The sequence below is a fragment of the Echiichthys vipera genome (genome assembly GCF_963691815.1).
Source record: "Echiichthys vipera genome assembly, chromosome: 19".
Taxonomy (NCBI): Eukaryota; Metazoa; Chordata; class Actinopteri; order Perciformes; family Trachinidae; genus Echiichthys; species Echiichthys vipera.
Window position 1 is genome coordinate 3,386,037 of NC_139844.1, and position 576,716 is coordinate 3,962,752.

At 42.1% G+C, this 576,716-nt stretch overlaps 12 protein-coding genes across 17 annotated transcripts; 4 read left to right on the forward strand and 8 right to left on the reverse strand.

The window, feature by feature from the left end:
• Positions 1-3,427: 3,427 nt before the first annotated feature.
• On the reverse strand, positions 3,428-18,688 carry LOC310961947 (endoribonuclease ZC3H12A-like). Of its 2 annotated transcripts, none has more exons than XM_083934256.1 (6): positions 18,571-18,688; positions 17,080-17,493; positions 8,963-9,102; positions 6,850-7,084; positions 6,592-6,698; positions 3,428-4,720 (listed from the first exon to the last, which is right to left on the reverse strand). In XM_083934256.1, exons 2-6 carry the CDS (start codon positions 17,373-17,375, stop codon positions 3,792-3,794), a joined length of 1,707 nt encoding a protein of 568 aa, XP_083790382.1. In that variant the 5' UTR covers positions 17,376-17,493; positions 18,571-18,688; the 3' UTR covers positions 3,428-3,791. The 2 variants fall into 2 exon arrangements, with proteins under 2 accessions (XP_083790382.1, XP_083790383.1); XM_083934257.1 differs by lacking the exon at positions 18,571-18,688 and adding an exon at positions 17,848-17,952.
• Positions 18,689-23,797: 5,109 nt separating this feature from the next.
• Positions 23,798-35,302, forward strand: rpf2 (ribosome production factor 2 homolog). Its single transcript, XM_083933567.1, has 10 exons — positions 23,798-23,932; positions 26,915-27,047; positions 28,355-28,392; positions 28,579-28,618; positions 28,706-28,787; positions 29,105-29,181; positions 31,015-31,114; positions 31,228-31,330; positions 32,708-32,852; positions 33,338-35,302. The coding sequence occupies exons 1-10, from the start codon at positions 23,910-23,912 to the stop codon at positions 33,521-33,523; spliced, it is 927 nt and encodes a 308-aa protein (XP_083789693.1). The 5' UTR covers positions 23,798-23,909; the 3' UTR covers positions 33,524-35,302.
• A 3,174-nt stretch (positions 35,303-38,476) lies between these two features.
• On the forward strand, positions 38,477-97,075 carry slc16a10 (solute carrier family 16 member 10). Its single transcript, XM_083933625.1, has 6 exons — positions 38,477-39,009; positions 75,163-75,307; positions 77,429-77,858; positions 88,645-88,788; positions 89,977-90,205; positions 93,707-97,075. The coding sequence occupies exons 1-6, from the start codon at positions 38,688-38,690 to the stop codon at positions 93,934-93,936; spliced, it is 1,500 nt and encodes a 499-aa protein (XP_083789751.1). The 5' UTR covers positions 38,477-38,687; the 3' UTR covers positions 93,937-97,075.
• Positions 97,076-118,665: 21,590 nt separating this feature from the next.
• mfsd4b (major facilitator superfamily domain containing 4B) lies at positions 118,666-122,729 on the forward strand (the record flags this gene model as incomplete). Its single annotated transcript, XM_083933998.1, has 4 exons — positions 118,666-119,114; positions 120,187-120,355; positions 120,493-120,609; positions 121,411-122,729. Exons 1-4 carry the CDS (start codon positions 118,833-118,835, stop codon positions 122,727-122,729), a joined length of 1,887 nt encoding a protein of 628 aa, XP_083790124.1. The 5' UTR covers positions 118,666-118,832.
• Positions 122,730-124,407: 1,678 nt separating this feature from the next.
• On the reverse strand, positions 124,408-235,486 carry rev3l (REV3 like, DNA directed polymerase zeta catalytic subunit; the record flags this gene model as incomplete). 2 transcript variants are annotated; one of them, XM_083933997.1, is made up of 32 exons in its annotated part: positions 234,929-235,486; positions 188,775-188,964; positions 188,556-188,630; positions 187,368-187,528; positions 179,228-179,369; positions 178,260-178,354; positions 176,061-176,165; positions 170,654-170,738; positions 164,670-164,812; positions 162,789-162,917; positions 160,838-161,075; positions 159,295-159,437; positions 151,748-155,567; positions 150,183-151,087; positions 149,904-149,989; positions 149,531-149,656; positions 148,072-148,264; positions 147,784-147,895; positions 147,434-147,549; positions 142,841-142,959; positions 138,856-138,974; positions 138,382-138,523; positions 133,449-133,693; positions 132,398-132,506; positions 130,725-130,931; positions 130,290-130,399; positions 128,921-129,035; positions 127,158-127,295; positions 126,708-126,898; positions 125,992-126,238; positions 125,383-125,598; positions 124,408-124,548 (listed from the first exon to the last, which is right to left on the reverse strand). In XM_083933997.1, exons 1-32 carry the CDS (start codon positions 235,065-235,067, stop codon positions 124,408-124,410), a joined length of 9,102 nt encoding a protein of 3,033 aa, XP_083790123.1. In that variant the 5' UTR covers positions 235,068-235,486. The 2 variants fall into 2 exon arrangements, with proteins under 2 accessions (XP_083790123.1, XP_083790122.1); XM_083933996.1 differs by having other exon boundaries at positions 147,784-147,898.
• Positions 235,487-250,677: 15,191 nt separating this feature from the next.
• Positions 250,678-260,699, reverse strand: traf3ip2a (TRAF3 interacting protein 2a). Its single transcript, XM_083933702.1, has 10 exons — positions 260,647-260,699; positions 260,132-260,177; positions 259,626-260,045; positions 256,767-256,914; positions 256,462-256,646; positions 256,266-256,354; positions 256,117-256,185; positions 255,929-256,033; positions 254,572-254,646; positions 250,678-252,826 (listed from the first exon to the last, which is right to left on the reverse strand). Exons 2-10 carry the CDS (start codon positions 260,145-260,147, stop codon positions 252,680-252,682), a joined length of 1,254 nt encoding a protein of 417 aa, XP_083789828.1. The 5' UTR covers positions 260,148-260,177; positions 260,647-260,699; the 3' UTR covers positions 250,678-252,679.
• Positions 260,700-262,576: 1,877 nt separating this feature from the next.
• LOC310962295 (putative G-protein coupled receptor 139) lies at positions 262,577-266,441 on the reverse strand (the record flags this gene model as incomplete). Its single annotated transcript, XM_083934708.1, has 2 exons — positions 266,336-266,441; positions 262,577-263,586 (listed from the first exon to the last, which is right to left on the reverse strand). The coding sequence occupies exons 1-2, from the start codon at positions 266,412-266,414 to the stop codon at positions 262,577-262,579; spliced, it is 1,089 nt and encodes a 362-aa protein (XP_083790834.1). The 5' UTR covers positions 266,415-266,441.
• Positions 266,442-271,002: 4,561 nt separating this feature from the next.
• fynb (FYN proto-oncogene, Src family tyrosine kinase b) lies at positions 271,003-379,693 on the reverse strand. Of its 4 annotated transcripts, XM_083934091.1 has the most exons (14): positions 379,558-379,693; positions 353,863-353,931; positions 314,950-315,206; positions 302,605-302,701; positions 295,932-296,030; positions 294,817-294,920; positions 292,555-292,704; positions 289,327-289,491; positions 288,853-289,008; positions 286,524-286,703; positions 283,997-284,073; positions 282,200-282,353; positions 277,242-277,373; positions 271,003-274,000 (listed from the first exon to the last, which is right to left on the reverse strand). In XM_083934091.1, exons 3-14 carry the CDS (start codon positions 315,194-315,196, stop codon positions 273,792-273,794), a joined length of 1,770 nt encoding a protein of 589 aa, XP_083790217.1. In that variant the 5' UTR covers positions 315,197-315,206; positions 353,863-353,931; positions 379,558-379,693; the 3' UTR covers positions 271,003-273,791. The 4 variants fall into 4 exon arrangements, with proteins under 4 accessions (XP_083790217.1, XP_083790216.1, XP_083790214.1 ...); XM_083934090.1 differs by lacking the exon at positions 289,327-289,491; XM_083934088.1 differs by lacking the exon at positions 288,853-289,008.
• A 10,065-nt stretch (positions 379,694-389,758) lies between these two features.
• LOC310962146 (solute carrier family 22 member 6) lies at positions 389,759-412,425 on the reverse strand (the record flags this gene model as incomplete). The annotated part of the gene is given in 10 exon segments (XM_083934528.1): positions 389,759-389,909; positions 393,673-393,885; positions 395,031-395,139; positions 395,424-395,635; positions 400,387-400,493; positions 403,412-403,535; positions 408,572-408,732; positions 409,575-409,734; positions 409,875-409,978; positions 412,081-412,425. Coding segments are annotated over 10 exon segments (1,686 nt in total).
• An 18,856-nt stretch (positions 412,426-431,281) lies between these two features.
• Positions 431,282-441,120, forward strand: ccn6 (cellular communication network factor 6; the record flags this gene model as incomplete). The annotated part of the gene is made up of 5 exons (XM_083934026.1): positions 431,282-431,329; positions 434,647-434,923; positions 437,187-437,423; positions 440,533-440,726; positions 440,821-441,120. The coding sequence occupies 5 exons, from the start codon at positions 431,282-431,284 to the stop codon at positions 441,100-441,102; spliced, it is 1,038 nt and encodes a 345-aa protein (XP_083790152.1). The 3' UTR covers positions 441,103-441,120.
• Positions 441,121-441,609: 489 nt separating this feature from the next.
• tube1 (tubulin, epsilon 1) lies at positions 441,610-454,200 on the reverse strand (the record flags this gene model as incomplete). Its single annotated transcript, XM_083934148.1, has 12 exons — positions 441,610-441,768; positions 442,061-442,235; positions 443,318-443,458; positions 446,070-446,210; positions 446,825-446,997; positions 447,109-447,296; positions 448,310-448,431; positions 450,278-450,393; positions 450,580-450,637; positions 450,728-450,780; positions 453,937-454,010; positions 454,176-454,200. 12 exons carry the CDS (start codon positions 454,198-454,200, stop codon positions 441,610-441,612), a joined length of 1,425 nt encoding a protein of 474 aa, XP_083790274.1.
• Positions 454,201-461,788: 7,588 nt separating this feature from the next.
• lama4 (laminin, alpha 4) lies at positions 461,789-503,905 on the reverse strand. The gene is made up of 40 exons (XM_083933462.1): positions 503,377-503,905; positions 497,581-497,682; positions 497,334-497,461; positions 497,158-497,238; positions 496,376-496,590; positions 494,869-494,969; positions 491,068-491,248; positions 490,532-490,615; positions 490,281-490,432; positions 487,406-487,516; positions 487,077-487,188; positions 486,706-486,870; positions 485,407-485,600; positions 480,183-480,299; positions 479,113-479,261; positions 478,043-478,184; positions 477,863-477,956; positions 477,660-477,776; positions 476,364-476,549; positions 476,063-476,202; positions 474,368-474,532; positions 473,414-473,559; positions 472,810-472,972; positions 472,572-472,705; positions 471,111-471,282; positions 470,538-470,669; positions 470,295-470,437; positions 469,666-469,795; positions 469,288-469,425; positions 469,020-469,153; positions 467,388-467,552; positions 466,898-467,051; positions 466,211-466,404; positions 465,889-466,078; positions 465,617-465,772; positions 464,322-464,481; positions 463,752-463,879; positions 463,556-463,649; positions 462,709-462,828; positions 461,789-462,629 (listed from the first exon to the last, which is right to left on the reverse strand). Exons 1-40 carry the CDS (start codon positions 503,476-503,478, stop codon positions 462,484-462,486), a joined length of 5,637 nt encoding a protein of 1,878 aa, XP_083789588.1. The 5' UTR covers positions 503,479-503,905; the 3' UTR covers positions 461,789-462,483.
• Between the last annotated feature and the right edge of the window lie 72,811 nt (positions 503,906-576,716).

The following is a 576,716-nucleotide window of genomic DNA, read 5'->3' on the forward strand; positions in this document are numbered from 1 at the left end:
TGATGTTGTTCTTTCCGAAAACAGAGAGCATTAAAATAAGAAAAAAAGAAGACTGACCAATCACTCTATAAATATGTCAAATCTTTAAATACAATGGTTAACTTCAAGTTCCTACACTGTGGTTCCTGATTTATTTTCCTGATTTTTCATGAATAAAGATGTTTCAAAAATATCCCCCTGTCCTTTTACAAATTGAGAATTATTTAATAATTTTCTGGCTCATAACATATTTCATAGTTTGAAACAAAATAAAAAAATATCTGATTTACTTTATTTAATGTTGGCTTCCAATGTGCCTAGTCCTATACCTATTTATTTGCGTTATTTAAATTATTCTACATTTGAGCTTATAAATGTGCACGTTAGTGTAATGCTCCTACAGAACAGGAGCGTCATGGCGGAGTAATATTTTGAGTGATGAACAGGGTGTGCTGTCATGCTGATTTGAGTATGTCCTGAGTGTCTAGTTGACCAATCAGACTGCGTAGTCGGATCTACTTGTTGAATCATGAGGTGTTAAATAGATGGATTTTGGTTCCGATTCTCTGCAGCCCTTTTTCCAGAAGGTAAGCAGTCATATAAGTGAGGTCGTGGAAATGTGTGTCCCTTTAACCGTGCACTCATCAAAGCAGCACTCCAGTGTGTAAACCAGAAGCACGAGGCTAAGCTCCATCTTAAGAGAGAGCAACAATAGTGTGGTTTACTGAGAAGAGGACAGGACATTCAATGGAGTGTAGCAACAATGTTATAATTTCCTGAAAATGTAATAATGCCTATCACAATATCAGTCGGGACATTTTATTACATTATTGGGGAAGTTATAACATTATTGGGTTTTATTACATTCTCAATCAGGTTAAGTGAGATTTTTTACTACATTTAGGACACCTGTTTTAAATTCACACAGATCTACAAATTAAAAAGTTTTCTCACATTCAAAGGGTAATTTGAATTTTAAATCAAAAGTGAGAGCCATATTAGAAAGTGGTATCCACGTCATGGGGTGTAATGACTAAACAACACAAAACAAGAATTACGAGCTCCCAGGAGATAGTGGTTCTCCAAGCACCACACCAAACAGTAAAAAAAGGATAAAAAGTGCTCTGATTAGAACTGCCTGAAAGAAATCAAAAAGAGTTAAGATTTCAATTAAAAGCCTGGTTAAAAAGATGGGTCTTAAGCCTCTCTTTAAAAACCTCAGCAGTCTCCGCGACCCTGAGGCTCTCCGGCAGGCTGTTCAACTGAAAGCCGCCTCCCCGTGCTTTTTGAACTAACCTGTGGTATGGTTAAAAGTGCCGGAGGGCCTCAGGGTCCGCGGCGGCCGATAAGGTAAAAGCAAATCAGATAAAATCAGTAAGGTAATCAGTAAAAAGGCCCAAGACCGTTAAGACACTTAAAAACTAGAAGAAGAACTTTAAAATGCTAAAATGAGGTGTTTTGGAGGATCTATTAAAATTTGTGTTTGTTAAAAGGTCAATTGTGGTGAATAGGAATTTGTGGTTGTTTTTATGTTCGTTGATTAGTTTATGGAAATGGGAGATTCTTGACTGTTTGATTGCGTTATTGTATGTTTTGAGATGTCCACGTTAAATTTCATAGTGAACTGTCAGTTTTGTTTTTCTCCATCTCCACTCCTGCAGTCTCTCTTTAGTTTTTTAGTTGCTGCATTTCTCCACGGGGGTGTCGGTCTTGTCATATTTCTTTTTATTGAGAGTGGAGCCACCAAGTCCAGCGTTGATTTTATTTTATGGTTAAAATTGTCAACAATAAAATCACATGGTGCTGATAAAATTCCTGCAGGAGTGCTCTGTAAAATCTTCAGATGTTAGGTAGCGTTTCCTCACTGTTCTCACTGGGGCCTCCTGCTGGTTAGAACTGGTGATTGTAAAAAACACACAAAAATGGTCAGACACAGCAAGGTCCACAACAGGGGGCGCACCAACGGACAGGCTATGGGTTATGACCAAGTCCAAGGTGCGCCCCCTGCTGTGGGTCGGCTGCGTGACATGTTGATTAAAATCAAGGCAATGGAGAAGGTTTAAAAATTCTCTCGACATAGGATCTGAGGAATTATCTATGTGTAAATTAAAATCACCGGTTATTAGTATTCTGTTATACATGCTATGTGTTATTGACAGTAGCTCTGAGAATTCACTGTTAAAAGAGGTGGAATAGCGGGGTGGTCTGTAGACTGTCATACAGAGGATGGGGGGGCTGCTAAAAACAAAGGCATGATACTCAAATGATAAATATTTGTTAAAAAAGACTTCATTTGACAACATGGTGTCTTCGTTGATTGACACAGTTCCACCTCCTTTTTGTCCCCCTCTGGTAGAAAATAAAAAGTTTGGTGGGTAAGCCTAAGTGAGAACAACAGGTGCATCAGTGCCAAGCCATGTCTCTGAATGCTGTCTAGGTTGTTACCAAAAAATTACATCGTTAATGATAAAGGATTTGTTTAAAAGAGAGCGCATGTTCAGCACAGCCATTTTAATGTCTGTGCTGAACATGTGCTCATCATGTCTTTCTGAAGGAATGTTGAAAACACAGTGTGTAAAAACAGTCCTGGGTGTAATTTGTCTGTGTGAGATTCTGGTTTTGATGGTGTGGATGTTGTTCTGTGCCTCAGGGGCGACTGAACAGGGGGCGTGTGTAGTGTAGGCACTGTAAATAAAATCTACATCAACATAAAATCTTATTGAATCGAATTTGAAATATTTTGCTGCCAATTACCCCCTGACCAGTGCAAAACATTTTTTGGGAAAAAAAAAAATATATATATATATATATATACAAAACACAGCACTGTATGATATTTACTAAACAACAAGCTTGTAACTGACAAACACTTTAATGCTCCACTTCAAATAGAATTATCAATTAGTTGTCAACTATTAATACAAACGAATTAACGTGCTGGAACGTGCTGGGTTCATGCTCACACATTCCTCCACCTCCTCCAGTGACTGTGACAGCAGCAGGCTGCAGGATGTACAGACAGCTGTTTCACCGAGAACACACTACACACACACTTTTATTGAGACTTTAACCAACATGTGTGACAGACAGGCAGGGGTGCATAATGCCCGATTGATTTCCGCAGATAAATAATAACCTCCCTTCCTCAATCAGATATATTAAAACAACTATGAGCAGCTCTTGTGACCGGCCTTCAGAACGGAACAGAGCCATGAGATCTGGCTCCTAGCAAAGAGCTGCAATTCCCATCACTATAATGTTAGTTACTATAATAAGTGAGGGGAAACACCAGCTGTGTCATCATTTAAATCAGTATCTTGTTCATTTACCACTGTGTTGAAGATTTAAATTCAGGCTCAAATGTTCATCTTTGACAAATATCCTGAGTGATAAGTGCTTTTATTTCACAGGGACAGCAAAAACGCAGAATTCATATCAAAATAGGTGCATGACATCTTTACACAGTACAGAAAAGTAGAATAGAGTTCCTCACTTTGAGGCAACATGAGAAAACAACACATGCTGCTTTAATAAATCATGTTCACTGCTACAATACGTAGCATGTACGGAGCGTAGTGCATTGCACTTTTATACTAAAGAAATAGCATTCAGTCTGCCACATGTTCAGGACTTCTCAGATTGAGTCACTTTTTAATGCTTAAAATAAAGGGGAGCATGTTCAAGCAAGAGGGAAGCTTTACCACAGCATGATTAGTAAGAATTAAGAGAAGTAGAAATGTTCTCCCTTTTTTCACTTTTCACTTTGCTTCTGGCATGAGAACTCTTGAGTTAAAAAAAAGTGTCTTTCTAATCTAGAAAGAGATGTGGCTTGTCCTGTAGCTCTGGATGAGAGGAATCAGTTCGGACATGTCTGAAACATGTGGGTAAGCATTCATTACTTGCTCCACCGTGCTCTGAGGGAAGAGAGTGCTCAGCTGGCTCCTCAGGCCCTTCCTCTGCTCACTGGACGGGCTCTCTGCTCTCCCCTGCGCCCATGGGTCCCTTGGTAAGCTGTGGCTCTGTCTGTTGGAGAGCTGTCTCAAGTACGGCTTCTCTGAAAAACGTCCAGGATGCTCCCCATTATGTGGAGGCAGAGCTGGGCAGGAGCTCCATGCTGGGTGGTGGTGTTGGTGTCGGGACGTTCGTGTCTCCTGGTGGCCACACCTGCACTGGCTGCACTGGCTGCACGCGGGACGTTCGCAGGGCACTGAACCGTTTTGATGAGGGTAATAACCTCCTCTGTCCAGGCAGGGCCTCTGGATGTTCCCGCTAAAGGACCCAGGGAGGGAGTAGTCGTCGTGGCTCAGGCTGTAGCTGGCCACTCCGCTGCTGTAGCTGTGGGGAGGACGCTCCATGCTGTAGGCCACATCCTGGATGTAGAGCTTTGACATGGAGCTCTCTATGGAGCTGAAGGCCTCGTCCATATCCCGGGAGAGGTGGAGGCTTGTGTTTGGTTGGCTTCTGGGGCTGCTGGTGTCTCTGTAATAGGTGAACTGCTCGCTGGGTGAAGCCCTGAGGGATTGGTCCTCTATGCTTAGAGGTGGAGGGGTGGATGAAGAGTATCTGTGCTCCGGCTGATACACAGCGGGGCAGCAGTGTGAGTCTTGCAGGCTCGGTTTTGGCGAAAAGTTCTTGGCTCTGTCTCTGAGCGCCCTCAGTTCATCGGCCACAGACAGCTGTGATTGGTTGGCCCGCTCTGGGTGGTAGAACTTGCACTTGACTCCATAAGTACACTTCTTTCCTAAAAGGAAGAAAGAAGATGTTATCTACGGGCTCCACAGCTATAAAACTGTACCTCCTTAAGAGACGTCATCACAGGATTTGGTTGTGAGTGCGCTGCGAGTCCTCTCTACACGTCTGTAACCACTGTAAACCTACTTCACTTCACCAACAAATGATCTGTAACCTCTAGCTTTCTTTGTGCAGGCACTGCAGGACTCTGTTGCGATGCCCTGGGTCTTTGTGGCCCAATCACTGACTGTCAGGCAGGCAAATGAATCTCTCCTCAGCTAAGCTCTTCATGACAGATGGCCTTCCACGTTCCATATGCTCCAGTCAGGAGTCACCGAGGAGTCAGGAAGGACAAGAAACAAAAAAAGCACCCTTACTGGCTCTATTTCTCTCCGAGTGAGAACGAGGTCATTCGATCAATTCTCTAAAGGCTCATTCATAAATATGTTGAGAAAGGTCTAGCTCCAGGCTCCTCCGTCAATGTTACAATCGCTAACCTTAAAATTATTATGTTGTGTCAAAATCCTAGTTTCAGTGAAAACAGATGGAAACTTTTAAAGGAGTCTATAATGAAGTAATGCAAAGACAGGTTTCACAGTTTGGAGCAAAGCTTCTACTTCTCCAAATGTCCAAACAATTTGGGTGATGTTTCATTATACTTCCTCTTTGGGTTGAGAAAACATTTTGGTCTTATGAAATCTTTTCTAAGCCAGTTTGATCATTAAAAAAACAACAGCACAAACTCGATAATTAGTTTGACAGTGTGGGAAATTCTGCAATGGCTTTTTTATTGGGATGGGGGTGTGGGAGTTCTCTGTTGAGCCCCTGATAGTGGCGCTCTATTGTGTGGTCAGCCACTGTGGCCACCACGGCCCATGCCGTCATGTTGCCTAAAGGTTAAATCGTAATGACTTTGGTAATTCCTTTTCCTCTGACACCACCAACAGGCTAGTGTTCCCCTAACCAGACAATTCTGTCCTGCATTGGCACACACTTTTGTACATTTGTTTGTTCCCAGACAGTGTATTCTAATAACTTTTGTGAATGACTTTTCATATTAAAGTCCCAGTCGGCACTCTGCTCCGATAGAACAACATAAATCATCCAGTTTTAGAAAAAAAACGTGCCTCTATGTGCACGTAGAGCCTGTTGTTTGTTTTTCAAAAATCCACAGCGCCCGTATCATCCTGTCCACTCAGCGCAGAGCTGACTGTCAGAAACAGTTCCTGCACACGCCACAGATCCCCCCTCCCCGCTCATGCATGTTACAATATCACAGGCACACGCCTCAAGCTAGGCATACGCTAAATGATGTTAGCAGTTGCTATCTATGAGTCAGTTAGCCAGCTTACCTCCATGTAGCATGTACTACATTCCGTTTATTGATGAGAGAAGACACGGGCGCGTTCACAGGAGTCTGGTGCGCGTGCACTTACGAGCACTTGATTGCAGAGAGCAGAGGAGCTCGGTGAGGGGGAGGGGCGTGAGAGTTGGAAACATTCAAAATTTGACTCAACTCGATGTGCCAGATTAAAGCGCTATTTATACCGTAAGTACCGGAGCACCTATAATACATGCGCATGGTAAAGTTGTGACCTGTTTTAAAGGTTATGTAACCACTGGGGGTGACATGTCCATGCGGGTCAGGGTCTCTAAATCGGAGAAAAAAATATATATTCAGGTTGATGATTGAAGAGTACATGCGGATTCAGATGGCGTCAGAGCCGATCCACGCATCAGTCAACACGCACCTTAAGTATAAATATGACAGCACACGCAGCTGGTTGTTCTTGTGCTGTTTTAAGCTCCCAGGGAGAGTATGAGGAAGTAAAACCTGAGCAGCTGTGTCTGTTGTTAGGTGGAACAGGAGAGTAAACCAACCGTAAGGACAGTGCTGCAGCTTGTTATCTGGGGTCCATGGTTTCTTTCGCAGAAAATCATCAATGGCGGGACCATTTCTCCCCAAAGGATCGTCTGGAGGCATGAACCTGCACCATGACAGAGACACAGTTTGGATCAGGCAACATCAGTTAATGTCATGGTGTTATTTTTGGGCTAAAGGGAATCTTCTCTCTAGCTGTGTGTAGAAGAAGTGGCCCCTCTGCCTGCGTGGTTCCCCACAGCTGCCATCGGTCTTACTTGTCATTAGCAAAGGAGTACATCAGCAGCCTCTCCTCGATGAACTTCTTCCACTGAGGATTCTCCGTCTGCAGGTCACGGTAGTTGTCGTTGGACACAATGATGCCGTCTGAGTCGAAGGCCAGCTTAACGATATATCGGTCATCGTAGCACACCACCCTCTTACCGTTCACGCAGCGAGACGGCGTGTACACCAGGATCTTCCTCCTCTCCAGCTCATGGAGAATGTGTTGATCTATAAAATACATGAGAATAGTGATGTTTTATTATTAGCTGAAGGCATATCAATCACATGGTCTAACAACACTTTTAGGGCACTTGTATTGTAGTATGTTAGGCCCCAGAAACTTTCCAGGAAGGGTGGGCCAAGAAAGAACCTGTTCAATTCCAACATTATAGCCATGGAATGATGAATGTAAGAAAAAACCTGTGTGTTCCGGTTCTGGCCGGAGAATTTCCATATAAACGAAGGTCAGATAAACATGTGGCTGATAAACAGTTCTGAGGCGGGTGAGCTGCACGTTGCAGCCTATATGAGCTTTTATCTTTATCTTAGTTTCCTTATTGTGATAAGGAGATTTATACTATGATCATAAAAGGTGTCAAACTGCACTTGGCACTGACACTGCGTTCTTGTAACCTGCTGATCACTTTCAGGAAAGACGCTTTTTTTTTGGCTGACATGAACAGCATTTTTTTATTTCCTTCATCTTGGTGATCAGAAATCCCAGTGTAGTTAACTGCCAGCTCATGTTAGCTCTGTCTCAACATGTTTTATGAAATCTTCTACTTCTATTCATTCTATGTGCAGTGCCCGTTTGGGGTGTGCCCATTTGGAACGGGCTGATTGCTTGGCTCCTGGTATTGCTGCTAGCAGCGTTGTCAGAGTGCGCCCGTTCGGAGTGTGTGACCATTCAGGATGCGTGCCCAGTTGAAGCGGGTTAAATGCTTGTCCCCTGAAAGCGCTGCTTGTACTGTCAATCAGATGAACCTTTCTTGTGATTTGTGATGGACAGTCATATCCATACACAAACAGAGATTCCCTCCTTTATAGTTCTATTGGCCAAATGGCACCAAATTTGTCATGTCCACTCAGACATCATATCTACATGTTTACCAAATGTGGTTGGATGTAGCTCTCAACGTGTGGTAGTACAGACGCCACAACAATACAGTGAAGTAGAGTAAACACCATACTGCAAGTGGGATGACAGCCTGTCTGTCAACAAACACTTTTACAGTGCCCAGAATTTTAAGGTGGAGTGTTTTCTTTCATGTTACTTGTACATAAGTTGACGTTGTGAATCATACTGACACTATTCTGTATTTCTCACTTGGAGATAGAGTGGCGCGCTGCTGTATCACTGATCAGCTGATCACCGATGTTGCTGGACCAAACGTGTAAGTATCACACTTTTGTTCGCCACAGAGCTTATTTTCTGTAATAATCTATAATCCCATTGTCTATGTGTTGAGGGAACCAAGATGATGCTAACTGCAGTGTCGGCCTATTAAAATACATCATCCCTGCAGTACTATAGTAATGTGTTCACCAACACGTTCACCATAACAACTATAGAGGCTTTAGCAACTGTATTTTGCTGCCCCCAAATGGCAGTGAATGCAACTTTAAAATGGAAATGACGATAATGTGTTGGGTGGAGCAGTCAGATGCAGAGCTGTTTGCTGTTGGCAGAGGTTTGTGTTCTCAGAGCACCGTCTAATTGGTTTTAAAGTTCCCCTGACAGAGTCTGATGGATCCTGGGTAATGATTCTCACCCAGTCAACCAGTGACACACCGTACTGAGGCTAGAAGCAGCAGGAACAGTTTCAGGATGAAGCCGGCTCTGCTACAAGGACAATGAATGGAGTTGCTGACTTTGTCAACACCTAAGGTTTTAGTGTCAGTGTTGGTGCTTCCATGATAGACGGTTACATTCTGGTTGATCCTGATTAGCAGTGCTGACATCAAGGTTATTGTGTTGCGGTGAGGCACACAGTCACTGCCACATTTAATTAATTGTCTATAAACAGTACAATATGACATCGCACTAGGGTGAGGTCAAACCTTAAGAACACACAGTGCCACCTCAGCTCAGTGATGGGACCTCACCTGTGATGGGGGCCTCAGGTCGCGGCTGCTCCTTCCTCCACAGGGGAACGAACACGGTGATGTCTCGCAGCCCTTTGTCCCAGAACCAGTTCACTGCCAGCTGGAGGCCCTGGCACGAAAACACCTTCTTGTCACCATGGCTACAAAGACAGAAGCCAGAGTCAATAAAAAAACGGCTTCTTCTTTTGTGTTCCTGTGCACACTCTGCAAAGTTGCACACACACATCTCTTCTCCCTTTTAAGGAAGTAGACAGTGTTGGTGTTGCAAGTTCAGAGCACAGAGACAGAACTGAGACTGTTCATGTGCACTTATTAATCCTAAAAATCGATTCTTACTGTATTATGTATTGGGCCTAATGAAACAGTCCAACATTTTTAAATTGAGAAAACAAGATTTCTCACACAAAAGAAGAACATTATGTTTGGCAGCAAATCTGAACCCTGATCACAACTGAATTCTGATCACTGAACATGGAAAGACCTAGCCTCTGCACACATTATAATACTTCACGGGAAAATGTTACAGTGTTTTTATCAATTACATTAAACCTTCAATATATAACATATTACATGTTTTAAACTAGCCAGTCATCCATCCATCTATCTACTCTATCTATCAAACTATCTAGTCATGCATCAATGCATCCACCATCTATTTATCAAACCATCTATCCATCCATCCATCCATCCATCTATCTACTCTATCCATCAAACTATCTAGTCATCCATCAATCCATCAACCATCCATCCATCCATCCATCTATCTACTCTATCTATCGAACAAACTATCTAGTCATGCATCAATGCATCCACCATCTATTTATCAAACCATCCATCCATCCATCCATCTACTCTATCTATCAAACACACTATCTAGTCATCCATCAATGCATCCACCATCTATTTATCAAACCATCCATCCATCCATCCATCCATCGATCTACTCTATCTATCAAACTATCTAGTCATGCATGAATGCATCCACCATCTATTTACCAAACCATCCATCCATCCATCCATCCATCCATCCATCCATCCATCCATCCATCTATCTACTCTATCCATCAAACTATCTAGTCATCCATCAATCCATCAACCATCCATCCATCTATCTACTCTATCCATCAACCATCCATCCATCCATCCATCCACCTATCTACTCTATCTATCAAACAAACTAGTCATGCATCAATGCATCCACCATCTATTTATCAAACCATCCATCCATCCATCTATCTACTCTATCCATCAAACTATCTAGTCCTCCATCAATCCATCAACCATCAATCCATCCACCACCCATCCATCCATCTATCAAACTTTCTATCAAACTATCTAGTCATCCATCAATCCATCCACCATCCATCCATCCATCCATCTATCTACTCTATCTATCAAACTATCTAGTCATCCATCAATCCATCCACCATCCATCCATCCATCCATCCATCCATCAGTGTAATGTGTACAAAGATATCCAGGTATCAGTAACTATAGTAACTCAGGAATCCCCTGGCTCCTCTGACTCTATAGTCCTGTTGTTACAGTGTTGCTGTTTCTCATCATAACTCATTTATTGATTAAAAATATGTTCATTTCATTGAAACACCATTAACATTGAATTCCAACATATATTCTCTGAGTATTTTTCAAATGCAGCTGAGAATATGAAAACTGAAGAATCTGCACTGATTGAGGAGCACTGACAGCATGAGAGAGAGGAAGACTCTGGGAGATTTAAATGCCATGTGACCTCATTCTAGAACACAATTGGTTAAAATAATTCTAAACCTTCTATGGAAAAGACAATCAGTGTTGTGAGTTTATTTTTCAAATATCAGAAAGCTGCAAAGAGAGGCTATGTTACCATATGGCAACACTGTGCAGTCCATATATAAATATATTTGCATAAACAGAGGCCTGTACTGAGGCTACAGTAGACGCTGCAAGAATCCTCACAATGAAGCTGGTCCTGCTACAAAGACAATAATGGAGCTGCTGACTGAATACTTAAGAAATGTATTAGTGTCAGTTGATGCTTCCATAAATGAGGCCTACTGCTGGTTGATCCTGATTAGTGCCGTTTCCCTAAGGTAGATCTCGAAAAAGTTATGAAAAGTCTGACCTGCTTCAGCTCTGTTTTCACGTACTGTAACACTACCAGGATGTTAACACTACCCTAGAGCTACTGAAGAAGTAAACTGGTTTGTTTTGCCTACGGGAGAGAGTAAAGTTTGTGTTTGTGTGTGTGTGTGTGTGTGTGTGTGTGTGTGTGTGTGTGTGTGTGTGTGTGTGTGTGTGTGTGTGTGTGTGTGTGTGTGTGTGTGAATGGGGGTTCCCCTTCTCTCTGACAACAGGAAGTGGTGAAGCACTTTCCATACAACAGGTACTAAATGGGGCTTGGCGTGGGATCATTTATGGATTCTCTACGTCTGTCTGTCTTGCATAACTTTACTGGTGTGCCAAAAAGCTGACTTAATGATATATCCTTGATATTTTATACTTGCAGCCTGTAGCTCTTCCCTAAATAGAATCAATGCTGTGAGAGTGACACATTGAACTGGTTTATTTGCAGACTTGTTGTATACTTCATGGCTTGAACGGCTCCTTGAGTTAAACACAATGGAAGCATCCAAGACGTGTAAGGAGAAACACTTGCTGGATCTCATTGTCCTACTCTCATAAAGATCTATAAATATATGACAGTTTAGTTCAAATGTGAAATTCAGACTACTCATTCTCAAGTATTTGAATATTTTAGGGCCTGCGTCCACATGGAGGGTTTTTTCCAGTTGTTCAGTGAGGAGAGAACATATGCAGCCACAGAGAAAAGCCAGTGGACCCATCGTCTTTTTTCCTCTATTTGGTGCGGTCACTCTGACCGCTTTGAGTAAAAAAATCTCTGAACTTTTCAGAAAAGCACTAGTGTCCTCACTGCTGCTTCTGTTCAGGAAACTACCACAACAGAGACAGAAAATCCCATTTATGGGAGCAGATCACTTCACTAGACACCTAACTGTTTCTGGCATCACTATACGCAGTGTACTGTTGTTGGGGAGCGTCTGATGTGAACATATAACGCTTTATATGTGACAGGGGAAAATCAGACATTAGACATCAGACCCTTCGATGTTTCCTTGTTTTTCACAGAAAGGGTTCTATGTTCCCCGGTATGTTATTTTTCCCACAATATTACTGAATTCCCCGGCAAATAGGCCTATGTAAACCCTTACACTACCCCCTAACCCCGGCCCTAACCATAACAAAATGTTAAATTAAATCAGCGGAGGCTTATGCGACCGTTGAACATTAGACCCTTTTGGGGGAAAAAAGGGTCCGATGGGGAACATTGGGATGGCCCCTCTTGTTGTTAGCTTGTTGTTAGCTGTCATGCCACCTAGCTAACATTACTGTCGTCATAGAAACAAAACCCACCGGCAGCATCTTTCAGCCAGAAATGTGTCATATACTGTTTAAAGCAGCATGTTTTACCTGGCAGTAAAGTTCTTATGGCTAACATGTTATTGCTCATTTACACATCCAACAGACAGTGCAGCTTTAGCATTCATTTGGCCTTATGTTTGTGTCCACCTGATGGTAGTAATAATTATAAAATAAAGAAAGAAAGAATAGCTATACTAAGCAAATGTAATCATAATCATAAATAAACGTAAGTAGTTGTCATGTTGGGTGTGCTACATTTCTGTGTGTGCAGAAGCTGGACTGCTGTGGTCAGCACAGTCAATGTCCAACACTGTGCTGTCTCTGATCCATAAAGACAGGACTTATTGGAAACATGACAGAAGAACCATTACACTGCGTTAACCTACCAGTAGATTGCCTTCATTGACATTTATAAGAGCAAACCGTTTGGAGGTTTGTTCAGGTCTCAGTGTCTCGATCTCAAGGTGGACCAGCTCCAGAGCCTGGGCAGATGTAGCTGAGGATGTGATCCTCACATGCTATTGCTAACAAATGAAGTCTGGAATATTGGGATGCTTTTTATTAAGGCAGATATTTTTACTGCTCTAAGAGTCATACCAGAAAGTCATCTTTTCTACATATTAAAACACACGCAGACCTAAATTGCTAATTGTTTCGCCCTGATCAAGAAGCATGTGCTCATACAAGACCTTGTAATGTTTAACATAACAGCAAAACCTTTAATGCAACATCACTTAAATAATCTCGGATTTTGTTTTATAATGCTTATAACGGTCTGTTTAGGATTAAAATAATAATGTTTGGTAATTAACATCATGTCACTTTAAAAACGTCACCACTGACTTTTGACGGGACACACACAGCAGTCTCCTTTGTTAAAGTGCCGTTTCCCTCCTAACGCCTGGTTTGTGTTTTTAATCCTCCCTACCCTGTTGCTCTTCATACATCATCTAACAGCAGCTGAGCGAAACAGACGCGTGTGTCAGTGCTCCATCTGTACCAGCTGCCTGGATTTGTTCACATGTGCAAACTTATTTTTGCCTGGATGTCACACCAAAGATGCTCTTTAAGATGTAATTACTAATACATGTCATATTTTAACATCTGTTTGTGTGGAGAGAGTGTAAGTTCAGTCGAGCCACACTGAAAAAGTTCACAAAACAAACAGTTAGCGGTATGTGCACCGTCAGATGCTCACAAGTCAAGTCTGAAAATAAACACATTGGGCCCCATGCAAGAACCACTCATAAGAACAGATTCATTCTTAAGTGTCTTGTACAAGTGATTCATGAGAACTTGCTGCATTCGCCAATTTCCTTGTATTTTGAATTTTCTCTGATGTATGAACACGATTTACAAGTCCAGACCTGTCGTAGGGGTCATGTACAATTAGTTACATTATTACATTACATTTCATTTAGCTGACGCTTTTGTCCAAAGCGACTTCCAATAATCAGACCTCAGTTGTTTCAGAAGATATATTTCCTTACTTTAAGCAATTTTGAGTTTGGGAAGCCTATAACTTAACACTAATAAATTACACTGTTGTAATATAATTATAAAAATGTATGTCTATTGCCTAATGCTAACATTTTAAATGGGCTATTAATGATATTGTATAACACAACAATAGCAATATGAACATCTGAAAGTGCAAAAGAGTTGCAATATTTGACCCTCCCGTTGCAGTCGTGGATTACTTTACTGTGGCGAGACATTTTTGTTTGTTTTATTTAAAGCCATTTTCAGATGGAAACACTTCTTGTGTATTTCAGTGACAGTACAACCCTCGGGTTATTTTTCCCATTCCTGAGCTTCATCAGGTCTCTTAACTCTGCTGCTGACGCTGGAGCTCTGAAAACAGGACCTCAATAGGACATATGAAGCAGGACACAGAGCCTTATATGGTAATATTGGGGCGTTAATTATGTTGATTTACAATTCTGGTGAAGGCACGCTCATTGATGCACAGCTGGCATTTCTCATGTTCACACAGTTATCTGACGTTTCGAGTGTTTGCTCAATCTGACGTGACACAGTCATACAAACCCGGCGTATGAAAAAAGTTAGAGAAAGTTAAGATAGGTAAAAAAAAAAAATAGAAGTAGCTAATGAGAGAGCCATCTTGCTTTCTTCCTGTCAGATTCTGTGCATACTGACTTCTCTTCACTGTCAGCTTAACAATAGCCTGAGCCAAGGAGGAGGAATACAAGCCCCCCCCATACTGACTTCCTGGTTGAGCCAATCAGGAAGTGCCAAAAATGTCAGTTCTCAGAGTGTCCACTAGGGGCAGGTTTCAAAACAGAGCAGTTTCTCATTGACCCCCATGTTAAACAGGCAGTTTTCACAGCATTATTAAACCTGTTTAAGGCCTGGGACAAAAAGAACATTCTAGTCTGTATGTTTAGGTCATATCTCCATGACAACACTGAGGGGGGTGATTTTTTTAAATTCCAGGATAGTTTTTATTTTATTGGAGGTTAAAGTTCATGAATAATTTGGGGCATGGCCTCTTGAGTGACAACTAGCCTCTGGCTCTTACTCCTCCTCGGAGGTAAACGTCAGCCAGGTGGACGTATCTCCCTCCCCCCAACGTCACATACAGGCCCTTTTTTGGTAAGAGGAAATGAGGCGGAGTCAAAGTCAGACAAGATGGAGACTCCCGTAGGCGAGGACGATTGGATCAAGTTGAGGGAACGGACTCTGACGGGTATGCTACATCCATTTTTATACAGTCTATGGAGGTATGGTAGGGCCATACTGCATAGCGTTAGTGATTAATGTGTGTTGGACGTGTGTTGGGCAAATGAGGCTTCATGGAGCCTCAGGAACCATTGTTAGACCCCACTAGTTGGAGCTCTTGGTTTAAAGAATAAGGCTCAGTGAATATCAATTCAGTGTGCTTTGAACCCTTTGTTGAACAAAGAACACGGTCTAGTGGAATCATTTGCCCATTACTAACGCCTGTTCAGTCAGCTGATAACAAGGAAACAAAGAGAAAAACCTGTTGGGTCTCCCTCCCTCAGAGGCTCTGATCTCATGCCTGACGCATGCAACCCTGGACTACTGTTACATCGCCTTACCTGGTAATAAAGGTGTGACAGTAGCCCACTTCCTCTTCACACACATTTCATGTCCTTACAGGAATAGATGTTGTGAAAGGATCACACTCTTGTTTTCCATTCTGAATTCATATCAGGCCCTCCTCCCTTGCCATGTTATTTGTTTGAGTACATTTTGACTCACAACTTCCTTGTTTCCAATTCAGGTCATGTAACCATGAGACGATATTTCACTTCAGTCTGGAGTTACACATATTGCAAGTCACTCTAGATGAGTATCATCTCTTAGTGGTTCTCAAACTGTGTACATGACGTACCACCTCAGAAAATATCCAGCTCTCTCAAGTCCCACCACTGAGACCAATATTCAAATATACTATTCAGCTCCACACATGAAGGTTTCTTCCTCATCAGAGGATCAGTTATTGTTGACTGTCTCCAGCCACATCCACGCTGTATGGAAGGGCAGCATCAGAACTGACATGTCAGAGTTTTCAAACCAATCATTTGACCTGTGCTCACTATCTGCCATCACAGTTTAGCTCCTAACTCATGAACAGGACTACGCAGCAGGCTGATACTGAAACCAGAATATGACAGGAAATTACAAACTTATTTTAAATGACATTTCACAGATCTTAAACGTTTTAGTATTTTCTTAGTGTTATATTCATTTAGTAAGAAATGTTTCCTTTTTTATTTTGGAGATTCCTTCAAGTACCAACAGAGAAAGCTTGAGTACCACCAGTGGGACAGGTACCACAGTTTGAGAACCGGCTGAAATCTGATGGGAAAATGAATGAACATGTAACTTTGACCTTCTTAAATTAAGTGGTGAAAAAGAGAAGAATACAGGCGCACATCATGTTTTCACTTCCCACATCTTTAAAGAGGAAGTGTGCTGCCATCAAATCTGTGAAGTGAAACAAGATTGGACTCAAATAGAGCTGCTGGTACATAAATGGGAATAAAATCAACACTAAAACAGTGCTGTTCCACTGCTCGTTTTCATTTTTTAAATTCAGTTATACACATGAATGAACCTTTCTGCTTTCAAAGACTCTTTTCTGAAGGAAGTCCCCTTTTTTCTAGCAAGTGAAGAACAAAATGTGTTCTCCCAATGCCATGTAAACTGTTTTAATGTCAAGAATAATATGTTAGCTAAACGAATTGAATCAGGTAATTAAGGACAACTTTGAGATACTTTACTTGAATATATATTTTACTTTGTTCTTGTACGCTACTTCGTTTCACAATAACATTCGTTTGACAACTATTTACTACTTTGCAGATTAACATTTGACGTACGAATATGATCGGCTTCTAAAATATGACGTATCAATATAGTCAATTATCCAACAGCATATAAATTCATTAAATCAGCTCTAGCTTGACTACAACTAAAATCCTGCTCATGCATTAATGCATCAGTAATGATGACAATATTATATCATGATGAAATAATATAACACTTTGATGTGGACCAATCTGCACAACAAATACTTTTTTATGTTTTTAGTACTTTTGCTGAAAAAATGTCATATTGGTAGTGTTACTTAAGTAAAAGATATGAGGAGTATTGTTAATGATAAATGTACTAAGCTGACTCACCTCATGGCCACGTTGCTTCCATCTAGAACCACTGGTCTGAAGCCAGCCACAGGCTCTCTGTCTCCTCCAGGTCTGGGTGGACTGGGACCAGGGCTGCAACCTCTGGACACCAGCTTGGGACTGTTGGGGACACTTTTGTTGCTGCGAGTGTGGCAGGTCTTTATCAGCTCCTCCAGGATGTCGTTGGTCTGAGCGTCATGGTGGAGGCTCTCCAGCACCCTCAGGATGTCACTGTGAGAGTATCCCAACTTGAGAAATCGCTCCACTTTGGCGTGCTGCTGCTGCTGCTGGTCCATCGTGGAGGCTGATCTGCAGAGTGTGTGCTTCCTCTCCTCTTGTCTTCTCAGGACTGTCTGGCAGGGGAATCCTCCTCGCCTCCTTATTCTGGCTCGTCAGCGTCTCCACAGCAACGGCCTGTGTTTTAGAACGATTGACAGGTGTCAAAAGGGGAGGGAGGCAGAGTCGACCTCAGTTGCTGTAAACACAGAAAGCTCAGCTGCGGTCGCACAGGGGGTTTCGGACAATTTGATTGTGGTTTGTCGCCTGCTCATAGAATGTGCTCTGGTTACCACAAACTCATGACTGCCAACGCGAGCACAAACACCGGCGGACGTCACGCTGCTTCAGAAAACCCCTGTCACACACATCAAGAGAGGAAGCTGAGGGTCTGCATGGTCTAAATTTACCTCCAGTGAGCTCCGTTACCAAAACAAACATGAATGGAACCGATGTGAGTGTGAGTGTGGGTATTAATGCTACGAGCCTCACCTCATTCCACCGTTTACTGCTCTTTGTGGAAACCCCCTGGACTTCATGGCCAAAGAGAGATCACACTGATGTTTTTGAGGAGGAATGACTCAACACACTTCTTCCACTTCTCCTCCCACCCGCAGAACTATTCTAAATACAAAACTCGAGCTAACTTCTCACATAGTATCACACCTGAAACAAAGAAACATAAAATCGCTGTAACGGTGACGGAGAGGGTGTGTCTGGTTTTAAAAAAGCCCTGAGCTTCTCCCTCATTGAAATCATACTTTGAAGCCTTTTGCTTTGTTCAGTCTTTTTGATCCTTGCAATTTAAGTAAGAGCGATAAGCCTTTACTGCATTTGATGTGTCAACTTGACATTTGAAGTATGAGGAAAAGATGTTTGAGATATCCTCCCCTCTGCTCTGCATGGGACTTGGCTTTGCACAGGCTTGGTGCAACCTGCAGCGACTTAACCACATCCTTTACTGCTGAGTTGACATTCAACTCATCAACAAGGCCCTGAGACTCATTTCTTCCCCTGAACATGAATAGTATCTCTGTTCCCTCAAACAGTCCGGCAACCTGTACTCAAGTCAGCACACAGTCTGATCCTGGCACCTACTTGTCTCTCACAATCCAAAACATAACAGGTCTGAACAAGACAAGACTGCCGGCTCCGCCTGACAGTTCACATCTAACAGAAACTGCTATGTTACAAGTTGTCTTATTCTGTACTTACACATTGAACCAGTGGTGGATCGGAGCAGGAGTCTCTGTCTCTGTGTGTGAGTCGCTGTGACAAGCAGACCGGTCTGTGTGGGCTGCTCTTATTACCCACAGGAGGAAGTGACTGCTCGCTGCTGAGAAAAGACGCTCTGTAAATGTGGGATCACTACTTCCTCATCAGGACTCAGGACTCACTGAGCATGAGGGCTGGATCTTACCCTTCTGCCGTGTGTTGAGCCCTTCCTGTGGTGTGGTGAAATAATGCTGACTGGATGTCTGTCACAAAGCACACAGAGCACCAGGAAGCATGCCAAGGTTAGATTGTCGAGGTTTTATTAGTCATTCTGACATTTTGTTTTAATTCTTCATTTTAGTTCATGCTGTCACATGAGAAACAGGGAAACAGCTTAGTCAGTGGAATCACTTTTACATTTTAGTATGGTTTAAACGCACAAAGCCTAACATCTTGATGAGTGAGTTACTGTTGGACAGAGCCACACAAGCTGTTAAAAATGATTTTTAAAATCACTCATTTTTAACATCTTCCTCCTGCTCTTTGCACTCTACGATTTGCTCACAGTTTCCCATAACTGCCCAAAAGGTCTCCCCTAATCCAGTCGTCAATATCATTAAAATTTGGATCCAGTTCAGGAAGCAGTTCAGCTTGCACAGGGCTTCGACCCTTGCCCCAGTTTTGAATAATCATGCGTTTCTCCCTTCCTGCAGCAACCCTGTATTCCGCATATGGTCAGATAAGGGCCTTAAAACTCTTAATGACCTGTATGACGGAGGTGTTTTTGCGTCCTTCGCATTTATGTCGGACAAATACAGCCTGCCTTTTTTGGTAACTTCAAATGAGACATTTCACCCAAAAGCAATTCCCACATTTTTTCCGAACTGCCCCCCTGAAGTTGAGATGGACCAATTCCTGTCTCTCACCACCAACACAAGCAACTGATCTGTCATTTATAATAAGATTGATCTTCTGAGCCCAGTCCCCACTGTCTCACCTAAAAATGCATGGGAAAAGGATTTGGGGGTAGACATTACTGATGACCAGTGGAGGGACATTCTGAAACTGGTCCACTCATCTTCGATTTGTGCCAGGCACAGCCTATTACAGTGGAAGGTGCTCCATAGAGCCCATATCACCAACGCTAACGAGATAGCTAGATATATAAAGATATACCCTAGTCACAGTGATGCTTGTAACCGCTGTAAGCAGTTAACCACGCACACATGTTCTGGACGTGCCCAAAAATTGCTGTATTCTGTTCCAATATATCTCAAACCCTCAAACAGGCCCTTAACACAAATTTTTAACCAAATCCCTGACTGCTCTTTTTGGGCTCCCTCCGTCTAAAAAACTGCCCGTTACTACACAACGTGTCGTGGCCTTTACCACCCTGCTCGCCAGGCGTAACATTCTCCTTAAATGGAAACGTGTTTCTCCACCGACTCATAATAGTTGGATATGTGAAATTTTACAATGTCTACCGTTGGAGAAGTTAAGGTTTTCACAGAGGGGATCTTTGAGAGCATTCCACAGTGGAACCCACTGCTGGCTCTTATTAGGGCGTGATCACACTATCCTCCCGGACCGAGACCCGGACTTTAGGGTACTTGTCCCCCCTCCCTCTCCCCCCCGCGCCCCAGCCCCGTTTGTACTCACACTACCAGGGCCTCGGCCAATGCTTCTTGCTGTCCATACGCCATCACGCCGTAACACGTCACACGCATTGATCGCGTGTGTGGCTTTGTTTACAAATCTTTCCATAGACCTCGGAGTTTTTGTGCGTCTTGTCGACTGTTTTTGAATATTTTCATCCGACCAAATCTGCAGTAAACACTCCACCTCCGCATCACACCAACGTGAACCTTTCCCCACCATTGTTGTTGTTGTTAAATGTCCGCGCATGGTCCGTCCTTCTATTTACATGTCCGAACAGGCGGACATAACGCTACTGCCGTAGGGCTCGTGCTCGTGCGCGTGCACGTGCGCACGCTCGTGCTCGTACATGTGCAAACGGCTCCGCTAAAGCCCACCTATTTCAAGCGGGCCGTGGCGGCCCAGCTGGCCCCAGTTGAGCGCGGAGCGGGTGCGCTCACACTACTTAAAGGTACTAGACTTTAGCTGAAAAACCGGTTTTGGCCGCGGCCAAAAGGACAATGTGATCACGCCCTTAGTAATAGTCCTATAGTACTCCTGGTTATTAGTAATAGTCCTATAGTACTCCTGATGATGCTGAGGACACTTCCTAGTAGCCTACCTGGAAGACATCTGACATGGGTTGTTGGGAGGGATAGTGGGATTCATGTTGGGGTTTTTTCTTTTTCTTTTTCACTTTAAAGCAGACGCTCTGACACAGTTAGACGCGTCTTGGATGAAACCTCTTCCTAGATTAATAACCAAGTCCAGTTGCTTTTGACGGAAATTGTTTTGGGGATATATTATTCTTCATACTTATTCTATATAAAACTACTAATGATCAAAATTAAGATTCACTTGAAAGTGGTTAATTAATATATCAGCCAGTCCTTTCAACAACATTCTCTCTTTCACAACAAACTATTTTAAATAGTTTTATAAGTAATGTGTTACGTTTGGTTTAAGTTTTAAGTTTAATTATTAATTGCAATTTCTATTATAATAATTATTAAAACAGGGTGGTAATTATTCCAACACCACCCAAATGCAGCACCAATGCCCTCTGACTTCTTCTTTGGCCCAGGCTACACCCTTAGACCAAGTTTCATGTAGTACCAGCAGCTTTACTGTAAACTGTCATCCACCAGCTAGCCTTTATGCTAGCTAATCTGGCTAGGCTTTATTTTGAAATCACAAACGTTTACCCAATGAATATAAAGCTAGAGCTAGGAGAGGCTTACCCATCCCAGCAGGCCACGTCATTTTTTCAACCAAGTCTGTGGAACAGACTAGGGCTCAGATAAGCTAAATTTTAAATTAAAGTGAAATAATTCCATAAATAGTCCCATGTGCTTCTTTCCCCTGGACCAATAGCAAGGAGATAAGGGTTGAAACCCATGTTGATGGTGCATTATGTGCTCTAGTTCAAGTATTAAAATGGATAAATACATACGCATACATCAAAACAATTGTTACACTTTCTAATTAGCATCATCGGGTTCATTCAGTCATAAAGCAACCTCCACATAACACCCTGCTGGGATCTGTGGTGATTTGAGCCTGTAGCTACAGCCCAGTCTGAGCTGTGCACTGCAGAGTGGACGCCAGATCATAGACATATAAAGAGTAGATGCCGCATCGAACGTTGGGCCGCGAGAAATGCGGCCGCCATCTTGGATCGGTCATCCTACCATATCAGTTCTATGAGTGACTCGTTGAGCCTATGAGTTGAGCAGCAGAAGGAACAAGATGCCAGAGCACTGTGCAGCGTATTCCTGCTCTAATCTAATATTACAATATTACAATTCATAATCAGTACGGTACAGTACAATTTTAAACAATTATACATAAATCCATGCATTTTTGAATGTTATAGTGAGTCCCTCAGGCTGTGGCAGGTAGATACATATTTAGCTGCCAGAGGAGCTGCTGTCCCTTATTTTATTATTATTATCTTGTCACAGTAGAGGCATGGAGACTAGCCTCTGTGGGAATCTTAGTTTATTTACCCCCCGGCCAGATGTGTGTGTGCAAGCCTGTGTAGATATGAAAGGAGAAGCAGGGAGGAGAGGGGTTGTCGTACATGTGGTCCAGTGTAAATGGATTGCACATTTCCAGCAGTAGGTCAGCGGAGGATGTGCTGTGGTTTCATGAGAGGAAGACACTTCAGAGACAGTTCATCTCAGGTCACCTCAGATATTCTCAGTTTTGTTTTTTTAAATATTGAACATGACATTGACATGAATTATGAGATAATTTTTCATGTCATGTCACTTTTTTTTTTAAAGTTTAGACTATCAAAGGAGAAGTGGCAGAATCTGACCAATATCCTTTGCTGTTAAACTGTTTCATCAAACAGGAGCAACATGATGTGGGGTTTATTATAAAGAATGAATTAGAGATTTACGAGGCAAGCGTGAACATGTATTTCCACTCTGTGCCCGATATTCTCACAGCTGAACAAAATGTTCCATACATTTTTACTTGGTTCTCCACATCTCCACTTGAGAGCAGGACGAACCAGAACTGATGGGTCCAGGCTTTTTTAGTTCAGTTGTACCACAGAAGTTGAAACAGTCTGAAAAGAAAAAATCATACATTTATTTAACTAAGGAAAAATCTTAAATGGTTTGTATAATTTAAAATGGATATTACTGAACTATGCCCCGTGTTTTTGTTTGCACATTAAATACAATTACTACATAATTAAAATATGTAATAAAGAAGACATTCACATAATTAGACCTTGCCTAAAAACAAAGGACACAGTCATTTTAGATACTATACAAAGTACTCCTACAACATCACTTTCTTTACCAATTAGAGCTACACTCAAATTGGTAACTGTGCAAGAACAAAACAGTGTGAAAATGATCGATTTAACAAAATGTTATATATATTTTTATACCACACACACTCGCTCAAATGTGGACCCTCCCTCTCCTCTCCACTACCACGACTTTGCGACTGGCAGAGCATGGATCATTTCTGAACATTTATAAACATATAGGGTTCGGCTCTTGTTTTTTTTAGTGCTTTAAATGGAAGTGTGTCTGTTTGACTTGTATTTAGATGTGTCCAAAATGTCATCTCTCTCTCTGACCTATTTGTATTGATACTCTTGATTTATATGTATTTTAATTTTCTCTGAGTGTGTGTGTGTGTGTGTGCGTGCGTGTGTTTGTGTGTGTGTGTGTGTGTGTGTGTGAGAGAGAGAGAAAGAGAGAGAGTGAGTGAGAGAGAGATTTATGTATTCATGTATGAAATATAGCCTATTCATACTCTATAAATGATTTCTCTTGTTGTGTTTATATTTATAGTGTTTGCAAAACACCTATCATACATCACATATATCATATATCAGAATATTCTATTACTGTTAATCCCACTATGAATATTCAAATACGCTGAACCGTGTCCTGTCCTTACACTGAGTGGAGCGGGCGACCGGGCCAAGATGGCGGCTCCACCGCTCGTCAGCGCCAATAGGCCCAACGTTCGATTAGGCGTCTACTCTTTATGTCTATGCGCCAGATGGCGTAACTCACTTGAAACAGGAAACCAACCACTGTTCCACCAAAGAAGAAGAAAAGGACCAATGTTGTCTTCCGCTGCTCTCATTCACGTGGAACAAGAACCGCACCGTGAGGGAGAGGGCACCCGAGGAGCCGACAGGAACACGAGGAAGAGCCCAAAGAGACACAATGACGCAGTTAGGCGGTGTGCTGTAAGTCCAATAACGCGTGAACTCACTGTCTTTAAGCGTCTGTACGTATCTTCTTGTTCAGGACCCGTGAAACTAACGTTGTTAAGGCCGCTAACGTTAGCCTAGCATTAGCATAATGTGTTTTGGTCAACTCAGATCGCTCTTCATCTACATTACATACAAACCAAATAATGTGAAGCTAGTGTTGACCATCAATATACTTATACTTACGAGTCTGGTAAGGGGAGACTCACTCCACAAAAACGATGGTCAGGCTGAACTACCAAGGGCAGGAATGGGGCACAGCCATTTTATAATATAGATGACTTGGGGACGGCTGATTCTGATTAAACTCCTATAATATCATGCAGTTGTTGCTGTTGTAACTGCCGTTTCTTTCTGAATTTCTTAAACCAAGGGATCCCCCAGTTAGAGCTGGTTAATGTGGCCCGGGAAAGGGAAGTTTGGGGTCCACTGCTAGAGCTGCTGCCCCCGCGACCCGACCCCGGATAAGCGGTTGAAGATGAGATGAGAAGTATATCTGTGTTCAAATTAAACGAACTCTTTCGATTTACGAGGGTAAACAAGCACAGAAGCTCACACAAAGTGTTCAAAGCCTTTCTCTGTGTTAGGAAAATACACCTGCTATGTGTCCAAGATAGGCGAAGGCTTTGAAAAGGATTTACCTGCAACTACAAGTCAATGGAAGGAGCTGTCATTAACAGCAGCCCTGATGCTCGTAAGATTGTACTGTGATTACAGTCCTGATCCATATAACCACAGGCAGACGAACCACATGGCCTGTTTAATTTGAGGGATGAGGGGACTGTTATGGTGCCAGATAACCTTTAGCATATAGAGGAAGAAAGATGACCCCTATATTATGGCTTCTTTTACTCCTCTTTCAAACCATCTGTCCTCTCTGTCCAAGATTTGGACATTGCTGTCATCAAAGGAGTGGGCTTTCTCCTTGAGGTGTAAGTGGACAGCCGAGTCCAGGCCTGAGGAGTTAGCTCTCCTGTGTTCCTCGTTGCATTGGACAGCATAAACCAGGTTGCAACCTGGTTTATGCTGTCCAATGCAACGAGGAATGCAAAGATCTTTACATTGGAGAAACAAAACAACCACTGCATAAACGCATGGCCCAACACAGGAGAGCTAACTCCTCAGGCCTGGACTCGGCTGTCCACTTACACCTCAAGGAGAAAGCCCACTCCTTTGATGACAGCAATGTCCAAATCTTGGACAGAGAGGACAGATGGTTTGAAAGAGGAGTAAAAGAAGCCATCTATGTAAAAGTGGAGAAACCATCGCTAAACAGAGGAGGGGGTCTGAGACACCACTTATCTCCAATTTACAATGCCGCCCTTTCATCCCTTCCCAGGAGATTCAACAATCTAACCTCAAAGGACAACTGTTCACACATGGCCCGGGTGACCCCAACGACTGTCGTTCAGACTCAATAGAGCACTAACGAAGTCGAAACCAACTGCCCACCACCGACTGTCACTCTAACGACGGGCGTGGGCACTTGGAGCACAAAGGGTTTCAGTGACATCATCGGCCTTGTGAGAGGTTAAATACCTGGATCTCCACACCAGTTAGTTGGACCAGTCCCAGCCTGGTCAGATGCGTACATGAACTGATGAAGCCTCTTGGATGAGAGGTGAAACGTCTTCCTAGACAAACAACCAGTCCAGTTGTTTTGGACTGAAATTGCTTTGAGGATAACAGTTATATGGAAATATTTATCACAATTTATGAAACAATATTTTTCATAGTTACTCTTTTAAAAACTACTATGATGGAATTTATTATATTTATTTTAAGTTTAGATATCAATTGCAATTATTAGATTCAAACAGGATGATGATTTTTCCAACACCACACAAATGCAGCATGTCCTCTGACTTCCAAAATTGAATGGGTTAGTGTTAGGCTTGTCACAGTACCAGCGTTATGACTTTGGTCAAAATAAAAAAAAAAACATGTTGTAAAAGCTAAGATAATCCTTTATTCATCCCACAAAGGGGACATTTGCATTTTGCACTTCATGTTGATGAAGTTTAAACCCTGCAAACTACAGCAGTGACTACAGTACAGCACAAATGACCCGGAGCTGGTCTTCTCCAGTCACACCATTTTCTATTAATATAAAAAAAATAAACCCTTGCTTGAGTTAAAATTACATCAGGGGGATATTTCTGTTATCTCCCTCTAACCTGCAACTCTCCTCGTGTCTGTCAGCTCAGTGTTTCTCCAAGTTGGTCCTGTTTGCTCCCTTGGTCTGTATCGATCTAAAGCGTTTACGGACGGGTAGTGTGGCGTCCGTGAGCTTGACACCGTCGGCTAGTTTTTGCTTTGTGGGTCGCTTATAAACAAGTCTAGGAAGGTCGGCAGGAGCACTCATGCCACTTTCAGCCATGTCTGTCTCACTCTGTGAGTGACATGTTACTATGAAATACCCATACCCACTCTGGCTGCAGGCAGTGATGAAGCAGAGAGAAGCCGCACACATGCACTCTGCCCGCTGTCGCACAAAGTTCGTAAAGTATCGATACTAATAACACGTGAAACGGTATGGTTTTTAACGGCTGGGTACCGCGGTGCCTTTGCAGTATCTGTTTCCTGCACAACACTACATGTAGTGACTTTGACTGCCCCTTTCTCAGCTCTGTTTTTTATTTTGTGTAGCAGTGAACCGCACTTTGTCATCTTCCCCTGGGGTTGTGTCATAGAAATACTGTAGAACTGGAGCAGAACAGACATTCATATTCAGATCAATATAGCGGGGCAGTCAGAGCAGTACAGTACTTAACGACTCAAGTCTGAGAAGGCTCAGTCCACAAGTCCGGAGGATGGACATTTGCATTGAGTCTGTTTTTATAGTTGATGCACAGTGCTGAGCACCATTTTCTCTTGAACTAATCCAATGACCACGGCAAACAGTTTGAGCCATTTTACTAATCTCATTCTACTTCTATTGTTTGTGTCTGTGCTCAGAAAGCCCAAGACAAAGCGCTCCAAGCGCTTCTTGGAGAGCCGAGCGCCCAAGCTGATTGAGGATGTGAAGACTGCCATGATAATGAAAGGGGGGAACACGAGCCAAACCATCACCCAGGCCCTCAAGGACATAGTAAGTAACCTGGTGATGCACTCAAGCTACATCCACTCTACTATGTCTTCATTCTTAAACAGTGTTTCAAAACAAGTGTTTTAGCTCTGTCTAAGAAATAATCTCTGTCCATATTAATCCACACCTGAACGCACACCTCTTTATCAATCTCCAGATAGTTTTAGACACTATCACACTTCTTTTAGTCGCTCTTTATCAGCTCAGGGTAGGGGGAAAGTTGTCCCTGTGTAAAACAATCCAGGGAAGCTTGATTTTTCAAGATACCAACGATCTAATCATTTAGCTACATCTAATATAGATTTCAACTCATGCAAGAAATAAATGGAACGTAGTTAAAAATTGTTCACCCATAGAACATAGTTTCTCACCTGTGGGTTCAGTGTATGTTCTGTTAGAGGGAAATTCTGACGTAAAATCATCCCAGGGTCTTTTTTGGCAAATATACTCAAGTAAGCCATCAAGACCATTTTTTTGTGTAACAACTATTAACGGAGAAATCCCAGCCGGTCGCCAACAGCCACTAACAGCCGAAAGTGACTAACAGTGATTAGCTTGGGGCAGCTAAGGCATTAAAACGGCTCTTTAACCACTAACACTTCAACCACTAACACTTCTCAAAATAGCACCAAACCCCTGCAGTAGTATGATAAGAGTCCTGACACAGAAATCAAAGCACCAACAATGTAGTTAGTGAACCCAGAGTTTATTAAAATATACCATTTTACAATGCTACAAGCCAAAGCAGCCGGCTACATTTATATTGAGAGGCACTCCATACAAGTCAAATACCGAATGCACTGGAGTTCAGTTCAAGCTGTTCCTTGAAGCTAAGAATATTTAAACAATGAAATGTCCAGATCTAAACCCCATAGAGAATCTCTGGAAAATCCTTGGTGACAAAGTAATGTGTAAGAAACCCACTCCAGTTAGTGAACTGTGGAAGAGACCGATGAACGCAGATCAGAGCAGAGCAGTGTGAGAAACTAGTGATGTCCTGTGGGTGCAGATGTGCTGAATCATTCAAAGCTGTGGTCTCTACACTTCCTGTTCATTTTTGAATCCTAGAGAAGAAAACATTGTTGAAATCTGCTCTTCTGACACAATGAACACTGTTTTTTCATTTTGATCATTGTCATTTCACAAGATAAAGGTTTTTGTTGAAGTCTCTTGGTTAGCAGTCTGAGTGTCTAGCAGTCCAGCACACAGGAATAATAATTCATATTGAATTTGAACACATCACTCACAGCTGTACCTTTTCATATTATTTGTGATTGAGTTTAAATGAAAACTCTTTTTTTCCACCATAGTATTCCCTGAAGAAGCCAAATGCTGTTCTGTACAAGAAGTAAGTGAAATGATCAATAGGATCCATGGAACCTACCTGTTAAAGATCACAGTTCCAAATTGAACTGTTAGCTGAGTATTTTTAAAAACTATTTCATGGTTTTTGACTGCAATATTTTTTAATTTTACGATCTACAAGTGTAAGGAAAAATGAATGGATGTGTACAAAATCTGTATTGCTTTTCAGGAAGAACATAACACGGCCATTTGAGGACTCAACATCACTAGTGAGTGTACAAGAAAACTCTTAATTACACTTAAATCTGTAAACACGTTTGCCAGTCTTATTACTAATCATTTGAACTCTTAACCAGGAATTTTTCTCCAAGAAGACGGACTGCTCTCTCTTTCTGTTTGGCTCCCACAACAAGAAACGGCCCAACAACCTCATATTTGGTAAAGTCCCCCCCCCCCCCCCCCCCTTTATATCACTCTCACTTTTAAATATACACTGAGAGACTTTAGACTTAATTGTCCTGAGGGGAAATTCTTTTCCACTACACAGTATAGTTTATGGGCGGTACGCCACCAGTTAATGCACATATGGACAAACATAACAGGACAACCTGTAAGCAGATATATGGCAGAGTGAGGCTGTAGAGACCAACTATGATGTCATTCCTATGCTTGTTCCCAATCAAATGAACAGATAGATGATTCTTGATAGACCTTTACACATGACTTGTATATGACACATGTGTCATTGTTTGCAGGTCGTTTGTTTGACTTTCACGTGCTGGACATGATTGAACTTGGAATTGAGAAGTACGTCTCTCTGAGTGACATCAAGGTAATGGTTGCAGCTCTTCAGTTAACATTTCTTGAGGGAAAAACTGAAGAAGGGTCAGTACAAAATGTACGCCATGTTTAAACAACCGGTTTAAGCAGCGCCTAAAGATGACAGCAGGCTACTACTGTATAACCACACATTCCTCTGTAAGCAGATGAGCTTACAGAGAAAATGATCTGTGCACGCACATCTTTGCACGGGCTTGTTAAAACACACACACACACACTCACACTCAAATTCAATTCAAAAAAACTTTATTTGTCCCCGGGGGGCAATTCAGGGGAAGCCTGTCTGTCAACCAACACTTTTACAGCGCCCAGAATATATAAGGTGCAGTGTTTCTTTCATGTTACTTGTAAATAAGTTGAGGTTGTGAATCATACGGGCCACCTTAAATCACACTGACATTATTCTGTATTTCTCATTTGGAGAAAGAGCAGTGGGCTCCTGTATCACTGATCAGCTGATCACCGGTGATCTAAACCCATTCAGAGTGATATTTCACCTCCAGAGTCTCCTTAATCCCTCTGGGGCCTTTTTTTTGGAATGGAAACACAGAGAGTGAACGTCCATTTGAGAGGGCGTGCCCTGAAACTTTCTGGTCACATTTGACCCTGATGGAAACCTACATTTAACTGCCAACAGCCATGATGCTAGTTCACAAGATCAAACCTCCAATTCAGATACATTAACCAACTTACCTGACTGAACTGTAATATGTATCACCATGCCAACCTAACCAGGCTGACCAGGTGTTTGTTTAAAATAGTTTTCACTGATGTCTGTCTGTGTGCTGTGGGCTGAACGTGCAGCTGTGTGCTGTGCCAGAAACAGAAGTGTGAAAGTGAATTCTATTCATACTCAAGAAAGGAAACACACTTTTGTCTAGATTTTCTTTCTGTATGATCTTCCAATCATTAATAGCAAACTGGTAAAGGCTCATTCATGCTCCCTTTACATATGAAAATGGATGTTTGTTTTACACCTACTAACCATCACTGCTCACATAACTCCATACCTGCTTCGTTAGCATGGATGTTAAGCAATACCTCCACTAGGGGGCAGCTCTGTGAAAGGTTTCTTACAACAATGGTGACGATGGAGGAGGTCCTAATAAATGTACTTTAAAGGGATAGTTCCGATATTTTGTAGTGTGTTTCTTACAGTAGATGACAGTTAGCACAGCACCAGTTTGGAGAAGCAGGAGTACTGATACAGAAGCTGCTGTGGATGGAGTCAGCTGCTAAACCGATTTTAGACACTTAAAAAATGAATATCAGTTTAACTGTATGCTATATTTAGAATACCACTTTCACTTTTACAACTTTACCTTGCTGTCTGACAGTACCAGCTGGTTCTGTAAGCTTTCAAAAAATGTGCACAAATACAGATAATTTGAACGCAGAGTACAGACAGATGGCTCGGTTCTAACGTTGAGCATAAATGAGCCTTAAAGATATACTCTAAGATTTTCATCTATTTATTTTCTGTTAACTTTCTATTTATCAAAGAGTGAGTTAAAACAATTCTGATCGATCATATAACCCGCTGATGAAAGCACTTTTACTTGCCTCTTATTTGGGATTTCCCTCTGTGTGTCCAATATTAGGGCTGTCAAAACGATTCAAATATTGAATCTTGATTAATCACGTAGTTATCTCATAGTTAACCACACATTTTTGAAACTATTCTAAATGTACCGTAAAGGGATATTTTTCAAGTATTTGATACTCCTATCGACATGCGATCCACAATGATACTGCTGCAACTCTTTCTAATCACGTCACTTTGATAACCCTTCGTAAAATGTGCTTTTTGTGTTTTTCTGTACAGACCAGCAAATGTCCTGAGGGGACCAAACCAATGCTTGTGTTTGCAGGGGAGTCTTTCGATACAGACAATGAACACAAGCGTCTCAAGAGTCTGCTCATAGGTATACACTCATTAAACTCACTGAATGTGTCTCTAGGTTTATTTAGGAGGATATTTGTGTTACTTTATTTGACTTCTAACATCACTTCTTCGTTTCATTGACCCATCTTTTAGACTTCTTCAGAGGTCCCACTGTGTCTGCGGTGCGTCTGGCGGGTTTAGAACATGTTCTGCACTTCACAGCCCTGGAAGGGAAAATCTACATGCGCAGCTACAGGTATATTGGATTGGGTTAGGAATTTGCTTAAGAATTGGTTAAGAAGACAGTGTTTCCCACAGAGCAGGTAGCAATGTGTGGTGCAGGGCCGTACAGAGACCTTTTGAGGGGCAGGGGCTCTGACCTCTCCCCTGTACAGACTCTGACACACGATGATAGACAGCACGATGACATTCAGCCTAAACGTTCTGAAACTCACAGTTCTGCAGGGAAGGGAGACTGGTGTTGGTCACAGTTTGGAGTAAAAGTAAGAAAACAGGACAAAGTAACACGGCGGATATCGCTCCCAATGTTTTTAAAGCTACAGCAAGCATTTGAAATGATTCAGCTCAGTCTTCATTCTTTAAAGCACACTAAGGTTTCAGTACAGCTCATGTTCTCTTGCCTGAATAAAAACCAAAGCCTGAGTATAATTTAATTACACCTTTTATTAAGTGATGTCTCTTCCATGTACACACTCTTTAACAGTCACATCCTGACCACATCAAACCAACATGTACTGCAAACTTTGCACAGGAAAACACCACCTTCTGCTCTATGCTACACCCATGGAAGCTCATCGTTCCAGTCATTAAATTAGTGTGTTTACATGGTGTACATAGTGTGTTAGAACCTCCGATAAAACAGACCAGAGCGACCTGCTGCGTCCGCCGCCATCTTTGCACCAAAGTCAACAAACAAAGTCAAAAGTAGGTAGCGCGATGCTGTTCATTTTTCATCTCACTGTCTCAAGTGTGAACGAGAATGACAGGGCGAAAGAGTTCTATGTGAAGATGAATAAACAGAATAATATTTACATTTCAATATCACGTTGAAAAAAAACTGAATTAATTTGTGCTGCTCAGTGTGTATTCTGTGGCGTAACGCCGCACATTGGTTTAGTTATGGGAAACACTGGAAGAGAAAGAAGTGTTTGTGGTTCCGTGTGAACACCCGAAGCCAGTGACCAACTCATGTTTTGAACCCCCTTTTGATCCTTTCTAAAATTAAAATTTTAGTAAGTAACAGGCCTCTGTGTCCTCATAAGTAAACGACACACGATTGGTTGATGTTTCGCGGTGGGAAAGCTTTGCAAAATGAACCTTGATCCAAAGAAAACGTCAATTTTCACCGTGCAATAATCACGTTCTGTGTGAAAGTACCCGTGAGAAAACAGTAAGAAAAACTATATTTAAGTGTGAATTAATCTGAGAAGAAACTGCCCCTGGTGTGTAAAGGCCTTACTCTCTCTCCCTGCCTCTCCTCGGGTGCGTGTTGCCCAGATTCAAGAGCGCTGCAAAATGTGCATAACAGAAACCCTGAGATCAGCCACACATACAGTATGTTGTCTGCTAATATTACCCACAACAGAGATATGGATGTGATGTGTCATTGAAGGTGTCTGTTGAAGAAGTCTGGGTGCCGAACGCCGCGGATAGAGCTTGAGGAGATTGGGCCATCATTGGACTTGGTCCTAAGAAGAACACATCTGGCCTCAGAGGACTTGTACAAGTTAGCTCACAGACGGCCCAAAGCTCTGAAGGTAAAAATCCCCTGGATAGAATAATATGACACGTGACCTTTCCACTCTGGCCATTCATCTATGCATATGACCAAGAATATAATACTAAAAGTCTATTATAGCCACATTAATGGCCCCCATTACACAGTGAAAAATGTACAGAGAACTTTGCTGTTGTTAGATCCCGACCATCAGTGGCTAGAAAAATATAAAGTTTGTCCTGAGGGTGGTGCCAGAGGAAAGACCACATTGTAACTGTACAGTTACCATTTTAGAAAATCTTGCACAACTTTTTTATTTTTTTATTTCTAGAAGATATTCTAACCTTTTCAAATATCTGAATGGATGAATTATGGCAAAGTTCTTGAGCAGAAAATTATTATAGAGAAATGTTGAATATTTCATTTGATGTAAATATTAAATAGTGTGTAATGATTGACTGACTAATGCAATGAGCCCTCTCATCACTCATAGAGAGACACTGCTAATCTCTATCACTGTTACAGGCCAAGAAGAAGAAGAACATTTCCCATGACGCCTTTGGTACCAAGTTTGGCCGGGTCCACATGCAGAAGCAGGATCTGTCCAAGCTGCAGACGCGTAAGATGAAGGGCCTGAGGAAGAGGAGGGGAGAGGTGGTCGCTGAAGACCAGGGCAGTCAGGCACCCAAAGTGGTCAAAGTGGAGAACTGAGGTGGCCTCTACCACCTGTGCCAACAGATCAGTGTCCTGGACACTACAGTCACTGGGTTATCACACTAACCCTGTGCTTTCACTGCCATGGGTGGGCTTGTGATCTATTACTCCTGCCCCTACTGTTTTTCCCTCTCTCCCATGTGACTCCCAGATACTTCTGTCTTCAGCACCATGAGTGTGTCGGCTCAGTTCTCTGGTAAAACCACAGGGCAACAGAAGAAAAAAGTAACAAATGTTATGCTTGGCAATTGTAGGGGAAGTCTACCTGAAATGAGCTGCGTTTTGATAATATAAGATGTAGTGTTTAAAATAAATAAAAAGTTTGGATTTTGCTTACAGGGCCTATAGAAAGTTATGATACCCTTTTGGAAACTGTCACTTGTTTTGTTTTACAGCCTGAAATAATAATACATAAAGAAATATTTTCCAGTGGGATTGACACATTTTGCCTTACAACATTCAAGTGAAATTATTTTCTAAATTTGGGGAAAGTAATGGTAAATAAAAGTATAGTAGTAAAATGAAAAAACTAGAATAGCAGGGATTATAGCAGCACAAGTTAGTTGTATGGTAAGGATGTCCTCTTACCTCTTCTTAGCTGACAGTTACGGCTGTGCTCCAGCCTTCCTCTGAGCTGCTGTTTTCTTCCGGGTATGACGTGTTTTATGAAAACAGCTGACTTCAAAATAAAGCTCCCCGACCTGGTTTTGTCCGTTCCTCGCCCTGGTGCTGCTGGCAGAGAATGGTGTCCCAGCCGAAACGGTTAGCTAAATAAAGGTAAGAGGACATCCTTACTAAATAACTCATTTGTCTGACTAAAACAAACTCTAAATTTCAAAATGGCATCAGAATCTTCAATATGTTTTTTTATGAGACTCAGTGTGACATCTTTTCAGAAGAGCCTTCTTTCTCTCCACCCTGCCACGTGTAGAACTTGTGAAATTGTTGTCACATGCACAGATGGACCAACCTCTGCCATTTAGACTTTAACTCCTTCAAGGTCACCGTGGGCCTCTTGGCAGCTTCCCTGATCAATCTTTTCCTGGCTCTGTCCTCCAGATTGGAGGGGTGGCCCGATCTAGGCCAGGTCTGGGTGGATTCATATGCCTTCCACTTCTGGACAGTACTCTGAACGGTCCTCAGGGATAGTTAAAGCCTCTGAAATCTTTTTAGATCCTTCTAACTTGTGCCCATCCAAAAGTTTATCCTGGAGCTCTTTTGAAAGCATCTTTGCAAACATGATGAATTCTTTGTGTTACCATGCTCTACTAAGAGTGGAATCCTCAAGAACAGCTGATTTTATTCTGAAGTGAAATCAAAACCACCACAGTTGATGTCAGGTGCAGGCCAATTAACTTGGTGTGTGATCTGGAAGGTGATTGGTTTTACCTGAGAATGTTTATAATGGTTATTCTAAAGGGACTCATCACTTTTCCAACACTCATTCTACTTTTTCAATTTTTTAAAATTACTTTCCAGAAATTTAGAAAAAAAATTCCCTTGAGTGTTGTAAGGCAAAATGTGTAAATCATGCTGGAAAATGTATTTTATGTATTATCATTTCAGGCTGTAAAGCACAAAATGTGACTTTCAAAAAGGTATCATGACTTTCTATAGACCCTGTACGTTCACATCCTAAAGCCACACTTTATTTGCCTTCATTCCGTTCTTCCCAAAGGCTGTGATCATTTTTCTAAAAACTAATTACAGTCCCAAACACACACTCATCCAGTCAAACCTGTCTTTCTCTGTAGCCACATTATAATACAACAATCATTAAAATATCACAGCTTCATTGTTTTGCATTAGTGTCATGTTTCCAGAATAAGTGTAGTGTCTGACTCAAAATACTTGGGGCGTCCACAAAAAGCAATGAGCTTGACTCCAGTCTAAATCACAGCACCAGGATAAGTTTGAACTACTTGATCTACCTGAGCTAAAAATGACAGCACATTACACGCATTTGAATCGGGTCAAAAATCTGTTGCTTGGCGTGGCTTTCTTAATGACAGCTGTCTCATGTCTTTTCGTTAACTATGGAAGCATTATTTTTTACAGATAATTGCAGAACAAATGTGCAATTCCTCAGGGTTCTAATAAGCAGAAAATACAAGCTAAATATGTACATATTTACTTTATTCAAATGATATATACATCTTAAGATATGGCTCTTATGGCTACAAATGACTGCAAATAGTTTCCTCGATTGCACAAGAACTAGATCAAAATGACCAAATGTTTTTTAAATGTATTTATGTGGATTACATTTATATAAAATAATCATTTGGATTTGGGATCAGTAGAAAGAGGCTCTTGTCATTATGCTGAGGCTTCATAATAGAATCTGAATGTTATTTCCAGAAGACAACACTAGCTTTAGGGAAGGCTTAACTGAACTGAAGACGTAATCTATAAATACGCTGTGCTGCAACTTAAAAGTTACCCGTATTAAATATTTAAAAAGGAAATTGTTTTCTTAAACGCTGTGCAATCATTCATCTCTCCATCAGATCTCATTCATAACACTGTAACACCACAAGAGCTTGCTGTTTGACAGATGAACACAAACTAACATGTTGTCCTCAATAGAGGACCTACTAGCTTATTAGCCGCCAGCATAACAGTGCAACCACATCATCCTTACCTCAGGATGTACAAGCTGGGTCATTTTTGATCCTTTTTTGCTTTTTTAACCCAATGAAACGGACCTAATTTCAGTTCACTGTCTGGGTGGTTACCACAGAATCCCCTGCACTCTTTAATTCATCTTTCTCCTAGTTAGGACAATCATTTCATATCTGTTTTTTAGTCATATTCCGTCTGTTACATCGTCATTTTTACATCAACATTATTTTACAGAATAATTTATCCTCTGAAAACCGCAATCTGTATAGTAACTCCAAGTGATTATCTCTAATAACATGGGGGGGCTTATTTTTAGGGGGGTCATTACAGGCCTTTACAGAGATTACAGTTTCGTTCATTTTCTGGTTTCTTTGCCTTATGATCTCCAACCCAGTTTACTCCCATTTTACCTGAAGTCCAGTCATTTCAAGCCAAAATAGGGGTCAACCTTGAACAAATATCAACAGAAGTAAAATCAACTGATTTTGTATCTTCAATATGTCCTGAATAAGGGAAAAAAAGCCCAGAAGACTCCCAATAGGGGGAAGTTTCTAAAAAGACGCCTGTGAATGTTCTCATTTGTCCAGGTCATCGTTATCCCCAAAGTAATTTCAGTCAAAAGCAACTGGACTTGGTTATTTGTCTAGGCTCTAGGAAGACGTTTCACCTCTCATCCAAGGGGCTTCATTAGTTCATGTACGCATCTGACCAGACTGGGACTGGACCAACTATCTGGTGTGGAGATCCAGGTATTTAACCTTTCACAAGGCCGATGATGTCACTGGAACCCTTTGTGCTCCAAGTGCCAACGACCGTCGTTAGAGTGACAGTCGTTGGTTTGGACTTTGTTAAAGCACTAACCTCGAAACCTACTTCCCACCAACGACTGTCACTCCGAGGTGAAACGTCTTCCTAAGCAAATAACCAAGTCCAGTTCCTTTTGACTGAAATTGCTTTGGGGATTTCTAAAAAGATCCAAATAGTCCCTATGATTTAGCTCTTCATTATTTTACTCACGTGAATAGGGGAGGAAAATAACCTTCAGATATCACCATGAAAATGACTGAGTTGATTACTTTCATCAAGACGAACAAAAAAAATTTATCAAGTTTTTCAAAATTGTTTGTTCACATGGGCAAACGGGGCATAATCTAATTACGTATGTGTTAATTTTCATAAATACCACAGCAGATCTGAACATTGGGTATAGCAGGTGAAATGTCTGGTTGAATCTTGATGACATAAAACAGTAAAAGACTGAATGTTCAGGTGTGAATGAACCCATTTAGTCAACCCATGAACATAAATGGAGGCAGAAGCAGGACTTTGAAGCAGCCTTTATGAATGATTACTGCAGAGATGGGTTTGGGTCTGGGTCTGTGGACTGAGGGGGGAACAGGAGAAGGCAGAAGACAAAAGGGAGCTAAAATAATGTCTATGTTTGTGTAATTGTGTATCTTGTGCAGGTTACATTTCTAGTTCTCAGTCATGTACAGGAGTGAAATCCATTCAGCAGTGACCCAAGTCCCTGCTGTAAACTCCTTCCTGCTCCATTTAATAACGCTCATGGGTCGACTAAATGGGTTCATTCCCACCTGAACATTCAGTCTTTTACTGTTTTATGTCATCAAGATTCAAGAGAACGTTTTCACCTGCTATACCCAATGTTTACATCTGTTGGTATTTATGAAAATTAGCACTGTAGCACATATGTAATTAGATGATGCTCCATGTTTACAAACATTTACAAGAAACTTAATATATTTTTTGTTTGTCTTGATGTAAGGAATCAACCCATTTCCATGGTGATATCTGAAGGTTATTTTTCCTAGGGGATATTTGGGTCTTTTAGAAACTTTCCCCTGTTGGGATTCTTCACTGAGGACATATTGAGGATAGAAAATCAGTTGAGTTTGCTTCCGTTGATATTTGTTGAACCTTTTTTCAGAAAAGGACAGGACTGCTACTCTTGAGCAGTTGTGCTCACTGCAGTCTCTGCACGTGTCTGCTTCCTTGCAGTGCATCTATTTTTAGCATGTGGAAAGAGGAAGTGACACTTTCACGGCTGCAGTCAGGGAGCTGCCAACGGCGGAAAACACCAATCTATAGCAGCGCGTATGTATAACTGTAACTGCAGCCGTGCAAAATGAAGTATGCAGTCTATAGTTCTGCTGAAGCAATAGGTCGCCTGCACTTCGATACTTGGGCATCACGGTTGGATGACGCTGTCCAATCAACTGCAGGATTCCCCGGAGCCCCGCCCCTCCGCACTGTCTATTTATAATAATGCAGCAGCAGATTTCTGACAGCTACAGTAGGAAAAGATGGTGCGCAGCTAGTATCGCCCTGTGTAACTGCCGCTTCACCTCCATGGACGCAGCTTCTCCCTAACCAGACAGCCAGCATTGCTCACAGAGACCCTGTGTTTGAGTTCCCTCACCACCGTCACTGAAGGTTAACCTCACATACCTCCAGATTTCAACAACAGCGCGTAACGCTCTTATTTCTTTGTTTTTTATACAATACAAACCTGACAATGACAGAAGAGAACAATATTCAAGAAGGTGACCCGACGGGGGAGGATGAGGTGCTCGCAGAGGAGAAGCGGCCGGAGGAGGAGGAGGAGAAGAAGGAGAACGGGGACAGCAAAGTGACCGTTCCGGAGAGCACCGTAGCTCCGGGAGCGGGGGAGGACGAGTTCGTGCACCCCGAAGGTGGCTGGGGATGGGTGGTCATGCTGTCTGCCATGTGGTGTAACGGCTCGGTGTTCGGGATCCAGAACGCCTTCGGTATACTGTTCCTCTCCCTCCTCCGGGAGTTCGGTTCCGAGGAGGATAAAGAGCTCCGCTTCAAGACAGGTGAGCGAGAGTGATGGAGTCCAGAGCCGAGCTCCAGGACCACAGGGCGGGCGGCTCAGTCTCTCCGAATGCTCTTAAAAGTTGACATGATTGTTTTAAAAAAGAGGTTCTGTCTCAGAATGTCACTGAACGTGCCCGGAGTGACTCAGTGAAGACAGCGAGGCTAACGTTAATGGTGTCTTGCTTATGGGCACATATCTTGAACAGTTAGTGGCAGAAAATGAAACCCTCGGTCGGCTTCTCCTCACTGGCATGCTAACCCGCTGTTTGTGTAAAAATTATGACGTTTCCTTGTTTTATTTTACCACAGACTGGGAAACGCGTTTGTCATTTAGCTAACTGTACTTGAATGGACGTTATGTTAGCTAACGCCAACTAGCAGTCACGGTATGGTCTCCAGGTGAGAGAGGGAAAGTGAAACGACTGTGCCTAAATCCCAGCGTTGCGCCGTGGGCACATTTAAGCGGTAAAATACCCTGGTGCTGGCACTAATGCGGTGCCTCTGCCAATGGTTTCTGTGCTGTGTGACAGTTTTTAGCAGTTGTGACTGTTAAACGTGTGCTTCCATTCTGAATGCGCACAACAGATGCTGCATCGTTGAGTGCCTTCTTAAACAGACCTTATGTTATGCAGTGGCGAACTTAGCCATTTGTTCATTTCATCCGGGCGAACAGTCATTTCGGGGCCCCCTGCATCTGCCGGTCAATCGCATAATATGAGACTCCATACAAGGGATGAACCAAAGTCACTGTCCTTCTTTCATGCAACTGTTTTTATTTCATACAGGGCCATGCGTTATATACACTACACAAATAAATGACCATTATTTACAGCAGGCCTAATGTAATATTTCACTGAATGTGTCTGAACATATGTTTAAAACACAGCAGGGGGTTGAACAGGGCACGGTGCTCTGTCTTGTGTCACCTGCAAAGTGAGAATAGCATACTTTTTTTTGAAACAAACTTGTTTGAATTCAATTTACAAAAAAAAATCAGTAATCAAAGTTCATGTAGGCAATTATGACATAATACAATACCTTTGGCAGCTTTGAAATTAACTCCTGCCTTTGGTCCCTCTTTTTCTTTCTCTGTGACCCTCTTGTGTATGTTCGCTTCACTTCTGTCTCGGTTTTTCTCCCCTCTCTCTCTTACTGTTATTTACGGTTTTGGTTTTTACTCCGTAATCATTTCCGCAGATTTGCAACGCGATGCGTAACATGGAATAGTCCATCTAATGCAGACTGAAGGGGGGTGCACGGTTATCAGAAAGAGTCCTCAAAACACGAGTAATTGATCAAATTCAACATCTCGACAATATTATTGTGAAGAGATTTTTATTGAAACAATAAATAATGGGACAAAATATAAAGTGGACATTTTGGGGGCCCCAAAGGGCCTTGTATGGGGCCCAGGGCTCCAGGCAAATGCCTGGTTTGCCTAATAGTACGCCCCAACTCTGATGTTATGACTCTTGTGGTAGGCTACAATCCAGTAAATAACACAATTTTTCAGTGTGTGGGGGTGTTTAGGAGACAGAATTCTGCTTTTTCCACTGTGATCATAGAACCATTATTTTACTCCTGTTGTTTTACTATGCTAAAATCACTGATAACCACATGTCCCCGCTAGAAAAACCATCAGTATAGGAAACTTTAAAGCTCTGATGAGGATCAGCACCTTTAAATCTGAGGCCATGGCTCTCAGCAGGAAACCGGTGGATTGCTTACTCCAGGTAGGGAATGAGTCCTTACCCCAAGTGAAGGAGTTCAAGTAACTCAGGATCATGGTCACGAGTGAGGGGACGATGGAGTGTGAGTTTGGCCGGAGAATCGGAGCAGCGGGGGGCGGTGTTGCAGTCGTTCTACGGAAGGCAAAGCTCTCGATCTACCGGTCAATCTTCGTTCCTACTCTCACCTATGGTCATGAAAGCTGGGTCAGGACTGAAAGAACGAGGTCGCGGGTACAAGCGGCCGAAATGGGTTTTCTCAGGAGGGTGGCTGGAGTCTCCCTTAGATAGAGGGGGAGAAGTTCAGCCATCCGCGAGGAACTCAGAGTAGAGCCGCTGCTCCTTTGTGTTGAAAGGAGCCAGTTGAGGTGGTTCAGGATCATCTGGTAAGGATGCCCCCTGGGCGCCTCCCTAGGGAGGTGTTCCAGGCACGTCCAGCTGGGAGGAGGCCTCTGGGAAGACCCAGGACTAGGTGGAGAGATTAGATCTCCACACTGGCCTGGGAGCACCTGGGGGGATCCCCCAGTTAGATCCCCTGCTAAAGCTGCTGCCCCCGCGACCCGACCCCGGATAAGCGGATGAAGATGAGATGAGATGAGACAAAGAACCTGAGAATCCAGAAATTGCATTATACATACATAAAAAAACCAACTAATTGCCCCTTTTTGATTGACTTTGTTCACAGTCTACAACATCTAGAAAAAGAGTCCTCTTTAATGAATCCACTTTAACACAAAAAGTAAGTTTGTCTGAACAAATGCAAATGTTTTATCAGTGCTGTTAAGCTCTGTCTGACATGGATATCCTCTCTGGACACACCAAGCCCTCTCCCAATGACCACTTCTGATTGCCTCTGTCTTCATGAGTGATGTCTTCCCCCGAGTGAGGCTGAGACAACTGGATGATGGGAATGTGTGGAGGAGGGGACGACAGTTGGACTCAAGGCTCACTTATGGAATTTCCACCAAGGAAAACTTCTTTTTCTGTTTTCACAAGTGATAACAGAACTCTTTAATGCAACATTCTTTAATATTAAGGGTTCAACCGTAACGTCCACGACAGCAGTTGGACTCTTTTGCTAGATGTTGTAGACTATGAACACAGTCAATCAAAAAAAGGGGCAATGAGGCCACATTTTTACTTAACTTTCCTATACGGATGGTTTTTCTAGCGGGGACGTGGTTATCAGTGATTTGAGCACATTAAAACAACATGAGAAAATGCAGATAGTTCTATGATCACAGTGGAAAAAGACGAATCCCTCTCCTAACCAACCCCCCACACACTAGCACATGTAAAAGCAACTTTGTAGTTTAGTGTGCTTGAACCGTTCAGAGCCCAGTAACTAAGTAAGTCACTCTTTTATTATATTATTCACGTTACTTACACACACACACACACACACACACACACACACACACACACACACACACACACACACACACACACACACACACACACACACACACACACACACACACACACACACACACACACACACACACACACACACACACACACACAAGGGAGAGGAATTTTCTCTGAGATTGTCCTGTTCTGGTTTGTTGACTAAAAACAGTGCAATTTACCATCTAACCTTAACCATTCAAGATCAATGTCTAACTTTAACCAACTAACCTTAACCATTCAAGATCAATGCCTAACTTTAACCAACTAACCTTAACCATTTAAGATCAATGTCTAACTTTAACCATCTAACCTCCACCATTCAAGATCAATGTCTAACTTTAACCATCTAACCTCCACCATTCAAGATCAATGCCTAACTTTAACCAACTAACCTTAACCATTCAAGATCAATGCCCAACTTTAACCAACTAACCTTAACCATTCAAGATCAATGTCTAACTTCAACCATCTAACCTTCACCATTCAAGATCAATGTCTAACTTTAACAATCTAACCTTAACCATTCAAGATCAATGTCTAACTTCGACCATCTAACCTTCACCATTCAAGATCAATGTCTAACTTTAACCATCTAACCTTTACCATTCAAGATCAATGTCTAACTTTAACCATCTAACTTTAACCATTCAAGATCAATGTCTAACTTTTAACCATCTAACCTTAACCATTTGAGTTCATGCGAGTCATCATGGGAGCCTTTGGCAAATCTTGGGTTTACCATCTAGACACAGCCCCTTGAGGACACTGCAGGTTCATTGCGTATCTAACTGTACACAACCTTCAACGGTATCATCCCTGCAATTAGTAAATCATGCAATTCTTGCAAAAGGTGAAGCAATAAACATCCTTGCACATTGACCTTCCAAAAAAGAACCCAATTTTATCTCTCAAACTTGTGGCAAACTGATCAATCCATAGTTTGAGTTTTGCACACATCCTCTAACATCACCCAGCTGTTTCCAGGATAGTTGAAATCCTTGCTTGCACTTCAGCTCATGACCTTTGTCTTTCCCTGACACTCTTTTCTTGGGAATGTGGTTATCAGTGATTTGAGCACAGTAAAACAACATGAGAAAATGCAGATAGTTCTATGATCACAGTGGAAAAAGACGAATCCGTCTCCTAACCAACCCCCCACACACTGACACATGTAAAAGCAACTTTGTAGTTTAGTGTGCTTGAACCGTTCAGAGCCCAGTAACTAAGTAAGTCACTCTTTTATTATATTATTCACGTTACACACACACACACACACACACACACACACACACACACACACACACACACACACAGACACACAGACACACACACACACACACACACACACACACACACACACACACACACACACACACACACACACACACACACACACACACACACACACACACACACACACACAAGGGAGAGGAATTTTCTCTGAGATTGTCCTGTTCTGGTTTGTTGACTAAAAACAGTGCAATTTACCATCTAACCTTAACCATTCAAGATCAATGTCTAACTTTAACCAACTAACCTTAACCATTCAAGATCAATGCCTAACTTTAACCAACTAACCTTAACCATTCAAGATCAATGTCTAACTTTAACCATCTAACCTCCACCATTCAAGATCAATGTCTAACTTTAACCATCTAAGCTTAACCATTCAAGATCAATGCCTAACTTTAACCATCTAAGCTTAACCATTCAAGATCAATGCCTAACTTTAACCAACTAACCTTAACCATTCAAGATCAATGTCTAACTTCAACCATCTAACCTTCACCATTCAAGATCAATGTCTAACTTTTAACCATCTAACCTTAACCATTTGAGTTCATGCGAGTCATCATGGGAGCCTTTGGCAAATCTTGGGTTTACCATCTAGACACAGCCCCTTGAGGACACTGCAGGTTCATTGCGTATCTAACTGTACACAACCTTCAACGGTATCATCCCTGCAATTAGTAAATCATGCAATTCTTGCAAAAGGTGAAGCAATAAACATCCTTGCACATTGACCTTCCAAAAAAGAACCCAATTTTATCTCTCAAACTTGTGGCAAACTGATCAATCCATAGTTTGAGTTTTGCACACATCCTCTAACATCACCCAACTGTTTCCAGGATAGTTGAAATCCTTGCTTGCACTTCAGCTCATGACCTTTGTCTTTCCCTGACACTCTTTTCTTGGGAATGGCCGATCAGTAGTGCACATGTGCTCAGCAGAGATGAGGAAGCAAGATGGCTCACTCTTCCTTAGCTACTTCATCATGTCTTCACGTCCATTAACCAAATGTGTTCTAGTCTGACTTTTACTTGTCCCAGCTGGCAATCGAGCAGTCCTTATTGTTGAGCCCTGAATGGCAAAATACGAATAGTGAAAACAACAGAACTGAGAAAAACAAAGAGTTTAATAAAAAGGTTAGTCTTTTTTTTTTAACCATTACCTGTAATAATTAATCAGGTACTATCAGTGAAACAGAACACAATGTGCCTTCAGTTGGTTTAAATTCAGCTTGTTATGTAATCATTTAGGTCCCTCCAAACCTTTGAACCTGCTTCCTTTGGAATTGATATGACCAAAAGTGGCCTCGACTGCGGCTCTATTTGGAGTTTTTAGGTGGTTTGAATTTGTCAGAACATGTCCAGTCACTCTTGATGACTACCGATGTGCTCCAATATCAGGTCCTATCAAGGTTGGCTGCTTCTGGTTCTGGGTTTCATCTTCGGGGTTCTGATGGAGTTCTACATCTTCAACGTCACTACTGACCAAAGTTATTTGGCCTTGAGATGCATCGTTCGATAAAAAGTCATCATTTATGAGTTTCACTAGGTTGTGTTCTAGGGATGGTCAAGAGTTATTAAAAAAATAGCCTACACTCTAGTAATTATGTTTATATTGGGGGATCAGTGTTTCCCACAGAGCAGGTAGCACTGTGTGGTGCAGGGCCGTACAGAGACCTTTTGAGGGGCAGGGGCTCTGACCTCTCCCCTGTACAGACTCTGACAACAGATATGTGAACTGCTTTTATCTGGATCATAATCTGCAAACACACATAACTATATGTCTGTGGGACAGACATCTTTTTTTAAGCTTCACTGTTTCTTGGAACTGAATAATCACAATCCTATTTGAAGTTTATAGGGGGATCAGGCTGACATTTATGTGATTAAGACTAGTGATAGACTGTTTTTTAAGTGTATCATTCGGCCGATGCGGGCTGCTATGTTCACCGATAGTTTTTTCCTGGCATTATATACAGATTTTACAGGCAGCTCCATGTTGCTGGAGATGCCTTTTTTAGGTTCAATAAACGTTCCTTTTTTAAAATTGTGACTTGTGACATTTGTTATCCTCATTGTGTAATTTTTATGATGTAAATCGGTCATCGGCTAATGCTGATGGAAAAAAAATCAGTAAAGGCCCTAATAATTAATCCTGGTCGATCCTTAATTAAGACATCTATTTGGCTATACTTGAATATATTTATGAGGGACACATTAGAGCCACCCAGTCCCTTCGATCTGCAGAAATACATTTTTATTTGACTGAAATATCTTTCGGGCACCATGACGGAAATGACAGAGCTTTTTTTTTGCTTTATTATCGTGTTTGTTTGGACAGTCTTTAACCAGGCCAGGTGCCTGACAACAGTAGCCGTAACAATGATAACACTACTGCAGCTGGACCAGAAGCCTGTTATTAAACACAGTTTAAGAAGACTGATCAGTAGGGATGGAAGGATACACTGACTCAACTCACCATTGGATTCCATTCATGATACTTCAGTTCACAATACGATGTTTTTAACAAAAAGTGATCAACTCTACAAAATATATGGGCTATTCTCTTCTCTTTTTCAAATGAGAGGTATAAACTGCAAAGCAGTGCACAATTCCTTTTCTTTCTAAAAGTTAAACTGAACATATATATATATTTAAATAACAAAAGCAATAATTTAATTAAAAAACAAAGAAACTAAGGCTTGGTCTGTGTTCCTACCGTAGTATTTACATGTTTTTTTTTTAAAGAATATCAGCATATCTATATTTTCAGGAGCTGAGATCTATGCACATTAACAAATGAGTGGGTTTACATCAGGGGTACCCAATCAGAGTCAGGGAGAAACCTAAATATGCAGGGCAGTAGCTCTTTAGGAACAGGATTGGGCACCCCTGGTCTACAGGGACATGAATATCCAGTTAATGAGGCTTATGATCATTTCCAGGATATGGTGAACTCAGGTTATTCATATTCTCCGTAGACATGATGAATACCATTCTGTTAGCAGAGGCACTGTTTACACAAACAAAGCAGCTTCAGGAAATATGAAACATTTACTAAAACGTAATAACTTAATTGCTAATTTCTAACACACACACACACAGGTACTGGCTTACATAGCCTACTGAGCAATCCCTAAATGAGTTACGTAATAACTTGCTCTGCACCGCTGCCAGCCTGTGTCACTGACAGCGCGTGGGACAGGACATCAGTGGATGAAGATACACAACTTCTTTCACTTCCAAAAGACAAAACTGAGTTAGAACCTCCGATAAAACAGACCGGAGCGACCTGCTGCGTCCGCCGCCATCTTTGCACCAATGTCAACAAACAAAGTCAAAAGTAGATGGTGTTCATTTTTCATCTCAACAAATTTCAATCGTCACACATTTTAATAGATTTTAACTGTCTCAAATGTGTGTGTGTGTGTGTGTGTGTGTGTGTGTGTGTGTGTGTGTGTGTGTGTGTGTGTGTGTGTGTGTGTGTGTGTGTGTGTGTGTGTGTGTGTGTGTGTGTGTGTGTGTGTGTGTGTGTGTGTGTGTGTGTGTGTGTGTGTGTGTGTGTGTGTGTGTGTGTGTGTGTGTGTGTGTGTGTGTGTGTGTGTGTGTGTGTGTGTGTGTGTGTGTGTGTGTGTGTGTGTGTGTGTGTGTGTGTGTGTGTGTGTGTGTGTGTGTGTGTGTGTGTGTGTGTGTGTGTGTGTGTGTGTGTGTGTACACGACTCAGGGGAAATGAGGAAATAATGCATGATAAAAAACTAAAAATATGACTGGGTTTCTAAAAAAACAAAGCTTAGGCTCATGCAAATGGGTAAGGATTCCTTTAACCATATTTGTCTTTTTTCATCCCTTCCTAACTTGACTGGGGTTGCCATGTACAGACATTGTAGAAAGCAAGGTCATATACCTTTACTGCATTTAATATAATTGATTTCAGTTCAGGAAGTCCAAAAATCTTTGATCTACTATTCCACTGATCTACAGCTGGTGGTAACATGCCAATATAGGCAGGTAATGGGACATAGACCAAGGCATAGAAGAAGACGGCAAGCTTGAAAACATGGATAACAATGCTGTATTCAAATGACTTTAAAATCAGCTTTGAAAAAGTTTTGAGGAAGGAAATGCATTTTGGTGATTAACACTGAATGCAAATAACCACTAAGCACCTTTTAGTGTAAAAAGTTGAAAAAGCTTAATTAAGTATTTCTAGCCTCAGTACTGTCATTATAATTTTTAATATAATTGTTATTTTCATCTTTCTGGATTCTCTTTTCACATTTCATTTGCTTCAACTCCCATCCTGCTCCACTTTTCTCTGTGCTTGTTACTGTGTAATCCGATGTGAAAGCTGCGGCTCCAGCTGTCATTCAGCTGTCAGGCTGCATCCAAACCTCTTACAGCCCCACTGTCATTGCTTCATTTAGTCATAAATGGTATTCGTCATGGCAGGATTCCCAGGTGGTCCAGTCAATGACGTTGCAGGATTGTAGTTTCCCTGATCGCTGTACTTGCTGTGTCACGGTGTATGTTATGCACTTACTGCATACCTTTGAAATGTCTGCCAGGCTTTGTTTTCCTTAGACATGGAAAGCCTGTAGAAAGCCTTGCAAGTTATTGGAACACCAGGGGTTTCTTGATGGTCTGTTTGTATTTTAACCTCTACATTACCCTATAATATAATACAGAACTATACCGATTCCCCTATTTTTTTTGTTTAGAAAAAGCTTCAAATAGAGCCCTCGTGTACTTAAGTTGTAGTACAAATTTCTTACAAATTAGGGTATTTTTGACAAAATAAAATCAAAGAACAATTATGCAATAAAGTTAAAGAAAAATAAACAAAAATGGCAGTAAAAAATATATTAAAAATCAACAAGGAGACATGAACTTCCTCCCTTAGTTGTAGTGCAACATCTTGGTCTGATTCCAACCCTCCTAATTTGTGGTGTCGTTCAGCTTTCCTTTATACTTAACCCACTTTTCCCACCTTGACTCAAATTTCCTCTCCTGGAGCCTCAATGTGTGTTAGTCTTTCCATTATTCCTTTGTCGGGGGATCTGTTTTATACCATGCTCTAGTTATGGTTTCTGGCTGGCTGCCAGCAGTTCCCTGATCAGATATCTGTCCCCACCCCATGTGTTTTCCTGTGCCAGATACCCCATATATAGCCCCAAGCCGGTCATAGGCACTTCATAACCTAGTATCGCTCCTTAATACTCCCCATACTTCTTCCCAGTGCTCTTTCACCTTACGCCACTTCCAAAATATGTGCGTGTGGTCCGCCCCCATCTGACCAAATTACCTCCGACACATTTTCTGTATTGGGGCGAACCTTCCTTTTGTCTTTGAGGTTATGAAATTCACCCGAACTCCCTCCATACCCTTGATCCAGTGATCGAACGCTGTACCCTGCACACATTGTACCATTCTTCTTCTGTTAACTCATTCCCAAGTTCCCTTTCCCATTTTTCCTTTATGTACATTGTTGAATTCCCTCTGCTCTTTAGGCTTGAAAAAAAGGCTGAGATCACTCTTCCCCTTTTCTCATTGTATGCGTCAATCATTACCTCAAAGTGTAATCCCGGCGCAAAATCATCCCAAGGTTATGGCGCATAAACTATTAACAGAGAAATCCCAGAGAGTCGCCAACAGCCGGACATCAAATAAGCCACGAGACAATTTTTTTCATGTATAAACTATTAACGGAGAAATCCGGGAAAGTCGCTAACAGCCGTGGCTAACACTGTTTAGCTCAGGGCAGTACGGTGAAGGCATTAAAACGTCTTTTTTTAACCACTAATACTGCTCCAAGTAACAGCAAACCTCTGCAGCAGCATGAGAAGAGTCCCTACACAGAAAACAAAGCACCAACAACGTAGTTAGAAAACCCAGAGTTTATTAAAAGAGTGTTTTAAAGACTTACCTACTGGCCCCTGTACCAGCTCCTCTCGTAGTAAAGTCCATTCAAGTCAATTACCAAAGTCAATCCAAAAGCAAGCAGCCCGTTGATAATTTATTTAGGAATCGGTCGCCTCTCCCATTTTATTCTGGGGACACGGTAAAAAAGTTTTCAGTACGGTGCAGTTGATGAGGGATGGGGAATCCTCCATAGCAGTCACACAGCTGTTGCAGTATTCAATGATTTCAGACCACAGCGAAAAATGTCACTCTGTTGGCAGCATAAACATTCTTCTTCGGTGCCCATGGGCTCACAGTACCCACAGGCACACAAAAAAATACCTGCACACTGAGAATGATGCCATGTCCGGTGCTACCTCTACCTATAGCCCCTTTAAAGCACGCCGTTACCCCCTCGGGTGACATCTCGGTGCTGCGGTGAAAATTGCTGCCTGGGGCTTTTCACAACCTTTAAAACGCATTCTCCGAGCTAGGTTGATCGAGGATTAAGCTAGAGAGAGTTAATGATAAAGTACCAATGACAACAGTTGTATGATGTCTTCTGTGGTTCTAGAGGAGCTTTGTCAATTCTGACAGATGGCATCATCATGGTCCGATCAGGCATGAGAATGTCTGTGATACAAACTGCTCGTGTAGAGTTGAAAGGTATTAGTGGGCAGGTTCTAATGAAAGATTCTATTGTGTTATGGGAAATGTATGATATATTTTTGGAGCTGGACCATAGACTTTATGGCTCCCATCTTTAGATACAACAGTAAAGCCAAAACATCTGGATTGCCCCCTGGTGGCTGGCTGCTGTATAGATCATAAACCCCGCCCCCTCTGTGATAGCAGATGGGACATAGACGCCAAGTAAGATGGTTTCTGACATTTTAGGTAGTGGTTTCTTATGTCTTAAGTTGTTATTTGATGCTTTCGAAACGGGTGAAACGTCATGATTGACAACCATGATTGACTTGTGATTGGTCATGAACGTGTATGGGTAGGACTTCAATGACACAGCTCGACCAACCAACCTCTACAGACTCTGGTTTCAAAATGTAAACATGGCGGCGTCCGTATCTTGGTCATTTTGGCTTCACTTTTGTACAGCGGGAGGAGGTGGGGACTCATACAAGGGTCAATGGTCTCTTTGATCTGTCCCTCAACTTTTTAGAAGTGACATATTGAATTACTTGAGTGCCCCCTAAAGTTGTATACTTCATAATACCATGTTCATATACCAAGGTACCAGGTTCATTTCTGTGACTATGATTTTTATTTTTAGCATTGATTTTTCTAGTTTCAGTTGATTGACAGATTAAAATCTGTCAACAGTAACAGTAATTCTAAGTCAAACATTCGTTGATGTCAGGATTTACTACTTTTGTTTTATATTCTCAAGTAATTATCTTAAAGTTTTGTACTTTCGTATAGACAATACACTATTTTTAAGACATCAGTGTGGATGTTTTGTAGGCTAAAATAACAGACAGATTGTTACGGGCCTACTGACAGCTGGACCCTAAAGCAGAGGCAGGCAGGTTAGTTAGGTGCGTCAAAAATGTTTATTTTAACAAAGGGGCTCCAAAAGTAAAACCAACAAGTGGCTGGCAAGGCATGCAGGGGAACTCAACCGCCAGAAGACACTCAGGGCAAACTCAGGGCAAACTCAGGAAACGAGGCAGCTCAGGGCAAACTCAGGCACTCAGGCACAATGCAGCGAGGTACGAAGAACTGAAAAAGCACACAAAGAAAAATATCAGCTCTAGTTGGCAAGACTGCAGCAAAAACTCACTAATAGAGGAAGGTCAGCTCTACCGACAAGACGGAATTATTTGGGAGGGAAGCAGGGCAAGGACCAGGTGTATATATTGAGGTGGTAATGATTGAATGGCTGCAGGTGTGCCTCGTCAGCCCCGTCAGCCAAGCCCTGCAGTGGGGGAGGAACGAAGAGGCAGGGTAAAAACACCAAGACACACAGGCCTAGTTTTTTTTTGGGGGGGGGGGGGGGGGGGGGGTAGTTCCACCTGGTTTAATTAGACTTTATTTGTTGCACTTGTTTGTTCTTTATGGGACGTTATGCTCACTATAGAAACCAGCAGCGGCAACACTACTGTTACACACCCATACAAACCCATCTGAGCTCCCTGTGTTGTGATACCCAACAGAGGACATACCAACGCACATGTTGGAACATGCTTCTTCTTCTTCTTCTCATATTCAAAGTCACGTGCTGTTGAGTCACTTAGAAACTACCTCCACATGAAAATCGTTTTTTAAACTGGTATTTCAGTTATGAAATGCCACAGGGCATTTAATGTATTACATTATAAATTAAAATGTATAGTTACTACACTAGTTTATAGTTACTTACAATAGTTGGTCTATTTTATCAACTTTTCCAGGGTACATTCCTTTCTGTTCCTTTTGTATTTTAAGTTTAAAAGTGTGTGAGCAGCCATCTTAGCTCAGTTGCAGGAGGTCTACAGGATCAATTAAAAGTTATATGAAAGTGACAGTATCTTATTTTTAAGATGATCATTTCATGTCCTGTATTTAACTAGGGATGTACTGATCCAACTTTTTCAGTCTCGATACCAAGACCAATACCTAGGCTATGCATATCGGTCGATACCAGATACCAATGTTGAATTAATAAAGTGTACACCTCATCATGTGGAAGACACTGAAGGCATCAGGCTTGACTTAAACATTACTTCCATAACTTTGCAAAACCAAATGTGACAAATTAACACATAGATACAACTGTACTGAACTGTTATTTATAAAGGCTGAACCTGAGAATAAAGTAACTTCAATAACAAACAGAAATTAAAATTATTTGTAAATATTTAGTGCAAATACACTCACTCTCACTCAAATAGAAATAAAAAATAAAAAATAGCAGCTGAAACTGATAACAAAGTAACTTAAATAACAATGTTAAAGGTGCTGTGCTGTTTGACCACTCAGACTTGCCGTAGTTGTTGTGATGTTTAGGCAAAGCTATGGTTTAACTTTTTGCCATTATTTTTCTCACCTGTACCTTAAGGAACTCGTGTCTATAAGTAACCAGCTATATTTGATTTGAACAAGTAACATTTTTACTGGTGAATCTTAATTAAAACTTGTTGGTTCAAGGTTTAATATTGCAGTGCTAATCACGCTAACCCATCTATGGCATTTTTTATGTTAAGTTAGCATACAGGCTGATTGTCATTTTTCCTAACTACTGATAAAAGAAAATTGCAGCACAGACTATTGTTACAGTGTTGTGAGCACACTATAATTTGTACTTTTGTATCTTTATTTCTGTATTTCAGTTCACTGAACTAGGTGAAATACCTCCATATAGCTGAGCCTTTGTACGCTCCATGTCGTTGCCGAGCTATTAAATGGCGGCGAGCGGAGCTCGGTCCATGGATCTGGCTATTAATCCGAAACCCGATCCAGCTTATTTGTCATCATAGGGACCGATATCCGATTAAAGTTGTACTCCATAAGAATGAGATATGTTTGTTTCTTGCAGCCTCTGTGGCAGTAAGATCTAACTGCAGGTGAGCCTGTTCTTTCAGAGCCTCCATCACGGTCAGGTTCATGGTCACTATGTGTGTTGACATTTATTTAAATACATTTTTTTTTGCTCTTTTGTAAACTTTATTGAAACATATTCATTTCTCTACTTCCAGTCCATCCCCTATATGTTGCCCTCTTAAATCCACACACACACACACACACACACACACACACACACACACACACACACACACACGTTCCTATTACACTTCTGCTCTTACTTCAAGCCTGTCTCAAGTTGGAAGTTCCTGATTTCCAGTTAAAAGTGAACGCATCATAACACTAGTGAGGGTCAGGTCCGACAGACCAACCACTGTCAGCAGCGTCACTAACATGGAGACTTATTTACATCTAGAGAGGGAATGTCTCCACAGACACACAGATATTTGAATACAAGTGCTTTCATTAGTGGGTCACATGATCAATCACGATTGTTTTAACTCACTATTTCCTAGGTACTAACTTAAAAGACAGTTAAATAGATAAAAATCTAGTTAATTGTACAACTTTTATATCGGATCAGTGCATCCCTATATGTTACTTCCTTATCCCTACTTTAGTAATCAGAAAAATATAATGTGTTTAAGAATATCACTCTTTTTGGATCCAAACACAGTGTTCAGATCAGTGTGTTAAAGGACCAGTTTGAAGGATTTAGAGGCATCTAGCGAGGAGGTTGCAACCAACTGAATACCCCTCCACTCACGGCTTCCCAAACATGTAGAGAATCGACGGTGACCTTCACATCAACGTAAAAACGTAGTTCCACACTTTGGGGGCTATCGCTGGAAACACATTAAAAAATATTGATGCTTGTCCAGCTTGCATGTTGGGGAAAATTAGTATGTGATGCCTCAGAAGAAGCTCAGTTTGTACGTGCAGTTTGATGCCTTTTAGTTAACAAAAATGGTACCTTCTGCAGTGTGTATCATTTCAGATCACAAGTTAAGTTTCTTGATGTTAACTTATCATGCAGACTGCTGCATTATTTTAATAATTCATGTTAATCAGTGCCTGTAGTTTCTATGGTTTAATCTTAGTTTATTGTCCTTGTAAGGCAGTAAATTACTTATTTACAGCCCCACAGTGCTCACTGTTATTTCATTAACTCTTAGCCGCTTGAGACTGTAGAGGTGTGCTTTATGATTACCCATAAGGAGATTTAAACCAATAAAGCATTGCCAACCTGTGCTGTAAGGCACATTTTTGTCTCAGCAGGATCTCAACAGTGTTAGCTGGACTTTTCGCTGCAGTGGCTGCTCAGAACTTCTCTATCTGTGGTAGAAAATAATTGTTAAGCTTTCTACAATACAATCTAACAAAATGTCGATAGCATTTCCATGGTTATGTGGCATTAAGACATTTGAAAGGTCCAAGTGGGATGAATTTCCCCAATGGGACACATTCTGTTGTAGACAAATACATCATAACATGCTGATTGACGTCCTTAGCTGTTGTCAAAGAGAACGTGCACAAAACTGGGAAATTGGAAATTGTAATCAACCAATCACAGTGCAGAATGTTGGGGCGTGGAGGTCCAGACTGGCCTTAACTGTCAGGTCAGTGGACTTCACATCTGTGCTACAGGCTCAAGTTCCCTCACTGTGGGAATGCCAGATGGCGTTATTCCTGGGCCCCATGCCATAAAAGCCACTTGCTTGTTGTCTAATGTTAGAGCAGCCAAAGACCTCTGGACCAAACCAAAGGTTTATAGTCCGAGATTGTGCTGTTTTGATGACTCTTAAGTAACCTGAACTTGTGTGGTGGACCTGACTGACGTTCATGTCAATAACAAGAAATCATTCTTACCATATGTTGGCTGAATATTATCTTAACTCGATGTTGCTGGTGTTTTGTCCCTGGATGTGAAACGGTTACACTGACTGTATGGTTGAGTTGAAAATATTGTTTTAGTATCACTGTCTGTCTGTGTGGCCCTGTCATGCTGAGTATGAGGTAGCAAGGATATGTGTCCTCATCACTTAAACGTTGCAGATAGGCAGCTGACGTGCCATTCATTTTTTTTAACCTGCCTCTGCGAACATTTAATGAAATGTAATTTAAATGCCTAGCTGTAGATTCCTTTAAAGGAAATATGACCCTGACCCAGGAAGGCAGACTGGACATAGACTCTTCTACATATTAACAAGAGGGCATACGTTTCCTTGTGGTGCTGCTGGTAAAGAAAAGAAAGAAAGAAAGCATTCCTTTATTAGTCCCACAAGGGAAAATTCATTTTTCAAACTGTTATCCTATTACACACATGCCCTGGTACACTCTCTTCCTGTCACCAAGGATCATAAATCACATTTTGTGATAATGCAACAACCCCATACGGTCTGTCCCCAGCCTGACCTTACCCATCCTTTGAGGCACCCATTGAAGCTTGATTAGATCAGAGAGGGAGGACTCTGTGAGGCCTTCTTATCTCTTTCTGCTGTCTAGTTTTTATCACTTTGGATCTCTCCTTCCTCCTCCTGCTTAATGCAAAGTGCCATTGTCAGTTTAGCTCATTTAAATAACCTGTTTGTATGGAGTTGGTCAGTAACTTCTACCTTAGCCCTTTTGCACATCCCTGATGCTCCGTTCTTCATGGACTTATGCTACAGAGACATTCCAACACTGTTCATCTGAACACAATGTCCACATTGCCATGAAACAGACCTGGATTAAAATGGGTAAAATATCTCTTTAAATGGTGTTAAGAATTCAAGTCACTGTCAAGATATTCTTAAATGAATAGTTTGCAACAGTTTGGAAAATACACTTCTTTGCTTTCTGGGAGAGTTAGATGAGAATCCCAGTCCCATAAATGTCCATAAAATATGAAGCTAAAGGCAGCAGCCGGTTAGCTTACCTTAGCACAAAGAAACTATGGGGAAGCTAGCCTGGCTCTATCTGAAGTTAACAAATTTAGTCTGCTACCACCTCAAACTCACCAAATAACACACTGAATCTTGTTTGATTCACCTTTACACAAGCTGGAGTATGAAAATGACAATACACCGTTCACTGGGAGTCTCCACCAGATGCCTGGCCCCTGCTCCCAGCCAAGAAATTGTGCATGTGTCCGCAGTTCTAATCCAGTGCACGTTTTGTTATATCGCCTCACGGTACGATATCTGACTGTTGTATGTGTGCACTGAATCTGATGTTCATAAACAGCCCTGGCTCTGTAAATGGGAAACAAGCAAAAAACACTATTCTGCTAGTGCTAGTGCACAGGACAGGTCTGAAACACCAGTACACTACACTCACCGGAGGTATTCATTTCCAAATAGGCAAGCCCCAAGTGCATCTTAAAGAAAAAGCGCTGATAATCTTTTAGAAACATAAATGATCTTATTCTGATAGGTTAAATGATCAAATTTGAATCCCCTGCTTGCCAACCCTTTTGATTTTGCCAACCCCCTTCCTGCTGGAGTTCCAGTTCCCCCGATTTTTACATGAGGAATATAAAAACCTTCTAATTTATCAGAAATAGCCTGGTGTCACTGCTGATTATTGTTTTAATTACATACGTACTCCACACATTTGTCAGTGTCTGAACATGGAGCGACAGAGATGAGCAGGCACACCCACAGCTCTATGTAATTAGAAGACAGCAGAGGAACAGAATCTAATAGGATATCTGGCACAGAGATATGTAATTCTGGTGGTGCTCGTATCTTCATATTGTGCTTTCGCCACCATTGTAAACCCTGCGTGGAAATAAACACTGCAGTTATCAAGTGCAGTTAGATACATTAAATTAGCAGAGGTGTTTGCCGACCGTAACGTTATGAGTAAGTTAATATGGCAAAGTTACACATTTAAAGCTACAGAGAGGCTCTGTTATTCCATCAGGACATCTGCTCGTTGACTCCAGGAAGTGATAGAGATCACTTGTTATGATAGTCTATCCAGCATCCACTGTCAGAAACACACAGTGAAATAAGCTTGGCAGAGGTATTCATAGGCCTGTCACGATAACAAATTCTGCCGTTTTGACTGATTCTACCATTTTCAACTGATATAATGATAATGGCATAATAATGCAAGTACACCATTTCAAAAAATCAATAAACGTTTATTTCTAAAGAATATTTAACACTAGAGATGGAAAACATTTTAAAAATCCAAAATAAATAATAAAACAACCAAAACCAATAAATTAAATCAACTGAGTCTATTTGAACACATTGGAGCATTTAGTGGCTACTGTTTTAAAACAAATGCGACACAGTGGCTCGCTCAGGTGAAGTGGTTCACTGTGGTCATTCGGTTTGAACCTTTTGGGCTCCCACAGCAGCTGTGGGGTTCACTTTGAATCCAACTCCATCTTTGTTTTTATTCTTCCAAATCTCAACTAGCGTGTCCTCTAACCTGCTCCTCACAGGGCTCTCCTGCTGCACTCTGGGTAACTCCAGGGGTCCACTTACCCACACACAGAGACCGTGCTGCTGACAAGTGACTGACACGACACCAGACCCCTCGTCTGGTGAACTCCTCATTACGCTGAGGAAGAGAGAGGTTCAGTGGAAACAGAAGCACCACAGTGAAACATCTGTGATAGAGGGACACCAGGAAAACACAGGAAAAAATGGAAATCATCACTGCTGGAAAAGTTATCAAGCTCATTGAAAGTTATCATGCGATTAACTGATTTATTGCTTATTGCAGCAGGCCTAGGTATTAATTTACAAGTAGGCAAATTAAGTTGCTTGCTTAGTCAGCTTCAGGTTATAAAGTATCCGTAACCTGTTGCTGATTACATTCTCGACTCCCTGAAGCCCCGGCCCCACTATTGCACATCCCTCTATGGTTAATAAAAAAAGTTTATTGATACTGAATGTGTCGCGTATCCAACAGATATGCAAACACAAACCGCTCTAGTAGTAGTAGGAAGGATGTTCATTGGATTCAAATGTGATATGCCTGTTTCTGTATATCTTAAAGACTTTTAGGAGTCTTACTTAGTAAGTTTGAAAATAACAATACACTACATGGAGCGAATCGTTCCAAAAAACCTTGACAAGTTTGAAGCACACACAGGTTAATATTTGACAGGCCGTTTGATCTCAGGCGTGTGTAAGCTTGGGCCTGAGTTTGGGTGAAGGTTGTCAAGAGATAAAGCCAAGAGCAAGTAAACATGTTGGAAGCAGAGCAGCACTTCACTGGCAGCACGAGGACCAATTGTTTGGCCTCCTGCACATGACATACATCATCAGGCCACAGCCTAAGAGAGGGGCTGGACAACACACCAGCAAATGGCTGTGAAGCAGTGGCAGCCGCTGGTCTTTCAAGGAGGGGAAGCTAATTTTTCCGGCCTCCATCATTAATGTGTTTGTTAATTTACATATAAATTCTTCCCTTCATTCCTTTTACAAAAGATGATCCGTGACCTTGTCGTACCAACAAGGCGTCTTTTCCAGGGACTTGACCAGTGTCCTCTCAATGGCAGCAGAGCTAGGCTGCTTAAACGGCCTTGGCCCAGCTGGCGCTGCTCCGCCAGGCTACTGTGAAGTGTGACTGCCTGTGAGTTTGAGTGATGGTGACGGGGGGAAACGCTCCGCAGCTGCCGCTGCTCGTTTGGGAAAGAAACCGCAGTGTGACAGAACAGAGTCTCCAAACACAATGCTAGTCGTTTTTAAGTCTCTGGGGATCGGTAAAGTCTCCGGATCAGTTCAGAACAACGGAATGAAAAACTTGGAAATATTCGCTCATTCAGCTGTCATCAAAAAAGGATTCAGCCTCAGACAGCTCATCCAATCATCATGCAGAAGCCGAGCGTCCAGGACAGCCCACTGCCCCATAGCCCTCCAGAGACGCTGAGCGTCCGATGGGCGGGACAAAGCCCAGCATTTATCCAATGAGCATCTAGTTTGGCTGCAGTGGAACAACCCGCTCTACACTTCCCCATTGAAGTCAGTAGAAGCTGAGCGTCCGACTGTGTAAAGAGCTGTGGAGCTGTGGGGATGAATGAGAAGGAAGTTGCTACGGTTACCTGTGATAAGAAGCTGATTCGGAACAAAAGATGAAGGCTTTCTAGCGCATATTTAGTCAATGAAATGTACACACAGCAGTACAGATTTCACCATTAAAAAAAACAAACATTTTAGGGTGACATTTTAGGCTCTAAGCAGTCTTAAAGCAATCGCCACTGCGGTGAAGGCCATCCAGGGAGGAATTAAAGTTAATACTGGTTCCAAGACATGAGACTTAAGTCATTGCTTCCAAGTCTCAAGTAAGTCACAGGTTAAGTCCCCAGTTAAACACATTAACTGTCAAACTAATTCAACTAAATTCAATTCAATTTAATTTTTTTTACAGTGCCAAATCATAACAAAAGTTATCTCAAGACACTTTACATATAGAGTAGGTAAAGACCACACTCTACGACTGTTTTATGATTTACATAGACCCAACAATTCCCCCGTAGAGTACGGTGGCAACGAAAACCTTCCCTATAACAGGCCGGAACGTCAGACAGACCCAGCTCTGTGGAGGACGGACATCTGTCTGCACCGGTTGGGGAGAAAGAAAAGGAGAGAGAAAGAGAGAAAAGACGGACAGATGGACAGAGAGAGACAGAGACAGACAGAGAGACAAGCAACCACAAAAGTAATAGTAACTATAATAATATCTATAGTAATGTGAATATGACTTATATGTTATGGCAGTTAATATAGTAGAATAGTAGAAACAAGCACAGCTAAGGTGATAGAATATGACAATGATATTAATTATGGTGGTAAATATGATCAATGATGAGTAGTGTTAATAACAGCTGTGATACGATGAGACATACACACACTGATGGTGTTTTTATGGCTACAAATTTTGTAATTTATAAATTAATGAGTGACAGCTAGCCTCTGGCCCTCACTTCTCCTCGGAGATAAACGTCAGCCAGATGGTCGTATCTCCCTCCCCGCACCGTCACATACATGTCCTTTTTTGGTAAGAGGAAATTAGTCGAAGTCAAAGTCTGACAAGATGGAGACTCCTGTATGCAATTATGATTGGATAAAGTTGAGGGAACGGACCCCGATGGGTATGCTACGTCCATTTTTATACAGTCTATGCTCTTGATTCAGCTTTGTTACTCTCTTCTGCATCCCCAAATCTAGCACTTGACAAAACAACATATTGTTCATCTAGAGTATGAAGTTTGTGAAGAAAAGCTCAGAGCTCATCATAAGTCACATACACCAAATGAAACCACAGTGACAAGATAACAAGATTCCGAAGGTATATATTCAGTGCACTCTTTATGTGCCCAGAGGAACAGTGGACCATGTTTAAATTATAGTAAAACAGTCTTTTTGTAACCAGGTCCCAGAGTGGGAAGATTTGAGAACGCCCCCCATGGCGTTGTGGTCTGGTGAAACCTCATACTTTGTTAAACGATGCCGTCATCGCCCCACCTCGGACCTCTCACCCTGTGGCGTCACATAACAACAACAGTGCTAGAGGAGAGAGACGGACCCAGAGACTGTTCACTGAACTGGACTCTGAGCCACATGCATGGGAATGAATTAGGCCGAGCACAGATTTCTCCCTTTTCCCTGATGCTCTGAATAAGGAGCTTAATTGGTCGCTAGCAGCTTTTTATAAATAAAGTTGGTAAGAAGGTCGCAAAAAGTAGTGAGAAAGTGGCACCTGTGAGTGCTTTGGGACGGGGAAGGGGCTCCCAGCAGCACCCTTTGTTCGTTGAGGACACTAACTACAGAGTGATTGGTGCATCAGAGTCCAAAACAGCACAAAAGTCTCCACTAAGACCAGAAACAGGGACACATTTCTCTCTAGGATGGAGGAGGATTTGGGAAGTCTCCTGATTTGGAGAGAAACTCTCCAGTGTTTGTATTCTCCACAGCGTCTCCCCGTCTCTTCTTCTCTATTGTTGGTGTATTTCTGTGGCAGTTCCAGCTCTACATCCAGGCCTGACATGTGTACTACAGCGCTTTAGTCGGTTTCACTGGTTTCATGTGGACGCTGATATTTCTTGAGCCGAGTCTGTGTGGGCGGAAAACTTTTTAAGAACAACAGAGAAAAAACGTACCCTAAATGGTTGCATGATCCAAACTGTGGCCTGTAGCCATCTCTATACTGGGAGGATGAAAAGTTCCTCCAATCACCAACCAGCACTGACACACCACCCCATTCCCTTTCCCCCGACACAGATCCACAACATTTAACATTTTTCATATGGACCTGTTGTAGAGACCACTGCAGAGAGAAGTCATTCCAAACATGCAGATTGTGTTTTTCTCTCTGTATCCACAGCCATAAATCACTCTGTGGCTGCCCGCCAACTTTCGTGCTGTGTCATCAGGCATAAGGTTTCACTTCCTGTGCTGTGAAGCCAGAAAACACATAACGTACATGAGTTTGAACTTGGTGCAAGTGCTCAAAAAGTGGAATTTCTCAATGCTTTTCTCAATAGAGCAGCTCAATATAAATGGCTTCCAGCTGCTTTAAATGGTTGTGGTTCTTTATGGTCCACTCATGTCCAGATGTGTGTCTGTAGCACCGTGAGGCCCTGTTTAGGGATGACTGGGCTCTTTGTGATTGACCAGCAACAGCTGTAAAGTTATACTTACGCAGAACTGGTTGTTGTACAGTAAGGCCACATTAAGTCTACATCAGGGGTGCCCAATCCTGGTCCTGGAGAGCTACTGTCCTGCATGTTTTAGGTTTCTCTCTGCTCAAACACACCTGAGTCTAACGATTATCAAACCTGTGACAAGCTTCAGCTGCTTGATAATGAGCACATCATTAGACTCAAGTTTGTTGGAGCAGAGAGAAACCTAAAACATGCAGGACAGTAGCTCTCCAGGAGCAGGATTGGGCACCCCTGGTCTACAGTTTGTCAAGGGGCCGAAGTTTGAGCTGAGAATAGTAGTAGGAATTTCCTCAGGTGCTTTCATGCTAAGAAAAAGTCAGGCTTTTCTTGCAGGAATCTTTTTTTTATAACATCCTTTCAGGCTGCTACCTTTTCACATCATTTATTTCGGTCAAAGTTGCCTAATTCTTACCAGACTTAACAGATGTGGCGGGACTGAAACCATTGACCTGTGCCAGTAACGACTATATCAGATCATTTCGGGTTGAACTTGAATTAGTCTTAAACATGGACTCCACCAATTTTATACATGAACATTAGTTTAATAGTCAAGAAGAGCACTACTCATCCAGTGGATACTATTGTATAATGTATTTTTTACCCCTAGACCCCCCGATGTTTGGTAAACTGAACAAATTTACTGAATGTTTTTCAACAGTTCATAAAACTGGTCATAAAACTATAATATAATAATATACAATTTAATCTGAGGGCACACTCACACTGTCCATTCGCCCGAGCACGATTAACAGCTAATGTCTAGTTAATTTAAACAGTGTGAGTACAACTGTTCCATGCTTAAGCACGGCACACTTCCCGGCTGCGGCTTGGTTGAGAGAGGTGGGCTTTAGCACCATCATAAAGTAAATCATGCTAAAACACGGCTTGGAACATCTGGGCCTAGTGTGAGTGCGCCCTGAAACACTGCAGCCCATGGTATTGCCATCTCTCACCAGTCTTTTAAGTATATCTACTTTGGTGCCCCCACATATTTACAGATTCTCTTTGAGGTTAGTGTAAAATTCTCCTCTATTGTACCTGATTAGCTTAACTGTAGCAACAGAAGACATCTTCATCATTTTGGCAACATGTGCAGCATTTAGAAAACACACTGCAAATACTGCATCACAACACATTAAGGGTCAACTCACACTTGGCCCAGATGATCCAAGCTGTGCTTAAGCGTGATTGTCCCCCTTCCCGCAGCATGATTGCTTCTGGTTTAAACCTCATCCCCCCTTTGGAGATTTAGTTTTGTCCAACTGCTTTTGAATATTTTCATCCGACCAAATCTACAGTAAACACTCCACCTCCACATCAGACCAGCGTGAACCCCTTCAGTTGCATCTTTTTAAGTGTCCGTGCGGTGAACACTCACATATAAATAGTCACAGGACCGCCGTCAATGCTTGTGCTTGTGCTAGTGCTAGTGCGTGAGCGTTAGCCATTAGCATTACCCATTCCAGCTAAGTAAAGATGAAAGGGATGTTAGCGATCAAGGAGAAATGTAGCCATTTGGGCGTGCGTTTGAATGGCGTTTCTCTCCTTTCTCTCAGTTCATGGAGTGAATGCTTGGCCTATATTGACTCTGGTTTTTGCCCGTCTCCGCTCACTCAGCTGCTGGGACAAATAACGCCCCCTTCACTGAGGCTCCGAAGCAGCTGCAGGATTGGCAAACTCCATTTCACCCAGTGCCAGCCTACAGTAGCTGCACCCAACAACAGACAACCCTGGCAACCAGCAACACTCAACGCAATTGGCTGCTACCATGGAAACACAATGGGACAGAAAATCATTGTTAAACCCGTCAAAATGTTTTAAAACATTAATTCAGACTAAATATATTTTTTATGGAAAAGCAATACTTTCATTCTGTACCCCTCAAAATGCACTGTGGGTGTATTATTATTATTTTTTGAAATATAGCTTTTGATAAAGATTCTACATATTCAACCTTTAATGTGTTGTGTTGCGGTCTATTTGCAACGCTTTTGTAAACGTTTTGTGTCAAATTGATGAAGATGTTTTCATCAACCACTTTGCAGTCAAAGCAAAAACAAAAACGTAGTCAATCAACTTGTTCAGGGTCTGTAGTAAAGAAGTCCACTTCAGCAACTTGTCATTGGCAACTGACTCCTTTATCGTATTAGCCAACATAGATTTTGACTTAGATTTGCTGAATGCGTGCTGATTTTGGGCCCTGCCTAGAACATTGTTTGTAGACCTTTCCACTGATATTAACAAAATAACATCATTTTAGAACAATCTGAATTAGTTTTTTTTGCTGTTTGAAGCAGTAAAATCTCATCTAAAGACCTAAATCTGGATTAACTCAGGTCAAGCAGATTATTCTTTTTTTTTTTTTTTGCAGTCCTGTTGAGCTAATCTTGTCTGAAAAGGGATTTATGATGAATCATAACTGCCTCTGGTTCTAGGATCAGTAGTAAATGAACAACTGGGGCTTTTCTAATTAAGACTTGACTGGATCAGTGTAACACTGAGGTTCACAGACAGACCCCTGTTACTCTTTATTTAAAATGAGTAAATCCTGTTAAAACACATTCCCCTCTCACTCGCTCTCTGGCACTCCAATCACTAGTAATAGGAAAGTTATTTTAAACTTTGGCACTTCTTGGGCTTTTAAAAAGGTTGCTCTTCAGTCCCATTCAAGTCCAAACTATATATTTCGAAGAACACATCTGTTTTTGCAAGTATTGCAAATTTTAGAGCAGCTGTGGGGAGTGCAGTTCCCCTCTGGAGGGACATTAGAAATGATTCTCAGCTATGTGCCAAACATGCTCAGCTTATCATAGGCCACAGCTTGAAAGTCCATTTACCTTGCAGCTTGCTCTGCTTTGTTTTTTTAGAAGGAGAGTAGGTTTTCCTTTTATTTTCTAATAAGACAAGCTGTAGAAAGCAAAGCTCTGGATGTAATCCAAGACCAGCCGGGAAACACAAATTCTACACCTTTACTTTGCTTTTCTCATTTTCTTTCTTTCTTCTTCTTCCCGCTTTTTTCTCTCTTCGTCAGAGAGAAAAAATGCTCTGCCTTGTGGGAGCCAACAGTGAGTTCAGTACAATCCGCTTCCTGACCCCAGGTCAGTGGGTCTAGAACTCTGATTGTAATGTGAGCTGGCTCGTGAAGCCGCTAAGTGGAGGCTCTACTGCAGCAGCAGTTCAGCCCAGTGCCCTGCTCAATCATTACCTCTAAGTGTGGTGATCAGCGAGCTTGGATCCTGTGCACGTATGAATGTGTTTCTATCCAGTTCAGGACAGGCCAGAGGTAACCGGACCTTGACAGGAGGCTCAGTAGATATTGTAAAACAGCACTGACAACCGTGCCTTTGAAGCTGTTCTGTCACAGTTCATCACCATTAAGCTGCAGTTTGACAGAGTTCATCCCTTTGCTGTTTGAGTCCCTGAAAAGTGCTATAGAAATTCAATTTTATTACTATTATGTTGTGGCATTTATTGTTGTTGGGGCTACTTGGAAAGTCTGGACACATAGAGGAACTGTCCTGTCCAATGCAGAAGTGATGTATTTTATATTTGCAGCAGCAGCAACAACAGCGGTTTGTTTTAGACAAACAGAGGAACTGGATAGTTACCACTTGCTGAATGGACAAAGAGAAGAGCACCACATACTGGAGGTTCAAAAACATATGACCCTTGTTATTAAAAAAAACAAAACAAATATTCATAGCAGTATTTTACAGTTTCTCTAAATATTAAAAGAAATGTTAGGAAAACTTTGATCAAATCATGTTTTTATGAACATTTGTTACATGTGCTTAGACGTTGTTATCATATATATTTTTTGTTGTACATGCATTTGTGAAGAAGAAAAAAATCAAAATCCTTTCGGGTAAAATAAGAGCACTGCAAAGCTGCCGTCACATTTGCACTCTGGACAATGTCAGGATATCGCAAAACTAACTGAACAGGAAACTAAAGGACCAAATCGATTATCTAATAAAAGTGATAAGAGTGCTTCTTCAAGTGCCTCCATGCTCAAAATAAGTTGAAACTACGTATTGAGGGGATATGATGGAAAATCTACATACATGTTACAGAGGGTATGGTACTGATGGGATTAGTATTACCTGAGGGATTTTTTCCAGACTGTTTTACAGAAGGTGAAAATGGCCACATTTTTTACTGATATTCTCCGAATAATTACTGACACGCCCTATTCGGACAGGACTAAACAACCAAGTATTTTGCCAATCCTTGAATTCGTCTGATGATTTCAGCGTTGGCCCTTACCAACAAAAGTTCCTGAATCTTGATGTATCCAGTTAATCACCCTTCCTCTTCACTGTTCACGGCTTGTTTTCTTCTACTGTCGGCTGCAGCATGATAGAAGCGTCATCAGCATGCCCACTAGCGCTCCGTGAATACACTGCACAATAACATTGTATTCACACAAGCCCACTCCCCCCAGATTAAAGGGACTTTATAAGAGGGAGCTAGGAGGATAAACGCTAGTGCTGCCCCCTTAGTTGACCAAACGTTATTCAAGCAGAAAGGTCATTGGTCAGACCAGATTTCATTGGTCCCTTGGTCGAAAACAGGAAAAAATTCAGGAACGATATCCAAAATTCCATAGCCAAAGCAGCTAAGTGTGTGCACATTCGTATGCCATCGGAGCGCATCTTTTCCAAGTGAGCAAGTCAAGGAGCTCACTTCTCCTGCACAACGTGAAGACTTGTGTTTCTTGAGATTCCTCAGAGCAGAGTAGGAAAAACTGAGCTACTGTTAGTTGTTGATAAATGTGTGCGCTATTTTCATTTGCTTGGAGCTTCTAACCACAGAAAAAGTAGTTTAAGAAAAATAATGCAAACAACGGCCGTGCATACGTTGGTCTGTTTATTTGTTTTTTGCACTGATATCTTTTTCTTCAGTGATTAAGTTCGCTTATTTTAAAACTAAAAGAAAAATATTTTTCAACGTAGTTTTACAGACTGCTTTTTTATTTATGGTTTGTTTGTTATTGTGTTGGTGTTACACGTTAAGCAAGTTAAGTTTTGCTGCATTGTTATTTTAATAAATTAAATCAAATGACACTCCCCTTGCTTTTTTCCACGACAAATTCAGAATCAGAATAATAAGTTACTTTGATTGTTCGCTGGTGTTTTGTTTGTGTCTGTGGTAAGTTCGAAAGCTAATTTAAAGTCATTGTGTTGGAAATCAATATAGACATAACATGCCTATGTGTCTGTTGACACTGGTCTCTTATTAAGTCTAATTTGCTATTTGCAGTTAACTTAAAGGTTGAATATGTAGAATCTTTATTAGCTATATTTAAAAAAACAAAATGATACCCCCACGGTGTGTTCTGAGGGGTACAGAATGGAATTTCGCTTTTCCATTAAAAAAAAAATAAAAAATTTAGTCTGAATTAATATTTGAAAACTTTTGAAAATGACTTTCTGTCCCATTGTGTTTCCATGGTAGTAGCCAATAGCGTTGAGTGTTGCTGGTTGCCAGGGTTGTCTGTTGTTGGGTGCAGCTACTGTAGGCGGGCACTGGGTGAAATGGAGTTTTCCAATCCTGCAGCTGCTTCGGAGCCTCAGTGAAGGGGGCATTATTTGTCCCAGCAGCTGAGTGAGCGGAGACGGGCAAAAACCAGAGTCAATATAGGCCAAGCATTCACTCCATGGACTGAGAGAAAGGAGAGAAACGCCATTCAAACGCACGCCCAAATGGCTACTTTTCTCCTTGATCGCTAACATCACTTTCATCTTTACTTAGCTGGAACAGCTAATGCTAACGGCTAACGCTAACGCTAACGCTAACTGTCAGTCAAACTCCTCTAATCCTTGTTTTTATGGTGTGATTTGCTGGAGGGGACGGGTTCAAACAGGCTCAAACAGACTCTTGTCTCCTGTAGCTACTGGGCCAGGTCTGACCAACCTGGCAACAACTGCTGGAATTTTTTTTTGTTGTTGCGACTACAACCTTGAGACACTCGATGGAGCTGTTATGATCATTCTCATTCTTCAACCTTTAATATGCCTGTACAGTTAAGGCCATAAGAGTAGAACATTTAAACTGCCTTGCCATTTAAATTTCACATTCTAGTTACAATAAATATGTTTTAATTAAATTAAGATGTTTATGTTATACATAAATATTACTTTTTAAAAGTGTCTAAGGTTTTATTCAGTTGGTTAATGTTGGGTAAACGAAACACTTGGTCATGGTCAGGGAAAGATCATCATGGTTACTTTAGGAAGCGCTAATATGACCACTTCAATGTTGGGACAACAGATAATTATTTTTTTGTGGGTGTTTAAAGTATTAATTTTATGGTTTGTAAAAAGAGACAAATTCCAAAGCCTTGTTCTGTGGTAATCCATGTTGATGTGGTGATCCAGAGGGACATCTGGTCCTGTTTCTGGTCTGTTGGCAGTAAGGCAGCTGATTTATTAACACTCCTCCCCCTCAGTTTGTGTTTATTCTAGTGCATTAACCTGAACCCTAAAGAGTCTAAAGTGGTCCCTGGTGTTAAATCAAGCATGTCTTCATTCTCCGTATTGGAAATGGATTTTATCCTGAGCATCTTTGGTCAACCTCCTAGAATGTGCTACACAGGGACAAGCTGTTTATTTGACCAAGCCAGGAAAATGGTCCGTAACACCCCTGCAATATGAGCCAAGTATGCCTGTCCATTAGTTGTTTCCATTAACTTTGGTTAATAGATAACTCTTCAAACAGCTGCTTCAACGTAGGCTTTCTTTTATTCACAAATTGAAGGTTTGTCATCAGGGATCCATAGAGCCATTCGGTTCTTTACTTTTCCACTTTTAGAACTAAGGCACCAGGGACTATTTTGGGTTCTTCAACCTACTGTTGTCTGCATCACCAAAGCATAAAGACCTGTGAATATTAGGCAAATGATTCTGCTGACGTATGAATGAAACAGAGTTATGAATAAACAGTTGAAATAGTTGACTTAGAGTAATGAATAAACAGTTGAAATAGTTAACTCAGAGTAATGAATAAACAGTTGAAATAGTTGACTCAGAGTAATGAATAAACAGTTGAAATAGTTGACTCAGAGTAATGAATAAACAGTAGAAATAGTTGACTCAGAGTAATGAATAAACAGTAGAAATAGTTGACTCATAGTAATGAATAAACAGTAGAAATAGTTGACTCAGAGTAATGAATAAACAGTTGAAATAGTTGACTCAGAGTAATGAATAAACAGTAGAAATAGTTGACTCAGAGTAATGAATAAACAGTTGAAATAGTTGACTAAGAGTAATGAATAAACAGTAGAAATAGTTGACTCAGAGTTATGAATAAACAGTAGAAATAGTTGACTCAGAGTAATGAATAAACAGTAGAAATAGTTGACTCAGAGTAATGAATAAACAGTAGAAATAGTTGACTCAGAGTAATGAATAAACAGTAGAAATAGTTGACTCAGAGTAATGAATAAACAGTAGAAATAGTTGACTCAGAGTAATGAATAAACAGTAGAAATAGTTCACTCAGAGTAATGAATAAACAGTTGAAATAGTTGACTCAGAGTAATGAATAAACAGTAGAAATAGTTTACTCAGAGTAATGAATAAACAGTAGAAATAGTTCACTCAGAGTAATGAATAAACAGTTGAAATAGTTCACTCAGAGTAATGAATAAACAGTTGAAATAGTTGACTCAGAGTAATGAATAAACAGTTGAAATAGTTATCTCAGAGTAATGAATAAACAGTTGATAGTGCTGTTGGGATAGGTCAGACATAGACTTTTGGAACCACTTTTGTAGGTAGCATAAGAAGGTCAAACAGCATGATTACAGTTGATAAGACATATGCATGCACTTCAACGATTTGAGTTCAGAGTCTGCAGTTCAAGAACTCTCTAAGGTGTTACCTCATTTGCTTTGAATCCACTTTATGTGGTTTTCATGGCTGTAGGTCCAGTCATTGTGAGGTGAATGGGTTCAGAGCAAAAGGATTTCCAGCAAGTAGTCTTTAACAAAGCAGACAGACGACTTAGGGCAACTCTACCTCGTCTGTCAGTGTCCATTCGGGGCCCGCGGCTAACGGTGGATGTCACCGGGACAGAGAGAATCCTGATATTACATTTTTGAAGCTTGAATTCCTCTTTGTCTGAAGCGTAAATGCTTTAAAATCGAGAGCCAGTAGATGAAACCACAGCAGCAATTTCCTGTTGTCCTTGAGGGATTCTTGTTCACTGCCATTTATTACATTATGTAGCTTAAAGCAGGCTGATACCCCTACAAATAATGAGACCAGGCAGAGGGGACCTCATTGTATTTGGGGCATTTTTCTTACTACAGTGTCTGAAATAGATCCTTAGAAGCTTTGACTGTTAGCTCACACAGAGAAACCAGAGCAGGGCACTGAGCAAGAGTGCAATTACTAAATATAGGTTAAAATGGAAATATAGACATGTACAGGGGATGTTGCTGGTCGATGTCCAGTAAACACAAAAAACACAAAGACAGACAGTGTGGTTAATATGGAGGAAAGGCCCCAAATGGCTGCAAAAAAAATCCTGCCTGGCCCTGACATGTACATTTATACCTTTGACTTGCTTTGGTTTGTTTAACATCTAGATGTAATGTAGAATTTGTATGAAATGTTACCTGGGATAACTCATGGTTCTGAGTGGTAATGTCAGTCAGTTGGTCTAACACTTTGGTCCAAATTGGAATATCTCAACAAGTATTTGATGAATTGCTGATGAAATGTTGTACAAAAATTCAACGTCCTGAGAGGATGTACCGTAATGACTTCTCCATAGTGCGACATTCTATTTTTTTGGTGAAATGACTTACAACTGTTTGATAGAATATCAGCTGTGGCTATACCACTGTTTTATTAGCATGTTTTTTTAAATAACCAAGGCACTTCAACAAAAACCTTTATTTTGTAAAAAAAAAAAAAAGAAAAGAAAAGAAAAGCAGTGCTAGAAATTATGGAACAGTAACCACTGTGTCAGAAGAGAATATTTCAACACTGTTTTCTTCTCTAGGATTAAAAAATGAACAGGAAGTGTAGAGGCTACAGCTTTGAATGACTTCAGCACATCTGCGCCCACAGGACATCACTAGTTTCTCACACTGCTCTGCTTTGATCTGCGTCCATTCTGACTCAGTCTCTTCCACAGTTCACTAACTGTAGTGGGTTTCTTACACATTACTTTGTTGCCAAGGATTTTCCAGAAAGTATGGTAAAAGAGAAAGTACAATATTTTAAAAAGAGAAGGTACAATAATATCCGGTTTGACTGAATCTAACATCAGAAAATTGCAGGTCATCCAGGTTTTTATTTTTGAATTCACACTTGAAGATTATCTAACAGATTGATTTCTTCTGGTTTGATTGATAAATATAATTGGGTATCATCAGCATAACAATGACCAATATTATTTCCCTAAGGGAAGCATATATATGGTGAATAGAATTTGTCCAAGGACAGAACCCTGTGGGACTCTGTGACTGACTTTAGTTTGCAAGGAGGATTTCTCATTAACATGTACAAACTGAGATCTATCTGATAAATATGACTTAAACCAGCTCAGTGCGGTTCCTTTAATGCAGATCAGATGGTCCAGTCTCTGTAGCAGGATGTGATGGTCAATAGTGTTGAAGGCAGCACTAAGATCTAGTAAAACAAGTACAGAGACAAGTCCTTTGTCTGAAGCTATAAGAAGGTCGTTAGTAATTTTCACCAGTGCTGTCTCAGTGCTATGATTCATTCTAAATCCTGACTGGAAGTCCTCAAATAACTCATTATTATGTAAAAAGTCACACAGCTGATTTCCGACTATTTTCTCGTGGATCTTAGCGAGAAAAGGAAGGTTAGATATAGGTCTATAGTTGGCTAGTACCTCAGGATCAAGACTGGGCTTTTTAAGAAGAGGTTTAATTACAGCTTCTTTAAAAGACTGTGGTACATAACCTGCTGATAAAGACATGTTAATCATATCTAATACAGGAGTGCTAACTATAGGTAACACTTCTTTAAGTAACCTAGTTGGAATAGAGTCTAGGAGACAAGTAGAAGGCTTTGATGCGTAAATAGTAGAGGTTAACTTGTTAAGGTCAACTGTAGAGAAGCAGTCCAAGAATATATCAGGTCGTACAGTTGTTTATAAGGTTCCTGGGTTTGAAGAAACATTGGTGCCAAGCGAGTTGATTTTGTCTCTAATAGTTATAATTTTGTCATTAAAGAAGGTCATGAAGTCGTTACTACTGAGGGTTATAGGAATACATGGCTCAATAGAGCTGTGGCTCTCTGTCAGCCTGGCTACAGTGCTGAAGAGAAATCTAGGATTGTTCTTATTCTCCTAGTACTCCACAAAGGTCACCAGCTCAATAGTCATCAGGTATATTAAATGTATAGCCCATAGCAGCACTGTTGCAAATAATCAGTCAAAACGGTAGTAGGAGAATCCATTTCAAAAATCCATTTCTGTATTAAACATATACTCAGGGTTAGGCTACAAAGTAGTTGCATCAACATTTTCATCAGCATGTTGATACCCTCATTGTGAACATGTTACTGCAGCAATTACAGGACTTACATTTACTTCACTAGGACTGACAAAAAACATGATGACCCAACTTTTATCATTGCTAAAGTTTGGTTTTCTTAACATTTAGCAATAACTACTTATTGGCTGTAAAACAGTCTAACTTTCATCAGCTCACAATACAGTTGTAGTTATTCCTGTAAGGTTAGCAGTGTGTTTTTATTCTATGCTTCTGTGCTGCTTCATATCTCTCTGTTAAGGGGTAGCTGAGAGTGTACGGTACTCTGGCAGCATGGGGTGAGATGAGGATTCAGGAAAAACAAAGGCACAGCAGTGAAAGCAGCAATAACCCTGAAACTTGACACAGTGCTCTTCAATTACTCACTTTAAATACAGACAACAAAAACACTCCAACTCCGGCTGCTCTATATTTTCCCACAAGTTTCCTCTGACCTCGCTTCAGGATTGAGAACAAAAACTTCTGTGTCACACGTGTTCATATTTGACCTGCCTTTGCTGTTATAGGACACTAACTCCTTACTTCCCCACCCTTTTTATGGCCAAAGTGCACCGCTACAAAAGACTTGTACGATTTTGCCAGCGCTGTTACTTGTTTTCCCACTCCCATCTTCACGTGTTCTTAACAAGAATCATTCATTCATTCATCTTCAACCGCTTATCCCGGGGTCGGGGTCGCGGGGGTGCTGGAGCCGATCCCAGCTGACATCGGGCGTAAGGCGGGGTACACCCTGGACAGGACGCCAGTCTATCACAGGGCACATAGAGACATACAGAGACAGACAACCATTCACACCTATGGGCAATTTTAGACTCATCAAATAACCTAACACATGCATGTCTTTGGACTGTGGGAGGAAACCGGAGTACCCGGAGAAAACCCACGCAGACACGGGGAGAACATGCCAACTCCGCACAGAAAGGCCGAGGTCGGGATGCGAACCTGTGACCTTCTTGCTGTGAGGCGACAGTGCTAACCACTACACCACCGTGTAGCCCCTTAACAAGAATAAAAGACAGAAAAAATGTATGCATTTCTAGAGCGACATTTGTTGTTCCCAGCATAAGTCAGCACATATCTCTGCCCATTTGTCTCAAAGTAAAAAAAAAAATTCTTATCAGACCTTGGATATAAGTTCTCCGAGTCTGCCTACAGTTAGCTACAAACACTATTTCGCTCATCTTTTAGAAGAAGAAGAAGAAGAAGAAGAATGAAGAAGATTATTTGATTAATCCCACAATGATCCAGCCCTCCACTGCTGTTACTATGTTGGAGTTGCCTCTGTATTGCTATTAATGCGCTGTATCTTAACATGTGCTGTGGCATGTGACAGTGGTATTTAACCTTAGACTCACAGAAGACTGCTGACCAAGCATTAAGCAAACACTGCGGATGTGTCCTGTGCTTGCCCTGGTGCTCACAGTTTTAGCCCCACTGACATTTCTTAGGGGCATATATGACTTGCAATCAAAAATAATCACTTTGGTTGGCTTGAAATGTCTCAGTGTCATTTTTGTGCCTGAGAAAATAAAATATAGTCTTACAGAGATTAGTCAGTGAGCCCAGATGAAGTAGAACCAAGAGGTTTTACATGAACATGACAATATGACAATATTAAAGAGTTACCCTATAGCGATTTAGCATTAGTACATTCAGTGAGTGGTACCTTACAAGAAATAATGGTCAAAGTTGAAGCAGCAGAGAGATTCTGAACTCTAGTCTCTGGTATGGCTCAAGCTCCAAAAACACAGGATCTTACATTTCCCATAATGCAACCCACAGCATTTTGTTAGACCCTCCCTGCATGGTAAACATCACATCCCAGTTAGTAAAACATCATTTCTGTTATAAATATATGAATATGTTATTTCCAAACACGGACGAATTAGACATGGGACAATATGAATATTTCATGTCACGATTATTCTGGCCAAAATAATTGCAATTTACAATATAATCTTGATTATCATCAAAACAAAATAAAACAAATGGCACTAAAACACACTGGAATTACTTTACCTTCAAAAAGGCGGATAAAATGATCATACATATGTTGTTCTTGTGATTGATAAATACATGCACAGTGATGTTAATTCTACATGCAGCAAACATTTTCACTTTATACTTTTTTTAACAGGCTAAAAGATGGATTTTTTGTCAAATAAAAGACGTTCTGGATGATTTGTAACAGTTTATTTATGGGCTGTGGCCAAATTAATGTTAGGGTTAAAGGAAAATCTATAGTAAACTGCAAGCAATTCACTGATAAAGCTACTACTGCGATTAACTTATTGTCAGTGTTTTTTAACACAATCCAAGCTAAAAATGATTGATGATGATGTCCCATCCCTAGTACAGATTGTACTAATAAAGGGGTCCCTTACGTATCTCTAGTTGTATTAGACTGCTTCATGGTAATATTGGATTGAATGTGATGAAGTAGAATATCTTGATTTACCTGGATCATTTTAAGTCATTTCAAGGTCTATTTAGGAAGTGAACTGAGATGTTACAGTATGTCTTACCTAAAAGGTAGACAGATTATATCTCCATGGTATCTGTGTACTTAGTGTTGAGATCACACCCAAGTGTCTTTCTGATCACTCCTTCCTGCCCACTCTGTCACTCCTGTCAACGTGTGTTCCTACTGTTTAACGTCTTAATCATGATAAACGAAAGTGGTGCACCCGTAGCTTTTACCAATCATGTTTTGCTTCAAGGTTACAGAGAAAAATGGATGCAAACAAGCGACGTACAGAGAGATTAAGGAATAAGATCTAAACAAGGAAACTCATGTCCTGTAAGACATCTGGAGACTTTGTGTGTGTGTGTGTGTGTGTGTGTGTGTGTGTGTGTGTGGGTGTGGGTGTGGGTGTGCGTGTGCGTGTGCGTGTGCGTGTGCGTGTGCGTGTGCGTGTGCGTGCGTGCATGGATACAAGAGAAACATTGTTCTATGATGGCATCACCAGGCATCTGTAGCATTAATATTAAACAACAGCGTCTTCCTGGAGCCAGTTTTGTTTGTGTCTTAATCAGTTTTGTGTTTTGGATGTGAATCACTTGTGTGATATTTTCTCATTCATTCTCTCTCTGTATCTCTGCAGCATGGGTGGGCTCCCTCTCCATGGGGATGATCTTCTTCTGCTCTCCCATCGTCAGCGTCTTCACGGACATCCTCGGCTGCAGAGTTACAGCAGTGGGTGGCGCTACTGTCGGCCTGGTCGGCCTACTGGCCAGCTCCTTTGTGACGTAAGGAAGGACATTTTCCATTCCAAATGACATCATGTCATTACTGCATACAGTACTACTGCACTACCATGTTATTGGGGTCCTCAGAGCATGTCAGTTAGCCAACAGATCTAACCCTTCATAGTTTAGATATATTGAATCATCAGGACAATGCGTGTTTCTTAAACCTGCAAAAACGTTCTTGGGGCAGTAAAAGAAGCTGACACAACATTGATATTTTTAGTTAACTAAGGGGAAATACTTCATGTGTCTCTAGCTGCTATAATGCTCCTCTGTGTACACAAGCTACTCTTTAACAGTGTCTACTGTTTGCTGCTGAGCAGACAGTGTACGTGCTCTTTTTAGCTTTTATCAAGACTGTGGGTATGAGGCTCTGCACTTGGCACTCAGTAGTTAATCATTTCCTGGAATTCCATACGTGTACACGTGAGGAAACACTCACAGAAACACACAGAAATGTGTGATCCAAACAAAGCAGCAAGTGTTCAACCCTCACTTTATCACTTTGAAGTGCAAGTACTAGGTAATATACCAGTTGAATTACCGCATATCAAGTGGCAAGACATACTTCAAGACTGGACTTCACACACACACACACACACATACACACTGACAGCCCAGTTCTGCAGCGGCTGGTGCAAGGTGCAACATTTCTTAGTCATGTGATTTCACTGTTCAGATTTATTTACCTCAAACAGGACTTTGAAACCACTTGGAAGCACCATCCTGTATTTGTTTGGACCTTCACCACGAGACATAAACCATTTGACCTTGTTGTAATTTGCCATGGTTGAAAGGCAAAAAGATTGTGCCTGGTAATAGCAGTATTATAGACATGCTTGTTTCTCTAGAGAGCTTCAGTAGTGTATAGGCGGATCTGTGAACCTCTTTGCATTTCGCCCCCTTTTTGAGAGGTGAGGGTGGGGGACGGGATGTTCTGAGGGAGATAGCAGGTCAACAGTAGATGTCACGTAGAAGTGGTAAACTTCATCTGAAAACTGTAACCTGAAGATTAATTTGACATGCAGCTCAACAACTTGTGTCAAGTTCTTTCAGTCATAAATCTGTGATGAAATGAATGAACGTGTATAAGGGCTTACAAGATTATGATGGAAGTATATGAAGGTCATTCCATACTTATGTCTCATAAGTTGTTGCAACCATTTTTGGGTTAATACTATTTGTAACAAAGATTTGAACATTGATTAAAAAAAAAAGTCAAAAATCCCTCCAAAATTCCACATCAAGACACCCAGACCTTGAGGATCAGCATAGAAACATCCATGCTGGGATTTGGGATCTTGTGGGTACCTATAGAACCTATTTGGATTTCACATATCTTGAGGTCAGAGGTCAAGGGACCCCTTTGAGAATGTCCTGCCAGTTTTCCCCTTGCCAACATGAAGCCTAACTGTGAACCGTTATGTAGCCCCCTTCCATTCATAAGCTACAGTAGCATGTTATGGTTGGTATCAATGGATTCCTTAGATCGTTTAGTTTCACGAAACCAATATCTTGACTCTAGCTTTAAATTTCTACAGCCTCTGAAAATCAGTATGTCAGCGTGACCCCCCGGAGTGCCGTCGGATCAAAGCTATATTTATTCAGGAACGCTCACTGAAATTCAGTCATTCTCATTCAAGGTCTACTACAACTCATTTCATGTATAATATGACAACAAGACAATTCAGTCATACAAGACTATCACAGGCACACTGATTAAAACATCAATATGGATCATTGAGGGATCCCTTTAACAAACACCTGGGAACTTGAACTTTTGAACCAGCTATAAGCAGAATAAAACCTGTAGAAACAGTTAGACTTTACACGGTCACAAAATTGATCAGTCAAGAAGACCATTCACTGCTGCTCCTTGATCAGTTATTGACTATCCATCTATCTTGTTGATGAGAGTCCCTGGAGAAAAAGCACTTAAGAGAAGTGTGACAGCTGTTCTCACAGTCAGTGGTGTGAGAGCTGGTTTAGGAACACTAATGCCAGTCCCTTACTCTTTGCTGGGAGACATCTTGTTGGTGAATTTTTGTCCTGGAAATTCATGAATGTCAGCAGTGAGTTATAAGGCTGTACAGTGATGTACCTTGTTTTATCCCATCACAGGTCCCTGGGCCCCATGTATTTCACCTATGGCATTGTGTTCGCCTGCGGCTGCTCTTTCGCCTACCAGCCCAGCTTGGTCATCCTGGGCCACTACTTTAAGAAGCGCCTGGGTTTGGTGAACGGCATTGTGACGGCGGGCAGCAGCTTCTTCACCATCGCCTTGCCCTTCTTGCTGTCCGGCCTGCTGGAAAGAGTAGGCCTCCAGAACACCATGCGTGTCCTCTGCATTCTTATGTTTGTGCTGATCCTGGCCGGATTTACCTACAAGCCCCTGCTACCTATCAAATCCACCAACACCCGCACAGGCAGCCGGTGCCCATCTATGAGCCAGATCTTCAACTTCAACATCTGGAAGTCTTTGGGATATCGCATTTGGGCCTTTGGTATCCCTGCAGCCCTATATGGCTACTTTGTACCTTATGTTCACCTGGTAAGTTTGTGTTTTCTACTTGCTACTCTGCTCTTGTTTGTTGTTGTTTTATTACCTCAGTATTTAGGAACATTCAGGATATAAGGTTGTCTCTGTCCATTAGGAAGGTCTAAGTAAGAAAAAGGATAGCAACTATTTTGTTAATCGATTGATCCATTTGAGTAATTGTTTAAAGAGGACCTATTATGTTTTTCTGTCTTTTCTGACGTATAAATGTAGTTAAAATATTTTATAGTCATGTTAAATTTCAGGGCTCCAGTTTTCATGTCAGCTCTATGCGAAGAAATCCACAGTGTTTAACTGATTCATTGGCTTTGTTTCTCCGCCCAGAGCAGCGAGTGAGGCAGCAGGTGACACACAGAGTGATCTGATCAGTCAGTGTAAATACGTTTAAAACACATAAAACAGACTGATCTGATCAGTCATTGTAGATATGTTTAAAACCCATATACAGACTGATCTGATCAGTCAGTGTAGATACGGTTCATATGTTTAAAACACATATCCAGACTGATCTGATCAGTCAGTGTAGATACGGTTCATATGTTTAAAACACATATACAGACTGATCTGGTCAGTCAGTGTAGATACGGTTCATATGTTTAAAACACATATCCAGACTGATCTGATCAGTCAGTGTAGATACAGTTCATATGTTTAAACACATATACAGACTGATCTGATCAGTCAGTGTAGATACGGTTCATATGTTTAAAACACATATACAGACTGATCTGATCAGTCAGTGTAGATACAGTTCATATGTTTAAAACACATATACAGTCTGATCTGATCAGTCAGTGTAGATACGGTTCATATGTTTAAAACACATACAGACTGATCTGATCAGTCAGTGTAGATACGGTTCATGTTTAAAACACATATACAGACTGATCTGATCAGTCAGTGTAGATATGTTTAAAACACATATACAGACTGATCTGATCAGTCAGTGTAGATACGGTTCATATGTTTAAAACACATATACAGACTGATCTGATCAGTCAGTGTAGATAGGGTTCATATTTTAGAGAAAACTCAGTCGTGAGTCGATCTTCTTAATAAAATAGAAACGTATCTGTTCTGTGAGAAGACAAGTGACGGTCGTCAAACCGCTTCTTATCTTGCTCTCTGTGGAGCAGGGCCATATGTGTTGTTACAATACCTCTGTGAGTACCGTATGCTACACCGCGGCTAAACCAAGTACTCTGCAAAGAGACCAGCAGCATCACCAAAGCTCTCTGCTAAAATACCCCCTGTAAAGAAAATACTGACATTTTAGTGTTAAAGTTTAGTCTCGTCTCATCTCGTTCTCATGGACTCAATATCGTGTACCGTCTCGTCACACCCCTTATTCTGAATGTAACAGTGATGGTGCTGTCAGTTTTCCTTGCATTTTCAAAAGAGCACAATAAAAAATGTGACACTGAATTTGAAACAGCACATTGTAATATCTGCATCTATTATTGATTTACCGTGTGTGCCACTGAAATTTCTGGTTGCGCCCCTACAGTTTTCAGTTGAGGGCCACAGTGCTCCTAGTGAGAAAGGTTAGTCTGGAGCCCTGTAAAATATACCAAAGCGTCAAATAATGAAGAAGCTCAGACAGAGCCTGCCACACAGAGGTGCTGCATGGGTGCTTCAGCAATGGATAATATGAGAAATATAATGTGTTTTTTAAAGATCAAAGTATGTAAACCTATTGTAGAAAAATTCAAATATGACCCTGATAATTAGCATCATAGGGCATCTTATCTCATATTATTAATGTTGTCCTTGATTAAGAGAGTTATGCCAACTTTTTGTAGAATATCTCAAAATCTGGGCTAATAAAAAAACAGTCTGCATGGGTAGATACCACTAAAGGCAAGTGAACCACCCCTTTTCAGAGGTTTGATTGTCTAATAGCCTAATGGTCTTTAGACATCTAAATGAAACATACTCCAGCCATTAGAGCAGCCTGCAGCCGTTAATGTGACTGCAGGTCACAGGAGCTTCCTATTGCCCTCACAGCATCATGTGTCCACATGAGACACATGTGGTGTGGTCCTGATGAAAGTAACCAAATATGACTGGAAGAATTAATCTGCAGCTCTCATTTCAGGCAGGACACAGTTCTATAAACAAGTGTCACTTTCCCTGAATCTCCCTTTATCTCCCCCCGGGGACAAATAAAGTTTTTTTTTTGTGAATTGAATAGAGTATGGGAAAATATGATATTGGCGAAAACATCTTCTTGGGAGGGCTTGAGAGCAGAGCCTGGATGTTTTGGATGGACTCAGGAGGTGACTGTTTATTTGGACACGATGAGTGTTATCGGGAGACCAGCCTGTCCCGGGGATGTGTTTTCCCAACACTTCTCCTGTGTCTGCTACTCAGACTGGGACTCCACAGGAGCCTGGCTGCAGCCTCAGCCCCAGCCTTGTGACACTACATGTGAAGGAGGAGGAAAAAACATGGGTCAAACAGCAGCTTTTCAGTCCTATCAGGCCCTCAAAACCTCTCCACACTTTTCCTTCCCTGGTGTCTTAGTACGTTAATGATTGTTTTTTTGCATAAAATGCTGCGTGCAGCCTTTTAGTCACACTGCTACAGTTTAGTGTGTGTTTTTCCTCTTTCCAAATCAAGCTGTAAATATCTGAAGACTGTAAGAGTACAAAGTCACACACACACTAACTTTTCCAAGTATTGCTGATTTGAGATAAGATCTTGGCCTTCACATATGGCTGTTTTCTCTGTGCGTGTGCTAATAAAAGGCGAGGCCGTATCTCTCTGCTTACTTTGCAATAGAACGTATTGAAGAACCGCACATGAGAAAGTCAGAATATATTAGCCACACAGATAATGCATGTGCTTCCTTTTTTGAATCAGTATTGCTCATCACAACAGACTGACATTAGCAGCGTTCAGAAAGGTGTTTTTCTTTAGGAAGCTGCTCTTGTTTCAGTGTGTCTAATGAGAAGCACCTGCAGAGCTGCTGTGTGTGGGCTCGATGTTTAATGACCATTAAACAGCCAAGAAGAGAGAGCATGTGGGTTGGTGCACAGTGGGGCTCTGAAAGGGAAAATTCACCCCCAAACATACTATTCATTCAGCTTTAAAGAGTGTACTGGTGCTGTGCCATTTTCTAATTTAGTTGTTCTTATTTGTGTGTTTCACGGAATGTAGATGATTCCAGCAACTACAGATGTTTTTCCCAGCAGGAGAAGCACAGGTGTTACTAATAACATTAATGGTTTCTCTGTAGTAACATGTGAATGAAATGTAGCCATCGTATGTTAGTAATTCCACCTGCGTTTGTCTCACTCTTGTGAGAAAGCTCTCCTGTGGGGTTGAAAGGAGAACAAAACCAACATACATTGTACCAACAAGTACTGTCAATTAAAGTGGCAACAGATAGCTTTTCTGTTTTAACTTACAATTACCAAATAAATGTTGATTGCATAGTGTAATTATCATTGAATGATGTGACCTCCAGAGTTTAGAGTGGTTCTCTATAAGCCTGGCTTCCACTATGCAGTTCTGTCTGCCACCAGGTACAAGGTGTGCCTGTACTGATGAAGGCAATAAGGCTTCTTAGTTGAACCATGTAGTCTTTGAGTTGAACAAAGAGATGTTCACATTACATCTTTAAATGTGGCCTCTATGGATTGCTGTGTAAACAGCTCACGCTCCTAAAGTGACCTGCATGGGCAATTGATCATTAATGACATCACACCACAACGGTGTTTATGGAAGCGAACATGGCCATGTCAACTGAAAAAGCAAATGCTAATGAGGTCTAAACCTTCACTTTCCCTCCACTGGCGCCTGCTTCACTGCTGTCCTCCATGTTTGTTTTGATTCTGTTCCTGGCTCCTGTCTGTGGCACACTTTTTTTTAATCAACTTTATTTGGCATTCATTTCCAAAACAGTGTGGCGCTGGTCAGAATAGCGTCGAAGATTAGAAGATTAAATGTGACCTGGCTGTTCAGATTGCGGTCCCATTCAAAAAAATCTGATACATGTCCGATTTAGTAGCACATTTAAAAGAGGCCTTATTCTGATTCAAAATGTCAGATTCAAAGTGACATGTGCTGTTCACACTGTCAAAAGCAAATCAGATATGGGTCACATATGCGCAAAAAAGCTTACAGTCGCAATTCCCAGGTCACATAAATGACGTAAATGACATAGTTGACGGTGGAACAACTGGAGTAACTGGAAACTCTAACGTTAACCAGCACAAGGCGTTTCACTTTGCCGTTATCATAGCAATAAGTTCAAAGTTTCTGGTTCAAATTGGGATTCTTACAGTTTTTTTTTGCTTTGGACAGTAGCCCTGTTGCTAACGTTAACATTATACTATATGATCAAGTAAAAGATCAAACGAGCTAGCCTAACTGGATCAATCTACTTGTTCATATTCAAGTCAAAGGACAGAAAATATGTTATCCCTGTCTCTGTTCCACACTTTGATTGGAAACATGCAGTGGGTCCTGGAACGTGTTCTCTATCCTGTTGTCTTTGCTCCATTAGCACCCATAGGTGCTCTATAGGTCAAAGGAAGTGAATGAGTGCATCAAAAGGGCAGGATTAGCTCTATGTAAGGAAAAGAGGTGGTCATTAAACTATACAATGCATCCCTTGGAGAGCCTGTCTCCTCTCTGTAATTCAGACTCAACCACAGACAATCTTTAATCTTGTATATATTTACAACTGTAAATATTAATTTCTGTGAATTTAAATTTGAGTTTTTTGTAATATATGTTTAGTCTGTATAATATTTGGAGTTTTGTAATGAAAATACCCCGCCGGGATTATTAAAGTATTTCTGATCTGATTCTGATAAAAAAGTAGTTAGAAATTGAACTGCTGTGCCTTCATTGAGTGCATTTGTGCGTTAGAGTTATGATGTTCTAAGGCCAGCTGCCAGACTCTCAGGTGCATTATATGAAAGTGAGTTTGTGTTCTTGAAAACATGATCAAAGACTCACAAATACACACACACACACACACACACACACACACACACACACACACACACACACACACACACACACACACACACACACACACACACACACACACACACACACACACACAACGGTCAAACTACATCCTGCTGCAATCTTTGGTGTAACACATGTGTTATCAGTGTACAGTACTGTGTGGTGACAGTAGTGTTGACAGTAGAATGGAGACAGACAAGGATTGTTCATCTAACCACTGCTGAATCTATAGAAGCATTTAGTCTAATCTGAAGACAGAGGGGCGATCTCTGTGTTTTCTTCTTTCTTGTTTTTGATCTGTAATGAGTAAACACGTGACACAGCACCATCCTGTAACCTCGCAGGAAGCCTCGAATACATAACACACATTATTGATGCAGTGTGTGAATGAGTCAGAGTTCAATAGGGAAAGGCTTCTTGTGTCGGCCTCAAACATTCAGCAGTGTTTATGCAACCGATCACTGTGACAGAGGGACCATGTCTTATAGATTTCCCCTCATGCCTCGAACAGTGTGATATCATAGCAGACCCACAGCAACTGTCTGTCTCATTGATGTAACTGACCAGAGGAACCTTATCCATGGTCATGTGGCTTTTTGCTTGCCTGGTCAGACCGCTGTTGACAGATCTGTTGCATCGAGTTTCAACAACACCAAGCCCACGTCCGTGTGAACGGGAAAGCCAGCCGGGCAGGACTACATACAGTGTTAAAAGTGACAGAGTAGCGTTCAGAGGAGCCTAAGTTATTATAACTTACAGAAACATTGCGTGTAATAGTCCACCAACTCTTCCCCTCTCTGTTTTCTCTCCCTCTCTCACACATACCGGCAGTGCTGCAGTGTGTCTCTGTCCTCTTTTCTGATAGTTTTGCTACTAAAATGTATAAAGATCGGCTCACACACACTAGATGGGGACGCCTCTACTGCTTCTGGGATGCCAGCCTTCTGTGTGAAATCACAACTGTTGTGGCTTTACACTGCCTTTGCTTGGTCTGTGTGAATGTCCAAAAAGACCAACATTGCAGCATTGTTGCTGAATCTCTATGTGAATGGCTCAAACACTCCAGCTGGGAGAAGCTCCATTAAAATCTTGCTGTTTTATGAGTTGTTGATCTGGGGGGAAACTTTACAAGCTATGTGAAAATCTGTGTACGACAAATACTTAATTATTCGTGCCATGTTATAAGTTCGGCAAACGTAATACACAAGTTATTTGTCAGTACTTTATCCTTTATCTATAAAAACAACATGTCTATGTCGCGGATGCAAGCGGCCGAAATGTGTTTTCTCAGGAGGGGGGCTGGAGTCTCCCTTAGAGATAGGGTGAGAAGTTCAGCCATCCATGAGGAACTCGGAGTAGAGCCGCTGCTCTTTTGCGTCGAAAGGAGCCAGTTAAAGTGGGCCGGGCATCTAGTAAGGATGCCCCCTGGGCGCCTCCCTCGTGAGGTGTTCCAGGCACGTCCAGCTGGGAGGAGGCCTCGGGGAAGACCCAGGACTAGGTGGAGAGATTATATCTCCACACTGGCCTGGGAACGCCTCGGGATCCCCCAGTTAGAGCTGGTTAATGTGGGAAAGGAAAGTTTGGGGTCCCCTGCTAGAGCTGCTGCCTCCACGACCCGACCCCAGATAAGCAGTTGAAGATGAGATGAGAACAACATGTCTATCCTATCAGGGTTTTAATATTATTAATGGTTTACACCACTATCCACCTGGCAGATAAGTAAACCATTGCACACATACAGGAGCATCGGGTTGTTACTAGTCAGCCATGTGTTCACTACGGCATTGTAGGGATTTCTTTCTAGTCAAATGCAGAGCACTATCAGGTGGTGGTCACGCACCCACCATCGCCCCCAGCACAGACACACAGGAAATTCTAGGTGACACACACACACACCCTGAGCCTCCAGTTGTTATGCCTGCAGCATTGCTTCTTGGATGTGTGAATCCCCTCTGAGAGGACACCCCTGAACACAAAGCATACTGTTGTGAAGTATTGACAGACGATTAGTCATCCAGAGTTCTTTGCAGACTTGCAGGAGGGTGATGGGGGGTGATGAGGAGTCGGGGTTATAGAGGAAGCAGACACACAGGCCCTTTGAGCACACTGCTGCTGCATGCCTGGAAGTAGAAATAGATGGCAGGGCTCCACACAGCAGGCCCTTATTTCTCACTGGCTCTCAAACTCTGGGCCTGACAGATTGGTGCTTGAGGGTAGGAGGGAGAGATACAGCAACTAATGTGGAAAAAGAACATCTGGGCTACTTTTCTAACAGTCTGAAGTGGAATCTAACATTCAACACCAGCAAAAACGGAAGATAAAGAGGAATGTTGAACTACGGACTAGTATGATAGTAACAACAAACTGCCGCCTGATACAGTGCAGATCAGGGCATTCACTAACTTTCAACTGCCAAATTATTAAAAACTGTCCTGACTTGAAAGCAAGTGTTATCCGACTTTTGACGGCTGTGCATGGAGACTAAAGCCATCTTCTTCCATTACTTCTCATTTGATTGGTTTTGACCTTTCAAACTAAAAAACCTCATCTGGACGGCTGTGGGTTGATCAGGGAGAGTGAAATAGGAGAAGTCACAGCACCATATTACGTCATATCATTAGGGTGCAACAAATGTGCAGTTAAATCTGGTCTGCAATTGCTGAGAGGCTCAGTAGCTGGTGATCATAGAACATGGGGGATGATTGATATATTTCACTGAGGCGTCCACAGTCGGCCTCGGGTCAGATAGTAAAATTAGAGAACAAAGTATTACTATATACTTGATTCATTCTGAAATATTGTTATTTTTTAGAATATGAGAATATCATCTGTGTCTATACCACTGCTGTACTAGCATGTTTTTTTAATAACCAAGGCACTTCAACAAGACCTTCTATTTTGTAAAGGAAAAAAAAACAGTGATCTAAATGACAGAACAGTGTTGATCGTGTCAGAAGAGAAGATCTCAACAATGTTTTCTTCTCTAGGATTCAAAAATGAACAGGAAGTGTAGAGGCCACAGCTTTGAATGACTTCAGCACATCTGCTCCCACAGGACATCACTAGTTTCTCACACTGCTCTGCTCTGATCTGCGTCCATTCTGACTCAGTCTCTTCCACAGTTCACTAACTGGAGTGTGTTTCTTACACATGACTTTGTTGCCAATGATTTTCCAGAGATTCTCTATGGGGTTTAGATCTGGACTCTGGTCATTTCATTGTTTCAATATTCTGAGCTTTAAGGAACTGCTCAACCTGTTTTGCAGTGTGACAGGGGACATTGTCTTGAAAATTGCAGCTAATTGGGAGACAGTTGCAGTGAAGATATTACATGTTGCTGAAGGAGGTTCACAAAAACATTTGCATTCAGCCTGCCATGTAGCTGAACAAAGGCCCAACTCCTGCTGCGGAAAACATCCCCCAAACCATGACACTTCCTCCTCCAGAGTAAACTGACTTCTTTACACACTATGGGTTCAGTCTTTCTCCAGTCCTATGTCCAACATAATGTTTCCATCAGAGAGATGAGAGGTTTGGTCACTGCAGAGTCGGCTTTCAGTCAAAAAAGTCTTAAACGACGAGACACTGTAACGAGACAGTTCCTTGCCCTGTTCAGAACTGAACTGGCAAGTAACTCCAGCTGCAGTGTTATAAAAGTTAAATAAAATAAACATTTTTGTTGCCTTGGTTCTTTAATAAAAACCATGCTAATACAGCAGAGGTATAGCCACAGTGGATATTCTATCAAATTCTGAACTATAAAAATAACAATTTTTCAGAATAAATCAAGTTTTAATAACTAATGTAATTCATTCTCTAATTTTGATCTCCACCGTATATATACCATCCATTTGAGAGTTCCAAAAAATTCTGTCAGACTGAATACAACAAAACAGCGCCCCAGCAGAAACCATCCCTTTCTTACTAGCACCATCTGCTGTAACTCTCCAACAGCACAGCTCCAGTTCCATTTGTCATACCACAAAACTCAGACCTTTTTGTTTATCTCTCACCCTTTAGTGGCCTTAGGGTTGATGAGGATGTGGATGGATGGATAGATAGGTATAGCAATGGTATTTTTATGTAGATATATGTTGTTGACGTAGTTGGTATTTTAATAAATGTTTAATATAGGTCCATATGCTTGATTAGTTTCTTTGTATGACAAAGAAATGGAAAAGTGAATAGAGCAACAATTTATTTTGGTTACAGAATAAAATGAACAATTTTCCTTATAACTGTGAGAAGAGAGATAATTGTGATCTAATTTTATTAAGAATCCAGCAGCCCTCATACAGGGACAGTTTGTTACTCCTTTCAAAAAAGAGAAAAAACATTCTAAATGGTCTTGTACTTATATAGCGCCTTTCCAGTCTTCTGACTACTTAAGGTGGTTGCACACTACTTGTCACATTCACCCATTCACACAGACATTCACACTGATGGCAGTGGACATCTACATACCATCTAATCTAACCATTCACATCACATTTACACACCCATACGCAGCACAGGGAGTAATTCAGGGTTCAGTGTCTTGCCCAATAACACTATGACATGCGGACTGGGGGTGATGGGGACCGAACCCCCGATCTCTCGAATGGAGGACGACCCTCTCTTCCACTGAGCCACAGCCGCCACAGTCCACTATATCTATACTATCTCTACTATCACCACCCCTAAACCACTGTATGCCATTTACCAAAGACAAGACCAAATTCATTGGCCCTCATTTATCAATCTTGCGTGAAAACGGGCGCAGATCTGAGCGCAGAATTGGTCGTAGGAAAGGACCCACGTGTGATTTATGAAACATTCGTATTGGACCAATCTCAGCGTACGAATGAACGGGCCTTGATAAATGCGGTGGCTGAATTCGATCGTCATTGTATGGAAAAGAATAGTCAACCTGAAGCAGCGCTCCACTGTGGCGTGTGTGCGCACTGTTGAACCTGCGCTCCTGCTCTGTAGCAGGGTTTACCAGCAGGATTATTAGGTATTCCGTTAGAGGATAACCTTTGTCACCTAGAAGAACCATACCAAGATGTAAATCATCTGATACCTTGTTTGATTTAATGCAATTTATCGAGGGTAGCCACTAACTGAGGAGATGACTTTGGCTCTGCAGTGCGCTTTCCTTTTCATTCATTCATCTTTAACCGCTTGTCCCTGTCGGGGTCGCGGGGGGCTGGAGCCGAGCTGTTTTGAAATATAAAAGAATCGTGTGTGTCCTCCCCCTGGCCACCTGGCCGCCACGTTTAAAGCGATAGCTTGGCATCAAAAATCACCTGTACATTTATCAAGTGGTAGTTTTTGCAATTGATGAATGCGTAATCATTCATCGATGGTGCCTTCAGACGCACATGAGTACAATCAATTGCTCCAACCACAATTCTTTTTTTTTTTTATTCGTTTTAAGAATCCGTTTTTATCTGTTCTTAATATGTGACTGCTTATGCTTAATGACAGCTGAGGTTTTTTAATTATTTTCAGCCAGATTTTGCTGTGCTCCACAGGCTCAAATTTGCGTACGCACGTTTTTCTGCCGTACGTTCGTTTGATAAATGAGGGCCATTGTGTCCTATTATCTAATTTGCTGAGATATTTAGTTGAGTTCAAAGTGAAGCGAATTGGGGTAAGAGGGATCTCAATGAGACCTCTCGAATATGTAAAGCTGAACTAATCTCCACCACTGCAGTGCCGTTTCCTCTTGATCTTTTTAACAGTCTTCTTTTTTATCTTTGATTAGAGCCATGAGGCTGCTGTGTTCATCTGTTTACTTAACTGTCCCCAGATGAAGCACGTGGAGGAGCGTTTTGGAAAAGAGGCCAGTAAAGAATTTCTGCTCATGTGCATCGGCATCACGTCTGGCGTGGGCCGTCTCATCTTCGGCAGAGTGGCAGACTATGTGAACGGAGTCAACAAAGTCTACCTGCAGGTGAGTGACAGGCCTTAACCTTCAAGGAAACCGTAGCCAATGTATGCTCATATAAAGTCCAACTGAAATCAAAAAGCTTTTTTCTTGTTTACTTCAGCATAATACTGCCAAAGGGATGACTTAATGTGATATCAGTTGGACTTTAATTCCTGCATTTACATGAAAAGGCTGTGAAACCGCATTTAGATGATCATGTGAAGGTCATCACTGAAAACCAAACTTGAACCTGAAAGGAAACTGATGTGTGAAATTCCTGCGTAAAATCATCCCAGGGTCTTTTTTCGGCAAGTACACTCATCAAAGCCAATGAGACAGTTTTTCCATGTAAAAACTATTAAGGGCGCACTCACACTGTCCTTCTGTACCGGGCCAAAACCGTTTTTTCAGCTAAAGCCTAGTACGTTTAAGCAGTGTGAGTGCACCCGTTCCGGGCATAACTGCGGACAGCGGGCCGTCCACGTGTACGAGCACGAGCACGAGCACGACCTTACGGCGGTAGCGGTATGTGCGCCTGTTCGGACATAGAAAATAGAAGGACGGACCATGCGCGGACATTTAACAACAACAACAATGGCGGTGAAAGGTTCACGTTGGTGTGATGCGGAGGTGGAGTGTTTACTGCAGATTTGGTCGGATGAAAATATTCAAAAACAGTCGACAAGACGCACAAAAACTCTGAGGTCTGTGGAAAGATTTGTAAACAAAGCCACACACGTGCGATCAATGCGTGTGACGTGTTACGGCGTGATGACATATGGACAGCAAGAAGCATTTGCGCGAGGCCCAGGCAGTGTGAGTACAAACGGGGCTGGGGCGCGGGGGGAGAGGGAGGGGGGACAAGAACCCTAAAGCACGGGGCGCGGTGCGGAAGGACAGTGTGAGACAGTGATTAGCTCGGGACAGCAAAATTAAGGCATTAAAAAGCTTTTTTAACCACTAATACTGCTCATGATAACACCAAACCTCTACAGTAGCATGAGAAGAGTCCTTACATGGGCTATCTCCATTAATTGTTGTGTAAAAAATTGTCTCGATGGCTTATTTGATGAATGTATTTGCCGAAAAAGACCCTGGGATGATTTAATGCCGGAATTTCACTTTAAGAAAAATAAACTGTAAATATTATTACACCATCAAACAGAGGGAAGGAGTAAGAATTTGAATACCCCCCTCTCTCCTGTCTTCTAGGTGACCTCCTTCTTCGTCATCGGCCTCATGTCCATGATGATCCCTCTTTGTAACATCTTTGGTGGGCTGATTACCGTGTGCCTGCTGATGGGGCTGTTTGATGGCTGCTTCATTTGCATCATGGCCCCTATCGCCTTTGAGCTGGTCGGGGCTGATGACGTGTCCCAAGCCATCGGCTTCCTGCTGGGCCTGATGTCCGTGCCGATGACTGTGGGGCCCCCCATTGCAGGTAATACGCGAACCGTCAAAATAATCATGTAATGCTCTCAATAATCCACTGAATATATGATACATGCTGACGTCATATTGAATATTAACCATGTTAATTTTCCAGTCACTCATGGTGATTCAGTACATTTGGAGACTTTTCATGAGCTCTTGAGCAAGTCACTAGTTTCCCGGACCTCTGACCTCTCTGTGCAGGCAAACGGAAAGATAAAGCTTTCCCCTTTTATGGTTTATTCCAACAAATCTGCATCATTGAAACACACTGACAGAAAATGTTTATGTACCATTACACAGCACCTGTGTAATCTATATCATACAGCTGAAAGAAGGGAAGAAGTTAGTTCGTAGCTGTTATTTTCATTATTGAAATGAATACATTCAACATTTTGTCCATAATTGAATGAATAAACCAAGTATCTGTCTTTGTAGCCAGACTTTCCATAATGATCAAGAATCTCCTAAATCACTTGACTGTAAGGTCTCATACCTGTGGTTGTGAAACGGTATTTTACCATGCTGGAGAAATAAATATTTTATTTGATCTTCTATATAAACATATCTTCCATCAAAGAACATGTCTCATTCCCTGCTATCTCTTTTGGTAGGTCTAACATGAGACATTTTTTTTCAAGTTTTTTTTATTGAATTTTGCAGACAAGCACACAAGAAAAAGGATAACAGTTGTACAGTGTGTCTCCTTAAAAGTGAAAATACAGAGACATTAACAAAAGAACACCAACATGAATCCAGCCATCCCTCCCAACAACCTATGTCAAACACAGTCACAATAACCAACCAAGTAACCGAACAACATATAACAGATGTAGATAGGTCACCCCCTTAAGGTGCTGTACTGTGTCAGGACCTTACCTATTTTGATCGCGTTGTTCATTCCCTTAGTATTCCAGGAGATCAGACACACTCCATTACCTGTCTTTACAGCATTAGCCATAGAAACAATAATAATAAGTTAGAATGACACTGCATGACATTAAAGTATTCTGTAGTAGTGGAGGAAGAGAGTGGGGAGGAAGGTAAAACAGAACAAAAAAACACATAAAACAGAACAAAAAAACATAAAAAAGGAAAATAACATTGTGACCAATCTGAGGGCTACTCCCAATGAAAAAAAACAACCTTTTGAGCTCTCCAGCTAACCTCAGCTAACAGCTAAACAGCTAACAGCTGACATCTAAACTGAAACTTCCGGGCTGTCCACCCTCAACTAACAGTGTTTGACCCTTAAGCCACCACAAGAAAGGAGAACAAATAATAAACTGAGAAAATACAGGTATATATTCCAGAACAGACAGATAAAAACCATGTGAAGTAAATTAAATTAACCAGCAGAGGGCACCAAGATGCCTAAGGGCAGGCAGGCCATGAGGGTGTTTTCTACATCAGATAAGATGAATAGAATGCCTGCCTGTATGAAACCCCACCGTCCACCCTGGGTTAGTATGCACATGCTGTATCGATACAGGTCACCTCTGCCCATCAGTCTATGATAAGTGTCAGGCTTCAGAAAAGCTCTTTGACCAAACAGAGAACGAGAATACTTCAGATACTTCAGATAATCCTAAAATATATTTTATTAAATATATTAAAATAATTAATATTCAATTATTAGATATATTAAAATAAAATAAAGATGTGAAGAAAATATATAATATAAATATATTATATATATCCACAGCCGATATATATAAATATATATCGGCTGTGGATCCTCCACTGCTTCAGGTAGTCCAATTACACAGAGATTATTGCGCAGGTTGCGGGACTCCAGGTCGCTGACTTTAGCTAAGAGCTTAGCGTTGATCTCTGTTAGTGAGGCACAAGAGGCCTCTAGCGTTAGCAGCCACTCGTCCTGTAAATTTGCATTTACCTCGAGGGAGCCTATGGCAAGACACTGTGGCGTGTTCCAGCTTTGCTTCGAGCATTGAAATGGAAGCTTTAAGATCAACCGCGAGGGCTTTAAACTGGGTGTAGATGGCTGTACCGTGCTCTTCCCAGAGGTTAGCAATAACCGCCATGTTAATCTCACTGCCTGCCTCCTCTACGGGGCTAGCCTTCGTCCCCTGGTCTTTTACAGTCTGTCTGCTCATATATATCAACATATTTTAGTGATGTATTTGTCAAACGAAGCGAATATTTCTATTTGTAGTGACTTTTGGGGTCCTGAAACATGAAATTGTCAAAAGTTGCGGGACTACGCAAGTTGCGTCTACTCCAGCTCAGCCAAACCGGAAGTCCCCTAACATGGGACGTTTAATCATCATACTGCAGGTGCCAGTTTAAAATGGAACAGTGGTAATGGCCTTTTGACCTCTGCCCTCCGATCCTGTCAGCAGACAAAATGCACTGCTGCGGCATCCTCGTGAAGCTCGTACTCACTGTCCTGAGATAAGGAAGAATATCACACTGATACAGTGGGGGTTTTGCACCACCTAGTGTGTATTTTGGCTGAATGTGTAGGGTGCAAATTACAAGCACATAAATAGCTGTTGTTTCCATATTCCATTGGAAGTTTATGTCCTCTGCAACACCGAAATTGAAGTAGCATTTAAGACTAAACCTTCATTGTGTTGTTTCAAAAGGTCACCATGATATACATCAGTAACATGTCATCAGCTCAGCGTCATGTGGAGTCTGAAAGACAAAGAATTAATTTTCCTTAGAAGGAGATGCAGGGATACAGTAACAGTACGTGTGATTTCACCCTCAGCGCTGAACAAGCCACTCTGTGAACATGCACAAGATAAACCATGTTACTGGGAGAAAATTAGTTATGCAAGGAATAGCCAACATGTTAACATGCACTGTAGTAACTTGGTGACTTTGTAGCAACAGTTACATCTTTCTCCAGGGGAATTGTAGATGGAGTCTCAGAAACACGGTGTTTAAGAAAGCAGGCTGTTGTTAGCTTTCTGAAGTTCCTACAGGTGCAAGCTTTGTATGAGAGGTGTAAACGTAGACATGAACATGAGCGGAGACCCTGTGTTGTCTGCTCTCACTGAGCCCACATGGTCACTCTCAGCAGCAGCAGGATCTGTTACAGGGTTCTCAGCCTCTAGTCCACATAATCAGCATGATTGTACCCCAAGAAGGTAAAAAATAAGACACACACAAGTATGCAGGGGCGTCGCCAGGGATTTTGGACCCCATGAAAAGATGTCACACAGGGCCCCCCAACCAGGCACCAGCCACGCCAACCAAGTGCCATTTTTGTAATGGGACGTCAAGAACCCAACTGACCCATTTAAGCTTTGAATACCTTTGAATACCTAACATTTCCCCCCCATCATGGCGCCCCTGCAAGTATCCCTCCTGATAATCTGCTTCATTATTGACCCTCACAGGCTCCGGTAGGGTCAGTGTTCGGATTGTGGCTCAAAGCCTCATGCTGGTGTGTAGATGTTGCACTAAAAGGAGGGTTTAAGTCAACTTTGATTATTTGGAATCCTAACTACTAATTCTGTCTCCCCCTGTCTGCTGACAGGTTTCCTGAGGGACAGACTGGGTACCTACGACGTGGCCTTCTACCTGGCAGGTATCCCCCCGATCATTGGTGGAGCCATGCTGTGTCTGATACCCTGGGTGGAGGCCAGGCGCAAGAGGAGGGAGAAGGAGGAGGCCCTGAACAGGGAGCAGGACGTCACACAGAAGATGATCGAGCACGAGAAGGCTCAGGAAGATGCACAGAGCAAAACGGGAGAGTCTGTCCTCTAAGTGCTCCGCTGATCAGACTGAAAGAAAGACACACATGCGGCACACTGAGACTGCTGAGTGCTCAGATACAGTATGATTGTAACGACTGCCTTCAGTAGGAGAGAACACCAAAGTCATGTAACATATCAGATAGAGTCGTAGAAGTACAGTTTAACATGAATGTAATCCCAAAGAACTATGCATTAGATTGTTTTGAACTTTGAACTAATATTACAACAGGCAAACTTGAGGTTTGAAACGAAAATTGAGAAAACTGCACATTTCATATTTGTCACAAGGGAAAGAAGACATGCTGTGCTGACTGAAAACGCATTGGCACACGTTTGTCTCGCCCCAAACTCTTTCAGACGACATTGTTAAGGGAAAGGTGGACTTCTTTACCATCTCTTTCCAACACTAACATATTCTTTTAGATACAGAGAAACAGCATAATTAGAACACATATTGGATTATACAGGAACACAGGCATGCACAGCCTCACTCTTTGTTTAGCGTCAAAGTCAGTGCAAAGAAAGTGGTCTGCTGAAGATTTCTCCTTAAACCTGACATCTTTATCATCTCCATTGTCCCGTCAGACAGGATTCGACTGTTTACACCGTTTTAAAGCCAAAATTGTAAATAGTGGGGGAATGTGTTGACAGTATTTCAAAGGCACATTATAAAGTCCTTATTAGTGTTAGTTCGCAGCTCTGGGGTGGTCTGAGCTGTAAAGGTGCTCTGACTCTTGAAGGGAAGCAGATTTAGGCACAAAGATTTGACACCCTGTTTGATCAGGCAGCTCCGTCCTCCAGGCTTGACCCAGGAACTCTTCTCTTAATAAAATGGACTGGACTCGAGGCTGGATTAGAAACTGGCCAAGACCCTCAGGGGCCCAAAGGTTCCACCTTCACCATGTCACAGATGCTAAGAAAGCTAGTGGTCATTTAACACACATGAGTTTGGTCATTTTGTACGCGACCATAGGGACTTTAAAGTGGAATTCCGGGGTAAAATCACCCCTTTTTCGGCAAATCGCTCATCATTGAGACATTGTTTTCCCCTGTAGCAACTATTAATGTGTAGGGACTCTTATGCTACTGCAGAGGTTTGGTGTTATCATGAGCAATATTAGCGGTTTGGCGGTCTGGGATTTCTCCGTTAATAGTTGTTCCATGAAAAAAATTGTCTCGATCGCTTATTTGATGAGCGATTTGCAGAAAAAGACCCTGAGAGGATTTTACGCCAGAATTTCACTTTAAGGAGACATCTATGTTAAACTAAAATTGACATTTAAGGGTACACGGTATACATTCCTACATAAAATTGTTAAAATACCACAAAGTCATTATCAAACACAGTAAACAGAATGGGCCCAGTGACTGCTGTGATGTAAGGGGCTGCTTGTAACACAACTGTGTGCCTGAGAAACATTCTCACTGTGTTTGACATTAATATCTCTAAAAGAAGAGTTTGACACTCATTAGTATAATCTGTACAAAAAACTGAATGTAGAAACAAGCATTGGGGTGTTATGGTTGGGGGTTCTGGGCCTGACCTTTTCTAGGTGGGTGCAAACACTTCCTGGAGTCTCATTAACGTATTTCCCCATATGTCGATTCCTGTAAGAATAAAACGTCACCAGCAGAACTACACCAGCTGTCACTTATGTACCTAAAATGGAACATATTGACGTTGTGATTGCTGTTAATTGACTGCAATATTGACATGAAGGAGCAGCATTTCTTTTAACAGTGCCACATGTCTCTGGATAAGTGGAAAAATATCACATGCTTCCTGGTATATGAAAGAAAATGAAGTTTGCCCAGTAGCCGACGAGGTCCGGGTCATAAAACAAGCGTCGCCGTGTCAACAGCACATCACCTGCTTGGATAGATGACCACAAAGAAAAAGAAATACTGGTGCATATGTTGGTCCTCACCACTTTATAACAATGCTATTACACATCGTTTACCGACAGGAAGTGTCCACTCTTTGAAAAGGAAGTGATGAAACGAGTTTGACTAGTCACTGTCAAACTAAGTAAAGCATTAACCTTGTGCCCAGTCCATTAACCTTTAATAGAAATGTGTTTTTAAAAGTGAAATATTGTATTTATTTTGTATTTTTTGTGGAGAATGCCATGCTGTAATTGAAGGCCCTTTGCCTGAAGTCTTGATTTCATTGGCTGAGACCCAAACTGCTGAAATGAGCTGCTTGCTTGCTGTCCTAGGTCTCCCTGCAGCCCACAGGTAGTGTCTGAACCATCTCAACATGTCAGGGAGTCACTCATCAGCCTGTCGTCGTTGACAGTGAGAAGATCTGAGAGCTTTTGGAAAACAGTGCACCAACACTGAATTTCTGTGGCTCAGTGATTTCTCCTCTGCAGACCTGTGCCCCTCTCTACCTCAGATGTTGTGTGTAACTCTGCCCACAGTCCCTGTCCCTCCATCAGAGGCAGTGTTCATGTTTGAGCAGTGTGACGCGAGAAACTCTAATCAAATACAAAGTCTTAGGAAATGATCTAGCCGTCCAAAGCTTTTCTGTGTAATGAAGCGCTTGCTGCTCAGCACCAAAGATGCCTTTTTTAGTACGAGAACCTTCAATAGTGTTTGCATCTTTTCTCCCCCCCAAATATATATATATATTTTCATTTAGTTTAAATCACATCTGTTGCCTTTCAAATCAATCTTTTTAGAAAAGAAAACAAAAAAAACCAGTACATGATTCTTTAGAGAAGACTTTTATTTTGAGACTGCTTTTCTTTTCTGTCAGTACTTCCTCAGTGTCTATTGCATTTTTTGTGAATGTGCTCTCATTATTTTGTCTCTCACATCTAATCCAACCACTGGCTTTACTCCGAATATCTATATAAGTGTATGTATTTAGTTTTTGCTGCAAGTACAGATAAATATTTCCTTCTGTAAAGCTTTGCTGCAACAAACACATCTTTGCTTCTTTCGTTGTAGGTTGCCATCATTTAGTCTTAATTTCTGTTCATGTATTGCTTAGTTTTGTTTTATGCATATGAGTTACTCAAAATTTTTTCTACTAAAATATGACTTTTCCTATCCACTGCAGGATGTGTGGTGAACTACAGTATATGCAATGTAATTTGATGTAAACAATCCCATTTCAGCATTTGAAGACAGTAAAAAAGGTGTTTCCATTTCCTGACTCTCTCCTAACTGATCTGCCTGTAGCTGCTACAGTATTTTCATCTGCCTCGCACATAAGCACTAAAGATCATTTCATCACCTCCTGTGAAACAGCAATTCATTAACACAGTTCAATTTACTTACTACTTACTTACTTTACAACCCTGGTCTCAGCTGATCAATCTCAATGAACCTGAACATAATTGAAGGTTGATTCATGATCATTGTAGAACAGGGTTGCACTGAGATGCAGTTGCAGTCCCTTTATGCTGCACGAGAAACCCGTGGAGGAGGAGTTGAGTGAAGCTGCTCTGTCGTCTGCTGCAGTGGTGAATCATAAGTCCTAGAGTGTGGTTTTTACCTCCTCTGTAAAGTGTCCTGAGATTAGTTGTGTTATGATTTGGCACTATAAATGAAATAAAATTGAATTGATCTGGTCCCAACCTTTTCTTTTAGGAACCCCTGCACCACTGTCAGCTGAGCTCACATCCCCCTTCATCCACACCAGCCATCACGTTACAAATGTGTTCATCTCAAAAGATCATTAAGTGGATATTATTTAACACTCTTCACAATATTTCCCCCACATTTTTTACAAAAATGTCACACTATTTTCCATACAATTCATCCGTTTGTATGGCTTCAGCAGACTTCAGCAGGTGGACAGGCTGTGGCTCGGTGTATTGTATTTAGTATCCTGAACATGAACAGACATTTCACAACAGAGTCTCACCAAGGACTGAACTGCTTCTTTAGGATGACCCACATCTTGGTGAGTAACAGACATTTGGTCCCAGAGTTAGGAATCCTTCTCATGCTATGTTCCATTCACATGCTTATCAGGTGCCCGTACCTTCAAAGGAAGCAGGATCTGTGAGAAAGTTCTGCCTGGGGGGCTTAACTCAGTGAACAAATATTCTCAATGTATGGGGCAGCCCAGGAGGTAATGAATGTCCAAGGGTCCTTGAAGGGGGCCTCTAAAGAGATGCCACTACAATAGTATGATTGTATCCATCCCATGCAAACAGATCTTAGTAACAGTTCATCAAATGCTCATGTTAGTATTAAATGATCTGCAAAATCATGTCAAAGAAACAAACTTCATTTTAATTGTGAATGAAAAAAAGTCCACTTATTGAAGCCCCCTTGTTGACAGCAATATGAATACTTGTATGTCCCTAGTATGTCCCTTTTATGCTACTTTATCACTATGACACAGTTCCTACACATTTTCCATTTCAAAATTCCAGTCAATATTAAACATCTGAATACCAATTGTTAGATGCTTATTATGTAAATAAAATGTTTTAAAATCCAACTTTTAACGTATTGTAACGTATTGTAGCTCATATAAGTGAATGAACTCTGTTCAACGCACAGCATTTTCTTCCAGCTAAATGCGAAAAGAGTGAAATGAATAACTGTGAACCTGTAACTCTACAGACAGGAACAGTAGAGATGGAGAATTAAATTAATAACTGTGAACCTGTAACTCTACAGACAGGAACAGTAGAGATGGATAATTAAATTAATAAGTGAACCTGTAACTCTACAGACAGGAACAGTAGAGATGGATAATTAAATGAATAAGTGAACCTGTAACTCTACAGACAGGAACAGTAGAGATGGAGAATTAAATGAATAAGTGAACCTGTAACTCTACAGACAGGAACATTAGAGATGGATCATTAAATGAATAAGTGAACCTGTAACTCTACAGACAGGAACAGTAGAGATGGAGAATTAAATGAATAAGTGAACCTGTAACTCTACAGACAGGAACAGTAGAGATGGAGAATTAAATGAATAACTGTGAACCTGTAACTCTACAGACAGGAACAGTAGAGATGGATAATTAAATGAATAAGTGAACCTGTGACTCTACAGACAGGAACAGTAGAGATGGATAATTAAATTAATAACTTTGAACCTGTAACTCTACAGACAGGAACAGTAGAGATGGATAATTAAATGATTAAGTGAACCTGTAACTCTACAGACAGGAACAGTAGAGATGGAGAATTAAATGAATAAGTGAACCTGTAACTCTACAGACAGGAACAGTAGAGATGGAGAATTAAATTAATAACTGTGAACCTGTAACTCTACAGACAGGAACAGTAGAGATGGAGAATCAAATGAATAAGTGAACCTGTAACTCTACAGACAGGAACAGTAGAGATGGAGAATTAAATGAATAACTGTGAACCTGTAACTCTACAGACAGGAACAGTAGAGATGGAGAATTAAATGATTAAGTGAACCTGTAACTCTACAGACAGGAACATTAGAGATGGAGAATTAAATGAATAACTGTGAACCTGTAACTCTACAGACAGGAACAGTAGAGATGGAGAATTAAATGATTAAGTGAACCTGTAACTCTACAGACAGGAACAGTAGAGATGGATCATTAAATTAATAAGTGAACCTGTAACTCTACAGACAGGAACAGTAGAGATGGATCATTAAATGAATAAGTGAACCTGTAACTCTACAGACAGGAACAGTAGAGATGGAGAATTAAATGAATAACTGTGAACCTGTAACTCTACAGACAGGAACAGTAGAGATGGAGAATTAAATAAATAACTTTGAACCTGTAACTCTACAGACAGGAACAGTAGAGATGGAGAATTAAATAAATAAGTGAACCTGTAATTCTACAGACAGGAACAGTAGAGATGGAGAATTAAATGATTAAGTGAACCTGTAACTCTACAGACAGGAACAGTAGAGATGGAGAATTAAATAAATAAGTGAACCTGTAATTCTACAGACAGGAACAGTAGAGATGGAGAATTAAATTAATAAGTGAACCTGTAACTCTACAGACAGGAACAGTAGAGATGGATGATTAAATGAATAAGTGAACCTGTAACTCTACAGACAGGAACAGTAGAGATGGAGAATTAAATGATTAAGTGAACCTGTAACTCTACAGACAGGAACAGTAGAGATGGAGAATTAAATGATTAAGTGAACCTGTAACTCTACAGACAGGAACAGTAGAGATGGATGATTAAATGAATAAGTGAACCTGTAACTCTACAGACAGGAACAGTAGAGATGGAGAATTAAATGAATAACTGTGAACCTGTAACTCTACAGACAGGAACAGTAGAGATGGAGTAAACAGACTGTAAATAAATAAAATAATGATCAATAAAAATAAATCATAAATCAAATGTAGACGACACGTATGGAAAAAAATTAAATAAATGAGAATCACAGTTGCACAGCCAAAGGTAACCATGGTAACCTAACACCATTCTACAGCAGCTTCATTAGTTTCAGATCATCTACAGGTCGGCTTTGTTCAGTGACGTGCAGTGAGGGTGAGGGTTGGGGAGGCACTGACTCACAAGTCAGATTTACAAACATACAGTAGGATGCCAATAGGATAGGATGAGAGAACAGGAGAGAATAGGAGCGAATAGGATGCTGAAAACCATTTTAAAACATAGTGCCACTGTATATTGCAGTATATCTTACCTTTACTTGTAAATGACTTCTTGCTTTGACTGAAAGTCCAGCTTTGAAAAATGTCTTAGTTTAGAAATCAAATCCTCCATTTTCAGGGCGAGAAATGACAGCTTGTCTCTAAGCTCTACAGCGTCGCACAGCACACTTCTGTGTTTACTTTTTGCACACAGGTCAGAGTTCACCGTGACCTGGCTGGATGCAGGCTATCAGGCTGCTCACTATCGCCACCCTCCTTGAGGCAGAGGTACTGCCTGCCTCAAGGCAGCATTTTCCCTGTGGATTAATGTCACATCAATAAGATGTAAATATTACACACACACGTAAAATACATTACTGAACACCATGGAAAAGAAGACGTATGCTTTTATTACATAAAAGTATCCTCAACCATCATATTAGAAACATACACAGAAATGGGTACAAGCACGCGCCCTCTGCACGCGCTCAATCCAGTTTGTGAGTGATTGCGCAATCTGGAGGGAGGCTGCGCTGTCCGTGCCTCACCTCTCGTCTCCGAAGAGACTCCGTTTATTTAAGCAGGAGTGCTTCTGACACACATGCTGTAATATACGGGCGCACACATGCTGTAGTACGGGCGCACACATGCTGTAATACGGGCGCACATATGCTGTAATATATGGGCGCACACATGCTGTAATATATGGGCGCACATATGCTGTAATATATGAGCGCACACATGCTGTAATATATGGGCGCACATATGCTGTAATATATGAGCGCACACATGCTGTAATATATGGGCGCACATATGCTGTAATATATGGGCGCACATATGCTGTAATATATGGGCGCACATATGCTGTAATATATGGGCGCACATATGCTGTAATATATGGGCGCACATATGCTGTAGTACGGGCGCACATATGCTGTAATATATGGGCGCACACATGCTGTAATATATGGGCGCACATATGCTGTAATATATGGGCGCACATATGCTGTAATATATGGGCGCACATATGCTGTAATATATGGGCGCACACATGCTGTAATATACGGGCGCACACATGCTGTAATACGGGCGCACACATGCTGTAATATATGGGCGCACACATGCTGTAATATACGGGCGCACACATGCTGTAATATACGGGCGCACACATGCTGTAATACGGGCGCACACATGCTGTAATACGGGCGCACACATGCTGTAATATACGGGCGCACACATGCTGTAATACGGGCGCACACATGCTGTAATATATGGGCGCATACATGCTGTAATATATGGGCGCACACATGCTGTAATATATGGGCGCACTTATGCTGTAATATATGGGCGCACACATATGCTGTAATACGGGAGCATACATGCTGTAATATACGGGCGCACTTATGCTGTAATATATGGGCGCACACATGCTGTAATACGGGCGCATACATGCTGTAATATATGGGCGCACACATGCTGTAATACGGGCGCACACATGCTGTAGTACGGGCGCACATATGCTGTAATATATGGGCGCATACATGCTGTAATATACGGGCGCATACATGCTGTAATATATGGGCGCATACATGCTGTAATACGGGCGCATACATGCTGTAATATATGGGCGCATACATGCTGTAATATATGGGCGCACACATGCTGTAATATATGGGCGCATACATGCTGTAATACGGGCGCACACATGCTGTAATATATGGGCGCACACATGCTGTAATATATGGGCGCATACATGCTGTAATATATGGGCGCACACATGCTGTAGTACGGGCGCACATATGCTGTAATATATGGGCGCACACATGCTGTAATACGGGCGCACATATGCTGTAATATATGGGCGCACATATGCTGTAATATATGGGCGCACATATGCTGTAATATATGGGCGCACTTATGCTGTAATATATAGGTGCACACATGCTGTAATATATGGGCGCACACATGCTGTAATATATAGGTGCACACATGCTGTAATATACGGGCGCATACATGCTGTAATATATTGGCGCATACATGCTGTAATAAGGGCGCATACATGCTGTAATACGGGCGCACACATGCTGTAATATATGGGCGCATACATGCTGTAATACATGGGCGCACACATGCTGTAATACAGGCGCATACATGCTGTAATACGGGCGCATACATGCTGTAATATATTGGCGCATACATGCTGTAATAAGGGCGCATACATGCTGTAATACGGGCGCATACATGCTGTAATATATGGGCGCAAACATGCTGTAGTACGGGCGCACATATGCTGTAATATATGGGCGCACACATGCTGTAATACGGGCGCACATATGCTGTAATATACGGGCGCATACATGCTGTAATATATGGGCGCACACATGCTGTAATATATGGGCGTACACATGCTGTAATACGGGCGCACATATGCTGTAATATATGGGCGCATACATGCTGTAATATATGGGCGAACACATGCTGTAATACGGGCGCATATAAGCTGTTATATATGGGCGCACACATGCTGTAGTACGGGCGCACATATGCTCTAATATATGGGCGCATACATGCTGTAATATATGGGCGCACACATGCTGTAATACGGGCGCACATATGCTGTAATATATGGGCGCACACATGCTGTAGTATGGGCGCACATATGCTGTAATAAATGGGCTCACACATGCTGTAATACGGGCGCACATATGCTGTAATATATGGGCGCATACATGCTGTAATATATGGGCGCACACATGCTGTAATATGGGCGCATACATGCTGTAATACGGGCGCACATATGCTGTAATATATGGGCGCATACATGCTGTAATATATGGGCGCACACATGCTGTAATAGGGGCGCACATATGCTGTAATATATGGGCGCATACATGCTGTAATATATGGGCGCAAACATGCTGTAGTACGGGCGCACATATGCTGTAATATATGGGCGCACATATGCTGTAATATATGGGCGCACACATGCTGTAATATACGGGCGCACACATGCTGTAATACGGGCGCACACATGCTGTAATATATGGGCACACATATGCTGTAGTAGGGAGCATACATGCTGTAATATACGGGCGCACTTATGCTGTAATATATGGGCGCACACATATGCTGTAATACGGGAGCATACATGCTGTAATATACGGGCGCACTTATGCTGTAATATATGGGCGCACACATGCTGTAATACGGGCGCATACATGCTGTAATATATGGGCGCACACATGCTGTAATACGGGCGCACACATGCTGTAGTACGGGCGCACATATGCTGTAATATATGGGCGCATACATGCTGTAATATATGGGCGCATACATGCTGTAATATACGGGCGCATACATGCTGTAATATATGGGCGCATACATGCTGTAATATATGGGCGCACACATGCTGTAATATATGGGCGCATACATGCTGTAATATATGGGCGCATACATGCTGTAATACGGGCGCACACATGCTGTAATATATGGGCGCACACATGCTGTAATATATGGGCGCATACATGCTGTAATATATGGGCGCACACATGCTGTAGTACGGGCGCACATATGCTGTAATATATGGGCGCACACATGCTGTAATATATGGGCGCACACATGCTGTAATATATGGGCGCATACATGCTGTAATATACGGGCGCATACATGCTGTAATATATGGGCGCATACATGCTGTAATATACGGGCGCATACATGCTGTAATATACGGGCGCATACATGCTGTAATATATGGGCGCATACATGCTGTAATGCGGGCGCATACATGCTGTAATATATGGGCGCATACATGCTGTAATATATGGGCGCACACATGCTGTAGTTCGGGCGCACATATGCTGTATTATATGGGCGCACACATGCTGTAGTACGGGCGCACATATGCTGTAATATATGGGCGCACACATGCTGTAATATATGGGCGCACATATGCTGTAATATATGGGCGCATACATGCTGTAGTACGGGCGCACATATGCTGTAATATATGGGCGCACACATGCTGTAATATATGGGCGCACACATGCTGTAGTACGGGCGCACATATGCTGTAATATGTGGGTGCACACATGCTGTAATACGGGCGCACACATGCTGTAATATATGGGCGCACACATGCTGTAATACGGGCGCACATATGCTGTAATATATGGGCGCACACATGCTGTAATACGGGCGCATACATGCTGTAATATATGGGCGCATACATGCTGTAATATATGGGCGCACACATGCTGTAATACGGGCGCATACATGCTGTAATACGGGCGCACACATGCTGTAATATATGGGCGCACACATGCTGTAATATATGGGCGCATACATGCTGTAATATATGGGCGCACACATGCTGTAATACGGGCGCACATATGCTGTAATATATGGGCGCATACATGCTGTAATACGGGCGCATACATGCTGTAATATATGGGCGCACACATGCTGTAATACGGGCGCACATATGCTGTAATATATGGGCGCACATATGCTGTAATACGGGCGCATACATGCTGTAATATATGGGCGCACACATGCTGTAATACGGGCGCACATATGCTGTTATATATGGGCGCACACATGCTGTAGTACGGGCGCACATATGCTCTAATATATGGGCGCATACATGCTGTAATATATGGGCGCACACATGCTGTAGTACGGGCGCACATATGCTGTAATAAATGGGCTCACACATGCTGTAATACGGGCGCACATATGCTGTAATATATGGGCGCATACATGCTGTAATATATGGGCGCACACATGCTGTAATATATGGGCGCATACATGCTGTAATATATGGGCGCATACATGCTGTAATATATGGGCGCATACATGCTGTAATACGGGCGCACATATGCTGTAATATATGGGCGCATACATGCTGTAATATATGGGCGCACACATGCTGTAATACGGGCGCACATATGCTGTAATATATGGGCGCATACATGCTGTAATATATGGGCGCAAACATGCTGTAGTACGGGCGCACATATGCTGTAATATATGGGCGCACATATGCTGTAATACGGGCGCACATATGCTGTAATATACGGGCGCATACATGCTGTAATATATGGGCGCATACATGCTGTAATATATGGGCGAACACATGCTGTAATACGGGCGCACATATGCTGTAATATATGGGCGCATACATGCTGTAATATATGGGCGCATACATGCTGTAATATACGGGCGCATACATGCTGTAATTCGGGCGCATACATGCTGCAATATATGGGCGCATACATGCTGTAATACGGGCGCACATATGCTGTAATATATGGGCGCATACATGCTGTAATATATGGGCGCATACATGCTGTAATATATGGGTGCATACGTGCTGTAATACGGGCGCACATATGCTGTAATATATGGGCGCACACATGCTGTAGTACGGGCGCACATCTGCTGTAATATATGGGCGCACACATGCTGTAATATATGGGCGCATACATGCTGTAATATATGGGCGCATACATGCTGTAATATATGGGCGAACACATGCTGTAATACGGGCGCACATATGCTGTAATATATGGGCGCATACATGCTGTAATATATGGGCGCATACATGCTGTAATATATAGGCGCATACATGCTGTAATATACGGGCGCATACATGCTGTAATTCGGGCGCATACATGCTGCAATATATGGGCGCATACATGCTGTAATACGGGCGCATACATGCTGTAATATATGGGTGCATACGTGCTGTAATACGGGCGCACATATGCTGTAATATATGGGCGCACACATGCTGTAGTACGGGCGCACATATGCTGTAATATATGGGCGCACAAATGCTGTAATATATGGGCGCATACATGCTGTAATATATCGGCGCACACATGCTGTAATATATGGGCGCATACACGCTGTAATATATGGGCGCACACATGCTGTAATATATGTGCGCATACATTCTGTAATATATTGGCGCATACATGCTGTAATAAGGGCGCATACATGCTGTAATACGGGCGCACACATGCTGTAATATATGGGCGCATACATGCTGTAATACATGGGCGCATACATGCTGTAATATATGGGCGCATACATGCTGTAATATATGGGCGCATACATGCTGTAATATATGGGCGCATACATGCTGTAATACGGGCGCATACATGCTGTAATATATTGGCGCATACATGCTGTAATAAGGGCGCATACATGCTGTAATACGGGCGCATACATGCTGTAATATATGGGCGCATACATGCTGTAATATACGGGCGCACACATGCTGTAATACGGGCGCATACATGCTGTAATATATGGGCGCATACATGCTGTAATACGGGCGCATACATGCTGTAATATATTGGCGCATACATGCTGTAATAAGGGCGCATACATGCTGTAATACGGGCGCATACATGCTGTAATATATGGGCGCATACATGCTGTAATATACGGGCGCACACATGCTGTAATATGGGCGCATACATGCTGTAATAAGGGCGCATACATGCTGTAATACGGGCGCATACATGCTGTAATATATTGGCGCATACATGCTGTAATACGGGCGCGTACATGCTGTAATACGGGCGCATACATGCTGTAATAAGGGCGCATACATGCTGTAATACGGGCGCATACATGCTGTAATATATGGGCGCATACATGCTGTAATATATGGGCGCATACATGCTGTAATATACGGGCGCACACATGCTGTAATATACGGGCGCACACATGCTGTAATATACGGGCGCATACATGCTGTAATATATGGGCGCATACATGCTGTAATATACGGGCGCATACATGCTGTAATATATGGGCGCACACATGCTGTAATATATGGGCGCACACACGCTGTAATATACGGGCGCATACATGCTGTAATATACGGGCGCACACATGCTGTAATATATGGCCGCATACATGCTGTAATATATGGGCGCACACATGCTGTAATATACGGGCGCATACATGCTGTAATATATGGGCGCACACATGCTGTAATATATGGCCGCACACATGATGTGATATATGGGCGCACATATGCTGTAATATATGGGCGCACATATGCTGTAATATATGGGCGCATACATGCTGTAATATACGGGCGCACACATGCTGTAATACATGGGCGCACATATGCTGTAATATATGGGCGCATAAATGCTGTAATATATGGGCGCACACATGCTGTAATATACGGGCGCATACATGCTGTAATATATGAGCGCATACATGCTGTAATACGGGCGCATACATGCTGTAATATATGCATATATGTAATACATATATGTAATACGGGCGCACATATGCTGTAATATACGGGCGCATACATGCTGTAATACGGGCGCACATATGCTGTAATATATGGGCGCATACATGCTGTAATATATGGGCGAACACATGCTGTAATACGGGCGCACATATGCTGTAATATATGGGCGCATACATGCTGTAATATATCGGCGCATACATGCTGTAATATATAGGCGCATACATGCTGTAATATACGGGCGCATACATGCTGTAATTCGGGCGCATACATGCTGCAATATATGGGCGCATACATGCTGTAATACGGGCGCATACATGCTGTAATATATGGGTGCATACGTGCTGTAATACGGGCGCACATATGCTGTAATATATGGGCGCACACATGCTGTAGTACGGGCGCACATATGCTGTAATATATGGGCGCACACATGCTGTAATATATGGGCGCATACATGCTGTAATATATCGGCGCACACATGCTGTAATATATGGGCGCATACACGCTGTAATATATGGGCGCATACATGCTGTAATATATGGGCGCACACATGCTGTAATATATAGGCGCATACATGCTGTAATATATTGGCGCATACATGCTGTAATAAGGGCGCATACATGCTGTAATACGGGCGCACACATGCTGTAATATATGGGCGCATACATGCTGTAATACATGGGCGCACACATGCTGTAATACAGGCGCATACATGCTGTAATATATGGGCGCATACATGCTGTAATACGGGCGCATACATGCTGTAATATATTGGCGCATACATGCTGTAATAAGGGCGCATACATGCTGTAATACGGGCGCATACATGCTGTAATATATGGGCGCATACATGCTGTAATATACGGGCGCACACATGCTGTAATACAGGCGCATACATGCTGTAATATATGGGCGCATACATGCTGTAATACGGGCGCATACATGCTGTAATATATTGGCGCATACATGCTGTAATAAGGGCGCATACATGCTGTAATACGGGCGCATACATGCTGTAATATATGGGCGCATACATGCTGTAATATACGGGCGCACACATGCTGTAATATGGGCGCATACATGCTGTAATAAGGGCGCATACATGCTGTAATACGGGCGCATACATGCTGTAATATATTGGCGCATACATGCTGTAATACGGGCGCATACATGCTGTAATACGGGCGCATACATGCTGTAATAAGGGCGCATACATGCTGTAATACGGGCGCATACATGCTGTAATATATGGGCGCATACATGCTGTAATATATGGGCGCATACATGCTGTAATATACGGGCGCACACATGCTGTTATATACGGGCGCACACATGCTGTAATATACGGGCGCATACATGCTGTAATATATGGGCGCATACATGCTGTAATATACGGGCGCATACATGCTGTAATATACGGGCGCACACATGCTGTAATATATGGGCGCACACACGCTGTAATATACGGGCGCATACATGCTGTAATATACGGGCGCACACATGCTGTAATATATGGGCGCATACATGCTGTAATATATGGGCGCACACATGCTGTAATATACGGGCGCATACATGCTGTAATATATGGGCGCACACATGCTGTAATATATGGCCGCACACATGATGTGATATATGGGCGCACATATGCTGTAATATATGGGCGCACATATGCTGTAATATATGGGCGCATACATGCTGTAATATATGGGCGCATACATGCTGTAATATACGAGCGCATACATGCTGTAATATATGGGCGCATACATGCTGTAATATATGGGCGCACACATGCTGTAATATATGGGCGCATACATGCTGTAATATATGGGCGCATACATGCTGTAATACGGGCGCACACATGCTGTAATATATGGGCGCACACATGCTGTAATATATGGGCGCATACATGCTGTAATATATGGGCGCACACATGCTGTAGTACGGGCGCACATATGCTGTAATATATGGGCGCACACATGCTGTAATATATGGGCGCACACATGCTGTAATATATGGGCGCATACATGCTGTAATATACGGGCGCATACATGCTGTAATATATGGGCGCATACATGCTGTAATATACGGGCGCATACATGCTGTAATATATGGGCGCATACATGCTGTAATGCGGGCGCATACATGCTGTAATATATGGGCGCATACATGCTGTAATATATGGGCGCACACATGCTGTAGTTCGGGCGCACATATGCTGTATTATATGGGCGCACACATGCTGTAGTACGGGCGCACATATGCTGTAATATATGGGCGCACACATGCTGTAATATATGGGCGCACATATGCTGTAATATATGGGCGCATACATGCTGTAGTACGGGCGCACATATGCTGTAATATATTGGCGCACACATGCTGTAATATATGGGCGCACATATGCTGTAATATATGGGCGCACACATGCTGTAGTACCGGCGCACATATGCTGTAATATGTGGGTGCACACATGCTGTAATACGGGCGCACACATGCTGTAATATATGGGCGCACACATGCTGTAATACGGGCGCACATATGCTGTAATATATGGGCGCACACATGCTGTAATACGGGCGCATACATGCTGTAATACGGGCGCACACATGCTGTAATATATGGGCGCACACATGCTGTAATATATGGGCGCATACATGCTGTAATATATGGGCGCACACATGCTGTAATACGGGCGCACATATGCTGTAATATATGGGCGCATACATGCTGTAATACGGGCGCATACATGCTGTAATATATGGGCGCACACATGCTGTAATACGGGCGCACATATGCTGTAATATATGGGCGCACATATGCTGTAATACGGGCGCATACATGCTGTAATATATGGGCGCACACATGCTGTAATACGGGCGCACATATGCTGTAATATATGGGCGCATACATGCTGTAATACGGGCGCATATAAGCTGTTATATATGGGCGCACACATGCTGTAGTACGGGCGCACATATGCTCTAATATATGGGCGCATACATGCTGTAATATATGGGCGCACACATGCTGTAATACCGGCGCACATATGCTGTAATATATGGGCGCACACATGCTGTAGTACGGGCGCACATATGCTGTAATAAATGGGCTCACACATGCTGTAATATATGGGCGCACATATGCTGTAATATATGGGCGCACACATGCTGTAGTACCGGCGCACATATGCTGTAATATGTGGGTGCACACATGCTGTAATACGGGCGCACACATGCTGTAATACGGGCGCACATATGCTGTAATATATGGGCGCATACATGCTGTAATATATGGGCGCACACATGCTGTAATATATGGGCGCATACATGCTGTAATATATGGGCGCATACATGCTGTAATATATGGGCGCATACATGCTGTAATACGGGCGCACATATGCTGTAATATATGGGCGCATACATGCTGTAATATATGGGCGCACACATGCTGTAATACGGGCGCACATATGCTGTAATATATGGGCGCATACATGCTGTAATATATGGGCGCAAACATGCTGTAGTACGGGCGCACATATGCTGTAATATATGGGCGCACATATGCTGTAATACGGGCGCACATATGCTGTAATATACGGGCGCATACATGCTGTAATATATGGGCGCACACATGCTGTAAAATATGGGCGTACACATGCTGTAATACGGGCGCACATATGCTGTAATATATGGGCGCATACATGCTGTAATATATGGGCGAACACATGCTGTAATACGGGCGCACATATGCTGTAATATATGGGCGCATACATGCTGTAATATATGGGCGCATACATGCTGTAATATATAGGCGCATACATGCTGTAATATACGGGCGCATACATGCTGTAATTCGGGCGCATACATGCTGCAATATATGGGCGCATACATGCTGTAATACGGGCGCATACATGCTGTAATATATGGGTGCATACGTGCTGTAATACGGGCGCACATATGCTGTAATATATGGGCGCACACATGCTGTAGTACGGGCGCACATATGCTGTAATATATGGGCGCACACATGCTGTAATATATGGGCGCATACATGCTGTAATATATCGGCGCACACATGCTGTAATATATGGGCGCATACACGCTGTAATATATGGCCGCATACATGCTGTAATATATGGGCGCACACATGCTGTAATATATGGGCGCATACATGCTGTAATATATTGGCGCATACATGCTGTAATAAGGGCGCATACATGCTGTAATACGGGCGCACACATGCTGTAATATATGGGCGCATACATGCTGTAATACATGGGCGCATACATGCTGTAATATATTGGCGCACACATGCTGTAATATATGGGCGCACATATGCTGTAATATATGGGCGCACACATGCTGTAGTACCGGCGCACATTTGCTGTAATATGTGGGTGCACACATGCTGTAATACGGGCGCACACATGCTGTAATATATGGGCGCACACATGCTGTAATACGGGCGCACATATGCTGTAATATATGGGCGCACACATGCTGTAATACGGGCGCATACATGCTGTAATACGGGCGCACACATGCTGTAATATATGGGCGCACACATGCTGTAATATATGGGCGCATACATGCTGTAATATATGGGCGCACACATGCTGTAATACGGGCGCACATATGCTGTAATATATGGGCGCATACATGCTGTAATACGGGCGCATACATGCTGTAATATATGGGCGCACACATGCTGTAATACGGGCGCACATATGCTGTAATATATGGGCGCACATATGCTGTAATACGGGCGCATACATGCTGTAATATATGGGCGCACACATGCTGTAATACGGGCGCACATATGCTGTAATATATGGGCGCATACATGCTGTAATACGGGCGCATATAAGCTGTTATATATGGGCGCACACATGCTGTAGTACGGGCGCACATATGCTCTAATATATGGGCGCATACATGCTGTAATATATGGGCGCACACATGCTGTAATACCGGCGCACATATGCTGTAATATATGGGCGCACACATGCTGTAGTACGGGCGCACATATGCTGTAATAAATGGGCTCACACATGCTGTAATACGGGCGCACATATGCTGTAATATATGGGCGCATACATGCTGTAATATATGGGCGCACACATGCTGTAATATATGGGCGCATACATGCTGTAATATATGGGCGCATACATGCTGTAATATACGGGCGCATACATGCTGTAATATACGAGCGCACACATGCTGTAATATACGGTCGCATACATGCTGTGATATACGGGCGCATACATGCTGTAATATACGGACGCACACATGCTGTAATATACGGGCGCACACATGCTGTAATATACGGTCGCATACATGCTGTAATATACGGGCGCATACATGCTGTAATATATGGGCGCACACGCTGTAATATATGGGCGCATACATGCTGTAATATATGGGCGCACACATGCTGTAATATATGGGCGCACACATGCTGTAATATGGGTGCATACATGCTGTAATACGGGCGCACATATGCTGTAATATATGGGCGCACACATGCTGTAGTACGGGCGCACATATGCTGTAATATATGGGCGCACACATGCTGTAATATATGGGCGCACATATGCTGTAATATATGGGCGCACACATGCTGTAATATATGGGCGCACACATGCTGTAATATATGGGTGCATACATGCTGTAATACAGGCGCACACGCTGTAATATATGGGCGCATACATGCTGTAATATATGGGCGCACACATGCTGTAATATATGGGCGCACACATGCTGCAATATACGGGCGCATACATGCTGTAATATACGGGCGCACACATGCTGTAATATATGGGCGCACACATGCTGTAATATATGGGTGCACACATGCTGTAATATATGGGCGCACACATGCTGTAATATATGGGCGCACACATGCTGTAATATATGGGCGCACACATGCTGTAATATATGGGCGCATACATGCTGTAATATATGGGCGCACACATGCTGTAATATATGGGCGCATACATGCTGTAATATATGGGCGCACACATGCTGTAATATATGGGCGCACACATGCTGTAATATATGGGCGCATACATGCTGTAATATATGGGCGCACACATGCTGTAATATATGGGCGCACACATGCTGTAATATATGGGTGCACACATGCTGTAATATATGGGCGCACACATGCTGTAATATATGGGCGCACACATGCTGTAATATATGGGCGCACACATGCTGTAATATATGGGCGCACACATGCTGTAATATATGGGTGCATTAGTGTGCGTAGTGTGATACCCCTGTAATTGGCACACACCCTCTGGTCCCCCTTTTTGAACAGAGGAACCACCACCCCGGTCTCCCACTCCCTTGGCACTTTCCCAGACTTCCACTCAAAGTTGAAGAGACGTGTCAACCAAGACAGCCCCTCCAAACCCAAAGCTTTCAGCATTTCTGGACGAATCTCATCAAACCCTGGGGCTTTGCCACTGTGGAGTTGTTTGACTACCTCAGTGACTTCCACCAGGGATATTGACAATGACTCCCCATCAGCCTCCAGCTCTGCTTCTACAAAAGAGGGTGTGTCAGTCGGCTTAAGGAGTTCCTCAAAGTGCTCCTTCCACCGCCCGATTACCTCATCAGCTGAGGTCACCAGCGACCCACACTGGCCTGGGAACGCCTAGGGATCCCCCATATAGAGCTGGTTAATGTGGCCCGGGAAAGGGAAGTTTGGGGTCCCCCGCTAAAGCTGCTGCCCCCGCGACCCGACCTCGGATAAGCAGATGAAGATGAGATGATGACATGCTGTAATACGGGCGCAAACATGCTGTAATATATGGGCGCACATATGCTGTAATATATGGGCGCAAACATGCTGTAATATATGGGCGCACATATGCTGTAATATATGGGCGCATACATGCTCTAATACGGGTGCACATATGCTGTAATATGTGGGCTTCTGCACCAGGCTGGGGCACAGTATTCAGCTGTGGAGAAGACGAGAGCTTGTGTTGATATTCGAAGCACCTTGGCAGTTGCACCCCAGCTAGTACCAGCAACACGTCGAATTAGTGCGACCCTTGATGACACTTTGGCCAAGCTACAACGCATGGTGAGGGTATATTCTGTGCAGAGGGAGTTATCTGGGGTCAGAGATGGACTGGTAGGTTTATTCAGCTGCACTGTGGCTATTAGCTCTAGAAACCCTGTGGCTTAGCGTACGTCCACACGATCGAAAACAACCTTTTTTTCTCTGTAGTTCTTAAAAAGTTTTCCATCCTCACAGACTGGGCTCAAGAAATATCAGCGTCCACATGAAACCAGTGAAACCGACTAAAGCGCTGTAGTACACATGTCAGGCCTGGATGTAGAGCTGGAACTGCCACAGAAATACACCAACAACAGAGAAGAAGAGACGGGGAGACGCTGTGGAGAATACAAACACTGGAGAGTTTCTCTCCAAATCTGGAGACTTCCCAAATCCTCCTCCATCCTAGAGAGAAATGTGTCCCTGTTTCTGGTGTTAGTGCATGTGGCTCAGAGTCCAGTTCAGTAAATAGTCTCTCGGTCCGTCTCTCTCCTCTCACGCAGCAGCACTGTTGTTGTTATGTGACGCCGCAGGGTCAGAGGTCTGAGGAGGGGCGATGACGCCATCGTTTAACAAAGTATGAGGTTTCACCAGACCACAACGCCATGGGGGGCATTCTCAAATCTTCCTACTCTGGGACCTGGTTTCAAAAGATCCTGTTTTCAGACTCTGATAACACCGGCTGTGTGTGGATGGTCGACAAAACCAGACTGAAGTTGTGCAGTTAAAGGAAAACGCGTCTCCATGTGGACCGGCCCTGAATCCACCAATGTATGTGATGAAAAAGAATGCAGTCCAACAAAAAAGAGCGACTAATGCTCGCTGCAGCTTATGTTTGATGATGATGATAATTCATAAATAAAAATTACTATGTATGTAGTTTTTTAAAACTTTATTTGCATATTTTCACAAATACCATTATACAAACATTTGTAGAACATTTCAGCATTGTACTTGACAAAGAAGAAAATGTATATAAGGCAGTCAGCTCTCCTTTCAATGAACATTACAATGTAAAATGATGACAATAGAAGTCTACTTAGGAAAAGAGAGCACTTAAATACACAACAAAGTAAAAAGGCATACAAAATAAGGCATAAATAGATACATACAAAGATATGAACCTTAAAAAGTGGGCTATATTATTACATTTCCTTAAGAAAATATTGTAATATAACAGCGATATAAATACATTTATTATTATTAATAATTTGGATAGACTCAAAGTAATTTTGAAATTAAATTTTGAAGAGATTAAAGTTTGGATTTAGTTTATGGATAGGAAATGTTTCTTGCAGAATTAGTAAGTATATGTATTTGTTTGTTCTTTTAAACTTTATTTGCATAGTTTCACAAATAAAATGCAAACATTTTAGAACAAGTTGGCTTTGTATTTGGCAAAGAGAATAAAGTATATATAAGGCGGCCAATGACCATTACATCAGAAAGTATAATGACAGGTAAATTTAGGAAGAGAGAGCACTTAATTACACCAAGTAAAGGGCAGCAAATAGAACAATCAATCATAAATACATACACAGAAATTAAGTTATTGTTACATAATTATGTATGTAGTAGTTCTGCCACATAGTATTTCTTTACGTCACCTGAAAAATGGGTCCTTTTTTTTTTTTTTAGTAAATCTTTATTGAATGACTAAATTGTTGAATCCGGAAGGTGGGTCGTTTGTATACACTGAGTGAGCCTTCGCGTCATTAGACGATCTTTGCTAACATCCAGCAGCCATCGCTGTCAGCATAGACATATAAAGAGTAGATGCCGCATCGAACGTTGGGCCGCGAGAAATGCGGCCGCCATCTTGGATCGGTCATCCTACCAGATAAGTTCTATGAGTGACTCGTTGAGCCTATGAGTTGAGCAGCAGAAGGAACAAGATGCCAGAGCACTGTGCAGCGTATTCCTGCTCTAATCTAATATTACAATATTACAATTCATAATCAGTACGGTACAGTACAGTTTTAAACAATTATACATAAATCCATGCATTTTTGAATGTTATAGTGAGTCCCTCAGGCTGTGGCAGGTAGATAAATATTTAGCTGCCAGAGGAGCTGCTGTCCCTTATTTTATTATTATTATCTTGTCACAGTAGAGGCGTGGAGATTAGCCTCTGTGGGAATGTTAGTTAATTTACCCCCCGGCCAGATGTGTGTGTGCAAGCCTGTGTGTGTGTGTGTGTGTGTGTGTGTGTGCCTGTGTAGATATGAAAGGAGAAGCAGGGAGGAGAGGGGTTGTCGTACATGTGGTCTAGTGTAAATGGATTGCACATTTCCAGCAGTAGGTCAGCGGAGGATGCGCTGTGGTTTCATGAGAGGAAGACACTTCAGAGACAGTTAATCTCAGGTCACCTCAGATATTCTCAGTTTTGTTTTTTTAAATATTGAACATGACATTGGGATGAATTATGAGATAATTTTTCATGTCATGTCACTTTTTTTTTTTAAAGTTTATACTATCAAAGGAGAAGTTGCAGAATCTGACCAATATCCTTTGCTGTTAAACTGTTTCATCAAACAGGAGCAACATGATGTGGGGTTTATTATAAAGAATGAATCAGAGATTTACGAGGCAAGCGTGAACATGTATTTCCACTCTGTGCCCGATATTCTCACAGCTGAACAAAATGTTCCATACATTTTTACTTGGTTCTCCACATCTCCACTTAAAGCAGGACGAACGTCACATGTTTGTAAAGCAGAACTGATGAGTCCAGGCTTTTTTGGTTCAGTTGTACCACAGAAGTTGAAACAGTCTGAAAAGAAAAAATCATACATTTATTTAACTAAGGAAAAATCTTAAATGGTTTGTATAATTTAAAATGGATATTACTGAACTATGCCCCGTGTTTTTGTTTGCACATTAAATACAATTACTACATAATTAAAATATGTAATAAAGAAGACATTCACATAATTAGACCTTGCCCAAAAACAAAGGACACAGTCATTTTAGATACTATACAAAGTACTCCTACAACATCACTTTCTTTACCAATTAGAGCTACACTCAAATTGGTAACTGTGCAAGAACAAAACAGTGTGAAAATGATCGATTTAACAAAATGTTATATATATTTTTATACCACACACACTCGCTCAAATGTGGACCCTCCCTCTCCTCTCCACTACCACGACTATGCGACTGGCAGAGCATGGATCATTTCTGAATATTTATAAACATATAGGGTTCGGCTCTTGCTTTTTTTTTAGTGCTTTAAATGAAAGTGTGTCTGTTTGACTTGTATTTAGATGTGTCCAAAATGTCATCTCTCTCTCTCTGACCTAATTGTATTGATACTCTTGATTTATATGTATTTTAATTTTCTCTGAGTGTGTGTGTGTGTGTGTGTGTGTGCTTGCGTGTGTTTGTGTGTGTGTGTGTGTGTGTGTGTGTGTGTGTGAGAGAGAGAGAAAGAGAGAGAGTGAGTGAGAGAGAGATTTATGTATTCATGTATGAAATACAGCCTATTAATACTCTATAAATGATTTCTCTTGTTGTGTTTATATTTATAGTGTTTGCAAAACACCTATCATACATCACATATATCATATATCAGAATATTCTATTACTGTTAATCCCACTGTGAATATTAAAATACGCTGAACCGTGTCCTGTCCTTACACTGAGTGGAGCGGGCGACCGGGCCAAGATGGCGGCTCCACCGCTCGTCAGCGCCAATAGGCCCAACGTTCGATGAGGCGTCTACTCTTTATGTCTATGGCTGTCAGGCTGTCAGCGTATGCAGGGACCCGCGGGCGGCTGCGGCAGGTACCCGCTGAACCGGACAGCGGTTAGAAACACGACTGACTTCATTCGAACGACAGATCTTCACACAAGGAAGCGCAGGAACGACAAGAAGCCGGTGGTCGGGTGTTAGCAGCTGTTAGCAGCTGCTGACGGCCCGGTGACAGCTCAACATCACCGTCATCGTAGGAAACGCACAGGTATGTCGTCGTCCGCCGCACGAGAGACCGCCGTTAAAAAGAAGCACGTTCGTTTCGCCAGCATGGAGGACGACGACGACGACAACGACGACCAGGAGGAGGACACCCTGTTTGACAAGAAGAAGGACACCGGGAGAGGGCTGAAGAGTGTGCTGAAGGCGGTCAAGAAGACGAGCAACCCGGGGGACGAGCGGGTGGAAGTGGTCGGCGGAAGAAGGAGGGGGTATGGAGAGTGCGGCCGCTGGGTGGTCACGCTCGCGCTCTGTGCATCTTTCCTGGGCTTGGTACGTGTGTGTGTGTGTGTGTGTGTGTGTGTGTGTGTGTGTGTGTGTGTGTGTGTGTGTGTGTGTGTGTGTGTGTGTGTGTGTGTGTGTGTGTGTGTGTGTGTGTGTGTGTGTGTGTGTGTGTGTGTGTGTGTGTGTGTGCGTGCGTGCGTGCGTGCGTGCGTGTTTATAGAAGCGTGTGCGTGTGTGTGCGTGTGCGCCTTTCCTCACTACACCGTGTTTAAGTGTTAATAGCGCAGCACGGGTGGATTATATGCAGGTGGCGTTGGTCTGGTGTGATGGTGTCCCACCCGGGGCTATGATGAAACCACGCAGAACAGAACAAGTTCTTCTCAGACACTGTAATAACTGCCAACCTTCAGTTACGTGTGTGTGCCACTGTTGTTACAAAGGCACAGGGACAAAACATTCACACAGTGACATCTTGATAAGTAAGCTGGGCTCACCGCTGCCCCAGAGTCAGGCTATCAGTCAACACCAGGTGAGTTGTAAGCAGCAGCAGGGAGATATCCTGTGTGCTGCAGTATCCTGCTCACACAGGACTCACAGAGTTGCAGAACTTGCTCTTCAACCATGTTATCAAACATCCATCAGCATGCACCTGAGGGACGGCTTACTTCTGGAACGGTACTTCCTCCATTTTACACAAGTAAGACACACACAGGCGTAGTTATTTCAGCAACACCTCGGTTCAGCGTACAAACCATGGGGTTAAAGAAGCTGAGCCATGAGTGGGGTCTTCTGAGAAAGAGTGGGGTGGTTGTTAAGAAACACCCTGAAACAGAACACTGCCACTGTACCTTCTCTTTTGTAGTCAAAGGCTTACTTTGACATAAAAGTCCAATTTCATTGTCAGTCCTAAGCTTTTTTGTGCATATTCAGTGATGAAATGATGAAAGGAGCACAGATGTTAATGTCTCTCTCAACACCAGAAGGCTCATTGTATCTAGCATGTGCTAAATAGGTAAAACAGTTTCCAGGGGTAGATATTTCTTCTTTAACATGCAGAAACCTGGTCACACACTAACTTTACCCTCTCATTGTAACTCCTGCTGATCTCCTGTTTTTCCAGGGGATGAGTATCTCTGTTCTTGGCCCCACGTTCGAGGACCTGGCTGTGAACGTGAAGAAAAACATCAGCAACATTTCTTACATCTTCATCGGCCGCTCTGCGGGCTACATCGGCGGTTCTCTGTTAGGGGGCATTCTCTTCGACTGCATGAACCCCCATCTCCTGTTAGGTGAGCCTTCATCCACATGTGCCGTAGCTGTTTTACTAGGGGCTCTCACTTTACAGCTCTGCTTTGTGACAAAGATGTCTTTGGTCTGCACATTGTGACTCTTTACACATCTTTATCTCTGATTATCTGCCCTTCAGGCTTTTCTATGCTGGTCACATCGTTTGGAATGTGTGCCATCCCTTTCTGTAAGCAGGCTCTGCTGCTCACTGGGCTCATGTCCAGCATTGGGATGTCTATGGGTATTCTGGATACAGGTAAGAAAACTCTTAACATGAGCAAATGATACAAGACTTACTTACATGGAGTGAGTATGTATAGTATTGTTTAATATTTAATGTTGGTTTTTATATGGAGCCTTACAGGTATCAAAGGTATTGGTAATCCTCACAGGCTTCTGTTTGGCTGATTAGAGCTGTTTTGATCGATGTATTCTGAATCTGTCCCTTAGCTTTGTTGAACTTGTTAGGGTTGGGCATCTTGCTCCTGTATGGTTTAGAATAGAACTCATTTAGAACAGACAGTGTGCCCCCTTGTGTATTTGATACCATGTTGGCTCACTGTGACACTTGATGAAACTGAGCCATTGTTAATGTTCTTCTGCTATGATGAGTCAAAGAGGTCTATGGAGTGTGTATATGGAGAGGTCTGTGTACATGGACGTTGACTTCAGCAACTCTAATCTGTGTTGGTGTGCAGAGCCTTCAATCAGTTCTCTCTAGTTCTTCACAATAAAAGTCTCCCCTTGTTTTGTTATTCAAAAGCTTTTATTATGAAGCCGCTAAATTGGGAAATGTTGGCCCTACTTCCTCCCTGGTCTCCTGCGTGTGGTCCTTCAGGGAGGAGCAGCAGGCCCCAGCTGTTATTTAGTGTAGAGGAGAAGAAGACTCAAATCATTCTCTCAAATCATCAGTTATAGTGTCATCACATGCTGTAGTTGACTCATTGACCGTTTGACTCATAGCAGGAAAGGAACAGGTGTAAAAGATATCATTAATGATAGCTGCATTTCATTTAGGAGGTCCCTGCTAATACACATGGCTTTCTCTGTCCGTCAGGTGGTAATGTCCTCATACTGAACACGTGGGGTGAGCAGGCGGGCCCCCACATGCAGGCTCTGCACTTCAGCTTTGCGGCCGGGGCCTTTGTGTCTCCGATCATAGCCAAGCTGCTGTTTGGATCTGACGGCAACAGCAGCTCCGGAGTCCTACCAACCAACTCTACACCTCCTGTGACGACAGAACAGATCACCAAAGCCCCTGACGCTCACATGATCATCCGCTACATCCACAGCAGGAGCAGCACCCTCAAATCCATGTGGGCCTACATTGTCATCGGCTCCTTCGTCTTTCTCATCTCCTTCCTCTTCTTCATCCTCTACTGTCGCAGCAGCACGTCTCGTGACAAAGCCCGCCCATCGTCGGGAAAGCCCCTGGTGGCCAAACATCACATCGCTCTTATTGGCCTGCTCTTCTTCTTCTTCTTTGCCTACGTAGGTGCTGAGGTAGCATACGGCTCCTTCATCTTCACCTACGCCAAGGACTATGCCCACATGCATCAGTCCCAGGCAGCTGGGCTGAATTCGTTGTTCTGGGCGACGTTTGCTGCCGGCAGGGGTTTGGCCATCTTCTTTGCAGCCTGCATGTACCCGGGCACCATGATCCTGCTCAGCCTGGTTGGCTCCACTGTGTCCTCTCTGCTGCTCTGCCTCTTCAGCAGAGAGTCTGTGGCCCTGTGGGTGTGCACTGGTCTGTACGGCGCCTCCATGGCAACCACCTTCCCCAGCGGCATATCCTGGGTGGAGCAGTACACCACAGTGACAGGCCACACGGCGGCAGCCTTCGTGGTGGGGGCGGCACTGGGTGAGATGGTGCTTCCTGCTCTGGTAGGCTTCCTTCTGGGGAAGTTCCATGACCAGCCGCTGCTCATGTACCTGTCGCTGATCACTGCCACCTTTACATCCATCCTCTTCCCGGTCATGTACAAGCTGGCCTCAGCCCCCAGCAGCCAGAGCAGGAAACCTCGCATCAGGGGCCGACCTGACGCAGATGACAGCGAATACCGTCAGGCACTGCTGGACTCAGGAGCCAATGACGAAGAGGAAGAGGAGGATGAGGAGCAGGACAACGAAGCTGATCAGTGGAACGACGCAGACTTTGAGGTCATTGAAATGGATGACACAGCAAGTCTCATCAGTTCACCCAGCAAGGCTTCCTCTCCTACTGACGTCAGTGCTCTAACAGGGAGCTCTGCTGCCTCCAACACCCAGGGGACTGAGCCTGCAGGTGGAGCGTCTCTCTCAGAAACCATCTCCCCGGTAGGAGACTCTCCCAGACGCAAACTACTGCTGCTTCTGGACAGAGAGAAGAAAGACTGAAACTTCCTCTGGCTCCAAGTGCTGTCTATCCCTCAGTACACACTAGAAGAGCCACGCCTCTACATGTCTGTGCTCATTTGTTGTCCAGAAGCTGAAAACTCCAACACTTGTTTACTGTGCAGTGAATGCACCACTGACTACTGACCGAAACCTGTGCAGCTTATGAACCCTCCGTCCAGTGTGTCGACCCCAAATCTGGGTTTTTCACAGAGCCCTCCTGGAAGATGAAGGATCAGGGTTTGAAGTGTACTGCTGCAGTTAGTTTGAAATGATATAGCACATCACTGATTGTGAAGTGAACAGGTCCCAGGGCTGAGAGAATCCAGTGCCTTGCTCGAGGACACATGAGCAGAGTGGCTGAGATGAACAAGGGAGTCCCACTCTTCTTCAGGCCACCCTGCTGCCAAAAAACTGATGAATTAAACATGTTTATTCATTTTGCACTATTGCAGTGACATCATCAACCGCAGGGGATGTGTGTGATGATAGTTTGAAGATTTGAAAGAGAATGTTTTTGTTGCACTTTTGTAAAGATGTTTGATTTCATCTGTCATGTACTGTAAGGTGCCGTGGCTTGTGGGTCTCTGAAACACGTGTTGTCACTGTGATTTATTCAAATTCTTTTGAAACTGAATCATCACAGAAGGCATTTTAATACATTGACTTTTTATTATAATATCAATCTCAAACCTCCACCCACAGCAACATCCATTAAAAACAAACAAAAACACCTCCTTCATTAGTATTTTTTTTACATTTATACAAATACACAGCTCTTGTGTGCGGCTGTATGGAACATGAAAGATTGGATCTTGACCTGGTTTGATGACAGACTTTTTTGCACTGACTGGAAACGTACACAAAACCATATATGCACAAGGAAACAATAGACTCTTCATGACATAAATTATCAAAATACAGTATTGCAACAGTCCCAGATTCTTTTTTTTTTTAATAGAAAAAATTAGTTTCCAGTTCCCACACTCTGTAGATAGAGTATCTGTCAAAATGAACATCAATACAATCAAGGTTTAAAGAAACATGACAAATGGCATCCTTTAACAGAATGCATAAAAACAGATGGGATTGCATTCATGGCTTGAGCTTCAGTTTTGAATGCTAATGCACAGTGAGATGAGAGATGGAGCTATACAGGAACTATTTACAAAAAGACTGCAGTCGATATAAAAATGAAGGGAAGTCAATTAGTGGTCTGAATGTAGTTTGTCTTGAGATTTGACTTCAAACTGCTACAGCGCATACAAGATACAGGTCATCCTTGATTGGACTGCGCTCAGTTCCATGACAGGCAGTCTGTCGCTGTGTCAGACATCAGCTTCACTCAGCCCATAGCAGCTAATGGAAATGGCAGCAAACAAGCATGAAGACACACAAGGCCAGCACTCCCCACAGGAGGCTCAAAGCAGACAGTCTGCACACGCAGAGAAACACTGCAGGAGGAATAACAGTTACAAGACAGAATGAAAACCCAGCAGGGTTCAATCCAAGCACCATTTAAACGATCACAGCTGAGTGGACAATCAAACACTGAGATGGGTTATGTGTGTGTGTGTGTGTGTGTGTGTGTTTGGGGGGTGTGGGGGTGGGGGGGGGGGTGGGGGGTGGAGGACAGCGATTAGCACCAAATCAGCGTGGAGCTCCAGGGTTCAGGAGCCAATCAGAACTGCTCCAGCAGCTGTCGGAGGTAGGGGGCCTTTGAGAGCTGTCTTTTGACGCGGGATAGCTTGTAGAGGACGGGACAGTCAAGAGACACACAGGGCACCTGCCACTCTGCACAGCCTTCACAGTTCCTGCAGATCTGGACACAAACACACAAGAGCTGGGTGAACACACACAAACATTATACTCAGGCACTGCTGCTGGTTCACAAGTGAAAGGTAAGCTTCCAGCTAAGAGTCACAGTTTTTACATCAAAAAATATAAGTTAAGTAACAAGTGAGGACTGTTTAAACACTGACACAACATACTGTCTGTTGTGTATGTGTGTGCCACTGCATTTTAGACCAAAAAAATCCATTTCAGTTTAAATGTACAAGGTGAAATTGTGAAAATATTCCCAGTATAACATACACTAAAACTGATTTTACGGTGACTAACGTATGTTTAGCTGCTGACTCCATCCACAGCAGCTTCTGTATCAGTACTCCTGTCTGCTTCTCCAAACTGGTGCTGTGCTAACTGTCATCTACTGTAAGAAACACACCGACTATGGAGAAGTACCTCATACAACCACACTTCAAAATATCTGAACTATCCCTTTAGGTCTTTCCACTCTGAACTGTGTTTTGCTTATTGTTAATTAACTTGGACGTGAAGCATGTTTGTAAAGAAACATGTGGACCTATCAGATGATTGTGTGACATCAAAACTCAGTTGAAAGCCAATCATCCAACTTACACAAGCCCCAATATAACAATAATAATAATAATAATTTGCATTTTCACATGAGGGAGAAAGAGGGATGTGTTGGTAATTATTGCAGCTTATGCCATGTTTTCATTGGGAAAAGCAACTTTATAAACGGTTATTCATAGCAAGAGCATGTTTCTGTGTTCAAACGTGTGGAGCCAGACACCAAAGTATTATGCTGCTGCGTTTCCACGCAGCTCCAGTCCTCTTCTCTGGCTCTCACCTTCAGCAGCTGCTCCTGCTGACTCTCCCACTGCCTCATGTCCTGGTAGAGTGTAACAGCGACTCGCTGGGGCTCAGCGCGGCACCGCGAGCACACGCCCAGCTGGGTCAGCTCGTCACACACGGGGCAATGAAGCGTGGTGAAGTACTGGGAAATGGTCCCCTTCCTCCCCCCTTCCTCTCCACCCACTACTGCTGAGCAGGACGCCTTCTGGATCTGTGAGGAGACGAGGGGATTATACATGAAGATTCTTCAGGGTTGCAGAACTGAGTCTGAATGTTTTCTATTGACTGAAGCTGGGTCTAATTGAAAACTTTGAGAATACACAGTGGTGGAAGGTCACTCATCACTTTGATTGGCTCTGCTCAGCTCAACCAGCAGGTGGCATGTGTGCTCTATCAGAGTGAACAGGAATTCAGTACTAACACAAAGACTGAGGCAGCAGCACATTTTATCTTTATCCTTTGTTCCCTCTCTGCTAAACACACTGAATCAATGCTGCTTTTATTTTGACGGGAGGGGAAGCCACCAATCACCATCACTCACTTGCATTGCTAAAGATAAAAGTCATAATGACTGCTCATTAATACAAACTCCTCTCTGTCTCACCCTGGGGAGCTCCTGGTACCAGCTGAACACGTCCACTCCGATCAGCTGGAACATGCGGGCCAGTGGCGGCAGGATCTGCTTGGTGATGTAGTAAGTGGCGTTGAGGCGAAGGCCGGGGTCCTGCAGCACCTCCATGGGCCGACGCACTAGCTGGATGAGGGGCACGCCTGGCATCCCGTACACGATCACATAGGGCACCCGCTCACCCACGCGTGGCTCAAGGCGACGGTCATACCCCATCATACGTCTGAGAAGGGTAGAAAATATCCAACCAGTTTATTAGCAACATTCAACACAGAGGATAAATGCAGGAGATACAGCACACTAGTGCTTATGAATGAGGCTGAACATTTCCCTCTTACCCATGGCCTCTGAAATCACTTCTTTTTTTTTTACACCCATTAAGAGCTGGGTTGCCTAGCAACAGACTCAGGTACTGTACATGCAGGCTAGTGCAGCCAGACAATGAGCACTGTGGGGAAGCAGTAATTGGATCTACACCGACTACTGTAAAGTACACGCGCACGCGCACACACACACACACACACACACACACACACACACACACACACACACACACACACACACACACACACACACACACACACACACACACACACACACACACACACACACACACACACACACACACACACACACACACACACACACACACACACACACACACACACACACACACACACACACACACACACCTGGTGAGCTCCAGGGCAGGCACGCAGGCTCCGGGCCGATACGAGCTACTGCCCCGGTACTCCTTGGCGAAGGTCAGGTCCTGCATGCTGGCCCGGCCGTTCAGAACCTTCACGCACTGATGCTGCACAAACTGCTTCACCTGGCTGATGTCCCGAGTCTCAAACAGCAGCTTAATGGAGCGCTCCAGAATCTGGACAACACACATTAATGACACCACACATAAGAGTCAACAGCATGATTGACTGAATAAAGACATAGGCTAACAGAGAGATCACACTATTTAAATAAAGCAGGATGGATTCATATGAAATATAATAAAAGCACAAATACAACCGCACGATGTTAAAAATATGATTATGAATGAACACAAAGAGCAGGCAGGGCCCTTTAGCCTGAGTGACACATATGTAGCAGTCATGTAAAGCTTGTGGGGGGGCGACAACAGTTACCTTGGAAACAGCGGGGCAGCCGTCACGGCGCACTGTCTCGATCCCTTTGGCGTCAAACACAGGCTCCTTTTGGTCAAGGCTCTCGTACATGTAGCCCACATAGCGCTTCTTTGTCTGCAACACACAGGGCAGGTACACCTGGACGGACGGACGGACAGACAGACAGACAGACAGACAGACAGACAGACAGACAGACAGACAGACAGACAGACAGACAGACAGACAGACAGACAGACAGACAGACGCACGCACGCACGCACGCACGCACGCACGCACGCACGCACGCACGCACGCACGCACGCACACGTCAATATTTACTACTACTTCTCAGAGGATTTTTCAGTCAATATTAAACATTTGAATAATTGTTTGCAGATATTCATATATTTTATTTTAGAAACTGAGATAACAGTCTGGAAACAACACAAACATTTTATCCAAACTCTGAATGTTCTCATTTGTCCAGGTCATCGTTATCCTCAAAGCAATTTCAGTCCAAAGCAACTGGACTTGGTTATTTGTCTAGGAAGACGTTTCACCTCTCATCCAAGAGGCTTCATCAGTTCATGTACGCATCTGACCAGGGTGGGACTGGACCAGGACCAGGACCAGGATGGGACTGGTCCAACTAACTGATGTGGAGATCCAGGTATTAAACCTCTCACCTTTCTCTACTTTTACATAGATGGCTTCTTTTACTCCTCTTTCAAACCATCTGTCCTCTCTGTCCAGGATGTGGACATTATTGTCATCAAAGGAGTGGGCTTTCTCCTTGAGGTGTAAGTGGACAGCGGAGTCCAGGCCTGAGGAGTTAGCTCTCCTGTGTTGGGCCATGCCTTTATGCAGTGGTTGTAGAGATCTTTGCATTCCTCGTTGCATTGGACAGCATAAACCAGAATGCTTTTGTGGGTGTGTGGTGTTCTGTCCTTGGGATGTACTAGTCTCTGTCTGAGTGTGTTACTGGGTTTGAAATATACAGGGATGCAGTGTTTGCTGAAGATCCTCCTGAGTTTCTCTGAAACCCCAGCCACATACGGAATGAACTGATGAAGCCTCTTGGATGAGAGGTGAAACGTCTTTCTGACAAATAACCAAGTCCAGTTGCTTTGGACTGAAATTGCTTTGGGGGGATTTTCCCAAACTCTTTTCCCTTTTTCCAAACTTATCCAGACCTGGAAATGACTCAAATTAATTCCATACTTTTCCATACTAAATAAGGTCATAGTCATAGGAGAACCTGTCTAAAGCAGTCATGGCATCATTTCTTGAATTGGCACAGACTGACACAAATAGTAATCAAAATGTACAGATATTACAGAGACGTGTGTGTGTGTGTGTGTGAGTGAGTGAGTGAGTGAGTGAGTGAGTGAGTGAGTGAGTGAGTGAGTGAGTGAGTGAGTGAGTGAGTGAGTGAGTGAGTGAGTGAGTGAGTGAGTGAGTGAGTGAGTGAGTGAGTGAGTGAGTGAGTGAGTGAGTGAGTGAGTGAGTGAGTGAGTGAGTGAGTGAGTGAGTGCGTGCGTGCGTGCGTGCGTGCGTGCGTGCGTGCGTGCGTGCGTGCGTGAGTGAGTGAGTGAGTGAGTGAGTGAGTGAGTGAGTGAGTGAGTGAGTGAGTGAGTGAGTGAGTGAGTGAGTGAGTGAGTGAGTGAGTGAGTGAGTGAGTGTGTGTGTGTGTGTGTGTGTGTGTGTGTGTGTGTGTGTGTGTGTGTGTGTGTGTGTGTGTGTGTGTGTGTGTGTGTGTGTGTGTGAAAGAGAGGTAGCACTACCTTCTCAAACTTCAGCTTGACTGGCTTGGGGTTTGTTGCAGTCACCGCCTCAGCGATCTCGTTGCCGATCTTGAAGGCCTGCTCTTTGGTAGCTCCCTTCAGCAAAACAAACATGCTGCGAGACACAGAGACACAGAGACACAGAGAGAGGACTTATTGATACAGTCCATGCATGCTGCATCATACCATCACTGCAGTCACTTCCTGTCAGTGCTCAGAGGGCTCATCTGCTGCGCTGCCTTGGTGGCCTCAAGGTTAGAGCTGACTGTCCCTAAATCACTTACAGCAGGGACTTGTTCCCGTCTCTCTGTCCCCTCATAGTGCTGGGTGGAATGACCAAACATTTGTGTATCATCATGATTGTGGCAGTTTCATGATGGATGCTTTCATGTTTTTTTTTTGCATGACTAGGCTTATTATAGGTTTATAGTGACTTGTTCAACTGTCAGAGTACATATAAAATAGGTAGACTGGCTTTGTAAATTTGTTAATGTATTAGAGTTAGAGTTATTAAAGTTACAAAGTATTGGTGTTCTGCTCTGTTAAAGACACTAAGTTGTGGTTATGAATTGCTGTGTTAAAGGTCAAACTGTGAGTAAGATGGGTAAACATCTACCCACAGCTCGCCCTGACCATAGCACTCTGTTGTGCATCATAGATTTTGCTGCCTATTGAAAAGTTACAGCGATTGTTTCAGCTATGCACCTGTATGGCCGTACAGTACATGAAAAATTCTGATTATACTGGTAAAACGGTATACCGTGACTGAGCAGATACAATCATTTTTTTATTTACACAGGCAGTGTACGGACCTGTGCTTCACATGCATGGAAGTGAAGCCTGAAAGTCTGGCAGATGTGTCATCCTGATATCCTTCTGAGTGACTTAAAGATATATTTCACCTATTTGAATCCAGGTCTGGGACATGTGGGCAAGTAACTTAGTTCAATCATTTAGTTTCATTAACAAAGTGAAGGGGAGACAGTTTCAAACTTCACAGTTCTTATAACTGAATCACTACAGCAATAAAAAGTCTCTAAATCACGGTTTGAAAAACACAGTAGTCAGCCTTTTGGATACTAAGAAATAATTAGTGCCTTCAAGCTAGTTGTCAAAACAATAACAAATGTAATTTGATAGTTGAAGCAGGTGCTATCCCAGGCTCTCACATCATCAGAACATAGTGACACGTCAACACAGCTGCTCTGTGTTAACACAGGGTGAGAGACAGCAGGTGGGAATTATTCAAGAGTGTGAGTTGTGTCTTTGGGCTGAGAATGTAGTACTTGTATTACTGTCCTGCTGCTGCTTGGATGATGGAACACTGACTCGATGGATTTCCAAAGGTGGGACACTAATAATGCTTTACCTGTCGGTGTCTCCGTACACAACCCGCGCTCCCCATTTCTTTGTGTCATTGACCAGCTTGATGGCTCTCTCCAGGGTCTCTCTGGCTTTGTGAACGATACTGTCTCCAACCTGGAAGAGACAGGTGAGACAGGTTAAGAACTACAGAAGCAATGGTTTTCTTCCAAGAAGCCACCGTCCACATCATCAGAGATTTGCAAGAACACTAAAAATGGAACTTCATCAATATTTCCCATGAAAATACGTGGCGTTTTATCGATTCCACTTCTCCACAACAACCACAGATGGCTTTAAATGTGGTGATATTTGGAATATGAAAACGACCAACAAGGATTTCTTAACTTTTTCCTGAGCTTTGAAAGAATTGTCTAAATCCAGGAAGTAGGACTGCGTGGATGGTCACAGTACAGCTGACAGTAACCTCTGAGAAGCTTACCTCCACGCTGGGCATGCGTCCAGAGTAGTTGGCGGCAGCGTAGCCGAACGTGACGTTGGCGATGAGCTTGAGTCCGAGCTGCCGAGCGTCCAGCAGCTTCATCAGAGCCTTGTCCTGCTTGTAAGTTTTCATGGACTGCTTCACCATGATCCTCGTGTTCAGGATTTCCTCCAGCATGCTGGGCAGGACCCCTTTACGCACCGATGACTGCACATAGACAACAAAGGGGTCAATACGGGCGCAGTGGGGCATTTAAAGTCTATATTCTAATTTTCCCTGCCCCTCACAGCTGATACACATCTCATGTTTGGGATGGGTTTAGTTTATATGACAATATCATCCGCCGCATTGCCAATGAGAGGCAGTGTACGATTTTGGCCGCATTGCCAAAATCCAAGACTGCCTTTCCCCCCAGCCACTGAATCCCTCATCCAAACCTTCATCTCCTGCCGCCTCGACTACTGCAACTCCCTCCTCACTGGCATCTTCTCCTGTTCCCGCCACAGACTTCAAAAGGTCCAAAGCTCTGCAGCCCGCCTCCTCACTCACATGAACACATCACTCCCGTTACTTTACGCACTCTCCACAGGCTCCCCATCAAACAACGTATCACTTCAAAATACTCCTCCTCACCTTCAAAGCCCTCCACCACATTTTTTTTTAATCAGATCAAATCTTATGTGAAATCTATTTGACTAAAATAACTAGACTAAATGTTCAATAAAATCTTATGACTAAAAACAACATAAACTGAACTATACATCATATCAACAAACTATGAAGAAAAAAAAGACTAAAATTTGACTAAAGCTAAAAATACTTTTGGTCAAAAGCCTTAGAGTAGGTTTCTATACTAAATGGATGTTCAAACAAGGATCCATCAAGCAGTTCCCCACAAACACTCCACTGTATGTTCATAGAGAACTACTTGTTTTGACTTCCCTTTCTTCACATTTGAACCTCTTTATCAAACAAATAGTATGTAGTGTGTTCTCACTGGAAACTCTGTATGAAAATCACTGGATTTTTGAGTGTGCCGTTTTTGACAATATTCTCTAACAAAAAAAAGGAAGAAAATAATACTGTATACATATAAAATCTTTGTAAGGTTTAACAGCAGCACTCTTAAGTCACTTTGATCGATGTATTTACGTTTAAAACTGTAAAGTATGGTAACTTGTACAGTGTATGATTAAGATGAATATATAATACATACTATGTACAGTTAGTGTGCACAGTAACAGAGAGCTCCACAAACAAAACTAACAGCAGCTTCAGCAACATCAGGAGACTTTCTGCCAAAATCAAAACAAAACCATCCAGACCAAACTGGATTTTCCCTCTGTGTCTTCAAATAACCTCATTACACATGACCAACGTTCACTGTGCTGCGGTTGTGTGTGTGTGTTTGTGTGTGTGTGTGTTATGTAATGAGACTACGGGACTGAAGCCAGGGGGTGTGATCAATGAGTGAATAAATGAAAAGAATGAATGGGCGGACAGAGAGCATGAAGTGGGCTTTCTGTGGACGTGCTTGCCCTCCACAGCAGCTAATGAAGCGTAATAAGGAGATGCTCTGCTGGAGGACTTGGAGAGACGATTCTCGCTCAGTCCGAGGGTCTTTCAAGGACAACGTTAAATGTCCTCAGAGTGGAGGATAGAGGGTGCCGTACCTTGACAAAAGCGATGCCGTTGGGTGACACAGTGATGTCATTGCGAAGCTGGTAGAGGAGCTCAGGAGGAACCCGCAGGGAGGTGCAGCCAAACTTAAACTCATCAGGCCTGCAACACAGAAGCAGGTGTATGAACATCATTCAGTTCCCATCCTTTATCACTGTGCTGCTGGCAGTACTGCAGAACCTAAGCTCTGACTAAGAGGAATGTCTGGTGGAACACAGGGTGGATGTCTTCAGCTCTCACATGTGGCAGAAAGGTGTGTGAGACTCTACACCTGTAGTAGGTGAAGCTATTGCAGCTTTGGCCTTTGATCTATGAGGACTACCTAATGGTTATGTTCATAATCAGCTGATCCATCTATTTAATATTGGATTCATTAATTGTTTAGCCCTGTGATTCCTCCTCTAAGGGGTCGAATCAGAAATCTGAAGGGCCGCAAGCTGATAACTGGGAGAAGTTACAAGGAAAAACACTAATGTATATCCATTTTCCTGACAAATCCTTACTTTTTTGCTTTACTTCTTAGGTCCTCTGACAGCTCTGCTAAGGAAATAACGGGACACGTTCACAGGGGAAATCCCTCTTTGGAGGATGTATTGCATGCATCCTGTGCTGGGTTCGTGAGTAAACCCTGCTTTATTTCACACGCTCAGATCTATAATGCTGAACGTACTCAAATATTTATTTAGATTTATTATCACAATTTCACAGTCCAAGGTCTTCATATGTCTTGTTTTGTCCAAAACCCAAAGATTTATTTGCAACGTTCTACTCTGCTGAGAGCGAAGAGATGAAATCTGCCAGGCTCTGCTCTTTTTTTCTTTTAGTACTGGACAGATGCATGTTCATAGCTCCTGCTGTTGCTATGCAACTACAATAATCTTAGTGAAAAAAACCTGAACAATATCCAGCGCTGTTTGCTCTGAGCTGAACACCATGCAGAGCTCTGTTCCATTAAAAATAATGAGGGAGGAAGGAGTCTGTCCTGGCAGACATGCAGCCTAAGTAAGTACACGCTTGTCTGTGTGAGTCCTGTCATGTCCTTACGTTCCCAGGCTGTCCACATGGCCGAGGCAGGTGGAGTAGCAGTAGTTATAGGCGATGACGATGGAGGGATAGAGCGACTGGAAGTCTAGTACGATCACTGAGTTACTGTAGAAGCGTGACTCGGGCTCCATCACCAGAGGAATGCATTGTGGCGCCTTCTGCTGGGCTCGCTGCTGGATGCTGGGTGTCACGGGGATGTAGTTCAACGGCTTGGCCAGACGTAGCATCATGGACTCAACGCGGTACTGGAAGGACAGAAAGACAGGACATTGATTTTTTTTTTGTAAAATGTATTTATTTATTTATTTATAAATTTGTTTGATTGTAACAAGTTTTTATATGTTTCATTGTAACATGATGGTCCTGCATTTATTTAGTCTGTGCATCTGTTGATCTATACATCTGTCAAACAGCCACAGTTAACTACATGAGTGATGTATGGACTGGGATCAGGGTTCAGTGTCTTGTCCAAGTAAACTGACATGTGGACTGGAGCAGCCTGGGATCGAACCACTCTATTTCTGATTAGAGACGCAGAAGGTTGTGGGTTAGTTCCTTGTGTGTCAGATGTCCCTGATAAAGCCTGACTGGACATTATTCTTCAAGCCCCAACTTTGACATCTCTTACATTCATACAGTCTAATTTTCACATGAAGATGGAGCTCACACTGTTAAGGCCCTGTTAAGACGAAGACCATCTAGAAAGGAAACACTAAAGAGGCGTTTTATGTTTTTAACATTTCCACTCTGGAGGGGGGTTTACCTTTTTATGTTTTTAACATCTACACTCTGGAGGGGGTTTACCTTTTTTATGTTTTTAACATTTCCACTCTGGAGGGGGTTTACCTTTTTAAGTTTTTAACATTTCCACCCTAGAGGGGGTTTACCTTTTTATGTTTTTAACATTTACACTCTGGAGGGGGGTTTACCTTTTTATGTTTTTAACATTTACACTCTGGAGGGGGTTTACCTTTTTATGGTTTTAACATTTCCACTCTGGAGGGGGTTTACCTTTTTATGGTTTTAACATTTCCACTCTGGAGGGGGGGTTTACCTTTTTATGTTTTTAACATTTCCATTCTGGAGGGGGTTTACCTTTTTATGGTTTTAACATTTCCACTCTGGAGGGGGTTTACCTTTTTATGGTTTTAACATTTCCACTCTGGAGGGGGGTTTACCTTTTTATGTTTTTAACATTTACACTCTGGAGGGGGTTTACCTTTTTATGTTTTTAACATTTCCACTCTGGAGGGGGGTTTACCTTTTTATGTTTTTAACATTTCCACTCTGGAGGGGGTTTACCTTTTTATGTTTTTAACATTTTCACTCTGGAGAGGGGTTTACCTTTTTATGTTTTTAACATCTACACTCCAGTTTTTAGTGTCCAGTTTTGGACACTTGAGTGAATAGAGGGGCAGAGCTGTCAACTGATCACCATCTGGTGATAAGTTGGATCAGAGGATGGGGGAAGATTCTGGACAGACCAGGTAAACCCAAACGAGTAGTGCGGGCGAACTGGGAACGTCTGGAGGAGGCCCCTGTCCGAGAGATTGAACCGGAGTGGGCAATGTTCAAAGCTTCCATTGCTGAAGCTGCAGCGGTGAGCTGTGGCCTCAAGGTCTTAGGTGCCTCAAGGGGCGGTAACCCTCAAACACCGTGGTGGACACCGGTGGTCAGGGAAGCTGTCCGACTGAAGAAGGAGGCCTTCCGGGATATGTTATCCCAGAAGACTCCGTTGCAAGGTACCGACAGGCCAGAAGGGCTGCAGCCTCTGCTGGGTCAGAGGCAAAGCAGCGGGTGTGGGAGGAGTTCGGAGAAGTCATGGAGAAGAACTTTCCGGCGGCACCAAGGTGCTTCTGGAAAACCATTGGACATCTCAGGAGGGGGAAACGGGGACCTCAGCTGATGAGGTAGTCGGGCCGTGGAAGGAGCACTTTGAGGAACTCCTTAATCCGACTAACACGCCCTCTTTTGTAGAGGCAGAGCTGGAGGCTGATGGGGAGTCATTGTCAAAATCCCTGGCGGAAGTCACTGAGGTAGTCAAACAACTCCACAGTGGCAAAGCCCCAGGGATTGATGAGATTCGTCCAGAAATGCTAAAAGCTTTGGGTTTGGAGGGGCTGTTTTGGTTGACATGTCTCTTAAACATTGCTTGGAAGTCTGGGACAGTGCCAAGGGAGTGGGAGACCGGGGTGGTGGTTCCTCTTTTTAAAAAGGGGGACCAGAGGGTGTGTGCCAATTACAGGGGTATCACACTACTCAGCCTCACTGGTAAAGTCTACTCCAAGGTGCTGGAAAGGAGGGTTCGTCCTATAGTCGAACCTCAGATTGAAGAGGAACAATGTGGATTTCGTCCTGGACGTGGAAAAACGGACCAGCTCTTCACTCTCGCAAGGATCCTGGAGGGGGCCTGGGAGTATGCTCATCCAGTCTACATGTGTTTTGTGGATCTAGAGAACGCATATGACCGGGTCCCTCGGGAGATACTGTGGGAGGTGCTGCGGGAGTATGGGGTGAGGGGGTCACTCCTGTGGGCCATCCAATCTCTGTACACCCAAAGCGAGAGCTGTGTCCGGATCCTCGGCAGTAAGTCAGATTCGTTCCCGGTGGGGGTTGGCCTCCGTCAGGGGTGCGCTTTGTCACCAATCCTGTTCGTGATTTTCATGGACAGGATATCAAGGCGTAGTCGTGGTTGCAGTTCGGTGGGCTGGGGATCTCGTCTCTGCTTTTTGCAGATGATGTGGTCCTGATGGCATCATCGGTCAGTGACCTTCGGTTGGGATGAGGATCAGCACCTCTAAATCTGAGGCCATGGCTCTCAGCAGGAAACCGGAGGATTGCTTACTCCAGGTAGGGAATGAGTCCTTACCCCAAGTGAAGGAGTTCAAGTATCTCGGGATCATGTTCACGAGTGAGGGGACGATGGAGCGTGAGTTTGGCCGGAGAATCGGAGCAGCGGGGGTGGTTTTGCAGTCGCTCTATCGCACTGTTGTGACGAAAAGAGAGCTGAGCCGGAAGGCAAAGCTCTCGATCTACCGGTCAATCTTCGTTCCTACCCTCACCTATGGTCATGAAAGCTGGGTCATGACTGAAAGAACGACATCGCGGGTACAAGCGGCCGAAATGGGTTTTCTCAGGAGGGTGGCTGGAGTCTCCCTTAGAGATAGGGTGAGAAGTTCAGCCATCCGTGAGGAACTCGGAGTAGAGACGCTGCTCCTTTGCGTTGAAAGGAGCCAATTGAGGTGGTTCGGGCATCTAGTAAGGATGCCCCCTGGGCGCCACCCTAGAGAGGTGTTCCAGGCACGTCCAGCTGGGAGGAGGCCTCGGGGAAGACCCAGGACTAGGTGGAGAGATTAGATCTCCACACTGACCTGGGAACGCCTCGGGATCCCCCAGTTAGAGCTGGTTAATGTGGCCCGGGAAAGGGAAGTTTGGGGTCCCCTGCTAAAGCTGCTGCCCCCGCGACCCGACCCCGGATAAGCGGATGAAGATGAGATGAGATGAACATCTACACTCTGGAGAGGGTTTACCTTTTTATGTTTTTAACATTTCCACTCTGGAGGGGGGTTTACCTTTTTATGTCTTTAAGCCCAAAAAAACGCAGTCGGGGTCTAAACAAAAGGCACATCTGATAAAATATTTTGTCTTGTTTTGTTATGTTAACAGGGCCTGAGTCTTAAGGAGAGCAGCACAGGTGGACAAACACAGTTCAGGAAATGATGGATCAGGTATCAGCTTCCTTTAAAATATGCCCCGATCTGATTATAGGACTGGAGTCTGCAGCCATGTTAGCAGCTCTGTCAGGCTGTACATAGACACAGCTGTGTTTTGGGCTAAAGGCTAAAATCAGCTCACAATAACAATGTAGTAAGTAAGTATAATGTTTACCATGCTAAGCATCGTAGTTTAGCCCGTTAGCGTGCCAACATTAGCTAAGTATCAGTACACACTCCAGCTGAGCTGATGGGGACATCATTAGTTCTGCAGGCATTTGAGCATAAACCAAAGTATTGGACACATTCAAGTGAAATGTTATGAATGATGAGTGACATTTTATCACAATCCATCCAACAGTTGTTGAGTTGTTTCAGTCTGGACAAAATGGGTGAACTGACAGAATAGTGTTAACAGTTTTGAGCAGCCTTATTGTATTAATGAAACACAATAGATATTTGCTTTAACTGACCAACATTACCAGTACATGGACCAGTGTTACCAGTAGAACCCTCTGACAGCTTTAAGGCTACAGAGCAGACAACTGTGGACCAATCAGATTGATTGATTTGTGTGTGTTAGGGGAGTGACGAGATATAGTCCAGCAGCTCCTGAGTGAGGGCTCCTGGATAACCTACTGACTGACAGACCTTTACTAAACCAAAATAGTTTTGATGTCGGTTGCATGGGAAGAAATCAACAGTGTTTAACTGATTCATTGACTTTATTTCTACGCCCAGAGCAGTGAGTGAGGCAGCAGGTGACACACAGACTGATCTGATCAGACAGTTTAGATACGATTCATATGTTTAAAACACGTATACGCCTACGGCAGGAGAAAATGCGGCTGAGGTAGATAATAACATGTAAATGTATGTGTTCTGTGAGATGAGTGAGTGACGGCCGTCACACTGCTTCTGAACACGCTGTGTGGAGCAGACAGTGTCTGTGTGGTGACAGGCGGGGGGAGGGGCGGTATACTTTATAGGCGTGTGTACCGTATGCTACACTGCGGCTAATATGAGCATTATACAAAGACACTTGCAGCACCACCACAGCTCTCTGCTAAAATCAAAATGAAGAAAATATTGACGCTGTTAATGAATTAAAAGCAAAATCTCATCTCTTCTAATGAAACGCAATCTCAAGTATGGTATCCTCTCATGAGCTGAGGGTCTTGTCACACCCCTCGTGTGTGTGTGTGTGTGTGTGTTCGTACCTGTGATCCTCGGGTCAGAACGTGAAAGAACTGAATCCCAAACAATCTGGCCAGCTCGCTGGTTCTGCCGATGATGTCCTGCTGCTGAAGAAGCTGCATGGTGCCGTGCACGCGACTCACGTAGTGGTCCACCATCTTCCACCTAAACGCGCGCGCGCACACACACACACACACACACGCACGCACGCACGCACGCACGCACGCACGCACGCACGCACGCACGCACGCACGCACGCACGCACGCACGCACGCACACACGCACGCACACACGCACACACACACACGCGCGCACACACACGCGCGCGCACACACGCGCACACACACACGCGCGCGCACACACGCGCGCACACACGCGCACACACACGCGCACACACACACACACACACACACGCACACACACACACACGTTTCAATGGATTTTTAATGTACATGTGCTCCCATTTCTGATGAAGTGTGTTTGATGTTGGTACAAACCTGTAGAGGTGGGTGTTGTGGTCAAACCAGTCGGACAGTGTGCGGGGACTGTACAGGGGGAAGCGCTGGTGGAGTACATGGAAGGCCACGTTCTCAAAAGTGTAGTTGTTCAGTGTCGCCTGGAGGAAAAAATAAAAACAATATCTTTGACCATTTCCTCAAGGTAGCTCCTCCACGACTTCAGAGAACATCATGCAAGTCAGACTTTGACTTTGACAATCCAAAGATTCTGAAGAGGTGAACATACTGAAAAGCCATTTGACGAATAAAATAGTGTGCAGTACAGTACTTGTAAAGCGACCTGACCTTTTCTTGTTAAAAAAAGGGAAAAAATTAACACAGATATAAATATAAATATATAGATATAAATATTATTTATTAACAAATAAAGTGTACATTAGCAGCAAAAATAAAGAATTAACACTTTCATGTAAAGTGCAATGCAAACAGATATTTTAAAATGGAATATATAACCCTAACAGGTGTTGCAAACATAGAATTAAAGTGACTTGATCGCTGTGTGATGATATTGATGATGATATTAATAACAAATAAATGACTGAATTGGAATGCTTAATCGGCCTCATTTAAACAATATCCGATACAGATAATTAGTTAATATCAGAGCCGACATCTGTGAATCTCTAATAATATCATCAGAAGATTCAGAGAATCTGGAGAAATCTCTGCACGTAAGAGGCAAGGCTGAAAACCAACACTGTGACCTTAAATCCCTCAGGAGGCACTGCATTAAAACCATAAAAATCATTAGAGCTGATGCAGGCAGTCAGGGGTAAAGCTAATTGTTTAACTGTCTAATGTGGTTCACACATCTCTGTATACAAACAGTTCACACTGGAGACATGAACTTTACCAGAACATGAGCTGGAGACATTAACTTTACCAGAACATGAGCTGGAGACACTAACTTTACCACAACATGAGCTGGAGACATTAACTTTACCACAACATGAGCTGGAGACATTAACTTTACCACAACATGAGCTGGAGACATTAACTTTACCAGAACATGAGCTGGTGACATTAACTTTACCAGAACATGAGCTGGAGACATTAACTTTACTACAACATGAGCTGGAGACATGAACTTTACCACAACATGAGCTGGAGACGTTAACTTTACCAGAACATGAACTGGAGACATGAACTTTACCAGAACATGAGCTGGAGACATTAACTTTACCACAACATGAGCTGGAGACATTAACTTTACCAGAACATGAGCTGGTGACATTAACTTTACCAGAACATGAGCTGGAGACATTAACTTTACTACAACATGAGCTGGAGACATGAACTTTACCACAACATGAGCTGGAGACGTTAACTTTACCAGAACATGAACTGGAGACATGAACTTTACCAGAACATGAGCTGGAGACATTAACTTTACCAGAACATGAACTGGAGACATTAACTTTACCAGAACATGAGCTGGAGACACTAACTTTACCAGAACATGAGCTGGAGACATTAACTTTACCAGAACATGAGCTGGAGACATTAACTTTACCAGAACATGAACTGGAGACATTAACTTTACCACAACATGAGCTGGAGACACTAACTTTACCAGAACATGAGCTGGAGACATTAACTTTCCCAGAACATGAGCTGGAGACATGAACTTTACCAGAACATGAGCTGCAGACATTAACTTTACCAGAACATGAGCTGGAGACATTAACTTTACCAGAAAATGAGCTGGAGACATGAACTTTACCAGAACATGAGCTGGAGACATGAACTTTACCAGAACATGAGCTGGAGACATTAACTTTACCAGAACATGAGCTGGAGACATTAACTTTACCACAACATGAGCTGGAGACAATAACTTTACCAGAACATGAGCTGGAGACATGAACTTTACCAGAACATGAGCTGGAGACATTAACTTTACCAGAACATGAGCTGGAGACAATAACTTTACCAGAACATGAGCTGGAGACACTAACTTTACCAGAACATGAGCTGGAGACATTAACTTTACCAGAACATGAGCTGGAGACACTAACTTTACCAGAACATGAGCTGGAGACATTAACTTTACCAGAACATGAGCTGGAGACATTAACTTTACCAGAACATGAGCTGGAGACATTAACTTTACCAGAACATGAACTGGAGACATTAACTTTACCACAACATGAGCTGGAGACACTAACTTTACCAGAACATGAGCTGGAGACATTAACTTTCCCAGAACATGAGCTGGAGACATGAACTTTACCAGAACATGAGCTGCAGACATTAACTTTACCAGAACATGAGCTGGAGACATTAACTTTCCCAGAACATGAGCTGGAGACATGAACTTTACCAGAACATGAGCTGCAGACATTAACTTTACCAGAACATGAGCTGGAGACATTAACTTTACCAGAACATGAGCTGGAGACACTAACTTTACCAGAACATGAGCTGGAGACATTAACTTTACCAGAACATGAGCTGGAGACATTAACTTTACCAGAACATGAGCTGGAGACATTAACTTTACCAGAACACGAGCTGGAGACACTAACTTTACCAGAACATGAGCTGGAGACATGAACTTTACCAGAACATGAGCTGGAGACATTAACTTTACCACAACATGAGCTGGTGTTCACAAGAATGATCAACAACAACATCAAGAACCTTAAACTAGCCAAAGAATTGTCCAGATAATAACAAACATTTTTTATTTTTTAAACAGCTGCATAATCATTTCATTGTTGTTATAGAATAGAATTACTTTAGTGATCCTAGACTGGGAAATTATTTTGTTACAGCAGTAGTGGGTCAGCACATAAAACACTTTGTACATAACATACATAGAATCCAATATATACATAGTGTACATGGACTTATAACAAGTAAAGTAGCTAGAAAGCTCAGCAGCTTTAACAAATATATATGTTTTCATTTTTACTTTTTAAGTTTAAGAGTTTAAATTAATAAAAATAAAGTAATAATTTTTAGTGCCATATTTTGGCATCTAACATTTTATAACATTACTTTTGATATTTTAGTTTTACCGGTAGTTTTTATCGGTATCGAGATATTTTCAAGTCATAATGATGGTATTGTGACAACACTAGTAACTTGCACATCTGTGAAGGCCCCAATAAGGCTGAAAGGTGCAAACAGGTTTTAGAGAAACAAATGCTGCCATACAAGCAGCGTCCTTTTCAGGGACGTCCCTGCTTATTTCAGCAAGACAATGCCAGGACAAATTCTGTGTTCCAACAGCGTGGCTTCGTAGTAAAAGAGTTCAGGTACTAGACTGGCATGCTGCGGTCCTGACCCGTCTCCCATTTAAAACGTGTGCTGCATTATGAAGCGCAAAATAGGACAACAGAGATCCAGGACTGTTGAGTAACTGAAGTCTGACATCGAGCAAGAATGGGAAAGAATTCCACCTACAAAGCATCGACAGTTAGTGTCAATTCCCAAATGCTTAGTGAGTGTTGTTAAAGGAAAGGTGATGCTACACGGTTGTAAACATGCTGCTGTCCCAGGTGTTTTGGAACGTGTTGCAGGCATCAAAGTCAGAATAAGTTTATATCTGCAAAAATGACATTCCACAATGACCATACCCTGAGGACCCAGAGAAAATGCCCCTTATATGTGTCTGAAATTCTTCCAAATCATCCAAACTTTTATGGCAACTGAAGTAACTGTAGGCATCATAGGATATGAGAAGGATGAGGCAATGTAAAAAAACATCTAAATCATTTTAGTGAAATATGTTATTTAATTACCAATATAAAAAGATCTGCCCTCATGGTTCATAGTTCAATAAAGGACATTTAAAAAACCAAGTGTCATGAATGCCCTCTGCAGCAGGACAACACTGGTGGGAATCCTGCTGAACCACTCCAGGAATGACAGAAAGTAGGTCACAGGCTAAAACTTCAAGTGTTGGCTGACAACAGTGTGTGTGGGAGGGGGGTGGAGGTCATGCCGGGACACCTGCCTCAGTCTTCATCACCCTCCACAGGTTGAGGGTGATGCGTCCGATGATGTTAATCTCCGTCATGGTGTCGGCTCCGTACTCATCCCTGTCTGCAGCGAAGCGGTTGTCTTTGGAGTCACCTGAGGACACACACAGAGCCAGACAACCAATTACAGAGGAGGAGGGAACCACCAGAGGCTCTCCATTCAGCTACCACACACACACGCACGCACGCTTGCACACACACTTCCTTCAGACTGGAATAAGGGACTGACTCACACACCTTCAGTCTGACTTTCAGCAGTCACACTCAAGCTGTCAAATTCAATAAATTCAGCAAAAGTTGGTTCAACCAGCAGCTATGATCTTAACAAGTGCCAGTGTCAATTTATGGAGACAGGCCAGATGTGGAACAGCCTCTTTTAAAGAGAGGAACTCAGCCTTGAAAAAGCCAGACTACATCTTCCAGGTTGTGGACGGGTTTCCGTTTTGTAGATAAATTCACAAACAAAATGAGATTGGCTTGGTCTACAGCAGGGCTCTTCAATTCATGTGGAATTGGGGACAGTTGATGAAAATGATCTAATATGAGGGGCTGGAAAAATCTGAGCATCACATTAATGGATATTGTAAAACAATGCAGTGATATAGGAGTGCATATATTGTCTTTATTTTATCAATATAAATAGTAAAAATGGGCCACAAAGTGCAACAAGCTTGTCCAAACCTGTGAACCAGAGGTTTACACTCAATTATTGGACTAAAGTAAAGTTTGAGGCTCTTCTCCTTTGAGTATTTTATTTACATGCTACTTTATACTTCTACTCCACTACAAATCAGTGGAAATATTCTACTTTTTACTCCACTACATTTATCTGATTACTTCAGTTACTAGTTACTTTACCAGGCTGACAAGTACATGTGAAACATTAGTGTATTCATCAAAAACTGGACTGACAAAAATTAACTTAACATAAATGCAGAGTAACATGATTTCTCTGAGAATGCCTCATCAACTTATCCTCTTTACACTCAGATATGGCTGCAGAGTAAACAAACTAAAACTTTTCTGTCCATTCTCTGGTGAACTGACGGTTTTCTGTGTCAACCTTTCTTTTTCTCAGAGTAGAAAGAGACACTGATGAGGTGATTTAACCACGGATTTAACCAGACTGAAATGTTTGAGAACAACAACAGAGTGAAGCTTAGCGAGCTGTTGCCAAGAAGATTCAGAAACCACAGAAGAAGAGTGGAGCGGGAGCGCGGAGCATTGTGGCCGCGCACCTACAGGGAGCACATGGAGCAAGTCCCCCAGTGCGTTGGTATTTGACGCTGAGACAGTTGCACTGAGATGGATACGAGATAGGACAGCGACCATGAATGACTTTTTCACACAGACTTCTACTCAAAGGGCCAGGAAATATTCCCTTGCGGGCCGGATGAGGCCCGGGGGCCACCAATTAGAGAACCCTGGTCTAGAGACTCAGATGTAGAACCCACTGATGATGATTGTAAGAGAAAGCCAGACTATTAACACCAGGTTAAAATTGCTATAATTTAAATGGATTATGTGTAGATACTGTACATAACTCCCTCCCTGCTTCATCACTTTGATAATAATAATAATTCTGATTTATGTGTTAGATGTGGCCTAGAAGAAGGCACATTATTCCACTGCCGTTGGAACTGCCCAAATCTTAAAGAATTCTATTGAGTTAGCAGACTGCCCTTGGGCATTTATCTATGGCCTATTTCCTAATATAACAATAATAATAGTATAAATATGTATACATAAATAAAAATAAATTGGATGAATATTCAACATATTCCACTTAAAGTGCACCTCTGTAAAGTAAAGAACTAAAGAGAGACTGCAGGAGTGCTGAGAGGAGATGGAGAAAAACAAAACTGACAGTTCACTATGAAATTTTACGTGAACATCTCAAAACATACAATAACGCAATCAAACAGTCAAGAATCTCCCATTTCCATAAACTAATCAACGAACATAAAAACAACCACAAATTCCTATTCTCCACAATTTACCTTTTAACAAACAAAAATTTTAATAGATCCTCCAAAACACCAACTGACGCCCTTTGTGAGGACTTTGCAGACCACTTCAGAAATAAAATCAATGACATCAGATCGAGTCTTTTACCCCAACAGATTTTCAATGTTTACACACCTGGATCATTGATTTTACCCGAGGAAACACTGGAGAGTTTTGCCCTGGTTGATGCGGGGACACTTGGTCGAGTCCTCTCTCATGTTAAGTCCACAACCTGCCTATTAGATCCCATTCCCACATCGTTTTTCAAAACACTTTGTGGATTCTTTGAGGATCAGCTTTTATACATGGTGAATTGCTCTCTTCAGACGGGGGTCTTCCCCGCCTCCTTTAAAACGGCGGTGGTGAAGCCCCTTCTGAAGAAGAGCAATTTAGATCCCAACATCTTTAATAATTATCGGCCTGTATCCAACTTACCGTTTTTAAGTAAAATTTTGGAAAAACTTGTTTTCAATCAAGTAAATGACTTTTTAATTGCAAACAACATTTTTGAGAAGTGTCAGTCTGGTTTCAGGGCGAACCACAGTACAGAGACAGCCCTTTTAAAGATTTTAAACGACATCAGGTGCAACTTGGATAACAATGAACTCACAGCCTTGGTACTACTGGATATAACCGCCGCCTTCGATACAGTAGACCATCACATTTTATTAGATGGACTGAAGAACCTGGTCGGCCTCTCTGGTACTGTTCTTAACTGGTTCATTTCTTACCTCACAGATCGACACTTCTTTGTAAGTATGGATACATGTTCCTCAGAAACCCACAAAATAAAGTGTGGTGTGTCAATTTTAGGTCCAACTCTTTTTAATCTTTACATGCTTCCCCTTGGGGACGTCATCAAGAGGCACGGCATCAGCTTTCATAGTTATGTTGACTATACGCAACTGTATATCGCCGTGTCTCCCGATGACACAGGACCTATTGATGTCCTTTTTAACTGCATTTTAAATATCAAGACCTGGATGGCAGGAAATTTCATACAGCTCAACTAGGACTAAACAGAGATTTTACTCATTGGTCCTGAGGGCCAGAAAGAGAAACTTTTACCAAAGTTACAGAAATTTAAACTATCACAATCTGTAAAAAAACTGGGTGTGATTTTTGACTCTGAGCTCAGTTTTATTCCATACATCAAAAATATAACAAAAATAGGTTTTTACCATCTTAAGAACATAGCCAGAGTCCGCCCGTTTTTCTCTCAGGCCAGCACGGAGGTGCTGATGCATGCTTTTATCTCTTGTCGTATGGACTACTGTAATGCCCTGCTCTCTGGCCATCCGAAAAAGAGCATTTCAAATCTACAATTATTACAAAACTCAGCTGCACGAGTGCTGACAAGGACCAGAGGACGGGAGCACATAACACCAATTTTAAAGTGAGGTTTTTAAAGAGAGGCTTAAGACCCATCTTTTTAACCAGGCTTTAAGATAATTGATTTCTTCTAGGCAGTGCTAATCAGAGCACTTTTTTTTATCCTTTTTTACTGTTTTAACCTCTGTGTTTTAGCCTTCATGCTTTTATTTATTTCTATGGCCTCATGTCTTATGCTCTAATGCTTTTCTTTTCTATTTCATGTTTTAGCATCTATGCTTTTATGCTTTAGTCCCTCGTTTTTTTAGCCTCCATATTTTAACCCTTTACTGTTTTAGGCAACAGTTTTTAATCTCCAGTGTTTCCTCAGGGGGCCTGCCAGTTTGGGAGTTGTCTCTGATCTGGCCGCGGGGGGTGCCGTCCCGTGGACAGTTCCAGCCCGGGCGGCTAGAGGGCTCTGCACCTTGGTGCGGAGGCTCCTGTCTGCTCGGGTTGGGGTGGTCTCTGTGGCGGTGCTCCCTGGGACCTCTCCCGGTGTGGTTGGCCCCCCAAAAGGTAGCTTCCTCTAGACTCCTGTACCTCAGGTCTCGCTGCCCGGCCATGTCTCTGTAGTGACAGCTAGTGTTGGTGTAGGTGTGAGTCTGTGTGTCTGCATGGCTGTGTGTGTTTATGTGAATGTGTGAATGAACGTATATACATTCGTGTATGTCTCTGTGCATGACTGTGGGAGGGTTGGGTTCTTTTAACTTTCTTCTCCTGATTTTATTTGATGTTTCTCTTCTTCTGTACATCTCTGTAAGACACTTTCAATACTTTTCTGTATGAAAAGCGCCATATAAATAAAGGTTGATTTGATTTGATTTAAAGGGTGCACTGGATTTATAACACAAGGCAAGACAAGAGCATCACTGTGAAATAGAATGTGGCCCAATGATCATTTTTTCTCTTTGAGTTGCTTTGTGTTGTGGCAAAAGTTAAGCCAAGTTCACTTTTTTGTAAGGACCACCATGAATTTGTTTTGCAGGACACCTCCGCGTACAATTGAAATAAAAGAGGGTGCTGTGCTTTTTCACCTAGTTCAATGCTCAGGACAGTATATAAAATTATTTTTAGTAAAAAAAAAAACTGTATCCAGGTGTTTTTATTCTTGGCCATACAAAAAAATCAGCTTGGAACTGATTTCTTCCTTACACTTGCACACTAGCAGCTGCGGTGACAGTCAGCCCTACCTGGCACTCGTGACAGCTGCTGACACAGGTCCACTCCGAGCGCTGCAGCACGCTGGAGGAGGTAGCCCCAGGAACGCATCTGCACCTCATACCCGACCAGGATGTCTGGGTCAAACCTGACAGAACACAGCCATTATTTTCACACCAATATACAGCAGTTCATGAGGTTAGCATTTCAGATAACGCTTTAAAATCTGATGGACCATTTTTTTCTCTTTGCCTTTAGTTACGAGCATCTACTTGTATGAATATAAGGAGGAAGTAAATCCTGCTTCAGAGAGTGGTGCCCTGTCACCAGAATCCCCAGCAACAGGAGCCGTAAACAAAGGAGCTGTGCTACACATACACACCTCCTCATGGTGGTGACCAGCTCCTGAAACAGCACCTTCTCATCAGCGGCGTACGTCACCTGCAGCCCAGAGACGCCCGCCCTGACCAGCAGGGGCGCTGTTCCTCTGCGACCTGCTGAGGGGGGTTGAACAGATTCATCAGTCTGACTGTATACAGGCACTGATCATGTGACTGAACAACCCACATATACAATGCTGCCTCCTTAGACTTGAATAATGCTACACATTACGAGATCTTAGTAGGAAGATCCTCCTCTTCATCAGCGCTATGATAAAGTGAGTTTTAACCTTGGTCACAACTTTGGTGGTCCTTGTCCACCACGATGGCACCAGTCAGCTGTTTGCTGTCAACATCTGGCAGGGGGGCATCAGAACTGAGGCAGTAGAATAAGGCACATATGGGGTCGAACTCAGGGTCAGGCTCAAGGTCACGTCGGGTTCTTGCATGGAGCTCCATGCCCATCAGTGTTAGGTACTGGACCTGAAGGGCAAAGACAAAATGAAAAAACTATTTGTAGACTTGGAGGCTGAGAACTCATCTTTAGAAACACATCAGGACCTCTACGCTCCTCCTGTTCTCCTCTGTTTTTTGTTGCAGGAACATTAGCAGAGTAAGGTGACCTTGGATATTTCACCACTTGCTAATGACTGCCTACTATTTCAGTGAGTAATAGAAGCATATTTTACTGATGCATTTATTCCATGCCTCTTCAAATCAGAGCATCCATTAAATGGCAGGAATATTAATTGCAAATCCTAATAGGCTGTCCAAGCTGCATGGAGAATGGGATTCAGTTGTAAAACCCAGCCACTGAGGGCTCACTCACACTTACCATTCATACTGTGCCCAAGCACAATTGATGGCTAAAGTCTGGTTTGTGTGGCAGTAGCCACGGTATGCTTCCCGGCCGTAGCCCAATTGAGAGAGGGGGGCTTCAACACGAGCATACACACATGCAACCGCACGAGCATGCACGCGCAGAAGCATGCACACATGCACGTGCACAAGCATTGACGTTGGTCCTGACAACAATTAATATGCTGTTTCCTGGTTATTGTGCTCTCTACAGGCCAGTTTCAGTATTCAGCCAAAGATCGTTGTAAGAGCGGCGAGGCTCTCCTCTCTAGACCAAAGGTTCCCAGAGTTTTTCGACCATGGCATCGCAACTTCAATACCACACTGACTACAGGCAATAATAGACATTCAGCAAAAAACAGTCTGATTTCTTTTGTCCGGCTCAGGCTCAGTTATTTTAGACTGTATTGAGGTCTCAGATGTACTAGAATTTCTTTTAGCTCTTTTTAAAATGAAATAATTAGGGCATTTGTTCTGAAAATTACTATTTCTGACTGCTGGGCACCTGGAACATTCACTAGCCACAAAGGTTCGTATGACAACCATCAACAGTGACAGTGAGCTTAAAAGGTTATTTTATATTCCATATGTCCTTGTTATATTGGTTGTCATAAATGTAGTTAATGTGTGTCCTTTGTTTTAGGTGCACAATAATAAAAAATAAATAAAAATAATAATAAAATAGAAATGACCTAATCTTGGCTGTCACTAACAACTGTAATAAAAATAATTACTGGAAGATTGAATAAAACTCTAAAGGACTCAGATTCTATATGCAAATTTAATAAAAGGCTATCCAACTCCAACCTTTAATATTGGACTGATACGTGTCTCCCCCCCTAAAAGTGCAAAAACAGTATGTCAGTGTGAGACAGGGCTGGAGCAGCTCACCTCGTGCAGAGCTTTGGCATCCTGCAGGTTTTGCATGCTGATTTTGAAGCCGTAAGAGTTGGCTATGCTGGGCCCTTCAATCTGAGAGTTCTCTTTCTTTGGCACATTCAAAGCAGCAAACTGGTTCTGTGGAAGACAAAGAGTACATGAGAGACATTAACAAGAAAGCCCAGGTACATCAAGTGAACAGCAACACCCATATTCAGCTGAAGGGGAATAGGGACTGACTTTATTCAGGAGGCATAATATCAGGTACATTGGACACTCCATGCACAGCTCTAAGCTGCTATTAACACTGTTTCCCTAACCACAATGGACTGTGCTCCTTGATGTGGTGAGAGGTTTAAAAAATAATCAACACTTGTGGTCATACCTTCATCTGTGTGGTCAGTAATACTCGTCTCAGGGGGTCCGCTTTGCTTCTCCTACTCTGCTGGAGTCTCTGAGAGATAGGATCCTCTGCAGCAAGAAGAAGAACAGGAAAAACAGACGAGTTAAGAATCAATGACTATTAAGAACAGGACTGCATACAGATTTGCCTAAATCAGAAATAATTCAAAGAATTAGTCAGCTATGACATATTCCTGGTATATTTGTCAATTACAGATGACATATACAAATTACAGGTAGAATGATCCTGCTGTTTTCTTACCCTCAGGTATGGGTGTGCTGCACACTGGCTCCAGATCTTCCTTGCTTCTACGCCTCCTCCTTAAAAAGGGGGTGCTGTGAAGGAGGTGGGGACTAGTCCTCCCCTCTTTTCTGTCACTCGCATAGAGGAGCAAAGGACTAAGATCCCCCCCTAGTCTCTCTGGGGTGTTAGAGAGCATATGTGACAATGGTTCTGGAGAGTTTTCACCTTTCCATTTTTCCCTGAGCCGGTCTGGCCCTAACGGGCTGGGCTGAGAGGACTGCTGCCAGGGAGGCAGCTCTGGGGATTCTGGAGAGGTGGTCTGATCGTCATCATCATCACGTTTTTCCCCATCCTCCTTCTCAAAAACCACACCACCTTCATCAGAGACTTGACTCACCTCTGTGGATTTAGATTGAGAACCTCTATTCTTCATGGGAGATATGATTAAGGACAGGTTGCATTTCTTTCTCCTCTGGGTCCTGATACTGGAGAGTCTCTCACACAGCTCAGCCTTCACTGCTTGACAGCTGGAAGCAGCTGGCTGCTCAATTCTTTCAGGGTCCCCCCCCACATCCAGCCCAACCCTCCCCTTCTTCCGCAGCCCTTTTTGTAAACTCTCATACTGTTTCCTGGCCTCCAGCCACAGCTGCACATGCTCTCTACTTGGCGGGTTTTTACAGGGCAGAAGGATGACTTTCTTGTCACTGGCTGAGGACGGCTCAAGCTCAGCCTGCTCTTTAATTGCCTCTGAGGCCTCAGCTTCCTGGGCTTGGGAAGATGAGGAAATAGTGACGGCAGGGTGCGTCATGGCTGAGAAGGCCGTCTTCCAGAAATGGAGACCCTCCAAAGACAAGTCTCCATTGAACTCTGCTAGCTCCTTAGCCAGCCTGGTATGCACTGTTAACTTACGGCCACCAACCTCCCTAGAGAAAACCAGGAATGGGATTAATTAACTTCTTTACATTTCATTAATTACTGCAACTAATTACAACCACAGAAGTCGAGAACAATGCAAAACTGAGTAAATAGTACTGATAATAGATTTCCATTTTGACATTCTAACATTTTTTCATAAGGATCTCCTATATTTAGTTGTGACCAGATATGTACTTTACAGTTCACTTTTTCTTCACATTTCCATACTGTAATTTAAACCATTTCTGTTTACATTCAGTGGATTGTGTTTCTTTGAGATCTAACAAATGTATTAAATGCATGTCCTCACTTATAGTACATTTATTGTAATTCTAATTGACTGGCATGTGCATCCTTGTCCACAAGCAAAATGGGGACCCACTTGTAACGACATGGTTCCATAAGACTACTAGTTGTTAAAAACCCACACGACACCTTCCAGTAGCAACTTACTTACTGCAAAATACAATACAATATCTGTGTGACACTTAAGTCCACCAGTTATATCAGCCGTGCTCATGTATCGGCCAGGCTCCTTTTCTGAAGAGAAGGCTTTTCAGATCCATTTTTATCCTTGCACATTTAGTCCACACACAGTTCTTTCATATGCAAGCTAACTTAAATATAATTATTACATAGGCTGTTGCCATTGGGGCATATAGTCTTACATTGGTTTCCCTGGTGCATCAGAGGGGTCGCTGCAGAAGGGCTCCTGGAAGGTGGCCTCTGACATCTCCAGGTCCAGCAGAGTGCTGAGGATCTCTTCTCTGCTTGGAGGTGACATTAGGGGCTTGAGAATGTGGGCTCCACCCCCTGCTCCCCGCGGCAGCTGGCTTGCCCTCACCTGGGATAGCGAGCTGATGGAGCATGGAGAGCTACTGGGTGTGTTGGATGTTAGTCCATCAATGCACTCCAGAAGATCCCCTGGGGGGGAACCCTCGTGGTCAACAAAGGACGCAGAGCTTAAAGGCAAAGGAAGGGCAGAGTCGAAGACGGAAAAGAGCAGCTCTTTTCTCTCACAGTGAAAGTCCTGAAAGGGGCTGAGTGTATGGGCTTTACCTAAAGAGAAGTCCCATTCTCTACTCTTGATTTTTTCTGAGTCGAGGAATGTGAGGTTATTGGATACAAACATCCCGTTCTCAGGTCTATCAAAGAGGTCAGGGCTGATGGGCCCTGGTTTTTGCCAGTCAGACCCCCTGTGAAGCTCCTCCCCAGAGTCAAATAGCCTCTCAAGTTTCTTCTCAAGTGCCTGAGTGGACAAAGCATCCTGGCTGACATCACTCAGGAACTTAACAGGTAAATTTTTATCAGTCAGGACGAACTGACTGCTACTGTATGGGCTGGAAAACTCTGTCTGATCAATGGCATTTATATCAAAGGTATAGTTTTGTGGGAGCTCAGGTGACAAGCTGTCCTCTATAAAGTTGCAGCTGTCCAGGCCTGGGTCTGACAGGAAGATGGGGCAGTTGTCTGACATGTTTCCCTCCTGCTTCACTGATAGATTTGGCTGATTACCGCTTGCCTTACCTTTCCTAATTCTGGGCTTTTTATCCTTGAGAGTGGTAGATTTTGGAGCCCTGGGTTTCCGTGGAGTGGAGGAAGGAGCTCTTCTAGATTTTGCTGGTTTATATTTGAGATCTAGTGGTGCTGTGGCCTGAGCTATGACAGTGGAGTGGCTGTTTGTACCAACTACTTGGAGAGGAAGAGCCTGCCCCTGCTGCCTCTTCTGGAGAAGCTGTTTGAGGACAGCCAAGCCAGACGGGGTCTCAGAGAGAGTGGGGATCACCCCGTTCTTAGGGCCTGAGTGTGGGGAGGCTGATACTAGTTGGTAGTCTTTACTGTCTTTCAGTAAGGGTCTACCATCCAGAGGAGATGAAGGGGCCATGCACTCCACTTGTGAAGCCTCTGCCTTTACCACAGTGGTCTGGCAACCTTGCTGCTTCCGCTGAACCGGTGCTGAAAAGCTTTGGTTGACCTCCATGATGGAAGTCTCACAGTCCTCAACCTTTGGTTCTATGGACAGAGCTACTGAGTCTGATGTGGACGCTGGCTGGGAACTGCCCTGGCTGTTGCCACTTGTGCTCACTGGCTGCTGAAATGGATGGACATCTTGAGAGGAACTCTCAGAACGAGTAAGCTCATCCTCTGGGAAAAGGAACTGGGAGCTACTTAAGTTGTGGGTTTTCGATTTCTCAACCTTCTTTTTGTGAGACTTTCTAGGTCTTGTGGTGGTTGAAGAACTGTTGAATGTGCCTTCAGCTGTATCCTTAGCTTTCTTCCTCTGCTTTGGAGCAGCACCACTCCTTTGTCTTGATTTCTCTTTTTTGGGTTCCTCTTCCTCCTGAGGCTTAGTTACATACTTGCTTGCTCGTCTTTTAGTGTCTGTGGATTTCTTAGGTTTGGAAGTTTGACACTTCTTTTGAGCTCCTTTGGTTGAAGACGCTGTGTGTGGCTTGTGAAAAGTAGAACTAAGACATGGGTCACTCAGTGGATTCATCAGCTGCTCTGAACTCCTGGTGTCCATAAAAGGGTCACTTGGGGACCAACAACGAGGGGGTGTTGAGTTTGCAGGGCTGGGGGATCTATCAGAGAGGTAGCCCAACTCTACCATGACATCAGTATACTCAATGTCATGGTCATCTGTTAGCTCACAGTAACATGGCCGAGGGGGTGGAAGGGAGGGTAGAATTGGGCCTCTCTGACAGCCTTTAGTCCTTTTGGCCCTTTCACCCCGTTTGACCCGAGGTTTGGAGGAGCTGCTGACTGTTTTCTTAATTGTGCAGGTGACCTTTGCCTTTTTTTTGGGATGTTTTTTGGCCTTTGGCTCAGTAATGGGGAACTTGACAGCAGTAGATTCTGGCACCTTAGGCCAGAAATCCTTAAGAGGGGCTAGTTTATTGTACTGCTCTAGCTTGTCTGGCGTCAGTAACACAAAATGCTCCTCTGCCTTCACTTTGGACATTCTCACCAGCATGTTTTTCTGTCCTTTGAACCTGTTGATAATTATGTACTTGATGATGATAGGGGGTTCCTTCTTACGCCGTTTCTGGTATTTTACTTCCTGCCCACTGGATATATTGGTGTCCTTGACCTGTTCTTTGATGGAGGCTGGATTTTTAGAACGAGTGGCACCTGAGTTTTCTCCATCCTCGCCGTCATAGATCATCTTCCTTTTGGCCCTCAGGGTGTATTTACTAGCAGGCAGTGCTGAAGGTTTAGTACAGGTAAACTTTGCTGATAAATCATGTAATGGGCTCAACCCATCGTCTGCTGAGCCTTTAGTTTCTCCAGGAAAACTGGAAACAGGGCGCTCTAAAAGGGATTCTGTCTGCTCATTTACAGAGCTCTCCTCACTTTCTAGCTCCTCCTTTGTGACTGGGTCTCCCTCTATGATTGGCCCATCTCTAATTGGTTCAGCCTCTTTAATTGACTTATCCTCTAAAACTGGCATCTCTGTGTCTGATTTCACTGGACAAGCCGGTGCGGTAGAACTGAGGCTCGTACTATCCTGGCTGTCAGAGGTAGAGCTTTCAACTATGTTTAATATGTTCCTATGTCCTGTCATTCCCAGCCTTTTTTTATACACTTTTAGCCTAGCTCTGCGAGGCTGGGCCTGTTCAATCTTGCTGCTTGGATCAGCCAGCTTTTTGCTCCCAGGTTTCTTTCTACTGAGGCAGTTGGAGAGGATGACACTGGGAAAGAACTTGTAGTGGGCTTCCTGCTGGGCCACTATAGTCCTCTCAGTCTTATTTTCCTGATAGTCCTCGTATCTGATTTTGAGTTCACCAACATCTCCCTCCTCACTGTCCTGGCCCATTTCTTCCTCCTGAGGATCAAGAAACTCATCCTCCACCATGGCTGATGGGGCTGAGGAGATGTTCCTCAGGATGGGGCTGTCCTTCTGGCTCAGTTCCAGCTCTGTCTTAGCTGAGCAGTTTCTCAGCTCTGAGTAACAGAGAGAAAAGGTCCTGTGGTTCTGAAGAATAGACAGACAGTTTGTTTCTACATTCTTTATGCTGCCGTACTTCTTCCCGTTTTTGGTGACTTTTCCGTTACCAAATGGAAAACTTTCTAGATCCGTCTTATCCAAAGCTATGGGGGTTTTCTTATCATAGGTGTACAGGGGTCGTATGTCGTGTTTGTCTACGCAGATGGGAGATACCTCAGGGTGATTGGGTAACTTGCAGCAGATGGGATGTTTGACTGGTGGGATATAGGGGATTTCTTTATTAAACTTGAACCCTGTTGAACATTCACTACTGCTGTTCTGGCTGCTTTTTGATTGGAAGTGCTTGTCAAGTGGTTGCTCCGTGTCCAACACATGAACTGGTCTGTGCTCAGGCTGCTTGCTCTCAAGAAGGATCCTAGCTGGGGAAGGTGGCTCCAGGTGAACAGTCTCCATGGAGAAGGGATTCCTTTTTCCAAGCATCTTTTCTGTGACTATGAGAGAAGACTGAGTCCTGGAGCCACTGTCTGTTAAGGATGAATCTATGGGTACAACAGAAGAGGCAACTGAATCAGAGTTAGCAGTAATTTTGATATGACTTTGTATTTCTTTTCAAATCAATATTGAAAATGATCTTTGAAAAAAACGTCTAATGTTTTTATTACCAATGAGACTTTCTCCTGGTTAAATAAAAATAAATAAAGAATTATCAATTAAAGAAAAGTTGTATCCATGGAGACTTGTGGAGCATTCTAGACGTGACCAGCTGACGGAGGAGGATTTTGCGGTTTCATGTGGGCGGAGATATTTTTTTTCACACCGGTGGTGTGTACAGGAATTCTTTTTTCTTTAATCGGGGACCAAAAAAAATGCAGTTTTAAAAATACCTGTGTTCGTGTGGACTCGGCCTGACACACCGCTTCCATGTCCGATGCTATGGATTTCGCTACACTGTTTTTTTCTGCATAGGATGGGTTCTGAGACACAACGTGAGGATCAGCTTATTCACTGCTTTTGAGTGAACCAACTCTGTACATTGGAGCTGTGTGCTGCAAAAGCACTGTTTAAAAAGGGCACTTAATCAACAAATTGGACATGGTCTGGTTTTAAAAAGTAGGACATTAATAAAATATACATGGAATCTATACATGTAGATAGCTGTTTTTCAAGGTGCCAATACAAGCCAAATCTGATGGAAATGTGCCCCTGTTGACACCAGCGGCTCTGGCAGTGTTATAAAAACAATCTCAATAAAACAAAAACCTGATGCTGTAATAAACAACTGGAGCAAATATCACATACACATAAATAGACAGGTGCACTCATGTCAGCTGAGCAGTTAAAATAACAATCTCTCTCAAACGCCTTTGCAGCTACTGTAAAGTATATTAGGTGTTAATTGATAACTTTAACTCCAGGAAATCAATAAAAAACCCAGAGTCTTGCACTATATTAAATCCCAGCTCCTTTAAAATAAAATTGGATAATACAGCCAAAACCTAGGGCCCGTTGCAGGAAGGACGCAGAAAAGGACCCAGAAAAGCTGGACTTAAAGTTCAAAACCTGACTCGGATGAGCCTTAAAAACCAGTCTGAGCTAAATCAGTCCCATAAAGGTCAATTCAAGCTCATGCAATCAGACCAAGCCCCCACCTCAGCAACTGTATATCACCGTGTCTCCTGATGACACAGGACCTAATGATGTCCTTTTTAACTGCATTTTAAATATCAAGACCTGGATGGCAGGAAATTTCCTACAGCTCAAGCACGACAAAACAGAGATTTTACTCATTGGTCCTGAAGGCCAGAAAGAGAAACTTTTACCAAAGTTACAGAAATTTAAACTATCACAATCTGTAAAAAAACTGGGTGTGATTTTTGACTCTGAGCTCAGTTTTCTTCCATACATCAAAAATATAACAAAAATAGGTTTTTACCATCTTAAGAACATAGCCAGAGTCCGCCCGTTTCTCTCTCAGGCCAGCACGGATGTGCTGATGCATGCTTTTATCTCTTGTCGTATGGACGACTGTAATGCCCTGCTCTCTGGCCTTCCCAAAAAGAGCATTTTGAATCTACAATTATTACAAAACTCAGCTGCACAAGTGCTGACAAGGACCAGAGGGCGGGAGCACATAACACCAGTTTTAAAGTCACTGCATTGGCTCCCAGTGCGTTTCAGGATTGATTTTAAAGTTGTTCTTCTTCTAGTTTTTAAGTGTCTTAATGGTCTTGGGCCCTCTTACCTAGCTGATTTGCTTTGACCTTATCGACCGCCGCGGACCCTGAGGTCCTCCGGCACCGGCATTTTAACCATACCACAGGTTAGTTCAAAAAAACACCGGGAGGCGGCTTTCAGTTGTTATGGGCCCCGACTGTGGAACAGCCTGCCGGAGAGACTGCTGAGGTTTTTAAAGAGAGGCTTAAGACCCATCTTTTTAACCAGGCTTTAAGTTAATTGATTTCTTCTAGGCAGTGCTAATCAGAGCACTTTTTATCCTTTTTTACTGTTTTAACCTCTGTGTTTTAGCCTTCATGCTTTTATTTATTTTTAAGGCCTCATGTCTTATGCTCTAATGCTTTTCTTTTCTAGTTCATGTTTTTAGCCTCTATGCTTTTATGTTTTAGTCCCTCGTTTTTTTAGCCTCCATATTTTAACCCTTTACTCTTTTAGGCAACAGTTTTTAATCTCCAGTGTTTCCTCAGGGGGCCTGCCAGTTTGGGAGTTGTCTCTGATCTGGCCGCGGGGGGTGCTATTCCGTGGACAGTTCCGGCCCGGGCGGCTAGAGGGCTCTGCACTTTGGTGCGGAGGCTCCTGTCTGCCTGGGTCGGGGTGGTCTCTGTGGCGGTGCTCCCTGTGACCTTGGACTGGGACCTCTCCCGGTGTGGTTGGCCCCCCAAAGGTAGCTTCCTCTAGCCTCCTCTGTACCTCAGGTCTCGCTGCCCGGCCATGTCTCTGTAGTGACAGCTAGTGTTGGTGTAGGTGTGAGTAAGTGTGTCTGTGTGTCAGCTTGGCTGTGTGTGTTTATGTGAATGTGTGAATGAACATTTGTGTATGTCTCTGTGCATGACTGTGGGAGGGTTGGGTTCTTTTAACTTTCTTCTCCTGATTTTATTTGATGTTTCTCTTCTTCTGTACATCTCTGTAAGACACTTTGCGATACTTTTCTGTATGAAAAGCGCCATATAAATAAAGGTTGATTTGATTTGATTTGATTTGACTTCCTGGTTGATCCAATCAGGAAGTGCCAAAAACTGCAGTTCTCTGAGTTTCATAATAGAGCAGTTTCTCATTGACCCCCATGTTAAACAGGCCGTTTTCACAGCATCATTAAACCGTTTAAGACCTGGGACAAAAAAACATTCTTGTCTGTATGTTTAGGTCATATTTCCATGACAACACTGAGGGGGTGAATTTTTTTGGACCAGGCTAGTTTTTATTTTATTGGAGGTTAAAGTTTATGAATAATTAGGGGCGTGGCCTCTTGAGTGACAGCTAGCCTCTGGCCCTCACTTCTCCTCAGAGGTAAACGTCAGCCAGATGGACGTATCTCTCTCCCCCCAACGTCACATACATTTCCCTTTATTGGTCAAACAATACACCATAGAGAAGTGCAGTGTTTTCAAATTCTGATTTTAACATGAGTCGTTTCACGCGGGTTGTGATGCTCAAAAATATTTACAGATGCCTCTTTCGCTATGTAAGTCAATGGAAAAAAAATTTTTTGGGCCAGAGGGCATCATGTGACCAACGACGGAAGTTGTAATTCCACTATGTCAAATTGGCTTCAAAGTATGACACATTTCCTGGGGTCCTGTAGTTTGCCAGCATAAGTTGCCATAGTAACTGAGCTTGAACAATGTTTAACTTGCTTTAAGGAGCTGAATTAACTGAAAATGAGTCAGACAAACCAAAATTAGCCTGGTTTATTTGGTACGCTTACTTTAGGGAACCAGGCCTTGTCATTGTTCAGCTGCTGTCAGATCTGTGTTCTGATATCCTTGATGGTACATCAGCAGGGGATGTACGATAAGCCAAAGATTCTCTATACAGAGGTTAACTATAGGGTGAAGGGACCTATCATTATCTGTGTTCACGTTCACTTCTCTCATTGGAACCAGTACACTCCCGACCTGCTGCAAAACACATGCGACCCAGGAAATGACTGAGTTGATCCGTCTCGCTTCTAATCTATAGTCTCTGGATGAGCGGCAAAGCCAACTGACATTTAAGTGCAGTCTCAGTATGTCTCAGCACGAGAGGACTCACCGCTGCTCTCATCTGCTGCCCCGTCAAGCTGGGGGATGGACAGGTTGGCGAACAGTGAGTTATTACCACTCCACTCCATGTCTTCATCAGAGGACTCCTGCTGTTCATCACTGAAACAGTCCTCTGGCTCCCTCACACTGGGCCTGTGCACACAGGGATGACAGGAACACTGAGTAAACAGGTAGGGCTGGGACATTAAAAATGTCTATAGTTGGATATATTTTTCTATAGTTTTACCACATGATTATTTCATATAAACTATTTATTTACTGAATTACCAGAAAACATTCTGTATCGTGATTCATACAACAGTTAGATGTGACCAAGTAATGAATACCAGTAGAAAGAAGGAAAGAAGCCTGGATATTTCTGTGCAAACCTCTAGATGTGCTCCTACAGTATGATTGTGATAATGAAGGCTGCTAGGTCTGCAAATACCAGAACCATTCGCCGAGGCCCAGGAAGTGTGAGTACAAACGGGCCTGGGCTGTGGGGGAAGAGGGAGGGGGGGGACAAGTACCCTAAAGCACGGGGCACGGTACGCATGGACAGTGTATTCCACAGCAGTTTTTTGAAGTTCGGGTTAAGAAGGCTTCACTTAGGGCGCACTCACACTGTCCTTCCGTACTGCGACCCGAGCTTTAGGGTACTTGTCCCCCTCTCCCTCTTCCCCCGCGCCCCAGCCCCGTTTGTACTCACACTGCCAGGGCCTCGGCCAATGCTTCTTGCTGTCCATATGTCATCACGCCGTAACACGTCACACGCATTGATCGCATGTGTGTGGCTTTGTTTACAAATCTTTCCGTAGACCTCGGAGTTTTTGTGAGTCTTGTCGACTGTTTTTGAATATTTTCATCCGACCAAATCTGCAGTAAACACTCCACCTCCGCATTACACCAACGTGAACCTTTCACCGCCATTGTTGTTGTTGTTAAATGTCCGCGCATGGTCCGTCCTTCTATTTTCTATGTCCGAACAGGCGCACATACTGCTACGCACGCTCGTGCTCGTACATGTGCAAACGGCTCTGCTAAAGCCCACCTCTTTCAAGTGGGCCGTGGACGACCCGCTGTTATGCGCGGAACGGGTGCACTCACACTGCTTAAAGGTACTAGGCTTTAGCTGAAAAAACGGTTTTGGCCCGGGACAGAAGGACAGTGTGAGTGCGCCCTTACTTCAACATTTTGGCTTTTTGGCTTAAAATGCATTATTACATATTTATAAAGAGTGAGACTACGATATCTGGATGTGTACGTGGACTGGTCATGTCTGATATCTGATGAGTGAATTCTGTCAGTATCTGCACCAGCTTCCGGATCGGACTGGTCCCAACTCTACTCATCACATTACAGTGGCAGGTTTTACCACTGTATACATTCATTTGTTTTCCATTTGTAAAGTTTGTATTCTGTCTATATTTGTTATTAAACTGAGCTGTTTCAACTAAAAGGGAAACCTTGTATTAGATGAACAACTAACTGATGGTTCTAAAAATCTTAATTTCAATGGATTTTTCAGTACAATACAACAGAGACAAACGTGCCTTGGTAAAGGTGAGTCCTCAGGAGGCTTGTTGTCCCACCGCTGTGACATCATCACGCTGAGTTCGGCCTCTTCCTTGTCCAGCTCTGGCTCCGCCTCCTCCTCATCACTGTTGCAGTGGTAGCTCCTGGTACCAGGAAGTGACTGGGAGTGGGAATTCTGCCAAGTGGGGGTCCTGCAAAAACCATCATTCTCCAGTCCTGCCAGCAAATCGATGAAGGCTTGATCTTGGCTGCTGTCTGCATAGACAACAGCAAAACATTTAAAAGACATTGCATCACTTAGCTGCAAGCAACAACTTTAATCTTGGAACCAAATGAATCAGTTCAATCAAAGCAAAGAAATGTCTGACTGAGTGGCGTTATAACCAAGCAGTGTGATGTGTGTGGAGCTCTGTGTGGTTCTACTGTAGCAGCCTGGTTATGTATTTAGACAATTTATTGCAGAGAAACACTGTTTATGTACCGTTTTGTTCCTTATAATAACTGATTCCATTGTGATTTGATTCAAATAAAAAGAAAAAATTAAAAAATCTTAAAACCAGGATTAAAGGCTCAGTAGGCAGCTTATTTCTGGCAGTATTAGGCAAAAACTTCCATAATAACCTTGGGGATGATGTAAATTAAGTGATGTGAGAGAAGATCAGACCTCTGCCTCTCTCCTAGGCTGTTTAAAGCCTGCAAAGAATCTAACTCGTGACGGAAAACTTTGACCAATCACAGAGCAGCTGAGATAGCAGGCCCTGTGATTGGCTGTTCTACTAAAGCAGATGCGCGTTCACGTCTTTTCAGTGGAAACCCAGTCTGCAGCTGATGATCGGACAGGAAAGATTGCGATTCCACGGTTGGAAACAGCCGCGTTCAGTGCAAAACAATCAAAGAAGAGGAAGACAGATTTGTCAAAAAGGGACTCTGAGAGTCAGAGAGTCTGACAACAAATGCGATAAAACAAGTATAAATATCAGCGTTGTGTTTCAAGGATGGAGAGAAGTTCAGGATAACATTGGTTTGAACTTGGACTCGGAGCTCACTGTTCTTCTCTTGGACAGGTAAACTGCTCAATGATTGTTCCTCTAACAGCTACAGTTGCTGTGATGAGGATTTGGTTGTGTGGACTGAGTTACCATGGAAACACCCTGGTCCGAGCCCATAACGCATTGTCAGAGGTTGCTAATATGTTAGCCTCCAAAGGCATACGGCTGCTGCTAATACAAGCTCAGGGTTATGTTGCTACATTAGAGTCCTGAATCAAACTATTCCACCTTAAACGTCTTCTCACACCTACAAGTTTGCCAAGAGTGACAGAAAATTCATTTTAACAATCAGGATCGGGGGGATGGAAATGAGTGAGGCGTAAGCATACTGACACAGGTGAACATATTAGTGAAGTTAGTTCTCCATTTCAGTCGCCCCGGCCGTCTGTGAACTAATTCAGCACTTGTCAGTATTGCCTAAATATAAATATTATTTACTATCGCTCATGTCTTACCTGAGACATTATGGAGGATAACGAGAAAAAAAGAAGCTTTGGCAAGTGTGCGATTGCCTCGGCAGGGACTGTCGTGCATCAGATGCCTGTGCTTGTCTGGTGGGAAGAGCTTGGGTCAGAGCTGAGGAGATGAGACCTGGGTAGACTCAACAATCACCTATTTTCTAGTTTTCCTGCCTACTGAGCCTTTAAGTCAAGCAACAACATTCAAGCAGAAAAAAACCCAACTTCATTTAAGATGCCATCCAAGAGATAAAAAGGTTGTTGAGACATGACAGACAGTGTGATGAGAAAGAAAAAAAGGACTTGGATTCTTGAAAACATGAGCATTTGTGAAACTAAAAAACAAAGAGTAATGAACAAATAAGCCAATTTAGCACATAAAGAGAGCTTGACATAAATGTACATTTTAAAGAGAGAGAGAGCAGACTAGAGCTGTGCATGGATCCACGTGGCTACAGTACCTAACAGGGGTGAGTGGTTGGATGTCTGGGAGAGCGGGAGGAAGGTCTGACTGTTCTCCAGGAGACTCAAGATGGCCTCCTCATCAATGACAGCCTCCTCGGGGATTTTACCACTGCTCCTCACAGAGTCTGGGATGGGGGACAGGAACACAACAGAACTGTTAGCGTCACTGAGACATCTCACAAAGGTCAAAATGTGACCTGCTAAAGACGAGGCAAGGCTGGTTTTTAGCCTAGCCAATCACCAGAAATGTCTTTTGCTACTGAAGCAGTTTTAGATCACTTGTCACAGTGAGGAGTCAGTAGTCAATGACCATTTAAAGCAGTTATTTAAATCTGTTTTTAAAAAGTTGTGAAGCACCACAACCACAAGAGGTCTTTGAGCATGGAGTCACACATGTGCACAAAAAATATAAGGCTGATGGGTCACAAACACACAAACACTCCCTCCAGGCTTAAGCCCGCTGGAGATACTGGACATTAAAGGGACAATTTGGCTTTCTGGAAGTGTGGTTGTATGAGGTTCAAATCCATAGTCAAGGTACTCCTGTCTGCTTCTCCAAACTGGCGGCATGCTAACCGTTATCTACTGTAGGTAACACACTTTTTACTTAAGCTAATTATGATGGCAAGGCAATCCGGCTCTAAAGATGTGACGTAACGTCTCTCAAAATATGATTTCTGGGTCCAAGCACACCACAGTGCCGGGTTCCCTGTTTGAACAGATCTGAGTAAAACAAACAAACAAACAAACGTAATTGTCATTTTACCTATTTCTTATCAATGAATGAAAAAGATGTCTAACTGAAGAAAGAGGTGATCGTAATTGTTCACGTGTTCGGCCGTTGTGCTGGTTTTATTTCAACGGAGAGTATGGACCCGGAAATCATATTTTGAAAGGGTGTTAAATCAGACTTAACAGCCAGATAGTCTCTTAATCAGCAGTGAGAGAAGGCAAACCTTCATATGGTCTCTCTGTATTATAAAGTGAATGGTAAATGCTGAATAGCTCCTTTCTAATCTTCTGACCGCTCAAAATGCTTTTGCACTACTTGTCACATTCCCACTGATGGTATAGGCTATCTGCTCATCATCTAATCTAAGCATTCACACCACATTCACACTCCCATGCACAACACGTTGAACAATTGTGTCTTGCCCAAGGACACTTAGATAACTGCTGATACTAATACCTGCGGCATCGAGGACCAGCCTCTTTACATGGGCCGACTGCTCTAACCACTGTGCCACCGGCCGCCCCGGTAAAGGATATTTTCTGTTTGTGTAAGGTGAATTTACGGATCAAAGGCCCAATTTCAGGAGCCTGGTCCATATTCAACAGAAGGATCCAGAGGAAAAAGAGTTAGTGGGCGGCTTGATCCATAGCTGCTCATCTCATCCGTGGAAGCCTCCATGTTGTTTACACTGAACAGTCTCTTCTTGTTTCGTCACTTCACCTCAAAACCATCACTGATTGGTTCGGTCGCTGGTCAAACTTCTCCAAATTTTCTACGTTTCACATTACCAGACTGATCTGAGAGTAAAATACAATGGTGCTCAGAGATCAGGATGGACTCGTGAGGCTACCCACACTGAGCCACAGCCATCATTAATGAGTGAGAGGCTGTAAACAGAATTACTTATATTTCTTACCCCACTTTGTTTTTTGACAATCTCACATCAAGGTCCATTTAATACTGACAGACACAGTAAAAAGCTCCACAGCAAACTGATTATAAATATCTGAATCCATTTGTGTGTGTGTTCAGGAAAACAGTTCACTCCTGTGGGACTTTCTTGATAAACTCTCCAGTACAGAAACTCTATTTCAGCATTTCACTAGCACAGTTTTCATGCATCCAAGTAGTAAGCTTTCCTCACCTGGCTGTGAGTGTCTGTGCACCTCCACAGCATTAGCGAGGGTACACGACAGTCCCTCAGGGGTCAGGGGTTCAGAATGGAGAGTCATTTCCGCAAGAGGATCCTCTTGGTCCTCCCCGTCGCTAACAGGCGAACTTTGTGTCCTGAGCAAATAAAGACACAAACTGAAGCCATTTCTGCATGATGATCATACCTGCCATAACAACACATTTTATAATTCTTTCTTTCTTTATAAATTATTTGACGAGGCCCTAAGGCTCAAGGATACCGGGAACAAACATAACTATTAATTGCAACACAGAAAACACAAACTCTGATTCATTGATAACTACAATCGCCTTGTAGTTGCATACCTGCACCAACCACTCAATTTGCAGTTTAAACTGTCCAGACGTCCATTGTATATGCAGTGAAGACTTAATTTAATTTAATTAATATTAAAAATAATATGAATTAATTTCTTATTAGTATTTAGTGTATCCTAGCTTTTCTAGACCCTGTCAGAGGTAGTTGGGGGTAAAAAATAACGTTAAAATGCTCTGAGTGCACTATTTGGGGTTGCTCCCCAGTCCAGAAAAGGATGCACTAACTTTTGCTAACCTGTCAGAAGCCTAATAGTAATAATTGGAAATCAACAACCGCCTTGTCATGTCCGCTGGATTAGAGACACCCTTTATTTCCTTAAATCGGAGAAAATCAGACTGTCTTCATCTGGCTGCTCCAGTGCATTTGGGAAATCATGGGGCCCATTCCTACATTCTGTTAAGATGACAGATCTTCCACTCAGCCCTGACTGGAGCAACTTAGAGGGGTAGTTATGTTATTTCTGTTGCGTTGAGGGTCACATGCTGCTACTCTGATTTAGGATGTCTGTTACTATCCCAATTGCAGTTTATTATAACCTGACTGATGTGCTGGTGTTTCTCTCTTTTTCTCCCAATACTTCAATGACCGCTTGTTTGTTTTTTCTTTAAGAAAAATGGCTAATTCACTCTTTGTAATTGTTTTAATACAATTGCACTCTAAACCAAATAAAGAAGTTTGAGAAAAAAAGGTATTTAGTGTAAATCATAAATGAGTCATAGAATGTGGTCTAGAACTACTCTATATGGAAAGTGTCTTGAGATAACTGTTGTTGTGATTTGGCACTGTAGATAAAATTGAATTGAATATACCAAAAAAGCACAGAGATCAAACACATGCAGTACATGAGCACCAGCAGTGCAGTCAGCCTGGCTGTTACCTGAAGCACACAGTAGAGGACCTCCTGGTATCTGACCCCATGCGGTCATGTTTTATTAGCATCCATTTACTGCGGGTCTTAATCAGGGGAAGTGCTCTGTTTACTCTGTGTATGTACACAGAGGTGCTGTGTGACGGCTGTGTACAGCTAAGTGGTGTGTGTCTGTGTGTTGGAGAGAAACCATGAATGAAAAACAGGCAGGCAGCCAACTCCGGCTTTGTATCCCTCCAGATTGCTCTCAGCTACAAATGGCCTATCACGCGCCCATACCCATGCTGCCCTACTGCATCGCCTAGCAACTCACCACTTAGTGACTCTGAAATACTGAAATGTAGACCAGGAAGACGGCTGCCACTCACAAGTAGAACCAATTTCACAGTAACAGTCATAAAAAAAGAAAAAATGACTATCATGTTAGGTACTACTCCAGAACTGATCTCAAGCCGGTATAGAAGGAGGATTTTCACATCTGATTAAATAGGCATGCATGGGCAACATTTAATGAAAAGATGAATTCAAGCTTCATTGTGATCAAACGCCCTGAGAACACAGTGTGGATGGACAGGTGAAGCTGCAGAACATTATGTCTGAGCCCAGCAGCAGCAGCAGCAGCAGCAGCAGCAGCAGCAGCAGCAGCAGCAGCAGCAGCAGCAGCAGCACAGAGGAATACGGTAAGCCCTCCTGTGTAATCAGTACATATAGAGAGACAGCAGTGGCAGAAGACAAACGCTGTACTGTGTTTACTGAGAAGTCCGAGCCACATGGCCCCCCTTTACTCACTGTAAATGATGAATGAGCTTAAGGCTTCTCGCTCTACATGTTAAATCCAACCAGGTAGAGAGCCTGTTAAATGATGGATGATTTTCAGAGGTGATGACTGATGAAAACATGGCTGTAAACATATGAAGTCAACCTTTTTGGAGTCTTTATCAGCTGACATCTTGCTGCTATTCCAATGTCTGTCGTTAGGATGAGATTTCACTGCAGTCTCATTGTCATTCAGACAGTTTGTTCGGCAGGGCTGTGTGAGGAAAGGGCTCCAGAGAGTCGGCGTGCACGTGCCACTGTCTGGCTGTCTCTTAATTAGGCTGCTAGCTAACGACTTTAAAGGCGATGAGGGAGCCAGCCTCGCAGGTGTCAGGAGATTACTGCGGCGATTAACACATTTTGCTACCAAGCCACGCCCCCCACGCTGCCTTTACTGGCTCTGTTTTGATGTGAGATTGTGAATGATGGTTCTGAGGAGGGATGAATAGAAGAGAAAGGAAAGATACCATTCTGCAGCATATCACTGCACTGAGGCAACAGAAAGCATTTTACATGTTGTAACATCTTGGGGTGGGAGCATACTTACATAAGATTATTTCAACACTGGTTTTTGTCATTTACCATTTGTTGCTTCAATGCAACGAGTCAAGTCAAATAAAGTCCTTCTTATTTATATAGCCCAACATCTCAAAAGGTAAAGCTACCACAAAAAAAACTTTAATGGTGAAAAACGAGGATTGTGCAGATGTTTTTGTTGTATACTTAGGTTCACTGGAAGTAATGGACACAGGTTTATTTTATTGTTTGGTCCTTGACCTGGAGGATAATTTTGAACAGAAGAGTGACTTCCCGCGAAGGTTTCCATTTTTCTACTAAGTACTGGACATTTAAGCTCTACAGACATCTAAAAACAAAGAACAATCTCACGATTTTGTTTAACTGGTCAGAACTATGCAACAAGGGAAGGGTTTGTTTCTCCTGTATTAGCTTCTCTGCACTGGCTACCTGTAAAATCTAGAATAGAATTTAAAATCCTTCTTCTTACCTACAAAGCTCTTATTGGTCAGGCTCCGTCGTATCTTAAAGAGCTCATAGTACCGTATTACCCGACTAGATCGCTGCGCTCTGAGAATGCAGGGCTACTTGTCGTTCCTAGAGTCTCCAAAAGTAGAATGGGAGGCCGAGCCTGTGTTAATTCTGTGGATGCTTGCATCCCTGGGACTGTCTGTCTTTCTGTCTATCTGTCTGTCATTCTCTCTTTCTCTGTCTACCAACCACATGAAGACAGATGTCCGTCCTCCATATTGTGGTTCTGTTGGACTCGGTCTGTTAAAAGGAAGGTTTTTGTTACCACTGTGCACACAAGATTCTTGTATAAAAACTGTATATTCATTCATTCATCTTCAACCGATTATCCCGGGGTCGGGGTCTTCTGGGGTGCTGGAGCCGATCCCAGCTGACATCGGGCGTAAGGCGGGGCACACCCCGGACAGGACGCCAGTCCATCACAGGGCACATAGAGACGCACAATTAACCTAACACATGCATGTCTTTGGACTGTGGGCGGAAACCGGAGTACCCGGAGAAAACCCACGCAGACACGGGGAGAACATGCAAACTCCGAACCTGTGACCTTCTTGCTGTGAGGCGACAGTGCTAACCACTACACCACCGTGTAGCCCTAACTGTATATTGATATAATTATTATTAAGATTAAAAATGCTGTGACTTGTTGCTGCTCATGGTCTGTATAAATCATAATTAAGTTATAGAGTGTGGTCTTTACCTACTCTATATATAAAGTGTCTTCTGGGCTTCTACACATTTTCCATTTCAAATTTCCAGACTTCTCTTTTTGATCAATATTAAACATCTGAATACCAATTGTTAGATGCTTATTATGTAAATAAAATGTTTTAAAATCCAACTTTAACACATATGTTAAATTCTGACTATCTATGCCATTATGTTGGCAAGTAATTACAAGACATTTTTACATACGTATTGTAGCGCATATAAGTGAATGAACTCAACACATAGCATTTTATTCCAGCTAAATGCGAAAAGAGTGAAATGAATAAGTATGAACCTGTAACTCTACAGACAGGAACAGTAGAGATGGAGAATTAAATGAATAACTGTGAACCTGTAACTCTACAGACAGGAACAGTAGAGATGGATAATTAAATGAATAAGTGAACCTGTAACTCTACAGTCAGGAACAGTAGAGATGGATAATTAAATGAATAAGTGAACCTGTAACTCTACAGACAGGAACAGTAGAGATGGATAATTAAATGAATAAGTGAACCTGTAACTCTACAGACAGGAACAGTAGAGATGGAGAATTAAATGAATAAGTGAACCTGTAACTCTACAGACAGGAACAGTAGAGATGGAGAATTAAATGAATAAGTGAACCTGTAACTCTGCAGACAGGAACAGTAGAGATGGAGATGGATTAACCAGGAACTACAGAATAACGCCTGAGTGGGCTTGGAAGGCAGTAGCAGGTATAATGCTGAAATGGCACACTGATTAACAATCAATGGCACTACATATCAAAAAGGCTGCCGATTCTTGTTTTAAAGTGTCAAAGATGTGATGGAGGACAGTGAGTTTGAGGGCAGTGACAGGGAGGGAGGATGGATCCACGAATCAGATTTACGAGGCGGTTCTGTACTTGTTCAGGACTAACAAAAACCACATTGTCTAGGCCTTAATAGATCAATGCAGTAGAGGGTTATGAGATTAAGATTGAGAAATAGCATGAACTAGAGACCACGGGATCACATCAGCCGCGATGCCCAATGAGGCCAGGCCCATTTTCAAACTCTGCCTTTATTTTGATCTCACCTCCACACCCTTAGGTGTTAGACCGACATATAAACACCTGGCAGGGTACTTAAATCTGCCTCTGTGGTAGGCCACACTACACTAGTGTTGTGAAAACAATACCAGCATTAGCTGGTAAGAAAAGTCTCTGTGACAGAGGGTTGGGCTGAAAACAACAAAGATAAGAAGATGAAAAGAAAAGGGTAAACCCGAAAAGAAATGAGATATTCACAGCAAAGCCTGCAGTGCAAAATAAGACCTGAGAATACAGAGGCAATAATAGTGATGCGTAAGACAGCAGAAAGGAAGTGACAGGCAGTGTGAGTATTAACAGAGAGGGGACTGAGACAGTCAGGCAGTGGGAGAGCTGAGAGCGGCCAGGGAGCTCTCTCTGTGTGTGTGTGTATGTGTGTGTGTGTGTGTGTGTGTGTGTGTGTGTGTGTGTGTGTGTGTGTGTGTGTGTGTGTGTGTGTGTGTGTGTGTGTGTTGTGTGTGTGTGTGTGTGTGTTCCAAAAGCCCACACTGCTCTCCCCTTTCGTCTCTGTTCCTGATAATAGAAGTTAGTGAATAGAAGTCATCTGGATCTGATGCAGAGGAACGCATGGCTGCCGAGCCAACTGTACTTTTATTTATAACAGGAAATACTTTCCGCCTGTACATCGTGGGAGTGGGAGGGAGGGAGGGCGTGTGGCCTCATTGACAAACCCTTTCTCTGCACTACACCCGTTCTGTCTCCACCCCCTCACTACATCTGTTCTGACTTCACTTTCTCCATCCCTCCTTCCCATGTCCTCCCAGCCCTGCTGTCACTGCCTCCCTCTCTGCCCTGAGAGGAAAGGAGTTGGACAATGACACTGGCATTAGGCTAAGCAGCAGAGGGGACCTTAATACATGCAACAGCTTCCTTACAGCGATATAAACAATCAACAATGAATGTGGTCTGAGTCTGCAGGTCACTGATGGTACTTGAAGCATCCTTTGCTTGGTTTCAAACATTGTTTCTCTCTTTCATAAGTTCCAGCTTCTTGACAGCAACTCAGGTTTTCGTAGGACAACTGTTCAGCAATGACTTTCAGATAGAATTTGTCCTGTAACACCCTGTGAGCCCATGAGACTGTCAGAAGGATGAGGAACTTACACGTCAAACTCAATCTCCTTCAGAATCTCCTTGAACCTCTTCATGAAGATTTTCTCGCTCTCCGTTGAAGTGACAAGCCCACGATCTGGAAAACATCAGACAAACTTTTTCAATAGTGCGTTCATCATTTCCTGGAAACTATCTGCTCTAAGATTCCAGAGTTTTTCTGGACTTCAAATTCTTAACTACAATTACACATTGTGGTAACCAAAGACTATTAAGTATGCCAGAAGTGGCGTTCTATCACTTCATTTTAACAATAACATAGGACTGGGTGTAATTCCACATAACACGACTGAACAGCACAATCTTTAAAATGTGTCATTCTGTATTTTCTGTAGAAACTAATCTCTGAGACCTGGACAGTTACACTTCCTCTCTCTACACTTTTACACCAAGGAACCTTGAGTGCACATTTAAGCAAACACATTTCATCAAAACTAAGGAGACTGGCCTGTCATTGTTTTCCACCCTGTGTCCATGACAGATCCCTGTGTGTGTGTGTGTGTGTGTGTGTGTGTGTGTGTGTGTGTGTGTGTGTGTGTGTGTGTGTGTGTGTGTGTGTGTGTGTGTGTGTGTGTGTATGGGGGGGGGGGGGGGGGGGGACGACGACTCACAGTTGGAATGATTAAAGTCTGGTTAGAGGACAAAGTTGTGTCAACAATCACACGGATATTTAAGGATGGAAGGAAATGCAACAAAACAAGGAATCAGAATCTTTTTGTCATTGCACATAGTACAATGAAAATCAATACTGTAGTAAGACTATACTGTAGTAAGACTATACTGTAGTAAGTCTATACTGTAGTTACTTTATACTGTAGTAAGTCTATACTGTAGTAAGACTATACTGTAGTAAGTCTATACTGTAGTTACTTTATACTGTAGTAAGTCTATACTGTAGTTACTTTATACTGTAGTAACTTTATATTGTAGTAAGTCTATACTGTAGTAAGTCTATACTGTAGTAAGTTTATACTGTAGTACGTCTATACTGTAGTTACTTTATACTGTAGTAAGTCTATACTGTAGTAAGTCTATACTATAGTACGTTTATACTGTAGTTTCTTTATACTGTAGTAAGTCTATACTGTAGTACATCTATACTGTAGTTACTTTATACTGTAGTAAGTCTATACTGTAGTAAGTTTATACTGTAGTAAGCCTATACTGTAGTTACTTTATACTGTAGTAAGTCTATACTGTAGTAAGTCTATACTGTAGTACGTTTATACTGTAGTACGTTTATACTGTAGTAACTTTATACTGTAGTAAGTCTATACTGTAGTTACTTTATACTGTAGTAAGTCTATACTGTAGTAAGTCTATACTATAGTACGTTTATACTGTAGTTTCTTTATACTGTAGTAAGTCTATACTGTAGTACATCTATACTGTAGTTACTTTATACTGTAGTAAGTCTATACTGTAGTAAGTTTATACTGTAGTAAGCCTATACTGTAGTTACTTTATACTGTAGTAAGTCTATACTGTAGTAAGTCTATACTGTAGTAAGTCTATACTGTAGTACGTTTATACTGTAGTACGTTTATACTGTAGTAACTTTATACTGTAGTAAGTCTATACTGTAATACGTTTATACTGTAGTAAGTTTATACTGTAGTAAGTCTATACTGTAATACGTTTATACTGTAGTAAGTTTATACTGTAGTAAGTCTATACTGTAGTAAGTCTATACTGTAGTACGTTTATACTGTAGTAACTTTATACTGTAGTAAGTCTATACTGTAATACGTTTATACTGTAGTAAGTTTATACTGTAGTAAGTCTATACTGTAATACGTTTATACTGTAGTAAGTCTATACTGTAGTAAGTCTATACTGTAGTAAGTCTATACTGTAGTACGTTTATACTGTAGTTACTTTATACTGTAGTATGTCTATACTGTAGTAAGTCTATACTGTAGTTACTTTATACTGTAGTACGTCTATACTGTAGTTACTTTATACTGTAGTAAGTCTATACTGTAGTAAGTTTATACTGTAGTAAGTCTATACTGTAGTTACTTTATACTGTAGTAAGTCTATACTGTAGTAAGTCTATACTGTAGTACGTTTATACTGTAGTACGTTTATACTGTAGTAACTTTATACTGTAGTAAGTCTATACTGTAGTAAGTCTATACTGTAGTAAGTCTATACTGTAGTACGTTTATACTGTAGTAAGTCTATACTGTAGTAAGTTTATACTGTAGTAAGTCTATACTGTAATAGGTTTATACTGTAGTAAGTCTATACTGTAGTAAGTTTATACTGTAGTAAGTTTATACTGTAGTAAGTTTATACTGTAGTAAGTCTAACTGTAGTAAGTTTATACTGTAGTAAGTCTAACTGTAGTAAGTCTATACTGTAGTAAGTCTAACTGTAGTAAGTTTATACTGTAGTAAGTCTATACTGTAATAGGTTTGTACTGTAGTAAGTCTATACTGTAGTAAGTCTATACTGTAGTAAGTCTAACTGTAGTAAGTTTATACTGTAGTACGTTTATACTGTAGTACGTTTATACTGTAGTACGTTTAAACTGTAGTAAGTTTATACTGTAGTACGTTTATACTGTAGTAAGTCTATACTGTAGTAAGTTTTTACTGTAGTTAGTCTATACTGTAGTAAGTTTATACTGTAGTAAGTCTAACTGTAGTAAGTCTATACTGTAGTACGTTTATACTGTAGTACGTTTATACTGTAGTAAGTCTAACTGTAGTACGTTTATACTGTAGTACGTTTAAACTGTAGTAAGTCTAACTGTAGTACGTTTATACTGTAGTACGTTTATACTGTAGTAAGTCTATACTGTAGTAAGTCTATACTGTAGTAAGTCTAACTGTAGTAACTTTATACTGTGGTAAGTCTATACTGTAGTTAGTTTATACCGTAGTAAGTTTATACTGTAGTAAGTTTATACTGTAGTAAGTCTAACTGTAGTACGTTTATACTGTAGTAAGTCTATACTGTAGTAAGTCTAACTGTAGTAACTTTATACTGTAGTAAGTCTATACTGTAGTTAGTTTATACTGTAGTAAGTTTATACTGTAGTAAGTTTATACTGTAGTAAGTTTATAATGTAGTTAGTTTATAATGTATTAAGTTTATACTGTAGTAAGTCTATACTGTAGTAAGTCTATAATGTAGTAAGTCTATACTGTAGTTAGTTTATACTGTAGTAAGTTTATAATGTAGTTAGTTTATAATGTATTAAGTTTATACTGTAGTAAGTTTATACTGTAGTAAGTCTATACTGTAGTAAGTCTATACTGTAGTAACTTTATACTGTAGTAAGTCTATAATGTAGTAAGTCTATACTGTAGTTAGTTTATACTGTAGTAAGTTTATACTATAGTAAGTTTATAATGTAGTTAGTTTATAATGTATTAAGTTTATACTGTAGTAAGTCTATACTGTAGTAAGTCTATACTGTAGTAAGTCTATACTGTAGTAAGTCTATACTGTAGTAAGTCTAACTGTAGTAACGTCATACTGTAGTAAGTTTATATTGCAGTAGGTTTATATACTGTAGGTTAGGAGGAGAGGTGCTCCTGATGACTTGCTTTAAAGAAGAAGCATTACTTTATTAATCCCGCATTGCGTATAGACATGCTCACCTCGGCAGTGCCCAGGGGGTGAGCTGGCACTTATCCAGCTGCCATTACAGACTCTTTGGTCTGTACAGAGACTAGGAGGGTGTTCTCACCTGAAATTACCATCCGTACTGAGTGATCTGATCACAAGTGGACAGCTCTCAGTACGTCTGTTCACACCTGGAAGCAGCATGCGTCTCCACATGAGTCTTCAGTGACCACTTGGGATCTGATTTCACTTCCCTGCTCTGCATCAACATGTACATCATTTCGGTTTACATATAGATAGCCTGCATATTGGAATGGAAACCCATTTTTTGTTACCGTTTTTGTAATATGTTTGGATTTTAAGGTGCATTATATGAACGTATGAATAACACTTGGAGAAAGTCATTTTAAGTGTCTGTGGTCAGCTCTCTGCTTTCTTTCACATTCACTTTGAGTTCTATAGTCCTATTAAGTTACTGCTGCTGAAGCCCCATTTCCTGATTTTCTGCTTCATAATAAAAGCTTTTATAACAAAACAACTGGGGACTTTTATTGCGAATATTATTTAGGAAATTAATTTGTTTATCCGTTTACAACTTCTCTGGCTCCTAAATAGCAATGGCAGAGGTCACAAAGAAAGAACAGGAATATCTGAAGTAATATATCCTACGTATTTGTGTATTCGGGTACATTTTATGAGTCTAAACGAAGGTTAATATCCCCCGGTGGTCACTGCTGCTACCTTTTAAAAGGCAACTGTGGAAAAGCTCCAGAGAGCTGTATAAGTGCAGGGGAACAAACAGACCCTTTGCAGACAGTATAACAACATCAAAACACAAACTTTAGACAGAGCTGCTTGTGACTCAGAAGTTGCAGACAAATCCTGTATATGTACTTCCTATGAGGCAGGGGGTGTCAGTTGAGAAGGCGGTCCTTAATATGGCCAGTATCACATACCTGTTGCATCCTTAATGTGTCCTGAGAGTGTTTTCACCTGTACCAGCACTTGTGTTTCGATAACTAAGGACGGATGTTAATGCCAGATGAAAACAGGGCCCTTGTCTTTCTTTCCCCATCTGAATTCTTTGTAGAAGTGTAACCACTTTCTCAGATCTCAGTAATTAACTTGGTAAGAGCATTAGTATTCACCAAGACTGAAGTTATAATAACCACGACTTATTCTTCAAAGGATTAGTCTGGTGATATTTTATATTTTTCCTATTGTCAACAAATCCCTCAAAAAGACTCAAACCAACACTGACTGCTAATCACAGTCAGATAGCTCTTCTTCCTCCATTGTTGTTAAAAACACATTGAGCCACACTGTTGACTAAGTCCCACATACACCGTACTGCTGACACAAATACTCACTAGAGCACCAAAGGTGGATTCATCCACCACTGAAAATAGTCCCCAAACAAACTATTTCCTCCTGTTTTAGTAAATGGAGTTAAACAACTACAGTGAATAGCTGATTAGGTAATATTTTGGCCATTAGTAAAAATTAAAATATATTTGTAACCCAAGAATTATGTCTCCAGTTGGAACCAATGAGCTTAGGGAAGTATTGAGAGACAAACTAACACATAGACGGTTTTGGTCTTTTTATGGGATTTGTTGACAATAACACAAAATCTTACTTGTCTTATCATTTAATTAAAAATAAAATTTGTTGGTGGCTGGCAGCTATACAATGTGATGACAACATGTATGTTAGGAGCCTTTTGAAAGAAACCCAGTACCAAATCAGCACAAGATACAAAGTGTTCTCTCCTCAGAACAGTTTACTATCAATTAAGAGTTTCCACTGTAGGTGTGCTCACCTTGTGACTCAGGGGTTTCTATCTGGGAGGCCTGGTTCTTTTCTCTCCTCCTCTGCTTCTCGTCCTCCCAGATGGCCTGCAGGCCTGGGTTTCTGCCAATCTGATCTGCACACACAGTCACAGTCACAGCATAATGAGTCAGCTAACAATACTATCATGCTGTATTGATGTCTACATGGGGACATTTAACCTCCACAGAGACAGGTTGTTATGTCAAGCAGAACTGACAAATGAAAGTGACGCATGACTTTACTTTAAAATTCAACCCATATACACTGTAATATCATTTTCAACAGAGCCTTTTTAATTCACTGTAAAAGAGCAGATGGAAAAGTATGAGTCAGAACACAAGCACTGCCTGTCCTGGAGTGGCCTCTCCTTTCCTTTCTTCACTCTAAGACAGATGCTCATTGTGGTTTATTCTGCATCCAGCCTGGTCTAAATCATAAGGACTCGCTGCATACCTACAGCCTCTGTACACGCTAACACACAAACTAACCATTCAGCAGAAGTGGCTCTGCCTGGGTGACCTGAGGGTCTTATGTTTACTGAACTGCTCTTTTAAAGTTGCACCAACAAACTCTGCAACCTATCAGTGAGAATCTACCTGCTGGAGAAATGTTTGACCTTAATGCCAAGAAACCATGTGTTAGCAGTACACTGCCCGGCCGGTCTGTGGTGGCTTCCACTGAAAGGATCCAAAATGGCATCGCAGTTAATACAGGCCTGGACAAAAGCCCCACTAACATCTGGATATTTATCTGCAAACATGACGCCTGGGTGGACACACTAATATTCACCCTTTTCCTGTGCAATGCTATGAACCCAGGTTGTAAGAGTAGCATAGTGTATGTCTTTTGAGGAATTGGAAAGCTTAGATGTTGTGTGTGTGTGTGTGTGTGTGTGTGTGTGTGTGTGTGTGTGTGTGTGTGTGTGTGTGTGTGTGTGTGTGTGTGTGTGTGTGTGTGTGTGTGTGTTGGGGGGATGGGTTCAAGCGAGTGACAGAGTCAACGGAAGAGAGTGAGCGGAGTGTTTCAGATTCCCATAGAATGTGCATTTTCCACTGTGTTCATGACGTTGAATGTGACACACCAGAATAAAAACAGACAGACAAGTACAGACCAAGCCCCCACCACAGCGACTTCCTGGTTGATCCAATCAGGAAGTGCCAAAATCTTCAGTTCTCTGAGTGTCCACTAGGGGCAGGTTTCATAACAGAGCAGTTTCTCATTGACTCCCATGTTAAACAGGCCGTTTTCACAGCATCATTAAACCTGTTTAAGGCCTGGGACAAAAAAACATTCTTGTCTGTATGTTTAGCTCATATCTCCATTACAACACTGAGGGAGGTGAATTTTTTTTACCAGGCTAGTTTTTATTTTAAATGAGGTTAAAGTTTATGAATAATTAGGGGGGTGGTCTCTTGAGTGACAGCTAGCCACTGGAGGTAAATGTCAGCCAGATGGACGTATCTCACTCCCCTCAATGTCACATACATGTTCTTTGTAAGAGGAAATGAGGCGGAGTTAAAGTCTGACAAGATGGAGTCTCCTTTAGGCGAGGACGACTGGATCAAGTTGAGAGAACGGACCCTGAAGGTGAGGCTACGTCAATTTTTCCATACAGTCTATGTTTGAAATGGACTCAATTTTTAGAGAAACGCAACCCAACGTCACGCTGTGGTGACCAATCGTTTAACTGACAATTAGACTTATCACAGTCTGTCTGAGGCAGTGTGAGATCCCATATAGTCAACAGTAAACATCCTGCCTCTATCACTGACACAAGAAAGTTTGAAAAAACTAAGAGGGTTAAAAAAAAAACATGCAGCCTAAGGGAGAAGATAGCTGACAAAGGGTGCTTTTTCTTTTTAGCAGTACTAAACCAAAGCAATAGTTGCATCTGTTCTGGGAGTGCATGGCTCTGTCAGATAATGTTAGGCCAGCTCCACTGTGAATATGTTTAGGACTGCTAATGGATTTGACGTGTGGAGATTGTCAGAGGGAAGTGTTCTGAGCAGCTGTGTTCCAACAGTCTTTCTAGCTAAACATGTTGCACCGTCAGCACTGATGATTAAGCAGACGACCTTTCACCTTTCTGTCCTGTCTTCTTCCTACAACTGGGTCAGAGGGGCCTACAATAATGTCCGAGACTGCTGGAGGGGTGCAGTAGGAGAGATGTTGTCCTGAGTGATCTTACTTTCGATTTCCAGGCGGTTGAGGACGTCTACAGCCACGGCATCGACCTCCAGCTCACAGGTGCTCTGCTTCTCCACCTCATCCAGGACCAGGGAGCTGCAGGCAGATGGAACTGAGTTCATAATAACTTCAAAACTTAAAATGCTTCAAGACCTCCAACAGGAAATTATGTTTAGTACTATTGGTTAAAACATTTTTTTTTTATATGTATGAAGACAAAATGTGGCACCATTTTAGGGAAAAACTGCAAAGAGACATTGGAAGTGAAATAAATAAAAATAAATTATTCTTGATTTTTTATTTTTAGAATTCAATTTAGATTTTTGTTTTATTAGATTTATGTATAAATATGGGCTATAAATGTATATTTACGGTTATATATGTATGTGTATGTGCTTCTATGGATGTGTATATGTAAGCCCTTAGATTATTTTATTTTACTTTATATATATTATATATTATATGTTATTTATACATTTGTACGAGATTTAATATTGTATAGTTAGATTTTCAGATTGTACATACAGTAAAAAATGATATAGATTACAGCAATCACTGAATTGCGAAAAAGGGGTCGGATTAAACAAGTGAAAACTTCTTACTACTCCTTTTCAGACAGAGTAAATTGTATAAATGTGTTTTCTTTTATTTGTGAACTAATTTCATTTTGTATAGTTTTGTATTTTGTATTCTTTTTTGACATGTCGAAAATAAATGCGTAAATCCAATTCAAGTCAATTCAACAATAATGAAACAGGAGGATTGGTGAAAACAGGTAGCAGATACCTTCCAAAATTATGAAAAAAAAACAACAATTACATGACTTCCAATAAATGAGATCCTCTTGACAAAGAGAGAGATGACAAACTATGGAGAGAGAATTGTGTCTTGCAGAGTGAGGGGTAGTCATCTGTGACAGTCAGGTACAGTAAGAGCTAATGCAGCCGAGGCTGTGCATGTGGGACTCACCAGGGTATGGCGCTCTCCTCCCAGCGGACAAACGTGCCCCCCAGGGTGCTGTCGTTGAGCTTGGAGGAGCAGGGGCTCTTCCAGGGGCTGATGAGGGGGCGACTGCTGGGAGTTTGCCTCTCTGGAACCACTTCTGCGTCTCCTGGAACACACAAACACACACATGGGGAATTATTAAACATATACTGTATGTTTTTGTGGCAAATATAAGTGTAAATATAAGTGTGATTATTGCATCATCTGCAATGGATGGATGAGACAGTCATCTCAGATCTGAGTCAAAGTCTATTCAGTAAAGCTCTGGAAAAAGCATGAAATGGTTGGTCAAACTACTGTTCCAAGGTCAGAATGATCTTTCATGTTCAAGGATTTGGAAGTTGTTGACATGACCACCTAAAATGAGTGAGCTACTGCATTGCTTCAGTTAGGGATGGGACAATAACCAGTTTTATTTTATATCACCATAAAAAACACTCATAATAAGCTGATTGTGGTGCATTTCTATTTTGATTATTAACTGTCGGAAGGGATGGGTTGACACACTTAGCAACTAACCTGGCAACCGGACTGCTGTAATTATTTTTTGTTCTACTATATTCTTGAGAAACTATGCTCTGCTCATTCTCCATATTCAACCTTTATGTAGGATAGATTTTATGTTCTAGAATAAAAAGGGAGAACATGTTCATGTATTTACAACTAACATTGCTGTGCATTAATTCATAAACAATAAATGTAAGTTTGGTAATCTAATAAGCTGTATGCCTGTGGAAAAGTAGACACGATCATACAGCCTTTCCACTTGACTTCTCTGTGAATTCCGCTCTCTCTGTGATCAGGAAATATTTAATAAAGGGGACCTTGTGATTTATGATATTTAGTTTAAAGGTGAGGTTTTGTAGACTTTGTTCTGCAACATTAGATCTGTGAAAATGGTGACTTAGTGTTTGTGAAGTCCGTCAGGACAAGAATCGGACAGATGGTGCAAGAGCCAACAGGTTAGAACCAACCACTTTATTCAGAGGGAAACCAAAAGTGACCACTCCTAAAATCTTGGTAATAAACCCTACTTGATGACAAAAACTCTAAAAAAAACTGTATAGCCACACAGACAGCAAGTATAATAGGTCAAGTTTAACCCAGGACTGGATTGGAAACTGTTATCGGAGTTAGGTTAACCTGGGGTCTAATCATGGGACTACTCAGGTTTCCTGTCCAGTTGGACTTCTTTTTAGCAATGTTGCTGTTGACTTGGAGAGTATTCATCTTTTTTATCATTGATAATACTGTTGGTCAGAAGTACAAAACTAAACTGGTATAGGTAGATACAATGAGCCACCCTTTTTACCATTGTTTTGTCACAGTGATTTCAAGGACACATTCTATTTGTAGTTTTGTGTTCAGGCTGTATAGTGGACTTCAAAACACACTGAGGCTTCTATTCATCTTAAACTGGCCCATTGTACTAGTCCAGTCCCTTTTAGCAGTCTTCCACTTCATCCCATATTAAGAACTTGCTTTCAAGTTTGAGCTTAAGGGGAGAAGAAAATGTAAACAGGTGTTCCTATTATTGGGGTGTTTTAGTTTCTTTGTTGTATGAGGCGTTAGAGCCCTCTTTCCATTGATTGCATCAGTGAAGAGTTGGATCAAACATGGAAGTCAGCTTTAGTCGGAGGGGAGTCAAGCATGGGGATTAAATATAAAGTCAAGTGTGGAATTCCCTGTCCTGAATCATTAATGCCCTCACATGTGAATGTGGCCCTGCTGGGCTGGATGGGGAGGATGGGGAGAGAGGTCAGCAATGATGAGCAGGGTACTGGCCTGGGATTAGGAATAAGCTATGATCAAAAAGGCTTAGTCTCCATCAGGAGGAAGCAGAGATTGGCCTGTGAGAGTCTGCTTCACCCAAGATGTGAGGAGGAAAACCTTGGTCTGAGGCCTAGTGACTGTTGGGTTCACTGCCTGAAGAGTGGATCCCGTCCACACTTTTCGGAGGCAGTACACAGTTTTATTTAACATATTATGACACATATCACTGAATGTGGCTGAGCTGGTGGTAGATGGTAGTTCTGAGTGCAGAGCAGAGCGGACATAGAGCACGCCAGTCAGAAGTTACAGTACGAGGCAGTAAAAAGTATTCTTTAAACTGGGAACGATGCTGATTTCATCTGCTGGGTAAGGACAAGCAAAATGAAGGACGTCCTCGCCAACCTGAGGACAGGAAGATATGGATGCACTGTTGCAGCACCGCTCTACTGCAGCTGCTTTGACTCATCAGTCAGTGCGTTTCCATGCACATCAGTAACCCGGAAATGGCCATTGCCCGGTTAAGGGAATAATTAGATTATTGAAGTTCCCCACGTATACATGAGCGGGGGTTGAATGGAAAATGACGAAGTAACTCTTTCTCTGGTACAGTAAGTGGCGCTCCGCCAACATTCAGCTGGGCGAAATACGGCTTTATTTTCCGGTTCACCTTTGTCAAAATCACTAGCGGACGACTTTTGGGTAGAATGAAGACAGAAACAGATCTTCTTGGTAGTGATTTAAGCTCCCTCGGTTAAAAGGTAACGCTCTATTGTTGTTGTTTTTTTTTAACGTTGTTTCGGTGCTTCCTGCTTTATTCTATTACCGGGTTAAACTTTACTTTTGTCATAAAACAATCAAAATGATTATCTGAGACATAAGAAATCGAAGTGTAAATGCAGTTCCAGGTAGACTTAGGGAGACAACTGAGATTCCTGGATATCATTGCAGCTTTAACACTTAGGCCAGACATGGTCCTGATGTCCGTGGCAACCAAGCAAGCTGTTTTGTTAGAGCTACAGTTTCTGTTCCCTGGGAAGATCGGATAGAGGAGGCACAAAAAGGAGGAGAGCCAAATATGCAGAGCTGGTGGCTGAGTGTCGGAGGAGCGGTAGGAAGGCCCGCTGTGAGCCAGTTGCAGTGGGCTGCAGATGCTTCACCCTCCTAGGACTTTCAGGGATTTGTGGGTTGCAAAGAAAGCCATCAGGAACATCTTGGAAGCTGCTGAAGAAGCCTTCTGTTACTGGCTCTGGTTGAAGGGTGATGCATGGCATAATGAGCTACCTGGACACAAGTCAAGACTTGATCATCGCTGGCTTGGTCACCTGGGTGAGCATGTCTGATGACCCGGGCTCCATCACTGATGCTGTGTCCTGGTTGCACCACTAGGTGTATCAAATAATTAAAATGACTGTAGCACAGGTGCCAGGGCCACAGACACTACTTTTTTCACTAGGAGCAGTGGCCACCAACTCAAAATTTTAGGGGCACACACCGTAGATCAACATGCTAACCAAATATTCACAGTTCTACTAATTTTCAATGTATTACTAATAAATGCTTTGATAATAGATGCAGAAATTACAATGTGCTGTTTCAAATTAAGTTTTCATTTTTATTGTGCACAGCAACATCACTGTCATGACAGTAAAGAATTAAAAAATACTAGAATTAGTGATTGGAAACGGTTTAATGAATTTTTAATATCATTTTAAGTTTTTATTGTACAGGAAATATCCAAGGGCATTTTATTCTCATATTCCACAGTGCAAAGTTCTGCAAGTTTTTGAAAAGATACCTGAAGTCATCCAGAATACACCCTGAAGGGAACTTAGTCATTGGAAACCGTTTTATTTGAACTAATATTTAATATAATGTTATATTTTACTGTACGATATATATCCAAAGGCATTGTATTCAAAAATTCCAGAGTGAAAAGTTCTTTGAATGTCACACAATTAATCGTATTTCCATATTAATCCTGTATTTGGGCCTGGTTGAGTAACACGTTATTCTGAAAACTGAAAACTGGACGTGAACACAATAAATATTTTTCGACGTGACTTAATTTGATTATTTTGTGTTAATGTACGACCAGATGTAAAATTCAGTCGCACAGTCTCAAATTTGGGGCGCGAAATGCGAGCATTTGTTCACAGTCAGGAGCCCGGGGTACAGATGAGTCATATAGTCAGTGACCTGAAGCAGTTATGTCAGCTACAAAATAATATCTATTAATATTAAAAGCTCAGAGAATCAGACTGTGGAAGAGAGTGAGTCAGAATGGACCAAGATCAAACCAGAGCAGTGTGAGAAACTAGTGATGTCCTGTGGGTGCAGATGTGCTGAAGTCATTCAAAGCTGTGGCCTCTACACTTGCTGTTCATTTTTGAATCTTGGAGAAGAAAACATTGTTGAAATCTTCTCTTCTGACACAATCAACACTGTTCTCTCATTTTGATCATTGTCATTTCACAAGATAAAGGTTTTTGTTGAAGTGCCTTGGATGTATAAAAAAAAACGTGCTAGTACAGCAGTGGTACAGCCACAGTGGATATTCGATCAAATTCTGTACAATCAAAAAATAACAATATTTCAGAATAAATCAAGTATTTATAACCTTTCTCTAATTTTGCTCTCCAGTATTATATATACCTTATATCAGTGATTTTCAACCAGTGTGCCTCTCATGAGAGATCATCAGGTGTGCAGTGGGAAATTATCAATGAATGGTCTATTTTGGATCTTCATTCATATATAAACTATAAACTACTATACACTCTCGCTTCACCACCGCAAGAGTGCTATGGTCGCGCCATCTTGGATTTGCACAGCCCCATTTTCTACCACATATCTGTATGAGCTGAGCTTCTCAAGCTTGACTGCGATAAAAACTAAAAACAGAGAAAGACTGAGAGCTGTTGAGCAAGAGCTTTGTGTGTGTCTTTGTACCATATCTGCCAGGATATCCATTTTGTGTTCATCAAAACAGGCCCAGGTTTCACACTAAGTGAGTGTATAAATACATTAAAAAACATATTAACTATATGTATTACTGTGTTAGAGTGTAATTTTGGTTGGTGGTGTGCCGCAGGATTTTGTAAATGTAAAAAATGTGCCGCGGCTCATAAAAGGTTGAAAATCACTGCCTTATATATATATAGTTGTTAGCATTATATACAGTATCTTTCTATGATCTATGATGTGCAAAGAAGAGAAAATACAGTATGCAAGTGACTAAACACAACTTTTACCCAATAGTCTGTGACAGGCCTGAAAGAGACTTATCAGTACCACCAAAACGCTGATTGTTAGCAAAAAGCGTACACCAGCAACACTATTATGTGGTGAAACAATTCTGCTTGGAATCCGCTGCACATCACCGATACAGTGGAGTTGTAGTTGAAAAAATCTGCCCGGAAAATCCAACTTTACTGCAGCACAGGTTCCGCATGCGGATAAATGGCGCCCGCTCTCCACCGATTTTTCTTTTTTTTTTGGATCAAGCATTGAGTAAAGCGCTGTGAAATTGAGAGTGGAGCAATATTTATCAGATCTGAGAGGAGGGAACAAACAGCTCCATAAGCGAGTGGAAAAAATGAACAATGGATCAAATGACTGTGTAATGTAAAAGGGTTTTGGCACTTTCATAAACCCACAGATAATTATCATCCAGCTTTACGAATGTTTTAGCTTTTAGCTCATTGTTTTGTTTTCACGATTTGCAACTTTTATTTTGGTTAACTAATTACCTTTAATCAGCTACAGAGTCAGATATTGGCTCTCCGAGTTAGATAGTTGGTGTCAGAATCACATTACCAAACTAATACTAATGTTGCTTAGTGTCTGCTGGACATATAAAGGCAAGTGTTTAGGAAGCAGTAACAGAGAGACAGAGATCCAAAAACGTACCATCAAAGTTTCTTGTGATTCTACACCACAGATGAAAATGGAATTTTATAAAGCTAGGTTTAGAGTTGCTAAAATTAGGAGAAAAAAAGCCAACATAAGCCTGATAAGTAATTTTTAATATTCTGGTTACATTTCACAAAGTGACACATGCTACTTTTGCCCAGTTCTTCTGTGTGTCTGCATCTTCACTCTGCAGGGCTGACAGAGCTCCAAGGAGCTCAGGCAAACACAAGAGACAGTGCCTTGAGAATGCACAGTGTCAGACACCAACATACAATATCTGCATGTTTGTTCTTGTTCTGTCCTCACGCCTTTTGATGCTGTAGAAGCTCCCTGAATAATTTTGATGACGCGGCGTGCTTGCACTGATTTTGACTTTTGCCTCCTTGGTGAACAAAATGGCTTAAATTGACGAGAGAGAACCAAAGAGGGAAAAGAAATTCAAATAGGTCAGTGACAGCAGGTAAAGCGGGAGAGCAAAGACCGCTAGACAAAATGGGAAAAGAAGCGAGAGGCCAACAATAGAGTTGAAAACAGAGAGAGCTTTCACAAGACTACAGAGGCATCCTGAGGCTGGGGTGAGATTAGGGCTAAGTCGATATGACACAAGGCATGGATAACAGCCTTCCCTGGCCTGAGCCGGGAGGAACAATGCAGCGCGCAGAAGACACCTGGCTACACCCACACTGTCCAGCAGAGACAGAAAACAGCAGTGTGTCCAGTGTGACAGTAGAAGTAGGCCACGTACTCAACAGCACAGGAGCATACCTGCAAACAAGTCTAACCCAAGATCGGGCCCGGAGAGGGAGGAGGTGGGAGAGAGGGCCAACATCAGATTTCATCATTATGTTTTTGTTTGTTTGCTTGATTTTGATTTGGCTTATGTGTTAGCTTTGTAATTAAAGCTGCAGCAGGCAAGTCTGGCAGATCGAGTTGACTCAAATTTTGAGTTTTCAACTCTCACGCCCCTCCCCTTCTACCACCGTGCTCCTCTGCTCTCTCCCATCAAGTGCTCGTCAGTGCACGTACACCAGACTCCTGTGAACGCACCCATGTCTTCTCTCATCAATAAACAGCATGGAGTACATGCTACATGGAGGTAGGCTGGCTAACTTACTCATAGATAGCAACTGCTAACATAATTTAGCGTTTAGTATTAAGCCAGCAATCTTGTGCAAACAGGGGCAAGGAAAACCTTCCCTATAACAGGCAGGAACGTCAGACAGACCCAGCTCTGTGGAGGACGGACATCTGTCTGCACCGGTTGGGGAGAAAGAAAAGGAGAGAGAAAGAGAGAAAAGACGGACAGATGGACAGAGAGAGACAGAGACAGACAGAGAGACAGTCCCAGAGATGCAAGCAACCACAAAAGTAACAGTAACTATAATAATATCTATAGTAATGTGAATATGACTTATATGTTACGGTAGTTTACATATCAGAGTGATATAAATAGTAGAAACAACTAGAACTAAGGTGATAGAATATGATACTGATAATTATGGTTGACTTAAACCAGCTTATCCAGTCTCTGTAGAAGGATGTGATGGTCAATAGTGTCGAAGGCAGCACTAAGATCTAGTAAAACAAGTACAGATTCAAGTCCTTTATCTGAAGCTATAAGAAGGTCGTTAGTCATTTTTACCAGTGCTGTCTCAGTGCTATGATTCGCTCTAAATCCTGACTCATTATTATGTACAAAGTCACACAGCTGATTTCCGACTATTTTCCCGAGGATCTTAGAGAGAAAAGGAAGGTTAGATATAGGTCTATAGTTGGCTAGAACCTCTGGATCAAGACTGGGCTTTTTAAGAAGAGGTTTAATTACTACTACTACTGCTACTTTAAAAGACTGTGGTACATAACCTGCTGATAAAGACATGTTAATAATATCTAATACAGGAGTGCTAACTATAGGTAACACTTAGTTACCTATAGTTAGAATAGAACCTATAACCTAGTTGGAATAGAGTCTAGGAGACAAGTAGAAGGCTTTGATGCTGAAATAGTAGAGGTTAACTTGTTAAGGTCAACTGTAGAACCAGTAATCACTGTTTGTGTTTAACAGAATGGAGCACATTGTCAACCGTAAAAAAATGCAGAATCACACATGAAATGAGACTGATGTCCATGAATCGATTGCCCCACTTCATGTTGGGAAGGTTCCCCTCCCACCTTCCTCGTGTAACTGCAGTCAGTTATTTCAATAATAAGAGCGCAATATAATTCAAGATAACTTCATTCAGGATTACCAGATATATTTTCAAACTGCTTTCAAAGAACCAAATGATCTAGATAAGAAATAACTAGGGACATTTTAATCTGAGTGAGGTAAGCCACATTGAAGGAAAGGGCCCTGGAATACAGGAAAAGAGAACGCTCTTTCCTGAGTTGAGGGGTGAGTTGTGTCTTTAACCTTTACCTTTGTTCTGGCCCCTGCGGAACTTGACAGCCCCCAAGTTGACCAGGTTCATGCCGTAAAGATTGTAGTCTATGAAGAGCTGCAGCAGGTAGGGGATGTGGCCCTCGTGGGGCTGGTAACTCTTGTTCATCACTGCTCCGCTTTGCAACAGCTCACACACCCTACAAAAAACAGAGGTTACTCCATAATGAAACATATCTGCAACACACACATGCTTATTAAAGACAATTACACAAATGCAGCAGTCATTTTCCCTCAGCTACACAATGACGTTGACTGCTACAAGTTTGCCTGTTTGTCAGTCTGTGGCTGGTGCTACAAGTGTGTAAAAATTAGGTGCTCAGTGCCGTGTGTGTTTAAATGAATTAAATGGAAATTAAATGATGCATTACTGCAGGATTAGGATATATGTCTAAACTGGTGTTTTAAAGGCAGAGAAGTTCTGCTTATCAAATTGACTTTGACATTTAAAATCCGTAGAGTGCCTCTTTAAACATGTAAAGGTTTATTTAAATCTATGCTGAATGTCCATTTGTTTTCCAGAACCACGCTCAATCATAGAAATCCTTGCATTTACAGTACTTGGTTGCCAGATAAAGAGCAGTTTACTGTGTGAGTGTTTAAGCTCTGTCCTGGAGTCATGTCCCCTTTAAAGGTCAGAGCTCTGTGCTGCCTGACTGATTTACAGGGCAGTCGGACCTGCCACTCAAAGTCTCCTCCATGTCTTTCCATCTCTCCCATCCTCTTTTAACCCTATGCTTCTTTCTTGCGTCCCTCTTCCCCTGAATGTCTCTTCATTGCTCTGTCAGGTATTTTCTTTACTGTGGGCCTTTCTCTTCCTTGGTCTGCATTTAAGTCTGCCTTTTCCCTTCCTCATTTCTCTCTCTCTCCAGCTTAATTGTCCTCATTCTCTTTCCCTCTCTGTGAGTCACTCACTCTCTGCCAAGTACCAATTCAGCTGCAAAACTCTTACCACTCACCTTGTCACCACTAACGCCCATCGCTCTTGTGCGCTTCCTTGCTCATATGCACACAAACTCATACTCAGACAATCACTTCGTACAACTGAATATGCAGCAATCGATATCAGTTAAGTGAGCTGGCAGAGTCATGCTCACACAGTCTGGCATTCATTAGTTATCAAACAAGCTGTTCAGATTAAACTGCATGGATCTGCAGTAACCTTACCTTTTCACCATGTGAGGATTGTACAGATAGATCTTCATAAAGTGCTTCTCCTTAGCATGGTAGCCATAGAAAGGCCTGTCAGAGACAAAAAAAGAGCACATTTAAATACTGCATATAAACCTGGGTCATTCATTCGAGGGATTTTCCTCTTGTTATTTCATGAATTTTGAAAAGGCTTTAGCAGCTCAGTTGTAAAACCAGAAATCATGGGTCACTCACATGCCAGAGACGAGCACAACCTTGAACACGTGCTGGGCACTGGAGGCAGGGTTTCCCATGGCAACATTGAGGGCCCTGTCGATGCTGAAGGCCACCTGCCGCAGGTAACGCTCTGGTTGTTGGCCGTAGCCATCGTATGGTACGTAGATGTAGGGAAACACGCCATGGAGGTGGAGACATGTTTTCTGGCCTGCAACACAACAACAACTTTACTGAACATCAGGCTTACAATTTATTCTCATATATCCAACTTTAGGAGGCAAAAATATCTTATATTTCACCCTTACATTATTCACAGCTTCTTTGTCCTGGATTTTCAGTGAGTAAAAAATAAACTTTAGTACGTATTCTGCTTGGGAATGAGACTAGTAAGGCTGGGAATACAGTATGATCTTACTAGGGTTGTGTATCGGATTTGTACAGATCACTGTAAATACTGTACTATCTCCTCTGACGCTGGCATACAGTACATCCCCTCTCTGCTCTGGTAGTGTTAATTTAAACTAAAAAAATTTATTTTCTATGTGGCAAAAATCTCTCGTCAGTAATAAGCATACAATCAATTCTTTCTTTTGCCATCAACAGTGCAGCCTCCGACTCCTCCAAATGAAGCGTAATGTCACTCATCACGTTAACAACACTATGCTGCTGGAGGAGCTTCAAGGCCAGTTTTAGTAGAAAATGAGCAAAGCAAAAGTGCCGTTTGGAACTATTTAGCATACAAGGCTAATGACCAGGGAAAGGCTAAGGATGTAAACTAGCGGCTAGCGTCTAATAAACAGTGACGTTAACGGTGGAGCTTAGCAGCTAACATCATCAGTCCTGCCCGTCTAATGTTAAGAGACGTTAATTTAACAGGATGACACAATAACGTGTCTGAAAAGTCAACCAGCAATGAGACAGAAAACGTGTCAGCTGTAGGGGTGGAACGGTTCACAAAATCCACTTTTCGGTTCATATCACAGTTTTTTCTATTTCTTTTAGATTCTAAAAATACCATGTATCAGATCTGTAGCCTAATAATCAGATTATTTTTTAATCAGATATTCTTAAGGACATGAACTGAAATAATAAGGCAGCTTGTTTAGGGATTACTGTAACAATCTTAAATGAAAGTGAAGTGAGATTTTGAAACAGTAGGAGACACATTGCTGCATTTACGCGTTTACATATTTAGTTGGCAAAAAGGTAAACAATTGTTTGCCTTCTAGGTAAGAATATCAAATCTTAGAAAAAATGAAGAAAATAGGTTTTCTTTCACCAAAATACGCACAAACAGCAATCACTGAACTGATTGAAATAGGCTACATCAGGGTTATTAGATTAATGTGGGATTGAGGCCGGTTTACGAAAATGATCCAAAATGAGGGGCTGTAAAAACACGAGCATCACATTAATGGATATTGTACATAATCCAATATAGTACATATATTGTCTTTATTTTATCAATATAAATAGTAGTCATCACCTCAAAGTGCAACAAGCGTGTCAAAAACAATCCTTGTTAAATGAACAAACCTGTGAAACAGAGGGTTTCACTCAATTATTGGACTAAAGTAAAGTTTGAGGTTCTTCTCCTTTACTCGAGTATTTTATTTACATGCTACTTTATACTTCTACTCCACTACAAATCAGTGGAAATATTCTAATTTTTACTCCACTACATTTATCTGATACTTCAGTAAAACTAGTTACTTTACCAGGCTGACACACATATGAAATATTAGTTTATTTATCAAAAACTGGACTGACAAAAATGTAACATAAATGCAGAGTAGCATGATTTTTATCAACTTCTCCTCTTTACACTCAGATATGGCTGCAGAGTAAACACACAGACACGGAAACAAAAACTTCTCTGTCCATTCTATGTTGAACTGACGGTTTTCTGTGTCAGCTTTTCTTTTTTTCACAGTAGAAAGAGACATTGATGTGGTGATTTAACCAGATTGAAACGATTGAGAACAACAACAGAGCGGAGCTTAGCGAGAGGATTCAGAAACCCACCAAGAAGAGCGTAGCGGGAGCGTGCGTAGCCTTGTGGCGCAAGTCTCCCAGCATGCTGGGATTTGACGCACTGAGATGGATACGAAAGAGGACAGCTGTCATGAAGGCTTACGCTACGTTGCACCTCATAAACCCGAATGGTACACACGTGTACCGAACTGTGACATGCGTACCGAACGGGACAGATTTTTTAAATAAACTGTTCCACCCCTAGTCAGCTGCTAAACCAACTCTCTTTAATCAGCAGAGATAATATGGAGCCAAGTCAGCAGAAACACAGAAGATAAACAGGACTGGAGCTGAAGACATTAGCATGGAGCCGATCCCGGTTTACACTGTGGAGAAACCTGACTAACAAGAATTGATTCACCAACTGAATCCAAGGTTTAAGGAATCATTTAATGTCTTTAATGACACAAATCCCTGAGCTTTACAACACAAGAAAAACAAACATTTGTCATATTTATATAGACTCTACAGTTGTGTGTTTTTTTCTTTGCACTACGTCAGACAACTTTTGTGTTGATTTTTTCCGCATTCATTTTTTGTAATTTTCTTACCGTGGTATCAAGTATCGAGTATTTTCCTGGCTATTGGTATGGACTTTATAATTCTAGTATCGTGACAACCCTGGATCTTACATGGTCCAATTTGACACTATTGTCTCTCCATTGATCCCCCCATTTTCAGACTACAGAAATGGCCTGAATAATTTTATCATGTTCAAAATCTGCAATGTGAAAAAGAAAAAGGCCATCGAGACAACAAAGTACCAAATGCAAAAAAAAAAATTCCACTGCAACCTTCCAGTCCAGTCGCACATCAGACTACATGTCATCACTTGAGCATCAAACTAAAAATGTGCCTGTATTACAGGGCAATATGAATCAACCCACTTTACACTTATCAGCATGCAGTGGCACAGTTTTTGTTGAACACACACATGAGCTAAGCAGCTGGAACCGTAGATGTGACTAAATACAGAAACTATTAAATCTATCTTAAATCTGATGGGGTGCAAGTGAGATAGATGGAGTGGGCTGAGGGTCCAGTTTTTCCCTCCTGTACACTTTCTGACCAAGGCAACACAGATGGATGAGTGCGACAACAACCCTGTATCTATGATTTATGACAGACAAACACAGTGTTAAAGCAGCCCATTGCTTAAAGAAATTACTAAACAAAAATGGAGAGGAAGAGCGTCGCTGGGGATTGTGGGTGGAGCTGAGTGGAGGGGAGAGGATTGAGGTCTGGAATTATGTAAAGTGCGGTCAGCCAGTGCAGAGAGAGGGAGATACAGTATTTATAACGGTTGTGACATCATCAGCCCCAGACAGATACGCAGTGCTGAGAGTCATCTGAGGTGAACTGTGCTGCAGACACCACGCTCTGATTCATTCCCTTTCTGTCATCCTCAGCCTGGGCCAGGGCTTTTATCAACACACTGCTGTCGGAGCATGCGCTGTGTTTAATCGCCGTGTTACATAAGGGATAATAACAGCAGCGTCAAAATGAAGACAACAAAGGCTGAGGATGCTGAGGCTCACTTCTGACTCTCTTGTGCAGCAGTGACAGGCTGGCAGCTCGACAGGAGGGGGCAGTACTGAGCAGGAGCTTGACTCTTGCCCAGACGTGTCTGCACATGCCCAGAGACATGCCTGCATCCCCAACCCTCATCTCTCTCATCTCTGGCAGCAGGGCTTCAGGAGAGGAGGGGGAAGGAGGGTTCTGGCACTGTTCCTCCACCCTACACACACAGCTTGCCAATCTTGAATGATAGAAGATGCGTGCGAAGCCGCAGTCCCCTCAGCACAATTGTTGAAATTGCTGGACCCAACATGGAGCTTCCAAAAGAGGAAGAAATATTCCAAGGATCTCTCCCCACAAAGATACATATGACTGCCTACAAACAGGATGGGGGTTATGCGAGCTGAGATCTGGTGCTGAAAGTTAGCTTCTCTAAACAGGCCTGGAGTGGTGTTTAGACTTGTAGTGTATTGGAGCAGGGAGCAGCATATGCTAGATCTCACAGAGAGAGCTACCTGTAGAGACAGTAGTCGTGTTTCCATTAGCCCTATAGAGTGGCCGCTCGTAAAGTTTCTCCCAAATGGCCGTTCACTCGCCGTGTATCCATTACCAAAAAAGGCCCCAGAGGGATTTACCAGACTCCGGAGGTGACGTAGCACTCTGAATGGGTTTCGAACCGCCGGAGATCAGCTGATCAGTGATACAGAGCCCACCGTGAACAATAAGGAAGAGACGCCAAGATGGAAGGAGCAGAGCAAACCAACGTGGCCTGGACCTCTTCGTCGGTCCCCCTATAGATAACTCTGCTCTTTGATTTTTGCTGCTCCATATTCTTGATAAAAGTGTGCTTGCTACTGCTTCGCCGGCTTTAAAAAATGGCGCGGGTTGTTGTGGCATGAGTACGACCTCACAGCCCGCTTTTCGCTTCACATCCCGCTTAGCGTCATCCAATCAGCAATCGGGTAAATCTGAGGGGACAACAGAGACCCTGCTCTCTGACAGGGCCATTTTCTACTCGGCCAAACGGCCTCCTGAGCGACTCACATGCAAATTAGGGCCGTTTTTGGAGATAAACCCGCCTTATTCAGGGTAGTCTACCATAGTGGAAACACACCTGGTGCTATCAAGACAGTGAGTCCGCCGTTTGTCAGTTTCACCAAAAACCTCAGATTTCACTAATTAGCTGGATTACGTAAGAGCTTATGCCTGATGAGCTTTCTTATATCCAGGTAACACCGTGTCCTAACAGCGAGCAAGCATCGACACTGTCTGTCGACACTTATACTGTACATAGAATGTTTGAAACAAGCCGTAAAATAAAGCCCTGAAAAAACAGGTCCCATTGGACTGCTAATGTGTTCAACAAAGAGCGAGCACCGTCACTTCACAGAGGCTGCCGTCTCTCAATCCAAATTAGATACAAGATACACAACCTGGCAAAAGGAGATATTTCTAGTCAACTCAGCTCACAGAACTCCAGCTACTCGCCAGAAAGCTAACACTAATGTTACGCTAGCAAGATTCAAAGTCAATAACTTTGTGTACGGTTAAAAAACAGTAAATATAATTAGACTGTATGTTTAACTGAGAACAGATAGTTATCAAGCTGAGATGAACAAGGCCAAGGTGTTTGTAGTGCCACTGCGAGCTACACAAAGGCTGGCAGCAACTCTGTCAGTGGAGGAGCTGTAAGAGCGGCATGCATCCATCTCTCCTCAGCCTGCCGTCACACACACACACACACACACACACACACACACACACACACACACACACACACACACACACACACACACACACACACACACACACACACACACACACACACACACACACACACACACACACACACACACACACACACACACACACACACACACACACACACACACACACACACACACACACACACACACACACACACACGCACGCACACACGCACACACGCACACACACACGCACGTCGGCTTCAGCTGCAGTTGCTAAGCAACGGCAAAGCCAAAGCCCCTGACGGACAGGGGAGTGATAAGCAAGTGATTCTGTCTGTCTGTCTAAGAAAATACATTTAAAAAAAAAAGTATTTTCTCATTTAATTACGTAGTGTGCGAGGATCAGAATGTAAAACGTCCAAATTACATAAGTATTGCTGTAATGCAGTTTGGTCGCTGGTTTTCCTGCATGGCGATAAAGGCGACGGAAATGAATCATAGCAATTTAACGACAAATGTTTCAATTGACTAAGAGAATAAGAGATGAATCAATAATTCACTTTGCAGGGAGCTTGTTTTCAGTGTATCTCTGAGATGGCTGGTGTGTGTTTAGTTCACCTGCACTTTCCTGTCCACCTTCCAACTGGAGGATTTATGAATGAGGGAGCGAGGTACACTTACTTCACTCACCAGCCAAAAATACATCTCTCATTGTCATCTGTTGAGTGGTTGGTAAAATCTGAACAAACATGTAGTTTTGTAGCACCCTGAGTATTGTAGCTCCATGACTCAGCACCCGGGGTAGCAGCAGCCCCAAACCACCACAGGGTCAGTAAACCAACAGCTTAGCCATAAAACCAGCCAGCATGGGAGTCTGCAACAGCTGTTATCCTGTTGCTAGACAGATATTAAGATACTGTATATGCACTGAAAAAAGAGACATACTTTCCTATATACCTCTTAAGTAGTCTATTCAGGAACATCAGATTCAGATCAGAAGTTTTGATGGTATTTCTGGTAACTGGTTGGGTTGTTGGATTAATAGGCAAGGGCCACGGTTAATGACACAAACAATTAGGAACCACTTCTGTTAAAGAGCTCAGTGGTTAAAGAAATAATCTTACCTGATACGAGTTTGTTTTCGATTGGCTTTCGCTGTTTATTTACTTTACTCACTTCCGTTATTTGCTTAAACCTAACTGCCAATCGGAGTGATCTCTCTCACCAACGGGTCGCTACGGTGCAGGACACATTGCAAAAACTAGGGTAACAGACGCGACCTTAAAATACCCTGCAAACCCATGAGACAGCCACATTGGTCACTGATTAATGAGTTCATCATTTTGGACATCTTCTTAGGATTGTGTGGGTATGTAGAGCTGGGCCCTGATTGACATCCCCCTCACTTACTCACTAGCTATGTTGCATTTGAATAAAAGGATACATTACAGCTTTATTATTCATATTAGTGCATGGAGTTTAGTGACCTCACATAACCCCAGCATAGCTCCATTTACCTTCAACTTGAGCAGAGGTCTAATCACATCATAAGTGACCTGTGTGGGTGTGCAGGGCCTTTAAAGAGGTACACTGAAGCCATGTAGATGTGACGCTTTTGTTCTGAGGAAGCGAGATTTCCTCAGGACGAGAGCAGAGAGTCAGCACTGGCCATCAGTCATGAGTCATGCTGCTAACTTTTCCCTTGGCAGTCAGGTTTGTGTACTCTGCCTGGTTACCAGCCATAGTTGACAATTCCCTATACAGTTTGACAGTCCTGCTTGTTATGGAAAAAAACAGTCACATTTCCCAGCAAATGTTAAATCTGTCGATATTGGTGCTGAAGGACAAAAAGGTTGCTCTAAGCTCAGGAGCAGGGAATATATGCAAATAAATGGAGCCAATTTACAGAACTTGTTGATTTTGTTGAAGCAAAAAAACCCTGATCCCTGTTACAAACATTAGTCCTCTGAGCTCAAAATACATGACTGTCTGCTGGAACACAGAAGCAGAAAATAGACACTTGTATTTGTCCAGGGTCCCTGAGTACAAATGCTCATTTCAAAACACATTGCACATAGCATGCTCGACATGTGAGTAGAGTGCACTGAGTTACTTTTTTCCTCCTTCACTTTCAGAGGTTTAGGGGAGCAGTCAGACTCATTCTGTAATCAGTGGAAGAAGATGTTAATAAAACTAGTGTTAGTATTAATTAAAAAGGCCCAGGGGGAGCTGTGTGAAGTGTAGGCCTGAGCACCCCCACCAGCTTGAGCGAGAACGTAAGAATGTGCTCACTACTCACATCTGCAGGGGCGGATCTACAGGGGGGCAAGGGGGGCAGGTTTTCCAAAAGTGAATATTGTAAATTTAATCTTAGGCCCCTGACCCACTCAGCTACGGCCCTGCATCAAAGGTGCAGAGCAGTGTTAACAGTGAGTCTGCTGCGGTGGAAAGAGTGGAGCGATTGAGCTGCCCCTGAGCACCTGAATGTGAAGTTAGTTTCCCCTGGTTTTAAGTTTAAACACACCATTTTGAATTAATGTTACATTTGTATGAATGTCATGTTTGCTAAAGGTGAGTCAGCATCAGCACGAACAGTGTGTGCGTTATTTAGCCAAACATGAAATCGCTCACTCATGATTTGTGACAGCATGTTTCCCTTTGATTAGTTTTGGTTTCAGTAAAGACAAGAACAGCTCCATACAAAAATATTAAAACCTGTCTGTTTGAATCCATAACGTTTACAGAGGGCTGCTGGTTCATGGTGTTACGTTAGAACACACTGCACAGTTCTAGTTAGGAGATCAATCAATAATCGAATAGGGCTTAAAGTTGTACTCCATACATAGGATCTGGTCCGACAGACCAACCACTGTCAGCAGAATCACTAACATGGAGTCTTATTTACATCTAGAGAGGGAATGTCTCCACAGACACACAGATATTTGAATAATCAGCAAAAAGAAAACAGGTGCTTTCATTAGTGGGTCATACGATCAATCACCATTGTTTTAACTCACTCTGATAGATATTAACTTAAAAGACAATTAAATAGATGAAAATCTTACAGAGTACAACTTAAAGTAAAAACAGGCAGAAAAAGAGAGAGGAGGAGGAAAATATGCCACCAAGGTCTCTGGCCACATGACTACTGAGCCAATATGATGCTCCATTTAAATCTTCGTTTTCGGGATCATATTTTCTTTATGGGACAACTTACGACGTAAATATCGACAGAATATATAGGGAGAGAGAGGGTTATGACATGCAATAAAGGTTGACGACGCTGTGGTCATGTGATATGTGTCTTGACCACTGAGCCACAGGAAGCCCACAAATCTGATATTATTTTTAATTACAGATTTGTTTCGAGTTTGTATAAGCTGTTGTTCTGAGTATGAATGCACCTCGATTCACCATGTCTCTGTACTGGTTATTAGCGCTGCAAGGAATTATGGAGTATGTACTCCTAAACCCAATATGCTCTTCGAAGAACCGTTCTTTCTCAGATATTGGCGGCAGTCTAAAAACACATGCCAATGCAGAAAAACAAACACCCATCACCAACACAAAATCCTTAAGCCTGGTTATGGAATTGAACGTGCGTGTGTGTTTTTGTGTGTTACCCAGTGAGTGTATAAATAGAGGCAGTTCCACACAGAAATAACTAATGTGCCTGATGAGACCAGCCAATCAACAGCTCCTCTGCCAGGGTAGCAACTCTGGCACTGTTCTAATGAGTCCATTGCCGGCCGTGTGTGTTGTCCTTCCGTGATGTCGGGTCATTCCAAATGGATTTCAGTAAATGTTAGTGGTGTACTGCTTCTGTATTAAGTTGCTTTGTAGACTAGACTTCTACACAAATTCACTGAGGAACAGTAGAACAACAGTCAGACATGTAGAGGCATACACATCCACACAATAAGTAAAATTATAGTGTGTGTCTGTGTGTGTGTGTGTGTGTGTGTGTGTGTGTGTGTGTGTGTGTGTGTGTGTGTGTGTGTGTGTGTGTGTGTGTGTGTGTGTGTGTGTGTGTGTGTGTGTGTGTGTGTGTGTGTTTTCCAGGAGGGGGAGAACAGGATGACTGCACTAAGGAGTCAACAGAGGAGGGTGACAACCCTTTAAATCACACTCTTTCTAATGGATTCACTCCCATCATCTTCTCCTTAAATTACCCCCTGGAGAGAAGAGAGGGGGTGGAATACAGAGACGAGCAGTCAGCATATGAATGAGAGCCGAAGAGGACCTAATGCTCCCTGCTTTATAAGCTAATTACAAGGGCCTGCGTTGTCTGCTCCTATGAGGAGGAGTCAGGCAGTTGAGGTCCGGCCATGGTGGGAGAGCTGAAATGTTGCCAACTGAACAACTATTTCAAGGTGGCCTCTTAGCTTTTCTGAAAAAACACGCAGGTAAGGTGAATGAGAGATTCTAAATGCAGACTGTCAACAGTAAAGGCCTAACAATACTGTAAACAAGTGTTTCATTAATGGACCTTTGGAAGAGGTACCATGAGAGCACAGCGAGGCCTGCTGCATGGAACGTGTGCCAGGCTTTGAAATCTTGTGCATGCATTGCCAAACCTCTGCAGTTACATAACTGCAGCTGGCACCCAGACCCAGCACATGCCTCTCAAAATCTAAAACATTACGGCCTGATTCAATGCCCAAAGCTCCTGCTTCCAAAACATGCTGGCAATCAGGTAGTGTATTTCTAAAGAGAGGAAGAATAAGAAAGCAAGTAGAAAAGACATGCTGTGTAATGGCTGCTGCTACGGTGAAAGTTTAGACAAAGATGCTCCGGACTCCAAATGTAAAAAAAAAAGTGTCTGAAGTGAAGCTACGTCTGCAAAAAGTCAATGCCAAGCAAGCAGTGATATTTGGTAGCATCAGTAGTGGATGTAAAATTACACACAGAACCACAGACCTATAGGGCACCCTGGAAGAGTGTGAGCCTTCACCGCACCAACCCGGGATCAATTCCAACCTGTAATCCTTTGCTCTGCCCCCCCCCCCCCTTTTTTTTTTCCTTTGACTGTATTACCCAATAAAAAGAAAAAAGCCCCAAAATAATCTTTAAAGTCCCACTCCAGAAACGTGTTTAAGTATTTAAAAACTGCTCTAGGATGATTAAGATTTGGTTTCATGTGGATTACCCACACAGAAAGTTAAAAAACTCAGAGGTGGAGCTGGAAAGCTCATCTACTGTTTCTCCCTCATTGAAGAATTCTGGATCTGGTCTTGCCCCCAAGCTGGTCGTACCTGCAAATGCCCCATTAGTGTACGTCCCCATGATCGAAAACAACCTTTTTTTTCTCTGTCGTTCTCAAAAAGTTTTCCATCCACACAGACTAGGCTCAAGAAATATCAGCGTCCACATGAAACCAGTGAAACCGACTAAAGCGCTGTAGTACACATCAGGGCTGGATGTGGAGCTGGAACTGCCACAGAAATACACCAACAATAGAAGAGAAGAGAAGGGGAGATGCTGTGGAGAATACAAACACTGGAGAGTTTCTCTCCAAATCAGGAGACTTCCCAAATCCTCCTCCATCCTAGAGAGAAATGTGTCCCTGTTTCTGGTGTTAGTGGAGACTTTTGTGCTGTTTTGGACTCTGATGCACCAATCACTCTGTAGTTAGTGTCCTCAACGAGCAGAGGGTGCTGCTGGGAGCCCCTTCCCAATCCCAAAGCACTCACAGGTGCCACTTTCTCACTACTTTTTGCGACCTTCTTACCAACTTTATTTATAAAAAGCTGCTAGCGACCAATTAAGCTCCTTATTCAGAGCATCAGGGAAAAGGGAGAAATCTGTGCTCGGCCTAATTCATTCCCATGCATGTGGCTCAGAGTCCAGTTCAGTGAACAGTCTATGGGTCGCCACCGGGTAGGAGGTCCAAGGTGGGGCGATGGCGGCATCGTTTAACAAAGTTTACGGTTTCACCGTCCAGATGACAACGCCTTTTCAAATCTTCCCACTCTGGGACCTGGTTTCAAAAGATCCCGTTTTCAGGCTCCGATAACACTGGCTGGGTGTGGATGGTCGCCAAAAACGATACTAAAGTTGAGCGGTTATAGGAAAACTCGTCTCCGTGGGGATGGGCCCTGAGACTCTTGGTATCTACTTGTAGCTTCTACTGAAGGTTTACGAGGAGGCCCAAGGTTTTAAAGAGAACTACGCGAACGACTCAAGATGACTGAACACATGAGAGAGAATGAGCCATAGGACTACACTTTTGAGGGGCTTCAGACAGGAGGCAGGGTAGTGTGTTTTCTCTCTGTACTGTCACTCTGCTCTGAGCTGGAGGTTTCAGATTCTTTGCCGGTGTTGTGTCGAAGTTTGTGGCGTTCCAACTTAAGCTTGCTCAACTATGTTTGAAATGCCAGAGCTCAGAGAAGTGCTTCAGGAGAGAAATGTGAAAACACCTCTCTAGTGACAACACTTTCTCAGATAAAAGACACTTAAGTCAAAGTGAGACATAGTAAACATGCCCCCTGTCCAAGAAGAAAAACAGTTTTATGAGTATATATAAAAAAATCATTTTAATTAATGGATGGAATGGTTCTCAATTAACATAATTGCTGTGAACTGAACTGTTAGTATAGTGTTCAGGGCATGAAATTGGCACCCGCCCACACACCAAATACGGGTAACTTTTGTGATTGGCTTGTGAAATTGTCAATCTACCTGCCACATTGGCGTGTAGCCAATAAGACAAGGGTGTTGTGTGTTGTTGACCAATCAGGTCGCCTATTGTTGCTAAGCAAGCCCCGCCATTTTCTTGGACTTTCAAAATAAAAAACAAAAAGAGGATGAGGAGGACGATTACAAAAAAATGTAAAAAGACATTTTAATACAAAGTGGAAAGTGGAAAGGGATGGCAAGGTTGGTGACTGGCTTGTGTACGACGCCACAACAGAGGAGATGCACTGTGGGGATCGCTGTGTGTTTGGAGAGTGGGTGAAGCAGATGGGAGTGTCTGCTCCTCCTCTTTAAGGACTCAGAGCCTCAGTCTGTGCTCTGTGCTCTGTGAAAGGACCTCAACATTACAGTGGAATGTAATTTGGTTTCTGTTCATTATTATGATGGTTATTGTTGTTGTTTATCTAAATGTTATTCAGTCAAAATATGTCTTATCTTGAAAAGCAACATAAACTTATAAGTCATTTGTTATAAATGTAATGTTTATTGTAAAAAAAAGTTGAACCTGGATATATAATGGCACTACAGTGACAAAGAAACAGTGACTAATGGATTGCTGTTGGGTGTTAACTAAATCAGTGAGATGATTGGCTGTTTTTATTTCTGTTCTTTTCTATTCTAAATGCTGCCACACCAGGTCAGACACAACTGTAAGTCATTCATGTCATTAATGAGATTAAGTGGGTTAATAACTCAACAGCACTTTAATGTGAATTCTGTACAAGTTCAAGAACCATTCTCATGCATTTTCTGAGTCTTTCAACCTTTATTTTAGGCACAAAATAAATTTCCAGCCAATATTAAACATCTGAATACCAATTGTTAGATGCCTATTATGTAAATAAATGGTTTTAAATCCAACTTTAACACGTATGTTTAATTCTGACTATCGATGCCATTATGTTGCCAAGTAATTACAAGACGTTTTTACATACGTGTTGTAGCTCATATAAGTGAATGAACTCTGTTCAACACACAGCATTTCACAATCACACAGCCAAAGGTAACCTTGGTAACCTGACACCATTCTACAGGAGCTTAATAGTTTCAGATCATCTACAGGTTTGCTGTGTTGTGTTAGTAAACTTCTTTTGATTTGTAGATACTAATATATTTTACTTTAGAAAGTGAGATAATTCCATTTTTCCAAACTTATCCAGACCTGGAAATGTCTCTAATTAAATTCCAGACTTTTCCAGACTGCGTAGGAACCCTGTTAAAAGACGTCATGCTTAAGATAATGAAATAAATTGTATACAAAATATTAAACGATAAGAATGCTATATTTATTGGTATCCTATAATATTATATAACTGTATGATTAAATAATTATCAATAATTAACAACAATTAATTATTTTATTATATTTATTTATTTATTTATTAGAATTAAAAAGTGTGCTCTTGAGTGGGCAAAAAAAAAACAAACATCGGTGAACATCGTTTCAACTGGTAATGGAGAGAAATCAGCATGGCCCAGTTTGACTTGGCGACACCTTATATGGTATGTACCTTAGGTACTGAGCCACCTCAGTGCTGGAGGTCTGTTTCTTTATGATTGTCTGGAAGAGACTGTTCTGCCAGAACAGACCAGGAAGAGCCATCCTTCACTCCTCTACATCTGCAACTCCACACACACACACTAAACTGCAGAGCCTGACTTGGTGTAAACAACAGTCCCTCATCTTTTGTGCTCTTCTACAAACAAAGTAGCTCTTGTGCATTAAGGCCTATCAATGACTTTTAGCTGGCCAGACTTTGCGTAAAGTCTGATAAATTACTGTGTCTCACCTGCACTGTGCTCTCTACTCACTGGACCACAAAAATAGTGCATTTTGCATAGTGTATTGATATCAATCTTAACCACCACACATCACACAAACCACCAATCACAGGGCAGCCTCAGGCTACCAATGTTAGAGATGGTGCTAGATTATTAATCAATGAACACAAAGAAATAGACAAAATTCAGCATTCTTAACAATCTGACCTAAACGTCCAGTTAGTCAGTGTCACACAGCAGATGTAGTTTTCCCAGTTCTCGAGGAAATTTCCATTTTTCTGAGCACCTCAAGGACCTTTCGTATAAGTAAGCTTTAAATCACTCAACTATCTATCACAGAGTGAGTTAAAACAATGGTGACTGATAAAATGACCCGCTAATATAGGCACTTGCAGTGCCAAGAAATAGCATCCGAGTGTCTGTGGAGATTTCCCGCGCTAAAATCAAATGTGACGCACAGTTAGTGAGCTTTTTTTTACCTTCATGTCAGAGTTTTATACTGCAGAGTGAGACAGAATGACAGTAAAGTGTTTACCTTCATGTCAGAGTTTTATACAGCAGAGTGAGACAGAATGACAGTAAAGTGTTTATTGGGAGAAACCAAGCATCTACAGTATATGTCAAATCAGAAATTCAGCACCCCCAGAGCCAGAATGGAATAATCCATTGTTTCATAACCACATTCTGCCCATTTTGCGATGAAATCTCTAGGTCGGATCCGGCTCCTCGGAGCGAATCGTCGGGGTCCCCTTACACAATACACTAACAAAGCCTTTCTCAGAATAAAACTCCAAATTCATGTTGTAGTATGGGGAGCTGCTAGGACGGTGTCCAAGCCTAAAACTAGCTGGGTGGATCTCCCTCTGACCGCTCTGTTCACTGTACAAATAGGCGGCCAGGCCCGTCATGGCTGGTTGCCTGAGCAACAAGGTAGGGGCTGAGGAGGGTTGACAACGACTTCACAGCTTAGTTATTCCGAAACCAGCTGGAGGACTTCCTACTTTGCTCTCATGCCAATACTTAAGGCCTGCTTACTAAGTTTATCGTCCACACGGCCTCGGCTCAAAAAAATATCAGCGTCCACACGAAACCAGTGAAACCTACTCAAAACGACGTAGTACACATGCCAGGCCTGGATGTGGCGCTGTAACTGCCACAGAAATACACCAAAAATGAAGAAGAGATGGAAAGGCGCTGTAAACATAATTCAGCGACTTTTTCACTTAATCTTACTTTCCAAATCCACTTGCCAACTCTTTTTTTACAAATGCAACCAGCATCAAATCTAGCGACTTTTTCTTGTGTTATTGGAGACTTTTGTGGTGTTTTGGACTCTGATTTGAAAGCACAAATCACTCTGCAGTTACTGTCACACTTTTCTGACCTTCTTAGCAACTTTATTTATAAAAAGTGACTAGCAACAAATTTGACAACTTATTCAGACCATCGGGGAAAAAGGAGAAATATATGTCGGCCTGATACATACACATGCATGACGCTCAGAGTAAACCAACGCTACAGCAGCTGAGGTCCGTCTCTCACCCTACATACTATCTCCTCTACACAGCAGCACTGCGCAGACACTGTCTTGCTAACCAGGCTAGCTAGCGTTAGCTGGTAACTTAAAGGCATCTACTGATTTTCAACCGGCTCTGGGTCACTGCAGTAAGAGTAATCCCAAACTCAAGACTTAAAAACGGAAGTCCACAAAGCAATGGCTGACATCATGATGGACATGTACATTTCTTAATACAGTCTATGTGCTCAAACAATGAGAAATGCATAACTTTGGTTTGACCTGCAAGTGCTCAACCAGTCTTAATCAAATCTGTGTCGTTCTGACAATGAAAGATCCAAGTGATGGTTTTTGCATTGCATTTATGCAAGTTTCATCCAAATGCAGTCACCTGTGTCTAACATAATGCCTGTGATGGCAGTAAGCAGGTGAATGGCAACCAATCCATTGCCCAACTGCCCCAGTTTCATGACAAGGAACAGAATCACCCATTTTTCCTTAATGACCACTTTGTAGCCAGCAAGTACCCGTCGTTCAAGCTGAGCCTGCTGGAGGAAAGGCAAGTATGTGCCCCAATGCCAGCTATCGCCCCCCCCCCCAACGTCTCCCTGGCCGCCGAGACAGACGGCACAGTTGAGCCAGTCATCTGAGCAGACGGGATGAGGCTGAACAGATGGAAGGTGTTTCATGCCAGACCTTCATTAAGCAGACAAAGCAAGAATACATCAATCATAGATACCATAGATTTGAACACTGAGACCGAGGTTGGCTGCAGTGTGATGTTGGCCAGCCAATGCTGTGATTGTGCCGGCCGGTCTTCCCGTCATTCCTTCTTGTTAAGATTCCTTTACGTCTGCCTGGCTGGTGAGAATGGAGCGAAGCCGACTCAGACAGATCTGGACTGGGTCAGGTATGAATCCAATACAAGGGGGACACTAATGGGATGTGATTAGAACAACACAAACAAGCAGGAAAATAATAGGAGAAAATCAGGTCTTCTCTACAATCATGAATCAACAAGTTCATCAGGAAAATGTCAAACGGTCAGCATCAAGAACCCATAATCTGTGAGCTCAAATAATTGGAGATGACATGTTCGATCAGACCAGACAAGCTTCATGAATCCCACTCTAAACAGAAGGTGGAACAGGGTGGCACTCCTTCCTAAGTCCTCAGTTCCTTTGCAAAGGAAAAATCTCTTTAGTTGACTGCTCTTTTCTCTGTATTTTCAGTCTATCCATTTCTCATATGCTCTATCCATCAGCTGAACAAACATGGCTGTTAATGGGGCATCCTGGGGGCTGGTCTGAGCCATGTCCTGTGGGGCTGTGAATTCAGAGCTGGCCTAGGGCCTTTGGTAAATGCCAGGGCTCTCTCTGCCTTTCCCTATTCATCTCAGATGTTAAATAAAGGCAAATATATATATTTAAAAAATCTGGCGTAGAACAAGCTGTGCTACATTGAGTGTATTGGATATATTGCTCATCCCTAGTGCTGCATCTACATAGTTTGAAAATAATTGAATTTTGTAGGTGGCCTAAGTGTTGAAAATGCTGACGTATTGACGTATTCAACACTCACTGTTGGGCTGAACTTAATGGTCTTTGTTTAGGAAAATCATCTTTTAAAAAAGAAACTAGAATTTAAAAGCAAGTGTCTAGAAATACATTAAAGCTTCAATATTAAACCATTGTGATACTTTTAAGACATTCACCATTTTGCAGGAGAAGTCACATCTTTGAAATCAGATCAAAATAAAACATTTTGCTTCAACACAGCAGATGAAGTCATCTCCTAAGGCAGACAGACACTGTGCTGTGCTTCTGGGGAAGATCTAAAAGGTTTGTTAAACAAACACTTCCAATCCAGCCATAATGCATTATATGTTTGGGAATCAACAGCCCGCTGAGAGATGGGAGGCAACAGGAACAAGGTCCAAAGTGAGCTGGTCCAACCCTGAGCCACTGGTACCTGGGCTACATTCATCCTGTGTGAGTCACCACGCGTGTTCTCCCCCTCAGTGAGTTCAGCTCACACTTAACTGCACACTGGGGGGCGGATCAGGACGCAGTGACAGACAAATGGAAATCTGGGAGGCTGTCAACGATCTCTAACAAAGTAAAAAAAAAAAACGTCTCCACGCAAAAAACTGCATCACTGACATTAATCCCAATGCAGAGAGGGTGTTAGGAGAGTGAGACATGACCTGCATGAGGAGCAGAGTGCTGTCTAACTAAGGAGGCACACTGATATTAGAGCACTTCTAGCTTTGCAGCCCGCTAAAGATGGTAACCACAGTACTAGACAGAGATGCTGGTCCAAAACTCAGGATTTGGTGAAGTTAACCTGTCGTTCCCAATGTGTGCATATGCATTTTATAGTGACCTTTGTGAAAGAATATATAATACTGAAGAAACAATGAAGCAGAACAAAAAATGGAGGCTGAATTAAGAAGACAAGGAGCAGTCAGTGCCCCAAATAAAGACCTGTAAATCTTGAATAGTGGCGCAATCTCAAAGGAAAATCAAGTTTATAACAACTTGGGTGTTATTTATAGTTTTAGCCAACATTTATGAGGTTTAGCTGGGAGATTGTTTAGGCAATCGACTAAAAAAAAAAAATCACTCTTTGGCTGAATGGGATTTGTAAACAAACCAAGGTTAGCCAGATGACCTAACTAGCACAAGAAAACAGTGCACACACAACTGCAGGAAGTTGCTTTGTTTTCTGTGTAGGGACTCTTCTCATGCTGCTGCAGAGGTTTGCTGTTATTTTCAGCAGTATTAGTGGTTAAAAAATATATTTTAATGCCTTCACTGTACTGCCCCGAGCTAATCAATGTTAGCAAGGTCCAGCTGTTAGCAACTCTCCCAGATTTCTCTGTAAATATTTTATACACGAAAAAACTGTCTTGATGGCTTATTTGATGTATCTAAGTGCCGAAAAAGACCATGGGATAATTTTACACTGGAATTACACTTAAAGCAATGTCCCAACATTCCCAGCTCTCCGAAAAGTTACTGTTACCGATTGGTAAAATGGCCAAAAATCTAAAAATAAGACCCAGGTTGTATTCAACCAGAATTAGAGGAGATGTTTTTACAGTTGTATGAGTGATGTATTCTCTCCAAACCACATGGGAAAATGTTTTCCATTGACGCAAACAAACTTTGCTTTCTGTAATTTAATAGTCACCTGCTCACTACAACAACTGCCAAGGTGCCCTCAAGCAAGGCACTTTGGTCTTGTTCCAGCGGAGCTGGTCAGCAGCCAACAGTTTGAATGAGTGAAAGCAAAAAGTTTGAATGAGTGGAAGCAAAAATCACTCAGAGGCAAGAAGGAGGGAGAGGGGTGAGCAAGAGGTAAAGAGACAAATACAAACGCTTTCCTGGTGACTTGTTGGCTGTGAATCAAACTCCTATGGAGTAAATCCGGTGTATTCTAACAACAACTCCTCTATAGCAGTAATTTCCATATCCCAGCAGGCTTCCCTCGCATCTGGAAGAGGATGAGGAAAAATCACTTGTCCATGCACTCCTCCACCTGTTATTCAGTGGCCTCTCCCTCCTCCTCTCATCTCTGCTGGTGGGAAATCAGACCCCATTATTGGAAGTGTATACCGTATGTGTAGACAGTGAGAGGAGTGCAGAAAGAAAACACAGATTAGGTTTCCATTACTCATTCCATGCCCATTTTATTATGCACATAAAAACCTTTTGATAATTAAAGACATTCTCTCAATGGTAAATGCATTTATATCGTGCTTTTTAAGTCCGACCACTCAAAGTGCTTTACAAAACATGTCAAAATTCACACGCGGCAACCTCCTGGGCTGACAAATGACCTAAATGTGTGTGATTTGGTTAAAGAGATCGTTCAGAGATATAGTAGTTTTGGTGAATTGTACTGTTTTCCCTAGAGTCAGAAAAAAATGCTTTAGGACAGACCTGGGACCCCATTTTACTATCAACATTCAGCTTTTCTGTCAAAAAAGGCATAAAAAGCCCAAAGAAACCCTCTTTAAAAATATATATTATTTGGGTGCCAATCTTTTTGCACCTATTTTCTGCTGGTGCACCTAAATGAAAAAGTTAGTTGCACCAGTGCAACCAATGTAAAAAGAAGGTGTGGAGCCCTGGTTCATCAAAAGGTTTCTCAGTCCTCTAATAAACAGGGCAGCGCCTCAGCATTAACAGCAGGAAACTATCGAGTAATTCATTAATCGATAGTTGTGGTAAGCAGCAGTTCTTCTGAGAAGCTGAATTTCCCTATGAATAGGTTAACTGTATATACCTTTTTAATGGAATTCCATTACTAGGCAACAACCTTGGTCCTGGTTAACTTCCTGTCAACTGATCAACTGATCGTTCACATTCAATGCAACAGGAATCAAACTTGGACACATTAACAACTTAGAAAAGGTCTATACGCATCATAAAATGCTATCATCCTGCTATCCTCACTCACTTGAGGGCAGGGACTAACATTTTGGAAGCATACCAAACATATTCTGAATAGAAAATATCGAAATATTACACAGGCTACTCAACATGCCCCGCGCCTGTCAACATACGGCATGCTCAACACAGAGTGAGACAAGAAGGCTCATCTCACAGATACATTTCCATTTTATTAAGTAGATCGAGTCACGACCAAATTTTCTCCCGCTGTATATGTGTTTTAAACATATGAACTGTATCTACACTGACTGATCAGATCAGTCTGTATATGTGTTTAAACATATGAACTGTATCTACACTGACTGATCAGATCAGTCTGTATATGTGTTTTAAACATATCTACACTGACTGATCAGATCAGTCTGTATATGTTTTATAAACATATGAACTGTATCTACACTGACTGATCAGATCAGTCTGTATATGTGTTTTAAACATATGAACCGTATCTACACTGACTGATCAGATCAGTCTGTATATGTGTTTTAAACATATGAACTGTATCTACACTGACTGATCAGATCAGTCTGTATATGTGTTTAAACATATGAACCGTATCTACACTGACTGATCAGATCAGTCTGTATATGTGTTTTAAACATATGAACCGTATCTACACTGACTGACCAGATCAGTCTGTATATGTGTTTTAAACATATGAACCATATCTAGACTGACTGATCAGATCAGTCTGTATGTGTTTAAACATATGAACCGTATCTACACTGACTGATCAGATCAGTCTGTATATGTGTTTTAAACATATGAACCGTATCTACACTGACTGATCAGATCAGTCTGTATATGTTTTATAAACATATGAACTGTATCTACACTGACTGATCAGATCAGTCTGTATATGTGTTTAAACATATGAACCGTATCTACACTGACTGATCAGATCAGTCTGTATATGTGTTATAAACATATGAACCGTATCTACACTGACTGATCAGATCAGTCTGTATATGGGTTTTAAACATATGAACTGTATCTACACTGACTGATCAGATCAGTCTGTATATGTTTTATAAACATATGAACTGTATATACACTGACTGATCAGTTCAGCATCAGCAATACAAACTGAAAAAAGTAATTTAAAAAAAGTAGCCCATAGAAAATTGATGCACTGACACATGTTAGATTCAAAATCTGAAAAGTGCATTCCTCACCAAAAGTAAATAAAATGTGGATTTTACACTGACCCAAGTTGAACATGTCTGCGTAAACCAACTGAAAAAGTGCATTCCATACTAACAAAACCTTAAATTGAAATGATTTGGCTTATGGTTCCATTCAAATGAATACCTTTTAGCTAAAGTAAATGAGGTTCAGTTGTTTGAGAGTGAGAGAGCAAGACAGAGATGTAATACTCCAAAAGGTGGCACATGTTCTGACCCGACTCCACCTTTGGTTCCTGTACTATTTATCTACCTTTCTACCTACCTAATTTAATATTTTTTTAATGAGTAGCAGCATCTTTGCCTGTTCAAATGCAAGTCTGTCATCACGTGTCCTGCAGCAGAAGACAAGCGCTTGCTGTCGACGCTAGTGCATTGTGCTGACGGATATTTCCACGCACTTAAAGCGGGACTGGTTGCCCCTCCAGTATTTCAGTGGACAACGGCTCAGGTGAAGAGTTGGCTCCGACAGATATGACTGGAGCTAAAAGTTAACAAAAACACGGCAGAAAAATACTTTAAAAAAAAATCTTATTATGATGTTGTTCTGACCATTAACAAGAGTTCTAAGTTTGTCTGTGAAATAAAATGTTAAATAAATCTATACACTTCTGCATCCACTCTGCTGTTTTCCTGGTGAACGGCAGCTTCAGTGTTTTGTTCCAGTATTGCCTCAAACATTCCCAACAATGAGTTCTTCCCATCTTCTCTGCTCCTCTTTCCTGGTGGCTCCTATAGCTGGGGAGTGCCAGCTGTGGCACCATCATTCTCAGGCAACTTTCCCCTAAGCATTTCTGTTGCTTGCCATTTTGATGGGAGGGTGAAGTAGCGTTTTTTATATCTCGCATCACATCAGAAAAGCGACTCGTCAATGTAAACCACAGCTCCAAGTAATTAATCAGGCGAGAAAAGCCTCTGTCCTCAACGAGGGTGAAAGGCTGGTCGTCAAGTGCCACCATTTCCATGATTAAGTCTTCAATAGCCTTAGCCTGTGGGTCATTTCTGGCCAATCTCTTGGATTATTCGAACGCTTCATCGATGTGTGTAAGTCCCGGTGGCTTATTTGCGGCTAGCTTTAAGTTGCTAGCGTCTTTAGCAGCCCGGGAGTCCTCATATGCTTTTAAAACGCCGTCAAAGCGATGGTTAGGTTTAAGGTGACTTGTCAAGTTTGACATATTGAAGCTTGTGCGACTTTTACCTCCTCATGGAACTTGCTTGAAACATTTGTTACAAATAACAAGTGACTTGTTGTCTACAGAAACTTTGAAAGTCCCACACAATTGACGCCATTTTCTCTGTTATTACACGTAAGCACATTTTCTATTGTTTATGTGTAACATGTGGAAAACACTAAGTCAGCAACTACCACAATTTTGACCGATTTATTTTTTGACATTTTCTGCTTGCCCCCATATGATTCTTGGATTTTCCCAGTCAGAAAGAGTTTTTCTGATTATGACAATTTATCGACTTAATTAATGAATCGATAATTGATTAATTGTTTGCCTCCTTAGCAGTTACTAAACGTTCTTTGTTAATAAGGTTTCAAATCAGTTCTTGTTGTCAGAGTTCTCCATCATTAATCTTAAGCCCCTTTCCTATATACACCACAAACCTGAAATTATCCAAACATTACCCGGCGGGTGTGTATGTGAGAATGCAAATATCCGACTCAGTCGGAGAGGAACAGAGTTTCAAACAGAGTTTACCCTGCCTGCTCCCTGGCACAAAGACCAGGTAATCTCTGAGAGGGCTCATGTGAATACAGCTGCTTATTCTAAGGTGTATCCACAGAGTTGAATGGGCGTCTTGATGACGTTTATATCATCAGTTGGCTAACAGCAGAGCAAAACAAACCTCCAACAGTAAAAAAGAAGAGTGATTTACACGCAGAAAATGTCTAAATGGAGAGAAGAACAAAGAACAGCAAGAGGCTCCTTTGGCGTTGGCATGCTGTAACCACGTCAAGTCCTGCCACCTTCAACCGTCACCCTAAGAAAAATACTTTAAAAAAAAATCTTATTATGATGTTGTTCTGACCATTAACAAGAGTTCTAAGTTTGTCTGTGAAATAAAATGTTAAATAAATCTATACACTTCTGCATCCACTCTGCTGTTTTCCTGGTGAACGGCAGCTTCAGTGTTTTGTTCCAGTATTGCCTCAAACATTCCCAACAATGAGTTCTTCCCATCTTCTCTGCTCCTCTTTCCTGGTGGCTCCTATAGCTGGGGAGTGCCAGCTGTGGCACCATCATTCTCAGGCAACTTTCCCCTAAGCATTTCTGTTGCTTGCCATTTTGATGGGAGGGTGAAGTAGCGTTTTTTATATCTCGCATCACATCAGAAAAGCGACTCGGCAATGTAAACCGCAGCTCCAAGTAATTAATCAGGCGAGAAAAGCCTCTGTCCTCAACGAGGGTGAAAGGCTGGTCGTCAAGTGCCACCATTTCCATGATTAAGTCTTCAATAGCCTTAGCCTGTGGGTCATTTCTGGCCAATCTCTTGGATTATTCGAACGCTTCATCGATGTGTGTAAGTCCCGGTGGCTTATTTGCGGCTAGCTTTAAGTTGCTAGCGTCTTTAGCAGCCCGGGAGTCCTCATATGCTTTTAAAACGCCGTCAAAGCGATGGTTAGGTTTAAGGTGACTTGTCAAGTTTGACATATTGAAGCTTGTGCGACTTTTACCTCCTCATGGAACTTGCTTGAAACATTTGTTACAAATAACAAGTGACTTGTTGTCTACAGAAACTTTGAAAGTCCCACACAATTGACGCCATTTTCTCTGTTATTACACGTAAGCACATTTTCTATTGTTTATGTGTAACATGTGGAAAACACTAAGTCAGCAACTACCACAATTTTGACCGATTTATTTTTTGACATTTTCTGCTTGCCCCCATATGATTCTTGGATTTTCCCAGTCAGAAAGAGTTTTTCTGATTATGACAATTTATCGACTTAATTAATGAATCGATAATTGATTAATTGTTTGCCTCCTTAGCAGTTACTAAACGTTCTTTGTTAATAAGGTTTCAAATCAGTTCTTGTTGTCAGAGTTCTCCATCATTAATCTTAAGCCCCTTTCCTATATACACCACAAACCTGAAATTATCCAAACATTACCCGGCGGGTGTGTATGTGAGAATGCAAATATCCGACTCAGTCGGAGAGGAACAGAGTTTCAAACAGAGTTTACCCTGCCTGCTCCCTGGCACAAAGACCAGGTAATCTCTGAGAGGGCTCATGTGAATACAGCTGCTTATTCTAAGGTGTATCCACAGAGTTGAATGGGCGTCTTGATGACGTTTATATCATCAGTTGGCTAACAGCAGAGCAAAACAAACCTCCAACAGTAAAAAAGAAGAGTGATTTACACGCAGAAAATGTCTAAATGGAGAGAAGAACAAAGAACAGCAAGAGGCTCCTTTGGCGTTGGCATGCTGTAACCACGTCAAGTCCTGCCACCTTCAACCGTCACCCTAACCCCCCTACACAAAACAAGAGAATGATTCATTCATTTATGAAAAAAACAGAGACGTCATATTAGGTGGGAAGCAGCCATGAAATGCCACAATGCGCCACATACTGTATAAAGTCACTGGTTATGTTATATTGCCTTGTCCTACATTCCATTCTGTGAAATCTACTTAAAACCTGAGCAATATTTGGAGGGAACCAGCTGAGAGCAAAGAGACAAGAAGCAATAGTTCTGTGGAGAAAGACAGAAAATTGGCTTTTACCAGAGTGTATACAGAAACAGAGAGAGAGAGAGAGAGAGAGTGCATGAGTGAGAAGAGACGAGAAGAGGAAGAGAGAAAAACGAATGAGGGAGAGAGCGACTCGAGCCAGAGGGAGAGGGAGAGGGAGAGAGAGACAGAGAGAGCGAGAGAGAGAGAGAGAGAGAGAGAGAGAAAGAGAGACTGGAGCAGAGGGAGAGAGTGGCGCTGGAAAGAGCAGTCCATACTGTGAGAGTGTAATTAGCAAGCTGAGAGTTTACAGGAAGAACCCTGTGAACTAGGACACTTTATTCCCACATAACCTCAGCTGAACTCCTCCTCTGAACAGAGAGGGAGGGGGGGCTGGCCTGTGCATTGTGCAGGAATATAGGGAGCATCAGCGTAAGGCATAGAGGCCGAGCACAGCCTGAGGGCATGAGTGGGGCAGGGCTAGGAGATGAGACACACTTTGGTCCTGCAGACCAGCATGTGGAGGAGGAGCAGGAGGAGGAGGAGATGGGAGGAAAGACAGCAACAATGCTCAGGAGGAGAGAGTAGTGCAGATGTAGTGAGTACAGTGGGAAAGAAGGGCTGGAAAAATGAGGTGGAGTAAAAGCTTGATTCAATTAAGCTGGAATGGAAAATGGAATGGAAAAAAATATGAAAGACAGCTTTCTATGCAAGAGGAGTGAAATCCAATTTTTCTCGGACACACAATAGGTTTGCTGCACACAATAAACACACTTATAGACTGGCTTGTTAATCAAACCATGTTCAAAGGGAAGTGTGTGGTCATTTGTGATGTTATTATTACCCTGGTCTTCCCTCAGACACCTAAATAGGGATGGGTAATTACTGACAAACCATCGATGTCTATTGAACCTGTTTATCTATCTGCCAAGCTAGTAGCCCGGTCTACGTTCTACTAAGGGCAGAATATGCATGGTGGTGTGTGTTTGACTTGTGTCAGTTGCTTGTACTAAAGTAGACAATGGCTTTGATATGCTGTTTTTAAATACCAACCACTGTAAACCACCATTGGGGCAAAGGAAGCTTTGCCTTAAAAATAAATCATGTGTAGGCTGACTTCCAGCTGTGCCAACACTAACCCTTTTCTCTTCCGAGACAAGCTCAGGATGATGACGAATGCGTTGGATGTGCATGTTTGATGTGTCACCGTTGAAATTGACCTTTGCAAGACAGTTCTTGCAGACTGCATAGTCTTTATCGCGTGTTTTCCCAGACTTTGACTTGAAAATTCCAGGTGCCTCTCTCACTATCACACTTATCACTGTCCGGCATCTGTCACAATGGTGAAAAGGAGAATCAGTTATACAGAACACCTGCATGTTGTAATAAAATATCGATATATGCCGCCAGTGTATCGATAACGAGTCGCAAGAGAATTTAAGACGTTATTCGCGGTATCAATTTTCTTTTTTGTCCCAACACTACTACCAACTAGTTTTCTATGGTAATGTTGACCTTTGTGGTTTGGTCTTGGTCGACTAAGATGTCTTCATTAGACTAGTTATTTTTTATGCTTTTTCATGCCTGATTACTTATTTGCAAGAAGCTTATGAACACATCTCTGGTAAACCCAACATTCAAAGTGGTGCTTTTGCAACATTCTTTGTGGAGAAATTCAGTTTTACAGGCCTGTCCATACGAAGACATGTTTTCCTGTAACTGCTGTAATAACTTTAGTATCGTTTTGGCGGACCATACACACGCAGCCGGCGTTATCCGAGCCTGAAAACAGTCCTCCCAGAGGCAGAAGATTTGAGAACGCCCCCCGTGGCGTTGTCGTCTCGATTTTGAGAAACTCTCCTGTGTTTGGATTCTCCACAGCGTCTCTTCTTCTCTGTTGTTGGTGGGTTTCTGTGGCAGTTACAGCTCCACATGCAGGCACATTTAGTCGGTTCCCTGGTTTCATGGGGACGCTGATATTTCTTGAGCTGAGTCCCTCAGGACAGAAAACTTTTTAAGAACGACGGGGAAAAAAGGGTAGTTTTCGATCGTGTGGACGAACCTTTAGTCATCTAAGACTTTCTTTAATTGACAGCCGATACATACAGTATAAAGTCTCGACTGAAAACACGCTGGACTACCCCAGCCACACACCGTTAAATTTTACTTCACTCCCTCTCAATTTGCCCTCACTAATGACTGCCCCCGTGTTAATGCTCAGGCATGGAGGTGTGTGGGTCTAAAGGATAAGAAAAAGGGGTGAGCATGGGGGGCATAGAGGGATTTTAAGGATGTGTGGGGCTTTGAGTTGAGGGGGGCAGCAAGGAGGAGTAGGGGGAGTTGACAGGTTGAGGGCAAAGACCAAACTAGCCCTAGTTTTAAACACCTTCTCTGTGCGCTATGCGGCAGCTCTCCCCCTGTGGGGTCAGTCCAGGACAATCTGAGGACAGAAGAGAGTGAGGGGGCGGAGGAGAGGGGATGGCGGAGAGAGATGAAAGGAAATACTGATGTGATTCAGGGAGAGAAAGTGAAAACCCCTCGAAACTGGAACGGCATGTCGAGGAAAACAAAGGAATGTAGAGGAGGAGAGGGGGGAGGCTGAGTGGAGAAAGAGAGGCATAGACTGTGACCAGCAGAGGACACACACACACACACACACACACACACACACACACACACACACACACACACACACACACACACACACACACACACAAACACACACACACACACACACACACACACACACACACACACACACACACACACACACACACACACACACACACACACACACACACACACACACACACACACACACACACACACACACACACACACACATATATATATATAGAGGCTTAAAGAAATAATTCAACATTTCAAACATCTTGGTTTTCTCTAAAGTAATTTCTGACCAGCGACAGTTTATGTGTTTTTTCCATATGCAGAGGCTGAAAGTCTTTGCCACAGCAGCCTGGGTGTAATTCCGACCGGTGGCCCTTTGCTGCATGTCGCCCTCTCTCTTTCTCTCCCTCATTTCCTATCCAATCTCTAGCTATACTAGATATAAACTATACTATTCTAATAAAAGGCACAAAAAGGCCAAAAAAAAAAAAAAAAAAAAAGTACTGTATAGTAGGGATAGGCGTGTGTCCTCGAGTAGTCCTCGTTTCAAATGAACTCAACTGGAAAACAACGGCATGTTTTTCTTGTCTGTGCGCGGCACCAATGGCTTTTGCGCTTGACCCGAGACACAAACCAGCACTTCACCTCACCATCCAAGAAGTTGTGTGACCTACATGAGAGGGTTACTGTGCCCAAATGATATGGAGAGGGAAAAGCAGTGATGTTTGGGGTCGCAACGTGGCTCTTCAGGGAGGATTAGCTTTAAAATATCAAGTAGCCTTGAAGCTTGTTTCAGTGAGCCATGCATTGGTCCCCAGAAAAACCCACTGGAGTGGTGGAAGTCCAACAGACACCGGGACAAAAAACTGAGCGTTTTGTCAAAGCAGCACCTGTAGATACCTGCCTCCTCTGTGCCAGAGGAGTGCCTGCATTGCCTTCTAAAAATAGATTTTGAAAAATGAGTACTCGATTGGCCCTTGAGGAATTGATACAATCCCTCGATCTTGGTATAAACTACTCGTGCCAATCCCTACCGTATAGGCGTGGTATGAACAGATAAAACTAATAAAACTAATAACCCACTAAGTGACGTCTGATTCGGATTCAAATGTTTCTAAATCTTGATTGTTAAATGGTATCCGACAGCTTTCCCCCAAATGAGTCAGAGTTGTATTACAGAAATCCTTCATGGAAATGTGTTTTCAGGGCCATTAAAACACAAACATGAAAGTGGTGTGGACCTTCCTGAAAGCTTGGACTTCACCTCAACTGAAGTGTGAATGAATCAATTGTGAAAGCAGGGAGGTAGTTTGATAACAGGAGGCAAGTGCTGAAGATGCTGTGCTCCTTGATGTAATGCATTATGTAAACTCTTCTCCACTCATTATGGCAGAAATTAGTATAATAATGTGTGCCCCAATTTTTTTAAGCAGCCTTAATACATGCAGATTACTGGAGATTCATATCAGTGTGAGCACCTACAGCAGGGGAGGAAAGAGAGGCAAGGATGATGGGGAAAACAGCAATAAGATCAATAAGAAACACACAATACAAGGAAAGGATATAATGGCACATAGAAAAACGCTCTTTAGTAAGGAATGGAAGCCAAGTGTGAACGGATGGAGTACAAAAGGAAAAGGAAATCTTCCCTCATTTCTTAATGAGTGTGAGGAGCTGGTTAGAGCTGAGTGGTTGCCAGGATGCTAAAGGATGCTGTGTGTGTGTCGGGTATTGCTCTCTGATTAGAAGCTGCGATGTCCCACCAGACAACGGCAGAGATTTCCAAGCTCTGCCTGCTCTCCTTTTCTCAGCTCAGACTCAATTTGATATTCACGGCGTGTCTCGCTCTCCGCCCCACATCACAAGAAGCAGGGATGGCAGCTCGGCTGGTGCATTGGATGAGTGAGACTCACATCTATCTATCTATCTATCTATCTATCTATCTATCTATCTATCTATCTATCTATCTATCTATCTATCTATCTATCTATCTATCTATCTATCTATCTATCTATCTATCTATCTATCTATCTATCTCTATCTCTATCTCTCTCTCTCTCTCTCTCTCTCTCTCTCTCTCTCTCTCTCTCTCTCTCTCTCTCTCTCTCTCTCTCTCTCTCTCTCTCTCTCTCTCTCTCTCTCTCTCTCTCTCTCTCTCTCTCTCTCTCTCTCTCTCTCTCTCTCTCTCTCTCTCTCTCTCTCTCTCCTCTCTCTCTCTCTCTCTCTCTCTCTCTCTCTCTCTCTCTCTCTCTCTCAATTTCAATTTCAACAAGCTTTATTGGCATGACTGTGGTTCACAATATTGCCAAAGCGTACAGAATTACAGAAAAAAGTAACAATGATGATGATAATAATAACAATAATAATAATGATGATGATAACAATAACAACAACAATAATAATAATAATGATGATATCAATAACAATAATAAGCAGCATATCAGTGTGCAGGTCAACTCATGTGGAGGAAATCATGTCAGGTGTTGTTGTGCAGGTCGTCTCTTCTCCTGTGGCAGGCGTTCACAGATCTCTCTAACTGTCTGTCTAACTGTCTGTCTGTCTAACTGTCTGTCTGTCTAACTGTCTGTCTGGTTCCTGTCAGGTGTTGTTGTGCAGGTGGTCTCTTCTCCTGTGGCAGGCGTTCACATATCTCGCTGCATCTACAGCAGTGCCACTTTTTTCTCCCAGTAAATGTTGTAGCTTTTCTTGGTCGGATAGTTTGGGGAAGTCTGGGGTTGAACCTGTGATTTTAGTGTATATCAGGGTTCTGAGATCAGTGTATGTGTCGCAGTACAACAGGAAGTGTTGCTCTGTCTCCACCTGTCTGTGTGGACAGAAGCGACACAGCCGTTCCTCTCTGGACAGCCAGGTCTGTCTGTGTCTGCCGCTCTCTAAAGCCAGACTGTGGTCGCTGAGTCTGTACATGGTCAACGTTTTCCTCAGTCTGGGCTCAGTTACAGAGCTCAGATACTCTGCCATGGAGTATCGTCTGTTTAGGGCCAAATAGCATTGAAGTTTGCTCTGGGTTTTGGTTGTGGATGTCCAATAGTCGATGTAATTGTCTTTTTCTTTTGCTATAATTTGGTGGGGCTGGATGATGTGAGGGCGGTCTTGGTGCCCGGTGCTGTTGGAGTTCAGCCTGTGGACCAGCTGGCTGAGGGGACTCCCTCCTTTGCTCTCCTCTTGGCATTGTAGGGCTTTGTAGTGGTAGGTGCTGGGCTCACTGGCTCTGAGGTGTTGGTAGAACTTTATTGCTCTTTTTTGGATCTGAATTAAAAGGGGGAATTGGCCCAGTTCAGCTCTGCATCCGTTGTTGGGCGTGTTCCTGTGAACTTTGAGGATGCTTTTGCAGATCTCAGTGTGCAAGCTTTCGATTGGGTGTTTGTCCCATTTTTGGAAGTCTTGGTTCATGAGCGGGCCCCACACTTCACTACCATACAATATGATTGGTTCGATTATGGATTGAAATATTTTGATCCAGATTTTGACAGGGATGTCGATGTTTGAAGACTTTTTTATAGTCCAGAAAGCTCTTCTGCCTTTGTCTCTGAGATCTTTAATGGCCAGATTGAAATTTCCCGTCGATGTGATATTTAGTCCTAGATATGTGTAGCTGTGTGTGTATTCTATGTCCGTAAGGTCCAGGTGGAACCTGTGGGGATGATTCTGACTCTTGCGTCGTTTCTGAAAGACCATGACTTTTGTCTTCTCCAGGTTTACGGTCAGGGCCCAGGTCTGACAGAACTTTTGCAGGTGATCTAGCTGCTTTTGTAGAGCCTCCTCTGATGGAGCGAGCAGTATTAGGTCATCTGCAAACATTAAACATTTGACTTCTGTGTCGGAGAGGGTGAGACCAGGGATCTCTGACTCTTCCAGGGATTTGGCCAGTTCGTCTATGTAAATGTTAAACAGGGTGGGGCTCAGACTGCACCCCTGCTTCACTCCTCTATGTTGTGGGAAGAAGTCTGTTTCCCTAGTTCCAATTTTGACAGCACATTTATTATTTATATACATTGTCTTGATAATGTCGTAGATTTTTCCTCCAATACCTTTTTCTAGTAATTTCAGAAACAGACCATGATGCCAAATTGAGTCAAATGCTTTCTTGAAATCTACAAAACAAGAGAAGATGGTGTTGTTGTTGTGGTGGACGTGTTTCTGGATGAGGCTGTGCAGGGTGTAGATGTGGTCAGTGGTTCTGTGTTGTGGTGTAAAACCAATCTGACTCTTGTTCAGGACTTTGTGCTCCCTGAGGAAGTTTTGCAGTCGACTGTTTAAGATGCTGCAGAATAACTTCCCCAGGTTGCTGCTGACACATATGCCTCTGTAATTGTTTGGATCATATTTGTCTCCACTTTTGAATATTGGAGTGATGAGCCCTTGGCTCCAGGTGTCAGGAAAATGTCCAATGTTGAGTATGAGATTGAATAATTTTAACATGGCAGTCTTGATTTTCTGGCTGCTAAACTGGAGCATTTCATTTAAGATGCCATCCGGGCCACTTGCTTTCCTGGGCTTCAGGTTCTGGATCTTAGCCAGCAGTTCCCCTTCATTCATCTCATAATCTAAAGGATTTTGGTTGTCTTTAATGATTGATTCCAGATTTTCTAATTTGTTGAGCAGATGATTTTGGTCTGAATCCAGTGTGATTGCACTGTATAGATTTTCAAAATGTTTCTTCCATATGTCCCCGTTTTGAATAGCCAATTCTTCCTTGTTTGGTTTGTTGAATGAATGCCATTTTTTCCAAAAATTGTTTGAGTCAATGGACTCCTCAATTTCTTCAAGCTGACGCTGTTCATGCTGCTCCTTTTTAGCTCTCAGTGTTTATCTATAGGATTTCAATGTTTCCCAGTACTGGAGGCGGAGCTCATGATTGTCAGGTTCTCGGTGTTTCTCATTGGATAATTTCCGGAGTGTTTTTCTCAGACACCTGCAGTCAGAGTCAAACCACTTTTCGTTAGCTGAATTTGAACTTTGATACTCAGATTGTTTCAGATTGGAGAGCAATGCTGTGCTGTCAAATATGGAGTTAATATCCTGCACAGCCTGGTTCAGGCCGTCAGTGCTGTGGGGATAGGAGGTGGTGATAAAATGATCTAATTGGGATTGGACTGCTGGATGACCGATGGCTCTGTGGTAGTCATCCTTACTATTACTCGTCCATCTATAGGGTTGTTTGGAGGGGTTGAGTTTACCGGGCTCTGCTACATGGGGGTCAGTTGGTGTCTTCCTAAGGTATATGGTTATTTTGCTGTGATCGGATAAGGGTGTGAGGGGGCTGACGGTGAATGCTCTTACACTGAAAGGCTCCAGGTCTGTAATACTGTAGTCCACAGTGCTGTTGCCAAGAGGAGAGCTGTGAGTGTAGAGACCAAAGGAGTCCCCTCGAAGCCGACCGTTGACGATGTACAGACCCAGCGTGCGACACAACTGCAGCAGTTGCTGACCATTTCTGTTGACAGTTTTGTCAAAGTTGTTCCTGTTTTTGTGCGAAGGAGAGGGGATGTTGATCTGGCCAGGTATATGTCTGTCTCCTTGTCTGTTGATTAGATCTGATTCTGGGCCTGTTCTGGCGTTAAGATCACCACAGATCAGCACGTTTCCTTTTGTCTGGTAGAGGCTGATCTCATCTTCCAGGATGGAGAAGCTGTTTTCATTATAGTAAGGGGACTCTGATGGGGGGATATAGGCTGTACACATGAATATGTCTCTGTCTGTGGAGACCACCTCTTTTTTTATTTTGATCCAAATTGAGAAATCTCCTTTTTTGAGCAATTCAATTGAGTGAGTGAGGTTCGTCTTGTACCAGATCAACATCCCTCCTGAATCTCTGCCTTGGCTTACACTTCTCAGTTTAGTTGATGGGAATATTATTTCTCTGTATCCTAAAGGACAACCAGTGGGCATGTCTCCTCTATTCCAAGTCTCCTGCAAAACAATGATATCTGCATTTTTCAACTCTTTCTTAAAGTCTGGGGTCTTGCTCTTAAGGCCAAAAGCAGAAGACCTCAGACCCTGGATGTTCCAACATGAAATAACAAACGACTTAGATATCATTAGGTATTAAACTAAACATGTAGCTTTCTGTGGTAAAATGAGATAAACTTCCAATCCTTATTGTCAATAGACCTAATAATATTATAACCCTTTAACATCTATAATTTAGTAAATATGTGGGGAAACACTCTAGGGTTGTCTACTGTGTTTGATTAATCAGGTGGGAGCAGAGCAGGCTGAGCATGTGTTGGATGTCTCTCAGCTGGTTGTGTGGAGGTGTGGGGGTGAGGTTGGAGGTTGGGAGGGTAAGTGGGGGGTCTGCTGCTCTCCTTACCACCTGAGCATAGCTCAGTGGGGCAGGGTGTGGCTCCTGGTGACGGTGCCGGAATGGGGCTCCTGGGGGCAGGAGGGGCCCTGGTCTGGTGTGAGGGGGTCCGTAGCTCTCCTGGTGGGGTCGTCGTGTAGGGGTATGAAGATGGTGAGGTCTCTGTGTGGGTGGTCTGGACGGTCTGGATGGTCTGGATGGTCTGGTTGGCAGTCTTGGGGTGCTGTGGGCCGACCTGTTCCTTGTGTGGGGGGCGGACTGGTCTCGGTTGAGAGCGACGTCCTTCAGTGTACGGGCGAAGATTGGGACTGTGTTTTTTAACAGATGGACATGGTCATGAAGGCAGCTGATGTCCAGGCTGGGGTGGTGGGCCAGCTGTACATTCGGCCTCAGGACGCAGTCTCTGGAGACGCTGCTGTTGATCCTGTGGATGGTATCAGGGTGGAAGTCTTTCCTGGGCAGCAGGGTTGATATCACCACTCTACTGTTGGGAAATGTGTTGGAGGCTTTCTCTATTACTCCTTTGAGTGACTCTGACACTCTCTCCTGCTGCGTCCTCAGCTCATTGGTGCCGGTGTGGATGATGATGTGACTGGGAGAACCCAGACACTCCTCTGACAGCATCTCCATGGCATGTTGGCTGGTTGGGCACCAGAGTTTGGCCACTTGGTGGTTGGGGAAAAGTTTCTTCTCATTTAAGAATTTTCCGTTGGAGTCAATTAGAATGGCTATGTCTGGCTGCTGTGCCGGTCCGGGTGGACGGGTGATTTCCATCAGTTGGCTGGGGGGGAGCTGCTGGGTGGATAGAGTATCTCTGTCCTGGTGTCTCTGGGTGGGTGGAGTCTCTCTGTCCTGGTGTCTCTGGGTGGGTGGAGTCTCTCTGTCCTGGTGTCTCTGGGTGAGTGGGGTCTCTCTGTCCTGTTGTCTCTGAGTGGGTGGAGTCTCTCTGTCCTGGTGTCTCTGGGTGGGTGGGGTCTCTCTGTCGAGGTGTCTCTGGGTGGGTGGAGCCTCTCTGTCCTGTTGTCTCTGAGTGGGTGGAGTCTCTCTGTCCTGGTGTCTCTGGGTGGGGCTCCCAGGGTCCTGGTTGTGGTCTTGCTGTGAGTCCTGCTGTCCTGTGAGGTCTGGGGTGACTCTGTCTGTCTCCTGGTGTTTCTGTGACAGAGATGCCAGTTCTCTCCTGTGGCTCTCTCTTTCCTGTCTCAGCCCCTTCACCTCCTCTGTCAGGGCGCTCAGTGCTGCCACGTGGTTTGCCTGGTGCTGCTGTATTTCTCTGATCTCAGACCTCAGGGTGTTTAGCGCGGTCTGGTTCAGTTCTCTGTCCTGCCTCAGTCTGCTCAGCTCCGTGTTGAGGTTGTAGGCCTCCTCCTGGCTCAGCTGATGGCTGGTTAGTTCTCTCAGCAGAACCAGTTCTCTCTCCAGCTCACTGAACTTCACCTTCATGTCAGTGATGAAGGAGGTCAGCTGGGGGTCCTGGGCCTGTTCAGAGATGGGGGGCACACTCTTCTGGTCAGCAGCAGGGCAGGTGGGGGTGGTGTCTGTGTCTGGTAGGGTATGGATGTCTTCAGGCAGGGGGGTCTTCTCCTGCTGGGCTCTTTCCTTTATATGGGCAAAGTCCAGCTCAAACTGCCTGAGGTTTCCCTGCACCATGACGGTCCCATTTTTGTATATGTTGACTGATGTCATGGGGGAGTCTGGGTCTTCTGCTTCTTTGACCTTCAGCTTCCAGCCATTACAGATGCCCTCCTTCTTCACAGAGGGGTAGTGGCTCTTTATAGCAGAGTGCCATGCCAGTGGCTGCTCTGTGAAGAAGATCAGGTTGCTGGTGTCTCCATTCTTGAAGGAGTCAGAGAAGAGTGTCTCTGGTCTTTCCTTCAATGTCTTCTGTTTGTATGCCTTCCTGGCACTTTCATTTTTGAGCTCTTGTGAGTATTTAAGAGGAACTGCTTCAGTGTGAGCTGTGTCTGAGGCTCCAGGACTCTGCTGAGGCTGCATGGCTGTTGTTGTTCCAATTCCTTAGTAACCGTTGCTATGGCTTTTCAAACTTGTTTGTTAGCTTTTAGCTAGTTGTTAGCTTTTAGCATTAGCTCCAAACTAACTAAAATTAGTTTGTAGGTATTTTTTGTTCTTCTATGTCCTGGTGCAGGCTGTGTTGTGTCTGGTGCCCTCACTCACTTCCTGCTCTGGCTGTGTTCCTCTTCCTGTTTGTTGTCTTCTGGACACTTTGGCCAACTGTCAGTTGGTCAGTTGGCTGGACTTCTCTGATGCTCTCCTCTGTTCAGATGGGTTTTTCAAGTTTTCTTTGGTGTTTTCCCGTTCAGTTTTTCTTCTTTCTGGGAGGTAATTCCTCTAGAAGTGTTTCCTCTTCACAATTTGAGAAAAAGTTGAAAGTTCATCTCATTTCAAGACAAAAAGAAGAGATAATCCTCAGGAGCTCATGTTGTTTGCTGCTGTTTCTCACGGAATCTCTCTCTCTCTCTCTCTCTCTCTCTCTGCCATTGCTGATTTGACAGCATTGTGGACAGTGTGTGCAGATGGGAGCCCTTTTAGGGCTGCAACTAACGATTCAATTCACTGTCAATTGATCTGCTCTATTAAATGTCAAAATATGGGGGGAAATGTGGTTAAAATCAACCTACATTAACCAGCCGCCTTGATCCATGATTTCATTACATTAGGTCGGCCTACACAACCTTTTAAAACAAGCTATTTGAATTGATGTAATGTATAGTAGGGAACACTACAAACAATTCACTGTGAGGAAATATTTAGTGCCTTTACATGCAGTTTAGAAACCAGATTACATTCGGATTAAGGCAAGACTTTGGTTTCTCAAACACCCTGTAAACACTGTACCCTGAATATAATCGTCGTTTTCATACCCCGGTTACCAGACCTAGAGAACTCCTTCAGTAATCGTATTCACGCATGTAAACAGCGTACATGGAGTAATAATGGGTTACGCGTCTGTGCTCCGTGGGTTAGAACTCCCCCTACCACTCAAAGGCAGTGGCTTAAGACCCGAAAATAAAATAAATTAGGAAGCAACAGCTCCGGAAACAACATAAAAAAAATAAATAAACGATAGAGCATTACCTTTAAACCGGGGGAGGACTTCGCCACAGCAAGTAACATCACTAACAAGAAGCCCCCGTTTCTGTAATAATGTAATAAGTCGTGCACACCCCCGGAAGAAAAAGCCGTATTCCAACCAGTTATATTTTGGCGGAACGTCACCTACTGTACCGGGATAATTAAAAACCTGTAACTCTACAGACAGGAACAGTAGAGATGGAGAATTAAATGAATAAGTGAACCTGTAACTCTACAGACAGGAACAGTGGAGATGGATAATTAAATGAATAAGTGAACCTGTAACTCTACAGACAGGAACAGTAGAGATGGAGAATTAAATGAATAAGTGAACCTGTAACTCTACAGACAGGAACAGTGGAGATGGATAATTAAATGAATAAGTGAACCTGTGACTCTACAGACAGGAACAGTAGAGATGGAGAATTAAATGAATAAGTGAACCTGTAACTCTACAGACAGGAACAGTAGAGATGGAGAATTAAATGAATAAGTGAACCTGTAACTCTCTAATGTAATAAGTCGTGCACACCCCCGGAAGAAAAAGCCGTATTCCAACCAGTTGTATTTTGGCGGAACGTCACCTACTGTACCGGAGGTAGAGTTACTCCCATCATTCTTCCCATTCATGTATACGGGCTGAACTTCTGATTATTCACACACACACACACACACACACGCGCGCGCACGCGCATGCACACGCACACACTTTATTTTTAGAGCTGGGCCTCCAGAATATCCCACCCTTTTTAATAAGCCTGCCTTTGAACTGACTGTGCACTGCTATGGAATTAAAAATTGATCAGAAAGAGCCTTTGGTTCCCACTGCGGCCTCAGGTTAAAAGACAGCAGCACAAAGCTGATGGCAGTTGGTCTACAGCTTTTAAAAAAGGGAAAGGGGACTTTACACAGGTAAATAAGCAAATGTGCACTGCAGCAAAATACATACACAACGATCCAGTCAAATCTAGACATTATGAAAAACCAAAGCATATTTCATTGTGATTGAGATGTGATCAACATTCCCAGTAATAACTAATGACTAACAGCCAAAACACATAGTGAACGGACCACGCTGCGTGATGTAGGCGGGGCGCAGCAGGCTTCTTACCTGCTGCACAGACTCTGTCTTTGTAGCTGTAGCTGCTGCCAGCTTCACTGAGGGCATGTTGAATTTAGCCAAGTGATAATAGTGTTGGTTCTGCAGGGTTTGGAAGTGTAGGCTGCAATAACTGGTACTGAATGAATTAACTGGATTATTTAAACTACAGGATCATGGATGCACATTGATGTGATTCATTTATTTTAATGTGAAATGTAAAAACTGCCTGGCGTTGTCTCAGGTACATTGAGGTATTCAATATTTTAAAACAGACTGTACTGGGTTTTTTTTACCTGTTGAGAGGGCTGCGTAGCCGTGCGTGGATACAAAAAAAATAGACAAGCAACGTAAAAGTAGAGGTGAGCTGTGCAAGGCAAGAAAGGCAAGTTTATTTGAATAGCACCTTTCAACAACAAGGTAACTCACAGTGCAGCGCCCACACAGGTGCATATGATCCGTGGTCCATGTAGCAGGTTCAATTGGTTATAATGGACACGCTCTGCTGTTGGCTGCCACGGCAGCTGTGTCACACTGCGTCGACGCCCCATGTATTTTTGCCAGAAAAGGTCCTGAGAGCACTACACTACAATACACTAAAACTTAAACCTATTGGTGACTAAATGAGAAGTCACCAAAGAAATCACCTTAAAATTCACTGCGACAATAGTGCCCCAAATATCCCAGTTACGTCCTAGCTTGTTTATTCTCCTTGCTTTATACTTGACAAAGTCCTTTGGGCACTACTGGATGGTACAACAAAGTCAGGAAATGTACCTTTTGTGCCCGGTGCATATTACAACATGTCCCTGATATGTTTTTAGAAACCATTATGAAGTCCAGTCGCTCCCTCGCTGTGGAAGGGCCACACTGGAGGGCACCGTCATTGCCCTTCTGATGAACCTTGTCCCAGATGCCATGATCATTATTAGACATGGTGAGGTTTGCATCAGCTGTCTTTTAGTGTGAGTCGTGAAGCTGAGCTGTCATTCTGCCCAATGTCACAAAGGAAGTTATGGCTGAGTGATATAAGGGTGTGTTTACTGAACACAAAGCAAATTTAAGAGACGGATAAAGCAAGTCCACTATCTATGCCATTATGTTGCCAAGTAATTACATATGTACGTACGTATTGTAGCTGTTGTAAGTGAATGAACTGCTAAAAGAGTGAAATGAATAACTGTGAACCTGTAACTCTACAGACAGGAACAGTAGAGATGGATAATTAAATTAATAACTGTGAACCTGTAACTCTACAGACAGGAACAGTAGAGATGGATCATTAAATTAATAAGTGAACCTGTAACTCTACAGACAGGAACAGTAGAGATGGATCATTAAATGATTAAGTGAACCTGTAACTCTACAGACAGGAACAGTAGAGATGGAGAATTAAATGAATAACTGTGAACCTGTAACTCTACAGACAGGAACAGTAGAGATGGATAATTAAATGATTAAGTGAACCTGTAACTCTTCAGACAGGAACAGTAGAGATGGAGAATTAAATGATTAAGTGAACCTGTAACTCTACAGACAGGAACAGTAGAGATGGAGAATTAAATGATTAAGTGAACCTGTAACTCTACAGACAGGAACAGTAGAGATGGAGTAAACAGACTGTAAATAAATAAAATAATGATCAATAAAAATAAATCATAAATCAAATGTAGACGACACGTATGGAAAAAAATTCAATAAATGAGAATCACAGTTGCACAGCCAAAGGTAACCATGGTAACCTAACACCATTCTACAGCAGCTTCATTAGTTTCAGATCATCTACAGGTCGGCTGTGTTCTGTTAGTAAACTTCTTTTGATTTGTAGATATTCATATATTTGATTTTAGAAAGTGAGATAATAGTCTGTAAACAACACAAACATTTTTCCAAACTCTTTTACCTTTTTCCAAACCAGACCTGGAAATGACTCTAAAGAAATTCCAGACTTTTCCAGACTGCGTAGGAACCGTGGCTATAGGAGGCACTCCAATGTAATGGGCACAAGTAGATTGCATTCATTGTTTGTGCATGTTTGTATGCCTATGTGATCCACATGTACAACTGAAAGTACAATCTGAGCACTTTCCCTCAGCCTGGACTGAACCCAAGAACACTTGTGTTAACATCACTTTGTAACCTCTTCAATTTAAAGCCATCTATCATGTTAGACCAGGTCTAATATAGGACTTTAGAACGGTTATGCCAAGTAAATAAATAAATAATTCATGTTAAATAGCGAAATAGCAATACTTAACATGTCAAGGTAAATATCTTATGTATCCTGTAGTTGCACAATGCATTACACAGAGAGCTCATATGCTGCAGCATTGGCACATTCCTATAATAACAGGAGGCAGTGCTACTCCACCCTAATTTACAGATATACACGCAACGCTACAAATGAAAACACACACGAAGGCACGCACACACACAATTTCAAAGCGTTCTCCCCTCCAGCAGCCATTCAAGCTTTCCTCTGCCCGCCAAATTCTTTCATTCTTTTGAACAAAGTCTTAATCTGCTTCAAAACACTGCAGAGTTCTCCTGCAGCACTGCCAGTGGCCCTGGGGGAACACAGACTGGGAAGTCTCCCTCTCTAACCAGCTCAGGGGACAAAGTGGGGGCCCTCCTCTTTCTCTCTGTGGGGACAATGTGACAGGAGGAAAGAGGAAAAGCCCAGCACTGAGCAGAGGAGCTGAAATGACCCTACACCACGTGCCAACAATGGGCCCCTCTCTTCAGACCACACAGAACCACATTACAGGAACCTGCTTTGGAAAAGATGAGGCGCTGCCAGAATGGAGGACTTTACAAAGGCCGCTGCATAAGCTAGCACTCCAAATCAAACACTGTTTTGTTTTATACAGCTGCATCAAAAGACAAAATACTTCCTATTATTCCAAAGTCTCTCCTCATACATCCATCCACCAGGGAGATGGACTGATCACCTGATTGGCAAGGCCCTCTGGCACTCAGCTCCAACTCTTTGGGGGCGTTTACTCAGTCACGACCTGAACACCCCAGTGGCCTAAAGTACACACAAGGCCCGGCGCTGCATTTAAAATTAGATTCACAGCTTAAAAAGCTTCATTCAACAGACTGCATGTTCTGTAGAAACACCTGTAGAGTCAGGACTTGGGAAGTGAAATGGATGGACAGACAGGCACTGCCATTCTGATAAACAGTATTTCTGCTTCAGATGAAGAAAAAAATGTGTTGAACACAGTTAACCATTTGTTTTATAGAAAACAGGGTTTTTTCTGCATTATAAATTTGGAGGTGGCCGCCTCGCTGAAATTCTCTGCTGCCGCGCCGGTAGCTGGTGGTGAGAGGAAGATTTATCAAAAACGTATCAAAAATATTTTTGCACAATTTTTAATTCCCATATGAATATTTAGGATAATTATTTTGACACACGTAGGCTATTACGTGTATTTTGGATTTTAATTTCATTATTTTGAGGCCTAATAACAGGTTCACAGAAGTTCCGTTGTCAGCGTCAGGCAGGCTCGCAGTAAAGAGCTTTCCTGCTCCTTCCATCAGCAAACATCCATGGCAGCAGCAGGCTAGTAAATCTACAGTCAAATGACAGAACGAAGAGGATTTATGGCACAGGAACGCATTTCAGATTTTTTTGGAAAACCACCACAAGTGAAGAAGAACACTAGTACCACAACCACATTAACGGAGAGCAGCCAGAGTGAGGAGACTGACCGCCCGTCTCTACTGCAGTTGAACCGGCAGGCCCAGCCCCAGAACCCACAACCCAGCCGAGCGTGATTGGATTAGACGAGCCTTTCCAGCCAACATTCAGTTTCACATTTCCTACACGGCGCTGTGGTAATGAAACGTTCTCACGTTCTGTGGCACCGGCTCGGTACTTGGAACTGCAGCTGCCGATCACACAAAAGACAGAGGATCGAAGTGTGTTACAGTCCAAGATGTAGCATCATGTTTGACAAAGCTCCAGCCACAAACCAGAGCAATGTTTTCAGAGACAGAAAAACTGATTATTCACTTCATCGTCCCCTCATGAGAGACTTTATCTCCATGACCCCAGATCAACCACGACATTTGTTCACCTGTTACCATGGTGCCCTGCCTGTAGCTCAAAGTAATTTGTTTAATAGCGCATATTCATCTGAGAACTGATGACATCTGTGTGTCGCAGACCCTGGCTGTGTGCACTGAAGTGCATATGACAATAAAGTAGTCAATCTCAGTCTAATTATTTTTAAAATACTGTATATTTTAAATGGGTCTATAGGCTCATAGGTTTTTTATCAAGAAAAAACAAACTGTTTTTTCACAGCACCCCCTGTTCAAAATGACTTCCAGTGGCCCTGCCCGTATGTGAAGACTGACTGAACAAAATGTGGAAGTTTCATAAACGTGAGTCACAGATGTTATTTTTTTGACATAATCCCTCTTGGATTATGCACACCAGCGTGATGCTAAACTTCCGGGTTTTGACGTCAGCCCAGGCACACTTATAATAAGGCTGGAAATAATAATAATGTAACGGACTGTAGTGACTGTTGATGTTAATGTCTAAATGTGAGTGTCACTGTTGGAGTGTGAAATGTCCCACAGGTCAGTGAAGTAGCATGTTGTTTTTGAGATGCTGTAAACCTGTAGTTGGTGGAGAGAAGAAGGGGGTGGTCGTTGAAATAGGGGGAGTTGTGGGAAGGTAACAAGCAGGAGCTAGTGTGTGAATAGGGTTTAAGGGTTTTTCTGCTTTGGTGTCGGCTATGGCCCACATTAGCTCGTGTTCAGTCAGAAATAAAGCTGCAACTAAGTGGATAAAGTCTCACTGTCTGACTACTGAGGGACGCTACAATAATAATGTAAATAGTGAGTGATATTTTGTAGGGAACTGTTTTGGTTCTTGGGCTGTGGGTGTCAGAGTTGAATGAGAAAAGTCAGGTGGACGTGGTTTTGTGCACATAAGGTTATGTTATGGAGGTAGTGAGTGTGTCTGGCATAAATAGACATCAAGACCACCGTCAATGCTCGTACTCTTGCTCATACACGTGCGCACGCTAATGCCCGTACATGTGCATCCATGCTTTACTAAAGGCCACCTCTCTAAACTGGGCAGCAGCCGGCAAGCGTGTACAGTTGTACTCACACTGGTCAAACAAACTAGACTTTAGCTTTGAAGCGTGCTGGGGCACGGTACAAACGGACAGTGTGAGTGCGCCCTTAGGGTCAAGCCTGCATGATAATGAACAGGGGTTAAATAATGAAAAAATACATGCGACTAGCGATGCCAATTATCGAGTAATTAATTAATCGATAGTTGTTTCATCTTATCGATCGATCATCGATGATCGATGTCACATGACTTGATAAGCGTCAATTCTTTGATAATTGGTTTAATTCCTATCTGGCGCGTTATGAGGCCTGTTCAGCACAGGGATCATTGTTCCACACGGACCATTTTTGCAGATGCACACCACTACATCCAGAAAAGGCAGAGAATATGTTTGGGATCATTTCACACTTAAAAAAGAAGCCAGAAATGTGCATCTACAATGTGAAAGGAATGCTTTTCCAAATAAAAAGCAGACAAAAAAGTAATTAGAGGCAAGTGGAGCAGCGGGGACAGGATGATAATTGAATGTGAGTAACTGACAGGCAAAGAGGAAAGTACACAGTAAAGGGGACAATGACCTTCTGCCTAATGAGCCACAGAGTCCTTTTGAATTTGCCCATTATCCTATTAATGGATCTGGGAAGAATTCCTTCAGATGGCATTAAGGACTCCCCTGGAGAGAGTTTAACCTGGGGGTAGAAGGGGAGAAGGGCAGAAGAGGCCCTCGGTTTTACTCCTCCATGCGCTTCATGCTTGGCCCCCCTCATTCAGGTCAATTGGTCATGCTCTTCCTCCCTCTCTGCTCTTACACACCCAATAAACCCTCAATTGCACATGTCCGTGCAAGGCACCAAAACAGTGTGCCTCCTGCTGTCATGGGGCCCAGGGCAAGCTTGTCGGCATCAACGGTGGAGATCAATGCTGTCATACCTCAAAAGGTTGCGGCCGCCTCAAAAGCAACCCTTAGCAGTGTGAGAAGAAGCTCACAGGTTACCCTCCTTTGGAGATTTTCAACCACAGGCACGCTAATGACGCCAGTTATTAATAAGCATAAAGTGATACTGATCTAAAGTGCCATTCTCACAACAAAGGGATTCCTTTCCCCCCATCCTTGAGCTATTCCAGAGATGAGTGCATGTACAGTATGTGTGCAGCACAGGCAGGCCGGCCACTGAATGCTAACAAAGAAAGGGGAGGAAGAAAAGCAGGAAGCATGGCATTGAATTACACAGGGCTGATTGGTGGGAGTGTGCATGGCTTGGGTCATGGAAGGACAGGGATACAATGCCTGGGGTTGTAGAAAGAGCCACATGGTGCAGATGCACTGCTGACCACTTACACCAGGGTAAACACGCTGATGAGATAAAAGCAGACACATGTTAAGTAAACTGCTCATGAATTCAGGACAGACAGTAGAAATCACCATGAAGGCAACAGGAAATACAGTAACTCCGTTTGGGTAGGCGTGGCCTCTTTCTGAGCTACAGAGAAACAGATCCCTCTCTGCTTCAATGTGTTCCAGATGGTGATGTAATTTTATTTATGGAAACGCAGAGCTAACTCGGACTCCGGCTTGCCACAAGTGATACATACGCTGAGCAAGGGCAGAGTCAGAGCCACAGGCACACTACTTTAGCATTGCTGCAACACGGATTCAATACATTTAGAACAGAGAAACAATACCAACTAGTTTGTGTAGATACTTAATCATTGAAGTTTTTAAAGCTCCAAAAGTATACTGACATCTGTTTCCATGCCACATACATAGTTAACCAGAGGAGTCGACATTTAGACTTGGGTCAAACAAGACTGTGTGCCAACATACAACATACATACATAACCGATTAACCATTTGGTCTGCCAGTAAATACTGAAAAATATCCATCCCAGTCCCTCAAAGTCCAAGGTGATGTCTTGTTTTGGCAATTGAAACCTAAAGGTATTCAGTTAAGCAGGAAATCCTCAGATCTGAGGTTAAAAAATAAATTAAAAAAACATTTTTTTGACATCGGTGCAACTGCATGTAAAAAAACTAAGGTTTATGACAGAACCGAATTAGACCTGACACCCTAACCCTAACCCACAATCTTTAATCCTTTAATCCTTACTGAGGTACATCCTGGTTGGACGTGGCTGTGGGTCGCCCTGCAGAGGAGCACTGCCACAGCCTGGGGGACAAGTTTGACTCCCCACTGGGAAGTAACCATGCTAGAATATAGACATTCACTGTAATGCAAAGGTGTTATCACCTGGCAAACAGGGTTGAAGAGAGGGCGCAACATTCACAGGAGGATTTGGCTGGGGTGATAATGCTGTGCCATTGTGCAGGAAATGATTCTATTGTTTTGCGGTGTGGGGATTAAGGTAGCCAGAGTGCTCGGCTGTAATGGATTTATTAGAGAGGAAGGCGTGTGCCAAATCTCAAAGAAAACACAAATCTACTCTAAATATTAACCCCTGGTTTGCACAGTGTATATGCATTTGATTTTTTACATCACTAATCTGAAAGCCATGACATTTTTTCCCTATGCAGGTCTTATGTAGGCTTGTTAAGCCTGTACGCACAGCACGTTCATTTTCACACAATGTAGGATTTTGATTTCGTTTCTAATGTCAACCTCATCGTTATGCTCTGCATATTAATATACTGTCATGCTGACTTCTGCCTTCTCAGACACTGGCTATTATAGAGCACAACTGATACCAGAGTGCTTAAAGAGAACACAAAATGTATGTTGACCTCTGCCACTGATATCATACTATTGCTTTATCTGATCATCTTGCTGCTCATTTACCACTGTAGTTTTGCTTGTATTGCACAGAACACTGAAATAGGCGGCATGTAGTCTAGCCTGTCCACACTCCACAGGTCGCTATGAACACAATAGACCCAACATAAAGGGAAGTATGATTGTAAGCTGTGCCTGAAAGCCACATGTGGCAGATGGAGAGGCACAAGTCGAGCACATAGTCAAGAACTGTCCGCCCGCCACCGTGCCACGATGGAGCAAGGGTAGCGAAAACAAAGCAGAGCCGTGGAGCGGTGCGGAGGGGGACGCAGAGGAGGAGTCCCACCGCTGCATGCAGCCTGCATGAAAGGCAACAGCGGTGCAATGTGTCGGTCAGAACCCTGCATCATCTTCCTGTTGACATTTTGCACATCAGAACCGCTAGATTTCCTTTCTAAACATCACAATGCGGACGTGTTGGTGTGCGCGCGTGTCTGCACGGCAGCCACAAACAGGTAACATGCCGCGTGGTGCGCCGCAGGAAAGCACATCTACCGTTACCTTCCTTAATAACGAAGACAAACACAAAGAAATAAACAGCAGAGTTGACTCACCTGCAGGTGTTGCTCCAAATATCCGCACCACTGGCACTTTCTTCACGTCGCTCTCCCTGAATTCAGAATAGCAGACGTCCAGGTCTTTAATGGGACTTGCCAAATAGAAGTCCGCGGTGACTATACGCACGGCAAACATGACTGCCTCGTCCGTCAGAGCGGGAACGACCGCCAGAGAAGCAGAAAAACTACTGTTAGGAGTCCGTACAGTGTGGGCACCTCGGTGTCCAGTCCACAACAGCAGAGGGGGATGCTGTCACGGCGGTAAGACAACGACAAAGCGGAGGGGAAGCCCGACTGTGTCCCATGAAAAAAACGCGAACAAAGATTCCCGTGGCTCCTGCGCGCCCCGAGGTGCCGCCGTCGAGGTTCAGCTGCAGCCGGGGAAAGCTAAACTCGACGGCGGCGAGTGATTGCCGGGCGCTCTGCAGCTGTCAGATTCATGTTGTACTTGTAGTAATGGCTGTCCCGTGATTTTAGCTCTCTCTATGGTGTTTTTGTTTTCAGCCAGGAAGACGTCCCCCAGGCTTCCGGTATGTAGCGTTATCTTTCCAAAATCACGCCTCAAAACTAGTCCCAGCCAGTCCCGTTTTATCAGACAGCCCCTCAGTTGTGCTCCTTCTTCTTCCATAACAGGCTAGCCCAAGCTAGCTAACATATCACGGGAGGTAAGCTAGTTATAAGGCATAAGAATAGTACTTCCGATTACATTTTTCAGAATAAAGGCGATGTTGATGTTGAGGCGTCACAAGCGCATTCCGATAAAGCACCTCAGTGAAAATGACCGCTTTATTTTGGAAACTCACATCTGGCACATTCTTATTGCTAGCAGTATCGGCTGCCGAGCAGTGAATTGCCATAACTACCACAATAAGGGCGCACTACAGGGGCGGCTGGTTTGACAACGGAGAAAAGGGAATGACGGCTCACATGATCGCAGTGGATAACCACGGCTGTGCCCATTCGTTTATTTCGTCAGCATACCGCAGTTCATATTCGTATTGGACCACTTCCTCCGAAATATTTTCGGAGAGGGTAAGGTTGAATAAATAGACTGTTTTTTGTGTCGTCCCCACAGGCACCTTTGTCCGCTACGGTGCTAAGCAAAGTGTACATGAAGGTAAGCTAACAAGAATATCCAGCAAATATCCTGTTTGGAATTTCAAAATAATAGCATACAAATCTGAACAGACACACACACACACACACACACACACACACTAATAAAAAGACAAAGTATGATAACTTATATTTCATCCTGATTGGATAATTCAAGATCCAATGGGTCAAGTTTAGTGTCATATTTCTGTGGACTGTCCTAGATCTACTAGTTTTCGGTGTTTATAACTGTTTAGAATGATAGTGTGGAGTGTGTGCGTGGATTGAAAATCAGCAGTTTTATTCAGTAGGCTAGAGCCTCCACTCCTTAAAGGGTTCAATCGGGCCACATTTCTTCTTCTGCAGGTGTTGCTTGGAAATCGCTGTTGTCATTCGTTTTGGAGTGTGACTATATGAAGGGCTGAAATATGAAAACAAAAAAGTCACCACTCGTATATAAAGCTTGTGATAACAAGATAATACATTTCAGATCTGGAGAAAACAAAACGAAAGTCTCGTCTAATAAATCATTGCAGTAAACATTATACAGTGTAGCAATATCAGAGGCGCAGGAGAATATGGATCACCATCACATATCTCTTCAATCAAATAACTTTATTCCTTTCTGTTACAGATAATGTTCACATTAGTGTGCGTCATCTAGGAAGACGGTTAGTAAGGCTTCAGCTTTATCAGAGGAGTGAGTGAGCCTGACGTCCTCATTAACTACATAGGGTATTTTGTTTTTCAACAAACTTTATTGTCAACATTATTATATTACATCAACATAAACACCAGTGCAGGGAGGAGTTTTACAATGTGCACATAAAAATACAGATTACAGTTTAATTTCATAACTGTAAATAACCAACTGGAATCATGTCAGTGTTGTCTATAGTGTTCTTCAGGATATGAGAAGTCTTTAGGAGGCATCACATGTCAGGTTTGATAGAAACCTATCACGTTTCATTAATTTTCTATCAAATTAATTATTTCGTTATCCTGGGAAAACAGAGAAAAATGATTTCGTTATCACTAGAAAACGTAGGTATTCTCTGGTTACCCCAGCAAAAAGAGGAAATACATGATTTGTAATGTATGACTTTTTAGGGCTTCCGTGAGCTAGAGTCAGACGCATCCATAAAACCATGCTGAAAGCCGAGTTATTGATCTTTGTGTTTAAGATATCAATTTAATCCTGCACAGGAAGCTTATACTCATATCTAGCTCACTAATTGTGTAGTATAGGACTAAGGCTGACCCTAGATTGCTTTATAAGATAAAAGAAAAGAATAAGAAAAAGTAAGAATTACTTTTATTTATCCCTCAAGGGAAATTCAATGTTTTGTTATTATTATACAGGTTACACACACACACACGAAATACACACATGCACAAACAGGACCTATATACATGCAATTAATCAGAGAAAGGGGGCTGCCAGTTGGGGTTTGGTGCCTTGCCCGACAGCACCTCGGCAGTGCCCAGGCGATGAACTGGCACCTCTCCAGCCACCAGTCCATGCTCCATTCATGGTCCACACAGGGACTCTAACCGGCGACCCTCCGGTTCCCAGCCCAGTCACCTATGGACTGAGCTACTGCCGCCCCAATCAGTTGTTCCCTACATTTTTGGTCTGAGGTACCCCTCACCCCGAAAAGTCCCTTTGGTGTACTTTTATACTGTAATTAAAGTCACTTCATCAGGGAAACAGCGTTGTGGAACTTCATGTAAAGCTTGACAACATTTTACCTCAATTGCCGTCTAACAAAAAGGAAACATCCAATCGATTGAGAAATGATACAACAATATTTTCAGCCTACTCAAAAATTCCATGAGCAACTGGGTTAGTTTAGCACCTCAGACAAACTGTGGTCCTAAATGGGAATATTACGTTGATAAAACAGGAGGCCACCACAGACTAACACTAACCTTTTTCTATAATATTTAGATTTATTATTGACGGGGCTATAGTGTTTTTTCATGAAGGCAGCTTTTATGGATAACAGCATCAGGGAAGACGCTGTTCCCAAGCCTGCTGGTTCTGGTTCTGGCCCTGCTGCCTGATGGGAGAGAGAAAACAGTGTGTTTGCAGTATGGGTAGAGTCCCTCATGATGCCAAAGGCCTTTGTCATGCCCCTGCTGGTGTAAATGGCCCTGACGGTGGGTAGACTGCTGCCTTCTGTGCAGTCTCTACCACCCGCTGCAGTGACTGGCTATCTGCAGCAGTTACCGCACCACACTGCAATGCAGGCGGTGAGGATGCTCTCTACCACACACCTGTAGAAGGAAGTGAGGGCCGAAGATGAGGTTGTCGGAGATGTGCACCCCAGGTTATTAAAGCAGGAGACCACCTCGACAGCTGCTCCTCCTGTGTGGAGGGTTTGGAGGAGTGGTGCCAGTCCACAAGTCCACAATCATCTCCTTTGTTTTGTTAGCAGGGATGGAGGGGTTGTTTACTTTGCCCCAGGCCTACAGACTTTTCACTTCCTGCCTGTACTTGGACTCATCGTTGTGAGGGATGAGTCCCATCACTGCTTTGTCGTCTGCAAACTTCACAACGTGATGCTCGACTGCTTAGCTGAGCAGCCATAGGTAAGCAGTGTGTACAGTAGAGGGCCCAGGACAGATCCCTGGGGGGACCTGGTGTTGCTGATTGGGGAGCATGACATGTTGTGAATTCTGATGGATTCTAAGGGATTCTAACAGACCAGGGCCTTTTTGTTAGAAAGTCCAGCACCTGCAGTTGCACAACGATGAGCTCAGTCCAAGTAGTGACAAGCAAGTAGTGAACACAGTCTTACATAACGTACTGTAAACTGTATCCCCTCTTCAGGGTCATAGCTGGACATTGGAAATGAAATTACAGAAAAATCTAAGATATAAAAGTTAAATAGATACATTTTACTTTAAAGAGACAAAGACAAAAGTTATATACCCATTTATTTTTGTGGGAGTGCACGATAAGAGGGAAATATCTAATTGCAATTATTTTGACTGATATTACAATTGTGATAGGATTCACAAAATGAAGGGAATAACCATTTTTGCGTTATTATTCTCATTTTCATTGAAAATGTTTCTTCAGTCTGTAGAATATGACTTGCAGGCCCAGAAATCTCTGCAGCACCACAATACTTTATTCAGAATGTGACTTTGACACATACTTTGCCTTTAAGTCCTGCGGTTTGTTCATTGCACTATCCTCCATACTGGGTATATTGTGATAAAGTGAGATTAATTGTGCAGTCCTAGTTATCAATTAAAAATCTGGGGAAGTTACATTTTATAACCTCAGTATTTCTACAGCTGCTCCTCTGTAAATCCTTTGTTTGATTCTGATTTTACTGTTTGACTGTTGTTTTAAACCTGCGTCTTGATTTTAGGGTGCCGCTTTACACCTGGTCAGGGACAACAGATGGAAACTAGCCTCTTGGCTCATTCTGGCACATTCACAGCAATGTTCATCAATATACACTGTGCCTGACTAATACAATTAATGACAAAATATTATAAAGGTGAAAAGATAGATTTCTAGGTACAATTTATCAGATGGAAATATTTGAGCTTGACTTTTTACAAATAAATCAAATGTTTCTTCCTAAACATGATCAGGCTCAGAAAAAAATGAATCGTTTTTTGTTACTGTAGTAGTCACACATTTACATTAAGGCTTTATCAGTGATAACTTTAGATGTTTCAGTCTTTTAGAACCTCCAAAGCACACTTTCTCTGTGATTCCATAACAGCACCCACAGATACTTAGTGGCAGATTTATATGAGGCCTTTTCGCCTCCTGCACGTCTTCAGACTGTTCAGTATTCCACACAGACGCCTGTAATGGCCTTTACATGGCAGGCAGCGGTGCTGGATGTGCTGAGCTCACTGCTTTCCCTTCTCCACTGAAAGAGACATAACCGGCTCTGAACAGCTGGTTCGGTCCGGTTCATGCCGGGGACATCGCAGTCATGGCTGAAAAATGTTCCATTAGCATTTTCATCTACATGGAAAAGGAACCTCTGTGTGCTAGAGAGTGTGCTGACCTTGAGTGAAAACCTGACCCTCTTAATGAACCAATCACCAGGCGTCTGCTTACGTTTGCCTTCAGCATGCCGGAGGTCTATGAGCATGAGGGTCATATTTAACACCAAACTAATCCAGAAATATTCTATATGCCGTATTTAATGCAGTGTTTGCTGGTAGCTTTTATCTAAAGTGCTTTTCAGTATACTGAGTGCTTATATTTCTTATTATAGACGTCCTCAGTGGGAGCAGAACCTCGAACTGTGATGGTGGTGCAATTTTATACTTACTTTCATCATGAAAACCAGTCTGGTGTTTGTTCCGCTCAGTGATGATGATGATGGAGGCAAATGAAAGAAGAAAAGGAGTGTGGAGATCACCCAAATATACATATTCAGACATCATCACGCCAACCCCATGGCAGTTACAGTTTTTCTCAATTGCTAAAACACTAAACCCTGTTGTCTGAACCAATTCCTCTGTTGCCTGAACCCACTGATTGAATCAATCACTCTTTTGGCAAAACCATGAGCACTTTTCACCTGTTTAGACACAACTTCCCAACACATTTTCATTGTGACGCACCTGTGCTGCATAATGGTGAGCACAGGTGGCAAAAGTCACACACAATTAAAGCACGGTTGTCACTACTTGAACACAACAACTCAAAATTGATCACACTTGTGGCTAATGATGTGAGGGAATATATAAAGCCAGTTCAGAGAGCACTGATTTGTGAGGCACTACAATGGATAGAAATCTGAGAGGAAGAGTTTGTGTGAGAGGAGGTCGAGGTGGTCAAGGTGGTCAGCGAAGACAAAGAACAGTAATATCTGATGAAATCAGAGCTACTGTGATTGACCATGTTCTTGTCCATGGTATGAGCATGAGGGAGGCCGGACAAAGGGTACAACCAAACATCGGTAGATTCACTGGCCCTCATTTATCAAACGAACGTACGGCAGAAAAACGTGCGTACGACCATTTCCTGGCAAACGTTGGCATTTATCAATTTGGACGTGAGCGGGAGCTGCGATCAAATCTCACGTCAGGTCTGAGATCGTGTACGCACATTTCAGCCTGTGTATTTGCGGTGCAGATCAGAAAAATCTGGCTGAAAATAATTGAACAAACCTCCGCTGTCATTAAGCATAAGCAGTCACATATTAAGAACAGATGAAAACGGATTCTTAAAACGAATAAAAAAAATAAAAATTGTGGTTGGAGCAATTGATTGTACTCGTGTGTCTGAATCCATGCATGAATGATTACGGATTCGTCAATCGCAAAAACTACCACTCGATAAATGTACAGGTGATTTGTGATGCCAAGCTGTCGCTTGGTGGTCAGGTGGCCAGGGGACACACACACGATTCTTTTATATTTCAAAACAGCTCGGCTCCAGCCCCCTGCGACCCCGACATTGAATTGCTTAATTAATGTGTTGGCGCGCGGCTGCAGCAAGACGCACTGCAGAGCCAAAGTCATCTTCTCGGTTGGTGGCTACCCTCGATAAATTGCATTAAATCAAACAAGGTATCAGATGATTAACATCTTGGTATGGTTCTAGGTGACAAAGGTATTCTCTTACAGAATACCTAATAACCCTGCTGGCAAACCCCGCTACAGAGCGAGAGCGCCGGTGTTGTGCCGTATTCAGCACCCCTGCCGTGAAATGCACCCCCTTGCATTATAGGTGATATTCTGGATCAGAAGGCTGTTGTTTCCACCTATAGGAGTAGTTTATATACAGCTAACCCACAACGGTCAGAACATTGCTTACTTACAGTCTTTAAACTATTCTAAAGAGTTTAAAATCACAAACTTGGATAATAGCGTACACAAAATTAATCTTAATTAATTAATTAATTACAAAATGAATGAAATGGATCTTTTGAGCGAGTTGAATGTATTTGACTTAGCGTTTCCTAAATATAATCCCAGCTTTTCTTGCAATTCATATGTTCAGAGGTGTGTGCTTTTAATGTGGTAACCTGTAAATAAACTACTCCTTTAGGTGGAAACAACAGCCTTCTGATCCAGAATATCACCTATAATGCGAGGGGGTGCATTTCACGGCAGGGGTGCTGAATACGGCACAACACCTGTCCAACAGTGCGCACAGGCGCACTCGGGTCACAGTGGAGCGCTGCTTCGGGTTGACTGCCTCCGTTCTTCTTTTCCATACAGTGTTTTTATGGGCCCCTTTTATTCCACTCTTAAGACTGACAAAAAACACATCTTTATTTTGCGCCATCTCGGATGTCAGGATGCCGATCTGTGTGTCGGAAAAGTTTATTTTCTAACCTGCGTTCCTTCTCTCCGTGTTTGACCTCAGTGGGCGAGGCCTCCGAACCAGGAATATTTAGGAGCTTAACATGTTAATGACGATCGAATTCAGCCCCCACATTTATCAAGGCCCGCTCATTCGTACACTGAGATTGGTCCAATACGAATGTTTCATAAATCACACGTGGGTCCTGCCATACGACCAATTCTGCGCTCAAATCTGCGCCTGTTTTCACGCAAGATTGATAAATGAGGCCCATTGTGTCCACCATAATCCGAAGATTTAGAGAATAGTACAGGTAATTATCTTTTTGGACATTATAGTACAGTATGTAAATGTTGAGAGCAAATTGCTGTATGACATATTACAGTATTTACTGTACCACAGTATACTGTAAGTAAATATATGTTTCAGTACATCACTATGCCAATGTACTGTAGAATTGTGATGGAGGGTTAGTCTAACTGTCTGTAGGCCTAGTATTCCATGTATATTTTTTGTAACTGCATGTTCTCTTTTTGTAGAATTGAAAGACTGCCACATGGGGGTGGGAGGACAGGTGGCACATGTACACAAGTGGCAAATGCATACGATTTCTGTTTGTTTTGTACAAGTGCTGCGTGTAAATGCACAAGATTTCTGTTTTTTGTCTTTGTGTACAAGTGCTTGATGCAAAGGTTTTTTGTTTTGCAACATGCATTCAGCTTCATGTCCTTAGCATTGTGTTTTCTATTTCTCTATGTAGTTTTTAGTGACTGCTCAGTAGTGTTTTTAATTTTGATTGACTTGGGGCACGATTTGACAACAAAGTTCAGTTTTGGGCACAGATTGAACTGTTTTGAGGTGAAAGTTTGGTTTTGCAAGAAGAGTCTGAGGTTTTGTGAATGTAGCTTGAAAATTGGGGTTTGTGTTCACAGTTTAGAGAAAAGGAGAGAAGCTTCCAAGAAATGTGTCTTAGCAATCGAGAAAAACTGTAATATTGATGTCAGCATCCCCAGAGAGACTCGCAGTGTATTCAGCACAACCTATGGTTTGACAAACCTATTTCTCACTGTAATGTGGAACTCTGGTCATGTGATAGCACTGGGTCATGAGCGGGGACACTTTTTTTATCAACATACAAAACAAAATAACTACTCACCGACTACTTGAACAATAATGAAACAAATTTGATCCCTGAACAGGTAAAGGTGTCTGCCAACTTTTTAACACGCTTTTTTTAACCCAACCCAAATGTGAGAGGCACAATTTTTTTAAATGAACTAGGATTGCATTTTCCCATGGTTGTAGGGTCGGGTGGGACGCCTTGTTTTGGGCTAAGAAACAATATCAGTGTAACTGAGGGGAAATGCAGTCTAAATTTGAACACCCTTTATTTATAATGTCACTTGTACACATGTTTCATAAGTCTGATTGGCTGCCACTTGACTAAACATTGTCTTAGTGACTTCACAGTGAGCTTGATTTGTAACAAGGTAGGGACATAAACAATACAATCCCAACTGTCCCAGGGAGAGCAGACACACTTCAATAGCCTCCTGTAATAGCTACCAACAGAAGTTCAGACAGCTAAGACTAGCATCAACTGACAGGCCATTGCTTTCAATATTATGATTTGAATGTGTGGCATAGCTAAAGAAGAAGAAGATGGCAGAAGACAAATAACAAGAGAGACAAAAATGAACTTACTGTAGATTTTAAAACGGCTAACAAAACTGAAGTTCTGAGGCACTGAGGCTGAAAATGAAGAGGGTGTAGCTTAGATGAGCACGCTGAAGGACATGAAATTGCTTTCTAACTAAAAAGTCCCCCGTCTCCCCTGTCTCCCCTCTCATCAGTGTACAAAGATGTACATATGTCTGTGGCATCATCCACTCCTGCCTCCTGGTCAATGACCTTTGACCTCTTCCCAGTGGACGCTGTTTGGGTCTGGTGTTGACAGACAGCTGGTGTTGTCAGTGACAAAAAGGATCCTCCATACTCTCCCTGCAGTGACGAGGGCAGGCTATCGCAACTGTTTTTACTGATACATCACAGGTTCAAACCCCACTGCGCGTGTCATCTTGTCCCATCCACCCTGGATGTCAAATGTAAATGAAAAAAAAGCAGGAGACAATAGGACAACAGCTCTTCTCATTTGATATGAATGGCTGTTTGATCCCCAAAGCCCACTTTAGCCAGACTGATGCCCCTTGTCATGGATATATTGCAGATATAGCAAAAAACAGCATAATGCAGCAGTATTGAGAGGGTATTTCACAAGCAGCAGGGACAGAAGCATAAGGGATCCTGCGTCTGGTTGCTTTTGACTCACCAGATAAGGCAGTGTCAAGTGGTACGCAAGTCCTGGAACAATAGCAAACAGTGGATTTATTGATACCGGCAGCGCTCGTGTTTACACACAGCACCCTCCTGCAGGAGCTGATAAAAACCTGGATATCACCAGAGTTCCCTTCACACACACTGATTTGAGCAAATAATTTTTTTGTGTCAGGTTTGGTAAACAGCTGACAGAATGGAACCAGTCCGTGCACACTGACGGGCACAAATGAAGTTCAGGGTGAACACTGCCACACACAACGCTGGCTTATCAAAAGTTAGTGTTCAACATATGCACAGGATGTTTCTGCTGTAAGACCCCACTGGTCTGATTCCGGAAGCAGACCTTTAGGTTTGAACCCGCTATATCACTATGTTGCTCTTATGACCCTCGTGAACTCCTTTTTTTATAATCTTCAGTCAAATGTCCTCATCGGTTAGTTAAAACCATCAACTTTATTTCCAAAGTAAGATCATTTTATCAAAAACATAAGCTAACACACTTAATGTAACTTCGACTTAACTTATTCCTCTCATTCTATACACACACATATATAAACTGACTGCTAAACTCTGAGCACAATCCCACTGTTTTCACTCATAGAAATCTAAATGACATGTTTTCAAAAGTCTAAGTACAAATCACATCATTTTGCAAACCTTGTTCACCTGGTAAACACGGCCTCAAGTGACATAACATTCGTCGTGTGTCCGAGGATAAAAGAGGCCTCAGGTCAACTATACTGTTGGGAATAAAATGGAGCACGATGTAAAACAGTCAGCTGAACCTTTTACTGTGTTACAGGGACACATAAATATTTGCTTTGTTACCTTTTTGTATTTTGTGAGAAATAACCAAAGATGACCTACCTTATTTATCTATGATTGTAAATCCTTGATTAGCATAACAGTCAAGCTGAGAATGAGTGCTGGGGGATTGTGGATAGGAGTCACATGAGATTGCAAATGGTGACAAAAGGGGGGTCGTAAATACTGATAACTTCCACAGGGGCCATAAACATGGGGTAGTGTGTTTGTGTTAATTCTAATGTCATTGTGTTTGTAAGAGGCTTTGATCTGACTTGTATATCTGCTGAAGAAATTTGGAGACAGGCAGAGATGATAGAGACCCGGCTGTTGGTCTGATCTCTCCTGTCTGCAGCAGTATTTAGTAAAGATATGATTTGAGAAACACTGAGGACTCCAGAGAATTTCTTTCACATTTGGCGACGAGGATGGGATGGACGATCTGCTGATCAGGCCTGAGTCCTGACTGAAGGTTAAACCGGTAAGGAAAAATTCCGCTCCACCAAAGGAGGACAGTATTCCGCCTGATGTCAGGAACGGGTGCTGGACAGCAGACGCTCCATCCATTTTAAACGTGAGTACAGTGTTTTTTAGATCATATCTCGTGTGTAATTTTGAAGACAAGCTTCATTTACTTGTGGGGTTTTTGAAGCTCAGAAGAAGGAGGTAAACCTAGGCGACAGTTCGAGAACCTGTGTGTGGTCTGCTGTCAAGATATTCTGTAATTCCTGTGAGTTTGAATATAAGGTCCGACGAGTCTATTTGTAGAGGTCGGATCGTCTTTATATGTCCTTTGTGATTTTGAAGACTAGTTTCATTTTCTGTGTGATTTTGAGGCTCTGAGAAGGCGAGGTATCCTAGGTGACAGTTCGAGACAATGTGGTCTGCTGTCTGATATTCTATAAATCCTGTAGGGTTGAATATCAAGGTCCAATGAGTCCCGTTTGGAGATTGGACCGTCTTCATGTTTTTTGTGTAATTTTATTTTGTAGACTAGTTTAATAAAAATATATATATGCACTTAAAGCTATATAAGTGATGTCTTGAATAGACATAAATAAATATAATGTGTTGGGAGAGGTTGGTGCAACCTAACAAATGAGAGAAGTGTTTTGGAAAATACACGAGCATTTAGGGAGAAAAATGAATGATTTCTGAATCAATTATTTAAAGGAGTAGAAATTTTTGAAATGCAAATATAATTTGCAAGAGTGTAGGGATTCCCAACTACAATAAAATGGGCGTATGAATGTGGTAGGAAAAATAAACTTTGGGGTAACTAATTTCAGTGTCTAAATATCTGGTTTGGATATTAAACGGTGCGTTGCTCTGAACGAATGTGTCGTATAAACCACCTGGCTGAAAGATTATCCAAAGTTAGTGTATGTGTGATAAGATCTAACCATGTTCGGATGGAAAGATCAGCATGTGTGAAATCTGTCTGAGTGAACAATAAGCCCATTGAAAGTAAAAGCACATCCCAGTGGGTTAACAGAAAAATGGGAAACAAAATGGGAAAGTTAAAATTTTTACAGATCCTGCTAAATTTATAGCAGATAAATGGGTTAATGTGGTTGAGAGCTTCCATTTTGGCATTACTAGACTAAGAGTTTTATTTGTTTGTTTTTTTAGTCTTTTATTAGGCACATATTAGGTACATATATAGTGAAGAAAGGGACAGCGAGTAGGGAAAGATAGGAGGAAAGCAAACTCAGTTATAGAAAGACAAGAAATTAAAGAAATAAGTATGTGTGACAGAAAGAGAAGTGAATGATGATGAGGAGCAGTGATTAGGGATAAAAGACAGGGCCTCCTCATGCTGTCTCCAGGCCATGCAGCCCTCCATCAAGCCCCTATGCATATTCCCAGAAGAACTCTGACAATGAGGGGGAGGGGAGACTGAACCTGCATCTGATGTGTCAGTTGTCACAAAACCAGTGACGGAGGAAAACAGACTGAAACAAAGAGAAGATAACTTTGCTTCTCCAGAAAGTTCTCTCTCCAAACAGCAACTTCTTTTCGACTACTGGCCTGAAGAAAAGGAAACGGATGTCCACGGCACCAGATGTTCAGTTGAATTGAACACTGAAGAGCTTGTGTTCAGGACGTGGCAGCCAGAGGAACTAAAAGATTGCAAGGAGGGGGAGCGAGAGAGGTGTGAACTCCGATGGGGCAACATTCGGCTGGCCATTTGGTTCACTATACAAGCAGAATGAGGCACAGAATCCTGGACAAAGATGGCCTCATCGAGACAACATCAGAAGGAGAGAAAGAAGGAGACTGGGACAATGGCTCAATGCTGAAGATCCAGAGAAGTCCTGGTTGCGTGTTTTTTCATCGTTCCCCAATGAACAGGCCATACAGACAGCGGAGGAAGGTCAGAGCATTTGAAAATCACAAATTAGAAATTAAAGATAAAACATCCACACTAGATGACACGTTAGTTGAACTTAGAATGAACAGGATGTTAATGTTCAACACATACATACACTTGCATATACATATAGGAACATTTATTAAGAATAAGTATTGGTGTCAATAGGGAAAATTAGGGTTTTGCAGTAAGAGTTGATCATTAGACAAACAGAAAGTTAAGGTTTTGATTGATATGCCCGGACAAAATATTTTTTAGCTCACATAAGAAAAAAATCAAGTTATTGAAAGCAACACTGATTATTTCTTATAAAACAAGAATGCCATTGTGGAATATCTCAAATATACCTCCCATTTTACCTAAAGAGGCATCATAGATGTCACAGGTTTAAGTTTCTGGTGATTGATTTTAGAAAATGCAATATTGATGCATCACTGTAAATCCTGACTCATTATTCTGGGTTTTTTGCTTTCACTCTCAATGGTATTTGAATTTTTGGAATTAATGGTACAGTTTTCTGGGAAAACCTGGTTTAAAAAACTGCCATAGTGATGGTGAAGTTTTCAGAAATATACGTCTTGTTTTTGCAAATTGAAGCATTAGATATAACAATAATAATAATAAGGATAATATTATTAATAATGATAATAAGTGGGTCCTGACTGCATCCATAAAAACTGGATGGGTTTTTAAAATAAATAATAAATAAATATATTAAATTCTATTGCCACTTATGAATTATTATTATGTTTCTGTGGAGATCTCCCCCTGTATAAAGAAACTTGGCCAATGACTGACTTTTTAGACTGTGACTGCTGAGGCAAACCTGTACCGACTTAAAATGACCTAACTAATCGAGCTCTGATTGTTTCTTTTTAATTTTTGCATGATAATTGTATGTCAGTAGTTTTATGTCGATTAACAAACACTAACATCTGACCCTATTGTATTTTCAAAGTGTGCATGTTCTGCATGATACTCATTGTCACACTAATGTTTTATGTCAGCCTGAAGCGCTGTACTGTCTTAATTTTTGAGCTTTTGATCCTACAGCTGAAGATGGAGAACCATTCTTGAATGGAAATGTTTAACAGTGGATCAAAACCATGGAAAGCATTGTTTGATACATAGTGTCTAACGATAATTCTGTTTTTCTTCATAGATGGTTCTGCAAGGAGGCCATCTAACTGCTCTTTCTGTGTTTGCCTTTGAACTAAACTGCCAAATAACTCGTCTGCTAAAGCGAAGAGTTATTTGTATTAATCTGTACTTTTCTTTCTAGGGGCAACAGATGATACAGTGTCAGAGTCACAATATGCTTTAATATTGTCCCTAACTTTCACACTCTGAGAAAAACTGTGGCATTCTCACTCCTACAGGAAAACCTTTTGTTCTTAACCTTTTGTCTCTAACACTTTTACCTGTTTACAGTTAAAAGAGTTCACGCTGACTATAACAACTCAGTTTTCACAGGGCAACGCCATTGCAGATGATGGTGCTAAAGAAGAACATGGGACAGTGGTAAAGACTGTTTCCGACGGTGTGTCAAGTGCTGGTAACCTCTGACACCAGGACATGGAAGAGAGAAGAAAATGGCATCCATGGCATCGAATGAGGCAAAATAAAGCAAAGAAACCTATATAGTGGCTCAGATGAAGAAACGGTGTGAATAGAATTGTGTTTGTTATAATGTTTTTTGTTGTTTTTATTTTTCCTTGTCATATTCGGAGAGTTAAGAGTGAACCTCTACTAATGTTTGTAGTGTGTAGTCAAAGAAAGAGTTAGTTGATGATATTGTGTTATTTCCAAAAAATTATTTGACACTTTATGTCAAAAGGGGGGAATGTGAGAAATAACCAAAGATGACCTACCTTATTTATCTATGATTGTAAATCCTTGATTAGCATAACAGTCAAGCTGAGAATGAGTGCTGGGGGATTGTGGATAGGAGTCACATGAGATTGCAAATGGTGACAAAAGGGGGGTCGTAAATACTGATAACTTCCACAGGGGCCATAAACATGGGGTAGTGTGTTTGTGTTAATTCTAATGTCATTGTGTTTGTAAGAGGCTTTGATCTGACTTGTATATCTGCTGAAGAAATTTGGAGACAGGCAGAGATGATAGAGACCCGGCTGTTGGTCTGATCTCTCCTGTCTGCAGCAGTATTTAGTAAAGATATGATTTGAGAAACACTGAGGACTCCAGAGAATTTCTTTCACAGTTTGTGCACTGATTTCATAATCACAAACCCATAAAGACATCTGACCTGGGGATGGCAGTAGCTCGGTCCCTAGGTGACTCAGCTGGGAACTGGAGGGTCACTGGTTTGAGTCCCTGTGTGGACCATGAATGGAGTGTGGACTGGTGGCTTGAGCCAGCTGAGCTATTGGCAGCCTCCCTGCTCTGACATGTCTCCATGGTGCGTGTGTGTTAATAATGACAGAGTGAAAAAACTGAATTTCCCTTACGGGATTAATAAAGGAATTCTTCTTCTTCATTGTAGTGTTTGTGATTTAACTCCTCAGTGCAACTGTGTGTGGGGGTTTTGGTGGCAAGTTTCAGTTTTGAGAAGATGGTTTTGAGTGCAGTGTTTGACTCTTTGCAGTGTTCTGTTTAGGGTTTAGAGAAATTGAGAGTAGTTTTAAGAAACATGTTTAAACGACTGGAAGAAGAAACGGTACAGGTGTGTTGTCTTCTTTCTGTTGCCATGAAGAAATAACCATGGCTGGGAGTCATTCTTTGGGACATGCTGCCACCTTCTGGTTAATGATAGGTTCTACCGGGAAATACACAGACGGTGGACTGTGGAGCAGAGTATGTCACTGGAATCATGAGAGGATTTCACAGTGTTTATTATGATCTCTGAAAAAAATGTTGAATAAAAAAAGCATTATACATTGATTAGTAAAATGATCATTCAGTAATAATTCATCCATTTTCTATTATCAACTAAAACTTCCTTTTTGTAAATGTCTTCTCTTGCTTTTGCCTTGTCTAGGTTTACGTCCACGCGCTAAATAAGTCATTGTGTTTCTCTCCAATGCTTTTAATGTTTTGTGTAAAGCACTTTGAATTACCTTTTTGTTAAATTGTGCTATACAAATAAGAGTGCCTTGCCTAAAAAGCCCAAATTAATTATAAAACATTAAGCAGAGAATTACATTTGTCTGTAAAAAAAAAATACAGCATAAAGTGGAATTGCAAAATGAATTACTGAAGATTTTATTTAAAATCCCATTTACTGTGTCTGCCTATCATAATTTATATCGCAATACATTTGTCTTCAGCTTTACTTTCTATCCCACAAGCTCTTCAAAGCTACACTAACCAATATTTGCATATTAAGAATGTATTAATGACTGTGTGGAATGAATAAAGAGATGCTCATCGTGACAAACCCACAGAAAATGATCACCGGACAGACACTGCAGTCACTCTCAGTTTTATGGAGTATCTAGCCTCTTTTAGGTCACTGTTTTGGATTAATGGTCCCCAACTTTAGTTTGGTTCACTCTCAGCACTCTGATCAGCCTCAGCACCAACAGCAGACTGGACAAATCTAGCGAGGGTCTGGAAACATAATGGAGCATTAGCAGCTAAAGAGACAGATTTTTCTGATTGAAACCAAATCAAAGTGAAATAGAAAGTGAAGAGCAAACTTAAATGTGTCAGCTGGCCTGAAACACAACTCCACTGGCTGTGGCTCAGTGCAGAGTGGGTCATCCACCATTCAAGATGTCAGCAGTTCAATCCCCAGCTCCCACCGTACGCGTATCAAAGTGTCCTTGGCCAAGACACTGCTCCCCGTGATGCGCATGGGTGTGTAAATGTGGTGTGAAAGGTTAGATTACATGGTATGTAGATGTGTGTGTATCAGTGTGAATGGCTATATGTGGCAAGTAGTGTGAAAGAGTAGTCAGAAGACTAGAAAGGCGCTATATAATGTAAGTCCATTTACCAAGTGAATGCTTTTGTTGTTCTGTGTCTGCTGGACATGAACAGAGACTGTTTGCTATCAGCTTTGTAAAGTGATAATATGTTCATGATGTGTTTACAGCCTGTTCTGCTGCACGGCCAAAAACTTCTAATGCAACTTTCATTTTTCTATCTCATTTCAAATGTTATTATGAAGGAAGAATGGAAGAGTATTCAAAGTATGTAGTGAGACTAGAAACACTTCAAAGGAATTACAAATCAACAGGACTGTATCTGAAAACACTTTACAACTAACCTGCTGCAGTATTAACAGTCATACAGCATGTTCAGGCTTTGACTAAATCCACCATTTTTACCATTTGCTAGAAGTTGCTCTCTACAATATCCACATCCATACATTTTTTTTCAACATTTGTACGTTTACATAAACCAAAGTGTATCACCTTAATACAATCCTCAACCAATATATTTATTTATTTGAGGAGGGGTGGATTGTGTATGTGCTGAATCTTCAGTTGAACTTATTTTGCTGAGGTGTCCTGCAACTGATGATCATTGATTGATTAATCTGTAATGGATTAGTTGTTTGGTCTATAAAATGACAGAAAATGGTTAAAAAAATGATCAGGATCAGTGTTTCTCTAATCCCAAAATGACCTTAAATGTCCTTAAATGTCTTGTTTTGTTCACAACTCAAAGATATTCAGTTTACTGTCATAGAGGAGGAAATAAAACCTAAAATATTCACTTTTAAGAAGCTGCAATCAGATAACTTTCTTTTCTTAACAAATGACTCAAACCAATTCATTGATTATCAGAAATAGTAAAGTTAAAATCAATCAAAAGACATTGTTGCGAAAACGTGCTTATCATTATATGTAAGTGTCCTTTTCAGCTGTTATTAGACGGGCCGAACAGTGAGGGTCAGGTCAGCCCCCCGCTGTGGGATGATGTAGCGCTCCTCCCTGAGCAGGCGCAGCAGCAGGTCCTGGGTGTCCCGGGGCCAGTGGTAGATCCTGGTGCTCTGGAGCCAGTTTGGGACATGTCTCTATAACACGCACACACACACACACACACACACACACACACACACACACACACACACACACACACACACACACACACACACACACACACACACACACACACACACACACACACACACACACACACACACACACACACAGTGAACAGCTTAATAATTTAACCAAGATACAACAATGATTAGTGGCATCCAACTACTACATCTCCCATAAGTCACAGCCATAGTTACTATGCCATCAAAGCCTGAGGGCGCACTCACACTGTCGTTCTGTCCCTGGCCAAAACCTATTTTTCAGCTAAAGGATGACCAGCACAAGCACGGCGGTAGCATTATGTGCGCCTGTTCGGACATAGAAAATAGAAGGACGGACCATGCTCGGACATTTAACAACAACAACAATGGTGGTGAAAGGTTCATGTTGGTGTGATGCGGAGGTGGAGTGTTTACTGCAGATTTGGTCGGATGAAAATATTCAAAAACAGTCGACAAGACGCACAAAAACTCAGAGGTCTACGGAAAGATTTGTAAACAAAGCCACACACGCGCGATCAATGCGTGTGACGTGTTACGGCGTGATGACATATGGACAGCAAGAAGCATTGGCCGAGGCCGAGGCAGTGTGAGTACAAACGGGGCTGGGGCGCGGGGGGAGAGGGAGGGGGGACAAGTACCCTAAAGCCCGGGTCGCGGTGCGGAAGGACAGTGTGAGTGCGCCCTGAATTGTAGTAGACAGGCCTTTTTCCTGAGCACAGGTGATAATATTAATGATGGCCCTGTTCTAATCAAAAGTCCCTGTAAGCCTGTACGGCTTCAGACAGGGGCACTCTTCATGAGGTAAAGGTTTGAATCCATGTCGACCATATGGCCTCAGACAGGGGCACTCTTCATGAGGTAAAGGTTTGAATCCATGTAGACCGTACGGCCTCAGACAGGGGCACTCTTCATGAGGTAAAGGTTGGAATCCGTGTAGACCGTACGGCCTCAGACAGGGGCGCTCTGCATGAGGTAAAGGTTTGAATCCGTGTAGACCGTACGGCCTCAGACAGGGGCACTCTTCATGAGGTAAAGGTTTGAATCCATGTAGACCGTATGCCCTCAAACAGGCCCGCTCTTGGTGAGGTAAAGGTTTGAATCCATGTAGACCGTACGGCCTCAGACAGGGGCACTCTTCATGAGGTAAAGGTTTGAATCCGTGTAGGCCGTACGGCCTCAGACAGGGGCGTTCTTCATGAGGTAAAGGTTTGAATCCATGTAGACCGTATGGCCTCAGACAGGGGCGGTCTTCATGAGGTAAAGGTTGGAATCCATGTAGACCGTACGGCCTCAGACAGGGGCGCTCTTCATGAGGTAAAGGTTTGTGAAGGTTGTAGAAAAGGTTCACTTCTATGACAGCTCCCATTCAATCACATCAAACTGGAAGGAGACACCACCGCAGTAATGGAGGCTAGTTCACTTCTAATACTTTGCCAGATTTGTCTTTAACAGTACTCTGAAACTGTAGCACCTAAGTGCAATTTAGCCGTCATTCATTTGATCATTTACACCTGTGCCTTTGTACTGTCATGTCATAATGTCTGCAGTGGCCTTAGCGCTGTAGAGAACTGCTTATTTGAAAGGCTCTGATCACCCAAATCACAAAAACCTATTTCCTCAGTTTCTCATGTGGTCTTCATTCACTTGTATGTCTAGAACGACCTGCTCCGACCATGCTCAAATAGTTTGTTTCTTTTGGTAACCTGGGTACTTACCTTGGATGCATTTGGAAACAACACAGGTACCAGTCTGAAGTTCAGGCAACCTTGTTGGATGAACTCATTTTGGATCTGTAACACATAGTTATCAGTGCTGATAGTTCAATTTACACATTACAAAATTCACGCTTTACTTCATAATACAGCCTAAAAACCAATACAGTGCTTTCTTTACTTTTATGTTGTTCAAATAGTTACATTTTTCTCTGTGTCCATATTCACTGTAAGCTGATTGGAGCTGCTGATACATTGTAGCCTGGACTGCCTTCTTCAGGAACTCTACTCATCATTCAGAACATTAAAATAGCAGCGTATACACCCTATGTATCATTTATAAAGTGGTGAGGATGGGGGACAGGGATGTTCAGGGGGAGAAGGCAACTCAACAGTAGATGTCACATAGAAGTGATGAACATCGTCTGAAAGCCAGCATCTGTGATGGTATGGGGGTGTGTTAGTGCCCATGGCATCATGGATAACTTGCACATCTGTGAAGGCCCCACTAATGCTGAAAGGTTCATACAGGTTCCATCCAAGCAGCGTCACTTTCAGGGAGGTCCCTGCTTATTTCAGCAAGACAATGCCAGGACACATTCTGTGTTCCAACAGTGTGGCTTCGTAGTAAAAGAGTTTAGGTACTAGACTGGCCTGCTGTGATCCAGACCTGTCTCCCATTTAAAATGTGTGCCGCATTATGAAGCGCAAAATAGGACAACAGAGATCCAGGACTGTTGAGTAACTGAAGTCTGACATCGAGCAAGAATGGGAAAGAATTCCACCTACAAAGCTTCAAAAATTGGTGTCCTCAGTTCCCAAACGCTTAGTGAGTGATGTTAAAGGAAAGGTGATACAACACGGTTGTAAACATGCTCCTGTTCCAGCGGTTTTAGAACGTGTTGCAGGCATCAAAGTCCGAATGAGTAAATATTTGCAACAAAAAAAAAACAACGATAAAGTTTATCAGTTTGAACATTAAATATCTTGTTTTTGTGTTTTCAATTGAATATAGTTTGAAAAAGATTTGCAAATCATTATATTCTACTTTTAATTTAAGTTTTACACAACGTCCCAACTTCATTGCAATCAGGGTTGTATATCTACCATCTATTTGAGCATTCCTAAAAAGAGCACCTGAGCAGAAACCATCACGTTATTACTAGCACCATCTGCCAGCACAGCTCCAGTTCCATTTAGAATGTGTAATATCACAAAACTCAGACCTTTTCTGTGTGTCTCAGCCTCTTTTCAGTGGCCTTGATTCTTCTGTCCCTATTGGCATGTCGGACTGTAATTTATAAGACCAGCTTGCCACCAGAGGGTGATATTTCCCACAGACAGCTGACAGACTTCTCACCTGATTGTGAATGTACTTGGTGTGCAGGCCGTGCTCGTCATCTCCGTCCCCCTCCACATCCTCCTTGTACTTGGGGCTGATGACCACGATGATGAGCACTGATTTCTGTTAAATTAAGTGTCACTGTTAGCTTTTACAGACATTAAAACTGGATCAATCCTCTGCTCAGACTTAATACTTAGACTTGCATCATTCAAATATCTGTCCATCCATTTGGTGATGCCCATTCTTCGGATCGGATTGTCAAAGATGTCAATCTGTCAAAAGACAGGAAGAATGTGAGTGTTTGTATGGAAAGTCTCTGAAACAAAGGTGATGGAGACGTGGCAGGACTTACTGCCGGTTTAAACCCCTGATCAGTCAGAAATTTGGTGAAAGGAATGATTTCTTTGGCTGTGTCCACTGAATATGTGATGAAAACATTCCCTGTCAACGAAAAGTCAGTGAATCATCCTTATCTGTACTACATTCTTTTAGATTAGGAAAAGAGCGTTACAGGCACATGTTCATGCAGGGACATTAATGACACTTACTACACTCCTCAGGTAGGCTGATGGTCCTCCTGATCTCCCCTGCGGCTGGTCCTGGACCAGCCTGGAAGGAGCAGTCCACGCTGACCTCATGCATCACATCTCTAGCGGGGGCCACAGACTGAGGCACAGATCCACGGGGGGGATTTGGAGCATCTTTAAGTTGCAGCCTATTATAGGGGGGATTCCTGTGGAATGAAATAATAAGAAACAAGCTGAGACTTATGCATGACATCTGGTAAGAATTTAAGAATCGATGTTGAAATATCAGATCGTAATGACAAACAGGATAGAAATTGTTTTCATACCATGACTGTTGGTGGTGTTCAGGCTCCTCACATGGATCTGCTGGGTAATCATGCTTATAATGATAATTATAAGTATTGTGTCGTGGCAAATTTGCTGGGGGGCAGCACACACACTGTCTGAGAGGCCCCCCCTGCTTTGGATTGAGGCCTACAGAGAGATATGGAAGAGAAGACATCTCATTCTTAGTTTGGACAGTTTCCATTTCAGCGGTAATGAGGTAATGCAGACTCAACAGACACAATGAGCAGCAGCCAAAAGACACCGAACAGGGAGGAACTTTTAAACTAAATCCAACACAGATGTAGTGATCACTGGATCTGTGCAGAATCAAACAATGTTCCTATTATGGCATGTTTAGTTGTATTATTGGCCCTACTTTTGAAACACAGTCATTTGAATAGCAGAAGCGCAATATTCTTCAATAAAATATTATTTTTAACATTTTATTAATATTGTAATATTAAAAAAATAATAATCATTATAATATCCAAAGATGACTAATTATAACCTACTACTAATGCCACTATTACATCCGGGTCATGGGCCACTCAAAGTCTCCATTAAGACCCACACGAATGAAATCATTTTAGGGTGAACAGCTCATTAAGACAGTGTCACCCCCCTATTGAACCACAAGGACAACATAGACAGACAGACAGACAGACAGACAGACAGACAGACAGACAGACAGATAGATGTAAATAGCTAGTACTTCAAGCCAGGATCTACAGCCTTGCTAGAGGCTCTGTGAGACTGCACTTAGGCACAGTGGATTTGAGTGACTCTAAATGCTAATGTTAGCAAACTAACATGCTCACAACTATGTTAACAGGGTTAGGGTTAGTGAATACTGTGAATTCTAACATTTACTAATTACCACTACACGCAAAGTACAGCTGAGTTATAGTGATTCCAGTTTGTTGTGTAACAGCCATGACTGTCCGATGTTACCTTCTGTTCACAAAAAGGGTCCTATGTTCCCCGGTCTGCAAGTTTTTTCCACAAGTAGTGACAGATTTCCACGGCAAATAGGTCTATGTAGACCCTAACACGGCGCACTAACCCTGACCCTCACAAAAGGCTGAAATAAATCCGCAAAGGCAGAGGCTTATGCGACCGAGGAACATAGGGATGACCCCCCTAAAACCAGCTTGCTAGCATGGCTGAACATAAGGGCACAAAATACATTTCCTCACAGGTTTCACTATTTTGTTTCACTAATATCCAACATTTAATGAATGGCCAATATCTAAATGTACTGTATCAGAGCAAGCCTATACCTTTATTGAACAGAAGCAAATATGAGATAACAGTGAATGCTAAAATAGTATTTTACTATGAGTAAAGACTCAGTAAAAGGTTAGAGAAAAGTCTGCTAATATTAGCTAACATAAGCCACCATAAGCTACTGGTCATACCAGACCAAGAGAGGCTGTAGCGTACTGAAGTGTACTGAATAGGGCAAGGAAGAAATCTCTCTTTCATTTTTAAGACGGTGTTATTCTTCTTTCAAAAGTGATTAGTATTATTGTCAGGGTCAGTTCGGCCTAATGACAAAAAGGCACATTCTCTCACTTGAGGGTTTTTAGATGTCTGATTCCTGCCTCCATAGAAATCCCATAAAAAGACATTAATTGTGGTGTTTACAGCAAACAGACCATGAACATTAGCTACTTTTAAATTATGTGAACACCACCAACAAAATCCCCTTTATTGAGGTGGAGATGGCGGCAGAAATTTCAGTGACTGAAGCTACCTAGCCGAATTTGGGGAGCAGGACCACACCTCAACAGTGTCACTTCCTACATTTCACCTCCTCCCACCCTCTTATTCGCTTCCTCTCCACTATATAGAAACCTGAGGGGGTCTGTGCTATGGCCGATTCCCCACTGAAGCTCCCCTCACAATGCATTTGGAAAAGCGGACTAGATACAAGCAGTTCAAGCCTCGTACATCAATTATGTTTTCCCCTAATAAATTGTTACACAGCTTCGACAAGATATTTAGAAACGATAAAAAGACAATTAAAAGGAATCTGCATGGATATACAGTATATACTACTGTAAGTAAGAACTGACCCTGTAATAAGTTTAGAGCCTTTCACCACATATGAAATATTAGCAGATATGTTATCCACCAACTAAACAGTCAAATCTTATAAATAAGAAAAAAAAATCCTATAAATCTTATGGTGTTTGAGAGTAACAATAAAAAGCAAAATCGTCAAATGTAAGAGAACATTTACATGTTGCCCAACACTGACAGTAACACCAGACACCTCTAATGTTTCATGTCTCTAAAGATAATACAACAATGCGTTTACATGCACATCAGTGACCCAAAATTTGCCCTACCCCAGTTAAGGGAATGATCAGATTCCCCACGTATTCATGAAAGGGGGTTGAATGAGAAAAAGAGTAACTCTTCCTCCAGGACAGTAGGTGGCACTCCGCCAACATACAGCTGAATTGAATACGTCTTTTGGACCGAATGAAGATAGAAACAGATCTTCTTGGTTGTGATGTTAGTTGCCATGGTGAAGTCCTCCCTTGGTTTAAAGGTAATGCTCTATTGTTGTTGTTTTAACGTTATTTTCAGCGCTGTTGCTTCCTGGTTTATTCTATTTCTGGGTCAAAAGCCACCGGCAGTGGGGAGCATGCACAGACGAGAAACCTGATAATAATCTGGGTAAGATGTTTACATGCGCAAATAATCGGGCAACTGAAGGAGTTCTCTAGGTCTGTTAACCAAGGTATGAGAACCCTGATTTTACCCGGGGTATGGTGTTTACATGGTGTTTGAGAAACTATAATAATCAGGTTTTTAAACTGCATGTGAACGCACTGACTGACACTGACCAGGCATAAGTGCTGCAGGGTATCGTGATGGGTCATAGTGGCTGCTAACGTCAGACTTGAGTGAGAGAGGGGGCTCCAAGCGTTCTGACTCCTCCACAGAGTGATCCCGGAGCCAGTTTGAAGGGCCCACAAAGCCTCTACTGTGGTTAACCATGAGGTCCTGTTTATACAGCGGCGCCTGCTCTCTGAGACCATGAGGCCAAACGCCTGCAGGGTAGAGAGGGTTCATCTGTCCCGAGTGTGTAAGGGGGATAACATGACAGGCTCCCCTAGCTTGTCCGTAGCCATGCTCCTGAGGCCTTTTGGTCGTCTCTGTATGTCCACTACACTGTTTGCAAGAGGGAGGCCAGGCCAAGTTCAGGCTGGAGGATGTCATGCTCTCATCCATCTCAACAGGAACACTCTGATGGGGGCAAGGTCCTGACAACAAGACGAAACAGAAAAACGGGTTTACTCTTCACTCAGATTCATAACTGCTACGAGTCTGATGAGGTTTTGTTTCCTACCTTGAAAAGAGTCCATTCTGTCACTGAGAAAAAGTTTCTGTTGCCTCTGGTGAAGTGAAAATAAATATTAATAGAGCACGACACGTTGAATAGACACAGTACCTTACAACTGCACAGCGGCAAGAAAACAAGTGGAGTTTCACTCAAGAGATTCAAAGTCCACTTTTAAAGAAGCAGTAAAAGCTCTAACCACGAATGAAAATGCACCTCTCACAAAGTAAATAGTAGATAGAAAAGAACAAGAACATGATCAAGTATAAACTGTTAGGGAGAAGTGTTTTTCTTCTTCGTCACTGATTCGGTGTGAAACACTAAATGCGCCCATAGAGGTGTGTTTGAGTGTAACATATCAACACGGTCGCTGGAAACTAGGACAAAGGTCACAAATACGGATATAAAGGTATGCCAGGTATGCCTTCTTAAATGACTAATCTTATGAGTTTCCAGTAAGTTTTTCTTTTAAAATGTACGTACAGAGAATAAAGCAGAACTTTACACTGTAATCCCACACCTACCTTTTCTAAGATCTGCTTATCCCTTGGCCACAGCACAAACCTGTTCAGGCAAACAGGAAATATTCCTACTATGCAAAGCAGGTAAGTCTCGTGACCCATTTATGCAAATAATGCAGGACATTAAGACTGCCTGGTAATTTCTTCAGCAAAGTTGGCATTCTGTGGCCAATCAGGTTTAACTGGTCTCCTTATTATGCAACCATTTGAAAAGAGGACATGTACATTTTCAACCAACAATCAGTCAAAAAGTACACAAGTGACTTAACATGAACATGAATAGCACTGCAGCAACGCTCATATGAATTCAAATTTTATTTGGAACAAATCATATTATTGAATAAATGTGGCAGTTTTGGATGAGCAAACTCAGAACCTACAATTACATACCAGCTAATAACTTGTTATGGCCACTTGGTCACACCCATTGTTACAATACATTCATCCACATTCATTAGGTCATATGATACCATATATTTCACCTGTTGTATGATCGACAAGACAAGTCTACAGTCACGTTATAGATCTGTAAGGTTGTAGTTAGCATTACATGCTAATGTTAAAATGCTAATCATTCTCACAAGTACAAAGCTAGCATGCTGATGTTTAGCAGGTTTAATATTTACCATGAACACTAATGTTAGCATGCTAACATTTGCTCACCAACTTTAAACACAAAGTACAGCTGAGGCTGATGGGAATGTCATTAGTTAGCAGGTATATTATGACAAAAAAACAAGCATTTGACTCATTCAAATCTTGACCTGATGGTGGTGCTAGCGGAAGAGTAAGAGGATACTCAAAGTATCATCTGGGAACCATGAATGCCTGTACCAAAATCTGTACTAATATGTAGTACATGTAGGGCTGGCTGATTTGGCCTATAGCCTATCACAATAAAGCATGTTTTATAGAAATTAAATCAATAGTTATGGTAAAGCCTATTTTGTAAACGCTATACTATATAACTATATAATAAATCAAATACTGTAAGTAACATTAAGAGTATTTTCTCATTTTATTTAGATAGACAAAGGGATCAGAACTTGTGTTGCCTAAAACATCAATATTGTTGTAACACAGTTTAGCTGCTGGTTTTGTGACATTGCGACAGGAATGATATAGAAAATGTATTAAAAAATACTGATTATTTTTTCATTGTGTTAAAGCTGTAATCTTGAAGATTGTCATTTATGTAAATGTCGGTTAAATCACCAAAGGAGGTAAGACCATGATGATTGAACGTATGGCCCACTTATAAAAATATTGCAATATATGTGCAGCATTACCAACTCGGTGTCTGCATCGACATTCCCATAAAAAAATGCTGTATTACAGTTTTTCTCCATTTTATACACAGAAAAGAATGTAACTATGCACACAATTCTGAAAACTTGGATCAACTATTGGACTCCAGCCTGCTAAGCTCTGAGAACAATGCTGTTTTCCTTCAAATAGAATTTTGAAATTAACCGATTGAAATCTGCCACTTTAAGAACTTAAATGAAAAATAAACAGAACGTTCAAGGATCAGAACATACAGCGTTGTCCAAATCACGCAAATATTGCTGGAACGCAGTTCAGCCGCTGGTTTTCCAACACTGTGATAGAAACAAAATAGAAAAATACATACAATAGACATTTTCATTCATTTTGATATCAACACCCCCCTCCCCCAGGGCCACAGATGTCTGTACAAAATTTGATGGAAAGACAACAAAAAGTTGTTGAGATATTTCTGTCTGACCCAAAGTGGTGGACTGTCTTTTGCCATCCCTATACCCATGCAGCTAGGTGGCTAAAAAACAAAAAACAAAAACAAAAGCTAAGCTAAGATTATATTGCTAAACTTCAGTTTCCAAGGTCAAGAATGAATTTTTATGATTAAAGGACAATTATTTTGAAAGTCTTTATACATTCTTCCAGATCGCATCTACCCTGTCAGTTTCAGATTAGTTAGCACCACAGTCGCATGGTCACTGGATGGCGATGCCTTATGATCTACCACTGAGAAGACTTTCATGGTGGTATGGGTGAGGACAGAGCCCAGCTCACGTGCCTTCGCCTTACAAGTCACCGCCTGGACCAGCTCCCGCCGGAAGCGTCGGCTGACCATGCAGTAGAGCAAGAAGTTGGTGGTGGAGTTGAGGTTCTGCAGCATGTTGGCCAAGTCTCCGGCCACATTGATCGGGATGCGGTAGTCGTTCCTGTTGAAGTTCTCGTTGTTGTACTTGGTCCTCAGGATGCAGTATGTGACAAAGCGGGGCAGGCTGAGGACGACAAAGGCCACAGAGACTGTACCCAGCAGCAGGATGGTCCTCCTCAACATGCCCCTGGTGCTCCTTCCATGCATGACGCGACGCTCTTCCTTGGTGAAGAGGTTGCTGGCACGGCACAGATGGTACCCGATGAGGTAGTTGAAGATAATGACCAACACAATGGGGACCCCCCCTGAGAGGAAGGTAGTTATCCACACTATAACAGTAGAGTAGGTCGCATTACGGTAACGACACCTAGGAAGTGTCACATTCTCCCCGTCCACAGTAATGTTGACTTGTGTGACATTATTGATCCAGCCCAGTGGTATGGAGACAACATGTGACACCAGGACGATAGCAACACAGGTCAGTTTAGTGACCCAGGCCTGGGAGAAGTGCTGCTTGGCCGCTGTGCTGCGAAGAACAAGGTAACGCTCGATAGTGAACACCACCACGATCCAGGAGGAGCTGTAGAGTGATCCATACTGCAGGAATCCAAGGATGCCACACCAGGGATGGGAGTGCCAGAAGGGCTGCAGTAGCCAGAAAGTGAGGGTCAGGTCAATAAGGATCACCCACACCAGGTAGAAGGTGTCCACGATGGCCAGACAGCTCAGGTAAATGATGGCCGTGTTGGACATCCCACATTTACGGAATCTGATCATATAGAATGTGAAGAGGTTGGCTGGAAGACAGTAACACAAAAGCTCAGATGGATTAAGTAGCCTCTCTGCTCTCACTTACTTACTTAAAAGTTATTCTTTTTCAACTTAGACTTGTATTTATGTTATTACAGGGCAGTGTTTTGGCCACTTGGGGGCAGCTGCAAAAGAAGCTGAAAACATCTCACATAGTATCACCTTATAAAGGTATTAATGGCAGATCATCCTATCAGTGAACAATCACTTATTTAAATATCCAGCAGAGGACAGCAATCTCCTGTTACTGTAGCTCCGTCTTGGTCTTCACCAACCACAGGAAATATTCCACTCGCTGGCTAGATGCTCCACCCTTCGCTGTTACATAAAACAAGGTTTTACATACACACATATATATATATATATATATATATATACACACACACACGTATATACGTACATACTGTACATACTGTACATATACAGTACATACACACATACTAACATACACACACATACTCTTTTTTAAAATAACTCTTACATAAGAGTAAGACTACTTGTAAATTAAAATAAAGACGTCTTACAAAAAGATTGTGTATGCATGCGAAGTTGCACAATTACAAGTTTGTTTGCCAGAATGTTTAGCCTAGCTTATAGCTCAAACGCTCCAAAGCTGTGTTATTTATGTAAGACAGATGCCTGTCCTCCATAGAGCTGGGTCTGTTCGACTCCGCCTGTTAAAAGGAAAGTTTTTGTTGTCACTGTGTGCACAAGATTGCTGGATATGACTCTATATAGATATTATTATTATTATTATTATTATTATTATTGTTGGGTCTCTATAAATCATAAATAGTGTGGTATTGACCTACTCTTTATGTAAAGTGCCTTGACATACCTTCTGTTAGGATTCGGCACTATAAATAAAATTTAATTGAATTGGACTGAATTATGTTGCCCCTGCTCGCATGTCACTTATCATCCATGATAGCCTGCACCAAGCATGATTGGCTGGAAAGAGGTCACTAGAGAAGAGATGCGTAAACACAGACGTAGGATAGGAGTAAATGTGTCATTTTACAAAAGAAGTATTTAAACAACATTTTCACAAGCCTACAGCTCTACCCACATCATTTTTGCTGACATAATTATGATGCATGGAAGGTCGGTGTGTATGTGTCCAGAAGTCCATCAGTCTGAACATTTTTGTAATAGCTTACTGTAAATACATAACAGGACAGCATGACTGGAAGCCTGTTCATATCCTGCATGAAAACGCTGATTTCAAAACAACCTCCAAGTAGCTGTCAGTGGCTGCCCGTGCTCGCATGTCACCTATCATCCATCATAGCCTGCACCAAGCATGATTGGCTGGAAAGAGGTCACGGGAGAAGAGATGCGTAAACACAGACGTAGGATCCATATTTTGCTATCCTGATCATATGGAATTCTAAGGATCACAAAATGGTCAAATTATGGTTCATTGTGGCGCTGACCATGCATTGTACAGAGGGCAAGATGATCACACAAATATGAAAATCATCATATATCTGGCAACACTAATGCTAACTCTTTCTAAAAACACAAGGTCACGCTATGTATTTCCAGTTTAACATGTTATATACACAACATACAATGTATAACTAAAGCACGGGACTAGATGGACCTCTAGTAATCGTAGAGGTCATCAACATCTTAATCCCATGGTAAAACTAGGATAGGGAATTGTACTTTATTAACTAGTCAGAGCTAGGCTAACAGTATTCCCCTTCTTCCAGACTTTAAGCTAAGCTAGGCTACACATCATTCAGGCCTACCTATATCTGCAAAGAACACACAGAAACTGGAAACGACCTTATTATTTGTATCGGGTTTGAACATCAGTGTGAATCCAAAATTATGGGACTATTCTCTTAATGTTTGTATTTCAGTTCTGTTGGTAATTCATAAGAAATGGTTATTGACCTGTATGCTCTGAGGGCAGGGATTCCTGATTACTGATTACTGACAAAGTGAGCTAAAAGTGATTGATTAACAATAATCATGCCATTTGTAAACTATAAACCTATAGGTGCGTTTCCACTATGGTCGAATACCCGGAATGAGACGGGTCGATCTTGCTGAAACGCCCCTAATTTACATGAGAGTTCTATTCCCCTGCGAGAAGCCCAGTTGCTGATTGGATGTAGCTCTCAGCAGGATGTGACGTGTGGTCGTACAGACGCCACAACAACCCGATGAAGTAGAGTAGACACTTTTATCCAGTGGTGAAGAAGAACACAGCACAGAAAATGATCTGTGCACGCAAATCTTTGCACGGGCTTGTTAAAACACACACACACACACACACACACACACACACACACACACACACACACACACACACACACACACACACACACACACACACACACACACACACACACACACCGTACAGCCCCTCTGTCAACAAACACTTTTACAGCGTCCAGAATATTTAAGGTGGAGTGTTACTTGTACATAAGTTGACGTGCCACCTTAAATCAAACTACAACTATTCTGTATTTCTCACTTGGAGAAAGAACACGTGGCTGTTTCACAGATCAGCTGATCACCGGTGATCCAAATCCATTCTGAGTGATACGTCACCTCCAGAGTCTCCTAAATCCCTCTGTTGGCCTTTTTTTGTAATGGAAACGATGAGTGAACGGCCATTTGGGAGGGAGTGGCCTGAAACTTTCCGAACGGCCACATTTGACCCTGATGGAAACACGCCTGATGACTGGCCTGAGACCAATAGAATGGCAAGATACAAACCTGGAATACCCATGATGCAAAGGAAAGGGTAGTAGATCTTCTGAACAATGACCAAGATGGTGGCACCGGCTCCCTCCATGGTTCATTCACCACCAGGCAACAGCTCACATGCTCATCCCTGTAATAAAGCCAATAGACAGGTGGAGAAGAAGAGTGAGCAGCAGGCTAGACAAACACTGGTGAGGGGCTGTGTGCAGATTAGAGCTTTGAACTCCCCTACAGCGTTGGAGCTTTTTGTTATTTTTAACGGCTTTGCGATATTTAGAGGAAATTAGGTGACGCTTTTGAAACTATTGCACTTAAAGGTGCTGTGAATACAAATATCACCCAAATGACTAAAATGTAAAGTTAAAATGCAAAATGTGTACATACTAAATTACAAATTAGAAGCTTTGGATATGGCTCGAGCCTATATGTTTACACAACTAATGTATCATCACTCTCATTTCTTTTTTTATTCAACTATGTCTGAACTTGTACAAAGAGATTAGATGTTAAAGTAACAAAAAGAGCTTGATTCTTCTCCAGAGTTAAAATGAGCCATTCAGCTGATGACTCAGCAAAAATACTGGTTTGGAAGCTGATCCGTCTACTTTGGGTGGGTCACCGAAGACAAGGAAGCAGTGGAGGGTTCTGTACAAAGGTTTCTCTTTTTTCAGTCTCTAACTGCCTCGAAAAGAGCTGTGTTACATACAACAGTAAACTGATCCACTGTTATCTTGATCTCTAAAACTCTGTCTAATGCTGCGTTATTGAGGCCTATACTTACTATACTAACTTTTCTAAATAAATAAACTTTTTGGAAATTAAGGAAAGCTAAAAAAAATACTTCCTTCATCCTTTTGTCCTTTCACAGTGCATCATAAATATTTTGGACTGATGCAGGTTAATAACCTTCATCGAGATTACAAAGAATAAAATCAGACATACCTGTTGCCTATAGATGCTCCGTGCTGTGTTTTATGGAGGGGTCATACAGAAGTGACTTCTCCACAGAGGTGCATACCAGCTGGATATGTTTCCACCAGGACAAGACTACCAATGATAGAGGAGAGATGGATGAGAGGCTCCAGCTGCTGCTCCTATAAAGCTTCAGGAGGAGGGAGTCACATCACCTGACCGTGGAGCCTCACTTGTTCCTAAATTAGATACTCAATGATGCAAATAAACTGATGCCAATATCTGATACAAAACTAAATTATTTATTAGCACGTTGCAAGTATTTTCTATATTTCTATGAATGAAAGTTTAAGTAATGATTTGTGTCCCAAAGTTCAAACTCATCAGATTGAATAGTGCTTTAGCAAGCTGTCGTCACGTTATTGATCTGAGAATCAATTCTTTGAGGACACAGGTTTGTGTATTTTTCCACTGGACAGATGCAACAAGAAACAAAGTGACAGGAATGAAAGAAAGATTTCTAGAGGATTAAAAACCACAGACAGGTTTGTGTTATAAAGGTCAATGGCCCATAAATTGTTGCTGATGGGATGGTTGGATGTGCTTAGACTCAATCAATGAACACAATACTGTAGAGCAGGGATGACTTATCTACTACTACTGCTTATTAGTATTATCATTACTATACTGACAGTTCAAAGTGGGCAACTGTAGCACTACAGTGCCCTTGAAACCCAAGAGCCTCTCAGTCAGTGGGTTTTGGTGTTTTTATTTTTAATTGCCTGTTCATAAGGGACTGAGGTGGATATGTGGGTATCCACAAGGTTCTGTCCTTGGACCGATTTTATTCACCTTATATATGCTTCCCTTAGGAAATATTATGAGGAAGCACTCCATAAATTTTCATTGTTATGCTGATGATACACAATTATATTTGTTGATCAAACCAGAAGAAACCGATCAGTTGGATAAACTTCAAATGTGCATTAAGGAAATAAAAGCTGGGTGACCTGTAATTTCCTGATGTTAAACTCAGACAAAACTGAAGTCATTATACTTGGCCCCAAAGGCCTCCGAAACTCAATAGCTAAAGACATTGTTACTCTGGATGATGTTGTGTTGTCCTCCAGCACCACAGTAAGGAATCTGGGTGTTATTTTTGATCAGGATATGTCCTTCGATTGTCACATAAAACTAACGACAAGGACTGCATATTTTCACCTGCGGAATATTGTCTCAGAAAGATGCAGAAAAACTAGTCCATGCAATTGTTACTTCTAGGCTGGACTACTGCAACTCCTTATTATCAGGCTGCTCCAATAAGTCTGTAAAGAGTCTCCAGTTGGTTCAAAATGCTGCAGCTCGAGTACTAACTAAAACAAATAGAAGAGAACATATTTCTCCTGTATTAGCTTCTTTGCACTGGCTACCTGTAAAATCTAGAATAGAATTTAAAATCCTTCTTCTTACCTACAAAGCTCTCATTGGTCAGGCTCCGTCGTATCTTAAAGAGCTCATAGTACCGTATTACACGACTAGATCTCTGTGCTCTGAGAATGCAGGGCCACTCGTCGTTCCTAGAGTCTCCAAAAGTAGAGGTGGAGGCAGAGCCTTCAGCTTCCAAGCTCCTCTCCTGTGGAACAAACTCCCAAGTGTTATTCGGAATACAGACACTGTCCCCATATTTGAGAGTAAACTTAAAACTTTCCTTTTAGATAAAGCTTACAGCTAAGGTTTACGATAAGACTTTATTCTGCTTAATTATGCTGCTATAGGCCTAGTCTGCCGGGGGATAATACTTTTCCTGATACTCTGAGCTTCTCTCCTCTCTGTCTGTATCATTCATGTCTCATCAATGCATGTTACTAATTCAACTTCTTCCCCGGAGTTGTTTGTGCTTTGTCGTCTCGCAGGTCTCTGCTGATTGTGGTGGTGCCTGCTGCCGTGGTCCTACATGATGCTTCCTGCTTCTATTATTACTGTGTACTCATAAACTGGAGTTTAATACTTGATTAATTCTGAAATATTGGTATTTTTTATTGTTAAGAATTTGATAGACTATCTGCTGTGGCTCTACCACTGCTGTACTAGCATGCACTTCAACAAAAACCTATAAACCCCATAGAGAATCTCTGGAAAATCCTTGGCAACAAAGTCATGTGTAAGAAACCCACTCCAGTTAGTGAACTGTGGAAGAGACTGAGTCAGAATGGACGCAGATCAGAGCAGAGCAGTGTGAGAAACTAGTGATGTCCTGTGGGTGCAGATGTGCTGAAGTCATTCAAAGCTGTGGTCTCTACACTTCCTGTTCATTTTTGAATCCTAGAGAAGAATACATTGTTGAAATCTTCTCTTCTGACACAATCAACACTGTTCTCTCATTTCTAGCACTGCTTTTTCCGCACAAAATAAAGATTTAGTACTGCAGTAGTATAGCCACAGTGGATATTCTATAAAAATTCTGAACAGTAAAATATAACAATATTTCAGCATAAATCAATAATTAATAATTTTTTCTCTAATTTTGATCTGCATCTATATTATATATTATTATTATTTGTTAATAACATTTATAGCCATAAAAGCATCATCAGTTGGATTTCATCAGAACAATAAAGTTAAGTTAAATCACTCCAGGGCTACACGGTGGTGTGGTGGTTAGCACTGTCGCCTCACAGCAAGAAGATTACAGGTTCGCCTGGGCCCTTCTCTGCGGAGTCTGCATGTTGTCCCCGTGTCTGCGTGGGTTTCCTCCGGGTTCTCCGGTTTCCTCCCATAATCCAAAGACATGCACGTGTGTTAGGTTAATTGATGTCTCTAAAATCACCCGTAGGTGTGAATGGTTGTCTGTCTCTGTTCGTCTCTATGTGCCCTGTGATAGACTGGCGTCCTGTCCAGGGTGGACCCCGCCTCACGCCCGATGTCAGCTGGGATCGGCTCCAGCCCCCCCGCGACCCCGACCCCGGGATAAGCGGTTGAAGATGTAAATCACTCCACCTTTGCTTCACATAGACAGGTTTTCGCATGCGTACTAACATTCTTTTAACTGCAGCTTTATCATTCACTTAACCTGAAATTCGGCCTTTAAAAAGGAGCGGGACGTCTGCTTTCTTTGTTTGACCCCCCCCCCTCCCCCCCGTACTCCCACAAACACACACATTTTGATTTCGATTACTTAGCTTTAGTTAGATGTATTGTTTGTTTCGTTTAACATTCATGAACTTGTTAATAAATATATTTTTTTATGGAAAACCAATATTTTCATTCTGTACCCCTCAAAATACCCTGTATGCCCCTGTATATTTAAATATATATATATATATATATATATATATATATATATATATATATAGCTTTTAATAAAGATTGTACATATTCAACCTTTAACTTTACTCCTTATGTGGAGTGCTACTCAAACAGTGAGTGGGGAATGTTTCTGAAGACTGAAAAATAACCGTGATGATGTCATCAGGATCATCTCAGCTTGGACTTGAGACTTCAAATGTAAAACAGTAATTGCTTTACAAACAAAGTGTGCCTATTAGAGACAAAGTCTGGATATGTCTCTGACTTAATGCAAATGCAATAACAAATAGCTTGAGTTTCCCTTTATAACATTGTGTCTCCTCTCCTCAGATACAATGCTAGATTTTACTACACACACAGACACATGTCATAGTGGAAGCATACAAACACTGGCATGTGGAAAGGAAGTGTCTTGGAAAGAGTGTAAAATGTTTATTGTTCTTCTGAATTTCAAACGCCAAATCACTGAATTAACAAAACAGGTTGTGTTAAAAAAATGGATATGAAAAGATATAAAGAAGGGAAGTTAGAGACACTTAAAACATTCAGCTGTGCAACTGAAAAATGAGCAGTTTCCATTGGCCACAAAACCATCTGCATTAAGACCAGATCAGGACCGGGTTCGATTTATTTTCAGGTCAGTGGCTTTCTTTTTGAACTCAAACATTAAAATTTCTATTCTGAATTGCAACATGAATTGGCCCACGTGGGCAACGATGGAGACACCTGGAGAGGCATGATTGGGAGGAGCGGCCTCCCTGAACTAAATCCGAGTGGTCGTCAGTTATTAGACTTCTGTGCTAGTCACGGATTGTCTATAACTAACACCATGTTCGAACATAAGGATGCTCAGGAGTGTACGTTGTACCAGAGCACCCTAGGCTAGAGGCCGATTTTGTGATCGTTTTATCTGATCTGAGGCCGTATGTTACTTCTAGGATGGACTTCACTTGGGTGAAGAGAGGGGCAGAGCGGTCAACAGATCATCATCATCTAGTGATCAATCTTCGTTCCTACCCTCACCTATGGTCATGAAAGCTGGGTCAGGACCGAAAAAATAAGGTTGCGGGTACAAGCGGCCGAAATGGGTTTTCTCAGGAGGGTGGCTGAAGTCTCCCTTAGAGAGAGGGGGAGAAGTTCAGCCATCCGCCAGGAACTCGGAGTAGAGCCGCTGCTCCTTTGTGTTGAAAGGAGCCAGTTGAGGTGGTTCGGGCATCTAGTAAGGATGCCCCCTGGGCCCCTCCATAGGGAGGTGTTCCAGGCACGTCCAGCTGGGAGGAGGCCTCGGGGAAGACCCAGGACTAGGTGGAGAGATTATATCTCCACACTGGCCTGGGAACGCCTCGGGATCCCCCAGTTAGAGCTGGTTAATGTGGCCCGGGAAAGGGAAGTTTGGGGTCCCCTGCTAGAGCTGCTGCCCCCGCGACCCGACCCCGGATAAGCGGTTGAAGATTAGATGAGATGAGATGAGATGAGATGAAACTAATTGAATTGAGTCCTTTTACTGGACTTTATGGGCAATACCCTCCACCAGTACCAAGCACGTTTTCACTTAATGAAATTTGCATTAACGTAGCCAGCCAATCAGGACGTGCCTACTTCGATACGTGCAGACCCCAAAGTACATAAAGTTGTATACACAACTTTATACAATCCTACACCCTCTTCAGTGTGCAGCATAGGAGCGACAGGGCCCCTAGAGTTATAATATTGTAACCTTCGTTCTATCTCCCAAACCCTCTACTTGACTCTATGGTTACAATTTGTGGAGCCCGATAAATGAACACCCTGCAGCGACATAACAACGACCCAACCACACCAGCCCTGGCTGGCTAAAGGTCAAATGCAGCAAACCCTCCTACCCCTGTATCACCCAAGCTGCCACAGCGAAGAAGTAGGGGGACCCAGGGAGCATGCAAGTAATTCATTAAGGAGCACGGGCACATGTAGGTGTAACATGCCCAGAGGGGAGGAGTGTTGGGTTTGTTACTGGGCGCCTCCCTAGGGAGGTGTTCCAGGCACGTCCAGCTGGGAGGAGGCCTCGGGGAAGACCCAGGACTAGGTGGAGAGATTATATCTCAACACTGGCCTGGGAACGCCTCGGGATCCCCCAGTTAGAGCTGGTTGCTGTGGCCCGGGAAAGGGAAGTCGCGACCCAGTCCCGTATAAGTGGTTGACGATGAAATGAAAAAATGTTTTGGCCCCAAGCCTCCTCTGAACATACAGTACAACTTAAAAGGGTTGAATAAAAAACATACTCTGTAAAAACCAAAGACTCAAATACTGAATACAATTTTGTCAGTAAAACATAAAAGAAGAAAGAAGTCAGGAGGTGAGCTGGTACAGGTTCAGCTGTAGGTCGGTGCTCCGCAGGCTCAAGTGGAGGACGCCACCGTCCACTCTGACTTCCCTGAAAACAACCGAACAAGACATACATACTCTCTTCTTAAATTAACTCAACCTTTCTTTCTTCTAAACAAAAACGACTCTTGCGGTAGAAAGACAGGAATATTTTCCACCCAAATTGTCTCAAAATTATAAGCGAGGAGGGATATGTTCAAAATCCTTACACGCTTGACTGTAATTTACAAAATGTGACATATATCCTTTGTAAAAGAACCTCGTTCCATAAAGCAGAAGCCTAACAAACGAGGGGTGCAAGACAAGAAGGCTGATGGAGGACTGTGTCATGCTCGTCTGAAGAAGCCTCTGCAATATTACTAACTAAAAAGTCAAGAATAATGCAACAATCTGGGGCTGAATTTTTTATACACATTATGGAAAATTAGAAAAAAATATATGGTGGCTTCCAATTCAATCTCTAGAAAAGAATACAGGAGCTACAGTATAATACACGTACAGATTAACTGTGCCTGCCCAGGTTCTCTCCCTCTGCCTTTATCCTTTTTATCATTATTATTTTGTGCAGGAGAAAATAACATCTTAAAGCAAACAAATAAACTAAAACAAGCCTTTCTTATTTACACTGAATACATTGCATTATCACAACCCCAGTTAACTCTGTCCATTCTCCACCTCCTCAACTTCCCTACTTATCGCATTTGCAGAGTCCAGACACTGGGGGGCGTGTCGGAGAGCGAGGGTTGTGTTTTGGGGGTTGGTGGTGGAACAGAAATGCTCTGGTTGAGCTGAGGAAGCTGTACACATCCCTTGAACAAAGGCCTGGGAAGGCTTCAGAGTTTTGTAACAGCATTGATTCGGCCAGTCCTGCCCCAGCCCCGAGAGGGGTCTAGAGGTTGTCCCCGGGCTGGTACTGAGGCTCGGTGGCTGTGAAGTAGTCCTCCAAGAAAGCTTGCAGGTACTCGAAGGTAGGCCGCTCCTCGGCATCCTTCTTCCAGCACTGCAGCATAAGCTCGTGCAGTGAGATGGGGCAGTCCTGGGGGCATGGCATCCTGTAGCCTCGCTCCACCTGCTCCAGCACCTCACGGTTGTTCATGCCTGAAAAATAAAACACACAGAAGGTCAGTATGACAGCTCTGTGGAGACCAACTGATTTGATTGAGCCTTGAACCTTCAAAACAAACAGACTCCCACTGGAACCCATCTTAAGTCTGCCTCTTATCTGCTTCTTTTTGAAAAGTTGCTGTGTCCAAAACAAAAGCCCTATATCAGGTAGACACTAATGAGATACATTCACTCTATAATATATAGAACATTAGTTTCTTTCTGTACCAGGGTACATGTATGTGCAGGGATCCTCAAGTTAAATTCAATACCTTTCAAGACCTTTTTTAAGAACCTTTCCAAACATTTCAAGAAGTCATGGACTTAAAATGTGCATCTGTTTTTTTAGTAGCTTGCTTTGGGCTTTCATCATACACCAGCTCAAATGGCCCAGCCTTGTTGATAAAGTTAAAGTAAAGGGCTAAACACGAAACAGGCTATGTACCCTGTTTTGTCTTGTCCACAGGTGAACTTTTTGGCTATTTCTGATTCTTGGAGCATATACACCTGTCAGTAACAGAATCAGTGGGCACCGTCTACAGTCCGCTACTGTGAAGAACTGTGTGTCCCATATAAAACTAACAATACCCAGTAATGGAAAACCCCGATTCAACAAGGAAATACAACTTTACCGCAAAAAGAAGAATGCAGCCTACACATATTGAAATATTGACCAGTACAAAACAGCAAAATATGAATTTACGTCAATACGGAAAGCAAAGTCAGCTCATTCAAAGAAATTGGAACAACCATTCAAAACTTATAATTCAAGAGAAGTCTAGAAAAATCTACAGAGGATGACAGACTACAAAAACCAGCCTGTTTCCATCAAAAGGCGCATCCGGATTTAACCAAAAACTGAACACTTTTTATTCACACTTTAATAATGCCACCCTGCTGACCATGCCTCCCCCTCCACATAACTCAGCACCATTCACCATCTCTGAGGAGGAAGTTTGATCGGCCTTCAAAAAGCTTTATAAAGGAAAAGTGGCAGGGCCAGAAAACCTCAGCCTGCTGCTCTCAACCAATGTGCAGCTCAGCTGGCTCCAGTGCTCACATCCAACTTTAACGTTTAACGTTTCTGGGCCCTTATATCTGCAATAATCTAATGGCACATCAACGCAGACCACATCAGTCCACAAACACCTCCTGGCCCATTTCTACCAATCCATCATCAGCAGAATAACATCATGTACTCATCATGTGTCTACTGCATGTTTACATTGTTTACATCATAAACACCCGTTCACATGTCTGCTTACATCATATACACACATGTCTTTCTACATCTCACGCCGACGATGTTCTCTGTATCTAACCTGTACTAACACACTAACATCCTGACACTTATCCTACCTGTACTAACACACTAACATCCTGACACTTACTCTTCTTTTACACTTTATTCTTGTGTTAGGTTAAAATGTTTTTTGTATAATTGCACTGTCGTGATTTGCTGCTCTGTGTGCCTTGAATTGCCCCCCGGGGACAAATAAAGTTTTTTTGAATTGAATTGTACCGAACCAAAGTACCACCAACACTGGTTGCGTATCAAATCAAGTTTCTATTTTATTTTATTCTTTTCAGATGACATCAAAACTAGTGGGACTCCAAACAAACGACTCAGATTCCCTCTACAAGCCTACGCAATTATTACATTTATGCAAAGCATACAACTCTTTGGCCAAATATATTTATTGAGAACAAGTTATAAAATGTAATACCTAGGAAAAATGCATTTAAGACTTGTTAATAGTCGCTATGTTGGCAAACTCTGACAAACTGACTCCAGTAGGCTCCCGTTGATTGTTGATAAACGTGTGCGTTAATTTTGTTTGATTCTGACCTTGTTTCCGTGTGTTGGGGCTGTTTCATTTTGCTTTGTGCCTATTTATTCATTAGTTAATGTTTTCTATGTCATAGTCAACATTTATTTTATGTTGTCTGCTTTCAACCACGGAAATAGTTCTACGTTTAGTTTAAGGAAAATACGGCGTGGCAGTGCAGAAATGTTGCCTGTTTATTTCATTTTTGCTCTGATCTCTTTTTATTAAGTGATTAGGTTTTTTGGGTGTTAATGTATTCCTTTTATTGTTTGCTGGCGTTTTGTTAAAAGGCGACATGCTTTGTGCCTGTGGTAAGTTTGAAAGCTAATTTAAAGTCACTGTGTTGGTTTTACAGGTTAATAAGGTTAATCTCATATTGTTTTGAAAATCAACAAAATGTTTTATTTATCCTTTGCTGGGATTGCTGGGCTATGTGTCACTCCTGGTCCCATTTTGCCATTATCTATTTATTTATATTGATTGATTGATTAATTGAGGTGGTGTTTTTTTCATTAAGAGCAGCCTAAACTAAAAATAGATACTCAACAGGGCTGTGCCGATTGGCGATGGGAAGCTGACAGCTTAATTAACATGCCTTACATGGAACGATCCGTCAACTAAGGACTAGTGGTCGACCAGGACCATTCTTTGTTGGGAGCAGCCCTACTTTTTAAGGATCTTTATTTTTGCTAAATTGAGCAACACTCCTTGCACTACTTTTATTCATGTGGTATCTTTATCCATGTTGTATTCAATGCACACCCTGTTTTCTCTCCTTCTCAAACCTCAAATAGGCTGGTGGTGCTGATCCCAGGTCTGCGGAGACTCTTGAATGACTGTAGATGACTGCAGAATGATGGATGAAGCTACGGCAGGAGATTCAGATGAGACAAACCACTCATCCATTTCTTTTTGCCACTTTTGAAACAGTGCAGCTCGGACTATAGTGAGCGCTGATCTGAGGTCAGTAGTGCAGCCGACATTGAGCTGACAGAGAATCAACTCTTGGAGCCTCACCTTCTCCCTGAAGCACAAGCAGCCCACCAGCCCCATCTGTACAAATACTGTGTGTTCCCTCCCTGTACGGAGCTGCACTCTGAGTACACTCTGGGACTCGACCTTGCTCTTTGTTTTAGTTTCTGTCTGAACGCGGTGGTCCCTCAGGCGACTGGCCGTAATTAAGGGTTATCTCACATTCTCGCAGGGAAAAGAAGGTTACCCAAGCATTAAAGAACCTTTGACTTGCATAAACAGCAGGAGAGACCTGTTGTCATAGGAAAAGCTGTGTGTGTTTTGGTAATCACACAGGAGAGCTTTCTTCTTATCAGGCCACTTTATCGATGTGTCCCGAGTGGATCAAGGTGAAAGCTCTGCTGTCTGCTTCCCCCTCCCTCCTCTGTCCTCACCTGGGTAAGGCACCCGACCCTTGGTAACCAGCTCAGTCAGCAGGATGCCGAACGACCAAACGTCCGACTTGATGGTGAACTTCCCGTACAGCGCAGCCTCAGGGGCGGTCCACTTGATGGGGAACTTTGCACCTGTAGGAGAGCAGAGATGAAATAAGTTCATGTGCAGGTAAATTCCCATAACCTGTTAGCTTCTGACACGTAACTTTCTTTGGATGAAACACGTTTGTTGTTGTTACTACAACCTATTCGATGGGAAACTCCACATTTTACAAATCAAGATGAGTTTACTTTGTCAGGAGTTGGATAGTATCTTTTGTTGCAATGTGGACTATCATGCAATATCCAAATAAAAGGCAAATTATGTGTCAAAATCCTATTCTACAGACTAAAAGAAAATATCTTGTTTGTTACAGATCTTTGCCAAAATCACACTATGATCATTTGAATATATTTTTTTTTAAAGAAAATGAGAATAATGATGCAAAAATAATCATTCCCTTCAATATCCAGAATCATATCAGTCAAAAACAATCCCAATTAGATATTTTCCTCATATTGTGCAGGTCTAATAAACAGCAGAATATTTTTGCTGTTGTACTTACATAGACGGTGACACAATTTAAGGCAGTTCATTTTTCTCTGATATGTCAATAAAGTTTCACACCACTAAGGACAAGTTGAGCCTTGCATTGGATCTGATATCAGCTCTCCATTATGTTAAGTGATGATCTAGTCTACAGTCATGAAATCTAATAACACAAAGTAAAGTTATTAATCATAAACCGTCAGTAGTAATTGACTTACTCATTCACACAGACATACACTGATTGCAGAGGCTGCCATCCAAGGTGCCACCTGCTCATCGGGATTTAACCTAATCATACACACCTATATTCTCACAGGGTGGCACAGCATTCAGGAGCAAGTGCCCAAGGACACCTCGACATGTGGACCAGATGGAACATCCAAGCACACATTTGTGGAGACGACCCACTCCACCCTTCGGCCAAAAATGCGATATGAAAATCTGATGGTGGAGCACAACAGCTGAAAGAACACCAACATCTAAGAGTGCAACTATGGCGACTTTGGTGAGCCCCTGGATGTATCACGGAGAACTTCGATGATGCTTACTGCAACCTCAACGCTGATTGGCTGTGGCGTCACACGATGTCACTTGAAAAGTTAAAAATGTTCAACTTCATTCGACACGCGATGAGGTGATGGACATGATCAATACTTCGTTGCGTTGCTCTTATCGCCTGAATCGTGTCGCCCGAATCACGCCATCGTGTATCATCGCGTCATTTACTTTGGTTTTGAATGGCAGCTTGACGCTTTCATCACCTCAATCGCTTTTGGTGTGAATGCAGGGTAAGAGGGAGCCCCCACATAAAGAGTGGCCCATGGGCCCCTGGCCACCATAATACGCCCCTGGTTGCAAACTGGGTGTGAGGAGTTTCTCCTGTGAGTCAAATATTAAACCACTGCATGGTTTCACATTTTAATTCTGCTCTAGAATTCTAAAGAATTGCAAACATAAATTGTTTCATTTCATGGTATCATTTTCCATTATACTGCACTGTCTGATGATCTTGGTTCTACACAGTGCTCTTTTAAAGTTAATGTGCTTTATGGACATGTTAATGTTAATGTTGACACTAAACAGATGACACACGTGAGCAGCAGCAAAACAATCTGGTGTGAAATAATTACAGGGGGTAGATATCTAGTAACGTATAAAGAATTATTACCAGTTGTGTCTGACCCGCTGCTGGGTCTTAGATATAAATGACCACATGTCAAAGCTCTAAAGATACTTAATGGAAAGGTTAAGGAGAAATTCACATATCAGGAGGTTCATCACAAGTACAATCACTGCTGTAATGTTGGGTCATAATAGGATGAAGGCCGACTTTCAGCATCTGCCAGCTGTAAAAAGCTTTGACTTTTCACAGCAGAGCTTCAAAACATGTACACAGCCAAATGATTCCATCTTTCAAAGGGAGGAGAAAACTCTCAACTCTCTGAGCTCAAACTGACCAACCGGGACACGACAGACATTTACAGCATACAAATACTTCACCTACTCTGACCCACATTTGTAGCAGAATGTCACTTTCACATGAAAAAGTCATTAAGTGTTTCCTGTTACTTTCTGTACACAAGTAAAGACTGTGTTTATAGAAATATATATTGGGACATTAATAATGTTTATAAGGTAGACAGAGACAGTAAGGAGATGACAGAAATGAGTGGGGAGAGAGAAGCAGCTTCACTCCAACATTTTGTTCATGAGTCAGCAGCACTTTAACCCTTAAGATGCAGAACCAAATATATTATGAAAAACAAACAATACGAGAATAGTGTCTGAAATCTAACTCTCAAAATTCTACTTCTAATCTGAATATTGGAACACAGGTTCCTGGCTGCATCGCCGGTCAGAAAATCAACAATTTTGGATGTTTTCATTCCAGCAGTCTGAAAGAAGTTAAAGGTTCTGTGTAACTTTCAGAAAACTCTTGTTATTAGCGACACCAGTGGCCGTCACTGAACTGCTGTCAGGAGTGAACCAGTGGCCGCATGCTCGCCACTGTTGCCATGTCCGCTTATTATAAGCAAATTTAGGCTTGTTTTTCTTATAAATATTGTCAGTGGAGGGTTGCGTTTTTTTGGGCTTGTTTCTAAAGTGTAGTTGCTTATTTGGCCTTGCTCCCTTTATGCACCGCTCCTCCTGTGTCTCTCACAGCTCCATCCTCTTTAACTTACTCGTTTAATAAAGCAAATCAGGAAAGTTCGTCCTTCTGCACAAACCTTCAGTAACATCTGTCCCCATGGTTACAGTTTCCCGGCATTCCCACCCCTCCCCTTTCCCTGCGCATCCCAGCCACACACACAAGCACACAGGTGACAGACTTTGCTAAAATAAGTGGGCGAAATATGGAAAACATATAATGAGGAGTGCGAGAAAGAGTGGCTTAAAAGAATGGATCCAACCTCAAGTGGGAGACGAGTCAAAGGCATATTTCACAAGTGTGAAATATGTGCACACCATGTGGATCTAATTCAACATGCTAGCACTGATAAACACAAAAAAGCATTGGATTTGCTGTCAAGAAAAATTAGACAGTCCACAGAAGTGAAATTTATTTTTACAAATGCATTATGAAAAAGTTGACTGTGAATAACTGCGTGAACAAGTTGACTCTCTTAAACATTGTAGATGAGGTCGCCTGCTTTGGGCTCTCATTCATTTATTTGAAGAGCCAAGTCGCTTCTTTTGGGCTTGTTTTCATTTTCATTCTCTCGTGAGATCTGGCAACACTGGTGCTCGCACACTCCTGTGAGCAAGTACCGGGCAAAACAGTGAGACTGAACATAATTGGCATCATGTTGCTATAATGCTGTAAAATTAATTACCATCATATTTACGATAACGCTAGCTTGCTGTTTGCAAATCACCCCATTGGCAAACGGCACAGCGCAAGTGATAGCAGATTCAATGCCGCAAGCTAGCATTAGCCAGCTAGCTGTTACTTAGCTATGCTTGTGGATCTCGCGTTGCTTGCTTTGTAACATTAGTTGATAAGGTAATTTGCAAATGAGGACCAAACCAGACCAGCCCCGGGAGTCTGTATGAATTAGCTGACATTATCCACTCAAGGCAGTATTTTGCTACATCAGCTAGCTAGCAATTCATCCACATTAGAAAGCCAGCAAACAATAGCTAACATTAGCAGCTAAAAGAACAATACGTTTCACATGTTAGTGTTTCCTCTAAGATTTTTAAGAGTTTTGTTGTAGCACCACAACACAGAGAACACACGTGCTGTGCCTCCGCAACACACACTCTGCAGCAAGCGGCAGCCCGCAGACCCTCAGCCAGCCTAAACCCCAGCACCGGGGGTCTGGACCCGTCCGCCCAGAGTCCAACTCTGAATCCCAATCAGAGCAGTAAACTAGTTGCTGCAGTTACAGGACAGCCGCCGACTTTAGGTCCATTTCTGGGCCGCCGCTGCAGAATGTAGAACAGAAGAAAAGCATGTCTGGACTGCCGGTTCGTTTGTCAGTGGACGACTCCATTTAGCTATCACTGTTGGCTGTAGGTGAGCTGAAGAGAGGACAGGGACCTCACATCGCCCTGAATCCTTTACATAGAAGTCTTTCACAGGCTGTTAGATGTAGGTCTCATGTGACAACCCATTCACCCATTTTTGAAAAAAACACAATTAATACATGTAAAAACGTTACATACAGGACCTTTAAGGGAGGAAAATAGCTTTATATCTCATTGACCACTGCATGAAAACATGATGTTTTTTTGCCTCAGGTGTCTCCTCTTAAGTAGTAACAAGCAAGAATGAGGAAGGATAAAGCTATACTGGTACTCTTACAGAAATAACAACTCTTAAAACGGCATATATCTTTCAGAGAAAAAATCTTAACTCAAGGTCCACTATAAGGATTTCTTCATCAGCAAATGGAATTGCCATGACAACTGAGCAACAAAGGCCAAAAGATGAAGCTCAAAGACATCCTGTATGTGCATCTGGGGAATTTTAATACCATTTCCGACGTCAAGACTGAACCTTCATTTCTTTAATCAACTGAATGACAAACATTAGGTAAAGATAATGTTAACAGGATGGATACGACGGTGAAATAACAGGAGACAGCTGATTCAGTTGCATTATCGGCATAGAAACACTTTATCGGTTAATACTAGAATAACATTCATTCTTCACTCTTGTCTCTGTGGAGCAGGGAGTGTCTGCTCTGCGTTTCAGTGGAACAGTGAGCAGCTAACTATTTACTGGTCATGTTGATGTGGGTGTGTCCTCCCGCTGAGAGAATTTCCTCCATGACCTAATGCAGTCACAAAGTATGTGCATGTGTGAGTGGGAGCATTAGGTCTGTGCATTTTACATTGTGTGTGTGTCTGTGGGAAGCCCCACCTTGCCGAGCAGTGTACTCGTTGTCTTCGATGAGCCTGGCCAGGCCGAAGTCAGCGATCTTGCACACCAGGTTGTCTCCCACCAGGATGTTGGCGGAGCGCAGGTCTCTGTGGATGTAGTTCATCCTCTCGATGTAGGCCATGCCTGCTGCCACCTGGAGCACGGCACAGTGAGCATTAACACTCCCTAAAAACAGCAGGGTACATGTGGAGAAAACTATTTTTGAATTGTTACTAATGTGTGTGGAACTTTTAGTGCATTAAAGATATGGATAAATAGAAAACATTTTAGTCAAATCTAAAAAGATCTGAAGGCAGAGCAGTGGAAGAGCTTCATCAGGAAGAAGTCTGAAACAGGTTTTGTTCAGGAAAAAAGGCCTTCTGTCTCCCTTTGGGCCTGTGAAATGCCAATGGTTGAGGGTAATTATAGTTAGATACAGACATTTTCCCATGAAAAATGCAGTCCAAACAAGTACCGCTGTGCTGTTTTGCAGCAAAGAAACCGCAGTGCTGTTCTGCAGGGCCTATAGAAAGTCATGATACCCTTTTAAAAGTCACATTTTTTGTTTTACAGCCTGAAATGATAATACATAAAAAAAAATTCCTCTTAGATTTACATATTTTGCCTTACAACATTCAAGTGAATGTTTTTTCTAGTAGTGCATGCTGACACAAATAATTCACCATGGTTGGAAAGATGCTTTCAAAAGAGCTCCAGGATAACTATCCCTCTGAGGACCGTTCAGAGTACTGTCCAGGAGTGGAAGGCATATGGATCCACCCAGACCTGGCCTAGATCGGGCCGCCCCTCTAAACTGGAGGACCGAGCCAGGAAAAGATTGATCAGGGAAGCTACCAAGAGGCCCATGGTGACCTTGAAGGAGTTAAAGTCTAAATGGCAGAGGTTGGTCCATCTGTGCATGTGACAACAATTTCACAAGTTCTACATGTTTGCAATTCCTTTTTCCCACAGGGCCAGCTTGGTTTGGACAGCTTTTCTCCCTTCATAAATGAAATCATCATTTAAAAACTGCATTTTGTATTTACTCAGGTTATCTTTGGTATCTTCTGATATTAAAATGTGTTTGATGATCTGAAATTGAAAGTGTGACAAAAATCAAGGACAGAAGAAATCTGTAAGGGGGCAAATACCTTTTCACAGCAATGTATGTATATTTTCCTTCATCTATTGCCTTCAGGACTTTATCTAGATATATTACGATACATCTACTCATGTTTGGGAAATCATAGCTTATGTAATGTTAATCACATTGAACTGCCTGGTAATATAACATTTGATTATAAAACCATAACTGTAATTTCAAACGATATTCCCTCATGAATCTTTTATCTTTTCCGTTGAAAGCTGATAAATGATTATGTTGTATTATTTCCCAGTTAATCATATTCATTAATTATGGATATGTATCCTAGGAAATTATAAGGGACAAATCATTGAGTATTGAGAAAATAATCTACAGATTAATAACACTAATGAAAATAAGTGAGTATGACATCATCAGTTCCATAACATACTGAATTTATCAAGACAACATGTGAACTGTGAGGAAGTGTTGAGTTTGCATTCATAGCAGATGAACACAGGACGATATTAGTAAACTAAATATAATAAAATATACTTAATATACAAACAATGACCTGATTCTCTGAGCTGAGGGAATTAAAGTTTTAAGTTTATGACCTCTTTTCTGTTTTCAGGAAAGCAGTGATGAGAACCTTTGTGCTACTGTTACTTGGAACAGAAACGGACCAGTGAGCTCAACTCACTGAAGTATACCTGTGCAGCCATGTCCACCAGGTTAGGCAGCTTCAACCCTCGTCCTTCTCCGTCCTTCAAGAAATCCAGCAGGCTTCCTACAGCAGACAGAAACAGAAACCTGATGTCAGTCCACACTGGACACTGACAGACACTGAAGACACAAACTCTATGGCTACATCCACACTACTACACCTGTGTATGTGCTGGTGTGAAGCAGATTGTTAACCTGACTCCACCAGATGGATTGATTCCGATGATACTCATTTTCTCTGCATATCCATCTGGGAACTCTGGTTTGGAGATCTTTTGGGAAGGGTTGAAAATACTGGTTGCTGATTGGATAAACCATCTGTCTATCACCAACATACGGGCCAAATCAACCAATCAGATCAACAAAGCGTATGACGTACTAACAGCGTCCAGGCAAAGCTCAGAAGTAAAAAATAATTTGATGTAGTAGTTGGAAATAAAGAAAATACTTTGGAGGGAGAACAGCAAGGGTGAAAAATAAGACCAAAGATGTATTTACTTTAATTGATGACGAGGTGGAACTGTCACTGAGAGTAACACATGAGTATAAGGAGATAACGGTGGTGGAAAACACAGATTGGGAGTCGTTGCAGAGCAAATACAGCAACATATGTTTTATCCATTACCAGAGGAAGCAAAGAGAAAGGAGCACCCACACAAGAAGGATGAAATCGCAAAATGTCTGTCAGACTACCGAACTGATAAGACTGACTGACGTGGGTGTCTGCATCATTGTTTCCAAACGTCTCTGTTTCCCTCTACAGGAACTGTTTTTAATTTGGCAATTACCTACCACAAGCATAATCCGACAGCTGAAGGTTCTGGAGACATGAGTTTTGTAATTTGTCTATTCACGTCTACTTTACACCATCAACAAAAATAGAGGATACAAACAGGATTTGGGGACTTGATGATCACCACAAATACTTGACATTCATCAAATTTCCCACTGGCGCTGCTTTCTGAAAACACATTCCCCTTTAACCCATTGTGCTGACCCAGATGTGGCAGCCTCTGCATGCAACAGACACAGCGATGCACATCAAAGTTTTCCATTCTTGTGCTCTCTGGTGTTTATTGCACGTCCACTGCTCTTTATTGTGGGGTTTCTAAATTCCAGTGTTTTGGAGAATTGTTTTGAAGGCCTTAATCATCTTCAGTCTCTTTGAAACAAAGACTTTACAATACCAGAACACTTACTATTCTTCTGACAATTTGCAGTTTTCCTGCATGCTTGTGCACAGTGCCAACTGCTAAAATACACACCAGCACAACAACAGGCACATATTTAGAGTACAGTGCTTTAGAATGAAACCATTTGGTACATTTAAATTTGGTTCATGTTCTATTGTATTTATTTTCTGCTATTGTGGCAACTCAGGTCACACAAAGCAAAGGATTGAGAATAATCCTATACATTTTATTACCCCACAGTGTGTCTGTCCTTGATGGTTCGGTCCATGTACAAACCCTACATTTAGTGTTGGTATTCATGGTCCTCAGAGGACTCTTTCGGAGACCCCCTTCTTGTATCAATATCAAGCAAAAACATTACCATCTCATGGTAAGAGACTCTTGATAGTGAGAATGGCATTAAGGAAGTTGAACTCAAACATCTAAAGAAATACCATTTCACACAGATATTCAACAACAGCGATGCACCGAAGATCCACTGTTATGACTGCTTCGCTTTTTCGTACTGAACCAAATGGCAGTGTGATGTCGCCCCAGTGTGTGATTTCACATAGCAGTTAGCATTCCGGAAGCAAAAGACGTGACATGTTTTTAAAGGCGTCTAGTGTGTGTGAACAGATCTGTACCATTAATCAACCACCCGCCCCGACTGTGTGTGTGTGTGTTTGAGAGAGGAAGAAAGAGAGGGAAAGAGACCATGGACTATTGCACACAATGTTTCAAGCTTTAATAACACTGCTTTGTCACTTTTTGACCATCCTGCAGGTAGCCTCACACATCACTACCACATATTAAAAATGTCTAATATGACAACTCATATTTCTGGCTCAGGAGTTTTTCAAGTTTTACAGCAGTCAGAAAAAATGTTCTTTAATTTAAGTGAAATTCAGCAAAGCAAAATCTTCTGCATGTTGTGCACTCAGTCCAGCACTGATTAGCTCCCCAACACCAACACAGAAATTGGGTTGTGAGATGGATTTGTGCCACGTTGTTGCATAAACCTTAAGGGTTAGGGTTTTGTTATTTTCAATGCAATTTTGTAAGACTTGTCTCTCCCTCTCTCTATGTCCATGTGTGATGTGCTGCAATGCTCAGGGCAAATATCGAAAGAAAAAGTAGCCAAAGAGTTGCATTAACATCGCAAGCTTACCTTTAGTAAGACATAGCAGAAATATAGCTTGAGGTCCTAAGTCAGGTTTGGGTCTCACGTTTAGCAGTACCAGTTGTGACCAATCAAAAAGGCACAGATTCAGGTCTCAGCTGTAGACCCCTGCACACCTTCTCCTTGTGTGTATGCATGCACATGTTTGTGTTTATCTACCTTTTCCCATGTACTCTGTGACGATGTAAATGGGCTCCTCAGACACCACGGCGTAGAGCTGCACCAGCTTATCATGGCGGAGTTTCTTCATGATCTGAGCCTCCTCCAGGAAGGACTCAGGAGACATTGTGCCAGGCTTCAGAGTCTTCACCGCCACCTTAGTGGTGCCGTTCCACGTTCCTGGCACAGGCACACACATGCTGGCATAAGCATAGATTCATATTCAAATCACATAATTTCAAAGTCAGACTTGCCAACCCTGCTGTCTAACTTGAAGAGATGATTGGCGGCTGAGAGTTGACTGTAGTCAAAAATGGGGAAAAGTTGTGCTTTGAAATGACAATGAGGTAAACATGCAACTAAGAAAGAGATCAGGAGACAGTCTGAGAGTCTCGCCTATAATTCTCAAGCACAGAGGTTGTGCTGAAGGATAATTAAATGGGTACCAGAATTAGAGTGGACCTGGATTTGAAATGGCTTTTAAAAGCCAGGAGAGGGATCCAGCAGAGCTTTGAGAGCCACAATATGCCAACACGAGAGCAGATCATCCTTTGTAGGATGATTAACAAAGGCAAGCCTGTAAGCTCCTCACTGGTTGCATGCCAGTTACTGCAACACATCATGGCTATGCCACAAATGCGCACTGCCTCTAGCTACTGTGTCAGAGCATGCATATAAGATATAGATCAATAAAGTACTACTCCAGTTATCTCATTCTGTGACAGTAATGGGTGCAGGGGTATTAGTAGTGACCCAAAGGGAGGACAGAGCCAGCTAGCATGTGGTCTACTCCTGTACATGTGTTTCAGGGTTTAATTTAAGAGTAAGCCCATGAATCAGAGTAGGCCTTCTAAGTGATGCAGCTGTGCAGTCATTTGGGAGTCTGGACTAAGCGGGTGATGGTCACCTGCTGGGTTGTGAGGTAATAGGATCCCAGAGGCTGGGTGTCATCTGGGAGAAGCCCTATCCTCAGTATCTGTCCAGCTGGAACATGATAAGAATGCACACCCTCATGTTCTTAAGTATGGAAGCCCAAAATGGCCAAACATTAGGAATATATATATATATGAATAAAGAGAGTAAAACATTTACATGTAAATTAGCAAAGTAATAGTAAAATGAATTAATAAATTATTAAAACATTCCCAATCAAGAAACATTACTCTATTACGATATTTTGGTGCATACATAATGCTTCTCTAACCTGCTAGTCTCTGTGGACCAGTGTATGTATGTGTTTGATTGACAGGAGCATGGAGATGTAATGTAGACAAAGCTACAAGCTAATGACAGTGTTTCATTAGCAGCCGTGTTGAAGAATAAGGACCTCACCATTTAGCAGGTGGTATAGGCTGTTTCCAAGTGCTACAGCTGACTGGCTAATCAACTATGTAGCCTGCAGACCGATGTTAGCAATGCACCTGTGTTTGTTAGTTCCTTTGGCAAACCGAGGTGCAGGACAATATATATACTTTTACTACAAAACTAACACTTTGTTTTTCTGAAAAGGAGTCACAGATAAGTAAGCTACAGAAGAAAACAAACTTTTGTTAGAGCAACAATGCCAATGCCAAAGTCATTTTGAAACAACCAACTAGTTGTTGCTGTAAATACACAGTGTATAGATGCTCATGGAAGTCAATGATACAATGAGCCTACTTCTCATTTATTACCTCAGTAAACATCTTCCTAATGAGGTAATGGTCTCAATTGGGAGTCTCAAGTCTTCTTCAATACTGCATGATGTTCATTTTGTAAATGATGCCTCCCTTTACAGTTAAACAGAGGATAAAGCAGGGTATGCTCTGAGGGGGCTACCTCGTGTTTGGCAGCCATGCTAGTGACAGGGTGGAGGTTTAGCGATACATGGCACTGAGTACATTAAAATAGCCATGAACTTGTATGTTGTCTGAGGACTCTGTCCCTCTCACAATGTGTTTTCACTTCATTAAAGTCGATTCTAACATTTTGTTATTTATGTCTTGTTCGGTGTTCTGTTGCACCGCGCTTACTAAATTAACGTTAGCTAGCTTGTGCTAGCGGCTAACAGCAGTCCACACACACATCCATCTCTTTTATACAGTCAATGGAATTTCTCAGTGTCAAGTTAAGGGCAAACAGCATTGTTTTCATTTTTAACATCATCTTCAGAGAGAGAACTGAAGGACAAACACTCTTCCTCTTTGGTTGTGTGGCTGTATGTACAATGTTTGCTTTACAGTACAGTAAACGGATAAATTCATTTATTTACATTTATTCCAAACTGGCCAGGGCGAACATTTAAATATTGTACTTTGTGGTGGTGGGGTGGGAGTGGGGATTTCCTTACCGTAAAACACATCAGCAAAACATCCCGTCCCCAACTTTACTTCCAACTCAAGTGTGTCTCTGCTGATCTCCCAGGCATCATGATTCAAGCCCACAGTGTCAGGGATGTAGTTCACACACACGCCGGTTAAATTAAAGCACAAACCATCCGCACTCTCTACATGGGGAGGGAAGGCAAGGCACACAGGGTTAACTACTGGGGAGGAACATGCAGTGAGGAACATGAAAGGGAGCCATCTTCAAACTGTGAGAGCAGAGTTTCCTGACGCATTGGAAGTTTTTTCCAGATTATTTTTCTCTGTCAAAAGCCCCAAACTGGGAATTATCAAAATTTCCTTTCCCATTTTCTCATCCAATCCCCTCCATTTCCAGGCCAGATTAATTGCTTATGTTTTGGAGTCAGTCTGGTGTCTCTGCTGGCTCAGTGTGGCCCCTTCCATGTGGCCTCTTCTTCCGGAGGCGATTGGATCCGTACCCATCCAGACCTCCCCAAACTGCCCGTTCCCAAGACGCTTGATGAGCTGAAGCGACTCCCGCGGGATCTCCCACACGTCTTTGGTTTTAACGGACAGGTCGGCAAGGCGTGGCATCCCTTTGTGGCAGGGAACAACCAAGCGACAGCAGAGCCCGGCAGCTCGGTCTGCACACGTCGCACAGTGATGCACAAATAAGAGCACAGATAGAAAGAGAGTTAGCAGCACATTCTGCAAGAGATCTTCAAAGCAACACAACAACTAGAGACAAGGTGGACAAAGAGCAGAGTAAACATGAAAGCTGAAAAAAAGGCTGCTTCCAGGTCAGGGGATCCAACAATAATCAGTGTAATGTGGCTTCAGTGATCCTTAGTGTCATTAATCATCAGATCAACCAGAGAGCTGCCAGGTCCGACACGTCTCAGCTCAAATAGGAATTTTTCTACAGCAGCCAGTGAGACAGCGGTATACTCAGCTGTAAGAAGAAGAAAAAACTAAGGAGTCTTCCATTTGAAAAAATGTAGCTAAAGACTCCTGATTTGTTTTGGTTGACACTGTAACACTTGACTGTATCCTTCATGATTACACACTTCTCTTATATAAACTGAATCTGCTGAAATGTGTGAATATGTATATCGTGGTTTGCCATGTGAACATTTTGGTGGTTGTTTCTGTCTTGCATTTTGTAATGACGTACAGGCTGGGAAATATTTGTTGCGGGATACTAAATACACCAATATTTTAGCCAATATTTTAGCTAAGCTAATGTTTTTTTAAGCTTTGGAGTCATGTTTTAGGGAAACCTGGTTGTAAAATGTTATTTTCTCCACTAGATCCAAGTCCTTTTGTAGTGGCCTGTCTTTGTGAATGAATATATAGTAAAAGCATCTCATCCTGCCGCTAGAGCTGTTGAACCAAGGCAGCAAGGGAGGATACAGGTTATAGAAAACGTAAGGCTCTATGTTATGGCTCACTTTGGCTAATGGCATCTACGACTCGTGTACACTTTATGATAATGACAGTAATTTGTGTAAAGAGATAGCTCCGGCCGTCAGTCATCTACAGTTGTGGTTAAACACGAAGATGGAGCACGGGGTTTTTATGCACCATGAGAAGCATTAACGACCATGCTTGTTTAGGCAACTGAGTGGTGCTCCAGCTGCTTCCACATTGATCCTCCCTGGAAGTGTATGGTTGTCACTTTAGCTGACGACACCATGTCATCTGTGTCAGGCTTTTACTCTGGAGGAAGCTCTCATGTTTGCCCTGTGATTGATTAAGCCAGTGGATTAGGGCAGAGTTTTCTGTTGGTACATCCATGCTGGTATCTAGTGATTTGTTTGCACAAGGCAGTAAAGAGGAGATAAAGGCTGCATCTCATCCGTGGGAGTGTTCAACCTACAGCTCTGTCATCAAAGTTGCCTCAGCTGCTCCAATCAGACATCAATACAGCACTCTGTTCACTCTGCTGGCTGTCATAAAACCTGTCAATATGTGGACTGAATACACACGCCACGTCTCGAAACAGTCAATGTTTCCTAGAAAGTTCAAGCCATTACTCCCCATGAAAGCTGATTCTATTTTAAAGGAAGAATCCGTCATCTCTCGATCTTTGTGAAGGAGCAATTATTCAACTTGCTAAGCTAAGCTGTTTTGGTTTCCCATCATTTAAAAAAATATATATGATTTCCTTTCTAATGAATGAATGAATGAAAGAATTTAACTTTTATTGGTAAGAAAAAACATGGGCTATTTGTTCTTTTAGAGGAGAAACCAAATGTGAGGACATCAAGGCAAAAAATACTTAACTGCAGGAGGAGGTATGCACATTGTTAGGCCCCAATATAATTATTTTACTAAACGTTTTAGTCTACAAGACCTTCATCGGGCAGACATAATCTCACTGTGATGTGCATTCAGATTTGCAGCATAGCTGACTCTCAAGGCCACATGTGTCCCTTCAGTTGCAGAATAGCTGAAGAATAGCTGTTGTATATGGTGCCAGATATGCTCTTTAGCTCTTTGAAGGCATGAAAATAGAAAGCACAGAGAAAGCACAAGCCCTGAAAAGAGTCAAGGTTATTTGGAAAGATGTGTCGTAGGCTCCATTCGTTACACAGAAAGGTGACTCATCAATGGTGATAATATAGAGGGGCAGTTAATGTGCCATGACACAAACACACAGAAAATCCATGGTGTTGATTTTCGGGCTTAAACATTGATATGTCAATATGCCAATTAGAGCATGACAGGATAAATATCCAAAGAATATCTGTTTTTCCGTGAGAGGATGAGAGTGATCAAACAGAACAAACTCAGAGATGCATCCTCATTACTCCCAGATTAAGAGAAACCAATGGCAACAAACTGAAGAAAGAGGAAAAACAACGAAGGATCATAATCACTGTCTCCGCCTGTAAAACTGGCCATCCACTGCTGTTTGTGCGTCAGCGGCACAGATGCCCAACACACACATCTGGATAATGTGATGCAAACTAACTCGCACACTAACTCCCTGTCTCCCGTTGCTCAAGAAGGGTGCTAAATAAGTGCCTTTCCCCTCTAACGACAACATCAGTAGAGCTACATTATTACAAATGAATGTGACCCTAAATACATTAAGATGCATGTAAGGTAGCAAATGGAACAAATCGAAACATATAGTAGCTTTCCATTTCTATCTGCTTGCGCCGCACAGTAAGTGCTACCTTTTATTCCTGTATGTGAAAATGTGGTGGCAGAGCAGATGCAATTACAGTGTAACAGTGTCTGCTTAATGCATTCTAGATCAACTGACGGAAATGGACACCAGGCAGAAGAGAAGACTTCGACGTTGCTATTTGGGTTTGTGCAAATGAGGCCACAATGTCAGCTCCGTCTCCATCATAACATATAACTCCATGGCAACGTCTGTCTATTTCCCTTTTTAATGGAGGGTGGGCAATCTGATGCTTCATGGTCCATATGGCAGCCAGACCACTGAAGGGCAGCCTTGGTGCTTTTCAGGCTAATTTACATACCATATTCTTTCAGTGCAGTAGGTTATAAGGAAGATGCTTATACTGTAATACATCCTAAAATTAACATACAACCCAAAAAGTACCTCAATAAACAAAACTCTTATTGTACTATGTAGTATAGCTAAATAAGAAGCCCTGACATAACATCCTAGAAAGTCCCATCTAGATATGTCGGCAGTGTAAATGTCATTAAAAGTGCAGTGTTTATACCTGAGTAGTGCTGAACCAGCTGCTGCAGTGTGTCAAACTGAGCCCTGGTGGTGATGTAGTAGCCTCCACTGTCCAGCTTGCGGATCTTATAATGCTTCACATGGTCACATTTCACATCGTCCCAGTCCCGTATGGACAAGGAGAAGGCACCTGGGACACACACAGTTCAGCGGTTGAGTCATTAAACATCATTGTCCATGACTTCAATCAGGAAATATCGAATCCAAAAATAATTTAGAATAAATAACATAATTTTACATTTTTTATTATTATTCTATTTCATATTATTTATTTTAGCTTATCCTGTTTTATTTATTGGGTCTATTTTATACATTTGACTGTTTTGACTGTTTTTAGTCCCTCAGTTTTTAGCCTCTATTCTTTTGATCTTATTTGACTGTTTCAGCCCCTCGGTTTTCCAGTGTTTCCTCCAGGGGGCCGGCCACACCGGGAGTCTCTGGTCCACTGATAGGGGTGCTGTCCCGTGGACGGCCCTGGCCCGGGTGGCTAAAGAGCTCTACACCGTGGTGTGCCTGCAGCCATGATCCATGATTCCTCTTGGCTTGCGCGGCCCCCAAAGGAGCTTTTTCCTCACCTCAGATCTCAGTGCCCAGCCATGTCTCCTCAGCAACAGCTAGTGTTTGTGTGTGGGTGTGTGTATGGCTATGTGTGTGCGTGAGTGTGTATGTATTTGTGTATCTCTGTGTGTGTATTTTGTGGGGGTGGGCTTGGGTTTTCATAGTGTTTCTTTGTTGTTCATATTTTGTTTTCTTCTGCTTTTATTTTCTGTGAGGAACTTTGAGCTTCCGAAAGGTTTGAAAAGTGCCATATAAATAAAGTTGATTTGATTTAACAAGAATCTGACCACGCATTCAGCACGTCACCATAGACTGTGGACTACCACTTTGAAGATTTAAGTTTGGCATCTGGCCGTCGCCATCATGATATTTTAAAGCCAAAAGTGACCATATTTGGACGAGAGGCCGGAACTACAGAGGAGCGCTAAGTACGTGTCATTTCAGTGGGGTGGCGCTACAGACAATGAGCTCAACACTGAAGAGGGAAAGTTTGCTGATTTTCAACCAGGTGACGCGAATCATCCAGTGGACTTTTCAGTTCCAGCTGCTGGTGCCGTTCATCTGCATTTACTGAGCCGGGTGAAAATCATCAAATTACACAGCTTAGCAAGGTGCAACTGTTCGCTGAACAACATTTAATTTTCATGAAGTGAAAGCACTGGGGGTGTAATGATACATCGGTCAATGACCAATGTCATTGAGGAAAAGTGAAAATGTTGATCATATCATAGATTTCCCCTTTAGATTTATTATTTTATATTGAAAATATAGCTTGTTATTCATTTAAATGTCTGGAAGAGCTCAGAGATTAAATCATCAAATTTTAGGGTCTTTTTGTAAGTTGATATAAATATCGCTGACTGTATTAAATGTGCAGATGATGTCATGTCACATTGATCCCATGCCCCTGAGTTGAATTGGAAATGATATCATGGCAGACTTTGAGATATCAGCAAATATCGTATTGTCCTAAGAATCCATTTAATATTGTATCCTGCTTTATTGTCTATATGGGACCATAATTTACAAAAATTAACACCATGCTGTATTGAAGAAGACTTGGACCTTACTTACTTAAATTGACTGAGGTAATAAATAAAGAGAGAATTGACTACATTGACTTCCATACAAACTCTTTTTAGAGCCAATGGAGTCGCCACCTGCTGGACATTAGAAATAATGCCGATTTAAGGCACTTCACCACTGGCTTCCCTTTTCAGACCCAAATCTACTGTATGTCCATTATGTTTACAGCCTATGGTAGTTAGTCAAAGAGCATCAAAGTTCGAAGCTAACACCCTGCCGAAGTTCACAAGAACCATGTGGGAAATGTTAGAGCTCAGAAAACCTCAGCAGATATTTCTTTTAATTACACTCTCAGGCTGTTTTTTTTTTTTTGTTGAGGTAGTGAATCTGTCATAGCATAACACACACACAGACACAGACACAGACACAGACACAGACACAGACACACACACACACACACACACACACACACACACACACACACACACACACACACACACACACACACACACACACACACACACACACACACACACACACACACACACACACACACACACACACACACACACACACACACACACACACACACACACACACACGCACACACACGCACACACACACACACGCACACACACGCACACAGTTAGTGTTTTACCCTTAGTGGTTTCACTCTCCCGGATGAGATAGGTTCCTCGGGGGTTGCCAGTGGACAGCAGCTGTCTCTCTGCGTCCTTACGGCCCAGTTTACCGAAGTACCAACTGCAATTACAGAGAACATGTTAACTCAAATACCAGCTATAGAGTTCACTGCAGAAACTCCTCGTTTCACATTCAAAACTTTGTTGAAATCAAAAGGGAATGTTATTGTACTTCCACATGGGTCATCCAAAGAAGAATCCAGAGCCAGAAAATCCTGCACAGTACCATAAACTGTAATGCTGTCATCAAGACTTACAGTAAGCAAGAACGTTGTTGATGTTGTTAGCTGAAAGTTTTTTTTCCTGCTCCCTACTTCCCCATAACTCATGCATTCATTTTTCCCTGACTGTGCCAGGCTGATTGCACGAACAACAGTCACATATTAATACAGCTTTTGATAACCTAATGGTTTAAGGAGTCCCTTTGTCTTAGTTTGTTTTGTAATGTATGCTGTAATGTATGTGTATTAAAAAGCGACGGTGTCATGTTACCTGCAGTTCTGACTGTTGAAAATGTACTATGGATATTGTTGGTGCCCTGAAGATAAATCCTAATACTTCCAACAGTGATCTTATGAGGCCATACTCTTCACTTGGCAAGAAAAACATGTATAAACAAATACACCAGACATAATCAAATCTATTGGGTAGACCTCTGTGACCACACTGCAACCACACTTCAAAATACTTTATTACTATGCCACCGCTTCATTCATTTGGGAGTGCATACATTTTACATGCTAATGTAGGCAATCAATGAGCTGTTGGATTTTCAAAAATCCAACTTGACCGCTCACCCATAGACTGGCTGGCATTTCAAATTCTTAATCCATCTCTTTAGTGTCACATAAATGCCATTTTATCAGGCCAGTAAAAACTGTGGGATGATGATACACTTTTTCTCCTGAATCTCCTCCCTCAGAAGGTTAAATCTGCACATGTGCAGCTCTCAGTCTGTGGCACATTCTAGATGAAAGCCACTAGTTTTGGACTAGTGTACTGTGAGTCTCTGAGGAGCATTCACACACGCACGCACGCACGCACGCACGCACGCAGGCACGCACACACTTACTCCTCAGCCTGGATAGAGTCCACTGGAGCCACGTAATTACTGGGAATGTAGCCACTGCCACCGGTGGTGAGCGAGCGAGCGTCCCACCAGTCCCCTTCACTGAAAGAGAGAGAGGAGTGGGAGAAAGGGGAAAGAGAAGAAACAGCAGAAGCACATTAATAGACATGATCTGTGCCATTGAACACATGAAAGAACAGCTTTTGTTTGACAGGCTTCCTAATGCTGTCCATGTGGAAAACATAGGATCATCTGTAGGGAGTAAAGGAAAGGGCAACTTGTTTAGCCCTGCAGCTAGCCAAACAAAAAATGTGAGCTAGAGGCCGCACTGAGATCTATACTTTTTTTTAGACATTCAACATTCATTTTTTGGGCAGTTTTTCAAGCCTTTATTAAATAGGACGGACAGGAAAAGGAGTGAGAGAGAGGGGGGGAGACATGCAGCAAAGGGCCACAGGTCGGAGTCAAACCTGCGGCCACTGCCCCATAATTTAACATTTTAAATCTTACAAAAATGACTGAGCGGCAGTCGGAACATGGTTAGCCTAGCTTAGCTTAGCTTAGCATTAGACTGGAAGATAAAACATGTGGAACATAAACTCTAAATCTCACAAGTTAGCAAGTTGTATCTTGTTTGTTTAATGTGTCTACAGACAGTATTGTGAAAAGGACAAATTGTGGTTTGAGAGGGAGTTACATGCTGTAACCACTTCTTAGCAAACAGCTGTGTACAGTGTTGTTTGATTCAACCTCCAAAATACTTTTTCTTTTAATATATGGGATAAAGGAGATGCATGAGAAGTAATCATTATTCACTTTGGACAGGGCCAAGGTGTTTCCCCCTGCTTCCAGACTTTATTTTATTTATTTAGCCTTTATCTAACCAAGTTAGTCCCATTGAGATCACAGATCTCTTTTACAAGGGAGACTTGGCCAAGACACCAGCAATACAATTACAGACAACAAATATTAAGCAAAATAAAACCACAAAAACATACTTGTTTAAAAACACTTGCATAAGGACAGCCAGAGGTTTTGAGAATGTAGTTCAGTTTGAAGGTTGTTCCAACCAACAGGTGATGAAAACCTAAATGCTTTGTTAGCTAGACTTTTGTTAGCTAGGCTAAACACGTACACACACACCAGTGGTGGCTGCTGGTCTTTCAAGGAGGGGAAGCTAATTTTTTCGGCCTACATCTTAAATGTGTTTGTTTATTTATATGTTCATTCTACCCTTTGTTCCTTTTCAAGAAAATTATCTGTGACCTTGTCGTACCAACTAGGCGTCTTTTCCAGGGACTTGACCAGTGTCCTCTCAATGGCAGCAGAGCTAGGCTGCTTAAACGGCCTTGGCCCAGCTGGAGCTGCTGCGCCAGGCTACTGTGAAGTGTGAGTGATGGTGACGGGAGGAGAAGCTCCGTAGCTGCCGCTGCTCGTTGGGGAAAGAAACCGCAGTGTGACAGAGCAGAGTCTCCAAACACAATGCTAGTCGTTTTTAAGTCTCTGGGGATCGGTAAAGTCTCCGGATCAGTTCAGAACAACGGAATGAAAAACTTGGAAAGTGCTCCGCTGGATGTTTATTCTTCAAGGTCGCTGATTTACTCATTTAGCTGTCAATCAACGGCCCTTATGTTGAAAACAATACTAGCGTCGCTGTCACAGCTGGTAAAAATCTCCTGTCACTCTAAGAAAGAATTAAGAGTAAATGATCTTTCAGTAACTGGAGTCAAGTCACGGAATTCTAGGGGAAATGATTTTCAAATGCATGTAAATGTGTCCATTATCTGGATATTTGACAGGATTTAAGGGAAAGTAATGGAGCAGCATGAGTCTCCAGCTTGTAAAGTTCAATAGCAGTCATTTTGGTATTCCTATCTGTCCTGATAAATGCTAAATGGACTGCATTTATGTAGCGCTTTTGTGTGTTTGGGGTCCCGGTCAGGTGTTAGTCTAAAATGAGCCTTCAGAACAGCTTAAAACAGAAGTAGCTATTTTTTATGTTTCTCCACTTATGCATTAAGGTTTTACTATATTTTATCACCCATCAATGCATTGCGAGCAGATACACATGTGAGTCCCTCAGGATCAGAGATGTTGGGGTGCTATTTTGTGCCAATGTTCAACAATCTATAGCCAAAGAGGCATATGGATCAAGGTGTACACCCACAGAAGGCATGGGACTAGAGCAGCTTTTGTTCTTTACTCTTACCATATATGGCCAGTTTACTGCACTTCAGTGATCAATGATCACTGGTAATAGAAAATCAAAGTGAACTCTTTTCATATGATTTGTTTTTGTTATTAATAAAAAACACCAAAAACGAACATGAACTAATCCTACAATAATTTCCTGTCTAAAGCCCAATATCTCCTCTTCCTCCACTGTTGTTCAAAACACATCAATGTATCGTTACCATGGTCATGCACTGCAGTTTATTTTGACTCGATCCCACTTACACCAGTCAAGTTTCCATCAAAATCTATCATACATATTAAACACATTTTTAGATATGTGGAAATATTAGGAGTCGGGCGCATTGACATAAACACGTTTATTGATCCCAAACTTTTCCACCTCAGCGAAGCATAAAAACATGCTGTTATACATGTTTGTTTTTTTCCTGACATTTCCACTCAAGTTTTGTTTATCCACAGATTGAAAATGTGGACGAAAACCGTTGATGGAAACATACTTGCTGTTGTGCTTGCGGAAATATAGGAAGTTATGTATTAATCTGCCAATGAGAGTGTCCAACAAATACATTGATCCATTTATGTTTCAACACAGTCCTACAAACACACTGCCCTCATATTTATGTGTACTTTACTGTTTCCCTTCCTCTATTCTTCTCCCCTTCTCTCTTCATTCCTTCACTCTATTTATTACACACGTCAGTATCTGGCTGCCTTAAGGGCAAGCAATAGTAGTGGTTTACCACAACTACTTGTGCTTACACATGAATGCACAATCAGTCATGTACATTTACTTTCCCCACCCCCGTGCTTTGACGATGTCTCTGACACACTGTACCAACCCGTGCTGGTCTATATCACATCCCTTACGCACCGGGAGGGAATGTCTTTGGGTGTGTGAGAGGGATGCTGAAGACAGAGAAAGAGACGGAGAGAGAAGGGAGGGGAGAAAGAGGGAGGAGAGGAGAGGCGTTGCTGTTCCTCCATTTAAGCTGAATAAAGCCATGATGAGGGATTGCCTTGGGCCAGCATCCCAGGCAGAAACAGGCCTGTTTCCCTTTGTTTATGACAGGACAAGGATCCCTCAGGAGGGAGGGAGGGAGGGAGGGAGGGAGAGAGTCTCAACAATCGGCCTTCTGAGAGAAAAATGTATGCAGGAGTGAGAGGATGTGTTTGTGCGGTGTAAGATGTGTCGGTATGTACATTTGCATGGAGCCGGAGAGACATAAACAGATGGGGCGGGGTGGGCCCCAGTCTGTCCCGCTGCTGCTTTTGTCTCCAGAAACAAACCTCCTTAAACCAACTCTGCTCTGCCACAAAACCAGAAAGCAAAAACAAGAGTAAACAGAGAACCTCCCTCCTGTCTCCAAATCCTCTCTCCCCATGGTGACTGCTGATGAATAAGTGCTGACAGAGTAGTAGTAGTACAGTACAGCACACTCACAACACCACAGTGTGCTCATTCAGAGACTGCAGTTGAATCAGAACAATAATTATTGAATTGACTAACAACGTAGCATTCAGAAAAACAGTAGCTGTTTCCTGATAATGTCTGATGAAGCTTCAAAATACACACTCACAGTGGGTTATAAAAAGCCTGAGCTGAATGCAGTGCCTTCTAAACATTCAGGGATGGAGGTCTGTTTCCTCGAGAATGCCAGGAATCACAAAACAAAAAAGGGACAGCAGTGGCTTCTGTCAGCTGAGGCTGGGGTGCTAGGATCTTTGGTGGCCCTGCTATACGTGAGCCACGCCTGCACGGGCATCTGTCAGTCACTTCCTGCCAGCTCCGAAGGGCTGGAGCAGATTTTTTTTTTTTAGTCCTTTACCATCTTTGTCCAGCAGGGGTCAGTGTGGCCGGCTGGAAGAAGCCCAGTCCATATTTGAGGCTGGTTGAAGCAGTGAGGCGTGGGCGGACCAGGGAGGTGGGGTGGTGGGGGGGAGGGGAGCAGGGGAGCGCAGAAAGGGGTGAAGATGCCCCTGCTGCCCCTGCTGAGGTGGAGGAAGAGGAGAGAGAAGAGGAAGAGGAGGGAGTCTGGGCTCTAATGACTGTGTCTTCCTGCTCTGGATGAGGCCCAGCAGGGACAGAGGTGTGCGGTGGAATGTGCAAGACGCCGGCTGGAACAGGATGCTAACTGGGTGTGGTGAGGAGGAAGAGTAACCTTGCTGGGCCAAAGGCTAAGATATTGGGGCAGCTATTTACAGTAGAGAGCTTTTAAAATCCATCTTATTTCTCATAAGCATTAACATTTTGATTTGAGACACTGTCTAAAGCACTATGTTTGTTGAGACAAAGACATCTATAAATTGAAATAAACACTTGTGCTGCATTAACTAGCATTATTTAGACTCATTTGCATGCATCTACACGTAGCCAAGGGTGTGACTTCCACTGGGGGTCAGCAAGCAGGGACTTAAGTGTTTTTTTGCCCCACATTTCACCTCTCAGGCTGCCGTAGAGACACCCAGGTTGCAGTCTGGGGTTTAAAACCAACCACCAATAATTTCTAATGAACTTCCCTAAAAAGAACCTACAATAAGAATTTCCTTGAAAAAAGAGCTTGGATTAAACTCAAGTAAATATGTAGTCCTTATTAATTTACAATGGTATATAAATATAATTTTTCATACATGTTGAATTGTACAGTATTGCTATCATACCAAGTGAATCACTTTCTTCTTTTCCTATGATTTCAAATGACATCGTTTGTTACAGGAAATGTTTTTTTTCTTCATTTTTTGAAGTACACCATAGGTTATCACTTTGCAAAGAGTGCTGCTGTGTTTTAAAAGATGCATTTCTTTCACGATTTTAGTCAGCCATTGGTTTCTACTAATTTCCACACAGTACAGAAATTAATGGAACAGTCATATAATCACATCAGAAAAAGGGTTTAGAATATATCTGGAAATCAACCAAAATATAAAGTACACATGATCAAACAGTGATATGGTCAAAATCTGGAGATCAGCCAATTTCCAGCCTCAATACCATTATTATGGAAAATAAAATGACCAATTTTGTCAACTGTGTTACTTCCTTTCATATTGATATAAAGAGAATTTCTGTCTTTCCATCCCTTTCTAACTTGAAAATCCCAAATAAAGAATTCTTCATTGTGAAACGTTGTGGTGCAGAAGGGTGTGTCAAGATGAAGTGAGCTGAGACCTTGCTCTGATCTCTGTGTGTTATTACACGTGGCCATAGACTGTGTTTCTCTCTTCATTTATTAGCTTTAATTATAAATGCTCATTATATTATTATTATTAGTGTGACACAGCGCTGTGAAACTGAAACTACAGTTCTAAGTGTACCGTCAGCTATTGTCAAAGAATTATGTTATAACAACAAATACTTTTAATAAGATTCCCATATGAGAAATCTAATCTCTCAGTGACCTGCTGCTGCAGCACTGGACTCACGTGCACCCGCTTGTCAGGTGCTTGCCGCCTACAATGAAAGGCTTTATCATTTCCATATATTAATAATGCAATTAAAAACTAAAAAGTACTAGAATGTACTGGCAAAAACATATTATGCAGTTCGCCTTTATTGAAAGCTGACATTAAGCAAAAAAAAAAGAATCAATATTTTTTATTAAAAAACATATATCTGAATACCAAAAATGAAACTTGAATACCTACTCAGTGAACGCATATTTACCACATAATCTAAAGGAAAATAGGTTCAGAATGTGGATAGCACTGTTGCCTCGCAAAAAAATAGCCCCCCCCCATCCGCACGCAAACTCGATAGGGACAAGCGATTAAAGATGGATGGATGGTTCAGAGCACAGACCAAGCAGTCACTGCACCTCCTCAAATGTCACTGCACCACTGCAGGAACCCAAACACAGAGGCAGCTGAGCAGCACTTCAGCAGGCTGAGATGGCCTCATGTACAGTAGATAGGGAGAAAATGAAAACCAACCACAAGCCCTGATGGTTAAAGAGCTGGCAGATAGAGCGGGCAGTACAAACTGGTCCTCTGCTCCTCTGCTGACCAGAAGCAAGGTTAGCCAACATCACTGTGGGTGGAACAGAGCGCTTCCAGTCCAAATCTTTAAGGAACACCACACACTCGGCTGGCTGCAGCTTCTGCTCCACCCTTTAATAGTGTAACCCACATCAGGTTGCTGCCATTCTGTTTTACTGCATTTTCATTGGATATAGGCCTTTTTTTGTTTCATGTGTAAATGGATTCAGTTATCAACGTTGGGACTCCTAGGTTGGTCGCAACATTATTTTCATATATTTTCACAAACTGAAGTAAAACAGATTTATTTTGGGCTCTAGCTTGCTCCAGATTATGAAACCCATAAGCTTCTTTTCTATGTACAAGATGCCATTTTTACCTCCAATGAAAAGTGACGCCCTGACTGCTCCTCTCCCAGCAGCACCATCCCCTTTAAGGCAGTGATAAAATGGTAAACTTGCATTCCTCCCAAGTGCAGGCAGTGTGATAAGCAGCTGTAGCGACTTACGTGCTGTTGATAATCTGAAACCTTTCTCCTTTCCTGAAGCTGAGGTCATCTTCTGTCCGTGCCTCGTAGTCATAAAGTGCCACAAAGAGGGTGACTCCTGCAGGAGGTATAAAAACATAGTGTCATCGCTCAGCAGATTAGAAAGAGAAGATGAAGCTCACATGTTTAACTGACGGTGCACTGGCAGCTGCAGCAGAGTCAGACATGGGAACAGTGAACAGACCACTCAGGAAGAGTGATACTTTAGTAATGGACATTTCAAGTGTCTGGAATCGGACTACAGAGCATTTGAGTTATAATCCTCATGGTTGATGTGAAATCTCAGACAATTGACCTTGTTCTGAAAAAAAGTAGGTTTATCACTGCATTATATTCCTGTTCTGTGTGAAAAAATATATTGATGTGCAAATGTGTTTGTGTAAAGGTCTTTAGATCGTCCAACAGTTAAGTCAGGACTGAAATAGCTCAGCAACTATTAAAATGACATCTAGAAATGTTTTCATGGTCCACAGGGTAAATCAGAATAACTCCAGGGATTCTCTTACTTCTTATCTGGTGCCACCAGCATATCAATCATTCCAATTAGCCAGTGAAATATCTCAAAAGGGATATTTTGACTGACAGTTAGTGTTAGCCGTTAGCATTAGCCGTTCCAGCTAAGTAAAGATGAAAGTGATGTTAGCGATCAAGGAGAAAAGTAGCCATTTGGGCGTGCGTTTGAATGGCGTTTCTCTCCTTTCTCTCAGTCCATGGAGTGAATGCTCGGCCTATATTGACTCTGGTTTTTGCACGTCTCCGCTCACTCAGCTGCTGGGACAAATAACGCCCCCTTCACTGAGGCTCCGAAGCAGCTGCAGGATTGGCAAACTCCATTTCACCCAGTGCCAGCCTACAGTAGCTGCACCCAACAACAGACAACCCTGGCAACCAGCAGCACTCAACGTTATTGGCTGCTACCATGGAAACACAATGGGACAGAAACTCATTGTTAAACCAGTCAGTTTTTTTTGTAGAATATTAATTCAGACTAAATATATTTTTTTATGGAAAAGCAATACTTTCATTCTGTACACTTGAGGGCGCCCCGGTGGGTGTATTTTTTTTATTTTTAATGTAGCTTTTAATAAAGATTCTACATATTCAACCTTTAATTCTTTTCTGTGTCTTAATGATGGAAGAATAACCTTTGCAGAATCAAAATTCTTCTCAAAGTACATGATGTCACCTTCTCCCCACTGTGTCTTATCCCCTTTCCCACATCTCCCTCCATTAATCGTACTCATTTTGCCCTCATTATGAAAAAAACAAAAAAGGCCTCATTTAAATATCTCCAAGTAGCACTTCTCTCACAGGAATTCTTGCTTGCGGCAAACATGATAAAGGAATTTAGGTTCATTGAAGGACGTGTTAGCGGATCGCAGCAGGAGGTTAAAAATACAAATTAAATAGTGAGGTGGAGAAAAACTCAAACAGTTAAAAGAACCCTTCAGGTGTAGTCTCATCAGTTATCAGGAGACAACAGAGAAAAGACTGAAGAAAACATGTAGTAAAATCATGAACTCAAGGGATCCTCAAGGCCAAACTAAACCAGTTAATCCAGGCCTAATTTTAATACTGCTTCAAATAAATTAACACAAAATGTAAAATTACACCCTAAAATATGAATCTTTCGGCTTACTTTTAATTGGGGTTACAGGGTTATATAGTCTTAAGTGAATTCACTGTCTTACCACCGTCAGTGAATAAGACACAGCTCTTTACTTACTAAAAGCATTAGCTAAATCCCAACAACAATGTTTCAGTGGCTTTGAAAGGTGCAACATTGCCTTTTCATGTTTCCTGCAAGTGTTTCTGCTTATGTGAAGCAAATCCACCTCCTGAACTGACAGCGATATAAATGGGTTTTGGGCTGCCTCAGTCCAGTTTGACTCCCATTACACAGGCTAAACACCTCTCTAGATGAAGACCAGTGGCCTGACAAACCTTTTTTAGTCATTCCAGCATTATCTCACCAACAACCTACTCACTGATGGACCAAACTGGAAGCATCACAGTGGCTGGAACAGAGCCGAATTTGCACAAGCTGATGTGTTTTAAGTTTAACTTAAAGTGAAATTCCGGAATAAAATCATCCCAGGGTTTTTTTTCTGCAAAAACACTCATCAAATAAGCCATTATGACTTTTTTATTTCGTTTAACAAATATTAACGGAGAAATCCCAGAGAGTCGCTAACAGTCGAATGCGTCTAACACTGATTAGCTCAGGGCAGCAAGATGAAGGCATTTAAACAGCTTTTTTAACCACTAATACTGCTCAAGATAACACCAAACCTCTGCAGTAGCATGATAAAGAGTCCCTACACAGGATAAAAATCCATAAAGTTCAAGTTCTAGTTTTTTTTTGTGCCATTTTTGGTATATAAATCACATTGGAAAATGTGCAAGGAGCTCAGAGAGTGTGCTGTCAACATTTAAAAGACATTTCCCGATAAAAACAAACAAACAAACAATCAATCAATCAATCAATCAATCAGTGCCACATAGAATTTGAAATACTGGCTTTATGTGTGGCCTCCAGGAGCGGCAACGTACAGCCAATGGTCCTGCTGGCTGATCCAACCACTTTGTTCAAAGTCTTTTTTTCTTTCAGGGTGAGATTTCCAAAGCCCAAGAATTTACATTTCTCAACATGTCTGATTCCTATTTTGACAAAAGTCGATGACAAGTTCACTCGTTTTTGATGTGTTCAGAGGCAAGTTGTTTTCTTTACTCCATTTAACTACATTTTCTACCTCCTCACGATAATGTGATTCATTTTTTGAGCTAATATGCCCGATAATGGTTGTATCATCTGCAACAACAAGGGGCTCAAAATGCATCCCTGCGGGGAGCCAGTGCTAGCATGTAGCTCATCAGATATACAACCATCGAATTTGACCCTTTGTGATTGGCAAGTCAAAAAATTTAAAATCCATTTGCAAATGGCATCGTGGAGTCCAATGTATTTGAGTTTGTGAATAAAATTGGTTGGGCCATTGAACTGTAGTCTATGAATAGCATTCTAGCATATGATTTCCCATTGTCAAGATGCTTGTAGACTGAGATCAAAGCAAAGGAAATGGGATCCTCAACACTTCTATTTTTTCTGCATGCGAATTGGTGCGGGTCCACAGACACAGGAATTTGATCTCTAATATAATCCAGCACCAACCGCTCAAAGGTTTTCATCAAGTTAGATGTGAGGGCCACTGGCCGATAATCACTCAGACACGTCACAGGTGTCTTCTTTGGCACAGGAATTATAATTGCTTTTGGGGAAGTGGGACAGAGCACATCCTGAGTGACATGTTAAAAAGATCTGTCAGAACAGGGGCGAGTAGCTCAGAGAAGAGTTTAAGGACATAGGGAGGAGTATGGTCTGGACCAGGAGCTTTCCTAACTTTAGTCCTGGAGAGGACCTTCCAGACATCCTCCTCAAGGATGGTAAAGCCAATTCGCTCATTACAAGCACCACAAGAAACAGGCTCAACATTTGTAATGTCAAAGCGACAATAAAACATACCAAGTTCATTTGGCAAAGATGGGACAAAATTTATAATGGATCCTCCTTTAGGTTTCCACGTGATGGTGGAGTTTAACCCCTGCCACATGCATGGTGGGTCTTCCTACATGAAATGTCCGTCTATATTGGCCCCATAGGCTCGTTTAGCTGTTTTAATAGACCGTTCCAAAGAATATCTGGACTGCCTATAAGCTGCAGCATTTCCAGATTTGAAAGCCTCAGTTCGCTGATAAATTTTCTTATTCACGTCCACATTAAACCACGGCTTTTGACGTGTCGTTTTATAAGCCTCCTTGGAACATAGCAGTTAATACAAAATCCAATCTACCCAGGACTGAATCACAATACTCATGTAGATTTTCAGAGTGGAATACAGACCATGTAACATCAAAGCCTCCTTGTAATTTCATTTTGTTCTCCTTTGTCCAACACTGAACAGAATGCAATGTAGGCTTTGATTGTTTACTGCTCTGTATGTATGAAGTAGTAGTACAGAGAAGTGATCAGATTTTCCAAAAGCTGGTCTGAGGCTGGATCGATAAGCAGACTTCACATTACTGTAGCAATGATCAAGGATGTGTGCTCCCCTAGTTGGATGTTTGACATGCTGATGGTAGTTGGGAAGAGACGTTTTAAGACATTTATTTAAATCACTTAAAGAGTAAAATCTAAATTTAGAGAGCATCATCTGTGTCCTAACAGCCAACGAGCGCTCCACTATATTGATTCTGTTAAATTAATGTGTGGAACAAGCTTTAAATAGATACATGTTCTTTACATTGCACCAAATAACAAATAAGTTGCCAGCCCATCACTTTACATGCCATCTCCCCATAGCCCCATCCTCCTGCCACACACACAGGCACACACACTATACACACATAGACGCATGCAATGCCCTGCAGTGAGACCAACTCATTACCTCAGAGACTCCTCTCCCCTCTGCCTTTTACCTTATCTGACCCTGTTTATCTCCAACAACACATTTATTTAAGTTTCTGTAGTGAAAGGAGGAGCTCAAAATGCTGCACAGCACTGCATTGTTAAGAAGTTGAAGGAGTTCCCTCATATCAGTAATCAAGAAACTGATTGCTAACAGCCATCCCTGGAAGAGTATGGAGGGTATCCCGTAAAACTGCAGTGCATCAGCTTGTGTTTTACAATACATCACTACACGAAACACAGCATCTGTAAACTGAACAGGATGTCAGTGTCAAAGAAGGAGACAGTGTGGCCTCTGTGTGATAGCGCGTCGTTAGAACTGGGCATTCTGGACTATAGCCCTGGACCTCTGTGCTGGGTAATAAAAAAAAGAATGCAACATAGTAGCAGTGAAAAGCGCAAAATTCTGACATGTCCACACTGACAAGAGATAACTTCAAAATCAAACTTAAAGCAGACTGACTGTGTTTGGGTTTAACAGTGACCCTGTTAACTGGGGACTTTCAGCTGAGTGCTTCTGAGGTTGCCGTAGTGACTGCAGATGATGGAAACAGGATTATGTTTTAAGAGAGATATTCAGACTTTATACTGTAAAAAGGAGATACTCTGAGATATGTTTTACTACAATAGAATGACAGGTATGTTATTGGCTGGTGGTGCACCGGGTTAATCTCTTGACTTTCATTTATTTTCCGGCAATAATTATGGAGTAAGACAGCTGTCAAAACGATGTGTCCATGATTAAAAGATTAGTCCGTGATTCTAACCATTCGTATTCGTAAATAAAAAAGTTGTACACAAAATTCTGCTGTCATACACAAGTCTGAGAAACTGTTGGGGTTAGGATTGTTTTTATGCGAGTATGAATCTAAAAGCTGTGAGTACAACTCTAATTTCTACGACTACGAAGTCTCCCCTGTGAACACAAATTCTGTTTGTGGGTATGAGTAGAAAAAGTGTTGAAATGACGTCACATAGGTCACAGGCAGGTCACAGGGCAAAGTAATCAAACCCCGAATGATGCGCAGAAGCCGAGGATGCCTGACAACAGTGCACCCACTGACATTGCCGGTAACTCAGGGGAAGCATCATCACAGCTAAAGTATATAACACATACAACATTTTTTTTTTTTTAGTTATTTATTCATTTCATGAAATTGTGCTGTTTTAAATAATAGTTATCAGAACCCTGCAACACAGAGCTGATAGCGTACCCACCAGCTCACTAGCTAGCGACGCGCCTGGAGGTGACTAACCCTAACACTTTGATTATCACCCTCCAGCCCTGTACATAGATATGAAGGTAATGTTTGGCCATCCCCCAACACCACTTTATCCTTAATCCTGGCCTGATTTAGAATCACAGCCGGTGTGATCCAATCACAGAATAGTCTCTACTCCTACTCCTTCCCCTTAGCTCATTTTAGATTCTACAAAGGTCCTTGGCTGAACTGACAGAACTGGACCCAGGGACATTATTGTTCATGGATTCATCATTCAGGCATTACGACCATAATGTCATATAAAAAACATATTGACTTTGTATCGAAATAACTGGTACATTTTCCCACTGACTTCAACAGGGAGTTTTCCGGTGCAGGATCCATGGAAGAACTCAACCTTAAAGCACTTCTGGATAACAATGATTTAAATTATTCAAATTTGGCACATGTGGCATGTGCTAGCTTTCACAAAATCATTTTTATGACAGATAATAAAAGTTATGGTGTTGCCGGCCTTGTACAACACGTGTAAACAGTGGTTTTAAAGAAACTACAGCATGTAGGAGTAGGAATATTAAAGAATAGTATCAGTTTACTTAATCAGTATATTAGGACCGCATAAAGACTGTTGTTGTTGAAAGCATGTTAGTAGAACTTGAGTCAATATTATTTTGTCAAACTACTAAATCCAAGGTCAAGAGGAAACCTTTAAAAGCTTACTTTTATAGTTTATAGCTAATCAAAACCATTTTATTTGGAGGTAAAATTGAGAGTGAGAGCATGCACAATGTAAACCTGTCTGATTGTCTGACTAGTAACACCTGCACCATTACACTTCAGTTCAGCAAAGTTCTATATTCTCAGATCTCAACAAATGATCAAGTGAGTACAATTTTATTATTAACAATGAGAATGATAATAATAAAGATGCAATAAAGTGGAATTATCCTGAAAGAGGTTTGAATCTCTATCTAACTCACTATCTTTTGAGTTTGATTTGTCGTGTTTCACAACAGAGCAGGTCTGAGGTGACTGCAGCTCTTAAGCTGTTCCATGCATCTGAGTGTTTGACAAATGGAAGTTAGAATGGGTCCACTTAAACTCTCTTGATCAAATTTTTTCAAGTTGTTTCACTTCAGACGCTCTCACTAGGCTGAGGCTTTCTGGGAAACAGTTGAGAGATAGGCTCTGGCTGATAGGACTGCACACACTGAGGACCTGCTGCTACATAAGAATAATGCAGAGCCAGCACATAGACTGTATAAAAATTGACGTAGCATACCCATGGGGGTCCGTTCTCTTAACTTGATCCAATCGTCCTCGCCTACGGGATTCTCCATCTTGTCAGACTTTAACTCCGACTTTTTTCCTCTTACAAAAAAGGGCATGTATGTGAAGTTGAGGGGAGGGAGATACGTCCATCTGGCTGACGTTTACCTCTGAGGAGAAGTAAGAGGCTAGCTGTCACTCAAAAGGCCACGCCCCTAATTATTCAGAAACTTTAACCTCCAATAAAATAAAAACTAGCCTGGTACAAAAAAAATCCACCCCCTCAGTGTTGTCATGGAGATATGACCTAAACATAAAGACTAGAATGTGTTTTTGTACCAGGCCTTAAACAGGTTTAATGATGCGTTGAAAACGGCCTGTTTAACTGCAGTTTTTGGATCAACCAGGAAGTCGCTGTGGTGGGGGCTTGAGCCAGCTGCTCATTATTGGGCATTATACAAGCGGACTCAACCTGGCAATCTGATTGGTCAACTAGACATTTCTAACATGCTGTGTTCAGCATGACAGCACACCATGCTCATCGTTAAAAATATTAATACTCAGCCATTTCCATGGCAACATTATAACTTCCAGGGCTAAATCAAAAACCAGTAGGCAACGGTATTGTTAATATTATAAAAATATTGATACAAAAATGGATTGTTTTTTCAATGAAATGTTATTGCTAAGGCAGAGCCTGGGCCTTGTTAACTTCCTGTCTCATTAGAATGTTGCTTTTGTGCCATTTCTATTGAAGTTAATGGGGCACTATAACCCCACTATAGTCCCACCATAACCCATCATATAAAACTTCATCTATCTGGGCTGTTTATCCTTTGACTGAAAAATGCTTCACAAAATAAAATAAAATTGTGTGATATTGACTGGTGTTTTTCTTTCTTTATCCAAACGTGCACATTTGTTTTCCTTCTTATTGGTCTAACAGATGGATCGTCTGCTGCAGCAGCTGCATAAAGCTCGGCTCAGGTCTGTTTAGTCCAAGATATCTGCTCATGATACATGACAATACAGGGCCGGTCCAACCTATTATTGATAAAGCTGGTTAACGTTAGCTTTTCTGAATATTAATAAATATAATTTACACTTTTATCTCTGTGGACTCCGGTTAGTGGAAATGTTTGAATCATATCAGCTGTGCCGGTGAGTCAACGAGTCAGTGACACAGCGCCATCTTAAAAAAAGCTTGTCGTTACATGTGACATACTTATTTTTTTCTGCAGATATCTTAGGGTTCGTAAACATGATCGAACACAAGCTTTTTTTCTCTGTCATTCTTAAAAACTTTTCAATCCACACGGCCTCAGCTCATTAAATATCTGCGTCCACGTGAAACCAGTGAAACCGACTCCAAACTGCCACAGAAATACACCAATAATAGAGAAGAAGAGACGGGGAAATGCTGTGGAGAATACAAACACTGGAGAGTTCCTCTCCAAATCTGGAGACTTCCCAAATCCTCCTCCATCGTAGAGAGAAATGTGTCCACTGTTTCTGGTGTTGGTGGGGACTTTTGTGCTGTTTTGGACTCTGATGCACCAATCACTCTGCAGTTAGTGTCCTCAACGAGCAGAGGGTGCTGCTGGGAGCCCCTTCCCCATCCCAAAGCACTCACAGGTGGTAAGTGTCTGGCTACTTTTTGCGACCTTCTTACCAACTCTATTTATAAAAAGCTGCTAGCGACAAATTTAGTTCCTTATTCAGAGCATCAGGGAAAAGGGAGAAATCTGTGATCGGCATAATTCATTCCCATGCATGTGACTCAGAGTCCAGTTCAGTAAACAGTCTATGGGTCTGTCTCTCTCTTCTCACGCAGAGGCACTGTTGTTGTTATGTGACGCCGCGGGGTCAGAGGTCAGAGATGGGGAGATGAGGGCATGTTTAACAAAGTATGCAGTTTCGTGATCCAGACGACAACGCCACAGGGGTCGTTTTCAAATCCTCCAACTCGGTTACAAAAGATCCCGTTTTCAGGCTCCGATAACGCCAGCTGGGTGTGGATGGGCCCTTAGTTTCATCAAGATTAAGCTAGCATGGCAGTTTTGTGTTTCTATACGTGGTATTGATTCAGTTTGGGAAACCCCACAACCTCTACAAAGCTAACGTACTGTTGATGCTGGGCTCTGCCATGTTGGATTGTGAAGTCTGGGTTCCAACCAAGCCCCCACCACAGCGACTTCCTGGTTGATCCAATAAGGAAGCTCCAAAATCTTCAGTTCTCTGAGTGTCCACTAGGGGCAGGTTTTATCATAGAGCAGTTTCTCATTGACCCCCATGTTAAACAGGCCGTTTTCACAGCATCATTAAACCTGATTAAAACCTGGTACAAAAAATATTCTAGTCTGTATGTTTAGCTCATATCTCCATGACAACACTGAGGGGGGTGAATTTTTTTATTCCAGGCTAGTTTTTATTTTATTGGAGGTTAAAGTTTATGAATAATTAGGGACGTGGCCTCGTGAGTGACAGCTAGCCACTGGCCCTCACTTCTCCTCAGAGGTAAACGTCAGCCAGATGGACGTATCTCCCTCCCTCAACTCCTTTTTTGGTAAGAGGAAATGAGGCGGAGTTAAAGACTGACAAGATGGAAACTCCCGTAGGCGAGGACGATTGGATCAAGTTGAGGGAACGGACTCCAACAGGTATGCTACGTCCATTTTTATACAGTCTATAGTTCTGACCGAGATCTCTGATTGGGCATTTGGAAATTCTAATGCAGCAAAACCATGTGATAACAAACAAAGAGAGGGCAGAGCCGACTGTTTAAAAGAGAGTGTCTGATTGAAAACTTGAATGCATCACAGCTGTAGTTTGCACTGCTCCAGTATTCCATTAAGTCAGCTTTGGGTATAAACTGCTTTATTGATTTATCTCACTTGACTGCCGGGCTCCTAATCAATTAGTTACATAAGGTCATTGGACTAGTTATGAAATTCCATTTTGGGAAATGACACTAGCAAAAGATCAACCGATAATCAATAAGATCACTGATGCCACTGGCAATGTGGGTTCCTCAGCACTGCGACTGTGTGGCTGTTAGATAAACAAGTTCTGCAGCTGTGTTAGAACAGAGGTTGAGAGGGAACAGCGGCTTATGTCCAAATTTCCCCACCAGGAGAAAATTAAAAAGCTAAACCCCTCTCTGCTCCTCTGCCACTGAGTGGATTTGGATTATATAGCGCAGAAAATAATCCACACTTTGAGGGAGAGGACTCCTGCTAAGTTTAATGGAAATGCTGAGTTCCTCTGCAGAGCAGCCTGGGCTCAGTCAGACATAAAGGATATCCTGAGTAGAAATATTCTGCATATAAACAATGACCCCAGCACACAAAGCCCCGTGTTAATGCCAGCCGGACGTTCCTGACAGGGCCGGGCTGGGGTCTGGCTGTGAGGTGAGGATTGTCAGGATTTTGGGATGCCATAGAGTTCCTTAACTACGAACAGAATCCCTAAGAGTTTGGGATTTTGCAAGTAGAGGTGTGTGTGTGTATGGGTGGCAGCTGTGAGCAAGTCTATCATCGGTTGAATAGAGTTCTGTAGGTGTGTGGGAATAAAGTAAAAAGAAATGACCTTCACACTCCGGTTTGTTGCAGATACTTTCACTCTTCTGACAAAACTATAAAGACACATTGCTCTCAGAAAAACCCGTCAAAAAAATTACTTCTTCCTTCTGTGTTCTTTGCAAATTTGTGTCAGGCGAGCATTTCCATACTTTAATTTGATCAGGATAGTTTCACTGCAATGCTTGCTTTACTTCACATTCAAACCTAGAGGCTGCTAAAGTCAAGAAAATGTGAGATGGAATACAAACTTGTTATATCAGATAAATCATTGTTTTAGCCATTGAGCTCTTTGGAAGAAACAGTTCCTAATTGTTTGTATTTATTGTTTGCATTAAATGTAAATTGTTCTTTCAACATTGGGTCGCGTTGTTGTGTGCTAACTAGTGTCTTGAATTCGTTGTGTCTGTCTTCTGGTTTCCCTTTTTGAATGATGAATACAGACAACAGCCACCTTCTGGTTTGGAGAGTTATTTCCTCTCACGCAGGTGCAGAATGTACATGCCAGTTGGCTGTTGACTGTAGTCTTTGCGGTATGTTAAGTTGGGCTTTTTTATTTTATCTTTATTTTACCAGGAAAGTCCCATTGAGATTAAAAACCTCTTTTCGAGGGAGTCCTGGCCAAGAGGCAGCAAAAGTGACAAAGTTACAATATACAGACAACAAATACAATTCTAAAAAAAACAGTTACAAGTAAAGGAGGTCGTCTCAAGTGCTCTCTGTCTGGATATAAAAGCATACAAAGAAATCAATTCAGTTAATATCCAGACTTTTGGCAGCATGTTTCAGGTAGAAGGAGCCCTTTTTCCCAGTTCTGTGCGGGCAAATGGAACAGCCAACAACAACTGATGATTTGAACGCAAACCATAAGAATCAACAGTGTGATTAAATTACAGATGTAGGAAGGCAGTAGCCCAAGCACCTTGTAAATAAAAGTGCACCAGTGTCCCAGCCTCCTGGTGAACAAAGAAGGCCATCCCACTGGAGAACACAACTCACAATCATGAGTCAGGGCTCTACAGTTAGTTCTAAACCTCAGAGAAGCATGAGAAACAGCGTCAATCTTCCTTAGATATCGAGCTGAGGCGTTCATATAAATCAGGTCTCCATAATCTAAAATGGATAAAAAGGTTGCAGTGACAGGCCGCTTTTTCACCTCAAAAGAGAAACAACATTTATTTCGGTAAAAAAAGCCCAATTTCAGTTTGAGTTTCTTCACAAGATTGTCAACATGGGGCTTGAAGGGGAGGGAGTCATCAAGCAAAACACTGAGGTATTTGTATGTATGAACCACCTTCATGACATTTCCCCAAAGAGTGGACACTGTGGGGACAGTTTGAGGGACTTAGTGTTGGAAAACAGCATTAGCTTAGTCTTGTCAGTGTTGAGGACTCGTTTTATCTGAAGGAGTGTGTGCTGGACCACATCAAACGCTTGCTGCAGAGATTCAACAGCTTTGGCAGGAGTTGATCCAAAACACAAAATAATTGTGTCATCGGCATATTAGCATGTAACACATTTTTAATTTTTATTATGAAAGGAAAAAAACGGAGCTGTAATGTGGTGCCTTGACTAATGAAAAATAATAGTGTTGTTGCTTTCTTGGTTCACACTGATTCGGACTCTATTTTTATGTTATTACCTGCATAAGTAGAGGCACAACTCAATGCAATGCATCATTAAAGAACATTGACATTATATTTTAGGAACTTTAAAACAGATCAGAGAGCTTTATATCTGATTGACAGCTGTTTTCACACACTTGACTTACCAGTCCCACCACGAGTCCTCAGGGTTCCGGTGTGAGAGGAAGTGCTGACCCCTCCGAAGACGGTCATCCCTTGTCCGACGGGGGCGTGGAAGTTGTTGTAGTTGGGGATGGCGGTGACCCCGAAGCTGGGGTAGTGCTGTGGCGTGGGATCGGCCCCATAGCGGTAGCCCGTTCCCTGGGAGATGCTGGTGTCTCGCTCGTCTGTGAGTTTGGTTGCTTCCTTATCCTTGCATTGCACACAGCCCATTATCTATAATCTGTGGACAACAAGAGAAAGAAAAGACTGGTTGAGTGATAAATCATAGAAGGGAAATCTTAAAGCATTACATCAAAACAAAAGACTGTGCAGCTGAGATAAAAATTTGAAGCCATGTATGAAAGGCAGCAGGTTGATGCTGATTGAGTGGAAGATAACTTGTGATAAATAGAGAAATAAAAACACAAACAGGCTAAAAGAGCCTTAATGCAGGCAGTGAATTCAACATATACAACAGAAGCTGGACTGCAGGATCGATAAGATGAAACATGCTGTCTGGTTTCGCTCGGCGCACCAAGCTGAACTCATCACCCTGTTCAAGGTTCTCCCTTCATTCTGCTTTCTCTGCAGATGACACCCTTCCACTGATTACCACTCTGGTCTGGGAGGCAGGGACTTTTAGTTTATAGCCTGACACATAGCGTGGTCTCTGGATGACTCATACAAACAGTGTGGTCAGGAGGAATGACAGCTCCTATAACACTGATGTCATGGAGGCTGGCTGGAGAGAGAGGGAGGTGTGGAGGCACGGTGCTGTACTGTCAACATCACCCGGTTGATCTTAATGGAGAGTGGGAGGACAAAGTGTCTGTGGCTGGACGCTGGTTTGCAGTCAGCCTGAGATGCCAGAAGTGAGAGTCTACACCTGTCTTAAGGTGCCAATTCCATTAGATTGGGTAGCAGTGAATCCATACTCTGTCCACTGTAGACAGCTATGTTGCAGAAAAATTCTGTTGTCGACATGTGCTTGTAGGGAGTAACATAGATACAGCTCCAGACTGTAGACTGAAAACATCTTGAAGTACTTTGTCAATAGTTTATTTATGACTAAGCAAGTACAGTCTTTCCCTCATCAACATGAAATGCTTAGATTTGAACAATGACATGAGCCGCACCACAGAGGTTACGAGATTATTACCCTTGGACAATTGTGTGTACTCCCAGGGGAAAGTGTTTGTCTGCAAAACAAGGATGAAAATACCAGTTTCAACACGGTGTATCAGCGCAGACACAACAGGTGATAAATCCAGGATGTCCTTGGAAGACAGAGCGGCGGTCTGGCCTCCTCAAATGTGTCACTCGGGAATATATTTCCCTCCATGCTTTCTCTCCCCTGCCTTCCCTCTGTCGTCTGGCTCAGTCGCCTCATCTGACTGCAGCGAGGAGCAGGAAATGTATTCACTTGATACACACTGTGAGGAATAATGAAGGAGTGTGGGCTTCCTTTTCTTAGCAGCATCAGTAAACATGTGGAGAACCATAGAAAGGAACCAATTGACAGTGTCACTGACCAACAATAACCTCTCTTAAGTGAGATAATCCCACCCCAGTCTAATGATAAGAAAAGTTGAAAGACAGAGTAACCAATCAGCAGCACAGTGCCACATATCCCTCCCTGATAATATCACAGTGAAATCTGCTGTGGATATTTATGTTCCCAACAGGATGATCCATAAGGCTTTCACCACCACCTTGATCATTTTGACTAATGCCAACATTAAAAAAAACAAACATGCATGACATAATCTAATCTAACGTCATCTATCTATGCTTTCTGTTTTAGCTTTTTGTTTGTTTGTTGTTTCATATCCTGGCGTCACCAAGGACTCTGATGGATAGTTTTTTTGACACTTCCTAGACCAATCAATAACGCGAATAATTATTAGTTACAGCCCTTATTACAATGCTTTTCATCAGACTTTTTTTCACTGATTACCTACAATGTGATGTGACTTGAGGTGGCAGCTTTGCAATAGATGTGTTTTCATCAGGGTAAAATGTGGCCGCTCGGAAAGTTGTCCAGTCTCAAATGGCCGTTCACTCTCTGTGTTTCCATTACAAAAAAAAGGCTCCAGAGGGATTTAGGAGACTCTGGAGGTGAAATATCACTCTGAATGGGTTTAGATCGACGGTGATCAGCTGATCAGTGATACAGCGGCGCAGCACTCTTTCTCCAAGGGAGAAATACAGAATAGTGTCAGTGTGATTTAAGGTGGCCCGTATGATTCACAACGTCAACTTATTTACAAGTAACATGAAAGAAACACTGCACCTTAAATATTCTGGGCGCTGTAAAAGTGTTGGTTGACTGATAGGCTGTCAGCCCGCTGCAGTTTGGTGTGTGTGTGTAAATGGGAAAGAGAGAGAGAGAGAGAGAGAGAGAGAGAGAGAGAGAGAGAGAGAGAGAGAGAGAGAGAGAGAGAGCATACAGCAGCATACAGTCGTGCAAAGTAAATTTTGATATTCTGCCATATCATGCCATTTTAAAAAAAGCTTCTGCTCTCTTCATTTCAGAGGAAAACATTGTTCTTTTTACTCTCCTACATTGACTTACAGCTATAAATTAAGATTTTTCACACAAAACATATCATAAGCGTATGAAATATGATTCGTTGTTACAAAATAAACTACTAAACAGTAAATAAACAGCTTAAACTAGCTTGAACCCTTACTACAATCTTAATATTTCTCACACACAATAATAATTAATGCAGCAGCAATAATAATGCAGTGATCTAATAATTAATAGTACCAAACTCTGACAACGGCCATTTTATAGATTGCATACTTTTACTTAAGACACACCAATAGTTTGTTTGCTTTATTCCGATCCAGGAACTAAAATGATGTGATTGTCCAAAGTTGTAAACAAATGCCATCCAAGAGTAAACTGTTCTTTCATTGGTCAGAAAAGAAAGAAAGAATCAGCTTCAGGCTTTTTTTGCTGAAAAAACCCCAACTAAAGACCATCTCTCGATGGGATCACACCAGCCATGATGCTAAATTGGACCATGGGTGTAAAGTTGTGGGGTAATGGCCCCTTCCCTACTTAAGGCCTGCTTGCTCGTGTAACACCTATTTTTGGACTCAACCTTCACTGTGATCTCAGCTACAGACATGTAATGTTTCATGACTGTATCTTGCACGGCTGTGATGTTATCGCAATGACAAAATCTATCTGCAGACAGACACCTATAACAATGGACAATATAACACCTGACACATACATACACACTCTTTTTACACTGTTATTAAAGCAAAGGATGATCACCCCCTGGAAACTCCAATAACCAGGATACTTACAGTATGTGCATATATAAGTACCATAAGGACCCATTTTAGCACTACTACAGTACTTGTAGCATCTCTACTTTCCATCCAGGATTTCCATATTGATAATGTAATGAACATTACAACTTATATGTTTAGCTAGCATGTCTAAAACCTTTGAGTCTTGTCGACATTCAATGCAACTCTTAGTGTCTTGATCAAAGCACTCACAAAATGATTAAAGGCTAGTCTTGTTCAGGCGTGGGGCTTTGTTGATGCCAGTGCAGCTGGTGAGAAGAACTCTCCTCTCCGCCAATTAGAATAGGAGCCTCACACCGACTGACACACTGTGACCACTCTCTTTCAACATGATTACAGACTGAGCCCTGGGACGGCTCGCTGGTGCATACAGAGGCCCAAATGCCCGTCAGCACAATCAGACGTTGTCACAGGAAGCGGGGGTGTTGGAAGGAACGACATTGAACCGTATCATTTGTGGTTTATAAATCCAATAAGACAACAGGTCCATGCCAAGGACGAGCCTTTCCAACTGAATGCCCTGTCTTCTCTCTTTGTGAAAGCGTATACATGTTCATTCTGTGACTTGTTTTTAATGCCTTTCATGAGTTTCCTTTACATTGCCTGATATGTGTAGCTAAATGTGTACTGTGTTTCATTAAAAGAGAGAATAAAAAGCATTCCCACTTTCTGATTGCATGGTTTCACGTTAAATAACACACGACACGTAAGGTGCCTTTTGGATTTGGACTCGGTCTCTGTGCTGACAGCTGCATTAGCAAAGAGGATCAAGATTGCAAATATCAGATATGCAATATCGTCTTCCTGCTTCTTGTAATCGACTTGATTTGACCCATGTCAACGACCTGGCATCAAAGCCGAGGACACGTAAAGCAGCAGTGCAGCAGCACAAGCCACGACAACTCTGTCAGTGGGTGCTGTAATCCAGTGTGACAGGACAGGCAGGGGGCCAAGTAGGGGGGCAGGCCACAACAGCAGCAATGCTACGCTCAATGCAAGACTGCAGAGCATCTCTAATCGTATATGCTCACAGCAGACGGCAGCACCGAGTGAGACCACAAACTGCTCTGCATTCTGACGCTTTAGAAAACCCCTGGCTGGCAGAGGCAGACTGAATCGGCTCTTGGAGGGGAAACAAATGTATTGATCCCTTTGAGCCGGATGGACAGCTGTTCCTGTGCAGCTGTTAAATGATTATCTTTAGAGGAGGAGTGTGTTTTCAGGGAGAGATGTGGCTTAGCATTACAGCTGGTCATATAGAGCTGGATGTAGGTGGTTGGGATGGATCTTTGATTCTGATTAGGGGCAGATCATCACAAGTGATGACAGTGACAAAGACAATATAGCAACACAGGATCCCTCTGCATTGCAAAATGTGAAGAAGTGTGGAGGCACTGCTGTCACTCAGAGTGACACTACACATCAAGCAGTCAGAAATGACTGGATCAGCTGCTACCAGAGGCCCCGCTGGAGTATATTTTTGCTAGTCTGCTATTCAAGTTTTCTCTGCTGATAGAGACGGACACAGCCCCAAGAGCCAGAAACCCTCTAAACAGGAAGGTTACTTTCAAAACAATATTGCAGGCCTAATTAAGGAAAATGACACATTATGCTATAACACTGATGTTACAATTATAGGCCTCTTAACATCAGCCACATCTCAAGATTCAAAAGGTCTGTGCTGTGCTTAGTGATGGCTGTTTCAACCCTTTGGAGAAACAATCAACCAATCAGCTTTGTAGGTGGGTTACAAAGGGAGAATAGGGTCATCACCCTACATAGCTAGCTGGCTATACCTAGCTGCATTCATGAAGACTGGTCCAAAAAAAGTCAACAAGGGATATGACAACTCTTAAATCTGGAACTTCTGTGTCAACTAGGGATGGGAATTGTTGAGATTGTATTGATACCAAATGCCAGTATCAATTCGGCTCATTCCCTTATCCATCCCTGATACATTTTCTGTGGAAAAGTCGGCCTAAACAGGTTTCCAGCATCAACGCAACCGTTTTGTCTGAACACAGTAGAGATGAAATGAGAAAATATTTGTACAGCATTCTTTTTTTATTAGGTTTTCTTAGTCAAAGATAAAATCTGCTCTGATGTTATTATAAACAGGATATTTACCCTTGGTAACAAACGTGCTGCTATTGCTGGTGTTTCGAACATAGCTTGAAATTATTATTATACAGACATTACAGCTGCACTGTTGTCATCTTCCTTCTTAAAAAGAAGCAACACTTTGGGCCGTTTGACGTCCTTATTTTGCAATGTGCAGCTGTCAGGATAACATGCCGGCATTGATAAAAGTAACTGATAAACTTGGAAGCATATGATCCACTGTCTTTGGACTCGGTCTGGACTTGGACTCAATTAAGTTGGTCTTATGCCCTGCTTGATAGCTTTTGATACTCAGTACTACAGACATATTTCAGTTGGTCCTAAAACATGTTGAGGTCCCATAACCAGACCTACATACAGATAATGACAAATGAAAGGAAAAAACAACACTTCGTTAATCCGCCACAAGCCTCCAAAACAATGTCAGTGCTCTAACCGTCTAACATGTCATTCCAAAATTCTCCCACATCATTTGACAAGATTTTAAACCATGTTTGTTTGAAATATGCCCATCAAAATATTTCCTTCTTACCCCACAATAATCCCAAAAATTCTGTTATTCAATTAGTTTTCCTTACAAACTCTAATCAATCAGAACAATAGTTTAAGCCAGTTGTTCTCAAACTGTGTACATGCGTACCAACTGCGTACCACCTCGGAAAATATCCGGCTCTCTCAAGTCCCACCACTGAGACCAATGTTCAAATATACTATTCAGCTCCAGACAGGAAGGTTTCTTCCTCATCAGAGGATCAGTTATTGTTGACTGTCTCCAGCCACATCCACGCTGTATGGAAGGGCAGCATCAGAACTGACATGTCAGAGTTTTCAAACCAATCATTTGACCTCTGCTCACTATCTGCCATCACAGTTTAGCTCCTAACTCATGAACAGGACTACGCAGCAGGCTGATACTGAAACCAGAATATGACAGGAAATTACAAACTTATTTTAAATGACATTTCACAAATATTAAACGTTTTAGTATTTTCTTAGTGTTATATTCATTTAGTAAGTAATGTTTCCTTTTTTTATTTTGGAGATTCCTTCAAGTACCACCAGAGAAAGCTTGAGTACAAGTAGCACAGTTTGAGAACCAGTGGTTAAAGCAACCAGACCAGTGTATTCATGTCAAACGCAATGTGCTTCAGTCCAAAGACAGCCGTGACAGTTTGTCCGACTCCTTCCTCCACAGCCCCCTGCAGGCCCAGTAAGCGCCCAGCTCATCACTGATTGCTCTCTTTGAACTAAAGGCTCTTTCATCTCTTTATTTCCCTCTTCCTTCCCTCCTTTTCATGCAGCCCTCTCGGCTGATTAATTATTCCTCCTTCGCAGAAGAAGCCACCACCTGCTTGCCGTAGGGGCTGTTTTGCTGTTTACTCCCCCCAGTCTCTAACTCCTCATCCCAGAGGGCTGCAGGGAAACAGCTCTAGAGGCGACTAAAGCAAAGCCGAGGTGGTTCGTAGCATCGTTTCACTTAAATGAAACATGGCAAAGAGTCTCTAAAATGCATACACTCTCATAAAAGGAAACATTCATTATTCTACTTTTGTTGACTTTAAGTACTCTGTCATGACTCATATGAGACTGAGCACCTCCTCCAAGTTTTCAGCCCCTTTCAACTTGAAATCGATGAACTACAGAAAATCGAATTACACAGCAGGACGTGACCAGTAGTGTAGTCAGATCTATAATTAGTTAACGCAAAAGGCCGTTCATATTACACCGGATGGACAAAATTGAGTGAATGGGATGAAAATGGATTCACTCAACATGAAATAGGGTGGTGTCCACCTGTGCTCCATGTCTAAAAAAATGACAGGGGGATAAAAAAGCATGCTGAGAGGTTCATCCAGAGGAACGCCCATGTGACTCTGAATAATTCATGGGGCAGTTGTAAAGAGCTGGAGGTACTATATTGTCACTGCGTTTGGGGGCAGTCACAGAGGGAGACGCTGCATTTATATTTGATGGGGTGGGGTTCATTAGAAGCAGGAGTGGAGGAGGGGGCTCTGGCTGGTTGGTGAAGAAGGTGGAGGGTACACTGTCTTAATATCACGTATTAACCCCTCAGGGAAGGCTCCTTCCATCCCTTTTGTCATTGGAGGTCTGAAGTGAACCCCAAAGGGATGGTGTCTGAATGAAAACACCTCCGGCGCTTAGTGGAAACAGGGAGGGTGGAAGTTGGAGAGGCGGACTACTAATTTGTTTCACAACGATATGGACGTACAGAACGTAGAAAGCGTATCCAAACTTTTGACTGGTACTGTACATGTGGGAGCATATGTCCTTAACCAGGACACTAATATGCACTTTACACATGTAAAGTGCAATAAATGCAGATAATTAGGTGGAATGGTGGGAAAGATGTATGAAGGCATCAACAAGAGTGTTCAGATGAAGAGCAGTACCTGGAGCATTACCCTACAACTACAGAGTCAGAGTTCCATATTCAATCTAGGGATGGGCGATATGGCAAAAATGTCATTTCACAATTATTTTACAGTAAAATCACAATCACCATTTATTTTATCATGGTTTTTTACATTGTTTTTTGTTATTTTGCAAGTTACTGAACAGTCCAACCAAAGTATTCCCCTATGTAAAAATACAGCCCTTAAAGAGAAAATATACAACAGAGCATTTAGACCAAAGAACCTTTCTGAACAGATTTGAATCATTGTGCCAAATACAGTGGACATTTAACAAACAGGTACCTAAAGCTGCCTGTTGCCTCTGCTGGCTGTGGTGTGGCTGGACGCCCCGCTGTTTCTCAGCAGACTGTTTAGGACGCTGTTTCTTTAGGTGGCTCAAAAGGTTTGTTGTGTTACCATCTGATGTGCGCAGTGCCCTGTCTGTGTGTGTGTGTGTGTGTGTGTGTGTGTGTGTGTGGCAGGTTTGGGCAGAAGGCGGCCTCTGTGCAGTGACACACTGGCGCCTTGTTAAACACATTAGGAGTCTAATGGTGCACGGGACATTTAACTGTTTTTTTTGGGCGCATATTTTACAGCTGGTTCCACACATTCTGTGAATAAGTGTGATCAGACAGTGTTGATGTGATGCTACAGTCTGAGGCTCGCGTGCTGTTAGGACACGGTAGTTTCTTTTTCGTTTTCTGATGAGACATACTCGTCACTGCCTGTAGTTCACTGTGATTGGTTGATCTGCGTGTCTTTAGGGCGGTGCATGAGACGGACTAATCAATAGTGTGATTTGGCTGAGGAAAAAAAAAAAAACAGAACCTTCTGTGCAGAGCATAGAACAGCAGTGGATAGAATGTTTCCTACAGACGATACTATGATCTCTCTGCTTTGGCTGATCGTCAACACGTTGTGATCCTTCACAATCTAATATCCTCATATCGCCCAACCCTAATTCAAAGCCCTCTTTCAAAAGAGTAGTTAAACACTGTCATGTTGATGTGTTAAGTACAGAGTCTGAGCCAGAAGGCGATCAGCCTTGCTTGCTGACAAAAAAAGGCCTAACTATCACCGAGGACAGTGAATTTGGGGCATTTCTCTAAATTCAACTCAGCTAAATGTTTTGCAGCAAACTCTCCTTGAGAGAAAGAGTACAAGAGGGTAATGTGCACTGCTCTGGCTCCAGTGACTGCTCAATGACACTGTAGTGACTACAGGACCTGTTTTCAGAAAAACATGCCGGTATAGATAAAAGGAATTGATAAGCTCAGAGGCATACGATTCTAGTTCCATGTGATTGTCACATACTTTGAGGGAGTCCAGGAGGAGGCTACTGTGAAAACTGTGTGGCATACCTTGATTATCAGTAATCATCACAACAAAGCTCTCAGCACCACCTATTTCTACTACTTCTTTGTCTGCAGTTTCAAAGCCTTCTTTTCCCTGCTCAGCCAGCATGGCCACTGACAATGCAACCAAAACTGCCGTTTCTCACCACAACAACTTATGAAATAATTATTCACTTTACAGTTCTCGCCCTGTGCCCCTCATCAGGAGGAACACCAAAACAGACAGAGAGAAAGAGAGGGACTTAGGACTTAGGCAAAGATTACAGGGACGAAAGAGGAGAAAGAACAGTGGCTGAGCAGTGAAGGAGAGAGTCGACAGGAGGTGGGAGGAGTGAGCGCCAAGACTCTTGACAAAGGGAGCAGGCTAATGATGGGCTCCAGTGTCACATGCTGCACCCTCTTCTCTGCCTGGGGAAAGCCTTGTTCTCTGCCCTTCCAGCATGCCGTCCTGCCAGTGTCATGCAGCATCCCACGGGGGGAGGAGGCCTATGCCAGTCATGGTTCGCTCGCACGCACACACACACACACACACACACACACACACACACACACACACACACACACACACACACACACACACACACACACACACACACACACACACACACACACACACACACACACACACAACTGCCTCCTCCTCTATTTATTCATCTACTGAATAGCTGGGTCACTACAGTCTGCTGCCTCACCTCATCACATCTATAGCCTGCTGTGAAGGCACATCGTTACTCACAGTGCGTTTCCATGCACATCAGTAACCCGAAAATGGTCTTTCCCTGGTATAGGGAATAATCAGATGATTGAAGTTCCCTACGTTTACATGAAATAGGGTTGAATGGGAAAATGACGGAGTTACTCTTCCTCCAGTACAGTAGGTGGCGCTCCGCCAACATACAGCTGGGCGAAATACGGCTTATTTTGTTTTTATGTTATTGTCGTTAACAATATGTGTCTCACTCACTGACAAAAAAATTCCCCAAGGGGACAAATAAATTATCTATCCATCTATCCATCTACCAATTTAGGAAGATTGTTTTTTAACACTAGAGCCCTGCAAAACTGTAAAGGGGCCTTAACATGTTAAGCATTTTGCGCAGCATTATGCTTAAGAGATAAAGAATCTGAATTTAAACTTAATTTCTCTGACTTACATTTATCTCATAATGCAGAGATCTATGCTTCTGATGTGATATGCAGCCTGACCATCTGACAGCTCAGTGACGTAGGCTAAGTTTACAACAAAAAAACAAGACTTTTGTTTCGCCGGCATACTGGCCTCTGAGCGCTCTTTCAAAGCCTTGAGCAAGTTGAAAACCTGGCTGCGCAATAGCCTACTATGAAGCAGGAGATGGTATTTGGCCATTATGAATGCGCATAGTGACCTTATTGATGAATGTGATGTTTCAACCCTGCTTGAGGAATTCACCAGCAGGTCAACTGGGAGAAGGTCACCTTTTGGAAAAGTCTGAAAGCCCTTAGAGCGCAAACTGTTCTTTTTCTGAACGCTGTATTTCCTAGCCTAGTGTAATGTCCCTTAATAAGGCCTTGATTTATTCATTTATTTCGTTTAATCTTTATTTCTTAACAATCAAGTTGCTGCATGTGTTTATCCAGTCTAGTTCATTAATCAATGATAAGTATGCGTCTCTCGCCCGACCTTCCCAACAAAAATCTCCCCTCTCAGAAAATAGTCCCGACGTCCATGGGCACAGAGACCCAGTAAAAGGATAAATCAACATTAGTGTTATAACAACCATGAGCTGGTAAACTGCCTATTCACAAACCTGCTTTGATGCTTATAAATCTCCATCATTACGTTTTCTTCACAGATCGTGATACAACTTCAATGTAACGTTAAATAGTTTGGGAAACTCCAACACACAAGCAATAATTTTTTCCTCCATCTTTCTAACCGGCCTGATGTCGCTCTCTGATTGCCTAGGAAACGTAAACATCACACTCAAAGCTTCTATCTCATTGGTTGAGCTTTTGAAAGGTCAGCAGCAACAAGGTCAAAGTTCAACTGATTTAAACTTTGAGTGCAGCGGCAAATAGGCAAATCTGAGCGGTGTGCGCCGCTACAGTGGGCGCTACTGCCTCCTCTATAGGAAATGAATGGAACGGCCGGTGCAAAGCGTTTTTTTACCACGTATCATGTGTTGGGACCTTAAGCCTCAGAAAGACATGAGTTGCTGCTAACTGCCTCCCCATGGTCAACATTAAAGCGTCAAGTCTGGCCTGAAGTAAGCATTCCTCCAGCTCAAAGGCTAGCTCCTGCACTGCCAGCTCTCAGTTTATTTCAAAGAGGCTGGGTGGAGTAGAGTCTATAAAGCCAAGGATCTGGGCTAGATTATCTTGTTTTCACAGCTCTTTCTTTTTACAGCATGTGTCCCTGTAGGAGGTCTGCCTGAGGATGCTCCAACCCCCTTCATTAAAAATCCCAGCCTCTATCCTGCCTTTATCCCTGGCAGTATGAGCTCCTTAGAGTGTGCAGGTCACCTCCCAGTGCGGAGGTGATAAAGGCCTGTGTGCGCCATGTCTGTATCTCCAGTTTTTTTATACACTGCTGTTTACTGTTAATGTCCTCTCCAGTTGGTATTATGAGCTGTCAAAACTGGAACAGCCTTTCCTCCTGCCGCCCGGCCTCATCTGTGGTTCTGCAGGGGGAAGCACAGAGGCCACAGACTTGTCTCAATCTCTTCCTGCTGGCTGAGCGAGGATCACAACAACACAGGCCTCGAACATTTCTGCTCCCATGATCCTCTCTCTCACTCACCTCTGTCCTCGCTGCTAATGTCAAATTCATGCTGGGTGGGAACCAGCGGTGACACCATTGTGTGAGGGCGGCTCAGTGTCAGCAGCAGCATGAACAACAGCAGCAATACTGTTTGGAGCCGACGTAGGATGACAGGGGACACCTACTGATCCTTCTAGGTGGAGGTAGAGAAGGCAGACAGCGACTCAGCACTACTGCTGGTGAGCCGTGTGAGTCCAGGCTACCACTGCTGCTCTCTCAGAGGGATTAGCCCAGCAGTTAGCCAACCATGATCCTCCTCCAGTGTTTCCCCGAGGTCCACTGTCTTGGAGGGAAGAGAGGCGTTTATGGTACACCTATTGATAAAATAACAGCTAATAAGGACGATGAAGTGATTTCCCTCAAGCTTTAGTAAAATTACTTAATTGATAAAGAGACACACACATGTTCTATAATCCGGTGAAGTATCAGAAGTGGCCTCCCCTTCCTCTCTCTAGTGTCTGACTCCTGCTCTCCCCATTTTATTGCGGCTCATTTTGTTTTGTGACATTATTGAGAAGAATGACTCAGGAACGTTACTTGGCTCTTGATGACCTGCAGACAAACGGAAACCTACACTATACATTTACTACCCCTTTAACATCTATCTGCTAATTTCTCCTGTACTCTAATTCTGTCAGCTGTCTGCTCTACACACTAAGCACTGAGCTTTATCCCATAGGAGCTTCCCTGCTCTTACAAAATGAAGAAAGCCTGCCACAACTTTCTGTAATTTGTCTGAAAGTCCAAACCATCTAAAAAAAGCGTAGACACTAGAAACAAACAGACCAAGGGTTGACTGTTTGGTCCCGCATGTTAGCGTTAGGTTAGGTCAGGGGTACCCAATCCTGCTCCTGAAGAGCTTCTGTCCTGCATGTTTTAGGTTTCTCTCTGCTCCAACACACCTGAGTCTAATGATGTGCTCGATATCAAGCAGCTGGAGCTTGAAGCCCTACTTCAGATGCCCAACAATAAATTACCCGGATCGACAGCTTTCCCCCCGAATTTTATAACACACTTTTGGCATATATTATCCCCCCTTTTTACAAACTAACATTAGAAATTAAAAAAACTTCACAAATTCTTCCACATATGAACACATCTGTAATATCAGTTATACTCAAACCCAATAAAGACCCAACACAACCTTCCAGCTACCGTCCATTATCAGTTATAAACACAGACTTAAAAATTATCACCAAAGCTCTAGCTATCAGGTTAGAAACAGTTATTTCCACCCTAATACACCCTTACCAGACATGATTTATTAAAAAAAAGACATGGCTCCGACAATTTACGAAGATTATTCAACGTCATCAACCTTGCACAATAAACTCAAACCAAAACAATAATCGTTTCACTAGACGCAGAAAAAGCATTTGATCAGGTAAACTGGACTTTTTTATTACATACACTACATAGCTTTCATTCGTTCATTCATTGGATCAAATTCATTGGATCAAAACACTCATTCATTGGATCAAAACACTATACACCTCACCCAAAGCTACTGTCACCACAAACGGGATCACATCACACAGCTTCACACTCCACCGGGGCACCAGACAAGGATGCCCACTCTCTCCATCTTTATTCGCTATCTTCATAGAACCCCTTGCTGCCGCTATACGTCAAAACAATATAATCAAAGGAGTTAACACCACAAACCACCACCACAAAATAAGCCTTTATGCAGATTATGTTATATTGTACTTACAGGAGCCATTACCATCACTAACAGAAACTTTTGATCTTATCAACATATTTTCAAAAATCTCCAACTACACAATAAACTGGAACAAATCAACTATATTACCACTATCAGAAGATGCTTGGGATTCTGCAGGACCAAACTTATCACTTCCTCTTCACACTGGGAATATTAGATATCTAGGTATTGACATTTCCCCCAGGCTGTCAGAGTTGTTTCATCTTAACTACAATCCATTATTAAAAACAATAGAAGATGATCTCCAGCGTTGGATGAATCTACCACTATCTCTACTAGGACGAATAGCCACAGTCAAAATGAAAATTCTCCCCCACATCAATTACTTCTTCTCAATGCTACCCATCATACCAACAGACAAATGGTTCAAATCTATCGACTCTATCATCACTCATTTCTACTGAAAAAATAAAAAAGCAAAAATTAAACTATCCACTTTACAAAAAAACAAATCCCAAGGCGGACTAGATGCACCAAACTTTTACTTTTACTACCTCGCAAATCAAACACAATATATTGCAAAATGGATCCACCAAACCAACCACAACACCTCATGGTCAGACCTAGAACAGCACTATTGCCAAAACATTGCACTCTCCGATCTGCCGTTTCTAAATACAACCATCAAACGACATTACTGTGTTCAAAAACACAGTAATCTCCACAACTCTGACAGCCTGGTGGAAAGTCATCAATATCTTCAAATCCACTACAGCACCGTGTATGTACACACCAATATGGCGCAACCCTGATTTTCAACTCCTTAACAATCCTCTTCACTATCACACATGGGCACTAAAAGGTATCACACAGCTCCGCCAGCTTTTTAACAATAATCTGCTTATAGATTTCAAGGACCTCATAGAAAACTACGGGATTGACAGACATCAATTTTTAAATTACTCACAACTCAAATCCATACTCAAATCCAAAATTAATATAAATGACAACCAACTTGAACCCCCAGAAATAATTAATTGACAACATACTTCTATTTAGGAATTTAAATAAACTAACATCCAAACTCTACAAACTATTATTAGCATCAGATGATTCCATAACACTCCCTATATCTCAATGGAACGCGGACTTGAACATTTCCCCCTCATCAGATTTTTGGACAGATTTGAATAAAAATAAATTTTTTATGACATCTAATACAAACCTTCAGTTAATCCAATACAAAACCATCCACCGAACACATATCACACGATGTAAAATGCACAAAATGGGACTAGCAACCACAGACATCTGCTCACAATGCACAACAGGAACAATAGATAACTACTTTCACGCACTCTGGGCTTGCCAACCGGTTCACTCTTTTTGGAACTCTGTCACAAAAAAACTTTCCACCATACTGGACTGCAGAATCCCTTCATCCCAACAGCTCTGTCTACTAGGAGACACTTCAACAATCACCATACCAAACAATACAAAAACAGCTTGCACATCTCTTTCACTGTCGCTAAGAAAACAATTCTCCTAAATTGGAAATCAAAAAACTTAATCAACATCAATCACTGGATCAATCTTCTCTTGGAACACATCTCCATGGAAAGAACCACTGCTGACAATAACAACATAATAACAACTTTTACGGACAGATGGTCCCCATTCCTCTCCTCGATGGGCCTATAGCTGCACCAGTACCGCGCACTTTCCCGACACCTCAAAACACATCACAATTTCACACACGCACACGCGCACGCGCACGCGCACACGCACACACACACACACACACACACACACACACACACACACACACACACACACACACACACACTATTTATCCGATAAATTTCTGTTGCTCTTCCTCTACTATTAATACTATTATTATTACTATATTGTCAATATTTTCATTATTAACAAGAATAAGACTGTGCTAACTATTACTAATATTATGCTCACTTTGTAAATTGTGTTTATTAAAATTACTGACTGAATATTATGATTATGATTGTTTTTACTGACAGTTCTATCATTGCTATTATTACCATGTCATATATATCATATGTCTTCATTTATTTTTTGCTTGCTTTATTACTTATTTATTATTATTATTATCATTATTATTATTAATTTTGTTTATTTATTTATTTTATTTTATAACAATAATCATGACAATAACATTTGTACATACATTAAGAGAAATGGCGGGGCTGGACTGGAATGGTTGAAGGTGGAGGTGGGCGGGGGCTTCATGTCGGGGTCTCTTGGGGCAGGGCAGTACCTCGGTGGGGGCGGGTGGGGCTGAATGGTTGGGTCCTACCTCACATCCCCTCTCTTTCAAAACAAATCATCAAACAAAACAAACAAACAACCCACTCCTCAGCGGGCAGACTTCTTCCCTAGGGTCTGGAAGTTGCCCAGACCAGGAATTAGCAAAGGAGTTTGGATTTGCAATGGGTCAGCAGCTACCTTTGGGTTTGGCAGCGGCCCAAGGCACAATCTAAACCAATAAATCATAAATCAATAAACAAACAGAACAGCAGCAACAACAACTACAACAACAGACAAGACGATACAAAAAAGGGGGGGGCTTTTCACAACCGCCTCGCCTGTCTCCCGCTGGGGCTACCAACTGGGCTACTGGGAGCCGGCTAGGGGGCTCCATCGCTTCTCTTACCTTGAGCCCCGGTCCAACTTCGCCCCTCACTGCAATATATAATCATTGACATAATATAATTTATTTATTATAATCCCAACAATTAATCTTACGATAGTCATTGTCACGATATATTGCTTGTATTAGGTTATGTCCACATACGTTATGTTCACATATATATTACATTATTATCCTTTATTACAGCATGATATATTACATTACAAATCTGCCCTGTATTACATTATCATACCCCACACTATCTCTTCAGACTATATTTGGTTATAATATACTGCATTTCTTATAATATCTCATATTACATTATACTGTCTTATCTTACCTCAATCATCTAATCACATTATATAAGGTTAAACTATAAAACACTGTACCATGTCAATACATCTCATATCATGTTGCATACTATTACTACTTATTTAACTTATCTATCTATTTTTTGTTGTTTTTTTTGTTGTTGTTATCTGTACTGTATGTCCACTATCTGTATTCGTTGATCCTCGTAGTATGTCACCTTGTCTTTCACCTAATTTCACCAATAAAAATTATTATTCAATCAGCCATGTTTCACTTTACATCCAAACTGTCCAGAACGCACGCACGCACGCACGCACGCTGGTTACACGTACATTCTCACATAAACAACACCCCCCCCCCCAAAAGAACAATACAGTCTACCTCCAACCACTCTGAATGTACAGTTTATGATAATTGTATTTTCTATTTTGTATAAACATTGTATTTAACATGTCTTTTGCACTGTTTCCATGTCTTTTGCATTGTTTTTCACTTTCATATGTTTGTCGTTTATCTGTGGTGCACAGTGGCTCTATGGGAGCACCCTTCATTTTGTTGTACTGTACCTTGTGCAATGACAATTAAGGATTAATCTATTTAATAACTGTAGGGATGAAGGATATTGGTGCTGAAATGATTTGTTGATCAATTGACTGATTAATCAACACAAATTCAACTGATGACAATTTTGATAACTGATCTGTCATGTTCAGCCTGAGTCCAGACTGTCTGAAAGGGCAATAAGCAGAATTTTAAAAGTATGTATTCTCTTTATTTTCACATTTGATCTAAAGAACTACTTTGTGTAGAAGCTTATTTTTGTAGCAGCCCTGTGTTTTTCAAGTCAATATGTGCAGGTTTGCCCACATCATATCTTACATCTCTTTTTATGGTGAGCTAATAAAACTTGCCTGTTATGGGCTCCTTGTGGTCTGGCTCTGTTTTACTGGGAGAAGAAAAAAAGGTTTAAGCTAGCGGAGAAGGCTCGTGAACCTTCATTAAATGGCCAACAAGGTTACAAACATGTCAGCCAGAGGCGCATAATTGAGTGTGCTGCTTGATGTGAGCCCTGCAGACGTGTGCTGACAGCTGACCTTCTGTTAATAATGCAGCTGTGTCCAGGACTTGACCTGGCAGCCCCCACACTCCTTCCTTCCCCTGGGCTCTGGAAGAATCAACAGCAACAGAAGATTCTGCCTCTGCTCTCCTCATTGAAATATTCATCTGGTCCTCGGAGGAAACCATCAATTATGTTTCCTTTTCATTTAAGAGCTTTTCTTCTTTGGTACAAGGCAGGGACGTTTCCACTGCAAATGTAGTTGCATACCTGATTTAATAATTTACTGGGGGTGGGAATCTTTGGGTGTCTCACAATTTGATTCGATTTAGATTCTTGGTGTCATGATTCGATTCAGAATTGATTCTCGCTTCAAAAAAGTTCTCGACTCAAACTTAATTTTTCAATTAGTGCATGCTTCAGGATCTACTCTAGTCCTAATTTATGGCATGAAAACATTAGATTATACTTTATGTTTTGAAAAATGTAATAATTGATTGCTATAATTTAAACAAACAAAGGCAAAACCTATGACCAAATGTAGTTTAATCATGCTTAACTTCCACAATTTTATAGTTTACATCGCAATCATTCAAAAATAAAAGTTCTATTAACATAAATACAATTATACACGTAGGCTAGTAGCTGCCTTATTTCTAAGAATGTTGGCCATTTCCAAATTAAAATTGTACGTAATACTGCAAAACTGGTATTTTGCCTGATTGTAGAAGGCTCAGTAGGTGTCCCCTGTCATCCTCCTGTAGTTACAATATAATATTTTAGTGTAAAGTATATTTTGAAAGAACCTTTATCCTGAAATTCCCCAGTGAAAAGTTCTGTGAATATTATGCGGTTAACCTTATACTGAAAACCAGATATGTCAGAGTTGTATACTGCAGAATGAGACAGAATGACAGTAAAGTGTTTACCTTCATGTCAGAGTTTTATACTGCAGATATTTAACGTTATCTATTGTCTGTCCGCGAGATGCTTGGCCAGGTTGGACGTGTTGCCTCCCTTGGTCATCACCGACTTGTAGCATCTCTTGCATACGGGCCTTGTGGTGTCCGTGGGCTTGCCCTCGCTGTCTGCAATGTAAGCGAAATACTTCCATATTTCGCTCCGTGCGTCTGCTTTTGCAACAAGCCTCGGACGGTCGGCAGGAGCACTCGTGAGACTTTCGGCCATGTCTGTCTCGCTCTGCTCTGTGACTGTCTGTCACCGTAAAGCCACGCCCACTCCGTCTGCAGGCAGCGAGGAAGCAGAGAGAAGCTGCACAGACACGCTGTCGCAGAAAATTCAGAAAGTACCGATACTAATAAAACGTGAAAAAGTATCATTCTTAACGGCTGGGTACCGCGGTACCTTTCTAGTATCGGTATACCGTGCAACACTAGTAAAGTGTTAACTTCATGTCAGAGTTGTATACTGCAGAGTGAGACAGAATGACAGTAAAGTGCTTAACTTCATGTCAGAGTTTTATACAGCAGAGTGAGACAGAATGACAGTAAAGTGTTTACCTTCATGTCAGAGTTTTATACTGCAGAGTGAGACAGAATGACAGTAAAGTGTTGACCTTCATGTCACAGTTTTATACAGCAGAGTGAGACAGAATGACATTAAAGTGTTTACCTTCATGTCAGAGTTTTATACTGCAGAGTGAGACAGAATGACAGTAAAGTGTTTACCTTCATGTCAGTTTTATACTGCAGAGTGAGACAGAATTACAGTAAAGTGTTTACCTTCATGTCAGAGTTTTATACTGCAGAGTGAGACAGAATGACAGTAAAGTGTTGACCTTCATGTCACAGTTTTATACTGCAGAGTGAGACAAAATGACAGTAAAGTGTTTACCTTCATGTCAGCTCCTCTGTGAAGTTTAAATGCATTTATCATAAATGTCACAAGAGAGGTGCACTACAAATATAGGTCCGTGCGGTTTGACTACGGAGAAGTGAATGACGGCTCACTTGACCACAGTGTGCGTTGGTAGTGTTGACGAAGTACTTGACATTCGTTTTGCAAACCTTCCCACTTTCAAGCAGTTTGTGGACTGTCCCACCAGGGAAAACAAGACACTGGACCTAATGTATGCTAAAGTTAAGGAGGCTTACAGCTCCACTGCCCTTCCTCCTCTTGGAAGATCAGACCACAACCTCATCCACCTGCATCCCCTGTATAAGCCCCAAGTCCAGCGGCTTCCTGTGACCACCAGGACTGTGAGGAGATGGTCACAGGAGACTGATGAAGCTCTACAGGGCTGCTTTGAACTCACAGACTGGGATTTGCTCTGTAATTCACATAGGGAGGACCTTGATGATCTCACGGACTGCATAACAGGATACATCAATTTTTGTGTGGACAGCGTTGTTCCTACAGTGACTGTACGCTGTTTCCCAAATAACAAGCCGTGGGTCACCAGAGACATCAAGGTCCTGCTGAATGAGAAGAAGAGGGCCTTCAGAGAAGGGGACAGAGAGCAGATGAGGCAGGTCCAGAGGGAGCTGAAGGAGAGGATCCAACAGGGCAAAGACACCTACAGGAGGAAGCTGGAGCACAAACTCCAGCAGAACAACTTAAAGGACGTGTGGAGCGGCATGAGGAGCATCACTGGCTACAAACCATCTGGTAGCCAGACAGTAGGAGGTGGTACTGAACGTGCCAATGAGCTAAATCTGTTCTTCAACAGATTTGATGAAAGGGCTCTGGACCACCCCCCCACGGCTCCTCCACAACCACCCACCTCCAAACCTCCAACCCTGCTGACACCTCCCCCTCAATACCTTCCTGATTTTGCCCTACCTGTCCCCTCCCCCCGCCATCACCTCTCTCCACCCCCACCAACACACACAGCAGACAGACCTTCACTGCAGAGCAGGTGAGGAAGGAGCTGTGCAGACTCCGCCCAGGCAAGGCAGCAGGTCCTGACGGTGTCAGTCCGAGGGTCCTCAAAACATGTCAGTCCAGCTGTGTGGAGTCCTGCAGTACATCTACAACCTCAGCCTGAGTCTCGAGAAGGTCCCTGTGCTGTGGAAGACATCCTGCCTGGTACCAGTACCAAAGAAGGTGTGTCCCAGCACCTCCGAAGACTGCAGACCGGTGCAGCTGACATCGCACCTGATGAAGTCCCTGGAGAGGCTGGTCCTGTCACTTCTTCGGCCCCTGGTCAGCTCATCACTGGACCCTCTACAGTTTGCCTACCAGCCGAGACTAGGTTGTGTAGGACGCTATCATCTTCCTGCTCAACCGTGCCTGCGCCCACCTGGACAGACCGGGAACCACAGTGAGAATCTTGTTCATGGACTTCTCCAGTGCGTTCAATACCATCCGGCCTGCTCTGCTGGGACGTAAACTGACGCAGATGCAGGTGGACCCTCCCCTGGTTTCCTGGATTACGGATTACTTGACGGGTCGACCACAGTATGTGTGACTGCAGGACGGAGTGTCTGACACTGTGGTCAGCAGCACTGGAGCTCCACAGGGTACTGTTCTTTCCCCATTTCTGTTCACCCTGTACACCTCAGACTTTCAGTTCCTCTCTGAGTCCTGCCACCTGCAGAAGTTTGCTGACGATTTTGCAATTGTTGGCTGTGTCAGTGAGGGGAAGGAGGAGGAGTACAGGGGCGTTGTGGACTCCTTTGTCGACTGGTGTGCAGCTAATCACCTGATTCTAAACGCCACCAAGACTAAGGAGCTAGTGGTGGATTTCCGCAGGAGTAAATCTGCCCCCACACCCATCTCCATCAACGGCGTGACTGTGGATGTTGTCCAGGATTACAAATACCTTGGGGTATACCTGGACAACAAACTGGACTTTTCCAAGAACACTGAGGCTGTTTACAAGAAGGGCCAGAGTCGTCTCTATTTCCTGAGGAGGCTCCGGTCATTCAATGTTTGTAACACCATGCTGAGGATGTTCTATCAGTCAGTGGTAGCCAGTGCCATCTTCTTTGCTGTTGTGTGCTGGGGCAGCAGACTGAGGGCAGCAGACGCAAGGAGGATCAGTAAGATCATCAGGAAGGCTGGCTCCGTCCTGGGGGTCACATTGGACTCTTTGGTGGCGGTGTCTGAGAGGCGGATGCTGTCTAAACTACACAGCATCCTGGACAACAACTCTCACCCTCTCCACCAGCTGCTGACCTCCAGCAGAAGCACATTCAGCCACAGACTCATCCTCCCCCGGTGTAATACTGAACGCCGGAGGAAGTCTTTTCTTCCGGCGGCCATCAAACTTTATAATTCATCTCCCCCTGGTCAGGTAAGGAACAGTGGAGACACTGTATCCTGAAAATGTCACTTTGTCACTTTATACCATCACTGCACCACTTTATTCAGTTGTACTGTCACTTACTTTAGTAAGTAATGCTGCTATACTATACTGTCACTTTATACCACCACTACATCACTTAGTTGTGGTACTGTAACTTACTGCTGCTACACTTTACACTGTCTCTTTATATCACCACTACATCACTTTATTTATTTATTAATGGTACTGTACTTATCTGCTGATACACTTACTGTGCTTTAGGACATGCTGCTACATTTCACTGTGGTTTACTGTAACTTACTGTAACTTACTTAAGTACGAAATGCTGCTACACTCCACTGTGCCATACTGTCACTTAGTTCTGTAGGAAATGCTGCTACATTTTTAACACTTATAACTTATCGCTCCTTCTCACTTATCTAGTTTGTACTTATTTCATTTCAATCTGCTGCTAAACTGAACAGTGCGTAATGTATATTGTACTGTATATGCTTACGCTTAACCACGATGTCTTTGCACTCTGTCACACTTAGTTCATTGCTTGATTTATCTGATGTTAGCTTTGTTTTGATTTGATTTATGTTTATGCTTATTGTTACTCTGATCCTTTCCCACCTTTGTATTGAAACTGTTGCAAAATAATTTCCCTCGGGATAAATAAAGCTTCTTGAATCTTGAATCTTGAATCTTGCGTATTGAATGAGTCGTGTCCAGCTTCTTCTTCCCTGGAGGTTGTCGAATCCAAAGTGCTCCCAAACACTTGCCTTCACTGACGGGCGGCTTGGCAGTGACTAACTAGCCCTTAGCTTCAGTAACAGTGTTCTACCGAAGTTGCGAAGTGCGCACCGTGAGACGTTTTTGTAGATGGTTTGTAAAAATTGATTTTTTGGAGTTATGAAACGATAATGAATCTTAGAAGACAGGAATTGCGATTTTTTAATCAACTGTTTTGCCCACCCATATCATTTACAGTAGATGCTTTGATGTCAAGCATTCTCTGACAGCTGGGCAATAACATGTATCCTGTTTTTAGCACATAATTATATTATAGGTATGTTCTACTGTGTGCATGTGTCATTCATCTCCCCACTGAGCTGCTGCATGTTGTCAGGCAGCGAACTGTCTGGCGTACAGCAGGCGAGCAGCACCACTGGGCTTTGGCTCAGGAACAAAGTAGCACATGAGTACAGAACAGAGGAGATACCGTCAGAGTCACCTCATGAGCACCCTCAGAGGGACAGCTTGACATTTTCAGGTGCTTTTTGTCTTCACAGACATTTGTCAGATTGGTGCTACAGGAAAGTTTTCACATGTGTCTGCTGATAGTGGTAAAGACCTTCTTTTAAAAATCACCTTCTTTTAATCTCCCGGCTAAAATGTTTGCACTAGCTCCTTTCACACTGAGTGTTTGCTGCGGGGAAGTTGTGCCTTTATTATGCGCTGCCGTTGCGGAATCTCTGTGTGAAAGGAGCTAGAAACACAGTTTAGCTTACTGTTTAACTGTTATCTGACAAAGTGTGTGACCCAGACGCCATTTTCCCCCGCTTCAAAATGGACCACATACCGAACTAGTTGTTTCATGGCGCAGATTGCCTGTAGGTCTATCTAATTACATCCAGAGGCTTTTTGATCTGCACCGTTGCTAACGTCTGAAAATGAACTGACATATTCCAGTGTATCAATTGTGTATCATGAAGTAGCATCAGGAAGTAATACCATATATTGCCAAAATTATTTTTTGGTCAAACTACTTTTTTCCCCCCATATCCCAGAATGATATGCTGGCACAACTCAACCTGTAATTTAGTTACTAGTCTACAGTTAAACAATATTTAATAGTAAGACAGCAATGTTTGTCAGTTGTCTGGCAGTTATTCTGTTGGGGCCACAGTTGGAACTAGAGATCGATGACAGAATTAACAAAAAAATGACAGAATTTGAAGTTATATCCCCTAAAGGACTTGCTCAAATTAAAATGACTTCTTTATTACCTTAAGAAAGCACACAGTCTTTGTCAGGTACAAAGAAATCAATGACAGTGTCCTAGTGCATGCTGTGAGCCAGGGAAAGACAGAAACTACTGCACTGAAGAGCAGCTTGCAGATCAATAGGGATGGGGAAAAGAAGCCATTCATGTAAAAAACGCGATTCCTATCTTCTAGGATTAATAATTGATTCATAACTTCCAAAAAACGATTTTAAAAAAACGTCTCACGGTGTGCACTTCGCAGCTTCAGTAGAACACTGTTGAGGGAAGCTTCAGGCTAGTTAGTCACTGCCAAGCCGCCCGTCAGTGAAGGCAAGTGTTTGGGAGCACTTTGGATTTGACAACCTCCAGTTAAGAAGCTGGACACGACTCATTCAATATGCAAGGTTTGCAAAATAAAAGTCAAGTACTTCGGCAACACTATGAATGCCCACTGTGTTCAAGTGAGCAGTCATTCACTTCTCAGTATGGAAAGGTCTTCTAAAATGTACTTTACACTAAAATATTATTTTGTATAAAATTCAAACAGAAAAAATACCAGTTTTGCAGCATTGCTTTTGTCCAATATATTTTGGAAATGGCCAAGTTTCTGAGAAATAAGGCAGCTACTAGCCTACGTGTATAATTGTATCTATGTTAATAGCACTTGTTTTTGTTTTTTAAGTCACTGATAACTGAGATGTATACAAAAAATTGTGGAAGTTATGCATGACTAAACTTCATTTGCTCATAGATTGGCCTTTGTGTGCCATAATTTGCCACACTGCCTTTATTAGCTCACAGATGACTGGAGTAGATCCTGAAGCATGTACTAATTCAAAAGGAAACAGGAGGAAACAATCCACTGTTCGAAAGCATTGCTGTCATTTCCTCAGGTCATACACATTCAGGGAAGCGAGGGTCACACACTGCATTCTAATGCCATATTAGTAGAAAGGAGGCTGTGCAGACAGTGACGAGCTTGTCCAAGCACATGCTTTCACTGATATTGGTAAATGGTAAATGGACTTGTACTTATATAGCGCCTTTCTAGTCTTCTGACTACTCAAGGCGCTTTCACAGTGTTTGAACCGCTGATCTCTCGAATGGAGGACGACCCACTCTGCCACTGAGCCACAGTTGAAACTGGCGACACAGGCCACAGGTTAACAATGCACCAACTGTGCATTTCAGATTGTGGTGCTGCATCTTCCTGCAAATGTGCAAATGTATAAAAAAGGTGCAACAACCTGCTGAACCCATCAGAGCGCACACTTAGAGCTATCAGCGTCATCATGATATGACTGCTGCAGGATGTGGTTAAAATCCTCAGATACACCTTAAAGGGTGTTTATTTCCATTCACCTCACTGAGAACTTTGTAAGAATATGGCTCAGCCCCAAAATGCTGAAAATAACCACTCAGTTCCTCCATTAGGGGGGAGGCAATTTTGCTGATGAAGTGCCTTACTCCAGGTCGACCAATCATTCTATATATAGGCTAAGAAGGCCTCTGTATGCTGCTCCAGCACTTCATCTTTACAGTTTTACTTCGATGAATGGGCCAACTTGGAGTCAAACAAGGCTATAGCACGTGTCATGGCTTTGACTCTGGCTTATGTCATCCTCCCTGCTCCACCCTTTCTGTACAGCGACCAACAGCAGAAGGAAAACACGGAGCTTACTTTGAGCTATACTGCCTTCCACCTAATAAACTATTCCACGAGCAGCAAATGCAGGTTTTATTACCCAGCAGCCACATGCATTCTTCATGGCCTCTACAGGCAGGATAAATGAGTTGGATAATAATGAAGCTTGGTGCTGTAGTAACTTTGTCTGTCTTGCAGAGAAAGGCTGTATGTTTTACATTTATCCTTTATTCTCTGGTGTCCATTTTACATACAGTTACTACTGGGAGCAAAAATCTCATCCTTAAATTCTATTAATTTCAGTCTTTCTAGTGCAATAACCATATAGTTCTTGCCAAAGGGTTTTATAGAGTACTGCAGCAGTGACTCCTAAACCCGAGAAAAAAGTTAGCATGTTTGAACTTCAGGTTCCCTCGTCTCAAAGTCAGTGGGTTTTTTTGTTAGATGCCATAAATAAAGTCTGTGGTTAACAAGTGTGGAAAAGAGACTACAAACGTCACCACAGCGTTCAGGAGAAATCAGATGAAGCTAGTGGGTGGTGGACTTTCTTCATAGCCTAACGCTAGCTCTTTACTTCTTGAGATTACATTTATGCTTCAAAACAGTGAAGTTCATCTGTGAAGATTATCTTGCTGAACAAAATGTGTAAATTTCCTGAACTTTATTTTCTGCCATAATCCAAAATTCAATCATCATTCGATCATTTAGAAACCTGCTTTCTAAAACAGTCTCATTAAAAGCAGCATTTTTAAATAAATATTTCCTAAAACAGATGGACAGACAGTTTTTTAAGGAGGATGTATTTGTTGGGGACTATTTTCAGTTGTGGATGAATCCACATTTGGTGGTCTAGGGATTGTTTGTGTCGGCAGGACGATGTATGTGGGGTTGAGTCCAAGTAAGCTACAGTGTGTGCTCATGGGGATGAAGGAACAGGCTCATTTATGTGTTTTAATCATCAATGGAGGAAGAAGATACAACAGGCTGTGACACACACACTATACTTGTTAGTAGATACAGTCACTGCTGGTGTTGTTCTTTTTAATGAATTTTTGATCGGATTTGTACTTCACCTTGAAAACTCTCTACTTTAATGTTTATTGTTGACGGCTAAATAAGATGACAAAAATAAACTTAAAAATTGTGACATTATCCTGATGATGACCTAAAATATGCTTCCATTAAGTAAACAAGTGAAGAAAGTAGTAATATTGAAAAAAAGAGAGCTGATGAACCTCAGTGACATCACAAAAGCGAGTTTTACCTCTCAGCAGACAACGCACGGTCACCCATCATCGACCCTACGCACTGATCTCTCTCCAGCCCCGTTGCTAGGTTACCACATTCCACAGCACAGTAAGTAAGGTCCTTGCTCTGCTGGCAGAGTGTGGGTGGTGAAAATGATGCGGTAGCCATATAGATCTAAAATCCTGTGAGTGATGGAGGATGAACCAGGGGCGAGGGGACGCGTTCTGGGTGACAGCACAGCTTTAGATGTGTCTCTGAAAGAAAACTGCACACACCGTTTCTGTGAGTGTTCTTGTGTCTTGTGACTGAATGCTGTGCCTCTGAGGAGACAGTGTGAATCAGCTGTAACTCCTTAAAACCAGTGTGTGCAGCTGCCTGGCTCAGTACAGCACGTTCCTACACACAGAGCTGCAGCGTCTAGACAGCAGTCAGACTCAGAAATGCCCCCACCGCTCAGCACCTCCAAAGAGGATTGTGTTCCGGCTGGGGATAATCTTTAAGGCTCATCATTCTCTGTCTTAACGCGGTTTATGTGTGGGCTATACTTGCACATGCACAGAGGAACACAGCCCTACACCACATTAGTAAATGCAATGTCCCTACATTATAAGAGCCTTCTCTGCATTGCAAAGTATAAAACTATCTTTTTAATAAATTATATCAGTTTTTTGGGGGGTTCTTTTTGTTCTGAAAAACATCAGAACCGTGCCAAGTGCCCTGTGATATGGGTTTAAAACTGAGTCTAAATCTAACTGCTCCTCATGTTGTTACACCGCCCTTTAAATTCACAGAAATGCCACAGAGGATATGACCTCGATGTTTCAAGTTTAGCTGTGGCTCTGCCGAAGATTGTTGTGATTATACGGTATGTGTCTTAATTACTACATGGCGGCCACATACACACTTACAATAATAGAACTATGCATGTCTAAAATATACTCTACGGCTCCCTGTTTTCTCACCATGCTTTCTGTCTCCAACAACAACAACAACACTAACCTGTCCTGTACTACACACACTGCACCCAGAATCATCGCTCTCCCAACCTCTGATCTCATCACAGAGCCATCGCTGGCATGGCACTCAGCACCACTGAATGTTTGTCCCCTCTGCCATAGCGCTGCAATCCACATATTAACTTGGAGATACCTTGTCATGAACATTTTGCTGGTCAAGTGAAAGATCAATTTATTGATTTTTTGAGCTGCATTTTATTCAATTCAATTCAATTCAATTTTATTTACACTGCCAAATCATAACAAAAGCTATCACAAGACACTTTACACATAGAGTAGGTCAAAATCACGCTCAAGGTAAAGACTTATTTATGATTTACAGGGACCCAACAATCATCCCATGTGCAGCAACAATTCCCACTAGCCATTATAATAATAACAATAATAATAATAATTATAATAATAAGAAGAATTACTAAAGCTGCGAGCAGCAATGAACGAGCCCTTGCATCGGAGAAGCCGGCTGGAATCCGACGGCCATGCATTTCCACAACCATCGGACGGCGCCTGGAGGCTGTGGGCCATCTATCTATTACGTTTGCCATATTAGGCTGACTTCCTGTTGCCAGTAGGTGGTGCTGTGGCTGTTGATACTGGCAAAAATCAGGGTATGATATTTTTGCCATACCGCCCAGCCCTATGTCCAATCAGTTGACTTAACCACAGGCGTTGTGTAGAAACATCTCAGAGATGATCAAAAGAAATGGAAGGCAACTGAGCCCGATTTAAAGTCATAGCAAAGGGTCTGAATACTTAAGTCAATGTGATATTTAACAGTTTTTCCTTTTTAATACATTTGCAAAAATTTCTAAAATTCTCTTTTCACTTTGTCGTTATGAGGTATTGAGTGGAGAATGATGATAAAAAAATATTAATTTAAATGATTTTAGCATAAGGCTGCAACATAACATAATGTGAGAAAAGTGAAGGGGCCTGAATACTTTCTGATTTCACTGTAAATAAAGGTTGTATAATTTATTAACACTATTATTTTTAAGGGAGTAGTCAGGGCTCAGCATACATTACAAAAAAAAGCCTATGGCACAAAGGAAGGGATCTTTTTTCTTTTCTTGTTTTACTGCCACCCTGCTCACAGTGCGGTTGATTTTCTTCCCTACTGTTTCATCTGTGAGCCCTGGGATGAAAATACGATTGTAGATCTGCATTCTTTATAACTTTGATACTGTATACCGTGGATATCGTATTGAAACATGTGATACTGAAAACTTCTGAATTATTGATCATTTTGACAACCTTGCTTTCAAGTCATTAGCAATTAATATCCATACCAAAATCCAGTCAATCAGGCCAGCAGTTGTTGCAATGTTTTACTTTGGAGCACTGTTGGACAGATACTGACTAACTGACTGACAACACCACCATCCTGGTAGTAGTGTAACGAGACCACAATCCAGCAGGACAAGTGACTGACAACCGTAAACCTGGTCACGCAGTGAGCTGAATGAAGGGCCACGAGGCTTCCTGTGTGACTGACCATCACTCATGGTTCAACCATGTGAAGCCTTGTGGAAACGAACAGCCTGTCAATCTTGTTACAGCAGAGCTCTGCCCTCTGTCCTCAAGTGGAGTCCAGCATCAAGCATAACCGGTCCCCATCAATAAATCTCTAAATATATATGAAACATAGATTATGACATAAGAGGCCACTTTGACAATTTGGAGCAGGCTTTGGTGTCCTGGTCTTCAAAGTATCTCTTCAGAGTCAATGTACCTTTTCTGATGGAAGCAAATCACAGACACCAGAGCTGTAAATGCATATTTTGCCCCTCTTAGACTTGATTATGAATGAGGTAGACTTTGGTTCACCACAGTAATATCATATGAGGGGCAGGTCTGATTTAATTTGCCCCCTGTTGTCTTTTTTTAGTTTGTGTCGAGGCTACAGCACAACACAGTAGGAGGGCCCTGCTAAGATCAGTCAACAGAAAATGTTTGAAGAGGACTGATACGATGTAGCAGTAATGGAATGATGAGTCTCTAATCACACATTTCATATTCATACAATGAATGAGATGATGGAGAAACAACAGGACTTTGAAATCCTCCTGCTTCTCTAAAGTCACGGGTGTGGAAACATGTTCGCTTTCTCTGTGAGTTATAAACAAACAACAAATGGTAGTGCTCTGACGGGACTTCATGGTGCATTCAGGTGCACCTTTTGACCTGGGACAAGCGGATTACACAACAACAATTAACAGAAACAGGTAGATGGCCTATCATTTCTGTCTCTACATGGTTGCGCTTTTACACAATTTCTGTGCACGCAGCCCCCACCACCACCTAGGGGAAACATGTTCTCATTACTCAGCGTGACATCCTTCCTTCCTGTGTCATGGTTTCATGCTGCACGCAGGTTTCCTATTAATGCAGGTAAAGTCAGTCTGTTCCTTGAGCAGCTGACTGTGAATGGTGTCTATACCTTAATGCAGCACTTTAGCACTTGGAGGCTCATGTGTGTTCATGTAGACAAAAAGCTGCAGTGTGAGTAGTGGTACTATTTACACATTTGCATGTGTACATTGTGTAGCTGAATGATTAAAAAGTATGGGCATGTTTCTCTTCAAAACCTTCAGCCATGTTGTGGTGGTTTGTTCAGAGACTCAAATCAGGATTTATCAGATTTTTAACTAGTTATTTAAACTCTTGTACAAAAAAAACTTGTACGACTGCTTGTCATTGAACTTTAAAAAACATGTTAATTAATTTAATAATTTCAAAGTAAGTTGTCATCAGTAGTTTATACCTGGTATTGTACTGCAGGGCTCAACAACTGGGACTACCTTATAATAGTAAAATGCCACATGGAGCTTATTAATAAACACATTGTCTTTTCCAGAGCTGATGATGAGTAGCCTGCCATTACCAGTCTAATTGCAAATGCCTAGTTGCCTGGAACCTCTCGGTTAATTTCCAATTTCCAAGGGCTATGCAACAGTGCGGAGCAAAATGCTTCTGGACGTTAGATACAAGATAAACCATGCTAACTGCTTTCTATGGAGGAGGGGTTTGACATGTCACGAGTCAGTCAACTCTGTGGAGAGGGCAGAAGGTCTGGAACTAGGCAAGGCTAGATGCTGAGGGCTGAAGAACATCCTGTCGTAGCACACTCTTCTTTAATATTAAACATCAGTGAGCTCTTTATCCTTCTACAGGAAACAGGGCAATGGCATCGCTTCATCGAAGCCACATGCTGCGTCTCTGCCCATGACAGGTGTATCATGTCGAGCAACTCTTCCAAGTTTTAGACACACCAGCTAGCAGGGCTTGCTGGTTGCTAGCTTCTTGGGGGCTATACGCAAAATCAACTCCTTTTTCTGAAGGACAGCACTGTTGTTGCCAAGTGGCCTTTGTTTGTGGTGTGACTGATTTACCTCTAGTCTCTAATCTTTTCAAATTAATTTAAAGGAAAAGGCTGATGATCATCCTCATATATTGGATCCAATTTATTAATGTTAAAGGTCAGTGTTAAAGATTTTAAAGTCGGGAAGGTCCACATTTATTTCAGGATGGTTCTTGGAGGAAAAATGCCCTGGAGTGCTACGGACGGACTGGAGCAATACCACCAGAAATCAAGAGTCAGTATAGAGTCTGTACAACCATTCACGAAAATCAACGAAGAAGAGAGTAGTAAGTGGACATAACAGGCGCTCTGTGTGACGCGGCATGCTTTGTTCGCGGGGATACCTGGCGTAGTAAATCATCGAAGGGTAGCGGCAAACAACCTAAAGTACTGGAAGTGCCTTTCATCATCTATCTCTCTCATCAGCAAAATCAAAGAAAAAAACTCGCCATTAAGGTGTCGGTTTTCACGGAGTGGTGTCACATACACTTTTTGCGCCCTTTTTGCCAATTTTCGGATGACAAACGGCAAAATCACCTCCTCTACATACGCCATCTCTGCGAATGTCGATGCCAATAACTTGCGACACAGCACTCCCCTCTAGAGGATGTATTACGTAACATCCTAACAATGCTGAAACTGGACGGAGGTATGAAGTGTAGCACTGGAGACAACGTTTGGAACGGATGACAAATTTTGACCGGATCCGGCTGTATGAATCCACCTTAAGCCCTCTCGCTTCCTTCTCATCTCTGTTGAGTTGCAGACGTGCAGTACCGATGGGGCAGTACGGGTGTGGCACCGATGGGTATTTGCATAGGGGCAAGTAAAAATTAACTTTGGGCAAGTAGATTTTGGACCTACTTGCCTGAAACAGTTTAAGTCTACATGTCTACTAACAGACAGGAGGAACTACTGGCCTCCTTAACTGCTCCTCCTATTCCCTCCCATCAGTGGCTATTAATCAGCTGAGCAGCGGGCTTCTCTGAGCAGTCAAAACACAGAGGTTAAAGTAGCACTAATTCCTGCAGGGGTGCTCATTAAGCCCTGGCTTAGTCCCTGGGGACCCAAGGCCGGCATATGGCCTCAGTCCATCGGCCCTCAACCCACCCTTATCCCTCCCCCATTATAATTAAAACCACATCACAGCTAAACCTCCAACATGTGGAGCACTAATGGAAACTGCCAGCGATTATTGACAAGCCAGACTGCCCCGGGCAGAGGAAGCTGGAGCAACACGAAAAATGCTCTCTTCTTAGCACCGGTGTTTGCATCATTTAACAGCACTGAACCACTCAACAACCTTCAGTCAGTAAACTGGTAAATAAGACAAAGCTGAGCAGAAACACTTGAGAGCTTTGAGGAATGAAAGTCCACATGGTGAGTGTAGATAAGTAAAACTCGGTGGTGATTCCAAACCCCATGGGATTTATGGTGTTTCTGCCCCAGAAGTTTTCTTTGTGCGACCGATGGTCCTCTTGCCTGAGCGGGTTAAGATTAGCCTCATTTGCAAACCAGAAATGTTTCCGTTCATCATTTGCAGCTTTGCCACAGCTAAGTGAAAGACTCCATTGTTAGCCTCTATGTCCATAATAAGCCCATCAGAGTGTGAAGCCATTAGACAGGCCGGTAAACTCAAAGCCTCTCGCAGCTTCGGTGACAATATACCTGCCACAGCTCTCAGCAGGCTGGGCAGTAAGTCTAAAGCTTGTCAATGAGGAGCTACAGCTGCTGTTGTTCCAGCCATGTGATTCCCCACCCCTGCTTTTTCAAACCGGCCAATAAAAATCTGTGTTCACGCTCTTCTCACATGCCATATGGTGGCCTCGACACTTAATCTGCATATAGACATGGAGCTCACCTAGTCTGTTATTATTGTAAAGATGCATTTCTGCCATGTTAGAACCACGCCGCAGAGAAACAGTAAAAAGATAAAAGGACGCAACGACAACAGAAAGCACACTCACACCTTCAACCTCACAAGTAGATGGAACTGACTTGCAGACACATCTGAGATATAGATCACTGAACAGAACCAAAGTGAGTCATTAGTATTCTGCAGCAGATGTGTTGAAGGTGGGCTCTTTAGCAAGTTGGCGAGTCAGTGAAACAGGATGAGGTTATGGTGCTGTACCATTTGCACAGTAGACACACACACACACACACACACACACACACCCACACACACACACACACACACACTTTGAGCAGCAGAACAGCACGCTGCAGCCAGCATCGAGTCAGAGCAGCCAGCTGTTGGCCCTAGCAGTTCATAAAGTTTAAACCATGTTACTTTCCTGTCAAACAACTCCAATCAGTATTAACAGACAACACGCTGCAGGAATATCCCAGTCCTGTCAACAGTGGACAGATGACAGGGAGTTGAGAGATGAGAGCTAAATTAGGGATCATTCAAATGCTGTGGTTGAACCTCTCCAGCCTCCTGACTTTCCTACGCCCATAATGACCTCATGGATGTGAAGTAAGATGGAGGGATGAGGGATGGAAGACCAAACATCAAAAGAGTAGAGGTGTAGTGTCAAACCATTCGAAACAGGTGGTCAATCATCCCGCCTCTTCTACATTTTTAACTCAACTACTGTGTTTAAGAGAAACATTAAAAAGGTCAAGAAGGGCACTACATAGAACACAAAGTCCAACCTCAACCATAATTCATGCTGTGTAAATCGAACCGGATTACTTAGGGAAAAATCCACCCTAAAAACAGGCCAGTAGAACCAGGTCATTGTTAGCTTGGTAGCTTTAGCAGCTGGCTCTGGAAACTTTTACCAGCAGAACGGGGGCGGCTTTTACAGGACCACTCACCCAGCAGAACGGTTGCAGTCTTCCATGGTAAAATGTTAATTAATAAATTAATGAATTAATGTAGTGTTTCTGTTTTGTGTTCAGATATTGTTGCACCTCAATCTATTTTAAAGATCATCCGTCTTAAGTTTGAGGGTCTCTTTCTCTCTGGACAGGGTCATGCAGGTTGACTTGAGGGGAAGCAGCCTGGTCTCCATATCGTTAAGTGACGTTTTCATGTGTTGGATGGTCTGGTCTTGCTCGGACAGCAGAAACTTGGACAGATAGTTGAGCTATTATGTGGTCCTCTATTGAGTTGAGAGGTTTCTCCATGTCGGCTGTGAATTTTGGCTAGCTTGAGTTCTGAGGTAGGCTTTTTTGTCGGTTTCCCGAAATTTAGAAAGCTTTCACACATGCTTGCACAAGTTAACTGTGATAATAAAACATGTATTAATCATATAGGCAGGGTTTCAACAGAGCTCTCATGGTGTGCAACCTATTCTGTCATCTCTCAAACCAGAAGTCAGATTGTGTGAATCATTTAATTATTAAGAGGGTGGGACTTTGGAGGGAGGCGGAGTTGTTTGTGTTCAAATTTTTTACTAAGTGCTGTGCAACATGCTAGAAAAGTAAGAAGTGCTTTAAATGTTTTCTTTAAGCATTTCACAATTTTTCCACGCTCTCAATCAAATTCAAAAAATAATTTTCAAAATACAATTACATTGCTCAATATCTGTTGTCTTAATGCTATTTTTAATTCAATATTTGTTTCAATGTTTTGCAAGTAATCACATTCTGTTTCTATTTACATTGTTACAAAGCGTCCCAAATGTTTTGGAAATGGTGTTGTACAACATATGAACATATGGCTGCACCGGAAGATGTCAGTGATACATATACAGTTTTAGTGGCACAAAGTGGTATCTCAGTGTGCGGGGTTGTCTGAGGATCCCAGGACCCAGCATAGCACAGCAGCACTTTGATGATTCCCACTGTTGACGTCTCTCAGCGGGGCCGAGCAAGGCTGCTGCTGCTGCTGCTGCTGCTGCTGCTGCTGCTGCTGCTGCTGCTGCTGCAGCCGATTGGCTCCTCAGCTGTGCAGTGATAATGATGCTGACAGAAGGGCGCTCTGACATGAGTGGATCTGATGGTCAAGACAGCTTTTTCTATGAGGCTGGATATGTAAGAGCCATCACATGGCCAAAGGAAGACTCGGGGGGACATCCTATGATCAGAACCTGCTGGTGACGGAAACTAATGTGTCACTGAGGTTTCAACAGGCTTCTTTAAGACTTGGTTACACGCACAGGGATTCATCATACAGTACAGTGCATGTTGTGCGAGAGATTGGTGGGTACACTATAGTTTGCTGCCCAGAAGGAAGGCATGTGGAAGAAATATGTCACCAGATCTGTCAATACGATGGAATGAAGCTTATCTAGGTTGATTAGCAGCATCACTTATGCCCACTAACTGTCTCTCCGTACCATCAGTCAAAATGAGAACCACAATAGAGCCACAGTCTGAGGGCAATGTTGACATTTCAGCAAATCGTTCCACAGCTTACACTGGCAACGTCATTAGCATGGAGGTAAAATTCTGGGAGGAGGAGAGAGCCACCGGTCAGCTTTAGAGCTGCGAGGAGACAAAAGGAGAACACAAGTAAGTGTTTGTCTTATGTCTCGTGATTATAGCGATTAATATCAATGTCTCGCATAATGTGAGGATAATTACCACTGTGCTGTTCAGCAGAAAGTCTCAGAGAGACAGAGCGAAGCATTATAACATGATTGGAATCAGTGACACATTTTCTGTTTCTCACCAGCCTACAATACCACCCACCCAGTAAGAGCACGGAAACACACACACACACACATACACACATGCACGTTCCACAGTGAAGCTGCTCTTAATGTGTCATCATTGCAGAGGTTCTTCCATGTCACCTCTCGAGTCGAAAAAAAGCTGAGTCACGTGCAAAACTCAACTCAACGAGCAGCCAGACTTGCAGAAGCACCATAGGAAACTGGAGCACACATAATAAAGGAGCTATTAGCGCAGCGATGACTGAGCCTGCATAATGAACACATTAGCTATGAATGTCGGATACTCAGCCGACTGCTTTTCTGGAAGAATCCTTTGTTCAGCTGGTTTCCACTTACCCACTGATGAATTCTACCAAAAACTGCCCTCTCTATATATAGCTGTTTGTCGGGGTTTTTACAGTGAGTGTCCTTTGTCAGCAGGCTGGGTTTGGATTGTTGGAAGCTCCACTCACACTCAAATAGAGGAAGAAGCAGACAGAAATGTCTCTGACGAGGACAGACATGGACATCGCAGAACAAGTGAAGCTAAGAAAAAGAAAAGAAAGGTTCTTGTCTTGGGCTGAACTTCACTCCTAAAATATGAGGAGGCCTGGCTGCTAGCTGATTGTTTTCAACCTACAGATGGGTGACAATTGAGAGAACCGACATAAAAAAGCATGAGTTAGTAGGTTGTAGTCTTGCAGTCATGTACCATCGAGGTTAAAAATGAACCTCAATGCTCATGTCTGAACTGTCACTGCAAACCTGAAATGATCCAGAAATTACCTGGAGGGCTGTATGTGTGAACGCAAATATCAGATTAAGTCGGACTGGACATCGACTAGAGTTAACCCTGCCATCTCACTGGTACAAATACTGTTTAATCTCTGAGAGAGACAAACAAAAAAATCTATCTGCCAAAATAATCAGACAAATTCAAGGAACAGCAAGAGCAGGGTCTGAAAATAAGGATTGACCACACCAGGCAAGCTAATCTGGCAAAAAATGTAGAAAGTAGAGATGGTTGTGAGTGATCGATTCCTCCAGTAATCCCCCTTTCAAATTAACTTGATTGGTAAACAACGGCACTTGTTGGTGTGACAAAAACACCTACAGTTTTTGGAACAAGCTCTTCACCTCACCACCCAAGAGAAGTCATGTGACTAGGGATGTCTGATAATATCGGCCTACCGATATTATCGGCCGATATTGAGTTAAAAATGTAATATCGGGAATTATCGGTATCAGGTTTTTACAACCGATGTTAGTTATGTAGGCTTCAGCATTTCCGAGTGTACCTGAATGCAACACGGGCCGTTTACAGGCGCGTGCTTGATGACATATAACAACAACAACACGCTAGACTCGTAGGTTGCTAACCGTGGCTAACAAGCTTCAGCTCGCCCGGTGCATGAGATGTCCGTGGTTTGGAAGTATTTCCAAGTGTCACCTACTAACAGTATATGTGCGCTATGCAATGACTGCAAGGCGTCGGTTATGAGAGGAGGAAACAAGGCGTCTTCCTTTAATACATCACATTTGATCGCCCACCTCAAGAAGAATCATGGGGAGTTATACGCTACATCTGTGCAGCAAAGTGATGAAAAGAAGCAACAGCCGACACCGAGAAACATACTTTTTCTATCGTTCAAGATGCCGGATTAACCAAACGTGTGGAGTTCCTTGAGCAACGTTATGTCATACCCAGTCGCAAGTATTTCTCAGACCAGTGCTTACCTGAATTGTACGGCATTGTTTATAGTCACGCCGAGAAGCTAATTTCTGGTGCTGTATCCATTAGATCCAATACAGGTTAGCATGTTGAGCTTAACTGCTAATTTATTGATTGTTTTATTTGCCAAGTTATGGCTCAGTCGTTACTCAGTCTGGAAAAAGAGGACTATGTTTGTTTACTACTCTGGACTGAAGATATGCATCTTCCTTGTTGTGATGTTGTCTGTAGTGTTGTTTGAGGCAAAATATTCTCTCTAAAAACACAAACAAATAAATGAATGGCACTTTTTTCAATAACTTATTTTGTACAGACTGTGTTCAAATTTGAAAAGCCGTGTTGAATTTATGTATGCATCCAGTGGGGCATCACAATAACATTACGCATAATGCGTTAATTCCATAATAGGTGATATGTGATGAATTTTGGTGTAAAAAGGCTGCATATATCGGTATCGGGTGATATCGGTATCGGAAATTAAGGGTTGGACAATATCGGAATATCGGATATCGGCAGAAAAGCCAATATCGAGCATCCCTACATGTGACCTACATGACAGGGTCATTGTGCAACACCCAGGCGATAAGTTGTATTAGTGAACTTGTTTTGAATACATTTTATTTTAGAAAGTGAGAAACATGTGTACACACACACACACACACACACACACACACACACACACACACACACACACACACACACACACACACACACACACACACACACACACACACACACACACACACACACACACACACACACACACACACACACACACACACACACACACACACACACACACACACACACACACAATATATATAAAGATATAGAGTTTGCCTACCAGATATACACTTAAGCCTTTAGCACTTTCAGCCATTAGCATCTGTTGCTTTGTAGGTCAACCTGAAACACCATCAGCAACATCCTGCTCCACTGATAACACACTGGTACACAGTGGCTTTTTCAAGTGAACACATGCTGCCCAGTATAGTATATACAGTCCATGCTAATGCACCACAGGTATGTGAATCCACTTGGGACAGCTGGCCAGCCTCTGGAAAACAATCTCAGCTAGTGGTGGCCAGCTGGTGGGTATCTGTGCAAGCTTTAGTGCATGTGTGTGCTTATGACACACATGCAGTTAAAGACGAGGAAAAACAATGAGCATGTTTTGCAGTCCATCTGCCGTCAGTATTTACAGGAGGTCATTGTAACACAGCGATGCACATGCATGCAAGTAAACGCGCCTGAATTCATCTGGAAGCGTGTTTGTGTGAGGTTACAAATGTGTGTGTGAATCCAGTGGAGTGTGAAGAGTCATACCTCTGGTTTTCAGCGTATCAGGATTTTTATTTCCTCCACATAGCTTTGTGTGCCGCCAAAACAGAGGCCCTGCGGGAGCACAGAGATGATCCATTATTCATCGTCCAATTCAATAAAATATGAATATCAACTGCATGTGCCAGCCCCCGTCATTCACACTTCTCTGCGAAAATGGGTCTTGAAAATCTGTCCTAGCATGCTTTGGGTCAACGCCAAGGGACAGACAGCCTCAACTTCTATTAGTCCAGCTTTTTTGACCTATTACCATGGTGATAAAACATGAGGTAGTGTGATAAAAGATTGAGAGGAAGAGGTTGATAAACACTGATTTTTTCTAGTTTCAGTTTCCAGACCCCAATTTACTGAGACAAACAAAAACCATCTCACCTGACTGACACAGCAACCTGTCACCATTATGACCCGAATATTTCCATTAGTAAACAACAGGTTGCTGCAGAAAACACACAAGCTGCCAGTTTGAATGAAAAGCTTGTGTGATGGCCCTGTTCCACCACTCTGTAGTTGCAGCAGGCAGGTGGACATTAGAAATGCATTCATTCACTTCTTCAGGTGTGAATGAGGAGATGCTGTTAAATGTAGGGCATCACAAGCAGGCTTGAAAAAAAAAACACACACACACACAACGCCATCTGGTTGTCGACTTGAAATGATCTTTTCATTTCATGCACAGAATCATTGTTATTAAAAAGATGGTGTGTGCTTTACAGACAAGAAAAACTGCAATATATCCATGCTGGCAGAACAAACCCATTCAAAAGTAAAAATGTGACTCCATTTTAGGATTTTTAAAACCAACAGCAATCAAGATTTTAGAGGGGAATTTTTCACCAATTGCTAACATGGCGATAGACTTTTCCAATGTGGAAATTCGAAATGAAATGATCGATCTTTCCTTCCTGGAATTTCTTTTGGACCAATATAACTTAAAGGTACTCAGAAGGCTGCTTTCTTAAACAACTTTATTAAAGAATATGATCGTGGTGGTGCCTGCTGCCGTGGTCCTGCATGCTATATAGACTTCTGGTTCCGGCGCTGTGTAAAGCGGCAGACAGCAACAGTTGCTCTCTCTCCTTTCTGCACTTTTTAGCTATTTTATCTTATTTTACTGTTATTAGTGCTTTTTCCTGTAAGTCGTTGTGCTAACCTTAGCCAACTATGTTCGTTAACTTTCTTACATGTTTTTTGTCCATTTGTCTCATTCTTGGGACTATTTTTGCCGACCGCGTCTCCGTCTGAACGCAACAATGCGGCGGCTCCATTGTTTACACCCGCGAACAGCTGTTGTCGCTAATACCAACGCCACTGATGCGTGAGAGGCCTGAAATCCCCACAGAACTGAGGAGAAAGTACAGGGGATGTAAGGCTGGACGTAAACAACGGGAAAAGAAGAGGAGATACAAACCATCTCTCCCTTCCATCACCATGGGGAACGTGAGGTCGCTGGCTAATAAGATGGACGAGTGGGCGGGCCTGGTGAAGACTCAGTGGATGTATCGTGTGAGCAGTGTGCTGTGTTTCATGGAGACGTGGCTCCACGAGGACATCCCGGACTCTAATGTAACTGTGGACAGCTTTCAGACTGTTCGGGCGGACAGGAGTCACCGTGAGAGTGGCAAGAGGAAAGGTGGGGGACTTGCTATTCTTATTGACAACAAGTGGTGTCATCCTGGACACGTTACTGTAAAGGAGCTGTGTGCAGCCAGGACATTGAGCTGCTTGCAGTGAGTCTTCGGCCATACTATCTGCCAAGGGAGTTTTCACACGTGATCGTCATGGTTGTTTACATTCCTCCGACTGCAAACGCGGCGCGCGCGAGTGGCGTCATCCACACCGTCGTCGCGGGCCTTCAGACACGGCACCCAGACGCATTCATTGCAATATCTGGGGACTTCAGCCACATCACTCTGGCTGCAACACTGCCCACTTTCAAGCTGTTTGTGGACTGTCCCACCAGGGAAAACAAGACACTGGATCTAATGTATGCTAATGTTAAGGAGGCTTACAGCTCCACTGCCCTTCCTCCTCTTGGAAAATCAGACCACAACCTCATCCACCTGCATCCCCTGTATAAGCCCCAAGTCCAGCGGCTTCCTGTGACCACGAGGACTGTGAGGAGATGGTCACAGGAGACTGATGAAGCTTTACAGGGCTGCTTTGAACTTACAGACTGGGATTTGCTCTGTTTTTCTCATGGAGAGGACCTTGATGATCTCACGGACTGCATAACAGGGTACATCAATTTCTGTGTGGACAGTGTTGTTCCTACAGTGACTGTACGCTGTTTCCCAAATAACAAGCCCTGGGTCACCAGGGACATCAAGGTCCTGCTGAATGCGAAGAAGAGGGCCTTCAGAGATGGGGACAGAGAGCAGATGAGGCAGGTCCAGAGGGAGCTGAAGGAGAGGATCCAACAGGTTCAAAGACACCTACAGGAGGAAGCTGGAGCCCAAACTCCAGCAGAACAATTTAAAGGACGTGTGGAGTGGCATGAGGAGCATCACTGGCTACAAACCATCTGGTAGCCAGACAGTAGGAGTTGGTACTGAACGTGCCAATGAACTGAATCTGTTCTTCAACAGATTTGACGAAAGGGCTCTGGACCACCCCCCCACGGCTCCTCCACAACCATCCACCTCCAAACCTCCAGTCATGCTGACACCCCCCCCCCCTTGATTCCTTCCTGATTTTGCCCTACCTGTCCCCTCCCCCCGCTATCACCTTTCTCCACCCCCACCAAACACACAGCAGACAGACCTTCACTGCAGAGCAGGTGAGCAGACTCCGCCCAGGCAAGGCAGCAGGTCCTGACGGTGTCAGTCCGAGGGTCCTCAAAGCATGTGCGACCCAGCTGTGTGGAGTCCTGCAGTACATCTACAACCTCAGCCTGAGTCTTGAGAAGGTCCCTGTGCTGTGGAAGACATCCTGCCTGGTACCAGTACCAAAGAAGGTGTGTCCCAGCACCTCCGAAGACTGCAGACCGGTGCAGCTGACATCGCACCTGATGAAGTCCCTGGAGAGGCTGGTCCTGTCACTTCTTCGGCCCCTGGTCAGCTCATCACTGGACCCTCTACAGTTTGCCTACCAGCCGAGACTAGGTTGTGTAGGACGCTATCATCTTCCTGCTCAACCGTGCCTGCGCCCACCTGGACAGACCGGGAACCACAGTGAGAATCTTGTTCATGGACTTCTCCAGTGCGTTCAATAATATCCGGCCTGCTCTTTTGGGACGTAAACTGACGCAGATGCAGGTGGACCCTCCCCTGGTTTCCTGGATTACGGATTACTTGACGGGTCGACCACAGTATGTGTGACTGCAGGACGGAGTGTCTGACACTGTGGTCAGCAGCACTGGAGCTCCACAGGGTACTGTTCTTTCCCCATTTCTGTTCACCCTGTACACCTCAAACTTTCAGCTCCTCTCTGAGTCCTGCCACCTGCTTGAGTTTGCTGACGATTCTGCAATTGTTAGCTGTGTCAGTGAGGGAAAGGAGGAGGAATACATGGGCGTTGTGGACTCCTTCGTCGACTGGTGTGCTGCTAATCACCTGATTCTAAACCCCACCAAGACTAAGGAGCTAGTGGTGGATTTCCGCAGGAGTAAATCTGCCCCCACACCCATCTCCATCACGGCGTGACTGTGGATGTAGTCCAGGATTACAAATACCTTGGAGTATACCTGGATAACTAACTGGACTGGTCCAAGAACACTGAGGCTGTTTACAAGAAGGGCCAGAGTCGTCTCTATTTCCTGAGGAGGCTCCGGTCATTCAATGTATGTAACACCATGCTGAGGATGTTCTATCAGTCGGTGGTAGCCAGTGCCATCTTCTTTGCTGTTGTGTGCTGGGGCAGCAGACTGAGGGCAGCAGACGCAAAGAGAATCAGTAAGATCATCAGGAAGGCTGGCTCCGTCCTGGGGGTCAAACTGGACTCTTTGGTGGCGGTGTCTGAGAGGCGGATGCTGTCTAAACTGCACAGCATCGTGGACAACAACTCTCACCCTGTCCACTATCTGCTGACCTCCAGCAGAAGCACCTTCAGCCACAGACTCATTCTCCCCCGGTGTAATACTGAACGCCGGAGGAAGTCTTTTCTTCCGGTGGCCATCAAACTTTATAATTCATCTCCCCCCGGTCAGGTAAGGAACAGTGGAGACACTGTATCCTGAGAAAATGTCACATTTTCACTTTATATCATCACTGCACCACTTTATTCAGTTGTACTGTTACTTACTTCAGTAAGAAATGCTGCTAAACTTTACACTGTCACTTTATATCACCACTACATCACTTTATTTAGTGGTATTGTAACTTACTGCTGCTACAATTTACTGTGCTTTACTGTAACCTAGTTCTGTAGGAAATGCTGCTACATTTCACTGTGGTTTACTGTAACGTATCTCAGTAAAATGCTGCTACACTGTACTTTACTGTCACTTAGTTCTGTAGGAAATGCTGCTGCATTTTTAACATTTTTAACACTTCTAACATATCGCTCCTTTTCACTTATTTAGTTTGTACTTATTTTATTTCAATCTGCTGCTAAACTGCACAGTGCGTATTGTTGTATATTGTATATACCTATGCTTAACCACAATGTCTGTTGCACTCTGTCACACTTAATTATTTTGATTTATATTACGTTAGCTTTATTTTGATTTGATTATGTTAGCTTATTGTTACTCTGATCCTTTCCCACCTTTGTATTGAAACTGTTACACAATAATTTCCCTCGGGATAAATAAAGCTTCTTGAATCTTGAATCTTGAATATAATCTATCACCTTAGCTGTGCTGGTTTCTACTATTCTGCTGTATTAACTGCCATAACATATAAGTCATATTCACATTACTATGGATTTTTCTTCCTCCCCAACCAGTGCAGACAGTTGTCCGTCCTCCACAGAGCTGGGTCTGTCCGACGTTCCTGCTGTTAAAGGGAAGGTTTTCCTTGCCACTGTACTCTACGGGGGAATTGCTGGGTCTATGTTTATCATAAATAAGTCATTGAGTGTGGTCTTTACCTAGTTTGTAAAGTGTCCAGAGATAACTTTTGTTATGATTTGGCACTGTAAATAAAATTTAATTGAATTATTGTCATATCATACAATGGATTACATTGTCAACTACATGCATGAACCCCATGATTTATGTTTTCATTTAGCTTTTTTTGACTTTTCCACATGAGCCGAAGAAAAACGACACTTGTACACCTGAGCAAACCTTAAGAGATGCCATGAGAATGAAACTCTAACTCTTGCATTAAAAAATGGTGGATTTGGGGTGTAATAAATTGTTTGACCATGCTCCGAACAGAGTCATTTTCTTTCTAGGAGAAATCGAAACACTAAGCACTCGCAAGAATTGACACTGGACGTGAAAGTGGACTCAAAAATCACAAATCTCAAAATTCATTGATTTATGGTAAATTTCAGCAGTTAGTGCTACTTGCGCTGCTCAGGAAGCCTGTTTAACTAGGCTAGAGGATGCGAGTACATCTGTCTTTGTCTCTCTGTCCATCTGTCTGTCTTTCCTCTCTTTCTCTTTCCTTTTCTTCCTCCCCAACCGCTGCAGACAGATGTCCGTCCTCCAGAGAGCTGGGTCTATTCCACGTTCCTGTCTGTTATAGGGAAGGTTTTCATGCCACCGTACTCTATGGAGGAATTGTTGAGTCTATGTAAATCATAAATAAGTCACAGAGTGTGGTCTATACCTAGTCAGTGTCCTGAGATAACTTTTGTTATGATTTAGCACTATAAATAAAATTGAATTGAATTGAATACTGTAACATGGTGATGGATATAGAGACCCAAGTGCTCCAGCTAAAGACAGATGTGCCAAAGCTCAACCAGGAAACAGGGAAATAAAAGGTTAGTTTTTGAACATTTATCTGATGCTGATGATTGAGTGTTTCCACCGTCACTCTCAGCTCTCCAGAGGAACTCAGAGGGATTAGTCAGCATTTTTTACACACACTTAACCTGTGCATTGTGAACACAAAGTGCTCAAGGTTGCTTTGCTCTTTGTCGCTGTATTTTAGCCCTCTAGACTAACTGCAGATGCTCGGAAAAACAAAAAGACGGAACGCTAGCAAGACTAGTGGAATGAAGCTTGGTCTGAGATAGAACTTATACTCTGTCACAGGTTTTATATTTCTGGATACAATGTTCACATCCTGCATACGATGACAATGAATCATCTACCAGTAACTGTTAAATACAGGGTCAGAAGTGTTTTTTCTCTAATGTGTGATTAGCACTGATGAAGCCTGTTCATCACACTAATTGAGTGTCAAATAGCTACGCAGTTACTGAATAAGTAAGGACTGGTCCGACTCTCATATGACAATGTGAACGCCAAAAGAGTGCATTTTCTGTTGGTCCACTTTGAGAGGACTGAGTTTGGTTTATTTAAAAAGGACTATATGTAAAAACCCTGAGAGAGTCTTCACTAACTCCTACAACAGAATTAGTGCTTTGTACATCTCTCAACTGTGGGGAAGAAAGTGCAGAATTACACCATCAAGGACATTTCTGACATGCTACAAGGCACGGTGGTGGTGGACTGCTAGAAATGAAGCGAAGTGCTGCTGACTGCTTTGGCCTGTCTACTCGTTTTGTCCTATGTTATTTTTCAAGAGACAAAGAAAGTAGAAGAGACAGGAAATGAGAAAGAGCAAGCAAAGATAATGAGGACAAAGGAATGTAATAAAGTTATTTGTTTATGCGAGCATCCTTCAGAGTCATATTTGCTTAATCCACATAGAAAAGGTCCAACTTTTCTTAACGAGTTAAATCACCAGGCATGGATAAACTTAAAGAGTGGTTGCCAGCTCTTTGACTGACAGTAGAATTACACAATGGAGTTATTGTGTGGCAGGAGGGCTGGGGTTAACTGCATGGCGCGCCTCCTAACTGCCCTTTATTTACAAAAGACGTGCTGTCACCCCTGCCAAATATGTTCAAACCCATTAGCTGCTGATTTGACTTTAAAGCTCAGCCCGCTAATCTAATTTAATCTGTCTCTGTGGCTTGGCTGATTGCTGGAGCAGCGCGATGATGGTGCTGCAAGTGCATGGAAGCTTCAGCAATGTGATGCAACTATTTGTTCTGCAACAGCAGACACCCACGTGGAAAGATGCTGCCGACAGTTTGTGTGTGGAGGGCCTATTACATGATGACTTCCTGTTATTGGTTGAGTTAGGCCACCACAGACTAAATGCTTCGTTTGGTAAAAGTGAACTGGTTTTATAATCACAAGATCAATACATGTGAAGCAGGTCATGATTAGTGTAGCACACCACCTGCTACTTTTAAAAACATTGCTTTGTCATTTAAACTCACCAGTGTAACAGCTGAATGGCAGAGATGTGGATGTAGTGAGGTGGTGGACTGCTAGAAATGAAGCAAAGTGCTGCTGCTGCTTTGGCCTCTCTGTGTCTTGGCAGAAAACACAGGACAAAACAAGTAAGAAAGTAGAAGACAGGAAATGAGAAAGAGTAAAAAAGCAAAGAGAATGAGGACAAAAGGATGAGAAGAGATCAGGTGTGACACTTTTATGTCTTTTAAGTCTCCGGTGTTATTTTATCCCATTTATGAATGACATATACTGTGCACTAGACCTATATTCTTTAATAAAGTTATTTGTTTATGGGGGGATCCTTCAGTCATATTTGCATAATCCGCATAGAAAAGGTCTATTTTTAATCCATGTCAAATGTTTCAGCCGTCATATCGGCAGTTGGCAAATTTTTCTCGCTCTCATGTTGAGAACAAATCTCGCAGGTCAGAAAGTATATTTAAAAACAAATGTTCCAAGTGGGATGTGTAAGAGTAAGTAGTATTCAAATATACAGCCAGAAAGAAAAAAGTTTTTTCTTTTTACAGCGTGTCTATTTTGGGGGTCTGTGCATAAGAACAGAGGGTGTCTCAAAATACTGGAGCCGACCTCAGTATGTGAGTGAAACATGTGATTTAAGTCTTCTTTACCAGCCCAAAATTGCCATTTGGCTGCTCCACATGTCTGCATCCGCTCTGTGGCCTCCTTCCTCTCTCTCTGTAGCGCGATGCAGTCATGGCGACGGGCTCCCAGCAGGCTTTGCTGCCCCTGGGCCCCGGAGGGCTGACTGACTCTCTTTTCATCAGCAGCCCCCTCCAATAAAACATAATAGCACTGAGGCTGCGGGGGAAAGTCATTGAGCTCCACAGAGCTGTCACATGAGCAACACAGGCACAACAGGCTCAGTCACTGGGACAGATGAGTGGGCTACTGAACTGGCCAGCAGGGTCTATAGAGAAGGCTCCGCTCTCAGTGTGTCGAGCTGCCACAGAGGGGCCGTGGGCAGGAAGGCAGGCACTGCATGGACTGTACGGTACAGCCAGAGTTCAAGCACAAAATCAGGCTCACCCCCTGTCAAAATCATTGAAGCACACATTTTCTTTTTAAATGCCATGCATTCTTCTTCATGGTCAAAAACCTGCACCAATGATGCAATTCAACCCGCCAGCAGTTTAGTCAGGGTTGTGTTATGCTGGTAGTGGCTTGAGTGTCCTGGAGCCTCCAACCTGCAGCAGAGATGAGCAGCGGGCTACAGAGGTCTGAAAAGATCACTTCTTTCTAAATCCACACCTCCACATTTGTTTCATTTTCAAACTTGTAGTCATTAACCGATACTGATTCAAATGACTATGCGGCCTAAAATGCTGTTATCAGTATCAGCGAGTATGCAAGATTGCAATGATCCGATATAACTCCATTTAGCCCCTAAAAACATACTTTAAAGTAGGTTTTTTATGTTCTTTTTCATAAGAAAGTTCTGCTCTGGTATATGATCTATTGATGAATTGATAAAAACAACATTACATTATTACAAAAATGAAAATAATTGTTAGTTCCGCTGTACATAGCAGATGCATTTACAGATGGCGCAATACATTATGATTGGCTGTACATTACAGTGATAGCATTGTCTTTCCTGGCATGTGACAAGAGATGAAGCTTTTTATTGAACTCATTTATAGCAAGCATTTAAAAAAAACAATCATTAGCTATAATTCCTCCATGCCTTCATGCTGCACTGGTGACAAAAAATTAGCCAAACAAAGTCGCCATTCGTATGGGGATTTCTTTTTTGTGTTCATTTAGAATTGGTTTACAATGTAATACATTGTAACCAATAATAATGTTCAATATTCTTTAATAAAGTTGTTGTTTTTAGGAATTAGCCTTCTGAGTACTTTTACAGAGTCATACTTGTGTAGAATTGGTGAACAATCCAGAAGGAAAAGGTCTATTTTCATTACAGTTAAAACATGTTCATGTAATTATTTAGATTTAAAACTGCTTTAAACTGTACTATAAGTTTTGTGGTTAAGTAAATACTTCAAATTCATTTTAAAACGTAAAACTAATCTGGTGAAACAGCTCTCCATTTACATGTATTGTGCATGTTTAAAGGAAATGAACTTGCTGTACAATTGAAGAACCCCGAGCAGGCTCTCACCTCATTCAATCGTGCACACAAATCCTGAGGAGTTGTCTGCTCCAAGAGGACTGAAGCAGTGTGACCAGAAATGACAGCAACACGGTTTCTTTCTGTTCATTGGGCTGACTTCAGAAATACTCACACACACGCAGGCCAGGCTTGCCCCTTGATGTTGTGAACAATTCAATAATTACATGCGTTGGCAACTAATTTAGACAGTGATTTTTGTAGACTGTTGATTATTCGTTTCACCCCTAATAATTGGTGAATTTTTCCCTCTAAAATCAGTATTGTCTTAGTCTTAAAGATCCCATATAGGTCGGCCCTAAATTTTTCTCTGCCTGGCCAGATAGATGACTGGCTAGCGATCAAGGACGAGTCGAGGCATCGAGTACTACCCAATCATAGCCAAGTAGTACTAGCCAATCACAACACAGTAGAACAGCTCTACTCACACATGTTCTAATGGATTATTCTTTTGAAGATGAATAATTATGCAGAGCAAAAACCACTGTAAAGTGGACAGAACTTCACACCGATTTCTCCACTGAAGGAAACATTTGTGCATAGAACTGTAGAGGTATTTCCAGGTACCTTCAAATTCATACACAAAGAAAAAAAAAACTTGAGAAAACTCTTTTTTTTTGGAATGAAAATTGTGAAAGGGCCAAGGACTCGTCCAAGTCACTTGCTAATAGGAGACGAGTGGTAGTTCAGGAGGAGAGGAAACCGGTCTTCAGAGGTCTCAGCGACAGGGACACGCTCCCTTACTGGCTTCAAACATATTAAAAACAACCACTAATAATCTTTGGGGGCCTGGGCCAAGCCTGAGGTGTCCCTGCTGGGAAATGAACCCAGGTCTCTGGTGATGGGTGACTCCTGTCCCTCTTTCTGCTCAGATGCGCCATGTGTTGTACAGTTGAACATAGAACTCCCTTCAGCCACCCACTTTTGGTTCATTTCAGGGCTAGTCTCTAAAGGGTAAGTAGGGCGTCTTGCCATTTCAATAAGAGCTGCATTTGCAAAGCTTACAGCTGCAGGCTACAGCCTTTACATGGATTTAGAGCAACCTTGCAGACTGTGGGGTTGTTCAGCAGTGATAATATATTCCGCTGCCTGTGGTTTTTCTGAAACATTGTCATGAGTTCATGGTAAAGATGTGACATGCTAGAACACTAACTAAATCCATGATGTTTCATCCCCATTCCCATGAGCCCTGATGGATGTGATTTGATTGACAGGTCATTACTGCCAGTGGGGCTGACCTTAAAACACTGCTGAGGAGTGGATTAAAATGGACAATTATCCTCACAGCACATTGTACTCTATCTGCACTGGCTGTCTGCATCCACACTACATGAGAGAGGGATTCACCAGGTGATTAAAGCATTATGGAGGAAGCAAAATGAGAGTTTGTTTGTTCAGATCAAGAGTGAACACTTCAGATACACTGAAAAGCTTTTGTGTCCACAGCACAGCAGATGAACAGCTGGTTTTACTCCTGCTTCCTCTCCTTGCATTTCTCAACGAAACCAGCGGAAATACTATATATTCTAAATGGCTGCAGTAGGAATACCATCTCTGTTATTTAACATGTGGCAGAGCCTTCTAAAGACAAAGCCCTGAGACGGTGAAGGCCAAGCATGACACCAATGCCAGAATGAGCGATTGTCTCCTTTGTCAGCATTTCGCCGCTGCATCAGCAATGCAGAGAAATGACGCTGCACAGTCAAACACAGAGGGCAGACAGAAGGCAGAGTTTAGTTCACTGTTACCGCAGTGGAAATTGGCCATAATAGCACCTCTTGGCGAAGACGACACATAGTTACTATCTGAGAGGAGATTCATCTAGAATTCTACATATAAACAGCCACTCGTCCAATCAGAAACAGCAGAAGTCAACATTGAGATTCATAGAAACCATAAAACATAATAGCTTCTTTGCAATGCAGATTGTTTTTTAACAGCATCATCCTCACGCAGCACAGGGAGGCTTTGTTGGGGCAGAATATAGCCTTTGTCACTCCCACATGACATTACACAAGGAAAAAAAAGTTCACAATGGAGGAAATGTGTGCAGCCAATAACATACGTACAGAGAGCACTTTGGTTTTCCCCTCAAAACACTTGTCCTCAGTCGGCCTGCCCCCATGGTAAACATATCATCAATAATTAATAAAGCGTAGCGAGGTTAGGGGTGGGCGATATGTAAGTTACTGAGAAGCGCAACCAAAATATTTTCACATATAAAAACATAGCTCTAAAAGATAAAATACATAACAAAGCATTTAGGCTAAAGAACCTTTCTGAACCTTTTTTCATCGGTGATCCAAGTAAAACGGACATTTTTTAAAAAGCTCCCTAAAGCACCTGTTGCCTCTGCTGGCTGTGGTCTGGCTGGTCTCCTGGCTGTTTCACTCTCAGCAAACTACCCGGTTTCTATTTTATTCCTGTCGTGCGCGTTGAAAGTGTTGCGATGGACAGAGAGCAGCTGATCATGAAGTTTCATTGCCACCGTACTCTACACGGGAATTGTTGGGTCTATGTAAATCATAAATAAGTCATAGAGTGTGGTCTTTACCTACTCTGTAAAGTGTCCTGCGATAACTTTCGTTATGATTTGGCACTGAAAATAAAATTGAATTGAATTGAATATTTTACAGCTTGTTCCACACATTCTGTGAATAAATGTGAACAGACAGCGTCAGTGCCTGGTAGTCTAGTCTGACGCTCACATGCTGTTAAGGACACAGTGTAACTCCTCCGTTCTGTTTACATTTTCAGCCAGGACTTCCGGCTGCTCTCTGAATAAAACATGATGGGGATGAGAAATCCTTGTCCTTGTTTGTAGTTCGCTGTGATTGGTTGATCGCCGTGTATTTATGAGGCGGACTAGCCACTAGTGGGATTTGGCTGAGGAAAAAAAAAAAACTGATAAAAATGTTTGGATTTGTTTCAACTTTTACTGTTAAACATACTATTCCCACGCCGGGGAAAAGGCAAAAGGGGTTTAGTTTGTGATTTTAATACAAACTTCAAATATGAAACTGTAAAAGAACACAAATTTTCAGTAACTCATCTAATATACGGGGAAAATGTCATGATGGTCTAATGTTTTAGATGCACCTGTATGTGATTGCTGCTTAGATATCCTGTATATAGTCATTACTAAGGCTTTCAATTAAACATATTTAAATGTTCTATGTTTTATGAATTGTATGTATTTCAATTGCATTAGACTTCAGTGTTGATTGTTGTTATAGATAAATGTTGTTAATATTTAAACAGGCAGTATTCATCTTGCCAGGTTTTTTTCAGTAGAGTTTTCTCTCTAATTAATCTTCTACATCCCTGCACCATTTTTTTCCGATATAGATAAGAAGCTGACCTTTATATAGTGTATTTATTTCTTAATATCTCTATAAAGGTACACACATTTGTGGCTAGTGAGAATGCTTAGTGGCTGGTAACTTTTGAAAACCAGTAGCCACAGTGGCTGGGGAGCAAAAATATTACTGTCAAGCTCTGCATAGGAAATATGACATTCTATTTAAGGCAGTGACTGGTTCATGACTGTGACGGTTAAGTTTAGGCAACAAGTGGTGACGGTTACGTTTAGACAACAAGTGGTGACGGTTAAGATTAGATAACAAAAATGAACACGTTTATATTCCTCAAAGGTAGGTATGAAAATAAATATTTTTTGTATCAGTAGAAAAATGCATCAGATCTAATTTCGAAACGTCAAATGCCTCAACCAGAATACGTACTGGGGAAAAAGCCTCCTCTTAGAAATAGAAAGCAACACTACCTGTGTTCCTCGAATGACAGAAAAGTCTTCAATCAACATAAAAAGCCACTAAAGGATTCTTTTTTTCACAGTATTACAGAATATCTGAAAACCTGAAATCTGTGCTGCATTGCATGCTGGTCTATACTGCTTTCTATACGCTTAATCAAAAGAATAGTTAAGATATTTATACAAATAATGACTAGCTGATGCTCTAAACATGATATCTGATAATTGCAAGATGGGCAGTACTTTCAAATCTACATTATCACACAGTTCAAAGTGATTATCATCATCTGGATTACATAACCAATGACTTCACATATGTGAGCAGATATATCTTCTCATCTCATCTTCATCCACTTATCCGGGGTCGGGTCGCGGGGGCAGCAGCTTTAGCAGGGGACCCCAAACTTCCCTTTCCCGGGCCACATTAACCAGCTCTAACTGGGGGATCCCGAGGCGTTCCCAGGCCAGTGTGGAGATATAATCTCTCCACCTAGTCCTGGGTCTTCCCCGAGGCCTCCTCCCAGCTGGACGTGCCTGGAACACCTCCCTAGGGAGGCGCCCAGGGGGCATCCTTACTAGATGCCCGAACCACCTCAACTGGCTCCTTTCAACGCTAAGGAGCAGCGGCTCTACTCCGAGTTCCTCACGGATGGCTGAACTTCTCACCCTATCTCTAAGGGAGACTCCAGCCACCCTCCTGAGAAAAACCATTTCGGCCGCTTGTACTCGCGACCTCGTTCTTTCGGTCATGACCCAACTTTCATGACCATAGGTGAGGGTAGGAACGAAGATTGACCGGTAGATTGAGAGCTTTGCCTTCCGGCTCAGCTCTCTTTTCGTCACAACGGTGCGGTAGAGCGACTGCAACACCGCCCCTGCTGCTCCGATTCTCCGGCCAAACTCATGCTCCATCGTCCCCTCACTCGTGAACATGATCCCGAGGTACTTGGGGTAAGACTCATATCTTGATATATCAAAATAAAGTCCTTCTTCCATATTGTTCAGTAGGGATGGGTAATATGGAAGGAGGCGATAGAAGAAGGAAGATATATATTGTCAGTGGGATATAAAAATGTTACAAAAAAAGTTGTTTCTATCATGATGTCAAACTGCGTTACGGCAGTATTTACGCCATTTGGACGACACTTTACGTTCTGATTCTTGCACATTATGAGTAATTCAATAAAACGAGAAAATACTGAGTACTTTTCATTTGTCAAGTATTTAATTCACACGAGAGAACACTGAAGTTGACTTTACCACGTGGTTATTTCATATGGATTGTTTATATATTGAAAAACCAGAAAACATGCTAAATCGTGATATTGTTATCAACATATGGAATAAATCATCTATATCAGGATATGAGAGTTTGGCCATATGGGTCTAAAAACAATTAATTGTCTGGGGACAACTGCTAATACTTCAGGATTCATGGTGACGCCAGTGGATATTTGGACTGACACTTCCTCTTCCTAGCAGCAGTTATTATTTAAGGTCCGATAAGCAACTTGAGATCCCAGAATGGAGTTGGAGTTGAGAGACGGCGTTTCTACAAACAGATATCTGCATATGAATGCAGAGAAATAATAACAAAATGATAATGAAAAGATAAATCCTGATCAGACAATAGCCGATGGGTTCAGTGATTGCATGACAGCCAAAGTGTTTTGCCTCTTTGCTCTCCACACACACTGTTTACCTACATGCAACCAAAGCATGCTCAAACGTGATTGGTCAATACTTCTCCACTTCCACTACCAAAATCTTGCCAACCGATTCTACACTCATACGCAGATTTGTTATAGTAGAAAGATAAAGATTAGGCCAGCCCTAACTTATACACAAGAGGGTTAGGGTTAGACCACGTCTTAGACAGCATAATGCACGATTCAGCTCTCTTCTCTCTCTCTCTCTGCTGCTTCTCGAACCACCACATGATGCCTGAGATCTCGGGCTGGCTGCTCACACACCACATATGGAGGAAACCTGTTATAGGAACCTACCATTGCCATACCACTGCTTCAGCAGCTGTAGAAACTTTTGGGCTGGGTGGTGGCTGGCAGAATTAAAAGATTTTTTGCTCGATTAATTCAGCAGTAGGGTTTTAAATATAGACCGAGGCACTCCAGTGCACTATTGAACTTCTGAATAAAGGCTAAATGGACTCGAGCTAAATGGAATTGGAGGAAGATTAAAAATGGTAAATGTTGAGCAGGATATGAGAGAAAAGCCCCGCGTGCTGGTGCTCTCATGCCTCGCCTGTGCTCCAGATGTCAATGAGCAAACTGTGATTCTCTCTCAGAGGAAATGAAGCCACACTTGATGAACAGTAACTGACTTTACACATTTGGAGCCATCGCACGCAGAAGCAAACACAAAGAGGAGCTGCTGCAGGTGGAAGTGGCTGGCTGATAAGGGATCGGCTTGATAGGCTCGGTGTTGCTCCTGCTCCTTGAAGCAAGACAAACAACTCCTGCTAATTGAATTCCTTTGAAGAAACACTCCTAAGACGGACATTTCCATGGTCCCTGTTTTGACAAGCTTTCATGCAAGTGTATCGCTTTCACACATCATTTCCTCCCTTGATATTGTTGCAACAGTGACCCATAGGCATACGCCTGGCTTGCAAACATTCCTATTTTTTAATAAAGCTGATGGATGGTGTAAAAAGCTAAAGACGCCTCGTGAAACCTCCGGGTTTTTAATTAGCAGAGTGAAAATAAAACTAGCAGTTGGTAGTTGGAGATGCTGGAGGGATGCAGGCGTTCAGAGATGATCATATGATCTGTAGCTCTGCTCTGTCAGGGTACAGCCCCACAGCTTCTCTCATAGCCCGCATTCATCCTTGGTTCAACATTTACTCATCTGTAACAATAAGTCCATTTAAGCCTACGAGTACGTCATGACTCAGTGAGACACATTTCACCCTGCCGCTGTCGAATGCCTGACACAAAGGACGAAACTGTTGTGATGTCTTTCTGACCTCTGAGATTCTGGCGTGACGCTTAGCGAAGAGGAGCAGCTGACTGTGACGTATGAGCAGGAGCCAGCTGACACACCGCAAGCTCCATGTAATGTCATCAAGTACTGGACTGGACTCTCCCCCAACTTTGACTAATGAGAAGGGGTGGTTTATCATTCATGTGAAAACACTGGGTTTGTTTTCATAAGCAGCAGACTGTTTTAACTGAAATATGAAAACATTTTTCCACTACTGACAGTGACAAAAACGTAATTCTGTCCTTTTACTATCAACTGTAGATAGTGTTAACCTGACTTTCGCCAGATGATTTTCATTCCACCTTGCTTCCATCTTGACTTCGACTAGCTCCACTCAACCATCTGGGATCGCTCCATAGGAAATTGATTTCAGGTGGTCGAGCCAATCAGGACCACCGGAGTTATTTTTTTACAGATGTGACGTAGCAGAGAAGCGACTGTTGGGATTCAGACAACAATGTTGGCTCACGTCGAGGAAGCAGGCGTCAACATGGATGCTGCCGTTTCATCCGTGTTGTCCAATTTAGAGAATCTTTCTTCTTTAGAAAGAACACCAGAGAACGGCTCTGAAGGCTTTTGTTGGTGGAAACCATGTCTGCTGTTTTGTTTGGCTTTTCCCTGCGTCGCTCTCATCAGTGTCACAGGTTGTCCCAGCCTCCTGAAACCACTTCCCAGTCGAGAGATCCCAGATGGATGAGGGAAGCAAGGGGGAACCAAATTCATCTGGCGAGAGTCAGGTTAGATTTGTGTTGTCATGATACCAACATTATGACTTTGGGACGATACTTGCCTAAAATATCTCAATACCGATACTGAAACGACACCACAGCTGAAAACTAAACTAAAATGATCAAGTAAAGTAATGGAATAAAATATTAGATGACAGAATGTGGAACTTTTATTTATTTTGTATTCATGTTTATTAATTAAAAGACTTGAACTTAAAAGGTCAAAATAAAAAGATGAAAACAAACAGTGTGTTACTATACAATATAAATTGAAGTGATTGTCTATATTAAAGTGGGCGATTAGTGGCAGCTTTAATTTTTGTAACATTTGGGCGGCCCCCCCAGATTAATTGTTGTTACCCCCTGTGCCCCACCAGAAAATTCTCTGGACCCGCCCCTGTACAGCAGGGCTCGAGACTGTGACCAAATGGGGTTATACTTTTTCCGTAGTACCGTATGCTACACCAGGGCTAAGCCAAGTACTCTGCAAAGACACCTCAGTACCACCACAGCTCTCTGCTAAAATACCCGCTGTAAAGAAAATACTGACATTTTAGTGTTAAAGTTTAGTCTCGTCTCATCTCGTTCTCATGGACTCAATATCGTGTATCGTCTCGTCACAACCCTTATTCTGAATGTATGTACTGTCATAACAGTGATGGTGCTGTCAGTTTTCCTTGCATCTTCAAAAGAGCACAATAAAAAATGTGACACTGAATTTGAAACAGCACATTGTAATATCTGCATCTATTATTGATTTACCGTGTGTGCCCCTGAAATTTCTGGTTGCGCCCCTTAAATTTTCAGTTAGGGGCCACAGTGCTCCTAGTGAAAAAAGTTAGTCTGGAGCCCTGAACAGTAGTGACTACAGTACAACACAAATTACCCCGACTTGGTGTTCTCCAATCACACCGTTTTCTATTAATATAAATGATCAGATATAATAAATTGACAAAAATGTACGTTATGATTATGTTACCAGCACTGATTGACTTAAAATAGATAATTTATAAGTGGTGTTGTTGATGGCCATACCTGTGAACACCAGCTCATGTTCTGGTAAAGTTCATGTCTACAGCTCATGTTCTGGGGAAGTTAATGTCTCCAGCTCATGTTCTGGTAAAGTTAACGTCTCCAGCTCATGTTCTGGTAAAGTTCATGTCTCCAGCTCATGTTCTGGAAAAGTTAGTGTCTCCAGCTCATGTTCTGGTAAAGTTAACGTCTCCAGCTCATGTTCTGGTAAAGTTCATGTCTCCAGCTCATGTTCTGGTAAAGTTAACATCTCCAGCTCATTTTCTGGTAAAGTTAATGTGTCCAGTTCATGTTCTGGTAAAGTTAATGTCTCCAGCTCATGTTCTGGTAAAGTTCATGTCTCCAGCTCATGTTCTGGTAAAGTTCATGTCTCCAGCTCATGTTCTGGTAAAGTTAATGTCTCCAGCTCATGTTCTGATAAATTTAATGTCACCAGCTCATGTTCTGGTAAAGTTCATGTCTCCAGCTCATGTTCTGGTAGAGTTAATGTCTCCAGCTCATGTTCTGGTAAAGTTAATGTCTCCAGCTCATGTTTTTGTAAAGTTAATGTCACCAGCTCATGTTCAGGTAAAGTTAACGTCACCAGCTCATGTTCTGGTAAAGTTAATGTCACCAGCTCATGTTCTGGTAAAGTTCATGTCTCCAGCTCATGTTCTGGTAAAGTTAATGTCACCAGCTCATGTTCTGGTAAAGTTAATGTCTCCAGCTCATGTTCTGGTAAAGTTATTGTCTCCAGCTCATGTTTTGGTAAAGTTAATGTCTCCAGTTCATGTTCTGGTAAAGTTAATGTCACCAGCTCATGTTCTGGTAAAGTTAATGTCTCCAGCTCATGTTCTGGTAAAGTTAATGTCACCAGCTCATGTTCTGGTAAAGTTAATGTCTCCAGCTCATGTTCTGGTAAAGTTATTGTCTCCAGCTCATGTTTTGGTAAAGTTAATGTCTCCAGTTCATGTTCTGGTAAAGTTAATGTCACCAGCTCATGTTCTGGTAAAGTTAATGTCTCCAGCTCATGTTCTGGTAAAGTTAGTGTCTCCAGCTCATGTTCTGGTAAAGTTAATGTCTCCAGCTCATGTTGTGGTAAAGTTAATGTCTCCAGTTCATGTTCTGGTAAAGTTCATGTCTCAAGCTCATGTTCTGGTAAAGTTAATGTCTCCAGCTCATGTTGTGGTAAAGTTAATGTCTCCAGCTCATGTTCTGGTAGAGTTAATGTCTCCAGCTCATGTTCTGGTAAAGTTCATGTCTCCAGCTCATGTTCTGGGAAAGTTAATGGCCCTCATTTATAAATCTTGCGTGAAAACGGGCGCAGATCTGAGCGCAGAATTGGTCCTATGACAGGACCCGAGTGTGATTTATGAAACATTCGTATTGGACCAATCTCAGCGTACGAATGAGCGGGCCTTGATAAATGTGGGGGCTGAATTCGATCGTCATTAACATGTTACGCCCTTAAATATTCCTGGTTCGGAGGCCTCGCCCACTGAGGTCAAACATGGAGAGAAGAAACACTGGTAAGAAAAGAAACTTTTCCGAAACAGAAATCGGCATCCTCACATCCGAGATGGAGCAAAATAAAGATGTGCTTTTTGGCAGTCTTAAGAGTGGAATAAAAGGGGCCCATCAAAACGCTGTATGGAAAAGAAGAACGGAGGCAGTCAACCCGAAGCAGCGCTCCACTGTGACCCGTGTGCGTGTGTGCACACTGCTGAACCTGCACTCCTGCTCTGTAGCGGGGTTTGTCAGCGGGGTTATTAGGTATTCCTTTAGAGGATAACCTTTGTAACCTAGAAGAACCATACCAAAATGTTAATCATCTGATACCTTGTTTGATTTAATGCAATTTATCGAGGGTAGCCACTTACCGAGGAGATGACTTTGGCTCTGCAGTGCGCTTTCCTTTTCATTCATTCATCTTCAACCGTTTGTCCCTGTCGGGGTCGCGGGGGGCTGTAGCCGAGCTGTTTTGAAATATAAAAGAATCGTGTGTGTGTGTGTGTGTGTGTGTGTGTCCCCCGGCCGCCACGTTTAAAAGCGATAGCTTGGCATCACAAATCACGTACATTTATCGAGTGGTAGTTTTTGCGATTGATGAATGCGTAATCATTCATGGCTGGTGCCTTCAGACGCACATAAGTACAATCAATTGCTCCAACCACAATTTATATTTTTTTTTAGTCATTTTAAGAATCCGTTCTTATCTGTTCTTAATATGTGACTGCTTATGCTTAATGACAGCTGAGGTTTGTTCATTATTTTCAGCCAGATTTTGCTGTGCTGCACCGCAAATCCACAGGCTCAAATTTGCGTACACAATCTCAGACCTGACGTGAGATTTGATTGTAGCTCCCGCTCACGTCCAAATTGATAAATGCCGAAGTTTGCCAGGAAATGGTCGTACGCACGTTTTTCTGCCGTACGTTCGTTTGATAAATGAGGGCCAATGTCTCCAGCTCATGTTCTGGTAAAGTTCATGTCTCCAGTGTGAACTGTGGAGTTCCACAGTGTGAACCACATTAGACAGTTAAACAGTTGGGTTTACCCCTGACTGCCTCCTCCAACTCTGATGCTGAAAAACGTTTGGCGGATATTTATGTTAGCTAATATTTCCATATTTCACTCTGTGCGCCTGCTTTTTTAACAAGCCTATGTCTAGCAGGAGCACTCATGTCACTTTCAGTCATCACCATGAAACCATGCCCACTCTGGCTGCAGGCAGTAGAGATGGGGTTTTCAGCTCTTAAGGAATCAACTTTTTTTCCAGTGAGTATTGTTCACTCTGTAAATTGTGAATAAATCAGAGTGTGGTCTTGACCTACTCTATATGTAAAGTGTCTTGAGATAACTTTTGTTATGATTTGGCACTATAAATAAAATTAATTTGAATTGAATTGAAATACTTAAAGAGGTAATTTACCCATTTTTGATCCAGGTATGTATCATAGCAATTTGGGAGTTGTGTTCAGATGAACTGTTTGAGAGGTCTTCAGAAGTCTAGTTTTCTCTCAGAACACCTGAATTACAATATGATGAAAGAGTGTTATGGATTTTTGCCCCGAAAACCCCCAAGATAAACGTCCCTCCCAGCTTTAAGTAACAGAGATTAGACGTTACGTAAACTCGCAAAATGTTGAGGCTTAGAGCTTCACCATGGCTGCTGCCAGTCCAAATGTTCAAGATGGCTCCTTTCACAGCTACACCAAAGGGATGGATCAGGGCCACATTGACTGAGTCTGAGCACATCCAGGTTGAGACAAAACCTTGGCTTGGACCCCTGAGGGGAAAACGGATGAAATTTAGAAGAAAAAAAAAAATCCAGTTTCACATTTTTTTTGCTAAAGAAGTGAGATGGGAAAAATATTTTGTAAAAATAGATTTATGGATGTTGTGAATCGAGTTAGAATATAAGAAAATAAGAATTGCATTTTTACAACTTGCAATGAGTTTAATGCCATCTGTTGTATCCTGATGGAGTCTGTATCACTTTCCCTGGCACAATGTATCTTTGGGTTTCAAGTAAACACCTGTGAACAAAATAACTACAAAAAATTTGACTGCTTTACAGCATACGTCCCCCTTCCCATAAATTGGGATGCCAGAGCCCAGCTGTGAAGGGTAGCGTGTGTATGCCTGTCTGCTGGCTGCTACAGCGTGTGTAGACTGTGTATCCTGTGTTGATGTCATGGCTGAAAATGAAACTAAACCGAAGAAAGCAAACGTTTTGTTGGAGGAAACCAAGAAAAGAAAAAGGGATAGTGACAGAATCCGAGGCCGGATGAGGATTAATATTGGCCCAGCGTTAACTCGCTGGCATGAGCTAAAGGAGGAAGATGGATTCACCACCGATGGACACTTGGCTCTCATGCTGTTGGACTAATAGTAATTATATTGATAACTTTAGAATATTGGTGACATATGGCCATTACCATACAAACATTGATTTCCTGTCCTACGCGCTCTCAGTGACACAGGCTGGCAGCGGTACAGAGGAAGTTATTACGTAGCTCATTTAGGGATTGCTCAGTAGGCTATGGAAGCCAGTCTCTGTGTGTGTGTGTGTTTGTGTTTGGGTGCAGGTGAAGAGAGACGGAGGATGAACTCAGAGAAGACAGCTGGAGCTGCTGATGGTCGGAGCAGAGAAGAAATTAGCAGTTAAGTTGTTACGTTTTAGTAAATGTTTCAGATTTCCTGAAGCTGCTTTGTATCTGTAAACAGTGCCTCTGCTAACAGAATGGTATTCATCATGTCTACGGAGAATATGAATAACCTGAGTTCTCTGTGCTCCTGTAAACACCATATCCTGAATATGATCATAAGCCTCATTAACTGGATATTCATGTCCATGTAAACACACTCATTTGATGACTGGAACGGTGAGCTTCCATGGGGGCAGCATGAAGCAGAAGGTGGTGTTTTCCTGTGCAAAGATTGCAGTACATGTTGGTTTGATGTGGTCAGGATGTGACTGTTAACGAGTGTGTACATGGAAGAGACATCACTTAATAAAAGGTGTGATTAAATTATACTCAGGCTTTGGTTTTTATTCAGGCAAGAGAACATGAGCTGTACTGAAACCTTAGTGTGCTTTAAAGAATGAAGACTGAGCTGAATCATTTCAAATGCTTCCTGTAGCTTTAAAAACATTGGGAGCAATATCCGCCGTGTTACTTTGTCCTGTTTTCTTACTTTTATTCCAAACTACGACCAACACCAGTCTCCCTTCCCTGCAGAACTGTGAGTTTCAGAACGTTTAGGCTGAATGTCATTGTGCTGTCTATCATCGTGTGTCAGAGTCTGTACAGGGGAGAGGTCAGAGCCCCTGCCCCTCAAAAGGTCTCTGTACGGCCCTGCACCACACATTGCTACCTGCTCTGTGGGGAACACTGTTATTCATTAAAATGTATTTTAATAATCAATTTAATTTATAATTGGGACTAAATTAAAGAGAGCAGTTGGTGCACAACTACTACTGCGTGAGCTTTCCTGTGTTCTTGGGTCCTCACTTCCTCACTGTTCGGTACCCTGCCTCATCAGGTGTCTCCTGCCAGCACATCAGTGATGGGGCGAAGTGTGTATAGGAACACAGAGCTTTAGCAGCGTTTCACACAGTGGAAGAGGATGAGGAGCTGTTAAAAGCTGTCTGACTGGGCCTACATGAAAACACAAGGGACTTTCATCAGTGATACCGAGCATGCCTCATTCTTTTGTACAGTGAAGGAGCAGCCCTTAACTCATAACTCATCCTGACAAGAGCATTTGATTCTGCAAAAAACCGAGAGTCAGACAGACTGGGATATCTACCAAACTGCAAAAGATCAGATATTTCTAATTTTCCAATGTGGTTGTATTAATGCTGACTTCATATGATTAGAATCGGAAAAATACAGATCATCAGCCCTTGAGAATGTGATCTGTACTCACTTTGTATACTACAGCTTCTACAAAAACAAATCATACTTCATAAAACCCCTGTTTCCTGTGCTTGGTATCCAAGACGATAACTTATCCTGGCAACATGGGGGACAGATACATCTTTACAGCCTTAAAACATATTGTGCTACCATACTCAGCACCTGCGGCACCTGAACTCAGCAGGCCAGAACATCATGTGGTTGTAAAACAGGCAGCAACGCCTTCTTGCTGAGAAGTCCTCCCTCAGTTTAAAGATAATGCTCGTGTTGTTGTTTTTTTCCATGTTTCGGCCGTTGCATCCTGATTTATTAAAGTGTCAAAAGCCACTGCCGCTGAGTGGGGAGGGGCAGTTATAACCCATGGAGCACAGACTTGTAAGCCGATCATATTCGGGAAACCCTGGGTTTACATGCACGAATACTTGGGGTACTGAAGGAGTTCTCTAGGTCTTTTACCGGGGTATGAGAACTCCGATTCTACTCGGAGTACGGTGTTTACATGGTGTTTGAGAAACCGGAGTATGCCCTTAACCAGAATATAATCAGGTTTTTAAACTGCATGTAAACTCACTGACTGTTGTGGTGATCTAACCATGGATTTAACCAGACTGATCATAGGCTTCTACTCAAAGGGCCAGTAAATTGTGTGGGAACATCAGAGCTGCTCTGCCGGTTACACGGTCAAAATCCATACCATAGAGCAAATTCCTACTGTCCCACCGTTTATACCGTTCATACCGTCTATACCGTACACTCCTACTTGAGAGCTGTCTGTTGCATGCTGTAAATGAAGTTTAATTAAGACACACTTAACAGGAGAAATGCAGATGGAAGAGAGAAACTGTTGGGCCGATAAAAAGAATCCATGACACTTATATTGCAGACACAATGCATGGAACAAATGGATGTGGTTTTGACTTGGCCAGGTCATGGAATGAAACGTGGCACGCCTGACATTGTTTTAAAAGGCGATAAGAGGTGACGAGAGCAATTAACCCCAATTACCAAAGGAAAGGAGGGAGAAACTTCCCTTGCATGAAGACGAAGAGGGTCATCACCATAGGAAGCCATTCATATATTCTCAGCACAGTGCAATATGCAAGTGTTAGATAACATGTCATCCTCCAGAAATCACACCCACACATCTAAAACCCATAGAGAATCTCTGGAAATTCCTTGGTGACAAAGTAATGTGTAAGAAACCCACTCCAGTTAGTGAACTGTGGAAGAGACCGATGGACGCAGATCAGAGCAGAGCAGTGTGAGAAACTAGTGATGTCCTGTGGGCGCAGATGTGCTGAAGTCATTCAAAGCTGTGGCCTCTACACTTCCTGTTCATTTTTGAATCCTAGAGAAGAATACATTGTTGAAATCTTCTCTTCTGACACAATCAACACTGTTCTCTCATTTCTAGCACTGCTTTTTTTTTTCTTTACAAAATAAAGGTTTTGTTGAAGTGCCTTGGTTATTTAACAAAAAACTTGCTAGTATAGCAGTGGTTCTGCTATTATGAAAAATAAAAAATATCAGTATTTCAGATTAAATCAAAGATGAATCATTTGCTCTTTAATTCCGATCTCCGGTGTATGCAACAGCTGGGGTAGATAGTGTTAAAGTGACACAAACACACTCCACCTGCATTGCACGCCTTCTTATGTGAAGGAATGCAACATGGTCCTGAGCACTGTGCTTTCCCTACTACATACTGAAGAGCCTAAATGCACACTGGATGAGAGAGCCACTGTCAATCATGTGAGGCTGCGTCCTTCATCTGACTCCACTGAGCATCATGAGATGCTGCTGCTGCTGATGATGATCACCATCATGGTAAACAACCCAGCAGAGGTCGACAACCAATGCGCCTGGATGCTGGGAGGGCTCTCAGCCTCCTGAGTAGTCCTTCTGCTGTGCCATTGACCGTGGATAACCTACTTGTCTCACGTTAATTAGCTTCGGCTGCTGCCTCTTCACCCCAGTTCCAGGCTGGATGCGAGGTGGTGTGTGAGCTATATTTTACTGAATACACGCCGGGTATCGCATTAGAAACAACCGAAAGCCTTTCCCCGGAGAGGAGGTGGAGAAATGTGTAACGTCAGCTAGCTATCAGACTATACGTTAAAGAAATGTCAACAACAATAACACCCGGGAAATCAAAGTTAGTCGTTCCGCTTCAGAGGTACGAGCTCGCTGAATGATGTGTTAAAATGGAAAGCAGTGTATCTTACCGGGTCAACGCGTCTAACAACCCGCAGCTCTGTAGTCCATATCCGCTGTGATGAACCGCTGTGACAGGGGTGGAGAGTGGTGCTGCGGTGGCCCTGCCGTCGCCCTGCCGTCGCCCTGCCTGCTGCTCGCCGTAGCCGCTGCGTGTGATGGCGTTAGCTCTGCAGGGCCACAATGCAACTACTGCTGCTTTCACGAGCTGTCGGAAATATTAGAATGAGGCAGATTAAACAGCCTTCGCGAACTAACTAAACGTGGCAGGGCACACCGAAGATTTATCTGAGGAGTATGACAAAGACAGTTCATTTTGTTCTTCTTAGCCGAGCTTTCGAATGTGATATTTAAATTACTGAGGACACGTTTTGACAAGGTTAACTCTATAGTGTGCTTATGTCTCCGAACGGGAGCCCATATTGTTGGTATTCCCTGTGACATGATTAGTCATATTTAAATATCTATTTTGATATGTGTTGTAGAAAACAAACAGCTGTCGCTGTTAGGAATAAACTTTGTTACTTTTGTTTTTGTTGTAATCTGTTGCTTTTATTTCACACTCCTCAGAATGCAGAGTTTTTCAAAAGCAAGTGAAGAGCGCATAACGGGCCCGGTCCTATGACTGACAGGACACTCGTCCAATCAGAGTATAGTGAAGGGTAGTAGGTGGGTTGGACAGGGATGGAAGGTGTAAGTGTGTATAAACTAACAGATTTATTTAATTACAGCGTCGAGTTAACATGTTTATACATGTATAACAATGAAACTAACAGACTAGACTCAGCTGTCCGAGGGTTAATAACATAAAATATCAAATACAATAGAAATAGGCTATATTAACATGAAGGCTGCCTTATTCAGTTTTGTTGTGATACTTTTATAGTTACATTTCTGAAAAGTTTAAATTTAGTTTTTGCAATAGTTGGCAGATGACCTGCTGTTTTTCTCTTTCACTTCTAATGAAGGGATAAACTGCTGCATGAGCTGCAGTGTATGACATTGTTCCGCCATCTTCTGTCCACACACAGAACAGCACTTCAATACCAGACAGCAGCAAGCGGCCTCAGGACACTGCTGAAAACTCATGTACACATATAAACGCATGTCTGTGCGTGTGTGTGTGTGTGTGTGTGTGTGTGTGTGTGTGTGTGTGTGTGTGTGTGTGTGTGTGTGTGTGTGTGTGTGTGTATTACACTTGGCTTGACACCTGGCATCCTGTCTTGGCGTAGGCTACATGCAACTGATTAAGTGGCATGTAGATTAGATCAGATTAGACTCGGTCAAGTCTTCCTTTTTAATTTATCCCGGATTTCTAATTTCTGTTTATTTGCAAAAGTCCCCTGTTTGTCCTACACAAGTCTGGGTTTCAGTGTTGTACTGACATATCTTGGTCTAACTGCTATTTCACGAGAAGTTCTTAGGATAGAACACACAAATAACAAAAATATTAACTATATTTATACTGTATACTGCTGCCTTTTCAAGCTGCTAAAACTGATGATTAAAGATGAGTCTCCAGCTAACCAACATTCAGCAGGGGGCCGTGGGCTCTCCGATCTTTTCGAACAGACATTTTGACTCCTGGTTTTGTGTATGCTGGCTCACTGGAGTGACTTACTGGGACAATTAATGGAACTGAGCCCTGGTTAATGTTATTTGTTACACCTGAGCTGCTCAAGTGATGCTCAACTTCACAAAAGGCTGCCTGAGGAAATGTCTCAACAAACTTAGGACACAGCTGAAAACACATTTTTTATGAAGAAAAATGCGTTCATGCATTCGAGTTATTATTGTCATCGCCTCTGAAATTACAATATGGTTTATAACATTTGATGTGTTACAAGGTGAGCCTCTCACTGTAAATTCTGAGATATGACTTTAAAAGGTTCTTCATGTTTTCACCTGCTTAAAAACAGAGATAGTCATACATATCATGCCTATCCATTCTGTATTTGTAGTAATAAAGTATGCATAATATATATACAACTTAATAAAGGAAGGTTATCCTGTATTAATTATTTACTGAACTATATTCGTTTAGTCCAGCTCTTTTTTGTCATATTGTAGCCTACATGTTGTTTCTATTGTTGACTTAAAAGAAAATGTTGATTCAAATTAAATTTTAGTAGAAATTCTCCTAGAATACAACTAATGAATACTGGCACACATTTAAATTATCAGCAGCCTCATCACAAAACCAAGATCAATTTATCTTAATAAAGTCAAACCCTATCACTTTATTAAGAAGTGAAGTCCATAATACACGTCTCACTGCTTGTGATTTTTGGATGGTGCCTGCTACAGACAGCTGGAGCAGAGCTGCAGGGACAGAACAGCACAACAGTGGTGTTGTAGCCTACCTTCTGCTCAGAACCTAGACCGTATAAAAAAGGTGAAGAAGCATTTGCTGTCTGCAGGCTGGCGAGTCAGTGTTGACAGCCACGCTGCCCTCTGCCAGCTTCCCACAGATAATAACCCACAGCTGCTTTGGGAGAACGGGGTCACGGACGGCTCAAAACAAGCAATCTGATTGGATGTTAGCCGTGGTATATATACTGTATACCACTGCTTTGATGTCTAGTGATAGAAAATTAAGCTTTTGTGAAGCATTGAACCACCTGAACCAATTTTTTTGAAAATGGGTTCAGTTACAGTGACCTCTACTGGCAAAGTGCAAGGCTGCAGTGGATTTAAAGTGTCTTTACTTCGAAAATTCTTTAATGCACACACACACACAGACACACACACACACAGACACACACACACACACACACACACACACACGCACACACACACACACACACACACACACAGACTGAATATCATGTTCTATTAAAAAATAAAGATTGATGAATGTGTGTATTGTGTTATTGAGGAGAGGGCTGGAAAAATATAGGGTGGGTGTGCTTGTGTAACTATGGTAGGGGGCAATGGGGGGCACTCAAACATTTTTATTGAGGTACATCAGTTTTTGAATTGAACGGGTTTCTTTTTTGCTTACAACTTCTCCACATTTGGAAAAAACTCGCTCACAAGAAACACATGACGCTGGCGTACATAAAAACAGTTTTGTCAGTTATCAGATTGTGTTCCCACATGTCAGAACCATAGACTGTGTAGTGTAGTTGCAATCTAACTATGAAAAGGCCCCTTGAGGGAATCTGGAGTCGTTTCCAACTCATGATGGTGTGTCAAAAATGAGGTCATCCATTGGGAATGAGTTGAACACTTTATTAACTTTAGACATCTACAAAACAGACTTTAAAGAGCTCATACAAAAATACTAAGAATGGGATACAAAACCCATTCAGCCATCACGCACACACACACACACACACACACACACACACACACACACACACACACACACACACACACACACACACACACACACACACTGCTGCCACTCCTGAGCTGTGTTTCCCTCATCCAACCTTTGTGTGACTGATTAACCACCCATGCCCAGGTGTGCAGGTAACCCATAGCAACCATCGTGCCTCACCACTGGCACACCCATAATCATTCACAAACACACACACACACACAAACTGACTACAAGAGACTGTATAAATGGTCAGAACGACCTCTCTTCATGGCTCCATAAATTATCCAATATAAATTCAATACCAACACCTCAACAGCAATTATGCACCTACTAGGATAACCCACAGATGATGCACTGTTTGGAGCGGTTCTAAAGTTAAGGCACTCAATTTCCAAACTGTCTCAACCTTTCACCTGACAGTTTGAAGAGGAGGCAGTGCCAGCGAATCACCTGACAGAAGAGAGGCGCAGCCCTACACCCCCCTTTCGGTGAAAACAAAGGAGAAGACTTCAGTGTTCTATGGACGCTAATACGAGAAACAGGAGTGAGTACTCAGTTTATAAAACAACAAACAAACAAAACCCATTTGAGGAAATACAAGTAATATTTCCATATTTATTGATAGAATGATGGCAGAAAGATGCAGTATGTGTGTGTCAGCGAGAGAAAGATAATTTAACCTCAGGTGGACAAAGCCTCGGCTGTTTGTTTTCTTTGACTGAGCTTAACTAAAACCACAGGATATTAAGGACAGAGAAAGGGATGGTTGTCATAGTTCTGCATTACCTGCTTATTCAATGAGGTAGAAAAAATGTGTGGGGATGTCACCTCTGGACACTGAGTGGCTCCTTTACCCACTTCTCCTCAAACATGGACAAACATTCACTAACTCTTTGATTTTATCCATGTAATGCAGATTATCGCTCTGCTACAACCATATATATCTGTCTGCCTGACCAACGTTGGCCATTGCAGGAGATTTTCTGTCCAAATCAGGACCGGAACAGTCTTAAATAGCGGCATGATAGGTTGCATGGGTGTTTTTCTCTCTGTCTTTTTGTTCATCTTTGGAGTCAGTTCTTGCTTTATCATGTGAGCACACTGGATTCATTTAGATGGATTTGAACTTTTAGCTGATTTCAGACAACTTGGACATTATCTGGGCATTGAAAAGTTAAACCAAGACAGGTTGGTCAGCAATCTACCTGGGCCCTGATTACAATCAACAGCCCTGCTGCCCTGGTGGTGCTACCAGGCCCTGCTCTGCTAACATCTCCACTCTCAACAGCCCTGATTGTGTTACCAGGCCCTGCTCTGCTAACATCTCCACTCTCAACAGCCCTGGTGGTGCTACCAGGCCTTGCTCTGCTAACATCTCCACTCTCAACAGCCCGGGTGGTGCTACCAGACCCTGCTCTGCTAACATCTCCACTCTCAACAGCCCTGATTGTTCTACCAGGCCTTGCTCTGCTAACATCTCCATTCTCAACAGCCCTTGCTGCCCTGCTGTTGCTGCATGGCCCTGTTCTGCTAACATCTCTCCTCAATAGCATAATTTCATCATGGCACTTATAATGTTTGCATTCCTGGTCCTGCTTTGGTTACCTGTCTGTGAACATAAAGGATATCTGGAAAATGCAGGTAGTATGAAGAGTGTATCCTTACAAAGAGTTTATTTGTTTGACAAATCAAAGGTGACCAACGCACAGGAGCTAATAGGCTTTCAGGAGTTCTTGTATCTTGTATTTGCTCTACCTTTCAACATGCACATTTTAAGTACCTTTTAAGCCTCCTTCTGTTAAATGATTATTGTATTCCATCAGAAATCCCTTGGCCTGCTTTCTTAAAGAGATCCGATATTACAAAAACTAAAAATAGTTTCCATTACAGACACACACTTAAGTGTATCATCACAATTACGTTGCTATTATCTGGAAATGTGCAGCCCAACCCAGGGCCTCCCCCTACCACATTGTGTTTACAGACACCTGGTATTGGTTTTATGCATATGAATGTGAGAAGCCTTTTGCCAAAATTGGATATGGTTAAAATATGGGAAAATTCAACTAATGTTATGGTTGTTTCAGAGACATGGTTGAATGAATCTATTCCGGATCATGTTCATTTAGATAGATATAACATCTTTCATGCAGATCGCCGGGCCAAAGGTGGAGGAGTGGTGATTTATACAAAAAAAACATTTCATTCATCAGTTCTTATTTCAAAGTCTGTCCCTAAACAATATGAATTGCTTATGTTAAAGATTGAATTTACTATAGGTTGTGCTATGACAATAGTAGGATGTTACAGACCTCCATCAGCATCAAAAGATACATTGTCCTCATTATCAGAGTCTTTAGCTAATGTTAAACATAATGAGCTAGTTTTCATGGGAGATCTAAACTTGGACTGGTTTTCCCCAGTCTCAGATCCTTTTAAATGTTTCTGTGTTGCAGCATACTTGACACAAATAATAGAAGTGCCAACAAGACCTAATCTTAGACAAAATCATCATTCCTTGACTTGTTCAAAACAAGTACTCCAGAAAAATATAAAGCCACTGCCGTCTTTGCGAATGACATTAGTGATCACTGTGTAATTGCTGCAGTTAGGGACATAAAACTTCCTAAACAAAAGCCACGTTGTGTATGATGGGGTTTGTATTGCAGTATGTTTTCACCAGAATGGGGCGTGGCCTCATGTGTTGCTCTCTGCTATTGGATTGCGAACCAGTCAGTTGATTCACTCAGGCAACGAAGCAGTTGCTGCCTCGGACGTCACATGTCACATGATTTTTTTCACTGCTTTGAAGCAGCGGTTCTGTGGAGTTGTAGTTCAGGGTTTGTAGCACGTGTCGAAGCTTCAGTCACACTGCCATCACCATCATGTCACTAATGACATCCAATTCCTTGTCACAATTCTGTATCACTCCACTTTCATCTTTTTATACAGTGACTGTAGGATCTTAAAGACTGGGATTTGCTCTGTGATTCACATGGAGAGGACCTTGATGATCTCACAGACTGCATAACAGGGTACATCATTTTCTGTGTGGACAGCGTTGTTCCTACAGTGATTGTACGCTGTTTCCCCAATACAAGCCGTGGGTCACCAGAATCATCAAGGTCCTGCTGAATGAGAAGAAGAGGGCCTTCAGAGATGGGGACAGAGAGCAGATGAGGCAGGTCCAGAGGGAGCTGAAGGAGAGGATTCAACAGGGCAAAGACACATACAGGAGGAAGCTGGAGCCCAAACTCCAGCAGAACAATTTAAAGGACGTGTGGAGCGGCATGAGGAGCATCACTGGCTACAAACCATCTGGTAGCCAGACAGTAGGAGGTGGTACTGAACGTGCCAATGAGCTGAATCTGTTCTTCAACAGATTTGATGAAAGGGCTCCTCCACAACCATTCACCTCCAAACCTCCAGCCCTGTTGACACCCCCCCCCCTCAATTCCTTCCTGACTTTGCCCTACCTGTCCCCTCCCCCTCGCCTTCAGGAAGGAGCTGTGCAGACTCCGCCCAGGCAAGACATCAGGTCTCGACGGTGTCAGCCCGAGGGTCCTCAAAGCATGTGCGACCCAGCTGAGTGGAGTCCTGTAGTACATCTTCAACCTCAGCGTGAGTCTTGAGAAGGTCCCTGTGCTGTGGAAGACATCCTGCCTGGTACCAGTACCGAAAAAGGTGCGTCCCAGCACCTCCGAAGACTACAGACCGGTGGCGCTGACGTTGCACCTGATGAAGTCCCTGGAGAGGCTGGTCCTGTCACTTCTTCGGCCCCTGGTCAGCTCATCACTGGACCCTCTACAGTTTGCCTACCAGCCGAGACTAGGTGTGGAGGACGCTATCATCTTCCTGCTCCCCCGTGCCTGAGCCCACCTGGACAGACTGGGAACCACAGTGAGAATCTTGTTCATGGACTTCTCCAGTGCGTTCAATAATATCCGGCCTGCTCTGCTGGGAAGTAAGCTGACGACGATGCAGGTGGACCCTCCCCTGGTTTCCTGGATTACCGATTACTTAATGGGTCGACCATAGTATGTCAGACTGCAGGATGGAGTGTCTGACACTGTGGTCAGCAGCACTGGAGCTCCACAGGGAACTGTTCTTTCCTCCTTTCTGTTCACCCTGTGCACCTCAGACTTTCAGCTGCTCTCTGAGTCCTGCCATCTGCAGAAGTTTGCTGACGATCTGCAATTGTTGACTGTCTCAGTGAGGGGAAGGAGGAGGAGTACATGGGCGTTTTGGACTCCTTCATAGACTGGTGTGCTGCTAATCACCTGATTCTAAACCCCACCAAGACTAAGGAGCTAGTGGTGGATTTCCGCAGGAGTAAATCTCCCCCCACACCCATCTCCATCAACGGCGTGACTGTGGATGTAGTCCAGGATTACAAATACCTTGGAGTATACCTGGATAACTAACTGGACTGGTCCAAGAACACTGAAGCTGTTTACAAGAAGGGCCAGAGTCGTCTCTATTTCCTGAGGAGGCTCCGGTCATTCAATGTATGTAACACCATGCTGAGGATGTTCTACCAGTCAGTGGTAGCCAGTGCCATCTTCTTTGCTGTTGTGTGCTGGGGCAGCAGACTGAGGGCCGCAGATGCCAAGAGAATCAGTAAGATCATCAGGAAGGCTGGCTCCGTCCTGGGGGTCCAGCTGGACTCTTTGGTGGCGGTGTCTGAGAGGAGGATGCTGTCTAAACTGAACAGCATCCTGGATAACAACTCTCACCCTCTGCACCAGCTGCTGACCTCCAGCAGAAGCACCTTCAGTCATAGACTCATTCTCCCCCGGTGTAACACTGAACGCCGGAGGAAGTCTTTTCCTTCAGTGGCCATCAAACTGTATAATTCATCTCCCCCGGTCAGGTAAGGAACAGTGGAGACACTGTATCCTGAGAAAATGTCACTTTGTCACTTTATATCACAACTACATCACTTTATTTAGTTGTACTGTAACTAACTTCAGTAAGAAATGCTGCTACACTTCACTGTACTTTACTGTAACTAACTTACTTCAGTAAGAAAGGCTGCTACACTTCACTGTGCTTTACTGTTACTTAGTTCAGTCCGAAATGCTGCTACACTTCACTGTACTTTACTGTAACTTAGTTCTGTAGGAAATGCTTCTACATTTTTAACACTGTTTCACTTATCAACTTTATCACTTATTTAGTTTGTACTTATTTTATTTCAATATGCTGCTAAACTGCACGCTGCGTATTGTTGTATATTGTATATACCTACGCTTAACCACAATGTCTGTTGCACTCTGTCACATTAGTTATTGTTTGATTTATTTTATGTTAGCTTTATTTTGATTATGTTTATGCTTATTGTCACTCTGATCCTTTCCCACCTTTTTATTGAAACTGTTGCACAATAATTTCCCTCAGGATAAATAAAGCTTCTTGAATCTTGAATAAGGATATTTCATGCACCGAACGCTTCACATGTATATAAACATGAAAACGGGGACAGAATGTAATGGGAAAACTTAATTCATCCTTTTTATTCTGAAGCTCAACCTTGTTTTGTATATTTTTAAAAACACATTAGCTACTAGCTAGACTTCCTGCTGCCTCTTCCACAACCCAGTGCACGTGTAACAGAAGAACACTATATACACTTTCTGCTAACAAATGTTTATTGTACAAATTAGGTCAATAAAAAACATTCAACAACTTGAGTAACTACTAGTAAAGTACTTTGGTTATGCAATATATCTGTGTATAAATGTAAAGGTATATAGACACAATAATTTCACATAACATCAAAAAGACAACATGTAAGAGTCAAACATAAGTTTTCCAATCAGTATTTCAAGTAGTTAATGATGAGCTGTCAGAAGGGATGTAATACTCATCGCACACCAGCGAGTTGCAGCATTCCCTTAAACACAATTCCTGGTGCTGAATTATTCGTGTAAACATGTTGTTTTACCTGAGAGCATATTGTGTACCACACAGATTAACTGCATCAACATCACTGACTGACTTTAGAATACTTTTTGTTTATTGTCTAAACTTTCTGACACTAAACATACTCTGTAAGGGCTTTCTGATAATACTGGTACCAGGAGTCTTATGGCTTTTCACTGGCTTTACTAAGCTGAAAGAAGTCCCACAGTAGCACTTCTGTCTCTGCACTAGTGCCAGTTTGTTTATATCCACTGTAGATTCAAAGCTAGAGATGGAGGAGAGATCACAAAGCGTTCACAGCCTAGAGTGAGCATTGTTTGGTAAGTTTAATGCAGAATTTACTCTTTAAGCAATCACTAATAGTACCCCGACGGCTCCAGGCTGTGTGGTCTCTGCTTCTACAAAGATTAACAAGACAAGGGGCGGCCGGTGGCTGAGTGGTTAGAGCAGTGCATGAAAAGAGGCTGAAGGTCCTCAAGGCAGCGTCTACGGGTTTGAATTTTACCTGCGACCCTTTGCTGCATGTCTCCCCCTCTCTCCCATCCCATTTCTTGTCTGTCTTATCTAATAAAAGGCTTGAAAACTGCCAACAAATAATCTAAAAAAAAGATTAACACGACAAACATCCCAACGCAGTACTGTTTGCTTTGGGAGTGTTATCATCTCAAAGTAAACCTCAGACAAGCGTTGTTGTTGAGTGTATTTGCATAGGAGACGAGGAGTTACGTTGACTTACTGCCCACAGAGGGATGCACACATGTAGCACACTGCACCAATTTCCAAAACATGAACAAGCTGAGTTTGAGAAAAGAATCCATTGCAAAAACACAGACATTTATGTGCTGCTATAACAGTCTCCACTCTTCTGGTTTCAGGTTTTCACCGGATGTTGGACCTCCTGCAGGGATCTCCCATTCAGACACAAAAGTATCAGTGAGGTGCAACACTGATGTTGATGATCAACTCTGGCTCAGAGTGTTCCAGTTCATCCAAAAGGGCTTGGGTGGGGTTGAGGTCAGAGCTTTGTGCAGTCCAGTCAAGTTCTTCCACAGCAAGCTGGGAAGGAATTTCTTTATGGAGCTGGCTTTGTGCTCGGGGGTATTGTCACGTCTTAACAGGAAAGGGCAACACTAACTGTTGACACAAAGTTGGAAGAACACTATTGGCTAAAACTGTCAGTGTGCTGTAGCATTAAGCTGTTATACCATTCTCATCAATAGCCCCAGTAGGGCAGTAGCTAAAGCTATCAGATAAATGTAGTAAAAAGTATATTTGCCTCTGAGATGTAGTGGAGTAGAAGTAGAAAGTAGTAGAAAACAGAAACACAAAGTACACGTAGCCTACCACAAATTAGTAGTTAATACAGTCTAGTATGTATTTAGTTACTGTGCACCTCTGGTAACTGAGCTGAAAAACGCCATAACGTTAGCTAATGCTAGCTACCGTAGTTTAGTTAACATTACACATCAGGAAAGTAGCTTTAAGCAGAAAAGTTATTTACATTGCGTTGCTCTATAGCAGTATCGACATAGTAGACAGTGGCTACTATGTTGATACTGGTGTTTTTTCTAAAGGGGTTTTATATAGAAAATGCGTTACATTTGCAGCCAAGGCTGTAAATTGACGTCCTGTCTATGTGAAAGCGAGGCGTAATACTCCTTTCCCAAAAGATGGCTTTCTGAAATAGGTGTAAACATGTGACGTGAAGCACAAAGTTGGGCGTATAGTGACGCACAACAGATGCGTCAGAAGAAGTTTGCCCCATGATCTGATAATTCAGGACTTTCTCTGCATCTGACGGATTTCAAAGGCTTTCCAGCTCATCACGACGGTCGATATTTTTTTGTCTCTCGTTTCTGTGATCAGCTTTTTCCTGCTTTTAAAACTCCTGGCTGTGGGTCACAAGTTCATGTCACCGACACTTCCGCCTAAGTCACGCCTGTGCCGCCAAGCCGCATTAACTCTATTTACATGGAAATCGAGCCGCCAATATGTGTAGGATCTGAGCTGTCATATTTGCCGTCACAAAACTAGGCAATATACAGTCCGTCTCAATATAAGGGACAGGCCGCAAAAAAGGCAGCCAAATTACCATCTGACTGTCTGGTGTAAAACAACTTAAGCTGTGTGTTTCCCTATCTAAACCTGAACCCACATTTTAAGAGGAGGGAAACACTATTTGACGACAGAGCAGATTTTGACACAACACAGGCACTTCATCAATTGCTCAGGCAGCAGGTAATCAAACTTTACTTAAAGCTTCTCTATGTATCTGTTCACATTTTTTGTATTAATGGGGGAACAGGTTGTAACGTGACTTACAAAATAAGACCTTCACTGACTTTCTTGCAACTTTAGCTAACGTTTTCTTAGAAATGGATTTTGTAGAGACAGACCAGACCAAGTCAGGCAGTTGTCCTATGTGTCAGGCTCGCCAATACCACGGGGGTCTGAGGGCTACCGGCCGCTGCAGTGTGTGTGTTGTTGTGGAGGCATAGCATGTGTGTCTCCGGTGCTGATAAAAATCCTAGAGGAAACACTAACATGTGACATATATTGTGGTTTTAGCTAGCTAATGTGAGCTAATTTTAGGTCAATGAATTGCTAGCTAGCTGACGTAGCAAAAATACTGCCTTGAGTGGATAACGTCGCCTAATTCATCCAGACTCCTGGGGCTGGTCTGTCTGGCTCGCCATTTGCAAATGACTTCATCAAATAACGCTACAAAGCAAGCAACCCCAGATCCAGCTAGCTGGCTAACTTTAGTTTGTCCCGCTATTGTAATCATTATCAAAATACTGTCTGAGTGAAAATGCTAGCCTCAAAGGTCGTGTTAACAGAATTTGTCTGTCAATTTGGCAGAACACTGAGGGCAATCTACCTTAACTTTAAGTAATTTGAGCGTGTTTGTAACCGGTACTGACAACATTATCTTCATATCAGCGGTCTCCTCTACTCCGGAGATGCTGAAGGTTATTGTACATGAATGCGGATTGTTTGCAGAGTGGCTGCACTAACTACACCAGATGTGACAGCAGCAAATCATTGTATTTTGTTTTCATTTACATTTTACACAATGTCCTGACTTCTTTTGAATTAGGGTTTATAATTTAAAATGATAAAGTCTAACACAACCACTGGCTAACTTTCAAAATGACTAAACTACTAACTTATGATTGATTAGGTTTTAACAGACAATAAACGATGTAATGATATATACGGACGTTAGCTCACTGTTACCTAAGCTAACTAACTAAGGTTGGCCAGCTGGCTGTGGCTCGGCTGCGTTGCATGAATCTGACGTCTGTCGCATTCTGGTGTTGGATGATGACAGAGTGATTTGCAAACAGTAAGCTAGCATTATTTTAAATATGATTGTAATTCATTTTTACAGCATTCTATCAACATGACGCTGGTCAGTTCCGTTCAGTCTCAAGGTTTTGGCTAACACTCGCATGCTGACTGCTGACACACTGGGCTGTGGCAGCTCACACTGCTGCTGATCATCAGTCCTTCCAGGTGCTGCCAACAATGTCCCCTTTTATCAGTGAGATGATTGGCTTCCATCCTCCTCACTGAAAAATAAAATATAGAAACATAAATAAAAATGAGCTTTAAACCTCAGGGGAGCTGCAAAACAACTGCAGAGATTGGATGAAAAACAGTGCAGTCTTGAACTGAATCCTCAAATTCCAAATCTCACCTTTTTACCACCAAGAATTGATTAAAAAATGTCAAAAAATAGCTCCAAGGTACAGCATAAAGACATCCAGACTTGGATGAACACCAAAAATACATGCTGTGATTTAGGATCAAAAACCTTTGGAGATTTCTGCAATTGAATTGTGAATTTTTCTTCTTCTGTTGTGTAACCTGCTCAGACAGGCCCTGATTGTCAGTATCTGTAGGAATGCCGTCCATCCTCTGAATGCTCCAGGTCTCTAGATTGTGGTTGTAAAGTTTCATGAGGCTATGATTATCCTAGAGGTCACAACAAATACTTTTATACAAAAATGTTCTCACTATAATGAAATGTCTCCTATTGGGACTAACATCATCACACATGAAGACAACTGAGCTCATTGAATCCACAAGAGTCTCAACTTTACAGTCAGAGCCAATTTGTGACATTCAACACTGTTTATGTACCCCACTATGCAGAAATATTACAATATTCGGTTTTTGCCCCAAACTGTCTTATGTGAGTACCCATAGAACCCATTTTTATTCAGATAACTTGAGGTCAGAGGTCATGGGACCCCTTTGAAAATGGCCATGCCAGTTTCCCCTCACAAAAATGTAGCCTAAGTCAACATCTAGGATTCCAGCTATGCTTCCATGATCAGGACATTAGTCTTTTAACTGATGAGGCGTTAAGTTCACATTGACAAAGATTCATGTAAATTATTGGTGAGAACATCAGACTCAAGGTGCAAGTCTTAAATAATTCCACAGCTTTACTACCTTCATTCCACAATTCATAAAGATAATATTTTAATGTGCAGAACAAGATGGTGTCAAAAGATGGTTTGTCTGTTCTTGAAGCGAAAACGAAAAGAAAAATGGTGAATGCCACACGTTTTCTTAAATTACTCATGCATGTCACTTAAGAACAATTCTGTTTGTACAAGGGGTTGGTTCCAATGTCTCTGTATAATTATAGCACTCATAAATATGCATAGTGTTTTATAACAATAATCATAACACATTATTAGGTCAAGTATCATTATACCTGATAATTGCTAGAAATCAAATGAAGACCTATGAGTGCTTATAACTTTGATTATACAGTGCTATAAGCAGATTATAACACAGTATGTTTATAATGCACACAAAGTGGTATAAAATAGTTCTAAAAGTGGTGGAGTCAAACCTGAGGCTGGGTCCCTCTACATCCTCGATGGTGTCAGGGAGGGGCTTATTGGCAGTCTCAGGTAGCAGCAGGGTGAGGGCAGAGCCCAGCAGTGGGCAGATGCCACACAGAAGCATGGGAACCTGTGGACTGATGCTCCTCAGAAGGTACAACATGGGAGCCAGGACTCCTCCAGTCCGAGCACACATGGAGCCTATACCAATCCCGTTCTGTCTGCGAGGGGCACATAGACATATGCAAGGACAAACAAGCAATGAGAATACGTGTGTGTGTGTGTATATATGATATATATATATATATATATATATATATATATATATATATGTACCCTCATAGTATACAAACTGTGTACTGATACTTGTATTTAGAAAATAATGTTAAATATTTAATGAAAAAGCAAAACCATAAAAATAATAAATAATATAGAAAATAAACAAGTACATAAAAAAACATTTTTCATTTGTTAACAATGACAAATAATATATGCACATGAACATTGATGGATGGACAGAAAATAAATCAATCCATTGCCTATATAATTCTTCAAGATAAACCGACCTGACATTTTCTAGTTCTTACTTTACTTTTCTTTGTCTTATGTGATAGAAAACAGAATCTCTTTGTGATTCAGACTCACTTTGGACTCTTTTCTGACCTCTTACAGACTGAAGCAATTTATAATGAAAGCAATCGTTGATTGCAGCCATTATATTGACACATACTGTACATTCTTAGCTAAAACTAATTAAAAAGTCCTGCAATAAATCCTCCTTCATGAAGGTGCCAATGTTCATTTTTTGTTGAAACTGCTTAAGAGAGGTGTTGATTCAACTGTATGATCATTTTGGAGGCTGAGCTGCTGTTGAATTCTATAGTGTTGTACAGTAATGTTTATCTCTGTGTTATCTTTGTGTCTGTATTATCCCGTAACTGTGTCACTAGATTGAGTTACTGACAGCCTGTCACTTCTTCCTTTGAATTGATTTCAAAGTGGATGCTGTTTAACACTGTGTATAAAATAGATATGGGTGCAATATTTTTTCACAAGAAATAGTGCAACATGATAAATGGAAAAGAAAACAATTTTGGTTGCCAAAACGTTGTCTGTGTTCTGGAAAGTTCTTTGTACACCAGTCAATGAGAACATATGGCTGATTGCTTTGAGTCAGATGTCATTTATGGTTTCACATACCTCCATAACATAACCACAGGTGGCATTATTTCAAAATGAACACCACACAGGGTCATGAACAAGGTTTTTCTGACATCAGATCTTGTGTTAGTAAAAACGGGTCCCATCAAATGTGGCTCAAGAACCTTGTTGGGAAGTTTCTTGTGTTTGTGAGGGAAACACTCACCTGATAACAGTGGGGAACACCTCAGCTGAGTAGACATAAATGATGGAAAGAGAGGCTGTGATCCCAAACTTCCCAACCATGGCCAGCACGGTTTTAATCACAGACAGGTCTAGAGGAGAGGTCAAAGGAAAGGAAAAGCTTCTGAAACATATTGGAAACATGGAAAAAACATGGATGCATAGAACATGAAAACCATCTCATGTCCCACCTGTCAACTACATTTTTTATTCTATACTATGTATAAAATGTATGTTGATAAAATTAAGAAAGTCACCACCCACAGCTAAAATAAACTGCCTTTATTGGCTGGTGTTAATTAGTTTGGGCAATCCATGAAAAGGTCAACAGGTCTGCAGTATGCAGTTGAGCTGCATGGGAGCATATGTGTCATACCATTGGGGATGAAGATGGTCAGCAGGCAGGCAGTGCCACCCACGGCCAGGAAAGCTAGCTGGGAGATCTTGCGGGAGCGGTTGAGGGTGAACAGGGTGATGGTGCGTGCAGGCATCTCTACCAGGCCAAAGATCATCTGGGTCAGATAGATGTTCATTCCAAAGTCAGAAATGTTGAGGGACAGGCCATAGTACACGAGAACGTTGGCAAACCTGAAACATGTGAAATATCGCATCATTTTACAGGACAGTCTGCCCTTCAGATAGTTGTGTGACCTTATTCTTCAACATATAACCAACACACTGTCCCTGTTTTCAGCAGACGGATGAAACTACATCTAAAAACTTAAGGTCCTATTTAAATGATTGATGGCACATGGTGCAAGTGGATTTAGTGTGTCTAACTCCATTTTTATTTTTGAGAGGGCCCAATATCTTGGCACAAAGTAAGGCGCACAGGGCAAAGGGGCTGTATTTAGTCTCTTAATTAGTTTTGGGTTTAACATGAATGAAATGAATGTCATCTCCCATTTCCTTTAAAAGCCAAGTGTGCCTTCAGCTGGCACACTTGGCTTTTAAACAGTGGGTTTAGGAAATTGGAGACGTGAGCGTTTTTCTGCTGAGGAAAGAATCTGCTTGTGTACAAAGTGACCCTCCGCCATCTCCCAATTCTCTGTCAATCAACAACTCCATTCAACTGGATATGTGCCAATACACCGATAACCTGTTTAACTGAGGAGGAGGAGGAGGAGGAGGAGGAGGATGAGGACTGCTGCAAGTTTCTGTGTGTAAGAAGCATGATGCACTTCGGCTCTGCTGCGATCTGAATCCACTACAGTTAAATCAGCCACCCGTCGCCCACTTGAATTAATTATTTTCACTCCCCCTCTGCAAAATAAAATTAATTTTTATGACTCATGAGACCACAGATATAATACGATTCAACCAGGTTTTTGTTGGTCAATCGATCATAACATTCGGATGCCTTAAGTATCAATGTTTCAACAATGTGCCCGACCACACCTCATTTTAAGACCAACACACCCATGGGCGCACAAATGGGCGCAAATACATTTTCTACCTACACAACGTGGGCGCTGAGTGTGAAAATGACATCTGTGTCGGCCTGAAACTGGCCTAGATTTCAGGGTTTAGCACTATAGGCTGTGTTGGTGCAAATATATTATTAATTAAAAATATATTTAATCAAAATTGAACAGCATAATTATTTTCTTTAAATTATTAGGCGTGTTTCCATTAGGGTCAAATGTGGCCGCTCGGAAAGTTTCAGGCCACGCCCTCTCAAATGGACGTTCACTCTCCGTGTTTCCATTACAAAAAAAGGCCCCAGAGGGATTTAGAAGACTCTGGAGGTGAAATATCACTGTGGATGGGTTTAGATCGCTGGGGATCAGCTGATCAGTAATACAGGAGCGCTCCGTTCTTTAGCAAAGTGAGAAATACAGAATAGTTGTAGTTTGATTTAATGTGGCTCTTAAACAACAACTTATGTACAAGTAACATGAAAGAAAATGATCCATCTTAAAAATTCTGGGAGCTGTAAAAGTGTTTGTGGACAGACAGGCTGTCACCCCGATGCAGTACTACAGTGCGTGTGTGTGCGTGTGTGTGTGTCTGTGAGTTGAGAGAGCGAGAGAGGTATGGAGCATGCAGCAAAGGACCACAGGTTGGAAATACAATCCAGAATCTTTTCACAGATTATTTTCTGTGCTGTGTTCTTCTACACTGGATAAAAGTGTCTGCTCTACTTTACCGTGTTGTTGCGTCTGTACGACCACTCGTCACATCCTGCTGAGAGCTACATCAAATCAGCAACAGGGCTTCTCTCAGGGGTGTGAGCGTTTTTGGCCCTGCTCTCCCACAGGGCCAACAAACAACTCGAGCGACTCATATGCACATTAGGGGCGTTTCTGTGAGATAGACCCGCCTCATTCTGGGTATTCCACCAAAGTGGAAACGCACCTTATGTATACATGATCTAAATGCCATTCCTTCATTTAGCGCATAGATTTCAAAAGTGCAGAAACAACCTAAGGACTCCATATCAGCCATGCAGCTTGTCTAGAAGGAGGCTCATTAAAACTCCCAAATTTGCCAAAAACATGAGTGAAAGAGGGTTCTTTTTCGCCAAAAAGGGTGTGTTTGGTTAATTCTATTTTTCTAGGGTGTTCATCGAGGTCTTGGCGCTGTAATGTCATATTTAGGGGGATTGACCATGTTTATCAGTTCTCGAATGGTAAAAAATGGTTACATTTAGCACCAAATCTGTCTAACAAACGGTATCAACTACTGCCACAACTTATAAGACATAATAGACCTATATGTAAAGTGTCTTAAGATAACTTTTGTTATGATTTGGCACTATAAATAAAATTAAACTGAATAAAGCATTAGAATTATGATCATAAACGACCATCATGGTGCTCTAAGCCCTTATACACTCTAAACATTCAACATTTAAAAAAGGCATCTAACCAAAACACAATGTTTATTGCAGATATAGACTATAAGAGCTTGACAGAGCGCTGAGCTGCTTTCAGATGATGTATACCACTTCTCTGTACCATAAACTGCTGAACTGCTATCTTCTCGCAAAGTTCCCACTTATTTAGTTAAACAAACTGATTGTCTTATCTAACCAACACCCCAGCCCCTCCACCCGTCTGATCACTCAGGACGGGCGTTAAAACCAGATGAAAACAGGCCAGGGGAGCAGGTTTAGGGTTAACGCTAGCCCCCAGGCTTGTTAACATGAATGAGCATGTTTATTCCAGCCTGTCAATAATCTCCATTGTTAGTCGTAGGAACTCATTTGTTTTTGGTTTTAACTTTTACTCTATTGTCACTTGTTTACTTCCGTAGTTGTAGCTTTCATCTTTTAAAGCACTTACAATCAAAATTGGCCTTCTTTTTTACGAACAAATCCTTCTTTTATGCTCTTGTGCTAGCATGGCTCACATAACCTCAGAATGCTTTTCATAGACTTTAGTTTAGCATTTAACACCATCATCTCAGAAGCTGACATACAAACTGGTTTAGCTGGGGCTCAACATTTCTCTGTGTAACTGGCTGCTGGACTTCCTCAGTAAGAGGCCCTAGGCAGTACAGGTCGGCAGCAACACATCAAGAACCACAATTTTGAGCACGGGGGCTCCCTGAGCTTTATGCTCAGCCCCAAGCTCTTCACTCTGCTGACAAACGACTGGAGGTCAGCCAACTAGCCACTTGGTGCAGAGATAACAATCTCTTCCTGAACATTGGAAAGACCAAGGAGGTTGTTATGACTTCCAGAGAGGCCACACACTTAAATCCTAACTGACCATCAACAGTGCTGCTGTGGACAGAGTGAGCAGCACCAAAGTCCTGGGGGTGCACATCATTGAGGACCTCTCCTGACCAACAAACACTGCATCCCTGGCCAAGAAGTCCCAGTGGCGCCACTACTTTCTCCGCAAACTAAAAAGTACAAGAGTCCGCTCACCCATCATGTCCTCCTTTTAATGGGGCACCATCAAAAGAATCCTGATGAGCTGCATCACTGTGTGGTACGGGAGCTGCACCGCCTCCAATCGCAAGACTCTGCAGCACGTAGTGAAGACTGCTGATCGGATCATTGGTTTCCTGCCCCCGTTACTCCTGAACATTTATGAAACCCGCCCCGCAAAGCAACCAGCAATCCAGATGACCCCTGCCACCCCTCGCACAACCTCTTCAGTCTCCTGCCATCGGTGAGAACATACTGGAGCAGCCGAGCCTGTTACACCAGACAAGGCAAACAGCTTCACCCACCAGGCTGTCAGGAAGCTCAACACACTCACCTCGGCCACCCTGAAATATCATTGGCCATCCCTGTGGCCAGCCCACATCTGATGGGTAGTTGGTCAAGTTCATCAACACACAGTCTGGATAAAAGCTGATGAATCAATGAAGACAGCTAATCCGCTGATATATGACCAGTTTACAATTTCCAGCTACTACAGTAATGGTAGGACTGTTGCTGAGAAGAACTGATCTCTGATCAGCAAAGGTCTTAAAAACGGCATACATATTTATGTGAGCATGGGCGTGGCACACCACCGCCGGTCTCCTCAATCCTGTACATGTAGATAATGTACACATTACTAGATTGCTAACCTGACTGGAAACCAACCAGCAGTTAGCATTTGCTTTGCTATCGTCAGGGAAACAAAAAATCTTATTCCAGTATAATTTCAAACAAATCGTATCAAAGCTACTATAAATATGAAGTTATTAGTGATAAGGGCTCTACTCACCTATAAATATGTATTAAATTCAATTTGGGATTCAGTGTTGTCCAAGGACACTTGTCCAAGGACACTATGACATGTTTACTGGGGAACCAGAATTCAAATGGAGGACAACCCACCCTACTTCTGAACCGCAGGAACCCTAAAATTAATTTTACTTGTTCGTCCATGTCATGCCATACAAATATCTTGATTGATACTTGAAAATGTAGGCAACTTTAGATTATTATGTAGATCAAGCGAGACTAGTCTTTGTATAATTACATTTCTACATTTATTTTCGAACTGAACAAAACAGTTTAACATTGGAAAGGCTGGACATTGGTTTAGGGCTAATGTAGATCTGCCATGCTGACAGGCCCTATGTTGAAGTGCCTATAGGAAACCACACATAGGACTTTTCGACTGACAGGGAACGGCTTCTTGAACCGGTTCCATTCAGAATTATTAGATGATGAAAAAACCCCAGCAATTTTCCAGTTCCTGGTTGGAACTAACTTTATATATTCTGAACCTTTTAAAAGATTCTAACAGGTTACAGAAAGGGTTCTCCTATGGGGACAAACTGAAGAACCGTTTTTGGTTCTAGTTAGCACTTTTATTTCTAGAGCGACAAAGATGCATTTTCAGATTCAGATCCAGACACTGATAAAGGAATGCGCTCCTCATACTCACCAGAGATAAAAAACAATCAAAGAATGCTTCCTCATTTTTGGGGTTCGAACGAGGTCTATGAATGAGTGCTTTTTCTTCACCTCAGGTTTCTCTTCAATGTTAAAGACCTGGTGAAACAGAGAGTAAGACAGTGAGTAAGATGATTTGGAGTCATGGTTATAAAGTGACAAAACTTGGCATGTTTAAATGAAAATGAAACACTTATGCTGGAAACCAACCAGCATTTTCAGAGTGAGCCCGAGCCATCTGTTTGATGCTGGAGTACCTCTGTCATAATGTTTCCACAGCTGTAGTTTGTTTACTCTGGTCCAAGTCAGTTAAGTTGATAAGGTAGAGTGTTTCCCTCCTGGTTCAGTTTCATTAAACACAGAAAAGTCCAAGTGAACCAAAATGCATCACTACAAACCCTGTGAGTACATTAACTTTACTTAGGCCTAAACATTTTTTGTTTGGTTCCGGTTTCCAACCGACCCTGTCAATTTATGTGCGACCCACATTATTATTATTGGGGAAGAAATAATAAAAATTAGTTAAAATACATACAAATTTGTGTGGCCAAATATTGAGGCCAACTATAATTATGTTTTTGTACAGCACCTCTTCATCCTGTACAGGAATGACTGCATTCTCTCTTTTTTAAATGTAAACAACGGATTCTCATGGGGTCTGCATGCAGACGACCGGATATCCAGTAGTGTTGCTAGGTGGTCGCTGGAGAAAGATGGACGTGTAACATCTTCATTGTTTGCCCATGCAACAGGGGGATGTGAAAAATTGTAAGATTGGGTTTTAAATCTTTAGAAAACGTTCTTGAAGAAGTCAAGCAGTGCACTTGTTTATTCGTGTCAGCAGCCGGCAAAATGGACCGAGCTGACAGATGGACTGACATCGGGAGCTGTTTATTTCTGGAAAATCCTTAACTCCATGTCCTAACAGCACGCAACGCGGACCATCATCAGAGTTAAAATCACTCAGATTATAATGTTTCCTATTGGAATGTTCTAACTGTCAGTAAGTGACACTGCACTTTTGTTGGACGCCCGGTTTCTATTTTATTCCTATGTAACAACATAACAATGGTTCCTTGTATAGCAGTTATCAGCAGCTATACAGTGAGGCTACATCAACAGTGAAAGCCAGTTTTGCATCTCCCTGTTTTTTAGGTGTAGAAAAAAGTACACACATTTAAAATCAGCAGATTTTAATTGAAGCATTAGTATTGACTAAATATTTTGTTCATATAAAAGTGTGTGTGTGTGTTTGTGTGTGTGTGTGTGTGTGTTTGTGTGTGTGTGTGTGTGTGTGTGTGTGTGTGTGTGTGTGTGTGTGTGTGTGTGTGTGTGTGTGTGTGTGTGTGTGTGTGACATACTGGGACACAAGCTGGAGTACATGTAGTACATGTATGCTTTAGTATGTCATGAAAAAATAGCAGCTGTAAATGAAAATAAAAAATAAAATACATTTCCTACCTGTCACTCACTGCCACTGGAAAAAAAATAAAATAAAAAAAATCCCTACCTACCCATGACCTCAACTGACAACCAACGGGAACCAAACTTTTTTTTGTAGGCCTTATTGGTCAGATGTGTCTGGGATGCAAGAAAGTAAATACAGGAAGATTGTCCTTTGTTCTGGAGTAGTGCTGACTACAGCCAAGCCAAATATTTTCCACACATTGCTTCGCATGAGTATGTCTGCTCTGCCTCTGTCTGTCTCCAACTTAAACATTTATTGGTTTGACCACAGAGTTGAGAGTGACAGTGACTGAAGGCTGCAGTATATTTCTGTGAGAGAAACATTGCTATGCAATTTTTTGACTAGCTGTTACTACTTCTACACAAGCTGCTACAGTTTACATGCTCTTCTGCATCCCAGAATGCAAAGCCGACCCGACTACAGGAACCATTCTCAAGCAGAGTGAACCAGATAGTTGGGTAGAATCGTGGTTGGATCCTGTTTTCACTACAAACAAATAGTACCGAACTGACCAGTTGTTTTCGTCCAAGTGCAATTGCTTTCTACACACTACACACGCTACACACTACACATTACAAACGAACAGCAGAAAGTGGGTAAACACACCAGGGATAGATTCAACCAAATTAAACAAGGCAGGTGAAAACCCCCTGAGTACACTCTCACTGCTACAGATTGTGCATTCATGATCATTCATTCATCATTATAGGATTTTGTCACATGTTTACAAATGCAAAATTTAGCTTGCTCTTCTTTTTTTGTCATTTTGTATTTTTAGCTGTAAGTCAGAAAAGGTAAACAACTGACCATTCACCACAGTCCTCCCCCAAACGACTGTTAGTCATAGGAGCGTACAATGTTCATGGGACTGTACTAAAAAGGGATACTTAGCATTTTAACCTTTTTTTGGAAGACACAACAGTGCCGTGCACAGACATTTTGGGGAGCTGGTGCTTTTTAATGCCCATAGCCCATAGTGATTTTTAATACTCATTGGTCACTAGACAATGATTTTGAGCCTTCACTACATTTGTCGGATCATGTGAGAAATAGGTCATTTTATCGCTGGCTGCATACAGCCAGAAGACTTTCTGAGACGGCATGTGTTGCCCCCTGCCGACCACTCGCTAGAACACAGGCTAAAGTCTAATTTTTCAGACCCCAACGCTCTGTCCATTTTTTATACAGTCTATGCTTCCATCCCCCTCCTTCTTGGGCTCTTGCTCGGACCACACTCATCGTTGAACTTAGCCTTCATTTTGATCTCAACTACACATCTGTAAAGTTTCATGACTGTATCCTGCATGGTTGGAACGATACTGGGTTAACAATAGACATACCTGTCAAAATACTCCAAACACATGTTTCAAATTATTTTTTTCCATCTAAAACCCATGAACAAGTTTCCTGGCAACAGCTTGGTGTGTTTTTGGCACTACAACTTTGGTTTTAGCCTCAGTTGGTATTTGTGATTATTGTTGACATCTTGAAAAGATCAGATAAATTACCAGAAATCCAAAACATGTGTATAAAAACGTTGCATTTCTACCTGACACATCTCCAAATCTTTGGTGAGGGGCTTCCCATTCATCTTTGCTGCTTTCTGGATCAGTTCCCATGCTTCCTCTTTTCTGTCATTGGCCATTAACCAGCGAGCTGACTTCGGCAACACCCTAAAAATGTAAAGACAAAATGCTCAGGTGACCTACTTGACTGTGTTTGACCCACCATGCTGCAGGACTGGTACTTTGATAGAGATTTTACACTTTGGATAAACCGATTCGTCATAGCAGGAAAAAGGGTGTGGGGACTGATACAGCTTACCATTGTCGCTGAAAGTTGACAATGACATCATCTTGACTAATTGACAAATGCATATTAGTCTGAAACCTCTCATCATCATCAAACATCTCCAAAGGCCATTATCAACAGTGCAGACCCTAATGCCTCTGGATTACAGTACCTTTAATGTGTTAATGAAAACACTTGAGATGGGAGATGGGCAATGCAGTAACACAACCTAATTCATATTTAATCACTGCTATCTAGTTTGACAATTTGATCTGAGCTTGGTGAGTTTGGTAAATTGGGTTGAATGGGCCTGCAGACTGGATGTCTGATCTGAAGCTGCTGGAAATCTGTATCTGAAGGAGAAAGGGGCCAGATGTATTTACCAGAGAAAATGAAACATGAGCTCGGAAGACTTTCTAGTTCCCAGGCTAGACAATGTATGACAGAGAGATTGGAAACCTGAAATCCTTGTTATTGGAGATTCCATCTCCAGGTTTGTCGAGCTCCACTGTAACATGTTTCTCTGGATATAGAGTTTCCAACCTCTCTATACACCTTCCAGACAAAGCTACAGTCTGACTTTGAGTCCCTCACCTTAACTGTAGAGATTCTGGGAAAAAACGGTATCCTTTCGGACACCATTTCATCCATATGTAAATGCTCAGAGCACTTTTTATGTATGTATCTTTCCGGCTCTCCCTCTGCCAGGACACATCGCTGTATTTCTCTGGCTGAGCTTCCTGACAATCCAAACAAGACCACCAAAACATGTCAAACTCTTTCAGCCTGCTCTTAATACAAACAATATGACTGAGACTTTTATTCTTGACAATCCCACTTTATCGCACAGTCTGGATTTCTTACCTTTAACTGAGACCTGTTTAAAGCCCAGGGACTGCTGTACTCTATTTGAGCTCTGTCCTATGGAGTTACTTTACTATCTTCATTTAAAAGCGTGGTCTTACAGCTCAAGCACATTATTTACTGATTTCACGTTCAGATTTGTTATTCTTTCCTTCAAACTCTGCCCTCGCACTCACATAGCTCCTTCTTGTGCACAAATAGTTTCATAGTTTACACTCACACACTGCTTCTGCTTTTACAGAGCAAGAGGACCTATGAAGACGGTGCTGGGTCTGAGAGGAATTTAAGCTTCTAATTTTGATATCATAACTTGTGACAGCATATCGGTAAGATCCTGAGGGGTATGACTGTTGGTAGTTGTAATTGTTTTTTTTTTCAAAAGTGCCGAATTCTATCTTTATACCTTATTGTTGTTGGAAGGTTGAGCTAACTTAAGTCAACTTGTACTTGTTACCGTAGCTATGGTAAACTTTCAGGTGACATTAGTGGGCTGAAGAAACATAATGTGATCATTATATTAATAAAATACAGAAAGAAAACCCATAATACTTTTTGATATACTAATAGCTATGATTTCTCATGTATAAGGTTTTCCATATTTACGATGTAGCTTGATCACACTTCCTCAGGCCACAGAAGGTTCATCTCTGTGTTAGCCTATATTAGCTTAGCTGTAATCTTCCAAACAACATTCGTGACCAAAACCTATTACAAATAGCAATAGACAGAGTGTAAGAACCGTAACTGAGGTGTTGTGATTATTCTGTCAAAGTTAGACAGCTATTTCTACTAATCTACAGTAGACTATGTAGCACTGTTATAAGATACTCACGCAAGGTAACAAAGCACAATAATTTAACACAACCATATACTACCATAATAACAAATGTAATGCCTAGGTGACATTTACCAACACAGGTAAATAATAGTGTGTGCATGGATTTAATGTATTTGTGCACAAGCATACAGTTTGAGCAGAAGCAGAATAAATGTGATTACAAGAAGGAGCTATTTGAGCACAAGAAGAAACTATTTGAGCACAAGAAGGAGCTTTTTGAGCACAAGAAGGAGCTATTTGAGCAAAAGAAGAAACTATTTGAGCACAAGAAGGAGCTATTTGAGCACAAGAAGGAGCTATTTGAGCACAAGAAGAAATTATTTGAGCACAAGAAGAAACTATTTGAGCACAAGAAGATACTATTTGAGCACAAGAAGATACTATTTGAGTGCAAAAAGAAACTATTTGAGCACAAGAAGGAGCTATTTGAGCACAAAAAGGAGCTATTTGAGCACAAGAAGAAATTATTTGAGCACAAGAAGAAACTATTTGAGCACAAGAAGGATCTATTTGAGCACAAGAAGGAGCTATTTGAGCACAAGAAGGAGCTATTTGAGCACAAGAAGAAATCATTTGAGCACAAGAAGAAACTATTTGAGCACAAGATGGAGCTATTTGAGCACAAGAAGGAGCTATTTGAGCAAAAGAAGCAGCTACTTGAGCACAAGAAGAAACTATTTGAGCACAAGGAGCTATGTGAGTGCAAGGGCATAGTTTGAAGGAAAAGGATGACAAATCTGAACGTGAAATCAGTAAATAATTCGCTTAAACTGAAAGACAACACTCTTGAATACAGATAGTAAATTAACTCCATATGTCCTCCAAATGACCAATTTTGCAGTTGTTTTTAAGAATAATTTTACCTGTAATTTTTACCACCTACAACAGTGGTTTTCAAAGTTGGATCTATGGCCGCCTTGGGGGCCGTCAGGCGGCACTGGGGGGCCTCAGAAAATTGGAGGGAAGATAAGAAAAAAAGGAAAAGACAGAAACTATATAATCAAATTATTTTTTAATCATTATTATAAAATATAACCTGATTATTTTTTAATCATAATTATTAAATATAATTCATAATAGAATATAACAAAATGTTATTTGCCATGCTCATCTTTCTGATTGACTGCCGGTCAAACTTCGTTCAGGGTTTGTGCCGTTTATCAAGCTGCTTTGCTCCTCCTTTGAGCTAGCTAGCAAGCTAGCTCAAAATGGACAAGTTTTGGACAAGAAAGAGACCAAAGGAACAGTTCAACAGCCCTGCTGTGGAGGACACTGCTGCAAAAAAAACCAAGAACTCCTTGCCAACTAAAATCAGAAGGTGTGAGGCAGCATACATTAAGTATGGAAAACATGTTGTATGCCAGAATCTAATGCTGTTTGGGGGGATCTTGGCATGGAAACGTTTTGTAACCCCTGGTCTACGGAACACCCAAATCTGACAATGCCTTTTATATGAACTCTCTGGACTTTAATCTCATCCAACATTTCTATGTTGGATTTTGTCTCTGAACACAAATGTATTGTTTTTGACACCACACTTCAGTCTTCTGCTCTACTTCAGAAGTGCTTAGTATACTCTCACTTCTTTAATGCCGATTCTGCAGCTGCTTTTTTTTATCCTGATTTTCTGATTTTTGTAACCTATATCCTCACCTGAATAGATAGTACAACACTCTACACTACCAGGTTGTTTTCTTCAACAAGCTCTTGCTCCTGGATCGATGACAACATTTGTCATCTGAAAAGGGAAATCTAAAAGAGTGAAGTGTAGATGGAAGAAATAAAACCTCAGTGTACATCTCATCCATCTAAAATGCTGTCCGTGCTCAACCAAAACATCAAAGAGGCAAGAGATGACTACTTTACAGACCATATAATCCCAATTTTACTTTTTTTTACCAATGGAAAGCTTGTAAATCATGCTTCTTCCCCCCCTAGACTGTGAAAACTGTGGGCCCCATATAAACATCTATAGCACATGGTCTAAAGTGCATGTCACAAGTGCATTCACTTGCTAGTGAGATGCTTGTTAGTATTCTGGGCACAAAGTACTGTACTTAGAAAGGGGCAAAGAGGTTGTATTAAGTCTCTTACTTAAACATAGGTGTTTTTTGGGCACCTGTGTGTAATTTCCCATTTCCTTTTAAAGCCAGGTACGCCTGCAGCCCCCCAAAAATTGCGGGGTCAGTTTCGGGAACTGGACACAAAGAGTGCCATGAATATCAGGAGTGAGCAAGTTATCAGCCCCCCATGGAAATCCTGAAATACTGAAAGTGACATTCTTCGTCAAATTCTCTCATCTGTAAAACCAATCTCTCAAATTCTCCGTCCACACTCTGGGATGTCTTTAGTGTGTCACAGACCCCAGCTGTTCACAATGCTGCCCACCATTTTGCCTCTTTCTCAACAGACGCAGGGTCGTTATCTCCTCTATCGTTGCCATGTTTGGCAACTTTTTTTTTTCAAACTTTATTGGAGTAACTTTTTAATCTTAGCGATGCCCTCTAGAGAATGTTTTGCTCAACGTCTATTCCAACATAAAGGACGCATGAAAGCATGAGAGCATGAGAGCATTAGAGCATGACAGCAGTAACGATTAGGACGTCGATAACGTACGTCTTTATTTACACATGAAATGGAAGCAGAAATTAGCCTTAAGTCAAGCAGGACGAGGATAGAATGTTTGTCGCTTGCATGATGATGCCATTTGTACTCTTAGTAGTGCTGTTTCTGTGCTATGTTGGTAATGAAGAATTTTTCAGCTGAGAGCTTTTAGTTGTGTCTTGTTACTAGTAGCCAAGAAAGTAACATGTCGGTCATTGCTCTGAATGAAAGGAAGGCTGAAGCATGTGGGTAGAGAGGACTATCTATCTATCTATCTATCTATCTATCTATCTATCTATCTATCTATCTATCTATCTATATATCTATCCATCCATCCATCTATCCATCTGTCTATCTATCTATCTGTCTATCTATCTATCTATCTATCTATCTATCTATCTATCTATCTATCTATCTATCTATCTATCTATCTGCCTGTCTGTCTGTCTGTCTGTCATGAGATTGAGTGTTTACATCACGTTTTCAATAAGAGGGGATGAAGGATCTCCTTTATCATAGACTTTAAACTAGGCAGACTGTTGTTGATATTGATGTACTTGGCAGTCTTAGCACATGCTGCATCAAATCTGGGTCACACTGCTGTTCACTCACCAGATGTAAAAGATAAAGAGGAAACCAGGTGCAGAGATAGCCAGTTGAAGTTTACGCCAGTCTCTTATTAGGTACGCTACTCCGGCCAGCAGAATGTACCCAACACCGAAGAAGTAGTCAGTAATTATACCGGCCAACATCCGCTGCTTAGATCCTGTCCATTCTGTGCCTGTATGAGACACAAACAGGACAGGGACACGTGAATTACATGTCATACTGTATGTCCATATGTCAGAAATCAGAATCAGAATCAGGTTTATTGCCAAGTAATTTGCATTACAAGGGATTTACCTTGATGTGACGCTGCTTACATGGAAACAGACATAAACATAAGCATAAAAATAGAAAGTATTTGTGTAATAACTACTTTAGAAACTCAAAGTGAAAATAGGTGTATGAGCCCAGTCCATTCCATAAGCCATCACCAGGGTTAAGTTGTCAGATCTAACAAAGTTATTCCAGAACCTCAGAAGACATAATACAACTGTTTTCACAGAATTATTTCCTATTACTACTAGAGCCTTTTGTGTAAAATCAGTGGACTGTCCATTTAAGATTTTTTTTAAACTCTAATTCATCCATCTCTATCAACAATATAGTATTACAGTATTTAATTATTTTAAACAGACGGAACACTGCCTTTTTCCAAAAGAGCCAGTTCACCCACATTATCAATATTGACCTTATCTGTGTGTAGATAGTTTAGGTATATTTTTCCAGAGATTTGAAATATATACTGCCAAGATGGGTGCTCCTGCTTCTGTTTCTCCACATGTTCATCAGTGAAACTGTAAATCTGTAGTTGTCATTAAGCAAACAGATGAAAATGAAAACTGTTCACAGTGAGGTCTGTGAATTATCATATATAAATACATTTTCTGTGAGACGTTGCTAATGGGGGAAACAAATCAAACCAGCCAACCTCAATGTTTTTTTTTTAGTTTTATCACTGAAATAAATCCTTCAACAAATATCATAGATCACTTTAACTTTCTATAATACACTGACCTAGAACAAAGGCATTCATGATGACACCAGAGATGGATGTCCCAACCATAAAGCGAAGGGCAATGTAGATGTAGAAATTAGGTGCGAAAGCAGCTGCAACCCCAAAGACCGACTGGATAGCCAGGTTAAAGAGAATGATGATCCTTCGACCATACCTGGAACAGGACAGCACATGATGAATTAAAAGTAAAAATTCTATAAGGAAATGCAGAGCACAAATCCCAGCAAAAGTAGTAAGAAGTTATGTCATCAATTCAATAATACTCTGAAGATTGATCGGTGTCATCAAACTTACCTATCTGCTAAGCTCCCAAACACAACAGCTCCAATTAGGAGGCCAAACATGTATATGGAGGAGCCCATGTTGTTCAGGCTGGCACTATCACAAACCAGGTCCCACTGCAAGAAGCACAGAAAAGGGTTTCAATTAAAGCATTTTTCACTTTGGAACTTTTTTGGGTGGCTGTGGCTCAGGAAGTAGAGCGGATCGTCCACTAATCAGAAGATATGCAGCCCAATCCCCGGTTTTCAGTCCACATCTCGAAGGTTGTGCCATCGTTGTGAGAATGAAAATTACAATACATCCTGATGAGCAGGTGGCACCCTACCATCATATCCTGTTACAGAGACTGGAGCATCTAATTGGCATTAAAGAGGCCGCATTAAGCTGGTTAAAGTCGTAAGAACTCAGTTTGTACATGTTAACGACAAATCCTCCATACACACTAAAGTCAGTCACAGAGTCCCACAGGGTTCTGTTCTTGGACCGATTCTATTCACCTTATATATGCTTCCCTTAGGAAATATTATAAGGAAGCACTTCATAATGTTTTTCATTGTTATGCTGATGATACACAATTGTATTTGTCGATCAAACCAGAAGAAACCGATCAGTTAGATAAATTTCAAACGTGCATTAAGGAAAAATAAAAAGCTGGATGACCTGTAATTTTCTGATGTTGAACTCAGACAAAACTGAAGTCATCGTACCTGGCCCCGAAGGCCTCCCAAACTCAATAGCTAAAGATATTATTACTCTGGATTATGTTGTGTTATCCTCCAGCACCACAGTAAGGAATCCCGGTGTTATTCAGGATATGTCCTTCAATTTTCACATAAAACTATTGCAACTCTTTATTATCAGGCTGCTCCAACAGGTCTGTTAAGAGTCTCCAACTGGTCCAGAATACTGGAGTTTAAGTACTAACAAGAACCAGGAGAAGACTTTATATTTCATCTGTATGAACTTCTTTGCACTGGCTACCTGTAAAATCTAGAATAGAATTTAAAATCCTTCTCCTTACCTACAAAGCTCTTATTGGTCAGGCTCCGTCATATCTTAAAGAGCTCATAGTACCGTATCACCCGACTAGATCGCTGCGCTCTGAGAATGCAGGGCTACTCGTCGTTCCTATAGTCTCCAAAAGTAGAAATGGAGGCAGAGCCTTCAGCTACCAAGCTCCTCTCCTGTGGAACCAACTCCCAAGTGTTATTCTGGAGGCAGACACTGTCCCCATATTTAAGAGTAAACTTAAAACTTTCCTTTTTGAAAAGCTTATAGTTAGGGCTGACTCAGTAATGCTGCTTTAGGCCTAGTCTGTGTTACTTTGAGCTTCTCTCCTCCCTCTCTGTATCATTCATGTCCCATCATTGCATGTTTGTAATTCACTCCTTCCCCGGAGTTATGTTGCTTTCTCGTCTCGCAGATCGTGGTGGTGCCTGCTGCAGTGCTCCTGCTTGACGCTTCCTGCTATTATTATTACTATTATTCATATATATTATCATTATTGGTATTAATTATAATATTCAATGCCATAATAGTGCTTAATTAGTCGTATTCATAGTACCAACCCCATAAAGGTCATAGAGCTGGGTCTGTTTGATGTTCCTGCCTGTCAAAGGGAAGGTTTTCATTGACAACTTTGCAACTTGCTGCTGCTCATGAAGGAATTGTTGTGTCTCGCTGTAAATCATAAATAAGTGTGGTGTGGTCTAGATTTACTCTTATTGAAAAGTGTCTTGAAATAACCTTTGTTATGATTTGGCACTATAAATAAAATTGAATTGAATTACCTTCCCATCAAGGAGCACAATGGAGGAGTAGCCAACTTCCAGAAACTTTTAACTCAACTGCACATCTGACTGACTGGTAATCCAGACCCGTCACGTTGCCACATGACAGCGTTTTGTCCAATCACAAAAATTTTGGTCATGTAAGTGCTCCCTCCGCCCACCCCTCGGGTTCCATATATTACAAAACTTGGCAGGATGTGTGGGAAAGCCAGATGATGCCTGCACTGCAGGAGTGCATCTCTCAAACCAAACCTCAGTCTGTAAACCATGTGTCAAGTATTACCGGAGCCCCCTATAATAAAACGGCTTAGCCCCTCTGCATTCCTAAGCTGCATGGTGTCCTCATGGTAAACACCTCAGTGAAAATGTAGATATTCAGTAAATCCTAATTTGAGAAGCTTTCAAACAGGCTGGTGTTTTTCTCTCACCTCAGTTACTATGGTGCTTTGGAAGGTCTCTTTGCTGTACTCCCAGCCTCCTAGGCAGCTTCCAGTAGGGTGTCCATCGCCAAGAGCTACAGCACCACTGTGGTTCAAGGGCACCGTGCAGGACAGCTTGGGGGTAGACGAATGGCTAAAGTTGAGGTTCAAAGAGGCTGGTGCACCCGCTGAGGGCCACGAGGAGCGGCATAGATGAGGAGGAACAGCCCCAGAGAAGACAGAGACTAGCATGTGGAACGCCAGAAAGATCTGTGGTAGACAGATCCATACATACAAGATCTTCTGGAACTTCCCAAAGCCTCCAATGAGACAGAGAATTTCATCAAAGTTCATTTCTCTAGCTTTTTGTAAATGCATACTTAAAATGTAACTGATCAGGTCTGATTCAGACAGGCAAAAAGTGCTCCTAAAATGGAGCTACCAAATGTACAAGCAGACAGCCTGTCAGTCAAATGTCTGAGGTAAACTAATCTCTGTACCACACTGATGATTAACAGGTAGACAAAATGAGCTCCTTCAGATGCAGTGTGCGCTGTGTTGTGCTCCAGAACCTTTGGCTATATGCAGAGAAGCTGACCACTCACTGGAGATAGGGGAGTGAACTAAAGCAGGAGGGAGGTGCTTTCTCTCTGTGTAAGGAGCTGCTGCTCACCTCCCTTTCCCCTCCCCTTGCTCAAAACGTTTCACAACACAAGGTTGTAGACTTTATATCAAGAGTTTGTGATGTCTTGGTTCAGACAAACCTCACTTAGTGGAATTATATGGGCTGTTGTATCAAAAGAATGTAAAATACCTTTACACTGTCATAAATGGCTCATGTCGTTTTTGAAATGCAAAGACCTTGTTTGTGCTTCAGTGGTCAAATGATTCCATGTGGGAGTGAGTTTGGTGACATAAAGGAGGTAGGTATTAGAGAGGGATTAAGTAAGCTTGGCTCCTCGCTTCAAATACTAGCTCCCATTTCTCTGCCTCATCAGGTTGTTGCTGGGCACAAGCCACTGTTGCATAGTTTGACCACAGGGGTGATCGTTTAGCATAGCCAGCAAACACTTTCTGTACAGTACCCTTTGAAACCGTAAGGACCGTATGCACCTAACCCTTATTATTTTTTTGCTATTTCATTGCGAAAATACTCTTTAATGTAGGCACGGTAATATAGATATTATAATGTTTTAATGTGTTCAAGTCTCTTACTGTCAAGGGTCAACACATGAAATCTCATTCAAGTGTTTATATTTCCAAAGCAAAAACTTAACTCACCATATAAGGCATCCTATAAGCTGTATTCTAACCCTTCTTTACACATGTAGCACCATCTTGTGGTTAAATCAAAACAACTCAACAGCAAAAAGAACAAACAATCTATCAGTGAAGAGAGGAATATCTGTTTGTCTGTTATTCATACATCTTGAGAATCTGGTGCAATTTGTCCAGATGGTGGTGCTATAACAATGAACATTATGTTCGGACCTGCAACTTTTGAAGGGTATGCAGGAGCGTAACAACAAATTCTGGGCCATATACATGAGCGATTCACTTTATTTCCTTTGTAAGCAGACAGCTGAAGACAGCAGCGAACAAAGCACTCCACATGTTTCAAATTTCTGAACTCTGATCAGGAAAGCTCTGGACTTCTTAACAGCGGAGATCACAGAAGTCATATCCCAACAAAATAAAATTCTGGTTATAATACAAAACATGGAAAAGGATAAAAAGATTACTTTTCTGCAGAATCGAGTGGCCGACCTTGAGCAATGCTCCCAGATGAATGATCTGATCATCAGCGGTCTGAGGACCAAACACTTTAGGTATGCCAGGGCGGCCCCGGCCTCTGAGGCACAGGCAGGCCGGGTGCCTGATCACCTGCCAGTCTTTGCAACCATACAGAGAACACAAGCTGCTGTCCTTCGAAGAAGACCTTTTTAAACAAGACTGGAACAAAGTTTATGTAAAAGATGTAAATAAAGCCTACAATTTCAGACAATTGTATTAGCACTGAATGAAAGAAAATGTCCTCTAGTAAAGAAATTAGGAAAAACATATATAAATAATATAAATAAATTAATATAAATTAAATAAAATTAATTAAAAATAATAATAATTTGTGTTGTTTCACTTCTATATTAATTTCTAGAGGACACAGGACGGATCACACTCACTCACAGATCCTGTCACTGCACTTTCTCAATATGTACAAATCTGGCTTCTTCTCTATTCTTATGTTATTTGCCCAGTCATTGCTTTTTACTGTGTTGAGTATCTCTGCTGATGAGGAATTAAACTTACAGAAAATAAGTGTTGCAAGTTATTCAATAGGAATTACCAACACAGCCTGTTCAATAGGGACAAATAATGTAATTGTGAATTTATGTGAATTATGTCTGTTGTGTTTTGTATTACTTATACTGATACTTTTCATCCTATAGTTTTAAGAGGAAACAGAAATCCCTTCACTTGTTTCACTGGTCAAAATGTCTAATGCAATTAGTCCTCATTTTAAATATTTCCAACAAAATATGGAAAACTGACTTGCATATTATATTCTGCACGCACAATAAAATAAATAATAATTATGATTAATATTGATAATAATAATAATAATAATAACAAAAATTTTAACGCAGACTTAAAGCTATTTTTACCTTTCTGGCATTTTTACACTTTTCTTTTGTAATCTTAAAATGCTCCTAATAAGCGTATGGCACATTAAAATGTAAAAGACATCCGACAGGTGTTGAAACACCATCAATATTTGAATAGCTGCCTTTCATGGTCGCAGTGTCCCTACCAGTGCCACTGTCTCTCTGCAGAGCGAGTGGTCTGAGAGAGCAAGGAACAACCAGATGCGTCAGGAGGCAAGACAAAACAAATGACGGCTGCCCTATCACAGCAACAGGCCAAAACATTCAATGCACAGTTTACGTATATATGTCGATGGTCAGGATAAATCCATCAATATTGCATCTAGATCGATTTCTGCCATTTTGAATTGTGTCCAAGGTAGTACAAATTTGTAACAAACATCAACAAATTTGGTACAGAACATCTCCGCAGCAGACCTATGAAAACAAGGAGGATCCAGGTTATCTGTGCAGAATGACTTTAGCAATCTGAAGAGAGGAATACCTCTGAGATTTCTGCCACTCTTATATGCAAAATAAATGTACAACTCTTCCATCTGAACTGAAAATATGCCAGTGTTTAAACAATGACTGACTTTGCCTGACAAAGGTAAAAAACTAGGAATCAACAAACATAAATGAACACCAACAAAAAGTTTAGCCATATTTCAATAAATCGCTCCCTCCTCTCTTCAAGTAGTATGATTGAGACTGATGGGACAGGAGTTCAGTCGACTCGACACAATGACTGATAATCAGACTGTATAAAACAGCTGATAAATAAATGTTCATTGTGACAAATTTGAAACAAAGACCTGCTCTGTATGAAAAGTTTTCTGAGGTAACTTCTGTTAAGATTTGACACTATAAATAAATCTGAAATGGAATTACATTCATCATTTGTAAATATATCACCTACTTTTGTGCAACACCGGACCTGCGTGTTGGCTGCAGCCTCTTTGCTCTCACTGTGACACACACACACACACAGTACATACAGCTGTAGATGGCCACCATTGAATGTTGGTACTAACAATATGTTCTGATATCTATCAAAATAACATGTTGAATAATGTGATATCATTGTGTTTTTTTTAAATAAAGGTGCATGTATTTGGGTGTGAGTGAAAAGCTTACACCATGGCAGAGGAAACATGGAGGCAAAGCTGGAATGCTAGGCCTAATCTGCAAATGAGCAATCTGCATTCAAATCAATAAAAGTAATTACAAAGTCTAGCAACAAACTACACATGTGTATTGTTAGGACATTCTTTGAATTCTTTGAATTGCAGACGTTTCCACACCCAGGCTGCTGGCTACCACAAGAGGTGCAGTGACGTTAGCCCAGCTACACATACAGAAACAACGATGACATCTTTACAAAGGTGAGACATCAACACAACTCGGAAAAAGTGGCACAACATGTACAAGTAGCTCAGCCCATAGGTGACTTGGCTGGGAACCTTAGGGTTCGCCGGTTCGAGTCCCTGTGTGGGCCGTGTAGACCAATGGCTGGAGAGGTGCCAGTACATCTCCTGGGCACTGCTGAGGTGATGTTGATCAAACTATCGGAAGCCAACTCCTTGGAGCGCCGATTCATTTAGCAGCCCCCTCGCTCTGACATCTCTCCATTAATAGGTTTGTTTGTGCATGTGTGTGTATTTCGGGCCTGTGTGTGTAACGATGTCTCTGTGAAAAAAATGAATTTCCCCTTGCAGGATGAATAATGGAATTCTTCTTCTTCTTCTCCTTCTTCTAAAACACTGCCGTCAAAAGAGACGGATATTGCATTTAGACAGCTTTGATCTCCACAATCAGTGCAAATACGTGTGTTAAAGTCTACAACTGCTTTTCCTAATTGGCAACAGGGATTTTAATGCAATTTCCCCGGCTACATTTCACCTAGGTCATGTGAAATGTAGCTGTATACAAATCCTTGTACTTAAAAAAAATCTGTCCAAAGGGGTCCAAGCAGTTTGGCCTCAATGAGCACATGGAACTTACCACATGCATGAATTTCCTCATTGTTGAAGTGGGACTTGGCCACGTGGAGCTTCAGACCCTGGACCTTTGTATCCCCAGAGAAGGTGCCTTGCTGCTTGCTCCACTGATGAGATGTGTTTTCCTCACACCTTCACACAAACTGACACAACTGATGGACTGCTTTTGTCTATTTAAACTTAAAATGCTTACAACATTTGATTGCTGGTGCTAAAATTCTGAAGAAAATCACTCTACCTTAGGTTGCACTCACACTGTCCAGCTGGCTGGCCACGGCAGAGGTGGGACATTGAAAACAATGGCGGCGAAAGGTTCACGTTGGTGTGATGCGGAGGTGGAGTGTTTACTGCAGATTTGTTCGATGAAAATATTCAAAAACAGTCGGACAAGATGCACAAAAACTCTGAGGTCTACGGAAAGATCTGGAAACAAAGCCACGCATCGCGGTGATGTACAGACGGACAGTATGAGTGCGCCCTAAGGGTTTGATGAAGTTTGATCAAACATTTGTGGAAACAAAATGGCATGCATACACTCCTGCTTACAGTAAGACACTGAATGTCACTGTGGACTCACTGTTTGACCCATCTGAACACCATTTGAAACACTTCAGATCTACTATCCAAAGAATGCCTATGTCAGTGTTGATTGATTATTCGTTTGAATGAAGACTAGTAGATAACCTTATAGAGTGGTGGACTTCTGACCATATTGACCATAGGTTGCAGTGAAGTAACCTTCATATTGAGTTACTTTACTTTACTTTATCTTCATTTAAGAGTGTGGTCTTTTGAGCACATTATTTACTGATTTCACGTTCAGATTTGTCATTCTTTCCTTCAAACTCCTAACCTGACTCCTCCAGATGGATTGATTATCATTGTCTCTGCATATCCTTCTGGGAACTCTGGTTTGGAGATCTTTTGGGAAGGGGCGAAAATACTGGTTGTTGATTGGATAAACCATCTTTCTATCACCAACATACGGGCCAAATCAACCAATCAGATCAACAAACAGATGACATACTAACAGCGTGGAGGCAAAGCTCAGAAAGGAAACAACATGTGGGTAAGGGCCCAATTTCAGGAGCCCGGTCCATATTCAACAGATAGTGTTGAGAAAGTTACTTTTCTAGTTCAGTTCATAGTTCATGATTCAAAATTTTGAACTAGTTCATAGTTCTTTTATTCAATATGGTGCTGCAAGCTATTATTTAAAAAAAAAAAAATTCACAGCCCATATACTGTAGAATCACAGAAAGCAATTCTTTTAACAGTTTTATCTTTTAACAGATGGCACCTTTCTGGATGGGTGCAACCCCTTAATGAAGTTTAAGAAAGCTGGGCCTTCCACTTTACTCAAAAGCTGCAGGTTTCTGTCAGTAAACTGCACCACCAGGTCGTCCAGCTGTGGCTGGGAGATGACAGCGGAGCCGCTACTGTACGCAGTTAATGCGGTTTGGGTCGAGGATCTGTTTTCACTCTCTTTTGTTTTTTTATGTGCTTGCACAGACCTTAAAATGCTGCATGCTTTAATTCAATGTGGCGTTTCGAGGTTTGCTGTTGATGTGACTAAAGTGAAAAGCTAGCGGGCAAAGTTTGCAGCTCAAGTCAGCAACTCTTCTCGTTAATAGTTGTTATACGAAAAAAATGTCTCGATGGCTTATTTGATGAGTGTATTTGATGAGTGTATTTGCTGAAAATGAATGAATTTCACTTTAAATTTAACATTAAAGAAATACTAAAGATGAAGTCAGGACATGTGGGGTATAGGGCAATATTTATCTTTTTGGAAAAGGCCGTAATTATAAGGAGAATGAAGAGTATTTTTCTTTATTGATTTAATGTATTTCTTTTCTTTGCATAACGCCATTGTGATCCACAGTCCATTTCAGAATGTGTAGGTAATGCAAACAAAAGAACACAAGAAGAAGGAAGAAGAAGTAGCGGGGGGATTGACATTGCACATCGTCTTAGCCCTAAAAAACAGGATGGCCCCCACAGGTCTATCAGGCTTCTATTTGCACTACGCCGTATCAGTGATGCTGTGTGGAAGAACGCTTAAGGATGCAGGTTTCTGCGAGACAACAGACTGCAGCTCACCCAGGCTCTGTCTCTGGAGCACAGACGGCTGAGAGAGAAACTCATTCATAAACTCAAAAGAGAGTAGGGGGAAAAGGCTTTCTTCGTCGGCCCCTTTGCTCTAACTGATGGGAAGGAAATTGACCAAGCAGATGTTGACTTACTACTACTTGAGCTAACATTTGATGGACTGAAATCTACCTAACAATTCTCACCCACTGTGAGCAGAAAGGGATGCTGACAGATCTACTGTCACTGGAGTTGCAGACCATCTGGACTCATACTGGGTTTCCTCCACTGCAAGAAAGGCTAACGCTTGGTGTAGAAAATCAAAACACTGAGTCTAGTTAAGTTGGTGGGAAAATGTCTCGCCGTGTCGTTGCTCATCATTTGTCATGTTTGCCACCATAATTATTATCATTTTCATATTCTATCACCTTAGCTGTGCTTGTTTCTACTATTCTACTATATTAACTGCCATGACATATAAGTCATATTCACATTACTATAGATATTATTATAGTTACTGTTACTTTTGTGGTTGCTTGCATCTCTGAAAGTGTGTCTTTCTCTGTCTTTGTGTCTGTCTGTCTCTGTCTTTGTGTCTGTCCTTGTCTCTCTCTGTCCATCTGTCCGTCTGTTTTCTCTCTTTCTCTCTCCTTTTCTTCCTCCCTGAGCGGTGCAGACAGATGTCCGTCCTCCATAGAGCTAGGTCTGTTCCACGTTCCTGCCTGTTAAAGCGAAGGTTTTCGTTGCCACCGTACTCGGGGGAATTATTGGGTCTATGTAAATCATAAAACAGTCGTAGAGTGTGGTCTTTACCTACTCTGTAAAGTGTCTTGAGATAACTTTTGTTATGATTTGGCACTGTAAATAAAATCGAATTTAATTGAATTGAATTGAATTGAAAAGAGTATATATATATATGATGTTTTTTTAAGCTGTATACACTACTCTCATATCCATTTCATAAATCAACCTGTTGCATTTATCATTATGTATTCATCATTATGTAGACTACTGTTAAAGTTTTAGGAAGGAAAAAATGACCAAATGCTGTAGAAAAGAATGCTTTCAAGAATGGAAGTGTTAATAGTTTATTTTCATCAATTATCAACCTGCAGTGACTGAACAGAAGAGAAACCTAAATCAAATCAATATTTGGTGTGACCACCCTTATCCTTCAAAACAGCCTTAATTCTTCTAGGTTCACTCACACAGTTTTTGAAGGCACTCTGCTCGTAGGTTGTTCCAAACATCTTGGAGAACTAACCCCAGATCTTCTGTGGATGTACACTTCCTCAGATCCTTCTGTCTCTTCATGTGATCCCAGACAGACTGGATGATGTTGGGATCAGGGCTCTGTGGGGCCACATCATCACTTCCAGGACTTCTTCTATACGCTGAAGATAGTTCTTAATGACATTGGCTGTGTGTTTGGGCTCGTTGTCCTGCTGCAGAATACATTTGGGGCCAATCACACGCCTCCCTGATGGTGTTGCATGATGGATAAGTATCTGCTGTATTCCTCAGCATTGAGTACACCATTCATCCTGACTGAATCTCCAACTCCATTCGCAGAAATGCAGCCCGAAACCTGCATGAACCTCCACCATGCTTCACTGTTTCCTGCAGACACTCATTAGTGTTCCGCTCTCCAGCCCTGCAGCAAAAAACTGCCTTCTACTACAGCCAAATATTTCACATTTGGACGCATCAGTCCAGAGACGCTTCTGCCATTTTCTGTACCCCAGTTCCTATGTTTTGTGCATAGTTAAGTCTCTTGGCTTTGTTTCCATGTTGGAGGTTAGACTTTTTGGCCACAACTATTCCATGAAGACCCCTTCTGTCCAGACTACTCAGGACAGTAGATGGGTTATGTGTCTTTCATCTGCTGCACCAAGTTTCCTTGGCCGACCACTGCGTCTATGATCCTCACGTTGCCCGTTTCTTTGTTCTTCTTCAAAAAGGTTTGAGCAGCACATCTTGAAACCCCAGACTGCTTTGAAATCTGTGTTCGCAGAGACTTCGCTGATGCAGTATAACTACCTTGTGTCTTGTTGCTGTGCTCAGTCTTGCCATGGTGTATGACCTGTGACATCAAACAAGTCTTCCACAACCTCACCTCAGTAGCCTAAAACTATTGAACAGTAGTGTATATGTATGATATGTTGATACATATTTATATTTATCTGTAACAGCTTTGTTGTCCTTGTTTGTCTATTTCTCTTTTCATTGACAGTCAAATACCCTGTGTGTGTGTGTGTGTGTATACACATACTTGGTCAATAAAGCTAATACTGATGCTAATGCTAGTATTGTAACATTCACATATTTTTCCCTCCATAATACCAATACTAGCATGCTTATGTGTAGCAGGTATCATCACTAATAATCTTAGTTCCGCCTGTTATTCTGCTAGCATTAATCTTAGTTTAGCCAGTTATCATGCTAGCATTAATCTTAGTTCAGCTTGTTATCATGCTAGCGTTAATCTTAGTTCAGCATGTTATCATGCTAGCATTAATCTTAGTTTAGTCTGCTATCATGCTAGCATTAATCTTAGTTTAGCCCTTTATCATGCTAGCATTGATTTTAGTTCAGCCTGTTATCATGCTAGCATTAATCTTAGTTCAGCCTGTTATCGTGCTTGCATTAATCTTAGTTTAGCCTTTTATCATGCTAGTATTAATATTAGTTCAGCTTGTTATCATGCTAGCATTAATGTTAGTTCAGCCTGTTATCATGCTAGCATTAATCTTAGTTCAGCCTGTTATCATGCTAGCATTAATCTTAGTTTACCCCTTTATCATACTAGCATTGATTTTAGTTCAGCCCTTTATCATGCTAGCATTAATCTCAGTTCAACCTGTTATCATGCTAGCATTAATCTTAGTTCAGCCTGTTATCCTGCTAGCATTAATCTTAGATTACCCCTTTATCATGCTAGCATTGATATTAGTTCAGCCTGTTATTATGCTAGCTTTAATCTTAGTTCAACCTGTTATCATGCTAGCATTAATCTTAGTTTACCTCTTTATCATGCTAGCATTGATTTTGGTTCAGCCTGTTATCATTCAATTCAATTCAATTTTATTAATAGTGTCAAATCATAACAAAAGTTATCTCAGGACACTTTACAGAGTAGGTAAAGACCACACTCAATGACTTATTTATGATTTACATAGACCCAAAAATTCCTCTGTAGAGTACGGTGGCAACGAAAACCTTCGCTTTAACAGGCAGGAATGTCGGACAGACCCAGCTCTGTGGAGGACGGCCATCTGTCTTGACCGGTTGGGGAGGAAGAAAAGGAGAGAAAAAGAGAGAAAAGACACACAGATGGACAGAGAGAGACAGACAGACACACTTCCAGAGATGCAAGCAACCAAAGCGTAACAGTAACTATAATAATATCTATAGTAATGTGAAAATTACGTGTATGTTAAGGCAGTTATTAAACAGAATAGTAGAAACAAGCACAGCTAAGGAGATAGAATATGAAAATGACAGTAATTATGGTGGCAAACATGATCAATGATGAGTAGTAGCAATAGCAGCTACGATACAGCGAGACATACCACTGGTGGTTTTTTATGGCTACAAATTTTATAGTTTATTAAACTAGTGATAGTATATATAACTAACAGTGATAATAGCAGCAGGAAGTGTCATGTAGGACCACGGCAGCAGGCACCACCACGATCAGCAGAGACCTGCGAGACGACAAAGCACAAACAACTCCGGGGAAGAAGCTGAATTAGTAACATGCATTGATGAGACATGAATGGACAGAAAGGAGAGAAGCTCAGAGTATCAGGAAAAGTATTATCCCCTGGCAGACTAGGCCTATAGCAGCATAATTAAGCAGAAGAAAATCTTATCATAAGTCCTAGCTGTAAGCTTTATCTAAAAGGAAAGTTTTAAGTTTACTCTTAAATATGGAGACAGTGTCTGCCTCCCGAATAACACTTGGGAGTTTGTTCCACAGGAGAGGAGCTTGGTAGCTGAAGGCTCTGCCTCCATTTCTACTTTTGGAGACTCTAGGAACGACGAGTAGCCCTGCATTCTCAGAGCGCAGAGATCTAGTCGGGTGATACGGTACTATGAGCTCTTTAAGATACGACGGAGCCTGACCAATAAGAGCTTTATAGGTAAGGAGAAGGATTTTAAATTCTATTCTAGATTTTACAGGTAGCCAGTGCAAAGAGGCTAATACAGGAGAAATATGTTCTCTTCGATTTGTTTTAGTTAGTACACGAGCTGCAGCATTTTGGACCAACTGGAGACTCTTAACATACTTATTGGAGCAGCCTGATAATAAGGAGTTGCAGTAGTCCAGCCTAGAAGTAACAAATGCATGGACTAGTTTTTCTGCATCTTTCTGAGACACAATGTTCCTAATTTTTGCAATATTCTGCAGGTGGAAATATGCAGTCCTTGTCGTTAGTTTTATGTGAGAATGGAAGGACATATCCTGGTCAAAAATAACACCCAGATCCCTTACTGTGGTGCTGGAGGACACAACATCTTCCTGAGTAGCTATTGAGTTTCGGAGGCCTTTGGGGCCAAGTACAATAACTTCAGTTTTATCTGAGTTTAACATCAGAAAATTACAGGTCATCCAGCTTTGTATTTCCTTAATGCACATTTGAAGTTTATCTAACTGATCGGTTTCTTCTGGTTTGATCGATAAATATAATTGTGTATCATCAGCATAGCAATGAAAGTTTATGGAATGCTTCCTTATAATATTTCCTAAGGGAAGCATATATAAGGTGAATAGAAGCGGTCCAAGAACAGAACCCTGTGGGACTCCGTGACTGACTTTAGTGTGCATGGAGGATTTGTCATCAACATGTACAAACTGAGATCTATCTGATAAATATGACTTAAACCAGCTCAGTGCGGTTCCTTTAATGCAGATCATATGGTCCAGTCTCTGTAGCAGGATGTGATGGTCAATAGTGTCGAAGGCAGCACTAAGATCTAGTAAAACAAGTACAGAGACAAAGTCCTTTGTCTGAAGCTATAAGAAGGTCGTTAGTAATTTTCACCAGTGCTGTCTCAGTGCTATGATTCGCTCTAAATCCTGACTTCAAGTCCTCAAATATCTCATTATTATGTAAAAAGTCACACAACTTATAAATATAATTGTGTATCATCAGCATAGCAATGAAAGTTTATGGAGTGCTTCCTTATAATATTTCCTAAGGGAAGCATATATAAGGTGAATAGAAGCGGTCCAAGAACAGAACCCTGTGGGACTCCGTGACTGACTTTAGTGTGCATGGAGGATTTGTCATTAACATATACAAACTGAGATCTATCTGATAAATATGACTTAAACCAGCTCAGTGCGGTTCCTTTAATGCAGATCAGATGGTCCAGTCTCCGTAGCAGGATGTGATGGTCAATAGGGTCGAAGGCAACACTAAGATCTAGTAAAACAAGTACAGAGACAAGTCCTTTGTCTGAAGCTATAAGAAGGTCGTTAGTAATTTTCACCAGTGCTGTCTCAGTGCTATGATTCGCTCTAAATCCTGACTTCAAGTCCTCAAATATCTCATTATTATGTAAAAAGTCACACAACTGATTGGCAACTAATTTCTCGAGGATCTTAGAGAGAAAGGGAAGGTTAGATATAGGTCTATAGTTGGCTAGTAACTCAGGATCAAGACTGGGCTTTTTAAGAAGAGGTTTAATTACAGCTACTTTAAAAGACTGTGGTTTCATAACCTGCTGATAAAGACATGTTAATAAAATCTAATACAGGAGTGCTAACTAAAGGTAACACTTCTTTAAGTAAACTAGTTGAAATAGAGTCTAGGAGACAAGTAGAAGGTTTTGATGCTGAAATAGTAGAGGTTAATTTGTTAAGGTCAACTGTAGAGAAGCAGTCCAAGAATATATCAGGTCGTACAGCTGTTTCTAAGGTTCCTGTGTTTGAAGAAAAATTGGTGCCAAGTGAGTTGATTTTGTCTCTAATAGTTATAATTTTGTCATTAAAGAAGGTCATGAAGTCGTTACTACTGAGGGTTATAGGAATACATGGCTCAATAGAGCTGTGGCTCTCTGTCAGCCTGTCATTCTAGCATTAATCTTAGTTCAGCCTTTAATCATACTAGCATTAACATTAGTTCAGCGTGTTATCATGCTAGCATTAATGTTATTTCAGCCTGTTATCATGCTGGCATTAATCTTAGTTTAGTCTGCTATCATGCTAGCATTAATCTTAGTTTAGCCTTTTATCATCCTCTTAGTTTACCTCTTTATCATGCTAGCATTGATTTTAGTTTAGCCTGTTATCATGCTAGCATTAATCTTAGTTCAGCCTGTTATCATGCTAGCATTGATTTTAGTTCAGCCTGTTATCATCACTCACTGACTCATCACTCATCTTCAACCGCTTATCCGGGGTCGGGTCGTGGGGGCAGCAGCTCTAGCAGGGGACCCCAAACTTCCCTTTCCCGGGCCACATTAACCAGCTCTAAATGGGGGATCCTGAGGCGTTCCCTGGCCAGTGTGGAGATATAATCCCTCCACCTAGTCCTGGGTCTTCCCCGAGGCCTCCTCCCAGCTGGACGTGCCTGGAACACATCCCTAGGGAGGCACCCGGGGGCATCCTAACTAGATGCCCGGACCACTTCAACTGGCTCCTTTCAACGTAAAGGAGCAGTGGCTCTACTCCGAGTTCCTCATGGATGGCTGAACTTCTCACCCTATCTCTAAGGGAGACTCCAGCCACCCTCCTGAGAAAACCCATGTCGGGCGCTTGTACCCGGGACCTTGTTCAGAAGTCTGGGACAGTGCCAAGGGAGTGGCAGACCAGGGTGGCGGTTCCCCTATTTAAAAAGGGGGACCAGAGTGTGTTCCAATTACAGGGGTATCGAACTACTCAGTCTCCCTGGTAAAGTCTACTCCAAGGTGCTGCAAAGGAGGGTTCGTCCTATAGTTTAACCTCAGATTGAAGAGGAACAATGCAGATTCCGTCCTCTCAAGGATCCTGGATGGGGCCTGGGAGTATGCCCATCCAGTCTACATGTGTTTTGTGGATTTGGAGAAGGCATATGACCGGGTCCCTCGGGAGATACTGTGGGAGGTGCTGCAGGAGTATGGGGTGAGGGGGTCACTTTTGTGGGCCATCCAATCTCTGCACACCCAAAGCGAGAGCTGTGTCCGGATCCTGTGCAGTAAGTCGGATTTGTTCCCGGTGGGGGTTGGCCTCCACCAGAGGTGCGCTTTGTCACCAATCCTGTTTGTGATTTTCAGGGACAGAATATCGAGGCGTAGTCGTGGTAGGGAGGGGTTGCAGTTCGGTGGGCTGAGGATCTCGTTTCTGCTTTTTGCAGATGATGTTAACCTGATGGCATCGTCGGTTATTGACCTTCAGCACTCCCTGGATCGGTTCACAGCCGAGTGTGAAACGGCTGGGATGAGTATCAGCACCTCTAAATCTGAGGCCATGGCTCTCAGCAGGAAACCGTTGGATTGCTTACTCCAGGTAGGGAATGAGTCCTTACCTCAAGTGAGGAGTTCAAGTACCTCGGGATCATGTTCACGAGTGAGGGGATGATGGAGCATGAGTTTGGTCGGAGAATCGGAGCAGCGCGGGCAGTGTTGCAGTCATTCTACCGCACCGGTGTGACGAAAAGAGAGCTGAGCCGGAAGGCAAAGCTCTTGATCTACCAGTCAATCTTCGTTGTTAACCTCACCTATGGTCATGAAAACTGTCATCATGCTAGCAATAATCTTAGTTCAGCCTGTTATCATGCTAGCATTAATCTTAGTTCTACATGTTAGCATGCTTGCATTAATCTCAGTTCAGCCTGTTATCATGCTAGCATTAATCTTAGTTTACCCCTTTATCATACCAGCATTAATTTTAGTTCAGCCTGTTATCATGCTAGCATCAATCTTAGTTTAGACTGTCATCATGCTAGCATAAATCTTAGTTTAGCCTGTTATCATGCTAGAATTGATTTTGGTTCAGCCTGTTATCATTCAATTCAATTCAATTCAATTTTATTTATAGTGTCAAATCAAATGACTGTCATTATGCTAGCGTTAATCGTAGTTTACCCCTTCTCATACTAGCAATAATCTTAATTTAGCCAGTTATCATGCTGGCATTAATCTTAGTTCAGCCTGTTATCATTCTAGCATTAATCTTAGTTCAGCCTGTTATCATGTCAGTTATCATGCTAGCATTAATCTTAGTTTAGTCAGTTTTCATGCTAGCATTAATCTTAGTTTACCCCTTCATCATACTAGCATTAATCTTAGTTCAGCCTGTTATCATGCTAGCATTGATTTTAGTTCAGCCTGTTATCATGCCAGTTATCATGCTAGCATTAATCTTAGTTTAGCCAGTTTTCATGCTAGCATTAATCTTAGTTTACCCCTTCATCATACTAGCATTAATCTTAGTTCAACCTGTTATCATGCTAGCATTGATTATAGTTCAGCCTGTTATCATGCTAGCATGTGTGTGTGTGTGTGTGTGTGTGTGTGTGTGTGTGTGTGTGTGTGTGTGTGTGTGTGTGTGTGTGTGTGTGTGTGTGTATACACATACTTGGCCAATAAAGCTAATACTGATGCTAATGCTAGTATTGTAACATGCACATATTTTTCCCTCAATAAAATACCAGTGGCGGGCCATGCATTTCAGACCTGCGCCTGCAGCGATGCCCTACCAGACTTAATCCACCTCTTAAAACCATAATTATGATGCCATGGCTCTACACATTATGCATTTAGACCAAAACACAGTACAACTGGGCTTTGCATCACCTTAACATATAGTCAAGTACAACAGAGTTATATTACTCTACTGAGTTTTATTCACTCAATCCAACAGTATGGGATCATGTTCACGAGTGAGGGGATGATGGAGCATGAGTTTGCTCGGAGAATCGGAGCAGCGCGGGCAGTGTTGCAGTCATTCTACCGCACCGGTGTGACGAAAAGAGAGCTGAGCCGGAAGGCAAAGCTCTTGATCTACCAGTCAATCTTAGTTGTTAACCTCACCTATGGTCATGAAAACTGTCATCATGCTAGCAATAATCTTAGTTCAGCCTGTTATCATGCTAGCATTAATCTTAGTTCTACATGTTAGCATGCTTGCATTAATCTCAGTTCAGCCTGTTATCATGCTAGCATTAATCTTAGTTTACCCCTTTATCATACCAGCATTAATTTTAGTTCAGCCTGTTATCATGCTAGCATCAATCTTAGTTTAGACTGTCATCATGCTAGCATTAATCTTAGTTTAGCCTGTTATCATGCTAGAATTGATTTTGGTTCAGCCTGTTATCATTCAATTCAATTCAATTCAATTTTATTTATAGTGTCAAATCAAATGACTGTCATTATGCTAGCGTTAATCGTAGTTTACCCCTTCTCATACTAGCAATAATCTTAATTTAGCCAGTTATCATGCTGGCATTAATCTTAGTTCAGCCTGTTATCATTCTAGCATTAATCTTAGTTCAGCCTGTTATCATGTCAGTTATCATGCTAGCATTAATCTTAGTTTAGTCAGTTTTCATGCTAGCATTAATCTTAGTTTACCCCTTCATCATACTAGCATTAATCTTAGTTCAGCCTGTTATCATGCTAGCATTGATTTTAGTTCAGCCTGTTATCATGCCAGTTATCATGCTAGCATTAATCTTAGTTTAGCCAGTTTTCATGCTAGCATTAATCTTAGTTTACCCCTTCATCATACTAGCATTAATCTTAGTTCAACCTGTTATCATGCTAGCATTGATTATAGTTCAGCCTGTTATCATGCTAGCATGTGTGTGTGTGTGTGTGTGTGTGTGCGTGTGTGTGTGTGTGTGTGTGTGTGTGTGTGTATACACATACTTGGCCAATAAAGCTAATACTGATGCTAATGCTAGTATTGTAACATGCACATATTTTTCCCTCAATAAAATACCAGTGGCGGGCCATGCATTTCAGACCTGCGCCTGCAGCGATGCCCTACCAGACTTAATCCACCTCTTAAAACCATAATTATGATGCCATGGCTCTACACATTATGCATTTAGACCAAAACACAGTACAACTGGGCTTTGCATCACCTTAACATATAGTCAAGTACAAAAGAGTTATATTACTCTACTGAGTTTTATTCACTCAATCCAACAGTATGAGCTTTAACAAGTTTGTTCACAAAACAGCGCAGAGCGCACTGTCAAATCAATTCAATCAACCAATCAATCAAGTCGCAGCCGAAGCAGCATCACAGAAACATTTGTTAATATATTTTTTAACAATAATATTAACTCAGCAAAATAAAGAAAGCTGCAAAAGTCCCCAACTAAAATACAAAAATAACTCAACTATAAGCTATACTGTCACGTTCGTTTGCTCCATGTATTCCACCACGGGCTCACGCGCCATTATATATCACACAAAGGCATCATTTCAGAAATAAATAAAAGGCTTTTAAGGTATAATACAAAGTTGTATTAAGTCCACAAACACTACAGCGATGAGCTTTAACAAGTGTGTTAATCAAACAGCGCATCATCACACACAAACCAGCAGTGTCATAGAAACATGTTTGACGCACACACACACAGCTCACTGAAAAATAAACAATTTACAGAATATTTGCCAACTTAGGTTTTAAATATTTATTTAACATTACTAAATAAAATGTGGAAAAGACATACAAATCTAATAAAACATAAAGTGCTTTGTACTCACTCAGATCAAGTGTGTTTGAACAATGCTGAATCAGGCTTGCTAGCGTCGGGGTTGGACGGCCTCTCTTTACAGTGTCTAGCTTATCTTGAAAAGTTTTTCTAGAGAATGGCGTTGTAATTAAATCTGCGATCAAATTGTTATCTTCGCCTCCTTCAGCCATTGTGGGTTGAATAAACTAAAACAACTTGTCAGGTTACACAAATTAGAAATGTCCTTATTTCCCATTCATCACATTGACATTTGTGCTCAGGTCAAAAGACGTGCAAGCGATGACGCTGTAGGCCTGCTAGCAGGCGCCGGGGAACCCAACTTGACGCTGATTGGTTAATGCCACAGGTCCGTTACCCTGGCAACACATGATAGCTGAATAATGATTGGATAAAAACTCAAACATAAACGCCCCCCCCCCCCCAGATCTCGACCCGGGGCTGGAAGCAGAGCAACTAATTTAGGAAAGCTATGAAATGAAGAGTATAGACTATGGGGAACAATTTAATACATATTTGGGGAAAGAATATATATTAAAAAAATATATTCCTGATTATGTTTAGGCCAGCAGAGAAGGCCTTGCTGGCCTTGAGGGTCCACCACTGCATAATACCAATACTAGCATGCTTACGTTTAGCAGGTATAATCACTAATAATCTAAGTTCAGCCTGTTATTGTGCTAGCGTTAATCTTAGTTTAGCCAGTTATCATGCTAGCATTGATTTTTAGTTCAGCTAGTTATCATGCTGGCATTAATCTTAGTTTACCCCTTTATCATGCTAGCATTGATTTTAGTTCAGGCTGTTATCATGCTAGCATTAACCTTAGTTTACTCCTTTATCACACTAGCATTAATCTTAGTTTAGCCTTTTATCATGCTTGCATTGATGTTAATTCAGCCTGTTATCATGCTAGCATTAGTCTTAGTTCAGCCTGTTATCATGCTAGCATTGATTTTAGTTCAGCCTGTTATCATGCTAGCATTAATCTTAGTTCAGCCTATTATCATATTTCAGTGTAGACCAAAGTGGTGGACTGACGTTGCCATCTGCATTAAAATAAAATAGTTATAAAAAATCTCAAATATCAGTTTCCATGTAAAGTACCTATTGTTGGCAGTTGTGATGGCAGGTATAGCAGTAATTAGAACATTACAGACAAGCAGGTTTTATTTCTGGTCTGTCCATGTGAATTCCCGAAGGGGCGTTGGATTTACGTGGATGGAGGTGAGGGCTGGCTGTGAGAGGGCCTCTTTACTCAGAGTAAATAATAATGGAATGTGAACTCAGATACATGTCAGTCCGCATTAAGTGGGACCATACAGCTCAGGCAGCACATTAAACAAACAACATACAGTAAGTGCATTTATTGACTAGACGTGAATTCCGTTTTCGTCCCCTAAGAATGAAGCGGACAGTATTTGTTACAGAGTGCTATGTAGCAGCCTGTCACACATGGTTTACACATTTAACTGTTAGTGCACCTAGATAAATGTGAGCGGGGTCCGCAGACTAAGAATAAACACGCGGGCAGGGCTTGAAGGTCCTGGAGTGGCCCAGCAGTTATGAAGACAAATATTTCCCCTCTGGATCAGTAAGGCGGGGAAAGGTGTGTTTGGAGAGGAGACAGAAGGGAGCTTTGTCCCCTTCTCCGACAGGTCAGCTCTCCCAATCCCTATTCCTCTCTCCCTCTGCCAGTCTTCCTCCCTAAATCCCACCTTCCAGCTCCCTCATCCCCCTGCGCCCTCCTGGAGCTCACACAAACCTTCTCACTTAAGAGATGCTATCGCTTCTCTGCCATTCCCTCCTGCTCCTCCTTGCTCAGCAGGTAAGAAGAGCATTATCTTTTTCTATTCTTACACTAATGACAGTTTGTGCCCCTTTCTCAGAAGCAGAGAAGAATTAACCTTTTCATTATTCAAGTCTTTATATGTATTAATTTGAATACATTTGATCAAATATTAATGAGTAATTAGATAATAATTAGATTGAGCTTGAGGTTCATCGTCTTTTCAGGAGTAGAATCTTGCAAAGGGGAAGCGAAGTCTGAGGTCTTTGTATTTAAAGCTCCTGTGGACCCATTTCACACCATGAAATGAGCTCATTCAGTAAACCTGGCGGACAGGCTTCAGATTCTTGGCATAGCCCTTCGTGACCCTTCGAAGCAACGAGCAGTCATGGGAATTGAAGGGCAAAGGGGACCTGCAGAGATTGCATCATAGCAAATAGCAGGCAAAAAACATACTAGTTTAACAGGATTAAACAGAAGGATGGGCAACACTGGGGCCACTCAGAGCTATCTGCAGTTTTCACCTCAACGTAGACTAACATTTAAATGACTCCAAACTCTGTGTGCAAGAAAGACGTTAAGAATTTAGCAGATTGGGAAGAATATGTGGGTTTGCTTTTTGTCATTTTTTGGTTTGATTCTTGTAAAGTGACAGCAGAGAAATCCCACAATGACTCACAATAATCCCATAAATGCAAATACATTTACCTGTCATAGATGGGAAAATGTCCACCTTCATTTGGTTTTTACCATGGTCTGGGTCAAGGTTGGCTGCAGAGTTTTAGAGTTGAAGTGTTCTTGGGCACAACCACTATGCATTAATTTATTCAGAGAAATGATAGACAATGGAATCTGACTTTGCATTTAGTTTTCCTAAATTTCTTGTTCTTTGACTTGGTTATGTTTTTTACATCTTGATAGAAACCTTTCGGACTAGAATGACCTCTGTTGGTTTTTAATCTCTCTTTCTCACTCTCAAGATAAACCAAATGTACGACGCAAAATATCAACCTTCACTGGCAAATAGCGCTTTAAGTTCAAAACTACTTTTGAGAGGGCATTTTATTATTCTGCGGTGCCCCATAAATGTCTCTGCAATTTAAACAAACTCAATCAAATACTTTTTCCAATGTAGCTGAACGTGGAGGTGGATCAAGAATCTGTCCATCAGAAAGAGGGATGGGATTCTTAACAGGAAGTAGTCAGAGAGAAAAAGAAACAAGTCAGAAGGCTACATAAGAATCCCCACTGGGGCTGGAATGAACATACTGAGCTACTGTTCTAGGAGCAGTAATAGTAGGGCTAAAAGGTTTTTCCCCAAGGGCAGCACTGAAGGTAAGGTCATGGGGTGTTTAATACCGTAAAACTTTAATACGTAAACTCTACAGACAGGAACAGTAGAGATGGATAATTAAATTAATAACTGTGAACCTGTAACTCTACAGACAGGAACAGTAGAGATGGATAATTAAATGAATAAGTGAACCTGTAACTCTACAGACAGGAACAGTAGAGATGGATAATTAAATTAATAACTGTGAACCTGTAACTCTACAGACAGGAACAGTAGAGATGGATAATTAAATGAATAAGTGAACCTGTAACTCTACAGACAGGAACAGTAGAGATGGAGAATTAAATGAATAACTGTGAACCTGTAACTCTACAGACAGGAAGAGTAGAGATGGAGAATTAAATGAATAAGTGAACCTGTAACTCTACAGACAGGAACAGTAGAGATGGATAATTAAATTAATAACTGTGAACCTGTAACTCTACAGACAGGAACAGTAGAGATGGATAATTAAATTAATAACTGTGAACCTGTAACTCTACAGACAGGAACAGTAGAGATGGAGAATTAAATGAATAAGTGAACCTGTAACTCTACAGACAGGAGCAGTAGAGAAGGAGAATTAAATGAATAAGTGAACCTGTAACTCTACAGACAGGAACAGTAGAGATGGAGAATTAAATGAATAAGTGAACCTGTAATTCTACAGACAGGAACAGTAGAGATGGATGATTAAATGAATAAGTGAACCTGTAACTCTACAGACAGGAACAGTAGAGATGGAGAATTAAATAAATAACTTTGAACCTGTAACTCTACAGACAGGAACAGTAGAGATGGAGTAAACAGACTGTAAATAAAGAAAATAATGATCAATAAAAATAAATCATAAATCAAATGTAGACGACACGTATAGAAAAAAATTCAATAAATGAGAATCAGTCACACAGCCAAAGGTAACCATGGTAACCTTACACCATTCTACAGCCAGCTTCATTAGTTTCAGATCATCTACAGGTCGGCTGTGTTGTGTTAGTTAACATCTTTTGATTTGTAGATATTCATATATTTGATTTTAGAAAGTGAGATAATAGTCTGGAAACAATTTTCCAAACTCTTTTCTTTTGGCCAATGAGTCACTGGTATGTTTACATTTCTAAAAATATATATTTTTTTATGCATTTACAGACTAATGCAACTCATTTCCAACTAAACTAAAAGATAGGGAAGTAAATCTTTTTACTTTAATCTTTTATTTTAATTATGGATCAGAAATGGGCTGTTTTTAAAGTAGCAAGTAGTCACACAGTGAGAAAAAATTATGGATAAAAAATAAAAAATATTTGATGCATCGATAACGGTTTTACAAACCCATCATAGCCCTCTGAATCAAATCCAAACGTGAGGACTAAATACCCATACCCTGTTTAATGGTTACACAACAAAATATGTTGGTCTTGACCAAAGTGTTGAGTCAGAGTTGAAGACAGACTGACTGATGAATGCTGTTCTCATTAAAATGCAACAAGTACACAGATGTAGGCAAAGATGTTGGTGTTGTCCATCCAACATTTCCTGTTACAAACTGACCACCAGCTCTGCAAGTCTAAATTCAAAAAGGTGCCATTGGTGTGAGTTGGAGCTGAGCAACTATTTCATAGAAAAAAGTACAGAAGTGACACAAATGTGTGTGTGTGTGTGTGTGTGTGTGTGTGTGTGTGTGTGTGTGTGTGTGTGTGTGTGTGTGTGTGTGTGTGTGTGTGTGTGTTATACCAAACATATTCGGTGTACGGTGAGCAGAAACAGTAGCATCAGCTGCTGAGTCACAAATAAACAGAACTTCTGCATCACTCTAAACTTTTCTTTTTTTATTACTTCTGAGTTCGCCTAGCTGGAACAGAATGTCCCTTTTGGCATGTTTTATAGATTTCCACAGCTATCAAACATCTTCATTTACAGTACTAAAAGGAAGGATGCTTTACTTCCTATTTCCATCACCAGAAGAGTGGTGTTTCTAAACACAAGGACATTGAAATGGATCTCTGTCCCCCTCCTCACCTAGTGCTTCAGCAGGGCTCAGAACAATGGGCAGCTGGCTACTCGAGATGGACGCGCTGCGGCTGAGAGGCGGCAGTTCTGCCAGTGGCCCTGCAAGTGTCGGCAAAGACCCTACTGTGCCCCAGGAGTGAGCTCCGTCCTGGATGGGTGTGGCTGCTGCAAGAGCTGCGCCAGGCAGATCGGAGAGCTGTGCAACGAGAGAGACATCTGTGACCCACACAAGAGCATGTACTGTGACTTCTCAGCTGACAAACCCAGATATGAGGTCGGAGTGTGTGCATGTGAGTGGCTCTCATCTTTTCCTGAATTAATCGTGGTCAGAGTTCCCTCTCTTATTTCAAGGGGCTGGACTCAACATTCAGAACATTAACATAGCAGCAAACTCATACTTTCTATCAAAAGATTTAGTGGAGTAATGTTGTCCTGAGCAGAGGATGAAGTCACTCTCCCGCTGCATGTTTGGAATCTGTTGTTTGATTTGATAGACGGTCCGGCTGCACAGGCATGTTAGTGCGTGCCGCCATTTAAAAACATTGGTATTTCACACATTGGGGAAGGATCTGTGAGAGCAATGTGGAGGCAATCCTAGTCCAGCTTTTTCTTCTGTAAATTGAGTACAGCACCTTTAAGAAGTCTATTTCCAGGACATTTCTAGCAGTTTTTTCAAGAAAATACAGGACAGCATCATGGACTGTATAAAAAATGCACGTAGCATACCTCTTGAGGTTCGTCCCCTCTACTTTATCCAATCGTCCTCGCCTACCGGAGTCTCCATCTTGTCAGACTTTGACGCCGCCTCATTTCCTCTTACCAGAAAAAGGGCATGTATGTGATGTTAAGGGGAGGGAGATACGTCCATCTGGCTGACGTATACCTCTGAGGAGAAGTGAAGGCCAGAGGCTAGCTGTCACTCAAGAGGCCACGCCCCTAATTATTCATGAACTTTAACCTCCAATAAAATAAAAACTAGCCTGGTACAAAAAAATTCACCCCCCTCAGTGTTGTCATGGAAATATGACCTAAACATACAGACTACAATGTTTTTTTGTCCCACGTCTTAAACAAGTTTAATGATGCTGTGAAAACGGCCTGTTTAGCATGGGGGTCAATGAGAAACTGCTCTATTATGAAACCTGCGCCTAGTGAACTGCAGTTTTTGGCACTTCCTTATTGGATCAACCAGGAAGTCACTGTGGTGGCTTGGACAGCACTTGCTCACAGTCCTATAATATAACGGTAGGGTGTATTGACACATTTAACCCACTCATGGCTCCAGAAAATATAGACTTGACACTAAACACATAGCTGAAAGTCCATTCTGCTCCGCAGGTTGACTGAGCCCAATGAAAACAGAGCGTTCCACTTTGCTGCTGGTAAACTCGCTTTGAAGAGTCATTACTTGCAGCTTATTCTACCAACAAGTCCAGTTTCAAACAGAAACATACATACATTTACATAGGTGATCTGAGTAAGGGGATTCAATACAATTACAATTTCAGAGGACAATATAGATTATTTCCAGGATATTTGGTCATCTTAATCCATTTCTGAGGGTTCAGGTTCTCTGGCACGCATGGGAACCCTAATGACAGGTCAAAGGGGGGGAGGGGGGGTAAGGGTTTTGACAAACAACACTGTGGTGTGCAAGTTTGACTGAAAGGCTGCCTGTTCAATCTTAGCGCTTGAGGCGGGATATTCCCGGAGTCCACCTACAATATGCACAATCACTAGCCTCGTGAGACAGTCCTGATCTCTGAGCTCCATTGTGCTGAGCAGCTATAGATCAAGCAGCTCACTATTTTCGCCCCTTCCCAAAATATCTCCAAACCTGAGTTCCCAGATGGCTATGCAGAGAAAGGATAAGTCAGGTTAGACAATGAGTGGGATATGCAACTCCTCTCCTTCATACATCCACGGTCTACAGTAAATGTGTTATTAAATCCACCATTAAAGAAGCATTTGGTGGAACAGATAGTTTTATTCTAATCAATAAAGCCACCTACACAGCTAACGTTTCACTCACACTTTACATACGCACCAGTCTGTTTTCTGTCATATGTATTATAATTATATTATTATATGCATGTATTATATTATGTATTACATAATATTTAATAATACAAATGACACTGCCAAAGGTTTATTTACTTCTATTTTATCCATCTGTATTTATTGCAGTTAATAGAATATAAAGAGATTGACAGATTTGATCTAAATCTTGTGCATTTCATTTCCATGCTCATAATTAACTTTTATGAACTTTTATGTTTTTAATACATTCAACTGTTTGGACCAACAATTAACACAACATTATTATGGAACTACAAATTACTACTTTTGTCCAAATTCTGAATATTTAATATACTGTCATGTATGAGAAAATCTCAATAACATGATATTTTGATAATATTTACAAGCTCCTTTATGCTTACTACCACAATTATTGATTGTATTGAGTACAAATCTGGCGTAGCTTTTAAGATTCACGTTAACATCAAGAGAGGTGTTGGCTGCATCAGTGAGAGGTTTCCCTCATTCTTTCAGACATGATGGCAGTAGGCTGTGACCTCAATGGGGCCCACTATGACAACGGAGAAGGTTTCCAGCCCAGCCCCCTCTATAAGTGCACATGCATTGCTGGAGCCATCGGCTGTACTCCTTCTTTCATCCAGAAGCCTGCTGGTCTCTTAGGCCCTGCCCCGCTGATGGGCAACATGCCAGCTGGCCTTCGCAGTGGCCAGAGCCCAAAGAAGCACCAGCAGGATACTACCTACATGTCAGGTGTGTGTTTATAGAGTAAACCTGTGGAGAAGGGTCAGCCTATCTGGCCTGGAATGCTAATTGCTTAACTGGTTGAGAAGAAGAGTTTACTGGCAGTGTGAGCAGAGGGAGGAGAGAGGAAAACAAAAAGATGGATGGTTCCATTTATAAACAGGAGGAGGGACATCCTACTGTACCTTTTATTAAACGCACCATGGAGCCTTAGATGCACTTTGGTGTTCCAGGGTAGTTTGTTCTCTTGACAGAAACATATCTATATCATGGTCTGTCAGGGAAACATTCATTTGTCACTGTGGAAAAACAGAGCACATTGTTTGGCTTTAAAATTCAAGAGCTGACATCCACACAAGGTAACTGAATCCTTTTGGAATGTCCAAAAGATAATTTCAGTGCAGCTGAACTCGACTCATTCTACTTAACTCATGTAAGTAGAGCTCAAAGGAACAATTTAGACTTGGGGTAGAAGAAAATGAAATCTCTTGTGGTGGGTAAGACCAGGGGCCACACGTATACAAAAACAAAAAAACACTTGTATGTCTTTCCCAACAGTTTTATCTCTGCAGGTGATGTTTTGAGGAAACGAAAACCAATTTCACTGATTGTACACACACACACACACACACACACACACACACACATATACACTCAACAAAAATATAAACGCAACACTTTTGTTTTTGCTCCCATTTTTCATGAGATGGACTTAAAGATCTAAAATTCATTCCAGATACACAATATTACCATTTCTCTCAAACATTGTTCACAAATCTGTCTAAATGTGTGATAGTGAGCACTTCTGCTTTGCTGAGATAATCCATCCCACCTCACAGGTGTGCCACATCCAGATGCTGATCTGACATCACGATTAGTGCACAGGTGTGCCTTAGACTGTCCACAATAAAAGGCCACCCTGAGATGTGCAGTTTTGTCTCACAGCAAAATGCCACAGATGCCACAAGCATTGAGGGAGCGTGCAATTGGCGTGCTGACAGCAGGAATGTCAACCAGATCTGTTGCTCGTGCATTGAATGTTCATTTCTCCACCATAAGCCGTCTCCAAAGGCGTTTCAGAAAATATGGCAGTACATCCAACCGGCCTCACAACCGCAGACCACGTGTAACCACACCAGCCCAGGACCTCCACATCCAGCAGGTTCACCTCCAAGATCATCTGAGACCAGCCACTGAGACAGCTGCTGAAACAATTGGTTTGCATAACCAAACAATTTCTGCACAAACAGTCAGAAACTGTCTCAGGGAAGCTCAACTGCATGCTCGTCGTCCTCATCGGGGTCTTGACCTGACTCCAGCTCGTCGCCGTAACAGACTTGAGTGGGCAAATGCTCACATTCGATTGTGTCTGGCACGTTGGAGAGGTGTTCTCTTCACGGATGAATCTCGGTTTACATTGTTCAGGGCAGATGGCAGACAGCGGGTGTGGCATCGTGTGGGTGAGCGCTTTGCTGATGTCAATGTTGTGGATCAGGTGGCCCATGGTGGTGGTGGGGTTATGGTATGGGCAGGCATCTGTTATGGACGAAGAACACAGGTGCATTTTATTGATGGCATTCTGAATGCACAGAGATACCGTGATGAGATCCTGAGGCCCATTGTTGTGACATACATCCATGAACATCACCTCATGTTTCAGCAAGATAATGCACGGCCCCATGTTGCAAGGATCTGTACACAATTCTTGGAAGCTGAAAATGTCCCAGTTCTTGCATGGCCAGCAAACTCACCGGACATGTCACCCATTGAGCATGTTTGGGATGCTCTTGATCGGCGTATACGACAGCGTGTACCAGTTCCCACTAATATCCAGCCACTTCGCAAAGCCATTGAAGAGGAGTGGACCAATATTCCACAGGCTACAATTGACAATCTGATAAACTCTATGCGAAGGAGATGTGTTGCACTGCATGAGGCAAATGGTGGTCACACCAGATACTGACTGGTTCTGAGTCCCCAGACCCCCAATAAAGCAAAAAAAATGTACTGTACATTTCAGGGTGGCCTTTTATTGTGGACAGTCTAAGGCACACCTGTGCACTAATCATGATGTCAGATCAGCATCTGGATGTGGCACACCTGTGAGGTGGGATGGATTATCTCAGCAAAGCAGAAGTGCTCACTATCACACATTTAGACAGATTTGTGAACAATGTTTGAGAGAAATGGTAATATTGTGTATCTGGTATGAATTTTAGATCTTTAAGTCCATCTCATGAAAAATGGGAGCAAAAACAAAAGTGTTGCTCTATATTTTTGTTGAGTGTATATATATATATACACATATATGTATGTATGTATATATTCTGGCACGTCATCTCAGGGTCTTCCTCGGCTAATACACTCATCAAATAAGCCATCGAGACAATTTTTTTTAATGTAACAACTATTAACCGAGAAATCCCAGAGAGTCACTAACAGCCGAATGCAGCTAACAGTGATTAGCTCGGGGCAGCACGGTGAAGGCATTAAAAACTTATTTTTTAACCACTAATACTGCTCAAGATAACACCAAACCTCTGCAGCAGCATTAGAAGAGTCCTCACACATTAACTGAAGCACCAACAACGTAGTTAGTGAACCCAGAGTTTACTAAAAGAGAGACTTACCAACTGGCCCAAAAAGACAAACGCTGGAATTTCACTGTAGCGCTGATTATGATAGAAATTTTACTGCAACGATGGTTTGCAGGAACATGATGAATTAGTGGTGTGGATGCTGTAAATAGCCAGTCTTGCGTGATGACAGCTGCTCTGGCACCGCTGGAAAATATCGCCAATGCGACAGTCGGTGCTGAGCAGGATAGAACTTGAACATGACAAAAAGAGTTTAAGGGCGTGTTCAAATCCATTTTTGGTAAGCTGTGGGAGTGCGTGTGTGCCCATTTCCACAATGATTGAGTGAATCTGAGAATGCTTATGCTTTTTGTCTTCCTTTGTGCATACACACAGTTTTAGTCATGAATCTACACAGGGTTTTATGCATGCAGCCCCAGGTATTTGGAGTCTGTGCTCTGCTTGGCAGTACGTTGGCACACAGACCAGTTCTTTGTGTAGGGTGGTTTTGACACAGTGCCCTTTAACTGTAATACTGAAAGCTTACAGGGATCCTCCTTTAGCCTGGAAGAAGAACTGTCTGATCCAGACCACTCCCTGGAGCCCCTGCTCCAAAACCTGCGGCCTGGGCATCTCTGTGCGTGTAAACAACGACAACAGCAAGTGTGAGATGAGGAAGGACCGACGTCTGTGTCTGCTGCGACCGTGTCAGAAGAGCGTAATGAAGAGTGTTAAGGTGACATTAGTCAAATTCTATTGATGTGTTGACATAGTTCTATATTAAAGAAAAGAAATATACTAATAAAATAATCATTGTTTTCCCCTCATAGATGCCAAAGGGAAAGACATGCCGGCCTAAATTCCAAGCACAGAAAGCAGAGAAAATGACGCTCTCAGGCTGTACCAGTACCAAGAAGTTTAAACCAACATACTGTGGTGTCTGTACAGACAAGCGCTGCTGTGTCCCCAACAAGTCACGCATGATCAAGGTCAACTTCACGTGCAAGGGAGGCTCCAACACACAGTGGAAGATGCAGTGGATACAATCCTGCGTGTGCCAGAGGAAGTGCAATGATCCAGGTGACATGTTCTCTGATCTGCGGTTACTCTAATGGATCCACCCGAGAAGTCCAGAGACACAGCCGCAGGATATACAGCAATACTGTGGCAGACTGGGACTGAAACATATGCATTCCTTGTTCACTGAGTCCTCCTCAGCAGTGCTGTGCCTCAAGAAATCTCAAAAAAGACAAAAAGTCAAACTGAAACTACAAAACCTCATTTCATAAGGAAGAATGGCTGGGATCATTAAAAAAAAAAAAATGTTGTTGTTATAATCAAGGTTTTTATGAACCTTATCTTCAGGACAGGCTTCGGTCAGGGAGCCAAGTAATGGCAAATCAGGTCACACTACAGATTCTTTTTACATTTTATTGTTCCTGCTTATTTTTGCAGATGAAGAACATTTAATTGGGTCATACATTAGACATTTCTTGATATTTAACTTATAAAGGTATATACAAAAGATTTGGTTGTGTGATGTCCTTATTGTGAAAAATATCATTGCTATACAAGGAGAGAGAAAAGAAACAGACAAAGATTTGGAACAGAGCGGCCCTTCATCTGGCGATTTTGAGTCTGGGTGCATCAGGAATGCGTCTCCCCTTGGTGGCATCTAGATGATGGTACTCTTCAATCAGTGAGCTGAGAGAGCTGATGGCCTCTGAGAAGAAGCTCTGCTCCATGCCTTCTACATGCAGGTAGTGGTGTAAGTGAGCCTTCAGAAAAGAGAGGACAATGTGCTTTTAAGTTATTCCAATCTGACTTAGATACTTCTTATTTTTGATTTGGTCTGTAACATACTCAAGACAGTTCAGTACAAGTTACCAGTACAGATTGCTACAGTATGTCTTCAGTCTGCTTATACTGTCTAACCAACTGTCAAAACATCAAAGACCTTCTATGGAAAGTAGTGGAGACAAACTAGTAATATATAGTAAATATTTGATGGTTTTACTTGATAATGGTACATTTCTTTGCTGAATCTTCTAAACATACAATAACTTGCACCTTTTTCCTGTAGAGCTTGGTAAACCGTTCTCTCAGCTCCATGAATGTGGGCTTCACACAGGTGTTGTTGGCAAGGGCTAATAGGGAGTGGGAGTGACCCACAGGAGGCACTGAACACAGGCCCGTCTTCCAGCCTTCCTGGTTCCACGAGACAAAGGGCAGCGAGGGCTTCAGTCTAGAGCAGGGAGAAAATGACATGAAATGCAAGAAAGTGCTGCAGGACACTGAAAAGATAACAGGGTTCATGGAGCAGCATAGGACATTTTACATGTCATTCTTTGTCTTTGGGACACTTTAACCTGGGGTATGCACTTTATTTTTGGCGATGTTGGGCAAAACATCCATAATAATCTTTAATCATATTCTAATTCATGTGTTCTAAGTGAAAACTAAACCTCTGTACCTCCTCTTGGCTCTGTTTTCAAGCTTTAGTAATTCTAGCCCGTGACAAGAGACTTTGGTCAATCACAAGTGGTCCTTTCGCACTCATTCTGCTTCAAATTGTGGAGCTTTTTTTTTTACCTACTGGAGCTTTGAAACAGCACTGCTTGAATTACTTGCTTTCTTGCGACAGGACATTAGAAGAAACAAATGTTAACGACACTACAAAAGGTAAAGACCCAATGAAGGATCTTGAAAGACTGAAGTTATGAATGTTTTAACCTATGACTAATTAGGTTAACAAAATGTCAGAAAATAGTGGAAATGTCCATCACAGTTTCCCAGATTCCAAGGTGAGCTTTTTAAAGGTGTTGTTCTCATGTTTGGCATTTTTGCTTGATAAATGGCAAATGGTTTATTCGTCAACAAAATTGTTTACTTTTGACAGCCCTTCAAAAATTGACAGGAAAAAGCACAAGTTAGGTTTTTTGTTTTTAATGAAAAACAAGAACGACATAACAAACAGCCAAAATGTATGCGACCTCTTTTGGTGGGCAATATTTCAGTGCTTTTCCTCCCCCTCCCGCCCTTTCCTCCTCTTTTACACCATGGTCACGCACAAATATGTGCTCTCACAGCAGCTTCTGTTTCAGTTTCTCTTGACAACATGCCACATGAAAACAAGGTCTGTGGGGAAAGCTGAGGAGAGGCGGATACTGAATGGACCAGTCATGAATCATTTCTGTCAGTGCTGAATGGGGGTACTATTTGGGAGAGTAAGTATGAAGGTCATCTTTGGGCCTATCAGGGTGGCTGTACTGACTCCTCGGCTGTTTTGGTGCATAGGGAGACAGAGTGGGAGGATGGGGCTCTGACCTGGTGATGTTCCTGCGGAGGTCAGACACCTGCACGTTGCCCCTGACCATGAGGGCACAGGCCAGGTAGAGGCTGTGCTTTGGGTCGGCTCGGATAAGCTGGTGGTCTTTACTGAAGGCATCACTGAACATCTGATCCAGTCTAGAGGGCAGTTAGAAGAGACAGAAAAGTATAAGAAATGAGAAATTAAAATGACATCTTACTTTCACAAAACTGCCAGCCATCACATTTACATCCTGACAAATACAACTTCCTTGTTCAGCACATAAGGGGATCTATCTCGCAACCAGTGAAAAGCGGTGCAGAGTGGTGTTTCCAACTGACACAGTCATTTTTGCACCCAGTACCCACGCTTTGTATCGGTCTGTGCACTTGTGGTGTGTTGGTCTTAAAAGGAGGTGCAGCCAGGTTCATTGCTGGAGCATTGATATCTTGATGCAACAAAAAGCTATTGCCCCATTGGCCAACAAAAAACCTGGTCTAAAGTAAAAGGGGCAGTATTTTTCTGCCATTTACAGGGTGCATAGTAAGATTAGTGACTCATGAACTGCAGTAATATCTGTAGTTAATCGTGGATCAGTTATAAAGTTTAACATTCTGATAAATAGTGGATGACTCTTAATACAACCACTTTGCCCCTTGACCCTTACTTTTGGCACAGAATAGGCACCGTCTAACTGGCAAAATTGTAGTTGGACACCCTAAACGCACTTGCACCATCCACTTTAGACGAAGCGCCATGGATTATCTAAATAGGTCCAATGGCTCTATTTACTGGCTATAGTAAATAAATAGGGATTTTAGGTATAGTTCATCATAGTGGGGGCCAAGGGGGCAAAGAGAAAGTATCATTTTTATAGCTTTATTTATCTAGGTAGGTTCTGCTAAACAGGCAATATATTTTTAAGCAGAACCCTGCTCTGCATTAATTCAGTTATATATATTCACCTCTGGGAGTTTGCCCAGCAGCTCCCCAGGAGCAGATGAGGTCTATATGAGTCACACAAGGCCACTTTCATAGCAGTTGTTTGGGAGTAGGCGGGAGCGTGTTTTTCCTCTCATAAGCCTCCAGTTCTAAACTTGAAGACGCCACCACCCTACTTGATCAAATGAAAGACCGCTTTGTGGTGTTTGAAAAGCGTACCCCTTGTTTAATTGATGGTAGTGCTGATCTGAACAAAAAGTTCATTTTTTTTTAAAGAAAACAACAATAAGGTAGAGTTTCAGCTGTCGTTTGTTACATTTTACACAGCTTTCACAACTTGTTTGGAAAAGGGGTTTTGCTAGTCCAAAGGGTCAAATCGGACATATTAACGTGTTTATGTTTTCAAATAACTACATTTGAAAACATCATAGATCATATACTATTTTGTCAAAAATGTTATCATTTTACAAAGTTCAATTGTGGAAAGGAATGAAGTTAGTTGAGTTTTTTGTTTCCCCAAGTATTAAGAGATTTACCTGATGTATGAACAGTGGAACATAGTTCAGTGCACTGAACATCAGTTTTGACATTTGTGTGCCAGTACTCCCCCTATTCACATGTTGGCATGTGTATCAGGCAGCTGATATGGGCAAATCTTCAAGTATTACAGTGTTTCTACAGTGAATAAGAGATACTAAAAGATAATATTGATTTTCACAACATTCATTTATTCAAATATCCAGTGGTGGATTCAGAGCTTTTACTTAAGTAAAGCTGTAATACCACACTGTAGTAAAAGTCCTGCATTCAAAATGTTACCTCAAGTACAAAAAGTACTAATTATACAGAATGGCCCATTTTAGAATATGATATCATTAGATTATAAATGATAGATAATTGTAAATATCTTGTTGCAGCTGATAAAAGGCGGGGCACTTGAATTACTTCATATACTGCTATGTAGTTCATCTAAAATCAAAATATGATATATATTATAATTTTTTAATTAAAATTGAAATATTTTGTATTGAAAATCAGAATCTATAAAACAACTAAAGTGAAATAAATGTAGTGGAGTAAAAAGTACAATATTTCCTCTGACATGTAGTGGAGTAGAAATATAAAGAATTTTTCAAGTAAAGTACAAGTACCTGCAGTACTTAAATGTACATAGTTACTTTATTCTGTCCCTATTTGCGTTCTCTTTGTTTCTTTTAGCAGCCAGGCCAACTTTACTGTCGTGCTTTTAATCTCTGCTTTTTTCCTGTTTAACATTGACGTGGCTCATGAGTTAGTGTTAATGTGACGTTCCACTCAACAAACTAGTGGGCGTCCCGTAATAGCCTACCGACGAGAGCCAAGGCAAAGGTCACGTAGTGCACCCTGGGTAATGAAGTTTAACTGCCATGAATTGCAGAGACAGACTTGGAAAGGAAAGGGCTCCGGGAGCTTGTGACATGTACCGGCACACTGTGAGAATCTGGGGACGGCGAGAAAAGTCTCGGTACACCAGTGGATAAAATCAAAAAGTGGGGGTACTACGTATCGGTAGGTACCGGTCCACTTAAAGTACTGATTGTGATCCTAGTTTACCGGCAGCACTATCTGTCCTATCCTTGTCCACACGACTACGGTTTCATCTTTATGTCTCAAATGAAATTCTACACACTTCCAATCAGTAAAGTGATCACTGGAGGAGGTTTTCTCATCACTCATCACTACAGTGAACTTGAGGCACATGTAGATGGGATGATGTGAGCTCAATACCTGGGATTCAAAACAACTGTGAGCTATAAATTGCTGCAATGACAGCCAGAGCCAGCAGACCTTCTGGTGGGGATATTGACATCTGCCAGTGTGTACAGAGGGGTGAGGCTGGGGACCAGGTAGTGTAAACCAGGGAAGGGAACCAGGTTCATGGCAATCTCGTTCAGATCCATGTTGAGAGATCCCTCAAAACGAGCTGAGCTGAAACAAAGGAAACTGAAGGTGACACATCAGTAGATTAAAGGAAAGAAATTAAATAAAAAGGAAAAAAAATAAATACAGATGCGTCCATTCAGGACAGCTGCTTGGAAGTTATCACAAAACACCACAGAGACTTAATATGCTCTTGTTGATAAATTAGGTGAACAGAGTATGAATTTGAATTCTATAGATGAAATCGGGAGACTGGGAGCACTCATTGGTATATCAACTTATATAATAAATATTATTAGATTTTGGTGACCCTATCGCCAACAAAAGCCAGTTTAGTATGTTTCTAAAATGCGTACATGAACTGATGAAGCTTCTTGGATGAGAGGTGAAACGTCTTCCTAGACAAATAAACAAGTCCAGTTGCTTTTGACTGAAATTGCTTTGAGGATAACGACGACCTGGACAAATGAGAACATTCACAGGCTTCTAAAATGAATGTATACTAAAAAAGGTTTCAGAATAAAAAGATTTAGATTTAAGGTCACACAAAAAAACAACAGTACCAAAACCACGAGAGCGTGTCTAGCGGTAAAATTGTGAGACCTCCTCTGTCCCTATGCAGAGAGGGGTCTTCTGTATTTGAGTAAACAGAAATACTATACCTGGTAATATTGAGCAACAGGTTAGCCACAATATTATTCATGGCATCAAAGGGTTTCTCTGGCCCACTGAGTCCTCCCCGCCCAGAGATCATGGTGCTGTCTCTCCTGATCATTGCCCCAGGCTTTCCACCACCAGACATGTGTTTAATCTTGTCCACAATGTCGACCAACGACTAGATAAGAAGTGAGGAAGAACAAATACTCATTAATATTGATTAATTCAATTTGTACATAAAGCAGATAGTTTTGCAGAGAGAGAATGAAATGTTTACAAATCCACAAACTTGGTTTTCAACAGGCAGAACACAGTCTGCATGCTCTGTGAGCTCCCTCATGGCCAGGACGCTGTTGTAGGGAGAGGTGATAACATCATCCTCTGCAGACGGATAGATGGAGGTAACAATTCGACACACTTCCGGGAACTCCTCCTCCAGCAGACTCAGTACTCTGGTCCCCAGGCCAGAGCCGGTACCTCAAATTCAGAATCAATGCATTTACTTTCTGCTTTAACCAGATTTCTTCAGTGACATGTAAACCGGGAACCTGGTTTACATAATTAGTGGAAAATATTGTAGAAACCAGACTTTTCCATCTCAGTTTCCTCCAGAAAAACGTCATTCATTCTATACATATATCCAAGTATTTGTAAAACTGAGATATATTAGTGTTATGAAAAAAAAAGTGTCACATACACACAAAATAAAAGCAGGAAGCAGAGTCTCGTATCACTAATACATTGAGTTGCTGGAGCTGAGATTTAATGCAGAATGATGGGAAAAATATCCACACACTCCAATCTGTGCAATGGAGTCCTGTCCTGGAGGAGGTGGTGGAGGACAGGATGCTGGAAAAACTGCTAGCAATCATGGACAATCCCTCTCACCCCCTCCACAAGACACTGGACCAGCTGATGAGCAGCTTCAGCAGCAGACTGATCCAACCCCGCAGCTCTAAGGGACGTTACAGGAAACCGCTCCTACCTACCCAAGACTTTTCAATTCATATACATCCGTCAGACCCACCTGGACTAAAGCAGTCTGTGAACTCTTGCACAATACCTGTCTACATATTCATAGTATAGTATTTTTTAGTATCAGTATGTATATTATACCCATTCTACATATCATAGATTATATCATATATTGCATGTACATTTTTTATTTTACCATCATCCTGCCACTGCACCTTACTATTCCTTTATCTTGCTTTATCTCGTGCTTATGTCTAAGTGCCCATGTTCCGTTCTGTGTTTCTACTTATTTCTTATACGCAGATGTTTTTATTTTCTATTTTATCTTATTTTTATTTTACTGTATTGTATCATATTCAATTGTACCAGATTACTGCAACAAAATAATTTCCCTTTGGGAATGAATAAATCTATCTATCTATCTATCTATCTATCTATCTGTCTATCTATCAGTAATTTATGGAGGCACCAGTGCCTCCATGCATGGATTAGGTCAGGCTGTCCCTGTGTCTTACCTCCTCCCATAGAGTGAATGAGAAAGAAGCACTGCAAACAGTCACAGTGTTCTGCTGCCTTTCTCAGCTTATCCACTATCTGCTCCCTGTAGGCTGAGCCATATGTCATGTGTCCAACTGCCCTGGAAGAAGGAGACGCATATTTATGTACGTCAAAGTTATAAAACAATGTCTTGTTTTTGAACCAACAAATGGCTGCAGGTTACTGATACACTCACATGGAGACATGTATGTAAAAATGAACTTTGGTTCCAGAATGATAGATTCATTCTCTAATTTGGGTCAGACACTAAAAAAATAGTGGTTGATAAGTCTTGGGTGCAGCATGTGAGTGACAAGCTGCGTAAATGAGTTTGGAACATGTTGTGGACACTAAAAACACATTTTCCACTTTCGTTGAGTTTGTGTGATACAGTATGTGCAACACCTTCCAAAGATTTAAGTTAGAACAATGATGCTTCATAATGAATGCTTCACTTAAAGTGCAATTACGGCTTCTGGGTCTTTTTTTGGCAAATACACTCAAAATAAGCCATCAAGACAATTTCTTTCGTGTAACAACTATTAACTGAAATATCCCAGTGAGTCGCCAACAGTGCTCGGGGCAGTACGGTGAAGGCATTAAAACGGCTTTTTAAACCACTAATACTGCTCAAAATAACACCAAACCTCTGCAGCGGCATGAGAAGAGTCCCTACACAGAAAACCCAGAGTTTATTAAAAGAGTGTTTTGAAAGAGTTAACTACTGGCCCCTGTACCAGCTCCTCTCATAGTTAACATAACATTAACTGAATCACCAGTTAATGTTATGTTAACTATGTTAACTATGAGAGGAGCTGGTACAGGGGCCAGCAGTGTAAGGATTCTTATCATACTACTGCAGAGGTTTGGTGTTATTTTGAAAAGTATTAGTGGCTAAAAAGCCGTTTTAATGCCTTCACCGTGCTGCCCTGAGCTAATCAGTGTTAGCCGCATTCGGCTGTTAACGACTGTTAGCGACTCTCTGGGATTTCTCCATTATTAGATGTTACATTAAAAAATTGTCCCGATGGCTTATTTGATGAGTATCTTTGCCGAAAAAGACCCTGGGATGATTTTACACTGGAATTTCACTTTGAAATCTGATGGAGTGCAACTTATATCATCATCATATCATATGACCCACTAATGAACGCACTTGTTGCCTTTTTTTGTATTCTAATCTGTGTGTCTGTGGAGACATTCCCTCTAGATGTAAATAAGTCTCCATGTTAGTGATTCTGCTGACAGAGGTTGGTCTGTCGGCCCAGATCCTCACTAAAGGTTATGCTGCGTTCACTTGTAATCGGAAATTCCAACTTCTGAGTGAGGCTTGTAGTAAGCGTAGAAGTATAATAAGAACATGTATAGAATAGAATAGAAATACTTTATTGATCCCAAGCTGGGATGTATGAGTATGAGTGTGAGTATGGATTTAAGAGGGGAACATATAGGGTACGGATTAAGTAGAGAGGTGAATGTGTTTCAATTAAGTTTACAAATGAACAAAAAAATAAATAAAAATAAAATTGTCAACACACACATAGTGACCGTGAACGTGACAAGATGGAGGCTCTGAAAGAACAGGCTCACCTGCTGTTACATCTTACTGCCACAGTGTATCTAATTCTTATGGAGTACAACTTTAACATAACAAAACCTTTTGTTTCTTTGCTCTGTTATATTGTTAGTAATTTGAAACGTGGTGACTGTATAAGATATCAAGTTTGAATTCTTCCAGCCTAGGAAATAATTATTAATTACAACTCTGAGGAAAATGCCTCTATTCCTGAACACCACACTGCTACAACTTTGTGTGACCTCACAGCACGTTGTGTAAAGGATTGTAAACCAAGTATACAGGTATGTTAAAGATGATGGTTTGCAACAGGTTGCTACCAGACATGCAAGTTTGTGAGCAGACGTCCTGTGGCTAGTCGGTCTCTCACCAGTTGTTGCCTGAACCTGACACGTCTGTGAGGAGCTGAGTGCTGTCAAACACTTCTCTCAATGGGCCCTGCAGGATCTCATTGACCACACCCTCCTCCATGTCCACGAGCACCGCCTGTGGATTCAAATATGTGAGCATGAGGCCAGCACATATTTCATTGCTATTATATGCTGAGCACATGTCTTTGGCCCTATAGAAGAGAATGAAAAACAGAATCCAACCCTGAGCTAAAATCAGATTTTATCCCTGTGAAAACCAGAGGGGAAAAAAAAGTTTTTTAGTAATAAGTAATGTGCTTACCCTTGCCTTCAGATGTTGGATCCTCCCACCAACAACATAGGCTCCCCCATCATTATTCCTGGAAAAGCACACCAAATATAACAGGACTACATTTGGACTACTGTAAGCACAAATGTATCAATTACGGAGTGGAAGCAGGTGTGTTTACCTGGAGTCCACATTTCGGAAAAAGCTGCTGAGGGCCTCATCATACAATCCTTTCTGAATAGGACAAAAACACAGCATATTAGGGATGCCCTTATAAAGGTGGGCCGTTTTTATAAGACGAGGTAGGGCACAACAACAATGGGCTTCCCTTAAAGGATGAGTCAAGTTTGTTCTAACAGTTTTTAAAAAGTTTTAAAAAATGTTCATAGTTATGGCAATCACTCCTATCCATCATAAAAATAAAATACAAAAATAAGAAATTGAGACAAACTATTTTTACATTCTTGTACAGAACCTCTTCATCCTGTACAGGGATGAATGCACTCTCTCCTTTTTTTAAAAAAAAATGAAAACAACAGCTTCACGTGGGATCTGCATGCAGACGCTTGGATATACCTGGTGCGCATGCGCGAAAAGTTGCATGCTGCCTGTTTCTATTCCAGCCTTTGAGTTCACTTGTTTAAACTTTATTAACATTTATTCTCCTTTTGTTTATCCTGTTTCTTCATCCTAACTTCTGTGAAGTTCTGCCCTCTAGCACCGACACTGATCAGCCAAGGCCGTGCACCAGACCAGTACATGCTGAAAGAAGAGTGGGAACAGATGCTGGAGGAGACACAGGAGGATCTGCACCACCAGATGAGGCAGGTCCCAGATGTGTCCACCAGGTAGAAGCAGATCAATCAAGAGAATGCAGCTCTGTCTCTTACAGTGTATGGTTAAAGTTTTCTAGTGTTTCGAATTAAAATTGTAAAATCGAATCACAATACCGGTACTTAAAAATCACAATACATATCAAATTGGCACCCAAGTATCGTGATAGTATCTAATCAGGAGAAAAGCATATTGTCCCAGCCCTACTCGCTGCTGCAAACTTGACCTGAAGCAAAAGTGTGTATGAGGCAAGTGCTCCCCTTTGGAAAAACATGCTGGATCATAGCCAGGGGAGGACAGTGCCATAGAGAAGTCATTTTATGTGGACAACCGTCTACAGAGCCTGTTATTAGGGTCTTAAATTTATATCACGGTATAATCTGAAGCACAGATGGTATAGGTATTATATCACGCAATATTTATCTTAAAGTAAAAGTTTGAGGCTCTTGTTTTTTCTTTTCATGCTATTTTATGCCTTTACTCCAATAAAATTCAGTGGGAAATATTCTACTTTTTACTCCACTACATTTATCTGATAACTTAAGTTAATAGTTACTTTACAAATTAAGATTTTTGCTTCAGACTGATATACACTTGTTGCAGAGTAAACACACAGGCTTCACAGAGAGTTATAAACTAATACTTCTTTGTCCATTTGCTGTTGAATTGACGGTTTTCTGTGTCAACCTTTAGTTTTTTCAAAGTAGAAAGAGACGTTGTGGTGGTGATTTAACAGAAGATGTAACCAGACTGAAACGATTACAAGAACAACATCAGGCACAAAGCGTGTTGTTATGGAGAGGAGCGCTGCAGAAGCACACAAAGAACAGCGTACAGGAAGCGCATGGAGCAAGTCTCCCAGCGCGGTGGTATTTGTCCTATCTATTTGACGCGCTGGGATGTGAGAGAGGACAGCAGTCAACATCGGCCACAAAATACTTTTTCACATAGGCTTCTACTAGAAAAGCCCAGTAAATATTCCCTTGGGGGCTGAATCCCCACGCATTGTGTGGTTACATCAGAGCTGCTCTGCCAGTTACACAGTAGAGTCAAAATCCTTACTGTAGCGCAAATTCTTACCAGTGTACTCTCTATACCGTTTATATCGTACATCCCTACCTGACATGAAGAAAAGCTGCCAGGGTGCTGGCAGACAAACTACACCCTCTCCTGGCTGAAGGGGAATTTAAGACGGTGAGCAAGTAATGATCCATCCATCATTAACCACCTCCCCGCTGCAGTTAGGTCAGACATCTGTGAGATATGGTACGGTAAGCCAGGAGTCGGCCCTTGGTCTGCACAGACACTGCCCAACACACTATCCTACAAACACTGCACAGTTGATTGCTAAATAGCTACATCATAGACAGTGTCCTCCTTGCCAACAAATATAATTATCTCGATTACAGAATGCCTTACATAACCAGAGCAAAAGGTCCTTGTGCAGAGACAAGGGTCAAGAAAAGAGAGTGGGGTGGCCCACAGTAACCACATGACTGCTGCAGTCATGGTGCTTGTGGGAGGCGGAACTGGAAAACCTGCCTAACATAACTCTGCCCAGGCACTGCTCCACCCAGCCAAGCAGTATAAGAGCGATTCATATGTTCAACAGGCATATGGATCTGTGGTTTATCTCAGGACTGAGAACGTGCAGGACAAGGTGGAGGTCTCAATCCTCGCTGCACAATCCTGTGTCGCTCCCTGTAGCCCTCACCAGTGCACAGCTCTCTAAGGTCAGTGGCACTGAGTTGACCTTCCCCATTCATAGCCTTATGGACTATGGTCTGACTCCTTTACCATTCTCACATGGTTGTCGTCAGACTCGTGCTGCAACACCGTTTTGTAAGTGAAAACTTTTAGGCACTCAAGATCCAAGAGTTTACGGAATCTGCTACATTGTGATATGTGTCATAGGTAGACATTGTAGGTTACAATTTATAAATAATAAGGGGTGCGGCAACTTGAGTGACAGCTAGCCGCTGGCTCTCACTTCTCCTCTGAGGTATACATCCGCCCAACATCACAAACATGCCCTTTTTTGTTAAGAGGAAAGGAGGCGAAGTCAAAGTCTGACAAGATGGTGACTGCCGTAGGTGAGGATGATTGGATCAAGTTGAGAGAACAGACCTTAACGTAGATGCTACATCCATTTTTTATACAGTCTATGGAACAGCTGAGCAGAGGGGAGGGACTGGTGAGGATGTGGATCACATACACTGTATGTCCTACTACTAATACACTGTGTACATCATTTTTCTTGGTAATAACTAGAAAAGCACAGATGTAAATAATGACGTTAATTAATAATTGCTCCATTACATTCAAGAATACCAGTCCCAGTAAAAAAAAGTAACTTAGCCATCATTACTGTTATTAATTATACCGGTGCGGTAAAAAAAAGCCTATTGTTTGGGTTCTTGTACAAGTTCAGTCTATCAAATACAACGCAGGCAAATATAAAGAAGACCACAGTGTAACGTTACTGTCTACTGGGATTGTGTTTCACTTCTATAGTTCATGTGCTGTAATTTTGTGTGCGTGTGTGTTGGCACTTACTTTATTGACATGCGCATGTTCGCGCAAGGCAAGATCCCAAAACCTGCAGCCAACCTGGTTACCACACTGACCAACTGAAGAACACGAATGAAAAGTTCAGGTTAGGGAAATATTTCCATGTGTCAAGCCTTTGTTAAAGCCGCCGCAGCTAAACCAAATGACAGCTGACGTTAGCTGTTAGCTCGTCTCTGGATGCTAAAGTTAACTACTCAGTTCACCACACTCCAGTTTGAACTCACCTTGGACAACAACGGACTGTGTCATGGCAGCCGCAGCACGCAGAACCCTTTACAACGAGGATTTAAGTCATACTAAAGGTTAGCATTCGTCTATAACTGTCGATAAAAACCGACTTTTGGAAAATACATTTCAAAGCTTCTTTCGTCTCGCGCCTCCACTGTGTTTGGTCGAGTGCTGATGACGTATTACCATGGAAACGGCTTGTATAATGCACACATGTACAGCTTTGTAGTTTTTTTGATATAACTTTATTTACACAAATAGAGTTACAACAGTGATCACTGTTCAATCAACAAACAATATAACAATAATGACAATACCAATATCGCTCGAGGTAGTGCATATATCATAAATAAGTAGATAAATCATCACAGATCATATTCATTACACATGTCTTTGGTTTTCACAGTGTTACAGTTGGTGTACTTTAGTTTGTCTAGGGAAGAGTCAAAGCAAGAAATGAAAACAATACATTTAGGTTTCTGGTTTGAAAATTTGATGGTGTGTATAAAGAATTTAGCTAAAAATAAGAAAAATATTAATAACATACAACTTTGTGATGGGAAATATATTTTCAAAAATACCCCCCAAAAAAATAAAATCAATTTTAAGTTTGAGTCGTATACCTAAATTTCTGTTTAAAAAGAGGTAAATATCATTCCACAGTGTTCATCTGTGATGTGACAAAAGGAGCAAAGGAACAACATTTAACAGAAATCTGACAATAACAGAATTAACAGGATAACATCTGTGCAATCATTTCAGAGACACCTCTCGTACCTTATTTAAGATAAAGAAACATATTTTTCTCAATCTATATAATAATAATAATACATTCTATTTGTATTGCACCTTACATTGAACAATCTCAAAGTGCTACAGAGTAGAAAAGAAACACTATAAAAATAAAGGGTAAAATGAAAAATAAGTAATAAGTTAAAAGACATTCATCAGAATGCTTTGGTGAACAGTAAGGTTTTAATGTCTTTTTTAAGATGGGAATTGGACTGCGGTCAAGCCAGCCGCACGTATATTTGTAGTGCACCCGTATTGTGATATTTATGGTCAATTAATTGAAACTGCTCAGTGTGACTTCCGGTTTTCAGTTTTCAGAATAAAGTGTGACACAACCAGGCTCATATACGGGATTCAAGATTCAAGATTCAAGAAGCTTTATTTATCCCGAGGGAAATCATTGTGCAACAGTTTCAATACAAAGGTGGGAAAGGATCAGAGTGACAATAAGCTAACATAAATCAAATCAATATAAAGCTAACATCAAATAAATCAAACAATAACTAAGTGTGACAGAGTGCAACGGACATTGTGGTTAAACGTAGGTATATACAATATACAACAATACGCACTGTGCAGTTTAGAAGCATATTGAAATAAAATAAGTATGAACTAAATAAGTGATAAGGAGCGATAATTGAAACAGTGTTAAAAATGTAGCAGCATTTCTATCAGAACTAAGTTACAGTGAAGTACAGTGAAGTTTAGCAGCATTTCCTACAGAACTAAGTTACAGTAAAGTACAGTAAAGTGTAGCAGCCTTTCTTACTGAACTAAGTTACAGTAAAGTACAGTAAAGTGTAGCAGCATTTCTTACTGAACTAAATTACAGTAAAGTACAGTAAAGTGTATCAGCATTTCTTCAGAACTAAGTTACAGTAAGGTACAGTAAAGTGTAGCAGCATTTCTTCAGAACTAAGTTACAGTAAAGTACAGTAAAGTGTAGCAGCATTTCTGACTGAAGTAAGTAACAGTAAAGTACAGTTAAGTGTAGCAGCATTTCTTACTGAAGTAAGTTACAGTAAAGTACAGTAAAGTGTAGCAGCATTTCTGACTGAAGTAAGTTACAGTTAAGTACAGTAAAGTGTAGCAGCATTTCTTCAGAACTAAGTTACAGTAAGGTACAGTAAAGTGTAGCAGCATTTCTTCAGAACTAAGTTACAGTAAAGTACAGTAAAGTGTAGCAGCATTTCTGACTGAAGTAAGTAACAGTAAAGTACAGTTAAGTGTAGCAGCATTTCTTACTGAAGTAAGTTACAGTAAAGTACAGTAAAGTGTAGCAGCATTTCCTACATAACTAAGTTACAGTAAAGTACAGTAAAGTGTAGCAGCATTTCTTACTGAACTAAGTTACAGTAAAGTGTAGCAGCATTTCTTCAGAACTAAGTTACAGTAAAGTACAGAAAGTGTAGCAGCATTTCCTACAGAACTAAGTTACAGTAAAGTACAGTAAAGTGTAGCAGCATTTCTTACTGAAGTAAGTAACAGTAAAGTACATTAAAGTGTAGCAGCATTTCTGACTGAAGTAAGTTACAGTAAAGTACAGTAAAGTGTAGCAGCATTTCTGACTGAAGTAAGTTACAGTAAAGTACAGTAAAGTGTAGCAGCATTTCTTACTGAAGTAAGTTACAGTAAAGTACAGTAAAGTGTAGCAGCATTTCTTACTGAAATAAGTTAGAAATAAGAAGTTAAGCACGGAAATAAGATTATTTGCCTAACTTTTCACTGTGGAATATCAGAATCAGTATTTCCTGGGCAGTAAAATATTACATCATATTTCAGTTTCAATTAATTGACCATAAATATCACAATACGGGTGCACTACAAATATACGTGCGGCTGGCTTGACTTCGGAGAAACAAATGATGGCTCACTTGACCGCAGTATACTTGGAGGGTGTTTGAGGTAACAGAACGGAGGGTGCGTGAGGAGGTCTAGGGGGTGAGGAGTTCCTTCAGGTATAGGGGGGCATGTCCGTGAATGCACTGAGGACAGAGACCGTGTACTTGATTTTGAGTGGGACAGGAAGCCAGTGAAGAGATTTCAGGATGGGGGTGATGTGGTTCCTCATCAGGATCCTGGCAGCACTGTTCTGGATGTATTACAAATGCATGTATATCAAAATACTGATTACTCCAGAGCAATATAGAAGCAGGTTTACTAATTGTGCATCTTCGTCTTAATTCCCTTATACAACCATTATTAAGAAAGATCTGAATTTCCTAAATAAAGCTCTGGTAGAGAGCCTGTGAATGTTCTCATTTGTCCAGGTCCTCGTTATCCCCAAAGCAATTTCAGCCAAAAGCAACTGGACTTGGTTATTTGTCTAGGAAGACGTTTCACCTCTCATCCAAGAGGCTTCATCAGTTCATGTACGCATCTGACCAGGCTGGGACTGGTCCAACTAACTGGTGTGGAGATCCAGGTATTTAACCTCTCACAAGGCCGATGATGTCACTGGAACCCTTTGTGCTCCAAGTGCCAACGACCGTCGTTAGAGTGTCAGTCGTTGGTGGGAAGTAGGTTTTGGCTTCGTTAGTGCTCTATTGAGTCTTAACGACAGTCGTTGGAGTCACATGCCATGCATGGCCCAACAAAGGAGAGCTAACTTCTCAGGCCTGGACTCTGCTGTCCACTCACATCTGAAGGAGAAAGCCCACTCCTTTGATGACAACAATGTCCACACACAAACAGTATACTCATTCTATAGAAAAAATATAAAAATCCAACCAAAATCAATGGATCTGTGATGATTTCACTACTAGTTGGAGATCATCAGGCTCAGAACCAGGGGACAAACCCCCCTTTTTTGAGTGTTAAAGGTTGTTCATCTTAAATGATATCTAGGACCTTCCAGCATCACAACCTGGGTGGACAACCTGGTCAACTAGCTGCTGGGAAGTTACAGGGGGCAGATATAGCAAAGCAAATTGGAACCTTGGGTCATTAAGGGATTTTTAAATTAAAAATATCATTGATATCATTATGAAACTTTGCAAGTTGAATACTGACATCAAAGTGTAATTCTGGCGTCATCACCCCAGGGTCTTTTTCGGCAATTACATCAAATGATCCATCGAGACAGTTTTTTTCTGTGTAACAATTATTAATGGAGAAATCTGGTAGTCACTGACAACCGGACGTGGCTAACACTGACCAAAATATCAATTTGTTTTTAAATGTTGATATCATATACATATGTGTCCAACTGCCTTAAGCCTTATCTAATCAGAGTTCAAATTAGATAAGTAACCCACAGAAAATGATTGTATTACTCTATCCCCAAAGCAATTTCAGTCAAAAGCAACTGGACTTGTTTATTTGTCTAGGAAGACGTTTCACCTCTCATCCAAGGGGCTTCATCAGTTCATGTACGCATCTGACCAGGCTGGGACTGGTCCAACTATCTGGTGTGGAGATCCAGGTATTTAACCTTTCACAAGGCCGATGATGTCACTGGAACCCTTTTTGCTCCAAGTGCCAAAGACTGTCGTTAGAGTGACAGTCGTTGGACTTTGTTAGCCCTCTATTGAGTCTTAAGGACAGTCATCGGGAGATCATATGTGCCTCCAATGATGAAGCTTAAGCTATTAGCCTCCATGCTCCACAGCTTGTTCCATGTGATTCGCTTCTCCATACCCTCCCACTTCATCCAGCGACCTTGCTGAGCTTGTGGCCGCTGATGGCATCCTGCCTGAGTTGTTCAACCTACTTCAAGTCTTTAAGTCCTTCTCTATACCAGCGGCCAAGGCTTTTGATAGGCTTCTCCAGAACTGTTGGTATTGGCACTTGTTGAAGTAGAACCTCTCATTTGCAAGCTGGTTTTTGACAATGGAGATACTGCAGGGTTTTCTGGGTTTGATCTCCATTCATGCCCATTTGATGTTTCCCTGGAGCTTATTTAGCAGGCATTTGGTAAATGCGCTTCTTGTTGTTGTTATTGTTGTCATGTCATCGATGTACGTCCTGATTGGTGGAAGACGCAGCCCGACAGACAACTCTGCCATAAAACCCTGATTGGTGGAGGGCTGCAGTGATGGTTGACTTGCTAGAACTTTCTCCCATCTCCCCACTGCGTCTCTGGAGCTCATCCAAAGTAATTTTTGGGTTCTTCTTTACCTCTCTCACCTAGGCTCTTCTCCCCCGATTACTCAGTTTGGCCGGACAGCCAGCTCTAGGAAGAGTTCTGGTCATCCTAAACTTCTTCCATTTAAGGATTATAGAGGCCACTTCGTTCTTAGGAACATGAAGTGCAGCAGAAATTATTTTGTAACCACGGCCTGATCTATGTCTTGCCACAATTGTGTCTCTGAGCTCTTCAGGCAGTTCCTCTCAAGGATGATCAGAAGAAATGGACAGTACTTGAGTTAAATATATGAGTGTCACAGCGGTGTCAGAATATTTATGGCCGTGTGATAATTCAGTTTTTGTTTTTAATAAATTTGCAAATTCTAGATTCTGTGTTTTCTGTCAAAATGGGGTGCTATGTGTACATTAATAAGATAATTAATAAGATAATAAGAAAAAAACTGAAAAATTGACTACCCACTGTATATGTTGTCAACACTTTTAAACAAGTTGACTGTTTTTTCCAACGTCTAGATTTTTTTGGTGTACTGTAGATATGCAAATGTACGCAACATTAGTAAGATAGAATTTCCCAGGTTGTGATGCTGGAAGGTCCTAGATATCATTTAAGATGAACAACCTTTTATAACACTCAAAAAAGGGGGTTTGTCCCCTGGGTTCTGAGACCCATGATCCAACAAGTAGTGAAATCATCACAGATCCATTGATTTTGGTTGGATTTTTCTATTTTTTTCTATAGAATGAGTATACTGTTTGGTGAAATGAATGGCATACTGAAGTCATAACTTGTGGGAGTAGTTGATTGCCAATGAAGTACAGATGAAAATATTGGAAAAAAGTGAGAAAACGCCTATTTGTTTTGCATTTAATTGATGCAAAATCATGTAGAAATGTGGATGTTGTCAGCATGTTTTTATCTGGAATGCAATTATTGACAGCCTACCCAACCCACTGATGATTTGAAGAAAAATAAAGATCATCTTTCACATTTCTTTGATAAAAAATAAAGGATGCATACACTAAAATGGCCACAGTTTACTTTTTTTTTTTTTTTTTTTTGCAATATTTCCAGCACAGCAGACTCTACAATTATTGGTTCTTAGGTTCAAAGTTAACAGAAAAAAAAACAAATAAAATGTGTGGCAGACCATTCGATCCATTTATGAGTCTTTGGCTCTCTGATTAATTACTAATAAGAGTCAGTAGTGGGTCCCAGGTTTTGTGGAATGCTGTCAAAGATCCTTAACTTCTCCAACCGGAGACATTGTAAAATTTCACGTATCTAACTATTATGAGTCGGTGGAGAAACATGTTTCCATTTAAGGAGAATGTTAAGTCTGGCGAGCAGGGTGGTAAAGGCCACGACATGTTGTGTAGTAACGGGCAGTTTTTTAGACGGAGGGAGCCCAAAAAGAGCAGTCCGGGGATTTGGTTCCAAATTTGTGTTTAGAGCCTGTTTGAGGGTTTGAAATATATCAGACCAAAATTCAAAAAGCTTTGGGCATGTCCAGAACATGTGCGCGTGGTTAACTGCTTACAGCGGTTACAAGCATCACTGTGACTAGGGTATATCTTAGCCAGGTTAGCGTTGGTGAAATGGGCTCTATGGAGCACCTTCCACTGTAATGGGCCAGGCCTGGCACAAATCGAAGATGAGTGGACCAGTTTCAGAATGTCCCTCCACTGGTCATCAGTAATGTCTACCCCCAAATCCTTTTCCCATGCATTTTTAGGTGAGACAGTGGGGACTGGGCTCAGAAGATCAATCTTATTATAAATGACAGATATCAGTCGTTTGTGTTGTTTGTTGAGAGACAGGAATTGGTCCATCTCAGCTTCAGGGGGGCGGTTCGGAAAATGTGGGAATTGCTTTTGGATGAAATGTCTCATTTGAAGGTACCAAAAAAAGGCAGGCTGTATTTGTCCGACATAAATGCAAAGGATGCAAAAACACCTCCGTCAAACAGGTCCTTAAGAGTTTTGCTTATCCGACCATATGCGAAATGTAGGGTCAGTGCAGGAAGGGAGGGATAAGAGTAGAATTTTAATACCTGAAGGAACTGCATCAAAAACAATTGCATATTCCCAGGGAATCACATGAATGTTATACTCTATACTATGTAAACAAATGACCCTCCTTGTTAAACAGTTGACAGACAAGTAGTATTCCATTATCAGCCCAATTCTTTGAAAACAATGACTTGCGTGTAAAACATATAATAATAATAATTATAATAATATATCTTGGTTATTCCAAATGTAAAATTTGTAAGGGGGAAAAATTATGCTTATAGACTATGGACCAGCTTAAGAGTAACTGTTTATGAAAATCAGAAAGTAATGGGAAGCTTTTCTATAATTGTATAATTACATGTTAATAAAAAAATAAATCCTCCTGAGGAGTAATAGAGAATATTACAGGAAATGCTAAACTTATTTTAAATTGCACTTTACAGATCTATTAATTAAAAGTATTTTCTTAGTGTTATATTAATTTAATAATTACTGTTTTCATTTTTTATTTTGGAGATTCCTTCAAGTGCCACCAGAGAAAGCTTGAGTACAGGTACCACAGTTTGAGAACCATTGATTTAGGCTGAACAGATAGGAAAATATAGGTTAAAGACATCATATTCAATGTTCCTCAGCTTCTACGAGTGGTTTCCCCTCATCCTCTACTATTTGGTTGGAAAAATCCACTTAAAACACAGTAGAGGGCAGTGTTTCCATATTTATTTTGAGTAGACAGACACAAATAAAGAACAGATAATAGATTATGCATTGACTAGATTTTACAACAGGAATAAAATGAACCACATTCTTTTAATGTAGCATATCCATGTATGTGTCAGTGATGACAACATTCCAAATCAACAATAAACCCCAGAGAACTTTCTTTGTCTACACAATTCACAAATGAAATTCTGTATTAGTTCATAATCTGAAAAATATAAACAAGAAAAAAATGAAGGCTTACATGGATGTAAAATAAGTTTAATTCATCAGAAAAAAGTACAAAAAGAAACAGTTTTTTTTGTACAAAAAATGTGCCATTGTGGTTTAAAGTTGGATGGTGGAACATAAAATGTATTAGCGTCAAATATGCCTTTTATATTATGCGATGCAATAGGTCTCATGAATACCCAGTAGGTTCCTCGGGGTAGAGCTGAACCTGAAATCATGGGTTTTGTCTGGTTATTTTTAAATTTGGGCGATTTGGTCGTATTTTTGGCACAAGACATTTTCATGTATGTTATGATTAAATAAAAGACAAAGACAGTAAAAGACACATAACAAGGACAAACAAACAATAAAGGAGTGAAACGAACAGTGGCAATACTTCTCTTAATGGCAACAGAAAGAGAGCTTTGAATGTGTTTGGTCAGTGCTGTATTGGGGATAGTGATGGCATGGACAGAAGTGTTATGCTGCTGGACAGGTTCCGACGCTAACCGCTCCACTGACCAGAACAGCTTTGCTGAAGCTCACTCGGCTGTTATTGATGGTTAGGTTCCTCATACAGCCCACGTAGGCCGTCCTGGTGGCGATGCTCTCTGGGATGAAGTGATCTGAGAGGGGGAAGAGCGTGTATCGTGATTAGAAAGGTGTAATGTAACAGGTGAGATCACAAATATGTTCCTGGTTTACCTGGAGCTCCACCAATGAACACTGGCTTCCTGGTATCTGTGGAGCTGGGGTTCAGAGGTCCCACCACATGGTTGACCTCAGAGTCCACATCCAGCTGGACAACATTGGCATCGCGGATCACTAGGGACAAGCAGGATACAGTGATATTGTAAGGCTCCTTATCACAATGGAGGGCAAAGTGTTGACATACTTTTCTTCAGGCAACAAAAGGTGACGGTTAAGTTAAGACAACGAAAGGAGAGAGTTTAGTTTAGGCAAAAAGAGGTGACGGTTAAGTTTAGACAACAAAAGGAGAGAGTTTAGTTTATGCAACAAAAGGTGATGTTATGTTTAGACAACAAAAGGTGACCATAAGGTTTAGGCAACAAAAGGTGAGAGTTAAGCTTAGGCAACAAAAGGAGAGAGTTAATTTTAGGCAACAAAAGGGGATGTCTAGGTATAGGTGACAAAAGGTGACAGTTAAGTTTAGGCAACAAAATGAGAGGGTTAAGTTTAGGCAATAAAAGGTGACAGTTAAGTTTAAGGAACAAAAGAAGATGGCCAAGATTTAAAAAACATCATGGTTTGGCAGGTATAGGACCGGTGTAGACATGAACAAATGACCACCCAACCCTCCTCCCTATTTAGATTTTGCAGCTCTTACACTATATCACCTTTTTTGCACTGGGTGTTAATTCTACAGTAATAGATACATGGATTACATACAAATTATAGTGCATTACTGCCTGTTCACACTGGCATCACATATTGAGCACATTTTAAAATGTAGTGTAAGAAAACCCATAGGTCTAAGCAAAAAGCAAGCAGTGTTCTTTTATGTCATTATTTTTTTAAAGGAAATTCTCACCAGTGATTCTGTACCAGTTGCCAGCACACAGACCCTGACTCGGTGACACCTTTGTGAAGAATTCACGAGACCCATCGTTCACAAGAACCACCACCTGAAAACACACACCAACATTGTATCCGTACAGAAGAAGCTTTTTCAACACAACCTGACCTAAAGGTGTATAGTTTTCTGGATAACGGTGCCAGTGACTTACCGCCCCTTGATGAATGTACATAGTGAAAAAACCCTCTGCTGTGCGCACATGCAGTAGTACCCCAGATGCCACACGGGGGCGCACCTCCATCACCAGCTCAAACTTTAGCCCAAGGTCAAATGTTTCATCTGAGGGAGAGAAGGTGAGAGAGCGAGTTGAAGTAAATTCTGGGTACCTTATCCACTCTGGACCTCACCCTTTTGCATTTAACCTGCCTTTAACATTAACACCATGTTTCTCTGTGGTGCATGGGCGTGTGAAATGACTCGTTCAACAGCTGCAGCTCAGTTCTCAAGTTCCTCTGGGCTTTCAACTTCCCCCAAACATTTACTCTCCCACAATTTCACCTCAGTTAGACTGAGGGTATAATGTTTCCTCACCCAACAAAACTCTCTCCACTCACACAGGATGGTGTGAGACCAGAGGGGCTTATGAGTTTGAGCCATGTCATATAACAACTGTAGAAATGTAACATTTCTGTTGTACATGGTGTTACAGTTGAGAATAAAGATTAAACAAAATTAACTCTTTTTTTATTTTTTACTCTGAAAAAAGCTGCTCGAAATGTACCCAGCATGACATATCCTCCTTCCTCTGAGAAGTATGTTCCTGCTTCAGAGAGTCCTTCGAAGCATGGAGTGACCCCAAAAGTGTCTGCCACGGAGGACAGCCACTGCCCATCAAGCTGAAGGTTCTTCAAACAGCCAGTAAAGCTGTATGCAGAGTTTCTCTAAAGGGAATAAGACAATCATTACAGGTTAATTAAACCTTATGGAGCTAGTCTTAAAAATCACAGGGAGCTTGATATTTAAGTTAATTCCTCTTACAAATAAAAAGTGGTATTCATAGGAAATACAACACATCATTGCTCAGTTCTTACTTATTCTGGTATGAGCTTAGCTGCCATTGTACAATACACACATATCTATCTATTATGTGTGTACTGTAGAGCTGACTATACTGGGACATTATGACTCTTCTTTACTTATGCTACTGTCATGATATATATTAGCATTTACCAGTAATTTCCAGTTGTTGCCATTGTGGCTGTTATTTAATGTTACATAAGCTCTATAGCCTTAGATCTGCACTTATTAAAGTTTTTATATTAAAGCTGGAGTCGGTAAGTTTGGCAGATCAAGCTGACTCATTTAAATTTTGAATGTTAACAACTCTCACTGGTTGCTTTTGACTGAAATTGCTTTGAGGTTAACGATGACCTGGACAAACGAGAACATTCACAGGCTTTCATAAACACACACACACACACACACACACACACACACACACACACACACACACACACACACACGCACGCACGCACGCACGCACGCACGCACGCACGCACACACACACACACACACGCTTCTAAAAACTATAAATAAGCCTCTTGGATGAGAGGTGAAACGTCTTCCTAGACAAATAACCAAGTCCAGTTGCTTTTGACTGAAATCGCTTTGAGGTTAACGATGACCTGGACAAATGAGAACATTCACAGGCATGTTAGCCAGTACAACTTTAGGGGATTGTATGACAACATTTTGTGTATTTTTTTTTGTGAAGGGGGCAAAAATATCTATTAATACTTAAAAAAAAAAAAAACTAAGGATAACCCCCTGTTGAGTTCTAAAGGGAGAGGGTCACAATGGTGGTTTCCTGCTGTCTGTGGGAACAGCAGTCTCAGCTGAGCAGAGCAGGATGTCTGCTGGTATGACCATATATGTTCCAGAAGACACCAAAGGGTCATGCATTCATAAATTTTATTCAGAACTACAGACCTTGATAGAATATTCATGTGTTTCAAATGACACATGCTGTGTACGTTTTTCCTGTTGAATATGTTCCATATAAACTTTAACCCATACCTGAATATTCTTTTGGGCTCTCCCTGGAGGAACTCCCCCGACATAGATGGGACTGCTGACATGCCAGGAGACGTTGGTACCCTGAGTTCTGTCTTCCAGCACTGTGAGCCCATCAATTATTAACCGCCCCATACTCCCATCACGGATGAAAATAACCTTCAGCACAAGAAGAGAGGAGATTGTCACTGTAGAAATTGCTGACACATAACTAAACATGCATCAGTCAATGCATACATACAGTACTGACAAATGGAATAAGTCCATGAACTTACATTGTGCCATGCACCGTCACTGTATTTCTCCTCACTCTTGATTTTGACTCTTTGGTCTGCTACGTTGAAAGTGTATACCAGCTTCCCGTGGGCCAGGAAGAGAGCCATGAAGTTGTCCTCTTGGACATCAGATACATAAAAGATGAGGCCAAAGGATGAGTGGGTCTTCAGGGACAAGGAGAAGTGGGACCTGGAAGGTGGTAGGTGCATTAAGTCATGCGTGCAGACGCAAAGAAACCCTTGAAAGAGTGCATGTGCAGAGTGAGCTTTTTAACAGACTTGATCTTAAGGTTTCTTGTAAAGAGTTGTTTGCTTGACAAACCTCTCAGAGAGGGAGTCTGGAAGGTCTGTGTAGTGCTGCCTGCTGTTGGCGATGCCACCGTAGTGGAAGGCTTGGCGCGTTGCTCTGGGACTTGAGGAGAGGTAGCAGGGCTCGATGTTCAGCTCTGCTGGCTCCTTGTCATCATTCTTCAGTTCCATCAGGCCCAGAGGGAGATTGGGGTTGTCCCTGCTAACCTGTGAGAGTTTACTGAAAGTTAGGATGACGCAAATCATATAAACTATAAAACAAGGAATTTCTGAGTGCATTCGCCTTTAATTCGCATATCTCGAGATATACTCGGCGGGTGTATTGCTGGATGCCCCGTCATTGGATTGCCCATGTCAGCTTAAACCTCATCTCTTCAGGATCACCCACAACAACTAATATCCGGCATCTAGTTCTAGTGTGGTTTAACTTGCTTTCTGTTTGAGAAAAGTGCTATATAAAACTGATTTATTATTATTATTATTATTATTATTATTATTATTATTATTATTATTATTATTATGTGCTTTGGTGCAGTTTTGCCAAATGGTGCCACTATGACAACAAACATTTTTGCTTGTTACTGGTCGAGTGTGAGACCGGTTGGATGAGCAGTTCTTGAGAATGCTGCAGTCAGCACTTCCCAACGGACACTGCACTAGTTGAAACTAAATAGAGTGTAGATAACCAAAAAGCCTTTACCTTCTGTGATTGGTCCAGTTTGGCTCTAGAAGTGTGTTCCCTATGCCTTGACAGCAAAGCAGCAGGGGGGCGCTGGACTGGACAGTCCTGCAGGGAGGTCTGGACCTTCTCTGTGTATCGCTGGAAGTCCTCAGGCTCAATGTCCCGGTCCTGCCTACAGAAAAACAGAGCGCCAAACATGTAAGAGCTGCAGAGATGCTCTCAACACACTAGCATGTCTCCATAGCAACAAACTGCATGTCCTTAACTACTCTGCACACAGCTTTTGTTTGTGAGTCTCTTCTTCACATAGAGAGAGAGGGGGGGGGGGGGGGGGGGGGTATAAATCCTCCACAGTTAACAGCAACTAGAGCCAAATCCTCAATTAGAAAGCTGTCTGTGTTGCATCCTGGAGAGAAATGAAGGGGGCAATTTGGCCTAGTATAACCTGTAGGATAAATAAGATGCATCTCTTAATCTTGCTGTAGTGATTGATCAGGGGATGATTTACCTGTTGATGTAGGCGTAGCTGATGCAGCCTGTGAAATTTTTGAAGCTGCTGCTTGGAGACCCTCCGTAGTAGAAGGTCTTTACAGCAGAACCTGATGGGGATGTTGTGGCAGATGATGGGCGTTTTTTCTCCTGCTTGTCTTTGTCGTCCACCAACAGTGAATACCTAAGGTAAACAGTTCAACCAGTCAGTCGTGCAATCCTGGTTTCTTTAGTCATCAGTGCACCTTCTTTTCCAACTGCGCACTCACTCTACACTCCACCCCACATATTCCACGATTGAACTATCACTAACACACAAACTGTGACGCTCTACTATGGTCGCGGTTTCAAACACAGGAAACACAGGTTAATGTTGTGAATTGAAACAAAGGTACTTAGTTAAGTTGTTAAGTTTAAGCAACAAAACCGCTTGTTAGGAAAACATCGTGGGTTTAAAATAAGTATGTCTGCAGCATAATTACAGTGGGACATTAACAGAACATGAACCGTGGTCCTCTGGGGGAAAGTCCGGTGTTTGTGTGGCTCATCCACCATCCTGACCTCCTCCTCCTCCTCACATTTTGAAGGACTTGCTCTGAGCGTCTTACACTGCCACAGATGTACGTACAGTTGAAAGCTTGGTGCCTTTCATACAGACATTCATGGTGCCTTGTGTGTTGGTATTTGCTGAATCACACGCCAAGCTGGGTGTGGTGATCCTGATGTGGGCGTGCTACTAAATATTTTGCCAATCAATAAAATGAAATACTAAGATGGTGGACTGAGTGTTTCTTACATTTCTTCCTGGCGAACTGGCATGGACAGAACCAGAGACTACATGCTTGATTAGATAAAGCAACCTATGTTTGGAATTTAAAACACTGTGACTTTGTTGCTTCTAGAATCAAAAACCACCCTCTATCAAGCCAATTCTACTCTGGGACACTGAGAATGAATGAGCTGAAGGCAACAACTAGTCTGTGTAATTTTCACTGTGGGCGTATTCTTTTTTTTCTTAAAGTCCCAGTTGGCAACATTTGTTTGATCATATTCACTGAAGCCGACACTATGCTCCGATAGAACAACATTTTTTTTTAAAGTGCCTCTATGTGCATGTATAGCCTGTTTGTTTTTAAAAAATCTACAGTGCCCGTATCCTCCTGTCCACTCAGCACAGAGCTGACTCTCAGAAACAGTTTGTGCACACACCACAGTTTTCGCAGGGAGGTTCATATGAGATGAACAACCAAATAATCCGGACATTTAATTGATACAGATGGCGTACTGTTCTGTCCTGTCCGGTTCTGTTCTTGTCTAAGAGGAGTTTTTCCCTCTCCATGTCTGTAAATTGAAGTCTAAGGCTGACTGCTACGCTCCTTATTACTGTTTGTATTTCTTTAAACCAATCACAATCTTTTTGGGTGGCGCTAAACCCCGGTTGCAGCAACAGTGACCTTCTAAAAAAGATAGAGGAAATAGAGGATGGGGAGGATGTCAGGCTTTATCCCAGCACTGTACATCTGGTGAGCCAGGGTGACCTACATTTCAAAGAATTTATTTCCACTTGAAACACAAGAACACACCATAATGTAAAGATGACTTAAAGCACAGTCGTGCGCAAAAGACTGCAGCTGTGAAGGTGAAAACTTACTTCTGATTGTTTACTGAGGCCACTAAGAAGTGTGTCCTTCCATCATTGTATTGTTTCTTGTGTGATTTAACTCGAGTGCCTCTGCAGTTCAGCACCACGCCTCCGTTCTCCAGGGAGATGCTGAACTCATCAGACTGAAGTGGTTGAAAATAAAGTAATAGTTATTATATAGCAGCATGATTACAAAAGTATTACACCAAATTATTTGAAACTGCAATAAAACTAATTTTCCCACCCAACAAATATAAAAACAAAGATCGGTGCATACCCCTTCACTCAGATAGAAAAGGAGTCCAGCGGGCTGCAGCGTTCTAAAGTTGAGTCCTCCCTCAAAGCTGTCAAAGGGGGAAATCTTTGCTGTGGATCCCAGGTAGCTCTCTCCAGAGAAAACGGCTTTACGGGACATCTGCCACAATAAAAAACACATAGCACTCTAATTCAGCTTGCAGTTCGGGAACCCCTCAGTGGGAATATCCATTGAGCTAGAGCAGCTAATTATGTTCTTTCAATTGAGACTGAAAGTTTGAGTGCAGATGTGTGTTGATTGCAAGACTATACTCTTCATCCATATTTGGTATAGGTTCTAGAGGGACATATGCAGTGCATTATCGCTGACAGTATGTTGAGTGGTGGAGGGAGCACTTACAAAGGACTCCTCAGGGCAGCCGCTGCTGATGCCAATGGTGCCAGGCTCCTCCAGCAGATTGAAGTCGTTTTTCTGGAACTGGAAACCTTTCACACAGCCTTTTAGGCCTACGACAGCAGACAGCTCAGGCCTGTAGTGAAACACATACTATCACCATCTTAGAGTGAAATTCTAAGCTGCATATGACAAGGTTATATATGTAAAAAACATCTTTACTTTGCTGCAAAATTGCAAAGTGGGACTTACCATATCTAGACTGCAAGTCACTTATTTGGATAGGGTTACCACAAGGAAATTTTTTTTTTTTAAAGCTGTAGTGATAGACTTTTTGTCCACTTGGAGGCAGAAGAAGTCCACAATAAACACCCCTCGGACAATAGGCGTTTTTGGACGAAAAACTCACTGAGAGGAACTGCCCACTGGGTAGCTACCGCTGGCTCAATTTCTGTAACCAGTGTAGCATGAAAGTATGGTGGTACTACCAGGTTTGTTAGCTAACTAGTGGATGGCTGGCTAGTAGTTCCTCTTGTACCGTTGGAGTCTTTGCAATATTTAAATACTACAATTCCTGGAAAACAGACCTGTTGTGCTGAACGTGATATGTTTGGCTTCAAGAAGAGTGAACTAACCTGGATTTGAGAATGTTGGAGGGAGCCCCACCTATGTAGATATCCGTGAAAGGCAGTGTGGTTTTTGGATTCTCCATAGATTTAACATGGCTCTTGTCCACCAGTAGGATAACTTTCTTTGACTGATGGTAGATCACTGACACCTGTGCAGACAACCCAACAAGACAATTACAGCAACATATAAATCATTCACAAGTTCAACTTAAAATTGTCTAACCAGCCAATTGAGAAGAAGGAATCTACCTCATGGTACCGTGCATCATTTATTTGGAGCTTGGGTAAGTTACTCTCCATAAGTTGTGGCCCTTTGCTGAAGCCAAAGTCATACATTAGGCGCAGGAAGCCATTCTTTAACTCTAAAAGGAAGAATTTATCCTGAAAAGAAGAAGTGAAAATACATTAGGGGTTTGCCTGTGACATTTCATTTAAAAATTCTTCTACGCTTCATTAATTGTTAATATGTCTGGAGACAAGAAAATGTGATGTAACATGATGGCATGTGGCCATTTCTCACATTTCTAACAGTTAAGACTCAGCTGCTCAGGCCTCAGGGTCAAATAAAGGTAACACTGATATTATATTTACCAAATGGTGAGTTTCTCTGGACATGGTAAAAAATCATTTGGAGAAGTTAGAAGTTATGTGCTTTCATTTAAGTGTGAAAGGGATCTTTACGAGGTGTATTTTTGCCAGTAGAGCTTTACTTTTACATTCTCTATATACGACACATACATACACTCCATACTGTATATTGCTCCTGTATTGAGAAAAAGGCCTTTAGGTATTTTGTGTGAGGGGAAGGGTCTTTAAACTTACCCCATTGACCATGACGAAAAGGACGCCATTGTTTGCGACAGTTCGCACTGAAATATCAAATCTGGTGACGACACCAAATTTGCCCCTCCTCTCAATATTATTGATGAGTGCGTAGCCCGTTCCATCAAACAGGTAGCTAGCAATACGACTCTGGGAAAATGCCAACTTGTACCTGAGAGAGGAGAAGTGTGTAACAGATGTGTTATTCACTCAGAATGCAGAATGAGTCAACATCTCGTTCAGATAAATCCCTTATAAAATGTAACAATAACACAAGAAAATGGATCAAATGAGAAGGCTCGATTACCAAATGGGAAAAATGGGAAATTAACTGAATGCCAGTTTTTTTTTTTTTTTGTATTTCACTGACTAGTTTTAAAAGCTTGGTTATTTTAGTTTATATTTTGTGCATATGTATGACTACTTTGTGGATTCTGAGTTACTGAGTGTTATTTATTTTCTATTATAATTACTACTATTAATATTTACTGCACTACTGTTATTTATACATTTTTTTTCATTTATTTATTTGTTTTTGCGTTCCCTCTTGTAGGGGGTATTAAGTTCTACTGTGAGTGCATAATGTGAAAATCAATTAAAAATATTTGAATAATAATAATGTTTTGTTTATATTGTGCATACTCAAGTTTTAGTTTGGTTTATATCGATCACATAGATACACAACATCACATTCATAATCTAATTGATTAAAAACATCCTAATTCATACCATCTCATCTGATCATTTATAATCAACAAGCATTTGGTTATTACACCTACCCTTCTATTTTATTTATATTTTGTTCTTAGTTCCCTCAGGATCTTATTAATCTTATTAAATGTATTATTATTATTATTATTATTATTATTATTATTATTATTCATTTCTGTATGGTTTAATACATATTAACACATATTACATGCAGAAGATATGCAACAAAACCAACAAAATAAAATAAACAAAACTAAATATATTCCTATTCATTTACACATTGCCTCACTTTCATATATGTTAAGCATCTTCTTTTTCAGAATTAAAAAAAAATACACATCACACATTTAGTTTCCTCATCTCTCTTTTGCCGATATACATCTTTGTTTTCAATTTGTTCTAATCTTTATCTTAATGAACATGCACATTCCCCTTTGTTCATACTTGCTCTCCCTAATCTGAAACAGCCTTTGGATACAGTCTAGAACCATCCTTAAAGATTCTTATTGCTCTCTTTTGTAACATAAAAATAGGGTTAGTAATTATTTTATACGTGGTTCCTCACATTTCCACACAGTATATAATGCATGGCAATATTAAGGAAGATTAAGGAATTAAGTGTGTTTAATTATATCACTACAAACTTACTCTGCAGTTTGCTGTGTGCACTTTACTCATTTGGACTTTGGAGGTGGCGGGGTACATACACAATCACAGATGTAACAGGTTAATCCAGTCATGCAAAAGTACCTGAGGCATGGTGTTGATGCAACAACATCCATTTTATGAGTCTCTTTGAAGTTATATAGACTGATCACATCGTTGTTCAGTGAGCCCAACTCGATGCAGCCCACAAAAGGAGCGAGACTCAGAGGAGGTGGGAGCTAGTTAATAAAAAAAAATGTTATCATGTATGTTAATGTGAAAAATTAGCAAAAAATAGATGAATAGATCAGAATGTATTTGTAGTGGGAATGTTTTCCATTACCCTGACATCTGGAGGGACACCACCGACAAAGAACACTACATCCTTGGGGTCCATGTCAAACAGCGAGTCAGAGCCTGGGGCGACGCCTTTCTGGATGAACTTCTGCTCATCTGAGGAGCTCTGGCTGGGGATGGTCAGGAAGACTTTTCCATGTCTGCCCAACCTGCAAGCAAAGCACAGAAGAGCACGATTAAGCACACAGTCTGGTTTATACTCCAGGTGTACCTTTAAGTTCGATTTAAAATTTTCATTTTACTTGATTGCTGTAACATATTGAAACTCCAGATTCATTCAAATCATTTCAGCCTTCACTAAGTCCCACCTCCATTGGTTACTGTTACTATGCCCATCAAAATTTCCTGCCCTGTACGTCAATATGGAATAACAGTCGTGAAATATCTGAGAACTACATTCACAATATAACATTAGTTTGTCTGTATTGTAAATTGAATCCCTTACAGACTATGGTCCCAATGCAGGTGTCAGACATTTCTTCATAAAACACACTTTTTTAAATGACTTGTACGTGTTACAAATCTATTTGCACCTGTCCTTCTTGTATGAAGCCCAAAGTTCACACCTAAAGTTCATTCACGGATATTACCTCTCTACTTTGATGTAGTTGAAGACTGCAGGCCATTGGCTGACAGGCTTTGAACTCAATGGGATCTCAACATCTTCACCCCCGAGGTTGTACACGTACACCAGGTTGTCATTCTTGATAGCCAGTCCCATGTAGTCTTTCCTACCCTGTGAGCAAAAACAGTAGAAAAAAACTCATACAGAGTTTATACCCTGTTTACTTTCCCATCATGGCCTGACTCACTGCCGTTTCCAACAGGGAAATGATAATATTTCATGTTGTTTGACTTTGATATATAGTGGTTTGAAAAACATAAACATCCTTGATTTAAGATGACCTATGGTGCTCATGCTGAGGCTATTATTCCACACTGAAAAGCCGAAGACAAGCACCACAGCATAGATTATAGTGGCAGTGAAATCACCGAGGTGAAGGTGCTTAAAGAGAACACAGAGGCCCCACAGTGGGTAGCTGCATTGTTTCTGTGCCCCAATGGGCATGGGCTAACGGTATTTATGTAAATGAACTCCAACTTTGGAGGCACACACATGCACTATTGTCACAGGCGTCTCTTAGAGACCGTTTGAAAGGGGCAACTGTGCACTTTCAAAGCCTGTCATTCCTGCCTCTATGATGACAACAAACTATTCATGTCCACAAGCTGCTCCCTGCCTTTCATCTTGGCCCTGGGCTTCTGAGTGCAAGTTTGTGAAGTATCAGCAGCCACATAACATCCCTAAAACTTCCTTGCTAACTAGAACCTATTGAACACATACAACAGGAAAGAATAGCCAGGTTGTACACTTTCTTAGAGCTGGAAGCTAAATCTACATGCCTAGTTGTTCCTCACAAGTGCTGTTACTTGATGAAATAGCTCCCATTTGTTTCCACTTAGTATTCCTCCTGGTAGGCATTTGTTTTTATAGTAACTCATTACCTAAAAGAAATCAAATTAGTTCTCGCTGGATGCCTCACATTTCTGTCTCCCAGGTATAAGATGAAACGGTCCTCTATGGGATCCTTGTCCGGGTCCACTCTCATGAACAGGCTGATGGACGTCACTGTCTTCAGGTCTTCCAGGTTGCTGTGAGGATGAACCTCCACTGAGGACTGACCGTTGAACTTCATGGACACTTGGACCTGGGGGGTGGGGTGTAAACCAGAGTGAGCTTATGGTGAGATCAACATGAGGAGTTGTTTTTGTGCTATACATTAAGAGTTGTTTCAATACAGATACAAGTATCAGAAATGCATGCAGCACTGCCTAAAATGCTGCTATCAGTATTGGCAAGTACGCATCTATTCATCGATCTGATACCATGTAATTTAGCCCGGAATAACTACTTTAAAGTTGTACTCCATAAGATTTGAGATATCTTGTTTCTAGTGGCCTCTGTGGCAGTAAGATTTAACTGCAGGTGAGTCTGTTCTTTCAAAGCCTCCATCACGGTCAGGGTTACGGTCACTATGAGTGTTGAATTTAAAAAATTGTTTTTTTTTTAAGATTGATTAACACACATTCCCATCTGTACTTCCAGTCCGTACCCTATATGTTGCCCTCTTAAATCCATACACACACACACACACACACACACACACACACACACACACACACACACACACACACACACACACACACACACACACACGTTCCTATTACACTTCTGCTCTTACCAAAAGCCTGTCTCAAGTTGGAAGTCCCCGATTTCCAATTACAAGTGAACGCATCATAACGCTAGTGAGGATCTGGGCCGACAGACCAACCACTGTCAGCAGAATCACTAACATGGAGACTTATTTACATCTAGAGAGGGAATGTCTCCACAGACACACAGATATTGGAATAATCAGCAAAAAGGCAACAAGTGCTTTCATTAGTGGGTCACATGATCAATCACCATTGTTTTAGCTCGCTATTTCATAGGTAGTAACTTAAAAGACAATTTAATAGATGAAAATCTTATGGGATACAACTTTGAAGTAGTTTATTTATGTTCTTTTTCTGTTATAACACACTGTCAAACTAGATAATAAAATAAAGTTCTATGTCATTTATTCTCTGTATGTTTAACCAGGTCATAACATTGATAGCAATTATATCACAGCCAGTGGTATACAGCTGTTGAAAAAAAGAAATGATATTGAAACCAGTATCCAAAATAACGAAAAAATGGTATCAGAACATCTATACATTAATGTTACTTTCATTGTCAAATTTAGCTTTTAGCATCTGACTGTTCGGTCAGAGAGATTTGAATGAGCGTTATAGTTGTTTATGAATAATGCAGATTTTTATCAGGCTCTAAAATATATGTTGTTGTGCCCAGTTTGCTATGTGTACTTGGTGACAGGTGATAGAGTAGCAGAGGAGCATCATATTGTTATCCTTGTAATATTTTAAAAAATATATATCCCAAACAGTTTTTAGTATAGTGTGGTGCTAACTTTTTGTAGTCTTCGATTCAGCTTGGAGCTTTGAGAAACTGGAGACATTCCATGACTAAAGTTATTTAACTAGACCAGACAGACAAATGTATATCAATGAGGTTGAGAGCTTTACACTAATTCACCTCTAAAAATTAATTGCACAGATTTTCAGCAAGTTGCTAAATCCTAAATATACAACCTAAATCAAGCATATTGTCAGCATGTTCCGAATGACGAACTTACTTTCTTGGCCACACTCCTGGCTTGAGCTATAAGCTCTCTGATCCTCATGATGTTGGTGGTCACGTTGTTGACAGGCTTCTTCTCCTCGACCACCTTCAACTTGTCCAGCAGCTCAGGAACGAGTACATTGAGGTTCTCCACTATAAAGTTTAGTGAACAAGAAATTTGGCGGGATATATACAGAGAAAGTGGGGAGCAACTAACTGACAGGGTTATATATATATATATATATATATATATATATATATATATATATATATATATATGTACGTGGTGCAGTGAATGGCAGTAGTTATGATACCTGCTTCCCCAGCAGACAGGACCGCCTCTTCATAAGCAGCTGTAGAGTATTCATTGTTTCTCATGTTGCTGGCCCACTCCTCCACCTTGGTGCTGATGGGAGTGATGGTTTGAAGGACTGCTTTTGAGTGGTTGAGGGTCTCCTCAGCCACTTCCAGGGTAAACTCCAGTCGCTGTGGTGTTTTGTCTAAAATGGATGCAGAAGAGAAAATTCTGATACTGACTCAAGGTCCATATCGTTGAAAGGTGTTTAGTTAATGGTGAAAAGAGTAAAAGTAGCGTGCTATCTTTAAATCCCAATGCTGAAAATGATCTGTTAAAGGTTCTGTGTGTAACATTTTTATGTATTAATAATTTTTATATTATCAATGGGCGAACTGATTGTGTAACTTAAAAACTGAGACCTTCATCAACTTTCTTGGTTGTCTATGACAGCCTGTGGATTGACTTTAATATTCAGGACAAATTTTCCAGGAAACTCCAAAGGATGGTACTTTTTCAGCTCCTTTTGAGCTTGCCTACAGCATGGACAAAATTTTGAGACAACAGAGCTCTGGGCACATACATGTTAGAGGCCCCCCACTCTGTCTGCGTAGGAACAAGACACCTAAATTCAAAGAGTCTTTTAGTCGTTTTGTTGTCATTTTGGATCTCTTTGCAGTCATTGTGCTCTTATTTTATACTGTTTTCTATGTGGTCATTTTGTTTCTCTGCATGGTCATTTTAATTCAATTTTTAGTTATTTTGTTTGTCTTTGTAATTGTTTTGCATCTATTTTTTTGTCATTTTACATTTTTAAATGGTGGTTTTGCATCTATTTTTTCATTTTACATTTCTATGTTGTCGTTTTGATTCTCTCTGTGGTCATGTTACCTATGTTATCTATTTTAAATTATTTTGTGCGTATTTGTCTTAAATTTTGGTCTCTATGTAGTTGTTTTGTGTCTATTTTCAGTCATTTAGCATCTCTTCGTGGTCGTTTTGCAACCCTAGTAATTTTTGTCTCTTTGTGGTATTTTTTGGTCATTTTGTGTATACTTATTAGCATCTCTTTGTGATAATTTGTGTGAGCAGAGGAGGCACATCATGTGTGGACTCTGTGTTGTGGTGGTACAACAAAACCTTTTCCTGTGGTGCTGATTAGATCCTTTGTTGACAAAGGGAATTTCTAGGAATTTATTCAGTGTGCTAAGCTAGGCTAAATGCGTTGCTGACTTCTCTCTGTACTGAGCATCCATATGAAATCAGATTTTCTGTCTGTGCGTTTGACAGACTCTAACTTAATGTAATGTCTTACCTGTCCGAATTCCACTGATATCCTCCACTATTTCTGCAAGTTTTTTGTTGTTTTGATCCATGGTCTCTTTGGTCTCCTCGATGTATTTCAGCTTGTCATTCACCTCAGCTTCCACCTCTGTTACAGGGAGTGTCAGTGTCAAAGGGACATCGGATTGTTGACACATTGACAATAAAAAAACATTCCCTGTGACAGCCCCATACCAATTTGTTCTGAATGTAATGAAACAGACTCCTTGAAAACATTGTCGCTCAGCTTTACCAGGTACCCAAGCTGCATATTGATCCCAGTGATGGCCTGAAACACAGAACACATGGCAAAGCTGCAGCAGGTTGATAGGTATTACTGTGGATGTATGCTGTGTTTTCAGTGAAATAACATACATCTTCAGCTCTTTGGGATGAGTTGAAGGTGGTGAGCGAGGTGATATTTGCATCGTCGACGTATTTCACTATGTTGTTGTAGACATTGGCAGCACTTATAGCTTTCTGCACAAAGCCATTGGCGTCACTCTCTCTCAGATCCCTGGTGGAGACAGGATGATAGATATTGCAGTCTAATTGCAGTGTTTCGTCAAAAATTCTCAGTGCTCATGGAAATCATATTTAGGCGTAATTCCGGTAAAAAAAAAATCATCCCAGGGACTTTTTAGGCAAATTCGGTCATCAAAAAAGCCATTGAGACAATTTTTTTTCGTGTAACAACAATTAACAGAGATATCTCGGAGAGTCGCTACAACAACAGTGTTTTAAAGACTTACCTACTGGCCCCTGTACCAGCTCCTCTCATAGTAAAGTCCATTCAAGTCAATTACCAAAGTCAATCCAAAAGGAAGGAGCCCATTGGTGCTTTGTTTTGTGTGTAGGGACTCTTCTCATGACTGTGACTGTCTGATATCTCCGTTAATAGTTTTTACACGAAAAAATTGTCTCGATGGCTTATTTGATGAGTGTATTTGCCAGAATTTCACTTTAATGCTGCTCAAATCATTAGTTTTATATAATAAATAGAGTTCAACTCCCTTCTCAGCGCTACGCAGCATTTTAGCACCTTTTGGCTCATCATGATGAAGCCTTGAGTTTGGCATTTTAACCGTCGCCATCTTGTCTCTTTGAAACTGTACATAACCATATTTGGACGAGATGGCGGAGCTGAAAGCTGAGCCAATTTCATTACACTGGTGCTTTGCTAAGTTGCTCAAATGCTCAAACGGGAATCTGTGGCTGAAAATACTCCCCTACAGATTCACTTTATACAGTACTTTTATGCGGTTTTGTAAAAACAACAACTGTTTTCATTTTACTGAGCCCTTTTAAAATAAAACTAGTATATTTTATTTTTTTCATTATATTTAGTGCAACAGACAGGGTAGAGAAGTCTTAAGAGATGGATTAATGCATTGTTGCTTTTTGCTTATTATTTGTAGCTAATTGAATTCATAATCGGGTCTCACTCCTCCAACTCGTTGGCCTCTCTGTCAAGCTCGTCGGCATGCTCATCGGCCCTCTGCACCAGATCTCTGTCAGCCAGCGAGAGACGCTCGGTCTTCTCCATCAACTTTTGGCTGGCGCCATCGATGGCTGCATGGTACTCGGTCACATTCTGTGCAGATGTACACATGCAGACACATGAAAACACACAGACATATACATATAGATATTTCACTAACTATTTGCAAGACATTCCACTGCTTTGCATTTATATCCCACTCTCAGAATCCCCAGGTTCTATTCTTGGTTACAGCCACAGAAATAGACTTTTCACCTTGTGATGACTCACAGTCCAAAGAATGGGAACACACATAAGCGCACACGGACATCCAAACTAACATTGTTACCTCAGGATGATTGCAACTCCCTACAGTGTAACTCAATAGAGCAACTTGACTAAAAAGGGAGAGCTGTCTGAGAACACAGCTTATTCAATCTGTGGCAATCCACAAATCGCTTCCAAATCAAATTTGGCGAGACTGAGAGTATGACACTGCGTCTCAGGAATCCATTTCATGAATAAATTCAATGCAAGCTCTGAGATATTGCAGCCCCATATCACACTCTATTAGATTATGATACATGCTCTCTCATTCAGTGAGCCATAATGAAACCCTGAGCATCGGGACAACAGAGACCCAGAGACTTCATGGAGTCGTACACCTTTTCCACCTTTTCCGAGCACTTTTATGGTCCATTTTCAAGCATTTCAAGCACCTTAGGGCTGTGATAAATTACATATTTCTACAAATACATATTGAAATTGATAATTTCACCTTTCTTCATCCTATCAAAAGAGATGGTATTGTGGTATAAACAACTAGAATAAGAAATAAAATTACATTTCTATTCTATAGCTATTTGTTGTGAAAGAAATGCAATACAGATATAATTTCAAGCATGTTTAAGCACTTTATCCAAAATTCAAGTACTTTTCAAATCTTGAAAACACAACATTAAAATTCAAGCATTTTCAAGGATTTCAAGCACCTATTCGAACCCTGATGGGTCCTGACAGTAAAGTAGGCCTCACCTGCACCATAGCATCCACCTCAGCCACAGTCCTCTCCGTTTCAGAGATGGAGACTCTGGCTATTTCCAGTGTATCGTTGACAGCAGCATGGTCCTCTGTCAGCCTCTGCTGCTTCACCTGGGGGCACAAGGAAATAAACAAGCTTCAGAATGAGGATAAAGTAGGTAGAGATCATGGATATGAAATGAAATGGGGATCTCCATGTTGCAGTAACATGTTTAGTGTCCTAGATGAATAGAGGCCACAAAGACTCGCCGCATCAAACAATATCTTATATAAAGGAACAGTTTGACTTGTTTTAGTCAGATGAGGATATCGATACCACTCTTGTGTATTTGTGTTTAGTTTGGAGTTTGAGCTCTCCATGCTTCCAGTCTTTATGTAAAGCTAAGCTAATCATCTTCTGGCTATAGCCCTGCAGTTAACACACAGACGAGAGACTGGTCTTGACATACCACTTGAAAAAATGTATTTCTTTAAGTCAGGGTTCTACAACATTTGTCAAGGGACCCCCTGCTACATATGTGGTGTTAAATTGAGTTGCATATTAAACTGGGCCTACAAAAACATGTAGGTCAGCCTAAAGTCCTTTTTATGGTGCATGCAGCTATTCAAATAATAATAACTGATAATATTTCTACATCATGTTTTAATATGTGTATATAAGTGGAGGGCAGACATGAATCCTGAAGCTATGAAGCCATGTACAGGCTAGTTAATTATCAATGTGTCAATTAAACGTTTCCTTTTTATGAATAGGCCAATTTGTTTTTACTAATAATCTGGTCACAACATTGGTGATTGCTCTAAGACTGTAAGGGAAGCTGAGCTTCCCCTAAAATGTCACCAAAAAAAATAAAATAAAAAATATATTATTATATGAAATTTGTGCTGCTGTGTGTACATTTTATTGACTAAATACGCGCTAGAAAGCCTTCATCTTTGTTCAGAATCAGCTCCTTATCACAGGTAACTGGCGCAGCAGCTCCAGCTTGGCCAAGGCCGTTTAAGCAGCCTAGCTCTGCTGGCCATTGAGAGGACACTGGTCAAGTCCCAGGAAAAGACGCCTAGTTGGTACGACAAGTTCACAGATAATCTTTTTGAAAAGGAACAAAGGGTAGAATTAATATATATAAACAAACACATTTATGATCTAGGCCGTGAAAATTAGCTTCCTCTCCTTGAAAGAGTACATACAATTCATCAGATAAGAAAAACTGCTACAAGTGCTGCATTTTAGAAGCAAGGCGTCCTCTGGGTACATTTTTTTTTCTAGTTTCAGATTAAAATTTTGATTGAATTTTTTTGTGGGATCAAAGCTTGTGTAACTTTCATTTACAAAAATGTAACAACTTATTCTTACTGTTTTTCCACATCATTTGGAACTAATGAAAACGACCACCTGGCCTGAAACCTTTGTTGCATGTCATATGCCTCCCTTTCTGTGCTGTCAACAATCTAATAAAGGCCACAAAATATGATACTAAAGTAATATCCAGGGATATGTCCAGTAGCTTTTGAAATAACTTCAGAAATGCCTTTACTAGAAGAGTAATTTAAAGTGAAATTCCGGTATAAAATCCTCCCAGGGTCTTTTTCGGCAAATACACTCTTTAAATAAGCCATCTGACAATTTTTTCGTGTAATAACTATTAACGGAGAAATCCCAGAGGATCGCCAACAGTTGAATACAGCTAACACTGGTTATCTCGGGGCAGCACGGTGAAGGCATTCAAACGTCTTTTTTAACCACTAATACTGCTCAAAATAACGCCAAACCTCTGCAGCAGCATGAGAAGAGTCCCTACACAGAAAACAAAGCACCAATGGGCTCCTTCCTTTTGGATTGACTTTGGTAATCCACTTGAATGGACTTTACTATGAGAGGAGCTGGTACAGGGGCCAGTATGTAAGTCTTTAAGGGCGCACTCACACTGTCCTCCGTACCGTGACCAAGCACGTTTCAGGGGTAAAGTCTAGTTCGTTGGACCAGTGTGAGTGCAACCGTACCGCTCCTAGACGCGGTACGGTCATGGCCCGTTTGTGATAGGTGGGCTTTTGTAAAGCACGCTTGCACATGTACGTGCACGAGCGTGCACACGTGGACGAGCACGAGGCCTACGGCGGCTCTGACGTCATTTTATGTGCGCCTGTACGGACATAGAAAAAAAGAAGGAGGGACCATGCACGGACATTTAAAACAATGGCGGCGAAAGGTTCACGTTGTTGTGATGCGGAGGTGGAGTGTTTACTGCTGATTTGGTTGATGAAAATATTCAAAAACAGTCGGACAAGATGCACATAAACTCTGAGGTCTATGGAAAGATTTGTAAACAAAGTGACGCATCGCAATGATGTCAATCAATGCGTGTGACGTATTACGGCGTAATGACGTATAGGCAGCAAGAAGCATTGGCCATGTAGTGTGAGTACAAACGGGCCTGGGCCGCAGGGGGAGAGGGGGGGGGGCAAGTACCCTAAAGCACGGGGCACGCTAGGGACGGACAGTGTTAGTGCGGTCTAAAACACTCTTTTAATAAACTCTGGGTTCACTAACCACGTTGTTGGTGCTTTGATTTCCGTGTAACGACTCTTCTCATGCTACTGCAGAGGTTTGGTGTTATTTTGAGCAGTATTAGTGGTTAAAAAAGACGTTTCAATGTGTTCACCATGCTGCCCTGAGCTAGTCAGTGTAAGCCAGATTCGGCTGTTAGCGGGATTTCTCCGTTAATAGGTTACACGAAAAAAATTGTCTTGATGGCTTATTTGATGAGTGTATTTGCTGAAAAAGAACCTGGGATGATTTTACGCCGGAATTTCACTTTAAGTCGTACTGGGCGTGCAGTGCAGCATAGACTCTATTATAATATGCATCTCTATACTTTTTAACAAGCAGGTTCTTCTCATGTAGTTGTTTGGAGATAACGGTTTACAGTACCCACAACCCACCTTTAATTTAACTGCATGACTGAGTATGGGTGATTGAGATGATTTGATTGGTGTGGCTGCAGCTGGTGTCGACCGGTCTGTGCTGAGGCTAGGAGGAGCCTCAGATTAGGAGAGGCTCCGTGTTTGGTTAGTGCACCATTCATGGCATTGATATTACAGCAGAGACCCTGTTCATGGAGATCCCCTCTCCTGATAACACACATGCAACCCAAAATGCACAAACACACACACACACACACACACACACACACACACACACACACACACACAGACACACCCACACACACAGACACATGCACACACACACAGACGCACACACACACACACACACACACACACACACACACACACACACACACACACACACACACAGACACATGCACACACACACAGACGCACACACACACACACACACACACACACACACACACACACACACACACACACACACACACACACACACACACACACACACACACACACACACACACACACACACACAGACGCACACACACACGCACACACACACACAAACAGAGAATTGAGCAGCAGCTGTTCTGCTGGGCAGCAGACCCATAATATCAAGCAGGGCATGACGACGAGGGCTGGATCAAAACTTCCAAGTTCCAAATTCCAACCACACATGGTTTTACAGAGTTGTAAAGCCCAATCAAGGGCAACAACGTTATAATACAGTATATAAACTCAAAGACTGTGATGATCCAAACTAGTGTTTTAAACCATTTATAACAAATTGTATTGACCCAACCCTTTTCCATGCCATATGTTTAGATATTTAGATGTATTAATGTGTCCTCCCTGCCAGCCACTGTATGGTTACTTCAGCTCACAGAAATATCAGCATGAACACACAGATGCTTGAAACTTGGCTTATATATCTCAGGAAATCCAAGACAGTGAGCAACATGTCTGATATGTATTGGTTAGGTGATACACCACAAATAATTTAAATTAATTAGTGGTTGAAGTTACCTTCCTTCCTTCTATTATTTATATTTAATATATATCAATGATATTTCCAGAACATTTCTCTCTCTAATACAGTTTTCTCCAGCAGGGTGGATTACTGTAATGCTCTTCTGTCTGCTGTATCCAGGAAAGCTATTGGTCAGTTACAATTCCTGTCACAGAATTAATTTTAAATGATTTTATTGGTTTTGAAATCACTGAATGGCGTTGATTTGAGCGGATGGTTGTTTTATCTTGTCCTCTTGTGCTGTTTGAATTCAATTTTATTTTCCTTCAATTTTATTTTCCTTATTCCTTATATATAGTCTATTATAACTGTTACAATTATCTTTTTATATATTAAGCACTTTGTGTTGCATTTTGTGCATGAATTGTACTATAAAAATAAAGTGTATTATTATTTTTAAAGGCTCCCACTGCTCAAAAATAGTTTTCTTCTTGTTGGTTGTTTGAGCGTTGCTGTGAAGGATGATGTATGTGCAGCATTTAACATGAGAAGGATGTTTTCACATTCATCTGCTCAAATTCGGAAGTTTCTCTGTGATCATTGAAAATCTGATTCGAAGGGGCAGGCCTATTAACATTTGCATATTGAGTCCTAAATTTTTAATGTGGTAGAAGGAGTGGACACCATTTTAAGAATTTCAATGTGGGACTGATACTTTTCATAAGTAAAAAAATATATCGGACCTATATTATCGTTCCAAGCAAACTAGTTGTACTGTACATGTCTTGTTGTTGAATGTGGGCTGTATCATGGGTAATAGAGTCAGGATTCTGTATGTCGGCTCTGGATGTTATCATGGGAAAAAATGTTGTATTGCATCATTGCTGTTCCCCCTGTGTGGGCCTCCTCCTAATGTAACAGTCCAAAGCTCCCACAGATGGTTTTGTGTTTCGGTTCTCAGCACTTAAATACCACCAGTAATAGACTTCTGTGACATGCTTGGCAAACAACAACCAGACCTCTCGCTCTCACAGCTTTTTGCGTGCATGCTAAGGACAGGCTCTTCTTGTGTCTTTCAAGGCCAGATAACATGGTGTGATTGAGCAAAACTCAACATTGTTTGTAACATTGTGAGATGAGATAAAGCAGACAGCACTTAGAGAAGGAACTTTATGCCAGCACAATCCTCCACAGCAGGGAGAGGGCACTTTAACAGGACTAGGTTTATTAATGCAGCCATACTGACAAACAGAAAGAGGAGGGAGTGCTGGAGGAGAGATGGAGGGGAGTGGCACTCAGCAGGAGCCTGGGGGGGGGGGGGGCGTCATAGGAAATCACCTCGTTTCTCTGGAATTTGAGGATGCTTGCTCGGTTCCTGTCCTCCGTCTCCTGGACGCTGCTGGCTGCTTTCAGCAGAAAGTCCTGAGCGCCTGACAGCTTGGTGGAGAAGCGGGAGAGGATCTCCCTGACAGGTGGGAGGCGGCTGTTTGTGATCATCAACTTCTTCTCCAGCTGACGGATCCGCCTGAGCACTGGAAACACCCCCCCACACACGAGCCATCATTAGTTTTACATTCAAGTTACTCAGGACTTGCTACTGTAGATACTCTGACCAAAGCAATTGAGAGCCGTGGTCTGGATATTCTTTATACATAAAAAGTATCTACTGAAAAAAATAGAATAATAATATAAAGCAGAGAGGTTTATGACAAGTATTGGGTGCTACATAGTTTTGCAGGGATGACGTATTTTTGTTTGCCAACCCTGAAGTTAGCATTGCCCTGGTTTCCTTTACAAAAAGCCAGTCATTGTTTCTAATGGATTTTGGATTATTGCAAAAAAAGAAAAAAAAAACGTTCTGTTGCAAACAAAAGTTTATCACACTATTTGGTTCAGAAAGATAATCTTCACAAATGAAGACCACTGTTCATAAATGCAATCATCAGAAGTAAAAAATAATATTAAATTAGAAAATTTTAGCATGCTAGATGCTAAACCAAGATAATGACACAGCTCCTTCTGTTGGATATAATGGGCACGCTCTGCTGCGGGCATCCCCCAGCTGATGGAGTTTGGCCCTAACAGGTGAAACGGCTTTAAAAGGGACATCTTTTCTTTGTAAATAAGTGCTGTGGATCTCATTTATGCTGATGTGAAGAGTGGTTCATGTGGATTTTGGAAAGTAACTGATAACTAAAATATTTAAAGAAACTTTAAACTGTTAAATTTGAGAAGAGAGTTTGGTGTGGTGGTAGAATGGGTTTGGTTCACCAAAATTAAATCATAAAGTCCTCTTTTTATTTGTGCCCATTTCTCATTTTTGATCATGTTGCTGTTGCAGTTTGAACCTACAGTTTTGCATTTTAATCTGTAAACATTTGTTTACATTTTGCTTTATGCTGTATTATACATAAAATTTTTTATATAAATTAAATACAAATGTGAAGATAAGAAATTCGATTTTTGGGAGGAAAATGAATAATTTAGACAAATCGATAATGTAGTCGATTTATGAATTGATAGAAAAATAGTCATTAGTAGGAGTCCTACATCTTACTGAAAGGTAATTTTGGATACAACAACAAGAAAAAATCTGCATGTGGAGCATGTTTGTGCCTGTGTTTGCACACTGCTCACAGTCATGGGCTTCAGTCGACTCATCAGTGGCCATGGGCTCTCGTGGGGACAGATCCAGGGTCCTCATCCAGGTCACCATTCCCTGGGCCTGCTCAGTGTTCCGCCTGGCCACCTCTGGATCCACATCCTGGTGAACACTGTACAGCTCCCAGTCATGGATCATCTCTGTGCACATACATTAACACACATACATGATTTAGGAACCCACATGTAAATATGTAAGTCAACGTGATTGCATAAGATTCAGCACTCCTAAGAAAATGTATATTTAATATTATTATTAAAGGACTGTATTAAGCCTGCAAAATCAACATTGTGAAACGCTGATAGTACAGAAGAGTCAGCTGCACTTGTCCCGAGCCGTTTGGTACCTTCAATGCGAAGGTTCAGATCAGTGAGGTTTGTGCTGAGCTGCTCAGCCAGGGTGAAGGTCTCCAGTGTGTCGTTATCCAGCTTGTTCCCCAGAGTCTTCACCGCACTCTCCTGCACAACCAGCACAACAAATAATCAATGACACATCAATCAGTGGTTGAAGTCACTTGCTTCTGAAGAACAAGCAGGTGTCGTATACCAAGATTAGACTAAATAACTGGAACATGTCAGGTCCAACATTGGTTTGAAGTTCTATAGCCTTTTATACTCCAGAGATGTTGCTTAAATGGTTAATTTGATTTAAACGAAAGATGATAGCTTTGCCGACCGATTCTCCCAGCTGTTGGATGTCCAACACCACAGCGTCTGTGGCCTTCTCCAGCTCCCCAGTCTGGGTCTTCATCACAGAGGACTTGTTTCTCCAGCCTTGGAACTGAGTCTGGGAGAAAGCAGATTCACATATTCATTGGACCAGCTCATTGTACTTGAAGAACATGTAAAAGAAAGAGAAAACATAAACCTTTAGAAGGAGTTACACTTTTTAGAATAGAATTGTATTTAAATATGGACAATACAGTTTAACATAGTTCCAATACTAACAATGCAAGTGATGCTCTGCAGAGAGAGTTAATGGCTATTGCTAATTTTCAACTCTTGTCCCAAGGTGGGCTTGAACATAAACAACATAATCAGCACAGAATGATATAAATGATCAACATGCTAGAAATACATTACACAGATATAAAATACACATACATAATCAGATTATTAGGATATAAAGCTACATTACACAGAACACTAAACAACACATAATCAGTACCTTACAAGTTACATTTTAGGACACGATGATTTAGTGGGTAAAGCTTTGTTTTTCTTTTAGCCATTACTTAACCTTTGTTGTAAACAGTTTTATATCTGGAATTAAATAGATTTCAATTGGCAATGTGTTCCAGAGTGGACAGCCCTTCTAAAGAAAGCACCCTGTCCAAATGTAGATCTATGGTGTGGTATTTTACAGTTACCAGTCACCATGCTCCTGGTTACTCTGTTACCATCATGTCTTTGAAAGTACCTAGAAGAAGGCTCTGGGGCTAGACTTTGTAGACATTTGAAAATCAATTTAGTCAAACAAAGAAGAGTGAAGCTCTCAAAGTTAAAGGTTGAATATGTAGCCATTCACATGGCGTGAATTAAAGTATTGCTTTTCCATTTTCCATTCCAAATTAATATTTTTAAACATTTTTGACGGGTAATGACTTTCTGTCCGGTTCTGTTTCCATTATAGCAGCCAATAGCATTGGGCGTTGCTGGTTGCCAGGGTTGTTGCAGGCACTGGGTGAAATGGTTATTTGTCCCAGCAGCTGAGGGAGCGGAGATGGGCAAAAACTGGAGTCAATATAGGCCAAGCATTCACTCCATGGACTGAGAGAAAGGAGAGAAACGCCATTAAAACGCACGCCCAAATGGCTACATTTCTCCTTGATCGCTAACATCACTTTCATCTCAACTTAGCTGGAACGGCTAATGCTAATGGCTAACGCTAACTTTCAGTCAAACTCCTCTCATACTTGTTTTTATGGTGTGATTTGCTGGAGGGGGCGGGTTCAAACAGACTCAAACAGACTCTGGTCTCTTGTAGCTACTGGGCCGGTTCTGACCAACCTGGCAACCCGATTGGTGGAATTATTTTTAGTTGTTGCGACTACGATCTTGAGAAACTAGATGGTGGTGTTCTGCTTATTCTCCATACTCAACTTTAAGTAATTTGTATATTTTTAGTCTGTGATGCCAATGGGTGGATTATTTCCAGGGCCTGGTTCTACAAAGATGAGATGTGGTCTGGTTGTAGATGCCGATGCTTGAGCCCAAACTGTCATAAAATAGGAAAAATGTGAAGTCATAGTGTGGATAAACATCTGAGCTTAATGCTTTTTAGATTTTCTTTATGTGTTTATACATTTCAATTGTGAGACTATCCCTAAAAACTTAAAATTCAGTAACCTCTTGTATTTCGTAACTTTGTAAAATGATTTTACTGTTATAAGGTCATTTGATCCATTGTTCATATAAATGAGTGATGAGTGTAGCTTTAACTTTAGGGCTGAAACAATTAATCAAAAAATCCTTGAGGCAAAATCTCGGCCTTGATGATTTGTTCAATTCCTATCTGGCGCATTCTGCGGCCTGTTCAGCGCAGGGATCATTGTTCCACACGGACCGCTTATGCGGATGCACACCACTACTTCCAGAAAGTCATAGAAAAAGTTTGGGATCATTTCACACTTAAAAAAACAGTCCAAAGTGGTCCAATATGTCCACTGTAAACTAGAACTGTTCTACCACAACAGCACAACATCAATGATTGAACGTCACTTCACAAGGGCTGGTGTTCCAGTTTAAGGAGGGCGCTTGCCGTAGTTACGGAGAAACAGGAATTGAATGTGTAACGTTAGCTGTCCTTGTGAATGCCTCTATGTTTAGTTTTTCATGAATGTTAAATGTAACGTCACCTCCCTGATCACTCTTTATAGTTTTGTTTGAGTAAATGCGTCGGTGGAGTTTTGTTCGTAGCTTGCTGTTACGGTAAACAGGAAGAGAGCGACTCACTCTTCCTGATAATAGCTATGGTTAATTAATTATCTAAATTAATCTATTTGTCTTTAAACCTGTTTGAGTAAACATGTGCGACACGCAGAATTTTATGCTCCACTTTGAATTGTTTAAATAATCAACTTATTCATGGTAAATTTTGAATGTAATGGCTTCAACACACACACATCTTGTCTCTCTCTCTCTCTCTCCCTCACGCACACATTGAAATACACACATACACGCACACACACACACACACACACACACACACACGCGCGCGCACGCACACACACACACACACACACACACACACACACACACACACACACATCCCTGTTACCACACTAAATAAGCCTACCCCATACATAATTTATTTTTTTGTAAAATAACACAAAATTATTATACATTTTTACACATAATTAAAAAAATGTTATCCAATTACTCGATTAATCAATGGAACAATTGGTAGAATACTCGATTACAAAAAGATTTGATAGCTGCAGCCCTATTTAACTTGTGTTTTTATTTATTTTACTTATTTTATTATTTCTCTTTGCATTTCTTGCATTTACATCTGCATTACTCTATTAAGTGTGTACAACTGTAGGTACCTGCAGTCGGTGAGCGGTGTAGTTGTAGTATTTGAGCCTGTCGTTGGCAGCAGCACCAGTGGAGATATTCAACACTCCCACTTTCAGCTGCTCCAGTGTCGTATTAGACAGCCGCAAGTCCCCAATCAGATGCCAAATGCACTCATCACAACCTAAAAGCAAAGAAGATAAGAGGATAACAGCATTATAGCAGAGTCAAAACTGTACTCTGCTGAAGTGCAGTGTCTGCTACTGTAGTCCAGTCCACTTACTGATGTTACACAGGTTAACAGTTGGAGCCTCTGGCAGGCACTCCCCTGTATGCATATCACAGTGGCCGCTCTCACAGTCACACTCTGTAAAAAAAACAAAAAACAGATGCAGATGCGGGTCATCATGGAGTGTAAGGCAGAAAGTTCTGCACATCAGCCTTTTGTTGATCAGTTGCTCATTGCAGTTATCAAATATATAAAGACCTACAGATGGTAGTTTGGCTTGAGGCCTGCACATCTGTCTTGTGGCTTCTCTTGTGTGGGACTGAGAGTTTTAGCAGCTGTGTGTGTGTGTGTGTGTGTGTGTGTGTGTGTGTGTGTGTGTGTGTGTGTGTGTGTGTGTGTGTGTGTGTGTGTGTGTGTGTGTGTGTGTGTGTGTGTGTGTGTGTGTGTGTGAGCGCAGCCTTCTCCTCCGGGAAAACCTTATCTGCATTTAATGTTTTGACAATTGGTCTGGGGGTGTTTTTTCAAGAGAGCAAGAGAACATTTGACATATTATTATTATTATTACGTATTATGATGGATAGATGACTTACTCTGGCAGCCGGAAGGGCTGTAGTCCCAGTGGCCTGGGAGGCAGCGCTCGCAGTAACGACCTCCGGCCCCCGGGCGGCACGGACAGCTGTGGGTGAGAGGATGGCAGGTGGAGCGAATGGAAGCTGGCCCGCATTCACACCTCCGACAGCCCTGACAGCTGGAGAAACTAGAGTAGCCCTCCTAGATTACATGAATGAAAAATACTGTTAGAGCAAATATCTGGATGTTCATGCTAATTTTGCAACACAATATGCATCATTAAGGATATTATTTTGGTTGTTTTCATTATCAGTGCTGTATCAACATATGGTACATCAAACTCACTGCTGAGATCTGAGAATGCACTATATTTGGAGATAAATATCAAGTGAGCGCACCTGAAGTATTGGTAATAATCCCCTCTTGCACAGGAAAACTGGGTGCACACCCAAATACAGTGAGAAACCTAGATCAAATCTGAACCAGTTCAACTACAGTTAAAACACTTTATCATGTTCTCTACACTTTATCATGTTCTCTACACAGGGGATGACACCAGCCATGAAAACAAATCAGGCAAGGGGTCTAAAATGGGATTATAATGTATAATCCCTTTTCTTGTTCTAGTTCCCTCTCATCCTCGCTAAAGGTGGCTGCTAGCTAGCCTGCCCATCCGAGGCGACACAGCGTCATGCAAATTTTCTTGAATAGTTCAATATTTTCAACTTGCGCGATAAGGCAATGGACGCAACATCACGTATTTTGCATCACGTGCAATGTAAGATTGGCGTTGTCTTGAAATCATGTGTAATCGTGTCTGTACTTTAACTTTGTATGTGATCGTGTCGCGTACATCCCGACCATCCCATCCAGTCTTAACACACTTACACTGCAAATTACAGGCTGTCAATATTTGCATATCAGCGTTAAAAGTTACAATCTCAGGAGCTGGTGTCACAGTGGTTAGAGCAGCCCTCATGTAAAGAGGTAGAAGGTCCTCGAGGCAACGGCTGCGGGTTCGACTCTGACCTGCGGCCCTTTGCTGCATGTCTCCCCCTCTCTCTCTCTCTAACCCCATTTCCTCTCTGTCCTATATAATAAAGGCTTTAAAAAGTGCCAAAAAAATATATTTAAAAAAAAGTTACAATCTCAAAGATGTCCAAAGACTGTAAAAAAAAGTATGCTACTGCACTCACAAGTCTGTTGCATTAGCTCAAGCTACCCTCTGTGGCACTGTTGGGTGATAGTAAAAGCATCACTAACTGTGCACCACTGGTGATTTTTTCACCCAGTACATAATACTGCAAATGAAGGGCTCATCATCATTTTGTTGCCTCATTTTGCGATAGATTGTGAATTAACAGACATTTATTTACATGAGAATCTTCTAGATCATTACTTTGTAGGTGCAACCGGCACCCAAAGATTGTTAATTTCTGGATTAACGTGAACTTTCAGTTTTATAATGAGAAGGCCTCGGCCTGCTTAGGCCAAAGGGACGACTAGGCCCAAAGCCTGGCTGCCTTTGTCTCTGAGGGCATGGCCACAAACAAAGGGCTGCCATGCCTTCTCCCCCACAAATCACACCCAGGTGTGATTCTCCAAGGGACCCCCAAATTGTTCATTGGCTGACTTAACCTCTGGCAATGACATCACCAGGGCCTATATAAAGTGTAGCACACAACCTGCACTTCTTCTTCCTCCCACTCTTTTTTTCTCTTGGTCTCTCTTCCTTCGCACTCAACTCGACACGCTCCTACGGATCCAGGAGACCAGCTGCCCGCTGTCCCGTCGGCCCTGGACCTGGTCTATGGCGTAGGATCACCACGAAGGTTAACCAACCGGTTATCCTCAACTAAGCACAGCAAAGAGCGATCTGAGCTTCCTCTTTTGCCTAAGAGCAACCACCAAGACAAGAACCTTTCTTCAACCAGCCACTGGCATCAAGCAACGCAAAACATCTCCCATCTCATGGACTGGTAACTAATCACCAACTGGGCATTACTACATGTTATAGGACTTTATGAACTCTGGTTTGACTAGAGTATTTTTTATTATTATCTTTGATAATTATTGGTGATAACTAATATTTACATGATTAACGATAAGTTTATTGAGAATACTCATTCTCATAATCTGAACGTGAGTAAAGGCCCTACATTTGATTGGTTCTCTGTGTGAAGTTTTAATAAATTAAAGTTATTCATTTTTAGTAATTTTTCTTTATTAATTTTCTTTATCAAATATTTCATTTGATAGTCACACTAATGATCCAATTAAACCTAAAGTACCTACATTGGTGCCCTGTGTGAGGGTTAGTTATGTTGGCTGTTGGCAATAATTCATAATTGTGTGATATTAATATTAGTCATATTTTTGGACATTTTACAATTTTTGGATTTTTCATCCAAAATTTTCCAAAAGTCGTTCCATTGAACTCCACTTGTCTTCCACAGGAGTATACATCCAGCTGTACTTACAAACAAGTACAAAGTGGTGTTATTTGATTCATTCTTCAAATTTAGCTAAAGCGATTTGAGAATATTGATAACCTCTGTAAGCCTGATAGTTACCCTTAAGATTTTGCTATTGCTGCTAGCTATTCAAGTTTGGTTTAGCATTTGGATATCACATATTCAATGCAATCTAATGAGTCTTGTGATAAGTTGTTGCTAAATTAAGTGCTCCTTCCCCTTAAGTCATAGCGGGCCCTCGGCCCTATGAACCCGAGAGCTTGAATTGTTGGAACTGCCTTGCATTTCAACCTGAGTGGAGATAGATAGAGCCACAGTGTGCTACCAGCCCTGTGAAATAAAGTTACATGCCCGGCTGTTTCTTCCATGTGTCTCAGCTTGAGTAGCACTTTACAGATATAATTCCCTGATTGACTGCCCTACATCTCAGTTAGTGCAAATTCTGGTCCCAGAATCACATGGTGCTGTAGTTGCCCCTCCCCGTGCAGGAAGCAAGCTACCCACATAGTGTAGACCAGAGGAACTGTTGTTTTAGGCTAGTGTACTGCCCAAGACCTACAACTTTAAAGTGCACACACTAGAGCTATCTCACACACATACACTTACACTATGGACAATTCAACTACTGCTGTGTCATACTCTTTAAATGAGCGTTCAACTGTTTCAACTGAAACTTCAGGTCATTGTAGTAATTAAATGGTAAATGGTAAATGGACTTGTACTTATATAGCGCCTTTCTAGTCATCTGACTACTCAAGGCGCTTCACAGTGTCTGTCACATTCACCCATTCACACAGACATTCACACTGATGGCAGTGGACATCTACATACAATCTAATCTGATCTAACCATTCACACCACATTTACACACCCATGCGCAGCACGGGGAGCAATTCGGGGTTCAGTGTCTTGCCCAAGGACACTTCGGCATGTGGACCGGGGGGAGATGGGGATCGAACCACCAATCTCTCGAACAGAGGACGACCCACTCTTCCACCAAGCCACAGCCGCCCAATTAACCTTCAACTGCCCTTCATCAACAGCTTCCAATGTTTACACTACACTCAAACATTCAACAAGACTCCACATGTTAGGTTACTGAAACTACTTTTCTACTTTTACTTTTCACGTGTGTTGTTGTCCAGGGTCTGACTGATTGTGTTTGCCCTGTCGTACTACTTTCTAACCATACTGCTATGTTCCCAGATAATATTGTTATTATTACCAATAGCAATGATGGCCGAAACCATGATAATAAGCCCCACATTGTAATAAACCGGAATAATCCTTTACTTAGAAGAAATACCAGATGGACTGCGGTACGCAGAGTCGCACAGTTTCTCTCACCTCACATTGGTCACAGAGTCGTCCTTTGACACCTGGCTTGCAGTGACACACTCCTGTCCTGTCATCGCATGAAGAGGTGCCACATTCATTGCACTCACACTCTGTGACAGACACAGGGCACATACAATGAGAACATCAGAGGTCAAATGATGTCACAAGTATCGTGGAAAGGGTTATTTTTGGACTTGCAGGGCCTCAAAAGGCATACGGTAATCTTTGATCCTGAATTGTCACCTTGGCCTGTTTTTCCCACTGAACAGTTTTTGACATACAAAGTAAGTACATCACATAGTGAATAAAATACTTTTGCTGCACATATAATCATTTTAATATAACTAAGATGGAATTCAAGTAAATATGCGGTAAAAAAAACCCTGATAATTCCTCGAAGCTATTCATATGCTGACTCCAGCACTGGTTGACATAATATCACAGGTCATTTTATGCTGTACCACACTGACATGGAAGAACGCTGGACTGCTGTCACTGGTGTATGACTAGTATGGTCAACAGTCAGTCAGAGCAACTGTGGCAACAAACTAAATACATCATCCTGCCTTCATTATAGACGAATCTGGTGAAGTACCGCTGCGGTGGCGACTCCCTCCAATATGATGTGATTAAATGGGAGTCGCCATTAGATGTGAACCTTTTCTACTTTTACCTGTACGTTTAAAGCTAACTTCACAAACCTTTACCTCATGAAGAGTGCTAGTTTTTATTTACCTCCATCACTGATTAACTCAGTTAACATTGTGGTCATAGGTTGCCCTAGTTAGAGCAACTTATGTTATATTTCATAATAACACCACACTGAGTTATTTTACTGTGTTCGACCACTGCAGCCTTGATAGAGGCGTCTAACATGAGCTAGCTAAGCAGTGTTAGCTTAGCCGACATTGCTTTTTCACTGTGTTAAGCTAGGCAGCCGCATGCTGTTCATTGTGAGATTGATGAGTGAGACCGTACGGCCTCAGACAGGGGCACTTTTCATGAGGTAAAGGTTTGAATCCATGTAGACCGTATGGCCTCAGACAGGGGCACTCTTCATGAGGTAAAGGTTTGAATCCATGTAGACTGTACGGCCTCAGACAGGGACGCTCTTCATGAGGTAAGGGTTTGTGTAGTTAGCTTTCAGTTTTTTCTCCAAATTTGAAGTTTCCCACTGCTGTTGGAGCAGCAGAGAATTGCACAGGTTCCTTCTGACTTCCCAGACATCGTTGTCAAAAGTAATGCTGCATAAAAAGTAAAGGTAAAAGTAGAAAAGGTACACTTCTAATGACGGCTCCCATTTAAACGCGTGCATACTGGAGGGAGACACCACCGCAGTAATGGCGGTGCTGTTAGATGGTGAAACATACAAACGACTCGCCAGATGTACATCTGTATACATCCGGCGCTGTCGCTGGTTCAAGATGCATGAGAAGAATTGTTCAGGTTCAAGATTTCTAAGTCTTCAAGCATAGAGCAAACACCCCGAATGAAGGAGTTCACTCGTTGCCCCCACCTCTGCAGTTCTTGGCACTGATGGCGTCGCCGTAGAAACCTGGTGCACACCTCTCACAGTTGGCACCAGCAGTGTTTCCCCAGCAGTGCTGGCAGTGGCCCGTCATGTTGTGGCACTCGTTGAAGATCAGGTTAGGGTCGGAGTTGCTGTTACAGTCGCATCTCTTACAGGAATTACCAATCGCCATGGGGTTGCCATAGTAACCTGGAGCACACCTGAATGAGTGACAATGCCACTGCCTGTTACAATTCACCTTCGGACACTCTATTTGATTGTTTGTGATGAAGTCTTTATGTTTTCCATAATGACTGTAATCTACGGACATTGGGCGACTTGTTGCCTCAGCTATTTGTTACACAAGTACTAAAATGTGATGTTGTTTTTGATGGATTCTAGATTCTATCAGACTGACATGGCTAACACCAGTACCAAGGATATACGTAATGGGATATATGTATTGAGTGCTACAAGGATAACATATTTTTGTAGGTCGACTGTGAAGTTTGATACAAGATAATTTTCACAAATGGACACCACTTATATGATTTTTGACGTGTAAATACAATCTCCAGTAGTAAAAAGCTAATGTTGGGCTGTAAACGTACCCACCACCCATTAGTTTCCAATTGGTTTCACTTGTATGGCTTGATGATGTTTGTAGACTCATTTAGCCACTTGTGAGCAACCGCCTTTTTAAAAGCCCTGTAGATGCTTTAAAGTTACCTGATGAAGTGTATGGTCTGTTTTCAGACAGTTGTGTTTTTAGTCTCCTGAGCACTGACCTCTCACATAAATGTCCAGCGTAGCCCTCTTGGCACTTGCACCGCAGAATGGCACTTCCTCTGTCACAGTGCACTGCGAAGCTGGCCGGACACACAGGGGAAAGTATTTCAGAGATTACCCAATGCTTGCCAACACACAGTCTTGTGGCTGCAGAAAGAAGAACAGACTGGCTTACTTATTCGAGGGGACAGAGAGGGGGCAGGCACAGGGTTGGCAGGTGTGTCGTCCATCCAGGCTTGGAGCCATCATGTAGCCATCTTCACACATTTCACAGAAATCACCTGTACTGTGGTCCTTACAGTTCTGAAAGACAGAATATTAAAACAGTATTTAAACGATCTATTGTTAATGGGTATGGAAATACAGTTATATGTTTGCTCTGATACTTCAGTGATAGTGATACTAAATGTGGGGAAACTTACAAAACAAACGCCAGTGATGTCTTCACAGTAGTCTGCATGACCCTTGCAGTTACATGGCAAGCATATGTTCTGCTCACTCAGGAAAAATCCCTTTGCACATTCCTGAAGTGGGTACAGACATATACATTTTTTTAAGTAAAACAGCACTACAAGGCCCAATCCCATTTCTCATTTGTGCCCCTCCCCCTGCATATCTACCTCTACGAAATGGGACACCCCTTAAAACGTGATATGTCATTACATATGGCTTAGCAGGTAAGCAGATTCAACATGCCGTCCTCAGCTGTTACAGCTTGAGGTTGGCTAGGGGTATCCTTTTGCGCTTGTCTACATCAAAGTTAAGACAAAAATGTCTGCAACGCCTGGGAATGCTGGTGACCAGTTAATGATGGGGTCATCCATATGTTCCCCGGTCACATAAGCCTTTGCCTTCGTGGATTTAATTCAGCATTTTTGTTAGGGCTAGAGGTTACGGTTAGGGTCAAGCTTAGGGGGTAGTGTTAAGGTCTACATAGGCTTATTTGCCAAGGAATTCGGCACTGATTGTGGAAAAAATAACAGACCGGGAAACATAGGACCCTGTTTTGGTGTGTTAGCCACATTCTGCTGTTAGCGACTGTGAGCGACTGTCCGGGATTTCTCCTTTAATAGTTGTTAATCGATTTTGATGATATTTGATGAGATTTGATGAGTGTATTTTCTGAAAAAGACCCTGGGGGGATTTTACACCGGAATTTCACTTTCACTATGAATGACAAAGATAGCTCTGCAAGTTTACAGTAGATGGGTAATCAAATAGGCCCAGGGCCCAAAGGGTCAGGAGGCCCCAAGTCAGAGCCTTGGTATAAATTGACTGTTATTCACATTTCTTGTTGGAAAGAGTTGTAGTTGGTTAGGACAACTGTTAATGGGGGAATCGTGTTAGAAAAAGATGATGTGAACATACCAGTAAATTATCTAGATGCTTTTTGCAGCTTTAACGTTTCCATTAGATGTAAGCATTAGCCTGAATGTTTCAGGAAAAAAATAATTGTGAGGAAAGTCTCCCTCCTATTTACAGAATGTTATTTTAAAACCCACATCATGTCTGATGTTTGCTCACCTTAGTTTCTCAGGATGGTGTGATGTCAGAGTTCAGCCCGACCCACCACACACACACCCATTTGAACATCTTTGAAGATTTGAATCAATTCATTCAACGAGGCAGACAATAGCAGTCTTTGAGAACTCCATTATTTTTTTCCAGTCAGTTAACTGGACACTGACGCAGAAGACGGAACATTCCACAGACACACAGTATTACATGCTTACTTATGATTCACATTTTCCTTTGATTTATTCACAGATGGGCTGCGTTTGAGACAAAGACATGCTTCTGTAGCCAGCTAATGTGGAACACCCCTGTGAACAGTAGCACTGCTTCTTCCTGCAGACCCTTACCCTGACCCACAGTGCAAATACTGTACACTGATACCAGACCTATAGAAACATTCAATGTGTCCGCCTGCCATGTAAACACATCCTGGAAATTCAGCTAATGATGCAAATGGTTTTGGTGAAGAAAAAAAGAGAAAAGATTTGGCCCCAAATGGTAGTCCAAGCCTTTAGGAGTAATAGACCACAGTTTATGGGAAAACCACTGAGAGTCAAAGCTATTTACCATTTGTAATGCCACTTAACAGTTCTGAATTGGTTTAGACCCATTAGCTGTGTGACAATCTGGGATGGGTCAAACAGCGGCAGTGTGTATACACAGGGGAGCACGGGGCAGGGGGTTAGGGTTAGAGAGAGATGAGGCAGATGGTTGTGAGGTAGGATATGGACTCTTGGGACTCTAAACTCTAAAATGAGAGGAATGCATCTCAAGTAGACAACCGAGCAGCTTGCGGAATAACATTTTGCTGCCCATGTTCAACATATTGGGAAGTATGCTTAGTCGCTTTCTTTTGGAGAGTGGGATGAGAATAAAGATAAATGCCATCTCTGACAGTGAGTATGAAGTTTAGACTGCATCCACACTTTTGCAGTTTCAAAACAAAAACCATCTCCATCCGCACAAGTGTTATAGCTCCGACCATATTAACCCACCTGAAAATGCATGTGACTATCCACATGTGGACAGGAAGCAGTAATGTTATTCTGAGGTTGAAAATCATGGGTGTATAAGTTGAAAATACAGCAAATACTTCAGAGGAAGAACAGCAATGGTGAAAAGTAGGACTGGAGTATTACTTTCTTGGACCGATGATGAGCTGGAACTGTTACTGAAAGAGATCCATTAGTATGACAGAACGGCAGTGGAAAACACAGATTGGGAGTCAACATATTAAAGTAGTAGCCAGAAGAAGCCATGGCAAAGAGAGAGGAGCACTCACACGAGAAGGATAAACCACAAAAGATTAACTGATAAAGATCCATTAGTATCAAATAGACTGTTAAGCAAGAAATATATCTATTTTATTCTGTTAATGTTTGTTATTTTATAGAAAAAAATGCTGATGACTATTTATTTTCTATGTGTTTATATCACTCAAATATGCATCTAATTCAATTCAGGTTTGAGTCAAATAGTAAAAAAGAATCGCCTCACAAAGGGCTAAAAAGATTCACTACGCCAGGAAAAATTAAGGCAGCCGGCCCTGCCAATAAGGTGTCCCTTATTTTTTTTCAGGGAGTTGGCAACCCTATGTTAGATCCATTTCTCATGGGGGTAGTCCTATTATACAGATTCTGAAAGTTTGAATAAGAATTTCAAACATGGCGGTTACTTTAATAAATCCCTAGAAATTTGAACAATTGATATTTGCCGCCTTCTTCCAACAATGAGCATACTCAGTAATGTGAACTATTTCTGTAGCCCTTCTACTGTGCCCACTACAGTGGAGAACAAAGATCACATTCAACATGTTAGCCTCTCGCTGTTTTCATGTGAAGCTGCAGCCTATTAATTAGTGTTTTTCCTGTGTGCTGACTGAATACTTATAGGATACGCCATAAGGCTCTATCTCTGTGATACAGAGCCAAACAAATGTAGCTGGTATCAAGCGCAAAAACAGGATTTGGCTCTACAGCTGAGTACTGTCCAAAGTCAACACACTCTGGTCATGTAGTTCCAAAACTGTGGCCATGCCCTCTCTCTGCAATGTGTGGGGGCAGGAAGCCTCGACAGACAGTTGGATCTATAGAATGATGTTTTATAAATTTGACTTTTAAATGCTGTGTGTATTTGTGTTTATATGTTTATCTGCCTTTATCTGCTGACAGAGTTTTCCCAGAGTGGGAGAACTAGGTGGATTATATGTTGAAGCTTGAAGGTTGTATTTAATTTCCGCTTTGCCTTCTTACAAGAGCTGGCTGCTGTATTTATATTGACCTTGAAGAGGGGTTCAGACACTAGATTTAGTCATGCTAACTCCTCTGAAAACCCTCAGGATGGGAATAATCCTGGGTCATGAGAATCTCATCCTAACTCAATAACTGTACACAGACAGTCTGGCTGCAGAGGCGAGGCCTCATCTCTAGAGACCCTCAACTCTAAAACTAAGTAAGAAGGAGAAATAAACATGAAGGAAGAACATAAATGTGGAAGAAATGTTGAAACTGGTTTAGCACTGCCCAGTTTGAGGATTGAATATCTCTTCATTGTCTTTGGGGGGATGTGGGATGTTTCTCCATACTGATCAGTTTTGAGCAAAGTCACTAAGCCAAGAATCATGGCTCTCAGGTTCAGTTCTATGGTCCAAATGAACACAAATCAACCCGAAATGTATCCAAAGCAGCCACGTAGTTACAATCACACAGTAATGGAACATTTTTTTAAACGGATAAAGTTGAAGTTTATCTATGGACTGACATCTTGTTCTACTTATTTGCAACTACCGCATGTGCATAATACAGCAGTGATGACTTAAGATCAAAACTACCAGAAACGCTGTCAACCAAGCAATGTTGTTATAGATCAAGAAATCAGGGCATAAATCTGGCTTAATATTTTGCAAACATGCATTGGTTCATTAGAACTTTGTTGCACATCAAACAATCTGGGAAACAAGGTGTCGGCAGCCAAAATAAGTAACAGACCCATTTTTGTTGGTTCGCCAATAAGCAGAGTAATATCAATAACTATGCTATAATATGTGAATTAATTTTCCCAATTAAAATAGAAGAGGAGTGTTCTTTTTTCTGGTGAGTTCAGCTTAGATGTGTGCGGGGCTGTTTACCCCCCTTTCTGTCTCTTCTGATGATTCCTGACCTGAAATACATGTTCACACACTCTGGCGGAGGTAACATTGAGTGTGACTTCTGTGATTCCCTCACTCTCCATTGTGTGAATTCATGATGTATTTTTGTAAGTTTGGATCCCGGGAAGACACGTTTGGGTCTCGAGCTGAATACGTTTGGGAACCCTTGCTCTAAAATAAGCATTTAGGGGGATTTTGCTCAGATGAAGTTGATGATAACAACCCTATTGCTGGCCAAGAACATCGATATTGGTGTACTCTGCCACAAACCCTGTTACAATAACAATGTGATTTTAACATCCAATGGCAGTTATTAAAATTTTTACTTTCTACAAAATCTTACATGCGACATTAGTATTATTAAGGTTAGTGATAATGTGATAATACACATGGTTAATCAACGTTAGTGTTATAACAACCGTTAGCTGGTAAACTGCCTATTCACAAACCTGCTTTGATGCTTATAAACCTCCTTCATTATGTTTTCTTCACAGATCGTGAAACGACTTTAATGTAACATTAAATAGTTTGGGAAACTCGGATACACAAACAATACGTTTTTCCTCCATCTTTCTAAATGGCTTTATGTCGCTCTCTGGTTGCCAAGGAAACGTAAACAACACACTCAAAACTTCTATCTCATTGGTTGCGCTTTTGAAAAGGTCAGCGGAAACTAGGTCAAAGTTCAACTGACTGAACTTTGAGTTCAGCGGCAGAGAGGCAAATCTGAGCGTAGCACACCGTTACGTTGGGCGCTAACACCTCCTCTATAGGAAATGAATGGAAAGGCCGGTGCAAAGCCTTTTTTTATCTTGTATAATGTGTTGGGGCCTTTACCAGCAACAATGAAACTGCTTTAGACCATTCCGGAATGACTGAATGCCGATTGTTTAAAGAATAATCAGCCATAAATAGTATCCTAATGGATGTGATATAATACAAATGTAGATCAAAACTTTAGCTAAAAAGATAATCTCAGCATCAGAAAATGTAGCATGATTTCAATGATTCAAGAAAAGTGTGTCCCCTGTTGAAAGTTTGACCCCCTTGCTATGCCATGGGAACAACAGTGGGTAGTCCGGTATTGCTGCTCATGCCCTAAGTATCTATTATGCTCTCTCTTTCTCTCTCTCTCTCCTTCTGGGGTATTGCTCAACATTTGGCAGCTGGTTTCCATTAGGGAGCTGCAAGGAGGGGCAGGAGGGGCATGACAGTGGTGGAGACAGTAACTCAGAGCCCAGTTGAGCTTTAGCCTTGGGATATGTCTAATGACACAAACACACACACATGCATGAAAACAAAGCAGGAGCACTGTGAAGTTCCCACCAACACATAAAAGTCCTTAGAGAGCTCTCCGCACTGCCATAACTAATCACTCCCCTAACACTTCAAAACCTGTCTTATCTTTTACCATTTTCAACATAACATTTGCGTACATTATCATCAGCCTCATTACAAACATATGCAGTAGGTAGAAAAGGTCAGAAAGTAAACATAACTGTGCTATCATGCACAATATACCATCCAGAAAGAGATTAAACCAAATCTGTCTTACTTGCAGCACCAACTGTTGCTGTTCCCCAAGTCTGGCGGCAGAAGCTGGGTAGGCAATCCCCGATAGGATGCAGAGAAGGCAGGACAGAGATTTAGCAGCCATATTTGTGTGTTTGCCCAGTTGAGCACTGATCCCCCCTCTCTGCCTGTCTCTGACAGTATCTCCTGGCTGTAGGAAAGTCTCTGGGCAGCTTCTCTTGCTCAGCTGCACCCGTTGGCTTCACTTTTCCACTGCTCCGACCTCCCGATGCAGCACTGCGCCTTGTCCCGACCCGGCCACAGTCCTGTTAAACAAACTTGTGTGGACTTCCTCCCTTTCTCTCCCTCCTACCCTGCCCTGATTCCTCTCCCCTAGCGGACTTGCCTTTCCCCTGAGCCTGTGCCTAAATCACATACAGATGGGAAGGCTGGAAATTGAGAGAAAGAGGGGGGAACGACAGTCAGAGAGGCAAATGAGCAACAGAGGGCTTCTGTCTCTTGAGCAGAAGGCAGACTCAAGGCAGACAGCACCCATCCAAACTGTATATCTCCCCCCGACTGACAGAGTCAGATTGAGTGTTAGCTCCCCGTCTCCATTTGCAGGTCCATGGCACCCTTTCACCTTGGGCTCAACAGGCAGCACCCCTCCCTCTGCTCTCCCCCTCCCCAGGGTGAACAGAGGGTCTAAAGCTTCAACACTCACTCTGCACTCCTCCGGCAGAAAAGAAACAGCTGCTCTGATATCCCCGTCTCAACTCTACCTCACAGACCCATACATGAGCTTTCTGTTTGTTTTCTATGGTCAGACCACCAAAAGCTGCTAAATATATGGACATTGTGTTAGGCTCTTAACAGGAAGCGCCTGAGCGTGACACTTCCAGCACAAAGGATGTATTGTCAGAAGCTAAAAACAGTAGTTCCCTGAGATCTGAATTGCCGGATTCTGTAAAGGCCACATGCTTGGACACGGGTCTAGAGACAGTTGTGACTTCACCACAAAGACCATGTTGTAAGCAGTTCCAAATAGGTCCAAGTTATGTCGTGCTAGCCCATAGGACTGTGTGTATATGTCTCAGGTGACTAATAAACAGGTTGTCACATTCCCGTTATGTATGGCAAAACTGTCATACAAGAGCAAAATAAGGCCTCAGGCAGCTCTATATTTACTATTCAGAACAGAACCAGGGCTATAGTTAAAAAGGCATATGGATTCTCCTCACCTTTTGTGTAGGGAAATATAAATATATATATATATATATATATAAAATATAATGTTATTGCAGCTACTTCTCCAATTTTCAAAGAGGATAGAACTGTTTGTGGAAAGAGCATTAAAGCCACTGACCTGACCTCTAAACTGCTGTAGTGTGCCATGACTGGAAAACATCATAACCCAGTATATTCAATAATTAACAAGAACACATAGTCTTGGTTATGTTCCATTTATTTAAGCTGTCTGTCCCTTTACAACATTTAAGATTGGGAAGACCAATTGTGCTGTGCTGTTATGTTTGTATTCCACTAGGAAAGTTGAAGCTAGCATGCTAGGCTACCTAAAGATAAACACTTATACTCCACATAGATTTGATGTTTTTGTCTGACACAGCCTTCATGGAGCGGAAACTTGCATCAAGTTTGAGCATGGGTTTAAGTCACATGTTTCATTCTACATCATCATCTGTTTGCTTCTTTGTTTCCATTGCACTTCGTTGCATTTTATTATTAGTAGTGCACTGCGCTGCACTTTGGGATGTGTCTTTGGGATGTGCCTGTTCAGAGCGAGTCAACTGCTAGGCCCCGAGCCCCCACCACAGCGACTTCTTGGTTGATCCAATCAGGAAGTGCCAGAAACTGCAGTTCTCTGAGTGTCCACTAGGGGCAGGTTTCATAACAGAGCAGTTTCTTATTGACCCCAATGTTAAACAGGCCGTTTTCACAGCATCATTAAGGCCTGGGACAAAAAAAAACATTCTAGTCTGTATGTTTAGGTCATATCTCCATGACAACACTGAGGGGGGTTAATTTCTTTGTACCAGGCTAGTTTTTATTTTAATGGAGGTTAAAGTTCATGAATAATCAGGGGCGTGGCCTCTTGATTGACAGCTAGCCTCTGGCCCTCACATCTCCTCGGAGGTAAACGTCAGCCAGATGGACGTATCTCCCTCCCCCCAACGTCACATACATGGCCTTCTTTGGTGAGAGGAAATGAGGTGGAGTCAAAGTCTGACAAGATGGAGACTCCAGTAGGTGAGGACGATTGGATCAAGATGAGAGAACGGACCTCGACGGGTATGCTACGTCCATTTTTTCTATGGTCTATGCTTGGCCCCGTAAGCACTGGCAGTTCTTGAGATGTAATGGACAGTCATACATACATTCCTTCCTTTATAGTTAGATGATGCTGCTAACGTGCCACCTATTGGCCAAATGGCACCAAATTTGTCATGGCCACTCAGACATCATATATAAACGTCCATTCATTTTGGTTGCAATAGCAATCTAAGCCCCGTCCACAGCATTTGAGCAAACTTTGAGGGCCAGCTATAGCGAAACAGTATGGCTTTATACTGTGGTATAGCGATAGATACAAGAATGCAAGAACTCACTTATCGGAAGCCCATGTTTATCCCAAATTATACAGTAGACAGGAGGGGGCTAGTTAGTATTAGGTGTCTCTTATGTTGTAGTGGCAACTAAAAGATGACTTTCTATTTCCAGTTTGACTTTAAACAGTAAAATGGTCAAGTGAGGAAGTTAATTGCTCTCTTGGGAGCAACTGTACACTCCAATTATATACTTATTTGATTACACTTTCATGCAATGTTAATGACGCAGAGGCAGCACTAACCACCTGAAAGCAGATGTTAGTTTTTACTGGACCACAATCTGTTTACTTCACCAGCTTGCTGAGACAGGGAGAACTTTTCCTTTTCCATGTTTGGCCCACTGCACATTGGTATTCTCAGCACAAGCATAGTGTAAACACAAGAGATCACTCACAAGCCAGGGGTCTTTCAGTGATCATGCTGGTTTCACTGCAGCAGCACTGTATTCTCAACTTGTCTACGGATGGGCTTGACCCAGGTGGTCCTCTTTGCCGACCTATTGATCAAAGGCCACTGCTGGGCCTGGCAGCTGAGTGATACAGCAGGCATGGCACAGTAGAACAATGCCTCTGAGCTAAAAGCAACATGAATAAATGCATCCACAGTGCTGCAGTGAGTATCACAAGATCACTTTTAATTCAGCACAAGGCTTTGCCACAACATCAGTGTTAATGACACTTGTCATTTTCTGTTGTTTGCATGACAATATTTTGCATTTCAAACGGTTTGTAGGGTCACATAAAATAATTCTGGTATCTTACAATGTGGGTCTTATTTTAGTTTTGTTGATTTTTATTGGAAATAATATCATGGCACTTCTCAAACTATTTCCTGATATTTGGGAACAGACTGACCACTAAAATTATCAGGATTGCAACAAACCCCCTGGTTAGCCAAACATATGTTGAGAGAAGGTGAACAGTACAAGCGTCCAATGTAAACCTCCTTCACAGCTTACATACCAACTTTCTGGAAACTCCATTGTGAGTTACTCCTGGAGGAAAGGAAAGCTATGTCACTCATAAATAACAGAATAAACAATTTAATTTCCTCTTTGGGATTGATAAAGTATGTCTTCTTCTTTAGGTTGACCTCCAGGTCAGAGCAGGAGGAGAGAGGCATGGCAGCCTCCCCTGAGAGGGTAGCAGGTCAGTCCTCTCCCGTTGGCCCGCGGTGTCTCCTTACACTCTCCACACATACCAGAGAAAACTATAACCTCTATCACAACAAACCCCTCCTCACTGTAATGATAGTTCTAACAGTCCCCTGGGTAGAGCATAGATAAAAAAGATTGACATACGATTTGCATTTACGTTTGTGCTTTAGAGATTTGGACTACATTATGGAAAGAAGTCTTGTTCTGAAATGGGATGTTGCTGGAAGAGTCCGGAGTGGAGTTGTTATGACTTGGCAAAAAGAGGACTCAAATGCAGTCAGGGAACGATTCATGCAGGCTTTATATCTGACACAGTGGGTAACCTCTTTAGACAAAGCAATAAATAAATAAACAGGCGACCAAACTCCATACTCCTTAGTTTGGACGAGGGAATTAACAAAGGGAACAGACAGGGCAAGAAACACCAAACAAATAAACTGAAAATCGCTCCCGAGGGAGGAAAAGACATCAGGCGATAACTATGCTGATCTGAATAACTATCTATGAAAAGTTACACAAAAGGAAATCACTCACGAGGAGGAGAAGAACAAAAGGCTACAAAACAAAAACCATGCTGCACAGAGCTACTGAAACTACAACTCAGAAACACTCCAAGAGGAGGAAAAACAAAGGCACTATGAAATATAACTAGCTACTCAAGCTGACCAAAAACTCAAGAAACAAAAAAAATCACTCTTCTTTAGAGGTGCTCAAGGGAACAGAAATATAAGCAAGGTAATACTTAGAGACAAGACAAGGCTGTGGTAATGGCTGGAGGTACACGACAAGACGATATACTAGACAGGGTGGACTATACACATGAGGGAGGGTGACACAGGTGATCAGGGAACACAGCAGACCGGTGACACAGGAGGAAGGGCAAGTGACCTGAAACCAGAGGAGGATTACCTTTCAAAATAAAACATGAATCTCACAAGACAAAAAACAAAGACAGGACACCAGAGAGGGAGAGCATTGTGAAGCATAGTTTTGTGTCATCAACACCATTTTTAATATAAATAATGGTTCTTTTTCGCACATTTCCCAATTGTGCCAAGAAATATGTGGAGCCCCACCTCATGCAGCTTTCAGATTACCGGTCCTGTTGGATAGGACAGACTGAAACTGTGTCTAGTTGTGCTATAAATGGATCCTGGGAACTCTGGATACACTGCACCTTACAGACCACTGGGTCTGTAATTTGACTGGGGAACTTCTGCCGGACAAAGAGGAGAAGACATCCTACCAAAGAACATTTACATCCAGAAAAACACTGTTCCAAGAGTGGAGACACTTGCTGCAGACAGAGCGGAGGTAGGCTAATGCTATTAGCTAAAGTTACTGTGTTGACCTGCATCAGTAGCTACACACCAAAGCATGACAGTATATTGATAACATTGCAGTCAGGTCTACAGCGGCCAGGCTGCAGCACTCGACTCAATACTGGACCAGTTTTTAAAAAAGTTGTTGCCAATAGTCCTTCACACAGAAATACATGGAGAAATAGAGTCCAGGTTAAAAAATACAGGAATTCCCTTTTATACTGTTCTATATGAATTACATGCTAAAGTTTAATGTCCTGCAAAACTAAAGGCAAATACTGGTTTGTTACAACTTTGGTCTTTAATAGTTTTTGCCATCACTTCTATCAGCCATGAAAACAATCAATTGCTGAAATTTGGGAACAGGATGATGAGGGTGGTAAAAGTAGAAGAGTGCCCAAAATGCAAAGTTCATCCTGTGGCCAGTCCGACAAGTAGATTTTAATGCTATTTGTGTACAATTTGCTCATTAATACAGCAGGAAAGTTAGGAGGTCGCCAAAATCATCCATCAGGAGTCGTCCTTTTGAGGGCCACCTCTATATGTTTTATTTCTTTGTTGTTTCCTCTTGATGAATCATACACATTGCCATTAGGGTACACAGTTTTGGGTGTAGCATTCGGTGCAACACAACATCTGACAGGCTGCAGCTATAAACCATCTGACACTTTGTTTGAAGCATACTGATGCACTTAAATCTGCACTTAATCGATGTTATAGAATTCATTCACAGTGCACATTTTGACATGCCATAGCAGGAAAAGCACAGTTATCCCACTTCCAGGGCCTCAGTGCTCTGCATGCCAACTCACAGTCACGGGTTAGAACACCCAAATGAAATGATTGGTGTCTGGTACAAATGAGAGAAAATGAGAGAAAGAACAACTAAGAAGTACTGTATAGTAGTAATGGCTTTTAGTGGTTCAATGTGTGCCATTGTCAGGTACACAAACAACACGCAAAAACTAAAAGATCTTATGAATGGACTTGCTTTCAACATAATGCGCTCCGCTGGACCTGTTGCCCAGTGTGTTGGATTACCTGGTGCTTGGATTAACTGATGATAGTGAGACAGATGTAAAGATGTGTCAGTTTTAACAAACCAGGACATAAAAACCTCACCTGCTAAACTACTGACTTTCACCTGTTCACAAACAGTCAAGCAAATACAGTAAAGACACATTAACCACACTGCCAGAGACAAACACAACAACCTCTGAATCACAGTGGGAAATGATCCCAAATAAACACATTTTAATTAGCAGACTTACCCACTATCATTCACAGTAATTACCACTATCTGTAATCGCTGGAACAACTCCTCAAATCCCACAAAGTTGTGCCTGTTAACTTCTCGGGACTGACTTTATTCCATGCTGCTGCTAAACACATCTGAGCTGGACGACTAAATCGCTTTAAAATGAGAGTTAATCATGTCTATTTTTAGAAGAATAGGTAAAATTATAGTGTCAAATATCGTTTTGATGAGAAAGATAAATATCTGTAGAATTTAATATGAAACACGATGGACGGTAGATAGATGGGGGGATTAACACGATGAATCGGACCCAAATGCAGACAAGGAAACAGCAAACGGTTTAAACGAATATTTAATAACACAGAAAACAAGGGAATCCAAAAACAGGTGGAAAGGGACCAAACAAAACGTGACGGTCGAGAGTAGACAGGAACCGGATCACGGGAAACTATAATAAAAGGAAACAAAGAAACAATCGTTAATAAACAAACAAATAAACGCGAAGATTCAAACCAACAAAGTACGGGAGCCAACCAACGAGAAGGTACCACGTAAATGAGGACAATGGTCTGGCGCCGTATGTGTCCCACATCCGTCTTTTTATGCAGCAGAGCAGGTCATCAGTGGAACTGGATACAGCTGGGTGGAACCATGCCTACCAGCTCCAGACATACAAACAACGAGAGGGGAGACAAACACAAACACAAAAGGAAAGGAAGAGGCTGGCAGAACAGGGATCCTGACAGTATCACCAGTTAATCGGAGTGGATCAAACGTTTGCCACAGCTGACATCTGTGTCCTGGCAGCATTTGAGCTGGTGTTAACACCTCAAACCCTATATGTTTTACTTACAGGCTGTAAGAAAGTATGAACAGGTCTCAAATAAACTTAAACCAGTTCAACTGTTATTGAATTAAATTGTGATATATGCATGTTGCGAAGAATGAAGATGACTAAGTAGGTGGATGTGTCGATGACTGTTCACAATACTGTATACTGTTCCTGTTATCAGTCTTACATTTTCTCTGGTCCCCTGTCCAACTTGGTTTGTGATGACATGTATAGCCGCATGTCATCATTCCGTCACTGGCTGTCTGGATGGTGCCCGGTAAATAATGTGGGCTTCGTAGATAATTGGCAGTCTTTGTGGGGAAAACCTGGTCTTATTAGGAGAGATGGTATTCATCCTACTTTGGAGGGTGCTGCTCTCATATCTAAGAACCTGGACGAAGTTGTTAGCGGTCTAAAACCATGCCAACCCAGTGTTGGGATCAGGAAGCAGAGTCGCAATTTAATACACCTCTCTGCACTGCCCTTATCACAGATGCACAGGAAGCAGGGTGGCAGTTTTACACACCTCTCCGTGCTCCCTGTGGAGCATTTTCCAGCTCAGTATAGTATACAAACGCTGTGTGCCCCACAGTCATCTAAATTAACCAGATCAAAAATCAACAGAAGAGGCACTATACAGAGCTATACGGGGGTGGGACTAGATAAGCTTTTGCTTCTCCGTTCTTTCCCTTTTGGTCATGTGAATTGTAAACCAAGATAATGTGTGATGATGATTTATCTAACTGACATGCCCGAAATAAACAAATAAATAACTAAATAGACAGAATTACTTGATAAAAATGAACACCAAATCTGCGACAACATAGCCCTTAGCTATGTTGTTATTGGCATTCAATTTCCCCTGAGAGCCTGCATGTACGGGGCCTAATGTAACAAAATTATAAAATAAAATGTGGACTTTTAAGATCAGATCTTTGCCATCTAAAGCTGTATTAGTAAATGATCTGATATCAGATAATCATGTTGATTTACTCTGTCTGACTGAAACCGGGCTGTGTCATGAAGAATATATATATATATATATATATATATATATATATATATATATATATATATATATATTGTAACGTCCGACCGGATGAAAGAAGAATGAGGAGGGGTTGGTCTCACCTTTCTTTATTAACAGAACGTAACAGTTACTGTCGGCCGTAACTACGCCAAAGAAAAAGTAACAGAGTTGAGCTTGTATTCGGCGCTCTCTCCATCACATCCAGTCACACACTCACTTCCTACCTCATCCCGCCCCCTGCTTACTCATCCTACCACATACCTGTCTACCTTAAACACGTTCACTGACAATCGGAAATCACAGAACTTTAGAACACAACGCATTATAAGGCAAGGCAAGGCAAGGCAACTTTATTTGTATAGCACTTTTCATACACAAGGCAGACTCAAAGTGCCTCACAGCACAACATGTCATGAATTAAAATGCATTACAGAAAGACAAAGAGAGATAATAATAAAAACAGTGCGGACGTTAAAAGTGCAAAGGTTTAGCAGAAAGCTAAGGTGAACATAAAAGTTTTCAGTCTAGTTTTAAAAGTGGTCAGAGTGGGTGAAAGTCTCACATCTTCAGGAAGTTTATTCCAGCTGTTTGTTGCATAATGACTGAAAGACTCTTTCCCTTGATTTGAGTTTACTCTGCGAACCACTAACAGATTGGCCTCAGAGGATCTTAGTGATCTAGAAGGCTTATGTAGTGGGAGCATATCAGTGATATACTTCGGCCCTAGACCATGTAGTGATTTATATGTGAGCAGGAGGATTTTGAAATCAATTCTCTGACGTGGGGGGAAGCCAGTGTAATGATTTAAGAATTGGTGTAATGTGCTCACATTTTTTGGTCTTTGTTAGAACTCTAGCAGCAGCGTTCTGAACAAGCTGTAGCTGCCTGACAGTTTTTTGGGGAAGACCTGCAAGGAGACCATTACAGTAGTCTAGCCTACTGGTAATAAAGGCATGGACAAGTTTTTCTAAGTCTTGAGCTGACATGAGCCCCCTAAGTCTTGTTACATTTTTAAGGTGATAGTAGGCCGATTTTGTTACTGATTTGATGTGACTGTCGAAATGCAAATCAGAATCCATAATAACCCCAAGATTTCTGGCTTTATTTGAGGTTTTCAGGGACAGTGATTGAAGGTGTTGGATGACTTTAAACCTTTCTTTCTTAGCACCAAAAACAATTATCTCAGTTTTATCCTCATTTAGTTGAAGGAAATTATAACAGTAACATTACTGCAGGGTCGCTACAATATATATATATATATATATATATATATATATATATATATATATATATATATAAACATTATTCTTAGCGACTTGCTGGTTGATCCAATAAGGAAGTGCCAAAAACTGCAGTTCTCCGAGTGTCCAGTAGGAGTAGTTTGCACAATAGAGCAGTTTCTCATTGACCCGCATGTAAAACAGGCCGTTTTCACAGCATCATTAATCCTGTTTAAGGCCTGGTACAAAAAAACATTTTAGACTGTGTGTTTAGGTCATATCTCCATGACAACACTGAGGGGGATGAATGTTTTTTGTACCAGGCTAGTTTTTATTTTATTGCAGGTTAAAGGTTATGAATAATTGTGGGCTAGCTCTGACGGAGGTAAACTTCAGCCAGATGGACATATCTCCCTCCCCCCAACGTCACATACATGCCCTTTTTTGGTAAGAGGAAATGAGGTGGAGTTAAAGTCTGACAAGATGGATACTCCTGTAGGCGAGGACGATTGGATCAAGTTGAGAGAACGGACCCGGATGGGTATGCTACATCCATTTTTTATACAACCTATGGGTCGCACAGAGTAAATTAACTCAATGTGGTGTAATTATGAAATATAACGTAAGTTGCTCTAACTAGGGCAACCTAATGACCACAATGTAAACGTCAAGTATCTGAGTTAATCAGTGATGGAGGTTAATAATTACAAGCACTCTTCATGAGGTAAAGGTTTGTGTAGTTCACATTCATTTTTTTTCCAAAGTAGAACTTTCCCACTGCTGTTGGAGCAGCAGAGAATTGCACGGGTTCTTCCTAGACATTGTTGTCAAAAGTAATGCTGCATAAAAAGTACAGGTGAAAGTAGAAAAGGTTCACATCTAATGACAGTTCCCATTCAAGTGTGCACAGTAATGGCGGCTTGTTCACTTCTAATACTTTGCCGGATTCATCTATACATATTACATATCACAATGGCGGAAGTAAACACAACGTCAAGAACAGACACACAACATTTCAAAATAAAAGCATGCAATAAAGTAAAGTTAAAACTACATATCCGAAGTTAAAGCATACTTAAGCAGTAAAATTAACTCGAAGTCAAGTTCTGACACCAAAGGGTCCTGACAAAGCATATGTATGTTACAAGTTGAGATGAGTACAGTCAGTTATTTTTATGGCCTAGGAAAGTTCAATCAATATTTGTGTACATGAGCTGCTCTCTCCCATGGCAAGAAACTGAAGAAGAACTTGTGATGCCGATAAATATAACGTCCGGCTGCTTTATAGACAATGAATGGCAGACTGGTGTTGTTTGTTTTCTTTTCTTTTTTTTACACCCAAATAAGCTGTATTCTACTGTGGTGTTGTCAGTTGTGAAACAGAAAATGTTCTTGTATACTCAGAAGATTCCCCTGCATGCATACATCTCACTGTCATCTAAAACATATTTCACAATTCAATAGCGGAGCAGTTCAACACAAATTTGAGTTTTAATTAGTGGTGGGACACAAATTAAAAAATAAATATAATTAATAAGAGGCTTCGTAATTAATTAATCGTGATTAATCGCATATCAATATTTGACACAAGTAAAAACACTTCAATTTGAATGGATTTTGATAAATGACTTAATATGTACATATATAAAAAATATATGTATAACGTTAGCTGCAGGATGTTCAGCGTTGTCTGTGCTAACGTTAGCTGCAGCATATTCAGTGTTGTCTGTGCTAACGTTAGCTGCAGCGTTGTCTGTGAGAAACAGCCCTGAGTACAAAAATAAATTATGATTAATTGAGTTATTTTTTTGGTCACGTTATTTTTTCTGTAATGAATGAATCGTAATTAACACGTTAAAATCTCAGTCCTAGTTTTAATAGTTTAGTGTTTGGATTTGAGAGAGAGTTTTTCTCATCTCATCTCATCTTCATCCGCTTATCCGGGGTCGGGTCGCGGGGGCAGCAGCTTTAGCAGGAGACCCCAAACTTCCCTTTCCCGGGCCACATTAACCAGCTCTAACTGGGGGATCCTGAGGCGTTCCCAGGCCAGTGTGGAGATATAATCTCTCCACCTGGTCCTGGATCTTCCCCGAGGCCTCCTCCCAGCTGGACGTGCCTGGAACACCTCCCTAGGGAGGCGCCCAGGGGGCATCCTTACTAGATGCCCGAACCACCTCAACTGGCTCCTTTCAACGCAAAGGAGCAGCGGCTCTACTCCGAGTTCCTCACGGATGGCTGAACTTCTCACCCTATCTCTAAGGGAGACTCCAGCCACCCTCCTGATAAAACCCATTTCGGCCGCTTGTACCCGCTTGTACTTATTTTTTTGGACTGTCTTAGACCAAAGGAATAACATGTATGAAGTAAATGGGCGCGGTTCCCCTTTAAGGTCTCGGCTGTATTAATATCAGTGGTCAAGAATGTTTAGAGATTTACTTTAAGTACCCTTTTCCTGTCTTACTAAATAGTTTAGACTTACAACCACATGATTTGGAACAAATGCCAAATTCATGTAAGCATCCAGTGGTAAACATTTAGAAATATCTTGTGTACTTTACTCTGGAATTTCTTAAAATCATTAATGACATGCAGCTCTCCTGTGGGTTACTCTTACTCTTACTGTCCACTTATCACACTGCTTCATCATTTTTCTGTGTGTGAGCTGAGTCTTCAGGGAGAAGCGTATCTCGCTGTTGGCAGTGAGTGTTGATTAGAAACAGATGGAAGGAGGAGGGGGTGTGAGAGAGAGCGATTTAAAAAATGTAGAGCAGAGGTCTGACTTGGTGGGAAAATGGAATGATTCAATCTCCACTCACGTAAAATATCCTTGCTGAAAACTGAAACTACCCGACAGCTTAGAGTGCTGTAAATCACATGTGTAAATGCTGGCAGTATCTCTGAGTCCAAGCTCTTCTCAATACAGCTGATGAAAACAGAAACCTGAGGCCAGGAGATGAAACAGGTGGAGGTGATGCCACCGATATCAAGGGAACAAATCAGTTTTAATTAGAGCAAATTAGTCAGTCCCTGCCTATTAAGCATTATTCAAACCCACACAAATTTATTTTAGAAGTTTAGCAATCATATAAATATATATGATTGCTAAACTTCTAAAGTAAATTCAAATGCAGACTGACTCAAATGCAGTCAGGGTACAATCAATGCAGGCTTTATTCCTTGACAAGTCTGTGGTAATGGCTGGAGGTACTCGACGAGACGATATACCTGAAACTAGAAGAAGATTAATCTTTTAAAATAAAACATGAATTTCACAAGACAAAAAACCCCAAAGACAGGACACCTCTCACGGCAGTGTGACAGTTCTTTGTTTTCTGCACAAGCAAAAAAGAGCACAACTCGACATAAGCTTTAGCAAGACTGTTAAAAACTGTAATATATATATATATATATATATATATATATATATATATATACTATAACTATATAGCTTCATAACTCTAATAGACAAGCAATATGTGTCATTGAGAGATCTCTGAACAACTATTTACACAACTGTTTAGGCACACAAGGAATGGGACTCTGGTTTCTAGTTGCTCTCAATGTGTTCACAATTACTTCCAAGACCAATGGAAGACACACAGACCAAACTCAATACCAAGAAATTCAATACTTGGCTATAAACGTTTTCTCAGATGAAATAATATGGAATAAAAACTAGGGTTAGGGTTAGGGCTGTTTGAAAACAAACGAAAAAATATCCATAAACTATTGATGACTCGAATATTTTACTTCTTAGATTATGTTTTTGCAGCAGTGAAGCCTACAGCTACGTATTTTATATTTCATCATGACTGGAGAGATTTTACAAATAAACATCACATCACCTGGCAAAGGACAACAATCCTGAACAAAGATAAGTAAACATAAAACATGTAACCATACAAGCAGTGATGTAAAATTGAATATATACTCAATAATATATACAATCTAATATGGATTTTGTGTTAAAAGGGTTAAAGTGTGTTTGAAAAACAATTTTTTCTATCTAAATGACACTTATGGTAGTATTTCATAGGCCAGCTGTTGATGCAGAGAGGAATGTGAGTATTCTCTTGTGCCAACACAATCTGCTGTGATATACATCACACTCCAGCTGCTCTGAGAATTCACTAAGAACTTTTCCATTTCTACTCATGCATTCAGTGACACATATTAAGTGCAGTACATCTCACAGTTTAAATCATATCTCCATCTGTTTTTGGCCCTGGACACAGTTTTCTCATTATTTCCCACTATATTGAGCAAAAGCAAATGATTTCAGGGGTCCGTTTCACAAAGCAGGTTAAAAAAACTCTGAGTCTAACCCTGAACTCTGAGTTGATCTACTCTGAGATAGGAAACCCTGAGTTTTCGGTTCCAGAACAGCAGATTTGTGTTAGGTTGATCAACTCAGAGTAGTTTGACCTGGAGTTAAGCGCGTGCACCACAAGTAAAAAAAGACAGCATCAATGGAGCCCTGATTCGACGAGTCACCATGGCAACGGGGAAGCGAAGGGCTACGCTACAACTGGAATTGGAAATATGAATGCGCTCATACGGAGAGTTTGAGCAGGTTTACACCGCTGCAGCAGCAAAAGAGAGGGAGACGGTGCGGGAGAACATTGCGGCTCGGGTCCGTGCATAAGTTTAAATGTAGTCCTGTTGCAATCACAGTAATATCACAGGGGGAACTGCTTGAGTGGGAGCCTATTAGTTATTTATTTATTTCATTTAAGTGCAACCCCGCGGGGGAGAAGCGCAGCTTAAGATGAAACATAAAAACATTTTTCAAACAGGTAAAACCTCAGCACAGTCTCATGGTGACGCCTCATTTTGAGCATGTTTTATATCGTAAAGTAAATATTACCGTAAGTGGCTGTTTTTTATACAACATATCAATGTTGTATAAAAAACTCCCATATGCAAAAAAAAACGCAGCGCAACACACAATATCTGCTGTGATATGAGAGCATTACTGGTTGTTAATGTTGGAAATGTAAGGAGGGATGAGATGGACTGTGACATGAAACGGTGTTGTGCCGTATTCAGCCCCCTCGCATTATAGGTGATATTCTGGATCAGAAGGCTGTATAGGAGTAGTTAATATACCGGTAACCCAATTAAAAGCACACACTTTTGAACCTATGAATTGCAAGAAAAGCTGGGATTATATTTAGAAACGCTAAGTCAAATACATTCAACTTGCTCAAAATATCCATTTCATTCATTTTGTTATTATGGCTGCAGTATATTAAGGACGTCTATGCGCGGTCTGATAATCATCTCCCGACGAATATTTAATTCTCTTTGCGAAAATGCGTCACCTTCATCCACGGGATTGTTATCAGAAGGACATGCCATGGTAGTGAAATAGTTGCGACCTAATATAAATTATAATGTCTGATGTTTGCAGTGATTTTCTGAAAAAACAGACGACAGAACTATACTACGCCAAAACTCGCGTGCTGACTGAATTAATGAGGAAATCAAACACCGTGTGTGGCTGAAAGAGGGCGGAGACAGAGAGAAACTCAAGTTTTTCTGAGAAAAACCTGGTCCCGACCAGGTTAGTTTCAGAGAGCATGTTACCATGGTAACTGACCGAGAGGTTAAGTTACCTCTCTTTGTGAAACAGGCTAGAGTTACCCCTCTGTCTCTGGTTTGAGTTACCTCCCTTTGTGAAACGGAAAACTCAGAGTTTCCCTCATTTCAGGGTTAACAGACTCAGAGTTTTCACTAAACCTGCTTTGTGAAACAGGCCCCAGGTTAGCTTCTTACGTTTGGTATGCCATCTGTGTCACTGTCCAGTACTGTACAGTTCTACTGGAAGTCTGGGACATAGGCTGACTTAGCAAACACTAAGAAAGTTTAGGTAGTTAATCAGAATCAGAATCAGAATCAGGTTTATTGCTAAGTATGTTGGACATACAGAGAATTTGACTCCGGCTTATGCTTTGCTCACAGTTTCCAAACATTTAACAGGACAAACCTAAACATAACAATAACAATAACATTTACATAACAATAACAGAACAATAACAGAACAACACAGAACAATAATTTAAGATAAAAAATAGAGGTAATATTAAAAATAGGTTAACAGGTAAATATGAAAAATTTAAAATAGAAAGATAAAATAATTGTGCAAAGTAAAGTGACCAGGCTGTTATAAATATCTTTGTTATATTATTTTACAGTGATATACATAAGGTGCATAAGGTGCATTTGTCTTTGGCATGTGTGAGTGTGATGTGTCGGGTGGGGTCAATTGTTCAGCAGTGTGACGGCCTGGGGGTAGAAACTGTTTTTATGTCTGGTTGTTTTTGTGTACAGAGTTCTGTAACGCCTGCCAGAGGGGAGAAGTTCAAAGAGGTGATGTGCAGGGTGTGAAGGGTCTGCAGAGATGTGAACTGCCCTTTTCCTGACTCTGGATGAGTGCAGGTCCTGGATAGTGGGCAGTTTGACACCAATGATTCTCTCTGCAGTCCTGATTGTCCGTGTCAGTCTATTCTTGTCCTGTTTGGTGGCAGATCCAAACCAAACAATGATGGAGGTGCAGAGAACAGACTGAACTATTGCCGTGTAGAACTGGATCAGCAGTTCTTGGGGCAGGTTGAACTTCCTCAGCTGACGCAGGAAGTACATCCTCTGCTGGGCCTTTTTGATTATGGAGTCCACGTTGTGGCTCCACTTCAGGTCCTGGGAGAGGATGGATCCCAGGAACCTGAAGGTTTCCACAGCAGACACGGTGTTGTTGAGGATGGTGATGGGGGGCAGTGTGGGGGGGCGGCTCCTGAAGTCCACTGTCATCTCCACAGTTTTGAGCGTGTTTAGCTCCAGATGGTTCTGACCGCACCAGAGGGCCAGCTGTCCCACCTCCCGTCTGTAAGCAGACTCGTCACCGTCCCGGATGAGACCGATGACGGTTGTGTCGTCTGCAAACTTCAGGAGTTTGACAGATGGGTCACTCGAGGTGCAGTCATTTGTATAAAGGGAGAAGAGCAATGGAGAGAGCACACACCCCTGGGGAGCGCCTGTGCTGATGGTCCGGGTGCTGGATGTGATCCGCCCCAGCCTCACCTGCTGTCTCCTGTCAGTCAAAAAGTTAGTAATCCACTGACAGATGGAGGCTGGGACGGTGAGCTGGGAGAGTTTGTAGTGGAGGATGTCCGGGATGATTGTGTTGAAAGCCGAGCTAAAGTCTACAAACAGGATCCTTGCATAAGCCCCCAGGGTGTCAAGGTGTTGCAGGATGTGGTGCAGTCCCATGTTGACTGCATCATCCGCTGACCTGTTTGCCCGATATGCAAACTGCAGGGGGTCCAGCAGGGGTCCTGTGATGTCTTTCAAGTGGCTCAACACCAGTCTCTCAAAGGACTTCATGACCACAGATGTCAGGGCCACAGGCCTGTAGTCATTTAGTCCTGTGATTGCTGGTTTCTTGGGGACCGGGATAATTGTGGAGCGTTTGAAGCAGGAGGGGACTTCACACAGCTCCAGGGATCTGTTGAAGATCTGGGTGAAGATGGGGGTCAGCTGGTCAGCACAGACCTTCAGACAGGAGGGTGACACACCGTCTGGGCCTGGAGCTTTCTTGGTCTTTAGTTTCTTGAAGAGCTGACACACATCCTCTTCACAGATCCTGAGTGACGGTGGGGGGGAAGGGAGGGGTGATGAGGGTTGTGTGATGGTGGAGTGGGTGATGGGTGTGAAAGTTGGCGTCTCAAACCTGCAGTAGAAGACAGTCAGGTCGTCAGCCAGTTGACGGTTCACTGCAGTGTGGGGGGATGGTCTCCTGTAGTTGGTTATGTCCTGTAGACCTCTCCACACTGACGCAGGGTCGTTAGCTGATAAACTGCTCTTCAGCTTCTCAGTGTAGCACCTTTTTGCCACCTTGATCTCCTTTGTCAGTGTGTTCCTGGCCGTGTTGTACAGGAATCTGTCCCCACTTCTGTAGGCCTCCTCCTTGGCCTGGCGAAGCGTCCTGAGTTTTGCAGTGAACCAGGGTTTATTGTTGTTGTATGTGCAGAAGGTTTTGGTCGGCACACACATGTCCTCACAAAAGCTGGTGTAGCTTGTCACAGTGTCAGTCAGTTCGTCCAGATCTGTAGCAGCAGCCTCAAAAACACCCCAATCAGTGCAGTCAAAGCAGGCCTGTAACTCCAGCTTTGACTCCGTGGTCCATCTCTTCACAGTCCTCACTACAGGCTTGGCAGATTTGAGTTTCTGCCTGTAGTTTGGAACAAGATGGACCATACAGTGATCAGAGAGCCCCAAAGCTGCACGGGGAACAGAGCGATAGGAGTCCTTTAAAACAGTGTAGCAATGGTCCAGAGTGTTTTTGTCCCTGGTGGGACACTTAACCTGTTGTCTGTATCTAGGTAGTTCACGGCTGAGGTTTGCTCTGTTAAAGTCCCCCAGCACAATGAGCAGGGAGTCTGGATGCTTCCTCTCCTCCTCCGTTATCTGGTCAGCCAGGTGTTGCAGGGCCTCAGTAACACAGGCCTGAGGTGGGATGTACACACCAACCAGAATGAACGAGGAGAACTCCCGCGGTGAATAAAACGGTCTACAGTTTATGAAAAATGTCTCCAAGTGGGGGCTGCATGATTTCTTCAACACTGTGACATCTGTACACCAACCTTCGTTAATATAGAAGCAGATTCCGCCTCCTCTGCTCTTCCCCGAGAGCTCCGTTACCCGGTCCGCTCGTAACAGCTGGAAGTCCGGTAGATGTAATCCTGAGTCTGGGGTGAGTTCACTGAGCCAAGTTTCAGTGAAACACAGGGCGGCAGATCTGCAGAAGTCCGAATTCCTTCTGTTGAGGAGCAGCAGTTCGTCTATCTTGTTGATAAGGGAGCGGACGTTCGCCAGGTGAATCGACGGGAGCGCTGTTCGGAATCCCCGCTGTCGGAGCTTAACGAGCGCGCCGGCCCGTTTGCCCCGTCTGCGTCGCCTGAACATCCCGTAGACAGCCGCTGCTCCTCCGACTAGAAGTTCCGAAAAGTATCCAGAATCGGTGAAAAATGTTGGAAAATTGTGTCCGGTAGACTGTCCATACTGTAAAAGTTCCTCCCGAGTGTACCGGATCACGGAAGGACAACTTAAAACGCAACAAAAAAACAAAAACAAACAAGGAACTGCGGAGCTAAGCGCTGAGCAGCCGTCCGTGGCGCCATCTTGATGTTGCGAGATGTTAAAACGGCCAAGACGATGATATACTGTAGCTATCAGAGCCAGACGTGAGGGCTGGTGCTTGCTTGGTGCTTTAAGGGTTATGTCCATCAGCCCTATAGAGAGTGTTGGGAAAAATTTTCAGAAATGTAATCTAGTCCTGCTCTGTTCACAGTGTTTGAGGGCGGTACAAGAGACAGAGTGACAAAAATAACAGTCGCTGCATCAAGATTCTAGCAGACAATAATTAAAAAAAGACATGCAGGTGTTAAATTGCCCGTAGGTGTGAATGGTTGTCTGTCTCTATGTGCCCTGTGATAGACAGCTGTCCTGTCCAGGGTGGACCCTCTTGTTGGATGGATGGTAAACCAGCTGAAAAGTTTGTCCATTTTGTCTAAATCATTTTATCTCCAGGTAAACTAAAACTGTCAGTGCTAATCAGGGGTTAAACTGTGATTTGTTATGTGTGGGGTTGCTGTGTGGTTTCATGGTTGCCATGGGTGCATTTGCGGACATTTGCAGCTTAGCCTGGACATCAGTAGCGGGGGACAATGGGATTTTTTTTTTTATAGACTAGCTCTATTTTTATACTTTTTAATGCTTTTGGCACCTTATTTAAAGCTGCACTTGGCAAGTCTGGCAGATCAGGTTGACTCAGACAAATTATTAATGTTTCCGACTCTCACGCCCCTCCCCCTCTACCACCGAGCTCCTCCGCTCTCTCCAATCGAGTGCTTGCCAGTGCGTGTGCACCAGATTCTTTGTCTGTGTCCAGTGTCTTCGCTCATCAATAAACAGCATGGAGTATATGCTACATGGAGGTAGGCTGGCTAACTTACCCATAGATAGCAACTGCTAACATCATTTAGCGTATGCCTAGCTTGAGGCGTGTGCCTGTGATATTGTAACATGCCAGAGCGGGGAGGGGGGATCTGTCGCGTGTGCACGAACTGTTTCTGAGAGTCAGCTCTGTGCTAAGAGACAGGATGATACGGGCGTTGTGGATTTTTGCAAAACAAATACCAATCTCTACGTGAACGTAGAGGCATGTTTTTTTTCTAAAACCGGAGGATTTATGTTGTTCAATCGGAGCATGGTGTCGGCTTTAGTGAATATTATCAAACAATTGTTGCCGACTGCACATTTAATTTACTTATTTACAAGTACATGTCTCAATCATTGATACATTGAAATGTACCACAAATGTTAAACATGTTAGTTGTAATTTATTAGTATTTTACATTGTATATAGTCAGTAATTAGTATTAGTATTGAGTAGGAACAGAATACTTCAAAACTGCTATCATTAAACATTCATTGACTAGATTTGGAAAAAACAGTTATATAATGTATTAATCTATTTCACTACACATCAGAGAGAACTAGAAAGTGCACAAGTGTAGTTTTCTACCAGGTGTGTCTGGTAAAACCATAATGGAATCAAAGCCCAGAATCCTGCATGCTCAGCCTGTTGTGTTTCTGAAAAGTCTCAGAAGAACAGGAAGTGGCGCATCGGCTAAACACTCAACATACAGAGGTAAGAGAGGAAGTGTTTGGCTTTCTGAGAGTTCTGCTGAGTGAAGAGTTACATGACAGATAGTAGTGTGGATACTGAACAGAGACGTGTAATGCTGAGGGGAAAAGGAAAACCCCCTCCTCAACACTGTGAGAACACAACTGTGTCCTGTTATCAGTCACACTGTGCAAACTGACAGCCACACACTCACACAGACTGCAAACACATGCAGAAACACCGTATAACGCATGGACTCACATAATACACGCAATCATCAAATAAAACACACACTACATTTGAGTGAATACACTTTCTTGTTAAATTTTATTTGGAAATAAGACAGTCCTAATGTTATAATAATCCAACTAAACTATGAATATGAGTGCACCCTACTGGTCAAAGGTAAAAGTCCTTTTAAAGCAGCTCATGACTACTTTTTAATACACGTCTTAACAGTGTTAAGACGTTTGCAAATAGTTAATGCTGTAGAATTACTGAGACATTCTACCAATTTTACATCTCACTTATCACAGGCAGTAGAAGAGCAACTTTCATCCCCAGGGCTGTCCAGCTCCTCAACTCCTGACCCCTCTGACCATCCCCCTCCCCACTCTTGACACCCTCCCCTGGACACTTCACCCCCCCCCCACTCCAGACACCCTCCCTGGACACCTCACCCCCCTCTCCCCCCCGGACACCCCTCCCTTCACCCCTCCTCCTCCCCTCTCCAGACATCCTCCCTGGACACCATCACCATCACCCCCTCTCCCCACCCCTGACACCTTCCCTGGACACCTTCACCCCCTGGACACCCCCCCCCCCGGACACTCACCGGACACGTGAACTGGCTATCTACCTCCACTCCTGTCCTCAAAGCTGTGAACTACTGGTTGATTCACAATTCCACTTATTCTGTTCACTCTGTTTATAATGTTACTGGACTGTTGCACTACGCCTCTTATTTACTCTGTTTATAATGTTACTCCGGTCTGTTGCACTACGTCACTTATTTACTCTGTTTATAATGTTACTCCGGTCTGTTGCACTACGCCACTTATTTACTCTGTTTATAATGTTACTCCGGTCTGTTGCACTACGCCACTTATTTACTCTGTTTATAATGTTACTCCGGTCTTTTGCACTACTCCACTTACTTATTTATTCTGTTATTATGTTCACACCGGACTTATTCTGTTACTCTGTTCTTACTGGTCCACTTGATTCTGTTAGTTATGTTAATTTATGGTATTAATGCACTACTCCACTTTATTGTGTCTATCAGGTCTTATATTGTATCCATCACAGCACTATGGTCACTTTATTTTTCAGTATTCATCTGTTACACAGAGCTAGCTTATACTTAGACTGCTGTTTTCCTACCATGCACCACTATCACTTTATTATTCACTTTATTATTTAGCTTATAGTTATATATTATATTTATACTCTATTACTGCACTATAGTTCTGTTACGTCTGCTCATTACACACATGTATCATGTCTGACCTCATCTGAATCCGATCACTGTCCACTTATATCTTCTCTGCACTACATTTCTGTTTATACCTGTTTCAACAGTCTACTGCATGTTTACACTGTTTACATCATATACACCCGCTCACATGTCTGCTTACATCTGATACACACATGTCTTTCTACATCTCACGCCGACGATGTTCTCTGTATCTAACCTGTACTAACACACTAACATCCTGACACTAACTCTTCTTTTACACTTTATTCTTGTGTTAGGTTAAAATGTTTTTGTATAATTGCACTGTCGTTATTTGCTGCTCTGTGTGCCCTGAATTGCCCCCCGGGGACAAATAAAGTTTTTTGAATTGAATTGAATTGAATTGAAGTACTAGTTAGCCTGTGAGAACAGTTCTGTAATGTCTTCTGATGATGTCGACATGGAAGCTGCACAAGTCATCAATGTTCATAATAACAATGGATCAGAAGTAATGTAAAAAGATGTCGCTTTTCGTGAAAAACCCACTCTGTAGTTCCCTTCAGCGCCGCAGAGAAACAGGAAGACTAACTCAGGTTGAAACTTGGACTTTTATCAGACAGCATTATGGGAGGTGTAGGAGTGTCTTCTGGAGGACAAAGAATACATTGTCAGGTCAGAAAAAATAACCCAGATGATGAGGATGAGTTGCATTATGGGAATATCTGTATCAAATATTAAATAGCCGTTTATTCAACTGTCACTGCTTAAAGTCCCTAGTATATGGTGAACAACACCAGTACCCAGAACTCCCCACTCACTTGCTGGCATAGTCTGCCAGATGACTCGCATCAATTCAATTCAAGCTCTGTGGAGGGCGGACATCTGTCTTCACCGGTTGGGGAGGAAGAAAGGGAGAGAGAAAGAGAGAAAAGCCAGACAGATGGACAGAGAGAGACAAAGACAGACACAAAGACAGACACTTCCAGAGATGCAAGCAACCACAAAAGTAACAATAACTGTAATAATATCTATAGTAATGTGAATATAACTTAAATGTTAAGGCAATTAATACAGCAGAATAGTAGAAACAAGCACAGCTAAGGTGATAGAATATGACAATAATATTAATTATGGTGGCAAATATGATCAATGATGAGTAGTGATAATAACAGCTGTGATACAGTGAGACATACACACACTGATGGTGTGTTTATGGCTACACATGTTATAATTTACAAGACTAATGATAGTATACAGTATATGAGTAATAGTGATATCTATCTATCTATCTATCTATCTATCTATCTATCTATCTATCTATCTATCTATCTATCTATCTATCTATCTATCTATCTATCTATCTATGTTTCTCTCTCTCTCTCTCTCTCTCTCTCTCTCTCTCTCTCAGGGGTGGGGAACCCAAGCTCCTGGAGAGCCACTGTCCTGCATGTTTTAGGTTTCTCCCTGCTTTAACACCTGAGTCTAACGATTATTAAACCCCTGACAAGCTTTGGCTGCTTGATAAGAGCAGAGCATTAGAATCAGGTGTGTTAGAGCAGAGAGAAACCTAACACATGCAGGACAGTGGCCCTTCAGGAGCACGGTTCCCCACCCCTGATTTATATCTATAACTTTCTATCTATCTAAATCTATAATTACATCTATCCATCTATCTACAATACATACATAACGGTGGCTAACTCCCTCCTCTTTAGTCATTTAGTTTAATCTGAACTATTTACTTTACTAACATTAGCTAACTCCCTCCTCTTTAGTCATTTAGTTTAATCTGAACTTTAGACTTAACTAACGTTAGCTAACTCCCTCCTCTTTAGTCATTTAGTTTAATCTGAACTTTGCACTTTACTAAAGTTAGCTAACTGCCTCCTCTTAAGTTATTTAGTTTAATCTGAGCTTTTGACTTTACTTTACTAAAGTTAGCTAACTCCCTCCTCTTTAGTCATTTAAAAAACTAAAGAGAAACTGCAGGAGTGCTGAGAGGAGATGGAGAAAAACAAAACTGACAGTTCACTATGAAATTTTACGTGAACATCTCAAAACATACAATAACGCAATCAAACAGTCAAGAATCTCCCATTTCCATAAACTAATCAACGAACATAAAAACAACCACAAATTCCTCTTCTCCACAATTGACCTTTTAACAAACAAAAATTTTAATAGATCCTCCAAAACACCAACTGACGCCCTTTGTGAGGACTTTGCAGACCACTTCAGAAATAAAATCAATGACATCAGATCGAGTCTTTTACCCCAACAGATTTCCAATGTTTACACACCTGGGTCATTGATTTTACCCGAGGAAACACTGGAGAGTTTTGCCCTGGTTGATGCGGGGACACTTGGTAAAGTCCACAACCTGCCTATTAGATCCGATTCCCACACCGTTTTTCAAAACACTTTGTGGATTCTTTGAGGATCAGCTTTTATACATGGTGAATTGCTCTCTTCAGACGGGGGTCTTCCCCGCCTCCTTTAAAACGGCGGTGGTGAAGCCCCTTCTGAAGAAGAGCAATTTAGATCCCAACATCTTTAATAATTATCGGCCTGTATCCAACTTACCGTTTTTAAGTAAAATTTTGGAAAAACTTGTGTTCAATCAAGTAAATTACTTTTTGATTGCAAACAACATTTTTGAGAAGTGTCAGTCTGGTTTCAGGGCGAACCACAGTACAGAGACAGCCCTTTTAAAGATTTTAAACGACATCAGGTGCAACTTGGATAACAATGAACTCACAGTCTTGCTACTACTGGATCTAACCGCCGCCTTCGATACAGTAGACCATCACATTTTATTAGATAGACTGAAGAACCTGGTCGGCCTCTCTGGTACTGTTCTTAACTGGTTCATTTCTTACCTCACAGATCGACACTTCTTTGTAAGTATGGATACATGTTCCTCAGAAACCCACAAAATAAGGTGTGGTGTTCCCCAAGGGTCAATTTTAGGTCCAACTCTTTTTAATCTTTACATGCTTCCACTTGGGGACGTCATCAGGAGGCACGGCATCTCCTGATGACACGGGGCCTATTGATCTCCTCTTTAACTGCATTTTAGATATCAAGACATGGATGGCAGGAAATTTCCTACAGCTCAACCAGGACAAAACAGAGATTTTACTCATTGGTCCTGAGGGCCAGAAAGAGAAACTTTTACCAAAGTTACAGAAATTTAAACTATCACAATCTGTAAAAAATCTGGGTGTGATTTTTGACCCTGAGCTCAGTTTTATTCCACACATTAAAAATATAACAAAAATAGGTTTTTACCATCTTAAGAACATAGCCAGAGTCTGCCCGTTTCTCTCTCAGGCCAGCACGGAGGTGCTGATGCATGCTTTTATCTCTTGTCGTATGGACTACTGTAATGCCCTGCTCTCTGGCCTTCCCAAAAAGAGCATTTCGAATCTACAATTATTACAAAACTCAGCTGCACGAGTGCTGACAAGGACCAGAGGGTGGGAGCACATAACACCAGTTTTAAAGTCACTGCATTGGCTCCCCGTCCGTTTCAGGATTGATTTTAAAGTTCTTCTACTAGTTTTTAAGTGTCTTAACCTATCTGATTTGCTTTTACCTTATCGGCCGCCGCGGACCCTGAGGTCCTCTGTCACCGGCCTTTTAACCATACCACAGGTTAGTTCAAAAAAGAACGGGGAGGCGGCTTTCAGTTATTATGGGCCCCGACTGTGGAACAGCCTGCTGGAGAGCCTCAGGGTCGCGGAGACTGCTGAGGTTTTTAAAAAGAGGCTTAAGACCCATCTTTTTAACCAGGCTTTTAGTTAATTGATTTCTTTTAGGCAGTGCTAATCAGAGCACGTTTTATCCTTTCTTACTGTTTTAATCTCTGTGTTTTAGCCTTCATGCTTTTATTTACATGTCTTATGCTTTTATGCTTTTATGTTTTAGTCCCTCGTTTTTAGCCTCCATATTTTAACCCTTTACCGTTCTGGGCAACAGTTTTTTAATCTCCAGTGTTTCCTCAGGGGGCCTGCCAGTTTGGGAGTTGTCTCTGATCTTGGCTGCGGGGGGTGCTGTCCCGTGGACGGTTCCAGCCCGGGCGGCTAGAGGGCTCTGCACCTTGGTGCGGAGGCTCCTGTCCGCTCGGGTTGGGGTGGTCTCTGTGGCGGTGCTCCCTGTGACCTTGGACTGGGATCTCTCCCGGTGTGGTTGGCCCCCCAAAAGGTAGCTTCCTCTAGACTCCTCTGTACCTCAGGTCTCGCTGCCCGGCCATGTCTCTGTAGTGACAGCTAGCGTTGGTGTAGGTGTGAGTCTGTGTATCTTTGTGCCTGCATGGCTGTGTGTGTTTATGTGAATGTGTGAATAAACGTATATACATTTGTATGTGTCTCTGTGCATGACTGTGGGAGGGTTGGGTTCTTTTAACTTTCTTCTCCTGATTTTATTTGATGTTTCTCTTTTTCTGTACATCTCTGTGAGGCACTTTGCGATACTTTTTTGTATGAAAAGCGCCATATAAATAAAGTTTGATTTGATTTGATTTGATTTGATTTAGGGCGCACTCACACTGTCGTTCTGTACCGGGCCAAAACCGTTTTTTCCGCTAAAGCCTAGTACCTTTAAGCAGTGTTAGTGCACCCGTTCCGCGCATAACAGCCGACAACGGGCCGACAGCGGGCCGACAGCCGGCCGCCGACGGCCCGCTTGAAAGAGGTGGGCTTTAGCGGAGCCGTTTGCACATGTACGAGCACGAGCGTGCGCACGTGTAAGAGCACGAGCACGAGCCCTACGGCGGTACCGTTATGTGCGCCTGTTCGGACATAGTAAATAGAAGGACGGACCATGCGCGGACATTTAACAACAACAACAATGGCGGTGAAAGGTTCACGTTGGTGTGATGCGGAGGTGGAGTGTTTACTGCAGATTTTGGTCGGATGAAAATATTCAAAAACATTCGACAAGACGCACAAAAACTCTGAGGTCTGTGGAAAGATTTGTAAACAAAGCCACACACACGCGATCAATGCGTGTGACGTGTTACGGCGTGATGGCGTATGGACAGCAAGAAGTATTGGCCGAGGCCCTGGCAGTGTGAGTACAAACGGGGCTGGGGCGCGGGGGGAGAGGGAGGGGGGACAAGTACCCTAAAGCCCGGGTCGCGGTGCGGAAGGACAGTGTGAGTGCGCCCTTAGTTTAATCTGAACTTTTAACTTTATGTAGCAGGACGCAGTCATTTGGCCTGTGACATCACGCAGGAGGCGGCCCCAGCCAATTGCGGTGGGTGAAGGCCGCATAAAAGTGGCTGGAGAGTACCTGTCTTCCTCTTGCTTGCCTGGGGCCAGGCCACGTCATTTCCTGGTGTCCGTCACTTCCGCCCCTCTGTTAGCAGAGGCTCGCTTGGGTGTTGCTGCTGGCTGCATGCTGCTCACTGCTCCGTACGCTGCTCGCTGCTGGTAGGTGAGCTTTCTGCCTCCCCTGTCTTCCCCTGTGGCATTGCACGTGTGGCAACCTGTGTGTTTGTTTACAGGTTGTTTTTGTGTAGCGCCGAACTCTCCCAATGCTGCGTTGGCCGCGACTGCCTGACCGGTATGTAGTAGAGTGACAGTAGCTTCCTCCTTCAGCCACTTGTAAGTTTCTCATGTTTGTTTATTATTGTAGGCTAAAGATGTCTATGTAGCGGCTTAGCGCCGGCTAATCTGACCACTAAACCACTGCTGTTTTGCCTGGCCGGAGATGCTTTGCCTGGCTGGAGCTGCTTTGCCTGGCTGGGGCTGCTTTACCTTGCTGGAGTTACAGGGTCTCGCCGGACCTCCTTGGCGTTTAGACACCGCTTATTGCTGCAGATCGATCGCTTGCTGTACCACCTTTTGCTGCTGTGCTTGAGCTCCCATTGCCGCCTCGGCCCCCGCCTGCTCTGTTAGGCTTTGACTGTTTGGCTGGCTGGGTGTCTTCGGTGCTGCCCGTCGCTGCCCGTCGCTGCCTGGGCGTACCTGTGGTTCAGCAACGCTGTCGCTTCATTTACTCTGCCACGTCTTAATGTGTGTGTGTGTGTGTATGAGAGAACAGTGTGGGAATGTTTATGGTGGTTTCTGTTATCTTGTGTGTTTGTTTAGTAGTTGTTTGCTGTATGTTCATTATTATAATTTTCTTTTCTTTTGCAACCCATAGATTTGGTTAGTCATTATTTCTTTTTGAGGTTTTTAGGGTTGTGATTTTGTATCTTTTGGGTAAGCAATTTGATTTGCCATTGTGTGTGTATGTATTGTAAATTCAAGTTTATTCATTTCTTTTCTTATTAGTTATTATATTGTTTTCTTTGTCCCTAAACTGTTTCTCTGGTGTCCCCCCCTTTCAGGTGCTGAGCCTACGGTGGTGGATTGGTGTCTGGTGGTGGTGCCCTTCCCTTTTTTTGTGTTGTGTCTACACTGGTTGAGTATTCACTTTATCCTTATTTTGCTGCACGTGTGGTGTTCCTGGTATCCCCGTTTTGTTGACCCAATCTTTCACTAGTAGGTCTCAGCCCTGATTGGTTTCATTTAATTTCCCCATAGTGAATGATTCAGTTTAAACATTTTTTAAAATAACAGACCTATAATAAAAGAATAATATTTTTGTATCAGTGAACTACTGTCTCTGCCTCATTTTGTTACGGACCTGAATGCCTTCCCATTTCAAGTTAGTTCACTTAAAGTCCCTGGGTGAAACTCCCAGGGTGGCGTTGTCTGGCAACAATTATTTGATGTTCTAACACCTTACTGTAAACTAAAATCATCTCCTCGCGCCGCCACAATCTGGCGTCGTCGGCAGGATTACAATTTGAGAGCAGAGACGTGTGTTCTGTTTTGGTTTGTATTCTCTTTTCTGAAAAATATACATGTCGTGGCTGTGTTATTTCTTTTGTGTCTGACCTGTGTTTCTTTTCTTTCTTCCGAGGCAAAGCAGCAGCTGGTTTTGTGTACCTGTAACAAACCCACTTCCCCTTTTCCTGGTCTCATCCTCATGGTAGGCACAGTCATAGCTGTTGAGGCTTAGCGATGGAGGCAGAAATGCAAGAACTCAGGGATTTAGTTGCTCAGCTAAGAGCAGATAACGATATGCTGAGACAGGAACAGGTTGCGGCCGTGCCTGGCCCTAGTACAGCCCCCTCAGTATCACTTCCTCCCACTGCGTCCTCCACTGTCATTACTCCTTCAACGGAGAGGCTGATTTTTGTGCCCAGAGACAGAAAATGTCCCACATTTAGGGGGAAGTCAGGTATAGGGTTAGCTGAGTGGCTGGAGGAGGTGCAAGCTTGTATGAGAGCACGGCACTTGTCTGCATCCGATCAGGCATGCTTTTTATTTGACCACCTAGAGGGGGAGGCACGTGAGGAAATTAAGTACCGCCCCGGTGAGGAACGTTTAGACCTAGAAAAGATCATTGAGGTACTACAGGAGCTATATGGGTGTGCAGAGTCATATGTAGCTTTACAAGAGGCCTTTTTCTCCCGGCGGCAGCATGAGGGAGAGACTCTGCTAGAGTTTTCACTGGCGTTGATGGGCCTCATGACATCTGTGAAGCAGCGTGCACCCAGTGGCATACCCAATGCTACGCGACCAGTTTGTGGAGCACGTGCTGGATGGGTCACTTCGTCGTGAGCTGAAGCAGTTTGTGCGCAGGCAGCCCACTGCTACCTTACTGGAGGCTAGGAGTGAAGCGATCAGGTGGGAACGAGAGGGCTTACCTGGAGGTAGTAGGGGTCGTAGTCATTCTGTCCCTTCTGTCTTCGGTGCTCAGTGTGTGGTCCAGGGCAGTCGTCAGGTAAATGTTGGTCCCCCACAATCCTCTGAGCTGCGGGAGATGAGGGAAATGTTGAGGTTGCAGCAGGAGCAGTTGAACCAACTGACCCAGAGCATTTCTCGTCTGCAGGGCCCTCACCAACCTAGCCGAACAGCTTTTCGTGGTCCCATTATCTGTAGGAGATGTCAGCAACCAGGTCACATCGCCAGGGAGTGTGATGGAGTCCGCGTCCCTGCCCGCACTCAGCCTTCTTCGCCAGCCTCGCAGTCAAGTAGGCCGGCCCACTCCACCCAGTTGCCGGGAAACTAGCACCCGCCGGACTGCAGAGCCACAGTTCGGAGGGGGCAGTTCCTGGCTCGGGTTCAGGTGCAGGTGACGTGGAAGTGTCCAAGCTCATGTCATCTTGTCCTCATTTAAGTGTGACCATGGGAGGGGTCGTGGTCTCTTGCCTGGTAGATACCGGGTCTATGGTGTCGACCATCACCGAGTCTCTTTTCCGCCAGCATTTTGAGCCCTGGGGCCAAGAGCGGCTCAAATCTTGTCACTGGTTGCAGCTCAGAGCAGCTAATGGTCTTGCCATTCCTTATTTTGGCTACCTGGAGTTGGATGTGGAGCTCTGTGGAAAGTTGTTGCCAGCCTGTGGGGTTTTGGTGGTCAAGGACCCCCCTGGTGGTGTATCGTCACAGGTCCCTGGTGTTCTGGGGATGAATATTATCCGCAGGTGCTATGGGGAACTCTTCGGGCAGCATGGCTTGGCCTTGTTTGACCTGCCAGTGGTATCTGAGGCCCCCAAGCTTGTCACGCAGGCCCTCCAGAAGTGCCATGAAGCCAGTGTTTCAGTTAATCAGGGAGCTGGGAAAGTCAAATTAAGTGGTAAAAAGGCTTGTCATATCCCAGGTGGTGTGATGAAGATCATTGCAGCCACATGCTCAGAGCAGTACGCTGGCACAACTGCACTGTTTGAGCCGCCAGAGTCTGGGCTGCCTGCCGGGCTGCTTGCCTCGCCTGCCTTGGTGTCAGTGGTACGGGGCACTGCCTATATTCCCATCGTAAATGTAGGTTCCTCAAATGTGTTGCTTTATCCCCATGCCATTGTTGGGACTTTGGACGAGGTACGTGTTGTTAGTTTGCCTGCTGGTGTCACAGAGGTGCCACCTGTGGTGGCTACCGTGTCTTCTCAGTCTGTTTCAGTGCCAGTGCAGGATTCGATAGCAGCTTTGGAGTTGGGTCATTTGTCTGCAGAAGCCCAGGGTAAGGTGAGAGCTCTTTTGGGTCAGTTCAGGTCCATCTTCTCAGCCCATGAGGGGGATTTAGGTTGTACTGACCTGATCTCCCACGAGATCCCGCTCTTGGATGACGTCCCTGTGAGGCAGCGCTACCGCCGAATTCCTCCATCTGAGTATGAGGTCGTTAAAGACCACATTCATCAGTTGCTTGGTGCTCAGGTCATCAGAGAGAGCAGCAGTCCATATGCCTCTCCAATTGTCCTGGTCAAAAAGAAGGACGGCAGTATTCGTATGTGTGTTGACTATCGGCTCCTGAATAGTAAAACCAGGAAGGATGCTTTTCCATTGCCTCGCATTGACGAGTCGTTAGATGCCCTAACCGGCGCTCATTGGTTTTCGACCATGGACCTGGCTAGCGGGTACAACCAGGTCCCTGTGGCAGAGTCTGATCGTTCCAAGACAGCCTTTTGTACCCCCTTTGGTCTGTTTGAGTGGAAACGCATGCCCTTCGGGCTTTGCAACGCTCCCAGCACCTTCCAGCGGTTGATGCAGCGGATTTTTGGTGACCAGCAGTGCCAATCCCTGCTGCTCTACCTGGACGACATCGTGGTTTTCTCTTCTACCATCGAGCAACATCTGGAGAGGTTGGGGGTGGTGCTGGGGCGTTTGCAGCACGAAGGGCTAAAGGTGAAACTAAGTAAGTGTGCCTTTTTCCAACAGGAAGTGCGCTACTTGGGGCATGTCATTTCCGATCAAGGTGTCTCCACCGACCCCAGCAAGGTCGAGGCAGTTTCCAGCTGGCCTTCTCCTGCCACTCTCGCAGAGCTGCGCTCCTTCCTCGGTTTCGCCAGCTACTACCGCCACTTTGTGGAGGGGTTTGCGAAGCTGGCTGCACCCCTGCACAGGCTGGTGGCAGAGCTGGCAGGTCTGAAGTCTCAGCGGGTAGATCAGTCAGTCAGTGGTCGCTGGACCGATGAGTGTCGCTGTAGCTTCGAATCCTTGAAAGCTAGTCTTGTCTCTGCACCTGTGCTGGCGTACGCTGACTTCACTCTTCCATTCATCCTGGAGGTGGACGCTAGCTATGGAGGTCTTGGAGCGGTGCTGTCGCAGGAACAGGAGGGAAAGGTTCGTCCCATAGCTTACGCGAGCCGTGGTTTGTGGCCCCCTGAGCGCAACATGCGTAATTACAGCTCCATGAAGTTGGAGTTTTTGGCACTCAAGTGGGCGATGACCGAAAAGTTTAGGGAGTACCTGTTGGGTCACAAATGTGTTGTTTACACCGACAACAACCCATTGAGTCACCTGTCATCGGCCAAGCTTGGGGCCACCGAACTGCGTTGGTCTGCCCAGCTTGCGTCCTTTGATTTTGACTTAAAGTATCGTTCAGGTTGAAGCAATGGAAACGCTGATGCCCTTTCTCGTCAACACCCTCCTGAGGCACCAGACATGCAGGCCATGGTTCGCGGTACATTGCTTCCTAAACCCTTGCAGCAGGTCCTGCAGGTCGACTAGGTAGAGGCGACACAAGCCACTGTTGCAGCCTTGCCCCATCACCCTCCATCTGACATCGCCATGCTCCAGCACGCCGACCCAGTCATCCAGGAAATCGTGGTCTTCTGGACACATAACCAGCGTCCTAACCAAGAGGAGCGGAAACGGATGTCCAAGTCGGCCTTGGTGTTGCTCCAGCAGTGGGACCGGTCGGTTGAAAGGAATGGTGTGTTGTATCGCCAGGTTTTCCGGCCAGATGGAGCTGAGCTTGTGTTTCAGTTGTTGTTGCCTTCTGCATTGAAAACGGATGTGTTGACTGAGGTTCACCAGGGGCATGGTCATCAGGGGGTCGAGAGGACCTTGGAGCTCCTACGCCAGCGGTGTTATTGGCCAGGTATGTCTGCTGAGGTGGCACAGTGGTGCCAGGCGTGTGAAAGGTGCCAGGTGGCGAAGGTGAGTCAACCAGCTGCCCGCAGCTTCATGGGACATCTGTTGGCTTCTCGGCCTAACGAGATCCTTGCTATTGATTTTACTGTTCTGGAGCCCAGCCGTAATGGGGTTGAAGACGTCCTTGTAATGACTGATGTCTTCAGTAAATATACGTGGGCAGTCCCTACCCGTGATCAGCGAGCTACCACTGTAGCTCAGGTTTTGGTGGCTGAGTGGTTTTCGAGATTTGGTGTCCCAGCCCGGATTCACTCAGACCAGGGGCGGAGCTTTGAGGGCTCTCTCATTCAGCAGTTGTGCATTTTGTATGGGATAGAGAAGTCTCGCACTACACCATACCATCTTTCAGGGAATGGGCAATGTGAGTGTTTCAATAGAACACTTCACGATCTGTTACGTACATTGCCTGTGTCCCGAAAGCATGACTGGAGTTCTTGTCTCCCCCAGGTCCTGTATGCCTATAACACCACCCCGCATCAGGCAACCGGCGAGTCTCCTTTTCTTTTGATGTTTGGCCAGGAGCCAAGACTTCCAGTTGATTTCCTCCTGGGCCAAGTTCAGGATCCTGTTGGTGGCAGTGTCCATGAGTGGGTCCTGGAACACCAAACCCGCTTACAGATGGCTTTCGAGGGAGCTCGTGACCGGTTGAAGGCTGCTGCAGAGCGGCGTAAGCGAAATCATGACCAACATGTCCGTGATGTTCCTCTAAAGGAGGGCCAGTTGGTATGGTTGCGAGACCTTGGTCTTCGGGGACGCCACAAGATCCAGGATCAGTGGGCCTCTGTGATGTATTATGTCTTGAGGGCACCAAGGGAAGGGGGATCGGTCTACACCATAGCCCGTAGGGATGATCCGACCAGAGCCAGACAGGTGCATCGCTCGTTGCTGAAGGCTGTGGTAGGGGTCAATCCTCCAGGTCCCGCTGCTGCTTCTTCCCCACCACCTCCTCCTGAGCAGTCTCAGCCAGAGGATGAGCTGTCAGAGGATGGTGATTGGCTGATCTTGAGGTCTGGAGACCCGTTGCCTACTTCTGTCCGGGCCGAAGCTGTGATCCAGACCCCTCCTCAATTTCTGGTTCCATCTCTTGATTCAGTCCCCTCTGTGCCATCTTCATTGGTGGTTCCTGCTCCGGTTGTCACAGGTGCTTCTTCTCTCCCTGTTGTTGAACGAGATGCTGTCCGGCGGACAGCTAGACCAACTGCAGGTCACCACTCCAATGTCCACCGCCTCCCACGGTCGGCAGGGAGCGCTGAACAAGGAGGTGGAAATCCTTCTGTCCCTGTGTCTAATGCTGTTGCAGCACTATTTAGGCCATGGAGTTAAGTTTGTTTACTTTTGGTTATTCCAATGTCGGGACGACGATTCAATTGCAGGGGGTGGATTGTAGCAGGACGCAGTCATTTGGCCTGTGACATCACGCAGGAGGCGGCCCCAGCCAATTGCGGTGGGTGAAGGCCGCATAAAAGGGGGTGGAGAGTACCTGTCTTCCTCTTGCTTGCCTGGGGCCAGGCCACGTCATTTCCTGGTGTCCGTCACTTCCGCCCCTCTGTTAGCAGAGGCTCGCTTGGGTGTTGCTGCTGGCTGCATGCTGCTCACCGCTCCGTACGCTGCTCGCTGCTGGTAGGTGAGCTTTCTGCCTCCCGTGTCTTCCCCTGTGGCATTGCACGTGTGGCAACCTGTGTGTTTGTTTACAGGTTGTTTTTGTGTAGCGCCGAACTCTCCCCACGCTGCGTTGGCCGCGACTGCCTGACCGGTATGTAGTAGAGTGACAGTAGCTTCCTCCTTCAACCACTTGTAAGTTTCTCATGTTTGTTTATTATTGTAGGCTAAAGATGTCTATGTAGCGGCTTAGCGCCGGCTAATCTGACCACTAAACCACTGCTGTTTTGCCTGGCCGGAGATGCTTTGCCTGGCTGGAGCTGCTTTACCTTGCTGGAGTTACCGTGTCTCGCCGGACCTCCTTGGCGTTTAGACACCGCTTATTGCTGCAGATCGATCGCTTGCTGTACCACCATTTGCTGCTGTGCTTGAGCTCCCATTGCCGCCTCGGCCCCCGCCTGCTCTGTTAGGCTTTGACTGTTTGGCTGGCTGGGTGTCTTCGGTGCTGCCCGTCGCTGCCTGGGCGTACCTGTGGTTCAGCAATGCTGTCGCTTCATTTACTCTGCCACGTCTTAATGTGTGTGTGTGTGTGTGTGTGTGTGTGTATGAGAGAACAGTGTGGGAATGTCTATGGTGGTTTCTGTTATCTTGTGTGTTTGTTTAGTAGTTGTTTGCTGTATGTTCATTATTATAATTTTCTTTTCTTTTGCAACCCATAGATTTGGTTAGTCATTATTTCTTTTTGAGGTTTTTAGGGTTGTGATTTTGTATCTTTTGGGTAAGCAATTTGATTTGCTATTGTGTGTGTATATATTATAAATTCAAGTTTATTCATTTCTTTTCTTATTAGTTATTATATTGTTTTCTTTGTCCCTAAACTGTTTCTCTGGTGTCCCCCCCTTTCAGGTACTGAGCCTACGGTGGTGGATTGGTGTCTGGTGGTGGTGCCCTTTCCTTTTTTTGTGTTGTGTCTACACTGGTTGAGTATTCACTTTATCCTTATTTTGCTGCATGTGTGGTGTTCCTGGTATCCCCGTTTTGTTGACCCAATCTTTCACTAGTAGGTCTCAGCCCTGATTGGTTTCATTTAATGTCCCCATAGTGAATGATTTCGTTTAAACCTTTTTTTAAATAACAGACCAATAATAAAAGAATAATATTTTTGTATCAGTGAACTACTGTCTCTGCCTCATTTTGTTACGGACCTGAATGCCTTCCCATTTCAAGTTAGTTCACTTAAAGTCCCTGGGTGAAACTCCCAGGGTGGCGTTGTCTGGCAACAATTATTTGATGTTCTAACACCTTACTGTAAACTAAAATCATCTCCTCGCGCCGCCACATTTACTTTACTAACATTAGCTAACTCCCTCCTCTTTAGTCATTTAGTTTAATCTGAACTTTTTACTTTACTTTACTAACATTAGCTAACTCACTCCTTGAGTCATTTAGTTTATCTTAACTTTTGACTTTACTAACATTAGATAACTCCCTCCTCTTTAGTCATTTAATTTATCTTAACATTCAAAATTTGAGTCAACTCGATCTGTCAGACTTGCTGACTGCAGCTTCAACAAAGTCATTTTCTGCTTATGTATTTTCCAATTGCAATGTTGCTCATGTTTTCTTTGTGCCAGTCAAATATAGTGAGTGTAATTAAATTGAGAGAGACAAACAGAGCCTCACAGTGTGAAAGAAACAAAGAATCAGAGAAGAAGAGTTGTGTCATAAATCAATAGGATTAGGTCACAGCAGAGAGTTGCAGTATTCCGAGGACTCTGTACCAGCTGTCCATCCTCTCTGCTCTACCACTGCCAACACAAGACAAGGAACTCAGCTAGCATCACACATGTCTGACTGACAAATGTCCGCCTAAACCATCCTTCACCCTGACCATCTACATCACCATGGAGGAAAAAAAGAACACAAATGACAATAATTCACATTTTTTCACTCTGTATCTCTGCCATAAGCTTCATTTATCTCTCCTATTATGTGAAGACACTGGCCTGCAGGCATTTGGGGCGACATATGTTCTTCACTAAGTCTGTGAATGTTCTCATTCGTCCAGGTCATCGTTATCCTCAAAGCAATTTCAGTCAAAAACAACTGGACTGGTTGTTTGTCTAGGAAGACGTTTCACCTCTCATCCAAGAGGCTTCATCAGTTCATGTACGCATCTGACCAGGCTGGGACTGGTCCAACTAACTGGTGTGGAGATCCAGGTATTTAACCTCTCACAAGGCCGATGATGTCACTGACACCCTTTGTGCTCCAAGTGCCCACGCCCGTCGTTAGAGTGACAGTCGTTGGTGGGCAGTTGGTTTCGACTTCGTTAGTGCTCTATTGAGTCTGAACAACAGTCGTTGGGGTCACCCGGGCCATGTGTGAACAGTTGTCCTTTGAGGTTAGATTGTTGAATCTCCTGGGAAGGGATGAAAGGGCGGCATTGTAAATTGGAGATAAGTGGTGTCTCAGACCCCCTCCTCTGTTTAGCGATGGTTTCACCAGTTTTACATAGATGGCTTCTTTTACTCCTCTTTCAAGCCATCTGTCCTCTCTGTCCAAGATTTGGACATTGCTGTCATCAAAGGAGTGGGCTTTCTCCTTGAGGTTTAAGTGGACAGCCGAGTCCAGGCCTGAGGAGTTAGCTCTCCTGTGTTGGGCCATGCGTTTATGCAGTGGTTGTTTTGTTTCTCCAATGTAAAGATCTTTGCATTCCTCGTTGCATTGGACAGCATAAACCAGGTTGCTTTTGTGGTGGTGTGGTGTTCTGTCCTTCGGATGTACTAGTCTCTGTCTGAGTGTGTTACTGGGTTTGAAATACACAGGGATGCAGTGTTTGTTGAAAATCCTCCTGAGTTTCTCCGATACCCCAGCCACATATGGGATGACTATGTTGTTTCTCCTGTTATCTTTTTCTTTCTCAACCACTTTGGTTTTCTTTCTGGAGGCAGCTGCCGTTTTAACAAAGGTCCAGCTGGGGTAGCCACAAGTTGTGAGGGCGCCTCTCAGGTGCTTGCGTTCTTCCCCTTGAGCTTGTGAGCTAGTGGGTACGTTATCAGCTCTATGCTGCAGTGTTCTGATAACGCCAAGCTTGTGTTCCAAAGGGTGGTGAGAGTCAAAAAGTAGATATTGATCCGTGTGAGTGGGTTTTCTGTATACCCCTATGTGGAGGCTCCTGTCATTCTCCATATGGACGTCACAGTCCAAGAAGGGCAAGCTGTTGTCCTTAACTTCCTCTCTGGTGAACTTGATGTTTCTGTCCACTGAGTTGATATGTTCAGTAAAAGTTAGCACCTCTTTGGATTTGATCTTAACCCATGTGTCGTCCACATATCTGAACCAATGGCTTGGGGTTACTCCTTTAAAGGAGTTCAAAGCCTTGCCCTCTACCTCCTCCATGTACAGATTTGCCACAATAGGGGATACTGGTGAACCCATGGCACAGCCGTGTTTCTGTCTGTAAAAAATGCCATTAAACTGGAAATATGTGGTATTCAGGCACAAATCCAGAAGTTGGCAAATGTGGTCTGGTTTGAGATTTGTTCGGTTTTGTAAGGAAATGTCCTGTGTGAGCCGCTCTCTTACCGTGGCCAAGGCCTCCATGGTTGGAATACAGGTGAACAAGGAAGTCACATCGTAGGACACCATGGTTTCATCTGGATCCATTTTTAGGTCTCGGACTTTGTTCACAAAGTCCATGGAGTTTTGAATGTGGCGTGGGGTGTTTCCCACCAGTGGTGCCAGAATATTGGCAACATGCTTGGCAATGTTATAAGTGACAGAGTTTATGCTGCTGACAATGGGCCTGAGCGGGGCCCCTTCTTTATGGATTTTTGGGAGTCCATATAAGCAGGGGGTTGAGTCCTGGGGGTAAAGCCTGTAATACTGTGGTTTGCTAATGACTCCTTCTTTTTGTAGTTGCTGTAGACATTCTATCACCTTCTTTTTGTAACCGCTGGTAGGGTCTCGTTTCAGAGTTTCATAAGTGTTAGAGGCACTGAGTAATGCAGAGATCTTTGCCTGATAATCAGTTGTATTGAGAACAACTGTGCATCTACCTTTGTCTGCTGGAAGGATAGTGATGCTGTGGTCTTTGCTCAGTGCCGTTACTGCTTTTCTCTCCTCAATGGTGAGGTTGGAAGGGGGGACCTTAGCCTGGGACAACGCTGCTGACACTTTCAACCTTAGCTGTTCAGCCTCAGTTCCATTAAGGTTGTTTTTCTTTATAGCTGATTCCGTAGCCGTAATCAACTCCACAACAGGTACCTCTTTTGGTGTCATGGCAAAGTTCAAGCCCTTGGCTAAGACGTCCTTCTCTGGGTGGGAAAGATCTCTGTCCGACAAATTCTTAACCCATCTGTTTTGTGTTTCTTCCTTTGCTGGAAAGTCATTTTTTTTGCCTCCAAGTGAGTATTTCTGTGTTTTTGCCAGTGTCCCGGGATTGCAAATTGTGAAATTTCTTGGTTTGTCTCTCTTTGCTCTTGTTGTGCTGAGATAGTTGGGCTTTCTGGGTGAAATCCACAACTCTTTCCATGATAGAGACAGGTAGGATTGATGTCAGTTTCTGGAGTGAGAGGTCCGCTTTCTCTTTAAGCTCTTCAATGGTGAAATTGACCTGCCTTATTCGCTCACCGAGGAGTTGGTTTTGAGCCTTTTCTATGATTTTCTCCACTCTATGCCCTCTCATAGTGGAATTCAAACATAGGCTAGTTGGTGTAAGCCTTTGTTGTTTGCATCTCAGACTGAACCGTAGGTGGTTTCTGTAATCCGCAATTTTCCGAGCCAACCTTTCATGTTCCCGCACCGTTTTCAGGGTTGCCGACCCAAATTCTTGTGCAATAAGCCTGTGAATGTTCTCATTCGTCCAGGTCATCGTTATCCTCAAAGCAATTTCAGTCAAAAACAACTGGACTGGTTGTTTGTCTAGGAAGACGTTTCACCTCTCATCCAAGAGGCTTCATCAGTTCATGTACGCATCTGACCAGGCTGGGACTGGTCCAACTAACTGGTGTGGAGATCCAGGTATTTAACCTCTCACAAGGCCGATGATGTCACTGACACCCTTTGTGCTCCAAGTGCCCACGCCCGTCGTTAGAGTGACAGTCGTTGGTGGGCAGTTGGTTTCGACTTCGTTAGTGCTCTATTGAGTCTGAACAACAGTTGTTGGGGTCACCCGGGCCATGTGTGAACAGTTGTCCTTTGAGGTTAGATTGTTGAATCTCCTGGGAAGGGATGAAAGGGCAGCATTGTAAATTGGAGATAAGTGGTGTCTCAGACCCCCTCCTCTGTTTAGCGATGGTTTCTCCACTTTTACATAGATGGCTTCTTTTACTCCTCTTTCAAACCATCTGTCCTCTCTGTCCAAGATTTGGACATTGCTGTCATCAAAGGAGTGGGCTTTCTCCTTGAGGTGTAAGTGGACAGCCGAGTCCAGGCCTGAGGGGTTAGCTCTCCTGTGTTGGGCCATGCGTTTATGCAGTGGTTGTTTTGTTTCTCCAATGTAAAGATCTTTGCATTCCTCGTTGCATTGGACAGCATAAACCAGGTTGCTTTTGTGGTGGTGTGGTGTTCTGTCCTTCGGATGTACTAGTCTCTGTCTGAGTGTGTTACCGGGTTTGAAATACACAGGGATGCAGTGTTTGTTGAAAATCCTCCTGAGTTTCTCCGATACCCCAGCCACATATGGGATGACTATGTTGTTTCTCCTGTTATCTTTTTTTCTTCTTTCTCAACCACTTTGGTTTACTTTCTGGAGGCAGCTGCCGTTTTAACAAAGGTCCAGCTGGGGTAGCCACAAGTTGTGAGGGCGCCTCTCAGGTGCACTAAGTAGTTGCACGCTCTAGAGGCTGTCAGCGTCCAGTCAAATATAAGCAGTAAATTGCTTTCCATTTCTCTGAGGCATGAGGACTGTGAGTCGTTTGGCTCTGTTTGCCAAGTGAAAACACCTGTGCTTCAGTGACGTGCAGTCAGGGGAAGCAGTTGAGGCTGTGCCCCCCCCGTCATCATGAGGAAAAAGAAACAAAATAATAAAACAACACAAGTACTAATATTTGTCCTCTGGACTATGATTTTGGTGTGGTTCTTAAATAAAGGGAGTCTTCTGAGACGAGAGGTGAGGCATGGACAGCCGTGCCTCCCTCCAGATTGCGCAATCACTCACAAACTGGATTGAGCGCGTTCAAACGGCGCGTGCTTGTTCCCATTTCTGTGTATGTTTCCAATATGATGGTTGAGGACACTTTTATGTAATAAAAGTGTACGTCTTCTTTTCCATGGTGTTCAGTAATGTATTTTACGTATGTGTGTAATATTTACATCTTATTGATAAGACATAAATCCACAGGGAAAATGCTGCCTTGAGGCAGGCAGTACCTCTGCCTCAAGGAAGGCGGCAATAATGAGCAGCCTGATAGCCTGCATCCAGCCAGGTCACGGTGAACTCTAACCTGTGTGCAAAAAGTAAACACAAGAAGTGTGCTGTGCGACGCTGTAGAGCTTAGCGACAAGCTGTCATTTCTCGCCCTGAAAATGGAGGATTTGATTTCTAAACTAAGACATTTTTCAAAGCTGGACTTTCAGTCAAAGCAAGAAGTCATTTACAAGTAAAGGTAAGATATACTGCAATATACAGTGGCACTGGTGTTTTAAAATGGTTTTCAGCATCCTATTCGCTCCTGTTCTCTCCTGTTCTCTCATCCTATCCTATTGGCATCCTACTGTATGTTTTTAAATCTGACTTGTGAGTCAGTGCCTCCCCAACCCTCACCCTCACTGCACGTTACTGCTGTGCTTCAAGTCCCTGACACAGTCTGGGCTCTGAACCTCATTATCACACACTTCAAAAGAACTCAGTGGCTGAACATACAGACTAGAGGACTGACTATATAGACTTGACTATATAGACAGAATGCTTATGCTTACACCCCTGTAATAAGTCAAAACGTCACACCTGGTGGTGATGAGTCAGCAAACAACAAACATTTCACCTTGAAATCAGAGAAAGGTGAGTTTATCAAATATCCTAATTTATATCTTGTAATCTGGTCAAAGACACAGTCAAGTTACCTTACCAGTAGAAAGTAAATCAGGAATTGACTTTGACTAAATTAAAATTAAATGATAGCAGCTGTAACTATCTGGTGCTGTCTTAAACACTTGAGTGACACTCTTCATTCAGGTCAGAAAACAGCACAGCAAAGCAGACAAGTGAACCTAAGACAGCAGATATAGTAGCAGTCAAGCAGAAAGGCCAAGTTAAGTAGTACTTATCTTAATGTCAAGCAATGTAAGAATCCCAGAAAGTTTAAATGCATATATACAGTATGTATACTCTTACTAAACTAGTAGAAAAATGATTGAAGGATTATTGTCTAGAGCAGGGGTGTCCAACGTACGGCCGGAACCGTCCCGCCAGTGGGTTCAGTCTGGCCCGTGGGATAAATCTGCATTATTAAAGAAGAATAAACTTAATTTTCTTTCAAATTTGCAGTTGCTATATTGTCCGCTAGGGGCACTATGCTTTAGTCAGTTCTATCGCTTTATCCACTTTTTCTGTTGACCCTGGCACCCTCTTCAGTGAAATGTCTTTGTCCAAAAAGAGAAAAGTGGACACAGAGTGTCGGATTTTTCAAGAAAAATGGACCTCTTCCTATATGTTCACGGAGGTGAATGGGAAACCCGTGTGCCTGGTGTGCCAGCAGCAAGTTTCGGTGCTTAAGGAATACAATATTCGGCGCCACTATGAAACTCAGCATGGTGAAAAATACAACAGCTTGCACGGAGAACTGAGAAAACAGAAGGTAAATGAAATGCTGGTGGGTCTGAGGAAACAGTAATTTGTTTTCACACGGAGCCGAGAGGTCAGTGATGCTGCTGTGAAAGCCAGCTACGTAATTGCTAGCCAAATAGCATTAGCGTCAAAGCCGTACTGTGACGGGGAGTTGTCAAAACCTGTATGCTGAAGGCTGCCGAAATTGTGTGTCCTGAGAAGCGACAAGCTTTTAGCTTGACGAGAAATACCATGGCCGACAGGATTTCGGAACTATGAAACGCAAAGGGGAGTCATTTCTGGCATTTTCTATTGCAATTGATGAGAGTACTGATATTACGGACGTCGCTCAACTGGCCATATTCATTCGTGGAGTTGACGAGACTTTGACTGTCACAGAAGAGTTTCTCGATGTGGTGCCTATGACCGACACCACAACAGCTGAGGACATTTTCTGCTCAGTTGTTGGAGCGCTGGACAGAGTCGGGGCGGACTGGTCCTGCGCCGTAAGCCTGGCTACTGATGGTGCGCCGTCAATGATCTGGAAAAAGGCAGGTGTTGTGACAAAGTTCAGAGAGAAAGTACAAGCCCAAATGGAGGAGGTGAGTTTTGGACATTTCATTGCATTTTGCATCAGGAGGCATTATGTTGCAAGTCGCTAAAAATGGATCACGTCATGGAGGTGGTTGTCCGAACTGTTAATTTCATCCGAGCCAGAGGTCTCAATCATCGTCAGTTTTGCAGCTTTCTCAGTGACTGTAACATTACCCATGGTCTGCCATACCACACTGAAGTAAGATGGTTAAGCAGAGGTGCTGTGATAAAGCGCTTCTTTGATCTACGTGGGGAAATCGGACAATTCATGGAGATAAAAGGAAAACCTGTTAAGGAATTACAGTGACATGCAACTTCAAATCATTGATTTGCAGTGTGATGTAGAATTGACTGAGAAATTTGCTTCTGTGGGCTTGGACACATTTTACAAGTATCTCCTACCAGGCTATCCTAAATTGACAGCACTGGCTGCAAAAATGTTGTCCATGTTTGGGACTACCTACCTTTGTGAGCAGGTCTTCTCAGTAATGAACATTAATAAAACAAAGCTTCGCTCAAAGCTCACACATAAGCACTTAAATGAGACTCTGAAACTGGCTGCTTCTCAGGACATGATGCCTGATATTAATGCACTTGTGCAGGCTAAAAGATGCCAAGTTTCAGGGGCAAACACTGAGCAAGTTTAAATCCTATGGAATGCTGCTTTCAACATTGCACTATAAATATAAACAGCTTTGAATATTTGCTGTTGTAATTGCTGTGAAAGTCAGTGCTAGTCAGAAACAGATTTACAACAGAAGAGTTTTGTTGAGTAAAATATTATTTCTTATGCATGCCATATGTTCCATGTATGTGAGTTTTTTTTACATGTATACATTTTATGCATTAACAAGGAAGGGGACAAATTTACTTTATCAAATGTCTGTTTAAAACAGCTGCCACTTAAGATTTCAAGTGTGTGGAGTCATGTGTTCAGAATTGCTTCCCAGCTGTGGAAAATTGATTTTAAATCATTTCTAAATTTGTATGTATTTGATGTAATTTAACATGCAGGACAGTGTGTTTAAGTTCCACAAAGCTGTGAATAAATGTTTTGCAACATTGTACAATCACTGATCAGTTTTTAAGCATAATGCACTTATGTTAAAGTGAGTAAAAGTGTTGTTGAAATTGCACATACTTTTTCTTAAAAACTCTTATAAATATATTTAGTAAAAGGGACGATTCATTTCATATAAAGATTTTTATAATTTACTTCTTCTTCTTTGCACTAATGGACTTATTGTTAGTTCTATGTAATTTTGGAACGAGTTTACTGGTCTGGCCCACTTGAGATCAGATTAAGAGCGTACTCACACTGTCCTCCCGGACCGAGACCCGGACTTTAGGGTACTTGTCCCCCCTCCCTCTCCCCCCCGCGCCCAGCCCCGTTTGTACTCACACTGCCAGGGCCGGCCAATGCTTCTTGCTGTCCATACGCCATCACGCCGTAACACGTCACACGCATTGATCGCGTGTGTGTGGCTTTGTTTACAAATCTTTCCATAGACCTCAGAGTTTTTGTGCGTCTTGTCGACTGTTTTTGAATATTTTCATCCGACCAAATCTGCAGTAAACACTCCACCTCCGCACCACACCAACGTGAACCTTTCACCGCCATTGTTGTTGTTGTTAAATGTCCACGCATGGTCCGTCCTTCTATTTACATGTCCGAACAGGCGGACATAACGATACTGCCGTAGGGCTCGTGCTCGTGCTCGTACACGTGCGCACGCTCGTGCTCGTACATGTGCAAACGGCTCCGCTAAAGCCCACCTCTTTCAAGCGGGCCGTGGACGGTCCGCTGGCCGCAGTTGAGCGCGGAGCGGGTGCACTCACACTGCTTAAAGGTACTAGGCTTTAGCTGAAAAACGGGTTTTGGCCGCGGCCAAAAGGACAGTGTGATCACGCCCTTAGTTGTATGACTAACCCCATGACCAAAATTAGTTTGACACCATGTTTTATTCAACCTACGGTTATTCCTCTTGAGAAAGGTTCGCAACAAGAAAAAACAAAACTAATACAAGAAATCATGAAAATCTAAGAAAGAAAGAAAGAAGGACAGTGAAGATAGAGGTGGGCTGACAGACTGAAAAATCCAAAGAGACAGTGGACCCAGAGGCTGTGAGAGGAGAGAGAGAGAAAAAGGCTGGATGAGACTTGGCTCAAAACGAAGACAGACATCAATTAAAATGGCCACATATTTGCTCGAGAGTATGACAGTTTACTTAGCATGGTTACAGTGTTTGGGGGATATGATGGTTTCTTCTGGGCATGAGACAAACTCATTAGTTTGAGTCATCTGCAGTCAGCACACATTCAGCTGAAACTGTCAGGATATCTCTCAGTCCTTCAAGAAGAGATGTGTCCATAGTGTGATTTAATAAATTAAAAAAAGTACTAAGTTTGGCAGACGGATAGAAAGGAAAAAATACAACAGTTGTATAATACGTCATGAATCTGCTTTAAGATGAAAAAGAAGAAAAAAAACCCCAACATAACTCCCACAATCCCTTTCAACAACCCATGTCAGACGTAGTCTCAGTAAACAACTAAGTAATTAAATAACATATAGCATACGTAGATAATTAAGGTGCAATGAAACAAAATAGAGCAAACATGGTACATAACAGTAAAAGATTAAAGTAAATTAAAAAAAGGAAAGTGTGTGTGTGTGTGTGTGTGTGGGGGGGGGGGGGGTCTCTCCTTCTAGGCACTAGGAAGTGTCCACAGCATCATCAGGAGTAACAGTGAGACTGTTACTAATAAGAACCAGCAGTGGGTTCCAAATTTTGTGGGATGCTGTGTAAGATCCCTTTTGTGAAAACCTTAACTCAGCATCCTGTTGGGATCAGGACTCTGAGTCACAGTTTAATACACCTCTCTGCGCTGCCCTTACCACAGACGCACAGCAAGCATAGCTGCAGTCTTACACAACTCTCCGCGCGCTCTGTGGATCACTTTACAGCTCAGTATCCCACGATTCACGATCATCTACATTAAATAAATAAAAAATGAACAGAAGAGGAGCTACACAGAAAAACTTGATAAAAGTCCACACCAAATCTGCGATAATGCAAAAAAATCAGAAAGTAAAATGTGGACTTGTAAACATCAGATCTCAGTCATCTAAAGCTGTTTTAGTAAATGATCTGATACCAGATAACCATATTGATTTACTCTGTCTGGCTGAAACCTGGCTGTGTCCAGAAGAATATGTTAGCCTAAATGAATCCACTCCTCCAAGTATTAATACTCCTATTCCTCGAGGCAGTGGTCAAGGAGGAGGCGTTGCAGCTATTTATGTCTCAGGCCTATTAATAAATGCTGAACCTAAACTAAATTATAATTCATTTGAAAGTCTTGTTCTTTGTGTTTCACATTCAGCCTGGAAAGCTGTGCAGCCAATTATACTTGTTATAGTGTACCGTGCTCCTGGTCCGTACTCTGAATTTCTATCCGAATTCTCAGTTTCTGTCAAATTTAGTCCTTAAATCTGATAAAGTAATCACTGTAGGAGATTTTAATATTCACGTGGACGTTGATAATAATAGCCTTAGTATTGTATTTATCTCTCTATTAGATTCGATTAGTTTTAGTCAGAGTGTACATAAACCTACTCACTGTTTTAATCACACCCTCGACCTTGCTTTGGCTTATGGTGTGGAAATCAATGACTTAATAGTCTTTTCACATAATCCTATTTTATCAGACCATTATTTGATAACTTTTGAATTCATATTACAAGACTACTCACCTCTGGGCAAAAGTTTCTACACTAGATGTTTATCTGAGAGTGCTGTAATTAAATTTAAGGAAGCGATTGCATCTGCATTTAATTTAATGCCTTATCCTAATATTCCAGATTCCTGCACTAACGTTTGTCCTCTCTGAAATTGATCACCTTGTTGACAGTGTTGCAGGCTCACTACGAACAACACTCAACTCTGTTGCTAAGTTAAAAAAGAAGATAATAAATCACAGTTAGCTCCCTGGTATAACTCACAAACCTGTGAACTAAATCAAATAAGTGGCGTTCTACTAAATTGGAGGAATCTCACTTAGTTTGGCAAGATAGTCTAAAAACATATAGGAAGGCCTTCCGTGATGCCGGAGCAGCCTATTACTCATCTTTAATAAGGAGAATAAGAACAATCCTAGATTTCTTTTCAGCACTTTAGTCAGGCTGACAGAGAGCCACAGCTCTAATGAGCCATGTATTCCTATAACCCTCAGTAGTAACGACTTTATGACCTTCTTTAATGACAAAATTATAACTATTAGAGACAAAATCAATTTGCTTGGCACCAATGTTTCTTCAAAACCAGGAACCTTAGAAACAACTGTACGACCTGATATATTCTTGGACTGCTTTTCTACAGTTGACCTTAACAAATTAACCTCTACTATATACGCATCAATGCCCTCTACTTGTCTCCTAGACTCTATTCCAACGAGGTTACTTCAAGAAGTGTTACCTTTAGTTAGCACTCCTGTATTAGATATGATTAACATGCCTTTATCAACAGGTTATGTACCACAGTCTTTTAAAGTAGCTGTAATTAAACCTCTTCTTAAAAAGCCCAGTCTTGATCCTGAGGGACTAGCCAACTATAGACCTATATCTAACCTTCCTTTTCTCTCTAAGATCCTCGAGAAATTAGTCACCAATCAGCTGTGTGACTTTTAACCATAATAATGAGTTATTTGATGACTTCCAGTCAGGATTTAGAGCAAATCATAGCACTGAGCCAGCACTGGTAAAAATTACTAACGACATTCTAATAGCTTCAGACAAAGGACTTGTCTCTGTGCTTGTTTTACAAGATCTTAGTGCTGCAATTGACACTATTGACCATCATATCCTGCTACAGAGAATAGAGCATCTGATCGGCATTTAAGGAACCGCACTGAGTCTTGTTTATCAGATGGATCTCAGTTTGTACATGTTAATGACAAATCCTCCATTCACACTAAAATTAGTCACGGAGTCCCACAGGGTTCTGTCCTTGGGCCGATTCTATTCACCTTTTATATGCTTCCCTTAGGAAATATTATAAGGAAGCACTCCATAAATTTTCATTGTTATGCTGATGATACACAATTATATTTATCGATCAAACCAGAAGAAACCGATCAGTTGGATAAACTTCAAATGTGCATTACGGAAATAAAAAGCTGGATGACCTGCAATTTTCTGATGTTAAACTCAGAAAAAAACTGAAGTCATTATACTTGGCCCCAAAGGCCTCCGAAACTCAATAGCTAAATATATTGTTACTCTGGATGATGTTGTGTTGTCCTCCAGCACCACAGTAAGGAATATGGGTGTTATTTTTGACCAGGATATGTCCTTCGAATCTCACATAAAATGAACAACAAGGACTGCATATTTTCACCTGCGTAATATTGCGAAAATTAGGAACATTGTGTCTCAGAAAGATGCAGAAAAACTAGTCCATGCATTTGTTACTTCTAGGCTGGACTACTGCAACTCCTTATTATCAGGCTGCTCCAATAAGTCTGCTAAGAGTCTCCAGTTGGTCCAAGATGCTGCAGCTCGTGTACTAACTAAAACAAATCGAAGAGAACATATTTCTGCTGCATTAGCTTCTTTGCACTGGCTACCTGTAAAATCTAGAATAGAATTTAAAATCCTTCTCCTTACCTATAAAACTCTTATTGGTCAGGCTCCGTCGTATCTTAAAGAGCTCATAGTACCGTATCACCCGACTAGATCGGTGCACTCTGAAAATGCACGTCTACTTGTCGTTCCTAGAATCTCCAAAAATAGAAGGGGAGGCAGAGCCTTCAGCTACCAAGCTCCTCTCTTGTGGAACCAACTCCCAAGTGTTATTTGGGAGGCAGGCACTGTCCAAATATTTAAGAGTAAACTTAAAACTTTCCTTTTTGATAAAGCTTACAGCTAGGGCTTACGAGCCCTCAGCTATGTTGTTATTTTCAAAACTGAGTTTGTTCAGCTTAATGATGCTTCTATAAGCCTAGTCTGCCGGGGGATAATACTTTCTTTCGTTTCTTTTATGTCTCATCAATGCATGTTACTAATTCAACTTCTTCCCCGGAGTTGTTTGTGCTTTGTCGTCTCGCAGGTATATGCTGATCGCAGGTCTCTGCTGATCGTGGTGCCTACTGCTGTGGTCCTGTGGGTAGGTCCCTGCTGATGGTGGTGGTGCCTACTGCCGTGGTCCTGTGTGTAGGTCTCTGCTGATGGTGGTGGTGCCTACTGCCGTGGTCCTGTGCAGGTCTCTGCTGATGGTGGTGGGGCCTGCTGCCTTGGTCCTGTGTGCAGGTCTCTGCTGATGGTGGTGGTGCCTGCTGCCATGGTCCTGTGTGCAGGTCTCTTCTAATGTTGGTGGTGCCTGCTGCCCTGGTCCTGTGTGCAGGTTTCTTCTAATGTTGGTGGTGCCTGCTGCCCTGGTCCTGTGTGCAGGTCTCTGCTGATGGTGGTGGTGCCTGCTGCTGTGGTCCTATGTGTAGGTCTCTGCTGTTCATGGTGGTGCCTGCTGCCATGGTCCTGCATGACGCTTCCTGCTACTTCTATAACTATTAGTCATTTATACTGTCACTAGTCGATGGCCGTTCTCCACAGAGCTGGGTCTGTCCGACGTTCCTGCCTGTTATAGGGAAGGTTTTTGGGTCTATTCCTACTCTATAGAGTGTCCTGAGATAACTTTTGTTATGATTTGGCACTATAAATAAAATTCAATTGAATTTAATTAACTTCTCCAACCATAGACATTGTAAAAGTTTACGTATCCAACTGTTATGAGTCGGTGGAGAAACATGTTTCCATTTAAGGAAAATGTTACATCTGGGGAGCAGGGTGGTAAATGCCACGACACGTTGTGTAGTAACAGGCAGATTTTTAGAAGGAGGGAGCCCAAAGAGAACAGTCCGGGGATTGGTTTCCAAATCTGTGTTAAGAGCCTTTTTAAGGGTTTGAAATATATTGGAACAGAATACAGCAAGCTTTGGGCAAGTCATGAACATGTGTGCGTGGTTGGCTTGGGACTGTTTACAGCGGTTACAAGCATCACTGTGACTAGGGTATATCTTAGGCAGTTTAGCGTTGGTGAAATGGGCTCTATGAAGAACCTTCCACTGTCATAGGCCGTGCCTGGCAAAAATCAAAGATGAGTTGACCAGTTTCAGAATGTCCCTTCACTGGATCTCAGTGTTGTCTACCCCCAAATCCCTTTCCCATGCATTTTTAGGTGAGGCAGTGGGGACTAGGCTCAGAAGAGCAATTATTATAAATGACAGCTATCAGTCTTTTGTGTTGTACGTTGAAAGACAGTCCATCTCAGCGTCAGGGGGCAGTTCGGAAAAAGTGGGAATTGCCTTTGGATAAAATGTCTCATTTGAAGGTACCGTGGCTATTAGGCAGGCTGTATTTGTCCGAAATAGATGCAAAGGACGCAAAAACACCTCCGGCATACAGGTCCTTAAGAGTTTTGAGGCCCTTATCGGCCCATATGCGGAATACAGGGTCGGTGCAAGAAGGGAGAAAGGCATAGTTATTTAAAACTGCTTAAAAGTGTTTAAAAGTGAGACCGGTCTGTAGCTGCCACATGAGGTAGGATCCTTGTCTTTCTACAGTAGCAATGAAATAGATGCCTGATAAAAGGAAGCTGGCAGTCTGCCTTCAGTGAAGGAGTTATTGAACATTCTCACAAGGATGGGAGCTAAGCATCGAGTGTTCCTTAAAGAACTCGACTGTAAAAACATCCGGACCAGGAGATTTTCTGTTTTGCATGGACTTGATCGCTTCATGCACCTCCAACAGAGAGATGGGTCTACTGAGTTCCCTAGAGATATTTAAATCAATCTAAGAGTATGTTAAACAGTCTAAGGGATTAGGGGTCGTTGCAGTAATTGGGCTGCATTCAGAAGTATATAGTGTGGTGTAAAAACTGAAAAAAAGACTTATTGATAATCACAGGATCAGAATTGTGGCATCAGGGGTGTCATTAAACTATAAGAGCGGATTTGTGTCGCAACAAAATCTTTAAACTTACTTTTCGACAGAACCTGAATCTCCACTGTTGAACGTGGAATTGTATCTCGTGGAAAACTGATGTCAACTGTGGTAGGAGCGTGGTCAGAAGTGACTATTGGGTGATATTCATATGCATTCACATAGTCGAGGAGATTATTATAGAGTAAAAATTAATCAATTTGCGATGAATGTGGGTGTAAAGGAAAAGGCTACCATGGGAATTTCTAAATCTCCAGGGATCGGAAATTCCCAACTGTAATGCATATGTTTTTTTCTGTGTGCTGATTTGGATAGCGTAACCTGTGTAGGAGAAGATCTGTCAAGAGTCACATCCTGCACCAGGTTGAAGTCTCCGCCTATGATAATGCGATGACTTTGGGATGCGTTTGGGATTTTTGCAAAAAGCCTTGTAAAAAACTGTTCATCATCCCAGGTGGGCGCATACACCGAAACTAAGACCACTGGTGTGTTCTGGAGTTTGCCCGAAACTATGACATAATAGCCGTCAGTATCTAGGATTACATTTGTTGGTTCAAACAGGACCCTTTTATGAATGATGACAGCTGCCCCTCTAACTCTATCTGTAAATTTGGAATGGAATAAGTGGCTCATCCACGCCCTCTTAATACGTGAGGTGTCAGCTGATTTGAGATGTGTTTTCGGTAGAAACATCACATCCCCCTGAAGGTGCTGCAACTGTGTCAGGACCTTACTAATTTTGATTGCATTGTTCTTTCCCTTAGTATTCCAGGAGATCAGACGCACTCCAGTACCTGTCTTTACAGCATTAGCAATAGAAACAATAATTAGGATTTTGAATAACACTGTGTGACCTGAAGTATTCTGTAGTAGTTGAGGAAGAGAGTGGGGAGAAAAGGTAAAATAAACAAAAAAACCCAAACACACTCAAAACAGAACAAAACAACATAAAAGGGAACAAAAAATAGGGATGAACGAGTCCAGCATTATCTGTAGCTGTATCCATATCCGTTTATCATATAAATTATCCGTATCCGTACTAGGAGTGGGTGGGTTTTAATCTGGAAGTGGATCGAGTTGTCTTGAAATGGCCAGGGCTTTATGTATTGTTATTACTATTATTTATTTTTTTTAGATTCATAAAACACAAATGCATGTCTTTGGACTGTGGGGGGAAACCGGAGAACCCGGAGAAAACCCCTTTTTCCAGGACAGCATCAGCATTGAGCTTCAGATCAATGGTTTTGATTGCGTCAGCAAACAAACTATTTAGTTTTTTTTTCATGATCAGTGTGATTTTTTTCTCACACTGTTCGTCCGTACCATGCCCTGTGCTTTAGGGTACTGGGCCTCGGCGAATGCTCCTTGCTGCCTATACGTCATCACGCCGTAACACGTCATACGCATTGACATCATTGCGATGCGTCGCTTTGTTTACAAATCTTTCCATAGACCTCTGAGTTTTTGTGCGTCTTGTCCGACTGTTTTTGAATATTTTCATCCGACCAAATCTGCAGTAAAAACTCCACCTCCACATCACACCAACGTGAACCTTTCGCCGCCATTGTTTTAAATGGCGGCGCATGGTCCGTCCTTCTTTTTTCTATGTCCGAACAGGCGCACATAAAATGTCGTCAGAACCGCCATAGGCCTCGTGCTCATACACGTGCGCACGCTCGTGCGCACACACTGGTCAAACGAACTAGACTTTAGCCGTGAAACCTGTTTGGGCACGGTATGGATGGACAGGGTGAGTGCGCCCTTAAATGTTAAAGGAAAATACCTGCAAGCCTGTGTGTGTGTGTGTGTGTGTGTGTGTGTAGCGGCGGGGGACACAGCAGAGTGGCACTGTTACAAGCATATCACAGAAGGCAGACACAGTCTGCTAATGAGGGTTTTCATTCAATCCGAGCACAGATATTGACGGCCGCTCAAACTCTGAGAGAAGCCGGTTGCTGATCGTATGTTGCTCTCAGCGGGATGTGATGTGTGGTAGGAGAGACCCAGCAACAATACAGCCAAGTAGAGAGAAGACCGGAGCAGCGCAGAAAACGATCTTTGCACTGGCTTGTACAGAGTGCTGCAGCGGCCGGTTTGGCTTCTGATCTGTGGCCCTTTGCTGTGTGCTCCCTCTCTCTCTTCCATTTACACACACACACACACACACACACACACACACACACACACACACACACACACACACACACACACACACACACACACACACACACACACACACCATAGTCTACTGCAAGCGGGTGACAGCCTGTCTGTCAACAAACACTTTTAAAATGGCCAGAATTTTTAATCTATCCTCTGAGCCCAGTCAGACACTGTGGAGTTGCAGGACGAGAACTCAACACGTGCCTACTGCATCTCGCCAAACTGGAAGTCTATAGTGTGATATTAACAAATGTGTTTTTTCTGTATCACCAGCTTTATAGATCCATAACTATGAAATGAACTAATTTGGCATATACTACAAACCAGAAGGTTATCTACTACAGCAAAACCTCATCCACCTTAGATTTTGTTAGCGTTTAAAATATTTAAAAAAAACACAACGATTTTTATTATTAATTCAACTATTATATTAGAAGTGCTGTATATTGTAACCATCTTTATTTTAATTGATTTATTTTCTTGCCTGAAAAAGTCAGTCTAATATGAAGATATTTATGTATATGTGTAATCATACTGTAGTTTGACATTCATATCATGGAATTCTCCAAATTCCCAGAAATATTACTCAGTATGTGACAAAATTGTCAACACACGGAGTATAATGCTTTGAATGTTTTGTTAAATTCTGATTCATCACCTTTATAATGTTGGACTATGGAAAATTAAAAAAATGGAAATATAGAATTGAGTCGTTTTGGTGTCCTATAAAGACTAAAAACTACAGTACAGTTACACGTGAAATGGTGCCACCAAACGACAAAACAAATAATTCTATCTCCCACTGAATAACTCTTAACATTAAGAATATCAATGGTAGCTGTTATAATACAATAAACCAAACTACTAATTTTTGTCCAAAGAGTGTCTTTTTTGAGAATCTTACTTCCCTCAAACAAGTGACACATATCTGGCACTGGAGCCAGATAACAATCTCAACTTCCAGACAGAGGGCAAACTGCACCTGAAGGGGCAGCCTGGTCTCACTAAAAGGCGTGTGAATGACACGCTATTTTTCTTAAGCCATCTCGCGTATAATTACAACGCATGTCATGTTTTTTGCATGTCATTTCACGCCATGTAGTCTCAATTGACTTGTATAGTGCAGAGATGGCGTTGTCATTTCACGCACAAATGTCATTGAGGGAAAACCCACGTGTTCGTATTTCTCCGCTACTTTCCGGAGAAATACGAAGTGGTGGAGCTTTCTGTCAGAGGGTTGTTTTTAAATCAATATTTCATGTGAAGGATGGCTGAAATAACGAGCGTGAAATGCCCTAACCCTAACCCTAACCCTTACCCTAACCCTAACCCTAACCCAGACCCTAACCCTAACCCTTACCCTGGGGAACAACGGGCGTTATATGACACGCAAAAAGCTTAATATGCGTAGACATGCACGCGAAAAGTCATGCAAGTCATGAAAAGTGGCGTGCTATTTATACGCCCTCCCATGAGACCACGTTGGAAGGGGAATTATTCAGATACAAAATTAACCTCTTCATTCCTCAAGAATCTTAAAAACATCTTAACAGTTTTCATGGATCCAGAATACACATTAAGAGGTCACAACTATGTAGAGCAAAATCTTCAATCCTCCGCAATCACTCAAACAGGCAGAACCTTTTCAGAAAATTCATAATGAAGGCTGAATCTGAGACATAAAGTTAGGACTGAAGGCCTTTCTGTGTGTGAGGGAAAAGGTAGATTTCAACAAGAGAAGTGAATCAGCTTAATGAGTCTAGACTTAATGAGTCTAGTCATGATATCCTTAATTAACAATTAACATCAGAACTCTGGGATCTCTGCTAAGCACTACTTCAGCTACACTTTTAATCCAAATCCAGCCCCATCATCCAGACACAGCCACTACCATGCTGTTTCTGCTGCTTAGGAAACATCTGCAGGAAAACAAAGCACTGAATCACACCCAGTGGGGATAAACAATCTGATTTGTCATCATCAGCAGTCCCCACAACTGTTACTCTCCCCACCACCATGGCAGCACACACCAGGCTGAGCGTCTGCCAGCCTCCCCACAGCAGCAGACACTCTAGAGGGCAGTGTTGCTCTCAGATTGAAGCAGAAGAGCCAGCTTCCTCTTTTGTTTCCCAGTTGCTGCAGGACAGGGCCTCTGCCTGCCTCCCGCTGAAAGACTGAGTGAAAAAAAACAACCAAAAAAAAAAGAAGCTATATAGCACTTATGACTCAGGCCAGTCAAGAGAGAAGCATTTTATTTCCTCTCAGTGTGTCAATGGGGTAAAGGCACATTAAGGTTAACTGCCATCTAACTGCTTTACATAACGAGAGAGAAAGAGCAAACCTGCTGAGTTGAGTCACAGGGAGGTAAACCTTGAACATATCTAGCCAACTGAGTGTATTCAAACTATGAATTATGTATTGTGTACTATTTGAGGTGTCCTTTTAACCCTACCATAAAACAAAATGTGAATCTTGGGAAGACTGTATGGGTATTCAGAATAAGAATCAGAAAGGTATTTATTGCCAAGTAAGTTTTCTCATTCAAGGTTTTGTCCAGGTTGGGATGGGTCATCTATGATCTTCCCTGCTTGCCTCAGTGGCAGTGGAGCCTGGGTGGGCTGCGTTCCTGCTGAAGTCCACAACCATCTCCACTGTCTTTAGAACATTGAGCTCTAAGTTGTTTTGACTGCACCAAGTCAACAGGTGGTCAATATCCCACCTGTAGGCAGTCTCATCTTCATCAGAGATCACTCCAGTGAGGGTGGTGTTATCTGCAAACTTCAGGAGTTTGTCGTTCTGGTGACTGGAGGTGCAGCTGGGGTCTGGGTCTAGAGATATGGGGGATGGTGTCAGGACTCCATTGTTCTTCAATCGGCAGCCAAACGCATTCAGGTTGTTGGCCAGGTGTGAGTTGTAAGTAGAGTGGGGAAAAGACGGTTTAAAGCCTTAGCTGTGCTTGTTTCTACTAGTCTGCTGTATTAACTGCCATAACATATAAGTCATATTCACATTACTATTGACATTATTATAGTTACTGGAAGTGTGTCTGTCTCTGTCTTTGTGTCTTTTCTCTCTTTCTCTCTCCTTTTCTTCCTCTCCAACCGGTCAAGACAGATGTCCGTCCTCCACAGAGCTGGGTCTGTCTGACGTTCATGCCTGTAATAGGGAAGGTTTTCGTTGCCACCGTACTCCACGGGGGAATTGTTGGGTCTATGTAAATCATAAATAAGTCAAAGAGTGTGGTCTATACCTAGTCTGTAAAGTGTCCTGAGATAACTTTTGTTATGATTTGGCACTATAAATAAAATTGACTTGAATTGAATTAAAGTTGGTTAGCAACCTTAGTCCTTTCTAGACAGACGCTTTTTGAGAACTGTTAATGGAGTCCTTTTGAATATTGGTGTTTAGCATCCCACTGCCTTGCTAAATCTATATACAACAAGGCCCTAAAGGATGTATTCTCGATCCATGAGGACTGTAGAGAACCTAGAGAAATGTAGAGGTTAATTAAGGACCCCGGGGGACAACTGAGGTGTAATGTATTTTTCTGGTTCGTGTAAGGTGTGTTGATGACCCGTTTAAACCATAAGCGCACATTTTGGATGTGAGAGCTCTTGACCATTTGTAAAGAGGTACTACAGATTTCTGGAGATCATAAAGGAATGAATGTGCTGGATCCTACAGTTTCCTAGAAAACAAGTAAGGTCAATTTATCCCAACCCTGGTGTTTTTATAGATGCTTGGTTCTGTAAAGGTTTATTGTTGATTCATAATAACCATAAAGGGATACGGTTCATCCGAATCACAATGAGATTTATTGCATTTTTATTGCAAAGTACACCTTAAAGTGAAAATCTGGCGTAAAATCATTCCAGGGTCTTTTTCGGCAAATAGACTCATCAAATAGGCCATCGAGACAATTTTTTCATGTAACAACTATTAATGGAGAAATCCCAGAGAGTCGCTTACAGCTGTTACAGTTGCAAACAGCTGAATGCGGGGAACACTGATTAGCTCAAATGAACACGTTAAAGAGTTTTTTTAACCACTAATACACAACCACAATACTGCTCATGATACACCAAACCTCTGTAGTAGTATGATAAGATTTCATACACATTGACCGAAGCACCAATGGGCTCCTTCCTTTGGGATTGACTTTGGTAATCCACTTGAATGGATTTTACTATGAGAGGAGCTGGTACCGGGGCCAGTAAGTAAGTCTTCTAAATACTCTTTTAATAAACTCCAGGTTCACTAACTACGTTGTTGGTGCTTTGGTTAATATGTAAGGACTCTTATCATGCTACTACAGATGTTTGGTGTTGTTTTGAGCAGTATTAGTGGTTAAAAAAGCTGTTTGAATGCCTTCACCGTACTGTCCCGAGCTAATCAGTGTTAACCACATGTGGCTGTTAGCGACTGTTATCAACTCTTCAGCATACCTCCGTTAATAGTTGTTACATGAAAAAAATTGTCTCGATGGCTTATTGGATGAGTGTATTTGCTGAAAAAGACCCTGGGATGATTTTACAACGAAATTTCACTTTAAATACTTCTTTCCCAAATATGTATTTTTGTCGTTTTAGGTAGTTATTATCACAGTGATGTTTCGTTTTAAGTGAACAACTCACGATTGGTTGGGCGGGACTTTGTTGATATGGCTCCACAGCCCGATCCCTACTGACTGCACTGACTGGTTGCAAAATTATAACATGGCAGCGCCTGTATCCAGTTTACGACTGACTTAAACACACCGCAAAGACTATCTACTACTACTAGCACATACTGTACATTCTGCACCTGCGTGAGACTCTCCATACCAGCACGTGGTGGTGTATTTGTAATTCAAAAAGACAAATTGGAATACCAACAGGATGAATGCAAGATCCTAGTTAGCAAATAAACATCACAACTGGATGGGGGGGTAATCCTTGGAAGGTAGATTACAAAACCCAGAGAGCTGACTATGTGACCTCTAAATATATTCTGGTTTAATGAGAAGTGTACAATTGAGTTGTGTTTTGTTATTGTGGGGGACCTCTTCATGTTTGTGTCATGTGTTGTCAAGATGGCAGAGTAAACCTAGACACCTGTGCACATACTGTACTGTACTTTCGCATTTGTTAATTTGTTGAATACAGATCGATGCTGTTGGAAGTGTGAGAGGAGTTGGCTGTACAGGGCTGTCATGTAATGGGGCTGTTATGTACAATCAGGGATGTAGTGCTATATTTTTTACTAGCAGAGAACATCTATGATGCACGGGCATTTGTAAATGTATTCTAGATCTTTGAAAGGAGAATGAGAAAGAGTTGAAGGTTGACTTGAAAGCAAGCACTCTGGGATAATAATAAACTGGGATAATAAAATATTCAGTCACGTTCAGGGAGACGTGTTGAAGACCACTGGTGCAAAGAACAACAAACATCAGCAAAAAGCATTGTAGGAATACATGCCCGCCGCTCACGCCCATAACAAACCAACTGCTGTGAACATTTGTGCTTCCTGTCGGACAGAGGAGATTTAATCTTTTCCCTGGAGCGACCCTCCCCTATGACTGCAGAGGTCATGGGTGCAAATAAACCACGTTGGTCACAGACACACTACTTCTGCCACAGTTCTCCGTGTCCCTATGTGGCCCTACACACACACACACACACACACACACACACACACACACACACACACACACACACACACACACACACACACACACACACACACACAATGAATAGAATTAGCTATCCTGCTTTCACTTACCAATATCTACCCCCCCACCCCCCCACCACCCCCCGGTTGACAGAGACAGACATGTAAACACTGCAGACTTGGGATCAGAAGTCACCTCTCTAGCAGGACCATGATACAATATTTGCTGTAATAACTGCCTGAGCAGCGCTGCATACTCTCACTCTGTTTTTGTTTGAACCTGTCTGGAACATTTCCAAGTTATTCTATCTGCCCAGCTTATTTTTCAAAGAGTGAGAAATTACTTGTTTTTCTCTCAGAGACTGGGGCGTTTGCTCGACTTTGCAGGTGTTACTTTCAGCCATGATGTATTAATTACAGTGTTACACAACTAAAACCTCCCTCAAAGGGGCATATCCAGATTTTTTAATCCAAACCTTATTTCCCCATGTGCTTCTGTGTAGGTGAATAATCGCAACATTTAAAAAAAAAATTGGTCCAGTATTGAGTGCGAGTACGGCAGCCTTAGTGCCGTGAACTGTGATGCAGTTTAATCAAATGGGGCACCTGGGAAAAGATATATGTCCGTGTTACAATGTACTTTGTACAATATACGTGTTACAATGCAACTATATATACAGTATATGTAGTTGTGTACACGCTGACTCCATAGACTGTAAAAAAAATGACGCCTTTCAGAGAACATGTAGATGTAAGAAATCTATATTTGCAATATACGATGTGGAAGTTAAAGGTCAAAAAGGCTATTCCTTGATTATAGCGCATCATATTAAACTCAAAGCCTCAGACGAGCATCAGAAACTATTGTTCTAAGTTTCTTCTTAATCTAACTTAAAATGGCTAAATATGATGAATTCTTCATAACAGCGCCACTTAGTGGTTGGTTGGTGTCAAATTGTGTAGCAGGCCTCAGTAAAACATAGGAAACTAGAGTTTTGTGTTGATGTGATATAATTTGGAGAAAATATGCAGCACTTCCTGTTTTGACTGTAATCTACAAGAAACGCGCCTGAATGTAAGAATTTTGAATATGCGAGGCACGATGTGGGAGTTGCAGGCAAAAACACGTTCAACTTGATTATAGCGCAACCTGCTGGTTAATGTGTCACATTTGGTGTCTACCATACGTGCATGGGTCTGAATCAAAGTTCAAAGTGTCACCTCCATAACTTGAATAGTGTGGGCCGCAGTATGAGTCTTACCGATGGAAAATAAATAAATTAATTAAAAAATAATAAAAAATAAATTAAAAAAAGCCCCTCCTGCCTTGGACCACTAAATATAGTATGCATCATACAAAGATGCAAACAAAACACATTTATGTTATAACAATAAAATACTTTTGATAAGATGCCCCTATCAGAAATCGTATCACTCAGTAACTCTCTGCTGGACACGCATGACTGCGCCAAGGTGGCCAGATTTCTGAGACCAAAATCCGGGGACATTGGGTTCATTTCAGAGGCATAAAAACCTCCAATACATGTTGTGTTTTGTCTTTGAAAAACTAAAACAGGGATACTGCCCTCTTTTCCTCTGTTCAAAGTTGCTGAGATCAAGCACGTCCATAAAATCACCTGAAATAAATAGATATCGGCAAGACACTCCACCCAAACTAAGGCCTCCTCCTTACACCAGGTGATTTTCACAAGATTTGGGGAATAATTTAAAATGGAAAATGCCACAATTCATGTTGAATGACAACCTGGGGTTTTAGGTTTTAGAAAATATATGCTTTTAAGGTGGTTGAATAATTTTTTTATTACGGGAACCAGGTACCCTCTTGCTGTGAGGCCACAGTGCTAACCATCACAACATAGTGATATATGTCCTCTTGTACAATATTAATGTCATATTGTGAATTGTATTTTACATTAAAATGACAAATGAAAGCCAAATTACCTTACATCTGATTTACCTGACCCAGTCTAAAATATTTATTCAATATATTAATATCTGTTTCTAGTCATAATTTTAATTTTCTTACAGGCCTGAAATATAGGCCATTGTGGCTTCACTGGCTGTCACAGCCTGTGAAGAATAAAATGTTAGAAAGGCCATAATGGAATTCTGTCATTCACCAACAAACAAACAGATGCTTATCTGCTTTCAAGTTTCCCTGTCTTCAATTCAATTCAATTTTATTTATAGTGCCAAATCCTAACAAAAGTTATCTCAGGACAGTTTACAGAGTAGGCATAGACCAAACAATTCCCCCATAGAGTTCGGTGGCAACGAAAACTTTCCCTATAACAGGCAGGAACGTCGGACAGACCCAGCTCTGTGGAGGACTGTCTTGACTGGTTGGGGAGGAAGAAAAGGAGAGAGAAAGAGAGAAACACAAAGATAGACAGAAGATAGAGAGACTGACACACTTCCAGAGATGCAAGCAGCCAGCGAGTAACAGTAACTATAACAATATCTATAGTAATGTGAACATGACCCACATGTTATGGCAGTCTACACAGCAGAACAGCAGGAACACACATATCCAAGGTAACAGAACAGCAGGAACACACATATCCAAGGTGACAGAACATGAAAATGATTATAATTATGACAAACATGATCAATGATGAGTAGGGGCAATAGCAGCTAAGATACAGCAAGACATAACACTGATGGTGTTTTTATGGCTACAAGTTCCATAATTTATAAGACTAGTGACAGTATAAATGACTAATAGTGATTGAAGTAGCAGAAAGCGTCATGCAGGACCAGAGCAGCAGGCACCACCACGATCAGCAGAGACCTACAAAAAAGGACCACAGCAGCAGGCACCGACACCATCGGGAGAGACCTGAACACAGGACCACAGGACCATGGCAGCAGGCACCACCACCTTCAGCCGAGACCTGCGCACAGGACCAGGGCAGCAGGCACCACCAGCATCAGCAGAGACCAGCACACAGGACCACGGCAGCAGGCACCACCACCATCAGCAGGGACCTGAACACAGGACCAAGGCAGCCGGCACCACAACCATCAGCATAGACCCACAGGACCACGGCAGTAGGCACCACCACGATCAGCAGAGACCTGCAAGATGACAAAGCACAAACAACTCCGGGGAAGAAGTTGAATTAATAAGATGCATTGATGAGACATGAATTACTTAGACAGAGAGGAGAGAAGGTCAGAGTATTAGGAAAAGTATTATCCCCCGGCAGACTAGGCTTATAGCAGCATCATTAAGATGAACAAACGCAGGTTTAAGAATAACAACAACAAAATAGCTGAGGGCTCGTAAGCCCTAGCTAAATATGGGGACAGTGTCTGCCTCCCGAATAACACTTGGGAGTTGGTTCCATAAGAGAGGAGCTTGGTAGCTGAAGGCTCTGCCTCCCCTTCTATTTTTGGAGACTCTAGGAACGACAAGTAGCCCTTCATTTTCAGAGCACAGCGATCTAGTCAGGTTATACGGTACTATGAGCTCTTTAAGATACGACGGAGCCTGACCAATAAGAGCTTTATAGGTAAGGAGAATGATTTTAATTTCTATTCTAGATTTTACAGGTAGCCAGTGCAAGGAGGCTAATACAGGAGAAATATGTTCTCTTCGGTTTGTTTTTGTTAGTACACGAGCTGCAGCATTTTGGACCAACTGGAGACTCTTAACAGACTTATTGGAGTAGCCTGATAATAAGGAGTTGCAGTAGTCCAGCCTAGAAGTAACAAATGCATGGACTAGTTTTTCTGCATCTTTTTGAGACACAATGTTCCTAATTTTCGCAATATTACGCAGGTGAAAATGTGCAGTCCTTGATGTTAATTTTATGTGAGAATCAAAGGACATATCCTGGTCAAAAATAACACCCATATTCCTTACTGTGGTGCTGGAGGACAACACAACATCATCCAGAGTAACAATATCTTTAGTTATTGAGTTTCGGAGGCCTTAGGGGCCAAGTAGATGACTTCAGTTTTATCAGAGTTTAACATCAGAAAATTGCAGGTCATCCAGCTTTTTATTTCCTTAATGCACATTTGAAGTTTATCTAACTGATCAGTGTCTTCTAGTTTGATCGATAAATATAATTTTGTATCATCAGTGTAGCCCTTACAAAATTTCCACTTATCAGGGTGACCTAATCCCAGTATTCAAATCCGCAGTAGCCATTTTAAGTCCAGTAGGGGGCAGTAATGGCGCAGCAGAGACAAATAAACAACAGCGCTATGTTGATAGAGAGACGGAAAGGAGAAGAGAGCGAGAGCCGAACGGCAGAAAGCTAAAGAGGGGAAACCAATGACGCAGAAAAAGAAAGTATAAATACAGATACAAGGAGCGTTAGTTTAATGAATCCTGTGAGAGTAAAAAACTACAAGAAATACATGGGTGAAGTTCTGCAAAGGATAAATGTGGTTCCATCCATATCTCTGGTTGTTTTTTTTGCACCCCGTGATAAGTGAGAGGGAAGGATTGTTTCGGCAGACCGACCTCCCAGGGTCAAGAGAGCAGAGGACCAGCAAAAGAGCAGAAGAGTGTGGAGCTTCCATTTGCCAAAAGGGTCGATGTACTCAATACAACTCTTCATCACATCATACAGATAAGCACTGAGATCTCCCCACACTTCTTTAAAGGAAAAAAACACACTACCCGGGTAGATGAACACTGTTTTGTTTGATTTGGTTTGTTATTTTCTCAGAGCTCTGAACGTTTTGTATTGTTTCTTCTCCTCAACCTGAGTTGGTTGATGGTTAAAGGAAAGACATTTATTTTCTCAACTTAAAGGACAAATATGGGAAAAACATAAGGTCGAACTGACTGACAGACTAAACTTACCTGACTTAATTGTAAATGGTGGATTACATAAGAACTACGACTGTTATTTGTATTGATGATGTTAAATAAATGCCGGCAATGTTCTAAATAATCGTAAACAGGTGTCATAGTAATTTTGTTCCCCTACTTCCTCTTTGAAAAGTACCTTGATTAAGCACTTGTACATACATATCCCATAGTGTGCTCAAGAAAGTGCTACATCAGCATAACAATGAAAATTTATGGACTGCTTATAATATTTCCTAAGGGAAGCATATATAAGGAGAAAAGAATCGGTCCAAGGACAGAACCTTGTGGGACTCCGTGACTAACTTTAGTGTGCATGGAGGATTTGTCATTAACATGTACAAACTGAGATCTATCTGATATATAAGACTTAAACCAGCTCGGTGCAGTTCCTTTAATGCCGATCAGATGCTCTAGTCTCTGTAGCAGGATGTGATGGTCAATAATGTCGAAGGCAGCACTAAGAACTAGTAAAACAAGCACAGAGACAAGTCCTTTGTCTGAAGCTATTAGAAAGTCGTTAGTAATTTTTACCAGTGCTGTCTCAGTGCTATGATTCACTCTAAATCCTGACTGGATGTCCTCAAATAACTCATTATTATGTAAAAAGTCGCACAGCTGATTGGCGACTAATTTCTCGAGGATCTTAGAGAGAAAAGGAAGGTTAGATATAGGTCTATAGTTGGCTAGTCCCTCAGGATCAAGACTGGGCTTTTTAAGAAGAGGTTTAATTACAGCTACTTTAAAAGACTGTGGTACATAACCTGCTGATAGAGACATGTTAATCATATCCAAAACAGGAGTGCTAACTAAAGGTAACACTTCTTGAAGTAACCTCGTTGGAATAGAGTCTAGGAGACAAGTAGAGGGCTTTGATGCTGAAATAGTAGATGTTAATTTGTTAAGGTCGACTGTAGAAAAGCAGTCCAAGAATATGTCAGGTCGTACAGTTTCTAAGGTTCCTGGGTTTGAAGAAAAATTGGTGCCAAGCGAGTTGATTTTGTCTCTAATAGTTATAATTTTGTCATTAAAGAAGGTCATGAAGTCATTACTTCTGAGGGTTATAGGAATACATGGCTCATTAGAGCTGTGGCTCTCTGTCAGCCTGGCTACAGTGCTGAAGAGAAATCTAGGATTGTTCTTATTCTCCTCTCGCCAGGTTTCAGTCAGACAGAGAACATCAATATGGTTATCTGATATCAAATAATTTATTAATACAGCTTTAGATGACAGAGATCTGATGTTTAAAAGTCCACATTTTATTTTCAGATTTTTTTTGCATTATCGCAGATTTGGTGTTGATTTGTATCAAGTTTTTCAGTGTAGCTCCTCTTCTGTTCATTTAATTAATGTAGAAGATCGTGACTCACACAGTGTTTGTATGGGATACTGAGCTGTAAAGTGATCCACAGAGCGCGCTTGGAGTTGTGTAAGACTGCAGCTATGCTTGCTGTGTGCTTGTGGTAAGGGCAGCGCAGAGAGGTGTATTAAACTTTGACTCTGCATCCTGATCCCAACACTGGGTTTTTGTCAGGAGGTGGTGGAGGTGCAGGACTTGATAGTCAGGTCAATGTTTTCAGATAAAAGTCTTGACCCTTCCTGGTTAGGGTGCAGGCCGTCGTGTCTAAAAAGCTTGGGTCTTCTAAAAAAAGCTGTCCACAAATGGAATGCTCTTCCCCAGGCAGTATCCTTTAAGCCATAGGTGCAGCTGGCGGAGGCGGCTATACATGACGTCACCAAAACGGGGCGGGGGAAGCGGACCGGAGATGATCACAGTTAGAGGGGTCAACAGCCACGTTCTCAGGGGGTAACCATATATATAAATGTATATAAAAAAAATCACACTACTGTTCCTGGGAAAACAAACAGGGCAAAACAACTTCATTACAAGAATTGACAAGACTGATCACACTTATATTAATGACTGCAGAGGTGGGCCGTGGCTACTGAAGTGTGACATTTCCAACTTTACGCACGCGTTTATTGAGACGATTAATGAACACAAGGAGACAAGATAGCTCTGCCATTCTTTTTTCATCAAGGAAAAAAACAAATACACATATTTGAATGCGCGTGTCCAAACGGGCATTGTGCTGGTTTAAATTCGGGGCGCATTAAACGGATAAATTATTACTCATCGTGCACCGTGCCAGCCTCCAAGCTGTTACCAACCATGCTATTGTTTAGATTGAACGAGTCATGCGTTGCCAGAAACCCCAGAGTGGTCAGCACCTGTGTGGGAATGGACAACCCCGGGCTCCTGGCTGTGTGTCGTTCTAGGGCTGGCCGCAGCTCCGCGCACAGCTCCAGTAACACTGGCCTCGGCAACCTGAAACGACTCATGAGCCAGTTGTCGTCATTTGCCAACAGATCTTCCCGCTCTCTAAACACCCTCTCACGTCTGATATAACCATTTGCGATGTCTTCTAACAAGGCCAAGGCTGCCATTGTTAATGCCATTTTTTATTAAATTGCGCATGCTTTTATATCCTTCTCCTTATTTTATATCCTTATGATTGCAAACACGTGTGTGTTAATTGTCCATTAATGTGTCTCTGATGCGCACATTACACTGAGGATGAATTGTTTTCACATAACTAACAGTTTCCCAGCATCACCTCTAAGTGTTGCCAACGAAACAATAGCTGTAGAAACGTGCGTACGACAGCCATGAAGTTTGCGTGGCGCACCGCACATTTCCACGGTCATTTCACTTTTGATACATCTGAACGTTGGCGTGGACAATGGCGTAAGCCACGTTTTTGTGCGTACGCAACATTGATACATGAGGCCCCAGTTGTTTTTAGATCCCGCTGAGTTGATGAAATGCTTTTAAATTGGCACCTCGCTAGTGCGATTCGGCATCACAACTTCCGTGTTTTACTTCTCCGGTGTGATCAGAGGCAACCACAGGCCTGATCGTTAAATGCTTCGGTCGATCGGTTGAAGAAATGAATACAATAAAAGCTGGGCACGAGTGATTGCAAATATGAAATCTATAAACTAAGTTAAAAACAATATTTTCCGGAGCCGAGGTGGCGGGAAACCCAGTGAATTTAAACGACGCTGCGCATGCGTATGCATAGATGACGTAGACAGTACAATGCAATGCAATGCAATGTGATACAGACCAATACCAGCACAGATCAATACAGACCTCTAGGTGGCGGAGCAGCAGACAGAGGACCTTCACCAGAGCCAAACTAAACTGTATATATATATATATATATATATATATATATATATATATATATATATATATATATATATATATATATATAATATTATATTATATGGAGCCAACCCATTTTGAAAGGAAGACTTTTTAAACTTTTGGTACCTCCTTCTGCTATTGGAACATTATTCTAAAGACTGTTCAGCTTTAAGCATCTTAACCATGCTAACGTGACGTTAGCTAACGTGGAGGAAGATGTCTTGTCAGAGCATAAACAACTCAACTCAAGAATATACACAATGAAGAGTTGGGTCTGTCACGCAGAGTAACACACAGTAACTTTAATCTGACTACTGATTTGGAAATAGTAACACATTAGACTCTAGTGGCATCACTGGTCATCACTGACACTGACAGGCTGGCACAAGTTCCTGATGAAAAGTTTATAATAAAGTTTTATTTAATGACAAGTTACAAACTCCCTCTAAGGAGCTCGAGTGACACTGAAATGTCATAATAATAAAACTGTGTGCTGGAGAGTAGAACTAAACAGTTGTTAGTTGCATCACTGCTAATAATGTTAGCAATAATAACAAACAGATCTGTTTATCACACGCATTGTAGATAATACATACACATATAAATCAAAGGTTAAATAACATTTAACACTTACAGGAACACATTTGGTTCACCTGTCCAAGCAGTGATATTTCTGCTGTGTGTACTATAGCTGGATGAATGGATGCATGAATTCATGAAAGCATCTCGTACCTGTAGCTGCCTCTGGCGAAGGGAAAATAATATTCTACTGCGCAGCTATTCCACCATCAAAACTACCATTACTTCCGGATTTCTTACAGTACAGACGCTTTTCTCTCTACTCTCGCCTCTGCTTGCAATTCTGTGCTGATATTCATGCTTTTCTTCTAAGATAAATCATGAGCAGCGGCTCCTGGATACCTATAAATCACTGGAACTATACACTTTTTATGGATAGCAGACTACTGCCAAAATTAAATATTTTTGCGACCTTAGTACTGCTCAACCTTGGCCCACCCATAGCAAAAGCCTGCAGTGAAACGGAGACAAAGCTAATTAGCAGCAAGATGCCTCCCTTCTCTGAAGACAACTACCACAAACCAGTCAAAAGCTTCTGTAGCAAGAATTACAGGGGACAAATTAGGATGTGCTAAAGGATTTGTCCATAGAGTGAATGTACGTTCAGGTGTCAAGCCAGTACAACAGAAACTGCATAGATTACCTTTCTCAGTCAGAGAAGCAGTGTCTAAGGAGTTAAAGAAACTTGTAGAGCAAGATGTTATAGAGCTGGTAGAGTCATCTGAATGGATGGAATTCCCCCATAGTCGTCACTACAAGTCATGACAAGTCTGCAGTCACCCACACTAATCCACCACAGCCTGTGCCATATCCAGAAGGATCATGGGAAAAAGTAGCTATAAATGTGGCAGGGCCCTTTGATAAGGCACCTATAGACTGCCAGTTTGCAAGCACACTTATCGATTATCATAGCAAGTGGCCCGAGCTAACCATTGTTCCACATGTCACTTCACATACTGTTATTTCGTTTTTATCTGCAGTTTTCAGCAGAGAAGGTGACCCCAGGGAGCTGGTTTCGGACAACGACTTTCTGTGACAGAGGCATTGTACACAGGAATACCTCAGTGTACTTTCAAAGGGGGAACGGAGAGATTGAACGTTTTAAGCGGAGCCTGAAGGATAGTTTGAAGACCGCCTCATTGTAAGGAAAGCCATGGAAAGAGTTCACAAGGGAATTCCTACATGTCTATCGTGCAACACCCCACTCTACAACTCAGCGCTCAGCTGAACTGTTGCATGGTCGAGCCATGAGCACAAAACTTCATGTGGCCGGACGTCCACTTCCAGCAAACAAAACACTGTCTTCCAGACAGGTTGCTCTCAGTGTGAGAGAAACACAGAAGAAAAGCAAGGCTTACACAGACCGAAAGCAAGGGGCTACAGCTGTGTTCTTCAGATGTGGGTCATATGTCCGGGTAAAGAAACCTTGCGTTCTTCCTAAAACCCAGTTTAAGTTTTCCAAACCAAAAGAGGAGAGTATACCTGCCTGCTGTCAGATGGAAGATGATGCAACACATCTTACCTCGCACCTGTTTCTCTTCAGGAAAAGGAGGGTGACAGTGAGTTGTTGCTTCTGGACTATCCAAATACACCACCAGATTCACCACAACTAGAGACATCCACACCACAGACCAGACCAGTCGGGCTTAGAAGGGTGCCTGAGTGGACTAAAGACTTTGTGTGTTAGTTGAAGTCTGGAAACATCTAAATACTCTTGAGTACAAATGTAAAGGTTACTAACTAATCCTTTGTTCCTTATGCAGGAGTTGAAATGGTGAACACACTGATAGTTTTGTGTGTAACTGAGTGTAAAATAAGTCAGATTATAATGAAAGAAATGTTATTTATGAAAATAATTTTACAGATAGTTTTATACATGTCATGTTAAAAGTCAGAGTAGCAAAGAAAACATTTTCAGTTGAAATGTGAAAGATATTGTTCAAATAGACAAGGTTCACTTATTAAGGGGGATGTGTGGTGTTTCCACCTGAACGCTAGAGGCGCTATGAGTAGACAGAGCAGGAGTAGAGAAGAGAAGACTGCCTGAAGCTACATGCAATGCTACCTGTGAATGCTACATACGTCCTCCCGGGTTAATTATTTTGTGCTAAGTGAGTAAAGTAAAGTCATGTCTGCTTCTCATTACGATACCACAAGTACTGAAGCAAGACTTTATTGCTAAACACAGTCAGCTGTCTGAACATTGAAGTGTCTGTCATTGGTCCTGTGACGCCCGTTGGAAAAGGAGAAGAGAAATTCTCAAGACTTCTCAGTCTTAACACATGGCTTTCAGCTGCATGTGCCATCCTCTCAGTTATTTTTATTGACAATTTCAACCTTATTAAAGCAGATGGATTATACCTAAACAGAACGGGAAGGCTTTTCATGTCAAATCTATTTTATCTCCTACGTCACTCATCTGTTTCCTCTGCCAAGGACACGAAACAGAAGGAATCAAAACATGAGCGCCCCCCCCCCCCTCCCCCCACAACTCCTACCTCAATGACAGACCTGCCTACGTCCCCACCCTAAACACCATCCAGCTCCCCTTTCTCTACACCCACCCTGTCCTACTCCTCCCCTCTCTTGGAGTCCACAGACCACATGAAACAGCTCGGACCAAATTCATCCCCCGCCCGATTCCTAGATTCCATCCCTCAAATGACTCACTGCATCCTCCCCCACTGACCCCTCTCCTATCACTCGCTCTAAGTCCAGTTCTGGCCAAATCACAATAGACACATCATGCACCACCCCCACCTCGACGACAGAATCATCCTCTGTCTGAACAGCCTGATAACAGTACAGCACGTTCAGTGACTTGTGTACAAAATACAGCAAGCTCTAATTGATATTTGCTGGGCTCAGACTACAGAACGGACTGTACTCATGGCTTTTTCCAAGAGAAGTCAGGGCCCAAGTCGATAGCTTCCTCAGTTCCAGTCTAATTAAAGTAATTGAGAAAGGCTAAGCAAAAAAAAACCCAACTCATTCTGCAACTTTATCAAATCTAGCATCCATCCCTGTCAGTCACAGCCAATCCTAAAACATGGGGCAGATAATAATGATGCTAACACACTAAATCTAGCCTAATTAAATATTAAGTATTTGGCAGTAAAAAAATGTTCATCAATGATTTCATTATCAAGCACAATCTTGATTGTTTATTTTTAACTGAAACCTCTTCTTCAGAAGAAATAATCGCACGAAATACTTTTCTCTATGAAAATGATGTTTTCACATGTTGTGTTTGCACAACGCATTCAACCTTTATGGATAGCAAAACTTTTTACAGTGTGAAAAAATGCCAATGAATATAATAACAACCACAAACTACAAAATAGAATATATTCTGGCAACAGATGTTACTGCAGTGTTTACATTTTACATGCACTGCTACACATAGTTAGCTACATGCTATAACATCAGGGAGAGCTGTATCTTGTTAATTTCTCCCCATTTTTGGATCACATTCTAGCTGGAACTTTAGTGGTGATTTTTCAGGACACTTTACAGAGTAGGTATAGACCACACTCTATGGGTTATTTATGATTTACATAGACCCAACAATTCCTCCATAGAGTACGGTGGCGACGAAAACCTTACCTATTAAGGGCAGGAACGTCAGACAGACCCAGCTCTATGGAGGACAAAACAACAACATAGCCAAGGGCTTGTAAGCCTTAGCTGTAAGCTCTTCAAAGAGCGTACTCTTAAATATGGGGACAGTGCCTCCCGAATGACACTCGGTTACATAGGAGAGGAGCTTGGTAGCTGAAGGCTCTGCCTCCCAATCTACTTTTGAAGACTCTAGGAACGACAAGTAGCCCTGCATTCTCAGAGCGCAGTGATCTAGTCGGGTAATACGGTACTATGAGCTCTTTAAGATACGATGGAGCCTGATGAATAAGAGCTTTGTAGGTAAGAAGAAGGATTTTAAATTTTATTCTAGATTTTACAGGTAGTCAGTGCAAAGAAGCTAATACAGGAGAAATGTGTTCGATTTGTTTTAGTTAGTACACGAGCTGCAGCATTTTGGACCAACTGGAGACTCTGAACAGACTTATTGGAGCAGCCTGATAATAAGGAGTTGTAATAGTCCAGCCTAGAAGTAACAAATGCATGTACTAGTTTTTCTTTATCTTTCTGAGACACAATGGCCCTCTTTTATCAATCTTGCGTGAAAACGGGCGCAGATCTGAGCGCAGAATTGGTCGTACAACAGGACACACGTGTGATTCATGAAACATTCGTATCTGGCCAATCTCAGTGTACGAATGAGCGGGCCTTGATAAATCCGGCGGCTGAATTTGATTGTCATTAAAATGCTACGCCCTTAAATTCGGTTCGGAGGCCTCGCCCACTGAGGTCAAACATGGAGAGGAGAAACGCTGGGAAGAAAATAAACTTTTCCAACACAGAGATCGGCATCCTGACATCCGAGATAGAGCAAAATAAAGATGTGCTTTTTGGCAGTCTTAAGAGTGGAATTAAAGGGGCCCATAAAAACGCTGTATGGAAAAGAATAACGGAGGCAGTCAACCCTAAGCAGCGCTCAACTGTGACCCGTGTGCGTGTGTGCGAGCACTGTTGAACCTGTGCTCCTGCTCTGTAGCGGGGTTTGCCAGCGGGGTTATTAGGTATTCCGTTAGAGGATAACCTTTGTCACCTAGAAGAACCATACCAAAATGTTAATCATCTGCTACCTTGTTTGATTTAATGCAGTTTATCGAGGGTAGCCACTGACCGAGGAGATGACTTTGGCTCTGCAGTGCGCCTTGCTTGCATTCATTCATTCATCTTCATCTTTTTTTTTATTCGTTTTAAGAATCCGTTTTGATCTGTTCTTAATATGTGACTGCTTATGCTTAATGACAGCTGAGGTTTGTTAATTATTTTCAGCCAGATTTTTCTGTGCTGCACCGCAAATCCACAGGCTCAAATTTGCGTACACGATCTCAGACCTGACGTGAGATTTGATTGTAGCTCCCGCCCGAAATTTGCCTGGAAATGGTCGTACGCACGTTTTTCTGCCGTACGTTCGTTTGATAAATGAGGGCCATCGTTCCTAATTTTTACAATATAACGCAGGTGAAATTATGCAGTCCTTGTTGTTAGTTTTATGTGAGAATCGAAGGTTATATCCTGATCAAAAATAACACCCAGATTCTTTACTGTGGTGCTGGAGGACAACACAACATCATCCAGAGTAACAATGTCTTTAGCTATTGAGTTTCGGAGGCCTTTGGGGCCAAGTACAATGACTTCAGTTTTATCTGAGTTTAATATCAGAAAATTGCAGGTCATCCAGCTTTTTATTTCCTTAATGCACATTTGAAGTTTATCTAACTGATCCGTTTCTTCTGGTTTGAACGACAAATATAATTGTGTATCATCAGCATAACAATGAAGATTTATGGAGTGCTTCCTTATAATATTTCCTAAGGGAAGCATATATAAGGTGAATAGAATCGGTCCAAGAACAGAACCCTGTGGGACTCTGTGACTGACTTTATTTTGTACAGAGGATTTGTCGTTAATATGTACAAACTGAGATCTATCTGATAGATAAGACTTAAACCAGCTTAATGCGGTTCCTTTAATGCCAATTAGATGCTCCAGTCTCTGTAGCAGGATGCGACAAGACAAGTCCTTTGTCTGAAGCTATTAGAACATACCAGTGCTGTCTCAGTGCTATGATTCATTCTAAATCCTGACTAGAAATCCTCAAATAACTCATTATTATGTAAAAAGTCACACAGCTAATTGGCGACTAATTTCTCGAGGATCTTAGAGAAAAAGGGAAGGTTAGATATAGGTCTATAGTTGGCTAGTACCTCAGGATCAAGACTGGGCTTTTTAAGAAGAGGTTTAATTACAGCTACTTTAAAAGACTGTGGTACATAACCTGCTGATAAAGACATGTTAATCATATCTAATACAGGAGTGCTAACTAAAGGTAACACTTTTAGTTAAGTTAAGTTAACCTGGTTGGAATAGTGTCTAGGAGACAAGAAGAGGGCTTTGATGCGTAAATAGTAAAGGTTAACTTGTTGGGGTCAACTGTAGAAAAGCAGTCCAAGAATATATCAGGTCATACAGTTGTTTCTAAGGTTCCTGGGTTTGAAGAAATATTGATGCCAAGCGATTTTGTCTGTAATAGTTATAATTTCAGGAGGAAAGCCAAAACAGACACTCAACCCCTATTCATCGGGGGGAAACAGGTGGAAAGGGTAATGGACTTCCGGTTTCTCAGTGTGCACATATAGGAGGACTTAACTTGGAACATTAACACCACAGTCACCATCAAGGAAGCACAACAGAAACTGTACTTCCTGAGAGTTCTCAGGAATAACAATCTGACTCAGAAACTTTTTGTGTCTTTCCATCGTTGCTCCATAGAAAGCCTCCTGACTTACTGCATGTCTGTGTGGTTTGCCAGCTGCACAG

Bases quoted from the DNA above. Each gene is read 5' to 3' on its own strand.
- LOC310961947 (XM_083934256.1), bottom strand. From the start codon at position 17,375: ATGGACCAGCAGCAGCAGCAGCACGCCAAAGTGGAGCGATTTCTCAAG. The intron at 9,103-17,079 runs GTGAGTCAGCTT...CTGTCTTTGTAG, and splicing joins GGAAGCAACGTGGCCATGAG to CCATGGTGACAAGAAGGTGT. The intron at 6,699-6,849 runs GTAAGACCGATG...GTCATGGTGCAG, and splicing joins TACTCCTTTGCTAATGACAA to GTTCATGCCTCCAGACGATC.
- rpf2 (XM_083933567.1), top strand. From the start codon at position 23,910: ATGACGCAGTTAGGCGGTGTGCT. The intron at 23,933-26,914 runs GTAAGTCCAATA...GTCTGTGCTCAG, and splicing joins ACGCAGTTAGGCGGTGTGCT to AAAGCCCAAGACAAAGCGCT. The intron at 27,048-28,354 runs GTAAGTAACCTG...TTTCCACCATAG, and splicing joins CCCAGGCCCTCAAGGACATA to TATTCCCTGAAGAAGCCAAA.
- slc16a10 (XM_083933625.1), top strand. From the start codon at position 38,688: ATGACAGAAGAGAACAATATTCAAGAAGGTGACCCGACGGGGGAGGAT. The intron at 75,308-77,428 runs GTAAGGAAGGAC...ATCCCATCACAG, and splicing joins CTGGCCAGCTCCTTTGTGAC to GTCCCTGGGCCCCATGTATT. The intron at 90,206-93,706 runs GTAATACGCGAA...GTCTGCTGACAG, and splicing joins TGTGGGGCCCCCCATTGCAG to GTTTCCTGAGGGACAGACTG.
- traf3ip2a (XM_083933702.1), bottom strand. The intron at 256,647-256,766 runs GTATGAAAACAA...TTCATTCCACAG, and splicing joins GAACACCACCAACAGTCATG to GAATCCCCCCTATAATAGGC. The intron at 252,827-254,571 runs GTAAGTACCCAG...TGCGTGTTATAG, and splicing joins TGTTTCCAAATGCATCCAAG to AGACATGTCCCAAACTGGCT.
- fynb (XM_083934091.1), bottom strand. From the start codon at position 315,196: ATGGGCTGTGTGCAATGCAAGGATAAGGAAGCAACCAAACTCACAGAC. The intron at 294,921-295,931 runs GTAAGTGTGTGC...CTGTAATTGCAG, and splicing joins GACTCTATCCAGGCTGAGGA to TTGGTACTTCGGTAAACTGG. The intron at 286,704-288,852 runs GTAAGGAAATCC...TGCCTGTGCCAG, and splicing joins TTTTGCTGATGTGTTTTACG to GAACGTGGAACGGCACCACT.
- lama4 (XM_083933462.1), bottom strand. From the start codon at position 503,478: ATGGCTGCTAAATCTCTGTCCTGCCTTCTCTGCATCCTATCGGGGATT. The intron at 477,957-478,042 runs GTATGTTATTTC...TCTGTGTTTCAG, and splicing joins CATCCCAAAGAGCTGAAGAT to GCCATCACTGGGATCAATAT. The intron at 462,829-463,555 runs GTGAGAATTTCC...GCTTGTCCCTAG, and splicing joins CAACTGGTACAGAATCACTG to TGATCCGCGATGCCAATGTT.